Here is a 448,102-nt window from a genome sequence, read left to right as displayed (position 1 = left end):
AACCATGTCTTGAAATGCCTAGCAGCTACCTTGGAGTCCAGACGGTTAAAGATCAATTCCCTGCCTCCTTCATCATTTCATCCCTCATACACAAGAGAGTTCACCCGAGAAGGTACAAAAACAGCCAAAGTCCAAACAATATCGGACGTTGGCCAGCTTGGTAGGGCTCGAGACTGGAAGTTGGTGGTAGATCTGAACCAAAGACTTAATTTTCCTTCTGAGATCGCCACAACAAACCTTAGACCAGACCTTGTGCTCTGGTCCTCCTCTCTCCACACTGTGTATATAATAGAGCTTACCGTTCCCTGGGAGGATGCTGTGGAGGAGGCATTTGAGCGCAAAAGCCTTAAGTACACAGAGCTGGCAGCTGATGCTGAGCAACGCGGATGGAAATCCAAGGTCTGCCCAGTGGAAGTCGGCTGCAGAGGCTTCGTGGGCAAGTCAACTATCAGGCTGCTTAAGGAATTGGGAGTGCAAGGTCAAACCTTACGCCGAACCATCAAAGCCCTATCAGGTGCAGCAGAAGAAGCAAGTCGATGGCTCTGGGTGAAAAGGGGAGACTCCAACTGGGCCCCTAATATTACCTGAGTCATTGAGGGGTTGAAAGCAGAGGGGGGCACACCTGGGACGCCAGGTGATGCCGATGAGCCCTCTGGAGGTGTCGTGGGCCTATCATCGAAACGCCAGAGAAGGAGGGTGCCCACCTGATGACCCCGATGAAGCAAAAACCCTCATTCTTATTCTACTCAATCACCATCATAGTAAGGAAATTTCATCGATGGATGCATTGTCGCCACTCATACCTCAGGTCCTAAAAATGGGATTGTTTCACCTAGTCCTAAAACATAACCAAATGTCTAATGACTTTTTCATGCCTTTTAACAAACAGGTCAGTAGAGAATGACAGGAAAACATGGTGTGGAGAGTTGGGAATGGGACTGGCAAGGGACCACAAGTTGGGACTCAAACTTTTGTCACCAGAAGTGCAGTTGCACTATTTGAGCTATCAGCACCAGCAGAAATAACGTTTATGCTTGTATATAATTCACATCGATTGTCCATTATAATTTCCCAGCATGGACAACAGCTGTCATGGATGTTTTGCAGCACAAAATCTTACTGAACGAATAAAGACCAGAAAACAACAGTAATTTTGTGCATACAAAGCAAAAATCTTCTGATTTCAGCATGAGTACTTTGTCATTTATATATGCTGAGGATCTCATCCGTCTGATATTTATCATCTGATGATTTGCTACTGTAATCAGGGGTGTCGCTAGTGGGAAGAAAAGGGTGACAGAGCAAAGACAGAGTCCTATAGGGCCTAGAGGTTGACATGGGCCCAGAACAATGTTCTCTGGAATATGCTACCATCATGGTGGCACAGTGGCTTCACTTTTATGACGTCATGAGCAATCCAGTTCTCCATTATAGATCAGTGGTTGTCAGAGCTGGGTAGTAACGGATAACATGCAATCTGGATTACATAATCAGATTCCAAAAATTAAGTACTTGTAATTAGTATACATTTTTAAAATGTTAAAATACTCGTAATCAGACTACAGTTACGATCGATTCTCCTTAGTTCCTCTTTTCATCGTTTACATTTTTCTTTCTAAAATAGCCTAAACACTCCAGTTTTGTGGACATTCACACAAAGACCAGTCACTAGTCAGGTGCGAAACAGTATTTGACCACTGGATTTACAAAACTCATTTTGGGTTTAAGATGTGTTTCAACACTGCATCAACTACTGATATATACATTACCTTTTATTTGAATTATCACACTGTAGCTTATTTAACCATGTCTTTGGAAGGCTTTTGTCTTTCAAACACATTAAAATGAACAAACCATTTTGACATCTGATCTTCGTTTGCCTAATATATTTACTTGAAGTACCCCTGATATTTTAAAATAAATATTTTAATAATTATCACATTTGCATGTTCATGGATTTCGAAGGTTATGGTCACGTGACATGCAGGCAAACAAATAAAATATTTTATTTTGTTTTATTTTTCATTTAAAATGATTTATTTTAATTGATAACTTTAATGATTTAATTCATTATTTGCTTTTCATTAAACTCACAAACCCCCTGCAGTTCTTTCACAAACCCCAGTTGGGAAACCTTGACGTACTGTAATATAATGTTTAATGCTCTTTATGTTGTTAATAACAACAAATAGAATGTATTTTTTTTTACTCTTTGCATTTTTCTATCAATATGGTACAAGCTTATCCTGTTAAAATCAATGTGATAAACATGTTAGGTCGAAAGTAATCTAAAAGTAATCTAAAAGTAGTCTGTCATGTGATTTGTAATCCGTAACAGGTTACAATTTGTAAGTAATCTATCCAACACTGGTGGTTATTATCTAGCACTTCTCTCATGCACGTCCACCGCGTCTATCAGTCTCAAACACAGACCAAAAGATCAAAATAAAAGTCCCCCACAAAAATGTTTTGCATATGTTTCTGTAAGGGGTATAGGCTAAAGGTGGGGTTGGCTTAGGGGATAGAAAATAATCATTAACCTGGTAGAAAATTAGTGGAAGTCTATGCAATGTCCCCACTAATAATCACTAATAATTATGCAATGTCCTCACTAATAGTTAATGTGTGTTTTTGAACTGTTACTTTTTATTATTAGGCTATTTTTTTGTTTTTATTTTTGCAGTTTTACATGTTACCTTTTTTTTCCCTCAAAAATCATTACAAACTTACCATTCTTTATATGTTAATGACACTAGGACAGAAGAGTTATTTTACACATTCATAACAACAGAAGTTGCGCTGTGGTGACTATGTTGCATGCCCCATTTTACACGTTTGCAACAAAGTTGTGGCGCACAGGAACTTGTTTCTCAGGAACTTGGTGACACGTGATAAATTATGGTAGAGTGAAAGACTGTTGTTTTGTTAAAAGAGAGAGCAGTTCGGGTGAGTAGCAGCAACAGATCCTCTAATTTTATTCTACGCAACAAACTTCTTCATTTATTCATTTATTTGTGTGTGTGTGAGAGAGAGAGAGATGGCTGTTTTGTGGCATACTTTTGTAGAAAATTTGAATGTTATTTTAACAGTTATATCTGAACAAGCATATGGTAGAGTGGGGGGAAACGCCCCCCTACCATTTTCCCCAAAATATCCACAAGATGAAGTCAAGATACATTTTTATTGTAACTATGGACTACGTTGACAAGAGTGATGTAGAAGTATTCACTATGAAGCTTACACTGTGACTGTTAGGCAAGTAACAGGGAGGATCCAAATGCAGTTCACAGTTTATATAAACAAAACAAGTGAACAAGATAATCCATGAACAGGAAGAACAAGAATCAAACCAAAATACACACAATACATTTATTAAGGACTACGCCAGACAAAGAACACATATTCACAGATGATATATAACTAAGAAGACACAGCTAGGGACAATCAAACCAACTGACAGGGGAAACAGGAGCCATGCAAAACTACAAACTACAAGTCCACACAAAAGTCAAGTAACATCAGACAGGAAATCATACTATAAGAAGAATGATTGACTCCGGTCTGTTGAATTATTAAAAAAATAATGTCCATAACACCTCATGTGTGCATTATTTTCTAATAATGCACGGCCTGTCGTCAATTATTCCTTTTGTTAATGAATGTGTGTTTTTTTTTTAATCACACTAATGTGTAAATAAAGAGATTATTTTGTGCTTGAATGGCAAATTATAAAGTTTTTAGTGTTTTACCCAGACTATTTAAATAAAACAGCTATTAGGCCTAATTGTTACATGTTTATAATAATCCTGATCTAAACCAAGATATATATACGACTACTATCAATTTCAGATCAAAAGCTAAAATGGATGACACAACTAATAGTGAACTTCAGCGTCCAATCACAGACGTGAACTTCACTGAAGAACAACGTCCCACATTTTCTGGTAATAGTAACTAGAGAGCTTCAGTGCTCTTTTAAAGACTCTTTTTCTAATAAGGTTGGGAAAAACAATAGATTCAAATGGATGACTTTCAAGATGAGATGACTATGACTTCTTTCTTTCTCTTGAAGGAAATAAATATTTCATCCTCAATACCACACCTGGTATGACAGCCAAGCCTAAAGAGGACATCAGTAGAAAGGTCCTTAAACGAGTATCAGGTCAGCAGGTGTTCAACGTGGAGGAGTGTGATGCCATTTTGGTTTTCTGCTTTATTGTTTCAAGGGCAGGAACTGACACTGACGCTGCACTGCATGAACTTAACACTCTTTCAGGTATTGTGCTGGTAGTGCATGTATTATATATTATCATTATTTCATTATCTCAAGTTATTGTACTCAGTGACTACATATAACTATTTGATCACTCTGTTTTAACAGAGTCTAAACCAGCTGTGTTCATGGTATTTCATCACACATTTGACCTAGAGAAGGTTCTGCCAGACAACAGCAGATATGTGACCAGGTTGAATACACTCACAGTGGACTGTCTTTTCAACGAGGATGAAGGTCTCCTGAAGTGTGTGAAGAATTATGAAGCTCTGACTAGAATCCATCAATGGCTGCAGCCACAGGTATCCAGCTCTTCAAGATAAAAGATGCATAATAATCAGCAAATGTAATGATAAATACTGCATGTTCTTAAAAAAGGGTTGGGATAAATAGTCACAAAAATCTAGGGATTTTAGATTTTTTTTTAAATCAAAAAATGCAGAAAGTTTTATGTGAGGGGTAGATTTATAGGATAGTAGGATCGTTATACAGTAGTTAATACTGCACCAACATTATTTCTGTGAAACTGAACCAGTGTTACATGTTGAGCAGAAACAAAGCAACCTCAGTGTCTGTTTTCAGGCCTTCCCACTCTCTAATGTCTCTCCAACACTGGAAAATGTTTCCAGTATTAACGTGGGTCCTTACTCTTCCCTGATCGTAACCCTTCTTTTTCTGGTAATATATTCCTGTGACATTTTGTTCCCTAGTAAAGTCTTAGCCACTTCTCTTTCTACATTTTTTTTTACAAATCTCCTACTTGTTCACTCTCCTCCCCATCATGAGTGTAAAAACAGCCTATTGCTGACTGTGCTACAAGAGCGTTGTGGTGCTCGCTCTGATTGGTCCGATCCACTTTTTTTTCAGACACACACATGCTAATATTAACAAAATTAGTTGTTTGGTTGTTGATGTCAATCTTCAACAGGGTTTTTTAGAAATCCCTTTAAGATCACCTTTAAAACCTTCTACACACTGCACAATTTTAGCAATCCTATGAGATCATTTCTGATTACACTGTGCGACATGGATCTAATAAACTTGGGTACGACATGCACGTAAACTGTACCATGGTGAAACCTATTGACTCGTAACCTACGATGCACGTTATTATAGAAGAATAAAACATCATCAGCATGTACTAGTGGTAAACAAAAAGAGCATAAAGAATCACACTTGGCAGTTGTAGTTTTTATGTGTGCTGAAAAAAAGTGGAAACGGCCAAAGAGGAAGGAATAAGAGCTGGAGTTAAGCAGTTTTATGTTTTAGCGTCATGTCGCGTTGATTTCACATTGCATTTTTATTGGCTGCTCAGTAAATGTGGGTCGTGGCAGCAAACACACCATGTGATGATCAGGCTTTGGTCGCAAGACCGTGATAATGGCCGTCTTCGAACCTCTCTCACTGTGAGACACAGGACCACAGATTAGGAGCCACAATCACAAAAAATCGCCGCAAATGTTTCACGATGCCAAGCTTTTGTCTGGGACAGCTGAAAATCATGCAGTGTGTTTCGGGCTTAAGCCCTTAAATCCTGGCCTTAGTGACCATGAGAATATTAAATTAATATCTGAATATCTAAATGGACAAAAAAAAGAAAGAAATTATTCTTAAAGTGATCATTGAACAGTTGTAAAACACAAAATTCCATAAAGTTAGTTGCGAGCATATAAATAAAGCTAAACTATACTTGAAAGTACTTGAAATTGTAAATTGATAGTAACTGAAGTAAATTATTTGACACTAATGTGGATAAACAAGACTAACCAGGTTCATATTGTGGTATTTTCTAGGTTAAGGTGGAGCAGACCCAGGTGTCGTGGTTGAAGTTGTTGTTAAGCTGTTTTCCATGCTCTCACTGGGTAATGTAAACTGCAACTCTGTTAAATTAATTCAGAATTTGTGGTCTGTTAACAAATATGTTACGTTATGTCACATTTTTCTTACACAATAGTGTACACAAAGAGACACAGAGACGACTAAAGTATCTTCCTGTGAGTATGATTCTTTTTAATACATGTACGCTTTTGTAAATTAGTTGAATATAGCATACTTGATTTTCAATTGTTAGGAAACAGAGAATGAAGGAACCAAAATTCTCCATTTATTTACTAAAAGTTTTCAGTATAGTTTGACAAATTTTGATATTTTCATTTCATAATGTCTTTGGCTTGAACCCCTAATGATTCGTTCTTTTTACTGATGAAACAGATCTCGAAGTTGAATCAGAACTGGTCCTTGTCCTGCTGGGCGTGTCTGGGCCAGAGAAGACTACAGTTGAACGCATGATACTTGGTCGAGAGGAGAGTCAGGCTGATAGCTCTCCAGCCACCCAGATGAAGATCACAGTCGATACTGGAGAGGTGGACGGGGAGCAGGTGACTGTGATCAACACTCCTGACTGGTTCAGCTCTGAGCTTTCTACAGAGGAAATACAACGAAAAATACAAATGTGTATCCGTCTGTCTTCCCATGGACCTCACGCTTTCTTCCTAGTCATACCAGCAAAGCAGTTTTCTGAAGAAGAGAAACAGATAGTGAAGAAAATGGAGATGATTTTTGAGGAAAGGTGCCAAGAGAGGGTCATGATCCTTTATACTGTTACGGATGAACAACAAAGGCAGAACATCCAAGACCATGACCTCCAGGCATTTGTGAAAAAATGTGGAAATCAGTTTCACGTTCTCAATATTAGTGAGACTGGAAATAAATCTCAGGTTTCAGAGCTGCTGAAGACAGTAGAGCAGATAGTAGCAGGAAAAGGAGAGAGTAGTGACGACCGTGAGCTGAACCAAACTCAGATAGAGACAGCTATTGCAAAATCTAAACAGGTGCACAGAGGTAAACATAAGAGATACTTCAAAATACAACTGCAAAATCCTTGCCGCAAAATTTGGATTTGGAGGGAAAATTATGAAGCATTAAATTAAACCTTTAGATAGGATGTTAGATTAAAAGAATCCTAACGTGGTATAGTAAAGCACTGATAAGCCATGTCAGGTTTATTTGCATAGCTCAACCATACAAGCATTCAGGCAGTTAAGATTTGTTAGTAGGGTACAACGGGGCTAAAGGCACTTAAACATCCACATGCAAAATTGTCTGATCCTTGACGCGATCGCGGGCAGCACAAGGTCCATTCTGTGCTTACTTGATCTAATATTTGATGTTTTTTAAAATGTTGTAGATTTAAGTAGCAAATGAGAAACCCTAACATTATTCAATATATCTTGAGACAAAGGTCTTAATGATTTTCAGTTTTGTTTAAGATAATTAAAGCAGCAGTTTTTAAATAATGAAAGAATATGTAAAAGTATGGTATCTGGGGTAAAAAGCGCCCCTGCTGTTGGGGCTAAAAGGCACAATAATTTACATGATAATTAATAGAAGGCTGACTTTTTCATTTGTTGGCTTGACATTGTTAGATGGTAAATATCATATATTATGTTGGGTGTCCATCTTATAGATAATCACCATGTTTAGAATGAAACCATAATATTTAAAAACATTCTCATATCATATCATATCATATCATATCATATCATATCATATCATATCATATATAATAAAATATTATTTGTTGTTACAACTGTAAATCTATATTAAATTATTATGGGATTTCCTTCAATGCTTTCAGAATCTTTACATTTTAAAATGATTTTTTTTCTGTAGTTTAAAATATTTGTTTTATATAAACATATTTTATGACAGTATATTTATTGAATAAAAATAAATATTTTATTTATCAAAATAAGCAGAAAATTGTACAAACTTTGGTAAAGTGATTGTTTTGAACAAGTATTTAAAATATATTATTTAAAAAAATAACATTTATCAAATGATGGCAAATGATGAAGACATGAACAAGGTGAATAATCCTCAGTATAATGTAAGATCTCCCTACTGAAAGCATTGTCTCTACATTGGCTAACTTCAGTGTACTGTTTTTGTCCTGTTTTTGCTTTCTGAAATTAGCTCTATATGAAGTTGCCTCACCTAAGAATGTGGATAAAATTGAAGTGTACCCCTAGTGAAAAATAAATATACTAAAATGTGTTTAAAATACATTTATTTCATGCTAAGTATATTACAAATACATTCACATATTATGTACTTAATAAAAATACCCTGCAATAGTACTTTTAGTATACTACACTGGACACTGGTATACTTAAAGTCTAAGTTGGAACAACTAATTTTGGGCTTAATGCACTTAAATTGTGTGGAAATAGTACAACTAAAGACGTACGTAAGTATATTTGACTGTGCTAAAGTGGAACTACTGCAAGTATACTTTAGGTACACTTTAAATATTTTGCATTTAAAGACCGATATTATTTAAAGATCATAAAATCCTCATCAGTAATGGCATTAAAATATATTTTAGGCTTAATATTAAGAAAGTTTAATAACTTTTTTAAAATAATTTTTATGTCAGTAAGTCTCAAGCGATATGTCAGTAAATATGTTAATAGACTTGAACTATATTTAGTATAAAATAAATGCATTTTAAATATTTTACTTTTTTTACTAGAGACCAGAATTAATCAGTGGATTGTGCAAATTATTAGGGATTATTGCTACTTGAACATTAATGTCTCAGAAAAGGCCACTGAAAAGGTCTATTCTGAAAAAAAAAAAAAGAAAAAAAAAAAAAAAAAAAGAAAGTTTTCTCTAATGTATTTAAAAAGAATTGTGACCCTGGATCACAAAACCAGTCGTAAGGGTCATTTTTCCAAAACTGAGATTTATGCATAAATTATAAATAAGCTTTTCATTGATGTATAGTTTGTTAGGATAGGACAATATTTGGCCGAGATACAACTATTTAAAAATCAGGAATCTGAGGGTGCAAAAAAATCAAAATACTGAGAAAATCACCTTTAAAGTTCTTCAAATAATGTTCTTAACAATGTATATTACTAATCAAAAATTAAGTTTTCATACATTTACAGTAGGAATTATACAAAATATCTTAATGGAACATGATCTTCCATTAATCATTTCCTAATGATTTTTGCCATAAAAGAAAAATCAATCATTTTGACCCATACAATGTATTTTTGGCTATTGCTACAAATAAAACCCCACGACTTAAAACTGGTTTTGTGGTCCAGGGTCACAACTGTCTTGTGACAGAGCTTCTCTTTACATATAAATGCTTAAATTTCTCGGTACAGATGAAGGAAGCTTGACTGAAACAAAAAGCGACCATCGCATCAGTGGCCAGGTTTTGGCACTATAAAAATAGTTTCTAGAGTTGCTGGAATGCCATTACTCATAATAACATCCGCCCAAACCTTTGAGAGAAACAAAATGAATACATCAACAGCTTTTATTGTTCTCGTCTGCCTCCTTGTGCTGGAGGTGAAAAGTGAGTTCACTCTCATAGAAATAATGTTTTATGTTTGTTTTTTACATTAAAATGAACTTAGTGTGATACTTTGAATTGCGAATTTAAAAACTGATCTGAAATGAACACTGGGTCGTTTCAGGTCAATCACTGCCTGTGAAAGGCAGATGCATTTCTGTTGATAAAGGACTGAATAAAGTCTCTCCAAAGGCAATCAAGATGGTTGAAATCTTCCCTCCAAGTCATTCTTGTAAAAGACTGGAGATTGTGTAAGCACTTTATTTTTGTTTATACATAAGTGCTTTGTCTTAGATATCAAATAACTATTAATTCTGTCTTCTTTAGCAGAAACTTACAGTAGCCCGCCATAGGAATCAAGCATAGAGCCAATGTCCTGATCCATGGATCAATATCAATAATCTTGAAATCAATAACCGAATCTCTAAAAATCATTTGCTTTCATACATAATGCCTTAAAAGCTGGAGACTAAATTGATACTTTTATTTGACTGACCTCTAAATGCACTAAATGATATATTCAGTGCTGTTCATGATTTGTTTTCTTTGTGTGAAATGTTCCAATAACTATTTTAGTTTAAATTTTTTTCTTTCAAGAAATTATTGCGATCACGTCGATCCCATTTCATGTACTTTCCCAGCTGAAAATCAAATATGAAATACAATATCAGTTTCGCTTTGCTGTCAGCATTGCAAACATTAAGTAATTAAATGTATTAAAGCACACACATTAAATATTAAGGTCAAAATATTTTTAAGGCACACTACTTTGATGAGAGGCACTTCTGCTTTGAAGAGTGTGTAATAGCTGTAATTAAATATTTTCTCCTCTCTCTGTGCGTATCTCTTTCTCTTTCAGTATACTGCCTGTTTTGTATAAAGGACAGCATTTCTTAGAAGTGTTTTGTTCTACAGGAAGTCTCACACGGCTGATATGTGGTCAAAATGTTGCAGCAAACAAGAGAGCTTGCATTCAACATCCTGTCCTACTGATTACTGCTCAGAATATATTAGTTACAACGCTGATGTTAAAAATGTTAATAGTAAGGTATGTACATATGTAAAAAAAAAAAAAAAAAAAAAAAAGGACAAAAAAACAGAAAGACTGGATTTTAATCTGTGCAATAACTTGCAACTAGCAGATGTTGCAGTGCAGCGAAAAACCCCTAAATTGCCATCAGTTGCGTATAGCATAGGTTACATTCTCGAGTGAAAAAAGGAAACATATGGGGAAACCCATAAGCCCATGTAGACAAGGCCACACACTTGTAGCTGGAATGTCGCCAAATTAGACAAAAGCAGGATGGAGACTTTGCTGAGTACTGCTGACTTTCTTACCGTGTCACCGCTGTATTACAGATTTCTACCATGATTAGTATAAGGATGGTGAATATAAGGAAGTGAATTCTTCTTCAGTTATAATAGTACCTTCATTTCTATTATTATTATTATTATTATTATTCAAATTAGACCATTTGGAGGTCAGATATTTCTTAGTAGGCTATTATACACTGTTTCCAACTGCTTTCAATGGAAAGTAGCTAAAGCCTGCTTGAAAAGTCGCTAAATGTTGCTAGATGATGTCATATACAAAAATACACAGAAAAGGTTAGAAGAAAGGGAATACCTATTTTTTTTTTTTTCTCTAACGCAGCACACAGACTTAACTGAATCCGCTGTTTCTCTGTCTCATCAGAGGGCAATTGAGGTCAAAAGTTTACATCCCCCTTTTAGAATCTGCAAAATATTAATTATTTTACCAAAATAAGAGGGGTCATACAAAACGCATTTTATTTTTTATTTAGTACTGACCTGAATAAGATATTTAATTCATTTACATTTACCTTACAACTGAAAAAAAGTTGTGTGAACAAATGATAATGCAGCCTTAAAGGGATAGTTCACCCAAAAATGAAAATTCTGTCATTAATTACCAATGTTGTTCCAAACCCATAAGACCTTTGCATTAAATATTTTGCATTTAAAGACCGATATTATTTAAAGATCATAAAATCCTCATCAGTAGTGACATTAAAATATATTTTAGGCTTAATTTAAGTAGTCCAAGTTTAATAACTGTTTTTAAAATAATTTTTATATCAATAAGTCTCAAGCAATATGTCAGTAAATATGTTAATTATATTTAACTATATTTAGTATAAAATAAATGCATTTTAAATATTTTACTTTTTTACTAGGGACCAGAATTAATCAGTGGATTGTGCTAATTATTAGGGATTATTGCTGCTTGAACATTAATGTCTCAAAAAAGGTCACTGAAATGGTCTATTCTGAAACTAGAAATTAAAAAAAAGAAAGTTTCCTCTAATGCATTTAAAAACAATTGTCTTGTGACAGAGCTTCTCTTTACATATAAATGCTTAAGTTTCTTGGTACAGATGAAGGAAGCTCGATTGAAACAAAAAGTGACCATCACCTCAGTGGCCAGGTTTTGGCAGTGTAAAAACAGAGTTGCTGGAATGCCATTATTCATAATATCATCCGCCCAGACATTTGAGAGAAACAAAATGAAAACGGCTACAGCTTATTGTTCTCGTCTGCCTCCTTGTGCTGGAGGTGAGACCTTTGTTCATCCTCAGAACAAAGATATTTTTCATGAAATCCGAGAGCTTTCTTTCAACGGCCCATAAAGGTAGTAAGGACATCATTAAAACAGTCGATTTTACATTAGTGGTTTGACTGTAATGTTATGAAGCTACGAGAATAGTTTTGTGGGCAAAGAAAATAAAAATAACAAATTTATTTAACAAATTTTTCCCTTTCACGTTAGTGTTCACAAGAGTACTACGACGTATGCGTGTAGTGCTGCTGACGCAGAAAAAGGCATTCTGACGTAGAGCATCCATCTCTCTTTCATCGTCTGTATATTCTGGTACGAATAAGTAAGGCTGGGCAAAAAATTACAAGTCATCCTGTCTGTCGAAATCTTCAGACATGTTTACAAGGACTGTTTTATGTACAGCGTGTATCTTCCTCTACAGCACAAAGACACATGTATGCGTTGTAGTACTTTTTTGAATGGCGGCGGAGACTGACACGGAAGAGAAGAAATTGTTGAAGTAAATCATTATTTTTGTTTTCCTTGCGTGCAAAATTTCATCAAAAATATCTTAATTTGTTTTCCAAAGATCAACAAAGGTCTTTGGAATGACAAGAGGGAGTAATTTATGACAGAATTTTCATTTTGGGTGACTATTCCTTTAAATCTAACAGGTTTGGTGTCTTGTGTGGCAAATCCAAAGATGCGGGTAGTGATGAGTCTCTCTGACCAATCAATGTTCTGTAGTGTTTACACATCACATTTTAGTACGGCTGGGTCACTTGGAACCTCAACTGAGGTGGTACCAAAAAAGTACCTGGTACTATATACTGTACACAGTGAAAGATTTCCAATAGTAAGCCTTACTGAGCGGTACCATGCAGTGGAAAAGTGCCTTTACTGTCTCTCGTATCACACCAAGTATGTACTCCTTGATGCAGATTCACTGTCTGTCACTGGTGCCATCTTCCGTTGCATTTATCAAGCGTAGTGAAAATGACATGAGAGCATTTTGTATTACTATTACTGTAATATGGTTGTACTTTGTCTTGTTGCTGAGCAGACTGTTTTGAAATAATTTTAGCAAAAGCTTTATGGTAATATACAGAAAAAATGACACAATAACAGGTTCAGATGAAAAATCTAAAAGTGTCCTTTTAAAAAGAAAAAAAGAAAACACACACATACATTTTAGTTAGTTCTTCAATTTAGCATTGGTATGACTTGGCAACATTATGCTAGCTAAGGATGATGTCATATTTTACCATGGGAATCAAAGGGATTTCCCAAAATAGCATATAAAAAAGGTTCAGTGCAGGTTCAGTTTCACTCAGTGTGTTTTCACATTGGTCAGACATGAGGCGGTCCATCTATCTCCTGTCCTTGATCTTTCTGATCTGCTTGACTTTCGCTGAGGGTAAGATCTTTTTCATGTCTTATCTTGCTTTTAATGACATTAGGCCTACACTTGTACATTTATATTTATTTATTTGGCAGACACATTTTATACAAAGTGACTTACAAGTTAGGAATAACATTAAAGGGCAATATCAGAAGTTCTGGCAATAGTAAGTTTCAAACATTGCCCATTGTCAGATGCACATAAGTAATCAGTCCAACATGACAACCAGGACTAGGCTATTCAGAAAGTGGGCCGCACACCGGACAAGCAGTGCTGCGCGTCATCAGAAAATCATGACGCTGTTCAAAATCCTGCCCCGTCTCAGAGCGCCACTCACATAGTTTTCCATTAAATTACATTCTGTTTTTCCCAAATTGTTGTTAATGTACATTATGACTTCACCCAATTCTGAAAGATTGTGTATTACGCTTCTTTGTCTTTTTGTCACATTTGTCACAGAATCTGTGATTCTGTTCATACAGTCAGCTTTAATAACAGCCTATATCATGATATATCTCTTTTTTTTTTTTTTTACGCTGACCTAAATTTAGGCCTCTACATGCCTAATGAAGAATGAAGAAACTTCTGAAAATGGTTTAATGTCATAGTTTTGTATGCATTTGTAACAATTATTCTGTTAGGAACACATTATTTGTTTTTTTTTGTTTTGTTTTGTTTTGTTTTTTTGCATAAGAGTGAGCAGACAAACATGACCAGCAGGTCCAGCAGGTTACTCACTCAAAGAATAAGTTAAATATTTTTTTGCTCTTAAGTAACAACATTCAGGTAGTATCTAGTTTTATTCACTCTTCTCTGCTTTTCTGCTTTATATCTGCTTGTAGGTCATCGCATGTTCGGAAATAAGCGATGCTTGTGCTCCAGAACACATGACAGTCTGCGGCCTGGAAACATCAAGGAGTGGAAAGTGCACAAACCAAGTGCATCCTGTGACACCACTGAGATCATGTAAATATAATTTTTTTTATTTGGAATGTTTGTGTGTGTGTGTGTGTGTGTGTGTGTGTGTGTGTGTGTGTGTAAATAATGTGTGATCAGCAGATATTTGATTAGTGTAATTTAAATGCTTTATATTTTGCCCACAGTGTGACTTTGAAGAAACCTCACATAAAAGTCTGCCTGAATCCTAATTCAAAGCAAGGACGCGGACTACAAGAAAATGAAGACAGCTGAGTGCCAAGTACATTCTAGATCCATCAGATGACTATGTCCAAGGTTCGTTTTGTGATTGTGGATTTGCAGAGAAATGGAAATGGTGTCTCACAATAAAAGTGATTTAACTAAAAAAAAAAATTACAGTAGGGCATTAGCCAATGGCAACAGAACCAATTAAATGTCTTTAAGATCCTACATAATACTTTTACCTACTTTTACACACTCAAATAGATGCATGCTGTCTGATTTTTTTTAATTTTTTTAAAAATAGATGAGGATTGATCACACTTTCTGAAAAAGGTCTAGGCTATGACACGCACAAAAGAGCAATTAAAAAGTAATTAATTTTAAAATTAAACTTTCATTGGATTAATGAAAGTTAATTACTACAATTAAGCATTGTAAAAAAGGAGAGGCATGAAAGGAAAAGCACATTTTGCTATTTTACTGCTATTTTAACAGCAAATTAATGGAAAAAATGTCGAATTACAGTGCCATTATTTTTTCTTCATGTTCTGAAGATTTTAGACAGCCGTCTACTCCTACTCCTACTCTAAATGTATTTTTTTTTTTTAATTAGTAGGACTGGAATTATGTGTCCAAATTTGTATGACGTTCTTTGGATTTGAGTAATTGTTCCTTTTTTAATGAAATATCCGTTCTTGTCAAATGTAAAAGTTTATTAAATATCCTCTTACTGAGTGTCTGTCACACTGCCTTGCCTTTTTAGTGTTTTCAGTAAAGAAACCTAGAAAAAGGAAAAACGGTATGTTTATAAAAACATGTTGGTGTAATGTTTAGTCTGTTTAATATGGAGTGTTTACATTGTACAAGAACAGTAACAATACTGATTTATTTAATAACACAAACACTCAGGTTGGGATTATCCAATGAGCGATCTGAGCTTCAAAAGAAGACTATCATCTGTACAGTCACATGATAAATACATTAATAAATAACTTTAACTTATTTAAATGTAAAGATAAATAAACTAAAGTTGCTTGGCAAACTAAAATAGTGAAGAATTTGAAATATTTGTTATTCATTTATATCATTTTTGTTGCTGTTGTTGTATAAACCACTCAGGTGATCTTTATCTTGTTGGATTATGCCCCCTTCTGGACAAAACTGATTTGTGAATGCAAAGCTTTTAAATTTTTTATATCATTGAACAGCCCTATCAGCAGTCAGTGGAAGATTTATTTGTTTTTGTATTCTGTATTCTGTTTTTTCAAGTTTATGTAAACATGCACTGAAGTCTTTTGATGCTGTATCTTCCTGGATATGAATCATGTTTGATGTGTTTAAATCAACAACGACACAATAATCATTCCGTTTCAGCAGTTTATTGCATTTCGTTGTATATAATTTAATGTATTTTGAGATCTTTGGTCATTTATTTTCCTCATTCCTTTGAATATGTAATTGATTTCTATCTACTCATAAATATGGTTTATAGCAGGTGTAACAGTGATTAACAACCATAACTAATGAAGGACGGGGTCGGGTGGGGTTGCTATAAACCATTAAAGCTCATTTGGTTGGAGAGAATAACCATCTCGGCCTCCTGTTGTCAATCACCGTGTCACACCCCCCACCACACACAACACATTACACCACACCGGTCATTTACGACTCAACCGGGCCCCCCGTGCACACCTACAGACCACCACAGGCCGGCAGGGGGGGCAACTATACCGACTTCACGTGCCTTTACATACCACAGGGGGTCTAGAACGAACCCCTCAGCAGGTAAAGTACCACGGAGTTACAACAGAGAAACGTGTTAGTAATCTCGCGAGGAGAACAGAACAGTTACATCAGCCGCTGAACTTCAACTATGAACTTAGCAAGAATCTTTTAGAACGCTTCTGTCCAGATCGCTTTAAAGGCTCTTTGACGTCATGATATGTCGTCTCGGAAGGCCGATTTATTTTTTAATAAATACTTAATGTCTCCCATTTAAAGAGCTCATATTAGGCCATATACCAAGAACACTTGCACACACAGGGGGATCATATTTAGCTTATTAGAATAGGATATATCTGTAGTAAATTTCCTTTTCTGCTGAAGTCACGTAAAATTGTTTTTAATGTTTTACGATAAACATTTTTATGTTTATCCACGCTAATACGGTTTATGCCGTTTTTTATTCTTCTACTCTTTACTCTTCAAACTTTCAATTAACGTTAACTATTATGTAAAATTATAAAAATCATCCAAGTATAAAATAAACAGTTAAGTTTTGTTTTCCTCCAAATTATTGTGTGGCTGGCGTGCTACAAATAATGAACAGATTTGAAAACTTTAAATATTATTTCCAAGCGTTCATATCGTCAATAAAACAGCTAGTGAATAGTCACGTGATTGACATCAGAAAAGACAACAATAATGAGCTTTGAAGCTCACATTAACCTTTAACGTTTTGTTTTGTTTGCAGTTGTGAATCACTGCGGAAAACCAACAGAGTATCTTGAGTTTTTAATTTCAGGTAGGCTATAAAAGACACACTAGGAGCTATGAGGCATTATTATGACTAATAATATGACCAGGGCTCTCAAGTCTCACGCATTTCAACCAGTTCACACGCTCTCACGCCACACCTTGTATTTCTCACGCTAAAAAGTAAGGGATAACTTGTCCCGCTATATACTGTTAATGGACGAGGCGCGGGCTTGCAGGGGGAGTTCATAACTGTCTTGACAGTTAAATGCCACCTACCAGCAAATATCAGAAATTTGAATTTTTTAGAACACTCGGCAACATGGACGCGCACACACGGGACGAGGCAAGCGGTGGAATCGTCGATTGCGTGGCCGCCGCTTTCTCTAGCAGTGGAGTTTTGTGCAGTTGAGGCGGTGGTCGCGTTGCGGTATTTACTAAAACTAACAAAATAAATATAGTAGGTACAATTCTTCTGTTTTTCCTCCTTCATTTTACGATTCCTGGACGACATCACTTGCCTGTGATCGAAGATGGTGAGAGCTGATGTTGGGGAATATAGCCAAATTCACGCAAAATTATTAGCTCTCCAACAGCTTTAAAGGGGTCATCGGATGCCCATTTTCCACAAGTTGATATGATTCTTTAGAGTCTTAATGAAAAGTCTATAATATACTTTGGTTAAAAATTTTCAATAGTTGTGTAAAACAACACCCTTTTTACCTTGTCAAAATCAGCTCTGCAAAAATCATCTTATTCTGGTCGAGGCTGCTTTAAATACAAATGAGCTCTATTTAAATCTAAATCTTATAAAATAAAGCATATACATAAACCCACATATGGAAATAAATCAGTTATTGAATAAGCATGTGTCCTATTTTGTGTCCTAAACTTCTGAAACATTTTGTCTCATATTTTAGAGCAGTCAATGGAATTTGGGAAAGAAATTAATCAAATTTTTGTGAAAATATTCAGATGTAACCCCTTTTTTATGAGTAACTAATTTAACTATGCATTGTTTTTCAGCATCTGTAACCGATTAGTTAAAATTATTTTGTAATTAAATTATGTAATTCCATTACATGTAACTAGTTACTAGTTAAGTTTGAGCCCCTACCACTGTCATCAAGGCATCAATATGTGTAACAAACACTTGTGATACAAAATGCCATTCATAAGCTGAAATATGTATTTTCTCTCTCTGACACACAGCTTGACACATGCTCAGGGCAAGTTCTGCAATAATGTATGTGTAGGCCTACAGTATGTACTTTGAGCTCCGCTGTTTATTGGGTCATTTGGGGCCAAATTTCTTCTGATTTTTGATACATTTGTATATTTGAAATATACAAGACATTTTATTTTATTTTTTATGAATTTGACTTTAATCAAACTTACCAGTTGTTATAGTTTCTACTTGTGCTGGTCAATTATGAACAATATATAAAATTTAACTTATAGTTAAATAAACTTATTAAACTTATTAAGTTTAACTTATAGCAAAAACTGGAGAGAATTGCGTGGGGCCGAGGGACTCCCCTCCTAACAGATATAATCTCACTCCAAACTTTTTCTAAAACTTGAGAGCCCTGATATGACTGAAAATCAATCTATATCAAAGCCAAAAAGGTGTTGCACACCACAGTGAAGCTTTAAAGGGAATGCTCTGCCACTTTGTCCCTGTGGAGATGTGTAGTTGGACCACAAAACCAGTCATAAGGATCAATTTTCTTCTGAAATTGAGATCATCTGAATAAATAAGCATTCTGTTGGATGTATGGTTTGTTAGGATAGGACAATATTTGGCCGAGATACAATTATTTAAAAACCTAGATTCTGAGGGTGCAAAAAATCAAAATATTGAGTTAATCGCATTTAAAGTTGTCCAAATGAAGTTCTTAGCAATGCATAGCCTATTACTAATCGAATACTGATATATTTATGGTAGGAATATAATGGATACTTAACCATGAAGTACTTAATATCCCAATGATTTTGACATAAAAGAAAAAATTGATCATTTTGACCCTTGCAATGTATTTTTGGCTATTGCTACAAGTATACCTGTACTTATGACTGTTTTTTTTTTTAATCCAGGCGCAGATTTGAAAAAGGAAGGCTTTTTAGATAAATCCTTTTGTAGTTGACACCTTTGTCAAAATAAAACCTAATGCATCTTCTGTCATAGGGTACTTTTTTCTCCTGTGAACAGTCATTAAATGAAAATCTAGGCTGTTTAACGCTCAAAGGATAAATGCTATTTGTTAGACGTAGGCTGCCACTAGACGGCAGTGTTTTGTAAGGCGTCAAGGTACTGAAGAAACAGTTGAGTGATTTATGATTATCTTAAAATGAGGAGAGAGACAAAAGAAGTTCACAAATTGTATCAGGTAGGCCTACTTTATTTTGAGTTGCCAAAAGTTACAAACATGCATATCATTATGATATGACTGCACATCTATGGTGACAACAACATTGGGGGAGTGAGAATATAGAATATGTGATAAGTAATCTTATAAAGACTTTTCATTTATTGGCTTCCCTGATGAGTAATCTGTGAAGTATGAGTCATATGTTTACTGGAGAAATGAGTACAGCCTGGTGTGGTCAGAATCCACCAATTGCGCGCCCCCACAAGCTAAATATCAGCGCCAGTCCTTAAAGTATCGTATCTATTTTGTGATCGGAAAATGGAACAAAAGCCTCAATAGGCCTACTACCCACGTATTTCATCTATTAATGAACTTAATAAACCACTCGCTTGGTTCTGTGGATATTGCGGATAATGTTTTGAGAAAGTGGCTGAATGTCAGACTGCTGTTTATCATTCTAATTAGCTGGAAAACCCCGTTTGTGGTAAAAAAAAAGAAAATGACCCAGAGCATAGGCTTTTAAAAATCTCTAAAGTCTTTGAGTATATGTAAACAAAAAGTGTAAAACAACCCTGAACTATAATGTGTTTTAAACCCCTTAACTGTCACCCCCAATTTTTGAACACAGATGTGAAAGTACACAGGCCAAACCTAAATTGCTATAATTCAGGAACGTTACAGGCCTAAAGTTGGTCCCTTTTTAATGGAGACAATCAGCAGATTATTAAGTGAAATTATTTTTAAAAATGAAACTTAGAAGTTACAGAAATTTTACTTTACTATAAAAATGTACTGTACTATGTACTGTACTATATATATATATATATATAAAAATAAATATTTTACAAAATAGTTTTTAATCCAAAATTGCTATAATTTTGGGTCCCAGTCCCAGAACCCCCGTTTAAAACACCTGTTTTGATACAGATGCCAAAATGATTTAACCAAATACCCAAGGAAAAGATGGTTCTCCTTTTTCAACTGGTTAACCTTAAAAATGTTAATGGGTATCACCCTAATATGGTAAAACAACTGAAGAGGAACAGAAAAGTGAAGACAGAGCTTCAGCAACTTTAAATGTAAAGAATACTTCAAAAAAGTATAAAAAGTGAAGTAACCAGAATGAGCAAAGTCTCAGGAATAAAGGTTTAACCCTAGAAAGAATGAAAGAAATTAAACTTTGTGTTGAGCATTCGCTTTTTCCAGGATGTTGGTGTTGATTTTACAAAAACTATACATATAGGTTTGTTATTTGAAAGTCACATTAAAACTGTCAGATTTTTTAAATGTATATGTATGTGTGTATATTTCTATGGAAATACATCATAAAACATGGATATTTAACATTTCAGTTTTTATTTTGTGAAAATTAAAATTGTATTTGTCACACAGTTTTTCAAGTTACTGTACTTGTTTGCCAAGTAGACAAGACTGTCAATGACAAGCAATAAATCTACCGCTGTTCTGCATACATAGCTATAAAATAGCTTTGGGAAGTCCAGGGAGTTACTTTAAAAAAAAAAAAAAGTTCAGAAATGAATTGAAATGTGATTTCCACCACAGTATCCTGTTAAACTAAACTCAATATATAAATTGAGAAATGATGGAAATGTTCAGGACTTTCAGAAAAATGTAATGCAGTTGCAATAACAGTGGCCATACATTTTTTAAGTTATCATTTTGTAATAAATATGTATTAGCATACACAGTATTTACATTTCAAAATATACATGAGAAGGTGTTTCTTTTCCTGATTCATGTAGGCTTATAAACACGCAGACAAAAAGGTTACTGTAAAGGTCAAGGAAGAGGAAGAAAAGGAAAGGATGTGATGTGTGGCCAAGTACGGTGACCCATACTCAGAATTTGTGCTCTGCATTTAACCCATCCAAGTGCACACACACAGTAGTGAGTAGTGAACAAACACGCACACACACACCCGGAGCAGTGGGCAGCCATATTGCTATCGCTGCGGCGCCCAGGGAAGCAGTTGGGAGATCGGTGCCTTGCTTAAGGGACTCACCTCAGTCGTGGTATTGAGGGTGGAGATCTCTTTGGATCCAGAGACAAAGGTTTTGATAAGTGATGAAGTTTAGACAATAATAATAATAATAGAAAATCATCAGGATATATAAAACGTTATTTTTACAGACGTTTTATGATCCTCACTAGTCAAGGCTAAGTATGATGAAATGGCACAATTGTTATTTTTTTTTTTTTTTGCAAATAATGGTATATAGAATGGAAACGTCTTTTCATATTTATATATGTATTTCTTCGGTTTACAGTACACCACACACACTAAATTATTACATGTTGAAATCCTAAAATTGCCTGGGCAGTAGTTGCTGATGATTCATATAGGAATGATGATGGCAGTTTAGCCTAATTTTCTATTGCAAACTGTGCTGATTTTTAATTTTTTAATTTTTTTTTTTTTAGAATATGAAGACTGTCTACTTTCAGTTGCATTGAACTACTTTCAAATCCCTCCATTGTCTTTCAATGGGATTTATGTCTGGACAAATTACTTGTAATTTCAAAGCAGTTTTGGAAATGTTTAGGAACATTTTCTTGCTGTCCCATGAGTTTTGATGCAGGTAGCATTAAGTTCATGATACCACTTCATTTATGGTAAAAAAAAAAAGTGCCCGATTCGATTACGGTAAAGAAATACCCGAGCCAGCACTTGTTCAGGGCTGGCTGAAAATAGACTAAATATTCTGCTTGACAAAGGCAGCATTTTCTGTTCCTTATTCTGCAATTTCAGTCTCTCCAAAAAGGCACTTGTGTTTACCATCAAACTATTTTGGTAAACAAGTTTCAGCAAATGTTCATACACTGATTATTCATTCACTACACTGAAATTCCCATCTTAAAACGGGAATCCGTGTCTAAAATAGCTTAATTATTACTTTTTATATAAACGTCCCTGTATTTTAAAGGTAATTATATAAAAAATATATAAATACGCTTTACAGATTTTTATTGGAAAAAAGTCCATGAGGTTAATTTCTTTCTTTCTTTATTTCTTGCTTTCTTTCTTTCTTTTTATGTTTATATATATACCGATCAGGCATAACATTACGACCACTGAGAGGTGAAGTGAATAACACTGATTATCTTTTCAACACAGCACCTGTTAGTGGGTGGGACATATTAAAGGGGTCATCGGATGCCCATTTTCCACAAGTTGATATGATTCTTTAGGGTCTTAATGAAAAGTCTATAATATACTTTGGTTAAAAATTCTCAATAGTTGTGTAAAACAACACCCTTTTTACCTTGCCAAAATGAGCTCTGCAAAAATCATCTCATTCTGGTCGAGGCTGCTTTAAATGCAAATGAGCTCTGCTCGCTCCGCCCCTCTCTTCTCTCTGTGGAGAGACCAGCCTGTTTACTTTAGCCGCATTTAGCCGCGTTTCACCGCTAAACTTGCTGACTAGCACATTATTAGGAAAGGTGATCGCAAAGATTCACCCGATACCGATACCGATATTTTTGGTACTTGCCGATTCCGAGTACCGATACCGATATTTTTGGTACTTGCCGATTCCGAGTACCGATACCGATATTTTAACATTTACCGGTAGATTAGTAAAATATAGGGTACAGAAACTAAAAGAATATGTATAATGTTAGTTGGTCAACATTATTTATCAAATAGATACACTCATTATGAATCTCCTAACTCTGATTTTTTTAGAAATATAAGTCGCGTTTTTTCATCTGAAATATGCTGCTATTTGGGCTATAATCCAAAGCGACTCAAATAATGCAGAAACACTCGTGAAGCAAGCAAAACGTGCGCAAGTACAGTACTGCCTATCGCATTTCACACAGGCTGCTATAGTTTCACTTTCCCCGGACAGTCGTGTATGCTTAAGGTTGAAAAAAAAAACGATGTTTATAGCGAATGCCCCTATATATATATTTTTTATATCTACGAATTTGCATGTACTAAGTATGCGAACATCAGTGAAGATCACGCAACAGCGCGCGCTCTCTTTCTTTGTCTCGCGCTCTTTCTCTCGCTCCCTCTCTCTCTATACCGTTAAATAACTTGTGCATTGATTTACTTCAATTGTTTTTGACATATCTCACCGAACTACAAACTTTCCAGTGATGTCAAGGCGGGATATTAACTCGACAAGCCCGCACAGCTTTGCCTGTCAGCTGACGCGCACCAGTTATACAAGCTTAATACTGAATGTTTAACATTATTATAATATTAACAATATTACTGCATACATGTACTTCGTAGACATCCTTAATCTCCAATGACTCCATTCTGCTGTCTGTTGTTTCGTTGTCGGTGTTTCTTTGCCTGCATACGCACTTGTCACTTGATGTGGTATCGGCGTTTGGTATCGGGGCATTTTAACGAGTAGGAGTACAGGAGCTCAGTATCGGGCCCGATACCGATACCAGTATCGGTATCGGTGCATCCCTAATACTCACTTCTGCTGTAAGTGAAGCTGGATCATGAATGATTCGCTCAAACATAGACGGATATATGTAGATCGGGAGGCGCATTTCCTTCACAAACAAATGTAATCTACTGCATTTTCGGCGGCTCAGATGTCGGGAGTAAATGACGACCACTATGTTCATTATTACATCCAGCAACACAACACCTCAATCGCTCAATCTGAGATATTCTTGTCTAATTTACATCCCTGCTCTGGCATCGAAACAAAGAGGGCAGACTGTTACAGCTGATCTGAGGTAAAACGCTCATGTCAATCAACTATCGTGGGAGCGGCCTCTGTGGGAGTGACGCCACGAAGACAGGCATCTGAGAATGGTTCAATTTGAAAAAGGGGATATTATTTTTACAGATTAATTAAAAATCACTGCATGGATTTTTATCATTATAGGGTAGATTTGTACATACACTGCCAACACGCAATGTTCAAACAACATGTAAAAGTGAACTTTTCAAAGTTGATGTGTTAGAAGTTGGGCAAGTGTAAGAATTTAAGTGAGTTTGACAAGGGCCAAATTGTGATGGCTAGACAACTGGGTCAGAGCATCTGTGACAATGTTAATGTATTTAGTTTTAGCAGAATAGATCTACTAAGCTGCTGCTGCTGCGGCAGATCAAGTACAGAGACTTTCTACTGCCAAAACATTCACAACATGCTGCTGTGAGTATATAAGAAATACTGCTGCTGCACATGTAACATATAAGAATAACCCCTATAACATACATGAATCACCCTGTAGCAGATCTACACAGGTGGAGCTGGGGAAGGTGAAGGGTTTCTGAAATGTACTGCAAACTGCTACAGCAAACAAAAGCCAGGTATTTGAATGTTAAGCAGTGAGCTCATTGGCTACTGACACGGGAGAGAACCAATCAGCTGTGCCATGTGATAATGATGCCTTTAGGTCAGATCAGACTGCACCATCTAGAGTTTTATACCAGAACTCTGTATCTCTTGTGGGGGGTTCCCGGTCTGCATTGGTCAGTATCTATCAAAGGTGGTCCAAGGACCAGTGGTGAATCGGCGTCAGGGTCATGGGTGGCCAAGGCTCATTGATGCACATGGGGGGCGAAGGCTGGCTTGTGTGGTTTGATCCAACAAACGAGCTACTGTAGCTGAAATTGCTCAAGAAGTTACTGCTGGTTCTGATGGAAAGGTGTCAGAATACACAGTGCATTGCAGATTGTTGCATACGGGACTGCATAACTGCAGACCTGTCAGGGTGCCTATGCTGACCCTTGTCCACCGCCAAAAGCACCAACAGTGGGCACGTGAGCATCAGAACTGGACCATGGAGCAATGGAAATCTGATGAATCACGTTTTCTTTTACATCACATGGATGGTCATTTATCTAGGGAACACATGGCACCAGGACGCACTATATGAAGAAGGCAAACCGATGTAGGCAGTGTGATTTCGAAAGAGATTCAGATTATGCTGCTTGAACTTTGACATATTACATCACGGTATTTTTATGCATCAACCCTAAAAACAAAGCTTTGTTTTGTCTTTTTTATTTAAACCAGACCTCACAACACAAATGTCAGATGACAATATATTGAGGCACAGCATATGTGGGGGAGAAGATAATCAGGGCAACAAAATATAGTTCAAACCACTTTAGTGCTGTGAAGATAAGGGAACACTGACTTTTAGTCTCCCTCAAAGACTAAAACATGAAACTGAAAGTTACAGTTCACATCATTTCAAAGGAATGAAAACCAGGTTCCAAAGTGAAACAGTGAAAAAGTCATCGTTTACAGATAAAAGAATAATGCAAGACTGCACGATTGTGCAGAAACATGCATAAGAAATATGCAACATGAAAGTACCTTGTTTATAAAACGTATTTATGCATCTGTGAATGTATTTTTCCCTCTTTTGTAGCTCATTGATTGAATAATGTATAGATATCTTCCCTAATTGTTTCGTTTTTATTTTTCAGTTGTTTTTATCTTTTTGCCATAATTAAAAAAAAATTAAAGAAAAATAAGAGCCTTATTTTTCCCATAAGAGCGAGCACAGAAATTTGTAATTTTATGGGTGTGGCTTCCGGTCGCATCTGCGTCCATTTTTAGCTGTACAAAACAGCTTGTTTTGCTGCTTGATATTGCAAATTGGTGTGTCTTACTATATTATTTTAATGTATTATCTCAATTATGAACACAATGGTTTGTAGTGCAAACAGTTTTACCATTTACTGCTCGTTGTTATTCTTCTTATTCTCGTTATTTTCTTTTAGCGGCTAATGAACCTAAAAGTCTCGCCCACACACTGTCAAAAATGACTGTGAATTTAACAGTAAAAGATGGTAAAATTGCTACAGTAAAAAACGGTTAAAAATGGTTAGCAGTAAATTCCCCTACTATATATATGGTGAAAAACTGTATTGGACATTGCATGTAATTTTACGGCAGTATACTGTTATAGGAAGTGAAAAAGAATGTATAATTTACAGTGAACAACCATAAATTGACATTCCCAGGATTCTCTGCATTACATTTCAAATTTGATTTTTTTTTTCTTATCAGTTTTGTAAATTAGGATTGTATGTTACATCTAATGTTGTTAAATGAATGTTTATTGCATTATTTCAGTTTTGTGTGTTACCATGATAGTGTTTAGTGTTTGTGTGAATTACATTGTACACCTCCTATATGTGTTAATATTTAAAAGCTGCGTGTGATGGGCTTTGGTTCATCACGTGGCTTTCTCATCAGTGTATTACAAAAGTACAAAACAGATTTCAGCACTTCAGTAGCTTGGTATATTAACATTATATCAGTTAATGAAATTACGGTATTTAAATGTAAAATTTAATTAAAAACCAAAAATGTTGCTACTATATTTTTTATGGTAAAATTCTGGCAACCACAGCTGCCGTTTTTTTTTTTATTATTATTTAAGAATAAGGTGGATAGGCTATATGTGATAGAATGAAATGTATTCTAAATAGACTTTTATTATTGATGAAAAATTATATAATCCAATAAAAATACAAAAGACAAATGAAAAAAAGAAAAATAAAACAAATTCAAAAGTTCCTTTCTTTGTTAAAAAAAAAAATCCATTACTGAGGTTTAAAAGTACATTTCTTTAAAATATTCCATACTACAATGTGAATTTATAGATTATCTTTCCATATCCTTTAAGAGTAAAGCTACGTAATTATTTCCCCCCACTGTAAAATTCCAACTCATATGCAGATTTTTTTTTTTCACCCACTTGCTATTATTAATTACTTCCTCTTCTGAGCATCAATATAAACTGGGTAGAAGACGCCTGTCATCCTAGACTCGCTTCACTGCGCATCTGATCCCAGCCTCAACATGTCACTGCTCTCTTACTTACTGCTGGCAGCTACTGCAGTCTACTGCTTCACCACCGTCTTTGGTAAGCGTACAGAAATGTTATTTGATTTAATTTTTTAGTGAGCAGCATACTGTGTGGTCAATATTATATGTTGATTTTATACAAAGATGTCTGTATAAACCCGGTGCTTTCAAAGTTTAAAAGGTAGATCTGTTAAAGGATAAAATGTGTTATAATTTACTGCAGGTTAATAAAATAATAACAACATTGTTTCTTTAGAGAAATGCAATTTTAACTACCTACATGGCTTCTTTCAGCATTGCCAATGGATGGCTTTGATTCCAACAGCAGGTGTCGGTGTGTGACGACCACCTCATCCGTAATCTCACCTCGGCTGTTCCAGAGGATTGAGATCCTGCCTCCGGGAGCACACTGTCGCAAAACCGAAATCTTGTGAGTCATAATGTTTTGCTTCTACACGTTGGTGTGGGACACACACTTCAATCACATTCACGAGGGAAATGTGCAAGGGGGTGCATGTTTCCTCTGTTTTGACAAACCTCAGCGCTTTCGAAAATATGATACTTTATAGCCCACGCAGCTCTCAGACAAATGGCACTTAATTGCCATATATAATGGGCGGATTTGTGTAAGACAGGCAAATATTGTTGCACGTATTTATTAATACGTTTATAAATACGTAATTTATATTAATTTTTTTAATTTCTCAGGATTACCAAAAAGGACAACAAAACAGTTTGCATAGACCCTGAAGTACAATGGATCAACAAAGTCATCACAAGAGTAATGAGGAGGTAGGGTTGAAATCTTAACTCCTAAAATCAAGACCGTCTTATCTAGATTTGACCTTTTGCTTTTTCTTTGCATTGTCTGATGGTCTTCTTTGGTTTCTTTTTCCTACAGCAAAAGAAATACAAAGGGAACTTCTGCACCCGCTGTGGCATAAATCAAAGCGGACAAGAACGTGCGATACAGCGAGTTTCCATTTCCTACTTTTTAAGTATTCCTTTCGTTTAAACTCAAACATTCTAAATGTTACTAGACCATATTTACACAGTTACAAATGAAAGATTTCTTAACACAGGCTGTCTACAAATATCTGTAATTATTATTTTGAAATAAAAATCAAACAATTTCTTCCTTTAAAATGACATCTTTATTGCCTTTGAGGTGGGAGACTAGAACAAGACTTTGTTGAGAATTTCTTGTTTTACAAATGGGCCACATGTAGCACCATTTTCAATTTTCATTTTCAAAGATTTTGCTTCTATAACATCACCATATATTTTAATAGACTAAACAAGATTTACAAAATGTGTATTCCTCAGCTGAGGAGAAACTGCATGAAAAAAGTCTCAAAGTCATTGAGAAAATCTAGTGATAAAGCCATCGTCAAATTGGGAAATGCTTTTTTTTTAATGTTCTAATCTCCGTTTTAAGGTTCTTAGCAAACAATGCTTTACATCATCTTACAATCATGCAAGTCCTTCTTTAATTTGAATTTCTCATCAAAACTGACTTCAAACTCTACTGCCATAATCCACATTCAATGAACGACTACTGCTATTTTCCACATGCTTTTATTACTAAAAATACTGCATGTTCATCAAACTGGATTAAAATAGCTGTAAATATGTTCAGCTTGTTCAGTGGGAGAACATATACATGTGTCCATAAAAAAAAAAAACAATCAAAAAAAAACTACCGCTAACACTAAACCAGGGAAATAATGTTGATTGTAAATTGGCGTGTTTTAACAATAACAACAACATTATATACATCACGGCCCTTTAAGTAGTCATCATGTCTCTCTGGTGAAGAGAAGAGATGGACAGACGAATGGATGAGTGGATGCAGGGATGGATGCTGGTGCTGGCTCACTCTGTAAGCGTCTTGCTTTCACAGGCAGTACTGCTGTAGAAAAGATGGTTCAGACTAGGCACAGTTTGATCAAAGGGGAATGCTCTACTTCATTTTTGCAAGAGTGACAAAAAAGTGAAACCACTGATGCTCATAGAAGTGATGCAATGTCAAATATTGCATAGCATTTCCTGATTAAATACTTTGTTAAATAAATACTCTTTTTAAAATAATCAAAAATCTCAAATGTCAAATGTGTTGCCTGTATCCAAACCAAATGTAAAATTTCACAGGGATGGGAGTTAATCAGTGTGGTTATCTTTTATTTTCTAAAGTCTGATGGCAGTAAGTGATTAGTAACATGCAGCACACATAGTCTAACACCAAACAGTCCACCTCAGCAGCTTTGACCTTTCCCACTTATTACTCATTCCAGCTCAACACAGAGCAAGGCACAGTCTGCTAAAGCATGTTAGGAAAGCTATAGCTTTGTCCACATAGACATTGTGTAAGCCTGGATGTGTAAAATAGACTACCAACAATCTATGCTCCTTATAGGTTAAACATCATAAAATGCTCCAGGATTTGAACTCAAGACCTTGCTTTAAAAATTTTGATGACTGATAGTTTTGGGACTTTTGGTTTATACAAGTCTGAAATCACGCAGGGAAATGTCCCCACAGTAGTCACTGATGCCACTGACATCAAATAAACGCTTTAGAAAATGTATTAGCTTGCCCAATTCCTTCATTTGAAGACTGCAATATACTACACAACTTGAGTCACGGTTTGCAGTCGTGACTAGAGCTGCATCGATTAATCTTGATTCAAACACCCACATCTTATTTCTAAATAACAGCGATTTGTTTATTAAAACTTTGACAAAGTCATATTGAAAACATTGAAATCTGTGTTCATGCTGCCACTGACACAGAGAAAGAGCAGTTGTCATGTTTAGGTATGAAACAGCTTCACAAACAGTCTTTTCAACCACACAGTATTATTTCTAGCTTACAACCACTCATATTATCACAGGAGTACTGAGATCCCGTCTGAAACAATAATCCCATCTAAAACCAGCCTAAGCTGGTTGGCTGGTCTTAGCTGGTTTAAGCTGGAAATAGTTGGTTTTTAGAGGTTTGAAGCGTAAGTTGAGACAAATGGTCCCCCTTTATTAAATACTTTGAAAAATATATTTTAATATATATAAATATATTTATATTTATATATTTATATGGTTTAAAGTTGGTGTATATATTTATGTATGTATATTTGTCTAAAACTCTAGTTCTTTTATGATGTTATCTAGACTGGTATTCTGAAAGTGTGGACTTGTTTTTAATTTATTTATTTACTTATAATGAAGTTGTACCTCTTCTGCAACCTCTTTCAAACTCTGTTTTTTGACTCAAGATTACATGGCCTGATTATTTTTTTTTTTAATTCCATGTTCTTGGGGGTGGGGGGAATGATTGTAAATGTAAAAATTCAAAAAAAAAAAAAGATTGTTTGATCTGTTGTGTACAAACATCTGACAGATGTCTTTAAGATGTCAGTTGTACAAACATTCTAAATCATAAACATCTAATGACATCCAATGAACTTCTATTTGACATCTGATAGGTGACGTTCTATAGACGTATTGCAGATAAGCAAATGCTCAAAAAAAGCAGAATACAGACATTGAATGGATGTCTCTGTGATGTACGTGTGCTATCAGGGAGCCAGCTCAGGCTGGCTTTAGCTGTTTTTTTTTTTTAGCAGGGATAAAAGTTTATAGTTAGGATGTAAGCACTGATGTCTATGGTAGGGATCAAAATGGAGCAAACCATTTTTTGAATGTAATTTCCACTTCAAACTGGTGCATTGTTTCGCCACTAGTTGATGACAAGTGATACATTTGTCATCAAATCATTCATTCAAGAGATTCGCTCAAGAACAATGATTCATTCAGTCACGGAACAAGTGAATTATTTCTGACTTAATAGATAGAGTCACTGAGTCATTCATTCAAACAATTTTGTTAAAAAATAATTAATTAAACATTTTTGAATAGAATGTCACAGCCTTTAGTAAATTACATGTTATTTTGCTTAGTTCAGAATCATGGAAAAATTGTGATTTACAATTTATCCAGAATCATGCAGCTCTAGTCTTGACAAGTTGACACTAGCTGCCTAAAGCAAATGCAAATTTGGGTTGGCAGATTTCACAGAAAATTACATGGTGTATGATGGGCACAGATGTTTTTTATTTTATATATTTTTTCTTTTTCAGACTATAAATCTGTCCTGTCAAAAGATATCAAATTTTTGAGCAATTTTACAACACATACTGTTTCTGCGTGAATTTGTTGCGTTTTCGTAACAACACATAAGTTTGTTCCTTTAAAATCTGTTCAGATTTTAAAAGTTGTGTAGTGTATTACAGCTTTTAGAGAAATGTAATGAATGATGTCTTAGCTTGCCAGCCTTGAAAACCATAAATATGTAGATAAAACAGTGAGAACGGCTTTTAACTACAGAAATGCTCTTGAAGCATATAGTTGTGCCAAACTAATAAAATGAAAAAGTCACATTATTCTCTTTTCCAACAAATCACAAAATAACAATTATAAACATAAATTAAGGTTCACCTTGTACCGATGCAGCTGACAAGCTAGTGTTGAAACAAAAGCAAAACAACGGGACTAAGCTGAATTAGCCTGGGTTAAAGGGATAGTTCCCTCCAAAATGAAAACATACAGAAAATCAATAAAATCAAACAGGTTTGGAACAACAAATGCACTGTAAAATACAATTAGTTGAGTCAACTTAAAATAATTTGTAACCTGGCTGCCTTAAAATTTTAAGTTCAGTCAACTAAACAAAATCGAAATGTTAAATTATACTAAGTGACAACTTAGATACTTGAGTTGAATCAACTTCAAATTTTAAGGCAGCTGGGTTACTTACCCATCTGTTAAGTTTAGCAAACACAAATATCTAAGTTGTTACTTAGTACAACTTAACATTTCAAGTTGAATAAACTTATTTTAGTTGACTGAACTTAAAATTTTAAGGCAGCAGGGTAACAAATTATTTTAAGCTGACTCAACAAATGGTGTTTTTTCTTTTTTACAGTGTGGGTGAGCAAATGATAACAGTGTTTTTACTTTTGGGTGAACTATGTCTTAAACTCTTAGGGAGTTGTCCGTAGCAATTATAAACTGTCCCAATAACATCAAGCAACTGCCAATCAGAGATTTTTTTTAGAGATGTTTTCTGACATCATGACATCTCTGAGGCAGGGAGGACTTTGTATTGTGTAAATATACATCAGTGCAGTGATGTGATTTAGACGCCGATGCAAGCAGCAAGAGAAAACAGCACAGCTGGGTTATAATCAGTAGGGCTGGGATCCTCTTTAATAGTGTAAATTTCGGACTTGAAGACAAGTTTGCATAATACTTTACATTGCACAATTAAGAATTTTCAATTAAAAATAGACTGCTGAAAATTCCACCCTCACTGCACTTCATAACCTTAATGCAAATCCATCCTCCGGTAATGTCAAATAGGGGAACTTGAGTTTTTCATGCACAGGATGCACTAACTAATTATTGATGTTGCACAATAAAGAGACAAATGTGATTTTATTGTACTTTGAAAATTACTCATTAAAGAGTTCTTTGTCAATTTTATGAGATGATGAAGGGGAATTGAAAAGAGGACGCTGATTGAAACTTTACACTTTTTTGTAATACTCAACTGCTGACGTTGTTATGCTACATGATCCGTCTTTGCTTAAATGACACATTTCTACTATCCAAATACTGACACATGGCTTATACAATCTCACATTTAGATTCAGACAAACAGATCGATTTCCCTGAAAGCAGCGTTTGTTTGGTACCAAACAGAGAATCCCAACCCTAATTTGGTATTAAGCTTTTGTTTTCAAGTTGGAAAACATAATAAGATCATATAATCATGTGCAAAGGTTAAAAAAAGGAACAAAGTAGGTGAGTACTTCACTCCTTAATGTGTGTGCCTATATTTTTAGGGGCTCATCATAGGGGTTCGTCCTTGGTTTAAGGTTTTAGATGAGTAGGGGAAGGGGGGCTGCACTACCTGTGGACAGGCAGATGCAGCCCGTTGAGGGGGGGTAAAGGTTGGTGGTACTCCAGCTGAGCAAGGAGGGAAAAGTGATCGGAGGGGATGTGCGGGTGGGGGCAGCCGGTTATGTTGTTGTCCTTCAGCCACTGAGTCTCCAGTGGACCCAGAACGCCCAGAACACGCATGTGCGTCTTAGAGAAGAAGATGTAGTCAATCACACCCTACAAAAAAAGGAGAAAGCAAGTTTCAAAAAAGGGTAAAAAAAAAAAAAAAAAAAAAAAAAACTTCCAAAAAGCAGTTTAAATGCAGCTTCAAATGATCCCAAAGGCGGTTGTAAACAATCTCAGCCGAGGAAGAGGAGTCTTATCTAGCGAAACGATGGGTTATTTTCATTTTACAAAATACATTTTATATACTTTTTTATGTCAAATGCTCATCTTGTCTTGCTGTGCCTGAACTCTGTTTTTTTTTGGTTCATGACAGTTGAAAAACTTCCATCTCATGTTCTCCCTCAACTTCAAAATCATCCTATATCACTGTTTTACCTTTTTTGTTAAGGGTGTTTGAACTTCTTTGCATGTTCACTTTGCAAAGACTGGGTTTGTACTTCTGTAGCAATGTAGGATGATTTTAAAATTATTTTTGAAGTTGAGGGAAAAAATACGATGGGAGTTTTTCGACATACCCTAACTGTCTTGAACCAGAATACACAGAGTTCAGGCAGAGCAAGACAAGACAAGCGTTTGAGGATAAAAAGTGTTACAACCGCATTTGGGATCGTTTGATGCCGCATTTAAACTGCATTTTGGAAGTTCAAACTCGGGGCACCATAGGAGTCCATTTTAAGGAGAAATATCCTGAAATGTTTCCCTCAAAAAATATAATTTCTTTACGACTGAAGAAAGAAAGACATCTTAGATGACAAGGGGGTGAGTACATTATCTGTAAATTTTTCTTCTGGAAGTGAACTTCTCCTTTAAACCCATTTATACATACAGAAAAATCATGATAAAGCATAATGTTAATGTGAATTCACAAATGCTACGATTCAATTAAATAAATACACATGCTATGTAGGTTTGAATATTATTTAGATGTGTGTAGTTTATAGTGCTGTCAAATCAATTAATTGCGATTAATCGCATCCAAATTAGAAGCTCGTGTATACATAACGTGCGTGTGCTGTGTATATTTATATGGACATATGTAGACATATATTTATATGTATATTAGGGCTGTCAGTTTAACACGTTAATTAATTAGTTATGAAAACAATAACACAATTCAAATATTTTAATGCAGTTAATGAGCTGGCCACGCCCACAGACCTGTATTTCATCTTATATTTCATATAGAAGACTGCTGACAAATATGATGCAGGACAACAACTCCACAAATGCAGTTATGCCCTAAAATTCAAGATATTGGTGCAAAAAAATGCCCCGTATGCATTTTGTCACAAAATCACACGGGCAGCAAGAGCAATACGACAAGAGTACTGTTTTTTTTCCCGATCTCACAAGCTTAAATGTGATTTTACACAACAGTTAGGTGAATAAGAAGTTGATATTGTGTTATATTTTAAACAACATATTGTGCGTTTTTGCTCAATTTTTCAGAGAATATACTACCTTTGAAGCCATAGCAGAATTGTTGTGCATCTCTGAGCAACACAGTGGTGTTTACTTTCTAAATGAATCCGCGCTTTGAACGAATCGTGTTAACCAGTGATTCAAAAGCCCACTGATAAAGAGAGCCATTTACTTTATTCCTGAATGAATCGTCTGTTTGAACAAATCGAATGAATAAATGAATGACTCATAAAGAGTCATTTACTTAAAGACTCATAAACTATTAAAAAAAATAGTTCACCAAAAAAAAAAAAAAAATTCTGTCATTTACTCCCCCTCATGTCATTTGTGGAACATGAAAGAAGGTATTTTGAAAACTGTTTTGGTTACCAATGACTTTCATCGCATGAACAAAAAATACTGAGATGTTTCTCAAATTATCTTTGTTTATGTTCCAAAGTTTACGTTAGGCTGTTGCAGCCTAAATGTTTATGTGTAATAAATTCTATGTTGAATTAAATAAAATGTCTTTATAAAGCTACAATTTGTAATTTCTACTTTCTCATTTAACACAAAAATAGCTGTAAATAATCTTTTGTGGGTATTTTCACAGTCAAATGTATTTTGTGATTAATTAGATTAATTAATTGAAACATCATGTAATTAATTAGATTAAAAATTTTAATTGACTGACAGTGCTAATGTATATATACACACATACATGTTTATATTTAAGAAATAAATGTAATGTATTTATATTAGTGGTGTCAAAATTAGCGCATTAACGCAGGCAATACATTTTTTAATTTTAAGGCATTAAAAATATTTAATGCAATTAACGCAGGGGCAGGGCTAGGTTTGGCCACCCCACCCACAACCACTAAAAAATTGCATTTATTTTGGTGCAGAATGTAATAAATAGCACATCAAACGGGAGACTTTTCTTTAGACACGTGTCACCTCAGCGTGAGGCGCAAGTCAAACGAGCGCGGAAACAGTACTGGTGATAAGGAGCTTCAGTAGAACATCAGTGAACTGCGGTCAGATGAGATGTTGTCTGGTCATATATCAGTAAGCCAGCCGTTATACTGTGAGCGTAGCTCTTCAAGTGTACGCACAAATATGTCGGCGTGCACAGTATGAGGCTATAGCCTAATAAAGCACTGTATCATATTCAAACCCAAATGAAACTACGAGTATGTAGTTAGTCGTAGTTATGTCGTCAGTTAAGTCATGAAATTACAAAAAAGCTGCCTTAAAACTGTGCATGTAAGTGTTTATTATTTAAGAGTCACATTTTAAGCAGTGTCAATTCCCCTTCAAGTTGAAAAGCGGCAGCTTTTAAAAGTAACAGCAGCCAAAAATATCCTAATAACCAACCGCTGTGATGTCTGTTAATGAAAGAACAAAACTAAAAAAAGAGGAAACCAATAACTTTTGTAGCTTTAAGCTTTTTTTATGATAACTTTATTAAATTTGGCTATATTTTCTTGCTGAAGGGCACAATTATTATAATGGGCTTATGTGAAGATTGTTTAAAGTTAAATTACAAGTCTAATAAATGTTAAATTGAAAACTCTCAATTATACTGTAATGTTGAATGGCTATAGTCAATGGTTAAATATTAGGAAACAAAAAATCATAGAGACATCAGCTGGTATCAGTGATACATACCTGGTACCAGTCATAAAAATAAAAAAAAAGATGGCATTAAACAAATATCAAAATACTTCCTTCATATTGTTTCTACATTAATTTGAAGACTGAATGTGAAATTATTGCAAATTAAAAATTGAAATGTTAGGTGGGTTTATTCACGATTCATTTCAGAAAAAAATGTGATTAATTAGCTAATATTTTTAATCGACTGACACCACTAATTTATATTTATATATATTCTAAATCATATACAAATATAAATATATATTTGTAAATATTTATTAAATATATATATTTGCATTTGTGTATTTATACATATAAATATACATAGCACGCACACATATATTATGTAAAAGCTAATTTTTATTTTGGATTCGATTAAGCGTAATTAATCGATTTGATAGCAGTAGTAGGTTACGTGCATCTCAGAGGTGCTCCGTTCACAGTAAATGCTGCTCCACACAAACCGTTATCATTTAAATGTGTTGAGCATCTCAAACTCCATCCCTGCATATTGCTGTGAGTTTGGGTTTATTCAGTCATTTGGGAAGGCAACGAGCGCCACTTCATCAGATTTGTAAGGTAAATCATTTTTAAACCAATGCCAACACAGGAGAATACATCATTATCTTTCTAAATATGTTAACTGTTCATCACAATTTCAAAATAAAAGCTCAAACCCTCACCCTGAGTTTAGACATTTCGATGGCCACATATTAAAAAATTAGTGTCTGTAGCATTTACATTACCGCTTTTGTTACAATACATGATGTATTTTTGCAGTTTTGTTCAATAAAACCATGAATACTTGCTTTTGATACTTTTTTTTGACCCAAAGGTTATTGTTTACTTAGGTCTATTTTCATTAACTAAACAAAAAAATTAATTATAATTATCCGATTACTTGATTAATCGATTACCAAAAAAATCATTAGTGACAGCCCTAAAATAGATAAATAAAAATATGTGACAATAATATCAGGATCCAGCAGCAGCCTTATAAGCACATTGGTTTCAGTACAATACAATAACGAAGCAAGTCACGATTCACTGAAATTGTGAAACCTAAATATCCACTCACCTTGAAGTCATAAGTGTAGTTGGTGTAGGGCATGATATTCCCCTCGTAGGCACTCTTCAGCTGGAAACTGTGTGTGATGCTGCCATCGGGCTTGCCGTTTTTGCCGTTGCAACTGAAGTTGGTTAGACAATCGCTGTAACGCAGTTCCTTAAAGTCTTTGTGATTTTCTGCAACTCCACCATTACTCAGATACTCCACCACACCTGTGAAGAAAGGCCAGGAAACCTAGTAATGTTGAGACAAGAGCTTCGCACCGAATCTGAGGCAAAGGTTTGTCAATATTTCTCTTAGGAATGACATTAAAGGGTAATTCACTCAAAAAAAAAAAAAAAATCGTCATTTACTCACCTTCATGTCATTCCAAACCTGTAAGACTTTTTTTCTTCTGTGAAACATAGAAGAAGATATTTTGAGAAATGTCTCAGTGGGTTTTTATCCATACAAAGGAATTCAAAAGATCACCTGCATTCTTTAAAATATCTTCTTTTGTGTTTCACAGAAAGTCATACAGCTTTGAAACAACATGAGGATCAGTAAATGATGACAGAATTTTTATTTTTGGATGATCCATTACTTTACTATTGCGGCAGGTGGACATAGCTGCTTATCCTATCCAACTATTTTTTCTTGTAAGAACAGACGCAGCCATTTGTAAATTTTAAGGGTCTGGCTTCCGCTCTAATCCACACCCAGCTATTTTTAGCTGTACAAAAACTTGTTTCGCTTTTTGATATTAAAAACTGGTGTTTTATTAATTATGAACACACTGGTTTGCAGTGCAAACAGTTTTACCATTTACTGCACGTTGTTATTGCTTTCATTATTTCCCTAAAGCAACTAATGAACCGAAAGTCTCGCCCGTAGGCTTACTTCCACATTAAAGAATAGGGTGGATATAAGGAACCAAAAAAGCACTCAATGTGTGCAATATTATATCTTATTTCTGCGCGTAGATCTCTTGAACTCATCTTATTTGGAACTTACACAATAAGAATTGCCTAAGTGAGTTCCCCATTCCCTCTAACCATATACCTTCAACAAGCAGTTCCAAACATGACTTACCGGAGTCTGGGAGGGAGTTGAGGTCAGCACAGAGGACGATAGGGATGGCGCTGGTGTCTGACGTGGGCGATGCAGAGCTCATGGGTCCCGATGCCCTCTCAGCAATGCTCTTCAACTCAGACAGGAACATCATGGTCTGAATGAGCTTCACATCGGAGTACTCTGGATCCCAGTGCATGTGGGCATTAGCTACCAGCAGGAGCTGTTTCTCTGATGGCTGCTTTAAACCTGCATTATAACACCAGTAAAATGAATAGAATGAAAATATGTCACTAAGCAGGAAGCAAATAGAGCTGTATCATCTAAATAAGACAAAGTCAGTGCTTGTAGTTCAGAGGAAGTCAACAGCTGAATATAAACAGGAAATGCTGTTTTCAAAGTGTAATCAATATCGCAGTCTTACGAAAACTGAAACATTATAGATTAATTCCAAGGAAAATTAAAAAAAAGAATATGCTGAGAAAGAAAAAATAAAGCAGAACTCATCAAAAAGCATGTATGCTTAGGAAATTGTATTAAGCTGTATTGAGGCAGCATGAAGGAAATAAAAAAGTATGTTATCACTGAAATCCAACCTAGCGCTCAATTCAACCATAAAGTTTTATGTATCAGAGCGCCACATCACTACATTTTAATAGACGTTACTGTTTTATTTTCTTCAATTACAGATACATCTTCTAAAACATTCAGAGAATGCTACTGATGTTATTTTCAAAGTGGTTAACATCTTGATATCAATCAATTTTCTTAACTTGCCACACATAGCAAAAATGTAAAAATAAAGTCTAATAAATAAATACTAATATGCTCTATGTTTAATCATTTTTGGGCTCAAAATGAATTGTAGTCACATATAATTAATTGTGTTGTTCATGAACTTTAAATCATTTTTAGAGTCATCAGTTATTATTTTCCCCATGTGAAAAAAAAAAAAAAAAAAAAAAAACACTTTTTCACTTTTCTGTGTAAGTGCTCCATTTTCACATACTAATTTTGTACTTAATATACTAAAAATTATTTTTTAAGAACATCTAAGTGTACTCAACTGCTATTTTAAGACATCATGAATGTGAACTAAAATGTGCTTTTAACATACTATCTCCGTATTAAAAAATGATTTTCTTACCACTTGTAGTACACTTGAACCCATCTTTCATACACTTTTATATATACTCATCATACATGAAAACAGAGTTTAAGTGATTTCAAATCTAAGAATAATATTCAATAAATGTATACCAAATGTATTTAGAATGTATTGCCCACATATTTTTATACATTAAATAATTATCTTCAAACGTATTGTAATTATTTTAATATTCCCTTTATATGATAAACTTAACTACATGTTAACAGTCTCTTTAAATAGTACAATCAAGTACATTATTAGCAGGGCTTGACATTACCACCAACCCGCCAAATGCGGATGGATTTGTGACACGGTCACTCCCACACTGGCCACTTTGGAAGATTGAATTTTATAACAGAGCTCGACATTAATGCTTGGATTCTTTGAAGGGGCAAGTGAAAGAGAATTTTACTTAAAAAATTTGAGTTGTAAAATTTGAGTTTTTATATTTATAACATATAGCCTTTTTAAGCAACATGACATGACAGGGAGGGTGCAGTTTTCCCTGAAAACCACAATTGTCAATTTGACACTGATATTATACAAGAGTTCAAAAGAGTAGTTAATATATATGTTAGTACAATATTGGCAGTGTTCACTGTTTTTGCTCGATTTGGTTAACAAAAAGAGTTTAAAACAAAGATAACAGCAGAAGAGTCATGTATCTCTGAGCAACACACAGCTGTGTTTCGTTACTGAATAATTCTGTGTTTCTAAATGAATCATTTCTGTCAATGATTCAGTGGTCCATACATAAAGACACTTAGTTCATTCTTGAATGAATCATCCATCTGAACAGACTTGCCAGGTCCCAGAAAAAAAATTCCAGCCCAAAGCTTACTCAACCCCCCCCCAAAAGGGATGAAAACTAGCCCAATTTTTGCCCTGTCCAATCACAGCTGACAGCAGCTTTATTTCATTAATGCCCTTTAAAATAAACTTTTGATTTTATTTATTCTAGACTTGTTTATATGTAGTATGTGCATATTAAATTATTTAATCTGCATCTTATTTTTTCTTTGACTCTTTCATTTTAATTTTCAGCACTTTTTCATAACAAAACTTAAAATTAGGGATGGATGATATATCCATAAATTATTCTGACAAGACTTCTTTCCATATCATATTAATATTTATCAGAATATTCATTTACCATTATTCTGGAAGGAAATGCTTTGAGAATGCATGTAAACACACACACACACACACACACACACACACACATATCTATCTATATATTAAATATATTTTAAATATAAATTAATTTAATACAAAAAAATTGCATTTTTATTCTTGTCAAATAAGATGATGCACGACAAAACTGTATGTTTGCTATTAAAACATGGATGAAAAACAATTGGGTTAAATTATATTCTAAACAAATAATAGTATAATATTAGCTATATTTCTATTAAAATTTATTCGGATTCGGTTTTTCAAATGATATGGTGAAAAGCTCTCTCGGAGATGCTCTGGAGATAAAGTGTGATGCGGAAATCACTGAGAGTTTCATGCATGTTTGCGTGTGTGTAGGAGACACGCAGAACATGCAGACATAGAAGTGACAAGCTTTGACTGGCTAAATACATTTTAGGATGTAGTTATATAAATATAGTCATAAAAAACGTAATTTCCCAACAACAAAATTGTGGCCAGTGAAAATGCTGAGTGGCTAGTAAATTTTAGAAAACCACTAGCCACAGTAGCTGGTGAGCAAAAAAAGTTAGTGTCAAGCCCTGATTATTAGTTAGTAATTAGTAGCACTTTCCCACACACATTAAAAATTATAGCACTTTAAGTACTTTATGCTAAAAGTTTACTTATTGTTAAATTCTGAATTTTAGTACACATTTAACCTACATGTGTTGTACTTGTAATTAACACTACTGTATTTTTCATTAAAAAAAAAAAAAAAAAGTACCACAGTTGGGAAAATGTACTTATAGCGAGTATGCACAATGCATAGTTTTTTAATAAAATTCCTCTGTATATTTTTGCGGTAGTATACTTTATTTCAATGTACTAAAATGAGTTTTAGTATTACTAGAATTTATTACTTTTTCCAAGTGCACTAAAGTAGAAATGTACTTTTAACTAGTGTATTAATAGTGTTTAACTTTCAGAATTTTATTTAGCACAAAAAAACTAGGAATGTACTACAAATGTACTTGCTTGCATTTAAGTGATTTTAGTACATACTTTATTTTTACCTAGGATCCTCTCATGTAAACATTTTTAACTTTGTGATCTACTGCCATCTACAGGACAAAGCTAAACAGAAGGCATGTCAGTGAAAAAGAGGAAACCTAAATTGAGCTATTAAAGTGATATACAGTGATACCATTCAAGGTCCTTACCACTAGCAAACAAGTCTTTCTTCACCTCCAACAGGACAGCTACTCCGATGTTATCTTTGGTCATGACTCTGTTCAGCATAACCTCCGAGCCTTCTGAGTTTGCCATGGCAACCTGATTGAACTCCACTGTGTGTTTCTGCACCAGAGCAAATCTAGAAAGTAAAAAAGCACACAAGATGAGCTTAATATCATTTCACTTCAAAGCTTGTAAGAAGACAGAAGGAGGTACTCACTTCTCAGTCTTAAAGAATACAGCACAGCCATCCACATGTTTCCGCTCCTGTTCTGACACAAGTTTGGCACGAGACTTTGGACAGAAAAAGCCATCATATCCCCGCTCTTTCAGTGTTTCCAGAAAGAAAGCGTAGTACTGCTCTGTTTCCACCTCCTGCACATGAAGTTGAAGACATAAGAATTAGAGCAAAATACACAAGTCAAGGGAAATGCATTGTTTTAGCATATTTAGAACAATATATATTAATTCACCATATTAGAAATTACAGGCATTAGTGTTGCACGATATACTGGTATTTAAAAAGTATCGCGATAAACTGCTTTTAAAAGCGGTACAATTCAGCATTTTACTAGTACCTGTACTTTAAGAATGTATTTCAATAAGAGCCGTATTTCTGCGAGTCTGTGTTAGTGAATGGCGCAGATGCGAGTTTGTTTACTGACGGCTTTTTTTTTTGTTGTTTGCTCACTGTTGTCAGCCTCTGTCGCCTCAATATAGGAGTACATGAAATTTTAATAAAAAATATATTAATATATTACTTAATGTAAAGATAGTACTACTACTAATACTACTAAAATATATTATTAAAACAATGTTTAAAGGATTTTTACCAGAAAAAAATATTTACCAGAATTTATTTACCAGAAAATTGTAAATACACAGCACAGTATTTCTGAAAAAAAAAAGCCTAAAATATAAGCCTATAATTAATTCTTTATCAAATCTAATAATCTTTTACAAATTCATCAGACATACTTTTGATTATTAAAATGTAATGAAATGATTAAAATAGAATCCCGAAAATTAATGGAAAACAGAGATTCACAAACAAAACTGAATTTGAGAAAAATAATAAAACGTATTTCATATGGCCTTAAAAACTTAATTTTTTGTTTAACTTTTAATAAATCGCTGTTAAATTCTGCAAGTTTTTTTTTTTTTTTTTTTAATATGACCATTAAAATAGAGTCTAGAAAAATTAAAATGGAATTTAGGAAAAGATAAAATAGATTTCATAGCACCCTCTTTATTTCATTTTTGTCTTTGTTTATTTATTTTTTATTTTTTTGTAGTTGTCCTTTAGTTTGTTACTTGCATCTAGGTTCTTATTATTAATAACAAAATCTCCTTTTGGCTCGGTAGTTGTTCACCATAATCCTGTGTAGTGGCACTGGCATGTGATTATAATTTTATTATTTTATTTTTTTTAAAGGGGGGATGAAATGCTTTGTTTTAATAGATAAAATAACTATTATCTCCATTTGGATCATCTATTATTAAATTACTTTTCCCATTTTTCTGTTTTTATCATAGCATTCAGTAGTAGTATCGTGATGTTTTAGTTAGGTATCGTATCAAAGTCAAAATTTTGGTATTGTGACAACACTAACAGGCATGAGAGGTACACTAGCATTTAATTGTTTAGGTCAGTAAGATTGTATTTTGTTGAAAGAAATTAATAATTGTATTCATCTGAATTAAATTGATCAAAAGTGACATTACACAACATAACATTATAAATAAATATATTTATAATGTTACAAAAGACTTTGATTTGAATTTTCTGTTCATCAAAAAATTCCCCCAAAAATAGATTACAGTTTCCACAAAAATATTAAATCAACACAACTGTTTTATCAGCATTGATAATAACAAGAAATGTTTTTTGAGCCACAAATCAGCATGATTTCTAAAGAATCATGTGACACTGAAGACTGGTGTAATGACACTGAAAATTCAGCTTTGCCAACACAGGAATAATTATATTTTAAAATATATATTAAAAACATGTATTTTATAAAAGGTAAATTATAATAACATTTCACAATATTACTATTTTTCTGTGTTTTGATCAAATGAATGCAGCCTTGCCTTGGTGAGAATAAGACACTACTTTCAAAAAAATCTGACTGATCCCAAAGTTTTAAATAGTAGTGCACACATTGCAAATTGTAACTGAGATTTTGTTTTTAATTTTGGAAACAGGAGCTTCATACCTGCAGGCTGATGATGTCAGCATCACAGTTAGTGATCTCCTCCATGATGCCCTTCTTCCTGTACTCCCAGTTAAGGGCCCATGAGGGACAGTAGCCGTACAACTGTCTTGTTGCATACTTGTCACACAGTACGTTGTAGCACATTACTGTGAACACAGCTGGACGACACAAACATTTAATATTAGCTTTGTTCCTTGCTAAATCATGATTTTTAAAAGCCAGTCATGGATGCTAGTAGGTACCTGTGGGCATCATTTGGTCTCGCTCCCTCAAAGTGATCCAAGGTCTTTGGGGGAGTTGTTCTGGGTGGACTAATATTGGGAGAAGAAAAAGTAGAAATAAATTAAATGAATAACACATCTGTATTAATAAGCAGCTATGTACCTGTCCCCATTATTACCTGCAAGATTGTCAAGCATGTAATTCAACAACTTCCTTGTTCCATCAGGCTCCTGATACAGGTTGAGTATATCTTGGGACAATGGATTACCTGGGAAAGAAATTAAGAGTTTATTTGCAAAAACAAATAATGCCATTTTTACTTATTTTCAGAAATCATGCTTTTTTTTATTGTGCATTCCAAGTAATATCAATCAAACTGCAGTTGGGTTGTTGACTGAAAGAATGTTTTTTATAAATCAAACGTTTGTTTTATAGCAAAAGCAGATAGTTCCAACAGTTGTTTTTTTTTTTTGGCAAAAGCAGATAACTCAATATCTAATGTTTCAGAGATAAACAAAAACACTTGTTTAATCTTTGCAATCTCCTCAGATGACAATGTAGATGCCTAACAAACGTTGATGTGATCATAGACTGTATTAGAGGTTGACCGATATTGGATTTTACAGATACCGATAACTAGGTTGGACCACACTGGCTGATACCAATTAATCGATCAATACTTTTTAAAATGGACACTGATTGGAAAATAACTGAGCCATACTTTGTAAATGAATACAAATATTAATATTAATTATATATTGATCATTACAGTTAGTTCATTGTTCATTAATGTTAACAAAAGCAACTAAAAAATTTTAAATATATCAGTAAATGCTGAAATTAACACACTCTAACAAGGAACAATACTTCTATTCTACAGCTTTTATTAATCTTAATGTTACAAATGGACTCATTGTAAAGTGCTACCATTACAGCAACAATCAAGCTAAAGATGGCCATCTTTACATATCTACACGAAGGCCACAGTATTGAAATCGCATACATATGGATATTGTGTTCTTTCACAATTTAACTGCTTCTATTCTAGAACATTTGTGGTTATCTAATCAAAATACAAAACTGTTAGTCTCACAACGGGCAAAAGTGCAGCGCTGCGTCTAGAAGAGCTCGCAGCTTTCCGGTATCACACACACTGGACGCATCACGTTCAATTCAAGCGGCGGTCTACAAGACTTTATTTGATCACCAAACGGGCAAAAGTATACTGCTGTCTCCACTAATGCAGCATCTAGTCAACAAATTCATCGCTTAGCAATGACATGAAAACATGCATTATAGTTTCCTGTACACACAGTTTCATTGTCGATGTTTTAAATCCGCCTTTGAAGTGTCCCGCCAATCAACTATCGGTGCCGATTATTCGGCAAAATCGATACATCGATCGACTTCTAGACTGTATGTTCTTTTTTTGACTGTATGGTTGTGATTACACACAATACAGGGAGCAGCTTTTCCCTCACCATTGTAAGACGCTGCTTTTGCAAGTTTCTGTTAAAAAGTTTCAAGTTTTCTTTTCTTTTCACAGGTTCATCAAGTTTGTCAAAATAATCCAAGTTCTATCACTTTTAGTTAGATTTGACAAAACTCCTCTAATCTAGCGCGTCTTTTCAAAGTGACTGGCATCCTTGTTACCTGCCTGGAATACAGCGCACTGATTTGCTAAAATGGACATATCGGCTTCTGCTCACAAACAGCAAAGGTGCTTGTTGGCTTCTACACTAAAAGGTAAACTTGTAATGACTTGAAAGTGGACAATACCGGCTTTTTTGACAAAATGTGTTTAGGGTTCAGTTAGGTGTTGGGCGATACGCTCAATTTTCATATTGTCCTATCGTCAGCCTGTGACATCGCCGATACACAATATTATCGTGCTAATTTATTTGATTATTTACTTAATTAGTTTCATTGTCTGCAAATGAACCAACACCAGCATACAGCTAAAAGCAGCCTAATGTTTTCAATAGGACTTTTTTGTGTTTAACATGATAATTTAATAGAAACATTGTAAGTTACTAATGCTTAAATTTCCATAGTTATTCAAAAAGCAGCTAAAGAAAAAGAGCAAAGAACATTTACGTTATCAAAGAACATAATCGTTGACTAGCCTAGACTAGCATGAGTTTATGCACTTTAAAAAACACTCCTGGTACCATAAGTGGGTACAATAATTACATCACTGTATGATGAATACATTTCTTACCCCTTATTTACACTGCACATGTCTGTGGCGCATAGGGGGGACGTTCCCCCCAAAATTACTGTGCCCCCCTTTTCCTCTCCCTCCTTGCTGAACGGGATCGATTTTGAAAGTGAAAGTAAAACAAATACAGCGCGCACAAGAAAGCTATTGCACGCTTTGGCGAACGTCAGCAACTGCACGCAATTACAGATTGCGTGCTTCCCACCCGAAACAACCCCTCCCGTTCACCGTGATTTGTGCCTTTGTGTTTAAACCACCCACCCACTATCGGCACGACCCTAGTTCTGATCGTGCTATATGTGGAGAATAACACACAACACTCATTTTGGCAGTAAAGTGGCATTTTTCAGTTTTTGCAAATTAACTATTCAAATATTGTTTTCAGGGCTAATGAAAAAATATTGCATGCTTGTTCTGCATGTACTGTAATACAATAAAAAAATAAATTAAAAAAAAAAAGTCTAAAAATGTCTACCTTTGAGGCCAAGGGTTTGCAACTGGAACAGCCGGCCAAGTTCATAAGGCAAAACTCGTAAACAATTGTTGTTCAAAAGCAATTCCCTGGAAAAATACACAAAGTAAGAAACAAATGTGACCATATAACAAGGTGTCTGTTCAGTCTAACTTGATAAAATAGTTTAAAGCAAACAAAAAATCCTAAACTGTTGATTAGACACAGTTGATTAGAAAATATAATTCATTTTAGCTTTAAGGGTGACAATGAATGCAAAATTCACTTTTACATATTGTTTGAACTTAAATGTGTCTTGGCAGTGCGTGTACACAACCACCCTATAATGATAAAAATCCACCTAGTGCTTTTTTTTAATTCCCAAAAATCATAAGCACTTTCTCAGAGCAAGCCGTTCACAGATTCTAGACACAAGGGTCAGAACAAAGCAGTTTTTGCTAAAAAGGTGTTCCTGAAGGATGGATCAGTTTGTGATGTTTGTGATCCAGATTCACCTCCAAGAGAAGGGAGTATGAGTTTTTTAGGAATCTTTGCAAATTTCCATTCCTAATAATGTGCTAGTTAGCAAGTTCCACAACGAATGCAGCTAAAGTCAGCAGTCTCACACCTTGTCTACACCGGATAAGAGCGACAAGGCGTGACAAAACACTGTAGAACTCATTATGATCAGTGAAACTGTCTACACTGCGGCACGACACGACAAATCCCCGGCTGCTGCCTCATTGTATTTATGATGTACTGACACAAAGTTCAAATGATTTGCAATGGTCGCTTTGTCGCGTCCACTACACTACATAAAGGTTGCCTTTGTAGAGCATTTATAAAGGTGTTTGTTAATTACTTAAATAATTTTTGAGAAGTTATATCTGCATGAATAAGAATGGTGACTAACGCAAGAACAGAAGAGAGGAGCAGTAGCTCATTATCATTTAAAGGGACATGCACTGAAACGGGTCGCTGTGAACAGGGCCGTTTTAGATAAGGTAAAAATGGTGTTGAGAAATTGAGAAATTTTAACCAAAGTATATTATAGACTTTTCATAAAAAACCCCAAAGAATTATACCAACTTGTTCAAAATGAGCATCCGATGTCCCCTTTAAAGGAAGTCCACTTCCAGAACAACACTTTACAGATAATGTACTCACCCCCTTGTCCAAGATGTCCATGTCTTTCTTTTTTCAGGTGTAAAGAAATTATGTTTTTTGAGGAAAATATTTCAGGATTTTTCTCCATATAATGGACTGATATGGTGGCCTGATTTAGAACTCCAAAACGCAGTTTAAATGCGGCTTCAAACGATCCCAAATGCGGTCGTAAACAATCCCAGCCAAGGAAGAAGGGTTTATATACTTTTTAATGTCAAATTCTCGTCTTCCCGACCTCTGTTTTCTTCTGTTCATTACAGTTAGGGTATGTTGAAAAACTTTTTTCGAAATACCCTAACTGACTTGAACCAGAATACACAGAGTTCAGGCAGAGCAAGACAAGACAAGATTAAAGAGTATGAGATTTTTTAAACGAAAATAACCGATCGTTTCACTAGATAAGACCCTTCTTCCTCAGCTGGGATCATTTACAACTGCATTTGGGATCGATTGAAGCCGCATTTAAACTGCAATTTGGAAGTTTAAACTCGGGGAACCATATCCGTCCATTATTTGGAGAAAAATCCTGAAATGTTTTCCTCAAAAAACACAATTTCTTTACAACTGAAGAAAGAAAGACATGAACATCTTGGATGACAAGAGGGTGAGTACATTATCTGTAAATTGTTGTTCTGGAAGTGGACTTCTCCTTTAATGGAGTAGAAAGTCCAGTTGAGTCACATCCTTATTATTTTTTATATATATATTTTGTCTATTTGTAATGCGATCTAGGAAAACCCAACAAATGATGAAATTTTACCTTTTTTAGGTTTTGATACCATATGAAAGCTGGGTTCAAGCCCTTTACAAATCTTTTTATTTTGTACATAGCTTGAACGTAAAAAAAAAAAAAAAGTTATGGCTATCTTAAGTTGGCTGATAACTATGATTTTCAGGAATGGAATTTTGAGAAGAACAGGTTTAAAGTGAGACGGCTTTCACTTCTACTTGACGGGTTTAACAAGAGCTGTCTGTCAAAAGCACTATACTGTATCGTTACACAAACAGACTAACGTTACCCTGAAGAGGACAGTTTTTGGTTGTTTATCATGAGCATAGTCTATGGCAGAATGATGTCTTTCAGCTTCAATTTTACTGCGATTAAATCGCCTGCGATAATGAACGCGATACAGCGTAGCCTGTCAGTGGACAGCGGCTTTGTAGTAAATGCTGCTACATCTGAAAGCATGTGCTGGAGATTTACTACTGATTACACAACCGGTAAGATTGCTTAGTGATCGTTAAGTGAGCAGCTACTTCAGATTGCGCTCCACCATCTCACAATATTAAAAAATAAGTAAATAAAATAAAACTTTGCGTACAGTAGTTTACACAGGACTAGTGGAGAATGTGCATTGATACATCTTTATTAAATGTGCTACGTGGTTTATTTTGATAAGTTAACTGTTTTTGTGGTGTCCAGCGAAAGCATCTCCGCAGCATGTTCTTAACATAAAAAAAAGACATAGTCATTTCTGCTTGCTGCAATAAATCGCTATTTTTTGGCACTAAACAAGTGAATTTTGCCAATATATTTTCAGAGATGATACACAAGATGTTACAGAATAATAATTTAATGAAAACCTAATTTTGACAAAAAAAATTGACAGTCAACCTATTTTTCGAATTTCCTGAAAACGTCCCAGCGTGACATCCAAAGGGTTTTTCCAGATCGCGTCACATTTTAAACTGTTAGTTGTAAACAGAAAAAAAAAATAATGGCACTTGTCTTTAGGAACCTGTAATAATGTTGAAAGTTAAACTATTTTCATTCTGATGGGAATCTGTAAAGATTGACCGATTTGTTACGTACCTGAGAGTCACCATGTTGCCGAGTTCTGCTGGCAGGCTGCGTAGTTTGTTGGAGGACAGGTTTAGGTAGACAAGATGGGGTAGTTTTGCGATTTCAGGTGGAATCCGGCTCAGGTTGTTGTTGTTGATATGGAGAGCAGTCAGATGGGTCAGCGTCCATAGTGAACTGCTCAGACTTCTGACCCGCCCTGTACCATGGAAGCACAGACAGAGTAAATTTTTTTTTTTTTTCCAAATTTCCCACAGAACACACATACTGATATATGTATATATTCAGCAATGGAAGTCACTTTGGATAAAACCATTTGCCACTTTTTAAGTAGTTCAGTATAAGTAGGTATTCATGTTAACTGATTTTTTCAAGTAAAGGTCTCTGCAGGAAAATAATGGGAGCTACCAGCTTGGGGTGTTTTTTTAGATCAGGGGTGCCCAACCCTGTTCCTGGAGATCTACCTTCCTGCAGAGTTTAGTTCCAACCCTGAACAAACACACCTGTTTGTAATTATCAAGTGCTCCTTCAGATCCTAATTAGTTGGTTCAGGTGTTTGTTCAGGGTTGGAGATGAACTCTGCATGAAGGTAGATCTCCAGGAACAGGGTTGAGCACCCCTGTTTTAGACCATGTTACCTGATTGGATGATGTCATAGTGATGGTAGGTTTAGGGGTGGGGTCAGGTAATGGGGATCATTTTCATTGCATGATTTAGAAACACCCAACAGTTTGAAAACGCCCACTTCTGCCCTGCAGAGACCTCAATCTCGATTTACTCAGTAATTTCTCTAATGTCAATATACCTTCAGCAGCACATTCATAAAAATAAGTTGGTTTTATGAATTGAGGCATAAAGCTGAAGAATTGAGGAATAATAACTAACCAGAAATCTCCAACTCGGTCCAGTGTGACTTCTTCCCACTGGCCGCTTCCTCGGCTGACATGATGGTATATAATCTGCGTGGGTCTGGAGGATCATATTTTTCCTTTGGCATGCCTGTTAATCTGAAAATAATAATTAGTCACCATTTCTCATAGTTACAGTATGTCACTAATTTTTATAAAATATTTGTAAGAAATCATCATAAACTGAGAGAAAGTTGAAAGGCTGATCTATGAGCCACCTGGCAGTGTAATCGTAATAGTGGTCAGTTTAGGAATGCTGTGAGAGTGACTCCCTCTCAGACCAAACCAGATCCCCCTTAGACAAACGGACATTATGTAATCATGATGTAAATCAGACAACAAACCAACAACTGTGCTTGAACTTGTACAAAGGAAAAACTTCAGTTAAACATGAGTTAAGAATTGCTTAAGTTTAATTTAAAAAGCTATAAAACAATGTGTCTATATATATATATATATATATATAAAACAATATTGTAAAATATTATTATCATTTAATTAATATGATGATATTTAATTAATATAATTTTTTTAGCATTCTCTGATAAATAGAAAGTTTAAAAGAATAGCATTTATTTGAAATAAAAAGATTTATAATTATTATAAATAGCTTTACTGTCACTTTTTTAGCATTTAATGCATTCTTGCTGAATAAAAGTTAAAAGTTTTTTAAATCTTACTGACCCTGAACTTTTAAATCATAGTGTATGTAGAAACCAGGCCAACATGAGAGACCCTGAGTGTTTACGGACAGACAGACAGCTGATGTTTACACTGATACATCGAACTGTTTGAGTAGTTGATATCTCTCATGCCCAGCCAAAACATTACGGCAGTTGAGGGCACTGACAGAGTTTAACTTAGTTGAACCTTGGAGATGTCGCAGTAGTTTTTTAATTTGTTTTGTGTTAATCAATCCCTTGCAGCTGTAAAAAGATGAAAGCAAAACCACACTGTCACATAACGCCCTATTAATAGGTAAAACCACCAGCAAGAGCTTTTAAACAGACGAGTGCCCTTATTTGCCTTGTATAGAAAGAACATGCGGCACGTTGTAATCATTCAGTCGCAGCTGTTACATACACAAGAGCACACTGCCAAACTCTAAGAGCTGTTTGGGTACAACATATCCTGCTTCTGAATGTTTTCTTACATGCAGAACCTCAGGAACTTTATCAATTCTACTGGTCTCTGGACTAGATATCATATTTATATTAGTGTATCACTCAGACCATAATATAGCACTGCAGCTGTATGTCTCAATTCTGATAAACATTGTACATTTCTGCTGTCAACAGTTTTTATGTGTATTTATTTAGGTTTAAGTGTTGTATACATTTATTATTCCATATATTGTATATTAAGTATACAATATGAGTACAATGTGTTTAATGTGTGTACTGTGAATTCTGTCTGAGTTCATGTGTCAAGTGTTGTGTATATTGTCATGTGACAAAAAAAAAAGTTATTTGACTGAACACTGTCGTATAATATGCAAATGAACGCTGAATCACGATAATGACAGCAGAGGGGTTATGTAACCCGCTCTTTGAAGTTACTTCTGCGAATAAAACAAAAACACAAAGTTCCGAGCTGAAACTAACTTAGATTTGTTGTTAAAAACGCCTTCGAAAACATCGCGGTGTTTCGCGTTACAGGTAAAAGCGTGTCAACGACTTAGCACAGTTGTCAACTCCAGTAACGAGGTTTGTGTTATGTAAGACTATTATTATTATCTTGTTCTTGCTATGTCAGTGAATGCACAAAGTTGCTATTTACATGAAATAAGTTTGGTTGGTGAGCTGACAACCACAACATGAAAAGCAGGAGCAGATCTGGCCGTGCCGCCAGTTCAGGCGTTCCTCGTCACCACCAAATACGGTCATCTATTAATCAGGAGAAACTATGCGTTGTGTAATGGGTTGAAACACTGTTCTCTCGTGTTTATTAAGTTACAGCACACACCGTCTCCTTAGCTGATCTTCTGGAGGTAGAGCTGGAGACTGCAGGCGTGTTTGACACCCAAAAACATGAACAACGCAAAAACACCACGCCAGAATGCAGTACGTAGGCTCTTACCTGCATTCGGGAGGTGGGAGAGGAGCTGCTGGTGCGATATGATCAGAGACATACAGACAAACTGCGACCGATCCTCATCCTGAGAGTCGGGCAGAAGGAAGGACAACACTCTGAGCTTCCGCTCCAGTCCACGGTGCCCTTACAACCAACTATAGGAAGTCCGACTCATTTGCGCGAATCGGTTCTTTTGAACAGTTCGTTTTCGATTCCAACAACAGATTTGGCTATTTTACGCCGTTACGTAATTGCGTCACATGGCCCCTGACGTCACAGAGCGTTCTATAAAATCTTATTAAAAACATTAAGACATAAAGACATTTTTCAACCGAAATTTGCATTTACATTAAACAATACTAAGTTTGTTTACATCTTTTGGCTAACGATTTTTTAAAAAATGCTTTATTATTCCAACGCCATGAGGTATTAAATATTCATGTGAAATTACAATAGCTGCCAGAGGAAAGGAAGAAAAGAAAAGACAAGCTTTCAGAGCATGTTTTCAAATTTTGCAGAAACGCTCTTACATGTGTTGACGTCATAATCAAGTAGTGTACGCATATTTGCTACTAGTTTTCGACATTTCTGTTAATTAAAGTAACTTACTTTTCACCCCTTAATTAAAATCCTTGGTTTACAATGCTTTTACTATCAGATCGCTTATCTGTTCTAGGATCGCAAATTCGAATGCGAATTGGACCGGTCAGTTGGTTCTCGGTTCAATGATTCAGTAGGTGAATCGAGAACAACTACTGATTCAGTTCGATTCGTGAATGAACAATTCGGAACTGTCTTGAGAAGCGGTTCAATCTCTTCATTAAAAAGATCCGACTCAAAAGAACGATTCTTGAAATTTTGCTCACACGGTCTCTGAAATACAGCCGAAGTGGAGAACATTTGTGCTCTTGTAAAAATACGATATACAGCTCTAGTTTATTATATGCCTTTAAACGTATATACATATTCTTATGGGGAATTGTTTATATCTGCACAGTTTAACTTAGAATTTATTAACACTTTTTTTTTACCTTTAGCGTGCAGTTTTTGTATATTTTAGGCAGGATTTTTGAAATATTTGATATAAATGTGGCAAATAACAAGAATGTTGTTCCGGTTCCCCTGTCTAAAATAATAAGAAAAAATACAAATAATAGCTAAAACAAGGTGATAGTGGAAAAGTAGGTAAATTATATAACGATGATATGGATTGCTTATTATAGCATATAAAATATAGTGTTTTTAATAGCGTTATTCATTTTTAAGCATGCACAATATTTTTGTACTAAACCTTGATGCGCACGACGCATCATAGAGATATTATGAGTGGGAACGCTTAACGCCGGTTGATGATTTAGAAGGGAAATTTAAGTGTAACACCAAAGTCTGTCAACATGGCTGCCCCCTCGAGGAGCATTTTAAGAGGTCAGTTTTGAAACGTTACATATTATTTTTCTTATTTTTTCTACATTTCGATATATTTTCAGAGGTTATTAACATGCAGACTGTCATGGGTAGAATACTTGAGCTGGTGTGTTAAATATCGCGTTGTGCATCTACACAAGCTAACAGCTTTAATCACGATCTCTTATGCTTATATGAATTTATGCAGTGTGTCTGTAGGAAGGATACTTCAGAATTTCAGTATTTTTTAAATGACTAATTAGTTAAAAAAATTGTAATCATTAACATGTCATTTTAACCCAGTCACTGTAATTCTGTTTTGCTCATGTGTCCTGTTTCATGCACAGTATTATCGTTACCCAGATGTCAGAGTCTGTTCTTCACATGCAGAGCTCCATCTGTCTCCTGCTACTCTCTGGCTGCACACAGACAGCAGCCTGTCAGATCCTACGCTGCTGCCGCAGCCAAGTGAGTTCTCTTTACACTAGTCACCATGATAAAGATGTTGTCTAAATAAACTAAATTGCACAACCCCAATTCCAGAAAAATTGCTAAGTTTCATGAAATGCCATAAAATCAAAAATGTAATATATGTTCATTCTCTTTAACCTTTATTTAATTGCCTAATGTACAAAGAAAAAAAGTCCATTGTTTTCCCTGGCCAACTTTTAATTTTATTTTGTAAATATAAACAAAATTAGATTTTCATGCCTGCAACACACTCTAAAAAAGTTGGGACAGAGGCATGTTTAACACTGTGTCACATCAACTTTCCTTTTAATTACAATGTTTAATTGTTTGGGAATTGAGGATACTAATACTTACAAGTTTTGCAAGCAAAATTGTTGTCCAAACTGGCTTGATTTAAAAAAAAAAAACTTCATATGCTTAGCAGTCTGTGATTGTTGTTGTCTGATTCTCCTTTTCATGGCTGGTCATACATTTTCAAGAGAAAAAGACCTGGTATTGTCTTGATCTAATAACCATGGACTTCCCATGAAAGATGTCATCTTGATGGCAGTGTCTGTACAATCCCAAAACATGCCTCTATTTCAGTGGTACCTTTGTGCATATTCCAGTCACCAATGCCGTTTGCTCTGCTGAACTCCCATACCATGACAGTTGTTTGTGTTTGCATCTGTCGCTGATGAAAGTCTGGATGGTCCTTTTGGTCTTTGGTACTGAGAACTCAACATCCATTTTTACCAGAAACAAATTGAAACGTGTACTCGTCACACAGCACACATTTGCATCATCTTTTTGACTATCTGAGATGAGCCCTGGCCCAGAGAACCCCATGGCATCATTGTGTAGAATTGATGTATAGCTTTCTGCTAGAGTAACAGAAATTCAAATTGCATTTATTGATGCAGATGCAGAATGTGTTAAGTGATAGTGGTTTTTCTGAAGTACTCCTGACATCTGAGGGTTCAAAGGTCATGCACATTCACCTGAGGTGTCCTGCCTTGCTCTGCACAGACTGACTTTCTCTCCCTGAATCTTTTCACAATATAATGTGAGGTAGCTGGTGAAAGATATATATATATATATATATATATATATATATATATATATATATATATATATAAAATTATAATTATTATTATTATTTATTTATTTATTTTTTTTGACACTGTTGTCATGAAAGTGATGAGCCATGATCCAGCTTCACTTGCAAAGTCTGAAATGCTCCTTATTAGGAGCTTTCTGGTTACCCAAACATGATTTCCATGTCACCTGCTTGCTGTTTCAAAATGGTTTAATTTGGATATTCTATAACCTTTTCTGCCAGTTTTCACTTTTATTTTGCCTCTGTCCCAGTGTTTTTGGAGTGTGTTGCAGCCATTTAAATCAAAATTTGGTTATATTTACAAAATAAAATTAAAAGTTGGCCAGTGAAAACATTGTATTTTTTTTTCTTTGTACTTCAGTCAATTAAATGACGGTTAAACAGAACGAACAGATAACATATTCTTGATTTTACAGCATTTCACAAAACATCCCAACTTTTCTGGAATTGGGGTTGTAGATATTTTGTATTCAACAAGCTGACAAACTTAGAAACCATGCAAAAAAATGAATATAGTAAGAAGAATCAAGATTTTCATCAAAACACTCTTTTTGCAGGCAAAAAGAGAAGAAAGAGGATGCTGTTCAAGAAAAGGTGGTGAAAGAGAAAAAAAAGGTTGATGACACAAACAGACATAAACCCTATGGACTCACAGCCTGGGCTCCGGTAGATGATGTGTACATGGTGAGGCACTATCCCAAACCTATCCATGAGACATCCGTGGCCATTGAAATGCTGAAGAACTTTCAGAAGCTGGATTTCAGCCCTGAAAACCAGCCTGTGTACATTAACCTACGTCTCGATATGAAACTGGAGAAAAAGGTACATTTTGGGTGGTTATTTTTTAAAGCTTTTAATTTTTAAAGTTATTTTGAAAGTCTAATTTAAGTAAATTTTGTTTAAAATATTAAATTTCTTTTATTTCTAAATTTCTGAAAACATACACTACTGTTTAAAAGTTTAAAAGGTGCCGGTAAGAAGTCTTTTATGCATACAATGGGTGTATTTGTTTAAAAATACAGCAAAAAACATAATATTGTGAAATATTATTTTAATTTAAAATAACTTTTCTATTTTAATATATTGTATATTTTACTATTAATATGTAATTTATTCCTGTTGTGTTGAAGTTTTTCAGCTTCAATACTTCAGTTTCAGTGTCACATGATCGGTCAGAAGTCATAAAAACATTTTGTATGCGACTGATGCAAAAGTCTGTCTATTCTTGTGATGTTGCCCTTTGAACAGAACATTAAACCTTAATGACTTTCCATTGATTTGTTTCAGAAAAAAGTGGATCCGTTTGTTAGCACAATACATTTACCACATCCCTTCAAGTCGGACATCAACAAAATAGTGGTTTTCACTGAGGTGGGAGCATCAGTCTTTGGACAATTATGTTAAACATTACACATAATTTGATAGAATGTATTGTACAGCTCCATTTAAGGAGGCTGTACAGTTTATATGCATTAATTGCAGATTTATGGTTTTACAGAATCCAGATCAAGCCAGGATAGCGATGGAGAATGGAGCAGCATTTGCAGGTGGAGCAGAACTGGTTGAGAAGGTAAAGCTCATGTGAATCTACCATTGCTGGTAGATATGTAATTCCTACATATGGGGCTGGTTTCACAGACAGGGCTTAGACTAAGCCAGGGTTAGGCCATAGTTCAGTTAGGACATTAAAGTAATTTTTATAAACATGCCTTAGGAAAAAAACATCATTGGTGTGCATATTGAGACAAAACAAGGGCACTGAAGTTTCTTTCAGTTGAAACAGCTCAGACTTGCATTTTAGTTTGGGACTAGGTTTAAGCCTTGTCTGTGAAACCAAGGGATAGTGTTTAAAGAAGTCCACTTCCAGAATAAAAGTTTACAGATAATATACTCACCCCCTTGTCATCCAAGAACTTTCTTCAGCCATAAAGAAAATGTGTTTTTGGAGGAAAACGTTTAAGCATTTTTCTCTATATAGTGGACTTCCCAGCCGAGGAAGAAGGGTCTTCTCTAGCGAAACGATCGGTTATTTTTATAAAAAAATACTTTTTGATGTCAAACGCTCATCTTGTCTTACTCTGCCTGAACTCTGTTTTTATCCAGTTCATGACAGTTAGGGTATGTTTTACCTTTTTTGTTGAGGGTGTTTGATCTTCTTTGCATATTCACATTGTGAAGACTGGGCTGGTACTTCTGCAGCGATGTAGAATGATTTTGTAATGATTTATGAAGTTGAGGGAGAAAATATGATTGGAGTATTTCGACATACACTGCCCTCCAAAAGTTTGGAAACACCCCTGGCAAAGTGTGGTTTTGGACGATATCAGCATAAATCCTTATCATTTTTTGGTGTAAATACAGTAAAGTAACTTGACATTATCATTGAAGACCAGCAATAATAATTTTCATTTTGATTACATAATAATGGCAATATATACATGTCAAAGTCCGACATGGCCCTTTGCCCCAGCTATAATGCCTGGTTACTGGTTTAAACTTGGCCCAGGTTTTTAAAAGATTTTTGGGTCGGCACACCTTAATAGCTTCAACAATTGATTGCCAATTAAGTTACAATTAAGAATACAATTAATTTAGGCCCAGATTATGCAGAGCTGTAATAGCTGCTAATGGTGGATATTTTGATGAATCGAAAATTTCTTTTTTTTTCTATGTATAAACTCTTTATGTAATATGTTTTTGTAGTTTGTGGTGTCCTTTATCAGTATAAAATTATCACAAATTAAAAAGGATTCATGCCAATATTGTCCAAAACCCAATTTTCTAGGGCGTTTCCAAACTTTTGGAGGGCAGTGTACCCCAAACTGTCTTGAACCAGAATACATATTTTTTAAATGGAAAAAACAGATCGGTTTGCTAGATAAGACCCTTCTTCCTCGGCTGGGATCATTTACAAACACATTTGGGATCGTTTGAAGCCACTTTTAAAGTTCGAAATCGGGGCACCATATCAGTCCATTACATGGAAAAAAAATCCTGAAATGTTTTCCTCAAAAAACATAATTTCTTTACAACTGAAGAAAAAAAGACATGAACATCTTAGATGACGGGGGTTAGTACAATTTTTATTCTGGAAGTGGACTTCTCATTGCCTGTGTAAAAAAATGGCTATTTATTTTCATTGCGTTCAAAAAGTACCCACTTACCCCAAATTCAGTCTGTGTTTTGGCTATCACATAATCAATTTGTTTTTATTTTTGCAATTGCTTATTTACTTAGTGTGCCTTTTAATGTCAATTACAGATTTTAGCTGATGAGATCACAGCAGATTTTTACTTGGCTGAGCCAGACATTATACAAAAGCTGCTCCCTTTGAAGAACAAACTGAGGAAGAAGTTTCCCAAGAGCAAGAGAGGTCAGTGAGTTTCACATGTATCAGGCATGTTCTATTAATGTACAACTAAACAGAGGTTAAATGGCTTTTTTTTTTGGTTGTTTTTTTTTTTTTTGCACCAGGGTCTGTTGGAATGAATATTCCCAAAATGCTTGCATTATTCAAGAGTGGTCATGAATACATGGTGGAGAACATCTATGTTAACACACAAGTTGCAACAGTAAGTCACAGCCAACTGCTCTGAATGACAGATATTTCTATTTGTTATATAGTAAAAGAGAACAGGGTGATTTCTGCTTATTTTCACATCTGTAAGGCTTTTTCCCTCACTTAACATAATTTGTTTTTTTCTAAACAGCTGGACATGCCAAAGGAGTATATTCTGGAAAACATTCGTGCCATTGTAAAAGATGTGGCAAGCCATAAACCAGCAGAATTTGGTCAGTAATTTATGTATTGATTTAATTTTATTTTATTATCCTAACCACCTCACAAATTCAGATTTTAATCACATTCTTTTGTGCAAATGCCTAGGCTGAATACCTTTGATCATTTAAAAACTTCTAAAAGTAGATTTAAAATTGGCTGTTAGGTGGAAGTAACTTTTATAATTTTTGATTTTAATAAAATGTATTGTGTCTTTGCTTTTTTTTCTTCCAGGTCCTTTTATTGAGCGAGCAATTGTCTGCAGCAGGTCAAGTGAGGGTTTGCAAATTAAATTCGAAGAATTATTACCACAGGAAGAGAAAAAGGCATGATATTTTTGCTTTGTATATATGTGCATTGTACAAAACATTTAAACTGTAATAAAATGGTAAATGTGATATTGTCTAAGTGTGTGATTTTTATTCTGAAGCCAGTTTTTACAGTACCATGTTTTAAGTCCAATGTGGTCAATAAGGATGTCCTGTTGCAATGGATTTCAACCCACATTGAGCATCAGAATGAAGTTGGTATGGAATGCCAAAAACTATTTGCATATGGTGACAAATGTTGCCTTAACACTATTACCCCTCTATCTACACTACTTACAAAAACTCTTTATCCCTAAAGCATGTTTTTTTTAGATTGTGCTTAAGCCAAATACAGTTTTAGAGTTATTTTGTTTTTAAAAAGCTCAAATATTCGTAAGTACATCCCAACACTTGCTGAAATGCATAATGAATTGTGGTGTTAAATACCTTTAATATGTGACTATTGCAAAAGTCTGTCTATTCTTGTGATGGTACACTTTAAATTTAATATATTGCTGAATAAACTACAAAGAGCATTATTATGAGTTCACTGGATGGCTCCTGGCTCTTGTTATTAGTGAAAATAAATTGTAAAAATATGATATAATTTATCCATAAATTGTCCAAACCAACTTGTAAAAGAACAAAAGCAGTTCATTAAAAAGCATCAAAGAGCCAGCTTATTAGAAATTTAGATTTGGAAACAAGCTAGAGAAGTTGATTAATGAAGATAATAAAAAAAATTTTTTTGTGTTTGTGTTTGTGTGTGTGCATTGGGAAGATGTACGTCCCACAGAAGGCCTAGGCCCAATTCTATAGGGTAAAAGTTCAGTTTTTACATTCACATATTTTTAAACTTTGTTTAATCATTTATACAACATGGGCCTAGGAAAAGAAATGTTTTGGATTTTTTTTTTCCCCTGCTTTTTTCTGGCCCTGTCATCCCCTACTTCTAACAGCAGGTGGCAGTAGAAACTGCCGCTCACACATTTTTTCTAAACTAATCAAGCTCAGTTTTAATGCCAATGCAGTACTTTTTGTTTTCATTTCTGTCGTCATCAACATATCCTTGTTACGGGCTAAGATGAACAAAGGTAGTTTTTGCTACAATATCTATGTATGCAAATATTTATGTATAAATATTTAATTACAAGAAGCATTGGTCTCTTAGGAATAGAGCAATCATGATTTTACAGACAAGCTTACTGTATGTGAAGAGATTTGAAAACAGCATTTAAAAATATAGCACGGTTAAAAAGATTTGTTTACAAATGTTTAATATATTTCTGTTTTTGTCCCTGAATGATCACCAAGCATGGATCAGATTGCTCTGCTGCATGTGACTCAGGAATCTTTAACCGTAAACTGCACTGCTATTTTAAGTAATATGTGAACATTTTTCAATTGTAGAAATATAATTTGCATAATTCCACCAAGTTTGGAATGCAACAATTTTTTTTAAACACAAATTAATTTGCTTTAAAAACTTAAAAATGTTAGTTTAGTTCACAGCATTCACAGAAGACCACCACAAACCTAATACCCGTCAAAACTTTGATGGCCACAGGTTTTGTTCCCACAGTGGTAAAGGAGGAGGAGGGGGCTTCTCAACTCGTGAATGCAGCTGGTCGTGTCTCCAATAACTCACTTTAAAGAGCGGCTCGTACGCTCAGTGGTTGTTAGTGCGTGTTCCTCTGTAATTATTCGCCTTCAAGTTGTCTTTGCAATGGTCCCGTACTTTTAAAAGGCAGGAATTTCGTGTGGGAACCGCTCTCCGTGAGGAAGTTTCGCTGGAGAGCGCACTGGACTGTATCCACTCGGACTGGATGCTTCCCAGTTACGATACCGACCGTCCGCAAGACTTCAAGCTCAGGCGCTGGTGATTGATTTGAGTCCGCAGGAGAGCAACGATGATACGCACTAATTCACATTCAAGTTAAAGCGATTGTATTTTTGAGCATTTTGGATTAACGCAGTTTCTAAAGTGAATATGGGTCCTCTTTGGATCCTTCTAACCGTTTTAATTGGATACAGCACCAGCTTGCCCGGAGCACAAGGTTGGTGTTTCTGTTATCGTGATTTTTCTGAATTCATTGGTAAATGTTGCCTGATATAGATAAAACGCGCAGGTCAGCGCGCATTTCTTTTCTGAACTGGTAGTTGCAATAAAATCGATTTACAAATCTGGATAAATCTGTTTGTCCCGTAGGTACGCGGGGATATATGCAATAAAAAAGCAATGCGCAATACAGAGTCCCATAATATTAAATAACTCTATGACTATGGTGTCTCAGAATGATGCTGTTTATAAAACGGCACCCGCATCCTTTATCTGTTATCTTGATCTTTCCACATCAACTTGATACATTTGCATAAATTCACTATAACTCACTAGCTAGTGATTATTATTGAGAAGTAGTGTGACAGTTAACATTGTTGCCATTGTTTCTCAAGATAAACATGCATTTCCTGAGAGAAGCTAGTAAAACTTGGATTTTAGACATCATAACATCACAGTTAACTTCATCTTCACAGGAGTTTCTGGACCATGTTTTCACACTTGCAATCTAATGCAATTTTTGTAGTCTTAAATGCATTTATTTTCTAATTAAGACATCATAACATCACAGTTAACTTCATTTTTACAAGAGTTTCTGGACTATGTTTTCAGGCTTCAAATGCAATTTTTGTAGTCTTAAATGCATTTATTTTCTGATTAAGACATCATAACATCACGGTTAACTTCATCTTCACAAGAGATTCCGGACCATGTTTTCATGATTACCTGCTTGCAATCTAATGCAATTTTTGTAGTCTCATAAATGCATTTTCTGATTTAGACATCATAAAATCACAGTTAACTTCATCTTCACAAGAGATTCTGGACCATGTTTTCATGATTACCTGCTTGCAATCTAATGCAATTTTTGTAGCTTTATTTATTTTCTGATTTGTTTGAGTGATTTTACTGTTTAGCTTTAAATAATTTCGGTCTTTTACTCATTACTCCCATCTGTATTTGTGTTAACACTGTAAATTAATGTCAAACCTGTAAAACTGTGCAAGATTATAACATGCTGACATCCTTTCTCTTTACAGCCTTTGCGGGTCAACCGTTAAATTTCATTATTGAACCGTGTGACAATCTTTTGTGTTCTTTCGCGTTGGGTGACAACAAGGGCATTTATAAACGTCCAAGACATTGTCAGACACATGATTGCCATGACTGTGACATTGGTCCACAAGTAATCACGAACTTGTCAATTGTCCTGCAAGTGAAAGCTGATGTATCGATCCTTTTCCACTCCTGTTCACCTCATTTTCTTCATTCACAGGAGCGTGTGTCCATCAAGGCTCATTGTATGCGGTACGTATCCATTCCTCTTCTTATTTTCACTTCCTTTTAACTTTGATTAATGTACTTGTGTTGAGATCTGGGGCTTTAAGCAATATTCCTGGCCCATTTATGCAAGACATTGTGTTGTTAATTATTTAGAGGCCCATTATCACAGCACTAGCATTGAAAGGATTCGCCTGATAAAGTATCAGTCAGAATAGGTCTCACATTCACTACAGATGTATTTGAGGAGAAGTGCCTCATGAATAATGAACATGTGCTGACTTTGTGAATGGTAATGAGGAGGAGATGGTCTGGATTATGTAGCTTGATAAATGAAGAGAAACCTTATATCCAGGTGTCTCTTCTACAGCTCAGTGCAAATTGCAAGGCACCTTTCAGACTCCCATGGTTTTGCGGTTGTTGATGATGAGATTGGCCTTTTGTTTTTCCTTTTGCAGAGCTAATGGTTTGGATGTGAACACGTGTGTGTGTAATTTTGTACTTCATTGTAAGTGCACCAAAGCACTTTTTGTGTCATGACAGAGAAAATATCTGGTAGAAATGCTCAACACAACCTTTGTACATGGAACTGTGGTGCACAATGGTTTTTCTTAATGGTTTAATGGAGAGTAATGACACATCTCTGGCTCTGCTATTGTGTAATGACAGTAATTAAAAGTAGTGTAAACACAGCAGCGAGATTCCTTTCTGAGAACCGGGAATGGAAGTGAATGGTATGTGTGCTTTATTTGCTATAACATGGCTCCTCCTGGGATTCAGGAGGCTTTGTGGGGGAAAGGGGGAGAGGGTTGGGAAGACGGTCGTGGACAGGTGGAGACATGCTGGAGGGAGTCAGGAAGAGGCTCTTTGGAGTTCAAAAGAAAAGTCAGCCAAAACACCTGGACAAGGAGCCAAAGAGTCCTGATATGGAAAAAGACTGGATTTAAGTAGCAATTATGCCTCCAAACACTTTTCAGAAGTTGTTTGCTAAATCAAAGCACTAATTAGGATAGCAAGTGAATGGTAAACCCCAGTCAAAATTGGTTGTACAGTTGATCTTTATTTTATTTATTTGGTTTCTTGGTGTATTAGAAATATTAATAAGAGATTTGATTCTGTAGTACTTGTACAGCTTTCTTCGGATGGCTAATTATGTGTTTTGTGTTAACTTTTTAACACTTTGCTCGATGATAGTGAAGGAAAGTGAAGGTACATTACCGTTCAAAACTAGAAGAAAATACATTTATTCAGCAGGGTTGCTTGAAATGTTTTAAAAAGTTACTGTTGTGACATTTACGCTCCCAGTCAAAAGTTTTTTAACAGCAAGATTGTTAATGTTTTTTTTTTTTTTTTTAAGAAGTCTCTTCTGCTCACCAAGCTTGCATTTATTGGATCCAAAGTACAGAGAAAACAGTACAATTTTGAAATATTTTTACTATTTAAAATAACTTTTCTATCTGAATATATTTTAAAATATAATTTATTCCTGTGATTTCAAAGCTGAATTTTAGCATCATTATTTCAGTCACATGATCCTTCAGAAATCATTCTAGTATTCAGATTTGCTGCTCAAAAAAAAAAAAAAAAAAAAAAAAAAATATATATATATATATATATATATATATATATGACTTGAATGGTATAGTGTATAATGTTACACAAGCTTTTTATTTCAGATAAATGCTGATCTTTGGATCTTTCTATTCATCAAAGAATCCTGAAAAAAATCTACTTTCCTGTTTTAAATATTGATAATAATAATAATAAAATTTTAATTGGGTCATTTAAAAAAAAAGCAAATCAGCATATTAGATGCTGAAAATTTAGCTGTGATCACAGGAATAAATTATATATATATATTCAAACAGAAAACAGTTATTTTAAATAGTAAATATATTTCAGAATTTTACTGTTTTTGCTGTACGTTGGATCAAATAAATGCAGGCTTGGTGAGCAGAGGAGATTTCTTTAAAAAACATTAAAAATTGTACTGTTCAAAAACTTTTGACTGGTAGTGTATAAGGATTTCTATTACAAATCGGTGCTGTTTCTTTTAACTTTCTATTAGATGAGAGTCTTGAAAAAATTTTTAGCACAATGTTCCAATCAATTTTTCAAAGTTGATAATAATAAGAAATGTTTCCTGAGAACCAAGTCAGCATATTAGGATGATCTCTGAAGAATCACATAACACTAAACACTGGAGTAACGGCTGATGAAGATTCGACTTTGCCATCGGAGGAATAAATTATATTTTAAATATATTAAAACAGAAAACAGTTATTTTATTTGTAATAATATATCACAATATTACAATTTTAACAGTATTTTTGATCAAATAAATGCAGCCTTGGTGAGCATAAAAGACTTTTTTAAAATAACAAACTATTGAGTAGTAGAATATTTTCAATTTTCACATGTTTTATGGCGGTAGAAACTAAGCATCTGTTGTTATGTGTAACAGTGACATTGAGTTGAACGTGTGTATGTAATTATTGTTGTGTGACATTAGTTGAACATGCAAATGTAATTTGAAGAGCCTGTTGAGAGTTATTTGGCAGTTGCTCTAAAGTTTTTCTGTCATTATTTATGACTCTGCTACTTCAGCCTTCAGCGTTTTGAAAACAGAGAGCATTAAATACAACTGAACTAAAACTGTAGATGATATGACAGATGGGGGGACTTCTCAGGAGTGTTAATTTTGTCCTAGCAGGCGCTGGTAGAAAAAAAGCAGTTTTGTGCATTTCTGCTGTGAAGAGTCCTTGCAATGAATACAGTATAAAGATTAATGAGACCCAGTGCAATAGCGCTCACCCTTTCCATTCAGCAGCACGCTCTGAAATAAGGGTACAACACCACATCTAAACATATCACTCATGCCCTGGAGCACAAATTCCTTGCATTGCAAGTAGTCCGCCTCTAAGCAATCGAAATGTAGGGCAACTTAAGAATAGACCGACTAAACAGAGAAATGGCACAGATTTTGCTTGTTTGATTGGGTTTAAAAGAAAATATTTAGCTAATTTGAATGCATCCACAGTTTATCTGGAGAGCAAATAGGAACTAGTGGGAGTAAAATTAATTTTAACATTATGCAATTTTGTAATTAACTACTTACAGTCTTTAGAAGTTTCAAAGTAACTAAGGATATATGGTTTAAAGGGGTCTTCGGATACAAAATTCACTTTTACATGTTGTTTAAACATTAATGTGTGTTGGCAGTGTATGTACAAATCTACCTTATAATGATAAAAATCCATGCAGTGGTTTTTAAATTATTCTGTAAAAATAATATCCCCTTTTTCAAATCGAGCCATTCTCAGATGCCTGTCGGTGTGGCGCTCCCACAATAGTTGACTGACATGAGCGTCTTACCTCAGACCCGCCTTAAATCAGCTGTAACAGTCTGACCTCCATTGTTTCGATGCCAGAGCAGGGATGTAAATTAGACAAGAATATCTGTGATTGAGCGATTGCGGTGTTGTGTTGCTGGATGTAATAATGAACATAGTGGTCGTCATTTACTCCCGACATCTGAGCTGCTGAAGATGCAGTGGATTACATTTGTTTGTGAAGGGAATGCGCCTCCAGATCTTCATATATCCGTTTATGTTCGCGCAATTCATTTGTGATCCAGCTTCACTTACAGCAGAAGTGAGTATAAGGGTTTTATAAATCTTTGCAATCACCTTTCCTAATAATATGCTAGTTAGCATGTTTAACGGCTAAACGCGGCTAAAGTAAACAGGCTTGTCTCTCCGCAGAGAGAAGAGAGGGGTGGGGTAAGCAGAGCTCATTAAAATTTAAAGCAACCTCAACCAGAACAGGATAATTTTTGCAGAGCTCATTTTGGCAAGGTAAAAATGGTGTTGTTTTACACTACTTATTATTTAATTTAATACATTATTTAATCCAAAATACAGGAAAAGCAGTAATACTGTGATTTTTTTTTTTTTTTTTTTTTTTTTTTTTTACTATGTAAAATAACTTCTTTCTATTTTAATATATTTTAAAAGAAAGAAATTAATAATGTTTTTTGAGCAGAAAATCAGAATATTAGATGGTTTCTGAAGGATCATGTGACTGGAGTAATGATGCTAAAAATTCAGCTTTGAAATAACAGGAAAACAATTACATTTCAAAATAAATTCAAATAGAAAAGAGTTATTTTAAATAGAAATATATATATTTTTTTAAATACTGTTTTTGCTGTACTTTGGATTAAATAAATGCAGGCTTGGTGAGCAGAAGAGGCTTCTTTTAAAAACATTAAAAATCAAAAACTTTTGACTGGTAGTGTATCTCGTTTAAGGATTTTATTTTGTAATTTTAACCTCCCAATAAATTAAATTGTGTGCGGAAGGAATACAGTGTTACTCCATTTAAGATTTAGTAGGGTGGGCGTCACCAGTAATTGATGTTCATTCTGGAGCTTTCATGCCACCCATGATGCCTTTTAGGATGATAGCCATGATCTTCAGAGGATAAAGCCCAGGGCTTCATGACCTCAAGGCGCATGGAGGTTCTCGCCATCTTAAGCCTCCTTCGGGTGTTTTTCTACTGTTCACACACCATCTTTACTTTTATATCTAGACTGGTCATTTAATACTTGGCCTGTTTTTAAAATTCTCAACACACCTGAATGTGAAGTTGAACTCTAATCCTGCAGACTTTTACATTAAAAAAAACTTAATAGAACTTATATTCTCTGTTGCTAGTAATCACAAACCTTTTTATTTACTGTTGGATTTTATTTCTACAGTTATAATTTGTGGTGAGCAGAGCCTGTTTATTCATGCTCCATTAATGAAGGAGGTATTCCATACGCTTCCTGGTGTGGATTACTTCATGTGGCTTTAATGGGTAATCCTGCAGTCCTTTAGGTACCAAACTGGCTTTGACCTTTCTGGCCCACTGAACACATACAATTTTGCCCCACTGTTTGAGCTAAACAGCAATATGACAAACCAGTTGAGTAAAGAGCATGCAGGGATATTTGAAAAGTGGCTTAGCAGTCTTTAAATTCCTGGATCCAGGATTTCCTGGATGCTCAAACAGAGCACGGATTTTGAGTCGTTCTTTAAGCATGCACATAGATACTTGCTTAAAAGCAAACACCCTGCTTGACTAATAGACAAACACTCCAAACAGGCTAAACTATCTAAAACCCCCTTAAACAGCTAGTTCTGGCTTGACGGTGTCATTTCTGAGGTGTTTGTCTGGAGGTCATCGCCTTTTGTTCCTTAGTTCATTCCAAGTGATTGTCTTACAGCTCTGAGTTGAAGCGTGTTTGTATCTTGTCTAACGCTGTGGACAGATTGCTAGTTTTAAATGGTATGTATTCTTAAACAGGACCTCAGAGGATGTTTAGCTAGCTTTTGTCTAATGTTTATGTTATTAATGTGGTGATGATCTGTTTCTCCAAGCAACATAACTTGAAATAGTTAAAAAGAAGGCACATGTGACCTTATTTATGGCCGTGACTGTTAAACAGATGAGTTAAAGAGAAAACTGTGGCATCATTTGCTCACCTTGATGCTGTTCCAAAGCTGAATGTAAAAGATGATATTTTTAAGAATTTTGGGAACAAATCAGTTTTGGTGCCTGTTGCCATTCTTCTAAATATTCTCTTTTATGTTCCACAGAAGAAAGAAAGTCATACAGTTTTGGAACGACATGAGGTTGAGATGACAGAATGTCCAATTTCGTGTGATGGCTATTAACCGTGTTGGAGAGATGAAGGCCGAGTACCATTTAGAATTGAACTGAGAATGCATTTTACAATTATAGTTTAGTTTGGAATGTAAGGAGGAGGAAGAATTGAAGTGAATTGACAGAAATTAATATAACCAATTTTTAAGTAGAAAAGAAAAGTTGGTTTGACAGAGGCTTGGCTAAAAGTTTGAAAAAGTTTAGGTAAGTAATGATGTATGAATGGATGAATAGATATTTTGCTGTGTAACACAAGCAAATGTTTATGAGGCTTCCATTTGTTTTGACGTTTGTTTTTCTGAGATTAAAACTTTACTCTGGAGGTTCAGCGTTATATGAGATCTCGTGAGAAATGAACTCCAGAAGATAGCACCTGAGTTCGGCTACCTGTCGCTCTTCCATAAGTGCAGCTGCTGGCAGAAGTCAAATCACTGGCAGTCAGAATAATTCATGTTCAGACACGATTGGTTCTGACATTTAGGATTCAGCACTTCATGCACTACAATTTCATCCCCTGCTGATTAACCACAAACTGGAGCTTTCGGGAATGGAGGACTATGCTCTAAAAAAAAAAAAGATGCTAAAAAGCACTAAAAGTGTGTTTGTCAAGTGGTGCTATGTAAATGAAACCCATTCTCTTCCTTAGATTTTAGATATGTTACTGCACTCTCATATGTTTGCTGTGAATGGGAATTTACTACAATGGCAGAAGCTTTTTTTGATTCATTTTTATGCTTTTCTGAGGTAAAAAATCCTTGTGTTTCGGGAATATTTCCTAATGGGGGGCTTTGGAGAAAAAAATGTTTGAGAACCATGTTATCTTCAGGAAATACACTGTATTTTAATGTTGTTTTTAATCTGTTCCCCAACTAAACTAAGAGAGAATTAGGGGTCAACAGGTTCTTTGTATGGCAGTGGTGCTATATAGCACCTTAAGAACTGCTGAAGAACCGTTGAAGAACCATACTGGGCTTAACAGATTCTTTATATGGTAGCTACGGTACTATATGTAGGTGAGGTCAAAAGTTTAGAATCATTAAAATGGTAGTTATTTTACCAAAATAAGAGGGATCATGCAAAATGCTTGTTATTGTTTATTTAGTACTGACCTGAATAAGATATTTCAGATAAAATATGTTTACATATAGTCCACAAGAAAAAATAATAGCTGAATTTACAAAAATTACCAGGTTTATGTGAAAATGTGAATGATCCACATTTTTTTTGTTTAGTGATAGTTGTTCATGAGTCCCTTGTTTGTCCTGAACAGTTAAACTGCCCGCTGTTCAGAAAAATCCTTCAGGTCCCACAGATTCTATGGTTTTCCAGCATTTTTGTGTATTTGAAGTCTTTCCAACAATGACTGTATGATTTTGAGATCCGTCTTTTCACACTGAGGACAACTGAGGGACTCATATCCAAATATTAAAGAAGGTTCAAACACTCACTGATGCTCCAGAAGGAAAAAAACATGCATTAGGAGACGGGGGTGAAAACTTTTGAATAGAATGAAGATGTGTACATTTTTCTTATTTCGCCTAAATATCGTATTTTTTTATTTAGTACTGCCCTTCAGAGGCTACAGAAGATCGTTACATGTTTCCCAGAAGACAAAATAAGTTAAATTTACCCTGATCTTCTGATCCCCTGGCCTATAATGCATCACGTTTCCTTCTCAAGCTGGAACTTTTGACCTCAACTGTAGCACCTAAACCACCCCAAAGTGTGTACTCTTGTGCAGAATGAACTGACAGTGCTTTTTTTAAAGGTTAACCCAAAGTTAAATTGCTCATAAAGTGTTTAATTTTGAAATGAGAGTGTTTGCGGAGAGTGCCTTGTCAGAGATTCAGCATATCCTTGTGGTTAGCTTCACATCTGTGACTTCACCCCTGCTATTGTTTCTGCTGTGTTTTTGAGCATGGCTCCCTCTGTCAATTCCATGGAGACAAGCGGAGGTGATGCAACAGAGGTGCGGAAAGACGGTAGCCTGAGGAAAGACAGCCAGACGGGGCCTGTCTCTGGCTCCAGCCTTCTCCCCCCTCAAGTGCCTAATTTTGGTTCTTGTTCATGTTCTCCTGTTCGGTGGCAAAACAAAAGCTTCACGGTGTGGCCTGCCGCACAAGACGTCGGGACTGAGTTTGCACTTGTTTTGCTGGTAAAAAGAGATCTTCACACATTAAATCTACAGGTCTTGGCGAAAGTCCCAACTGATAACAAGGGATCTAACATCAAGCCTCAGCCAAGCAAACGTTCTTCCAATTCCACGTTCTTCAGCAGTGTTTGATAATGAACTTAACTAGAGGCAAGCCCCTGGCAGGTTCATGCAGCAAAATGAATAGCTTTTATAATCAGCATCAATTCAATCCAAACTGGCATTTATGAGAGTAATTTAGGCGTGATTTGTAATAAAATTAAGGTACGTGATCCTTATCTTGATTGTGTCTTGGAATTTTATTACAAAGCTCCTTTTCAGAGTGTTGAATGGAAACTCCTGAGATGTTTTGCCGGTTTAAAAAGGAATGCCTGAGTCTGTTGTGGAAATATTAATCCACCTCATGAATGGCCCCTTATCGCCGGTGCCATTTTAAATGGTGGGGAATTAGAAAGCAAACACATGGCAGACTTTCGCAACGCTCTATAGTCAAACTTAAACTCCTTTAATAGCAGGACTGTTCTCTAATTAAAGACATCCCAAATCACTGCTGACATATGCACTGCAATCAAGAGATAAAACACCTCAGAGCCAATCATTTACACAGTTAAAGGATTATTTCACTTCCAGAATAAAAATGATTTACTCACCTACATGTCATCCAAATTGTTCATGTCTTTCTTTCTTCAGTCGAAAAGAAATTAGGGTTTTTGAGGAAAACTTTCCTGGTTTTTTCTCCAGATAGTGGACTTCAATGGGAGCAAATGGGTTGAAGTTTCAATGCAGCTTCTACCGGCTCTACACAATCTCAGTTGAGGAATAAGGGGCTTATCTACCAAAACGATTGATCATTTTCTTAAAAAAAAAAAAAAATACACACTGGAAAGGTCACACGTGATGTAGAAGTATCAACCCAGTGTTTACAAAGTGAATGTGCAAAGAAAATCTTTTACAAAACAAGGGTAAAACAACGATGTCTGACAATTTTGAAGTTGGAGGAGAAAATGAGATGGAGTTTTTCACCCTAACCTACCCTTTTAAACCAAAGTACACAGACAATGAACTAACCGTGTGTGACGTTTCCAACGTGATTATATAATGCGTAAAGCCAAGCTAGTGCAAGATGAGCATTTGTGGTTAAATAGTATATAAATTTATATATTTCGAAAACGACCATTGGTTTAACTAGATAGACCGTTATTCCTCGGCTGGGATTGTGTAGATCCCTTTGAAGCTGCATTGAAACTGCACTCCCATTGAAGTCCACTATATGGAGAAAAATGGAATGTTTTTTTTCTCAAAAACCTTAATTTCTTTTCAAATGAAAAAAGAAGGACATGAGCATCTTATATGACATTGGCTTAAGTAAATTATGAGGCAATGTTTATTCTGGAAGTGAACTAATCCTTTAAGTGTCTTTCAAATGGACTAGCATGTTATGGGAAAAACATTGAGTGGATGTATAATTGTGTATATGTATTATGTGTTGCATTGTGTAAATACTGTATAATAATGTATTTCTTTGCTTATCTGGTAAGGAGGTTTAGTAGGGTTTAAGAAGCACAGCTGATACTTAGAGCAGATAAATGTGTTAATTCTTCAGAGCCTTTAGACTGGTTGCACCAATCTGTGACATTGTCTTGAGCATCTGAGGCGTTTTTAGTGGGTTCATTGTTTTTTTGTTTGTCTTTTGTGTTAGCTGTGTATGGCCTATATGTTCCTTTTGGTAAGAAGCTATTCATAATACACATTTTTGAAACTGAATGCAAGAAACCGAGTTTGTCTTTCAAAAGTTCTTTTATGCTCACCCAGGCATTTATTTAAATAACAATATAGTAAAACGGGGTATTGTAAAATATTGCAATTTAAGAATGTTCAAAAGAACAGCATTTATTTCAAAATAGAAATTGATGGTTTTTCTTTTTCTTCTTATCAATTTAATACATCTTTGCTGAACAAATGGATAAACTAACTTTTAAACAATAGTCAGTAGCACAAATGCATCTTATTTTTACATTTAAATTTTCCACATTTTATCTACTAGACCACCTCCCCCATCGAAAAGCCTCCAGGGTGTTTCTTTAAGAGTTGGATGAGAATTAAAGAGACGTGGGGGGTTCAGATCAGCACAATGGAGTAGGCGGGTTAAGTGAGGGCTCTAAAGGTTAGTGACCTTTACACCATGGATCTTCTCGTAAGCAACTCTACTGTGGAGGTCAAACTTTGACAGGAAGTGTGTAAAGGGTGACTGTCTATGTACTGTAGCAGGAGAACGAGTTGAACTCATTAGTGAAATAATCAGTCTCATTCTCTTTGTTGTGGTTTTGTAAACTGCCTTTGGCTCATTTACCACTTAATTGAATGGAAGTATTTAATAACTGTTATTTTATATGGTTTAAGATTCCTCCGGTTTTCTTTTGTCATTAAACTTTTCAAAGATTAGGAAATTATATGTTCAGCTACACAAGCTGTCTTTAAAAAAATGAAAGGAGATCAAAGCGTGTCCTCAGCTGAACTAGTTGTGCCTAGCTTGGGTTGATATTAGAGGGTCTTTTAGCAGCCAGCCGTCCTGTAAGCCCTGAAGCCCTTGCTTCTCAGTGGTGACTAGATGCTACAAACAAACCTGTGGGTGTATTAATAGAAAGCAATTACATCTGCTCGGGGTCGTGCTGCCCATGCCTTCCCTTTGGACACAGGCATTCTTTATCTTGTCTGCTGGAAATAGCAGACGGCCTCCACCTTCTTTCTTATGCGGGACCAAGTCAGCAAAGTGTGCTTACAATTGTGGCAGGCAGGCAAGGTAAACAAGCCCCTCTGATTGTTCACCGCCCTCCGCACACAGAGATCCAGAGACGTCGTTAATCTCATCAGTTCAAAGCTGCCATCACCCGCAAGCACAGTTCAACAGCCAAACCCACTGGGGCTGTGTTTTCCTCTCTTTTTCCCCCACAGTTTTCACACTTCCACTAGGATAGATGAAGTTAGACAGGTTGGAATTGTTTACACCTGGTATTAAGGTCTTAGGTGATCCGATCACCGGTGGCCAGACGAGACAGATTGCGCTAATGCCAGGCATAAACAGCAGAGCATTATTGGTTGTTAAATGTGGCTTTTTCATTGTCTGTTAAATGCGACATTATTTCTAGTTGGCAAAATTATTGTCAGACACATATTACAATTCTGTGAGGCACACAGGCATTTGATTTCATTATTCTCATATTTGTGATTCATCTTGTTTTTTGTTTTTTTTTGAGTTGGCCAAAAGGATGTTTTATTATAATATCAGCTAGCCAATATATTGCTTGAACATTGAATATTAATATAATTGGTTATCGGTATTGGCCAGAGTTTTCATATCTGTAAGTATGGGTCACCATACTTGACAATACGTCGTCACTTTCACTTTCTTTTCTTTCACTTTAAAATAATATGGTAAGACACATCAGTTTGCAACATCAAGCAGCAAAACGAGCTGTTTTGTACAGATAAAAATAGCTGGAAGGGAATGACATTAGAAGGCAGACCAATTAAATTTACAAATGGTCCTGCCCGCTCTTATGGGAAAAATAAGGTGGATATAACCTTTTCGGTTGCAAACAAAGGCAATGTCTACACAAATCTGGATACATTTGAAAATGCTTTTTTCCCTGTTTTGGCCTTCTGTCCACACCGAGACAGCATTTACGTTCTGAAAAAATTAAGCTTTTTAAAAATGTGAAGTAGATATATTTGAAAACACCGCTTTTGCATTGTAATGTGGACTGTGAAAATGGAGAGGAATTCAAAAAACGATGATGCATGTTTAGTCATGTCACACATATTGTACCAATAGATACCTGTTTATACCAGTACTGTGCCTGTTATGTGCTTTCTTCTCTTCCTTTCATACTCCTGCAAAGATGACAGAAAATTGCTCGCAATTGCTGTCCTACAGCAAAACATCAGGGCATTTGTGTTTTAGAGCAAACATAAAATGGTGATTGAGTGCGACCTGGATGGATCAGTGAATAGTGAGATATTTTGGTAAATAAAATGATGCTGCCAGAAAACTAGCTTGAGAACTTTATTATGTTTGTGTCATCTCAGTGAGCTTTTATAGAGTTTTACAAATACGCAGTAAGGTGAATTTAGCAATTTTGCTAAAGTTTCAGTGTGGATGAGAAACACTGGTGTGGACGGAGAGCTTTTTGAAACGTAAATGTATTCAGATTATTGTAGTTGTAGAAAGTTCTACATCACCATTATGTTAAGCTAACGCTTAGCTCAACTTAAAGTAATAGTTTGCCCAAAAATGAAAATTCTGTCGCTGATTTCTCACCCTCATGTCGTTCCAAACCTGTAAGACCTTCGCTCATCTTCGGGAACACAAATTAAGATATTTTTGATGGAATCCGAGAGCTTTACGACCCTCCGTAGTCCATGTGACGTCAATGGTTCATTTTTCATTTTTTTAAAAAATCAAGCTTATTGAACTTGGATCCACAAATAAGAACATTATTTTTGAGGTTATCTCTATGTTTTATGAAAGCACAGACCAACTTTAAGTTAATACAACAGTTTTTTCCAATAGTTGTAGACTCAAAACAGTCCTCAATCTGGTTGCCTCAAGTTTTCTCAGCTGCTGATTTTTTACAGTGTAGTATTTTCATGTGTCTCAAACATGTTTCCTTTGAAAAATGTGACTTTTTTGTCAAGGTTTCTAATGTAATCATTGTTAGGTCTGGTGAGTTTCAGGCAAATCACTCAGTAGTCATGCAAGAACCATATATTCTCTTTCTCTTTGGCGTAGTGCTTTCCTGATGTCTCTGTGTTGAAAGGAATGCTCTTGTTCTTTGTGTCGCCTGTCTTTACTCTCCGGTCAGGGTTGGCTAATGGCCAGTCTCTGTGCTACGGGATGATTTGCAGGTAGACAGCACTGTGAGACTTCTAGTGCTCAATTTCTTCACGTTCCCTGTGGTTATCCCACGGCTGTCTTTGTCTCACCACCTGTCTTTTCCTCTTCTCCTCTCCTGTCATCCATTTTAACATCAAACGAACGCTACACTTAGCCTCTCTCTGTTCAGGTGTCATGACAGTTATTGTTAGCAGTGCAAAACACCTGGATAGAGTCTGCCTCGCCTCTTAATGGGGAAAACTGTAATTTGCAGCGGAAAGATTATGAAAAAAAGAGAGCTACGGAAGAGGAGGGCAATCCTTCAAGGTATTTTCAGAGGCAAGCGCTGATCTGTCATTAGCTTCTGCTGTTTTGTCATTTCACAGGCGTATGGGTGAAAATTATCATTTGCGCTATCGGCGCGGTAAAGAGATCTGAGAATGTTTATGGGAAATGCAATTCATCTACAGAAGATTTGCTTTTCAGTTCCTTCACTTGCTTTAGGGCTTCGTAGAGTAGTTCAAATCGTATTTTAGGGTTTATAAGTGGGGACCTTGCTAGACTCAGATTTTCACTTTGCTCTATTTGGTTTCTCTGTGTTGAAGAGGTGTTTGAAGTAAAATGTTGCTGAAATGATCAATGCACTGAAAGCATTCAAGCTTTCTCTCTCTGCGATGAGTGCTGAAGAACAGTCTGCAGTGTGAGGGGTCTCTGACAGAGCCGTGAATAAATACTCTGAGCTCTTTTCTTGTGGGGAAGAGTTTGACAGCACATTTACTTTGATAAGCTGGATCCAGGTGTGATGCAGGTGTGTCATTCCTTTCAAATACTTTCATTTAGCAGCTCAATGAGTCATGTCATGCATATATAAGTCTGGGTTCAGTAAGTTTTGTTTTTTTTAAAGGAAATTAATATTGTATTCAGCAAGGACACATTAAATCGACCAACAGTGACAATAAAGACATGTATAATGTTGCAGAAGATTTTAATTTCTAAATAAATGCTGTTCTTTTAAACTGTCCGTTCATCAAAGAATCCTAAAAAAATATATATATCACTCAAAAGTATCACAATTTTCCACAAAAACTATTTGGAACAAAGAGATAATAATAAGAAATGTTTCTTGAGCATCAGATCAGCATATTAGAATGATTTCTGAAGGATCATGTGGCATTGATGGTTGGAGCAATGGCTGCTGAAAATTGAATGATAGTGTATACCTATACAAAACTTGCTTCTATTATGAACATTTTAATGATGTTTTACACTGCTGTTGCACTTTATTAAGCAGATATGGTGCAAAATGGTGCAGAAACACTTAATATGCTTGATTTAAGTTCAAATTTTGTTAACTTTACCTCAGAATGTCTTAGTGTCTGTTTTTGGGTGCCTACATACAAGACAAACTTCATCCTTCATAGTCAAGCAGTAGTTCAGAACCTAAATTGGGATTAAAGACCTGAGAGACGTTCCACTCCCTGCCCTCAAGTCATACCATAACAAAGCCAAATTAATGAGCACCGGAGGTACTCAAGATAAGCCAAATACAAAAGCCTCTTTTTTTGTCCCCCTAGAGGTAAGATTTAACTTTTGGTACCCAATGTTTCTTTACTGCCGTTCCATGGAAAGCGAGTGATAATGAGTGAGCAGAGCTTTCATCCACCCCCTACTTCATCTTCATTTGTGTGTGAGGATTACAGAAACCCTGTTTACGTTTTAAAATGCATTTTTGTTGCCTTTAAGAGACTGTTTTAACTGCTTTACATAACGGCCTAAACAGAGAATAGGAGATTGACCTCTGACAGGGACGTTTTGCTGTTTTTCCACTTATTCAGGAATGGGTCAGGAGGTGGACAGGTGTAAGTAGTCGAGGGGCACATTTTATTGAGCAGGAGTGTTTTATTGCATTGACTGACACTTGTTTAGAGAGAGAGTAATACTTTAACAGAGAGATAAGATATCCACTGCAGTGCTAAAGATGTAGACTCAACCTAAATCCCTGAGAGTAATGAGTACTTATTAGTACTGACTAATACTGAATAATGAAGCATTCACCTTTGAGCTGATATAACATAATTCTATCTAGGGCAGCCATTAGTTGATGAGAAAAGGCTTGGTCGACCAAAATTTTATTAGTTGCTTAGTCGCAGAAAAAAAAATTCCACAGGAAGTGGCTAAGTCCCAAAGTCGTGATGGACAGATTGTTAACGGCTGGTCTGTGTGATTTGGGCAGGACATCCAAACGCTCACCTATCATTCATCGACCACAAATGTGACCCTGGACCACAAAACCAGTCTTAAGTCGCTGGGGTATATTTGTAGAAATAGCCAAAAATACATTGTATAGGTCAAAATTATTGATTTTTGTTTTATGCCAAAAATCGTTAGGATATTAAGTAAAGATCATGTTCCATGAAGATATTTTGCAAAATTCCTACTGTAAATATATCAAAACTTAATTTTTGATCAGTAATATGCATTGTTAACAACTTTATTTGGACATCTTTAAAGGTGATTTTCTCAACATTTTGATGTTTTTGCACCCTTAGATTCCAGATATTCAAATATTCAAACCTCACATCAATGGAAAGCTTATTTATTCAGCTTTCAGATGATGTATAAATCTCAGTTTGGAAAAATTGACCCTTATGACTGGTTTTGTGGTCCAGGGTCACAAATATGGCTTTGCATCTGAAAGATGTATGTAGTAGCAACTTTACATGGCTGCTCAATCTAATGTTAACCTAGAAAAATGTGCGCTATTGAAGTGTCTGTTCAGAGTGTGGAAGCTGAACAGTAGCGCACTCACTGCATGACAGATGGAGGCGCCGATGCGGTCACTTGCTCTTTAAATGCTCCGTCATTTTTTGTCATACAGATAAGGGTAATACTTCTTTTGAATCTGTAAAAACTCTACATTTATTTGTGTGCGCTCACAAAATAACAAAACGTTGTGCTTTTGTAAAATAATTAAAGCAAACAGGATGCTCTCTCTGCCGTCTTGGTCTCTGTGAACTTGAAAATATATCTATAGAGAGTGAAATGTCTACTTTTAAATGAACCACTTCAAATAGAAAACAAATATTCTCACATTATGTAATCTGTATAAAATGTGCATACGGACACATCACTACTGATCAAGATGACAAGTCAGTGCAACTTCATCTCTAAAGCCGAAAACAAAGAAAGCACTAGTTTATCTATAAATTATTAAAACGTTTATGCATTCTCCTTGCTGTTTTTCCCAGACACATTCATAATTATTAAATCTGTTGGTGCGCTTGATCGCTTATTAGGCTATGTGGGCAATTAAAGGCTCATTATTATGATTTATATGGTTTATTTATAAACGTGCAACTAATAGTCGACTAATGCTCAAAATGAACGACTACTAATCAACCAGAAAAATCTTTAGTCAAGGGCAGCCCTAATTCTGTCAGCCATGAGTTCTCTTGCCCTGTTAGTGTTTTAGATTGATATAGTATAGAATTGTGAAGTCACACTGAAGAGTAGTCCTGTTCACTACTGAATTGAAATAGATAATACAGTGGTTAAGGATCTTGGGTGACTTATGAATCATCTTCTAACATCACTATTGTATCTTTGAGCAATGCATGTAACCCCAGGTTTTTCCAGAAGGACTGTCCCTGGAAAAACTTCACTTTAATTTTCTTTGGATTACAGAAATAATGAGCTACTGGAGGTTTTTTTAATACTTTTGGTAGTATTTCGACAAATAAGTGTTTCTAAATCCCCAGTACATTTTGGGACACTATAGGACCAAATAGATTACTGAAGGTTATGGAAACTGAAAATAAGTATTGTTTTTCTGTCCTTTGTAGGATCCAGTTATGGCTACAAAGACAACAAAGAAAGTTTGTGCATTAAAGAGACATAAGAAAATTACCCCATGATTTACTCACCATCAAGCCTAGGTGTGTATGACTTTCTTCTTTCGGATGAATACAATCGTAGTTATATTAAAAAATGTCTTGGCTCTTCCAAGCTTTATAATGGCAGTGAATGCCTGTTGATATTCTATAGTCCAATAAAAGTCCAATAAAGTGCATCCATCCATCATAACAGGGCTTTGGGGGTTAATAAAGGCCTCCTGAAGCACATCAGTGGATTTTTGTAAGGAAAACATCCATATTTAAAACTTTATAAACTGTAACCTGTATCTTCCGCTAACTGTCATATGTACATACACAAGAGAGTGGCGTTCCAGCAGATGAAGTAGGACGTAGGTGTAGCATAAGCTCCGGTGAGAAGTGATGAACGCGGAAGCACAGAGGAGAGACAAAAAGAAAAGACCAATCGCAAATTAGACGTCCAAAACAAGGATGTGTAAAGAAAATGTTGGAGGATTTTGCTATTTTGCCCGTGCCATCTGCTGGCATGCCAAATCTCTCCTATAACAGTTAGTGGAAGCTAAAGATAATGGTTTATGAAGTTTTAAATATGGATATTTTTCCAAAAATGCATCGATTAGCCTCTATTAACCCACCGGAGACATGTGGAGCACTTTTCGTGATGGATGGATGCACTTTATTGAACTTCAACAGCCATTCACTGCAACTATAAAGCTTGAAAGAGCCAGGGCATTTTTTAATATAACTCTGACTGTATTCGTCTGAAAGACGAAAGTCATATACACGTAGGATGACTTCAGGGTGAGTAAATCAAGGGGTGATTTTCATCTCTTTAAATTCATTGAAAGTTCATGAGATATTATATATTGTATCTCTATTTAATGTGTTTTTGAAAATCCAGTTTGACATCAGAAATACCACCATGGCTTGATGGGAGTCACGGTCAGTCAGAGGCTTAGTCATGGTTTAACAAGCAGACAGGCGTTCCACTCCCTGCCCTAGAGTCATGCCATGACAGAGCTATATTAATGAGCACCAGAGGCATTCAAGCTAAGCTATATACAAAAGCCTCCTCTTTATGACCCCCCTGACAAGACTTAATGCTTGGTAACCAGTGTCGTTTTCCAACTGAACAATGGGAAAGTTAGACACGTCAATACTTCCACCATCCCTGTACTTCAGCCTGTGTGATGGTTGTGTACAAGGATCACTAAAAAACACCCGTTGAGTGTCCCAAGTGGAGAAAGTGTAGCATATCACTACCTATTACTTTACAAGCCCATTCTTTTTGTTGAGATGTTTTGTGATGAACATGGGATGGCACTTTAGATGTGTGCAATACAACACTGGTGCCTCCAGGCAGAGGAGGTAAAGTTGTAAGACTGAAACACAACAAGTTTCTTTTCACATCCTCTGCTTTTTGGGGGTCAGGTCCAGGTCAGCACATTGTTTTATGTCAGTTTTGTTATTCTGATAAGGTGCGCTGTAACTTGAACAAGCACTTCACTGAAATTTATATTGTTCTTCTAAAAAAAAAAAAGAGAGAAATTGTGAACTCCCACATGGATCAGTGAGCAAAACAGTGAATCACAGCATGAAAAAAAAGCATAAATATCCAGTTCTGTCAAATATACGGTAGATACAGTGGTTTGCGAAAGTTTCGGTACCCCTTGCAGAATCTCTGAAAATGTGAATAATTTTAACAAAATAAGAGAGATCATACAAAATGCATGTTATTTTTATTCAGTACTGTCCTGAGTAAGATATTTTACATAAAGATGTTTACATATAGTCCACAAGACAAAAAAAAAAGCTGAAATTATTAAAATAACCCCCTTCAAAAGTTTGAAAACCCTTGGTTCCTAATACTGTTTGTGGTTACCTGGATGATCTATGACTGTTTTTTTTTTTTTTTTTTTTTTTTTTGTGATGGTTGCTTATTTTCAACAAAATAAGAAAAATTTGGACATCATCATCCTGTTCAAAAGTTTTCACCCCTGGCTCTTAATTCATCGTGTTTCCTTTCTGGAGCAACAGTAAATGTCTGAACATTTTTTAATATATACATAACATTCAAATTTATGTAGATTCATTATTTGTACCTATTAGAATCACAATATATGTGTGTAAAAAATACAGCTGTTAAATATTCATTTAGGGAAACGTTTTAAACAGCCAAAACTGTAACCTTGTGATTTGCATTGCCTTTTTAAATAAGACCTTGCATTTTGTAAGAGATGTCATGGCATATCCAATATTGCTACAAGTGCCATGTTCTTATCTTTTAAAGAGCCTCGACAACAAGAGTGCATCCTCCAAATTAGCCAAATGTGGTGGACCAGGACACTTTTTGTTGCCTCCATTCAGATTATTTAAATAGGGAAGTGGGTGCCAGAGATGTGGGGTCCCAGGGGGCAGAACAGGGGAAAGGCTTTTGTCACTGTAAACTCACTATGCGCCCATACAAAGAGATGGCAGGGCTGAGTTATGTGCGAAATCCTGCTACAGCGAGTCGACTGGTCACTGTGAATGCATCCATTGTTAGAAAGCCCTCACTGTGTTCTAAAGGAACTGACCTTGTTCCAAAACCTGCGCCTCTATCCTCACGATCCACCTCGCTTGTCTTCCAAGTATTTGTGCTTTCTTCCCTTTCACAGAGGTTCAAAGAGTTAGGGCATTCTCAGATGTGTTGGCCAGGCATCTATGCCAGAGACCCATTACTTGTGTCCTCAAAGCCTATGCATAAAACCCAAGATCTCCAGGATTTACTGTTAGGAAAAACTTAAAGGTTTTGGTCTGCCATCAGCTTTGTGCCTATTTTTGACTTGGCTTTGATTTCATTTGTTGCACTGAGAGGGCGCCATGCTTTCTCTGAATGGCTCCCTGATGAATAGTGTTTCCAAGCGCTATTTCACTCAATTGCATGATGCTTGTCCTATATATAGTCAAGCAGTTTTTCTTACTATGAAGATTGATTTTTTGCAATTGTGCATACTGCTCTTGCTCATTCTTCACAACAATATATATAAAAACTGTTGGCTATCATATAAAGGAGATGGATATTCAGAATCAAAAGCTTTGTTTTCAGTTCTCCTTTCTTCCTGTTGTGTTCACCACAAAAGACACATTCTCTTCCTTCAATGTGACACAGGCTTTTTACATTTTATACACTTTTATTCATATAGCTACCTGTATAAATGTTTATGTCTACCAACACCAACAGTGTAAAGTTTCATTTTAATTACATATATTTTTAAAGGGACTCTGATCATAGTCCTGGTTGTCTTTGTGAGATTCAGACTTGGATTCTGATGGGATTCAACCTAAAATACATATTTTTTTATTTGCTAGTGCTCTCTGCAATGAGAAAGCAGTTTTTCACTTTTTGTTCCTTGGGGAAATATGAAGTTTTTACCAAGTTGCTTTTAAATCTACTTGGCCCGAAGGGCACAAGTTTCAGTTTTTGGGCCCATTCCATTCCTTCCAGTAGAATGCAGTTATAGTCCACTGTATTTGGTCACAGTCCTAAAACTCCCCAAATCTTATGCAAAAACACTAGCAGGGTTTTTTCTAACTACAGTGCTGTGCTTTGATGTGTTGCCAGTGGATTGCTGTGCTCTTTTGTGTGCCTGGGCTGGGTAAGATGCCTGGAGTTCTCTGGAGGGCAGCCACTTATCCTGCTATGTGTGTCCAGGGACTTGCCCAACGTGCGACACATGCTAGGTAGCAACAGTGCTAGTGCTGACACTTGGCGCCTCGCTTCACTGCCTTTCTCTGGTATTTTTTCACTTGAACTCTGCAAAAGGGTCACAGGGTGTCTTAACATGAGATTGCCTCATAACAGGGCACCTTCAAAGTGTGGGTCAGTGTTGATACAGATTGTGATTTCCAACATCATTTTTTAATGCAAATTCAGAATATCGCAAAATGCTTGATGGTGGCACCAAGATATAAATGAAATTTTCAAAATCGAGGAGGATAGTTTTTTTATTTGTTAAGAATACACTTGAAAAGACACAGTAGCTTCCTCAATGGTTAAACCTCAATTTCCTTTTCTGTTTTAGTTTCTCTGGAATTGGTGATGGAAATGTTGTTTTATTTGCAAACTGTTTTGATGATTTCATGATATTTTTTTACAACCCGAGTTCATTATTAAAAACTTGCCTGTGGCAACGTTTCTGCAAAATTGTATTATGTTGCTTCTTGCTTGTTTCATGACACTTTCAAAGTGAAATATCTAGTGAGTGGCGTTAAAAGTGCTAAAGCAGTTTTATCCAAAACAGATAAACAAAAATCTGGCAGTGTTTGTTATTAGGACTTGACCGATATTCATTTTTTAGGGACGATACTGATTATTACAGATCAAGTAGACCGATATTTTGAACTGACATTAATGTCTTTAGGAATAACAAGGGCTCTGACAAAAACGTTCTTTAAATGCTTTAAAATGATTTTATCGGCAAAACGGTTTTTAAAACGACCGATACCGATAACCATAAAAATATTGGTAATGTGCCACCTACACTAAACCTAATCAATAATGTCAGCAAAAGCAACCACATTTACTGAAGCGACCATGGCATTTTAGCTTGCTTCTACAAGTCTTTTATTTCTTGTGACATTACGATTTGAGCGCTCCTCATTTCAAGTGCAGGTACCGGGTGAGGTACAAAGCAAGTTTACTATATCAGAAAAGCCATACATATGGAGCTGATTATGTAGGGCTTCCCCATTTTTCTGGTAGACTAGTAGTCGTTCATTTTAAGCATTAGTCGACTATTAGTCAGTGTTTATTAATAAACCTTATAAACCATAAAAATAAGGCTTTATTTGCCTACAAAGAGCTTGCCACAGCACACTGGCATATATAATAATTATGAATGTGTCATGGAAAAACAGCAAGGAGACTGCATTAACGTTTTAATAATTTATTGATGAACTATTGCTTTCTTTATTTTTGGCTTTGTTTCGGACACTGACTCGTCATTTTCGCAGTATTGATGCGCCTGTATGCATGTTTCATACAGATTACATAATCTGAGAATATTTGTTTTCTGTTAGAATTTGTTCATTTAAAAGTAGATATTTCACTCTCCATATTTTTCATAGCAAGTATACACAGAGTTTCGAAGTTTCACGCTCAAATTCATCAAGACCGAGATGGCAGAAAGCGATTGCCTTAACTATTTTACAAAAGCGCAAGGTTTTGTTGTTATTCTGAGTGCATAGAAATAAATGTGGAGTCTTTACAGATTCGAAAGATGTGTTACTTTACAGATTATTATCTGTATGAACAAAAATGTATGACCACCTGAATAGTGCACATTTTTCTAGGTTTTCTACACTGTAAAAAATAAAAAAAAACAATTTTTTGAGTCAGCTTAAAATAATTTGTTACCCTGCTGCCTTAAAATTTTAAGTTCAGTCAACTCAAATAAGTTTAGTCAACTTGAAATTTGAAATGTTAAGTTGTACTAAGTAACAGCTTAGATATTTGTGTTTGCTAAACTTAACAGATGGGTAAGTAACCCAGCTGCCTTAAAATTTTAAGTTGATTCAACTCAAATATCTAAGTTGTCACTTAATATAATTTAATAGTTCAAGTTGACTGAACTTAAGGCAGCCAGGTTACAAATTATTTTAAGTTGACTCAGCAAATAGTTTTTTACAGTGTAGGTCAGCTCTAGATTGAGCTGCCATGTAAAGAGGTCAGTGAATAATAGGTAAGCGTTTGGATGTCCTGCCTGATATACTACCACATAGACCAGCCATTAACGATCTGTCCACCATGGACTGCGTGATGCAGTGACAAATAACATTTTGAGCGACCAAGCTTCTTCTCTTTGACTAACGGCTATGTGATGCAAACGTGAAAATATATTAGTTTACAAATCATTCAGATCATAACATCATAATGTTCAAGGAAACCCACAAAAATAAGTCTTTATTTATCTATAATCTTAATATAACGTTTTTAGAGTTTTGCACAAATTTAGGTAGAGGCCTGTTTTTCCTATTGATTTTTAAGAACTTGAATAGAAATGTAGATTGTGAGAGACTGCTGAAGCATTATGAACAATCCTTGATTTCTGTTAATTCGTTCTGCTTTTAATCTACTGTACATACTGTAGCAACAGTGGTCACTTCCATTAACCTTTTCCTCTCTTTTGAAAAATGAGGTCTGTAACTGTTTTATTTTTATCTTTGTGCACAATTGCTGCTATAGTGCAACTATTCAGAGCTATTTGTGGAATACCAGGTCAGGGAGATATGTACTAGCATGTGTTAAATTCAGCATTGTATCTCTCACAGGAAGCTGATAGATCTGCTTTGTGTGAATGTTTGCTTGTCAAACTGAGTAAGCACAGAAGCAAAGACATTGCCTGGAACCTGTCTGATTTCTCTTTTCTTTTCCGGTGGTTCTTTACCACTGGGCTTTTCTGCTTATTTGTTTGGATCTTCTGCTTGTTTCTTCTTATTTGTTTCGACCATAGTTGTAAAAACCTTGCTTCCTGCTAGGGGGTCTCGGTTGGAAATAAGTGCATGGGAAGGTCAGATGTTTTCTAACTTGCAGCATGAATTTCTGCAAACACAAAGTAATTAAGGTGCACTTTGATGAATCATTCTCGAGGAGGTCAGATCAAAAGGGCTGCGTTTTGAAAGTGCAGCTTTATCTACTGGAAGAAGTTCACTTCTTGTTCCTGGGAACAAGTGCCTTTGAAAATGGCCTCGACTCCTTGATAGAGCTGTTAGGAACAAGAGCGCCCATCTTGTGTTTTAAGCTCAAACAAAACTTCAAAGCCTCCCCCTTGAGAAATGACTAGATTGAAAAATTTGTCATATTAAACCAAAGCCTCATTGTCAGCTTCTGTCCTTGATCGATGTTTGCTCACCCAGCTTCAGACCTTGACATGACCTGGGTGAATTTAAGATTATTTCCATAAAGACAGATAATAATTTGTTGTTTTTTTGTCACACCTGCAATTCTCATTAAATATGTTGATTGAAATTCAGGGTCTTAAATGTGAAGATTTTCAGCCTCAGCACTTTAATGAATGAATAAATCAGTTCTTAATTTATTCATGCATAACAAATATTATTAGAATATCTCACTTATTGCTAATCCTTGGAAATTATTATTTTTTTTTTTTTTACATTAGTGGTGTTTTCACATTGTTGTTGTTTATAATTGTCTTAGTCTCAGAGTGTTTCATGCAAATTGCATGCAAAATAATGAAAATAATAATCTTTGTGGTTTTATTTAAATGGCATGTTTCAACTGTTTTGTCTGAACAAATATGTTCAAAATATCTTCTTTTGTGTTTCACAGAATAAAGAAAGTCAAAAAGATTTGAAACAACATGAGTGTGAGGGCCTGGGGCCCTATGAAATCTGTTTTATTTTTTCCCAAATTCTGTTTTTTTCCCCCCCAAATTCTGTTTTTTTCCATTTAAATTTTTCTGGATGTATTCATCAAAAAGCATGTCTACTTAATTAAAATCATGAAACATGGACATGTTGTTCATGTATTTATGTCCTCATTTAACGAGACGGCAGACACTGAAATCAATGCGAGCGTCAAGCGCGGTTTACCCGCTATTTGGGCTACTTTAACATTGTTGCCGCGGGTTGTTTTTCATGTCCGCGGGTTAAAGCGACCCCAAAGCTATATTTTGCCCCTGGAATGCATACCAGGTGAACCCCCCTCAAAAAAACATGTATTTTACCCCCCAGAATGCAGAATTTTTACTAGGGGACCCCCTCGAAACAGTTGGGCTAGTATTGAGTAGCAATTGGGTGAGTTTTGTTGTGAAAACCTGGCAACCCTTCTCTGTGCCGTTCATTCGTTCAAACCGGGAGACACACGGAACATGAAGGATTCTGATTTAGTTTATATTTTTACGGCTTAATGTTTACAGATACTAGTCCATATCGCAATGTTGATGTAAGTGTAATGACCTACTTTTGATTACTTTGATACATTCCGTGACATTCCACATTGAACTGTAAATTCCGTTTTCATGAAGGGATTCTGCGATTCCGTCCACGTTTTCCGCATCGTTGAAATGACAGGGGCCTAGTGTGAGATGCATCTTTCACTTCAAGTTTATAGTAAAATGAAATTTCCTGTCCCAGTAGGTTAGAGAAAACAGAGGTCGGGGTGGTTTGTACTGTCTTTAATATGAGAATAGCCTAATTTAAAGAAGTCAACCTGAGTTTGTGTTGTTTGCGTGGGCTGTTGTTCCTTCAAGCTATGTATGTTTACTTATAGATATTCTATAATGTCTTTATGGATTTTCACCTTCACCCAGTGAGCTACACTGTGTGAGGGCATGTGGTGACATTTGCAAGAAAATTAGTATAATATTGCTTGAATAGGTTGTTTGAAATAGATGCTGGGAGTATGATAGTGAGTGTTGCTCAGACTAGATGTTAGCACACTGTAGCCTTTGGCTCAGCTCCACCAACACATTCCCATTATTTACATTTTTAGCATTGCTAATGCTCCTAGCTCCTATTCCCTCAAGTACCTGACTATCTCAGAGGTCTTTGCTCAGGGCAAAGTAGACAGGAACTTGTCTTTAAATGTTACACTAGGACGACTTCTCCTCCAGGTCTGTTTTTCTCCTTGCATTCTCCCACAGTAAGCTTTTTTCCTGCCTAAAAAAGTGATGTTAGCATTTTAAGATAAGTTTCTTATTTCTTATTTCTTATTTTTTAAATCTGTTGGTTTATTGACTAAAAACAACATACCTTAGAAGGGTTTTATATTTGATAAGTCCTAATGTACGCTGATATTTTCGTACATGCTCTTTTTATAGCTCTTCCATGTACGCAATCTCTTATTTAGAAATGCCGTTTGAAGCAAGCATGCTGTATTACTGTTGCGCTGGGTGTTGAATACAGCACAAGGCATCTGAGGCATATAAGTGTTGGCTGTTTTCTTTATGGAGTCACAAATAGCTGGCCGGCAGTATCATATTTGCCTTTCAAATATAGGCCATTCCATGGCGACCTCACTACAGTCATTAGTCTGCTGGCACTCGGCAATCAATGAGAGGAATGCTATACATGCACCGCTGTTATTCAAAGGGCATGAGTGTGTTAATGGAATGTGTGTATATATATACAGTATGCACATGTAACAATACAACATAGTCTAGCTGTACTAACTCTATTACTAATGTGTGTAGCTTAGGAATGGTGATGTAGGCAATGCTCCATATCAAGTCATTATTTTCACCCAATATACAGTTTCGACAAAGTTAAAATAGAAACATATTTCCTGCCGTGGCGCCAGGGTCAGCTGTTTTTCTGATGCGTTCAAAGCCAGTACGCTAAAATAATCTCCGGATAGTAACAGGAGTATCATAGGGTTTGCTAAATTCGGATGGGACTGAATTAAATATAACAGAACACCTGCTTTATCCATCCTAAGAGTGTAGGTAAAGCATCATTCCTGCAAAAGTGCATGAGCTCAGCATCTGCTTTAATGTACTAAAACAGTCAGTATTATACCAGACTGAATGGAAATTGGTAATGCGTTAATATATGACAGGTAGGTTGTTTTTTTTTGCTTGGATTGGGTGGTAGGTGGTATTGATTTTAGCCTGACCTTTTAAAGACTGGGAGGGGAGAGGAATGATTGAAATAGCTGTGTTCGGCACAGACGGCTGAGTCCCAGATCCATCTTTGAAAACATCTTAAATTGTTAAACCTACCCTTCAGACTTGTAAACTTTGAGACCAACTCGCCAGTAAGCTATAAACCATCCCGGAGATACCTGAGTCAGTCCATTCTTTCATTTCCAGACTGACAAATTGATTGAAACTAAACACTTCGGTGTCCGTTAGGCTCTGTTCCTGCAGGATAATGGACTGTAATGGGAAGGAAATGACTGTGCCTTTCGCTGCCAGTCAAGGCTTTTCTTGAGCTATGATTTTTCTGTATGGCCCTTTCTCTCATAGGGAAAATTTAGAGTGTGGGAAAACCTCCTATTTTCTTTAAGATATTATTAAAAAAAAATACAATAACTGTATTATATAATTATATATATATAACTAAATATAATAACATTATGTCAAGAATGATAACATTCCTGAGAACACAATATAATCATTGTTTTTTGTACATTTTTGATGCTTGAGCCTTATATTTAAAGGGACAGTTCACCTAAAAATCTGTCATTAATTAATTAATTACTCACCCTCATGTTGTTCCAAACCCGTGGGACCTTCGTACATCTTCAGAACACACATTAAGATATTTTTAATGAAATCCAAAAGCGTTTCATAGAATTGACTGTTATTCCTTGGGGTGTAGCAATACTGTAATTTCTTTTTTACTTTGCAATTTAACAGTTACTTTTCTTAAATGAGCCTTTGAAATGAGAGGCAGGAAATGAGCATGATGTTATTGTTTACACAATCATCAAGGATACGCAGAGCTTTTATTATTTTTTCAAGGTCTACAATGTATTTATTTATTTATTTTAAGTCTACCAGGGGTGGGATGGGATCGGGTGGGTTCTAAATCCTCAGCAAAATGTATGTGTTTTAAAATGAAAACACACTAGTGTAAATGTAGCCTGACATGGATGAGATGATATTGTTGAATGAAGTCGTTATTATTGTTTTCTTTGCGCACAAAAAGTATTCTCATAGCTTCATAAAGTTAAGGTTGAACCACAGATGCCACATGGACTATTTTAATGATGACCTTACTACCTTTCTGGGCCTTGAACATGGTAGTTGTGTTGCTGTCAGAAAACTCATCAAAAATATCTTAATCTGTGTTCCGAAGATGAGCAAAGCTTTTACGGGTTTGGAACGACATGAGGGTGAGTAATTAATGACAGAATTTAAATTTTTACGTGAACTATCCCTTTAAGAATGTACTGATTCATTTTGTTCACTCTCTTTTAAGTATGTTCTGTTTTTAAATGGAGTGCAGAAAGCAGTTTTACTGATGGAACTCTTTGAATAGATGTGCATGCAATATTACAGAAAACAAAATAAGAAGAAATGTATCTTTAGGCGTTCATTTAATGCATCATTCCTTAATCCATCTGCCTATGAATGTTGGGACAGATTTACGAGGGCTCACTCAAGCCTACGGAAATCTTTAATTGTAGTTGCATACCTGAATTCTTCAGGACCTGAGGGCACAGCTGTTGTGTCACATGTACATATACTCCTGTCACTACAAATGCATTTGCCCCATTAAGCTGCCATGTTTGTACAGTCATGTTGGTCTATGTTCAGCATCCACAAACACAGCGGTATGTTAAACGAAAAGGTTCCACAATCATTTTAAACCTCCAGGGAGAAGTGCAGTGAGAGGATTGCTATGGAATACTGTAGCAGAAAAATCACCAGCTCTCTGTAACTACCTACTCAGTTATTTATGAAATTTGTTACACGCTCGCATTTCAGGGCAAATGGCAGTAATTCCTAAGTGTACATAGAGCTTTAGAGGCACAGGTTCTGCGGCCTTTTGTGTAAATGTTTTATATGTACAAAACAGCATTCGGAAAGTATGTATGCTATTTTGTTCACGCTTATTTTAAAGTATACATAACAATCTTTTCTTGGAAATGTGCGTATCTTTACAAACATTTGACCATGAATACTTGTACTGTTCTCAGTATTTTCACTGATTGTGGACAGGAATTAAATAATCAAATGCTTCTGAAATGTCATGATCAAAAAGCAATCTGTAGCAACTGCAATTAAAAATGTGGTCAGCACAATTCACTGCAACAAAAACACTAAAGAATTAAAGTATTTACTTTTGTCAGTCGATATCACTTTAATTTCATCTGCATGTAGTTCATATGCAATGTGCAAACAGCTTTGACCAACAAGGTTCTGAGGCATGCTGGGCTATGATTCCTACAATTTATCATATGGTGGTGTTAGTAACTGACTTCAAACTCAAGCTGTGCGTATCATCTTTTATTCATTGAACTCACAGATTCCAGCTCCTCACATCCAGAGCAAGAGAGAAGAAATTGCTTTCCACATATGGTGATAAAACAGGCCAGTGGCATAATGAAACTCAATGACAGTGTTTGGACTCAGTACAGTACTGTATGGTCCAAAGGCTTGTCTTATTGTAATGCCATGTTCAGCGCAACAGTTAAATTTATTTTATTTTATTTTATTTATATTTTTGGGGGTTCAAGTGCGTAGCACTGAAACTTTATTGTAATTGTTAGAATGGTCATGGATCAGCAATCTCCAGGTAAAAATGATCATGCAAACCAAACCATAAGTCGTAGAGACTTGAAACTTGGAGGGATAGTAGTACTCACACAGCCTACAACGGATTCTCTGGAGAGTGAGTATCAATAATTATCAAAAAAAAGTTAAACTTTTGACTGACCATCGCAAAGGGCCGCCAAAAATCTTTGTAAAGGGGCAGGGCCACTTTTAGTAAAATGCCTCCTGAACAGAATGAGGTATCTTCGCCAAACTCAGAACACTTATGTAAGAGCTCAATCTGAGGTCACGGGGGAAAAATCGCAGAGCTTGGCCACTTGGTGGCGCTGTTAAAGGGAAAAAATATATAAATGGCTATAACTGCACAAGCATTTGTGCTTTCAACATGAAAATGTATTACTGTGTGCATGGTCTTGGTCCAAAGTGCCACAACTGTCTATATTTGTTTTTCTCAAAAAACATGACCACCATTGGCCGACGAAGTTTGAGCACCTGTTAAACAAGGTTAACAGAGGCCAATCACAATGAAACTCAGCGAGCCTGTTCGACTCACAGCCCCAAAGGTCTGAGAGAAATTTGAAAGAAATCGGCCACTGGGGGTGCTATCGCATTTTTCAAGGACGTAAACGATTGCATGTATCATACAATAAAACTCTGCATTCAGAACAACTTTGCCTCTAGAAGCACTGCTGTCAATCAAATCGTTTGTTAAATGGTTGAGAAGATGTCAAAATCCTACTTTTGCAAAATAGTCCTAGGTTTTTTGCTCAATCTGAAAAAAAATAGACTGCAGTACAATTCTCTGGACTCTCTGAGTCAATAATTATCAAAAAAAAAAATTCAAATTCACCCTTTGGGAGCCTATAACAGGGTCGTTTAGAGAAGGGGCCTGTCCGAATTTACCCAAAATCTTATAAAGCCTAAAGGAAAACTCAAAACTGCATGAAACCTGCTGAGAACATGAGACTCTAAACAAGCATGCAAAGTTTTAAGGAGATCGGACCACTGCTGGCACTACAACAGTCACTAATGTTATAAAAACATTGTATTTCTATACTAAATAACCTGGATTTGACAAAAATGCTTTTTTAAATCATTGATTTAGGTGGTTACAAGCTTGCTAAATAATGTAATTTTTCACATGCGCTTGAACCCTGATAATCGCTGCTTGCAGGTATTATTTTATTTTTGCTGGTTTTGTTTTGTTTTTGAACAAACTCCATAAATGTGTTGCAGACTCCATTTTATTACACAGATTCTGCTGTAGTATGCAAACTTTTATGCATGAGGGCTTAGCTTCTAGGAGCACTGCTGATTAACAACCTATTCTTGTCGGTGTTCTTTAGAACAAGTTGTATTTCAGCAGTGAAAAAGTGAATTGTACCATTGACCTGGAGTACCCTTTTTAATCCCAAACATATGCTTATAATCCTCTTAGTACAGGCCTTTTTTGTAAAATGTCTAGCTCCCCTTCCAGTCCTTCCATGGAATCTGGAGGGAGCAGAGATAGGCTCATGGCAGTCGTCCTCCAAGTTTGACATCCATCTGTCTCCAGCTTTCTATTCCTCAGTGGGGTTTGGCTCAGCCGCAGACCCCTTGAGTGTTGCTCAAAGAGTTTTTGTGACTGACTGCAGATTTTTCCTCACAGTCGGCCTGCTTATGGCCTGCTTGCTCTGATATGCTCCTGCTGGCCTCTAAAGCTGTCAAAGCTCTTGGCAATTTGTAATCCATACATCCTTGTTTCCACCCCATGGCCCAGTCCTGGCCTGGCATGCTCTTAAGTACAAAGTTCCAGTGATAAATATCAACATTATTATTTTTAACGCAAGTCTAGTTTTGGTGTCTCTAATGTTATTATAGTGTCATTTATATACAAACATCAAATACAGATGACCCTTGAGAGTTTTATATTTGCTTGCGGCTTTTTTCAAAGCAGAGTGACCATGACCTGTTCTAGAAAATATTGATTGCTGAGTGAAAATATGAGCATTTTTTGATTCACAAAAATACCAGTATACCAGAAGAAAGGTTGGTGAGCGCTAAATCAATAAATACACGGAGTGTTCCTGAACAGAGCACTGTTTATACACGCTGTAGTCTAAGAGTGCATTTTAGTCAATAGTCTGGGCCAGCAGAGGTCCCAATAAAGTGTTTGTTGAGCATTTTGTTTTCATTTGACAACTTTTTTTTAATACATAAATAAACACCCCTTGCACATCTGAGTGGAAAGGCGTCACAATCAATACAATATAAAAAGGGCTGCATGCTGTCATAGCTTGCAAAACTTTTAAAATATCATTTCAAGAGTTTTGACAGGCATATTATTTAAAAAATATATACTTTTTTCTTTAATTGAATCTGCAATCGACATTTCTGTTGCAGTTGTAAATCTTCTCTGCAGAACATGTCTTTTTTTATGTTCTATAGCTAGATTTAGTTTATTCAGACACAACCATTCAAAAGTTGGCGTCAAAGAATCCTTAAAATGGGTCATGATTTCCACAAAAATACAGTTGAGATCATAAGTTTACATATACCTTGCAGAATCTGCAAAGTTTTACCAAATTATTTTACCAAAATAACAGGGATCATACAAAATGCATAGCATTTTTTTTTTATTACTGAACTGAATAAGATATTTCACATAAAAGATGTTTACATATAGTCCACAAGAGAAAATAATAGCTGAATTTATAAAAATGACCTGTTCAAAAGTTTACATACACTTGATTCTTAATACTGTGTTACCTAAATGATGAACAGCTGTGATTTTTTTGTTTAGTGATAGTTGTTCATGAGTCTTTTGTTTGTCCTGAACAGTTAAACGGCCCGTTGTTCAGAAAAATCCTTCAGGTCACACAAATTCTTTGGCTTTTCAGCATTTTTGTGTATTTGAACCCTTTCCAACAATGACTGTATGATTTTGAGATCCATCTTTTCACACTGAGGACAACTGAGGGACTCATATGCAACTATTACAGAAGGTTCAAATGCTCACTGATGCTCCAGAAGGAAACACAATGCATTAAAAGCCAGGGAGTGAAAACTTTTTGAATTTGAATATTATTTTGTCTTCTGGGAAACCTGTAAGTATCTTCTGTAGCATCTGAAGGGCAGTACTACATGAAAAAAATATGATATTTAGGCAAAATTAGAAACATGTACACATTTATCAATCTGTTCAAAAGTTTTCACCCCCAACCCCCCCGCCGGCTCGTAATGCATAATTTTTTACTGCTGGAGCATCAGTGAGTGATTGAACCTTCTGTAATAGTTGCATACGAGTCCCTCAGTTGTCCTTAGTGTGAAAAGATGGATTTCAAAATCACACAGTCGTTGTTGGAAAGGGTTCAAATACATGAAAATTCTGAAAACCAAAGAATTTGTGGAATCTGAATCTGAATCATTCAGGTAACAACACAGTATTAAGAATCAAGTGTATGTAAACTTTTGAATGAGGTAATTTTTTATAAATTCAACTATATTATTTTCTCTTGTGCACTATATGTAAACATCTTTTATGTGAAATATATTATTCAGGTCATTACTAAATAGAAAACAACATGCATTTTGTATCAACCCTCTTATTTTTGTAAAAAAATTAACATTTTGTAGATTCTGCAAGGTGTATGTAAACTTATGACCTCAGCTGCATTAAGCAGCACACTTGTTTTTAACATTAATAATAATAAAAAATGCTTTTTTACAACACCAAATCAGCATAATAAAATGCTTGCTAAGGGACTGGAGTAATGACCCCTAACTTTTCAATAGTGGTTTATATAGACACAATTTACATTTTTAACTAAATTTCATATTTGAAGTAAAATAATTGAGAAAGATAAGAGAGTAAACAGAGTTCCCTGATGGAGTAAATCTGGTTGATCAACGATCCAGCACATAAATGTTAACCATTAACAGCATAATACTGCCTGCATTCTTCAGTGTCGGAAACAGCCTACTTAAAGTGATTCTTTGATTCTTATTGTTTGACAGAACCCGCCCTAAGAACAGGTTTTACCACAAAGCCATTTTTTTTGTAAATAATTTACCATCACTCTTTGCTGTGTCTAAAGGAATTTCACTACTTTCCAGAGAGCGTTTTTGTTTACTCAGGTAGAGTGCACAGGTGAACAGATTTACCTGGTTAGAGTGCAGTGGTGCTGTTGTTCCTTGTGTCTTTGGAGGTTTTTAGCATTAATAATTCAATAGTCATGTAGGGCAAAAGTGCCCGTTGAACTGATGTGAACTTTGATTTTAGAAAAATGTCATACTCTGCACACTGGATGGCTAAAGTGCCACATACTTTCTGTTGTTCGTATTAAATGTATACAGATTTGACAGTTTGGACAAAAATGTTACAATCATGAAGAAATATTCTCTTTGCTGACAGAATAAAGCCATACTGAGCCATTATATTTAATGTTTTCAGCATAAGTTAAAGCTTTTGCCTTTTTCTTCTCTTTTCATTAGAAATAATAAGTTGACAGAAAGTTATTGAAAAATCCATTTGACCACATCCAGAGGAGTTTATCTCAAAAAGCGTTTGATCATGTTTTCTTCTCCCTAATTTCATCTTCACTTTCATGACACCCTTTTCTTTTATCTTCTAACGCTCAGTATCTCCACTTATACCCTAATGCAAACTAACTATATCAGTGGCTCCAGTATTCAGCTTACCTCTCAAACTGAAAGCTGCTTTCTGCAATAATATCTTGTATTATTTAAATGAAATCAACTAAAATGTCAATGATACATCTGACTGATCTGTACGATTGAATACACAGTCTTTTAAAAGAGTTGAGTCAAATTCTAAATGGCTTTTGAAACATTCTTTTAGTTACTAGAGTTCACTGTAAAAAATTTGTTGAGTCAACTTAAAATAATTTGTTATCCTTCTGCCTTAAAATTTTAAGTTCAGTCAGCTCAAATAAGTTTAGTCAACTTGAAATGCTAAGTTGTACTAAGTGGCAACTTAGGTATTTGAGTTGATTCCACTTAAAATTTTAAGGCAGCTGGGTAACAAGCCCAGCTTTAAAGTTTAACAAACTTTTTCAACTCAAATATCTAAGTTGGGACTTACAGTAGTACAACTTAACATTTCAAGTTGACTAAACTTATTTGAGTTGACTGAACTTAAAATTTTTTTAAGGCAGAAGGGTAACAAATTATTTTACAAATTATTTTTTTATTATTTTATTTTTAACAGTGTTGACCCAAACATGAAAATTTGCCAAAAATGTACTCACCCTCAGGCCATAGATGAGTTTCTTCATCATAACAATTTTGGAGATACTTAGCATCAACAAAAACATCAAGTAATCCACATGACTCCAGTTCATCAATTAACATCTTATAAAGTGAAACGCTGCTTGTTTGTCAGAAACAAATCCATCATTGATGCGTTTTAACTTTAAACAGTTGCTTCTGGCCAAAATACGAATCCATAATTCATAATAATGTGTTCTCTAGTGAAAAAGTCCATCCCTTGTTGTCCTCTTCCTTCAAAATCCACTAACATATTTGTTTAGAAACGTTTTGGACTGTTTAAGATAGTAAACAGTGCTTGATTCAGACGAGACAACTTCTTCACTGGAGAAAGCAATATTATGGATAGAGGACTCATATTTTAGCTGGAAGCAGTTGTTTGCAGTTGAACTGCTTTAATGATGGATTTGTTTCTTACAAACATGCAGGTTATCAGTGGTAATTATTGTGCTCAAGAAGTTTCAAAAACATAATGCCCAAATCCAGTTTTAGATGTGAGTGGAATTAGAGTGGAACAACATAAGGATGAAGTAAAGCTATCATTTATTGGTTTCTTTTAACGTTGGAGCTATGTACATGTCCAATTTTCCGTATGAGGCACATCTCTGCTCATTCAGAGAGCAGTAATTATCACATTTGCTTTTGGAAGAACAACATATGTTGTATTTGTGCAGGCTATTAAAAATAACAATGAGGGAATAAAATCCACTCTGGGGAATTTAAATTAGTTTTATTGTAAAAAGGAAGCATAATTAGAACATAGCTGTATACTTTTTTCTTCTTAACATTTGTATGGTGTTTTTTTTCCTCCTTTAATTTCTCTAAACAAGATGTGACAGTTTGGGCATATCTGTGCAGTGACAAATAGATGTAGACGTCCTTTTTGGCAACCTTTTAGTCTCACCGCTTGCCTTGCAAGAAATTTGCATATAATCATGCTTGGCTGGCATAAGAAGGAAGTTGTGTAGAAGGCAATTGAAGTGCAGAAACTGAATACATTTGAATGTATTGAAACCCAGATTTATTCAAAGGACCAGCAAACATAGTGCTGTGTCTTCAGCACACCATCCTTTCCTGAAACACGCTGCCAGATGTCCTTCATGCATTTTACATCATGTTGTTAGCAAAGAGAGGGTCACCCAGGGTGTTTTTCACATATGCCCGCTCTGCCCAGGAATGTCAGAAATGATGCTCTGTAACTGAAACCACTAATGAACCTATGTTTATTTTTGCTGTACTTATGAAAAGATTTTGATCATGGGGATCCATCATATATATATATTTTTTTTAAATTCTGATTTATTTCACACAAGGAATGCACTTATTTTTAGCAATAGATCTTTATTTTTGCCCTAAAAAAAAAAAAAAAAAAAATCTGGAAAAAAAGCTGGAAGTTATACGCTATCAAAAATTTGGGTCAGTAAGTTTGTAAGAAACAAATACTTTTTTTCAGCAGGCTTTATTTAACATTAAATTGACCAAAAGTGATAGCAAAAACATTTTGAATGTCACAAAATATTGATAATATTTAACATGTTTCTTGAACATCAGTGTATCAGAATGATTTCTGAAGGATCGTGCGACACTGAAGACTGGAGTAATGACTGCTGAAAATTCAGCTTTGCCATCACAAGAATAAATATACTCAAAAACCAAACTGTTATTCTAAATTGTAAAAATATTTGACAATATTACTATTTTACTGTATTTTTAGTCAAATAAATGCACTTTGTTGAGCATAAGAAGCTTCTTTTAAAAACATTTTAAAAAAATCTTACCAACCCAACCAACTTTTGAATGGTAATATACATCCATAAACTAACTTTATAAATCCTTGATTACTTTTGGTCGATCAATGCAAAATATTGCACATTTTGACTCCTGCTTTCAAGTCACAAGTAATTTTTGTAAAAACTTAATCTACTTTATGTTATCCAGTTAGATTATCTTTGTGACAGATCAGCAAAATGTGCAAAAATAATGTAGAATACATCACAGAGTACAACAATTACAACATTTTACAATTTTCTCAGGCTACTTTTTCATCCCATACAACAAATATTCTCCATAAACTGTTGAGGTCAAAAGTTGACATACACCTTGCAGAATCTGCAAATTGTTAAGTATTTTACCAAAATAAGAGAGATCATACAAAATGCATGTTATTTTTTATTTAGTACTGACCTGAATAAGATATTTCACAAAAAAGACATTTACATACAAGAGAAAATAATAGTTGAATTTATAAAAATGACCCCATTCAAGTTAATATATGCTTGATTCTTAATACTGTGTTGTTACCTGAATGATCCACAGCTGTGTTTTTTTGTTTAGTGATAGTTGCTCATGAGTCACTTGTTTGTCCTGAACAGTTAAACTGCCTGCTGTTCTTCAGAAAAATCCTTCAGGTCCCACAAATTCTTTGGTTTTTCAGCATTTTTGTATATTTGAACCCTTTCCAACAATGACTGTATGATTTTGAGATCTTTTCACACTCTAAACATTCAAAAGTTTACATATGCTTGATTACTGTTGTTACCGTCTTTTCACACTGAGGAAAACTGAGGGACTCTTATGCAACTATTACAGAAGGTTAAAACACTCACTGATGCTCCAGAAGGAAAAACAATGCATTAAAAGCCAGGGGTGTAAACTTTTGAACAGAATGAAGATGTGTACATTTTTCTTATTTTGCCTAAATGTGTTATTTTTTTCATTTAGTACTGCGCTTCAGCAGCTACAGAAGATACTTACATGTTTCCCAGAAGGCAAATTAAGTAAAATTTATTCTGATCTTTAAATTCAAAAAGTTTGAGCTCTTAAAGCATCGTTTTTCCTTCTGGAGCATCAGTGAGTGTTTTAACCTTCTGTAACAGTTGCATAAGAGTCCCTCAGTTTTCCTCAGTGTGAAAAGACGGTAACAACAGTAATCAAGCATATTTAAACTTTTGAATGGGGTAATTTTTATAAATTCAACTATTATTTTCTCTTGTGGACTATATGTAAACACCTTTTATTTGAAATATATTATTCAGGTCAGTACTAAATTAAAAATAACATGCATTTTGTATGATCCTTCTTATTTTGGTAAAATAATTAACATTTTACAGATTCTGCAAGGTGTATGTAAACTTTTGGCCTCAACTGTAGTTGATTTAGAATGAACTTACTCGATACTTAAGTTCTTAAAATCCTTCATAATAAAGGTTAAGTTGCTCTGCTTGTATCTGTGGCCGTCAGCCACTGCTTTAGTGGACTCAATTGGCTGGGGATACGATTTAGCACATTTTCTAATTGAATTAGTCTGCGCAATGGTTTGTTTCTGGCTGATCTCTCACTGCCTGCATCAAGGCCAGCTCAATTTGGACTCAATTACCTTCTGCTTGCTTGGCTACTAGTCTTCAGCTTATAGAACTGAAATAGGAACATTTACAAGTGACCCTAAATGGTTTTCAGCTTTTAATGTAATGTTTTCACCCAGATAGCTTTTTACTTCATCTAAACAGCCACTGTTGTTTTTGCTTATCGAGTAGAAAGTCACATGATACTTTGAATGACACAGAAACAGAAGATAAATTGTTTTCCTCGCTATAGACAGTGCTTGAATCATTCAGTGCACACAAGAGAGCGTTTGTCTGTGGCTAATGGTGTGTATCTGAAGTGCACCTGAGTGGCCCACCACATATGTCACATTACTTCCTCAGCTGATTTATCAAATATGTTCTGTCACACAAACTCTCATTTGCTCTGGAGATTGTGCAGGTACACCTTACCCACAGTATGCTCCTGTTAACTTAAACATGTCAGCTGGACCAAATCCAGACTTATCTTTAGCTTCACCAACAAGTGTCCTTATTTGTCGATTCTTCTCATATGGTGTTTCAAGCGGGTCCAGTCGCTTATTCAAGCTTACTGTGTGTTTCAGACAACTCAATACATCAACCAAATAGCTTTTTGACACAGTTACCCGTTCTCTTTACTTGTTAGGGGGGTTGTGAATGTGTCTGCAAAACTACCTTTAGAAAAAAACATGCTGTTTATGTTCATCGTAACTATAAAACTACACCTCTGGCTACAATATGAACTTCGGACTTCACTAATAATAACCTTAAGAGTGGGTCTGGTCATTGCAAATGTAGCTCAGAAAAAAATCATATTTGACGAAAAAAAAGTACTTATGCATTTAGCATATGTCATCATTTGTGTGCTTATGAATTTATAGCTGTCATAGTTTTACACAGCTAAATACACTACCACTATACACTACACTATTTTTGAACAGTTAGATTTTTAATGTTTTTTAAGAATTCTCTTCTGCTCACCAAGCCTGCATTTATTTGATCCAAAGTACAACAAAAACAGTACGATTTTGAAATATTTTTACTATTTAAAACAACTGTTTTACAACAGCATTTATCTGTGATATAAATCTTTTGTAACATTATAAATGTCATTATCATCACTTTTGATCAATTTAAAGCATCTTTGCAAAATAGAAGTATTATTTCTATTTTTTTCACAAATGAACTTTCGATTCATCAAAGAAACCTGAAAAAATTCTACTTAGCTGTTTTCAACATAATAATATAAAAAAATTTTGAGCAGCAAATCAGAATATTAGAATGATTTCTGAAGGATCATGTGACTGGAGTAATGATGCTAAAAATTCAGCTTTGATCACAGGAATAAATGACATTTTAAAATATATTCAATTAGAAAACAGTTATTTTAAATAGTAAAAAATATTACAAAATGTTACTGTTTTTGCTGTACTTTGGGTCAAATAAATGCGGACTTGTTGACCAGAAGATACATCTTTAAAAACATTATGAATCTTACTGTTGAAAAACAATTACTGGTAGTGTAGTTTCCAGTTTTTATTGTGCATAATAATAAATATAATGTATGTTTGTAAAGAACATGTAAAGGGTTAATCAAAAATATACATAGATATTTTAATAACAAACAAAATGATCTTGCTGATATCGTTTTCTAGTAATTTTTATTGCATGAACTGTTTTATACTGTTATTTATATATATATATATATATATATATATAGTAATTTAGAATCTGGTAATAGTTTTACTAAGTTTTATGTGCTATTGCCATTTTTTAAAAATATTTTTATGCAACTTTATTTTATTTTATTTTGGTTTTAGTCATTTTAGTACTTCAACTTAAACTTATTTCTGCATTTTCAAGGCATCATTTCTAACTTTCATTGCTTTCATTGTTTAAGTTTTTCATTTAATCCTTATATTTTATTTTATTTCAGCTTTATTTCAATTGCTGAACATAATTAACAGTTTTGATTTTAGTTTTAATTAACTACAGCAACACTGGTAAGTGCATCATAACGTTTGAAGTGTAGTATACGCCTGATTAGAAATGTGAATGTGCTCCTCATGAAAATGTTTTGTGACAACCCATGTTTAATTTAAAGTGATCAAATATCACAGCTTTTTTCTCACAAACAGCTCAAATATATAATTTCATTAGACAGATGTCAGTCAGAGACTCTTGTTATTTAAATTTTTCATGACTGACAAACTTCTGTGGCCTATTTTGTTTATCAGCTGATGAAAATGTCATTATCTCAAATGTGTTGCTTGCTCAAAAAATGCTCCAAAAATCTGCTGGAGAAATCTGCTGTCTGTCGTTACTAAAACTAGCGATTAAAAATTCAGTACTTCAGGGCCTTGCTTACTCACTGTGCAATAGCAACATAATCTCAGTGGACAAGAAGCAGAAGTTCTGATGCCAGAAATGTCCTTAGTTCCACCTGAGGTGCAGACTTTGTTGATTCAAGCTAGCTTAAGCTAATTAAAATTAGTTTTGTTTTGATTGGCTTGATAAGATTATCATTTATGAAATGTCAAGAAATACCTGGAGTTTTGTCAGTAATGTCCCATAGAGGGTTTAATCAAGTTATGATTGAGCTAAGAAAGCTCAATTTTTAATTCTGCAGTTGTTCTTCTATATAGCTGAGCAAAAACAGGCTTCATCAACACACTTTCCATTACATTAACTTGATTTTAAGGCTCTTACTTAAAAGTTCTCCCAAAAAAATAAATATTCTGTCTTATATGCGCTTGTAGCAATTTTTTCCATGTTTTCAAGACTTCCTCTTACATGACAAAATAGGTCCTTACAGGTGTGGTATTATATTTTCACACTTTCAGCTGAATGTGCTCCATGCCACAGATCAGACAAAATGTGTTTTTAGAACACAAACAGACTGAGATTCGATCACCACTCTGGGCCTCTGGATACCACGGACAGTTTGCTGAGATATTGACTGTCCTCAGATCTCTGAGCTGGCCGTTCAAAGCAACACTGGGGCCGTTTCCCATTAAGACATCTGTGCCGAGTGTCACTTCAGAGGCTAGGTGCTGTGCTGAAATGTGCAACCCATCAACACTTGCTCAAAATGTCACTTTGACAAGATGGCTCCTCAGGATAGCTGTCACTGTGTGTGATTTATAATACAGCTGTACTGAATTTATGATCAGTAAGAGCAAATCAAGATTTTGCGTACATATATCTAAACCGTACTGCCTAACTGTTACCAGTGGTGTCTACCTTTTTAACAAATTGTTTTTATTACATGTACAACCATTTTAGTCAGCTAGCATCCTCAAATGACTGTAGGACTTAAATCGAAGCTTCAGTGGCAGCGCAGTTTCAGCAAAGACCCTGTTTTAGGACCAGTCCGAACTGTCTGTTTAGGTCTGCTTGGATTAGCTCAGTGAAAAGGCTACATTGACATAAAGAAGGCTCCTCCTCTGTTTTACCTATCTGTTCATCCGATACCCTTTTAAAGCAGTAGGTCCCTCAGGCAAGACTGTTAATACATCTTAAAATACCAAAGCAACCCCTTTGACTCTTATCTGTTAATGCTCTAACATTTATTGTACAGAATGGAGATGTCTCAGGTTAAATGCAAGATTACTTTACTATTTCTAAGGGCCTTGTTTGAAGTGTTTCAGTTAGGAAATTCTAACAAATATAACAAAATTCTGAAAACTGCTAACTGTGAATATTTTGTACAAAATCCCTCTGACTGGTTTTTATGTTGTCACGTCCAGATGTTCCACTGTCAAGGTTTTGCTTTTTAGTGCCGTGTCATTTCCAACGCATGCTCCATAAACTGAAAGATGATGGCATTTGGTGTGCATGGAGTTATGTCTTTGTACCTTTCTTCCTGTTTTAGAACAATACATCATGGAAACCAGACACCTGTCAAGACTGCGTCTGCTACAATGATGTTGTCATCTGCAAACCTGCTCGCTGCCGAAATCCTCAGTGTGATTTTCAGAGGGTAAGAATGAAGTATTTGATTTGCTTGAGTGCTTGATGAATGCATTGTTAGCATTGAAGGTGGCCAGTTAAACATTAATGCTTTTGGTCCAATTAAAAGCAACTAATTGTACAAACTCTGTTACAGATGGTTTGAACATTGAGGGTTCAGAACCATTTAAAAGAAAATTCAGAGTAACCTTGTTCTCAAAGAATTTCTGAGTGGGTTCATTAAAGATAACGTAACAGTTAATTCTGGTCCTTGACTTGAATCAAAATGTTTCAATAGTCTGTATGCAGTATATTTCACTTTCTGCTGGTAACATACAGACAATACGTCTTTATATGAGTGAGTCATTGAATCATTCACAACATATTTCTTAAAAACACTCATTCATTCAGTAAAGCCACTGCTGGAGTTATCTTGGAGCCATTAAACCTGGCAAGAAATGTGTGTAGCAGTAACGTTGTTGTAATTATTAAAGGATTAATTCACTCCTGGATTAAAATTTCAAGATAATTTACTCACCCCATGTCAACTAAGATGTTTGTGTCTTTTTTTCTTCAGTCTAAAAGAAATGAAGGTTTTTAAGGAAAACATTTCAGGATTTTTCTCCATATAGTGGACTTTAATGGGGATCTGTGGGTTGAAGGTCCAAATTGTGGTTTTAATGCAGCTTCAAAGGGCTCTACACGATCCCAGCTGAGGAATAAAGGTCTTATCTTGTGAAATGATCAGTCATTTTCTAAAAAAAAAATAAACATTTATATACTTTTTAACCACAAATGCTTCTCTTGCACTAGCTCTGTGATGTGCATTTACGACTTCACAAGTTACATAAACATGTTGGATAGGTCACGTGTTGCACATTTAGGTTTCTATCTGTGTCACGTGTATCTATCTGTATCCATCTCACAAGCAACATTTCCAGCGTGACTACGTAATATGTGAAGTCGAGCTAGTGCAAGACTAGCATTTGTGGTTAAAAGGTATAACAATTTTTATTTTTTTTAGAAAATGGCTAATTGTTTTGCTAGATAAGACCCTTATTCCTTGGCTGGGATTGTGTAGAGCTTAAACCCCCATTGAACTCTATATGGAGAAAAATCCTGGAATGTTTTCCTCAAAAAGCTTTGACTGAAGAAAGAAAGACATGAACATTTTGGATTACAAATTATCAGGAAATTGTTATTCTGGAGTGAACTAATCCTTTAACTAAAACTAAACTAAAACAAACAAAAAAAAAGAAAAAATTCGTTGAGATAAAGCTGAAATAAAATTAAGTATTAATATTAGATGAAAATTTCAAACTTGAAAAACAAAAATGTTGCCTTGGCAACCAATTGAAATAAATAAAGTTTTAAAACCACTAAAACTCAAATTGCAATAAAATTAAAGCTAAATGGGTAATTCCACAAAATCTGTGCCTTTGCTTCCTTAAAAAATAATCATCAATATTACATCAAAAACAGTCAATTAAATATTATTTTAAATCATTTAAATAGCATTAGCAAGGGTAAGGTTTTTGGTCTGTCCCTCACTATGATTTTTCTTTTTCAGCAGGACTTTTAATTTGCAAAATGATATAAAAATCACATTTGAAAATTGTTCTAAATATAGTCCCATTGTTAAGTGTTTATTTTTAATAAAAAATTTTATTTTATTTTTCAATTTTTCCAAGAGGAAAAGGCACTGATTTCATGGAATGACCCAAATATATTAGCTATAAAAATAGCAAAATTACTAAAAACCTAAACCAATTTTAAAAAGAAAACCATACATTTGAAATATAAATATAAAAGCTTATACAGTATATAAATTATGTAGCATATAAATAATACTAAACGCTGGTTGCAAATGGCAATATTTTTGATCTTGCGTTGTCTCATTGTTCTGGGATGCTAATGCATATATTCAAATGTTTCTCGGGTTGTTTTTCTAGGGTGAACGCCTGAGAATCCCACCCAAAAAGTGCTGTCCGGAATGTTTTGCACAGTTGCCCGGGATCTGTCACCATGAAGGAATGGTTTATGGGGTAAGTGACACTGCTTATGACACAACTCCAATGAAAGATACTGAAAGCCTCATCCTGTCCTTTGGCAAATCTTCCCACTTCTGGTCGAGTGATTGCTTCGTTTTGTGCACAAAAGCGGTTTTGTTTATGTTCCACTCTTCCCTGACAGAGCAAGCTTCTTTTCTGTTCCAATCATCCCTTCTTAAGAGCCACTTGGTGCTCTGTTTAAGATTCTAGCAGTGTAGCTTTCAAGTCAAGTGGCATTTACTTTAGGGAGCAGGCATGTTGGCATTGGAGCTCAGAATAATAAGTGATATTTGTGATATTCTGATTGCACAAATTTAAAGATAACAGTTTTTCAAGACTTTTATTGTTTTGCATCATCTGTCTTCATCCATATCCTGATTTACCACTCTCTCGCTCTCGCTCACTCACTCAGCATGACAGTCAGTGGAGTAATTCCAAATGTTCGGTGTGCACATGCTCTCATGGGAAGGTGACCTGTGGGCCACGTGCTTGTCCTCCTCTTAGTTGTGGGAAAGACCAGAGTCCTTTCATCCCAGATGGAGACTGCTGCCCTGTATGTGCTCATAATGGAGGTACAGTAAGCTGCAACTTTTTTCATGCACAACTTGTTTATGTAAATGCTTTTTTCTCTGCCACTGTTTCTTGTTTTTGTCAGTCATTGTATTCACTTAATGGAAAAAATGTGATAATGTGTTTTTATAGATGTGTCATATCTGGGGGCCTCAAATGGAATTGCAATCTGTTTAAGCAGATATAACAGCATTGTTATATCTCAACCAGTGGTGTAAATTTGGGGCATGAATTTGCTTAAACAATGGCAAACTGGGGTACATACTGAAAGTTGTTGTTTGTTTAAACTATTAAAGCTATTGTTTTTGCAGTTCTTTTTGGTGTCACTAGTGGCACAGATATTACAACACTTCAGCTTTTACTCGCGGGTTGTGAAGTTAGTAGCAATTCTCTGTTTGCTTCTTTTTTTGAATGTTTTGCTGATTGCTTTTAAAAGGTATGCTTTTCTTAGCTATGTGGGTCCCAAGAGGGTTTATCCTGCTTCATACTGTCAGAGACCAATGATGATGAAAAGTGATTTTTTTCTTGTAGAGTTTCTAGTACAACTTGGCAATTAAAATGCTATTTCTCACTCCTTAGCCTCTTGCTCCTGGGAAGGCCGTCAGTACAGAGATGGGGTGGAATGGACATCTAGCCCTTGTACAAAGTGTCGATGCAAAAACGGTCAGACCGAATGCCTGGTGGCAGAGTGTCAGCCAGTTACATGCAAAGCGGTCAGTAACAACCCTGAACTGTCTCTAATAATAATCAAGGCAAAGCACAGTTCTGCCTGTCTAGATGTGTACAATGACCACATCATCTTTAAACCTAGACTAATTAACACTTTTCAACTGTCATTATGAATTTAAAGAGATATTCTAGCTATTAAAACACCATGATGATGTGCTCATTTGATATACAGAATGAAAACCTGGTGGTCCAGCCAGGACAGTGCTGTCCGCAGTGTGAGCCGAATCCCTGCGTGGAGGCTGGGAATGAATACAAGGTAAGCTGGAAAAGAGATTAGAGAAAGGTGAAATATGCACTGAGATCCGAGGACAGAGATAGATCGAGAGTGACAGATGGGATAATGCATGTCTGTATTACGGAAGACCTTTTGAGGGAGGGGATGGTAAGTGTGGGTTAAAGTGTGTTCATCATTCATATTATGGCAGATGGGTTGTGCATAGAGCCGTGTCTGAGTTTGGTGTGTGTGTGTATGTGTGTGATTTGCTTGTCACTCCTGCTTCTGTCATTCCTCCATATTTCTTTCTTTGCCTCATATCATCTCTTGTTCCTCCCTCCATTGTTCACACACATAATATGCATCATCCCCTCAAGTGACTTTTTATCTGTTTGCTCACTCTCTCTCAATTTGCAGTTTTGGTCTGCTTCATTAGGATAAAAAAAACTGTACATTTGTACTGCCAAAGCATTTATAGCATAACTGCATCATAAAGTCTGCAATATAAATTAAAAAGTGTGAATAAGCATCAAATATCAAATAACAAAATGAAATTATTAGGAGTGTGAAAGTAAATAAAAATTAAGCAAAATAAGTAGTAGTAATTAATACTAAAATAAAACAAATAAGATACTAAAAGACTAAAATAAAACAACACTATATATATATATATATATATATATATATATATTTATTTATTTATTTTTTTTTTTTTTTCCATAACATGTAAATTTATATAGTTGAAAGTGGCGACATCAGCAAAAACTTCATTCGCTAATTTATTTTTAGTCGCAGTCTGGAGCCCTGCTGTATACCAGCACGGCTGTGATTTGGCCACATTTGAGACAACAGCGGAGCGTCTTTAAAAACCCTCTTTTGTGCAAACTGCTTCCTTTCACCACAGATTCAAATCTTAGTTTAGCAGTTGAACAGCTAAGCCCAAGCCTCCTTTACAAATTCAAAAACATTGCTTTAGAACTAGTAGCAAAGGAAAATTGAGTTGCTTCATTGAAAGCGAATTAAATTTCTGTAGAGTATTATGAGAGAGATATGGACTGAGCAAGTGTGATTACCTGCATCTGATACAACATTCATTCTTCAGCTCAATCTCATATTCACAATAAAACATTAGTTTGAATGTCCTCTGAGGAAAGCGATATCTTTGTCAAAGTATCCTTTCATCTCTTAAGGGTGATTTCTGATGACAGGGCTGCTCAGTGCTTTTGTTGGTATTTGTTGGCTGCGTCTTACAAGGTGTTGTTGAAATTAAAAAAATCTTGTTTACAACCATCTTTCAGTAAAAACAGTCTCGTCACAAACACAAACCTTTCTCAGTACTAAATACTATTATTAAATACAACTATTATTTATATAAATACTATTTACTGAATAATAAACAACAGTAGCCAGACAAAACATTGTGCTCTGAACCATATAATAGATTGATGAGACCAACGACTGCTATTAACAAACCGCATATTTAAAGTCTAAACAAGTATGTTCTCAACTAAAAACCTCTTAAAACTACTTTCCATGAAACAAAAACTGTATTATTTATACAATTTTATTATATTTGGGCGTCCACCATGACACTTGCTATGAGAAATACTGCAAGCAGAGTGATACAAACACTGAAACATAGTCAGTATACCTATAGAAATAGCATATTCAGATGATGGTTGAATCATGTAGGTTTTTTAATGGTTAATTCTTAAATTATTCCATTTGATCCCTTCAGTCTGGAATATGTGGTTACATCCTTGCAATACTGACACTTCTCTTTAGACACGCAAATGTCACAGGCGTCCCCAAAATCTCTCATCAGCATGTCATTTAGGGCTGTTTCTCTGTTCACCGTGTTCTCAGCGATCACGTCCCACTCAGCGGAATTCAGCTCTTTTGATCACAGTGGATTGTGTGAAAGCAAAGCAAGGATTTAGAGAGGATAACATTCACCATTCTTTTCATCTCCTTCTAGTACTTGTCTTGTTCACTACAGCACTGGCTGAAATTGTCATTTATTTTAAATTAATTATGTGCTGTAATGTGTTCTGCTGCTAAAGCTTTGAACATCTTTGAGATGCCATCTGAATGTTGAAATTGAACTGAGACATTGGTAGTGGAGCTCTGTAATTCTTAATTGGATTTTTAAATACATTTAAAAACATAGTATTGATGAGTACTATAGATGAACTAACTATCAGAACTCTTTTATTGTGTATGTGTGTGTGTTTTTAGCACGGTGAGCAGTGGCAGAAGGGCAGTTGTACCACCTGTGTGTGCGATCGCGGTCATTCCCGCTGTCAGACGGAGAAGTGCCCTCCTCTCCACTGTGATAAGGTCAGCAGAAATTCATTACACCCCAACACTTCATGTCAAAGACAAAGCTTTTTGACCAGCAAGCTTACTGGGAAGATCACTAAAGAGAAGCTATTGCCTAACCGACTGTTGTCATTTACAGTTTAATACAATCTCACTTTGATTCTTGCAGTTGGTGCTTCTTAGGCCTTGAAAGTGGCTTGCCTGAAAGTGGATTGCTTTCACCATGGCTCCTGGGTGTTTTCCATCTCAGTGTTTTGCTTTCATGAAAAATTCATTATCTTATGTAACTGTTCTTTAAAACAATACTCAGCAAGAACAGACATTTCGTTTTTATATGGTAACTTAATAAGTCTGAATTCTTAAAGAGCATGAAATCACGCCATTAAATGATAATGAGAGTTTTATGGCTTTTTTTTTTATGGCTTTTTCACTAGCCCATGGAACGTTGGCTAAACATCTGATGCATATAAGGCACACTTAGCTGGAAACACTTCAGCAGTTTCGAAGTCATCATCGGACTGGTTAGATTATACAGGATTTTTGGGAGATGTGTGTCGCGTTCTTTAATGTTCCTCCTGGAAACAAAAATGTCGTGGCGCCAAACCCCCTCACGAAAGAAGAAAGCCGTCGTGTTTACAACTAGAGCTGCAGCGATTCGTCGACATGACCCATTACGTCGATTATGAAAATACGTCGATTGACATGGAATGCGTCGACGCGTCGCACCTCTAGCCACGCCCATTATGCGAACCTGCATTTATCCCTACTTTTTCTGCTATGTTTAACACAAAACAAGACTCTAGAGCAGAAGGTAAAGGCTAGTATGGCAACATCACTTCACAGAGTTGCGTTCATAGAGCATTTTATTATTATACGACCGTCAGAACCGTATATATATAGCCGAACTCATGCTTTACATTGTCAGGATTCATGTTATTGTTCATTAATGTTTGCAGCATAGAATCTTTAAAATATGTCTGAGAGTTTTACACACCGGTCCGTTATTGTGGCGACATTTCCACATGACGCGGCACAAAACAAAACGTGATTGGTTGCTTTACCTTTCAGTCATATTGGCCTCTTGGGCAGGTTTTGACCATTCAAAGCGGCCAAAGTTCCCAAACAAATTCACTGGTTTTACAGATCTTTATTTTTTCTCTTCCAGCCTATTTGCTATTTTCTTAAAAAAAATTATAAATAAGGACAAACCCTTAAGTAGGTCACAGCCAAACTCATAAATCCTAATTTCCAAAACTTCCAAATATGTCAACACACTTGTAGAACTATTCTGTGAGGTCTTTAAAGAAATAACCTGAAGAAATAAATCCAATTAAAATGTCCTATTAAATTGATCTTTTACAAACTAAGGCACAAATAAAGATAGATTGATTTGCATTACAACAAGTGTGACATTTTATGTGTGCTATTGTGTTGTTCTCAGGGTCAGACGAAGGTCAAGCGAGCCGGCCAGTGTTGTGAAGACTGTGTCTCGTCTAAAGGCAGCTGCCTCTACGAGGGCATCGTCCGTTACCATGGCGATATGTGGAACGGCACGGGTTGCGAGTTCTGCATGTGTGAACGGGGTCAGGTGCTGTGCCAACGGGTCGAGTGCGCCAGATCGGAGTGCCCTCGGGTATGTGTCCAAATTTAATAGGAAACACATTTCTATGCAGAGCCATCAGCAGGGACAATGCTTATTCTGCTCATTAAAAGACACAATTAGCAAGCTTATCTTGGGGGGATGCCCTATATTCTGACATTAAAAATGTTGACAATTATTAGGGCAAAATATAGGAGGTGAGTTTGAAACCTGCGGGACATTATCTCTTTGGTCATTTGTCCCTGGTTATGAATTATAGCTTTATTCAATCAATATATTCTCCGCTTCTCCATTAATCATAAAGAGCTTTGAAAGGTTGAACGCTGGAGATTTATCACTTATTAATTGTACTTTTGGCCCAAATCCAGATTTGTCACTGTAAAGGTCATTCTTTAGAGAGGAAACTCTGACTTAAGTTTTTAAGTTCACAATGGAAATTTAATCAGAATCAGAATCAGAAAGAGCTTTATTGCCAAGTATGCTTACACACACAAGGAATTTGTGTTGGTGACAGAAGCTTCCAGTACACAGACAGGATGACAAGTGACTAGACACAGATAACAAAATAGACAGATGATTAAAAATAAATATTTGAAAAACAATACACAATACACAACATACTGCATGTACAAATGTCCTATATACAAATTATGCAAAGGGATTTGGATAGATGTGTGGCATGTTAAATTAATAACATATGTATAATAAATACAAGTATGGATAATTGCACATGTTTTATTGCACAGTAGAGAGAAAATTTAGCTGTTCATGGGGTAGATGGCCTGAGGGAAGAAGCCTTTCCTACAGTATGTCTGGCTATTTTGGTGCTCAGTGCTTTGTAGCGCCGACCAGATGGCAGCAGTTCAAACAGGAAGTGTGCTGGGTGTAAGGGATCCAGAATGATTTTGCCAGCCCTTTTGCTCACTCTGGATGAGTGCAGTTCTTGGAGAGAGGGGAGGGTTGTACCAGTGATTCGCTCAGCAGTCCAGACTATCCTTTGTAGTCCTCTGAGGTCAGTTTTGGTAGCTGAGCTGAACCAGGTAGTTATTAAAGTGCAGAGGATGGATTCAATGATGGCCGAGTAGAAATGTTTCAGCAGCTCCTGTGGCAGGTTGAAGTTCCTCAGCTGGGTTTTCTTGTCGATGGAGTCTTTTCCACTGCATGGTACAGCATGCTTCGGTACGGTTCACTTTTGGGGGGTTTTCCACTGTGTACAGTACCTGGTACCTGTACTTTTTTCAGTAAAACCTCGGCTGAGGTTCTAAGCGAGCCGTACCGTTACCAAAATGTGACGTGTAAACCCTGCTGATCACTGTTTGGAGAGTTGAACTTTGAACTGCCGACACAAGACACCAGACCGGCTAGATTTAAATCAGCACAGCCAGCGAATGATCAAACGAGCCAAGTCGTACCACGCAGTAGAAAAGTGCCATATGTGAGTGTCCCACTTCAGGTCCTGAGAGATGGTGGTGCCCAGGAATCTGAATGACTCCACTGTTATTTTTACTCCACTGTTGTTACAGTATGTCCATGATGGTGAGTGGGGTGAGGGCAGGGGGGTTTCTCCTGAAGTCCACGATCATCTCCACTGTTTTGAGCTTGTTGAGCTCCAAGTTGTTAAGACTGCACCGGACAGTCAGCTGCTCAACCTTGCTTCTATAAGCAGACTCGTCACCATCCTGAATGAGGCCGATGACTATAGTGTAGTCTGCAAACCTCAGGAAAACTTCAAACTTTAAAGGAAAAATACATAAAATTCTCAGATTTTAAATGTGACATACATTCTGGTGCACAAAACTATTATGCATGCTGTAAAAAGTGGTAACACTCAAGTATTTGGAGCTATTTCTACTCATTTTTTCTGCTAGTCCCATTTTTGGGATAGTTCTGTCATCATTCATTCACCCTCATGTCAGTCCAAACCAAGAAAACCTTTGTTCATCTTTGGAGCTCAAATAAAGATATTTTATTAAGATAGAATAGAGGCCTAAATTAAATATGTCCATCATTTAAAGTAATTATGTCTCTGCAGAAGACGTGGACTAAACCGCATAAGTATTTTAAGGTGTCTTTTTGCTTTTTTTAAATTTTTTGGTTGCATGGATAACCAATAGATAGACAAAAATGGTAAGAGAATATTAAAAATATCTTCATTTGTGTTGTAAAGATGAATGAGATGAGGGTGAGTTTAATTAATTATTTATTTTGTTGGTGTTAACGAATGTATTTATTTCAATTTGGTTATGTTAAATAACTTTTATACTTGCATTTTAATTCAAATAAGTGCTGATGTTCATTGAAGACATAGTAATAAAGCGTCTGATTAAATAGCACAGAACCACAACAGATGCTTCTGTATCTTTTTGAAAACATTGATCAAACCTGCTTTCCCATCTGTAGCATATTTCACTGACGTCTGCTGATTCGCCTGTAGAACCACCATGATTTTGGTGATCAAACTGTGTTACACAGAAGCATCTAAAGATTCTCTCATGAATGTAAATGACTATTGATAACGAACCTCAGAGGCAGAATTGGAAATGTGATGTAATTAGAGATTTGTGGCTCTGTGTCAGACAGCTAATCATTCCCCTGGGGCTGTTTTCATGGTGAAATTAAATAAGCTAAAATTTCACACCTTGTGCCAGGGAGAAAAACTGGTCCATTTGCCTGGGAAGTGCTGTCCAGAGTGTAAGACAACAACCAGCTCCTGTACATATTCACAGCCGGATCAAAAGGTACAAAGCTTGATCTGCATGCATGTTTAAATATGGGTTTTGGTAAAACGGACAGTGGTTTTATGTTTTATATCCATGTTGACGTGTACATATGCTACCGTTCAAAAGTTTAGGGTCGGTAAGATGTTTTTGAAAGAAGTTTCTTATTTTCATCAAGAGTGTTTTTATTTAATCAAAAAAAAAAAAAAAAAAAAAAAAAAGTAAAAACAGTAATAATGTGAAACTGTTTTCTATTTTAATATTTTAATATTTTTAAATATTTTAATTTTAAAATGTAATTTATTTCTGTGATGGCAAAGATGAATTTTTAGCATCATTACTCCTTCAGAAATATTACTCTAATATGCTGATTTGCTGCTCAAGAAACATTTGTTATTGTTAATGTTGAAAACAGATGTGCAGCTTACTATTTTATTAAAACTATGATACATTTTTGCAGGGTTCTTTAATGGAGTTTAAAAGAAAAGCACTTAAAACTTAAAATGGGGATTTTTGTAACATTATAAATGCATTATTGTCCTTACTGAATTAAAGTGTTAATTAAAAAAAAAAAAAAAAGAAAGAAAACCTGACCCCAATCTTTTGACTGCTATTGTACAAGTAGCTTTTGATAGCAATGAAGAGAAATGGATGAGCAAATCAATACCACCAACAATCTTTGTCCATTTTTGTCCATCTTTGTCCTTTGACTGTCTTTGTCCATTTAGGGGCAGAAAGCCAACATGAAGAGTTTTAGACGCCTCACTGTAAGTAAACATGAGAACTTGGTTTATGGTTTATGGTTTGTAAAATTAATAAATACTATGCTACCAGATTTTTGCCTAAGCAAAAATGTTTGTTTTCTCTTCCTGTGTCTCTGGTTGTAGAATCTAGAGAGCATTAAAGAGGGGCTGTGTCGTGAGTGTCAGTGTCAGGACGGTCATGTGACCTGTTACCAGCAGTCCTGTCCCACCTGTCCACTGGGCACCCTAACTATACCTCATCATGAACAGTGCTGTCCAGACTGCAATCCAGGTGAGACCCGTGTCTATGTTGGTGTTCCCGAACAGCAAGGATGTATTAAGCTACTGTAGTTAATTACCATGCTCTCTTGTGAATATGCTCCAAAGAAATCAGTGAAATTGGGGTTATACTTTGATTTATTTACTTCAAAAAGAACATTATTCTATTCCCAGTTTCAAAGCATTTCTTTATGTGATTAAACGCATTTTTGAATTGTTCTGAAAATCTTTCCTTATCAGCCCTCCAAGGAACAATTCCTCAACCATAAAGACAAAACATAGTTGATCTCAGTGGTAGAGAGATGAGAGCTATAGTATTAGATTATATTCTGGTTAGATAACATGGTTATTTAGCTCTACGGCACCCATGAGACTCAGGATTGCTCTATATAATAAATTTCCCTGGTGAATTCAAGAGATGCTGCAGGATGGATCATACATCTTTCTCTCTCTCTCTCTTTTTTTTTTGGAAAAGACCGTAGAGGGAAAGAAAGCAGAATGTGTTTGTGTTTACATTTTGCTTTTATATAGATATAAACTGTATGTTTATCTAAGGAAACAGGGTAAATTGTTTGGATGTTTAGGTGTGCGTAGGTTGACCTTTTGTCATCTCTGTGTTTATGTTTATAAGATTATGTTAATGTATCCTCTAACACAGCAGTCAAATAGTATTTTTTTTCTCTTAAAATTTGGACAGGAATATGCCTGTTAAAAAAAAACACTCCATTCCTCTATATTTATCATAAGCACTATTAATCACATATGGAGAGTAGCAGCTTGCATTGTGATAGTGCTTGTTAGCTGGTTAATGTCCAGATTTTATCAATACGGCAAAGGCGATGTGTATGCGTTCACAGCTACATAACCATTTGTTAACTTGACTGCCTGTTGTGAGGAACAGAAGGAGCCCAGCATCAGTGTTTTATCAGATAGATTGTCTGAGACATAATGAGTTGCAGTGTTACTGTGAGAAACGCTGTGATTCCGAGGGATTTACTAGCTAGTGACCATATTATAATACATTTGCACTCAAAACAAGTAGATTCTTCAAATCGATGGAAAGTCTCATAGGTCGTCCTGGTAAAAAATGCTTACTTCAACTGGAAAATGGAGAGTAGGATAGTTTTTCACCAAGAGTTATTGATTCGCACACCAAAGTATTTAATTAAAAGTGATTTATGGGGGTATGTCAGAAAATAATAAAGACTTAGAGCTTTAATTTTCTCCCTCTGGATATGAGTCTGGCCTTGTGCTTGCAGGCTGGTCCAAAAATTGGGAATGACCATCAAATAAGTACCAACGCACCTTTAATGTCCTACGTTGCCCTATTTCCATGTCTCTTGCACTGGCCTCATGAATGGAGCCAGAAACCTGCAACCCAAAGTCCTTAGCAAGGGATTTACCAGCTCATTAGAGACTGTGTAATTAATTCTTGTGCCAAGTAGTGGTGCCAAAGGGAACTATAGCCTCAGGTTTCATCTGAACCATGTGGGGAAGTTATGAGTGCCTTATTAGTACACTAAAGACAGGGCGGGAGATTTGGTGGTTCATTTGCATGACTGTAGATGAAATTACCATGACGTCACACAGCCAGCAATTGCACTTCCAGGCTCTTCAGGCTAGCAATTGTAATGGTCAGTTTAAACATTATATGATGTAATAATATTTGTTAATATTAAAATAATATACAGTGCCTTGCAAAAGTATTCATACCCCTTCAATTTTATGTTGCAGCCTAATGTTAAACAGCTTTAACTTACTTTTTTTTCCCACATCAATCTACACTCTATACACCGTAATGGCAAAACATAAAAAATAGTTTTTTAACATCTTTGCAAATGTATTACAAATAAAAAACATAAATGATTCCATTGCATAAGTATTCATACCCTTATCTGGGACAGTTGAAATTTAGCTTGGGAGCATTCATATTGCTTGTAGATGTTACTACACTTTGAGTAAAGCTAACTTGTGGCAAATTCAATTGAATGGGTATGACTTGGAAAGGCACACATGCAACAGCTGAACATATTAGAGCAAAAACCAAGCCCTAAGGTCAAAAGAACTGGCTGTAAAGCTCAGTATCTGGATTATGTCAAAATGCACATCCGAGGAAGCGTTCAGAAAAGGAAGCGTTCTGCTGCATTGAAGGTTCACAGAAGCATGTAGTCTCCATAAACCCTTAATGGAAGAAGTTTGAAACTGAATGCTGATGTGCAAAGGTTGCCGGATCATGCCCAAAAAGACTAGAGGCTGTAAAGGTGCTTCAGCTAAGTACTGAGTTAAGGGTATGAATACTTATGCAACATACTTATTTCAGTTTTTTATTTTTAATAAATGTACGAAATAGTGGCAGTTCAGTTTTTGCTTTGCCATTATGATGTATGGAGTGTAGATTGTGTGGAAAAACAGTAATTTAAAGCAGTTTAACATAAGGCAGCAACATAACAGAAAATACAATACAATATAAAACAATGTATTAAACAGAAAATAAACTAATTAATCAAAAGTGAGAGTAAACAGCTGTTACAAAAGGTTTCAGATTCAAATACATGCTGTTCTTTTGAGCACAACTGTTTTTAATGTTAATATTAGGTAAAAAAGGTTATTGAACACCAAATTAGCATGTTATAATGATTTCTAAAGGGTCCTGTGACACTGGATTATTGGCTGCTGAAAATTCAGCTTTGCCATCAGATGAATAAATTAAATTTTAAAATATATTAAAATAGAAGTTATTTTAAATTGTACAGTTGTTATAAATTGTAATAATATTATTATTTATACTGTATTTTTGATCAAATATCAAAATGCAGCCTGGGTGAACATAAAGGACCTCTTTTAAAACGGTAAAAAGGTGATGATAATGATGATCAAAGTTGGTGAATGATCATAATTTGAGAGTGTTTGTAAACAGCGGCTTTATCTGTCCTCTGAGGAGTTTGACTGTGTCTTTGTTTGTGTCTGTAGCAGTGCAGTGTCACAAGGACTGTTTGACATGCTCTGGCACACCAGATCACTGTGACAGCTGTCAGGACCCTTCCGCCCTGTTGATGAATGGACGCTGTTTGCAGTCATGTCCTGAAGGCTTTTTCACCCAGGGCAAAGTTTGTGCAGGTATAAACATACTTTTTCTGTGTTTTACCATTGTACTTCTACAGCCCACGCTGGTATTGTTGCAAAAATTTGCTGTTTTCCTCATCATCTCATTTCCTTTTTTACTTTATCGTCCTCTTCCTTCTGTTTTCCCACCAACATTCACACACGCCTGGCCAAAACGTATTTTTACACCATGTTATTTGAAATTCTCAAAACGCCCTCTGCTTTAGGTGACTTCTGTGAATTGCTAATCCTATAGCTTTTATGTGTGTGTGTGTGTGTGTGTGTGTGTGTTTTGTGTGTACTGTATGTGGATGTGCATGTACATGTACATGAGTCATGTTTGTCACAGTCATTTCAGCAAGGCAAAACACAGACCGGATCCTATACTGGAATTTCCCCCCACTTTGAAAGGCAATAGCATCATTTGACACATTTCTTACAGTGACTCTTTAAAAGCTGATCACACACACCATTTCAATTAATGTATCAGTGTTTTGCGCCCTGCTTTTACATTGCGTTTTGCTATTGCAGCCTGTGTATCCCCCAACCCCTATCACCCTTCTTGTTCTCTTTCTGCCAGCCTGCCGGCCGTCGTGTGCCACCTGTGAGAATGACTTTGAATGCACAGCATGTGGTGGGTCCTTTCTCCTCAGTGGCAGGCAATGTGTGACCTCCTGTGAGAGAGGTCTGTTCCAGGACCACACACGCTGTCTCAGTAAGTCAACTAGAGTTTACATTTCATTCACTTCTATTGTCTTGACTTTCTGTGATGCTGTTTATTTCTGCTGCACTTTATGATGTCTTTCCAACCTTAAGGGAAGCACATATGTTACACTTTTATTATTACATCAGCAAGTAGCTTAATAGGAGAAATGGTAGTAATACTGTAACAACACAGTATTAAAGGGGTCATCGGATGCTAAGTTCACTTTTACATGTTGTTTGAATATTAATGTGTGTTGGCAGTGTATGTACAAATCTACCCTATAACGATAACCAACAGAGGCCGCTCCCACGATAGTTGATTGACATGAGCGTTTTACCTCAAATCAGCTGCAATAGTCCGCCCTCTTTGTTTCGATGCCATAGCAGGGATGTAAGTTAGTCAAGAATATCTCCAATTGAGCGACTGAGGTGTTGTGTTGCTGGATGTAATAATGAACGTAGTGGTCGTCATTTATACCCGACATCTAGACCGCTGAAGATGCAGTTGATTACATTTGTTTGTGAAGGGAATGCGCCTACTGATCTACATATATCCGTCTATGTTCACACGAATCATTCGTGATCCAGCTTCACTTACAGCAGAAGTGAGTAAGGGTTTTTTTATAGAAACTTTGCGATCGCTTTTTCTTAATAATGTGCTAGTTAGCAAGTTTAGCGGCTAAACACGGCTAAATGCGGCTAAAGTAAACAGACTTGTCACATCACAGAGAGAAGAGAGGGGCGGGGCGAGCACAGCTCATTTGCATTTAAAGCAGCCTCGACCAGAATGAGATGATTTTTGCAGAGCTGATTTTGACAAGGTAAAAAGGGTGTTGTTTTACACAACCATTGAGAATTTTTAACCAAAGTATATTATAGACTTTTCATTAAGACCCTGAAGAATCATATCAACTTGTGGTAAATGGGCATCCGATGACCCCTTTAATGCAATTGTGGAGCATAGAAGTGCCACCCAAAATTCTGTTGTAAATTAATAAAATATATTATATTTAAAAATACGTTTATATTTAAATATGTGACCCTGGATCACAAAAACAGGCATAAGAGTACATTTTTGATTAATACATCATCTGAAAGTTGAATAAATACGCTTTCCATTGATGTATGGTTTGTTTGGATAGGACAATATTTGAACTACTTGAAACTACTTGAAAATCTGGTATCTGAGGGTGCAAAAAAATCAGAATATTGAGAAAATTAAGTTTAAAGTTAAAATAAAGTTGTCCAAATGAAGTTCTTAGCAATGCATATTACTAATCAAAAATTAAGGTTTGATATATTTATGGTAGATATCTTCATGGAACGTGATCTTTACTTAATATCCTAATGATAAGAGAAAAATCAATAATTTTGACCCATAAAATGTATTGTTGGATATTGTTACAAAAATACCTGTGCTACTTAAGACTGGTTTTGTGCTCCAGGGTCACATATATCTGTATAAATAAAATATTAAATAGATATTACATATAATGATGTATGTATGTTCAATATATACATCTATATTAAATATATACCATACTATTCAATTCAATTCAATTTATATAGTGTATGCAACTATATATATTGAATACCTTTCAAAAGTTTAGGATAAAAAAGATGTTTCTTGAGTGACAAATTAAGCATCTGACATTGAATGCTGGAGTAATGGCTGCTGAAAGTTCATCTTTGCTATTACAGGAATAACTAACATTTTAAACAAGTTAAAATAGAAAAATTAATTAAATTTTAAGAAATGTTTCATAATATTACTGTATTTACTGTATGATCAATTATATAGAGATATATGCACTGATACCAAACCTTTGAATGTCATATATATATATATATATATATATATAATTTATTAAATTGTGTTAATTTTTTAACATAGCGAAGGTGCAAATATTGCACATATCACGTGCCATTGATTTATCTATGATTTGTTTATTTCCACCTCATTCTGATTGTTATATGTGATCATGGACCACAAAACCAGTCTTAAGTATTGTATGGGTCACAATTGTCGATTTTTCTTTTATGCCAAAAATCGTTAGGATATTAAGTAAAGATTATGTTCCATGAAGATACTTTGTACATTTCCTACTGTAAATATATCAAAACTTAATTTTTGATTAGTAATTTACATTGCTAGGAACTTCATTTGGACAACTTACAGATGATGTATAAATCTCAATTTCAAAAGATTGACCCTTATGGCTGGTTTTGTGGTCCAGGGTCACATATTAATTTTTGGTTCAGTGCTATATGACAATTGCAAAATGAAGCTGTATTTACTTCCTCAAACAAAAGGGCCCACAGAGTATATTTAGATGTGAAATTCCTGTTGTACAACATTTTGCGTCACGTTAGCTCTAAAAGGTCAGTTTCTTCGTTGCTATTAAAGCCAGATGGAGCATTATGGCACCTGCAGTGCATTCACTCCTTGCATAAGAATCAACCTCAAGATGTGGCTACCTGGTCTTGTCAGGCTACCTGACTATAGCAATCCAATCTGGAAGGAATCATGCATTAGTGACCTGCTAACTGGTCTGTGACTGGGACCGCTAGACTGTACAGCAATTACCCCAGTCCCCACTCTCATTCAATTTCACACTTTAATAAGCCTCTCCCACAGATTGAACCACATTGTTCTACAAGGAACAAGATGGGGAAGAAAAATCCGTCTTACGTTGAGCCCATTATGGTGGATTTAGTGTTGAATGAGTCTTACTGAGCAATTGAATGTGAAAAGTTTTTATTGTGGGCATGCAATAACGATTCATTCTCTTGTTTTACTCTCTGATTGAGTGCAAATGCAAATGTTCAAGAAGTTAATTAGCTAAGTGAGAAAAAAAAATGAGGGAATTTTACAGGAAGCCCCTTAGATGTTCACTCTGTCTCTCCTTGTCTGTGCCTTTCTCTTTCTCCTTTTAAATGGTGTTATAATGGAGTTATTTTTTTTGTTTAATCCATCTCATGTAACACGTAGTTATTTTAAAACGAGCCACTATCAGACCTTACCGAACACTTCTTACATGCCACAACTTGGATTTCTTCAAATATATCTTTTCACATCTACAGCGTATCAAGAAGTCATGTAAAACCTTAAAGAGTTGTGCTGACAGACATGCCCAAGTGTGCTGTCATTAATTTTTCTAGCATGCCAGACTTCTCCAAATCCACTAAACATGGTTACCTACATCTCTTGTTCACACTTTGTTGTTGGCTGTCAAAATATTTGGTCCCATTCCAGCTTCTCAGGGTTCTGGGCCAGTTTGGTGCCAGTGTGTGTGAGTCTGTGGAGAGGTGCCATGTAGAACTGTGAATGTTTCGCACTGGGAGCCGTGCCCAGATTCGTAGTTTAATCCTGAGCACTAGACTCACACAAAGAATGAGAGACGGTGTCTTGTGACCTTATTGCTGCACAACATAATTAGGGACTGTTTCACAGATTCTACGGTGTTTGAAACTATTTATAATAATTGATTATTTATCAATAAAAAGTATTTTAACAGTATTTGTACATAAATCTCAGAAAAATTCTGACGTAAGGCATGTAAAATAAAATATTAGATATGAAATAAGTGCTTCTTACTAAGGAAAGTGAACTGCTGCTGCTGTGAAGCAAGTACAGGAACTTGGTGCTGCCAATACAGATACGGTGCTGTGAATATTTAAGATATTCTTCTGCTGCACAAGTAGCATATATAATAACTCGTAGCAGATCTATACAGGTGGAGCTGGGGAGGTGGAGGGTTTCAGAGGAAATCTGAAAGCCTGCTGCGAAATGCTCTAGTGAATGCTAACCAGCCATTTAAATTTTAAGCAGCAAGCTCATTGGCTGCATGTGCAACGTGAACCAGTCAGTTTTTGGATATCACCAGTGTGCATTAACAACCCATCAGCCTGTGCTATCTAGAGTTTCATGACAGAACTTGGCATTTCTATTCTGAGTATTACATTTTAATGTGTAACTCATCCCTTATTGTTTTTGTTGTAGACATAAATGATATCAACCGTGTGACTTAATGAGAAGTATGATGTTGTTTTCCTAGTAAAAGCTGAATTTTCAGCAGGCATTACTCCAGACTTTAGTGTCACATGATCCTTCTGAATTTATTCTAATAGGGTGATTTGGAGCTCAAGAAACATGTTAATAAAGTTTTTTGCACAAAAACAAACAAACAAATCTGACCCTCTGTCTAAAACAACTTGTTTTTAAGGGCTTCTCAGTAATCGACCACTGTTATGATTGGCTAACGTCGTTGCATAGGCGACCGTATTAACACCTCCTCGCTACTGCATGTAAGTGTTTTGACAACATGATCAAAAAGAAAAAAACGGTAATTTCCAGACAAAACATTATGAAATCATTTGCTACAGTTTGTGTTGTCAAATCTAGTACCGCTTTATCTTTTAACAATGTTTCTTTGTGAACTCTCCATAACACTGTGCCTCAATTACAAAACAACATTCTCCGCAGTCCAAACAATCATCAAAATAAACTATCCAATAAACTATTATCCTTACGCTTGGATTCTTCTGATATCTGTGCAAAGACACGAACGAGCTGTTTAAACCATGTCAAAGTGAACGTTCTTATACTTTATTTGTCCTATTGACGACAGACTCACGTGTGTGGACTGTGTCAGAAAGCGAACGTGCATCTGTATACCGTATCCAGTGTAGATAAGATAGCAGCAGTGATTGTAATTTCTATTTGCTTTTGATGCAACGTGACACTTGTGTTCATCGTATTCAAGTGTCAGCCGTCAAGTGACTGAACACCAGTGAGCGGGGGCTGTTATGAGAAGATGACTATTCGTCAATGTTTATGCAAATGTTTGTGCCCAAGTAACGTCACCTTGCACTTCAGATCCAAACAAGCCATTTTGGAGTGTGATTAAATTGATGCTTTGAAACTTGCAGGATGTTTTAATGGTACAAAGACCTCTTATATGCCAAAAGAACAAGGCAAATTTGATTTCTAATGTCATGACCCCTTTAAATCAGAGTGAATTGGTGAAGTTTGGACAGAAAGTAACTACCTATTACATCCTAGTAATTGTTAACCACATAACAACTCACTCACATTTTGTTCAGAAATGTTCAAAATCTGTAATAACAGGCATCTTCTATTGTTTGTTATATTTTGCCTCCTTATGAGGAGTGCTGTTGAAGGAGGTTTCACGTGTTAATTTGTCCCACATCTCTCTCTTTCTCTCTCTCTGTCTGAAGAAGAAATGGTATTTTTAAGCTTGTGTGATGTATTTATGTGCAGCAGTAAATTTGCTAAAGGGAAATTGAGTTAGTGCCCTGACTATTCAAATTTAGGTCACTTATTTTACAAAGCAAATATCTTGAGTTTATACCTAATGGGAAAAATCTATGAGAAAATTCCCCTTCCTTATTTACCCAAAGCCCAATCAAAGTTTTCCAAATATTGGAAATCCACAAGCAGCCAGTGACAAAAAAAAAAATTAAATTAGCAAGGATTATATTTGGTGTTTATGTTTTAGATATTAGTGAGCCCTTTGAATAGTTTGTTCTAGCGGTACACATGTCTTACCAAAGCATGAGTGTTATGTTATTAGTTTTAATGCACATATGCAACACTTATGTATGTGCTTCTGTATGTTTCCTTCAAATCGTGAGTCTTTCTTTATATATGCAAGTGTGTTCTTCTGTCTTTTTTTGTAACTTTTACAAGCTCCCTCAGAAAGGTCATCTTTTGTTCTTGTTTGACTGGCATGTTTACTTTCGCAGCCAAAATCAAGTCACTTTAATTCCTCACAGAAAAGCCACAACACAACACTGGAACATAAAGTAACCTTGTAAAGTCTGATTATGCTGTTTTTTGTCTTGTTTAGTTTAAGTTTGAACTTGGAATTGACTTTTTTCTCTTTTAGGTTGCCATGACTCCTGTTCATCATGCAAGGGGGTGGGGCCTCAGGATTGTTTGACATGCTCAGACCCCTCCCATTTACTGAAGAATGGATTCTGTGTTTTGGATTGTGGTGCAAGCTTTTATGCTAGTCAAGGCAGCTGTTATGGTATGATGGGCAGAATTTACATTTTATAATTTGTTTGTTGTTGGTCAGCAATAAAATCTTTAACCAACATTTTAATTAAAGGATTAGTTCACTTCCTGATACAAATTTCCTGCTAATTTACTCACGCCCATGTCATCCAAGATGTTCATGTCTTTCTTTCTTCAGTCAAAAAGAAATGAGGAAAACTTCCCAGGATTTTTCTCCATATAGTAAACTTCAATGGGGATCAGCGGGTTGAAGGTCCAAATTGCAGTTTTAATTTAGCTTCAAAGGGCTCTACATGATCCCAGCTAAGGAATAAGAGTCTTATCTAGCAAAACAAAGTACTTTTAACCACAAATGCTCATCTTGCGCTAGCTTAAACTTAATGCATTATGTAGTCGCGTTGGAAAGGTCACATGTACCACCCCAGCATTTACAAAGCGATTGTGCAAAGAAAGTCAAATGCCCTTTACAGAAAATGTAAAACAAAAATGTTGGATGATGTTGAAGGTTGAGGAGAGTTTTTCGCCCTAACCTACATTTTTGAATCTACAAGTACACCGATGAAGAACTAACCACTCGTGACTTTTCCGACATGATTACGCAGTCATCGTGCGCATTGCCGAGCTAGTGCAAGATGAGCATTTGTGGTTAAAATTTTTTTAATTTTTTTGAGAAAATGGCCGATCATTTCGTTAGATAAGACACTTACTCCTCAGCTGGGATCGTTTGAAGCTGCACTGAAACTGCAATTTGGACCTTCAGCCCATTGGCTCCCACTGAAGTCCACTATATTGAGAAAAATCCTGTAATGTTTTCCTCAAAAACATTTCTTTTCGACTGAAGAAAGAAAGACATAAACATCTTGGATGACATGGGGTTGAGTAAATTATCAGGAAATTTCTATTCTGGAAGTGAACTAATCCTTTAAACAAACGTTTGTTTGAAACATTTTAAAACAATGTTTGAGCAAAATGTTTGTCTAAAATGTTACAACCAAGCTTGAATACATTACATGAGTTTACACAGATTTCTTCCAGATTTGCAGTCTGAAGGAGTCATCACTAATTGCCGAAAGTCAGAGCCAGTCTGCAGACTTACAGAAAATAGATGGATCACGTAGTATATGATGGACACAAATGTAGTTTTTTAGCTTCATCTAATCATAGGATATCAAGCATAGAACACGTATTGTTTTAATTTGTCAAGCATCTTCTATCAACGCGGTGCATATTTTTGCATGTGTTTGGAACATTGTGAATGTTCTGTACTATATGTGACCCTCAGTCATTTAGTGATGCCCAGTTTTTAGTCATCAAGCTTATGAACCCTGTTGTTATCTATTCAGACTGTAAATGTTTTGTAATGTATTCCAGCCTTACAGTGCACTCAATCATTTTTATTTGTATTTTATTATTATTTTAAGTATTTTGATTTTGTATTGGATAGATTTAGTGTTTAATACTCAGATTGTCATGGCATTTTAATGGCCTTATTGTTTGTCTTACCACTGTTGATGATAATATCTTGCCAAGTAGAGACAAAAGCCTGCTTTACAAATGTCACCTCAAATACATTTAAGCTTCACTTTGATAGCAGTACAGCGAATGCAGAATGACACCCTAAATGTCTATTTTACAGTGAAGGAACTTAACCTCGACAGATTCAGTTTGACTATTTAACATATGAGAGAATTGTGTTGATGGGAGTTTTTGGGTTTCTGACTACGAGTAAAAATAGCTTGTGGTTTGAGCACTTTAAATCTTGCATTGGTATGCTGACTTTGAAAGTCCTGAGGCTTTTCTGCACTTTTTTTTGACTGCGATCGTTTCTCATTTTGATTGTGATATATTAGTCATGAGTTCGTGCTAGTTCTTCAAATCAAATGTTAGTTGTCATTCTTTATAAATCTATATATACTACGTTTTATAGCATTATTTTTTATATCCTTTTGTAGCTTGTGACCCTTCCTGTGCAACCTGTCATCCCGACAACCCCAGCTGCATGAGCTGCCCATCTGAACATGCACTGCATCAGGGGAAATGTGTATCACAATGCCCACCCCAGTATTACAAGGATGTCCGTGGCCATTGCCAAGGTGAAAAGTTTTCTTTTACTCTTTTAATATTTGTTCAACACCTCCATGTAGGTTTACTGGCAACCGCAAACTCATAAATCTCCTTTCTAGCGTATTGAAAAAACATTCTGAAACCAATTTTCTATGCCAGGGATGATTCTTTGGAAAGTTTCCCTGTCATTTGGAGTCGGTCCCTTGAAATGTCTTACCTACGTTTTCTTAGAAAAACCACATTGGTTAGAAAATTGTCATGTCTGGATGTCAGTTTGATGCATGAGTTTAAAATGATATATTAATACCATCAAGCCTAAGCCTGTGGTGTACAGTCAATTTGCATTTGTGTTTTTGGCAGGCTTTTCTACTTACCCAGCTCATAAGAAACTCCATATATTATGCTGGTTAATGATTGCAGTTGAGTGCTGAAAGGACAGCAAAACAACCACAGTACCATTACTTAAGATGCGTTAATAAAATACTCAAACAAGACAAGTTGTGTTTTTGCTAAGCAACTGATACTGAAATGATAGATTTGCAAGAGGTCCAGGTTGGATATTTTTGCTCTCATCTCATGGGATTTCTTCTAAATCCACCTCCTGAACTAAGCCTCTGTTGTTCTTCCAGCCTGCCACAGTTCGTGCGCGTCCTGCTCAGGACCAGCTGTGTCTCACTGCACCTCCTGCTCAAAGTCTCTCATCCTGAACCAAGGCCAGTGTGTGGAGTCCTGCGGAGAGGGCCTGTTCTCCAGAGGGGGACACTGTCACAGTACGACTGCATTTATGCAACTCTGATATTCCTCCCACTGTTACGTAATTATGTGGGGAAAACTGGGTCATGAGAAAAGAGGATAGATCATAGATGAGCTGTCCTAAAGAGTTCTAGGGTAATACTTAACAACGATTTGATTCGACCGCTCACTAAATGATGCAATGCATCATTAAAAATGGATTTTAAATTTAGTCAGAATATTAAAGAGATCCACAATTACAGTTTTTCTCAGTCGCTTTGGTGCATTTCTCACAACACTATTTACATTTGCACAACATTTACTTCAACCTCCACAACATTTAGTCATTTGTGCACATCATAGTAGCAGTTTCTCATTCCTTCCAACAAATTGCAAATGCTTTTGGACATGCATCAATTGCTTTCATACAACTCTCTGCTGTTTTATAACATTATCATTTGCTTATGTCATGTCAGTCAAAATTAACTAAACTTGTGAATGCTGAATAGTCATTCCATATAAAACTAATAGTCCTCATTTCATTGCTTGAGTCATTACATACAAAAATGTTGAACTAGTTGTCAAAATCTGTCAAGCAAATTTTATAAAAAAATTTAAATCTTTTTTTTCCTGAAAATGTCTTCTAAATTGAACAATTTCTGCAAATGTGCATGAATGATTTACATACCTATATGTTGTAGGTTCAGTTCCAATATGTACTGCAATATTGTTTACAATTGTGCACAGCTCTACCCAAAGGGAGTTTATGTTTGTTGTAAATAAGGGTGTATTTATTCGTTTGCACAATGCTTTGAATAAATTAGAATTGCAAAGAGCATATGAAGTAAAAATGTGAAACATACATATTCAGTGTCTTGTACTCAGATACCTCACTAAATACAGTAATGTCTAGCTTTACTGTAGTTTTCAAATGGCTGTGCAAATAGTATATAGTGCTGTCTTGAGCATTTTCAGGAAGTGTCACCAAAATCTGACTTTTTTGCATAGGAAAAAATTTACAGAGTAAACTGTCATAATGAAAACATGACAAAGCCATTTGACTATCTTGTTCATAAACAATGGTGTCAGGACTTTTCATCTTGATGACACTGACACTTTCATTGACATGAATACTTGCTTTTGAGGAATGAGCTATCCATTTTGAGCAAGTGACACGCTTTTGCAGGTTATCAACTAGGTTTTGCAGTTTGTACTAATTGTTTTGAGAAATGCATTAACTGTTGTGCAAATGTAAATAGTGTTGTGAGAAATGCACCAAAGCGACTGAGAAAAACTGTAAATGAAGGGACAAGTTTCTTGTAGTTGAAGATAGAGAGATTGATAAATAGATAGATAGATAGATAGATAGATAGATAGATAGATAGATAGATAGATAGATAATGTTGCATTGTAAGGTAGTGTGGAAAGTGACTAGTTTGGTTCAGTAGGGATTATCTTTTACCTGTAGCCGTTTAAGTGTAGTTGTCCCCTGCCCTCGTATGTCAATCAGTACTGCATTGCGGGTTAGTGTGTACGTGTGTGTGTCCTGAATACAGATGACTTCTCTGACTCTGTGTAGAGATTGAGTCTGTTTGTTCATAGAAGTGTGTGTGTGTGTGTGTGTGTGTGTGTGTGTGTTACAGACTGGATGTATGTACATATAAAATATATCTAGACTGTATTGAGGCTGTAGAGAATATGAAAAACATACACTACCCTTCAAAAGCTTGAAGAAACTGATATTTTTTTTACATGAAAATGCTTTAAATTGAGGAAAAAATTGTAGTCATGAATAATGGGTAACACTTTACAATAAGGAGTCATTTGTTAAAGGAGAAGTCCACTTCCAGAACAAAGATTTACAGATAATGTACTTACCTCCTTGCCATCCAAGATGTTCACGTCTTTCTTTCTTCAGTCGTAAAGAAATTATGTTTTTTGAGGAAAACATTTCAGGATTTTTCTCCGTATAATGGACTGATACGGTGCCCAGAGTTTGAACTTCCAAAATGCAATTTAAATGCAGCTTCAAACGATCCCAAATGCAGTTCTAAGCGATCCCAGCCAAGCGAAACGATTGGTTATTTTCATTAAAATAATACAATTTAAATACTTTTTAATCTCAAATGCTGTTTCGTCTTGCTCTGCCTGAACTCTGTGTTAAGTTATGTTTTATGTTAACATAACATAAAACATAACATAAACCTTCTTTCAAAAACAAATAACAACAACAACAAAAAATCTTACTGATACCAAACTTTTGAGTGGTAGTGTAATAGTGTACAGGTTATAGGGATAGAAATATCATTGAACTAACATTATTAGTTAGTTTAGTAAACAATAGTCAATGTAAAAACGTCCTACCATGATAGAAAAACATGCATGCATGAAATCTGAATGTCATAAACTGTGTGGATGTACATCATGGTCCCCTTATAAAAGCAGCTTTAAAGGTTCATTGTCTAATTCAGGGGTGCCCAAACTTGGTCCTGGAGGGGCGGTGTCCTGGAGAGTTTAGCTCCAACTTGCCTCAACACACCTGCTGGGAAGTTTCTAGTATGCCTAGAAAGATCTTGATTAGCTGGTTCAGGTGTGTCTAATTGGGGTTGGAGCTTAACTCTACAGGACACCGGCCCTCCAGGACCGAGTTTGGGTACTCCTGGTCTAATTATATTTATATTTATTAAAGTTTTGGTTTAGTCTCTAAACCTTATATAACATAAATTAAGGTCAACAAGATTCTCTTTTTGATACTATGCTGTTTGTGCGTTCATGTGTGTATGAACTTTATTTTTTCAACTCTTTTTAGCTTGATTCTTTCTCTTTTCAGGGTGTCATGCATCATGTAGGGTCTGTGTGGGTCCGGATTTCTCAGACTGCATGCAGTGTGTCAAACAGGAAGAGGTCCTGCAGCCTCAAAATGGACATGTCTCTCACGGGTCTTGTATGTCTGCCTGTAGGCCACAGCATTACCTTGACGCAGATCGGACCTGCAGAGGTGAGCAGACAAGAAGACATATTCATATTTTTCTCTGAAGTTGAAGACACATATGCTATGGTTTTTAATTCTCAGTAGCTCCCTGATTATGAAGTGATGGCAAGATAAACACTGGAAAAAAGAATGTGCATGCCGTCGTGTTGAGTGATGCACTGCAGGTTATTTGCACCAGTTATTCCCAATGCCTTAATCCTCGATGACTGAAGATCTGCAGTTCGCTCCTGATACACCAGGGCTGTTGTACAGGTTGTTAAACACCCTGTGGAGAACGCTGTTAATTTAAAATTGAAATCCTGCCAAAATGGATTAAGAATGACATTTTTTGAAAATTAAAAGAATAATCTGTCATAAAAAGTGCGGTGTGAGCCGTCATGCAGGAGCGCAGAAATTAATTACGCTAAAACTGTATGACAACATCTTCTTGTAGTTTATTCATCAAGGACTGCAGGCTTTCTGTAGTACCACCAACACTTCACTCCCACAGCACTGAATACAATTTACAGTTGCTTTTACAGTCACGTTGAATGGTGTCTGAATTTTGCACAGTGAATCATTTCTGTATTTATGATGTTCCCACATGCTGAGAGCCTCACAGGGATGGAATTCTGGCTCCAGTCCGTGTCAAATGTGGTGTATAAAACTGTCCGTGAAATGCTATGCATTTTTTTTTCTCAGAATACGATCAATTTCATTTCGCATTTGCTTCCAAAATTGCTCATAATTAAATATTTAATTAAATAAAATTAATTGGTTACACTTTACATTTTGATGAGGTTTAGTTGGTTAAAGGAATAATTCACCCCAAAATGAAAATTCGTTACTCACCCTCATGTCGTTTCAAACCCGTAAGACCTTCGTTCATCTTCAGAACACAAATTAAGATATTTTTGATGAAATCCAAGAGCTTTTGACCCTGCGTAGACAGCAACACAGCTGACATGTTCAAGGCCCAGAAAGGTAGTAAGAACGTCATTAAAATAATCCATGTGACATCAGTGGTTCAACCTTAATTTTATGAAGCTAATTAGGGCCCAAGCATGGTGGTGTTGAGGACCCTATTGTAATGTCTCAGAAGTGGGCTACTGGCAGGCTTTTTTTATAAAAAAAGCCTGCCAGTAAGAAGTCTGAAACCCAACAGGAAGTCTGTTATTTTGAATTTTCAAGTTTCACAAGTTTTGTGCCATTTTTGCCATTTTCAGGCATTGTATTCAAACAAACTTCTTCTAGAGATTTAAACAGATCAACAACAGGAAATGACTTGTTTTACACTAACTTAATCATGCGATGTCCAATCTGCTCCAAACTTCAGGTTTGGTAAGAGTCCTGGCCTGAAGACACCTAAAGGCCAATATTAAGTTATAATCATAGCGCCACCTGTTAGCAACAGGATATGTTGTGTTTTGCACTTAAACATACCATGTCTCAGTCTGCACCAAACTTCATATGTTTGATAAAAGTGTTGGCCTGGAGACATCTACATGCCAATATCCAGGTATAGTCATAGCGCCACCACCTGGCAGCAGGAAGTTTGGCATAATCCTTCTATATTTACCACTTTTAAATGCATATTTCCTACCGTTCACCGTTTTCCTAAAGCCACCAGGTAATGGTGAGCCTGGGTGCGAGGGCCCTGTCAACGCTGCTTGCAGCTTTAATCAGAAATGGTTCTTGAACACAAAATTGACGTATATTAATTTCTAAAGTATCTTGTGATGAAGACTGCAGCAATGGCTGATGAAACTTCAGCTGTGTTATCACAGGAATAAATGCCATTTTCAAATTGTAAGATCCTTTAAATTTAAATAATTCTTCATAATATTAATGCTTCACTGTTTTGTAATCAAATAAAAGCAGCCTTGTTGAGCATAAGAAACTTTTTTTTTCAAAAAATCTAAAGTTTTCAGTTAAAATGACAGAATTAATGTCATGAATGTTCATTTTTGGGTGAACTATCCCTTTATGTTATCATGATGCATATATAAACATTTAAATGTCTAGGTCAGTATTACTTTATAAATGTAATTGTATATTTTTAAGTATTTTTTTTGTCATAAATTGTTAAAATATGTTAATATATGTACACATTTACATTAATCTTAATTAATAAATGTTTTAAAAGTATTGTTCATCCATAGTTCATCATACTGAATGCATTAACAAATTGAAGATTGTAAAGTTAAAAGCACATCTCTGAAAGTTTTGAGAAAGTGGCCAGTGGGCTGTTCCTTCAATGGGTCCACTGAAAGCTCACTGCTATAATAATGACAAGTGCCTCTTTCTTCAATGAAGACCTTTGTGTTGAGCCAGCATGCTCAGACAAAATGTTGAGCTTCCTCAGGGCTACTTGTCTGGAGTGTGTGTGAATGAGTGTGTGTGTGGATGTGCTGATGGATCAGATATCATGCTGAGGAAATTCCAATCTGTAAATCCCTCTTAAGCCAGTCTCTCCACAGACCTCTATATGTTTGTGTGTTAGTCACACTTAATAGCGTGTCAAAAGCTATAAATAATTAGATTGGAACGTGACTGTTTTAGCAAGAGCCAATTGAAATCATTTCAAATGATTTTTTTAATACCTTTACTAATAGCAATCATTGTTGCATTATAAAATGCGTTACAGATAAATGCTTTACAGATTAAATTCTTTACAGTTTATAAGAACTGAAATAGGTAGAAATATCATGGAACTAGTAAGGTTTTCTAAGCACAAATTCTACAGTATCCTTTCTCTGACTCAATTATGGTATGAGTTTAAAAATCGATTAAAAGTGCATTAAAGAATTGAGCCCATCCCTGTGAACCTCCAAAACTGATGTACCATTCCTAATATCCTGGCTTCATTTCAAAACGCACCCCATGGGCTTAAAATGTCATTTAAAAGAAAAATGATCAATATGTGAGGCCTTTAGGCATATTTATTGTGTGTCTCTGAATTGCACTAAAAGAAAGCTTAGCCCTGTCTCCCATTCACTCAATAGAATACAGATTGCCTGGGTTAGTATTTAGCACACCCACTATTCTTCTTTGGGGAATGTACTGAATTACGGGGTTAGACGAGCCCTTTTGTTCTGACTGACAATGAAACCTGGCTGAACAGACAAATAATTTAAAGACAATCAGATGATTTGGATTGCAGCGGAGGATGGCTCTTGACACCTGTGTCCTGAGGGCTTTACTCCAAATTGAGAAGATTGTCAAGAGCCTCTGCATGTTTGTATTTTTCAGTGATTATGTATGATCGTATGTGTGTGTGTGTTTTCTGCATGTGTCTGCCAAACGTCTCTCACATTTAATCTGGTAGAATAGTGGAGACGAGTCCAGACTTCACACCCGTGACAAGCTTTCCACTGCTTTCATTCAGCTGTGTGCACATGGCTCAGCTCTCTGATGGACAGCCTTTTTTTAGAGCAAATGCGTTTTGTCTACATATACAGCTTAAAGGCAGATTGAGCATCATTCTTTAAAAAAAGTTGTCCTGAGTTCTGAGTTGAGGTCAGCTCTTAAATAGTAACTAGTATGTGGGGAAGCGCTCACCTATGGATGTATTTCAATATTTTACATTTATATTAACTTTTATTAAAACAATTTTAAATATCTTTCTATTTTAATATGATTTTAAAATGTAATTTATTCCTGTGATGACAAAACTGAATTTTCAGCAGCCATTACTCCGGTCTTCGTCACACGATCTTTCAGAAATTGTAAATTTTGTGCTCAAAAAACATTTTTGATTATTATTCTACCAATTACTGTTAAAGAAAGTTTTTTTTTGTTTGTTTTTTTTTTTTTTTATATATATATATTTTTTTTTAGTTATATATTTTTTCAGGGTTCTTTGATTCTGAAAGTTCAAAAGAAATGCATTTGAAAAATAAATCTTCTGTATCAATGTAAAAGTCTTTACTGACACTTCTGATTAATTTAATGTATCCTCGCTGTATAAAAATAATAATTTCTTTAAACAAAATCTTATTAATGTCAAACTTCTGAACTATATTTTATTATATTATATTATATTATATTATATTATATTATATTATATTATATTATATTATATGTGACCCTGGACCACAAAACCAGTCATTAGTAGCACGGGAATATTTGTAGCAGTAGCCAACAATACATTGTATGGGTCAAAATGATCAATTATTCTTTTATGACAAAAATCATTACCATATTAAGTAAAGATCATGTTTCTTGAAGATATTTTGTAAATTGATACATAAAATAAATGTATCAAAATTTTTGATTAGTAATATGCATTGCTAAGAACTTCATTGGGACAACTTTAAAGGCGATTTTTTTTTTTTTTTTTTTTTTTTTTTTGCACCCTCATTATATTATATTATATTATATTGTATTGTATTATATTGTATTGTATTGTATTGTATTGTATTGTATTATATTATATTATATTATATTATATTATGACTAATATCACTTTCTCCCTCTTTTTCTCTCTCAGAATGTCACATCTCATGTTCAGGCTGCACTGGTGGAAGTTCCCAGGATTGTACGTCTTGTATACGACCCAGTGTCCTTCATCAAGGGCAGTGTTTTGAAAAATGTCCCCATGGTTTCCATGTTCAGGATCATACTTGCCAAGGTGTTTTTGAATGTTATTCTGTTCTGTTCTGAAGCCTGTTTCCTTGTGGATTGGTACAATTCAATAGATTCTTTTATGAATGTAATTTTGTACTCATTATTTTGTCTCCCTTCAGCCTGTCATCCATCATGTAAGGAGTGTACGGGCCCGTCTCAGGCTGACTGTTCTGCTTGTCCGGCACACGCTAGTCTCCATAACGGCTACTGTCGAACCAGCTGCCCTGAGGGCCAGTACCTGAATGCTGTGGGCTACTGCATTGGTGAGTGAAAATCGATCTTCCCAGACCATCACCAAAACATGCTTCCAAGTGACACCTTTGATCTCAAGTCAGTGCACCAGCTTGGGTTTAAGGTGTCAAATGGGCACATTTTGCCTTCAGGGGAGGATTCGGTGTTCAAAGGGCATGTCGGCTATTGTTAAGACAGTCAATGGCAAGAGTATGATAATGGGGAAATACATTCATCCTTTTGTCGAATGTGCTCTGTTCTGGTTTAATTTCTAAAACTAGCCAATATCCTGTTATTTGGGTCTTAATAAAATTGGCTGAAGTAGCAGTATGTGTCTCATAAAGAGAGGAGGTTTTGTACAGTAAACACAAGGAAACAAACAGGAAGCAGTAAGTGATGAAAGTCTACACTTATCTACACTAGAAGATAAACATGACTGTCAGTCAAAGCAGGCACAAACAGCGTTTTAAAATGAAGAACAGATTGCGATAATGTTATTGGTTATTGTTAACATGATTCTTAGAAATCATTCTGGTATGCTGATTTAGTGTGCAAGAAACATTATGGTGCTGAATATTTTTGTGGAAACTCAAGGAAATTTAAGAATTCTTTAATTAATAGAAAAAAAAACTGTATTTATTTGGAATAAACACTGATTGTAACATTTAAAAAAATCTCTACTGCCACATTTAATTTAATGCATGAATTAATTTCTTAATAAATTAATTGATGCAGTAGAGATATTGACGGCTATTCCACTAAAACATTTTTCTTCATGAAATCAATTTTTGCTTATGCTACCACTCTTAGAAAATGTGTTCTATTTAAAATCATTCAGCATGCCATCTGATGTGTATTTTTTCTAAAAACTGGTGTAAATGTGTGCTGTGGTGTTTTGTTATAAGGTGACCTGTATGATTTATGTAACAGTAAAAGTCTTCTAAATGGAAGCTTGAGGTCTGATATTGAAAACGCTCTGGTTGGATGAGTTTATGTTCTGTAAATATGTCTTTGCTGTTGTAAAAGTGCTAGTGAAATCATTCAGAAAACCTTTGACATTGAAATCTCAAAATATATGTGGTTTATCTGAAACACATGAAATAATAACCCTTAGAAGGTTTGTTGTTATCAACATGCTGAAATATACAATATGTTTACCATGTAAGAACATTTATAATACCCTAATTCTCTTTTTTACAATTTGCCAAGAGCTTCTATCTTTTATGTACTGAAGGTTACAGCAGCACTTTTTATTGTTTGAATAACTACTTTTCCTCAGAAACTATTCACAGACCTCCTTTTTTGTTTAGATCTTGTTATACGAGTCAATAAAGCATGAACTACATGTATAATTCAACAAATCTGTACTGATGCCTCATGCCTGCTTGTTATCAGTCAGCCTGAGAAATGAAGCCAACGAGGATTTTCATTGGTTGATATGCATCTCTTTATTATCAGCGCCCTCAGCGTGTCCATGGCAATGAAGCCAGTCTGCTCCCACAGCTGATAAGGAGTGAGAGAGGGTATACAGATAACACAGTGTTTACTTTTACACCTTTAGAACATTTTTAAGATAAGAATCCGATAAGATCTTCTTTCCTCCGTTTCCTCTCTTCAGTTCAGGAAGTTCTTATGGATATGCATAATAATAATATATGCCCTCTGTTTGTTTCTCTATCAGAGTGTGAGGAGGGATGCCAGCGGTGTGTGGCAGACCTGCAGTCTGGCTTTGGCACTGTGTGTTTGTGGTGTAAGGTTCCCAGGATGCTGCTGCTGGGTGATCACTGTGTAGCACAGTGCCCACCCAAATACTACCGGTGGCACGGAGCTTGCAAAAGTAAGTTCGAATAAATTCAGAGCAAAAAATTAAGCACTTTTCTACAATCAGAAGCATAGGCTAGTGTTAATTTCGATAGCGAACACTATAATGAAAATGGTTAATTGACGAGCTTTCCCCATGACTAAAAAGAAATGATGACGAGATGACAGTAAGGTCAATAAATGATAACTGTGACTTTATCAATATGCAGTATTGTTAATGATAAAAGATGAGACCAAGGGCCAGTTTTACTAAACAGGGCAAATTAGCGTGAGAGCGCAATTCCAAAACAGCGCCGTTGGGAGGGGAAATTTCGCCTAGCATAGTCACAAATAAAGAATAAGGCAATAAAGAAGTCACGGTATGTTAAAAAGAACTGGAGATTTTATTTCCTGAACCAAATTAAAAATAGCATGGCTTGGCAAATGATATGTTCAGATAATGTGTTCTTCTGCCATTCCAAATAAATTAATACATGTGGAAAAATCCTCTCCCTTCTACCACACGCTCTCTGGGTGCTTTTCAATATCCCTCCTCGTCTCCTCGCTCCTCCGTCCTCCGTCCTCCATCCTCCATCCTCCATCCTCCATCCTCCATCCTATGACCCGGAAACCAATCGAGCTCAGTCATCTTGTAGGACATCTCAATTCTCTAATTGCACCGCGAGGAGGTGAGGATTGAGGAGTGAGGATGCTTCCTGAGCGAGGTCATGAGCGAGGATACACAGGTGTGTCCTTTGTGGAAGTCTTTTATCGACTAAACGTGATGCACGCATAAATTCTCCTCCTCCTTCACATCTGTTGTAATAATTGCACTGATTAACATGTCAAAATTAATACAAGTGTTGCTTTATTTTTCAGGGTACTAAGGTTTTAATAACCTGTCTAAATCAATCGTGTGCATCTTTTCCACATATGAAATACAACAGCAGTTCACAGTGTAAATACAATACACTAATAGTTCACCCAAAAATGAAAATTCTGTCATTAATTACTCACCCTCATGATGTTTCAAACTCGTAAGACCTTCGTTCATTTTCAGAACACAAATTAATATATTTTTTATTAAATCTATTACCGTTAAACCACTGATGTCACATGGGCTATTTTAATGATGTCCTTACTACCATTCTGGGCCTTGAATATGTCAGTTCTATTGCTGTCTATGCAGGGTCAGAAAGCAGAAATATGCAATATTGTTAACGATAAAAGATGAGTCTAATGGCCAGTTTTATTAAACAGGGCAAATTAGCGCGAGAGCGCAATTCCAAAACAGCGCCGATGGGAGGGGAAATTTCGCCGGGTGATTTACTAACAATGCACAAATTAAAGAACAAAGAAGTCTAATTTTTGAAGTGACGCTTGAGTAGTCAAAAATATTCCAATATTCCAATGTAAGGACACGAGGATGCACAAATAAGAAATGAGTTAATAACTAAAAAGTACATTTGACACGGGACTAAAACTAAGACTAATTTAAAGAACTAAGACTAAATTAAAAAGTGGCTGACAAAACGAACACTAAAACAGACAAAATTTTGATCTCATCCTTGTAAGGCTACATATGATTCACTGCATTATTATGCAGAACAATCCTAGATCAAGCAATAAAACAATCATATCTGTTACTATGAAATATTACTATTTTAGAGTTGCATATTAATTTGCAATGAATTTGTGAGATAATGCAATGGCAATATGTGATGCTAAAAACAAACTGTAAGATTAATTAATGAAATCAGATTTAATAGAACGTCTTTATGAATAAATAACAGGAATGATGGAGCTTCGCTGTCCTTTTTTAACGTAACCCCCTGCACATATATTCCTCAGATTGCTTATTTATATGTAGTCATAAATTAATCTGAAAAGCAGCAGTGTACTGAGCAAACATTAAACTGTACAGTTGCAAATAATGACTATTTTGATTCATTTTGGATTGAATGATTATAGAGAGAACGATTTTTATGGACAAAACCATGTGATATCACAACACTGGCGATAAGCTTTTTAAAGTATGTTCATCATGCAGTGATAATTCATCACATATTTCAGCATTATCTAACTGTCTTCCTGTGAGAAAACTGTGTGCTGCTTTATTTCCAGCATTAAGTTTCATTATGTAGATTGAGCGCCATCAGTCACACACAGCATCTAATCTTAGTGCCAGCATCCTCTTTATGCACTGGTTTGTCATTCTACATGATCTCTCAATGTAATATAGCCGAAGCCTCTGTTTTCATAACCCTGATGCAATTACCTGTGATGCTTTGAAAGTGGCTCCTCTGCTGACAGTATAGATGAGACGGTGCATTTGTTTTTATTAGGGAGTGTGATGTAGTGCTCGGCTTTAATGCAAAATCTTTTAAGATGTGCTGATGTGATCTATAAACTATTATGACCTTCTTTAATTGCCTGGTTCTCGCGTGATATCAAGGGAGCGTGTGTGTGTGCAAAGCGTTTATATGCGGGTGTGCATACATAACGCTTTATGTGCGCTAAAGGCAAAAGACCATTAATGGAATTTACTTGCACTTAGCATTGTCAAGTGTCTTTGCCCTGTTTGAAGGTGATATGTCAAGTTGCCAGCAGACTTAAAGTCATATGTGAATTGAAATTTCTGAGTACAAGTGTAGGATGTCAACAGTATTTCTTTTAAGCCTTCTGTCTTTATAATAATGTTGTGAAATGTGAATGTCCTTGGCAACAGCACAGATTAACATGTCTAAATTAATACAAGTGTTGCTTTATTTTTCAGGGTACTAAGGTTATAATAACCTGTCTAAATCAAACATGTGCATCTTTTCCACATATGAAATACAACAGCAGTTCACAGTGTAAATACAGTACACCTTAAAGGGACAGTTCACCCAAAAATTAAAATTCTGTCTTACCCTCATGATGTTCCAAACGCGTAAGACATTCATTTATTTTCAGAAAACAAATTAAGATATTTTTGATGAAATCTATTACGGTTAAACCACTGATATCACATGGGCTATTTTAATGATGTCCTTACTACCTTGCTGGGCCTTGAACGTGTCAGTTGTGTTGCTGTCTACGCAGGGTCAGAAAGCTCTCAGATTTTATCAAAAATATCTTAGTATATTATTTTATTGTATTAAGGTATGAATGTAGCTTTACTTACTTATATCTAAAGTAGATAAGATAATTTTGCATTGTCTTTATTCTTATGCCCTGTTTACACTGGTGTGTTTTCATTTTAAAATTGCATTTTAAAATGAAAACGATCCTTGTCTACATTGGCGTTTTAACTGTGTTTCAAAAATGATCTCCGTCTACACTTACTGTCTTGTCCTTGTGTTCTCCAGGATGTCACTCTTCCTGTGAGGAGTGCAGTGGGGATGGTCCTCACTCCTGTACTTCCTGTTTGGCCCCTGAGGTTCTGGCTCCATCAGGTCTCTGCAGCCCTCGCTGTCCAACTGGATATTATGCTGATGAAAACAGGGTGTGCCAAAGTAAGTACACCATTACTTAAATTGCATTGTCTGTCTGATAAGTATTGACTAAATGATTATTGTGTGTTTTAGTGTGTGACACTCAGTGTCAAAGCTGCGAGATGGCAGGTGTGTGTACGTCATGTAGAGATCCAGCTAAAGTGCTTCTGTTTGGGGAGTGTCAGTATGAGAGCTGTGCTCATCAGTACTACCTGAACACCACCACGCGCACATGCAGAGGTGAGTCTCAGCCAAGTTACGCCGATAAACATGGAATAATCTTCATTTAGGCTAGAAACTATCTAGTCATCCATTATTTAAAGTCCCCATGAAATCAAAATGAAAGTTTTTTGGCTTTTAGTATAAATATGTTAGCCTTTTGGTTGTCTGTAAGGTAGTGTGCACTTCAGCTTCTCATCAACCTTTCTGTCCAATCAAATGCGCTCTAGAATCCGAAACATCCCGCGCCCCCTACACTATAAATAGACGTTGAAGCTGCGGCTGGGATCGGTCACGTGTTCACAGTGTTAGTATTTTCTGTACTGTGAATGGCATGTAGTGCTCAGTGTAGGCAATAGGGAATGATTCAGATAGTGTAAATATGCTTTCGATTGGGGCAAATGAGGTCTGGTTTCGTGTTGTGTCAGGCGAACGGCAGCAGCGTGCACAGTCTACTCCGGACTTTGGCTCAGATCCAGAGACGCGATCACAGGGAGTGGATGATATGCGCGAGTCGGCATATGTTAAACACTCAAAACTACACAGCCACAGCATGATTCTGATCACTGTTTTGTTTTAGTAGGAGTTTGATATTGAATCTAGCAGCTTTACCGAGTGGCCAAGCAGATATAAATTAAACACTATTGGCTATTTTAAAAAGGGGGGTGGGGCTTATTATAAGTCTTGATTTTGTTTTGGGGGTGTACTAGGACATGCTCTCATGCTTGGTGGTTCGAAAAATGCATTATTTTTCACATAATTTACATTATTACAATACCTTTCTCCTAGCCTGGCACTAAAGGCTCGATTAGTTCCGGATTTAATGAGGGCCAGCCTTCCAAAAAAAGGAAATGTTTTATGATTGGTTAGCTTTCCCAGTGCATTGCAATTGGCGAACAGCTTAGATGGTGTTTCAGTTAGGGCTGTTCGATTCCGAAAATTTAGGAATCGAGTCCAATTCCGATTCCTAGTTCTGGAATCGATTTCTCGTTGTTGTTTTCAGTTCTTTTTCGATTCTTGTTTTTTTTTTAGATCGGAGGAACCTAATTTTGCCATCGCTGTAGAATATAAAAATCTTAGAAAGTAACCTTTTCATAATATGAAGCTTTGTTTTTATAAATTGATACATTTCTGTATTTAAATATATATATATATATTTTTTTTTATCTGCATTGCTCATGAATTTAGTCATAGCCCACAGCAGTGTCCATGCGTTTATTGCATGAATGAAACAAGAGGTGTACAGTTTAGCTGAATGATGTTTACTTCAACTGTATGCATTGCACAGCATTAACAGACTGTACACTGAAACAAAATAACCAGAAATACAACATTGATATAAGAGCTTGTGGTTTATCTGTCAGTCAGACATGCTCTCGGCCACTTATCTGTGCTCTCTGTGCTTTCTGACAGAGTGATCACAGGCTGATAGAAAGGTTAAAAATAGCATTTTATTTAAGATGGAAACAGGATCAAGACCCTCGATCACGTCATGATCTATACTGCTGTGCAGCGCTCATGTGGACAATATAAGCCAGTTCCACCGTAAAGTAAATTCTGAATCATTTTTGAACTGGTTTATTAAAACGATCTATCCGAAATAACCTTTTCATGGAAACGAATCAGACTTCTAATCACTATTAGCGAGCAAGAGGCAAATTAATAAGTGCTTAACAGAAGGCTGCACCCTCAAACTTAGATATGCTCAGTACCTACTTTTTTCATTCAGTTTATTTTTGTGAATTGATGTTCGGTGACGTTTGATGACAGCAGCCGAGATATAAAGCCTTCGATGCAACCGTTCATTTGAGAGGCGCCCATATATAAGCCTTGTTCGAACTGAAAATGGATCAGAATGGGGAGTCGATTCCCTCTGACAGAATCAATTCCAACCTTTGGAATCGACTCTCGATTCCCAACGCCTCTGAGTCGAGGAATTCCCAGCCCTAGTTTCAGTACTGCCACGCTCTTTGTCAAAGCAGTTAGCGCAAGCTAGATTAATAGTGAATCTTACATTTTAAATATGGATATTTTTCTTATAAAAACGCATCCGTTCGCTACAGGAGACCCTTGGGAGTCATGTGAGGCACTTTTTATTATGGATGGATGCACTTTATTAGACTTTATTAGACTCCGATTGCATTCGTCTGAAAGAAGCTAGCCATATACACCTAGGATGCTTGGAGGGTGAGTAAATAATAAGCTAATGTTGAGTCCTATCCTCAGCCTGTGAGATTGCTGATACATGATATTATCATGCTAATTTATTTAATTATTTGACATACTTAGTTTCTTTGCCCAAAACCAGCTCCAGCATAAGGCTAAAAGCAGCCTAACATTATCAAAAAACATCATCACTGATTAGCCTAGCCTATTCTAGTGCAAGTTTATGCATTTTAAAAAACACTTATGTTATAAGTGAAGCTATCTACACTCTATGATGAATAAATCTCTTACCACACACTGCACACGTCTGCGGCACGTTACTGCTCTGAAACGGCTACTCCAATCAATGCTTGTGTTTATACCCGCCGCGCTGTGGCTCGCTGAAGCAGCTCTCTGCGCTGCATCGGTAAAGTTAGGCTATTCCCCCACCTCGTCCCTACCCACCCCCAACAGTTTGAATTTCCGTAGGCGGGATTTATTTTAATGATATTCTAATGGACCGCGTTGTGACATCATTGCATGTGGAAAACAAACGCTGTAGTCCAAAGGAGCTGTTCGTTGTAGTTCTTGAAAAGAGATTTTTTAAAAACGAAATATCTCCCTTTGGAGTGGACTTTGAGATTTGTAACTTTGTAGATATTTTTTATGCCCGAAGATACAAACCACACACTGACTAAAATTCAAAAAGTGAAAAGCATAATAGCACCCCTTTAAATCATTGATCCTGTATTGTTAAACTACACATAGTTTTACTTGTCCGTAAACATTTTTTTAGTTGTATGTTTGTTATATTTATTGCCTTAGAAGCTCTTTTTTGTTTCTTCATAGACATCAAACATTCATCATAAAGGCTGGAATACACAACACAGGATCTCTCAGAAAGATATTGTGTATGATGGACCCATACTCTGATTTTTTAGCTTCAGACTGTGAAATCATTCAGTCCGAGGATCAAACATGTTTGATATTTTGAGGCGATTTTAGAACACATATTGTTTTCATTTGTCATGTGTCTCCTAGCAACAAGTCACATGTTTTTGTGTGAGTTTGTTTTGTTCTGAATGACTTGAAAGGCTGGCAGTTTTTTTCTATAACCACTTAGAAAATTAGCAAGAGTGTGAAACATGGTGTTTTAAACCCTGTCCATTATATCTGTCATATAAAATAACTCACACAGAACAACTGTGAAATGGAGGATGTATCCTATTCTAATAATTAAGGTCAAATATATTTCATAGAAGATCATTATGAAGATGCCAGCAAGCGTAATTGCATAGGAGATTGTGATTTGTTAATATTTGTTAGTGTGTTCAGATCTTAATACGATGTGGTTTGGGATTTGGATGTGGAACACAGACCCCATACCGTGAAACCTTTCTTTCATTTTGATGGGATTTGCAGAGGAGATCAAAAAGAGACAGAGATTAGTTTTTGTCCCGTGAGTATTTGGCTGTGTGTGTGTGTGATCTCGAAGCAGAAAGAGAGACATAAATCAGAGGCATATGAATGCTTAACAGATACTGTATGTAATACTGTTTACCCCTGCGGTACAGTGAATGAAGGTTACCTTGACAATATTTAGAAGGAGCACTTTAATAATGCAAGACACCATTATTGTTTGGGTCTTTATGAATGGGTAATGTGAAAGAAGGACAGGGACTAAATTTCATAGGGACAAATGAGCTGCTTTTGGGTTGGAGTAGTAAATATAGACATCACAGATATTTGATTTGGATGTAGTGTTAATGAAGTTAGCCACTGTTCTTTTCGATTGAATGTTTGAAATATTTTGTGAGGATGGTTTTGGCGAATGAGGGGAGAGATGAGGAGGTTATATAGATAAAGGGATGACAGAAAGAGCGTGATGGGGCTTTTTAATGAGCTGAGCTGATTTAGAGAGCGGAGGTCTGCTGGAGAGTTATCAAATGGTCGGCTAGCGCTCTCTTTAATAGATGATTTGAGAACTGAAACACCGGCTCTCTTTCTCATTGTTAGTCAAGCGGCGTATTGAAATCTCTCATATTTCTTTTTTGTACAGACACTATTCAAGCTTGGTTTGGCAGGTCATTTCAGCCTTAGGTGCACTGTCTATATTTGATTTTTATAAGTGTCATAGTTTAACATACTGAAATTTAAGCAAAGTGTTCCTTATAAAAAGTGTTGTTGTGTTAATGGTTTTTAATTGATCAGTAGAGTTTTCCAACCATGCTAAAATGTGACCCTGGACCTTCTTAAGTAGCACATGTATATTTGTAGCAATAGCCAAACATACATTGTATGGGTCAAAATTATAGATTTTTCTTCTATGCCAAAGTAAATATCATGTTCCATGAAGATATTTTGTAAATTTCCTACCATAAATATGTCAAAACTTCATTTTGATTAGTAATATGCATTGCTAAGAACTTCATGTGGACAACTTTAAAGGCGATTTTCTCAATATTTGGATTTTTTGCACCCTCAGATTCCAGATTTTCAAATAGCTGTATCTTGGCCAAATATTATCCTATCCTAACAAACCATACATTAATGGAAAGCTTATTTATGGCTGGGTTTGTTCAGTATCAGTAGTATAATGACAGTGTTAAAATTATTAAGATTAATTAAAATTAGTTTTATAAAAAGAAAGGTCAATTAAAAAGATCCATTCTGATTGGATGAGCTGTGTTAAAGCATTTTTGGCACTTTCTATCTTAACTAAATAATAAGTTTATAACTACCTTGCCAACTATAAACATCTTTTAGTTTGACTAATGAACTATATTACTTGGTGGACACATTGTTTATTCGATATACATAATAAATGTAACTATTTATTGTTCATTGGTCTCTTTTGTCTAATGTTAATGGAAATTCATCCTCTCTGTTTTCTAAATGCATCTTATTGATGTTATTTTGATTAACGTATATATGTGTTATGTTTTTAAACCAATTTTGACCTGTTAACTTTTACTCAAAATGTAATTTCAGTGAAACGCCATACATCTGACATATCCTGGACTTCTCCAATCCATTTAAAGGGGTAGTTCACCCAAAAATGAAAATTCTGTCACTGATTACTCACCCTCATGTCGGTCCAATCCCGTAAGACCTTTGTCCATCTTCGTAACACAAATGAAGATATTTTTTATAAAAATTTGAGGTGTGTCGAAGACTGACACGGAAGAGAAGAAATAGTTAAATGAAGTCGTTATTTTTGTTTTCTTTGCACACAAAAAGTATTTTTGAACCACTTTGAATTACTGCCACATGACTATTTTAACAATGTCCTTACTACGTTTATTGGGCCTTGAACATGTCAGTTGCGTTTCTCTATGCAGAGTCAGAAAGCTCTCGGATTTCATCAAAAATATCTTAATTTTTATTCTAAAGATGAACAAAGATCTTACAGGTTTGGAACGACAAGAGGGTGAGTAATTAATGACAGAATTATCATTTTTGGGTCCCATTAAACCTGTCCCTTCCTTACAACTGACTGCTAACTCATATTTAGATCTGCCTTCATCTAATCAACAACTGATAGATAAAACCAAGTCCCCACTCTTTTTGTACATATGTCACAATATGGAAGATTTCACTTCTTCTGATACAATAACAAATTTGTGGGATATTTAAGCACTTCATTTTGTGTTGAACAGTCTTTTCTCACAATATAATCACTATAACACACAGCCTCTCGTGGCGTATTGCTTTAATAATTTCTAGAAAGTTCTTAATTCCTGCATGCAATAATGCTGTCGGAATGTACATAATGAACTGAAAGTGATTGGTCTTTATCATGCATTGCCTTGAAATTGCTGGTATTTTCTTCAACAAATGCAAATCTAGTTTCTTTCATGCTCTCTCATCACAGTCTTGTAGCCTTTTTTTCTTTCTCATTTGCTCTTACTTTACTCTCTTCCTCAGTCACACTCCAATTTATCATATTTTCTTTTTATATTCCTCCCACTCATCCTCTCTTTCGCTCTGTTTCTCTCAGAGTGCGACTGGAGCTGTAACGCGTGCCGTGGACCCCTGCGTAGTGACTGTCTGCAGTGCATGGAGGGATACGTCCTGCAGGATGGCATTTGTGTGCCGGGTTGCTCACTGGGATTCTACCAGGATGCTGAGAGATGTCTGAGTCAGTCACCAACAAAAATAACAACCTTCATTATGAGCCCAACCAATCAATTTTCCAGCTCGATAAACTTTGACATTTCAATCTCTCAGTCAGTTGTCACAGTCGGGGAGGGAGGCAGGGCCACTAATGTCTGCTGCGTGGTGCCAGCATCAGTCGCTGCGCTATAGCCAAGGTTTAATGGCACTTTAATGGATTGATTTCTAATGAGACTGAAAGACAAATCTATCAGCAGTGTTGTAGTTATTTTATGTAGTTGCGTTACTTAAAATTCACTTTTTTTCAGTCTTAGATATTAATCCGAAGATTGAAGAAAGTGAATTTTAAGTGAATTTTAATTAGCCAGCATTATCCAGTTATTGTAGCTTGTAGAATTCAAGTCACCACTACTAAACCAGTTTAGTAGAATCCAACAGAGGAACAGAAATTTATTTAAAATGTATCATATTTTAATCAGTTTTAAATTATTATTTCTTTTATAATTAAATATTAATAATATTATTATATTTTTCATTCTAAATGCAAAAGTCTGGGGCTAGCAAGATTTTTTTTAAGTGAATAAAAACTTAAATTCAGTACGGTGATGCATTGCTGCCACACATATTATTTTTTTCACTCAATTATGTCGTAATAACGAGATGTTATGTCATTAAAACGGCATCTTTTTCTCATTAAAACATATTTTCTCGTAATAACGAGATATGTTTTAACGACATTTTCTCATTATGAGAAAAGGTGTTGTTAAAACAACATAATTACGACATGTTATTCCGACATAATTAAGTGGAAAAAATATGTGTGTGGCAAAAATGCATCGTCGTAATTCAGGAAGGACTTATTAAATTGATCAAAAGTGACAGTAAAGACAGATTTCTATTCCAAATAAATGCTTTTCTTATGAACTTTCTAATGAAGGAATGCTGAAAAAATATTACTGTTTTCACAAAAATATTAAGCAGCACAACTGTTTTCAACATTATTAATAGTAAGAAATGTTTCTAGAGCAGCAAATCAGCATATCAGAATGATTTCTGAAGAATGATGTTAGACTGAAGACTGGAGTAATGGCTACTGATCAGTGTGCTGGCCATTACAAGAATAAATTATGTTTTTATAAATATAAATTAAAATAGAAAAAAGTATATTTTTCTAAATTTTAGTATGTAAAGTGATAGACAAAAACTTAAATCTCATAAAATATCAAATTTCTTGTCTTCAACCTTCTTCTCTCCCTTATTCTCTCTATGGACAGGCTGTGATGAGCATTGCGAGCATTGCCAGGTCCATGGCAGATGCCAACGCTGCCAGCTGCCATATGCCGTGTTGAACGGGCAGTGTGTGCTGGAATGCGGCAAGCGCTACTTTCTAGATGACTCGACCCGTCAGTGCACCGGTGAGTGCTGTGAATCTGGTCTGAGAGTGTGATCGTGACTGCTTAGATTGCTCATTTTGGCGTGTTTACCAGTCTGCTAATTTTAGAGGCGCTCAGTATGGTGTGATGCACCTACCTGAATGTGCTGACAGATTGTTTGCTATTATTTCCCAGCGTGCTCAGCTGGTTGCTTGGAGTGTGTGAGTGCAGGTGAGTGCCGCGTCTGTTCTGAGAGCTCCTTCCTGAAGGGTGGCCAGTGCATCCTGGATTGTGGTCACGGATACTACGCTGACCAAAAAACAAGAGCCTGCCATGGTAACCTGGACTTTCTACTTCACATATTTGATAGAAATTAGGGCTGTCAAACAATTAAACTTACACAGTACACACACATATAGTATGTAAACATAAACTTTTATTTTTTGATGCGATTAATTGCGATTAATCGTTTGACAGCCCTAAAAGAATATATTATTTAATATTATTTTATGTCCAAAAGTGAGGAAAATTCTGTTATTTCCTATGCTGTTGAGACTGTAAGAGTATTTAAACATTACATCCCCTTTTGTTTCTACAGCAAATAGCCGTGCTCCATCTCTTTACATTAATGGCTCTCTTCTGGTTCCTATTGGTGGAATTAAGCTTCTGGATCTGGCACTCCTGTCAATTAAGGATGCAGATAGCCAATCAGAAAGCATGTTGCTTCAGCTCCTTCAGCCGCCTAGTAACGGGCATCTCGTGGTCCTGGAGAACGACAGAGAGAGAACACTGAGCAGAGATGACACTTTTACATTTACCCAGCTCAAACGTAGAGCTGTGCGCTTCATTCACGACAAAGAGCAGCCCAAGTGAGTGACGGAATTATATACATAATTGTTTGCTCACTGTTCATAGTTGATCACTTTAGGTGACGACGCCGTTCCTCATTCCTGCGGGATATGGGCCATTTCTGCTTAGACAGATTTTGGATATTTAGATGCCGTGCAGGAATAAAACAACATTATATTAAAGGGCACCTATTATGCCCCTTTTTACAAAATGTAATATAAGTCTCAGGTGTCCTCATTTTCCCATTTTCCAGAATAGAGCTATACCTTTATAGCTCGTAACTCAGATACTCTGCCAAAAAACATCTGTTTGGTTTTGATTATCATGTCTGTCACACTGAAATCACGCGTTTTGGTACCATATTAGTTTAAATTTCTGATAAATGGTTTTTTTCAGAGCACACATCCGAAGCACGCACACAGAAAGCGGCTGTCACACGACATTAGTACTAAACTAGGTTCTCCTTCACACACATGTGTATGTTAAAAACACCTGTAAGTTACGAAAACACAGTCGGTTATGTCTATAAGGTTAAACAGCTGGGAAAGAAATTGCATGTTTATATTGGATCTGTGTACAACAAAAAAGCTATTTGTTGAGTCAACTTAAAATAATTTGTTACGCTGCTGCCTTAAAGTTTTAAGTTCAGTCAACTCAAATAAGTTTAGTCTTGATAGTGACAACTTAATATATTTGAGTTGACTAAACAAAAAAATGTTTTTTAAACTTCAAAAGCTGGGATTGTTAACCAGCTGCCTTAAAATTTTAAGTTGAATGAACTCAAATATCTAAGATGTCACTTAGTACAACTTAACATTTCATGTTGACTAAACTTTTTTGAATTGACTGAACTTCAGGGTAACAAGTTATTTTAAGGTTGACTCAACAAATTGTTTTTTGCAGTGTATCCAGCAGTGTAATATGCATTACCTATACCGCTATCTATGTAATAATATAATTATTTATAATGAATAACAGGGGATCTCCCATTAAAATTGGAATTAAGAGGAATAAAATACACGTTTTTTGTCTGGGTTCCCCTGGTAAATTCGCATTTCAGGGGTAAATATCATGTTATTGGAGTCGATTCAACCCGCAGACATCATAAACAGTGTTAAAGTAGCCTGATTTCCAGAAAACCCGCGGACTTGGCAACACTGTCTGCGATCGGCTTGCTCTGAGACACTGCTTATGATTTATAAGGATTTAAAACAAGGAGCGGGTGGATTTTTACCATTGTAGGGTGGTTGTGTACACACACTGCCAACACACATTCATGTTCAAACAACATGTAAAAGTGAATTTTGCCTAATAGGTGTCCTTTAAAACGAGAGGGTGTTGAGTATGTGTGTTTTGGGGGTTGGACTGAATTTGAGTAGCGTGCGCTAGTCATTAGCTTTAATTAACTCTGTGAAGTTAGTGAGGCATTTGACAGGACACACACACACACAGTGATGATCACGTGTGGCAGTCACTAAAATCAAGCTGACTGCTGACCTTCAGTTTTCTCTCAACTTTCTCACAGCTTGCCTCTTTAATGGCTGCTCTCGCTCCCTTCAGCTCTGGTTTAATTAACAAGTGATCTGTGTGCCCTCACACTCTCATTCCTATTTTATTCCTCATCCCTCTTTTTCCCAAATGTATCACTTTATCATTTCTCTTTAAAAGCCACTCTGTCTTTTTCTAATTTTGGTCTCTGCCTTGTGCTTCTCTGAATCTTTTATTCATTGTGTCGTTTTCTATTGTTTTCGTCTACTTCACACACAGACACACGTTTGTTTTTGTCACAGCGTGAATGAAAACTATTACTTCCTATTGACTTATTGTTTAGGGACTGAGCTAATAATTTTCATTAAGACATTATTTGCTGTGGTTATTTCAACAGTATGACATTATTTAGTATGTTTACCAAGCTGTTTTCCTTAAGCTGATCCCCCAAGGAATATACAGTATGATTTAAGGTTTTGTAGCAAAATGTAGGCAAACCCTGACTCATTATTAATTTCCTTGAATCTATTCACAGCAGTGTAATGTTGGCTTGTTTTGCAGAAGTGGGCAGTTCATGTTAAGGGCAGCAGATCCTCAGCTTTTCTCTCAGCCTCAGAGTGTTACTGTGCAGGCGCTCTCCCAGCAGGTAAACACACACACACACACACACATCCTGTTTAAGGATGCTGAGTAATGGAGCTTCATTCTGCATTCAGAAGACAAGTAAACAAAAAGGACACGGTAGTCTGTGAGGACTGTGGGTCTCATTTTCTAATAACTGCATTAATTATTTTGTATTTGTACGCAAAGGAGTAACCTTGTTCTAATCTTAATGAAGTTTCAATATTTTGAATGAGGAACCGTGTACTGAGGTTAGTTATTTGCATAAAACATGACCAGACTATCTCAATATTACAACCTGCACACAACCTTTTATTTACAGCCTTTTAACACTTACAGCAAACTATCCTCATGTCATTCCAAACCTATAAGACCTTTGTTCAAAGCCATCGCTTTCTCAGATCGGTATATGTTGGATCAAAACTCCATGTTCCATTAAGTTTGGAAAATTCTGTACACAGTAATCATCAGAATATGTCTTCTCCTGTCTCTGAAAATTTTTATTAGCCGTTTAAGTCAGCTAGATGATTACAGCACACTGAAAATGTACATAACCGAAAATAACTGAGCCGTAACATTTCGAAACGGAAGTGCGTCATGAGGCTCGGTGCAAGTAGTCCGTTATTGGCCTAGGGAGTCCAGAGAATTCTACTTTTGTGTTTTTTCCAGTGAAAAATCTAGGACTAGTTCGCAAAAGTAGGTTTTTTACATCTTCTCAATCATTTAACAAACGATTTGATTGTCAGCGGTGAGTCTGAGGTAAAGTTGTCCGGAATGAGGAGCTTTTTCGTATGATATTTTGTATGAGATTTTACTAAAAGTGGCCCTTGCCCCTTACAAACATTTTGGCATTTTCACAGTGAGTCGAAAGTTCAACTTTTTGGAGAATTATTGATAGTCACTCTCCAGAGAATCTTTCTGCATTGGTTTGGTTCCACTGGTTGGGCAAAAAAGTGTACTACTTTCCTTCCAAGTTTCAAGTCTATGACTTACAGTTTGGTCTCCACAATCAGTTTTACGTGGAGATTGCTGATCCATGACCATTGAACCCCTAATAAATAAAGTCAAGGCTGTCCAAACTGTTATTGATGCCTAGAGGTGCCTTTAGAGGACATAGTCTAATAAGGGCAGATCAGTTTACTCAATGGACATTTTAATAACATCAATCCATTCCTATAGTCGCCATATTGATTCCTTTATCAAAAATCTTTGATTTATAAAAAGTTAGGATTTCGCCTATGTAAAATTGGACCCTTTCTGCTGTGGCTTACACCCATAGTCCATATCCTTAACGTAGATTGACGTCCATTATCTTTACTCTGAGGAGTGTATTACAGCTCATACTGAGCCAGCATCTTCCCATTCTCTCTCTCACTCTCTCTTTATTGCTCATTCCTCTGCAGAATTTAGTTACACTTCATAGATACAGTCTCCAGAGAACTGCCTATGTCTCACTGTCTGACCTCCACCAGCCAAACGAACACACACACAGAAACCTGAGCTTCCCAACAGAAATCTAATGGATGTCATTGCAACAAATAACACCCAAAATACATTCCTACCCCTTATGGACTGATAACAGCAGCTCAAGAAGTCAGAAGACTTCCTGCTGTTGAGTGAGCAGTTATAGCTGAAATATAGAAGCTGTATCTTAAAGCGAAGAGAGAGAGGACAGCGAATCTATTCCTACATGAGAAAGAGTCACGAAAAAAAATGCAATAATCTCTCCCTGAGGGAAAAGATTGTCTTTTGAAAATAAACCATTTACTCTTGTCATCCCTGTGCAGTGGTAAACAAAAGTGGCCTGATTTTCTTCACAGCTCTGTGCAACAGCATCCTAATGAATGTTCATTAGTGTGAATTGCTTTAAATAAAAAGCATATTGTGCTTGGAATCCTTTGTTACTTATGTGGACCACACAAGTTTGAATCTGCCACCAGCATTTCTCATATCTGTTCTTAAAATTAGGCCAAAAATAAAAGTCATGATAGATAAAGTAAGGTTGGAAACTGGCAGGAGCATTGAATACAAATATCCACTTTAAACACTCTGTCCTGGAGCAAAATACAGTATTTTTATCCATATGTGTCTGTGTTAGTTTCATTTGGACCTCAAATGTGTCAAAATCAGCCTTCCATTTCCCTCATTTTCACACGTCTTGTCTTTCATTTAAGATATAGTAGCCAAGCACTGATGGGATTCTCACCTCTGCATGCCTTAATTTACAAAATAAAAATGGAAAAATACTGTATGTAGATCCAAAAGAATGCAGAATATGGATACTGGGGCTCATAATATTTTTATTATATTTTCTCTTTTCTCTGTTTCATTAAAATGGGTTTGAATTCTGTCTTAACAGTGGTGTTTTTTTCTTTCACAGCCACCCACTGTGATAACCAACCAGATTCTGTACATTAACTCTGGTGAGACGGCCGTCATGAGCAGATCTATTCTTCACATCAGTGACCTTGATAATCCACAGGACGTTTTCATCACCGTTCTGGATCAACCTCAACATGGCCACCTGACACACGTGCATAGTGATGTGCAGGTAACCCATTTTAAACTGGAAGACCTGGATCGTGAGCAGCTGCAGTACGTGCATGATGGTTCAGAGGGAGAGCGGGACAGACTTCTGCTGCAGGTCAACGATGGGCACAGCTACCAGAACATCCTGTTTCACATCAGCATTGCGCAAAAGGTATGAACATGAAAGGTTTTGCACTGAAAAAGATTTGCTAAGTGTCAGTTCACCTGATCAAAAAGGATTCTTTCAAGATGAAGTAATTCTTCATGAAACTTACCAGACTTTTGTGAAGTGCTAGTCTGCTTATCGTAGAGTTTCTGATATTGCGTGTCTCCTATTTGATGATTCCAGTCGTCTTTTATTTCCTGAAGCAAATTAAAAAACAGTGTTGGGCAAGTTACTTCCAAAATGTAATAAATTATATATTACTAGTTACTGTCTTTTAAAAGTAATTAGTTACATTACAATATTACTGTCTCTGAATTGTAATGCATTACACTACTTTTAAGTTACTTTTGCATTACTTTCACCAAAATATCCACAGAAGTATGACTAGGCATTATAAAATACCAAAATTACAAAATACAAAAAGTTTATTGCTGCTCATTATACATCCAGTGGAGGGTAATGAGGTAGGTCAATATAGCATAAAATTATAAAATCATATTTAGATAGGCTATCGGTATGTTTACATTAACGTTACTTGTAGTTTAGGTTAAACACGGATAAGCAGAAAATTATTAAATAACGCCAGTAAATAAAGCGAAATGTTATAATGTGCAAACAATAAACACAATACTTAGCCTACAGACTATTTTGAATGATTTTTGGAACAAAACAACGAATGAATTTGTTAGCCAAAACAAACTAGGCTAATTTAAAGCGAAACTGAAAGCAAACGCAGCCTACCTCTCTCATTCGGCATGAATCCAATTAAATGTGTCCATATTTGTGATGTATTTGAATGCTAAACTATTATTTATTAGTAAACCAGGCTTTGTACATAATGCACGTAAAAACATGCTCACATGAGCAAATATGTGTTTGACCCGACCTCAGGCTGAATGGCACGGATTGTACTACGCAGTACACACTGTTTTAATTAATCAGTGTATATGTTTGGTTGACTGTATTTTATTCTGATAATGAACAGGCTGCAGTGTTTGCAATGCTGTATGTGTGTGCGTGAGGTGCCGGCGCGGTCGAACAGTGGAAACAAACAACAAAAAAAATACTCAGTCATTTTTGGTCATACAAATCGTTCAAAACTGTAGTGTGTTTACTTTTATTTCTGTCATCTTGTTTTTCTTTCCGTGAACTTTCATAGAGCGCAGTGCCACACAAACCCTCAGCAACACTGTCTTTTCCTTTCGTTTTGTTCATCTGTTAATTAGGCTATTTAAGGCACACTGTTAGTAAAATTGGCCAATGTTTTTTTTTTTTTTATGTTCAGCTAAACGTGTTTAATTTCTCATTTTTTCTTGGAAATAAATTCATTTAATCATCAACTAGGTACTTATGATTATTTATAGGCCTATCAACGTGTCATGTACTTTCATGTTAGTGTAAGAAATATTAGGTGCAAAATATAAAAGCAGGTCATCAGCTCTTTTGCATTTTGGACTTGCATCAAGGATTTTGGTTAATTATGGATTCCTGCACTCCACATGATGCTGAAACACCTTGATGATTGAGCCTTAGGCTACTGCTGCGTTATTTCTTGATTTATGTGTGATTTATGCCCACTGTCATGATGAAATCGCTCAAAAAGAGTACAGCGAAAAAATGTAACATCACTTATTAGACCTAAACACATTTTTTCCACTAATTTTTAAACTGAAATCTGGAGAATTCCAAGGTATTGGTGTTTGTGGCCATTTTAAGGGAATTCCTTGCAAGTGGAATTAATATTTTGGGTTTGAAACCCCCTCATTAAAGAATTTTAAGCTAAAAACAGCTTGAATTTGGTTACACATTACCAGTTTTACAGTGTACTGTAGGGGTCTGTTTGTGATCAGAGAACATACAACTACTGCGTCTGTTTCCTCACAGGATCATATTTACACTTAAAGGGATAGTTCACCCAAAATTTTTTACTCAACCTCAAGCCATCCTAGAAGAATATGACTTAAGTCTTTTAGACGAATACAGTCTGAGTTATATTAAAAACTGTCTTGGCTCTTCCAAACTTTATAATGCCAGTCCAATAAAGTGGATCCATCAATCATAAAAAGTACTCCACACGGCTCTGGGGGTTAATAAAGACCTCCTGAAGTGAATCGATGCGTTTGTGTAAGAAAAATATCCATATTTAAAACTTTATAAGCCTCTTTATAAAGGTCTTGTTTCTATGAAGTGTCGTACAGGCTTTAACGAAAGAGTGCCGTTCCAGTGGATGACGTAGGACACAGGCGTAAACTCCAGTGAGAATATGCTAGTCTTGTGCCATCTCAGCAGCCATTCACTGGCATTATAAAGCTTAGAAAAGGCAGGACATTTTTTAAATATAATTTCGATTGTATTCGTCTGAAAGAAAAAAGTCATATACAGCTAGGATGGCTTGAGGGTGAGTAATTTTTATTTTTGGGTGAAATATCCCTTTAAGGAACTAATATATAACCTGTAGATATGGTAGAAATATGATATGTACCCCTAAGGGTAAAAATTTGCACATTTGTTTTGACGATGCAGGTGCATTGAGCCACAGTGGATGCAGTGCATAGTGTGTTTTTCATAACAGGGTGAACACCACCACCATCTCATACCTCTCTCTATCCATACACACTTATACAATCATCAGCACCCCTTTTACGCTTGAAATCACCCCTTCCTGACTATTGGACATGCCCTCAGCCTGCTGATGTCTAGACAGATTGCAGCACTGTGTTTGCTCTTTTCAAGCTCTGTCCCCCCTTCCTTCCGCCCTTATCCACACATCTCTCTGTAGTGTCATCCGATTACACCTGCCTTGTTCCCTGCTGCAGCCTGTTATCTACCATCCTAAGCGGATTTTGACTAATGGAAGCCCTGATTCAGAATAAACACTGTTTTCAGATCAATAACACATTGTTTTTTTTATTAGTAGAATCACAGTTAGTTTTATTGGGCAGAATCGCATAAAGGCCGCATCAAGGTCTGTTGCACTCACACAACCGCTAGTGAGTGGAAAGGTCAAGTTATGTCCGCAACACAAGGCGCTGAGAGCAGAAAGAGGCGAAGGCTGAGTAGGCAACATCACGGCTGTGGCTTAATGACCTGTTGATTGATTGTGGCTTTGGCTTTGAGAGCAAAGTCCCTGATCTCAGAGGATCTTTTATATGTGGATTTCTGCAACGAAGACAAAGAGGAATAAAAGAGCATGCTGACTTTCAATTAGCCTGTTCGATAGAAGTTATTTGGTGTTTGTAGTCCCTGATCCATGTAATTGGTCAGCACTGGTGAATGATCCTTGATTTAATGTGGCCTGGAGACCTCAAATACTCACATTCTCCACTACTTTGAGCACTAATTGAGAGAGAAAGAAAGAAAGAAACTTTGCTGTGTATCAGCTTCACTTTACAAGATGTTCTTCTCCCAGGTAACCTAAAAAAACATCAAATTCCGTCTGAAGTCGGATGTGTTATGTAAAATTAATGAATCGACGTGAGTACAGTAGGTTACACTAGCGAAAGTAATTATTAAGGGTCCTATCGGGTAGAAATGCACTACATGAAATGTAGCAAAACTGAATTTAGTTGTAAGACTCTTTAGAAACACACCATAGTTTTGACCTATGAGTGAACTCTTCCGTGAACACCTTGCTTTATAAATCCATCGCTCTCAGAGAGGTGATCAGGATCAGCAGGAAGGTGATGGAAGGGTGCCAAGGTGTTTCCTCTGTGAATCAGAGCTTTCATCTCCCCACGTCCTTGAAGGTCTTTGATTATCTGTGCAGCAGATGATCTTTTTCACAACAATGAGCTCCTCAGTTAGCGTTTGGATGTTCAGAGCCCTGTTAGGATCTAAAGATTCCTGGCATAGAGATAGCTGAGTGTGTATGATTAGCATGTGTTTTTTTGATTTTCTTGTAGCTTTGATGTGTCCCAATGTAAAATGCAAGAAAGACATCTTCTTGTGGTTTTATAATAATTAAACCGCTGCACAAACTGCAAAAACTGCAAAAACGTCAACCTAACGGTAAACTTTGAAAAAAAGTTTGAAGCTAGTACATTTTTTAAAGGAGACATTGGATGCAAAATGTGTAAATGTGTAAATATGTAAATGTGTCTTAGAATCTATTCATTACTTTTTTTAATGCCCTAAAAACCTAAGCAGTCTCCATTATCAAGCCGTTGTGATTTTCTGAGCAGTATGATGTCATACTGCTCAGGCCCCGCCCACGACCACTGACGGACTGTCCCGTATTAGCGTATTTCCGCCCTCAGCTGTCCGCCATTTTCTCCACGCTTGAACAGTGACAACATCTCATAAGCAATGCAGGTGTTTTGTAGTTGGATGTAAAAGTGAGTGTAATAGTCTTCAATTTCTCCCGACATCAGAGCTATTGAGGACGCAGTGGATTCATTTTGTTTTTGATGGTAATGTGCCACCGAATACATAAAAAACAAAGAGAGGGGTGGAGTGAGCAGTAGCTCATCATAATTTAAAGAGATATGCACCAAAACAGGTCGCTGTGAACAGAGCTGTTTTTGACAAGGTAAAAAGGGTGTTGTTTTACACAACATTGAGCAATTTTAACCAAAGTATGTAAGAAATATTGCATGAAGACCCTAAAAAATCATAACAACTTGTGAAAAATGGGAATCCAATTTCCCCTTTAAAGTATACTGAAAAAAAAAGTTTCTACAAAAATATTAATAAGCTGCTTCCAATTTGATAATAAGAAATGTTTCTTTATAGCAGCAAAAAATGATTATAAAGACTGTGCGATTAAAGACTTTTTAAAATATATTAAAATGTAAAACAAGAATTGTGCTAATAATTCACAATGTTACCTTTTTTTGCCCATTTTTGCCTTTATTTTGATAGAGTAGTAGAGTAATGATGGGAAGTGAAGTGGGAGAAAGAGAGAGAGAGAGACGGGCTCGGGAAAGGTCCTCGAGTCACTACTCAAGGCTGTCGTAGCCGACCATTTTTATTATTTTTTTATCAAATAAATGTAGCCTTGGTGAGAGGAAGGGACGTCTTTCATAAACATTTAAAAAATCTTACCAACCCCAAACCTTTCAGTTGTAGCATACTGTATACACTTGACTTTATAAAACGGACAGTACATGTTCTTATAAGTTTAAATAAAAATACCATTAATCTTAATGTTGCTTTATGGTTTCCCTGTAGGTTGGATTTACATCTCACCTGCGTTCAGTGCCGAAGACCTGGGTGAGGGAGGGAGGAATGGTGCAGCTGTCTAAAAAGTGCCTCAATGCTCAGTTCCAAGGAGCCAGTGACTCTGAAATCCTGTACACCATTCATTCTGAGACCGGACAGCCTAAATACGGTATCATCACCATCATCATCAGTCCTTACTCAGTGTCTGTCTTTCTTTCTAAACTCAATGCAATTCCACAAAGCCGTATGCACCACGGTCTTCCATCACTTAATATTTTATTTTGGTGCGTCAATCTATTAAATTACTTAGTATATGAGACCAATGTGCACTGAAAAGGCCTTGAGCTGAAACATTTGTGATTTGACCTATTGGTGATTACTGTGTGTTTTTGTGAGTGCTGATCATGGTCTCATAAACTCAATTCAATGGCATGAACTAAGGTGAAATGTTACTTTCTAAAGGTATGTTTATGTGTCTAGGAGAGATTGTGCTGGTGTCTATGCCTGCTGATGGTCCTGTGGAGGCATGGGAGTCCTTCCCAGATGGTCAGGACCCCACACCAACCAGCTCATTTACACAGCAAGATGTTAACGAGGGAACTGTCTGGTACAGACACTATGGATCCGGTACACAGAGAGACACTTTTCAATTTCAGGTGAGACACACACAGTGAGCATTACATTTAACCTAAGGCAGATACTGTCGCTTTGGCAGGAGCCCTGCGGCTCAATATATACAGCCGTAGGTGCCACTTAACTTCTGGCTGGTTAGAAATAATTCTGTGATTTGCAATTTAATGGCAGCAACTCGTGTTTTATTCTGTTTTTGTTGGTTGGCCCACCATCAACATGAACTTTCATCACATACTGTACACATTCAGCAGTCACTGTTAAACTCTGTTAAGCTTAAAGCACCAGACCAAAGTTTGAGGTTAATAAGTTTTGTAATAATAATTCATAGTATTACAGTTTAGCTGTATTTTTGATCAAATCAATGCACAAAAGTTCCAACCCCAAACTTTTGAATTGAACCTTTATTTGTCGCTCACACCACCAACATCAGACGTTTAGATCAGCGTATCTCCTGTTACAAGTGATGCACGGAGCAAACACAAACCACTTAGAGAGATAAACACACTGTTCCTCTCTCGCACTATTGGACAATTTTCTTTGTTTTACTTCAGCTCTGTTTCACACTCTTAGGCCAATTTGTCCATCTGTCCTACTTCTCCTTCCACAGCCTCACTGCATTTCTTGGGGATAAAAAAAGCTAATTTGTCTTCAAATCCAGTTTCAGATCAGTGTAAGCAGCATTAAAGGACATTCAATCACATTTAATGCATCAGCTTAAACCCCTAATGATTTTCGACACAACAGTTTTTTTGTCGTTCTCGAGAAAATTGCTTTCTCTTCTTGTTTGTTCTTTTCTTTTCTCGTCTTGCCTGGGGCTGCACCCTGCGTTGCAGACTTCATTAAATAAGATTTGAGTTTTAATGGTTCGACACAGTTTAGTTAATGTCCTCAGGGGCGTTTTTGTGACCGTGAAGTGCTTTAACCTATTTGTCAGGTGTCTGCTCAGGACTTGACTGTTGAAATGAATTTGAATTGGAAATGATGACAGACTGAATTAAATACATCAAAAATAATACGTACATTGATGTTGAGAGTGATTTTAGTTATGTAGTATGTTAATGATTGCCAATTAATGTTAAAATTAGTTTTCAAGACAGGTTATATACATACTAGTTGAAACGTGTACGTGCGCACTGTGGTATTTGTTGATGTCAGTTCATGCATGGGTGTGTGTGCTTTTGTTGGCAGGTTTCAAGTGAGGTCTATCCAGAAACTCTGAGTGATACACAGATGTTTACTATAGGAGTGATGCCTTTGACCCCTGGCTTGCCTCAGCTCTCACCTGGAGCCGATCTGCAGATCACTGTAAGATTCAATTTGAATATTTCTGTCACATTAGATTTAATTTAGCATTCAGTGTATTTGTTCCAGACATTGAAGCTGCTTTCAAATTTAATCCTCAAAAACCTTCAAATATAAGTGTGTTGTTATTTTTCCTCTGTTAATATACTTTCTCATTCATCAGGGAATCCTGAAAAAATGTATCATGGTTTTCACAAAAATATTAAAGGGTTAAATCACTTCCTGATAATTACTCACCCCCATGTTTTTATTTCTTCAGTCGAAAAGCAAAACATTCCCGATTTAATGCAACTTCAAAGGGCTCTTCACGATCCCTGCCAAGAAATATGGGTCTTATCTAGTGAAACAATCAGTCATTTTCTTAAAAAAAAAAATATATATATATATATTTTATTTATTTTTTATTTATTTTTTATTTATTTATTTTTTTCCAAAAGCGTGACTTTTCCAACGTGACTACATAATGCATGAAGTCGAGCTAGTGCAAGACAAGCATTTGTGGTTAAAAAGGATATAAATTTTAATTTCTTAATTTAATTTCTTAATTTCGCTAAATAAGAGCCTTCCCCGGCTGGGATCATGTAGAGCCCTTTGACGCTGCAATTTTGGACCTTCAACCCATTGGCTCCCATTGAATTCCACTATATGGAGAAAAATCCTGGAATGTTTTCCTCAAAGACCTTTTTTTTTTTTTAACTGAAGAAAGAAAGACATATATAGAATATCTTAAATGACATAGGGGTGAGTAATTTATCAGGAAATTTTTATTCCGGAAGTAAACTAATCCTTTAACACATTAGGATGGAATAAAATACATTTTAAAATATTTAAAACTAGAAAACAGTTGTTTTAAAGGATTAGTTCACTTCCAGAACAAAAAAATACTGATAATTTGCTCACCCCCATGTCATCCAACATGTTCATGTCTTTCTTTCTTCAGTCATAAAGAAATTATGGAATTGTCTCCATAGACTTCTATGGTGCCCCCAAGTTTAAACTTCCAAAATGCAGTTTCAAATGGCTCTAAACAATCCCAGCTGAGGAAGAAGGGTCTTATCTAGCGAAACGACCGGTTATTTTCTAAAAAAAATATATATAATTTCTATACTTTTTAACGTCAAATGCTCGTCTTGTCTAGCTCTGCGATGCGCATGCGTAATCTGTGCACTCCGGTTCAATACAGTTATGGTGTGGTTGAACCACTGATGTCACATGGACTATTTTAACGAATTCCTTACTACCTTTATAGGCCTCAAACATGAAAGTTGCGTTGCTGTCTATGAAGGGTCAGAAAGCTTTTGGGTTTCATCAAAAATATCTTAATTTGTGTTCCAAAGATGAATGAAAGGGTTTGGAACTATTGCTTTAAGCCCAAAAAAATACTTTGGTTTTGAGACATACACATGATGTAAGACAATTAGGGTAGGCCAAAAAACTCCCAGCTCGTTTTTTTCCTTCAACTTCAAAATCATCCTACATCGCTGCAGAAGTACCGACCCAGTGTTTACTAAGTGAAGATGCCAGAAGGTCAAACGCCCATTACAAAAAAGGTAAAACATGTTGGATGATTTTAAAATTAAAAATGAGATGGGACTTTTTCAGCATACGCTAACTGTCTTGAACCGGAGTGCATAAAGTACGCTTGCGCATCACAGAGCCAGACAAGACAAGCATTTGAGGTTTAAAAGTATATAAATTTTTTTTTTTTTTTTTAAGAAAATGACTGATTGTTTCGCTAAAAAAGACCCTTATTCTTCACCTGGGATTGTTTAGAGCCCTTTAAAGCTGCATTTTGGAAGTTCAAGCTCGCGGGCACCATAGAAGTCAACTATTTGGAGATAATACCTGAAATGTTTTCCTCAAAAAATATTTTTTTTTTTATGACTAAAGAAAGAAAGACATGAACATCTTGGATGACAAGGGAGTGAGTAAATTATCTGTACATTTTTGTTCTGGAAGTCAACTAATCCTTTAAATTGTAATATAATTTCACTATATAGTTATCATTGCTGTATTTTCATCAAATAAATGCAGCCTTGGGGGGCTTAAGAAACTTCTTTCAAAGACATTATACAGCACTTGACTGTCAGTTGAGATTCGTACGATCTCCAAACTTTTTTGTATGCATCAGTGTAAATGTTTTTGGCTCTCTGTGTGTGTGTGTGTGTGTGTGTGTGCAGGCACTGGAAGATCGCGTGACTGTGCTATCTCCGTCTGCTCTCTCCTTCACTGCCTCTGAGACGCCCAGTGACAAGCTTGTCTACAACATCACCAAGGCGCTTACCTCAGGCCACGGTAACTAAACCTGCATTATTGTCATAGGGGTGAGGAGTAGGACACTTACAGGCATAATGGAAGCCTGATAGTTTTGTTTGTTCTCCTTTTTGTAGCATGAAATAAAGAGTAGAGGATTTCAAAGGTAAAACTTGCTGAGACTTTAATGGAAGGGTTGACATTTCACGTCTAAGATCATTATGAGAAACTTTATATGCGGTTACTCAGTGTCACAGATGTTTATATCCTTATGTGGATTAGACATTAAATTTGTGTTAGATAACATAGAATAGTCATGAACCTTCTATAGAAAAAAGATGCTGGTTGTGACATAGCTCATGAATATTTATTAGTTTATGCACAGGAAATCTCACATATCTTCAGCTGTTTTTAAAAAACATCGCCACTGAGATGTGTGAATGTGTAAATTATGCATAAGGAAGCATAAACTTAATTCATCCCACAATCTCTATTTAATTTCTAAGCTACTGAACTGATTGTTATATTAATATTAAAACGATGATGTCATTCTCCTCTTTCAGGTACACTGGAGCACAGGGACAGACCGTACCATCATGTGCGTTTCTTCACCCAGGCTGATATAGACAGTGGCAAAATTATCTACAGACCCCCACAAGCCCCATCCCACCTTCAGGAGCTTTATCAGTACTCATTTACAGGTTGGTCTTTAGTTTATTGCATAAAAATGTTTCCTGAGGAAAAATTAGCATATTAGAATGATTTCTGAAGATGTCGTGTGACACTGAAGACTGGAATAATGATGCATCACAGCAAAAATTTACATGTTAAAATAATAAAATAAAAAACATTTTTACAGTGCTCTGCAAAGGATGTAACAATAGTAGCACACAGTAGGATAATGAAACGTTCATTATTTTGAAATGCGTAAGGTTTGTGTGGGAAGTTAATTAGCCAGTATGCCAGCACACTGTTGATTTAGTACTAATCTTTTGCTAATTGGTGCTTCTGAGCTGTCAAACCCAACATCTGAGGTATTGTTAGCGATGCGTAAGTCTGTGAAACTCACCTCTCCAGCTTAACTGCTTAAATATGAAAATAGCTGCTGATTGTGAAAGTAACCACTAACACTGTTTCATTCCTGCAGGTCTGCCAGAGTCAGTGAGCCTCCATTTCACAGGTATATAATCACTTTTGGCCTCTGTAACCCCCCGCGACTCTGTCTTATTTTTCCTTACCTTACACGCTTCCAGCAAACCCCAAATTCATTTCTTTCTCTGAAACACCATAGTCTGATCCCTCTGTGCCTCTGATCCCACATTCCCTGGTGTGCTGCTGTTATTTATTTATGGGACCTTCTCTTCCCTAAGAGGGAATATAATTCCCTCTCTCTTTCTGATGTCCATCCATATGCTTTATTTCGCCTGACAGCAGAATACGACTGTGCATCCATCTTCTTCTTGCTGTGCCCATGAATCAGAGCTGTGACTGCTCGTATGCCCTTCTGTGTCTGGATGGAAACAGGGCACTGTAGGGCAGACAAACTCCTTTTAGTGCTTTCAGTAATTGAGTGAAATGGATGGAGAGTAACAATGGAAAAGAACAGCAGCATCAGAAGTCGATGCTAAAAGAGCTTTTTATTCCTGACTTATACATATACTGAAAGAACTGAAGGAAAGTTTTGGCCCAGCAGCTATTTTTTAACATGCACATTTTAAATTCAAATATTCTGTTTTCATTTTATTCTTTTTTCATTGTTCTGACAGGATCAAGGTCTTTGCTTTGTCTCATTTGCATTGAAAGCATGTAAATTGTAACTTTGATTTTGAAAACGACTTCATCGCTTATACCCTTACATAAAATGTTTCCATCAGCATAGTTACTACTAGTTTTTTTGGTACTGTAAAATCGTAATATATTAATGAGTTGTCCTTTTTTAATACCAAATCACCACTGTTCTGTTCTATTCCATTTCCTCTTCTGGGAAATATAAAAGCACTCTGCAGTATGCATGCTAGAATCACAAAAATAAGTAGACAAGGAGGCTGTAAATGATTACTGTATGAAAAAAAATAGAAAAACAAGGCCACTCGCTATTCATTATGCAAATTTGACTATTTTATCATCCCTGACAGTTGTGTTTTTAATGCAGTGTTAGTCAGTAGAGGATTGTCAAACTCATTTCTTGTATTTCTAGCTTAAACTAGAATGTTTATAAAAATTCAAAAACAGCTAAATGTGCAGTCACTTTACCATATTTCTGCACACTTTGTGCGGGGAATTACAATAATTTCAGTAGAAATACATGCAATCAGGACTTTCATGTGAAAGTGAAATGTTTTACCCATGCATATTTTGCAGTGGGTTCAAGCGTATTCAAAGTGGAGGCAGATGAATGCGAACTTGCAAGGGCAGGTTTAAGCCAACTAAATTGTTGAAGAAGTCCTCCAGTTTTCACCAAAGAGAAGCTGTCCTGTTAAGCAGTACATTAAAGGTGACATATCATGAAAATCAGATTTTTTCTGTGTTTAAGTGCTATAATTGGGTCCCCGGTGCATCTACCAACCCAGAAAATGCAAAAAAGATTTTTTTTGCTAAGCCTTTCTCTGCAAGCTTCACAAGTGAAAAAACAAGCCGATTAGATTTCGCTCCCCCGTGACATAGAAAGGGGATCTTATTATAAAATTACAGCACCTTAATCTGCACTTTTCCACCCACTGTGCCACGACAACAGTGTGCCAGTTCTAATGCCATGGTGAAAGTTTGAGCAAGCATGCTAACTGTTCTGTCATTGGCTGCACAGACGAGTAAAAAACACTATTTAGAGTCCCAGCCTCTAGTGGATTTATTGACGTATTTACTGTTTATTAAGCTTCTGCCACACAGATCTAATATAAACGTGTTTTTTTTCCCAGCTGTTTACGTTCACAGAAATAACTCGTATGTATTTGACAGTTTAAGTGCAATAAGACATGAAAGAGAATTTAGTTTAACACTTACATGCCGTGTGACAGCCACTTTCTGTGAGTTTGTTTCAGATGTACGCGCTCAGAAAACCAGATATCAGAAGTTTAATATGGTTTAAAATACTTGCTTTTGGCGCGACAGACATATATCAAAACCAAACAGATGTTTCTTAGCAGAGTATCTGAGGTACGAGCTGTGAAGGCACAACTCTATTCTTGAAAAGGGGGCAGGGAGCGACAGCTAATTTGCATTTAGAGAGACATGAAACATGAAAACAGAGTTTCTGCTTCCACTCAAAATAGGTTTTTTCAAAATGATTTGTGGGGTATGTTGAGCTGAAACTTCACAGACATGTTCTGGTGACACCTGAGACTTATATTACATATTGTAAAATAGGGCATAATAGGTCTCTGTTAAGACTACATTAATAGCAGAAGACCTCTTACCAGAATATCAATGCAGTGCTACCTTGCAGACAGTAAGTGTTATGCTGGAGAACACTAGGATACCATGGTTACACATTTTCACAAGCACAAATCTATACACATCACACAACTGCTTGAGCTCTGAAGGTTACAGCGGCTAAAAGACTGATTTCGTCACTTATCAAATGGAGCCTTTGTTGCTGACATTATTATTAGGACTGTTGAATGGTTGTATGTGCCAAGTTGTCCCTGTAGTTCATATTTATTGTTCTGAATATTTACAGTGTCTGAAGGATGAGATGATATAAGATGTCTGTTTTCTTTAACTTTCACTATTTGTCTGATTCATTCTTCCTGTGTCTAAGTTGCATTCATCTGTGCTGAACTGAGCTGAAGTGCAGAAACCAGAACTGAAGGTCAACCGTGTTCTTGCGCATATGTGACTTATTCCTACTCCCTCTCTTATGTCAGTTTCTGATGGAGAGCACACCACTCCAGAGATGGACTTTGCTATTCTGCTGTTGACCAATCATCAGCAGCCGCCAGTCTTTCAGATTCTTGATCCGGTGCTGGAGGTCAGTCTCGGCGGCAGGGCTCCAGTGGGTAAGGACATGTGTATTGGCTTAAGTTCTACAAAGTAATTAAAGTGAATGAATTAGTATTTTAATGACCCAGTCGGCATCATTAAAAAGTTGTAGACCTCATTAAAAAGTTTTACGCATAAAGAGCTAATCAGTTAAAAAGTGAAAAATGTTTATAATCATGTTCAAAAGTGATTAAGATGGCAGTCATTACATTTAAACGCATGTTTTTTTTGCCATTGAAAATACAGCTCATTTTTCGATAAACTTTGCTACATCCACACCACTAGGTGTCAGTAAAATTTTGTTAGCACAGCATAAACATAAAATTTGTCCCGTTTAATCTTACATGGATTTGTTTTTGTGTCATGTAGGTGGGCGACAGTTAGCAGTGACGGATGCTGATACAGCCCCTGAAGAGCTAGAGTTTGAGTTGGTGGAGGGGCCGCTACATGGAACCCTCCTGAGAGTGGATCTTGGCTCCCAGGTCCAGATGGTCAATGGTAGGTACAGCATTTTTGGTTCTCCCAAGTGTGTTCTTCTTTATTATACTTTCAGTTGCTTTAGTTTATTTATCAAAACTCTCCTTCGCCTCAGGGGACACTTTTACCTCTAGTGACGTCACCAGGAATGTTCTGCAGTATGAACACGCCGGTCTCACCACTGAAGAGGACTCCATGACTTTCTCTGTGACGGATGGGATCTCCATGACTTCCATCACGGTGCAAGTCTTGGTGTCGGAGGTCAAAGGTGATGCACCCAAACGAGACCCTAAGGCCTTGCTGTCCATGGAGGTGGCGGAAAAGAGCAGCACCATGATTAGTCGTTCACAGTTAGCTTATATGGTAAGGAATGACATGTTTTGACAACAACTGAAAACAAAAATTACAATTGGTTGATTCTGATATGCTTAAGAGGATTTGTCAACATCTTGTAGGATGACGAATCTCCCGATGAGAACATTTTTGTACAGTTAGTTTCTGTACCAATGTATGGGATCCTCACCAAAACCAAGTCTGAAAAAGACCATGAGGAACTGAGTGAATATTCCTCCTTTACAATGGAGGACATCAACAAGCAGAAAATCAGGTAAACACCCTGCATCCAGTGTTATTTTAGTAATATTGAGGTACTATTATAGTTTTTATTAATTTGTTGAATTATATTTTATTATTTCTGTTTTCATTTTAATATTTGTTAACGTTTTTGTGATTTTGATGTTTTTGTTTTTTTCAAAAAGACAAAACAAAGGCACTGATATATTTTAAGATCAGACAGTGCAAGTTTCTTTCATTTGAAACAGCTCAGACTTACATTTTAGTCTAGGACTAGGCTTAAGACTTGTCTGTGAAACTGGGGATTCATGTCTATATAATATTTTTAAATTTTGTATTTCATTTTTATTATTTAATTATTTTAGTACATCAGATTTAACTAAATGAAAATAAGAAGTTTTACCTTGGCAACTAGCTGAAATTTTATTTCAGGTATCAAAAGTTTTTTTATGGTTTAGTTTTCTAAAATTCCTGCCTGCATTAGATGTAACTTATATTCTTAACAGCTCTGTCACTTTCATATTTTACAATAATTGAATTTAAATAGTATTGTTTTTATTATTACCATAACTTTTCTGCATATTCATATTATTTTGAATATGCGGTCTGGTCCTTGTCAATGTGTTTTTTTACATCATTACCAGTATTAATGTGTCATTTCTTGTTCAACTTATGTTAATATTAGATTATATAAATGAGGCATGTAAAATGTTTGGCGAGCTGAAGTGCTTGGGGAGACTCAACATGCCTTACAACATAAGCTTCTTTAATTGCTTTAAATTGTTGGGCCCTGCTGAGAAATGATGAAATATAAAACAGTTCTCTCAGGCAATTACATCTTTGCCCATGTTTGACTGTTATCCTCTGGTGGTTTGCTTATTAAGTAGATGGAATATGTACCTTATGTGTTTGAAGAAATAGTGTGAAATATCTTGTTTTTTAAATAAGGTATAATACATCCTTTGAAACGGGTAACCAGCCTGTCACTGACATTTTCCACTTCATCGTCTATGATGGTGAAAACAATCGTTTGGAAAACCAGATGTTCACTATCACCATCACGTCTACCCAGAGACAGCCACCTGTTGTCACCATCCGCAGCGGCATTAAGGTGAGAACGATTCCCAATTCACCACTCATCCAGATCTGTTTTTTTCAACCTTTCTAAATTCGTCATGGTGTTTCCCGTGGACAGGTTCAAGAAGGAGGGAGAGTCCAGCTCTCAGCCAATCACATTATTGCATCTGACCCAGACACACCCAGAAAGGACCTCCTGGTGTGGCTGATCAGCCCACCAAAGTATGGGTTTATTGAGAACACAAAACAAGGTGAATCTCTTCGCTGTCTCCAGGTGTAATACATCTCTTTAGGGCAGATGTTGTTGTTGTTGTTTTTACAGCAGTTGCTGATGGTGTAAGTTTATTCATGAGCAGAGTGCTCATTTACTATGATAGAGATTTGTAGATCTGTGAAATTCAGATTGAAGCAGTCATCTTTATTCAGGTTTCCTGTTTGAGTGGGGAAGATGAAAGGAGATGCAGATCATGGTGGAACATAAACACTCAACAACAGTTGTACAAAATGTAGTTTTTCATCCAAAAGACAAAACTCTGATGTCTGCTTTGATGTAGCTGCTTTAAGAAAATGCTTGTTTTATCTTCATGGTTTTGGGTTTGTTTTTGTTCCTCACAGCCATTTATTCATAAATATTAGTGGTTTCTTGTCTTGCAGCTGACAGGCACTCTTCTCTTGTGTTTTGTCTAGAAAGTTGCTTATTTGTCGTTTTTGTTAAGATGACTTGTTTGGATATTAGGCTCAGAATCAAACGTTTTGTGTTTGTTCAACATGCATGCTTTGTGTCCAGCAGCAATTGGTGGATCTCGCGTGATCACCCCCGACATCCCCTTCACTATTGAAGACCTCACCTCAGACCATATCTTCTACGTTCAAAACAACCGCCAAGCCAACATCCGCCAGGACGTCTTCAGCTTTTACATCAGTGATGGATCAAGTCAAACTGAGGCTTTTGATATCACCATAGACATCCAGGTATAACTGAAACACTAAAGCCCAAAATATACTTCGGTTTTGACGTATATGCTTAGTGTAGATGTTGTCTCCAGTAGTTTTTGCCAGGGCTAGTTTGTGGTGCCACTTTGTGGGCAAACGAAATTAGTGCAATAAAAATTAAAGGATTACTCCACTTCCAGAATAAAAATTTCCTAATAATTTACTCACCCCTATGTCATCCAAGATATTCATGTCTTTCTTTCTTCAGTCGCAAAGAAATTACGTTTTTAGAGGAAAACATTCCAGGATTTTTCTCCATATAATGGACTTCAGTGGTGCTCAATGGATTCAAGGTTAAAAATGCAGTTTCAGTCCAGCTTCAAGGGGCTCAACACGATCCCAGCCAAGGAATATTTTAGGGCGAAACACTCCCACCTCATTTTCTCCTCCAACTTTAAAATTGGCCGACATCGATGTTTTATCTTTTTTGTAAAGGGCGTTTGACCTTCTTTGCACGTTCACTTTATAAACATTGGGTCAGTACTTCTGCAGCGATGTAGGACGACTTTGAAGTTGGAGGAGAAAATGAGATGGGAGTTTTTCGCCCTACTCTAATTGTCTTACATAATGTGTATGTCTCAAAACCAAAGTGTTCTTTGGGCTTAAAGGAATAGTTCCAAACCCATCTTTCATTCATCTTTGGAACACAAATTAAGATATTTTTGATAATCCAAAAGCTCTCTGACCCTTTATAGACAGCAACGCAACTTCCACGTTCAAGGCCTATAAAGGTAGTAAGGACATTGTTAAAATAGTCCATGTGACATCAGCGGTTCAACCATAATGTTATGAAGCTACTAGAATAATTTTTGTGCCCAAAGAAAACAAAAATAATGACTTTATTCAACAATTTCTTCTCTTTCCTGTCAGTCTTCGAAGTATGTTCACTTTGAAGCATGATAACATTTCAGTTGAACCACTGATGTCACATGGACTATTTTAATGATGTCCTTACTACCTTTCTGGGCCTTTAATGTTTCAGTTCCATTGCTGTCTATGCAGGGTCAGAAAGCTCTTAGATTTCATCAAAAATATCTTAATTTGTGTTCTGAAGATGAACGAAGCTCTTAAGGGTTTGGAACAACATGAAGGTGGGTAATTTTCATTTTTAGGTGAACTGTCCCTTTAAGACTGCATGGTGTTTATTTGATAAATGTTTTCCAGAATACATTTTCAAAATCCATTTTGCTGTTACTTTAGATGACGTACAGGTGCTTTGGTTTTTCTTCATTTATCAGTCACTTGAAATTAGTTGATGTTTGGAGCCTCTGGCTCCCCGGGATGCAGATTCAAAGCTAGTCTGCATCATATCCCGATTCCCATCTCTTTCCTGTCTCTGTTTCCTCACTTGTCAGGTTTATATATGAGATGTTATTTGATGTTGTTTATAGCACACCAAGGAGGACAGAGTCCCAATTATCTCGGTAAACAGCATCCAAGTGGAGGAGAACTCTGGTGTGGTCATTACTAACTCCTCCCTGAATGTGCTAGACCAGGACACACCTGAAAATGAGCTTCTTCTCACCCTCATCAAGAAGCCTTCATACGGTCAGTGCCTGTCTTCCTCTCTCAATTTTTCATCATATTCCCGCTTCAGTCCACAGCTCATTCATGGCCAGCCTTCAAAAAACATCCATTATTTGCCACATTACCGCTTCGGCCGGCTCCTGTGTGGCTGATTGATGTTCTTGTCATTGTGCCTCTGCCATTGACTAGAGAGTCGGTGGAAAGGTCACGACCCACAGGGCTTCATTGGTTAAACTTTTATGGATGCATGTCAAGGTGTTCACAGCGGGTTTATTAGGAGTCGAAAGTGAAGAATGGAGCAGACATATCTGAAATACAGTCACCACATCAGAGTGTTAGTGCAGTTATACAAAAAATGACATCAAGTGACCATTAGAGGTCAAGTTCACATTTATCTGAAAACGGGAAGCAGAGAGATGTTTGTTTATGGTGTGTTTGATGGAAAAAAATAAGAATGAATGTAGCATTAATGTTTCTGTGTGTTTCAATAGGGAAGCTACGCAGAAGGCAGTTCTACTCTCAACCTTTTGAGAACGGCAGGATTCTTCAGCAAGGATCCACTTTCACTTACCAGGATGTTCTTGATGAGCTCCTGGTCTACACACCAGACAGACGTGGCTCTGGGACCGACGAGATCCAGTTTTCAGTAACAGATGGCATATACACGGAGACCGGTCGTCTGGAGTTCAGTATGGATATTAGGAAGAGAGAAGGCCCTAGAGTCACAATCAACAGAGGACTACAGATTGCAGCAGGTCAAGATACAGATAGATACATTGCCCTTGCACACATTTCAAGTATCCCTGATTGCATCGCCGATCCTAGACCTTCCTAGACATTACATAATTTGACTGATTTATACATAAAAGAAAGGAACATTCATGTTTCCATAACCGCTGGCCAAAATCAAAAATAAAACTAAAATTAAATCATCTTTGAGAGCAGAGCCCCCTTGCTGTCAAAGATGATTTAATTTTAATTTTGTTTTTGGTGTTTCAGGGGCCCTACGCAACATGCGTATTTTGCGTATAGGGAGGATCGGCTCTGCCCGATTGGTTAGGTTGCTTATTTTTAGTAGTCATCATTATATTAGACACAGTTCAGTACAGAATAACTTTTTGGTTTCTTAACTGCTTATAAAATGAGTGCAAAAGCAAATTTGCCAACAAAGACAGAAAGTGCTGACACCATTTCACTCTAGCATACAATAAAATAAAAAACAATTTTTGTAATGTTCCCATTTAAAATGAAACAAAACTACTTCACTGCCCCAACCCCTCACCTGCAGTGCTGTATGTGACCCTGGACCACAAAACCAATCTTAAGTAGCACAGGTATATTTGTAGCAATAGCCAAAAATACATTGTATGGGTCAAAATTATCAATTTTTCTTTTATGCCAAAAATCATTAGCATATTAAGTGAAGACCATGTTCCATGAAGATTTTTTGTACATTTCCTACAGTAAATATATGAAAAATTAATTTTTGATTAGGCATATGCATTGCTAAGAACTATTTTGCTAAGAACTAAGAAATATTTTCTCAATATTTTCTTTTTTTTTTTTTTTTTTTTGACACTCAGATCTCTAAGTGTATCTCGGCCAAATACTAACAAACCATACATCAATGGAAAGCTTATTTATTCAACTTTCAGATGATGTAAAAATCTTAATTTCAAAAAAAATTACCCTTATGACTAGTTTTATGGTCCAGGGTCACATATACAAAGGGCAGTACTTAATTGTAAATAATAGAGAAAATATCATAAAAAAAACATAAAAAATTATGTTTATTCATTGCTTACATGTGTCCAAATATTTAAAAAAATAAGTAAAAACACAAGCAATTCAACATAAAGGAGCCAGTGATATTAGCAAGTTATGTTTTATTTTGTTAGTTTTATTGAATGACAAAAGCTTTTTTTTGAAAAATTAAAAACACTCTCTTTATTAAAATAAATATTTTTTGTCAGCAGGCATTGTTCTGTGATTTTCTTTATGATTTTCTTATAAAAACCTTTGAATTATTGATAATGGCTCTAAAATATATGGCTCCAAAAAAAAATAGATAAAAAAAAGCTTAATAACACTTTCCAAAAGCCATTTTAGAAGAATAGCTCATGCAAAAAGTACAATTCATCATTCACTCAGCCTCGTATCATTTCAAACCTGTATTTTTTCATCTGTGGAATACAAAAGGAAAGGGATGAGAAGCATATAAAATTCACATAAAAGAACCACATAAAAGTCTTCTAAAGCCATTCAGCAGTTTTGTGTGAGGACCAGACTGAAATTATGGCATTATGCACTTATAATCTCTCTCTGCCAGACTTCTTAGTGAACTAGAAAAGCGCCTCGCTCTCTGAGAAGCTCTGCAGTAATCCAGTCCAAACAGATCTCATTTCTGATGTACCAATTGAAACACTTCATGTAAATAATTGAGGTTCATATCTAGTTAGACTGAGTTGATGTTGATGAATAACTCAAATGCCTGTATCATTTCTGTTACCGTTGCTCATTTTTCCCAGCAGGCTCCTCATCTAAGATCACAGAGCAGCATCTGAAAGGGACGGACATAGATTCAGATAACCTTAAGCTGCGGTTCACCCTTACTAAAGACCTGAGTGTGGGCTCCCTGCTGCTGAATACAGGCAAAAACAAGGCTCAGATATCTGTCAAAGGACCTGTCACCAGCTTTACCCAGGAAGACATCAACAAAGGTTTTTCCTCCATTGCTGTCTTTCTCTCCCTCTCTCATACATAATCATCCATAGGCAATTTCTAAGCAGAGATGCATTGTCTCTTGTGGTTTTGCACCTCGTCTGTCAGGACATGTGGAATACATTCATGAAAAGGGAGAAAGTGGAGGCAGCTTCTCTTTCAAGTTCAACCTAGAAGATCCAGAGGGAAACAGAGTCATTGACCAGTCTTTCTTCATTAGCGTTCTGGGTGAGCCAAGAAGTTATGTTGAGATATTGAAAGATTCATGTTCAGGAATGTTAGAAGTTATTTTGGGATATCCTCATCTTTATTTTTTTCTCTCTCTCAGAGGACAGACTTCCTCCCACTGTGGTGGTTAATAAGGGTTTGGTTGTGGATGAGAATACCTTGAAGAAGATCACAACACTGCAGCTCTCCTCTACAGATCAGGACAGTGAACCAGATGAACTCATTTACAGAATCACCAAACAGCCTCAACTTGGCCATCTAGAACATTCCAGCAAACCAGGTAGACAGGCAAACATCCTCTATAGTTGTTGGGAGTGACTAACCAAAAGTAGAGCTAAATTATTTAGTAACAAAACAGTAACTCAGCTTTCAAAATACTGTGGAAGCTACTTTTTTCAACTAGCAGCAGCATATAAAAACAAAAATTCCATGTCACTCTTAAATATCAAATTGTAGCTCCATTACCACTGAACAGGTTGTATAGATGTAGTATAGCGATTCATTCTAGTGAATCCGTTCATTCGGACAGTTTACGATGCTGATTTTGTTCCAAGTCACCGTGCAGAATGTTATTTATTCATTTAATTAAACTTTTTTGACCATTGTTAGTTTAATGCTGTCACTGTAATTGAGGTTAATTAACTGAAAAAAAATCTCAGTGTTTTTGTAAAATGTTACGACTGATTTGCTAAAGAGTGTTTGGTTGCCAAATTTGGTATCACTAGTTCTGATTCTGAACAGCTGACATAATTGCTGACGCATGCACGACGGAAAATGGTTCTTAGGTCAGTATAAAATAATCTCCACTGTCAGACAAGGAGTTTTTTTTTATTAATGATCTTTTACTGGGGCACAGTGGTATTTCAGTGGGGCTCGTGTCCCAGTAAAAATGGTTCAGCAACTGTCCTGGTTCTACATATAAAGAGATGTTGCCCCCTTAAGTAGCTTCAGGTACTTTTTATGTGGAGCTTGTTGTGTCAAAATAGTAGTTTAACTAAATTATGGATAGCTTGTAGCTTGGCAAGCTACAGTTTGAAAGTGGCTTCCCCCACACTACATCTTATTTAGCCTATAAAGAGACGTTTTAGTTTATCCATGGAGTTTTGTTAATGGTGGTGGAGGAGTTTACATTGTTGTTTTAAAGCAAGTGCATTTTATGACGTGGTGGGCTGCTGATCACTGTGTAAGTGTCACTCCATATTACATATAGTTGAGGTCAAAAGTTTACATCCCCCTTTCAGAATCATTAAAAATGTTAATTATTTGACCAAAGTAAGAGGGATCATACAAAATGCATGTTATTGTTTATTTAGTACTGTCCTGAATAAGATATTTTACATAAAAGATTTTACATATAGTTTACATATAGTCCGCAAGAGAAAATAATAGTTGAATTTATAAAAATGACATGGTTCAAAAGTTTACATACCCTTGTGTTGTAAAGTTTTTTTGTTTAGTGGTAGTTGTTCATGATTCCATTGTTTGTCCTGAACAGTTAAACTGCCTTCTGTTCTTCAGAATTTTTGTGTATTTGAACCCTTTCCAACAATGACTGTGTGATTTTGAGATCATACAGAGATCTTTTCAGATCAGATTTGAAATATTTTCACACTGAGGACAACTGAGGGACTCATATGCAACTATTACAGAAGGTTCAAACACTCACTGATGCTCCAGAAGGAAACACAATGCATTAAGAGCTGGGTGAAAACTTTGAATTTGAAGATCAGGGTACATTTGACTTTTTTTGGTCTTTTGGCAAACATGTAACTATCTTCTGTAGCCTCTGAAGGGCAATAGTAAATGAACAAATATAATATTTAGGCAAAATAAGAAAAATGTACCATCTCCATTCTGTTCAAAAGTTTTCACCCCCTGGCTCTTACTGCATTGTGTTTCCTTCTGGAGCATCAGTGAGTGTTTGAACCTTCTGTAATAGTTGCATATGAGTCCCTCAGTGGGAATACATGGATCTCAAAATCATACATCATTCACAGTCATTGTTGGAAAGAGTTCAAATACACAAAAATGCTGAAAAACCGAAGAATTTGTGGGGCATGAAGGATTTTTCTGAAGAACAGCGAGCAGTTTACCTGTTCAGGACAAACAAGGGACTCATGAAGAACTATCACTAAACAAAAAAAAAAAAAACACAGCTGTGGTCCATTCAGGTAACAACACAGCATTAGGAATCAAGCTTATGTGAGCTTTTGAACAGTGTCATTTTTATAAATTCAGTATTATTTTCTCTTGTGGACTATATATCTTTCATGTGAAATATTTTGCAGATTCTGCAAGGTGTATGTAAACTTTTGACCTCAACTGTACGTATCACTGTACTACAACATCACTGTAATTTGTGTCTCTATGGAAAATGTAATATGAAGAGCCTGAGAGATCATACTATATATTTATAGTCTGCAGTCCTGTTTTTGTATGGGCTGTTCATCAAAGCAGTACATTTATAAAAGCTGGCCACAACTGCCAGCTTCCAGGCCTTGCGTAGAACTCAATAGATGTGATCTAGCCTATAGATCTCTATCAGGGCATACTATAAGGTGGTTTCATGGGTGAAGATCAGTTTTTATTTTCCTTTTTGTCCCTCCTGGTGATGCCCGGAGTGCACTCAATGGGATTTCTGCAGTAGTGCATATTTTATTTATCCATTTCAGTTGACCCGTGGGATATTTTTAATGGTGGCAAGTGAGTTTACATTATTTTTTAATAGCAAAGGCAGTATATGAAGTGGTGGGCCTCTGGTCACTGGAGAGATTTTCTCTGTTTGATGTTGTTGCAGGAACACGGATCAGCACGTTTACCCAGGCTGACCTGGCCTCCCGCAACATTCAGTACGTTCATACCAGCGAAGAGGAGATACACTCTGATGACTTCACCTTCACTGTGTCTGACGGAGGCAATGAGGTGCATACACACACACACACATTCAGTGAGGTCCAAATGTCTGTAACCATATTGGAGAACCTGCATATCAGTGGTTTTTTTTTTGTTTTTTTTTTATTGTAGACTGAAAATTAAAAACTTCAACTAAAAAAAAATAATAATAAAATAAAAATACAAATAATACACAGTAAATATTTAATGGAAAACGAAAACTTAAAGTTTAAACTTTAAAAAGTTACTAAAAATACACTACCAGTCAAAAGTTTTTTAAAATTTTTAAAATTTAAAATTTTAAAATGTTTTTTAAATAAGTCTCTTCTGCTTATCAAGCCTGCATTTATTTGATCCAAAATACAGCAAAAGCAGTAATACTGTGAAATATTTTTATTTGGATCAAATAAATGAAGGCTTGGTGAGCAGAAGAGACATCTTTAAAAAACATGAAAAACCTTGCTGTTCAAAAACTTTTGACTGGTAGTGTATAAAAAGAAAGCTAATTCAAAATATGAATAAATTCTATAATAGCATATAATTAATTTTAAAATAAAGGAGCTGCTGTTAAAGAGGGATAAAATAAACAATAAAACATTTTAAAATTTATCCATTTCATTTTTCAACTAAAATTTCACTCAAATTTTTCTGCTGATATAATTTGTCATAAAAATTATTAGACACACTCATCCTTCACAGTAACTGTTATTGATATAAACACGAACATGTCCACCCTTCGCTTTCTATTTCTCATTCCACACATACTGAGCACACACACTTCCTCCCACAGAAATCTCAACCCTCCCTCTCGCCTTTTCATACTCTCTTCCTTTCACCTCTTTTCTTGCCATTATAAGCACATACACGCCCACACAAACACTAATTAGGGCTGCCTAGTGAGTGTCTGAAAGAGATGAACACACAGTTATCCTACAATGGGCTCTTCTCTCAGCGGGAAACACTCTTCTGCCATTTTGAATGGAAAATGATGTGCAAATACACTTTGAGTTTGTACTGTGCTGCTCAATTAAAGGTGCATTTTTTATTAACGCTGCACTAGTCCGTATGGCACTGGCCTTAGACTTATACTGACACCTGGTGGCATGGATGCAGAAGCAATACTTTCTGACACCAGTGCCATTGTGAAAATGCTTTAAACACAGTCAGCCGTGATTTATTTATCTCCTAAGCAAATGAGTCCAGTAATAAAGTGATTATTATTCACTAGACCCACTCCAGTGTCAAATAAAACCGCTTTTATCAGGCCACTGATATCTCATGCTTTTTTTAAAAGTGTTTTTAATTTCTTTAGGATTAAAACGTTTTTAATGAGGAAAAATGGTTTAGCACACCATTAATATACTTTTTGTTTGTGCACTTTTAATAATCATGGGTTTTTGCATTATTTGTCTAACTCACTTTAGCTATCAGTGATTTTCAAACCGCTTTTCTTTATGGTCTCTCTATTTCTCTACATTTAACTATGATAGGAAAATTACATTAACCTATTTAATTGGAAATTAGATTGTGTGCTGCAGAACAATTGAGCTCATATCTAGATTCAATTACTGAGCACTGTGTGCTTTTAATTATTTCATTACTGTTATGCTGTTGTCCTTCAGATTTCACAGACGTTTTACATCACCATCCGGCCGGTGGACGACTCTCTGCCCGTCCTCCAGGTGCCAGGGATGAGGGTGCAGGAGGGTGTAAGGAAGACCATCACTGAGTTTGAGCTGAAGGCTACTGATGCTGACACAGAGGTATCACTTACAGGTTTACCCCAACAATGCTTTCAGTTACAGTTGAGGTCATAAGTTCACATACACCTTGCAGAATCTGCAAAATGTTAATTATTTTACCAAAATAACAAGGATCATACAAAATGCATGTTATTTTTTATTTAGTACTGACCTGGATAAGATATTTCATGTAAAATACATTTACATATAGTCCACAAGAGAAAATAATAGTTGAATTTAGAATTATTCTTGCTGGTAATTTACCATTCACATGTTTGGGGTCAGTAAGATTTTTTTTGAAGCAATTTTTTTTTTTTGCTTAAAGGAGAAGTCTGCTTCCAGAACAGCAATTTACAGATCATGTACTCACCCTCTTGTCATCCAAGATGTTCATGTCTTTCTTTCTTCCTTCAGCCATAAAGAAATTATGTTTTTTGAGGAAAACATTTAAGCATTTTTCTCTATATAGTGGACGTTAATGGTGCCCTGAGTTTAAACTTCCAAAATGCAGTTTAAATACAGCTTCAAACAATCCCAAATGTGGTCGTAAACGCTCCCAGCCAAGGACGAAGGGTCTTATCTAGCAAAATGATTGGTTATTTTCATAAAAATAATACAATTTCTATACTTTTTAATGTCAAACGTTCGTCTTGTCTTGACTCTGCCTGAACTCTGTTTTTTTCCGGTTCATGACAGTTAGGGTATGTCTCCCATCTCATGTTCTCCCTCAACTTCAAAATCGCCCTATATCACTGTTTTACCTTTTTTGTTAAGGGTGTTTGATCTTCTTTGCATGTTCACTTTGCAAAGACTGGGTCAGTACTTCTGCAGTGATGTTGGGTGATTTTGACATGATTTTTGAAGTTGAGGGAGAAAATACAGTTGGAGTTTTTTGACATACCCTAACTGTCTTGAGCCAGAATACACAGAGTTCAGGGAGAGTAAGACAAGATGAGTGTTTGAGATTAAAAAGTATTTAAATTGTATTTTTTTAATGAAAATAACTGATCGGTTCGCTAGATTCTTCCTCGGCTGGGATCGTTTACAACCGCACTTGAGATCGTTTGAAGCCGCATTTAAACTGCATTTTGGAAGTTCAAATTTGGGGCACCATTGAAGTCCATTATATGAAGAAAAATCCTGAAATGTTTTCCTCAAAAAACATAATTTCTTTACAACTGAAGAAAGAAAGACATGAACATCTTAGATGACAGGGGGGTCATAAACACTAGTGTAACTCTCTCCTCTCAGATGTGAGTGAGGAGGTGGAAATGGAAAACCCTGAGTGATTACAGAACACTTTGAGCGAGAGAGAAATTACTGTCACCCTGCTCGACTCGCATGTTCTGGTGCACACAGTTGACGTCCGTTGCATTAAACATCACATGTACTTCATTTCACACCTGTTTGACAATCTCTCTCCCTTAAATTCTCTGTTAGGAGGACTCTGTTACATTCACTATCGTTCAGGCTCCTCGTCACGGGACCATTGAGCGCACAAGTAACGGTCAGCATTACCGGCAGACCAACACCTTCACTATGGACGACATCTATCAGAACCGCATCAGTTACAACCATGACGGCAGCAACTCCCTCAAAGATCGGTTTACCTTCACTGTCGGTGATGGTACCAACATGTTCTTCATCATCGAAGAGGGTGGAAAAGAGGTCAGTAAACTTCCATGTGTCCAGTTGTCATCAGTATTATAGTAATAGCTGTATGTCGAGGGCTGTATTTCTGAAAATGTCATAGAGACTCATAGAGATGATTTAGATAGAAAATGGCCATCTTTTGGCCAGGTTTATACCCCTGCTCTTTCCAAAAATCACCCTTCCTTGGAATTTTTAATGACCACAAAGAGTCATGACCTTAGTTTAACATGCTATCTGAAGGACAGTGCCCTTTTAAAGTATAGTGGCCCTGTCATTATATTGTGGCATTATGACCCACACAGACCACAGGGTGAGCGCCGCCTGCTGGCCTCACTACTAGCTTTTTTAACGTCAACTTTTTCTTTTCCTGCTTGATTTCATTGGTAAAACTAGCTATCACTGATCTTTTGGAAATGATTCTTTCATGTAAAAAATGTATGTAATTAATATATCCTTCATATTTTGTAATTTTTTTATGAGAAATGTCAATGGAAAGGACTCCACTACAGTTCAAAAATCAGAGATCAGCAAGATTTTATTTTTTTTAAGAAATACTTTTATCAAAGATGCATCGAATTGATCAGAAGTGGCAGTAAAGACATTTATAATGTTACAAAAGAGTTCAAATTATTTCAAATAATGAAATTTTGAAATTTTAATGAATCAAAAATGCATCACAGTTTCCACAAAAAGTATTAAGCTATTTTTAGCAGCTAAAATAATGAACAATATTTCTTGAGCACCAAAGTAGCATTTTAGAATGATTTTTTTAAGATCAAGTGACACTGAATACTGCAGTAATGGCTTTAACGGCTTTAATTCCATTTTTAAAATGGAAAACAGTAATTTTAAATTGTAATATTTTACAATAGTTTTTGCTGTAGTTTTAATCAAATAAATGCAGCCTCTGTGAGCATAGTAAACTTCTTTCAAAAACATTAATAAACTGTAACCCAAACTTCTGAACAGTAGCGTATGCACACAACATACGTTTTTGCATTTAAATATCCAAATTTTCCTAAATAACTGTTGAGTGGCACCATTAAGGATTCTAACTTCCATTAGGGTGCTTTCATGTTCCCGTCTTCATTGAAATCCATGTTAAAACGGACTGTATTGAAACTCTTTCAATATAACTAAATATAAAAATGTGTGCTGGTTTAACATTATATTATCGGCTCAGAAAATATGTTCATTTGACTAGAAACACCAGAGATCGGAAATGTAAAGCAACACTCCAGTCGAGTGAGACTTCCACATTCAGGAAAAAGGTGGATTGCTCATTTGTTTATCTATATAAAGACATGAACATAAATTACCTTATGAATCAGCTGAAGGTATCCTGTCCATTTTTTTAACGTAGTCATTTAGGCAACATGTCAACTCTTACTCTCTCTCCCTCCGTCGTAATAACTCCATCCATCAGCAGTCGCTTTTTTCCTCTTCTAGCTGCGTCAGCTGGCTGTCAGCTGTTCTGGGAGGTAAATGGTCTCTCAGTGGACATTGAGAAAGGGGCACCTCGTCTTGTCATAAGATGACAAAATAGCAGCCCAATGACAGTGTTTAATCAGAAAGGTCTAGAACATCATTACTCAGCACTTTAGAAAGCTCAACTTCACATTAGAATTTAAATAGGTTTGATCTGGGATTGAATGGATGTTAAAAAGAGCATTGTTGGTAAATAAGAAGCAATTACTTTTATGGAAATACATGGGTTTGTATCAGCCGGGAGGGTTTAGATTGTGTGTAAATGTCAAATCTTTGTTTCAGGTTGTCACCGCTGCTCCACAAAAGTTTAAAATTGATATATTACCTGTTGACGACGGGACCCCTCGTATTGTCACCAACCTTGGCCTGCAGTGGCTGGAGTACATGGAAAATAAGGTCAATTTAAGAACAATAATACATTCACATCTCAAATAACAGTACATTTCTGCCTCCTACTGGCTGCATGTTGCATTAGTGCAAAGGTGATGGAATTTATTCACTTTAACCAAAGCGTAAAATGACATTTTGATTTTGAAATGGGATTCTAGGCCACCAATCTCATCACCAAGAAAGAGCTTCTCACTATTGATCCAGACACAGATGATGGACAGCTGACTTATGAAGTGACTACAGAAGCTAAACATGGCTACCTGGAGAGTAAACTCAATCCTGGCAAACCTATCACCTCTTTCACGCAAGGTATTACTGACACCTCTCAAAGCCAAGAACACACTATAAGGCTGAAGCTGTTCTGTAACAAAAACCCCCAAAGCATCGCCAACAACAAATTAGATATGCTCTGCCTAAGGTCCACTTAGCGCCAAAAAACCATTGAAATGCTGCCCACATCGCCCACTGTCTTTTTGTTTGTTTTTCCTATTCTGTGCAAACACAACCACCTTCCTTTATATTGTTCGTTGACCTGTTTTCAAGAATCAACTCTGGCATTGATTTAGTATGAGAACCAGTTTTGGGATAATAACCACTGTCAGGGAGGAAAATGATCTTGTAATTGACACATGTTGTCTGTGAGTCGTTTTGTACAAAAACAAAAAACGTGGGTCTAAATGTGTGCAAGCCTAGGTAGTAGTGTTACCTACTAAATACGCCTGCAAAGCTGTAAAATGTAATCTTAATTCCCTCTGTTTTACAGCTGATATAAACCTGGGCCTTATCCGATATGTTCTGAGTGAGGACAATGTTCAGGAGACCATGGACAACTTTAGGTTCCTTGTGAAGGACAGCAAACCCAACATCGTCAGTGACAATGTGTTTCACATCCAGTGGTCTCTTATCAGCTTTGAGCACAAGAGGTGCGGATGCCTCCAATTTTGTTCTACATGGTCTTCATCCAACCAACCAATTTATTCTGCAAATGAAATTCATTGTTGTTCTGTCTGCAGCTTCAATGTGAGTGAAAAAGATGGAACGGTGGCGGTCACAGTGAAGAGGACCGGTAATCTGAACCAGTACGCTATTGTTCTGTGTCGTACCGAGCAAGGCACTGCCACCTCCACCTCCAGCATGGGCTCTCGGGCCGGACAGCAGGACTATGTTGAGTATGCTGGACAAGTATGTTTTAGTCTGTTCTATATTTTTCAAAGTGTTATTCTATAATATTCAAATTAACTTTGATTTGATGGATTGATGATGTTAACAAGATTCAAATGCTGTTTAATGTGGTTCCCCAGGTTCAGTTTGATGAGAGAGAGGACACCAAGGTGTGCACTATTGTGATCAACGATGACCAGGTCTTTGAGAACATTGAGAGCTTTAATGTGGAGCTGAGTATGCCGGTGTACGCCCTGCTGGGGTCAGTGACCCGCGCAAAAGTCAATATCAATGACACGGAGGATGAACCCACCCTGCAGTTTGATAAGAAGACTTACCACGTCAATGAGAGCACAGGCTTTATTTTTGCTCCGGTTGAGAGAAAGGGTCAGTGAAACCAATTTCTACAAGAAAAAGTTACTTTATTTTTGTTTAGTATTTAACCAGGAACATTCCTTTAAAGGGATCATTGTAGTTTTCATGCCAAAAAAATGTAAATTCAGTCATTATTTACTCACCCTCATCTCGTTCTAAACTTGTAAGACCTTTGTTCATCTTCAAAACAGAAATTAAGATATTTATGATGAAATCCGAAAGCTTTCTGTCCCTCCATAGACACAATCATAGTAAAGACGGACACTCAAGAAAAAGAAATTGTTGAATAAAGTTGTTAATTTTGTTTTCTTTGCACACAAAAAGTATTCTCATAGCTTAATAAAATTAAGTTTTGACAATGTCCTCACTACCTTACTTTCTGGGCTTTGAATGTGTCAGTTGCGTTGCTGTCTATGCAGGGTCAGAAAGCTCTCGGATTTCATCAAAAATATCTTAATATCTTAAGGTCTTATGGGTTTGGAACATCATGAGGGTGAGTAATCAATGACAGAATTTTCATTTTTGGATGAACTATCTCTTTAACATTGCTCTTTACATACGTAAACACTTATGATGAGAACATGAGAAGTTAATATGTACACACTATTGTAAAAAAATTAGCATCCTTTTTAAATGATTGTCTTCATCGTCATGGGTTCTATGCTAAAGGTCATCTCCTGTCATTTAATTAGGTGACACCAGCAGCACCGTCTCAGCCCTCTGCTACACTGTGTCTAAGTCAGCCCGGGGCAGCAGCCTGCATGCTCTCGAGTCCGGCTCTGACTATAAGACACGTGGCATGAGCAGCGACAACAGAGTCATCTTTGGCCCCGGTGTGAGCATGTCTACCTGTGACGTAAAGCTGATTGATGACAGTGAGTATGAACTCTCTGAGGAGTTTGAGCTGGTGCTGTCGGATGCCTCGGACAATGCACGGATGGGTGATGTCACCGTGGCTAAAGTCATCATAGACGGGCCAAATGATGCCTCCACTGTCTTCCTGGGGAATGCGTCCTTTACCTTCAGTGAAGATGCAGGTTGGTGGAGATTGGCTGTTGTGGGTAGTTTTGTTTTAAAATGTTGTGGTTGCTTTATTGGTTTGGAAATTAGAAATATTAATCTGATTGTTTGATGAATAGAAAGGTTAAGAGAACAGCATTTATTTGGAGTAGAACCCTTTACTGTCAAATGTAATAAGCATGTGAATAACAAAACATTTGCAATTGGAACAATTTTCTGAGAGAAGTGTTGCATTTTCTGACAGAATTGCAAGGGTGCCGGTATTTTTGGCCATGACTATATTAATTTCTGTAAAAAAATATACACATATTAACTGCAGCTTTTTGAATAGTAGTGTTTATTGTAATCTGTCCAATACTTACAGAATATTGATAATCTGAAAAATCTTCCCACAGGCACTATTGAAATCCCTGTTCTGCGGCAGGGCAGTGACCTTTCCTCAGTTGCCTCTGTGTGGTGTGCCACACGTCCTGCGGAACAAGATTCAGCTACACCCGGCGTTGACTACATCCCAAGTTCCAAAAAGGTGGAGTTTAGACCAGGCAAGACTGAAGAGGTAATAAAACTGGACTGTTCTCACATGTCTTCAGTCATACTGTAAGGCGATTGGTGTTTACAGGCCTCATTTCAATTAATCAAGTAAGAATTTTTCCACTAAAAGCACTTCTATCATTTGTTTACTCTTTCTTAGACATGTAGTTTGACCATAATGGATGACATTCAGAACCCTACGATCGAAGGGAAAGAGTCCTTCATCGTGTTTCTTAGTTCTCCCAATGGAGCGGTACTGACTGAACCATACGAAGCCTCTGTCTACATCACAGACACCACCCAAGACAGTGCGTTTACTTGTTCATTACAGTCGTAATCACTGTGAATTTACATCATATGAACATGCTATAAAGTTAGTGCTTTCTTCTTACAGTACCTAGCATGCAGTTTGACAAGCTGGCGTATACAGTGAAGGAAAAAGATGGTGTCCTGCACATCCCCATTTTTAGGACAGGAGATCTGTCCTATAAGTCTTCCGTCCGTTGCTTCACACGCACAATGTCTGCCATGGTGATGGATGACTTTGAGGAAAGAAGAAATGCAGATGATTCCAGGATCACCTTCAAAAAAGGGGAAAAGGTACAGTTTCTTTTTACCACTGATACATTTGTAATCACTTCACCAACATTTTGAAAATTTAGTTAGTCAGCACAAATGAAAGTGGAGTCATTGTATGGTATGGTATTAATTACCGTTTACTGACAATGCTTGAAGAAGAATTTGAATGCATCTTGCTTCTGATTGGCAGGTGAAGAATTGTACCATATTGATCCAAGATGACTCTGTGTTTGAGCCTGAGGAGGAGTTCCAAGTCCACCTTGGAAGCCCACAGGGTGACCACTGGATTGGAGCCATGATTGGAGTCAACGACATTGTGACTGTGACCATCACAAATGATGAAGATGGTGAGAAGTTAGCTTGTTGCTTAACACCCAGAAGCTCTAGAAGAGCAAGGCTCTTGCGACATGAAACCATTGGTTCTATTCACAGGGTGTGCATTTACTTATGAAATACTGTAAGAAGTGTCTGCCAAATTCATAAAAGTGCACGTCATGCTTTTTAGCACCTACGATCGAGTTTGAACAAGCCTCATATCAAGTTCGTGAACCCCCTGGTCCTGATGGGATTGAGGTTTTAAATATCAAGGTAATCCGTAAAGGAGACCTTGATCGTACCTCCAAGATCCGATGCAGTACAAGAGATGGATCAGCCCAGTCAGGTGTAGACTATAACCCCAAGAGTCGAGTCCTTAAGTTCAGCCCTGGTAAGTATATTTATTTATTGTTTAGCACCTTTTGTTGACTATACCTTTATTCTAATCTTTGATAATTCTGTTGTAATGATTTCCTCAGGCGTGGACCACATCCTGTTTAAGGTAGACATCCTGTCCAATGAAGACAGAGAGTGGCATGAATCTTTCTCGTTGGTCCTTGGTCCAGATGACCCTGTTGAAGCTGTGCTTGGAGAGATCACAATGGCAACAGTCACCATCCTAGATCAGGAAGCTGCAGGAAGTCTCATCCTTCCAGCCCCACCTATTGTAAGAGACATACTGTAGATCCTTATGGGACCGACATTTAAGGTCATTGGACACTGAGTCCGAAATTTTCACAAGTTAAAAAATAAATGCAACTTCACGTTATGTCAATCATGTTTACACACTGCCTCCGAAACTTGCATCCGTCATAAATAAATTCAGATCGGGTTCAATTTTTGGCGTTTTTCACATCCGTAGCAAGCATTTTGAGAGGTGTTTTGACAGATCAGAGCCACCGTACAAGCGAACGCCAAAATCCAGAATTGCGTTTGACACGTTCATCCACTTTGTCTCACAGCACAAAGCACTGTCCTTGTACACTGAGTTCACAGAAATTAGTGGTCTTCTTTATGATATGTGGCTCAAGTTTACTGACGTCCTAAAGTAAACTGAATCGCCCGGGATAATCCCGCATCTACTTAAGGAGGTGCGCACAAAAAGTATTCCTCTCAATATCTTATAATTGGATGGACCCAATATGTCATTTATTTTTCTCTTTTTTAAGAAGTGATTTTTTTTCGCTACGATTGAATTAATACGCATCGGACTCAGTGTGACATTACAAGACATTACAAAAGTCACTTTTGAAGTCAGTGCGTTGTTTTAATATCATTGAACATTATTTTTGTCATGTTAACGAAGTTTTCAGAAACTCTCTTTTGATTTTGAATCATGCTGCCAAAGATCAATTTCATGTGGACTTCTTTTTCTCTTCGCAGGTGGTGTCTCTGTCAGACTATGACTATGTCCAGGAGGTCACTAAGGAGGGCAGTAAGAAATCTCCATCTCCTGGATATCCTCTGGTCTGTGTGACTCCCTGTGACCCCCATTACCCCAAATACTCTGTCATGAGAGAGCGCTGTGAGGAGGCAGGCATCAACCAGACCTCTGTCCACTTCAGCTGGGAGGTTGCAACTCCTACAGACACCAACGGAGCACGATCACCCTTTGAGACAGTGACGGATAACACACCTTACACCACGGTCAATCACATGGTTAGTCTGATGTTATTGTCTGTCATAAATTGAATATTACCAACCAATCTAGTTGTTAACTAAATGTGGTTTGCCATTTGTAATATGTTCATGATCTGGAAGCATTTTCACTTTTTATTTAGGGTTCCTGTGGTCATATAAATATTTTTCTCTCCACAGGTCCTGGACAGTATCTACTTCAGCAGACGTTTCCATGTGCGTTGCGTTGCTCAGGCCAGAGATAAAGCCGGGCACCTGGGAACTCCACTGAGGAGCAACATTGTCACTATTGGCACTGAGGGATCAATATGCCACACCCCCGTCACCACAGGAACCGCTCGAGGCTTTCAGGCTCAGTCCTTTATTGCCACTCTAAAGTACCTGGATGTCAAACACAAAGAGCATCCAAACAGGTCAGGAGAGACTTTTTCTAGGCAAATGATTGAATACAGACGTAGAAGTCTTTTAAGTCAGACGGGTCCCAGTAGAGTTCTGAGAAACAGGATTTAAAAACATTTTCGATTGAAATTGCAGCTGTAGGGTTTGTAGAGCGCTAGATCATTTTTTGCCTTTGGGCAAAGCAAGATCAAAATGAATTTATACATTTGAAGGAACAGCAAAATAAAAAAAACAACCTGTTACACAACTGCAGATTCAAAACAACACATTTCCCAACCTGTGTTCAGTACTTCAAAGAAGAAAGTAACATTTTATAAAGTGAGTAATATTTTTTTTTCTGAACAGGATCCATATCTCAGTGCAGATCCCTCATCAGGATGGAATGCTTCCATTGGTGTCCACCATGCCTCTGCATAACCTACACTTCCTGCTCTCCGAGTCTATTTATCGTCAACAGCACGTCTGCTCCAACCTGGTCACACTTAAAGACCTGCATGGTATCTCTGGTAAGTGGGGCCCCATATTAGATCAGATCAAAGCAGGGACAACAGATACAAACCTGTCTTATCCATCTGTTTTTTAAGAGTCCATCATTAACTTGAACGTGCAAGATTATTTTAGTTGTAGAAAAGCTGCTTGTTATGCTGCTTGATATCACAAACTAGTATTTGTTGTGACATTATTTTAATGTAGTATTGTAACCATAAATTATGGAAGCCCGTTTCCGCCACTGAATAAAAAATGTCATTGGTCATTGCAACTTTTTCTCACAAGTCTGACTTTTATCTCAGAATTGAGGGATACAAACTCGCAATTGTAAGTTATAAAGTCAGAATTGTAAGGAATAACCTCGCAATTCTGAAATATAAACTTGCAGTTTGGAGAAATTAGGTCAAAATTACAAGATATACACAATTCTGAGAGAAAAAGTCAGAATTGCGAGATACAAACTCACATTTGCGAGAAAAAAGACAGAACAGCAAGATATAAACTCGCAATTGTAAGTTGTACGTCAGAATTGCAAGACATAACCTCACAATTCTGAGAAATGAAGTCAAAATTGTGAGATATAAACTCACAATTCCGAGAAAAGTTAGAATTCGAGATACAAACTCACATTTGCAAGAAAAATGTCTGATTTATGAGGTATAATCTTACAATTATAAGAAATGAAGTCAGAATTGCGAGATACAAACTTGGAATTCTTACACATAAACTCACAATTATGAGAAATTAAGACAAAATTGTGATATATAAACTCAATTCTGAGAAAAAAGTCAGTTTTGTGAGATACAGAATCACATTTGCAAGAAGTAATGTCTGAATTACGAGGTATAAACTCACAATTACAAGAAATTAAGTCAAAATTGCAAGATATAAACTCGCAGTTCTGGGAAAAAAATCTGTATTGTGAGATATAAACTCCAAAGTCATTTCTTAGAATTGTGAGTTTATGTCTAAGAATTCAGAGTTTATAAAAACTCGAATTTGTGAGAAAAAAAGTTGCAATACCCTTTTTTTCCAGTGGTGGAAACGGGCTTCCATAATAAATACACTGGTTTTTAATGTAGTTTTACTGTTTGCTACACTTTGCTATTATTATATAATTATTATTATTATATATATATAAGATATATATAATTAATTATATACTAATAGCGGCTAATGAATCCAAACTCTGAATCATTCAACTCAGAAAAAGCATTGCAACTTCTTCCTCAGAAACCGGCTTCTTGGACGATGTGTCGTATGACAGCATATCCCTGGGTCCCGGATATGACCGTCCATACCAGTTCAACCCTACTGTTCGAGAACCCAGAACCATCCAGCTATACAAGCATCTTAATCTAAAGAGCTGCATATGGACATTTGATGCATATTATGACATGACAGAACTTATTGATGTATGTGGAGGATCAGTAACTGCTGACTTTCAGGTTTGTGTGAACACATGACTTGTATCCCACCACAAATGATATATAAATATTCTTGTCTATACAAAATCTGATGTGGCAGATTTAGTCCATACAGCAATTCAAATGAGCATGTGGCTGCATTTTTTGCAGGTCAGAGACTCGGCTCAGTCATTCCTGACGGTGCAGGTGCCGCTCTACGTGTCCTACATCTATGTGACGGCTCCTCGTGGATGGGCCTCCCTGGAGCACCACACAGAGATGGAGTTCTCCTTCTTCTATGACACAGTCTTGTGGAGAACAGGTACATGTTGTTTCATTGCCAGACCCAAAGGCGGTGGACATACTCAGGCACAATCATGTAACTGTGTTATTATATTGATATTGACTGGTTGCATATAAATGTTTTTTTACTCTAGGCATCCAGACAGACAGCGTGCTGTCAGCTAGATTACAGATAATTCGGATCTTCATTAGGGATGACGGACGACTGGTAATTGAGTTCAAAACCCACGCCAAGTTTAGAGGTCTGTAACCTCTGTGTTCAGCTATTTGTTCTTATTTAATTTTGTTTGCAAACATAACCAGAAGATGTTTAAAGTTGTATTTGGACACTGTTGAATGTCATTGCATTAGAACAGGGTTTCCCAAATGAGGATTGTATTAGAACTGAAGGGGGTTTGTGAGTTGATGAGAAGCTAATAATTAAATCAAATGTAAAATTGAAATAAATGGGGCTGTACAAATATTTAAGAAGTCTATTGCACTGTGAGAGACAGAAAATTTACATTTTGAAAGCTTGAGGGTTTAGACATTTAAAAGTAAAAAATAATTACAGTTGTAGTCAAAAGTTTGCATACACCTTGCAGATCCTGTAAAATACAAAATGCATGTTATATTTTATTTAGTACTGACCTGAATAGGACATTTCACATAAAACTCATACACAACTATTACAAAAGGTTCAAACAGTCACTTATGCTCTAAAAGGAAAAAAAATGCATTGCCTGGAGGTGAAAATGTTTTGAATTTGAAGATCAGGGTAAAATGAACTTATTGTGTCTTCTGGGAAACATGTAAGTATCTTCTGTAGTTTCTGAAGGGCAGTAATAATTGAAAAAAATATAATATTTAGGCAAAATAAGAAAAATGTACAGATCTTTATTGTGTTCAGAAGTTTTCACCCCTGCTCTTAATGCATCGTTGTTTCTTCTGGAGTATCAGGGAGCGTTTGAACTTTTTGTAATAGTTGCATATGAGTCCCTCAGTTGTCCTCAGTGTAAAAAGATGGATCTCAATATCATACAGTCATTGTTTAAAACGGTGTATATATGCAAAAATGCTGGGAAACCAAAGAATTTATGGGACCTGAAGGATATTGTGAAGAACACTGGTCAGTTTAACTGTTCAGGACAAACAAGGGACTTACGAACAACTGTCACCAAATACAAAATCATTCAGATAACAACACAGTATTAAGAATCAGGCATATGTAAACTTGAACAGGGTCATTTTTATAAATTCAACTATTGTTTTCTCTTGTGGACTATATGTAAACATCTTTTATGTGAAATACCTTATTCAGGTCGGTACTAAATAAAAAATAACATGCATTTTGCATCATCCCTCTTATTTTAGTAATGTAATTGACATTTTGCAGATTCTTCAAGGTGTACAGTATGTGAACTTTTGACTTCAACTGTACAGTAAATACATAAATACATATTAGTATTGTAACTTATTTTTAACATTGTTTTAATTTATAAAACTATTAATAATATCATAACAATCATAGAACAGTGAACATGCAAATATGTCATTAAATGATTAAAATATTAACTGAAAGACTCAGGGATGTTTTAAGTAAATATGTTACATCAAGTGGTTTGGCTGGCAAAAAAGTCAGGGAATTCTTACATTTCAAAACATGACATTTTGAAGTGTGGCGTAAGTGTCCGAATACATTTTGGGCTACTTTACATAAACTCGATTCCTGCTTGTATTATGAGTGACTGATGAAACGCTCCTCTTCCTCCAGGTCAATTTGTCCCTGAACATCACACCCTCCCTGGACAGAAATCTCATCTGATGGCTCCAGATCACTTGGGAGGCATTGAATTTGACCTGCAGCTGATGTGGAGCGCACAGTCCTTTGATTCACCCTACCAGCTCTGGAGAGCCACAAGCTCCTACAGCAGGTAAGTAGCGTGAAGTCCAATGCTGTCACGTTAAGGAAGAGTATCTTAATGCAATTGACCGTGTGCTTTCTGTTGTGCTCTAGGAAGGACTACTCTGGGGAGTACACGGTCTTCCTCATCCCCTGCACGGTACAGCCAACCCAGGCATGGGTCGACTCTGGGGACAAGCCTCTTTCCTGCACGGCCCATGCTCCAGAGAAGTATGTTACCATGGTGCTTTTCCATTGATAACTCCTGGAGGACTCTTTTGCATTGGAAACGTTTTTGAGCAGAGCCAACAGGGTTAAATCATTTCAGTTTTAGTAGACTTGTTTTACAGGTTTCATCAGATGCTGGTGCAGACTGTTTGTGTGAGTCAACAAAAGTATTCATCAACATGCAAAGGCTTGTAACACTCTATTTCAATCTACAGATTCCTGCTGCCCATCGCCTTCCAGCAGACGAACCGCCCTGTTCCTGTAGTCTACTCTCTAAATACTGAGTTCCAGCTTTGTAATAACGAGAAGGTCTTTTTAATGGATCCTGCTCTCGCAGAAATGTCTGTTGCTGAGATGGACTACAAAGGAGCATTTTCAATGGGTAAAATTAGCGAAGTAATTAAAACAATGAGCTCCGTCAACAATGAACTTTCACTCATTCATTGTTTGATGTTATGCAGGTCAAACGTTGTATGGCAGAGTGCTGTGGAATCCTGACCAGAACTTGAATTCAGCCTACAAGCTACAGCTGGAGAAAGTGTATTTGTGTACAGGACGGGATGGCTATGTGCCCTTCTTTGACCCCACAGGCACCCTGTATAACGAAGGCCCTCAGTATGGCTGCATTCAACCGAACAAACACCTCAAACACAGGTTCCTGCTTCTGGTATGTGTCTAGTGTAACAAGTCCAGACCAGTTTAACCAGTCTAATAAGATTTAGTTGGTGTGGTTAAGTTTTAGCTGATACACTTTTGTGGATGTAATGTTTCAAGGGGTATTTTGGAGCTCAAACTGTTTTTGCGTATCTTGGAACTAATATTGAGACTGACAACTATAATGACTTAACAGCAGAGAATTTTAAAGATGCAATGAAAGTGAATCATGAAAAAGCTGGAAAACTGATGGCAACAGTTAATAATTAAGTAAGAGATAATGTGCATGCATCCATTTTCAATAAAACAATTTCAAATATACACTACTGTTCAAAGGTTTGAGGTTTAAATCTTGATTCTCTAAAAACAGTAATTTGTTTCTAAAACTGTATTAACCCAACTTTTGAACGATGTCTATTATCTTAAAGCTTCTTTTAAAAGATTAGTTCACTTCTAGAATAAAAATATCCAGATAATTTACTCACCCCCATGTCATCCAAGATGTTCATGTCTTTTTCTTCATTCGATAAGAAATTAAGGTTTTTGAGGAAAACATTCCAGGATGTTTCTCCAAATAGGACTTCAATGGAGATCATCAGATAAAAGGTCCAAATTGCAGTTTCAATGCAGCTTCAAAGGGCTCTGTATGATTCCAGCCAAAGAATAAGGATCTTATCTAGCGAGACAATGTCATCTTCTAAAAAAAAAAGTATTTACTTTTTAACCATAAATGCTCATCTTGCACTAGCTCTGCAGTGTGCATTTGCAACTATGCACATTACGTAATCACGTTGGAAAGGTCACACTTGGTTAGTTCTTTATCTGTGTGCTTCAGTTCAAAAAGGTAGGGTCATTTTCTCCTCCAACTTCAAAATTGTCCAACGTTGTTTTACCCTTTTTGTAAAGGGTGTTTGACTTTCTTTGCACGTTTGCTTTGTGTAAACACTGTATCGGTACTTAAGTGGACGTCACACATTACCTTTCCAACGTGACTATGTAATGAGTGAAACTGAGCTACTGCAAGATGAGCATTTGTGGTTAAAAAGTATAGAAATGTTCATTTTCCAATCGTTTTGTTAGATAAGACCCTTATTTCTTGGCTGGGATCGTGTAGAGCCCATTGAAATTGCAATTTGGACCCAAAGTCCACTATATGGGAAAAAATCATGGAATGTTTTCCTCAAAATCCTTAATTTCTTTTTGACTGGAGAAAGAAAGACATGAACATCTTGAATGGCATCAGGAAATTTTATTCTAGAAGTGAACCAATCCTTTAAGATGATTGACCAAGACAAACACGTCATCGGTATTACAATAATGGTAACACTGGAGTCCTGTGAGGTAATTTGCAGTACAAATATGGCACAAATTCATTACAAATAATAGAAAACAGGATGCTGTGATTGACCAATCAGAATTAAGTATTTCAGAGAGCTGTGTAATGATTGTAAATAATGTATCACATAGGACCGAAAGCAGCCTGATGTCTGCGACCGCTACTTTCACGATGTTCCCTTTGAAGCCAGCTTTGCATCTGACATTCCAGATCTTCAGTCCTTGTCTGCGATGCCAGGTGTAGACGGCTTCACAATGAAGGTGGATGCCCTTTATAAGGTCAGTGGCTGCAAGATTGACCAAAAAAGTCAAGCTGTTAAACGGACCTTCTCTTTGACACATACTAGGAATCCTGGTAAATGTCAGAGCCAAAGCTATTCAGTTATACCCTTGAGGGAAGTGCCTTAATCTGTTTGTTTAAGAAAAGATGCCAGGCTGACAGTGTGCCATGACTATAGGGAACTGGGCTAAAGGACAAGATTACAAAGGGGTTATTATATAAAGGGGTTATTTTTAAATTTTATTTGCATTTAATCTTCTTTAGGTTGAAGCAGGGCACCAGTGGTACCTCCAGGTCATCTACGTTATTGGACCCGAGTCCATATCTTCTCCCAGAGTCCAGCGCTCAGTGACGTATGAGCTCAAGCGAAGTCGCCGAGACCTGGTGGACCGTTCAGGTCGTCTAATGCTGGATGAGTCCTTGATCTACGACAATGAAGGTGACCAGGTAAAGAACGGCACCAACATGAAGACCTTGAAGCTTGAGATGGAACCATCGGGCACCTTCAATCCCCAGATGGGAGGATCCATCGGGGGTGGCATGGCGGCCGTCGTCCTACTTTTCCTGATTCTCCTAGCCTTCTGCATCATGGTCAGAAAGTGCCGCAGGGTTGTAAAAAAGAGGCCTGCGAAGGCAGTGGAGGATTATCCTCTGAACACAAAGGTGGAAGTGTGTATAGAACGTCTGGAGAAAAACCTCAACAGCAAGCACTGCTCTGTAAGAAACATCAACGTCCTCAACAAGAACCCGGAGACCTACAAGGTCAATGGGGTCAAGGTCAAACAGGTCAATCTGGAGGTCAAACTACACAACAATCTGAACGACGGCACTGAAGTTTGACCTTCTAGAGTATTTAATGAGAAAAAGAAACGTTTTCTATAAATATTTGTAATGACATGATGTTAATGTATTTTTGTATGACCATGAGGATAAAAGGGAAAGTATGCTTGCCAGCTATGCAGTGTAAATCATTTCACAACTGAGCTACCTCAAACATTAATGAACAACACATAATAGTGTCATCAAATCTCAGTTTTAAATCATCGCTCTGTATGAGAATCATACAACGGTTCAGTGGTAGCTCAGACACTTTGTTTAAATGAATGGAGAGTTTATATCGCTGCACCTGCTATTTTGTCACGTTAGTAACACATGAAAGTATTAAGGGAAGGATGAGTGCCAACACTTTGGACCGGGTGAGTGATGTAAATACGTTTATCAAGTGCAATTATCGGATGACATGGTCGTCCCTGTATTTTGATTTGGCTTTTGATGCTCTGCCTCATTGTTGTAATTTACTTTTGGCCTGATCACCGGTGTGCCATGCTGATATTTGTCAAGTGCGATTTATTTAATTCCAAATCCAAATAGACTGCCCAAAGTGATACATTTGTTAGTTCGTGTAAACCTTTGGTACATGTCAATGAGAAACCAAGTGTTTTGATGAATTGTATGAGATAGATCATAGATTTGATAACCACTATTGATTTGTTGTCAATCTGCTGACTCCATTGAAATGCTGTAGCCTGTATTATTTTACAACACTGGATAACAAAACGTATTTTTGTTTTATATGACTGCTGTCTGTGCTGATATAACCAAACACTACCAAAAATCTTCACATGGATTTTTTTAAAGATTATCCACCTCATGTTATCCTGCATTATTTAGTCTTGTATTAATGTCACATCATGTATTAAGTAAGGCACATCTATAGTTTGTATAGTTTATCACTCAAATGTTCTGTGTTGATGTATTAAGTCGTCACTTGTCACATGGTGCTGATTTGATCAAGAATATCCACAATCTTTAAAGCACTGGGTGTAGTGTGGGAAATGCTATAATTAATGCTTCATAATAATCTCTCTCTCTCTCTCTCTCTCATTTCTCTGTATTTGGAGTTTTATTCCATTTTGTCCATTACTAAGTGTCTAAGTGAGTGCCTATCAAACAGAAAATTTTTGGAGATATCAGTTTTTGGTGCTATCATTTATGGTAAAATAACATGATGCCTGTACTTGTGCCTTTTTAGCAATAAAAAGAATAAACCTATTCCTAATGTGTGGCAAATTTAATGTATGTTTATGTAATATATCACCAACTTCAATTTCAGGAGACTTTGAGTTTAGGTATACAGAGTTTATGCGCGGTAAACAAAGGTTTATCCTGTGAAACAACTTCACCTCACAATCACATGATTGTTATGTTTTACAGTAATAGTAGCCTAGTTGCAATGGCAATAAATAGTTTTGGATCAACAAAATAAAAGGATACTTTACGTTTGAATTAAGTAGAAAGTAAATAGCAGCTCGTTATTCCAGAAGGGAGAGGCTCAGTAAGAATGCATTCCTTTTGAGATCATGTCTCTCACACCCTTAAAAAGCAGGTGAGGAGAAGTTAAACCGGACAGAAGTTAAACCACGTCGTCTATTACTTTGTATCACGAAGGTAAGAGCCAAGACTTTTAAAAAACATACCAAAACCGTAGGTAGTACTATTTATAAATGTTCGTTTAATTAACATAACTTGTGCACTGGGTATACAATTGATAGCCAGCGTATTTCAAAGACAGAAAAGTGCTTTAATACGGTTTGGTACAGTCAGGAATCAGTAGTAATAATGATAATCGATTTTCCTGCATTTTTTATCGATTTACCTAATTTTATAATATGTAATTTATAAATAATGTTTGTTTATAGAATCCCTCCCAACCAAAAATGTCAGACTTCTGGGTAAGTAAAATTTTGCAAACGTATGCCCTCCCTAAAACTGATATTAAGGAATATTGCTGAAACCAAATTTGCTGAGATTTGATGTTTTGTATTGCAGAATGACTTGCAGAATTTTGCTCGTGCCCCCACAGCAGCGGTAAATAATTTGTTTTAGTTTTGGCTTTATGTAATTTAATGTTTAAAAAATTTGCGTTTGACCACCTCTAGTTGTCAGATTTTGGGCTTGAATATGTTATATTTTAAAGGTAATTTATTTACAAACCAAGAAGACTTAGATACATGTTGTCCTAAATTACCATTAAACAGCCTATTATAGGCTTTTAGACATCTGTAAAAAAAAAAAGTAAACACAAAGTTTAATCAGACGTCTGTAAGATGTCAGTTTTACATACATTATAAATCATAAACATCTTAAAGACATCTAATAGACGTCTATTTGACATCTGATAGGAAACGTCCTACAGACGTATTGCAGATGAACAAACGCTCTAAAAAAAAATACATCTTCCAGATGTAGATGCAGACGTCAAATAGATGTCTCTGTGATGTATGTGTGCTATTGGGGAACATTTAAATTGCTATAATAAATAAAAATACACTTGACTTGTAAAAGGGCTTCAGACTCAAAACGCCCTTGTAATAAAATTCCTAGTGTAACAACAAGCTTTCAATACTTTTTTTTTCTTTACTACTTATTCCTCTTCAGTCAGGGGAGAGAGGTACTATTAAAGCCAAAGCTAACTTCAACGTGAGTGAAGATGTCGCAGCTCTCCGTAAAGCACTTGAAGGCATAGGTACATCATTTACATATCTGTATTGTACTGTATCCCGTATTCTTCTTGTTGCATTCACTTTATATATTGTATGTTCCATCAAATTACAATAATTTCACTTACCAGGTACAACTGAGAAGATGCTGATTGACATACTGACTCACAGGAGCAGCAGTCAGAAGCAGGCTATTGCAAAGGCATATCAAGAAGCTACAAACAGGGTAAATCTGTGTCCTCTTTCTCAGTTGAATGCGTGTGTTTTTGTGTTCACATGAAAATCAGCCTAATTTGTTTTTCTAGATTTTAGTTAATGACCTGAAAGGTGACACCCGGGGCAGCTTAGAGAATCTGCTTGTTGCGCTTGCAAGAACTCCTGCAGTCAATGATGCTAAATGGATAAATAAAGCGATCAAAGTAAGTTATATTTTCCCTTGTGGTAAAATGTTACTCCCTGTACAGTGTTGAACATTTTGAATGTTCTGCACCAATGTGAGGCAGATATTTCTTTCTCTTTTTTTGAATGAATCATAACATTCATGGGTTGATTTCCAGGGGGCTGGAACGGACAAAGCCATCCTGATAGAAATACTTGCCTCACGGACAAATAAACAGATCAAGGAGCTGTCTGCCGCATATGCTGAGGGTGAGATGAGTAAAATATTGTAACAAAATATGAAAGTTACAAAAATGTATAATTGCATCCCTTCCCATTGCGTAATAGAAACAAAGAAAACACTGGTACAGAACCTAAAGTCAGAAGTTTCAGGGGATTTTGGCAAAGCCATTCTTCTGCTTGCTGAGGTGATTAAATACACATGTATAGCAGTTTATTCTAATAAAGGGAGCTCTGGAAATTAATGATATTTGTCTCTCATTGTAAGTGTGCGAGGGATGAAAGCACCAGTGTGAATGCAGACAAGGCTAAAGAGGATGCAAAGGTAAAGAAAACTAATTTCATAATTTGATGTCCTCTTTTATATAATAACATCCTTATTTAATCTTGCTAGTCACAATACAATGTATATAAACACCTCCTTAACTTAGTCTTTTAGTGCATATTTTCTTTTTTATTTCTATAATTAAGTCTTACACTTTATTAATTTCTCTTGATGCCATCCATTGTGGGAAGCAAGCCAAAACCGGTTTACTTGTATTTAATATGATGCTATTTATATGAGTAGATGTGAGCATGTACATGTTCTCTGTTTCCTCCACAGGTCCTCTATCATGCAGGCGAGAAGAAAGTAGGAACTGATGAGTCCAAATTCATTGAGATCCTCTGTAAAAGGAGCTTCCCTCACCTGAGACAAAGTACAAAAATAATTCTCCAGACAGATCATTAGTGTTTCACATAGAAACTGAAATGACAGATGTTTTGAATATAACTTGACATGTCCTGTTACAGCAATATTGGAATATAAAAACATCAGTGGCAAGACTTTGCAGAAGAGCATTGAGAAGGAAATGTCTGGAGATCTGGAGGAACTGCTGGTTACCATTGGTACTGTCATATACAATCAAAATGCAAAAATCTGTTGGAATTTCAATGCTAAAATATTTACTTCTACATTTTTTATTTTTTTTGCTTCTAGTAAAGTGTGCGTTGAGTACTCCTGCATACTTTGCCGAAAAACTCTACAAAAGCATGAAGGTACAGATAGAAACACATTATTCTTCCTCTGTCATTGTGTTTATGCAACACTGATGTTTATTTGTGAACCTGCAGGGAGTAGGTACAGATGAAACCACTCTGACCAGAGTAATGGTCAGCCGTGGAGAGTTTGACATGCTGGACATCAGAGCTGAATACATGAAGATCTATCGGAAATCACTCTACAAGGAAATAAGTGTAAGTATTCTCCACTAATATAAACACTTTTGCACATCTGCCACTGTTCTTTACACTATGATTGAGGCCAACAGTACATCACTTCCTGATCCTTGGGTTTATTGGTTTATTCATGCCCTTGAGATATCGTAACATTCACAAATTATGGTTTGACATAGTCAGTTCTCACAATGACCGAAAGACTGTCATTGTTTTCCTATATTGTCCCATATAATACTATATTCCATGTGAATGAAACTCATTTACTGGTGATGACTGATAGTTTTACTCTTCGTACTTGTATCTGATGTTGTGATCTCGTCTGTACTGATTGTCTCTGTGATTATGACTGTGGGTGACTTTGCTGTTCTTCATTTTAGTCAGATGTATCTGGCTGCTACGGCGACTGCTTGAAGATGATTTGTGGAGGAGAAGACTAGAAGAGGAAGAACCCTCATGGGATACTTTATAAAATGGTTTCATTAATAGCGTTTTTGCAGCTGTCTTGAGAAATATATCACTTATATTTACAGTTTACTCCAGATAGAGGTACACAGTGAGATTGATATTGATTCATGGTATTTAAAACATATTCTTTGTTTTTGTCTACACCACAACTTTTTGGTAGTGAATGGCGCCTCGCAACAGCAGGCATGACTTTAATGGTTATATGAAAACATGAAACATTAAAAATGTGTTGATGAATCATAAATGTTAAAATTGGTATGTAAAATATGCAGATTTTATGGAATTACATTCTTTTGTTCTACATATTTTATTTTATTTTATTTTTTATTTTTTGAGGAAAAAATACCAAATTTCTGTCCTTTATGCATTATGTGCATCAGCAGAGTATTTTAATACACTGCCAAAGGATCTGTTATTTTAACACTGATCAACAAAACGTATTTTTTGTTTCATATGGGTTTCATTTTTTTCCATTACCGAGTCTTAAATCCTTTTCACAAAAAGTTTCAAAGGTTTAAATTTCAGTTTTTGGTGCTATCATTTATGATAAAATAATCAAAAGGATGCCTGTATGTGTACATTTTAACAACAACAAAAAAAAAAATTAATAAACCTATTCCTAATATATGGAAAACATACTATGCTCATATCTAATGTATGATTAATTAATCTATCATCAGCTTAATTGTACCCAGTTTTTAAAATTGGGAAGGAGACTCGAGTTTGTGTGCAATATCTCATTTCATTACCAGAAAACCTGAAACCACGTGAATGTTATGCAAAATGTTATACAGTACTATCGGTCATTTTAGTGTGTATTGGATATACCATATATTAAAAGCTGATACGGTTTTGATAGGGGTTAAATGATAAAACAAAACAATAGGGAACCCCAGGTATTAAGACTTGTATAGCTTAATAACGTAAACGATATCTCTCTTACTTAATAAATATGTAGCAGAAAACCCATGAAAAAGAATGTATACATAGTTTGGACTACTGGGCTGCTAGAGCTACCTGTTGCTATTTTTATCACAACACAACTCGGAAAATAAAATACTGCTACGATGACCACAACTTCTGAAAGAGCTTATAGGTGGTGATGGATACAAGCGTAGGTTTAAATAAAATTCCGTACAATCAGTTTTTCCCACAAGGAGTCTTGACCTGGATACCAAGTAGAATCCACACTGAGAAACTCCTTCACCCGCTGTGGCATCATGACAAGCGCCAGCATGTTTGTATCCTGCCAGGATGGCATCTAGCATTTCTTGTCTTAGTCGTTTGTAAGCTCTTTTATTAGCTGTGATCGATTAAAAGCTAAAGTGGAGAGAACAAAGACGCAGGTCTTTAGGAATTTTTATTTGTCCACAGGCATCTTCCCATTCTTTTTCTCCTTCTTATCACTAGGAAAAGCAGTAAAGACTTACATTGCTTCTCTTGTTGCCCTTCGACTGAAAATTACTACCAAAATTTGCACAATATGGCATTGTATCTGTATTTTATTTTCTGGGTTATGTATTCGGAGTTGTGTTCGGAGCAAAAGGTAGGGCCAGTGGCTCACCAAATGCAACCATTTCACGTCATTGAAATAATGGCACTCCATAATCTAAAACGTATAAAACGATGTGAACTTTTTAAATAACATCTTTAAAGTCTTTAACGGGTTTTCTACTACATATTTTAATAAGAGACATCATTTACATTATATTAAGCCATACAAGTCTTAATACCTGGGGATCCCTAATATCTTGAAACCTGAAACCATATGAATGTTATGCATTACAGTGCTATCAGTTATTGTAGTGTTTTGGATGTACTATAATTAAAAGCTGATATGGCCTTGATAGGGGCTAATTGATCACTACAAAATATTACAGTTTTTCACATTTGTTAAAACACTAAACCCCATTTTCTAAACCAAATTTTCAATAGCCTAAACCACTTTGTCAAATAAATCACTCTTTCTGCAAAACCTTAAACAAGTTTAGGCAGTTTAGACACTGTTTGCAGATCTCAAGCACTCTTTTTGCAAAACTCCAAACGCATTCTTACTCACTAAGACACAATTTGCTCTGTGTTGAACTTGTGATGCAAAACCCTAAACCAGGGGTGGTGAACTCCGGTCCTGGAGAGCCACAGCCCTGTGGAGTTCAGCTCCAACCCTAATTAAAACTCACCTGCCTGTTGCTTTCTAGTAACCCATCAGACGTTGATTAGCTTGTTCAGGTCCGTTTGATTAGGGTTGAAGCAAAAATATGCAGGGCTGCGGCTCTCCAACGTTCGCCACCCCCGCCCTAAACACAAGAAAGCAAAAGTTAAGCACAACTGCAACACGGCTGTCATCGTTTACACACAATAATTCAAAATTCTTCACACTTGTTTCTAAATATTTAAATATACAAAATATAAGCCAGTTGAAAGTGCACAGAAGACACGGGTGGATCTGTCAATCTGAGAGGTACAGAAGAATATGAATATGTGTAAAACATACATATACATACATACAGGTGCATCTCGATAAATTAGAATGTCGTGGAAAAGTTCATTTATTTTAGTAATTCAACTCAAATTGTGAAACTCGTGTGTCAAATAAATTCAAAGTGCACAGACTGAAGTAGTTTAAGTCTTTGGTTCTTTTAATTGTGATGATTTTGGCTCACATTTAACAAAAACCCACCAATCTCAACAAATTAGAATATGGTGACATGCCTATTAGCTAATCAACTCAAAACACCTGCAAAGGTTTCCTGAGCCTTCAAAATTGTCTCTCAGTTTGGTTCACTAGGCTACACAATCATGGGGAAGACTGCTGATCTGACAGTTGTCCAGAAGACAGCCACAAACATTCATTGCCAAAGAAGCTGGCTGTTCACAGAGTGCTGTATCCAAGCATGTTAACAGAAAGTTGAGTGGAAGGAAAAAGTGTGGAAGAAAAAGATGCACAACCAATGAGATGCCAACCAAGAGAACCGCAGCCTTGAGCAAAATGGCTTCAAGAATTTGGGTGAACTTCACAAGGAATGGACTGAGGCTGGGGTCAAGGCATCAAGAGCCACCACACACAGACGTGTCAAGGAATTTGACTACAGTTGTCATATTCCTCTTGTTAAGCCACTTCTGAACCACAGACAAAGTCAGAGGCATCTTACCTGGGCTAAGGAGAAGAAGAAATGGACTGTTGCCCAGTGGTCCAAAGTCCTCTTTTCAGATGAGAGCAAGTTTTGTATTTCATTTGGAAACCAAGATCCTAAAGTCTGGAGGAAGGGTGGAGAAGCTCATAGCCCAAGTTACTTGAAGTCCAGTGTTAAGTTTCCACAGTCTGTGATGATTTGGGGTGTAATGTCATCAGCTGCTGTTGGTCCACTGTGTTTATACATATGTGTGTGTATGTATGTATGTATGCACATATATGTGTGTGTGTATATATATTTTATGTATATATATATATATATAAATAAATTTTTTTATATATATTTTTTTTTATATATATATAGATTTTTATATATATATATATATATATATTTTTTTTTTTTTGGTATATTCACCAAACTTTGGTGTGATTTCTTTTGATTGTGTGTATGTTTTTTGAGTGTGTGTGTATGTATCTTTTATATTGCTAAATAATTACTATATACACTAAACAGTCTTCTTTGTAACTACATGCACAGGGAACTGTGTTCTACATTTTTTGATGTAGTGTCTAATGATCTCTAGTGCATATATTGACTAATGTGTGTATGATTTAAAAGCTTTGTTTGATTTTGGGTACAGGTGAAATGGTTTTGAAGCGATTCTTTGATTTTGCCAGAAGAGTCAGGGGTTCTGTGAATTTAGTTTAAATATTTGGATTTGTGATTAAGGTTTTGATAAAATTAGTGATGGTTTCAAAAATTGTGTTTTAGCAATTAAGAAAAACAAATTAAGTGCAGTCTTCCTACTGAATTAAATTGTAAATAACTACAGCGCACTGGATATTCATGAAGGGAGAGGCTCGGTAAGAATGCATGCCGTTTGTGAAAATGACACATCGTGTCACACACACGCCCTGACAAAGCAGGTGAGAAGTTAAACCGGACTGGGGGACACGTTCATTGTTGATTTATATCGCAAAGGTAAGTGCAACTAAAATGTTGTTGTTGTGTGTGTATATATATATATATATATATATATATATATAAAACATAGGTAGCACTTTCAAAGCCAAGTCTTAGTTTGATTTATCTGCTTTTGATATACAACTGAAGCAGATATTAGAGATTCAGAAGGCGGTAATGTAATTGCTGCAGCCAAAGTCACGATAATTATAGGATTTTTTTTTCCTCGAAAGTTTTCCTCGAAAGTTTTTTCTTCAAAGTTTATTTTTCTTTTATCGCCGAGTGTTTAAATCTGTTTACCTTTTTGTGTACATAACAAGAATGTGAAAAATGAAAAGCCTTATTGACTAAATTATTTTGTAAATTATTTTGTACATTTGAATTGTTTAGCACACTCTCCATCAAAAATGGCAGACTTGTGGGTAAGTAAACACTTAATGCTACATTCAGTCATCTTGGTCGTTTAAGTGAAGAGTATGAATTATGTATGTTTTCTGTATTATTTATTTAATTTCTTGCGTTGCAGGAAGAGTTACAAAGTGTTGCGAATGCTGCTCCTGCTTCGTTCACAGCAGCGGTAAAAAAACAACAACAACAACCCTTGTTTGTTGTGTACACAACTAAATATGTTTATAATTTTAATACACTTTAGAGAGGCTGTACTGGGATGAATTGTCTCACATTTCTACCACATTTTTGTAATATTGATTAATTTATTGGTTGATTTTACTGCTCATTCTTCAGCCAGGGGAAAGAGGTACCATTAAAGCCAGTTCTAACTTCAATGTCAGTGAAGACGTTGCAGCTCTCCGTAAAGCAATTGAAGGCATAGGTATATAATCTATCTGTAGTGTATTATGTATGTATTACGTCATATGTGTATTCTTTGTGTATACATGAGTATGTACTGTACCAGGTACAACTGAGAAGACACTGATAGAGATACTGACTCACAGGAGCAGCAGTCAGAAACAGGCCATTTCAAGGGCTTATGAAGAAACTACAAAGAGGGTATATCTCTGTCCTCTTGATCATACACATTTGAATGTGTGTGCACTATTATATGATTTGCCTAATTTGTTTTTCTTGACCATAGATATTTGTAAATGACTTGAAAGGCGACACCCGGGGCGACTTTGAAAAGGTGCTTGTTGCGCTTGCAAGACCACCTGCGGTCAATGATGCTAAATGGCTAATCAAAGCAATGAAAGTAAGCTGAATTTCTTCACTTTTAATTTTAAATCTTGAAAAAACTGAGACATTTAGCAATAATCTCAGACAAATTTCAGTTATATCTATGTGAACAAATTTTGCTTGTTGTTTACCAGTGTTTGTGCATATTTTTCAACATTTTCATAATACTTTAATGGGTTGTTTTTCAGGGGGCTGGAACGGACAAAGACATCCTGATAGAAATACTTGCCTCACGGACAAATAAGCAAATCAAAGAGCTGTCTGCTGCATTTGCCGAGAGTAAGATGAGGAATCTATTGTTGTAACCATATATGTCAGTTACAAAAATGTGTTATAATTTGCTTTCCTTCCCTTTGCCCAATAGAAACAAAGAAAACACTGGTACAGAACCTAAAGTCAGAAGTTTCAGGGCATTTTGGCAAAGCCATCCTTCTGCTTGCTGAGGTGATTAAATACTCCTGTATAGCAGTTTATTGTAATAAAGGAAGCTCTAGAAATGAATGATATTTGTCTCTCATTGTAAGGGTGCAAGGGATGAAAGCACCAATGTGAATACAGACAAGGCCAAAGAGGATGCAAAGGTATGGAACATAATCACTCTTAACAGAACTTGTGTTTTCAGGTTTCTTTTTGAGTAGGATTAAATAAAAATTATTGTGTGGCATGGAAATACAGTAAAAGTTGTGTTTCTCCTTATCTCATCTCTTATATTTTGCCATTTTGTCTTTTTTATTTCTATAATTAAGCATTTCGTCACCTGTTTTATTTGATGAGAATTTGAGCTATATGTTTTCTGTCTCCTCCATAGGCCCTCTATCATGCAGGCGAGAAGAGACTGGGAACTGATGAGTCCAAATTCATTGAGATCCTCTGTAAAAGGAGCTTCCCTCACCTGAGACAAAGTACCAACTTAATCATTTGAAAAACATAAGTGCTGAAATGGCAAGTGTTCTTTAAATACAATTTCTCATGTCCTCTTACAGCAATATTGGAATATAAAAACATCAGTGGCAAGACTTTGCAGAAGAGCATTGAGAAAGAAATGTCTGGAAGCTTGGAGGATCTGCTGGTTGCCATTGGTAAATTTGTGATTATGAATTCAAACACACAATATGCATTTGGTATTTCATGGATATATAGATTTTTTTTATTTACATATTTTTAATCTAATACACATTTTTTTCTTCTAGTAAAGTGTGCGATGAGTACTCCTGCATACTTTGCTGAAAAACTCTACAAAAGCATGAAGGTACAGATAGAAACGCATTATTGTCGGTCTCTGAGTTTGTACAACACTAATGTTTATTTGTGAATCTGCAGGGAATAGGTACAGATGAAACCACTCTGACCAGAGTAATGGTCAGCCGTGGAGAGATTGACATGTTGGACATCAGAGCTGAATTCAAGAAGCTCTATAAGCATTCACTCCACAAGGAAATAAGTGTAAGTATTCTCCACTGATATAAACACTTCAGCACAGGTTCAGGCCATCTGCCACTCTTCTCTGAATTATGAATGAGGCCAGTAGTACATCACTATTAGTACTAGTACTAATCATGCCCTTGAGATATCATAACATTCACAAATCATGATTTGACAGTCTATTCTTCATATCTGACAATAACCAACAGACTCTTTTCTCATCTATGTCATTATTTCCATGCTAATGAAACAATTTTTTTGGGTAATGACTGAGTTTTGTATTTGGTGATGAGTGACTTTGCTCATTTTTATTTCAGTCTGATGTGTCTGGAAACTACAGTGATTGCTTGAAGATGATTTGTGGAGGAGAAGACTAACCCAGAAAGGCTACTGAAGATGACCTGCTTAGTTATTTTCAATGTGTGCTAAATGAATAAATGTAACTGTAATAGGATTGTTAAAGCCTTTTTTTAGTTTATGTAGATTAAGGCAGGTATAAAACATGGGGAGTGACCTTTTTTGTCTAAACTACTCGTAAGGATAAATTACTAAATGGCAAGTAAATAAGCTAATAGATAACATGATTTAGAACATTGTAATGTTGTATTTCTGATCACTCATTAATATTAAAAACAATTATGAAATTACTATGAATATTCCTGCATTTCAATTACTTAGTTCTAACAAAAAAAAGTGATTTCAGCATATTACCTTTTTGTCATTTTGTCCTTCAGAAATTATGTGAATCCAATGTGTTTTTACATGTTGTCTGGGCAAAATAGTATAGAAAAAATTATTTATACCACTAACTGATTTCTTAATAATTGGCACAAATGTCACTCTGTTTTGTTTAATGTCTGTTTCTGCCTCTATCGTTTTATTAAATTTAACTGCTGCATTTTAATTATCTCAGTAATGATGGCAGTTTTCCAGACATAAATGTCATTACAATAAAAATGTACTTGGTGTCTGTGAAACTCCAGTAGCCTTTTTGCTTTAATATTTACTTTCTAAAAAGGCCTTGGGTTGTCCATGTGGTTTCTGCTTGAGCTGTTTATTCTGACCTTTACCCTTTTCATTGCACATTTTAGATTAAATTGTAGCCAGATTTTTCTGCAGATAGTGTAGATCTATAGCTACCTTACTTCTGGTAAAGATTTTTTTTTTAAATTGGATCTGGGTTAATTTAATAAATATGACAATAGATTCTACTTTTAATTAAAAATATGATCATAATAATGCAAAATCGCAGCTCCCAAAAGTGTATATATGCAGTGTTTAGGGAAAAAAAAATACAAATCATAACTTCACACATCACACATTATGATAAAGACAACCAAGATATCTGAGCGTTCTTGCAATGTGCACAGCGTTGAGTCATCTGCTCAGGGAGCTGCTGCTGATGAAACTTTGCACAGTCAGGGGAGTTGATCTGTATTGAGGTGGAGAAGCGCCTGAGGGAACAGAAGATCCTCATTAATCCCATGTAATAATCCCAGACTCCAGTTTGGTCCTCTGTCTCTCCATCGACCTACATCTGTAGCTATTATCAGACAGCTCTCACATTTGTACAGGCATTATGTACATTTGGTTATACAGCCAATGATGATGATGTTTTTCTTTTCTGGATATCACAATTTAAAGAGGTTATGATTTTTTTGCGGATGTTCTGCAATTAGTTGAGCATAAATTAATCAATATTTATATGTTGAATTACATATATTAAAATACAGCCAATATCTACACTTGTTTTCTGGGATGACAAGGCACCTGCTCATTTTGCAGTGTTTGGCCATTAGAGGGCAGGACATTTTCATGAATTGATAACAGACATACCTGAGCACCCTCAGAGTGTCTTGTGTTGTCCACCCAGACTGGTTATTATCACGTGACTGTCTCAGTCTGACACTATCTCTGTCAACATTATATGAGCTGAATCAGTGTCCTGATTGCACAGAAATTAAATTTAATTATGAGTGTCATGTTTGAAATTTATTGGGATATACATGTAAGGTATTGCACAAAAAAGAAAATTTGAAGTTTTATCTCATACTTATTTGAAAAATAAGATGAAAGCAATAAAAATATCAAGTAGATGGCAAATATACACTACCAGTCAAAAGTTTTTAACAGTAAGATTTGTAATGTTTTTTAAAGAAGTCTCTTCTCCTCACCAAGCCTGTATTTATTTGATCTAAAGTATTAGCAAAAACAGTAAAAAAAAAAAAAAAAAAAGTGAAACATTGATAACAGATTGAAAATATTTAATCTTAAATATTTATACTATTTAAAATAAATGTTTTCCATTTGAATATATTGTAAAATGTAATTTATTCCTGTGATTTCAAAAATTAATTTTCAGCATCATTACTCCAGTCACACAATCCTTTCGGAAATCATTCTAATATTCTGATTTGCTGCTCAAAAAAAAAAAAAAAAAAAAAAAAAAAAAAAATGTTGAAAACAGCTGAGTAGAATTTTTCAGGTTTCTTTGATGAATAGAAAGTTGAGAAGAACGGCATTTATTTGAAATACACTCTTAAAAATAAAGGTTCTTTATTGGCATTGGTGGTTCCTTGAACATCCATGGAACCTTTTAAATACAGAAAAGCTTTTTGGACTTTATAGTCCAAAAAGGTTCTTTAGATTTTTAAAATGTTCTTCAAAATTGTTCTTTTAGGAACTGTTCACTGAAAGATTCTTTGGGGAACCAAAAAATGGTTCTTCTATGGCATCACCGCAAAAACAGTGTGCAGTTATCTTTTGTAACATTATTAACATCTTTACCATCACTTTTGAACAATTTAAAGCATCCATGTTACATAAAAGTATTAATTTATATAATTCCACCATTACAAAAGCTTTTATTTTAGATAAATGCTGATCTTTGGATTTTTCTATTCATCAAAGAATCCTGAAAAAAGTACTTAACTGTTTTAAAATTACATTAAAAATCTTACTGTTCAAAAACTTTGGTAGTGTATATATTTTTGTCATTATAAGTAATTCAATGTTTTGTACTTAAGAGAGAATATAATATCAACTGTAGGCAACTTACCCTGCAAAAAATCTTGAATAGGGTAAAAATAGAGCCTGAAACTTTGACTAATTTAAATGAGGCGATTAAATGTTGAGGTCCCTGGTTTGCGTTATTTTGTTATTTTCCACCAATAAACATTAAATAACCATACAAATCAAACAGACATGTATTAAATAAATACAAATTGTAACAAGGTTGACAATTTAGAGTAAATAACATAAACCTAGCAAATGAGAGCTTGTAGTTAAAATCTCATATTTTACATAAATTAAAGAAAAATGTTTGTTAAACTTAATGTAGTCAACACTATAACTTGTTTAATAATTAAGAAAATGTAATGAGATTATTTATGTCACCCTGCCATGCTGCATTGTACAGCACATGCATACACACATAAATAGAATGTTACATTATTGTAATAAATATTGCTAATTAATATTAGTTTATTAATCTATTTAATCCCCATTTTAAGGGCATGTTACTTTTTCAAGGTAATTTTCTGTTTTTATGTTTATTAATTGGTTTAATTTGTGCTTCCGGTGTTTAAAAAAAGTGTTTTAAGTGTAAGTGTACCGTATTCGCAGAATGTGCCAGTTGCACTTCTTAAGCACCTCACACTCCCAAACAATCCATTCACATCTTTCAACGGACTAACACATTGGTTAAGATCTTAATCAAGAAAACTGCTAAACAAAACGCAGAGAGACAGTCATTCGTTTCATCCCATCAGAGAAGAGCATCCACAGGACGCGTCTCGCTCACACCAATCATGACAATGGGAAGGAATCGGACAAAACAAAGTTAGGTTGTCAGACAGGCGGATTGGGCAATAACAAACCTCCCACCAATTCTACAGCGAGTCACGAGAGTTCGAACTTTATCAGTGTGACGGGGGACTTCCAGAGCACGAGGAAGCGCTCTGGCGTTTAAAAAAAAAGAAAATAACCGACGCTGCTCCCACAACCCGAAACGTCTGTCCGCTCGGAGGATTTCTGGGTTATTTTTGTACTGATACATTTTACTATGATACACGGTGACCTGTTCAAGCAGATAGAGGAAGCCAGTCAGCTAGCGAGCTGGCTAACTAAACTATCCGAAGGGGAAGTGGCAGTAGTCATCGTTTAAGAGTTTCGCTAGCGTAGCTTCCGCCTAACACACCCACTTTCTGCCTGTTTGTTGTTCGCATTGGTTTCAAATAACCTGGACTTCAACCAACTTCGGCTTTCCGCCGAACACAAAAGCATGCTTTGGCTAAACAGAGCGTTTCGCCGTTGTTAGCCAGCTAGCGAGGCGAATGGTCTCTCCAGCTCCCGTACAGGCGCGCTAGCCAGCCCTAACAGGAGTCGGCCTGAAAACACAGCAGCGTGGACGCTATCACTCGTGCTGTTGTCACTCATTAACGACAAAACGCTGCCCTGACGGTTTACTTCTATGCAGTTGCTTCATCGGACTTTGGGGGGAAATAAGGAAGCATTCAGCTACGCCTTTCTGCGTCCCTCGAGCACTGAAGTGCCTGGCGCATCTCGGGAGAGCACCTCTCTCAGCATGCTGGACAAAAGAGCGGAGATGAGCAGATTGGATTTTTAAGCGTCTTTAGTGTGTTTGGAACTGTCCGTTTGGGGAAGGCGGGAACACAACAGGCAAGAATGAAGAAGTTTTCTCGTATGCCGAAGTCAGAGAGCGGAAGTCTCGGGGGTGGGTCTGGATCTGGTACTGGAAGCAGCAACTACATCGGGAAGGTGTTTGCTGTCGGTCGATACCAAGTGACGGTGGAAGAGCTGATCGCTGAAGGTAATAGACCCATTGTTTGGGCCAACAGTAATAACGAGGTGGCAAAACTTACTGGTGAAGTTTATAAGAGCCCCCCCAAACCCCTTAGACGTGTGTTTCATAGTGCCATAAGCAGTGCAGGAAGGATATATTAAGGTAAACTGATTGTTTACTACAGGTTGCACCTCGCCATATCAGTGCTTTAGGTTCTGCTTCTTGCCATGAAAAGAGGAACTAGCTTGGTGTTTGTTCTTCCCATAAATTGACAGAGAGATGCTGCTTCCATATAATCTGATGTCATTTTTGCCTTTGCCACTGTTAATGATCACATGGTTTTGGATCAGGAGGTGTGGACTGACCCTAATCATGACTTCATGTTTGTCACTGCAAGCCAAACTGAGAAAAACTGGTCTGTGTCTATCACCTAGTCCTTTTTGAACTTTTAGCACAAGAGTTTTAGTGAAAGCTTGGGCCCTTTTCAAACATCCTACAGTTTTACTGCTCTACAATTAGTGCAGTTAACTTTGCACAGAAATATAATGAGATAATAAAACAAAGTTTATCACATCTTCCTTCAGCAGGCGACAGTATTTATTTAAGTTACGATTTAAAAGATTTAAGTAGCTTGATATCTCTCCTGAAGAGTTACATAGCATTTTCAACTGATCACTTCAGTATGTCATAGTGTTGACTGTGTTTTAGTTTTGCTCAGCGTCATCTAAAATGCTTGATCATTCTCACAGTTCTGTCATCTAATGTGGCTGTAATACAAGGACTCGGGTGTTTGTTTCCCATGTAAATGTTGTCAGTTCTGCGAGTTTGACTGAACAGCAACTTGGCAGCTCCGAAGTGCTGACTGGACACAATTATATAATTTGCCGTTGGTGCAAAAGTTCACTCTCACAAACAACTGTTGAGTTTGAAATGTGCTTTTATTCAGTGGATTGTTTTATTTAATTTTTACTTTCTCTTATTTACTCATCCTCACGTGGTTACAGTGAATTTCATTTCTCTTTTTTTCTGTGGAACACAAACAGAAGGTTTGTTGGTAGGTATTGAAGCGTGTTTGTAACCAAATAGATTTGGTGACCATTGCCTTCCAGTATGTAAACTAAAAACACTTTTCATTTCTCAAAATATATTGTTTTATGTTTCGCAGAATAAAGTAAAGCATACATGGTTGAAAACCGCATAAAGGTGAATAAATGACACGTTTAAGTGAACTATCCTATTAAACTTGTCTATCTGTACAAAATAACTCTAAAGTCCAAAAAGTGTCTTCTCAGTTATCAATGTTCTCCGGATATATATTTTTTGAGTATATTTTGTGTCAGGCATGGGCATATTTTTAGCGCAGTAAACGCACATTTTTAGCTGTAGTCAAGTCAACAAACCTGACACAAAACAGTTGAAAATGTTCTGTTTTGAATGTGCGCTGTTAATTTGACTGTCTTTAATGGATAGTTCTTCCATAAATAAATGTTCTGTCATCATTTACTCACCCTCATGTCATTTTAAATCTGCATGACTTTCTTCTATGGAACACAACAGAATACACTCTTAAAAATCAAGGTTCTTTATTGGCATCAGTGGTTCTGTGAAGAACCTTGAACATCCATGGAACCTTTCAAATGCAGAAAAGGTTCTTTAGATTTTTAAAATGGTTCTTTTAGGAGCTGTTCGTTGAAAGGACACCCTTTTGGAATCTTTATTTCTAAGAGTGTATGTTGGCCAGAATGAATTTTAATGTATGGAAAAAGACATTGACATTCTGCATTATTCCACAGAAGAAAGAAGGTAAATGATGACAGAATTGTAATTTTTGTTGAAAAATCGTATCCACGTTATCTGCATGCTGTTGGAATGATGGATAGGTGGTTTGTGGCCCTTTTGTTGTTGTGTTTGAGCAACTGTTAAAAGGGTGTTGAAACGATGCAGCACACCATCCTGTAATGGAAGTTGCTTCTTTTGTGTTTGCTCATTGAGCCTGACTCTTGCAGGACCACAATGCTCTCTTATTATTATTCCAATAAATTATTTCAAGGAACTCATTAGAGACAGCTGGAGAGTTGGCAGAGGATGGGTTGGCATTTGGGCGAGGGACTGCGATTCTAAACGGGAGGGCATCATATGCCCCCTTTACAGTAGCTCTCAAAGAGCTTGTCTTTGTGATTGTTATATAATGAGATGATATATGAGGATCTAGCTTGGATGAAGCTGGTTTTACTTTTGATATTGCGCAGAAGTAAAATCAGTGATGCAGTAAAACAGCTGATTTTCATCTGCCGGGTCAGAATAAAGATCTTTTGTGTCTGGAAATTGCCAGAGTAATTTAGTGAGCATTTATTGGTTTCATGTGTGTTATATGCAGAATGCATCAACAAGCTTTGTGAGGTCACTTATCAGCTGACCACCTGCTCACCTTTCTGTCAACAAACCCTGTAAGGTCTGCTTTCTTTTGTCAACAAACCTGGCCATGACTTGGGTATTTTGTCCTCTCTCACTTCTCAAGTATGTGACTGGCAGAATCCGCTTTGGTCTTTGATCTCTTACTAAAACAATATCTGTTAGAGTCATTTGACACCAAACCGGTTCAGAGCGGTTCTTAATGTAAGGACATTCTACTGCACTTTCGATTGGAGCATTACTGGACTGACCTTGAATAAGTCGTGCGCGGAGGTGTTGCCCCACTCACTGAGCATGTGCTGGGTGAATGACTGTGCTAAGAGCCACTCTGATTTCCTTATCTCCCTTACTACTCTGCTACAGGGCCTCTATGTCCTACTGACAGTTGAGGGCGTTGGTGAAGGAGAATTAAGTCATCTGTCAGCCCAGACATTTCGGCTTAGGTGTCTTAACACATGTTGATGTTATGGCCTCTGTTGTGTTTAGTTATTGGAAACTGTCCTGTTTTGGTTTCTCAGCATCGAGTGCACGTGTGTTTTGTCACACGGTTGGCATCTTTCAGTATCAATACAGGCCTAAACAGTCCTGTCAGTTTTATTTTTCTTGCCTAGTTTCACTGGTCACATGCACTGATAGATTATTGCCGTGGTCATGCAATGCATTTTAAAAAATTATTTTAGAACATGTCAATCATTTTCAACACCTTGATTGGGGAAAAATTGACATCGTGATTTTCCCAAATTTAAATCTGGGCATTTCAGATGGGTAGAAAAGAATAATTCATTGTTTAAACTGGGGATTTAGTTTTGAGCTTTCAAACTTGAAATTAAGTTTTTATTGTAGAAGAACCTCTCTTGCACTGAAGACATCACCGCTAAAGATTGAGATAAAATTCAATAAAAATAAATGCCTTTACATGTCAGTTAGTCTTATAGCTTTTGTGGCAGTGAAAAGATAATATAATAGATTATGTAAACAGTAGGAAAAACTGTTTTGTCAAGTCAACTTTGGTGACGCAGGAAAACAGCGCGTGTCGATAATGTAAAAGGACAATAGTAAACACTAAATGTTTCAGGTAAAGTCAGTTCATCATTGATCGTCCAGCTCAATTCAGTTCAAATACAGTAGTCAACATTTGAAGTGGATCAAAACGTTTTTGCCAAAGTTGTCCTAAAACCAAAACAATACCTGTTCTTGTCTTAGGACATCTTTGAACTTTTTTGATCCACTTCAAATGTTTACTACTGTAGTATCTGTGCAAACAAGTCGACAGTCTTGCCAGAAATTAAGTGTCCCCAACTAAGCAAGCCAGATGTGACAGTGGCAAGGAACCAAAACTTTTCTGGCGACCAAAATGAAAAGAAAAAAAACCTTGGGAGAAACCAGGCTTAGTCGGGGGGCCAGTTCTTCCTGGCCAGATGAAACCAGCCTAACATGGTTTAATTACAGGCTGCAAAATAAGTCTGATTGTGCAAAGGACTCGTCTGGTTCCTGTGGTCTGGTGCCGATGCGATTTTGTGACATGTAGGATAATATTTACGCATTTTACCCAACTTCCACCATGTGTATTTGCTTTGCTTTAACACGTTAAAGTTATGATGAAACTGAAGTAGCTAGGGTTTGACAGATTATCTACACCAATATTAAGCATTTTTATGGTTATTGGTATCATTTTTCAAAACTGATAAAATAATTTAAAAGCATTTAAAGAAAGATTTATTTATTTATTTATGCCAGAACCCTTGTTATTAATTTTGACATTAATTTTCATTTTTACACCAGACATGACACACTACCAAGTTTCTGAACAGTAAGATTTTTAATATTTTTTTTTAAAGAAGTCTCTTCTGCTCACCAAGCCTGCATTTATTTGATCCAGAATACAGCAAAAGCAGTAAATATTGTGAAATATTCTGTTTGAAAATATTTTAAAATGTAATTTATTCCTGTAATTTAACCTTTACTCCAGTCTTCAGTGTCACATGATACTTCAAAAATATGCTAATTTGCTGTTAAAGAAACGATTATTATTATTATTATTATTATTATTATAAATATTTAAAACTGTTGAGTGTTTTTTTTGAATAGAAAGATTCAAATATCAGCATTTAGCTGAAATAAAAAGCGCTTGTAACATTATACACTATACCATTCAAGAGCTTGGAGTCAGTATTTTACTAAAAATAGTATTATTTTTTTATTTGTATAGAAATTAATACTTTTTTTTTTTTTTTTTTTTAAGCAAGGATGCTTTAAATTGATCAGAAGTGATAAGTGATAAAGACGTTTTATAATGTTACAAAAGATTTCTGTTTCAGATGCTGTTTTTCAGAACTTTCTGTTCATCAAAGAAACCTAAAAAAAATTCTACTCAGCTGTTTTCAGCATAATAATACATTTATTTATTTATTTATTTTTTTTTGAGCAGCAAATCAGAATATTAGAATGATTTCTGAGGGATCATGTGACTGGAGTAATGATGCTAAAAATTCAGCTTTGAAATCACAGGAATAAATTGTATTTCAAAATATATTCAAATAGAAAACAGTTATTTTAAACGGTAAAATATTTCAAAATGTTACAATTTTTGCTGTACTTTAGATGAAGTAAATGCAGGTTTGGTGAACAGAAGAGACAAAAAAACCCCATTAAAAATCTTACTGTTCAAAAGCTTTTGACTGTGTACCAGTTCAAAATATTGGTTATCGGTCTACTTGATCTGTAATCGGCGTCTGCCCTGAAGAACACACATTGGTGAACCTCCTAGAAGTAGCGACAGTTCTTTTACTCTGTATTGTTTAGTACTTGATTGTAAAATCAACTCTTTCCAGGCCTCGTCCCTGTGCTGTATGTCTTTATCAGTTGCTTGCTTTGTCTCTTTTAGCAGATGAATGTTATGTTATGGTGTGTCACCTCCCCTTTGTTATATCTGTGTCATCTTTAGATAACAATTAGCACAGTCCTCTAGTGGCAGTTTGCCAGTGACTGAAAACATTATTTCAAAGGAACTTGGCAAGATTTGAAACCAGGAACTCTATGTGCAGGCAAAGCACACAGTGCTCTCCTTCTCTATTAAATCACCCTTTGCTAAATTCTGCAGATTGAATAGAAATGATCAAAACTTGTATAAAACTTCTTTGAGGCCTGGCTGCATTGGCGCAAGCTGACATTCAGCCAGTGGCACTTTTGAGAGATGACAAAGACATGCTTGTCAGGTTTTCCACACTGTTCTGTGAGGACCCATTTCTGCCTTTAACATTTCAGCAGTACCACACACACGCAGTTCTTACACCGCTTTGAGAAAATAGGTCACTCAGGCTTTGTGAGTCGGAGTGAGGTTGGCATCTCACGCCGTGTGTTGGCTCAAAAGAGTTCCTTAAGCAATTCTCTGTCAAAACACTAGTACTCCTAAGATTATCTAACTGTGATTTAGCTCTAATCCCTTTGTCTAAATCAGTATGTTGCTGGTTGCATGTGGTGAATGGTCTTTGGCAACTGTTTTGTGTTTTGTCTGGCATCTGACCAGATCCACTTGTCATCCTGAACATTGCAGATTGTTTAGATGGCAGAGTGAGATTGCAAACTTACTATATTAGATGTCTTTTAGATTAAATTTGTTAATGGTAAGAGAATGGGGAATTGTAACAGACAAGCGTCCTACCAGAAAGTGAATAAGCGGTTAATGGCATGCTCTTTAAATTTTTATTAAACGCTAAACGGTTATTCTGTCTTTCTGTTATGCCTAATGGCAAATTTTTCCACCAGATGGACAATTAGTTTTTAAAAATAGAGGTTGCATGCTTGTTATGCATTGCATGGGGTGTGTGTGTACTTGTTGATGTCATGATTTGAAGCTCATCTCTGGAATGCGGGAGCAAGTGATCACACATTCCTAAATGAAGAAAGAGCGACAGAGAGTGCGTGAGAGACTCCCTTGTATCTAAACAGTAAGGCGATATTGAGAGAAACACTTGTCCCTGTGGACTTACTGACCTGTCCTTTGAGTCTCTATTTTAATTCGGTCCACGTTTATTTTTATTAATGATTAAATAGAAATATGATTGTTGCATATAGCTGGGAAGAAATTGCTCGGTGTCGTAACTATGAAGATTTTAAGTAATAATCTGTTGTCAACTTTGTTGATTAGATCAGGCTGAATAGTTTTCCTTCAGCCACAGAACATGTTGCATCTGTTCTTAAGCAGTTTGAAACATGTAAACATACTAGGTGGAACAGTCCGTTCCTGATGACCGACAACATCTTGCTGTCTTTTCAGCATTGTGATTCACGAGTGCTGCGTTTTTAAGACACTGTGACAAGATGTTATTTTTTAATTTTTTTCATTACTCGACTTGCAACCTGAGGCTGCATTCTGGACCATTCTGCAGCAGTATATGTGCTGTTTTTGAGTGCAGATACATTTTAAAAGCCTCTTAATTCTTTGCCCAAGGATGTGGCCTTACTTGATTTTCCCAAAATCCTTTTATAGATTTTTTTTTTTGTGTGTGTTTGTTTTTTTTAATTAACAATAAATAAATATTTATTACAGGGTCAGGTTTTTTTTTTTTACTTGTGTAAAACAAAGTTAATTATTTATTTCCTACCTGCTGTTGTTAAAAAGGAAATAGTTGTGCAAGCACAGAGCTCAGGCTAGAGGCCAAGGCTAGGATCAGGTCTACATATTTGAGTAAACTATTTGATGACTTGTAAATGTTTTGTTTTTAACTCCAGTACATCAACACATATTTGCAACGAACATAATTAAAAAAAACAAAAAACAAAACAAAAAAAAAAACACTGCAAGACAATTAGTCAAACGCATCCATGTTTACATAGAAAAAGCAATGGAAAAGCAGTGCAATCTAATAAAAAAACTGTAAAGAACTGCTACTGTATGTCTGATATTTCATGTTTGCATCATGCATTTTCCTTGTATTATTTCTGAACATATAATATGTATAAGTTGAGTTTAAATAAGATGTAGCTGTATTTCATGCATCTTTTCTGCAAAGATATTTAGCAAGTGATTTGTTTAATATTGACATCATGTTGACAACTTCATGTATGGTGCACTTGCAATAGAATTTATTTTATTTAATTAGAGGTTTAAAGAAGAAGTCCACTTCCAGAACAACAATTTACAGATAATGTACTCACTCAGTCATTCAAGATGTTCATGTCTTTCTTTCTTTAGTCATAAAGAAATTATGTTTTTTGAGGAAAACATTTCAGGATTTTTCTCCATAAAATGGACTGATATGGTGCCCTGAGTTTGAACTTCCAAAATGCAGTTTAAATGCGGCTTCAAACGATCCCAAATGCGGTTGACAAGGGGGTGAGTACATTATCTGTAAATTGTTGTTCTGGAAGTGGACTTCTCCTTTAACAAGGAAGTTACTTAAGTCATGTTGTAGTTACATTTTCAAGTTGACTAGTTAAATATCGTAAAAACACGTTCTGATAAAATCGAGAATTTAATTTTCTGCCATATCGCCCAGCCCTAGCTCTGACAAAAAAAAAAAATTCTTTAAATGCTTTTAAATTATTTTATCGGCAAACCATTTTTCAAAATGACCTGTACCGATAACCGTAAAAAGTGCTTAATATCTGCGCAGATAATTGGTCAACACCTAAAAACCCCTAAAAAATCTAGAATCGGTCAAACATTCTGATAAAATCGAGATTTTGATTTTCTGCCATATAGCCCAGCCCTAGCTCTGACAAAAAAAAATTCTTTAAATGCTTTTAAATTATTTTATCGGCAAACCATTTTTCAAAATGACCTATACTGATAACCATAAAAAATGCTTAATATCTGCGCCGATAATTTGTCAACCCCTAAAAAGGAGGTTTATATTACTTACTGTATGTTCTTGCTTTTACTGACAGTGGAAAATAAATCTCTTGTAATTTGCTTTTCTGATTTAGTTTTGTTTCTCTATATTGAGCACAAAAATATTTTTAGTAGTAGGTCAGCTTATAAATTGTGAGTCTCATAAATTTGCTAAGGGAATATTGGTTTACTCGTTGTAATAGATAAATTTAGCTGAATGGCATTTCTCTGGAGGATACGCTTTTGCTAAAAATATGCAGCAATTTTAAGTGAGTGTTTTGTTGTGATCATCAAGTCTGTGAGAAAGAAAGTGAAGACCATCTGTAAAGTTCCAAAAAAAGCCTGAGATGTCATCCTCATGTTGCCATCAAGGAGGTTGTTGCAAAGTGCAGAATCTCTAAGCTTCTCACCAAAAGCAGACGTGCCTCTATTTTTAGAAGGTCAGCCTGTACCAGAGATAAATTTGTGAGCATCATTGTGGTGTAACTTGGAGGACTCGAGGGAAACTGATTAGGCAGTGTTCTTTAACAGATATTTGTGAGCTGCATGTGGGTCGTTGGTGTTTATGAAAGATTCCTCTGTTAAAATAAGATACGGCTTCAAGACCTGGGGGATGTCAAGCAGCTGTGAAAAGAGGACAAAAAGACAGCAGAAGAACGACTATTTCAGTGGCATAAATGAATATTTTAAATACATTTAATACAGTTATAGTCTGTTTTGTTTCAGTGACTGTTTGATTGTTCATGGCTCTTCTGATTGGACAAAAATCATTTCATATCAGTACATAAATATCAAGATGTGTATTACATTGAATGCATATGAAAATATAGATTTTTTTTTTAAAGCTATATCACCCAGATCCAAATGTGGAGTACTTTCAGAGCTGTAGTATGGAATGACCCAGAACAAGCAGGCAGATGTCCTCTGTTTGCCCTCTTATGCACAGCAGAATCAACATTTGTGATCGTCAGCACATCAGGCTGCCTGTGGGGGGGATTCCATTTCTGGCTCTATTACTGGAGAGGAGAAGGTCTAAACTTGGGCGAGATCTGCAGGAACATCCCTGTGGACAAAGCCATTTGCTAGGGTACTTATTGTTTTTCTGGATTTGTGTATCCACTAAATTCTTCTGATAGGATGGCATATAGAAAGGTAATAAATAGTAAATGTAAGTTTTTATATATATTAAGTTTTTATATATATTTTATATTTTTTATATTTTTATATATTGTTTTTTTTTGTAATATTTTTATATATATTTTTATATATATTAAATATTTAATGATGTTCTAGAAAAGTATGGAAATCTACACAGTATAATATTGTCAACACTTCAAAAGTCTTAAAGTTGATACACTTACTGAGCCATGGGAAGTTTAGCTTTTTATTTGCATCCTGTTGGGTTTCATCCTGTTCAACATCCTGTTCATTTCTTCATTTCCATTCTGTTGAGTTCCATCCTGTTCATGTTCTTTCCAGCCATATAATTAAAATAGCCGAGCTTTACCAGAGCATATTTCTCAAAGGCTGGTATACCTTTGTATAATGCTTCAATATGCCTTTGTTGTAATTTTTTTTAAGTTACAGAGCTCAAAAGACACTAAATTACAAATTTAGACATTGTTACTTAAAGTGATATCTCAGACAAAAATAAAAATGGTCACCATTTAATTATTCTTATGATGCTCCAAACCTGTATGATTTTTTTTTTTTTCTTCTTCTGTCTAACATAAAAGAAGATATTTTTTTGTCAGTGGTAACCAAAACTGTTTGAATTTTTTAAATCTTCCTTTTTGGGTAGAAAAAGCTTTGCGTTTGTGCAAAGTCTAACACATCAAGCCCAGACTCTAAAAGAGAGGTAGCTAAACCACTGGCCTTATTTATACCACTGGCTGCACCATCAGCAGGCATCAACACCACTCACACTGCCAATGCTTTAGATATGCTTAAGCCGCCTGCCTCTCCATGAGCCTTTGTGTGAGGAACCAGAGGCTGCATTTGGACAGGCAGGTGATGGCTGTTTTGTGTTTTCTGATGTCCCCCAAATTAACAAAATGCTTGCTGCTGTTCTAGATAACAGGAATAAATAACTGACAAGTATGTCAGCATAGCACCTGACCTATGTCAGTAATAATCCAGTGTAATTTAGGCCAGTCATCAGTATGTGAGTATGATTTTATGGCATGACTACACTTCCTGTTTCTCATTAAAACAGCCTGCTGACACAACATGTCTTGTCATGTTGTTCAAGACACTTTCTGTTAGAGTCTGTGTATTTTATTGTCCTGCTTATAAGATTGCTGTGTGTTGGTCTGTAGTTCACCCAAAAATGACACTTCTGTGATCATTTACTCACCCTCGTGTCATTCCAAACCTGAATGGCTATCTTCTGTATAACACGAAAAGTTATTTTGGGTAATGCAATGAAAATCGTCCAAAACGACACTCTTTCTTTCTTCTATTTTTGACAGACCAATTTTTAAAATACAAAAAATAATAATTTCTGTTGTAATTATTCAAACATTAAGAATGTTGTGTACAAATAAATTCATAATAAAATTTAAAACAAAGTAATTTTAGTGCCCCCCCCCCCCCCATCCTACGAATTGGCCATAGCCTTAAAAATGTCATGTGGTGCGACCATGATTTATAATAAAGTTAATTTATTTCCTTAACATGCTTTACATTTTTTTTTTTTTTTTTTAGATGTTCTTAGTAATAAAAAATGTAAAAAACAAGTTCTGTGCATTTATTTTGAGTTTTTGTAAATAATATCATATTTTTGTTTTATAATGTCAGTTGCCGCCTTAAATGTAGTTAGCAGACTTATTTTTTCTGTAAAGTGCATAAATCCGATAAAAATGTTTTATTAATACCATTCACTTAAGCATACTGTAGCAGTGCTTTATATTTCAACCACAGAAGTTTCTCCTATTATTGGTCGCACCACAAGATGAGTGGTTGCTCCAAATGATGCAAAGCCCTTATGTAATTAAATTTATTTAAAAAGTGCAGCACGCATTTCTTTAGTCCCACTTATTTCTGAACTTCGCCCAATCTTGGCTATAACTAGTAAAGATAAAGAGATAATTGGTTCATGTGCCGCTTGAACTGAGGTGCTATAGCAGTCTGTCAGGACACATTAAAGAGCCATAAAACAGTATTTGTTGTTTGAATTTCATTTAAAAAAAAAACAAACAAAAAAAAAAAGATGTAAATACAAGTACTTTGTAATTTTATAAAGGATTGCGAAACACTTTGGAAATTATGCCAAATTATAGTGCAGAAAATTAATCTGTATAAATTTAGGGTAATTTTAAAGATGTTTTCAAAATAACAGTTATGGGCAGACGGTTGCACCACATGATATTTTGACACTTTGAATAACAGAAAAATAAAAAAAAATAAGTAATCTTTATTTTATTTTATTTATATATATTTTTTTTTAAGTAAAAGTGGGCCCGTACATGGGAGCATTATGCATTTAAACCGATTTTTAACTGAAAAAAAAAATGCAATTGGACAGAAAATGTAGGCGTATATACCAAAGATATTTTTTCACACAAAAAAAGTTTCACATAAAAAGTCAGTCATACAGGTTTTGAATGACACGAGGTGAGCAATTGATCACAAAAATGTCATTTTTTTGGGTGAAAACTCAGATGATTAACGTTTGTGTGCATTTCTGCACCTCTGGATCCACTTGGTTTTAGTGGTGTGTGGACTGGAGCATGTTAGTGTGAGCCTGAAATGTTCCTTGTCTGCATTAGTCATAAGCAGCATGCATCTGCTTCCCTTGCTCAATGACAGTGTGAACCCTGACACACTTTCAGAGCTGTGTCTGAGATCTCTGTTCTGTGCGCTTTGTTTGTTCTTTGTGTTTAATTAGTGGTACTGTTTTAGGGTGTCAAGCTATATATGCAGCTCATCAATCATGGGCAGTCACTAGTTTGAGCTCTTCCTTCACATTTATGTAGCCTGAAATGATCTCATGTCTCTTTTAAATTGAAGATTTGGAAGGTTTTGCTCAAAGCTCTGTAGTGGAAGTACAGACGGGCACACAGTATGAACATAAGAGACTTCATTAAAAAAAATCTTACTGATCCCAAATTTAATTTGAAGTCTTTAAGCATATTCCAAGTTTTTGTATTTGGATTTCACTGTTTTTCTCCACCTCTTCAAGGTCCCGATTAGTGGTTCTCCATATGAATACATTTTCGATTCAGGGCGGCTAAACAAGCATGAGTTTGTTAGGCAACAAGTGCAGCATTGTGGGTCCTCCTTTGTGTCAAGGCACTCTCTTTCTGTGGACCGCTCCGTGACTCAGCATGCTGTTAATGAGAAAAGGCTTGCCAGTCATACGTTGCCAGGATTCATTCACCCTGGAACTGATGGGAGAAGTGTTGCGGAGGCATGGCGCCCTTCTTCGCTGCACGTTGGTTCAGAGCTCCTCGCCACTGTGTAGGCGGTCAATACTCACATTCATTGAGTTTCGCTGAAGCACAGAGCCTTGAGCCAGGTGGCTAGATATTAAAATGTTGGGTTTTTTAACTTTTTGCACTTATTACTTTTAATGAGGAGCATTTTTTACATTTTAAGTTCACTCTGAGACTGCTGTTGTTGTCCCATCTGGAATCAGTTTATTATCCTTCATTGTTTTTCACAGTTTACTGCATCTTCCAAGTTCCTTTATTGCTTTTGTAGTATCTTGGTGACCTTTACTTGAACTTGACTGTCTTTTCCTTAAAGATAGTGTATGACTTCAGAGAAGTTAGAATTTAGCATGTTGTGTGAACTACTTTTATGGACGTTTTAAGATGCTTTTTTCCCTTCATTTTTGGAGCTTGACAGCCCTATTATGAAAAAACAAAACAAAAAGACTGTCATCTTTTGTGTTCTGCAGAAGAAAGCCAGTCATCCGAGTAGGGAACAGTATTGAGTAAATATGTCAGAATTTCATTTTCAGGTGAACCTACCTTATAAGGTTGTCTTTCTCCTAAGGCTTACTTTGTACACAGATGACTGCCAACAGTGAGCCAATCCCTAACTTGGCTTATGACTGCCTCTTTTCCATCATATTTTCCTCTTGAAAATGTGATTTATGTATTAAGCAACGGAGCAATATCAAGACGACCAATGCTGGAAGGACATTTTGAGCTCTCTGTCTTATACCTGTGTTAAACATGTACGAGTCACACAAGGTCACACAGATGGTCCCTGAACTCATCTCAGGTTAATACAAAGATCAGCCTCTTCTGTCCTTTAAATTCTCTCTGCTCATTCAGCAAGGAGCATTTCTAGTTTTAAATGAGAGAGAAATAAAAAAAAATAAAGCAGAATGAAAGAACTCCATTACAAAAGGTGTCTTCCATGTTCTTCAAAAATGAGACGTGGGCAGTAGTAATGACTTTTAAATTGTTCATTTCCACTCTCATTTATGGTGCACAGTGCTACCCACAACTCTCTCTGTTTAAATGGCAGTGCAGCCATTTTGCTTTTCATTACCATCTCTCGAAATCCTCACACTTTTCAGTAAACTCAAACACGAAATATGTTCATATTTTATTGTTTTATTTTACTTTATCCACCTTTTTCCTCAACGCGGAAGTAAGCCTATGAATGAGACTTTCAGGTTCATTATCGCTATAGGAAAATAATAATAAGAATAACAGCATGCAGTAAACAGTAAAACTGTTTGTACTACAAACCAGTGTGCTGATAATTAAGATAATACATTAAAATAATATGGTAGATTTGCAATATCAAGCAGCAAAACAAGCTGTTTTGTGCAGCTAAAAATAGCTGGACGCGGATGAGACTGGAAGCCACACCCATAAAATGTACAAATGAAGGCACCCACTTTTACCGGAAGAAAAAGGTAGAATAAAAAAAAAAGGAAATGTATAAAAATGCGTAACATTTTTTTTATGCAGTACCTTATGCCTGCTGAGAGTACTAAAACAATGTTACAGCCTTTATGATAAATAATTATCATCATCACATTAGCATGAAGTTTCATTTCTGTTGTTTACATTATTTTTTTTTTTTAGTATATATTTTTATTGAATGTCAGAACCTTCCTGAAATTCCTCTTTGAATTATTTAAGAAACTCAAATGTGTGTATTTATTTGTGAGCAATGTTAATTTTTACAGCAAATTTTGATTTAGTCTTAGTCACAGTTTTTTTGACTAAAATGCCATTTAGCTTAGTCATATTTTAGTCATCTGAATGGTTTTCAGTTTTACTCTAGTTTTAGTCAACTACATATAAGATTTTAGTAGATTTAGTCGGCTAACATCTAATGGGTTTATTTAAAGTGTAATGCATTTGTTAAGCATTTCTTTAAAATGACCAAACTCAATGTATAGGTTTGATATTAACTCTTTCCCCGCCAGCGTTTTTTAAAAAATGTTACCAGCCACCGCCAGCATTTTTGCTTATTTTCACCTGAATTTGAGGGCTCTCAGAATATTTTCTGCTATGAATATATGAACATTTTATATATCAAAACAAAGATCTGAGCCTCTGCTTTTAAACACAAAAAAAACTATTTTATTCTGTCTTCATGTTTTAATGTTTTATCATCACTTGAATGCAGATAGGTTTCATCAGAAATACAACATTTTGGACGACAAACTGAGAAAAATGCATTTTTATCAAAGCAGTGCATTTTCAAGCAAAATACATTCAGATGTCAAATTCTTTAACCTCTAAATAATTATATGAATAATTGAAATTGCATTCAACAGACAGACAGACAGACACACACACACACACACACACACATTGTGTCTGTGTCTGTGTCTGCACTCAGAAAACCAGACCGAATTAAGTTCTCTTTTGGGTCATCAAATTTATCCATGTGTCTGCTGTTTTCTTACTCCCAGATATTGTCATTTTTAAACGTTTTATGAGAAGTGGAGCAAATGTATGGTAGCTTATGTCCCGTCGGATAGATCAATAGGCCATGTTACAGTTCAAATGTACGCATTTGACCTCCTAACCACGCAGCAGATTCGTTCTGAATGAATCTCTTCCCATATCGTGCCTCCCTAACGAAATTAACACTGTTTGTGAGTCTTGCAAAGTGGATTTAAAGTTCTTGGTTTCAAATGTTTATGACAGATCAGATGTGTGGAGATCTCTGTGCTGATATACATTAGAACTAACCTTCTGTATATGTATGTTTGTGTATCCAGGAGGTTTCTCCATGGTGTTTCTGGCCCGCACACATAGCGGAGTAAGATGTGCCCTGAAAAGGATGTACGTGAACAATGTCCACGATCTGAACATCTTCAAGCGGGAGATTACAATCATGGTGAGTCAAGCTGGGGTATGTTTTTTTGGGTGAGTATATCAGTACATCACATTTACAAAATCTTTTTTATGTTCCCCTAGAAAGAGTTATCGGGACACAAGAACATTGTGCGGTATCTGGACTCAACCACGAATGCGGTTGGAGACAGTGTATGGGAGGTTCTGATTCTGATGGAATATTGCAAGGGTAATACAGCTTTGAACTTAACTATGTTCTAAACATTACACACACTAAACATTTATCTGTGTGATTTTAAAATTCCTGAAATACAAGTTCATACTTGCATCACAGTACGTTTCTCTGACTGTATAAACATTTGTTGTTTGACGTTAATTATCTTAAAGAGTGCAACTGTAAATGATCAAAGAAACTTGTTTACTCTGATTTTCACATACTTTTTAGACGCTGCTGTTTTAACAGAGCTGAACATCCTGAATTACCAGTATTTCTGATTAAGAGCCAGTACTTAGTTTGCAGTTTTACTAGCCAACTGAATTGCAGCCAATTGACCAAGCTGTTGCTACTGTCCAAAAAAACTAAAAATATTATATTTACGTTTAATCATTTAGCAGATGCTTTTACCCAAAGCGACATCAAAATATGAGCTCATACAAAGTGTTAATCAATACGATGCTAGTATATAAATAATACTAAAATAACATTGAACAAATCTGGATTTAATGGATTACCTCAAGCCCTTGGGATTTTTCCCTTCCAATCTCATGATATCCCTAATCTAATCCTGCTTGTTTGTTGACTGAATTAATGTGTTTTTGCCATCTAGCTGGTCAGGTGGTGAAGCAGATGAACCAACGGCTGCATGTAGGATTCACAGAAGCAGAGGTTCTTAACATATTCTGTGATGCCTGTGAAGCTGTTGCCAGACTCCACCAGTGTAAAACGCCAATCATTCACAGAGACCTAAAGGTACAGTAGAGAAAATGCTGTACTAAGACAACTACAGGATATTTCTAAGCATTGGTAGTATAAATGAGTTGCATGCAGCTTATTCCCAACCATTTAAATGGTTCACTAAAGATGTGAATCTGTAGACGCAAGTACAGACGTGTTTGGCGTTTTCATCTGTGTGATTTCATATTTTTTGGAGAGCATGTATAAGGCACTCTGGCTGATCAGTCATTCTCTTTTGTTTGACTGTATTTGCCTAGCTGAAAGGGTAAATTGAGGACACTCCTTCAGTTTAGTTTAGGGAACCATGCGCTGATCGCTTCAGTTCAACACAGTGATGCTAGACATGATCTCTCAAACCAATTACTCTGCTCACAAACATTATTAATGGCAAGCATTAGCGAAACACAGGCAGAGACAGGCATGCTATGCTGTGTCAGTGAAAAACAGAAGTGCTTAAAAGAAGCAAGGCCGCCCTTTTGGCAGAAAAGTGTGGGAACAGGCCAGTGCTGCTATTCAAATGAACACTTTTCCCACCGGTCAAAACCAATCACAGTCTAAAATAATTGGGAAATTATTGAACACTGAAGTGGAAGAACTTTTTGTTTACTCATTTGTCATAGAGGGATTTCCCCATGGAGGCTGTTGTTTTTTCATATACCGTAAGGTGATGAGGAACACAAGAACAAAAAAAACATGTTAGTGTACTGTGTTAGTCAGTTCAAGTCTTGTAAGACATGAGATTTGTTGTGGAAAATTTTGTTGGATATTTTTGTTCATATAATATTCATTTGCTGTATAACCATGTTGACATGCAAATATAATGTGCAGGATCTCATTGTTCTCTAGATACTTACTCAAGATGTTGCAAATTGACTAGTTGTAACCGGTTTACTTCCTCTTTTTATGTATTTTAAGCATTAACCCATTTAATCCCATGATGTTTGTGACATTTAGCTTGAAGGTTCTGAAAGGTATTGATGTATTTTAAACCTTAGAGTGCAGACTGTATTTAATGTAAACATTTGGGTTTTTAATTTAGGGGCAATATTTGCCCCCTGGAATGGATTTTTTTTAATCACCTTATTATTATAATAACCATATGTTGTCTTTACTGTCAAATACTTAAATTTACCCAATTACTTTAATCAATATTTTAAACTGTTGTCAATAACAGTAGACAGTTTAATATAGAAAACTGTATTAAATGTTTTGTTTCATTTCGGGCACGTCACATTCCGGCTCTTGTTATGATCACTGAATCTATGAAATTATTGTTTTATTTCCGTCATATTTGCACTGTGTTGTTCAGCGCTGACTAATCTAAGCGTCTCTGATTGGTGCGTTTTCAGTGCTGATTAATCTAAGCACCTCTGATTGGCCAGTGCATTCAAAACAGTGCGTAAAAGCAGTCTGACGCAGTGTGAGCAAATAAATATGTAATTTAGTGAATTGACACATTTCATTCATTTTCATTTCATTTCATTTTATTCATGACAGCCGTAATACGTTGTTTAATTATGCAGGGGCATTTTGTCGCCACTTTGTCTTGAATTTATGGAGCATTTTTGTTAATTTTGTTGGCATTTTTGCCACAAGTCCTCATAAATGTTCTGACCCTGGTTTGGGTGGAGTAAGAATGAAGTTTGTGCCTTTTAAAAATGGCTTTGTATAATATATGAAGTGTATAATATGTATATATGAAGTACTTAATTACATTTCCTTCTTTCTTTCCTGCCTCTGTCACTTGACTGTTTGAGTTTTTAGTGGTTGGACCTATTAACAAAGATCACCACGTGTGTGTTGACAGGTAGAAAACATCCTTCTAAATGACCAGGGAAACTACGTTTTGTGTGACTTTGGAAGTGCCACACACAAAGTTCTGCTTCCACATAAAGATGGAATAACTGCGGTGGAGGATGAGATCAAGAAGTAAGAAATTCTGCAGAACAGAGTGGAGTTTTGAAACAGCGGAATTTACAAATGACTTTTTTGTAGAATTTTTGTGTTGTGAGTGTGTGTGTATGTTTACCTACGCTGATTGTATAGTTTGGAAAAAACATCAAGCACCATTACTGCTTACTATTACATGGCTCTCTGGACTCAAAGGCAAATTTATTCCTGAGATGGCAAAGTTTCATTTTCAGCAACCATTTCTCCAGTCTTCAGTGTCACATGATTTTTGAGAAATCTTTCTAATATGCCAATTTAGTGCTGAAGAAACATTTCTTATTATCAGTGTTGAAATGGTACTGCTTAATAATTTAATGGAAACCATGATTCATTATTTGAGGTTTTGTTTAATAAATAGAAAGTTTAAAGGAACAGCTAAAAGGAATTCAATTCTTGGTAACACTTTAGTATAGGGTCCAGTTCACACTGTTAACTAGGTACTTATTAGCATGCATATTACTAGCATTTTGGCTGTTTATTAGTACTCATAAAGCGCATATTCTGCATGACCATGTTCTACATCCCTAATCCTACCCAATACCTAAACTTAAAGGGGTCATCGGATGCAAAGTTCACTTTTACATGTTGTTTGAACATGAATGTGTTGGCGCTGTGTGTACACATCTACCCTATAATGACAAACATCCACCCAGTGGTTTTTAATTAATCTGTAAAAGTAATTTCCCCTTTTTCAAATCAAGCCATTCTCAGCTTCTTGTCTGTGTGGCGACACATGACAGAGGCTGCTCCCACGATAGTTTGATTGACACTGGCGTCTTACCTCAGACCCGCCCAGGGTGAGCTGTAACAGTTCGATCACCTTTCCTAATAACGTACTACTTAGCAAATTTAGCGGCTAAAGTAAACAGCACGGTTCGGCACTCCACAGAGGAGTGGGGCGGGGTGAGCAGAGCTCATTTGCATTTAAAGGACCATGCAACAGAATCGGCTGATTTCTGCAGAGCTGATTTTGTTTGTTTTTTTACACTACCATCGAGAAATTTTAACCAAAGTATGTTATAGACTTTTCATTAAGACCCTAAAGAATCATATCAACTTGTGAAAAATGGGCATCCGATGACCCCTTTAACAACTACCTTACTATTAACAAGTAGCAAATTAGGAGTTTATTGAGGCAAAAGTCATAGTGTGTTAATAGCGAGAACTGGACCTTAAAATAAAGTGTGACCAAATTCTTTAAAAAAAAAAAAAAAAACATTACTTACTGATCCGGACTTATAGTGTGTTTGATAGAATGCTATGCATTGTAGTTCTAGAGAGTGTCACACTTACGTATATTGTTGTAGACAAAATAACAGCATGTGTGTTGTCTCAGAGTAGCGGTGGATTTGCTCTGTTGCGAAGCTCACTGGTGCATCAAATTCACATTTTTGTCCATGTAATCTTGAGGAATTTACAGAATGTTTTAAGCTCATCTCGATGATGCAATATCTTGTTACTAGTTCATTATTTTCATTCTTCTCTGCTTAGGTACACGACTCTGTCATACCGTGCCCCAGAGATGATTAACTTGTACCAAGGGAAAGCCATCACCACAAAGGCTGATATCTGGGTAGGTAGTGAACACAAACATACAAACACGCACGCGCACACACATTCTCCCCAGTCTCTCTCTCCCTCATCTCCACCCACTCGTTCTCTTTTATTTCACTCTTCCACTCTGTCTCATGTCATTCTCCAGCACATTACACAAGCTGGCGAGCTGGTTTGGTCAGCCTGACACAGCAGACACAGATGCCAAACCGGTTTCCTCTATAAATGAGGGCTCTTAGGGGTGTGCTTTACAGCCATCCTTGAAATCCTGGCTTTGTTTCAAAGCTGATTCTTTTGTTGATATTTCACTTTGTGTCATGAATAGTGGCATGTATCAGGGTGTGGTGGTGTAGAAATTAGTAGTTTTTTTAAGTTCATCAGTCACATTTCAGACATGTTTACTAGAGCTAAAGAGCTGTGTTATATGCATGTGGGCCTGATGGAAAGCAGTAAAGAAAAGAGCTTCCTGATTTCTGGCAGTGTTGTAAAGACAGAAATGAGGCCTCATGAAGGCAGACTTCCTCTTTAACTTTAACATGCTGTGAAAGGTAGCTTAGTCTCATTTCACAGCCCTTTCTTCCAAACAAATGCTGGACAGAACAGAAAAGAAACTGTCTACCCACAGTTCCATGATAGTTCTTCAATAGAAAGGTCTCAATGTGATAAATTTCACCAGTGCAAATGGTTGCCCTTCATGGTCATCGTGTCAGAACTTGCTCGGGTAGGAAGAGGAAATGTATGACTATACTTCCTGCCCATTTGCTCTATCTGAAAATAGAAAGAATTCTCAGAATTCATCTTGTACAACACGGAGCAGCTGTCAGCCGTTATAAGTGTTGTCATGGGTGCAGTGTTTACTTATTAGAGCAATGAAACCTGATGTATTGAATGTTTTTGTGTGGAATTACAGTTTCTTGTTTTCTCTCTCTTTTCCCAGGCACTTGGATGCTTGTTGTACAAGCTGTGTTTCTTCACACTTCCATTTGGGGAGAGTCAAGTTGCCATATGTGACGGAACCTTTGCTGTTCCGGACGGTTCAAAATTCTCCTCTAAGTTGCACTGTTTAATCAGTAAGCAGCTTTCAGATATTCCCAAGAGATTTGAAATTATTTTGTGAAAGATTGTGTAATTTGAGTGTGTACACAACGTCTGTGGTGGAGTTTTGATATTAAGTTGGACAATAGCTCCACCCTCTGGTTGTGTAGAGGTATTGCACACGTGCATACCAGCTCCTGAAGGACAGTTCACCCAAAAATGACAATTCTGTCATAATTTTTTTGATCCTCATGTCGTTTCAGACCCATATAACTGACTTATTTAAGAGTTTCATGTGGTTCATGAAAGAGAAGTTAGATGACAGAAATTACATTTTTGTGTGATCTATCCCTTTAAAAAAAGAGTTGATTTAAAAAAGAGATAATATTTCATGCATTAAAGTAGTATTATAAGTCATTTTTGTAATGTTTTCTATTTTATATAAATAACTGAATGTTTTTTTTTTGGGGGGGGGGGATCTTCTCCTCAAACTTAGATTGATTCATTTTATAACTGCCTTTTTTGTCACAGGATACATGTTGGAACCTGATCAAGAAAAGAGACCTGACATCTATCAAGTTTCTTACTTTGCCTTTCGGTTAGCTGGAAAGGAGTGTCCAGTGCCAAATCTTTTTGTAAGTAACCTAACACAAATCTTAAACTTTTGTATGATTCAGAGTTATGAATAATTAATGTTAATTAATTAATGTGTTAATAATTAATGAGTGTTTGTTTTGATTTTTGCTACACAGAACTCTCCCCTTCCCACCTCATTGCCAGAGCCCTTTACTGCTAGTGATATTGCTGCTAAAAAGAGCCTGACAAAAGCCAGGTAACATTTTAGAGCCTTGTGTGTGACTTTCAGGTTGCTTGAATCCAGCTAATCTTTTAAGTAGCCTGTTTTCACCTTATGTCTTTTTTTCATTAGGATAACAGATTCAGTTGGACCAACAGAAACATCAATTGCACCCAGGCAAAGACCCAAAGCTGCAAATAGTAATGTTTTGCCTTTGTCTAGCTCTGTAACTCCTGTGAAAATGACTGTATCCTCAGGTACGGTTAGCAACGGCCAGAAAGGTAAGCATTATAATCCACTTTTTCTTAAATATGTGACCCAAGACCACAAAACCTTAAGGATCAATTTTTTGAAACTGAGATTTATAAATCATCTGAAATCTGAATAAATAAGCTTTCCATTGATGTATGCTTTGTTAGGATAGGACAGTTTCTTGGCCGAGATACAACTATTTGAAAATCTGGAATCTGAGGGTGCAAAAAATCTAAATATTGAGAAAATTGCCTTTAAAGTTGTCCAAATGAAGTTCTTAGCAATGTATATTACTAATCAAAAATTAAGTTTTGATATATTTACAGTAGGTAATGTACAAAGTATCTTCATGGAACATGATCTTTAGTTAATATTCTAATGGTTTTTGGCATTAAAGGGAAATCGATCATTTTGACCCATACAATGAATTTTTTTTCTATTGCTACAAATATACCCGTGCTACTTAAGACTGGTTTTGTGGTCCAGGGTCACATATGGCCTGTCTTCTGTCTTTTTCCCCCCCTTTGGAAACAAGTTTTGACTATATGTTTGTGCTTGTCTCAGCTTCTGCAAACAGTCAGCAGTCGGCTGCGCAGATGCCGAGCAGCAGTCAACAGAACAGAGTGTTACAGCAGCTGCAGCCTGGAGACCTTCGACTTCAACAGCTACATCATCAACAACAACAGCAGCAGCAGCACAATATACACCATCAACAGCAAGTCACTGCAGAGCAGCTTCAGTACATGCAACAGGTAATAAGTGGCTCAGGAGGTCAAGACCAATGTGAAGCAACTGTTTATATTCAGCATGTTTAGATGTCTGTACAAATCAACGTGTGATAAAGATTATATTATCATATATAATATATTGCTATTATTATATTGTGTTTTTGTTGTTTTGTTTTTAAGGAATGACTTACTAATTTGAGAACGTTAATTTGATACATATTACTTTAAGTAATTAAAGGGTAGTTCACCCAAAAATGAAAATTCTGTCATTGATTACTCACCCTCATGTGATTCGAAACCAGCAAGACCTTTGTTCATCTTCAAAAAAGCACAAAAAAGTATTCTCATAGCTTCATAACATTACAGTTGAACCATATGGACTATTTTAACAAGTTTCTTACTACCTTTCTGGGCCTTGAATGTGTCAGCTGCATTGCTTTTCATGCAGGGTCAGAAAGCACTTGGATTTCTTCAAAAATATCTTAATTTGTGTTCCGAAGATGAAAAAAGGTCTTACGGGTTTAGAACGATGTGAGGGTGAGTAGCTAATGACAGAATTTTCATTTTGGGGTGAAATATCCCTTTAGGAGATGGGAACTCTAATGTCATTTGTAAATCAACAATAATTCATTTGCCAGTTTTGCCTCTTGGCATTGCAGCTCTACACACACAGGTGGCGCTGTGTGCTTTGAATTTGACTGTTAATGCTGCTTCTCTGGTTAATCACAGCGAGCTCTTCTTTAGTGACATACAATTGAGTGAAACTGTTCATCTTAAAAAAAAATATAGGGTGGGGATTTGTTTGCTATCCATTGGCAGATCTTAATGTGAGTTTGCAGTTGATGGTAAGAAAGCAATAGAGTTTATGCTGATTAAGTTATTGGAAAAGTCTAGCATATGTCACCATGGAGAAGAGTTTATAAAAATGTAAAAAAAATGAGTATAGATGAATTGTTTACGTGAAGATCATTAACATAATGTCATTAGAAAATTTAGAATTGCAGACAATATTAAAGGATTTTCTACTGCATAGACAGCCATTTTAAATCATAGACAGCATGTTAAATTACTCTGTCAGGCCAATGCTAGCAAAAACTGCAGTGTTATTACTCTGTGCAAACATGTTTAATGTCTTTTAAATATTGAGAAGCATTAATTGAACTTCCACGCTCATTACGACTGTCCACTGACATTTTTTTTTCCCACAGTATCATCAGGCCATGCAACAGAGCCTTCAGATGCAGCAGCAGCATATGCTTCAGCAGCAGATGATGATGCAGCAGCCCATATATCAATCCCAGCAGCAACAGCAGGCTCACTACACTGCCTTGGTGAGACACCTCATGCACCTGGAAAAATAGTGGCAGGGTCATTTTTTTCTACTCTTTAAAGAGGAATTTTGTCAGATTTTAAATATATGCAGTTTTAACATAGGAGAGATATATAAATGAATGCGAAGGAATGAAAATGTGTTGAGAAGGATAGTGCTGCTTTAAATGTAAATTTAGCCACTATGTGTATGTCAGTAGGTTATGTTGTATGTTGTATTTAATTAATCATTTTTCCTGGAAGTCTGAAATTAGACCGTCCTTGCCTTAAATACTCATTTGGCCCCACTAACTGAAGCAGTCTTCTGTGCCAAATCGTTTCTCCATCCAAGTGACTGTCGCCCAATCATAACCGTCAATAATTCCTTTGAATTGTATTTACGCTAAAACAGGAAATGTTGTCAACTGACTTTCGCTAAATACATAATGTTAAGGCGGAGCAATTTTTAGCTCATTTTCCACCGAATGGTTACCATCTGTTTAATTTCAGATGCAATCTGCTCCATGCAAAACCATCAGGGGATTGAATGGGGTGGTGAAATCGACCGATTCTCTGTGTTAAATCGTAACATATGAGGCAATTACACTGTAGGGAAATTCGAAGGCCTCTGTGGCGCTCTTTCTGTCTGTGTGTCTCTTTCTATCTCCCTGTGTCCTCATGGCCATTTTGTATAGAAAAAGCACACTTTTTTTCTGTTAAGCAAAAGATAAGTAACGGATGATGCACAGCGTTTTATGTAGTTTTTAGAACAAAATACCCAGGTTGACCAGGTCTTGTTACTTTTTTTTTTAAAGGGTTTTATAATATATAATATGCAATACTGCATATTATATACTGTTTATTACACATATACTCGCAAATTAATAAATAATAATGGACACGGAAGTTAAATATCGTTTTAAGTTAAAGGTATAGTTCACCCAAAAATTAAATTTTTTATTAATTACTCACCCTCATGTCGTTCCAAACTTGTAAGGCTGTCGTTCATCTTCAGAACACAAATTAAGATATTTCTAATAAAATCAGAGCATTTTCTGACCCTGCGTAGACAGTAACGCAACTACCACGTTTAAGGCCCAGAAGGGTAGTAAAGACATCATTAACATAGTGGTTCAACCATAATTCTATGAAGCTACGAGAATACCTTTTGTGTGCAAAGAAAACAAAAATAACGACTTCATTCAACAATTTCTTCTCTTCAGTGTGAGTCTTCGATGCGCTGTTACTATGACGTATGCGTGTAGTAACGCTGACGCATTGCATCATATAACATCAGACATTGAGACTAGCAACACAGTGGATGATGCTGTGTGATACAAGAGACATGAAAGTAGAACCATTATGTTGTCAAAAGTAAAGATCTGAAGATTGATGAGTGTTAGCACACCCCAGCAAGCATGTAGGAAATAAGGCTGCAGTTTAGTAAAATAAGTTTATTTGCTCGTGTCTTTACAGATGCATCAGTACCAGCAGGCCTTTGTTCAGCAACAGCAACAGCAATGTGCTCCAGTCCAACAGGTGGCCTATATCTCCCCTCTGGAATTCCAGACCCAACTGGGCTCCTATAACCCTGCTGGACCTTCTCCAGTAGAGACCCCCTTCGCTAACATCAGGCAAGCACCATGGACATTGTTACCCATGTACTTCAACATAGTCAGTCTGCCACACTGCAGCCTCTTGCACACAGAGATTCTGGGAAATACACGGATAACGTTTCCCATGATTTGTCCCAGGATCGTTTGATTTAGGTTCATTTTCCGGAATATGTGCGTGCATTCACACATCCTGTAAAGATCCAGTAAAGACGTGCCACCTTAAGATGTGATGCCCAATGTGGCACGTACCGTGTTTGCATTCACACAAAAGGCACTCTGGCAAACTTTTTTTTTAGATCAGCGCTCAATGTAAAAGGGGCTTCAGTGAAATTACAATACTGTTTGGTATTTTAATGTACTTTAAAATGTAATTTATCCCTGTGTGTGCAAAGTTAATTTTCAACAGCTATTACTCGAGTCTTCAGTGTCACATGATTATTCACAAATCATTCTAATATGCAGATATGGTGCTCAAGAAACATTTCTTCTTCTTCTTCTTCTTCTTCTTCTTCTTCTTCTTCTTCTTCTTCTTCTTCTTCTTCTTCTTCTTCTTCTTCTTCTTATTATTATTATTATTGTTATTATTATTATTATTATCAATGTTAAAAACCGGCTCTAAAAAATGTCTCTTTTCCTTTTTTGGTTGTTGTAGAAATCCAGTGTCCACTGTGGATGTCATGAGCCCTCCTCCCCAGACTGTCAATAACCCTCCTGATATGTCTGGTTGGAACCCATTTGGAGAAGACAATTTCTCCAAACTCACAGAAGAGGAGCTTCTTGATCGAGAGTTTGACCTTCTAAGAGCAAGCAAGTGTCTCTTTCTTTTGGTCTCAGTGTTTCTTTGAGTCTGTTTTAGGCTACGTTTACACTAGTGTGTTTTCGTTTTAAAACTTTTATAACTTTTTAATCGTTTACACTACTCCGGCATTTTCGACCCTCGAAAATACTGCAGACCCAGTTTTAGTTTGAAAACTCCAGGGATGCGTTTCAGTGTAAACGGACCAAAAAGAAGACCTTTGAAAATGATGGCTTCCCTTAATGACTGTGTAAACAATAACATCATGCTTATTGTTGTACCCACAGATATGTATAGGTAGATTCCCCATTCAACCGCTTCAAGCATGGCGTGTCTGCTATCTAAATAATAGGGCATCTACCTATACATATCTATGGTTGTACCTGCATGAATGGTCATGTGACATGCGTTTTCACTTGTGTAGTGTCGACGGAGATTGTTTTCTGAAACGCAGTGAAAACACCAGTGTAGACGAGAATCGTTTTCATTTTAAAACAAAAACGCACTAGTGTAAACAGGGCCTTAGAACTGCATCTACAAATCCATCCTCTTTTAGCATTCTATTCTACACCCTCTCCAGCAGAGGGCATACACAGCCTGCTTCATTCCTTCACTGACAACATCTACGTGTCTGCCACCTTTCTTCCCCACAGAAAAGCCGGTAGAGCGATCTGTCAGCATGGAGGCCAGCAACATAGACAGACAGCAGCCGGTACTGCAGCCCTCACTCCCTGAGGATCCATTTGGCTCTGTGCCCTTCCTGGCCAACGCAGGCAAGTTCTAGCAGCCGGCTCTCAAAGGACCCTCACCAAAGTTCCCTGTTTACCGTCCTCCTCTCTCCTCATATCTGTGCTCCCCTATTCCTGCTCTTCCCGAACCCTTTCTGTCTCTCTGCTCGCTGGATGTGGCCCCTCTACACCACATATCACTGTCACATCTGGACTCGGGTGACAAACAAAATCAATGTTACCATTTATTCCTTTAATCACTTAAATGCATACATTTAGACAGTTACAATATTGTCGTTATTTAAACGAACCCTGTATGTCTTAGGAAACCTTTGTTGTTTTTATTTCTCACTGTTCATAAGGTGTAGACAAGATAAAAATTTAATAAAACACTATATATCTGGTGCATACATAGATTTAGATATTATATATTTAGATAGCCCCCTCCCCAACAGGCCGAAAAATAGTAAATAGATAAAATGCAAGCATAGAAATAGAGAGAATTTTCAGATTATAAAATAATGCATATGTATCATTTGGAACTATAAGCGATAAGAAGAAATATAGACTCGCATATGTTTTAAGTGTTTTAAATTCTAGGGATTTATACTTTATAAAACCATAGCTTTATAGCACCTCCATGCTTGTTGCTGGTGCCTTGAATTTTTTTTTTTTTTTTCCTACTCTTATTATATGTATTTTGAGCTTTAACTTTTGTTTGTCTTTGCACTTGCAATTTATAGTAGTACTTTTGTGCTATGCTCTTTTCACATCTACATTTTTAAACATTTTAATAGGTTTAGTTTTAATCAAATAGTTTGAGATAACTCTTATATACAGTGCAGTTTCACTGCAGTATGTGTAAGTGAATTGTACTCTGGACTTTTGTCAGTTTTTTTTTTGTCAATTTTTATTTTTTTTCTCAGGACTGACTTTTTTTTAACATATTAAGCAGAGCAGAATAATGTACAAGTTTAAGGGAATTTTCTTTCTTTTTTTCTATAATTTTGGCATTTACATTTTTTGTCAAAGGCATCAGGTTGGCATGATAGAATAGATTTTCGAATTCTTGAACAACCTAATTTTCCACTTACTAGATTTTTTCTTTAAAGCAGTTAGCTACATTTTGTGCTTGATAGCAAGTTGTTGATAAAAACAGTGAGTGCCAGAAGTTCTCAGGTACAATTTCTATGGACCTCAAACCATAGAAAATTTGCAGCGATCCTCATATTCACTTTGTTTACTTGTAAGCATGCCAATTTTTCATGGAGTTGAACACAAGTCTCTCTCCTCCAGTGTTAGAGTTGGCTTTAAATTCCTCATTGAGACTTGTTTTTTTCCTTTCTGTAATTTACTGTGAAGATACTTTAAGTTGCCAATTTAGGGAACATTGGCAGGTTAACTTGGAGTGAGGTTAGCCGAATAATCAGAAACTGTTGCGTCTACAAAAGCAGAGTTGGCAGCCCTGTTTTTTTTTCTTTTGCATAATTTGCTTTATTATTATGTAGCCTATGCTAGAACTCTTTTCTGGTCACACATGATGTTTTCCATAGAAAACGCTATGTCTAAGAATGTATGAGCCTTTTACATGTTAACACTGGTCATCACACCACAAACACGTATCACGTCATTTGTTGCTGTCTCATTCATAACAGCAGCATTGAGCCTTAATTAATGGCAGATGTTACATGGATTCATTGTCGGCACGTGCATTTAGAGGTACTTGCTCAGTGCATTTAGTAATAGTTTACATAAGGGCTTACCATAATGTTTACGGAAGTTTATTTTCCCAACGGTAAGTTGACCATAATATTTAGCGAATCCGTGTTTTGGATTCCTAATTTTATGTACTCATTCATCTCATCACCCACTCAAGTTACTTTGCTTTATCAGAACGTGTCTGGTAACATTTTCTGTGTTTAGTTTAATGTGTTTGTTACCATTCTGTATTAGATAAAGACAGCCATTTTCAGAGACATCTTGATTGAGTGGGATATTGGTGGACAGTTAAAACTGACTGACCTGTGAACACATACATGTATTAAAAGTCTTTTGAGCCATAATGTGAACTGTTGTGCAAGCAGAACATTCATTGAGGATGACTAAACCCACTTGCATATAAATTGGAGTTATAGGTTACTTTTGTTCTTAATTATTCTTTTTAGTTTTGTTGACGCTAATACTAAAAGTGCACAAGTGACAGTTTCTCTTTCATTTCCAACCCCAGAGATCATGGTACAGGAGTCTTAGCTATGTAACACACTGTTTATGTTGCATATGTTCCTATAGATGCCAGAAGTTCATAGCTCCTCCATTCCTCAGTGACTTCTCATCTGTACATACATGCATACATACAGCATCAGTTGCATAAGCTGTTAATGTTCAGTCTCCAATTGACAAACTGATGTAAATACTCATGTATCATAATGTATAACTGAATGTTTCTTTATACAATGCTAATTATTAATAAAGCTTATTTAAAAGCAATGTTATATTTGTTGATTTTTATTATAGAAGCTCAAATCGGGAGCATTTGACTAATGCTTTGAGTATAAGAAGTTCTGATGTCTTCCACCTTTATGCCACAAGAACAAGACGATCCTCCTGTTATATAATAGCATGGCTGTCTTTGTCTAACAGTTTATTCTAAACATAAATAACATTGATCTATTTCATTTTGTATTCTGGAAAAGCATAATGTTAACACCATGTTCATACAAAAATGTTATCCACCTTATTCTTCAACGCGGATCTTATTCTTCAAGACGTCCGGATCACTAGCCGCTATAGGGAAAGAAGAATAACAACAACATGCAGTAAATGGTAAAAGTGTTTGTACTACAAACCAGTGTGTTCATAATTAAGATAATAAATTAAAATAATATGGTAAGAGACACCAATTTGCAATGTCAAGCAGCAAAACAAGCTGTTTTGTACAGCTAAAAATAGCTGGATACGGATGAGACTGGAAACCAGACCCATAAAATTTAGAAATGGCTGCGCCCAAGCTTACAGCAAAAATAAGGTGGATATATGTGACCTTGGACCGCAAAACTAGTCATAAGTCACATGTGCTTAGATACTACAATAGCCAACAATACACTGTATGGGTCAAAATTGTCAATTTTTCTTTTATGCCAAAAATCATTAGGATATTAACTAAAGATCACGTGCCATGATTTTTTTTTTTTAAATAAATTTCCTACCGCAAATGTATCAATACTTAATTTTTGATTAGTAATATACATTGCTAAGAACTTTATTTAGACAACTTTAAAGGTGATTTTCTCAATATTTCGATTTTTTTTTTTTGCACACCCTCAAATTCCAGATATAAAGTATATGTATCTTGGCCAAATATTGTCCTCTCCTAACCTAACAAACCATACATCGATGGAAAGCTTATTTTATTTAGCTTTCAGATGATATATAAATCTCAATTTTAAAAAATTGACCCTTATGACTGGTTTTGTGGTCCACAAATCACATCTGTTCAGAATATGCAAAATGTTCTCTTAAAGAATGGCATAAGGTTTTTACTTCACATAATCAATCTTTTGCATGCACATTTGAGATCTGACAGTGGTTGAATGGAAGGATCTCTTGATTTAAATGTGACTGTGAAAACAACGTCAAATCTAGTACATGCTAAATGGATGATTATGTATGAGGACCATAAATTATGTTGGTTAGTATGCTTAATCGTTTTGTTAAACCCTGATTAACCATAATGGCTCTTAAAGGGTTACTCAGAAATCCTCATGTCTTTCCAAATCCGTAAGACCTTTGTTCATCTTCGGAACACAAATTAAGATATTTTTTGATGAAATCCAAGAGCTTTCTTATCCTGCATAGACAGCAATGTAACTGAAATGTTCACAGGCCCAGAAACGTAGTAACGTAGTGATGTCGATATGACATCAGTGGTGCAACCATATTGCATTGCATTGCAAAGCTAGGAGAATAATTTTTGTCATGTTACTGTTGATAATGGTGGCAACAGAAATGTTGACTAGTCGTTATTTTTCTTTTATTTGTGCACAAATTCTCGTAGCTTTGGAGAATTACGGTTGAACCACTGATGTCACATGGACTATTTGTCCATACTACCTTTCTGGGCCTGGGAACATTTCAGTTGCTGTCTATGCAGGGTCAGAAAGCTCTCAGATTTCATCAAAAATATCTTAATTTGTGTTCTGAAGATGAACAAATGTCTAACAGGTTTGGAACGACATGAGGGTGAGTAATTAATGACAGAATTTTCATTTTTGGGTAAACTATACAATAAGCATAATCTCTCTCTATTAACTCCGTTCAAATATTCTGTTTGCCTGGTGAAGTTGGATGTAAAACAGAGGCACTTGGACATAATGAGGTAAGAGACAATGAGCTATTGAAGCATATCACGGCTGTGTCCATAAATCATTTGCATATATTGTGAAGACAAAAAGACAATCAGCTTAACATCTGCTGAGCTGGGGTAGGGAGGTCTGGGTAATCCACTGGATGGATATGTAGCTTTCAGAGGAATATGACATTTCCATTATGTTTCCTATTCAAGCAAAGCAGGAAGAGGTCTGGACATCCACATGCTGTGGCTGTTTGTACTATAAAGCAGTGATCAGCGTGTAATCGGATGGGCCTGGAAAAGAACACTCAATAAATGTCTTCTTCTGGTTGCGATCTTCTTATATGATTAAGGATGTTCCATTATGCTGCGCTGTGGATTGTTGTATTCCAGGAGGTAGGCGTGATTAGATGTGTTGTAATCCGGGCAGTCTAAACAGTCTGCGCATATATAGATTTTTTTTCCACTAAGCTTCATGTTTCTTCGAAACAGCACCGCAGTTTCTTTTCTTCCCGTGCTGTTCTTGCTCTGCTATGACCCTCTTCCCCCAATCGCTGTTCTTGCCTGTCTCTTTTCTGTAATCATTAGTAGTAGAAGTAGTTGTTGTTATTTAATTAGTTATTTAACTTTGTTTTATTTATATATTTTTGGACTTCATCATATTCATAGAATCGGGTTTGGCTAATCCTGCGTCTCGCTCTGCCAGTTTGGATGGATCTGTTGATAACAGATCCGCAGCTCTGCCTGCTCAGCAGGGGGAGGATGGCAATGCCTAGCCATGTTGAGAATTTCAGTCTTTTGAAATTAGACAGATATCTCAATAATTATGCATGTTGACAAATATTGTGATAAGCTGTAGCAAGATATACTAGTTTAAACTAATAGTAGGAGAAACAAATAAGAAATAGCTTATCTTTTTTTTTTTTTTTTTTTTAAACCAAATAAGACTTGAAAGTGTCTTTTGCACGATTTCCAAAATCTTGCCAGACTTTTTGAGATTTTGCTGGAAAAAATAGTTTTGATCGAACATAATATAGCTTTTCATCTCTGCTACGTCTGTTTCAATACTCAAAGTAGTAGAAATTTCCTTTGTCCTTAAAATTTGTAATTTTTAAATTACTTCATTTTCAAATGTTAAGAAACGTTATTACACAAAACCAAAAAAAAACTATAATTATAGATTTAACTGTATTAAATAATGATGATGCTTAGTTTTTTTGGATGAGGTTATCATAGTTCAGAATTTTGATTGTTTTATTGTTGACTTCTATTCTATCATTGTCATTGTCGTTTTTATGTTTTTAATATATTAGAAAATTGTAAAGATTGTTGTAGTTGTAAAGGTTTCAAGTTTTCTAATATACCATGTATATTAGAAAACAAATTACAGTAATTTAAAGGGCTGCGCGCTAATAGTCAACTAACCGTTAGTTGACCAGAAGAGGCTTGGTCGACCAAAATTGTATTAGTTGCTTAGTCGCAGAAAAAAAAATAAAAATAAAATAAAAATCCTCAGGAAGTGGCAAAGTAACGCAGTTCGTGACTGACAGATCATTAACGGCTGGTCTATGTGATTTGGGCAGGACATCCAAACGCTCTATCATTCATCGACCTCAAACATAGTCATCTGAAATATGCAAGTAGTACCAACTTAACTTGTCTGCTCAATCTAATGTTAATGTAGAAAAATGTGTGCTATTCAAGTGTCTTGTGCTAAGTGTGGAAACTGAATAGTAGCACGCTTACTGCATGACAGATGGAGGCGCCGGTGCGGTCACTTGCTCTTAAAATACTCCGTCATTCTTGGTCATACAGATAAGACTAATACATCTTTCAAATCTGTAAAGACTCTATGTTTAGTTTTGTGCACTCACAATAAAAACGAAACATTGCGCTTTTGTAAAATAATGAAAGTAAACAGAATGTGATTTCTGCCGTCTCAGTTTCTGTGAACTTGAGCGCGTCAAGAAAAAGAATAAACCAAAGTCAGTGTATACTTGCCTAGACATTAAAAATAAATCTATAGAGAGCAAAATGTCTACTTTCAAATGAACCAATTCAAATGTAAAACAAATATTCTCTGATTATGTAATCCGTATAAAACATGCAAACAAGTACATCAGTACTTCAGCTATGTAGGCAGTTAAAGACTCATTATTATGATTTAGATGGTTTAATAATAAACATGCAGTTAGTCGACTAATGCTTAAAATGAACGACTGCTAGTCAACTTGAAAAATCATTAGTTGAGGGCAGCCCTAATCTGTGGATTTTTTGGTTAGTTCTGGAGTCTATTTTGGACCATTTCATTCACTGTTATCTTCAAACCTTCTGTAGTAGGGTTGTATGTCTATTCATAGCTTTCTTTTTAAAGCTCTCAGGTGCTATAAGGATGTAACAATTTTAGAAATGTATAGTTTCTGTTGCAAAGGTAGGGCCATATGAAATCAGTTTTATTTTGTCATAAATTCCATTTTATTGTTACCAAATTCCGTTTTTTTTCCGTTTCCATTAATTTTTTAGGATTCCATTTTAATGGTTTTGATCAATTTTATTAATCAAAAGCATCTCTAATAATTGATTTTATAAAAAAATAATAATAATAATAAAATATTAATTTATTAATATTATTATTGTTTATTTATTTATTTAAGAAATACTGTGTTGTATATTTACATTTTTTCTGGTAAATAAATTCTGGTTAATTTTTAGGTAAATATTTAGGTAAATATTTTACATCAATATATTATTTTTAATAATTTTTTTATATGTTTTAATAATATTACTTTTTATGACGTTTCTGTTTATTCTGTTTCTGTTTGTATATGGTATGACGATAGTTTTTCTCAAAAGAAACTAAAATTCTCATTAAGTGAGAGTTCTAGAGATTGTTTACTGATCTTGTACTCACATATTGAGGCAGCAGAGGCTAAAACACACCAAGCATCACTCGCACTTCAGTATGTGCATGGAGAACATGCAGGATTCATATTTAAATAGTATTTATAAAACGGATAGTTCTGGTCCTTGATTCTGATTGGTTGAGCCACGTTCGAAGCTGTTGTAAATTACTCTGCAAATATACACATTTGTTTACGTCTTTGTGTTGCTCTGCAACCACTTTGTTGCAACCACAAACGTTTCTGAGGAACTACATTGCTTGGTGGAAGAATAATGTTTTTTAAATATCATTACACTTCATTTGCTCCGTTTTATTTTGCGAAACCTTACTACGTATATGGAATAACGGTTTTATATAAGCAATAAGCCTCATGAAGCCATGGTTTACAGTGAATTTATAACAGGGTGTTTTAGGCACTCTGTTTCGCGTCATGCCTAACAATCCCCCTTAGCTGTTATAAATTCACTGTAAACCATGGCTTCTTAGGGTTTATTGCTTTATTTTGCAGCTTAATATTCACAGACACTAGTCTATATCGCATTTTGATTTAAGTGTACTGACTTACTTTGGATTTATTCATCCAAAATTGAGCAAATTCCCTGACATTCTGCATTATACTGTAAATTCTGTTTATGTTTGGATTCTGCGAATCCGTCCGTATTTTCTGCATTGCAGAAATCATAGGGACCTACAAAAGTACTAGTCCCACTGAGAGCGTGTTAAAGTCACATGCTGTGAATATCAGTCATTAATCATCAACTTTGTGTTTGTTTAGCAGGAGCCGGTGTGCTGACAGCGGAGCATCCAGTTGAGAAGCCAAGTGTTGCTGTGACTGTCCCATCCATGCAAGACACAACCCTGCCTTCAGTCAAAGAAAACAAACCTGCGAAGAAAAGTAGCTCCACTAGTTCACTGCCTCACGGCGAGGAATCAGACAGTGATTTCGAGTCCGACCCACCCTCTCCCAAAAGCAGCGAAGACGAGGAGGCAGAAGAGGAGGAAGGTCTCAACAGCGAACACGAAGACACAGAACCTGAGAACCTGGGTCAGAGGCCATTACTCATGGACTCTGAAGAAGAGATAGAGGAAGAGGAGGACAAACACAGCTCGGACTCAGATTGTGACTCTAGGAAAGCAAAACCTGGGCTGTCGAAAGACAAAGCTGCGGTTTTTCCTCCGGGAACTGTGCAAGCTGAATCTGGAGCCAGTGTAATCACTCCTCCCAGTTCGCCAAGCGTCGCCATGCCTGTCGCCAGCATCGTGGATGTGTTTGGTGCTGTTCCTTTTGTTGGCAGTGGTCAGCCCAGAGTGTCACCAGAGAGCTCAGATATTTTTGCCAAAGCCCCTTTTAGGCAGGCTAGCCAGGAGAACGCTGCAGAAGAGACTGACGTATTCACCAAAGCTCCTTTCAACAGAAACCTCTCCAGGTCCAGCAGGAGTGCCGATGGACCCAGCGGCCAGACGCCACCCGTTTCTCCTGATAGCGTGGATGTATTTGGATTCTCGCCTTTCCAACCTGGCTACGTAATTCCCACTTCTGGGAATCTGGATGACGTTTTTGACCAAGCACCTTTTGACGAAACATCCAGTCCCCAGCAACAGAGGCAGAAGCAGCGCAGCCTTCAGAAATTGTCCTCGCGGCAAAGGCGCACCAAGCAAGAGGCCAGCGGCGGCAATGGGAAGCGACACCACAGCACGCCCACCAGCGGCAGGAAGAGCAACAAACCCACTTTTCGTACCCCCGAACGGGTGCGGAGGCACAAGAAAGTGGGCAGGCGGGACTCGCAGAGCAGCAACGAGTTCCTCAGCACGTCCGACTCCAAAGAGAACATCAGTATTTCCCTGGGCGAGGTCATAGAAAAAGGAGCTGCACTACCTTCAGAGGAGGTCTTGTTAGATCCATTTGGAGCCAAGCCTTTTCATCCACAAGATGGCAGTCGGCACACTCAGAGCTTGGGAGACAACAAAAGTGAAATCAATTCGACCAACGGCAGACCGAGAACCAGTTCCCTACACAGCGTGTTTGACGGAAATAAGATAGATGACTTTGGAGCTGTACCTTTCACAGAAATGGTGGTCCAAAGCGGAGCTCCACAAGCCCCACAAATGGATCTCGACCCTTTCGGAGCCGCACCTTTCCCCTCAAAGCAGTGAATGTCTTGTCTTCCGGCGCGCACGCACGCACATACACTGCTACATTATGCAAAGTCCAAGCAGCCTTTTGAAATGTCTTTAACGGACGGCAGCTTTGCGCTGTGATCTCTGTGTATGTGCAGCCCATTGGAACATAGGCCTTTAAAAACTAGATAACATTCAACTTTTGTAGTTTTTCAAGTATTTTAATACCTAACTGGACAGCTAAAACACCTCTTTTCCTTTTGGTGACTTAAGCCTGTGGTTGACGGATGCTTTCAAATAGGCTTTTGAAGCGTATTCTTTAGCCTTTACACGCTAGAAAGCCTTCTATGCTGCATTACAATAAGCGCTCTGCTCAGTAAACAAAAAAAAGACAAAAAAACAGCGGAGATGTGTGTATGATCCTTCATTTTAATAGGATTAAGAGGAAGATACCAATGTAGTACAGCATTTTGATTAAGTTTGTACTCCATTGTTGACCACTTGAGTTGGTACAACTCTTATCTACCAACATGAAACACCATAAAGCCTTATCTGGGTATTCCCCACCCTGCTTAACAGTACCTCGAATACACAATGGCTGTAGTAGCCCGTTTGTGTCAATGGAATCATCTGAGTGTAGGCCTTCTCCATTTTAATGTCATTCGCATAGACAATTTTATGCATATTTTTACATTTTTAAATGCATTCGATGTTGTAAAACCTTATGTTACAATGTCTGGATACATGAAAAGGGACTTGATTTAATGTTCCCTTCAATAAATTGACCACAGAAGAGAAGTTGCCGTTTATCAGAGACAATATTGTTATGACTTGCGTAGAAATACTTTCCCAACCAGAACTAAACGATGATTAGGTGATCCATTACGTCTGTTTTTACCAGTTACCTAAATCATGAACAGTTAGCTCTTGTGGAAAGGGAAAAGAATGAAAGAATGTGCTCAATGCAGTTTTGCCTATTTATATACCAGCCACTTGTCTGAAGCAATTTTTAAAACTCTATTTTAGTCATGAATTGACGAAAGGGCCATTTAGAAGATACATTTACACTAACTGAATATCTGCAGTTGGAAGATTCAAGACCAAAAAAAAAGCTTCTTTTTGTCAAACATTGCAAGATTTGCTCTTTTTTTCTTATGTAGTACTACACTCTAACAATGCAATAAAAGATTTTTTTGGAGGTCATGAGTCCCTTTTCTTTTTTTAGTTTTTAGTCAATAAAGGAGTAGTTCACTTCCAGAACAAAAGTTTACATATACTGTACTCACCCCCTGTCATCTAAGTTGTTCATGTCTGTCTTTCTTCAGTTGTAAAGAAATTTTTTTAAGGAAAACATTTCAGGATTTCTCTCCATTTAGTGGAATTCTATGGAACTTACGCACAGAAAACGCACGCACTTCTCTCTCAGATGTGAAATCTGTGAATCGCAAATGACCCTGAACTTACGCGCACCTGAACGGTTTCAGCTCTCTGCCTTGTAAACAACTCCTAATTAATAGTGATGGGTCGTTCTTGAACGATTCGTTCATTTTGAACGAATCTTTAATGTGACTCGGGACGAACGAGTCGCCTCGGGGAGTGATTCGTTCAGTCGCGCATGCGCAACATCCTATTAGGTTCTGTACTGGAATTAGTTCACCTGTTTTAGAGTCGTTCGTTCACCTTATGGGGCTGTCACGTGATGAACGAACGATTCAAACCCGAAGACTCAAAAGATGAACTAATCAATTCTCCTTCCGGCTCAGGCTGCATAGGTTAACATTACAGGGCTGTCACGTGATGAACGAACGACTCAAACCCGAAGACTCATAAGATGAACTAATCAATTCTCTTTCCGGCTCAGGCTGCATAGGTTAACATTACAGGGCTGTCACGTGATGAACGAACGACTCAAACCCGAAGACTCATAAGATGAACTAATCAATTCTCCTTCCGGCTCAGGCTGCATAGGTTAACATTACAGGGCTGTCACGTGATGAACGAACGACTCAAACCCGAAGACTCATAAGATGAACTAATCAATTCTCTTTCCGGCTCAGGCTGCATAGGTTAACATTACAGGGCTGTCACGTGATGAACGAACGACTCAAACCCGAGGACTCGAGAGATGAACTAATCAATTCTCTTTCCGGCTCAGACTGCGTTGGTTAGCTAATTGGGCTGTCACGTGATGAACGAACAACTCAAACCCGAAAACTTGTCAGATAAGAGGCGAGGTGAGCGAATCATAGACTAAAGACCCAGGTAAACAATGAATGAATCTTTTCTGTTTCTTATAGCATTATAGTTTTGTTTTGTTTGTAGTGTGATCAACGTTTGTGTAAGCAGTAGATGTGTTAGGGAGGTAAAACGTAACATTTTAATTATATTTTGCTAAAATGAACGAAATGAACGAAATGACTCGAAAAAAGATTCGTTCATTTTGCTGAACGAGACTCAAAGGACCGAGTCGGTAAAATGATCCGAACTTCCCATCACTACTAATTAATGCCACAGTAGTATGTTCCTGCAAAACCGAAGGCTGCAGTTCTAGGACTCTATTTTTTATGTAAACGCCATCTAGAGGAGACCTGATTCAAGCATAAAACAAAACTATTCATTTTTTATAATAATAATAATAATAATAATAATAATAATAATAATGTTTAATTTGTATAGCGCCTTTCCCAAGCTCAAGGACGCTTAACAATAACAGGCAATATAATCAATACATACATAGATGGACAGTAGGCATTTGCCAAGTCTAAAACATGTGATTGCAGTTGGTGATAATGTTGGTTAAACAGATAGGTTTTGAGTTTAGAGTTAAACTCGTGCAGTGTGGTTACTGATCGAAGACACAGGGGCAATGAGGTCCAAAGTTTAGGAGCCATAACAGAGAACGATCACCCTCCCATAGATGCAAGGCGAGATCTAGGAACAAAAAGTAGTGCCTCTCCCGACGATCGAAGTAGACGAGAAGGAATATATGAAGAAAGTAAGAAAGTTTATCTTTCCAGCTTATTTTTAATTTAAAAGCTGGTGTGAACTTGTGTTCGAGGCGGTGTCAGCAATCTTCATTTAGCCTATTTAGTTGTGCAAAAGAGTTCATTGTTCTGCTGAATGTTATATAGCATTTGAATTTAAATTATCTTACATTTATTAATGTGCTAATAAACACTAATTTGTAGCGCAATTGTTTTACCGTTTACCGCACTTTATATATATATATATATATATATATATATATATATTATAAATTAGGAAATAAATTAGGTTAAATATTTCAAAAGGGTTACCAATGGGTATGTTAAGGGTTAGGAGTTGGTTAGGACAATAATTAAGTGTATACAATTAAACAGCTACATATTTCTTTAAAAAATAATAATATGCAGAATTGAATAGCAAGCACTATTAAATAGTGTGGGACGCTAATACATAGATATTTACAATAAATAAATAAAATAATACAAAAAAACTATAAGGTTCTAGAAATGCGGTCCTGAAACTGCAGCCTCCGGTTGTGCAGGAACATCCTTCTCAATTAATGTCATTAAATAAAAGACCAGTCATCGTCCAAACAACTTACATTTCCAAAATCCTGCAGTTCTCCGACAAGAAAAGGTGTGTACATCTGCTCTGACCCTGACGCGATGCTAAGCACTTTTCCAAGTCAAGGGCATTTTTTACAAATACGAGCGCTGGCGTCGTTTCAAGTGTACGCACAATCTAAGATCAAATCTGTGCGTGCGCACACTTTAAATGAAGCCCCATATATTCCGGTTCAAGACAGTTACGGTGTCAAAAAACTCCCATCTCATTTTCTCCTCCAACTTCAAAATCGTCCTACATCACTGCAGGAGTACAAAAGCAAAGTGAGTGTGCAAAGAAGATCAAACGCCCTTAAAAAAAAAAAGAGGTAAAACAGCGATGTAGGACGATTACGAGGTTAAAAAGATTTAATTTTTTTTTTTTTTAGAAATTAACCGATCATTTCGCTAGATAAGAGCTGCATTTTGAAAGTTCAAACTGGCAGGCACCATTTAAGTCCACTAAGAGAGAAATCCTGAATTGTTTTACATTAAAAAACAATAATAAAAAAAAACAAAACTTAATTTACGACTGAAGAAAGACATGAACATCTTGGATGGCAAGGGGGTGAGTAAATTATCTGTATATTTTTATTCTGAAAGTCAACTTCTAAAGAACTCTCTTTAAAACTGAAGTTGAAAAGACAGTTTATTCAGGTGTACTGACGAACACATATCCCAATATATTACTAATGTAGTGAAAATAAATTAAAACAGTGTTACATAATGCAGCATCATGATTCAATAACAGCTCACAAAACAACACATCACCCTACCATTAAGCACTAAAAATACAAATTGTGCTATGTTAAAAAAAAATGCATTTTTACAGCTGTACAGTTTACTATTGTAAGGCAAAAACTGAACAGAAAACTATTTCACAAACTTTGTGACTTGATATTTCAGACTACAAACTGATGAAATGCAATATACAGTAGTGTTAAATGCATTAATTGTATGGAAGGATTTTTAAATTGCCATTGTTAGTAACAAAGTAAACGCAAATGGTAAACAAGAGCAGTACAAACAATACTGATGTGTGTATTTACATGGCAATGCTGTGCAGCGACCCACAAAATAGATTTTCCACTTATGCAAGACAGTTGCTCATTTCAAATCTCTTTGGTTTATTCAATGTTGTCAATAAAACTGTATAACTTAAGTCTCATTTAAACTATTAAATAATGTGTTTATTTAAAATTCATATTCACACTAATCCAACATAAATTAAATGTGTTACTAATAAGCTTGTGAATTGTTGAATTTTAGGTGCAAATACAAAAAGTAAACACAAAATAGTAGTGAACAAACAATACAATACTGAATGTTTAACTCTTAGTATGTAACAGACCTTATGCCCACATTATACATGTTACCCAAGAAGTACATTTGTACAGATGTAGAAACCCACATATGCAGATGCTGTGAAATGGTGCTTTGCCTTGATTTTTTTTTTTTAAAAGTGCTTTTAAAAGCCTAACACTGCTTACCTCATCAAGTGCCTTTAATTTGTATTTAAACTGAAACATCTAGGCACTTTTACAAAATGTATAAAAAGTGTCAAAATAGATAATTAAAAAACACAAAAATCCATACACCTCGCAAAATTTTATAAACACTGAATGTGTTCAAGCTTAAAGATCATTTAAAATGCTATTCAACAGTCCTCAGTGGTGTCCCTCCGTCCCGTGACTTTAGGAATGAAGAGGGTAGTCTGGGCAAGGGTGAGAGTGACGATAGCTGGTTATGAAAAGTGCAGACTGATGCCACCAGTAAAACATGAGCACCACCAATATGTGCCAGACCTGATGGCTGGAGCCCAAGTAGTTTAGCTGACCTAAAGATTACAAAAAAAAACACATCAAAGCGTTAATTAACTTGTCTGAGATTGGTCCTCTCATGCAGCAGTGTGAGTCCATTTTATCAAGGCCGGTGTGGCCTTTGGTTAGTCCATCACATTAAAAAAAAAAAAAAAACCCTCTCTTTGGACATAGTATCAAATTCAACAAAAGTGACATTAAATCCTGCTTTCATGTCAGGATGCCACACTGAGCTATAAAGATTAGAAAGAGTAAGATATATTCAGTTTTACGGTACCTGGGAAATAACGCTCTGGAACTTTGGACATGTAGAAGATGATAGCAGCTACAGCAAGTACATACATTATCAGCACTCTGGGAACAAATTCCTACAAAAAAAAAAAAAAAAAAAAAATTAATCAATACCAACACAAACAGTCAAGTTGAGATATATATTTATATATGTACAGTTGAGGTCAAAAGTTTACATACACCTTGCAGAATCTTCAAAATGTTATTTATTTTACCAAAATAAGAGGGATCATACATGCATGTTATTTTTTTATTTAGTACCAAACTGAATAAGATATTTCACGTAAAAGATGTTTACATATAGTCCACAAGACAAAATAATAGTTGGATTTATAAAAATGACCCTGTGCAAAAGTTTGCATAGGTTTGATTCTTAAAACTGTGCTGTTACCTTTTGTTTAGTGATAGTTGTTCATGAGTCCCTTGTTTGTCCTGAACAGCTAAACTGCCCGCTGTTTTTCAGAAAAAATCCTTCAGGTCCCACTAATTATTTGGTTTTTCATCATTTTTGTGTATTTGAAACTTTTCCAACAATGACTGAATGTTTTTGAGATCCATCTTTTCACACTGAGGACAACTGAAGGACTCATATGCAACTATTACAGAAGGTTCAAACGCTCACTGATGCTCCAGAAGGAAACATGATGCAAGAGCCTGGGGATGAAAACTTTTGAACAGAATGAAGATTTTTCTTATTTTGCCTAAATTTCTTTTTTTTTTTCATTTAATACTGCCCTTCAGAAGCTACTTACATGTTTCCCAGGAGACAAAATAAGTTACATTTACCCTGATGTTCAAATTCAAAAAGTTTTCACCCTCGGCTCTTAATGCATTGTGTTTCCTTCTGAAGCATCAGTGAGGAACGAACTCACGAACAACTACCACTAAACAAAACAAACAAACAAAAAAACATTCAGGTATCATTCAGGTAAAAACAGGTTAAAAAAGTACTAAGAATCAAGCATATGTAAACTTTGAATGGGGTCATTTTTATAAATTCAACTATTATTTTCTCTTTTGGACTATATGTGAACATCTTTTATGTGAAATATCTTATTCAGGTCAGCACTAAATAAAAAATAACATGCATTTTGTATGATCCCTCTTATTTTGGTAAAATAATTAACATTTTCTGCAAGGTGTGTAAACTTTTGACCTAAACTCTATGTATGTATGTGTGCACGTGCATGTGTGTATATTATATACACATTAATGTTGAGTTGAGTGTGATATCCTAGTGATAGTGGAACACCAACAGTGTCATCGTTTGCAGTATTTTTTTTTTTTTACAGCCGGTGTCATGGCGGACACCCAAATGCACTATAATTTCATAAATAACACTATTGTTGTGTCACAGAATGTAGTTTTAAAATTTTGTAGGCAACAACGTACTTGTTTAGACTTCAAATATGTAGTTTGTTAATAAAGATAACATCTATTTGAAAATTTGCTTCAATGTTTTGGGAGATGTGAGCTCCAGGGTGTCAGCGGCCATTCGACACTCATTAACCCACCGAGAGAAACCTTACCTCAGACCAATTTTCGGCTGGCTCTGATGTCTCTCTCTCATTATACTCTACATAATACAGTGAGCTTTTAATACAGTAATATAAAAAGCTTTTAATGAAGCAACTCAACGTTCCTTCGTTACTAGATCAAAAGTTATGTTTTTGCATTAGTAACGGAGGCTTGGGCTCAGCTGTTAAACTGTCAACTTGAAATTTGAATCCATGGCGGAGGGAAGTAGTTCACACAAAAAAAAGTTATTTTTTTTAAGACACTCCATTAATGTCTCGTTTTTTTATGTTATTTATATAAATAAAATGGAAAAAAGTCTGGGAATTCATTATTAATAATACTATGGTTCATGTTATTTTTGTGGACTCTTACCTGGACTATGTCTGAGCTGAAACCCCCACTAAGCCAGATCCAATGGAAGGTGGGAATGAGGCCATATCCCGCCACAGCACAGAATATAACAGAGCGAAGCTTCTGCCACTTCTTGGTCAAGTAATGAGGGTGTATCTGGGCGAAGAACACTGCCAGCATCATGGCCAGAACGGTTACCAGGTACACCTGCCGCCAGTACTGCAGACAGTAACCAAACCAGACAAAACTACATGAACCACAAACACATGGAAGTCATCTGAATGTGCACAACACAGACACAAAAAAAACAAAAAAAAAACAAATCACTTGTTCAGTAGGAAAAAATGGTGCAAGAAAAAGCAACAGAGAAAGCGGTCTCTCTTTCTCTTGGGGCACTTGGCTGATTGAGTAGTCATCCAAAAAGCAAAGCTAAACACTTGGCAGGGGGAGAGTGGAGATGGCTCACCCACGTGTGAATGTCATATGGTGGGGAACAGGAGTGACGGAGTGGGTCCACGAACACGGCCATCTGCTTTGGGCTGGAGCAGATTTCTGCCGCATTCTGGGGCACAATAAGCCAGCACTTCCAATATGTGGGGAGAACCATGTGGAGCAGCGTGGCCAAAAGCGCTGGTGCTCGGCAAACAGCAAGTGGGAGTAGAGGGGACGAGAGCAAGCAGCTTGCTCAGGATATCCAAGATCCAAGCTTTCAGAGAACTGCACCAGAATCTTGAAACAAAGAAGATTCCACGCCAAGCGGCACCTCGGCGTTTTCAAACAGGCAGTACAAAGCCGCTCCACAGGGGGTCCATTGTGCAAACTAACAGGAAGGAGGAATAAACTATCGTACAACATAAAGATACTCTAGCACAGTGTTACAGTAATCTCACGGGAAATGTCAAGATGCGACAGCTCTCAGTGTGTGCACTTCTAACTTTCCTGTTAAACGTTCATACTATTCCTCACTTTTAAAGAGATAGTTCACTAATAAATAAATAAATAAATAAAAAAAAAAAAATCACATTTTCAAGTTTGTAGTTTCAAACTTGAAAGTCCAATACTGAAGGTCCAATACTGTTTGGATCCCATTTTTTTTTAAATACCATCTTTTGCATGTTTTCAATGATGTTAGGGCAAGTTAACAATGACAGAAGTGTGCTTTTTGAGTAAATGAATAAATTGTTAATGTGTACTACAACAGAAACTGAAAATCTCTATAGTGAAATAGTGATTTTTCTTCATATAATCAGTCTCTCGGTGTAGTATTCACAGCACACACACACACACCAGACTGTTTTCCCCAGGAATAGGTGAACTCTTGCTCTGTATCTGTTGCACAGGTAACATATGCCCACAACAAAAGCAGGCCAACCATCTGCTGCTAGAGACCACTGTGGGACGATACACCTCAAGCCACCTAATTAATCTACCCCTGTCCACATTGGCCATAACCACCTATCGCACACAGTGTAGAGGCTCTCGGTGTCATTCTTATGGAACCCTATGTGTCCCACTTGGATCAAACTCTACCCATAAACATTTATTACTTCGCTTATGAAGTTATGGGGAATTTACTTCCAGTACTGCCCAGATCTCTGCCTTCGCTGAGCCGGAATGGTTTAGTTCGAAACACTTTGGTAGTTTAGTACATTTCCTAAATGGAAATTTGTCTTGACTCATAGTGCAACTGTAACATACACCACAATAAATACACACTGACTTTTCTCATCAGTGCATAGACATCAGGGCTCGACATTAAGCCTTGACAAGTGCTTGTAAGTAAATTAGTCATTCACTTGTCCGAATAAAAAAAGTTAATTGTCCAGGCAAAAAAAAAAAAAATTGACATAAATGTAATACATTCTGAAGCAATAGTCTTATCACTGCTCTATGATGTCTTACTTTAATCAGCATATTTGTGATATTTGCCTGGGACACTTTTTAATTTTATGCAGGGCAATATTTCCCTAACCTTATGAAATGTACTTGTCATCATTTACATCAAATTCTTACATTTTATCAATACATTCAGTTAGAATAATTTGACTCTGTATGGCTGTTACCATTCAAATTAAATCGGTATCAACAAACTCCATCGAAAGTGCCATTTAGATGCATTTACTCAAACTGTTGTAAGATTGTTTTACTTTTTTTTAAACGTATAAATCTAAAAATGTTGGAAAAATGCAATACTATTAAATATTAAACCAAACCATTAGCGCCTATTAGTTTTGATTTTTCCGGGAGTCAGATAGGCTGCATGAGCCTCAACTGACGCAACCTTGATACTGTCCGTCCGTTATCGTTTACCGTTTACACTGAAAGTAATAAAATCAGAATCATTCTCACCAAAGTTTCAGTGCTGCCCTAGTTATTGTTTGTTATTGCTGTTTTAATCAGGTTACTTGTTCGGTCGGGCAAGCAAAATTCTCTTTCACTTCCCCCTTCACAAAAACCACTTGTCCCGGACAAGCGGACAAGCATTTATGTCGAGCCCTGGACATTAGTAATCAGCTTGAAAATCACACAAAAGTATGAAAGCTTATATTCACCACAGAATAAACATTAAAATGGTAATTGAGACTTTTTAATTTCACAATTCTGAGATTGCGACATAAAAAGTTAAAACTACCTTTCTATTTCATGATGGAAATAATTTCAACGTAAATTAAGTGATGTAAACTCACAATTACAAGTTTATAAAATGAGAAATAAAATGCAATTCTGAGAAAGAAAGTATGAATTGTAAAAAAAAACAAAACAAAAAAAAAAACAACTCAATTCCTAGATTCAATTGCAGTACTCGAATAGAAAAATCCTGTATTGTATTTGTTCTATCATAAAGAAATGGCCAAATATTAAAGATTAAGTGGAGTTAAATATTGTTTCGTCAATATTAAACAAGGATTAGATTGTGCTGCAAAGTGTAAAAACAACCATCAGGCCATTGGCACCCTCTGCAGGCCTTATGTACACCGATTACTCGATTACAAAAATAATTGTTAGTGACAGCCCTACTCAATTGTGGGAAAAAAAAAGTCAGAATTGCAAGATTAAAAGTCGCACTTACCTTTTTTATTTTTTATTTTGTGGTGGAAACAAGCTTCCATACAGAAGATTAAAAAAATAGTATAAATAAGAAATTTGATGCACGTACGTTATTGCAGTAGAATGCATAGAACACTCCTGGAACATAACAGCCTATGATTCCGATGGAGATCCCGGCATAATCCAGTGCCATCCAGCGGCGGCTGGTTTTTTCGGAACGGTGGCAGCAGAACAGGTGATAGCCCACAGAACACAGCATGCACACCTGCAAAGATGACGTAAAGCGTTGAAATACATACGGATGTGTAGGCCATATACAGTATGCAGATTCACATATGCAAAGTTTTCACAATACATTAAAAAAAAAGCTCAAACTCATATGGTGAACCTATGCAGCCAAACAAAGATGCTATAATTATGTATTTATGAGAGAATATGCAAGGGTGGTGGTAGAGGCACTTTGCCTAATCCTGATGCTTGAGAGAATGGCTGCCAAGGAGAGAAGCTGCCATTTCTGTCTATAACCAATGGCACGAGAGCAACCGATAACAGATCTAGAATTAGACGGGCCTGAGTCTAGGTGATAAAATCATAAGTTTCAACTCTAATCCCTGGCAACAGTGAATGTGGAAAGCCTGATATCAAAGGCCTTCAACTTCAAATACTTTTTGCTATGCAAAGATCAGTTTTTTTATTGAAAAGGATGGAGCTGATCCAAAAAAGCAAGCATGGTTAGAGATTATTTGCTTGTCATGCCAAAAAAGCAAAACAAACATCTTAAATCTATTACTAACTACTGTGTTAACTATTCAAGCTTAAAACAGGCTATTAAATGCACTTATGAACCGCTTACTTTTTTCCTCGTTTCTAATTTTCTACCTAAAATTTAAAGCTAACTTATGTGAGGGCATGATGCGAGCAGCACAGACACACCTGAAAGCAGAAGAGGCTTATGGAGTAGATGACATAGTCCTCTCTGGACGCTCCTAACCTAGTCAGCACCGCCAACAAGTCATAAACTCCCAGTGTGAAGAACAGGAAGAACCCCAACAGATGACTCCAGATGTTCACCGTCTCATTGGAAAGAATGAAAAGGCTACAGAACAGGTGAGATTATATCAGCTAATATCTTGTTATTTTCTCAGTTGCTTGAGCAATGCATCTATATTAATTTAAAATTCAACTAAAATATTTGTAAACTCTACATTGAAATTGGTTACAATAAGACCAGCACTTACCTTTTAATGCACAGTCTAGAGGTCAGATAGGCTCTGTAGCCATCAGTGATGTAAGGATTTTCCCGTAGAAATCCTGGCACCTGCTCGTAAGTGTACAGGCGTATTCCTCTGGGCACCAGAACGGGCCAATACTGGTAACTGCCCAATTCAATGTACTGGGCGTTCTTCAGCACCTTTGCTGATGGCATGATGATAATGTCACCGAATCTCACACTCAGTGTCCTATAGACACACAAAGAATAACGGAATAATGTTTTTAGAAATGTTACCCTGGACCACAAAACCAGTCATAAGTAGCATGGGTATATTTGTAGCAATAGTTAAAAATACATTGTATGGGTCAAAATTAAGGTGTTTTTTTTTTCTTTTATGCCAAAAATCATTACGATATTAAGTAAATATCATGTTCCATGAAGATATTTTGTAAATTTTCTACTGTAAATATATTAGAACTTAAAAAACGATTTTCTCAATATTTTGATTTTTTTGCCTCCTCAGATCCAGATTTTCTAATATTTGTATCTCAGCTAAATATTGTACCATCCTAATAAACCATACATCAGTAGAAATTCACTCTTACGACTGGTTTTGTGGTACAGGGTCAGACAAATATCTGACAAAAAGTGAAATGTGAAATGTTATAAAAAAAAAAATCATAATTTTATCTGACCTCCTCATGTCAGGACATAAAAGTAATATTTGACTGTGAAGTACTGAGATATAATCTATGGGCAGGTCTATTTTTTTAATAAGTTGTTATAGTTAACTAAAAGTATAAAAAAACAGCTTTTCTATTTAAAATAAAGCTGAACTATTAGATGAAAAACTGAACTGAAAAACACATAAATATATAAAAAATAATACAAATGACAAGTATATGACAAAATTAAAATGAAAAATTAGAACCTTAATTAAGGAATTAATAATTACTATTATAATTACAATCATAATACGCAATAATAATAAAACACACTGAATATGAAAAAAATAATAATAATAAAGTAAAAAGTAAATGGAACATTTATGTAAAGAACGTTCTGGTTATATATTTCTGACTCATTTAAAAATGGTAATATCAAACACTATTGGGAAGTATATGTGGGATGTTTTGTCCCGTCTCAAGAATCAATGAGTAACGTTATTTCTTGCGTTCATTGCTGCACTGTTAAACTATCATGTAAAACAAAGCACTAGGGCTGTACATAATATACATGCAAATTTCTTATTTACAACGAAACCTGTTAAAAACATGGAACAAAGCTTTATGGTTGGCTAAAGAAACGTCCCAGACGTTTCAGTCACTGTCCAACAAGTTGTCAACGCTTATGGCAAAACATCGTATAAACCTACTGAAATATCACATTATTTACTTCAATAAATACAATACCATAACTAGGAAAATATTTACCTTTATCGCTAAATTCGCTATCACTGTACTGTATCTAAAACGGATAAGCAGCTAAATGCTAATCACATCTATCTAGTGGGCTTATTTCAAAAACGGATTAAATTGTTCGTTTAATCCTGAATTTAAACTTACCATTGATCAGATAAATATCTGCATCGAAGATTCTGCTTTTGTGTCTGTAAGGCTCATATAAGTAAAATTAGTATCCCATGTTCAGACTCATATTAGCCCGGTGAGGGCAGCAGGAAGTTGTGCTGTGTTGTACTAGCGGCTAACAGGCTAATAGAGAGATTATTTCAAGTCACATGTAACCTGAGGCATTAATCCCTTTGTCTTCTATCCGTTGATTACTTTATCAATCATCTTAAATTCTACATACATATGTAACATTTTATAACAATTTAAAAATGTACCAAACCGTTTTAATTTTTCATGTTTGACCTTAAAATACACCCTAAAGGGATTGTCACTCGTTTACACTCGTTTTATCTTTTTTTTCCTCCGAAATGATTTCTCCTTTCTGAATGTTTAATCACACGACGTGTTTATCCGCTGGAAATGCGTTACCAGCCACAATAGCACCCATTTTTCATAGCATTCATTTCATCGACTGAATTGAGACCTGTAGGTGGCAGACTGCTGTCAACACGTTTTGAAGAAGACTTTCTCTTTTCATAAACATCTCAGGTGTAATCTTGTGTGATACTCCTCTGGGGATAGAATCACACTTAATCTTCCCTCAGCTATTACACCCAGGATAATTACCTTCTCAAGTGGGAGTGTGTTCTTCATTAGCACTCCTAATTCACCTTTCAGCACTTCACTCTTCAACAGGCTGTCAACAGCATTGCCAAGGCAGTTTGCCTGACTGCAGCAAATCCACCAAGACAGCGAAAGAGTGCCATCACGTTTCTGGTTCAGGTGTCTTTGGCGTAAAACTAAATGTTAATGTCTGTGATAACCAGTTTTGCGTTTGTTCCTCAGTCCATCTGATGTTGTCTTTTTAACCTGTCATTGGGAAAACAGCAAAACTCCACACACAGCTGGACCTTCTCTGACCTCTTTGCACTCGTTCGTTTTTCCATTTCAGTTCGCCCTCTCAACCTCACGTTTCTTGTAGCAAGCCAACCGCCACACACGGTTCTCCATTGGTGCCCATGATATGGCCCCCAACCAAGAGCAGGCATCAAGTCCAATAACAAGGACACAGTCATTGTTAGAAGAGGTTGGCCAAGTGTCTTGCTGAGAAACTATCCAGCGAGTAAAAGACATTGCCACCCTGACAGCGGCCTCGCTAAGGCCCGTCAGTGCTCCCCTGCTCTGGTCGCTTTTATTTATAATCTCCGCCACGAGACATCTGCTGCCGCCGTGCCTCTGTCCTTGCCGTCCACACAGAGGGTGCACATCAACGTTTCCTCCGCAACCTGCACCGAAGTCCAGCTCGCAGGCGGGAGACACCACACTTTGCTCCAATAGGATGTGTGTCGTGTCCGATCCCGCTCCCTGGAGACTGATTAGCACGATACGGGGGACGGAGGGAGGCTTCACGAGCACTCAGACTGATACTTACACGATCAGAGTGCCTTTGTTTGTTTGGTGTCTGTAGTCTGGTCACAAGACTATTTTGGGGAACTGACACTTTGAGAGAGCTCTGGAGCCATCTGATGAGGCCTAGTTTGCCGCCAGTTCCTGAACAGTGGGAAGTCAAGCAGGCCGCTGCACCGGCCTTGACGCAAAACGGCACAGGCAGTTTTGTGTTTTTTAAGCAAAAAGAAGACCACATGCAGCTTCAAATGCCATTGCTTTTCCTTAAAAGAAAAAGTAGACTAAATAATACATATTTTTACCTCGGAACATCCTCAGATTACAAATATTCACTTTGTATGTGTGTGTGCGTGTATGGTGAGAGACGGTAATTGTCATAATTTCATGAAATAAAATCAAAAAGATTTTTTATATTTGCTTCACCTCAAAATGTTACTTTAATCTGTATAACCCTGTGTACAAAGTCACAATAAATATTTTTTACTTTATTAAAACCAGTTATTTTAGATGGTCCCATCTGAAATTCATTTCTTTTCTATGTGTTCACCATGTGTTCTGCTTCAAAGAAGTTCAGATGAGGCAATGATTGGAGATTTCAGCTTAGTGAAAGTTCCATCTGCATAACAATATTGGGAGGAATTGAGCTTTAATATAAAGGCATCCTTTTTTTTCACTTACAATTATCTCTTCAATAAGATGTACATCTGGCCCCAAGACTATAATTCCCCAGAGGGCCGAAAGAAAGGGAAAACAATTTCCACAATAAGCAAGAGATTAGGTCAGACAATGCAATTGTTCTTCTGCATTTAGCATTTGCTGGAACGAGATTAATATCTTGTGATATTAATGACTGTTTGCTGTGTGTCACTTCTGCTGTCAGCATGAAATACTCTAAATCCTCATTTATGGGGAAAATCATAAGCCCGGCTAAGGGACTCAAGCAGACATGCTAAGCTTTTTTGGCACTGGGTACTTATTATTTTTTAACCCCTCTACAGCAGCAAATACGCACTTTGATTATGTAAAATTAATAGAATATCCAGGGACTCAAAGAGCTGTTGGGAGGGAATTTGTTCACTATAAAGTTCTGTTGTGTGTGTTTTGCATTATTAAAGTATTAGAAATGTATTTTGATAGTCACATGGACTGTTTGCTGAAAGAAAAAGGAAAATAATAAAATAAAAAAACACACTATTCAACAATGATTACCAATAATCTTTTATTTTGCTTGACATATGCTTAATTTCTTCATACAGTGTATAATGTACGTTTTTGTCAATAAAAATTGGTATTGTACTGAAAATACTACAACTAAAAGAGAATACTAAGTGAAATAATTTTTCCTCCTGTAGATGTCACCCTGTATCTATTTTCCATCACAAAATACTTTTTACCAGTAATTCGTCCTTTTGTGTTGTATTTCATAGTAAAGTTCATAGAGAACATAAACCCGAGATAGTAGGCCGATTCATTAAAAGCTAATAGAGCAAATTGATTTTTGACATTGATAACTTAACAACTTTAAATTGAATAATTAAAAAAAAAAAATTAAATAGTTCACTATAATTATTTTAGACTATTCCACAATTCCGTGAAAAAAAAGAAACGTATATAAAATCGCAAATTTAAAAACAAGTGTTCCGACGGAAGTGATCAATCTCTGATGTGTCCTAAAGTGTAGTGGCGATTGTGTCAGTAGATCTAAAAATATCCACTAGATGGTACTGTGGTCACTCATTTTGTTTCCATACACCGTCACTGCTCATCTCGACTATTTAAAACGGCCTAAAATACTTCTTTTAGTTTTTAATAGAATATTTCATAGAGTCAAAATCCTGTGGAAACATTATCAACCAGCACGGGGAATCGGAAACCAAATGTATTAATTAGTTTGTAAATGAGATAAATGTGAATAAAAACCAGCTCAGACGAGCTCAGCGCAATGAATGAGTCAATTGTCAAACACATTTGCTGGCATTTAATACTTATGAATAGAAATGAATTTCTTATTTGAGAGGTTTGACCCTTATCACAGCAATGCATTTTGTCGTTCTGGCCTCCAACACCACGACTGAGTTATTGTTTTTATTTTAGGGGTCAGTTCGTTGCGCAGATAATAGCAGTAATGGATTTCTCACACCACGGGGCATAAACGATGATTCTTTTTTTCAATTGTGGACGATAACTCCATCTAGCACAGATGCCAATGAAAATTAGAGCCTTGTCTTGAGCGAACGAATTGCGCTGATGTTTTTGATGCATCCTTGCGCGTCGCCGGCCGCTGGTGCCGTGATGGAGGTAGATTGTCTAGGACCTGCTGCTTTTCCCTGATACGAAGGGGAGAGCAAGAGACAGGACGGCGGAGGGGAGGGAGGGCCGTCTGCCCTCCACGGCCCTGAATCTCCTCCCGCCACAGGACTACCCCACGCCCAGGCTTGTTTGTAGGATTGGCACTAATTCAGCAGCGCCAGCGTCTGACCTCAGCGGCAGCGGCGCTCTGAGCTCCGAGAGGACCCAAGGCGATGCGAGGGATTCACCTCAGCCGGGGAGGGAAGGGGAGGGATGGCTGGGTAGGTGGGGGTGTCTCAAGGTCAGTTGGGGGGGTCTGGGAATTGGGGTGGAAGGAGAGACTAATGAGATTTTCATTCTCTCTTTCTCCCCGGCGCTGGTGGCATCACCTTGCAACCCCCCTGTCAATCTACCACCTTTCATCAGCTGAGAAGGACAGAGGGGTGTAGGCGGAAAAAAGCGGAGGAAAAATACTGTTTATTTTTTAACAGGACTGTTAATCTATTTGGACTGGGGTAATAGAACATTTGCCTGGCACCTGCAGAGAGCCGTCTGCGGGAACGCGGGGTTGTGACATTCCCCCTAAATATGCTGAGCTTTCCTCTCACCTCTCATCAAACAGTGTGATCTTTATGGACTGTATCATATTGTGCCGTAATGTGCTTTATTGTCCACAGAATAAGCTTTTCTTAAAGGTAATTGGAAACCTGGAAATGGCTGCTATCGGCTGATTTTTAAATACATTATTTCTGAAATGTGGCCTGGGTAATGACCCTGTCGGTGTAAAACGTAAGATTTATCTTGGCAGACAAAATTGATCCATTTCACCTTTGTCTAATGGAAATTTTTATCAGGGATTATCTGTTTATGTAAATGAGCGTTGCCCTGGAACAGGGAAATAAAAGGAGCTTGAGAGGGCAGTTAATCTAACACTTGACACGTCAATGTGGACATAACGCATACAGAGCACTCTCTCTCTCTCTCTCTCTTTTTCTCTGCTAGAGTTGAAATGATGGGAGGGAGTCTGTCCCAGACCTCAACAGACATTTGAATTGGGACCTTCATTTCCATATTAAGAAAGAACACAGTGGCTCTGCAGATTATATCCGGGAGCAGTAGATCAGTAATAAAAATAAAATGCAAGTGAAATCTAATTATGATTTTTTATCATAATATTAGACCTCGAAATTTGTTAATATATAATATATAGATGTATATATATAGGTACATACTGATGTGAGATCAAATCTGTATCTTTATGTAAATATATCTACATTTAGATCAATAAATCAAACGCTCTAAATGCATGTTATATATAGAACGTGCATATGCTATAATATACTGTACATAGGCTATATATAAGGTCGTTTGGTGCTTAATTAACAGATTAATAGATTAGTTACAAATAAAGTCACATAAGCCACAAAATTTCTAAATTTCAAAATTTCTCACATTACCAGTTTATTTGCTATAGTTTAGAAAATGGTAAATTTATATATATATATATATATATATATATATATATATATGACAAGAACTCAAGAGTTAAACTGTGTCGGATTCATTTTGATAATTTCAGATAACTTAGAAAGCTATGTAACAAAACATAGTCAGGTCGAAGTATCAAATCAAATTTTTGGTCCCAAATTTTTATCAATTTAACTGGTAGCCCACTATATGAAGAATTTTTGGGTATAATATGTCACAGTTTACTTTATTTTGCTATCCTCACTTACATAAATAAACTGTGGTGTCCTGTACCCACTAGTAAAAAAAAATATCAAAAATTATATCTGATGTCTGAATAATTTTTGGTTTGGTCACCTTGAAATCAGTGTTTATTTTAAGTGATTTATCCATGCACATAATAAAAAAAATTAAACATCTCCTCTCTGATGACATATGAATCAGCGCAAAAGCAGGACAATAATCACTTCCCTTGAGAAAAAAAGACGATCAAAATTTTATGTCGACTTTAAACCATTGGATAACCAAATATGCCTTCGTCCTGCATAGTTTTACTTGTGTATGCTCAGACACATTTTAAATGTTTAGTAATGGCTTTTAGTCACAAGGACGACTTCAAATCACCCATGATGTAAGATTGCATTTACAGCTCTATTACCCACTTGCATCATGGTCCACGTTGTGTTTTCAACAGGGCAACCTATCATTTCCCCTGAAATGTGTTTATGTGGTGGCTGTCCGGTCTCTGACAGAGTAGTCACTTAAAAGAAGGCCGTTCGGATTGACAAGGCCTTTTCGGCCGCATCTGCGGCGCTCCTTCGGATATAATGTTTTATGAGGGGCCTCGTGTTGTTGGTAGCATCTCAGCGTGACAGCGATGCTATGTTTTGAAATACAGCCCAGGATCTCCACTGAGAGAGACAAATGGAAATTTAGCATGTGCACGGCTAGTCCCAGGGCGGCCACATTGTCAGCTTTACTGAGGCAAGCACAGCCCTGATGGAGTGTCAGACATGCCAGTGTACTGTACGCTATGGGGAACTCCATCACTGTTCCAAACACTGACTGGTGTCAAGGGGCCCTGAGACAGACCTTTGTCCCTAAGCCTCTCTAAACCCATCCACGAAGGGCCAGCAATTATTGAACAGGCAGCAGATGCATAGCAGTACTTGAGGAGCCACCATGAGCAGAACTTGATCTAAAGTGCATCCTGTGCTATGATATGTTTAGATTGACTGATTGAGTGATTATTTTTTTAGATTGGCCTGATATTTATGCTACTGTATTTGCTTTTGCATGCATGTCCACGTTGGATGTCATGATGGAGACTTTAGCAATGAATGTTTTGCAGTTTATCATTTTTCATGAAAGTAGTATTCAAATTTTTACAAACAATAGCATTAAAAATAGGAAAGGGCGATATATGCAATGTTTTAATGAGGGATAAGTGTTGTTGAGTGATGAAAAACCATGTTAAATATGGTCTCATTTCATCTCACTAGCAGATGACGTAGGACGTAGGCGAACACGGAAATGACGACCGCTGAACTGCAGAGAAGAGAGCAAAACAAAACGAATTAGAAGTACAAAATGCTGGAGGATTTTGATATAAGAGGAGACTGGTTTTCCTTTGCTGCTTGTAACAAAACTTCTGTCCCGCAAGACTAGCATATTCTCACTTGAGCTTACGCTATGCTTCAGTCCTACATCATCTGCTGAAATGTCACTCTCTCGTGAACGTAAGTATGACAGTTAGCAGAAAACTAGAGATTAAGGTTTATAAAGTTTTAAATATAAATATTTTTCTTACTCAAACGCATCAGTTCACTTCAGGAAGCCTTTATTAACCCCCTGGAGCCATGTGGAGCACTTTTTATGATGGATGGATGAACTTTATTGGACTTCAAAATTTCAACACCCATTATGAAGCTTAGAAGAGCCAGGAAATTTTTGAATATACAGTAACTCCAACTGTATTTGTGTGAATAAAGAGAGTCATATACACCTAGTATGGCTTGAGGGTGAATAAATCGTGTTAATTTTCATTTTTGGTTGAACTATCCCTTTAAGGATAAATAAGTTGGTTGGTGGGTACGCAAGAACACTGCAACAGTGTCTTCATGGGTTTCAAATAGGACAGAAAATCGCCATCAAGGTACTTCCATCACTTCTGCTCAAATTCTAAAAGTAAGATGAAAAGCCAATTGCACTTCTCCACTCTAGGTGCAATGGGAGCTTAGTGCAATTAAAAGAGTTTCAGATCACCAGAGGTATTAAAAATGAATCCCAGCCACTAAATGGACTATCCCCACTCATCAGAGATCATACGGCTCCTAAAGGAAAACTGTGACAGCTGTTAAGAAAAGACCTCACTAATACACTCGAGCATACATACACACGTAAGCATATGAATGCGGAAGCAACTTTTTTTGTATTTCAACAAAGATCTGAACGTGGTGGATGGATAATGATTTATTGAAATTGTCCCCCGACTCTCCTGATGAACCTTCAAACAGCGTGAGGCAGAACACTGATGATTTTTGATCTTTTTTTGACAGCCTCCATTTCAGTAATCCACAACACGTACCAAATACGCTCTAACAACAGAACTCTTTCTGTAAACAAACAGCATTATCATGACGCATTCGACACCTACCGCTGCAGCTCAGACGCGGCCTATTACTTTAGACTGTTTAGCTCTCGTCTGCTTCGTTCTCCCCTGGATGTCAGAGCGCCGTCCTGATGGTAATTTGTTGCTAATCAGCTGTCAGCTCACAAGTGATGATGAGGCGATCATTTTGCAGTGGCGGAAGGTAATGGCCTTAAAAGTCACAGAGTCAATGTCAATGGGATCTCTCAGATTCAATCAGGAAGCAGCCATGACGGATGGCCCCTGCTGACATAACCACTCATTTTGAGCCCAAGCATCTGGGCCCTAGTAAATAACCATCAGAGGGTGGGTCCAAGGGACAGGTCATTAGCCCTGAGAAAAATAAATATCTCTTCTCTATGAAGGCTGCAAGTCATTTAGCACAGACTAGGAAATTTTACTCAAGATTAAGTATGATGAGCTAATATGAGTCAGAGGAGGCTGTACCGCACAGCGTTATGATGAGACAGAGAGGAAATTTATAAGCAGGACTTGGCTGGTGAATAGGATTTTAAAGAGCTGATGTGTTGGCTGAGGGGTCGGACAAAAATATTCTCCTCCCCTGCCCCCTACGCACTGCACGGACCCTTAAAATATAAGCTTTTATAAGGGGACGGATGCTCCTGCCCTCCAGAATGTTCCTTGTTCAGCATCTACATGTGGGATTACTCGCAGTTAATAAGGTCGGCGGACATCTGTGTAACACTAACCACTCTATCTCTTTTGCTCATTTCGTTTAATGAAGAAGAGCTTTAATTAGCTAATTAAGCTTTTCTGGGACAGAAACTCCCACCCAGCAGGTTAAACGTTCAGTAACTTTGAACTATCACTGCAAGAACTGAGCAAAGCCATTTATCAAATACATGCAGAGAGGATCTAAATTTAGCATTATATACAGTAGGAATGCAGCACTGTTCTCAAAATAAACCAGACTTTTTCTCCTTTTTACAGATCTCTCTGGAATTCTCATTTCTGATTGGTTGGTGCTACTAACCAGTGCTGCTTTCATTTATCTCGTATCACACTGCCAACTCGAATCAACTGTAATGGAAATTGTGGGGAATAGTTAAAGAAACGAAAATTCTGTCATTAATTACTCAAACTGTCGTTTCAAAACCGTAAGACCTTCGTTCATCTTCAGAACACAAATTCAGATGTTTTTGATGAAATCCAAGAGCTTTCTGACCCTGCATAGACAGCAATGCAACTAAAATGTTCAAGGCTCAGAAAGGTAGTACACTGTAAAAAACAATTTGTTGAGTCAACTTAAAATAATTTGTCACCCAGCTGCCTTAACATTTTAAGTTCAGTTAACTCAAAACAGTTTATTCAACTTGAAATGTTAAGTTATACTAGGTGACAACTTACTTACCCAGCTTTTAAGTTTAACAAACACAAATATCTAAGTTGGTACTTAGTACAACTTAACATTTCAAGTTAACTAAACTTATTTGAGTTGACTGAACTTAAAAATTTAAGGCAGCAGGGTAACAAATTATTTTAAGATGACTCAACAAATTGTGTTTTTAGTTTTTTCTGGTGTAAGGACATCGTTAAAATAGTCCATGTGACATCAGTGGTTCAACCTTAATGTTATGAAGTTACGTGAATAGTTTTTTGTGCGGAAAGAAGACAAAAAATAGTGACTTTATTTGATAATTAGTTCTGTGTCAGTCTTCGCGCATGTTCACGAGAGTAAAACAACACATGCATGTGGTTTTGTTTTCTAAGTGCACAAAAAGTATTTTCATAGCTGCATAGCATTACTGATGTCACATGGACTATTTTAATAATGTCCTTACTACCTTTCTGGGCCTTGAGCGTGTCAGTTGTATTGCTGTCTATGCAGGGTTAAGAAGCTTTTGGATTTCATCAAAAATATCTTCATTTGTGTTCTGAAGATGAACAAAGCTCTTATGAGTTTGGAACAGCATGAAGATGAGTTATTAATGACAGAATTTTTATTTTTGGGTGAACTATCCCTTTAAGGAAGTCCAGAGAGAAAAAAAAAATAGATTTTGACTAAGGTTTATGGAGGAACTTGCACAGGTTAATTGATCATCACAAGACTAATAATGCATCCTAAAAAATGGGGTCAGCTTTTAAGTTTTCTTTCCTTTTGTTGATGGAAGCTTTCAAATATTATGAAGGATAAAATCATTTAAATATTTCAAGCTTAAAAAATGGTCTACATTTTTGGTATGGTGGATGGCTAGCATGTTACATAATACTTAAATATAGTGCAGTAGACTACATTGCAACATACAAAGACAATGTATGAATGACCCTCATGTCTCTGTTCTGTCATTAATTCAATTAATAGTAATGACTTGTATCCATCACGCCACACTCAATATAAACATTATCATATTAACCTCCAAAAATCTATTCTCATTCTATCAACATAATTAATTTAGCCTGCAAGTGGGGGTTATCTGAATAATTGACACCAACTCTAAGATATGAAATATTCATATTCTCCCCGCGTGCCTGTAATACGATTGTGAATAGCAGGTGTCTCCTTCCAAATGACTTTTGGACCGGGCAGGAGGGTGGCATGTCTGCAGTATACTGCTGGACCTCCGGGGTTGAGCACTGACCTTCATGCGGTGGTCCATCTTCACAGTTGAGTTCATGCATCGTCTCTGCAACACAGACACGATGGTCATATATCTCTGTTTCACGCCAGGTCTCACACTCAGCAACTCTGAGGGAAGCACCATTAGGTATAATGCTCTCTTTCTCTCTCCCTCCCTCCATTTTGGCAGCCAATATCCAATGGATATTTAGAGAGGAGCACGACGGTGGAATAGTGGTGGTGGCAGGAGGAGAATAAATTGGTTTCCTGTTGTTCAGCAGGAGTATAACAAAGGTTAGTGGATATCTGAGTAATATCTGAGAGAAAAGGTGAGAAAATATACATTGCGTAAGTTATGACAAATCTGTGTTTTCTTTGTCATTATGAGGTAGGTTGCAACATAAAATGTGCAAGGCTTGAAGAAAACACATGCAGGACTACAATGACATCACTTCGTCAAACGAAGTCTTCTTCCAACTCATTAAATTAGACCCTGAAAAACATCTCCAAACAACAACAGCCGAAACAAAACTAACTCTCTCATTTTTTTTTTGTTGGATGTCGTTAGCGCATAATTAATTTGCATTTTGTGCTGATGTTCCCCCATACTTTGCCAAAGTCCAAAGCATCTCACGTCCAAAAGCCAGACACACTGGTGGAAATAATGGTGGATATTTATCTGTGTTTCAGCCGTAGCCAAATCCCTGTTACAACCTGTCAATGGCTTAAAAACGCCTCAGGTGGTGAAATGTTTCTCTCTGCCACACTGCTTATATGAGCTAATTACATGACTAAAACTTAAAAATAACTTCAATAGTAGTACAAGAAATAATTGCAATGAAATACTTTTTGAGTTGATTAAAATGCATTTGTGATATTTCAAATGCACTACAACACATTTCAGGGACTCCCACTCTTCTTTCCACAGTCCATCAGTATGATGCAGTGTTGTTGTAGCTCCATCTGCTAGCGTTAATGCTGTCCATATAACAAGCGCTTGTCAATTTAAGCTGTTTTATTGACTCATCTGTTGAGTTCGGCTTCAAACACAATAATCGTTCTCTTTTTTTCCCATCTTCTGCTCTTTTTTTTTTTAATAAATGCATTTTCATGAATATATCTCACCCATGTGGTGGGGTGTTGTTTCTCACAGTTAATCACTGGGCAGATAAATCATGCACATATTTGGTGTCCATCTGCTGGGAAGGTACTGCAGCCTTTCCTCCTTTCCATTCGGCCTGATGGACAATAACACCAATGGAAGGCAATGAGATTCAGTGCCAGTAGGCTACACCTCTGCGCTGGAACATGTTTTCACTGGGCCAGGATGTAGTGATGCGGGTGCTGTGGGGGCTGATTGGTGTGATTGAGCAAAATGTTCTTTTATTTGCCTATTTCTACCCCATCACTTCTTTTTTTCATCCGTTCATTTGTTATTCTTCTCATTCAATCCTATTTTTTGTACTAATTGCCAGGGTTGGGGGTAATGCATTACAGGTAACTCAAGTTATGTAATCAGATTACCTCTGTTAAGTAACTAAACACATTACTTTTACAACAAAATACCTGATTTAGTCTTTCAAATAAGTAACAAAGTTACTTTGTTTTCCACTTGTTAATTGAGACCTCTCATTTCCATGTTAAGTAATGCAAAAGTAATGCAAAAATAATGTAACGTATTACTTTCCATTAAAAATAAATGAAGTAACGCAATTAGTTACTTTTTTAAAGGAATAACGCAATATTGTAATGCAAAAGTAACTTTACCCAACACTGCTAATTGCCAATTTTGGTTCATATATCAAATTATTCCTCAACAACTCTTTTTCTTTCAAGGATTCGTTCACTTCCAGAATAAAAATGTACTAATTTACTCACTTTCTTTAGTCGAAAGAAACAGACATTATGGTTTTTGAGGAAAACATTCCAGGATTTTTCTACATATTATGGACTTCAGTGGGGATCAACGGGTTGAAGGTCCAAATTGCAGTTTCAATGCAGCTTCAAGAGCTCTACACAATCCCAGCCAAGGAATATGTGTCTTGTCTTGCAAAACAATCAGTAATTTTCTAAAAAACAACAACAAAAAAATTATGTACTTTTCAACCACAAATGCTTGTCTTGCACCAAGTCGACCTCACGCATTACGCAGTCACATTGGGAAGGTCACAAGTGACATAAGCAGAAGTACCGACACAGTGTTTACAAAGCGAATGTGCACAGAAAGTCAAGCACCCTTTACAAAAAAAAGGTAAAACAACCATGTCGGAAGATTTTGAAGTTGAGTTTTTCGCCCTATCATTACATAATGCATAAAAAATTGCTAGTGCAAGACAAACATTTGTGGTTAAAAAGTATATAAATTATATATATTTTTTGAATGACAGATCATTTCGCTAGGTAAGACCCTTAAACTGCAATTTGGACCTTCAACCAGTTGGCCACCGTTGAAGTCCACTATATGGAGAAAAATCCTGGAATGTTTTCCTCAAAAACCTTCCTTTCTTTTCAACTGAAGAAAAAAAAACATCTTGGATGACATTGGGGGTGAATAAATTCTCAGGATTTTTTAATTCTGGAAGTGAGCTAATCCTTTAATAATTTGAACAACATCCAGAACTTTTTTGTATTCAGCTTTTGTAATATTAGTAAATGTACGTCATCTAACCTGATACCAAAAAGTGTCTCAGTCTATTTAAATCAGTCATCTACTAATTGAGCTTTAGATATTCATAATTATCGTTATTATTCTCCTCTTGTGTCACGGAGCCTCTCGTTGAAACAAGCCCATTATCATGTGCGGGCGCTCACAGCGTCATTCCTTTTTTAGGCTAAATTTGAGGGAATGCATCAGAGGCTGATTACCGAGGGATCTCTGTTATTCTGTCACAGCCTTTATGACTCACTAAAGAGTGAATCACGCGTCACATTAGAACTGCTCCTTCAGTGGATGCTTAACGGCTCCTCGCCTTAAAACTCCCAAGCACCCCATCAATTATTTCCTAAGCAGCCATACTGAAGACATCACTTAGAACAGTGTGAGGGGCCGCAACTGTCACCATCATGACAGATGCACTGGAAGCAGAAGGGTCCCTGCAGAATGCACTTTGGACCATTTGAGACATGTCACTTACGTGGGACGAGAGAAGAGAAAAGAATGAGGCTGTAACCCATCCTGAAGTGATGTTCCTTCAAGCTCTTTCAAGCTTTGTGTCAACACTAAGAGAAAAGGAGGTCAGAGTGGACATTTTGCACATCTGTATTTTTGATTCCTGCAGCTGCACATAGATTGGGAATTAGTACACCAGGTTTGTTTCGTCCCAGTGTCTCTGGGGACGTATGGGGGACAAGTGCCAAGTTCAAGGGTGCAATGTCAGTGGACAGAACTAGATTAATTTTGTCACATGCATCCATCCCCAAGGATCAAAACACCTGATGACTGATGGCCCATTTCTTTTACTGTGAATTTACATTTAGCGATTACAGAATGATTGCAAACTAACTGTGCTTTTTTAAAAATTGTTTAACTGGTGTCAATAATTTATTTTCTTCTTAGTTTAGATTAATGACTTTTGTGCTTCCTTTTCCTTGTGTGTAAAATATAATTGAATTTTTAATGCTATTTTATGTCCAACATTTCGAACGACTGAAAAAATCCTTGTGTCACTAATTATACAACCGGTACTTTGATGTCCACTAGTCATTAAAGACTCATTTGGGTCTGGAGAAAATTAATAGTGCATTAATCAATATGAACTAATTAGCTGATAACGTGTTAATTAAATCTCTTATTTAAAGTTCTGAGGCATGAAATGCTTATTCTAGCGTGCAAACCTCAGTTTTCAGGCAGCGTAAAAAAAGGCATGTCTAAGAGAGGAGGAGATTGTTTGAAGCGTTCTCTTCCTCTCATTTATTTGCGTAATGTTGTACACGCCGCTCGTTCCTCTGAAGTGCGTCGCCTGATTTCCTCAGCTCTGATCAATCATAGTGTGTTAGCAAAACAAAGTGGTAATAAATGAAGATTTGATCAGTCCTGCAGATGGGCATTTAAACCACCATATGTTTCCTGCTCCTTTTTGACACAGAGATCTAAACACATAGTGTTGAGCAGGATCAGGAATGGCAGAAAGCCAATACAAACTCATGTCTGGAGTCCCAGATCAGTGAGTTATTTTACTGTGGGCCATTATTGTTCCTTTATGTGAAATCAATAGGCCCCTGTGGAATAAAACGCTTGACCTGAAGATATGCTTTCTTTCTCGCTTCACTCTTTTAGGTGGTGGAGCATCGTAAGGCACGGGCGTTTACAGATCACTAAATCCTTTTTGTAAAATAAATACATTTAAAAAAATAGAAATTATACAAATCTTATTATCATACTATATTTACAGTATCATTTCACCTGTTTTCAGCGCTTGACAATTCCTACGAGGCATCATCAAGGTCCGGAGCCACAGATCAATACTTTTGATGGAAAGTTATAATCAGCCCTATTAAGTGACAAAGGTTCACTCTGTAACAGCTGGGCTGGCGAGAGACTGGAGCTTGTCTGACTAATGAATCGTGAAACAATCAGGCAGTAGCCATTTGTGTTTAGATCTGTAAATATGGCACGGAACAAGTGCCAGACCATTGCCGGAGCTCCAGCTGGGGCCACAGATGGTCTGGATTCAGAGCAGCGCAGGAGCCGTTAGCTCCTCCGTCCCACACTGCACCTCTGCTGTCGCTGAGTGACAACTTCACTTTCGCACTAACTTACCCGTTTGCCCTGCGTCGGGCGCCAAGCATTCTTAAAGTGGCTGACAGGTTCTCTGAGTGGGGGCTCCCCGAGCTGTGGCATTGGCCAGGGGAAGCAAGAAGAATGGAGGAGAGAGAAAGCGAAGGGTGAGAGAGGGAGAAAAGAGCTCTGAGGAAGAGCAATGTGATCTTGCTATTTAAAGACATGATCACCTAATTAACCTTGTAGGGCAATGACTAATTCTGACACCTCACCCACTACAACCGTGGCAAGGTCTGCAATAAATCTCATTAAGTGGCTCTTTTTCAAATTCGTATGCCGAGGCCAGACGCAGACTCGCTTGTGCTTTTATGTTATTTTTGCTATAGGTTTTTAAAATATGCGCTCTGATTATCAGCGCATCCGCGAAAACGGGCTCGTCGCTTGACTCCGTGCCTGACAGCTGAATAAATATACTGCAACATTAAAACAGACAAATAATGGCTCTTCTCAAAGGCTTCTTGACATTCATTTGTGCAAATGATAGAAAAGGAGACAGAATGCATTTAATCTGAGGGGCGAGGGAGACGTCCTTGAGGATAGAGCCATGAAAAGAGATGAAAGGTTTATTTAATCTATTTCCAAGGTAAATGATCCCGCGTCACAGCCCCTCTCTCCTGCGAGCCACTGATTTTGACTGAAAGCTGTGCCGTGCCATTACATCTTCTCAAACGATAACAGTAATGTTAAGCTGACTATCTGAGCAGCATGTAATAGGTGTAATTCTTCTTTGATTTGTTTCAATTTATGCTTTTCTTTTAAACTGTTTCCAAAACTTTGTTGTTAGCATTGCTGTATTTCAAACAATTTTGGAAATGTCTACGATGAGTTGATCTAATTACAAACAGGTTATATTCCACAGTACAACAGTGGGAAAAGCAGCATGTTTTCCTGATGTTACAACCCTTTCTTTTATCCTAGCTTAATATGCAGATACAACTATAATTTAGCCAAATAAGATCTTATTAACATAATACATTCCTTCACGCAACTACATCAGTCTAACACAGCAACACAGACACAACCAATGGCGTGATATAGGGGCTACAACCAATGACGTGATTGACGTGATCTCTTTGTCAGGCCAGTGTATGATAGAGGGCCTGTCCAGGAAACCTGTTGGAAAACAATCATTATTTTGGCAACACTGTAATAGTAATGCCACGTCACATGCCAGTTATGCACTTTAGCTTTAATGTAAACACATAGCAGAATGGTAGTAGTTTAAAGAACTAATTAACTTCCAGAACAACAATTTACAGATAATTTACTCACCCCCTTGTCATCCAAAATGTTCATGTCTTTCTTTCCTCAGTCGTAAATGATGTTTCTTGAGGAAAACATTTCAGGATTTCTCTCCATATAGGGGGACTTCTATGGTGCAAAAATGCAAAATGCAGTTTAAATGCAGCCTCAAAGGGCTCTAAAGGATCCCAGCTGAAGAAGAAGGGTCTTATCTAGCAAAACGATTGTTTTTTTTTTTTTTTTTAAATCGCAATTTATATACTTTTTAACCTTATATGCTCGTCCTGTCTAGCTCTGTGACACGCATGCGTACTCTGTGCTTCCAGGTTCAAGACAGGGTATGTCGAAAAAGTCCCATCTCATTTTCTCCTTAAACTTCAAAATCGTCCTACATTGCTGCAAAATACAGACCCATTGTTTACATGTGAACATGCAAAGAAGATCAAACGCCCTTTACAAAAAAATGGTGATGTGTGATTTTGAAGTTGAAGGAGAAAACTAGATGAGAGTTTTTCAGCCTTACTGAACTGAACCGGAATGAACAGAGCACGCATGCGCGTCGCAAAGCTATACAAGACAAGCGTTTGAGTATAGACAAGACAAGTATATACTGTAAATTTTTTTAGAAAATAACCAGTTGTTTCACTAGATAAGACCCTTTTTCCTTGGCTGGGATTGTTTAGAGCTGTTTGAAGCTGCATTTAAACTGCATTTTGGAAGTTCAAACTCACTGGCACCATTGAAGTCCACTATATGGAGAAAAAACCTTAAATGTTTTCCTCAAGAAACATAATTTCTTTAAGGCTGAAGAAAGAAAGGAGGTGAGTAAATTATCTGTAAATTTTTGTTTTGGAAGGGAACGAATCCTTTAAGATGCTTGTGAGTGTTTTTCATGTTATAAAACCTTGAACGAACAGGGAAGCGGCAACATCCTGTTCACACACATACACACAGCTGCAGACGAGAGCAAGCATCAGGTGAAAATGAAAGGCTATATTTATTGGCATCTAAATGAATATGACCAGGTCAGGCGGCGCCTTCAGCCCATATCAGTAATAATAGAGAGTCGGGCCGTCGTCCTTGCCTTTTCCACTCTCTCTCCAAAGCTCAATGAATACCAAACCTGGTCAGTGGAACTTTTCGCAACGTTAACTGTCATGACCCTGCACGGCCAGGCAAAACGGCTTAACTAAGCTGTCAGCTCTAATCAAGCCAATAAAAGGATCAGATAAATGTTTATTACATTGTGGGAAAAGATCATTTCTATACTGAAATTGAGGATGACCTTTCCAGATAATTCCTAGTTGGCTTTTTTAAATGGTGGATAAATCACCGTCCCTTTGTTTGAGGCTGATGTGGTGGAACCTCGCTGACGGAGGGTATAAAACATTGTAGCCGGTACTTGCTCTAATCCGAGGCCCAATTTAGTCATACAATCAAAACTGTTATCTCAGCAAAGTTAATGGTGAGTCAGGGACACATTACATATACAGTAGGTCACTCTGTGCAGTGTAGCTTGCACTGTAGCTGAGCTGCTACTTCAGGAGATTGGACTGGATCCCCAGGCAATAGCAACATCTGATTAACTGACATGTACCTTGTGAACAAAAATGTTAAAGGGAGAGTTCACCCAAAAATGAAAATTCTGTCATTCATTACTCACCCTCATGTCGTTCCAAACCCGTAAGACCTTCGTTCGTCTTCAGAAGACAAATATTTTAGATGAAATCCGAGAGCTTTCTGACCCTGCATAGACAGCAATGCAACTGACACATTCAAGGCCCAGAAAGGTAGTAAGGAAATCATTAAAATAGTCCATGTGACATCAGTAGTTCATCCATAATGTTATGAAGTTACGAGAATAATTTTTAAGCAGAAAGAGAACAAAAATAATGACTTTATTCAAAAATGTCTTTTCTTCCATGTGTTCACGAGAGTACCGTGATGCATGAAGACACGGAAGAGAAGAAACTGACCCTTCGCAAACAGCTTGATTGACAGGCGATCTGATCAATCATAACGCAGAATCCATCATTCTGTCCGACAAACAAATCAGGAAAGTAGATTAACTGAATTGGACTTAAACTTGAAACGCTGTGTGTATTGACGTCTTTCCGTGGTTTAAATAATATATGTTTTGATGTTCATTCCTATTTTTTTTGTGCTTTACGGAAAGAAGACGATTGGTTCACATGTCTAATAAGGCAATACAGTGATCTGTCACGACACACTGAAGAGCCACAAAATGGTATTTATTGTTGGAATTTCTTAAAAAAAGTACAAAATTTTAAAGCTGAGACCTTGTTTCATACCAGAAGTAATCTGCTGTCTTGTCTGTCGGTATGTTGTCAGTTTCCTCTTTGCTCTGCGATGTATTTTTCACTGTGTGAGAACAAGATGTGTAGTGTGAGAGTGGGATTATTTGTTGGACATAGCAACAGCAACTAAGGAGGGCGGGGTTTTGCAAAGGGGCCATTTGTCAAATAAATTTTTTTTTTTTTTTTTTTTCTTTGTGCACCAAAAGTATTCTTGCAGATTCATTAACATTAAGGTTGAACCACTAATGTCACATGGACTATTTTAACAATGTCCTTACTACCTTCCCGGTCCTTGAATGTGTCAGTTGCACTGCTGTCTATGCGGGGGTCAGAAAGCTCTCAGATTTCATCAAAAATGTTGTTTGGAACAACATGAGGGTGAGTAATTAATGACAAAATTTTCTTTTTGGGGTGAACTTTCCCTTTAACTAATATGGCTTTTATACTGTACTTTCATATTTGGCACTTTCCACTAATAGAGGACAGAACAGAAATAATTAATTAATTAATTAATTAAATAAATAAGTAAATAAATAAATAAATAAATACATAAGAACTTTCTACAAATGTACAGTAAACAGAAAAGCTTCATCTTCAAGAAATTTTGACTGTCAACCTTAGGAGACTACATATGTACTGTTTTTTAATAATTATTTTATATTTAAAACCCTGATTTGTGTGATTTTATTTTTGTAGCAATTCACATTAAATAAATATTAGCATTACATTTTTAGAACTATTAGAATTAAAATATAAAGAAGTTTGACAGCCAGTAGAACAATAACAATAACTTGGATAACAGAGTTAAATAGTTCATCATTACAACTTGTTATTGAAATTAATGAAATATACTATAAAAATTTACTAGTTAAAAAAAATGCATCTAGTAGTTCTCACACTAAAAATGTTGTTTCACAAAGTAAAAAAAAAACAGTAAAATGTAAAAAAAAAAAAAAAAATATATATATATATATATATATATATATATGCAATGAGACACAAAAGTGTACTCAAATCATGAAATGTGACATTTATTTTATAGCGATTTTAAACTGGGACATATAGATATTGTCTAAAATCAGTGACAAAGGAAAACTAAAAACTAAATCCAGAATGTGAGGAAGAGGGACTTGATTGTGTCACACAGACCATTAGATGTGTTCAGTGGCCTGTGAGATGTTGTATCACTTTAATTAGTAGGAGACTGAAGGGCATGCTGATGTGGGATGATGCAGAGAGCTTGATTGTGTTTAGTCGCACCTCACAGCAGGAATTCTCCTCCAAGTGGCTTTTGTCAAGCTTGACTTGCTCTCTGGCCACAAGGTGAAGTGATCTGAAATGAGATCTAGTGAGTCTGTGTTTGTCAAGATGTCAGTTTCCCTGTATATACAAAATAATCCTGTCACAGAGACACATTATCAATGCTGGGGAATTTTTTTTTTTTAAAAAAACATAAAACATGATACATTTTTTCCTCATTTTTTGATAAATTCCAAATAACAGCATTTATTTGAAATAGAAATCTTTTGTAACATGATTTATTTATTGTCACTTTTGATCAATGTGTCCTTGCTGAATTTCTTTCTTTCTGCCAAACTTTTGAAAGAACTGTATCACAGTTTTCACAAAACTATTAAGCAGCAAAAACTATTTTCAACATTGATAAAAGTAAGAAATATTTCTAGAGCAGCCAATCAGCACATTAGAATGATTTCTGTGACACTGTAGACTGAAATACATTTTTTTAATATAGAAAGCAGTTCTTTTAAATTGTAATATTTCTTAATTATTTAAGTGTATAATGTAGTAGTAAAAGGTCAAAAAAACCCTTTCCATCAAATTCACTGATTTATGAAGGTAATTCATGTAATTCTAACTAGCAATATGCAATGACTAAATATTTGTTGGTTTGGGTGTCTTATTTATTAGATTATATAATATTCAAACACTTGCACTGAAGACCTTGACTGTATAATGGTCGATATCATGTTTAATGTGTTTCTAGTAAAGTGCCACCAACCTCCATGCAGAGACAAGCGTGCTCCCAATACATATATATTTATATTACAGCTCACATATGCGATAGATACCGCATGCTGAAATGGAAACACATTATCTCAGAACCCGCTCTATAGCAAGCCGTCTGTAATAGGGAAGGGAAAATAAAGACTTATGGAAAATCAAATGAGGTATGAACTGCCATAAGCACAAAGAAAATGATTCCCTTTGGAAAATCGTATATTTGCAGAAGATAATTTCTTCTGTGTCTCAATGCACTTGACCCTCTGTGATTATCTCCTCTATGCTTGAACTCTCCTTGAACTTAGAATAACCATCACACAAGTGGGATATTGCCATCTCCTTTGCATCTGGTTATTCTAGCTCCAATTTGCTGCCTAATACAGCAATTACCTTGATCTATGGCTGAAGTCACCCTTTCATGTATTAGTATTGGAATCAGCACATTTACTGAAAGAAGCACCTGACTGTGACCCTGCTTTTGCTTTTTAATGTCCTGATTAATTTGAATAGTAATTAATTGACTTTCCAGGTCGGACATTTCAAGTGGACAACCCCTGACGCTTAATCTTCTCATGTGGAAAAAGGAGTTTTGTGAGAGATGACAAGCCCATAATGTTCTCAGGTTCATCACAAATCTAGTATATGCTGATTTAATAGTACACGAGAACGTGAGAGGCCATGTAAGAGAACATAAAATGACTAAAAAGTTATTAAAATAATTGGACTTTAAAGGATTAGTTCACTCCAGAATTCAATTTTTTTTTTGAAAATTTACTCACACCCCTGTCATCCAAGATGTTCATGTCTTTCTTTCTTCAGCTGAAAAGAAATTACATTTCAGGATTTTTCTCCATATAGACTTCAATGAAGATCAGTTTCAGTGCTGCTTTAAAGGGCTTTACTTGATCCCAGCTGAAGAATAAGGGTCTTATGTAGAGAAACAATTGGCAGGGTTGCCAGGTTTTCACAACAAAACCCACCCAATTGCTACTCAAAACTAGCCCAAATGTAGCCCAATCGTGTTTTGACGGGGGTACCCCATTAAAAATCGCATTACGGGGGGTAAAATACATGTTTTTTTAGCAGTGTTCCCCTGGTAAAATTAGCATTCCAGGGGATAAATATTACGTTACTGGGGTCGCTTCAACCCGTGGATATGAAAAACAACTCACGGCAACAGTGTTAAAGTAGCCTAATTCCGTGGGAAAACCGCAGACTTGGCAACACTGACGTTCGGTCACACAAAAAAATTTTTTTATTATGTTTTTATTAAGTTTTTATTGTGTTTTATTGTGTTAGTTGGCTGTATTTTTTTTTTTGTTATTTTTACTTAATCAAAATAACCCAAATGCAGTTTGAATGAGATTAATTGGAATGCACAATGAAAAAACATGATTTTTGAAAATGGTTAAAAATGTTATCTGTTTTTGCAAATGAACTCTTCAATTATATACGTATCAATTTTATAACCACAAATGCTCATCTTGCACTAGCTTGACTTCATGCATTACAGTCACATTGGAAGGGTCATGCGTGATGTAGGTGGAAAAACCAACCCAGAGTTTACAAAGTGAACATGCAAAAAATAAATAAATAAATGCCCTTTACAAAAAAGGTAAAACAACGATTTTGAAGTTTTTGGCCCTACCCAACATTTTTGAACCAAAGTACACAGACCTTTTCAATGTCCTTGAGAGCTAGTGCAAGACAAGCATTTGTGGTTAAAAAGAATATAAATTTATATTGTTTGTAGAAACTGATGATCGTTTTGCTAGATAAGACCCTTATTCCTTGGCTGGGATTGTGTAGAGTCCTATGAAGCTGCATTGAAACTGCAATTTTGGACCTTCAGCCCATTGATCTCCTTTGAAGTCCACTATATGGAGAAAAATCCCTCAACGTTTTCCTTAAAAACCGTAATTTCTTTGCATCTGAAAAAGAAAGACATGAACATCTTGGATGACATGGGGGTGAGTTAAATATCAGTAAATTTTAAATCAGGAGTGAACTAATTCTTTAATGTTTTCAAGTAAGTAAATAAACAAATAAAAAGAGAAAGATTTTAGGAGACCCAATATTTTCGCAAGAGAAACTAGACTAGCATTTAAACAGTTAAAAAAAAAAATTAATGTATACATTCATGTATCTCTAAACTGTCCAGCAATAAAAGAGCGAAGAGCAAAATACAGAAAATAAGAAAGAAAACGAGAAGCTGTGTACTAATAATGTCCTCATACTTGAAAGACAGCGAGAAATTAAAAAGAGAGAGAGACAAACACTGAGAGAGCATACAGATTCAGTTTCACCAGGAGATGAAAAAACAGATGGCCACCCTCAGCAAGACATGAACAGAGGAGATTTGAAAACATCTTGGGCCCCAGCAGCTAGTAGGTTCTCAGTCTGCAGAGCTTCCACAAGGGCAAGTAGAACAATCACAAATAGCAGAGTTTTGCAGCATAAATAGCCTTTAGACAAAGAACCTAAAGTCCAAAATGCATAAACCATGGTTACTCAGTGAGCTGTTCCACAACAAGACGGAAAATGTTCAGTTATTTACATAGTTTAGGTGGTGTTGTAAACATGGTGGCTTTTGTAAACATATTTATATGTAAACAAAAGATGTCAAATCAGACAGGAGTTGAATTTAACAGAAAATGACTGCAAGTTAGTGTCTGTAAGAAATATCTTCTGTTTTGACAGGAAAAGTAACTTTGGGTTAACTGAGGTCGTAAACACTCTTTAGAGTAATAAAATGAAACTCTATAGAAGTGAAATGCAGATAAGAGAATTTTAACATAAGACATATTATAAATGTGAAGAAATAGCCATTTCATGAAGCTGAACAGAATGAGTCTTTCTTCAGTGTCTATCCCACATATTGCTGGGATGTTTAGACCATGTTTTACCAATCATAGCCTGCACCTCCAGGGGGAAGGATGAAATTCAGTGTCAGCAATAACACAAAGGACCTTGGTTTAACATTTCGCCCAAGCCATGTCCCCACTTACAGCCTAAAGCTTGCACTTGCTATTCTGGCAAGCTGCTTTAGTCCACAGACTGACAATCTCTCCTCCGGCAGTGCTTGACCATCTGAGACTCAAGCTCACTAGCGCGCACACACACACACACACACACACACACACATACTCTCCCTCTCACAATGGCTTATTTTCATTCATGCTTTAATTAATAGTTGTTGTCAACATAATTTTTCAGTTTAAATTTTAATATGGACAAAACAAGAAATTACATTGGCATCAGATCACATTTGCAGCATTATAAGATGCTGCACAGAACATACTCATTTCAAAATGAATTCAGCTATATTCAACGTAAGCGCTGTCAAACACACACATGCAAACATTTGCTTTGTCTCTTTTTGCAGCTCGCCGGTCCAGCAGATCTGCGCATATAAACACCCACACATTTCTCCCGCTTTTTCCACAGCTCTTCACAAGCAAACTGTTCGAGCCTCTTGCCTGCCAGCCAGTCAAGATGGCCCCCCAACCCTGCAGCCAATCCCACGGTCTGGCACGCAGAAGAAAACCGCAGGCCAGCTGATCCTCTCCCCGGCTACCTTCATCTGCTCCTTTGGAAACTTTTGGACATGCATGAATTTTCGAGAGCTTCATGGTCTACTGGGCCGCAGCGTTTCAGGAAAGAAGGAATGGGGAGAAAGCCCTTGAGTCATATACAGGCTTCAGAAATCTGTTACTTGATAACCCTGCTACAACAGATCAGCGCTTGTACAAAAGGCAGAAGCTATGGCTTGAAATGAGGGAAGAGGCCACGGTTAAGCAGCATTTGGCAGCTAGCACTTGTTTTATTGTCCGTCGCAGGCCGTGGTTGGAGATTTCACGCGATTTAGCCCCAGTCGGCAGGGCAAACGTGGTCCCGGCAAGATGTTATCGCGAGTGTAAACAACAAGCTCTTATTAGCGAATAATTTATTTCTTACATTTATTTAAAGGAGGAGTTCACTTCCAGAACAAAATTCACAGATAATTTACTCACCCCCTTGTCATCCAAGATGTCTGTGTCTTTCTTTCTTCAGTCGTAAAGAAATTATGTTTCTTGAGGAAAACATTTCAGGAATTATCTCCATATAATGGACTTCTATGGTGCCCCCAAGTTTAAACTTCCAAAATGCAGTTTAAATGCAGTTTCAAATGGCTCTAAACGCTTATTTCCTAAACAAATTGATGATTTATATACTTTTTAACCACAAGTGCTCTTCTCGTCTATTCTCTGCGATGCGCATGCATAGTCTGTGTAATCTGTGTCAATACAGTTAGGGCATGTCGAAAAACTCCCATCTCATTTTCTCCTCCAACTTCGAAATCATCCTACATCACTGTTTTACCTTTTTTTTAATGGGCGTTTGATCTTCTTTGAATGTTTACTTTGTAAACACTGGGTTGGTGCTTCTGCAGTGATGTAGGACGATTTTGAAGTTGGAGGAGAAAATTAGAAAGGGAGTTTTTCGACATATCCTAACTGTATTGACCTGGATTAAAAAGTGTTTGAGGTTAAAAAGTATATAAATTTTCAATTTGTTTTGAAAATGGCTGATTGTTTTACTAGATAAAACCCTTCTTCCTCGGCTGGGATCGTTTAGAGCCATTTGAAGCTGCATTTAAACTGAATTTTGGATGTTCAAACTTGGGGGCACCACTGAAGTCCACTATATGGAGAACATTCCTGAAATGTTTTCCTCAAAAAAACAATTTCTTATAGACTGAAGAAAGACATGAACATCTTGGATGGCAAGGGGGTGAGTAAATATGTAAATTTTTGTTCTGGAAATGGACTTCTCCTTTAAGATTCTCTTTGTAGAGAGTCACACATTAACTATCCCAGGAAGTGTTACGCTTATCTTTCTACCTCATTTGCAGCCTTGCTACCTCACGGCTAGCACGCTAATGACTGAAACCTCCAACCTCCCCTTCCTAGAAAGAGGAATAACTGGCTGTGTGCAAATAGATTATGATGAACTGCTTGAACTGCAATTAAGGCAGAAGGAAGGGAAGGAGACGACAGCAGTTTAGACAACAATTTGGGCGACTGCAGCTGCAGCTGCTCTGCGGTTTAATGCAGTAATTGATAGACTCTGCCTGTCACTAGAGGGATCAGAATGAAAACTTAAATTACCATCATTAGGGCTCTCCTAATTGCTGCATCCCATGCAAAGCCTGTTTTTGTTTGTTATTATGAAATGACTCTTCTGTTATCTAATTTGTTCGGGCAGATCTTCCCTTCCTTTGATACGGAAACAAATTAGAATTTGGATTTGGCGCTCGACAGTACATCCAGACAGGGACCGCTTTCCGAATCGTGGTCGTAATATGAACATAATCACCGCTAAGCATTATTTCATTAAACAGGTGCACTGATTATGCATCTTAAAGTGTTTGTTTGCAAATTTGCATCAATCAAATGGATCCATTGAGAGCATCTTGATCTATTTACTGATTATACGATTGCAAACTCAATAGAGGCACAATCATCAATTTATTCTCATGTGCAGTGCAACATCTCATTATTCTAGCATTGTTACGATACATTGAATGTCGTGGGTGTGATTGGATTTCTAGCACTGTATATAAATCCATTCATTCAAGGACATGTCAGTGTGATTTCTTTGTATGTGTGTGTGTGGGGCCAGTGTTTCTCATTGCCCCCAGATCTGTCTCATTAAGAGGTCAAATATAAAGTACAAAGGTAAAAAAAAAAAAAAAAATGCTGAGACTACACATTGGTGTAACGCACTCACTAAGACTGACAAGGTCTCTGGGTGCTGGGAAGATCTTTGCCCTTGTACTGAATCACCATTCCCCACAAACCAACACACGAAAAACTGTAGAGCAACACAAAGGATAAATTGTATTGTGCCTCTAACCGAAACTGTACATGTACACCCACCAGCGACATTCAGAGATCAGTGCCAATAATCAAGTATTAATGATTATTAAATGTGCATATGCTGGAGTTGGGTAATTGGAAGGTTAATCGACGGGCGACGTCAGTAGAGTCACATTTATCAGTTTCTATTTATCTCTTCTGGGGAGGTGGCAGGTTTACAGTAAATACCTTCTGTCCCCCCTAATTTCCTAATGATGGGGATAATGATGGAGAATGGAGCAGCCATTAGCAGGGACAGGCTCTGTGCATCACTCTGTCAGCTCTGTCTCTCCGAGGCCCACGATGAGAAGTGATGGGACCCAGCTTCTCAAAAAACCACCCAATGGATAATCATCCACATAAAACTGCATAGCTCTGAAACACAAAGACTAGTCGCTTGATGAAGGCTGGGTGATAAACTTCACTCTCCTGATAATTACATCTACTGTAATTATACAAAAGTCCAACAGCACTGGAACTTTTCATGTGTATCATTCCAGACAGAGTCCAGACAGTGTCAGTCTGTGCATTAGTAGTGAGGATTTTTCAATGACTGTTTCTGCAGGTTACACTGACATGTTACTAGGTGGGGAGGCATTAATTAGCTCACTCACCATCCAAAATTGCATACCACTATATGGTAGGCGCAAGAAATAGTAGCATGTCCAAATTCACAGAGTTTACAGGGGTCATGAACTGCCTGTGGTTTGTTATTTTGTACTGTTCTCTGAGGTCCAATTATAATGTTCTCAAGATTTTTACATCAAAAAACATAATTTATAAGTAATAGGCTATTTTCTGTCCTGTTTTTAAACCCCCTCAGCAGTCAGTTTGATTAGGCGTGGCGGATTGTAGACTCAAAAGTAAACGCCCACTGCTATGATTGGCTAATAATTCCTCATAAATGGTCGCTGCTGTGATTTAGGTTTATAACCCATAAATAACTCAATACATATCAAACAATCTGTAAGAAGATAGCAATAATGATCATGTAATGAAAACAGTTACACTTTCGTTGCAACTTTGTCGGATCCAATATAGTCTGCACAGCATCGTCGTTTAGTTTCAATCTTTTTGAAAACCAAATTGTGTTGCTCCGGTCACTGATTTAACCTTGGCTAATAAGGGAATGAGCGTTGCATTGCTGACGCTATGGGTAATTGTAAACAAATCTGCTATAAAATAAAGTAAACAAAGGACCAAGTTCTTGCTGATGTGATCTGGAACTTCATTAAAAATAAAGTTCATCCACTCTTTCCTAATACTGGGATCAGAAGGAAGGCAATGCACAGAATGTTTTTTTTTCCACAAATTGGCACAGCAGAGCATCTTGTTGTCTTCAGAGCCATCTTTATCGTTTGGTTTCTGCTTAGACCTGCACATTTGCCTCTCTGGTAAACACTATGCATGAATTGGTGGGTGGGGACGATCTTCTTCTGCGGAGGTGGTGCTTATCCACACTATTACATCGTAGAGTAGAACATTCCAAAAGCTGTTGTTTTGGCAGACTGCCTTTAAAATAAGATGTTTTTAGACTAATGACAACGTTTTGAGTTCTCAATCTTACAGGGTGTTTTTTATTGTAGAACAATGACCTCTTATATGTCAAAAAATAAAGGCAATTTTGTTTTTTTCAGCTCACGACCCCTTTAATAAACAGTAGGCAAAAAGAGAATATGCAGTTGACTGGTTGACTGGTTCAAAGATACAGATTCTTTCAGGAATGCCACTACGTTGTGCCCAGACACAACCAAACTTTTTTTTTTACAATATAATCAAAGCATTATTTCATTAAGCAGGTGTGGTAATTAAGCAAGTGTTTATTTGCATCAGTCAAAATGGAACTAAGCTGTCAGAGAAAAATTAATGCAATTAATTTCTATATTGTAAGTTACTCAACATCAAAAATATTAACTTTAATGTAAAGTATCACACTCAGTCATGCTGTTGGCAAGAGCATTATACAGCTGGTTATAGTCTATTATTTCCCTTTCACACTTTTTCCCCCTGGACTCTGGATCTGCTGACATCTCTATAACTTTTCTCTTTTTGCATCTACAGCACTGATCACTTTCTTGCTGCCTTCTCTATTTCTGTGCGTTTGTCTGGCGCTGTCTTTAATTAGTAGTCAGCACCACATGTACTGCTTTCAGTCTTGCAGAACATGTTACAATTAGAGTTAATAGGAATTCTGGCCTCTTTTCCAAAAGATTGATTTGAAGACAGTCATATCAGAAGACCTTCCTTTTATTATCATTTACATTTATGTATTTGGAAGACACTTTTATCCAAAGCGACTTTCATATCAGCTTGTGCTTTCTCTAGGAATCAAACCCATTCATGTTGTAAGCACCATGCTCTAGGTATGAAAGCATAAACAAAAAACTAAGCATATGTATTTCTTCAGTGTTTCCTCACTGACTGACTAGGCTACAGTTTCAGATAAAACCGTTGTTTGCACACTGGCAAAGGAACTAGTTTGCAGAAGGTTTTGCTAGGATGGACACTGTACAGGACCTTTTTTCCTTCAGTGAAATACTGCTTTAATATATGAGTGCATGAGGTGCTATCCCCCATGTCAATGCTGTTTATTTGCAGCTGGAAGGCCGCAGAAGTACTATTAATTGTGCTAACATAAAAAAGTGTGAGGATACATTTCTCTATGAGCTTGATATCCATGTTTTCAGCCCTAGTCCTGCACTACACTACCCGCCACAGTAAACCATGTCTAAACGCCACACAAGAATGTGTTCTATGAATGTTGCTTTTGGCCAAATGTGACTGCTGACACTGTGAAGCTGTCATGATGATTTTCTTCTCTTCCATCGGCCTCGCGTAGGTCTCACACCTGACCGTTTTGACCAGCTGTGATTGACATTTCAGCCTCCTGGAAACACCTAGGGATCATGGCATCTCGTGCCATGAAGATGAAGATAGCTAGTGAGAAACTGTAGCTTTAATCCTCAGGCTTTGGCTCAACCTACAAGATCTGTCTCAGACTGGGCTCTGTCTTGTCAGTGCAGTAACGAGATCCTGAGTGACTTAAGTCCTCTGGTGATGTCAGACCTCAAGCTAAAGAACTGTGTCTTACTGATTGTCTCAGTGATCTCTGGCCACTGTAGCAGAACTTCAGCATTCTGCTGAGAGACAAACAGAAGACTAGAGCTGATGTATTCAACTGTATTCAGTCTCCTGCTTTCTTTCGCTTATAATTTATACTGTTATATGTGGAAGCTCATATTTTCTTTGTTATGAGTCATATTTAGGGTTGTCATATACAGTAATTTGTAGGCCTGGGTTTTGGCACAAATTTCACGATTTGATTATATAATGACACACAAGCTTACAGTTTGATCCAATTTCCGATTCAATGTTGATTATTTTGGATATATATCAGGTACATTACATGCCAAATTTTCTCAAGGGAAAAAAATCTCTCAAGTAATGCTGTAAAATATACATGAGAGTCAGTTGTACTACATTATTATAATGTTGAAGGTAAAATAAACTTATTTGTAGACAAATGCTAAAATTGCACTCAATGACATTTTTACAACAAAAGTTACAATTAGATAATTATATTTCTACTGCAATTCATTTTTTTTTACTTTAAACATTTAAAAGTTGGCTGTCATAAAAACTTGTTGGATTCATTCAAACAAATTAAAGAAAAAAAAAATAGAGTAAATTATAATGAATATGTTATATGCTGCATATATTATGCAAAATGCTTCTCCCTAGAGTTCATTTTTCTGGCTGACTAATGATTTTCATGGTCACTGAACATGTTTTTTTCTGAGGTAAATGTGACGTTATGTGACATTGTTTACAAGCTGTTGTACTGACGTCTTTGTGTGGTTGAAACACTGATTAATTTATTACATCAGACAGAATACAGATTTCAGTAAGTTGTACTCTTTCTTTTAACCCTCAGATGTTTATTCATGTTTATTTTGTGCTAAAAACTGGTATTAAAGCGGAGATTATCAGTTTGCTTCTCTTGAACTGAGGCACTACAGCAATCTCTCACATTAAACAGCGCCAAAACGGCATTTATTTTTTAAATACTGTAATAAAATGGACATAATTTGAAATCTGAGACTTTGTTTCATATCAAAAGTAACAAAGCACAAATCTTATTGTGATTTATTGAATGGAATATGCGCTACAGTGTTTCAATCATTAACTAAAAACAGGCTAGACTAATCAATTCTTGAGATTTAACAATCAATATAATTTCGTATAAATGAGAATCAATTAAAAATTGAGATTATTTGTACACAGCCCTAGTAATTTGTTTACATTATCCACACTGAAATGAGTGCTTTAAATTTACGTAATTTAATCATGTACATCAGTTCCACATGAATCAATTATTTCTCTCTGTTTGGTTTTATAATTATTTGTGAGAAGCATTTTACTAACATTTATCAACATCATGTAATATCATTAATATAAAATTAATTATCAGTAATCTCCAGCAGTGATGATACACACACACACATACATATATATACTCTAGACAGACAGATAGATAGATAGATAGATAGATGTGGAAATACTATAAAAAGAACTGAAACTGTTCTACATCCCGACATCTCCCGCTTTTCCCCATAAAGTCCCGTGCAAAGCATGCTGGGAACTACAAATCCCCCACCTAGTTTCAGTGAACTGCATGTAGTTAAATTAAATTCAACAAATTGCAACAAACTCAGCAAAGATCTAGAATGATTACATTAGCTCATTTTAATTAATTAAATAGAACAACCAGCAGAAATCTTTTCTCAGCACATGTGTGATTCAGTGGATATGAGCCAAAGTCTGTAAACGTAAAGCAATTATAAGTTTAAAGGCATATTTTGAAAAGCTCAAAGCTTGCTGATATGAATGAGGGAATTTAATGATCTGTTTACTCTTGTCTTACAGATGTTCACAGCGCCGCACTGACTTTTGATTTAGTGAGCACTCTCCCACTCACAGAGGCACATGCATCTTACTTTAATCAAGAACGTCCTTTCCATTCTCCCACCCCATCCTCCTCATCTCAGCAACGCTCACTCTGTTTTTCCCTACAACTCAAATTAACTGCAGAAATATAATCAGTTTTCTGACAGATTATATACTTTATGGGTGACGGGTTAGGTAGATATTTGAAAAATTGAGCATTCAAAGCAAAGCTCAATAGACCATGTAAAAGCCCTTAGTGAGAGGGATTCAATATATGTTAAAATAGTCAGATACTCTCTTGAGGGGAAACCAAGGAGTCGTTTAACGCGAGATTTCTGCTCTTTGAACCCAAACCTTGTATGTCTTTATTGGGAGTGCTGCTTGAGCGCTAAATCGAGTGATATGAATTTATTCTGCAGCAAAAGGCTCCAGCTCAGTGAATTTTTGGTAGCATCATATGGTTGGCTACATTATGTTTTGTGTACAAATGAGCACAGCTTACAGATCGAATAAAGAAGATGTGTTTTCTAACCAACCCAAATAAAGCTTGCAGATTCAGGGAACAGGATTTTAAAGGATTAGTTCACTTCCAGAATAAAAATTTCCTGATAATTTACTCACCCCCATGTTATCCAAGATGTTCATGTCTTTCTTCAGTCGAAAAGAAATTAAAGTTTTTGAGGAAAACATTCCAGGATTTTTCTCCATATAGTGGACTTCAATGGGGATCAGTAGGTTGAAGGTCCAAATTGCATTTTCAATGCAGCTTTAAAGGGCTCTACATGATCCCAGCCGAGGAATAAGGGTCTTAGGTAGCGAAACAATCAGTGATTTTCTAAAAAAATAAGCATTTATAAACTTTTTAACCACAAATGCTCATCTTGCACTAGCTATGCAATACGCGTCCATGACTTCACACATTACGTAGTCTTGTTGGAAAGGTCACACGCGGTTAGTTTTTCATCTGTGTACTTTGTTTCAGAATGTAGGGTAGGGCAGAAAACTCCTTTTCTTCTAGTACTTAAAAATTGTCTGATGTTGTTTTATCTTTTGTAATGGCCGTTTGACTTTATTTGCATGTTCACTTTGTAAACACTGGGTTGGTACTTCCGTGTACATCAAAATTTGTATTTTTTTTTTTTTACTAAAGAAGACCCTTATTCCTTGACTAAGCCTTCTGAAGTAATTTGGAACTTCAATCCATTGATCCCCGTTAGAATTCTGTAATTTTTTCCTAAAAAAAACTTAATTTCCTTGCATTTCTGCTGCAAACTGATTTATTTAGCATATATTTATAATTACAAATTGCATTTAAAAGCTGGATATAAAAATTTGGAGGCATAGCAAAATAACAAGTCAGTTTGCTGTCTAAAACTAAAACATATTAATCTAAAACCCAACTTTTGGTTTCAAACTGCAATTTTATGTGGTTGTATGTAGCTAGGGTGAGTCCGTGATTCTGCTCAACCATCACCAGAGGGCTTGAAGACACAGGTTCCACAGATTAAGTCGAGGGAGTTCTCTTGACCTTTCCATCAAATGCCACGCAGTTTGAGGTGTACGAGCATAATTAAACGCCACAGTTTTGCCGCCGTCTCATCTTAGCGTGCCAATCGCGCACCCCATCACTGCTGTTCATTAGCCAAGTTTAAGATGTTGGGGCCATAGGTTAATGACAGCAACCACCGAGGCCTGAATAATATTGTTTATCTTCTCTTTTGCTTTTTTTCATGCTGCATGTTCACAACTGTTGCTGTTGCTTCCAACAACATCGGTAATGAGGAGATGTTGACGTTGGGTCTTGTTAGTTGTGTACATTGTCAGGAAAATTAAGCTCTCTCCAGGCTAACGTAGCTCGCGATTTGCAGTGACATTTAGCCATTAGCTCCATGCTGAATTGGACAAACGAACAAAAGCAGAAGCACAAAACGCAAATCATATCCAATTAAGCGAGGCATGAAACGGTGAAACCCTAGCAGGAGATTTTACAGGCAGTGCACGAGGAAAGGTCAAGCTCTGACAGAACAGGGCACAGTTAGACGACTGATTACGACTAACGAGCCCTTTGCTTTAGTCAGAATTAGCTGCATTACACAAAGACACCCCCACCCCCCAACCCCCCCACCCCCAAAGTCAATACAGCACCCACACATTTTTTTCAATAATATATCTAGTCTAATTTAACTGTAAATCTTTTCATAACAAAAGCAAAATGTTTACTTAGTGAAAAATTGTTCATAAAAATATATATATGATTTTTGGCCTTAATAGGGATTATTTACTCACCTTCATGTCATTTCAATCTGTATCTTTAATATTTATGGAACACAATAAAGATATTTTGAACAATGTTGATAACCAAACAGTTTTGGTTACCACTGACTTCCATTGTATTTTTTGTCTATACAATGGTAATCAGTGGGATCTGAACTGTCTGGTCACCAAACTGCGATAGCAAAAACTGTCTGGTTCTTTTATGTTCTGCAAAAGAAAGAAAACAGGTATGAAACAACATACCTATGTATGGACAAAAAATACAATGGAAGTCAGTGGTAACCAAAACTTTTTGGTTATCAACATTGTTCAAAATATCTTTATTATGTCCCATAAATAGTAAAGACACAGATAGAAATGACATGAAGGTGAGTAAATAATAAAATAAATAAATAAAACAAGTAGTTTAGCATAATATTTATATAGGTTTTTTTTTCCTATATACAATTTTTCACTATTTTCATGTAAACGGAAAACATTTTTTTATAAATTGAAAAAAATAACATTTTTTTTAATCAAATGCTCATCGTAGAAGAAATCAATTTAAGTCACTTTTAGTGTTTTTTGGAATACATTAATAGATAAAATAGACCTAAAATGAGTGACAATCAATTACTTTTCTATTAACTGTAATACAGAGAGTGTTGCTACCAATAATTGCTTTCAAGTCATTGATAGCAACCAAAAGCCAGCATTTAAGTGGCCATGAAATGTGAACCTGGACCACAAAACCAGTCATAAGGGTCAGTTTCTTTAAATTAATATTTATACATTATCTGAAAGCTGAATAAATAAGCCTTTTATTGATGTATGGTTTGTTAGGATAGGACAATATTTACAGAGACACAATTATTTGAAAATCTGGAAATCTGGAATTAGTTAACATCTAAATATTGAGAAAATCACCTTTAAAGTTGTCCAAATGAAGTTCTTAGCAAAGCATATTACTAATCAGAAATTTGTTTTGACATATTTACGATAGGAAATTTACAAAATATCTTCATGGAACATGATCTTTACTTAATATCCTTATGATAAAAATCGATCATTTTAACCCATACAATGTATTTTTGGCTATTGCTACAAATATACCCGTGCTACTTAAGACTGGTTTTGTGGTTCAGGGTCACAAAAGATCTCCCCCCATATACTAAAGTATCAGTAAATAAAATGTTCCAATTTCAAATAAACAGCATACTGACAATCCATATACTGACAATCTCAGCTGTGAAAAAAAGTGTGTGGTGCTCCTTTAACTGGTCCCCTGAGCTTGTGCACATTTCAGGGGGTAAAGCAGCTGGGACCTCTCCCCCCAGATGCTCCGACGTGACTCTATCCGTGTGTGTTTATAGAGTAGAAGAGCCGAGATTGCCTGTGACAGTGGCGAAATGAGGCTAACAAACAGTCTAATGAGGATGTGCCAGCAACACGCCTCCATTTGTGCATGTGTATGCTGAGAGGGTATATATGCCCTCCCTTCTGCAATAATCCATTTAATGGGACTGTGTGCGTAGAAATGCTCAGAAATGGTTTCATCATGGAAGGGAGTGAGGGTGTGAAAAATTCAACAAGCCTTAAGGTGACCCAAAAATGAAAACTCTCCAGCATCCCTACAAGCCAGCACAGGAACAAGAGGTTTGACTTACATTCTTGTGTGGAACACAAATAAAGATATTGCGAAGTATTTTTTCATGTTTTTTGTGTCCATACAGTAGCCCCTTTCACACAAACAGTCTTTACTGGTAAATTACAGGTAAATTTCTGTTAAGAGATCATGTGTGAACAGGACCTTTTCAAAAATACCAATAAATTTGTTCTGGCAATTTACCCTTATGAGAAGTTGTAATATTACAAGTAAATTACCAGTAACGTGCTCTGCATGAGTGTAGAATGAGATTACCGGTATGAGCATGTACAAGTTCAGAAGACGTCTACTCTGCGTCAATCATAACATTCTGACGCAGATGATGCATGATGATCTACTCCGCTCTGTGTAGATCGATTTGAAATCATCTAATATGATATCTCTGGGCCAAAAGCAGCTGCATGAATGAAAACTTTTGGCACAAAAATTAAAACATCAACAAAAACACTGACCACGTGTACACCTCCATGTTTACAAACAACACCGGGAGGTGCAGCCGTTATTTCAAGTTAATTATGTCACAGAATTTACCGGTATTTTGAAACTGATGTGTGATGGTGTTTTACCGGTAAAAAGAAGAAATGTCATTGCTTGTGTGAACAGTGCATTTTTGTATTTTACAGTAGTGTTATTACTGTGTCAAAAGGGCTAATGAAAGTCAGTGGGGTCCAAAACAACATTATAAGAATTTTCAGTGGAAATTTTTCAAAACTCCTTTTTGATTTCATAGAAGAAAGAAAATTGGAACGATGAGTAAATGATGTTTAGTGAAAGTCAAAGGCATTTTTGAGATCAACAGGAAGCTGAACAGAAAGCTGAAGAGGTAACACTGGGCATGACAAGCTTAAGAAGAGCTTATGAATAATAAACTAGGCTTTATAATGATTTGCCAAAGAATATGTTTAAGCAAACACTTTAATGTGAGAATTTACTACCAATCAAAATTTTTTGTACAGTAAGATTTTTTGTGTCTTTTTAAAGAAGTAAAATAAAAAAACAGTAACATTTTGAAATATTTTTACCATTTAAAATTTAATTTATTCCTGTGATCAAAGCTAAATGTTCAGCATTATTACTGCAGTCTTCAGTGTCACATGATCCTTCAGAAATCATTCTAATATGCTGAGCTGCTGTTCAAGAAACAATTTTTATTATTATTATTGTTATAATTTTTTTTCAGGATTCTTTGATGAATACACAAATATCAGCATTTATCTGAAATATACACTACTTCATTGAAAAGCTTGGAGCCAATATATAATATATATATATATATATATATATATATATATATATTGTTTTTGAGAAATAAATTAATACTTTTATTTGGCAAGGATGCTTTAGATTGATCATAAGTGATGATAAAGACATTTCTAATGTTACAGAAGATTTCTATCTCAGATAAATGCTGTACTTCTGAACTTTCTATTCATCAAAGAAACCTGAAAAACTGTTTTCAATGTTATAATAATAATAAATGTTTTTTGAGCAGCAAATCAGAATATTAGAATGATTTCTGAAGGATCATGTGACTGGAGTAATGATGCTAAAAAATCAGCTTTGAAATCACAGGAATAAATTGCATTTTAAAATATTAAATTGTACAAATATTTAATTTTTTTTTTGTTTTTTTTTTTTGGATCAAATAAATGCAGTCTTGGTGAGCAGAAGAGCCTTCTTTAAAAACATTAAAAAGCTTACTGTTCAAAAACTTTTGACTGGTAGTGTACATTCATAAAATAAACTTTAGCCAAAAAAAAAAGCAATCCTTTTCAAGCAATCCTGATCAAGACAGTCTCGGCAGTGACTTATGTTTCCAAGCTCTAAAGATGACATCACACAGCTGTGACAACTATGAGCACTCTTCCCAATCACAATGCAACAACGACAAAATGTACTCCGCCAGGATGGCCTGGTTTGAAGAGACACCCTCTTATTTTGGAAGGACCCTTTATCTGTCTTACTCGTCCTCCTTCACTCTTTCTCTCCTCTCTCTCTCGTTCTCTTGCCCTCCCTTTCTCCCATTCTCCTGGCAGGCTGGCCAGCCATAAGGTGGGGTGGTGCCTGAGGATAATGGCAGCAGAAGGCAGAGGAAGCGGACATCTGGCAAATGCTGCCCCAATATGTTTCTATGAAAGAGGCGAGGAATTTTCAGAAGACACGACGCTTACCCGAACGACACGCTCGGCGGCAAAAAGAGGAAGATTAAAAATAAAATTAGTTAACATCTTGCCCGTTTCACCCTGCGATGCACATTTCAGTGTGCAAGAACTGATTGCAGCTGCCATTTACATTACAAAAACGTAGCGGGAGAATGTGTATCGTTAATTAGGAGAAATCATGTGTTGCCTCCTAAAGCTAATTCAGTAAGCACAGATGTGGTCCAGAATTATTTAACCCACTCTCTAGATTTCTGTCTTCCCCCGTCACTGTGCTAAACTCACTTGCTGCGTTTCTCTCTTTTCATTTCATTCTTTTTTCCGTAGGAAACATATTGTTAATTTGAAATGCAAATGTGCCCCCCCCACCTCCTCGTCCAATCATGTTAGTTCTAATGAGGTGTAAAATATGTACATTAATGACAGAGAGTTATTTAGTTCTAGGGGCGAAGAAATTGCTCCTAATCATTGCCTACATTGTTGAGACAACAAACCACTTGATTCTGCTGGCTCATTAGGTTTAGAGGGAATCACGTTAAGAAAAAAGGCAACATTCAAAGGTATAGAATTGTCTGTACGTCACCGTCTTGATGCACTACAACAATAAGAAATAATAGAATTGGGTGACGGTGCAGCTGAATTAACAGTACCATCATGTGATTTTATATGGTGCAGGTATTGTTTAGGGGTTTTGCTTGACTGTAAAAAAGATAATGAACTATTATATAATAATAAAACTAATAACTTTGTTCTTTAAATGCAGAGTTTTAATCAGAGAAGAATTAACAGTGACTATAGGTCTGTCATATAAACCATATATTAAAAAAATGACATTTATTAAACACAATTTATTGTGAAACAACCATAATTAGGATTGTAAGTGTTATTACAGAGTATTATTTTTCTAACAATGGTAATATTTTTAGAACATTTATAAAACCAGTCATAAGGGTTAATATTTGGAAACTGAGATTTATACATCATCTATTTACTGAATAAATACACCTTCCATTAGAACTATTTGAAAATCTCTGATCTGAGGGGGCAAAAAATGAAAATATTGAGAAAATTGCCTTAGAAGTAGTCCAAATTAATTTGTTAGCAATGCATATTACTAATCAAAAATTACGTTTTGATATATTTACAGTAGGAAATGTACAAAATACCTCCATGGAACATGATCTTTACTTAATATCATAATGATTTCTGGCATAAAAGAAAAATTGATAATTTTGACCCATACAATGCATTTTTGGCTATTGCAACAAATATACCCGTGCTACTTATGACTGGTTCTGTGGTCCAGGGTCACATATTAATTATGGCGTCATTTTTTACTGTTTAAGTAAATAATAGTATTTTAAAAAATTAAAATGTCAAAATCTGTCAAGATTTAAGATCAAGCATATTTTTAATATTATTTTTTTACCTTTTATTTTTAATATAATGGTATGGCAATATAAACTTATTTTATATATATATATATAAAATTTCCTTTATATTTTAGAAAGGGGGGATTCATCATATTTAGGGCACTACTTGGCATCAACAAGTTTTAAAAAACACACTAAATACATTGAGACATTTTGTGCAACATACCCAGGAAGTGACATAACCGCAGCTCGTATCATTAATCATGTACTAAATATGTACTGTTTTTTTTTTTTTTTTTTTCTCAAAAAAACTGTCTCGTGAGAAAACTCACATGTTATGTTCTGGCCTTACATTTTTCATCATAATTAGTTGGGCAATGTCAACATGCTCAACACATGGGACTGTCAAAGAGTCTCTCGTTATCATTACGCATGTCATAAATGTTCTTCAACCAACAGGCTTCCGGTTCATAAGTCACAGCTCGTGTGCTCGTTATAAGCTTGAGTAGAGGCAATACGGATGTGTGGACATGGTCACACATCAGCAGATGGAGATGAGTTCAGTGGAGAATGAGTGGGCTTTGTGTGACTGGCGGCTCTGCCAATGCGCTCTGTCTTTGTTTGAGATAGATGGTCTAAGAAAACTGAGGAAGCTAGAACATGGAGAAGATCGATGGCGTGAAGTAAAGTGGTGTTTGTTCCCTCTTTGTTGAATATATTAGTATTCAGAATAATCATAAATTTACAACATAATATAAATGTTAATGCAAATATTTGTACATTGCATGTTTGATAGTTTCAGATGTGGACAAGACAACGGTAATAATCTAAACAGACATCTCACCTCTTTAAAGCAGGTGTTGGAAAACTTTTGCTGATTTTCATGCACATGGCTTGAAGGCACCATTGTTGCTTATTTAAAGTAAGATTTTTGCTTACTGTAGTAATGAAGCATAGCAACAACAGAACTTTGTCAGTAGCTACACAAAAGCCTTTTATGAGCAATTTAGTTGGAAGGATCCCTTAAATAAACAGAGTGTCTATTTACACTAAGTATAAATAGCCCGCCTTTTTGGCAGAGGCTATTTACATTGACTTCACTCACCAATGTGTGATAGAGAGAATTATTAAAAATGTTACTTCAGAATTATTAAAAATGTTACTTATTTTACCAAAATAAGTGGGATCATACAAAATGCATGTCATTGTTTATTTAGTACTGACCTGAATAAGATATTTCACATAAAAGATGTTTACATTTAGTCCACAAGAGACAATAATAGTTGAATTTATAAAAAAATGATCCGGTTCAAAAGTTTACATCCCCTTGATTATTAATACTGTGTTATTACCTGAATGATCCAAAGCTGTGTTTTTTTTATTTAGTAATAGTTGTTCATGAGTCCCTTTGTTTGTCCAGCCTGCTGTTCTTCAGAAAATTCCTTTGGGTCCCACAAATTCTTTGGTTTTCCAGCATTTTTGTGTATTTGAACCCTTTCCAAAAATGACTGTATGATTTTGAGATCCATCTTTTCACACTGAGGACAACTGAGGGACTCATATGCAACTATTACAGAGGGTTCAAACGCTCACTGATGCTCCAGAAGGAAACATGATACATTAAGAGCTTTTTGAATTGAAGATAATTTTAACTTATTTTGTCTTCTAGGAAACATGTAAGTAGCTTCTGTAGCCGCTGAAGGGCAGTACTAAATGAAAAAAATATAATATTTGTGCAAAATTAAAAAACAAAAAAAGTACACATTTCCATGCTGTTCAAAAGTTTTCACCCCTGGCTCTTAATACATTGTTTTTCCTTCTGGAGCATCAGTGAGCGTGTGATCCTTCTGTAATAGCTGCATTTGAGTCCCTCAGTGAAAAGATGGATCGCAAAATCATACAGTCATTGTTGGAAAGGGTTCAACAACAACAAAGAAAAAAAAAATTGCTGGAAAACCAAATAATTAGTGGGACCTGAAGGATTTTTCTAAAGAACAGTATGCAGTTTAACTGTTCAGGACAAACAAGGGACTCATGAACAACTATCACTAAACAAAAAAACACAGCTGTGGATCATTTAGGTAACAACACAGTATTATGAACCAAGGGGATGTGAACTTTGGAACCCGGTCATTTTTATAAATTCAACTAGTATTTTCTCTTGTGGACTAAATGTAAACATCATTTTATTCTTATTCAGGTCAGTACTAAATAAACAATAAAATGTATTTTGTATGATCCCTCTTATTTTGGTAAAATAATTAACATTTTTAACGATTCTGAAAGCGGGATATAAACTTTGGACCTCAACTATCTATCTATCTATCTATCTATCTATCTATCTATCTATCTATCTATCTATCTATCTATCTATCTACATCACACACACACACACACACACACACACACATTTGAAATCTGAGACTTTGTTTCATATCAAACATAACAAAGCAGAAAACTTAGCCTATTGCGATTTATTGGACAAGGCACACTATTGTCTGTTCATTCATCAACTGAAAACCATAGACCAAAAGATTTGATTTGCATTTAACAGTCAATATTGGTTCATAAAAATGAAAATCTTTTAAAATTTAGAAATCAATTTATTTTTTTTTTAACCAACATGTTTTGTTTTAGTGGTTTCCGCCGTTACTGCGGGTGGTGTTGAACGAGAAAATTGACAGACAGGCTGTTCATCTGTTCTCTTCAAAATAATTTAGAAATAAAATTAGCCTATATCATATGGTAGGTTCTGATTAAAAATGAAAATATAAAACAAAAATAAATTATGTTATTATACTTAAAATATGAAAATTAAAATAGCTTATGACGGAATTTTTACGACCCTGTCCGTCAGACAATGTGAAAGTCTAACTCAACCTCTGATATATATATATATATATATATATCAGAGGTTGCGTTAATACAGTATTTTCATACCAAATAAGACAAACCACAGTTAGTACAGTAATTTCATACAGTATTTTACAGCACAGTATTTTCATACCAAATGTGACAAACCACAGGTACACTGTGCTCCTCTCCTATTGTTGCTTTTGTTCTTGTGTATTTTAATGCTAAAAGGGAATCACTCATACCGTATATATATATATTTTCTCTGTGTAATCCTGCACCCAGCATATATTTTCTGACAAATGCTATGAGCTAGCCAGTGACCGGCACACTCTGGAGCTCTACATCTGTTTAGTCTCATTACTATGCGTAGTGCCCAGAGCTACACATTCCCCAGTCACCCAAAGACTCAGATTGAGGCTAGGCTAGCCAGCACTGACAGCTTACATTCCCTCTTACTGTTTAGTCTGAGCCATCAGGCTAATCCCTCTAGCAACAGCTGTCCTTTAGCATCATAGATGCTAACTTCCCTTTTGACAAAAACAAAACAGGATCATCAGTGTCAACAACGATTTACCAACAGCCATGGCTAACATCTTCTAACTTTTCATATTCCCGACCACTTCAGGCCGATACTTTAAATCAACAAAAGCCACAGTGTGCTCATATGTATGCTAATAGAGCTTTTTTTCCTCTGCGTCAATATTCCTCTTGATCAGCGCACGAGAGGACGAGAGAATGGGGTGAGATGCAGATGTGGCATGAGAGGAGAAAAGAAAATAAATCTGTTAATTAATACATCCTGGCTAAAAAGGGTTGAGAGGATTATCTGAAAGGGGCTGAAGAGTCATTGACGGGAACCAGAACACCTTCTGAGAGTGGAAAGTGCTGTGTATGGCCAACCCACAGTCTTCTTCATCCACTTAATGCATCTATCACAAAGCGCTTGAGAGCCGCCCGGGCTATGAAGGGCTGGGACTCATAGAGTGACCTCTGTGGCCTACATCTACCCCAACACAGAAGTGCTCAGTTAAGTTCAACAGCCACTCTGAAAAGCTGGCCGGCTAAAAGAAGGCACTAATTAGGGTGGGGAACATGGATGACAGAGTCCCTCAAGAGCTGGCACACAGTATGAGTGTATACTGAACCTTGTCATGTAGGTCAGTTTGAAGCTTTTAGCGAAGCCATGCATATTAATGGGCCTTTTCCCTCTCTCACACACGATCACAGGAGGCAGAATCCCCTGAATTATGGCCCCAGAGGCTTTGGATGAATTAACTGTGGACTGTTTCTAAAAACATATGCATTGTAAATTGAGATTACTGCTAGGTACCTGTAGCAGTCCTAGGCTAGTCTATTAGTCCATATGGTTGAATTGTGAAGAAATAACCATGAATCAATGAATTAAGCCACTGGTTTCTTTGCTGATTTTTAGTGGATGTTGACCCATTTTACGCAGGTGTTTATGGTCCAATCATCCTAATGTTTGACCACTGCAATGTTATTAATATCTAAATGCTAATTCACCCTTTGCAAAGACCTGCCTCCCCACTTCGTTACTGTTCCTATGTCTGACAAGCCATGGCGCTCCCACGCCACACATCACGTTCTCATGCAGGTATCAAACAAAGTGTACCATTTTGTGTCTCTTTAATTTCTTGTGACAGATTGCTGTAGCGTCTCAGTTCAGACAGCACATCAACCGATTATCTCTTCCTCTTTACTACTTCTATCAAGAAATAAACATGAATGAACATCAAAAAGTATCTTGTTTCATCCGCGGAAAGACACCAATACACACCAGTTTTCAAGTCCACCAAGTTAATCAAGTTAATCAACTCTCCTGTCTGGTTTGTTTGTTGGACAAAATGGCAGATTAGGCATTGTGATTGGCCAGGTCGCCTGTCAGTCAAACTCCTGGCAAAGGGTCAATTGTCTATGTTTGGGGTCAGGACGTTATTCTCTTAAAGAAATTAATACTATTACTAATTTACTGTTTAAAAGTGACAGTAAATACATTTATAATGTTACAAAAGATTTCTATTTCAAACAAATGCTGTTCTTTTAAACTCTTTATTTATTAAGGAATTGCTAATGCTGGAAAAAAAATCACAGTTTCCACAAAAATATCAAGCAGCACAACAGTTTCCAACATTGATAATAATTAAAAAATATTACTTAAAAGTCAAATCAGCATATTAGGATGATTTCTGAAGAAATGTGTGATACTGAAGACTGGAGCAATGGCTGCTGAAAATTCAGCTTTTTAGCATCCCAGTATTAAATTGCGTTTTAAAGTATATTAACATGAAAAATTGTTTTATATTATGGAATATTTCACAATGTTGTTTTAATGTACTTAATGTTTATATATATATAAATAAATAATCACTGGTGTGCAGTGATGTTCTGAAATGAGAAGGCCAAGTCCTCACTTTTTTTAAAATTTTTTATTAAATGTACATTCATGTTCCAGTCACATTTTCTTGGTTAAATAAACATTATTTACATTACCAGAATAAATATCTATGTTGTACTTTTACACTGACAATGTAATTCATAGGCTATTCTATTTATTAAAAACAAGCATAAATCTTATCAGTTTAGTGTTTTTAATGATTTTACATTCATTCCAAAATAATAACTCAACACAGTAAATAATATCTTTTAGTCAAGTCAAGTCACCTTTATTTATATACCGCCTTTAACAATACAGAATTGTGACAAGGCGGCTGTACAGTATTAAATAGGAAACAGTACATCAACAATGCCAAAGGCAACATTAAACACTCACATTATAGGTAAAGGTAGTTAATCAAAAACAATAAAATAAAATGCAAAATTATTTAAACAATTATTTTATTAACTAATGTTCAGCTGCTCTTTTTCATAATAAACTTAATTTCGGATCATCAGTCATCACAGCTTCTTTAAACACTGGTCACAGATGCAATGTACCTTTAATTTCAACAGATCATGTTTTCAGCCATAAAAAGTGGTAATATATAAGTGTGTGAGTTGTTTACTTTTACTTTTTTCAGCTAGGATATCGTATGAACCAATCACAGCTGAACATAACCAGTCTTATCCAATCATATCAAGATGGAGGCACTGCCTCCTCTCATGTGACTTTTCCCCATTTATTCTCAATTACCCCCCACCAAATTCACTGCATGCTTTAAGGGGTCTGTTAAAACTCAATGGTCTCAGTGGAGGTGAGAGAGACGCAGACTCCCGCTGTAACTTTAACCACTGGTGTCACAAGTGATTCACACACTGTCATATAATGTTTGCGTTGTTGTATTTTTGTACTCTGAACTGTTTTCTCATCCAATAGTTTGAGGAGACACTGAGGAGACGCAATGTTTTTGTGTAATTACATTTAGAGAAAAAGAGAGAGCCAAGTCTTGAATTTGGGGCACAGTTTGCTTGTAGTTTAGAAGTAGTAACACAGAGAGCGTTACCTGAATGTTCATTGTCCAAGATGGTTTGCTCACTGTATGTTAACGTCCTCTCTGATTTCCTCGCATGGACAGTGGGATGCGGTTGGCACAGATCTTCAGCTAGGCCTCACGCATCGTATGGTCCGCTGTCACTCACCAACAGTCTTGTTTACTCCAAAACGCAGATCTTCCCTTCTCTCCGACCTTCCTGCGCTCTCCCCTCTTTCTGATCCCACTGATACGTGTCTCTTTGAAAGTTGCACTCCGGGACGTGTGATGTACATCGGTGGTAATCGGATAAGTTGGGCAGCATCCTCCTGCTATCTTTCCAAAACAACATCTCCACTCAACTGAGCGCCAGAGTGCAACTGTCACATTACAAGCCAAGGAAATGTGTTCCACAGCTCTGAGCTGTAAACACAAATTGGAGGAAATAAAAGGAAGAAAATATCTAGCAAGCCGAAAGATGTTTTGCATGACAGAAAATCGCTAACGCTTTCAGGCGAGGCCAGGACCGAGAGGTGGTGGAGGGGGGTGGGGGGGACAAATCGGCATTCTGTTGTCTGTTTGAACTCTTTAACCAATTAAAATGGCAGAGCAGAGTGCATATTTTAATATGCATGACAGAATGGCAGATTAGGAGGGGGAAAAATACTACGGCTAATTATGTGGTCAACAGTCTGCCATGATGCCATTGTACCTTCCGTTTAATTTGCACATAAAACCTCGCCTTCATGATGGCAACATGCGTTTTTGATCTTGCAGTCAAAACCTAAGGCTTTCAAGTGCATTGTTTTAATGAGGCACAGAACATTTGGAGTTGTTCTCTGGGTTAGAAGAGCATCGGGGAATTTACACAGCACCATTTTTTGTCAGCATTATTTGTCATTCTTTCATAATGAGCAAATATCTCTATACTGCCTTTATTTCTCTATTTCTATTAATTGAGTAGGTCATTACAGTTTAGCAATCACCCCATAGCTATGTAATCCTATGTGCAATTCTTATTTTAATTTTATTATATTATGATATGGCTTCCGGCATGCTCACGAATTTCTACCAATTATTTCGAATTAATGAACATTGGAGAACATTTAAATGTAGTTTATTTGGTGAAGTGTGAAATGCCAAAAAGTCAATATTATTATTTACTTTCTTAATAAAAAAAAAAAAGAGAAAAAAATCCACTGTATTAAACGCAATCTAATAACTTCTGAAACAACTTTCCTGTTCTGCTGACATCATACAGGCCAAGCGTGCTATTGGATAATGCTTACCAATACATCAACCTGCACTAGAACTTGGCATTTTTACAAGCCTATTCTATTCTCTTGCCCTCCTTATATATATACATACATATATATATATATATATATATAAATATACATATACATATATATATATATATACACATACATATATATACATATATATATATATATATATATATATATATATATATACACATATATATATATATATATATATATATATATATATATATATATGAAGTCTCTTAAAGAAGTCTCCTATGCTCATCAAGGCTGCATTTATTTGATTAAAAATATAGAAAAAAAAAACAGTAATATTGCAAAATGTTTTTACAATATAAAATAATGTTTTTTATTTTAACATACTTTAAAATATAATTTATTCCTGTGATGAAAAGCTGAATTTTTATCAGCTGTTACTCAAGTCTTAAGTGTCACATGATCCTTCAGAAATCATTCTAAAATGCGGATTTATTATTAGAATGATCAATGTTGGATAATAGTTGTGCTGCCAAATATTTTTTTGGAACCTGTGATTTTTTTTTTCAGGATTCTAATAGGATCTAATAACTTCTGAAACAACTTTCCTGTTCTGCTGACATCATACAGGCCAAGCGTGCTATTGGATAATGCTTACCAATACATCAACCTGCACTAGAACTTGGCATTTTTACAAGCCTATTCTATTCTCTTGCCCTCCTTATATATATACATATATATATATATATATATATATATATATATATATATATATACATATATATACATATACATATATATATATATATATATATATACATACATATATATACATATATATATATATATATATGTGTGTATATATATATATATATATATATATATATATATATGTATATATATATATATATATACATATATACATATACATATATATACACATATATACATATACATATATAGGAATATATATATATATATATAGGAAGTCTCTTAAAGAAGTCTCCTATGCTCATCAAGGCTGCATTTATTTGATTAAAAATATAGAAAAAAAAACAGTAATATTGCAAAATGTTTTTACAATATAAAATAATGTTTTTTATTTTAACATACTTTAAAATAGAATTTATTCCTGTGATGAAAAGCTGAATTTTTATCAGCTGTTACTCAAGTCTTAAGTGTCACATGATCCTTCAGAAATCATTCTAAAATGCGGATTTATTATTAGAATGATCAATGTTGGATAATAGTTGTGCTGCCAAATATTTTTTTGGAACCTGTGATTTTTTTTTCAGGATTCTTTCATGAATAACAAGTTTAAAAAGTACAGTGTTTATTCAAAATATAAATATTTTATAACAATGTAAATTATTTATTATTAACTTTTAAGAAACTTTTAATTATTAACTTAATACGACCTTGGAGAATAAAAGTATTAATTTCTTAAAAAAAAAAAAAAAAAAAAAAAAAAAAAACAATAAAAATGTACTGACCCCAAACTTTTGAACGGTAGTGTATATATATATATATATATATATGTATATATATATATATATATATATATATTAACTTGTTGATTATTCTGTTGCAAAAGGAACTATATTTAATAGTGAAAAAAAGGTTGCATATAATGTATCTTGATTTTTCTTGACTTCACATGCTTTTACTTGACTTCACGTGAAACATCAAGATGGCCAGCAATGTGCTTCTTCCATTTTTGAAGAAAAAGAACAAAAATACACTTACAGAGATTATAAAAACAGCTGAATAAACTATTTTTACTGTGGACAAACACTTTTCCCATATAAAAAGAATCATGAATGTTGGAACCACAACTGAGAGACAAAAAACATTTAAGCTGTTTGTCATCATCACCGGCCCGAACCATTTTAGGCCTTCATCACTTCTCTACCCACATCAGGTCCAGCAAGTGGTTTATCTCTGATCCAGCCAAAAGAGAAAGAGACAAAAAATCCCTCTCTCCATCTTTTTTTATTCATAAATATCGCTGCCGATTCTGCAGAGCTTGCCAGAAGCGCAGCTCATCCAAAGTCATTTGCAGCAAAGTCCATTATCATCATCACTTCTGGTGATGAATTCCCCGTGATGGTGGCACAGTTCGCTGCAGCCTGCACACATAATGACATTCTGCTCTCTCTGGCAGGGCTCCCGTGCAGATAGCTCACTCTAAACCATCTGAGTGACAGACAATGCACCACTGCAATACAGTGAAGAGCTGATCTGCCTGTAAAAGAGTAGGTTATTAACATTTTTCTAGTGCTGCTACTAGTGTGTTACATTTATTTGAGGGAAAAGAATAATATTCTAGTTAAAGCTGTGGCAACAGTGATTTGTACACATTGAACAGTGGTACTCATACAGGCAATGGTAGTTTGAACCTGGCTTGCAACACTTCCCCGTTCCCATCTGGTTAATTTATCTCTAAGTAATTTCTTAAATAGAATAAAATAATTGCATACTTTTAATATTAATCAAAACAGTACTATTATTATCAAATACTAAAATAGTATTCAAGAATATTTAAAATATATTAGTAGTAGTAGTAATAATAATAATAATAATATTTCAATTGTTATTATCATCACCCTACTGAAAAAAATACTAAAATGTATTTAATTAAATACATTTATTTTGTGCTAAGTATACCACAAATACATTTACATATCTATGTGCTTAATAAAAATACCATGCAATTGTACTTGCATACTAAACTGGTATACTTAAAGTCTGCTAAATTTTGTACTTAAAAGGGTCATCGGATGCCCATTTTCCACAAGTTGATATTATTCCTTAGGGTCTCAATGAAAAGTCTATAATATACTTTGGCTAAAAATTCTCAATGGTAGTGTAAAACAACACCATTTTTACCTTGCCAAAATGAGCTCTGCAAAAATAAACCCATTCTGATGGATTGCTCCTTTAAATGCAAATGAGCTCTTCTCATCCCGCCCCTCTCTTCTCTCTGTGGAGTGACAAGCCTGTTTACTTTAGCTGCATTTAGGGCATTTAGCTGCAAAACTTGCTAACTAGCATGGTATTAGGAAAGGTGATTGCAGAGATTCATAAAAAAAACCTTACACTCACTTCTGCTGTAGGCGAAGCTGGATCATAAATGATTTGTGCGAACATAGACAAATTTATGTAGATCGGGAGGTACATTCCCTTCACAAACAAACACCTCATAAAAAACACCTCAGTCGCTCAATCGAAGATATTTTTGTCTAACATACATCCCTGCTCCGGCATCAAAACAATGGAGGTCGGACTGTTACAGCTGATGTAAGGTGGGTCTGAGGTAAGATGCTCGTGTCAATCAACTATCATGAGAGTGGCCTCTGTTGGTGTGATGCCCGATTTGATAAAGTGGATATTATTTTTACAGATTAATTAAAAACCACTGCATGGATTTTTGTCATTATAGGGTAGATGTGTACATACACTGCCAACACACATTAATGTTCAAACAACATGTAAACGTGAACTTTCCATCCAATGACCCCTTTAATGCACTTTAATTGTGTGGAAGCAGTGTTGAAGTCCATCTAAAGATATACTTATACATTAAAGGAGTAGTTCACTTCCAGAACAAAAATTTACAGATAATGTACTAATGTTCATGTCTTTCTTTCTTCAGTCATAATGAAATTATGTTTTTTGAGGAAAACATTTCATATAGTGGACTTCTATGGTGCCCGCAAGTTTGAACTTCCAAAATGCAGTTTAAATGCAGCTTCAAAGGGCTTTAAACAATCCCAGCCAAGGAAGAAGGGTCTTATCTAGCGAAAATATCAGTCATTTTCTAAAAAAAACTAAAAATTTATATACTTTTTAACCTCAAATGCTCGTTTTGTCAAGCTCTGCAATGCACATGCGTTGTGCACTCCAGTTCAATACAGTTAGGGTATGTCAAAAAAACTCACATCACATTTTCTCCTCCAACTTCAAAATTGTCCTACATCACTACAGAAGTACCGACCCAGTGTTTACAAAGTGAATGTGCGAAGAAGATCAAATGCCCTTTATAAAAAAAAAAAAAAAAGATAAAACAGCGATATAGAACGATTTTGAAGTTGAAAAAGAAAAGGAGATCAGAGTTTTTTGACATACCCTAACTGTCTTGAACCGGAATACACACAGTTCATGCAGACTTAGACAAGGCAAGCATTTGAGGCTAAAAAGTATATAAATTGTAATTAAAAAAAAAAAAAAAATTCATTAGATAAGACCCATCTTCCTCGTCTAGGATCTTTAGAGCCCTTTGAAGCTGCATTTAAACTGCATTTTGGAAGTTCAAATTCACGGCCACCATAGAAGTCCACTATATGGAGATAATTCCCGAAATGATTTCCTCAAAAAACATAAAAACATGAACATCTTGGATGACAACAGGATGAGTACATTATCTGTACATTTTTGTTCTGGAAGTGAATTTCTCCTTTAAATCACATTTTACGAACAATATTAAGAAATGTGCATTGTGCAATCAAAAATACTCTTAAAGGGGTCATTGAATGCAAAGTTCACTTTTACATGTTGTTTGAACATTAATGTGTGTTGGCAGTGTATGTACAAATCTACCCTATAATGATAAAAATCCATGCAGTGGTTTTTAATTAATCTGTAAAAACAATATCCCCTTTTTCAAATTGAGCCATTTTCAGATGCCTATCGGGGATGTAAGTTAGCGATTGAGGTGTTGTGTTGCTGGATGTAATAATGAAAATAGTGGTCGTCATTTACTCCCGACATCTGAGCAGCTGAAGATGCAGTGGATTACATTTGTTTGTGAATGGAATGTGCCTCCTGATCTACATATATCCGTCTATGTTCTCGCAAATCATTCGTGATCCAGCTTCACCTACAGCAGAAGTGTGTATAAGTTTTTTTAATGAATCTCTGCAATCACCTTTCCTAATAACCTGCTAGTTAGCAAGTTTAGCGGCTAAACGTGGCTAAATGTGGCTAAATGTGGCTAAAGTAAACAGGCTCGTCACTCCACAGAGAGAAAAGAGGGGCGGGGCGAGCAGAACTCATTAACATTTAAAGCAACCTCGACCAGAACAGGATGATTTTTGCAGAGCTGATTTTGACAAGGTAAAAAGGGTGTTGTTTTACGCAACAATTGAGAATTTTTAACCAAAGTATATTGGAATCATATTAACTTGTGGAAAATGGGTATCTGATGACCCCTTTAAATAAATAAAGTTTTATTATAATTTTATATCAGTAGGTCTTAAGTGATATGTCAATAAATATTGCATACCTTTTTTTTTACTAGGGTATTAGTAGTAGTAGTAGTATTAGTAGTAATATTAATATTATTGTAGCTATTTCTAGGGTTAAGCAGGTAAGAAATCGAGGTCAGCACATTCCTTAGCTTGAAGTGAGATACTTTTTCAATATTTTTTACCATGCCCAGTTGCCCACAATGCATTGTTAGTGCTACGCAGCACAGATGTGTTCCCACCCACTGTGGTTCAGTCTGTAGCTTTGCAGCATGCTCAGCTTTAGGCCTAAGGCCTTTGCTGCACAGTTACAGTAATAGAAGAGGACATCTCACTGCAGTATTGTGAACATGAAGTAGGAGAACTTGACTTCATCTCTGTGAAAGAAAAAACCGATAGTGAGGAAAAACAGCTTCATAAGCATCAGGCTGTCAGCGATGGAAGAAATTAAGGTTGATGCCCCATGAAAAGAAATGTATGAGGAAGAGCGAAGCCAATAACTTCCAAAAGGCTATAGGACGGAGTCATTCGCTGTGAAATAAAACAGTCTGAAGACACTGTAAGTCTGTCCTGTCCACTCCTGCCTAGCTCAGCAGAACATGCTCCTTACTTGCAAGGAACTTGACCAGCTGCCTGCTATCAGGACTTTATCCTCTGAAGGTGGTTTCAGAGCCCTCATGCCTACAGTATGTTAACAATATCTGATTTATAGTCATTGGTCTTAATCAAGAAATGACAAGTGATATTTAATTTTTTTTAAAAAAAACATGACATACACATGAACAAACCAATGAGAGACAGAGAGGATTTCAAGATTTATAGTGAGACAAAGGTTGGGCTGTTTCTCATTTTGGAATATGGTGCATCAAACATACTCTATTGATTTGTTTACTTTTTGTAGCGTAAAATCTTGAGTTTTGATTCATTATAGTTGAATGGAAAAGATTACTTCATTCACTGAAGTCATACTGGCTTACAACTATGCAAGGATGAGTAATGACAGAATCTTCATTTTTGGGTGAACTATCCCTTTAAGAGCTGCTTGTAACCGCCAAACATATTTCAGAACAAGTGGAATAAAATGGCTGAAGGTGACACTACCAATAGCTCATCAAGAGCACTTTCTACCAAAGGCATGGCAAAGTGTCCTTCTCCTAAAGCTGACAACTGGTGATGGTCACCAGGTGGGATATGTTATCCTAACAGTCTGGAACTCCGCTGAATTATTTGCTGATAGATATAAACAGCTGTTATTCTTGGTAATGGAAAGCAATTAGAAACATCTGCACACTTGGCGGTGAGCGATGCTTTCCTAAGCCGCCCTGTTCCCAGGTGCCACTGGGAAATAATTACATCATCAGAACAGCACCGGGCCTCCAGGACTGGTACTGATCTGTGAAGAACATGAACGCAGCCCCTCCCATGCTAAAAGAGTACAGGAGAAAGGCAGAGATGAGGACAGCCACGTATTCAGTTTCCTTTCCTACACGGATACAAGCAGTAACATATTTGTGGACTTCGATTAAACATTTATTTAACATAAATTGGTTTATAGTTTACAATATTTTACAGTAATTCTATTTAAAGAGATTTTAAAACTGTTTGATTACCAACATTCTCCAGAATATGTCCTTCTGTGTTATGCAAAAGACAGAATGTCACGTAAATTTGGACGGACATAGTCTTGTGTAGCCAGACCTTCAAACTGACAGCAGAAGCTCTGGGAACCTTGCTTTGAATAGTCAAGGACCGCCCACGTGGTCATATAACTGACAGGTGAACCAACAAATCATGTTTCGTTTTTGTTCCGCGTCATATTTAGGGGCGTGGAAATGTCCCCACAATAACAGACCGGTGTGGAAAACTCTTGGACGTGTTTTAAAGAGTCTATGCCGCAAACTTTACACTTTATTTGACATACGTTTAAAAAATCCAGGGTTTAGTTGATCCTGATAAGCACTCATTGTCACAGTTATAAACTTGGCGGCTTTCTTCTTCCATGACGCGGTTGGCATCATGGCATCTTGCGCTAAAGAACGTGACACAGATGTCTCCCAAAAATACAGTATAATTCAACCAATCCGATGACGACTTTGAAACTCCTGAAGTGTTTCCAGGTTTGTGTGCCATATGCATCAGATGTGCAACCTACGATCAGTGGGGGTGATATCTGAGGTTGAGACTAGGACCAACATGATGGTGAGCAAATGATGACAGAATTTGGATGCACTATCCCTTTAATACTCATTTTCTTGTATTTAAAGGGATAGTTCACCCAAAAATGAAAAATCTGCCATTATTCACTCACCTCATGTCATCTCAAACATGCATAACTTTCTTCTATAGAGCAAAAAAATGAGATCTTGTAGTTAGTAATTTGTTTCGTTTGAATTAAAATGACAGGGGGGACTAAAGTTTGTATGGATTAAAAACCATAAAATCATCATAAAAGTAGTCCAAACAACTACATATTTCAAGTCTTCTGAAGCCATACAACACCTTTTTGTGATGAACGGACTAAAATTAAAGTCATCATCACTGAAAATCTTGCTCTAGCTTCTAGCGTATTCATGTGAAATTTAAGAAGAGTCTTATTTGAGTCAGATCTGATCTGTTTGCAGCAGTTGACAGCTTATTAGAGAAGAACAGAGTGCAGAAAGTCAAATGATGACAGCATTTTAATTTCCAGGTAAACTTTCCCTTTAAGAAACAATTTTTTTTTGGTCTCAGCCTCCACTTTAATAAATAGCTTTTCCATTCTTGAAGCTCAGGTAAGTGAGGGCTATGCCAATGACCTTTACACACAGCCCCCTCACCTCAGTGATAGGAGGACCCCACTGAGTGAAGTCTGTTGAATTACTCTTACTGATGCATGCCTGTGGCTTCCCCTGGATCTATCAGCAGCCCCCCGGTGAGAGCTCTCCTCAGCTGTAAATACCATCAGTCTCTGCCACCCTGGAGAGAGCCAGAAGACGGCGTTCTGGAGGGTCACAGTTCAGCAGACACAGACACGGCTGTTTTGGTAGCAGGGAAACGTCTGCTTTCCTTTCACGATCTGGGAAGCAGCATTATTGGCCTGTTCATACATGTTTGAACGCTTGAAATGAATTTTAGCTAATTTGTGCAGGCTGCCACATTGACTTATACATACACTACCATTCAAAAGTGATTTATTTACTTGTATATGTGTTTCTTTTTAACGTTTCTTAAGCACCAAATTGGCATAGAATGATTTCTAAAAGGTCATGTGACACTGAAGACTGAAATTCAGCTTTACCATAATTTACTGGTGGTGGCAGAGGAGAGACCCCAGATATGATTGTAAAGCACTTTGGGTGTACAGTAGCACATAGTAAAGCATTATATAAATGCCTCATTCATTCATTCATTACATGAAGAAATTACATAAACATAAAATAAAGGGATAAAAAAGGGATTAAAGGGATAATTCACCCAAAAATTAAAAAAATCTTTCATTAATTATTCACCCTCATGTCGTTCCAAACCCGTAAGACCTTTGTTCATCTATGGAACACAAATTAAGATATTTTTGATGAAATATGAGAGCTTTCTGACCCTGCATAGACAGCAATGCAACTGAAATGTTTTATGGCCCAGAAATGTAATAAGGGCATTGTCAAAATAGTCCATGTGACATCAGTGGTCAACCTTGATGTTATGAAGCTACGAGAATAGACGGTTTCATCGGACGCACGCACATGGTCTGAATTTAACTTCCGGTCTGTGCTTGATTATTGGTCTGACTAGTTACCAGGGAAGCTGCTCCAAAAGCGCCTCCTGCTGTCAGAGAATGAATCTGCATTTTCAGTCAGCCTGTCTGATTTACACTCTTAAAAATAAAGGTGCTTTAAAAGGTTCTTCACAGTGATGCCATAGAAGAACCATTTTTGGTTCCACAAAGAACCATTCAGGCAAAAGATTTTTAAGGAAAAACCTTTTTCTTATCTTTTTATAATCTGACGAACCTTCTTCCACCACATATTTTCTAGAGACACGAGGGAGACGGCGAGCATGTATCAAGAGGCTTGAAAAGAGGCGAAGAGAGGCTTGGCAGCCATATCTTTAACTTGCTATAGCTAATGTAACTTACTTGTTATATATTTTGCTTGTTATCAGAAATAATCTACTCTAGAGGGACTCTGTTGTATTAATTCTAAGTCTACCGGAAGTTAAGTTTGGGCCACAAAAGCGTGCATGCACAGTAACGTTTGTTTATGTTGTAGCCAGCATTCTGTCGTAAAATGTCCATCTCTCTTAGACCATCGTCTGTATATTCTGGTTAGTAATATAAGTAAGGCTGGGCAAAAAACTGCATGTCATCCTCTCTGTCAGTCGTCAGACATGTTTACAAAGATCTCTTACGTCAGTAGCACCACACACATGCATCATGGTACTCTCATGAATGCATATCCAAAACATTAAAGAAAAGTAATTGTTGAATGAAGTCGTTATTTTGTTTTCTTTGCACACCAAAAGTATACTCGTAGCTTCATAACATTTAATTCAGAAGGCTTTATGGGCATCGCCACTATCAAGTCCACTGCTTCTGTAGAAGTAGAAACATCATTACATATTCCACCTCTCTTTGCCTTTGGACAGGAGATACAAACTGCTGTAGCACTAAACATTATGCTTGTTCCTTTGTTCTATCCACACTGTAATCCCTCAGGCAACAAGCAGAAAATGTCCGTCAGGACAGATGAGTCCAGAGGAGGCCTGATGAGACACCCGGCAGGATGTGTTGATTTTGGCTGGCATACCTGTCATGGAAAGCTGCAACTGCAGTTCAAAAATGAGGAGGCTAGTGCCACATGAGGCCATATGGTGACATGGTGATGAGTGCACACACACACACAGGCAGGAGAATAGTTTCGAGTGGCTGACTGTCCAGGTCAGCTTTTCAAGCATTTTGTTTGAGGCACAGTAGATGTAAATGAGTCAAGTAGGAACATTAGGTCATGTAGATTAAAGTGTATCTATCTATAGATTCAGAATATACTGTACTGTCTTTAACTCCAGCCAGAGATGGCAGAAAAAGGTAGAAAGTGAGTGTGCAGCTCATTTAATTCCTTACACAAAAATAATATTACTTTAATTCCAATGGCCTGATGTAATTACTTGAGGCTACAGTTTATCTTTTCATACACATGTTCAGAGTGTATCAGACATAATTCATTGGTCCACTTCACAATTCCCCCGTAGCAGAACATCTGACTTGATGAAAAGCAGAATTGCGAATTGTTGGGATGTAATGCATTACAACCAAAAAAAGTATTCCTGCACAGATGGTACATTCAGCCTTTTAATAATAAAATCTGCTTCTGTGTTATTTAAAAAATTACAATAACCTTTCCACTAATCCTCTGACTTTGGGTCCGGTACACCTGAACGACTGCATCACAATCCCTACCCCTTGATAACATATTAGGATTACAGCTCAGATTTTAGATCTCAGTTCTGGCCTCCGTCTTTCTCATAAATACGTTAGATAAGCATATCTGTTTAATTTCATTCTCTTTGATCGCAGGATTACACAGAAACAGTTGATTGTGAAGGCAGACATACAGCCAAACAGCTGCATAAGAATTTATACATCTGCATCAGATGTAATATTGTGTTTGGACATCATACATTTATTTTTGTGACCACAGACTGTTTAGACCATACAGTATGCGAGTAGTGTAGATCTAAGAATCCAAGAATACATGCTGTATCCAAAATATCCATTATGCCTTTACATAAATGTACTTTTTGCAAACTGACAAGTATTTTAGATAGATAGTCTATTAGCTTTAGCCAACTACTGTAGCAAAGCTCCTTTTACCTTGCGTGCTGTGCAAAATATTGCAGCACCTGCATGTTGTAGTGATTTCCCTCAAACTTGGCAGATGGTCCTCCCTGTCTCCCCCTCCCCCTCACCCACTGGCCTCCCATTACCCAGTATCTGGCACCTGAGTCTATAGGGAATACTGCCATGCAATGCCCGGCTAGTGCCTGTCTCAATGCAAAAAAAAACAAAAAAAAAAACAAGCATCCCTGGGCTTTACCTCTCAAGGCAAATCACATGCATCTGAATCACAGAAGCCAGATTTCTTGTGAAGAGCAAGAGATGTTTCTCTCCTCAAGACTAATGTGAAAATATGCCCTGCAACTCATTTGCTATGTGTAATTTAGTGGCATGACTGCTAGCAAAACACATAACACAAAGGTCCTTATGGCGACTGTAGCCTCGCTTAGTGCTGATTTAAAAAAGGTCTTGTCTTTTGAACACTACGGGACATGAATGGATAAACTAATAGCTTATGTACAACATGTCTATATCAGTGACATCTTGCACGTCCCTGAAAAGATTTAGCTGTGAGGAAAATGATCACTGCACATTCCTACCCTGTCAAAGTGAGCAGTCTAAATAACGTCCAGTTCATCTTAATACGGTTTAATGTGATGTACTCTGCTTGACAAAATGAAATATATGCCAAAGTGCAATCTGTACTACAATGAAACAATGGCTAAGCAAGCAGTCTGGTCTCAAGAGCTCGGGTTTGCTGTGCACATTTATAAAAAAACAGAGGTGACGAACAGATGAGTACTTTTCCATAAACAGAGATAAAGAGCAGAATACCAACTACATTTATAAAATGTGAGTGGTGGTTGCTTGCACAAAAGTATCCGTCACAATGCTAGTGTATTGTGGGTGGTTGCCAGGGTGTTAAGGTGTTTTGACTGGTTTTTAGCACAGTGCTACATGGTTTTAGAAGTGAATTGAGAATGCCTTTCAAATTCCAACTGAATCTGAATTTAAATAAAAATATAATTTAAAATGGTGATTAAAATTAAAAAGTAATAAGGAACTGGAATTCAAATTACAGTTTTTCTCAGTCGCTTTGGTGCATTTCTCACAACACTATTTACATTTGCACAACATTTACTTCAACCTCCACAACATTTAGTCATTTGTGCACATCATAGTAGCAGTTTCTCATTCCTTCCAACAAATTGCAAATGCTTTTGGACATGCATCAATTGCTTTCATACAACTCTCTGCTGTTTTATAACATTATCATATGCTTATGTCATGTCAGTCAAAATTAACTAAACTTGTGAATGCTGAATAGTCATTCCATATAAAACTAATAGTCCTCATTTCATTGCTTGAGTCATTACATACAAAAATGTTGAACTAGTTGTCAAAATCTGTCAAGCAAATTTTATAAAAAATTTTAAATCTTTTTTTTCCTGAAAATGTCTTCTAAATTGAACAATTTCTGCAAATGTGCATGAATGATTTACAGACCTATGTATGTTGTAGGTTCAGTTCCAATATGTACTGCAATATTGTTTACAATTGTGCACAGCTCTACCCAAAGGTAGTTTATGTTTGTTGTAAATAAGGGTGTATTTATTCGTTTGCACAATGCTTTGAATAAATTAGAATTGCAAAGAGCATATGCAGTAAAAATGTGAAACATACATATTCAGTGTCTTGTACTCAGATACCTCACTAAATACAGTAATGTCTAGCTTTACTGTAGTTTTCAAATGGCTGTGCAAATAGTATATAGTGCTGTCTTGAGCATTTTCAGGAAGTTTCACCAAAATCTGACTTTTTTGCATAGGAAAAAATTTACAGAGTAAACTGTCATAATGAAAACATGACAAAGCCATTTGACTATCTTGTTCATAAACAATGGTGTCAGGACTTTTCATCTTGATGACACTGACACTTTCATTGACATGAATACTTGCTTTTGAGGAATGAGCTATCCATTTTGAGCAAGTGACACGCTTTTGCAGGTTATCAACTAGGTTTTGCAGTTTGTACTAATTGTTTTGAGAAATGCATTAACTGTTGTGCAAATGTAAATAGTGTTGTGAGAAATGCACCAAAGCGACTGAGAAAAACTGTAACTGAAATAAAATATAGAATTCTAGAAAGTTTGAAGGTTTATAGCTTTTACAGAAATACAGATGGACAGACAGACAGATAGAAACTTTTGAAAGATAGACAGATGCACAGACAGATGGGTAAATAGAGGTTTAGACGAATGTACACATAGAAAGAGAGAGAGACATAGAGACAGACAGACAGATAGACAGACAGACAGAAGAAAGATAGATATGGACAGACAGACAGACAGAGACAGATAGATAGATAGTTTCAAGACTTAAGATGAACTAACAGACGAACAGAGGGACAAACAGACAGACAGACAGACAGACAGACAGATAGATAGATAGATAGATAGATAGATAGATAGATAGATAGATAGATAGATAGATAGATAGATAGATAGATAGATAGACCAACGAAGGGACAGAGGGATATACTGAGAGACAGACAGACAGACAGACAGACAGACAGATAGATAGATAGATAGATAGATAGATAGATAGATAGATAGATAGATAGATAGATAGATAGATAGATAGATAGATAGATAGATAGATAGATAGATAGATAGATAGATAGATTGATAGATTGATTGATTGATTGATTGACAGACAGCTATATAGATAGATGGATGGATGGACTGATGGTCAAATGGATGGATGGATGGATTTATGGATGGATGGATGATGGATGAACGGATAGAGGGACAGAAAGACGGATGGGCAGATACAGATGGACAAGTGGATATATTTGGTCCAAGAAACCAAATATATAAATATATACATACTAAGCAGGTAAATGAAAACCTGCAGAACAGCAAAACAGACAGACAGATAGATAGATAGATAGATAGATAGATAGATAGATAGATAGATAGATAGATAGATAGACAGACAGACAGACAGATAGATAGATACATAGTTTCAAGACTTCAGATGAACGAACAGACAGACAGAGGGACGGACAGACGGACAGACAGACAGACAGACAGACAGACAGATAGATAGATAGATAGATAGATAGATAGATAGATAGATAGATAGATAGATAGATAGATAGACCCATGGAGGGACAGAGGGATATACTGAGAGACAGACACACAGATAGACAGACAGATAGATAGATAGATAGATAGATAGATAGATAGATAGATAGATAGATAGATAGACAGACAGACAGACAGACAGACAGACAGACAGACAGATAGTTAGTTTCAAGACTTAAGATGAACTAACAGACAAACAGAGGGACAAACAGACAGACAGACAGACAGACAGACAGATAGACAGATAGATAGATAGATAGATAGATAGATAGATAGATAGATAGATAGACAGACAGACAGACAGACAGACAGATAGTTAGTTTCAAGACTTAAGATGAACTAACAGACAAACAGAGGGACAAACAGACAGACAGACAGACAGACAGACAGATAGACAGATAGATAGATAGATAGATAGATAGATAGATAGATAGATAGATAGATAGATAGATAGATAGATAGATAGATAGATAGATAGATAGATAGATAGATAGATAGATAGATAGATAGATAGATAGATAGATTGATTGATTGACAGACAGCTATATAGATAGATGGATGGATGGACTGATGGTCAAATGGATGGATGGATGGATGATGGATGAACGGATAGAGGGACAGAAAGATGGACGGGCAGATAGAGATGGACAAGTGGATATATTTGGTCCAAGAAACCAAATATATAAATATATACATACTAAGCAGGTAAATGAAAACCTTGTGTAGCTTAGGGCAAAGTCAAGGAAGCAGAGCATTAAATCATCCTTAGAAAAGATAACATGGCCTTCTATTTCATTTCAATAGCTTTACACACAGTCATTCTCTCACTCTTTGATGGAAAGATGGATCACACAGCACTCTGAGCTTTAGACCTTCACTGTCTGCTGATATAAATCTTACAGATATTTTAATTACCCAACTGGATTCTTATTATACAGAATGTATTAAAATTGCTCCAAGCCTTTGGAACGCCACTCAACAAAGTGTTACTTGAAGAGGAGACGTTAAGTGAACACATTGTGTGAGATGCTTTTTATGTCGCCTATTCAGTTTAATATTAAATAAATTGGTGTATAGTAACAATAGCAACGAGTTTGTGTAGAATAGAACATTTCTTGCTGTACCTGATTTCCCTTTATAGACTAAAGTTGGGAGGCCTGAAACAGTAGCATGTGCTCTGGCTTTGGTCCATCCTGATCTGTGGACCAATGGCAAAAAGCTGAGTCTGAAAATAGCCTGGCAGAAACCGCAGTCCCAAATGGAGAAATAGCCTGCTAAGTTATCGCTATTAGCAAAGTGAAAAGGACAGTGCTGACTGCAAAACTAAAACGAGCCTCTTTTGGATTCAAACATGTCCCAAATGTCCAATTGTTATGAAACTGTATATGGGTCTTCTTTAGCACAACATATATCTTGTTGATGGTTTTCAAGATACTCTACGCCTCTCATAAACTTATATGACGTTCCATATCCTTTTAGCTGGAATTAAATCCACATACTATATTTCCAGGACACAGACTTTAAGCCTATGGAATTGACCTTACAAAATCCATCTTCTAAATGTATTTACAGTTCTGAGGAGTCAGAGAGTCAGCATAATAATCCCTATCATGTATTTTAGAAATATGTTCATGTTGGTGTTTAAGTAAGCACGTCATTATTCCCCCCAGATTTTTTCAATCTTCTTTCAGTCCAATTCTGTTTCAATCTAGTCCTGATCTGAAGTGGCATTTAGATTGGATTAAATCATGTTTCATGCTTCAATCATGTCAATCTACAGGACTTCTGCTGATTTCATATCTGGTTGGTTGTTTTGTTCAACAACATGTTTTTGTTTTGGTTCTGGTGCAAAGAGTTCAAGTGCTCATAATAGGCCAAAGATATTTTCGTGTGTAGATATTTTACAGTACAATTATTTAGCATGGATAAGACCATTCATTACCCAATATCTTCTGTACTATGAGGCGTGCAAAAGTTCATACAAACATTATTAATTGCATCTTTTAAATTTAGCATCATTTAATCATTCAGTTCCTGAACTGATCACAAATGTGGCTAACATTTTGTTCAAACATCCGTTTCTTGATCTGACCAGAGTGAAGAATCACAACAGCTCTTACACTCTTCCAATGTCTCGTGCCTGTTCACTCTCACATCAGGAACATTATGAGGAGGTCAGTGAAGACCAACTATGATTAGGAGAGGACGTCCTCACAGGCTTTGACTCTCCGCTGTTCTGACATTAAGCTCATAAGAGTGCGACATATTGAAAAGGGGCTCAAGAAAACAGGAACATTTTCATTGGACAGATTATACACAGAGCAGACAGATGTTTACAGGGCTTCGTAATATTTAAAAAATATATAAATAAACAGGCCAACACATGGTGTGTAGTAATGGGGGATTTTCCTGAAGGGCCCTGAGGCTGTTGCTGAAAAGGAGATTAGATCGCAGGAGAGGCCTCATCAGCAGGTTTACGTGTATGATAATCAAGTGAAAATATATGAGACTCTCATAGACTTTCTGAATTATGAATAATCAGATAAGGTGTATCTTGGGGCTGCATTATTTCTGCAGCATATGGTGCAGTGTGCTTTAGTATATTCCCTGTGGAAGCTTGGTATTAAGAACAATGTGCAGCGCTTCATTTAAACAGTCCTGCTTAAGCTCTCATCTGTGTAGACTTGCACTTCCCTCTTCCTTACGTAAAAATGTTTATTTAGGTTAACTTTCCTTTATTCACAGAATGGGCTTTTAAATACATGGGTGTTGAACAGTCTGTTCTGGCAGATGTCAGCAAATCCAAACAAGGATTGAGAATGTATATCTATTTTAAAACCTGCTGTAATATGGCGTTGCAATGCCCTTTCTTTTTGCAGCATGATATATAGTTCCAATCACAACTCAAAGATTTGCATTAAAGAGATAGTTCACCCAAAAATTAAAATTGTGTCATTGATTACTCATCCTCATGCCGTTCCAAACCTGTAAGACCTTTGTTTATCTTCAGAACACAAGATATTTTTGATGAAATCAAAAAAATCAAGTAATACCTGTGTCTGCAATGTACACAAAGTGTTAACATGATTTTAGTATATTTTGTGTAAAGCTACACACTTTTTAAAAAACAATTTTTACACAACTTTTTTTGCCATGAAAATGTAACCTAAACCAACTGTACAAATTATTATTTAAACTGAATTACAGCAAGTTTTAATGCAAGAATTCATGTAAATGCTTCTATAAAATTACAAGCTTTACATTTCTGCTTTTAAATCCTCCAAAAATTGGCCATGTTTACTTCCATTGTAACACCTCATTCACACAGGGCGTCAGCGCTAACGCTTCACGGAGGGTGTGTCTGAAGCTTCGCGCTGATTGGCCAGCATCTGCACCGAACAGAATTGGCTAGCGCCTGCACTAGTATATTTGCATAAGGCGATCTGATTGGCTGTCCCCTGCTTTGGCGCTTGAAAAGTTGAACATTTTTTAACTTCTGTCGCAAGCAACGCCAGTGACACGACGCAACGGACCAATAATTCAGTTCGGCAATGCTTGACGTCACTCCATTCAAAGTAAATGAGAAGCGTTAACGCTGACGCCCTGTGTGAATGGGGCGGAAGTGTTTCATTGTAACCTTCATTTTTGAAAAAAGGGTCGGGGTCAAAATCATTTTTTGTGGTGACATTATGTCACCAATGCTGTCAACTGAGCTTCATGATAAATCAAATTTATGCTCTAAAAGTAGGGTAATCATAGCAAGTTTCATCCATAGTCTGTGCTTTTGTAATGTCTGAGTTTAGCTTCAAATGGCTTCTTTGACAACAGTATTCTATAAAAAAAAATGATTTGCATTCCAATTCTGACATCCAAAGGCACAACAATACATTTTTTCTCTGATTCCATGGATTTTACCGGTTTCCTTCCACTTGTTACCAGTGTTTTTCTGCCACCATAATGTGCGCAGCTGCAAGTGACTTAACTGTGACGTCTACTCCAACTTGGTCTATAGAGCAGGGTTGCCAGGTTGTCACAACAAAACCCGCCCAATTGCTACTCAAAACTAGTCCAATCGTGTTTCTAACTAGTCCAATCGTGTTTTGCATTCTGGGGGATAAAATATAAGTTTTTTTGTTGGGGTTCCCCTGGTAAATTCACATTTCAAGGGCTAAATATGACATTATTGGAGTCGATTCAACCCGTGGACATCAAAAACAACACGTTGCCACAGTGTTAAAATAGCCCAATTCTGCGGGAAAACCATAGACTTGGCAACATTACTATAGAGTTCACAATTCTCCTACAATTCTGAACTAAGCAAAATAACAAAATAAATAATAATAATAATAAAATAAAATGTAATTTACTACAGGCTGGGAAAAAATGTTGAAAAATGTTTTTAATTTGAATGAATTATTGTTAAAACATTGTTCGAATGAATGGTTCAATGTCATGAATACTTCAATTGTTCCATTACTGAATGAATCAGCGTTTTTGAACGAATCTCTTGAATGAATGATACAATGACAAATATTTTCACTTGTCAACATCTAGTGGCCAAACAATGTAATCAACAAATGTTATTTGAAGCGAAAATTACTTTCATAAGATAACTTGCTCCATTTTTATTGCTACCACAGACATCGAGTGTTTATATCCAAACCATAAACTTTTATCCCTTCTGTTATAATATGAATGATTGTAAGACCTAATAATACTGTGTTGTTGAAAAGACTGTTTGTGAAGCTGTTTCATACTGGCAGCACAAACACAGATTTGAATATTTTCAATTTGACTTTGTCAAAGGTTTAATAGACACAAACAAATCGTTGTCATGTAGAAATAAGATTGCACGGGTGTCTGGATCGAGATTGCGATCTATTAACGATTAATCACGCAGCTCTAATGTGAACAACAAAAGTCTGCATGTTGCTGTAGTACTGTCAGTCACATCATACCAAGTCTCAACAGTTGTGATAAACACCCATCTTCAAGAGTGAATATGAATATTGACTAACAATCTGTCGGCTCACTGGGGATTAGTGTTACTAAAATAAGCCCATTTTTTTCTGAAAATCCTAAAATGGTAAACTATAAACAAAGAGCAAAGCAAACAGTAAGTTTATCAGCAGCTTTAATGATAGATGAAGCTCATTTCTGCTTTATGTGGGGGCCAGCAAGTCAGGCACATTTCATTTGTAACCATAATGACATAAACATCAATCTGTCTCAACTGCTGCTTAAACGACTGTGTAACCTTTACAGCCCTGTTAAAGAAAGATATATAACTTCTATAAAAGAAAGACCTTCTATAATAACATAAATCGCATAACTTTTCTTTAGCTGCCTTGCCATCACTTTTATGTTGGGTCAAAGGTATAAGCGCACATCCTCAGAAAAAAAGAAGCTGCCGGCATTCTGAAGAGAGGCATTAAAGTAATCGGGGAAATTTTAACAGATTCCAAAATTGCTGTGAACAACAACAGATTGAGTCCCATAAAAGCAGTATAAAGCCTTTACTACCTACTGACATTCTGGCATAATGGAAATATTTTACAATGCTTCCCCTTTATGGACCTCCATCCACTATAAATTATATTATGCAAAAAACATCATCATCAGGGATGGCATTAACAGTCTTCGCTTAACAGGTTCTGTGAAAAACGGGTTAGTTTGCTGCATGTACCCTGGAACAAAATTCAATTTGCCACCATATTTAATGCTACGTTTTTTATTATCTCGCGAGCATATGCTGAAATAGCTACAGATGATGGAGCTAGCTGCTGGGCACGGTGATCGTCATGACTTTCCATCTATATATGAATAACAGAATTGGACAAATAGTTTGTGACCTTAGTCAAGGGCTTTGCTGGCAGTGAGGAAAAAACTAGCAGCACACTGCAAGCAGCGTTCGCCCGCCAGCATCGAGCTGTGAATATGCAAAGCTCTCTTGTTCTTTGTGCAGGCTTTCAAAACAAAAACAGGAAATTGTTTAGAAACCTTTTGCCTCATAGGGGCATCGCTGGGCAGTGTCGCAGACTGCTTAGGTTTGCAAAAATGTTTGATGCCTCTGTTTTAGTGGAGCATATGCCAAAATCTGCAAAATATGCAGAACGGTATTGTTTTTAGTGTCCTTTTATGGTGATGTCATTGAGGACACACAAAAAACAAACAGCAGTGCAAAACAGAATCATCTGTGACTCATAGTCCAGATGCCTTTGATATAGCCTGATACTAAAAGATAATACACCAATGCCAAGTGGATGGAGACATCAAAATTAAAAAGAAAAGGAAAAAATACATCTTCACTTTCTTTCTTTTTTTCCCTAACATTTTTATTGCCAGAATTGTATTATGTAATTCTTGTAACTACTATTATGGAAAATGTACTGTAACTATTGCAAGACATAACAGTATTGTCTTTGCCTCAAAACTAAATTTTTTTTTAAAATGGAACAGTAAAATTTAAAATGGAACAGTGCACCTAAAAATGTACATTTGCTGAAAAGCAAACTGAGTTTGATCATTTATTTATCTATAATATTTGAGGGGGACAACAGAGGATGTACTTTTTCTATTTTGACCAGAAGTGCTGATTTGAGGTTGTTTGTTTCTGAACAAAAATTTACAGATAATGTACTCACCCCCTTGTCATCCAAGATGTTCATGTCTTTTTTTCTTCAGTCGTGAAGAAATTATGAGTTTCAGGATTTTTCGAATCCTGAATTAATTAGCATTCGAATTAAAAAGTATATAAATTGTATTATTTTTTATAAAAAATAACCAATCGATTTGCAAGATAAGACCCTTCTTCCTTGGCTGGGATCGTTTACAACTGTATTTGGGATCGCTTGAAGCCACATTTAAACTGCATTTTGGAAGTTCAAAATCGGGGCACCACACCAGTCCATTATATGGAGAAAAATCCTGAAATGTTTTCCTCAAAAAACATAATTTCTTTATGGCTGAAGAAAGAAGGGCATGAACATCTTGGATGACAAGGGATGAGTACATTATGTCAGTGACTTCTCCTTTAAAAGCCTTAATTATGGATTTGTTTCTTACTTCAAAAAATTTGTTGAAATTGTTGAACTGCAGTTGAGTCAATTACGGCACCTATTCATTGCACTGAAATTCTGCAGTGAATGAGACAAGATGTAATGCTCTGTGTTGCATTTTTTAAAAAAAAATCAAAAATTGAAATCCTGAATTTCATATTGCTGAAATGTTAAGGCTTTGTGAGTTCCCAGCATGCATTGCACCATTATGCAGTTCCTGTTATAGGATTATTATTTACTGTTTGCTTCAGCCACTTATATCTGTTTGCTGGATATCTTAGTCTTGTAAGATGTTTTACAAACAAAGACAATGTTGTCTACATATTAGACTAAGTTATCCAATGAGGTTTCTATAACAATTCACTGTTTGTCATTTGTAAATAAACAAAAAATTAATACATAAAAACATAAATTACCTCAACCAGGGTTCCCACACCTTGGTTAACTTCAAATTCAAGGACGTTTTAAGGACTTTCCACGTTTAATACCCTCAGATTCAAAGACTTAATGTGGGGACACATTTCCAGTGAGAGCAAGGTTACATCATGTTACTTTGCAAGATACACTGTTACATTTTTCAGGTGTCAAACATAACAATGCAAAAAAGCATTTTACTAGAACTTCACAGCCTATTTTTGCAATTTCCCGGTGTGTCCGTGAAACGCTGAGATACCATCATAGTAGTTTCTTGCGCACGTGAACATCTTGGCAATGTACAACACACAACGTAACACGTAAATGTGCGTAACTAAAGTAAATCAAGCAAGCTAGTATACAGAGGCCACGAAGTGTTGGCAAAAGAACACATTAGTGGACCAGAGGGAATAATAAGGGAATAAAAACATAAAATAAATCATAAAATAAATTCAAGCACTTTCAAGGACCTGCATCTATGTATGCCTATTTTCAAAAATTTTCAGGGCCTTGAATTTTTTTTTTTTTTCAGATTCACAAACTTTCAAGGATTTCAAGGACCTGTGGGAACCCTGCTCAACGACAGTAATTGTTGTTTCAGTTGCTGTGACGAGACTTTTTCTATTAGCAAAACTAGACAATCAGCATTGCATGAACAAACAAATTTATATTGGCTGGTTATTTTTACTGAGAAAAACTAAAAAACTACTGTTGAAAGAACTCAAAAGTCTTACTGCATTAAGTTGCCTTACTTTTTTAACTATTTATGTGAATCTGCAGGTCAAAGTTCACTAACCTTGAACTTTAGAATGCACTGAAATGCGAAACTTCTACACATTAGCTTGCATTTTCAGTCATACATATTTAAATTTGTATGAATTGAAATCAATGGTGTGCAAAAGTGTACAGTGTGACCGCCCTTTAAGTAAAAGGACGTGCCAAAAAAAAAGACAGGTGGAAATTGAGGCGGGACTTACAAGGGCTCATTTGGACACTGAGGCGGTATTGACGGATTTATTCCACGCACTGTCACGGCAGGATGATTGGACATAATTACAGAAGGATCAGCATGATCGGCTGTCACTGATTTTGCTGACATCTGTCTGTGGCCTGCAAACACATGATGACCAAGCTTGAATCACAAAACAGATTTATTTTGCAACAAGGAGAGCATAGCATGTTTTATTTTAGAAAGGGCTTGGAATGAGGCTCACATTTTGTGGAAAATATAAACATGTATAGAAATGACACTGTGAGCAGTATCCATCCATTTTTTATTAGTTTCTGTGAAAGTTGAAACAGTCCACATGACCAATTAAGCTTGATAATGTGATGGACCAGTCATAATGATTAATGTAATAGAGCTAATCTGATGCAGTAGTCAATAAGACCCTTTTCTAGCATGAGCTGTCATAAGCTGTTTGTTTGGACATGGTATACTTTACTAAAACCAGTATCAATAAGGTTTCACAAAATGGATTATTTACTTCAGGATATAACTGCATAGCTCATAACAGCCAGTTTGGGATTACGAAAATTAATTTCATCTTGCAGCAGTGGACAGCTTGTATACAATTACCGATAAAGCAGACTAGGAGGTAGGGGGAAAAAAACTCAATACGGAACACTGGAATACTTTGATTCAACCTTCATCTGAGAGGCTCAGATATTATCTCTTAGCTAAATCCTTTCTTCATTTCATCTTGGAGATCTGAACAAAATGCTTAAACATATGGCCCTAAATTACTGGCAATAACATGGTAACATAAGTCATTCAGATTAACACACCAGCTTGCATCATTTTTCTTTTTTCTTCCTTTTCTTTTCAAGCTGTCTTCATACGTGATTAAATGTCAGATTTTCACCATCATGTGTTCAAGGAGAGTCTCGAGCCCCTTGGGAATTTCTTTTAAGGAAGCTCAAACTTATGAAATTAACACAAATCTGCCCCTTTGATACTACATGTATTCCTTTAAGTAAGATAGAAGATTACCATATGACAACCTCTTAATAATCCGGGTTCTTTATATTGTTGAAATTTGCATATTCCATCATACTGCAGAATAGGAGGGCATGACATAAATATGAAAACAAAAAACTCTATTCAGAACATTCCGCAGAACATTTGACATTTAAAGTTTACATTTTTAATTAAACTACTTAACGCCGACTGGCCAAAACACATATTATGCAAGTATGCAAACGCAAACTCAAGTTCGTGCCCTACTCACACACCGTAAACGCGTGGTCCATTGGAAAATACGTTCAGGACCAGAACTGTAGGTAGGGTGCTATTACCAGATGTGGTGTTATTTGGGTAAGTTGCCTTAACTAACCAGCTTCACAAGACTTTCTTTAAACTGTTACTCCGCCATGACAATAGCTGACCTGGAAGAGATACGTTTCCGTAAACATAACTTTACTGCCACTTGACGCAATGCTAAAAATGCATTTGAGTACATTTTAGATTTTAGCCACATGTAGTAGTAAAGGCCTATTTACTAATAACTAAAAATGAGAAATTAGCAGTCATATGGTTGTTTTGGAGTTCTTCATCCCAGTGTGAATGATCTCCACTTTCAATTTACAATCAGAAGTGTTTATGACAGATCAGATGTGAGCTTGCAACTGCATTTCAGTCGAGTTATTTTTGTTTTAATGTATCTGTGAGTCAATTAATTGTGTCGTAAAAGGCCACCGTAAACTGTGTGCTGAAGTTAATGAGTCTGACATTATCACATCATTACACCAGCTGGCATAATGGAGCATGTGTTGTTTGTCATAATATGCCATGCCATGCTTAGCAGTTATTGGCTGTTTACATTAGCAACTTTCTGAAGAACTTCAGATCCGTGAATTTGAATTTCTCAGCAAATTCTTCATGAGACAGATTTTGTGCCACATTCATGTAACCATGATTTTGATACTTAACAGAAATGTCACACTGTGAAAGTTGAAAGTGTACACTGTTATCAGTTCATTAAATTAGTCATTTAATCTATATTAAAGGTAGATGCATCGTAGTCTAATAACAACTACAGCTCACATGGCCAAGTTCAGATGTGGAAATACTACAGTAATTATTAAATATGCAAATCCATTAATACAGCTTGTGCACCCATTTTTTTCTCGTAAGACAAAGTGTAGCACTCTATACTCAGTCAACTCTGCTCACCATCAGTCTTGGAGCAGAGCACAGCTACACCCAGCACGCAGCACCACCCCACACCATCTCAAGGTCACTTCCTCCTTCAGCTTTGAAGGATGATGGGCAAGCCCAGAGTCTGCCTCAGTCTGGCCTCTTTCCCTTGAAAGATGGTAGGAGAGGGCGAGGCGAACCCCTGCCGCTCAATAACTGGTACCAAATGTTGCCTTCTAACAAAGGTGTTGACCCTTGAGCAGGCAAAGTCCCAGGGCACCTCACTGCAGAGCTGGAGGACAGGCAGACAGCTGTCTTCTGTCAGCCAGCTCCAGCTGAAGATCCCCCACCACCCCGGCCAACAGTGAGGAAACTTTCCGAAAAAAGCGGGGGTTTGACTTCGTTCAAGACCCAGACAAACTTTTATGAACATGTTGAAGGATTCCTTTTTTGTTTAATATATTATTGTGTTTCTTTAGATGTTTTGTTTATCTTTTGGAAGGTTAGGCTCGTTAAATTTGCACAAGTGTATGGTTTGTATAAAATTAAGAAATTCTTTCTATAGCTAGACATGAGAGCAAAGCAAGCACATAAATTATGTTGCAAAGCTTTAAAGTTTTGACTAAATAAGAATGATTATATAATTAATATTTCATACCAGTATGAAAAAGAATCTGAATCTTTATCAGACTGTCTCATGCTAAACTCCTCATGCGTTTTTCTTTAATCCATTATTGACTGTGTATCTTTAGTGGGTTTTGTTGATCTTGTGGGAGGTTTAAGTTATTTGTACAGGTGTCTGGTTTGGATAAAATTAAGAAACTATTCTCTAATAGTTAGACATCAGAAGCAAAGTGATGATGTTTCAAAACTGCGAAGTTTTGTTTGACTAAACTTTCCCTTCCCAAAGCGGGGTTTAGCGGGTATAGGTCCAAATTTTTGTTTTATGCTAAAAATCATTAGGATATTAAGCAAAGATCATGTTCATGAAGATATTTTGTAAATTTCCTACTTTAAATATATCAAAACATATTTTTTGATTAGTAATATGCATTGCTAAGAACTTCATTTGGACAACTTTAAAGGTGATTTTTTCAATATTTAGATTTTTTTGCACCCTCAGATTCCAGATTTTCAAATAGTTGTATCTCGGCCAAATGTTGTCCTATCCTAACAAACCATACATCAGTGGAAAGCTTATTTATTCAGTTTTCAGATTCAATTTTAAAAAATGGACTGACTAATTTTGCTGTCCAGGGTCACATTTTGTCTGTAAGCATGGCTATTTGTAAATTTTATGGGTCTGGTTTCTGGTCTCATCCATGTCCAGCTATTTTTAGCTGTACAAAACAGCTCATTTTGCTGCTTAATATTGCATATTGTTGTGTCTTACCATATTATTTTAATGTATTATCTTAATTATGAACATACTCGCTTGTAGTGCAGTTTTACCGTTTGCTGCACATTGTTATTCTTCTCGTCAAAGTCGTTCTCTTAGGCTTACTTCCGTGTTGAAGAATAAGGTGGATAAAGAACCTTTTGTGGAATGGAAAGATTCCATGGACATTAAAGGTTCTTCATGGAACCAAAGATGCCAATAAAGAACCTTTATTTATGAGTGTTAATGAGAATGACTGAATAATATCACATTATTCTCTGCGTATAAACTGGAATCCAAAATCTTTATCCGACTGTCTTGTGCCATTATTGCCCCACAAGCCAAAACTCACAGACTGAGCGCTATCATTCTTGATGGGAAGAAGCTGCATAATTAATTTGTATATTCCACAGTGACAGATGTTTGATTTTGGCCGTAAAAGTAATTAATAAGGGGAGTCAAGAGAGGCAGATTGTTTGAAGATTATTTATGAAGACCTCCCTCTCCCCCTGGTGGCTGGGGGAGTGTCACCTCTCCTTCACGGCCTCCTGTCTTCACCTGCTCCCTGAGACACAGATGTTTGTCTGAGGCAGATGACCCCAAACACACGTTTAGTATCTGTCCCTTAAGGGAATGGCCATGCGGCAGCACGAAGAGAGAGAGAGAGAGTGAGAACTGTGCAAGGATTGCACTTCTGTCTAACCACAGGCATTACATAGGGCTTAAGGGGTTTAATTCATATTACAATGGCACTACCTCTGCTTTTATTTGATCTGGAGGACCACCTGATTACTGGGAACAGAGTGGCTTAAGGTTTCAGAGAAATGTGGGACAGCTGTTGAAGAGAGCCTTGTTGTGTATGTTTCTGTGTGTGTGCAGGGGCTGCAGCTCAAAAGGATGAATGAACAGAGGTGTGAAACATGGAGTGTGAAAGGTACTGAAGACAGCTGAAAGAAGTAGTAGTCTCAACTTCAAAATCATGTAGTATGTACAGCACTTCTTGATCTGGCAAGTTCGAACCTGATTGACTGAACTTAACTAGTTATTATCATTAACAAAATTATTAAAAACATTCTTGTTAAATGAATTAAAGCTAAAATAAAACAAAATATAAATATTACGATAAAAAAGTTATGCGAAACTGCAAGTTGCAGCACTGAAATTAAACTAGAAAAAAATAAAACTGCAATAAAATGTATTAAATCTAAATACTAATATAATATAAATAATATTAAAAATGATAAAAGCATCTAACAAAATTATTAACATTAAAAATGAATATATATATTTTAAAAAAAAAAGTGAATTTAAAATGTAACAAGCACTGGATTTGCATATATTCTTATATAACTGCTGATTATTTTTTTTCTATATGCACGTTTATAAATGTATAACATTTTCATGCATCTTTTTTGACTAAACTATTGTTTTAACAACCCAACTGATAATCATCAAGTGGATCATGATTAAATATGAGATAGCGCACGCACACGCTTGGAGTAAAAGCAAGCCTAATCAAATTCAGATCACTGTTTTGCAACAGCATGGTGGCCGTAATTTATGCCTCAATCTCGGCTGGAACTTCTGCTTTTCTTTGCCTTTATTTTTGTGTGGCTGGCTGCGTGTGTGCGTGTGTGGCAGGGATAATAATAAACTATAATGGATTCCAAACAGAGAGGACAGCGAGTGAATGTAATTTCCTCAATGTGGGGATAAATCAGTAGGCTGAGGGTTTTACTGGAAAGTTCTTGTGGCTATTCAAATCTGCTGCCGTGATTGAAGCAATCAGAGTGGATCGCTGGGCCGTAATTCGACAGAAGGTTAGCGCAGGTGACCCGCCACAATATGATCTTGTTTATAGGCGGAAATTGCGGCAAGATTACTCTCTGGGGTCTTATTAGACGGGGTGTGATTAAAGATGAAGCTTTGGTGTCTGACGTGGTGGGAAGCAGTGTCTGGAATTTCGATCATTGTTTTATATGTAATGTGCTGGCATAAATTTTCTCCGACAACAACCCAGGTGGGTTTTGTTAGCTGGTTAGGCCCGCAGTAAGAGTTAGGGGCTTACATTAATTCGGAGGAGGGCCTCCATGCAGGATTATGAGCATTAGACAGTATCTAAATAATAATAGTGATAGCAGAGACCATGCGTAGACAGATTAAGAGTCTACTGATCCCTCTCAATAATGACTCTTTTGGACTAGAGGGAACCCCCCAGCTCGACGGGCAGCGGTCCACGGCATATCAAGGTGTCATGGAGCCTAAGAGAGGCGGTGGCCTACATTCACTGGCCATCTGACACAGATAGACTGGAATCTATTTCTGAATCACTGATTTTAAGGTTAAAGAAGTTATTAATTTATTTGTATGCAATTATATAAATAATACATTGTGAGAGGGGCACATTACATGAGCAGTACATAAAAAGTATTGTTCATCAAACAATGAAATACTGTTATTAATTACTCACCCTCATGTCATTCCAAACCTGTCTCTTCGTTCATCTTTGGAACACAAATTAAGATATTTTTGATGAAATCCGAGAGCTTTCAGAGCCTGCATAGACAGCAACACAACTTTCAAGGCCCAGAAAGGTAGTAAGGACATTGTAATAATAGTCTGTGTGGTTCAGCCTTAATTTTATGAAGCTTTTATGAAAACAAAAATAACAACTTTTTTCAACAATTTCTTTTCTTCCGTGTCAGCTCTCGGATTTCATCAAAAATATCTTCATTTGTGTTCTAAGGATGAACGAAGTTCTTACGATTTGGAACGACATGAGGGTGAGATATTAATGAGAGAATTTACATTTTTGGGTGGACTAACCCTTTAAAACACATAGTTGTGATTATGTGGCACTTGATTAAAAAGTACAGTTCTATACAACTACAGAACTGTACAATTAACCAGCAACGCATATGAAATTAATTGACCAGCGATAAATTACATCATACTTGTACATGGATTCAATCTATCAGATAAATAGAGAGATTAAATATAATGAAGAAGGTGATCATAAAAGGATACATTTGCATACTAATTAACACAGTGTAATACACTTGCCAATATTCTTTAAACATGTCTGAAAAAAGGCATTGGGGTAATTTATTGAAGAATGGTCTAATAATTAAGTCAGGACTGTGAGGTTTGATTGCGTTAACATGCACACATTTTTGCATGTTTTCAGCAAAGTACTTTTTGACTTTTAAAGTTGTGCTGAATTGTGCTTCATAACTCACTTTAATGTGAAGCTCAGGCACTTCGTTCTCCTCTAATTTCATGGAACGATGCATTAACTTTTAATCAGAACTTCAGTAAGATGTTGTGCATTTTTCATTTCGTTCTTGACTTAATGACAATGAAGAAAATATTGCAATGACACACCACTAAATAAAATACAAAACCTGCCTCCCCCCCAAGCAAACTGTCACCGCCAAGATTTAGAGGATCATCATCATCTCCTCAGATGGTCAATGTAGCCTATGTTATCTGGAGTATTTATCTAATAAGGCCGTCAAGATTATGTGGGAACAACCGAGAAAAAAAAGAAAGACAAAAATGTCCTTTGATTGTAGCAGATGCACCGTCTTAAGCGAACCAGCAATCTTCTTGTTTAATATGAGGAATACATCTGTTCATGGTTCAAGCCTCCTGCTCCTTCCTGCAACAGAATATCTGCAACTGCATGTTTCTCAGTAGCACAGCGTTAAACCTCTCTACAGCAATATGTAATTAAACTCAGGCAGCATATTTCTAATCCTAAAGGCTATTATAGATTTACTTAGGCTGGGACATTGTCTGACCCTACAATAGCGTTTTTTATTCTCTCCGTGCTCACGACAAACCACTGTGTGCAGTTAAATGGGTGGATAAAGAGTTTTAAATAGATGAGTGCTTGGGTGCCGGCCTTCGGTTTTGTATTCGGTCCTGTGAGGATAGAGCTTATCGCTCCATGCCGAAGAGTGTAATTATTCACGATACTTAGCGTCTATAGCGAATGACATATCTGTGAACCTGTCTCCAGTCACATTATAGAAAGTCAAAATGCAGAATATGTGTACATGAGGCTTTAATTACTGGATAGTCGCTTTGCACCCCTGGAGGATTAAAGTACTGAGGATATGTAATTATTAAGTGCTCTACATTCGAGCAGGGCTGTATCTGTGATTAAAACTGACCTATCCCTCAGACAAATTGCTTTGAAATTCGGTGAATACTTAAGTTAATTGGTACTTGTGTTTTCTGGCCCTCGTTGCTCGGCTGCGTCCGTACGTATGCAGAGAATCGGAGAGGGATGATGAAACATTTAGCCTGCTTTTGACAGAAGGACCCTTTTCAGCTGGATTCATGTCTGGTATCGCATGTCGCGCTGAGCAGTTGGACTCGCCGCCCTTCTCTGTCATGCCGCCGCAACCGAGAGAATCATCCGGTTCTGGTCTCAATGTTAATGTATTCTCCCTTATTTGACTTTTTAATAGGCTTTTACCTAATTATCATCACATGGTCCAGAGCAGGACTAGAGAGAGGAGACACAAAAGGAGGTCATCTTTGGCAGTGTTGGCAAGCAGCCTACACCCGAGCACCGTTACAGCGGCCATCGCTCGGGCCGATGATAAATTTTCCCCTTGAACATGATGTCAATATGTTGATGTGCCTGCCTTTATTAAGACACCATCCAACTGATAACAAGTCCTGCTGCGTGTTACCAACATAAATAATTAGTGCAGAGACCAAGGAACGGCAGGTGGCTTTTGGCACAAAGAAATAATCATACTTGATGTGGAAAATAAAGTAAAAGGAGCCATCTGTTCCCAGCAGGGGTACAGGGAGAAAAAAACACGTTAACATATTGTCACTAACGTTATGAAATACACAGTTAATAATTCAGTCATGCTTCTGACTCTGGCCACTTGTTTAAAGAATATGAAATGAGTGAAGGTGCCCATCTTGATGCCTGAATTAACCTCGGTGTTCAGTGTTATTGGCTCTTCCGGCTATTTTATTACTTATTTACTTGCTAAACGGATGTAGGGAGGTCATGTCTGGTAAATATTATGACGCAAACAGCAGATCTGATATCATGTGAAATGAAGTGGGGCTCAACTCCAGCTAAGTTAGTACTAGTTCAGGCAATGGATGGAGAGTGACTTAAGTCGTGTCACATGATGCAACCTGGGGGCAATTTTTATCACCTATGGAAATAGTTGCATCTGGATTGCTCTCCGTGTACTTATTGATTTGTTTTCAAGTAAAAACTTTCTTATTTAAAATGACAATTGACCCTCCGCAGTTTGACTGACAGGCAATCTGACCAATCACAATGCTGAATCTGCCATTTTTGTCCGACTAACAAACCAGACATGAGAGCAGATTTAGGCCTGGGACACTAGATGATTTTAAAACCGTGGGAGACCACAGACATGAAGACAGTTTCATCTGATTTTTCGCCTTATAATCCTCTATACGCACACACTAGATGATTCGACCAGACCGTGAGACTACACACTTGTTGATTGTATAGAAATGATTTAACAATGACATGAGATCTCACAGAGACACGCAAGATCAAACGTGACTAAAGAAGAAGAATACATGGAGGACAATCGACGTGGTCAGCTGGCTCTCCTGGTGGGTGTTCTGTTGTGCAGTGAAAAACAAAATATAAAATATGGGTGATGTTTTTTCTCAGTACTTTTCTTTCGTGGCATGTTTGTGGATGTCAGGTTTCTACTATAGAAGCACACAACATCTGGTAGGTGACTCCTGCTCACTCTCATTGGCTATTGAGGGTATCACATCAGAGGCAGCCTGATCAAGATGATTTGAGTTCGAGGGCGCTACATTTAGATCGGGAGTTGTTAAATAATTGTAATGACACCACACAATAGAGGACTGTGAAAATCTGTGAACTTGAATACTGGTGTGTATTGCCGTCTTTACACGAAGATACTTTCTGATGTTCAATCATGTTTATTTCATGATATAACTAGTAAAGAGAAAGAGATGATCGGTTCATGTGCTGCTTGAACTGAGGCGCTACAGCAATCTGTCACAACACATTAAAGAGCCACTAAACAGTATTTGTTATTTGGTTTTCTTCAAAAAATGACAAAATTTGAAAGCTGACAGTTTGTTTCATATCAAAAGTAACCTGCTCTTTCTTGTCTGTCAGCACGCTGTCAGTTTCCTCTTTGCTCTGCGATGTATTTTTCACTGTGTGAGAATGTGTGTCAATTGTGTTTTAATTGAGGCATTACTGGTTAGTGCATTAGTTGGACCAACCTGAAGAGTACAGTTTTTAAGGGTGAAAAAGTACAATTTATGTGACTGTAGACAGATCCTATTGGTGGTTTGACATGTTATTAAAACATAAGCTTTTTAAACCATTTTAGAGATCATATGCTTTCATGTTCATGTAAATAGGGATGCTACCTGGATGGTCAGAGCATTAACCAACTTTGGTTCAGCTATAGAAGCATGTAACATCCAGTAGGTGACACTTGCTCACTCTCATTGGCTGCTCAATCAAGAGTTGTAAATATTGTAAATATTGAGTTCGGGGATGCTCCGATCAGGAGCAGTTAAATAATCGTATTGACACCACACAGTAGAGGATTGTTTTGAACAAAAAAAAACGCTTCAACAAACCTCAAATTGGGCCATGCTCCCTGATGGTTCGTGGGTGCAAACTGGGCTTAAAATTGGCCTTAAAATCTTCAAGCATTAAACAACTTGGGTTAATGCTACGTTGGTCCTACGTTGGGCCAACGTTGGTCATCATACAATATATTGCAAAATAGTTAAAGTTTTTAGAACTTTGTGCATAAAATGAAGTGCTGACTTCACACTTTCACTGATCAAATTAGACAAAATTAGATTCTGAATTTCTGCAAAAATGCATTAAAGTGAATTTCTGCATTTCGTGTTAACCCATAGTTCACCCTTAAAATTAAAATTCTGTTAATTACTCACTCTCATGTCATTCCACAGATATTTTAGATAACATCCAAAGATATTTTTGATGAAATCCGAGAGGTAGTAAGGACATTGTTAAAATAGTCTATGTGACATCAGTGATTCAAGCTTAATTTTCTGAAGCTACAAGAATACTTTTTGTGTGCAAAGAAAACAAAAATAACTACTTTACTCAGCAATTTCCTATCTACTCTCGTGAAGCATGCTTCGAAGACTGACACAGAAGAGAAGAAATTGTTGAAAGTTTTTCATGCAGGGTCAGAAAGCTCTCGATTTCATCAAAAATATCTTTATTTGTGTTCAGAAGATGAACAAAGGTCTTACGGGTTTGGAACAACACAAGGGTGAGTAATTAATAACAGAATTTTCATTTTTGAGTGAACTATCTCTTTAAGAAATTCATCCAGTCCACAAAATCAGCCCCCATACTTTTTCCACTTGAAATCCTCCATTCACTCAACCCATGACAACCCAGTACCGTGTTTTACAGTATTTCAAGAGAGCGTGGTTGAGTTCAGTGCAGAAAACTGCAGGGACATCCTTTCTAACAATGCTGTGACATACCGCAGGTCCTCTGAGGCATCGTGGAAACCAAAAGGAAACACTCCTTTGCCCAGGAGCAAAGAAGCCATTACAGCCTGTAGTGGGAAGATTTAATAGGTGTCATAATTTATCATGTAAACCGAAAACTGTTTCTTAATTAAGTACGTGCGTTAATGAATTTTTTAATTTGCTCCCTGTAAGTACTTTGCTATGCTAATTGCAATATTATTCACATTAGTTATCGGCTATTGCCCTTGGCTATTTGCTGTAGTAGGAGAGGGACCTTTTTCGTCCTCCTATCTAAAGTTCATTAACTCATCAAACCTGAACAATTTTAATTTCAGGACAACGATCTCTTCTGGAATTCTGTTCCTGAAGATTCAATTTCTCACTGTAGGATAAAGATCAGTACAGCTAATGTTTAATTAAAAGTTAGAATTATTTAATTTATTTATTTTTGTAGTTCATTAGAGCAAAACAAAGGCTGGAATCGCAATATGGGCGTTAGTGTGAAAAACCATCATAATCCTCCAAGTAACCCATATTCAAGTCTTTAATGTAGTGACCAACTCAATAATACCACAACTGTGCTTCTGTGTCAAATCCTTCTAAAGTAATGCATTAAATAAGGCTTTGTCCCCAACATAGTGTGTTGCATCCACAGACACAGCTTGCACTGGAAAGCCCTATATGTTTTCTGTCATGGCTCTGCACACAAGTGCATCACTCAGCGAGAAAACCTGCCCCACTAATGCTGATACCAAGATGCTCGAACCACATGGCAGTATTAGGAATGGAAAAAAAATCTGTGAACATTACCCGATAATGTTGTAGAACCATCTGCAGAGAAATGTATTTAATATTCAGTGGGGATCCTACTCACTGACATTAGGAGACCCATAATCCCTTGTAGATTAAATTAAATGTAAGCTCTGAGTATTTATCTCAAGCTATTGTTTTCATCAGCACTAAAGATATTGTTCCCCGCCTCATAATACCAAACGAGGCTGTTGTCATCCACAGCCTCTCGCTGAAATGCAATTTTATTCTGGCATTAATCTCTCAACAACATGCTAGTATTATGATTTTTAACTACACTTTACTTAATGGTGGAAAAATATGCATTTTTGGTATTAAAATAAATCTTCTGTTACAGTCATCTAAAAGCAGAAGGAGCATTACACGACACACTCATAACACATAAGAGCAATTTATCAGCTCTCACAGTGGAAATTATGATAATGGAATAACTTTCATTTATTACTTTGACTAAGACTCTTCTTTTAAATTGCAATTGTTTTATTTGAATCTAATGCCAAGAGAGATGTTTGCAAAATGCTGCAGATGTCATAAATGCATTTTGTAAAATTAAAACTATTTTAAAATAGGAAGACAGCAGTTGCTGTTAGACTTTTAATATGAATTTTAATATCTCCAACTACCAAGATATCATGTTTTATTGATTAAATGTATTAATTCAGAATGTGACATTACTTGCTTCATATGCTTCAATGTTACCTATAAAGTTTTGAAACTATAGCTCTAAAGGAACAGATCGGATTAGCATCGAAAATTAAAACATGGAATTATACAAGTTAACACAAGGGTTGAATGGCAAAACTTTACATTATGAAAATCACCCACAGTGCTTCAAGCATATTTTGACGTGTTTCACCACTGATGCATTATTGCCTTATATTTTCCTCTCAAATCTCATCTCAGTGAAGCCCAGTGTGGCTGATCAAGCCGTTCTAACAACTGGAAGACATCACAAGTTAAACACTCATTATTTTAATTTGATGCTAATCATGCGTTAATGAGACTAATCCTTGCAATGATTCAGGTAATTTGCTTAATGGCTGCCCAGAGTACAGATTACGGTAATCAGTCACGTTTGATAAGACGTCTGTTGCAGAGAGGGGAAATTCTCAGGTATGAAAGTAATTCAACTGTGATAAGATAAATTTTGCACTCCCTTTATATCCAACCCAATTCAAACAGATAAATGTCATAAAACTAATTGATCTTTTTGATTACAAGTCATTTAAAGCTTGACCATCAACATTGTCTCTTTCATGCAAATGCAATAGTTTATACAAGGAATTTTAATCCGACATCATGTAAGACTTTAAGTGGCATATTTCCTTACCATTTATCAGTTCAACACTGGTTCACTTCCAGAATAAAAATTTCCTGATATTTTACTCACCCCCATGTCATCCAACATGTTCATGTCTTTCTTTCTTCAGTCAGAAAGAAGATTTGGGTTTTTCTCCATATAGTGGACTTTAATGGGAGCCAATGGGTTGAAGGTCCAAAGTGCAGTTTGAATGCAGCTTCAAAGGCCTCTACACAATCCCAGCTGAGCAATAAGCGTCTTGTCTAGTGACACGATCAGTCATTTTCTAAAAGAAAAAAAAAAGTACTTTTTAACCACAAATGCTCATCTTGCACTAGCCTGACTTGCATTACGTAGTCACATTGGAGAAGAGCCATGCTTTTCCCACGGAACTGGGCTACTTTAACACTGTTGCCGCCAGTTGTTTTTCAAGTCCGCAAGTTGAAGCGACTCAAAAAACACAATATTTACTGCGAATTTTGCCAAGGGAACCTTGCCAAAAAACCAGGGATTTTACCACCCGGAATGCAATTTTTACCAAGGAATCCCTCCAAAACATTTTGGGGTAGTTTTGAGTAACAATTGGGCGGGTTTTTTGTGTGAAAACCTGGCAACCCTGGTCACGCATGACATAGCCAGAAGTACCGACCCAATGTTTAAAAAGCAAATGTGCAAAAAAGGTCAAATGCCCTGCACAAAAAAAGGTTTAAAAAAACGATGTCAGACAATTTTGAAGTGTGAGGAGAAAATGAGATGGAGTTTTTTGCCCTACCCTACTTTTCTGAACCGAAGTAGACAGATACACAACAACTAACCACGTATGACCTTTCCAACGTTACTACATAAAGCGTGAAGTCGCAGACGGGACTCGCAGAGCTAGTGCAAGATGAGCATTTGTGGTTAAAAAGCATAGAAATTAGTTCTTTTTCTACTCGTTTTGCTAGATAAGACCCTGGGGCCATGAATTTAATAATCAAACTTTTAATTTCCTGGCCTTTGGGAGCATTTTTTGGAGATTTTTTTTTGAGACTTTGTTGAATTATGAAGCATGGCAATTCATAAGGAGGCTAAAGACAAGAGCTTAAGCAGAATGGATGGTTGTTCAGAATGCTATGGTGAGCACTGCCTCTCTGGAGATCCAGAGGAGTAAACACCCCTGCGCTGACAAATGACAGCAGCATAATGACCCATAAGCACTAACAAATATAAATAGGTGCTGCTTACATTTAACTGTCATCAAAACAAATGCTTGTTAGGCGTTTATGAGTTCCCATTTGAATGATGAATATCTTAATTATCTCATCACCGTTGCAAATCTGAATATTTTCCAGACTTCAGTTTTATTTATTTGCAGGATTTCGTTTTCTTCATTTCGATGACAAAACTTGTAGAGAACAAGAACAATTTGTGCAAAAATTATTAAACGCATGTAAACGTGTTTAACAATATTCTAACCCATAACAGTTATATAATATATAAAAAATAGAGGGTGCACATGACAGTTTTAATTGATATTTAGCTCGTATTACAATACATATGTGAGAACAATGGGAATATGCAAATTCGTCCCCAAACAAAAGGCTTTGCATTGTATTTTAACCAGCTTCCTGTAAAACACACTCATAAGACTTATAAGAGGTGACAATGAAGAGCATTTGTCACATAAATTGAGGGATAACCTATATTTCCCTGTTTAATCTGGCCTGAAATGTGTAAATACCCATATAGGGTTTTAAGGATCCTTTTCAACGCGATATCTCACTGTAATGCTTGTCTATTGTACCGGGCTGAGGCTTACACTTCTTAGCATGCTGAGTGACAATGGACTTATGTGGCGTTCAGATCTGGCAAAGAGGCTTTGGTGTCACAGATTGCCACACAGCTCTGATATCTCACTGTGGCCGATACGCTTTGAAGCCTTACATGCTTTCAGCGGCGCTCTAGCATGAACCGTGTCCAAGCTTCCCACTCTGATAATGGAAACAGCCCCCAATATCCTCTCATTGACTAACAGAGCAACCGCTAACACTAGCTATTATGGAGATTACAAAAGTGAACCCTAAGCCTGTAGTTTTAATTCACATTATTGTTAGACAGCTAGATCTCTACTGAGAAGTGCATGTAGATTATAAAAGGGCTATATCCATTAAGTGGATCAGTACAATTTGTAATATTACATTTTCGCTAAATTAGGAGAGTCTTTCCACTTGTACCATTATTTGTACATTTCTTGGGGTTTTATGGACATTTAAATGTGTGAAATGACAAAGAGTGCACAAAATATAAACTACATTCTGTAGACCATATTATCGCACAGCATTCTATATAAAGTTGGATATGCGTATTGTTGTTCATATATATATATATATATATTATTTTTGCCCAGCTCTTATGCTAAATGTGACTGTAAGATATGTAGATATAAAGATGATCATTTCATAATTTTATGCAAAGCTTTATTGTAAAAGAGCACCATAAAAATAAAGTTGCCTTGCCAAAATGAAAATAATATCAGCAAAATGGCAATATAATCAAATACAGATACCAAAAGAGAGAGAGCTCATAGTGTTACATCTTCCAGTATTCATAAGATTATATTTATATGCAAATCTTGTGTCTATCTTTGCTAAAACACATTTATATGTAAAATATGGATGTGGATGAAAGTTTAATGTAGTTATAAAAAGGTAAGGATTATGTGCTTGAAATTAAACATCTCTTGGGTGCATGTTGTGAAGACAAACTTGAGTTTACTGTACATTGTTTTGGCTGAAACACGTAGGAAATTAACTCCAAGCATGTAAACATTTAAACAAGCCGGAAACATGAGAACTGAATAACAATAACAATGTGGTATGCTAGTTAGCTAGCTTGTTTTTACATGACCACCGTTATTTTAACAAGGCTAATCTGTGAGAGGAGCTTCATGTTTTCTTCTGAAGATGCGAACGAGTGATGGATGAGGGTTAAATTCAGATTTACCTAAACAGTTTGTGTATTGTGTTACATTTATTGTGTTTTCAGTCTCGTACAAACATAACTTTTGTCAGTGTTTTGGCTAGGCTGCTTTAGCTTAGTTTTGTTGTCTTTTTATTTAGCGCAACAGCTAAGCATCCAGCAAACGATGTAAAATATTACTCTCTTGAATGACTTTAATCAATATAGATTGACGTGAGATTATTTCTTCAAGGAAAATATTCAGTATGACAGAGTTTAGACTGACAAAAAGGCACTACATTCATCATATTTAACTGTGCTAACTGTGTGAATGCATCCACCGCAGCCTTTCCACAGACTGACTCCCAGTTGTTTGTTCCTCCCTCAGACTGCAGTAGTTTATGAAGCCATCTACTGATTGGAGTTGGTATTGCACCAACATTTTTCAAAATCATTTGACGGTTGTTCTCTGCTCTGTGTAGTTCCAACTTGTATTAACAAGAGCTCTTGGAATAACATGCATCATAATCTGCAACATATTCCCTTCATAATCTAAAAAAAAAAAACACCTAAAGAGGATGAATATGAACCTCTTCTTTAAGCTGCTTTCATACAGGCAGATGAATGAAAATGGAGCAATTACAATATTGAGGTCATGATGGTAAGAACTGGATCATATTCCTTTGAGAGGCCCATAGAGGGACACAGGAAAATTATGGACTTAATGTTTTGAATGATTAGTAGACAAAGACTCTGAAAACCTTTACTGTCTTAAAATATTGTTTAGAAGATGTAAGGCTAAAATTCAAGAGCAACTACTATGAAGTATTTAAAAATAGTTTTCTTACATTTTAAGACGGCATAAAATTGCAGTTTGGATGACTGTATTATTCACATAGGAGTAAAATAGTTAAATTATTCTGTACTTTATTTTAATCTAGTAATTATTTATTTATTATATCAATTTATTTACATCTTTTCACAGCGTTTGTATTCCATGTTTAGCAATGCTGATGAAATCATCCTCCCCTGAATCCTTACATAAATATAAGGCTAATTATTTAACGAAATATCAATACGTTAACAGCATGGAAATGAAGATAACATACTTTTTTTTTTTTTTTTTTCATCAAATAAAACATGGCGATCACAAGCTGATTCTCTTCTAAACTGTGTTACAATTCAAATGTATCTAATACAAAATCAACATATGGTTTTTATAAACGTGGTATATTTAGTTGTAAATGTAGGACTCTTTAAAAGTAATTAAATATTAAAAAGTCTGCAAACATGGTACATCATCTTATGCAAACTTTATATTTTCAGTGCAAAAACAGTGCTCAGTCTAAGGCATTAAAACAGCAGAATTTTACAGTTATCATTACACATGGACATTTAATTTTAGAAACATTTCTGAATTTTATGTTTTATGAATTGAAAATATGGGAACTTTGTTGGACAGGATGCATTTATAATTTATGCAATGAATCATGGCTGTATAGCACAAACAATGACTTTATTCCCTTCACAGCAACTTGTGAATCTTATCCATCATCCTCGTACCCATAAAGATTATTCCAGCTCACGTAACTTCTACTTTCTTCTGTATTGTGCAACCAGAGTTGAAACTCTGTGGATTGCATGCGCTTAACAGGACCTCAGTAGTCCTCTGAGTCTGCTCAAGAAATATTGCTGTGCATCAGACTAGTGAAGGCTGGAAGAGAAAAGCCTTGAGGGGAAACGGGAGTCTGTTTGTCAGAGAAAGTACCACAGCCTCAACCTACGTCACTTTGGATTCTTCCACACGCTACATGATCCTCCACGTTCCCCGCTAGCCTGGAGACAAAAATCCGGGCGGAGAGGCCCGCAACAACACATAGACGTGACAAATGATTGATTCCTTCCTAATTCTCTCAAATAAGATGTGTGGAGATGAGAAGAACGATAAAGGGCAGGGAGAAGCGGAGAACGGGGCTGAAGTGGAAAGTGATTAGTAATGCCACCCTGTGTCAGGTAAACTCCCTGCTTGTAGCTAACTGGACATGTCAGGCAAGCTAAATGTTATGCTGTCAGCCTATGACAATGGGGTTAAAGATGTGGCCTAGAAATGCTGGGCTTGGATGGGATGAGGGGGAACAAGTCATTGTTCTGTGAAACATCATGCTAATTGTCGGAAGGGAAGATCCTAGTCGTGAACACGAGGGAGGAGAGGTTAGAACTTTGAAACAAAGTAAGAAAGAAGAGCACTGGTACATTTCCTTAAGTCCATGTTTTCCCACAATCTGAACAACAGTGGAGAAGTGAAGTAGCTGAACTGGCAGCAAGTCTTTTTGAGTTAGCAGCAAGTCAGTTCTGCTAGATTTTACTGTGACACTGGTATGGAAAGTAATTAGAAAAGCCATTTAAGGCACCATTGTATGTAAAGACGTCAAGGAAGTAGATTTAGCTAAATATATTAGTCTGCAATGCATGTTTTCCCCCTAAATGATTCAACCTAGATGATTTTAACCAAGTTATCTAACATTATCATTCTTTCAAGCCTTACAGAGAATTGCATCAGGCTGTCAGCAGGCTGCCCAGTCAACAATGAATCTTAGGCCAGGTTGCCTTATTCTGGTACGAAGTGCAAAATCGCTGATAACAGCCATCCCACACAACACTTGACCAGTCCAAACATGACTGCTAAGATGCTTATTTCAGTGATTTTTATAGAGTCTGACAAAGAAGTATACATGTTTTGAGACATCTGGTGATTCGATTCAACTTTATTTTAGCTTTTTACTATATGTTTTTACTATATGTTTTTAACAGTACAAATCATTACAAAGGAGCCGTTGCTAGTGCCTTAAAGTGACATCGGTTGCCCATTTTCCACAAGTTGGTATGATTCTTTAGGGTCAACACACTGCAACACACTTCACTTAAAATTCCTCAATGGTCATGTAAAATAACACCCTTTTTACATTGTCAAAAACAGCTCTGTTCTCAGTGAGCTGTTTTGGTGAATGTCTCTTTAAATGTTAATGATCTACTGTTAACCCCACCCCTCTTTTGTTTTTTTTGTGTATGTGGTGGTGCATGACCATCAAAAACAAGAATCTTCACTTTTACATCTAACTACAAAATACCTGCATTGCTTACAAGACATTGTTGTCACTACAGCTGCTCGAACGTGGAGAACATGGTCAGCGTACAACTGGCTGAGTGCGTAAATATGCTAATACGGGACAGTCTGTCAGTGGTTGTGGGTGTGGCCTGAGCAGTATGACATCATACTGCTGAGAAAATCAAAACGGCTTGATAATCGAGACTGTTTAGGTTTTTTTTTGAGAATTGAAAAATAAGCAGTGAATGGATTTTTATAGGATGGTTGCGTCCACACACATTTATATGCAAACATTATGTTAAAGTGAATTTTCATAACATCTATTTGTAATGTCATTGTAATTGTATGATTCAGTTGATTATGTGCATGCAACTTAAATGTTTAAATGTGAAAATTCTGTTGAAGTTTGCATCACTGGCCATAATTTCAGTACTGTTTTCGGTAACACTGAATACTGTTCCGTCAAATGACTAATGCACTCTTAACAATATAGTAACTACTATGAACTAACAAGAAACTCTGATTAACAAACCAGTAAGTAATAGCGGTCAGTTGAAAATGGTAGTTCACTATTATCTAATCAGTAACTATTTTCATATCTCCCGGAGAACCACTAAGAACTACTATAGGTGCATAATTGATGTAAATTATTATAAATGTATAATTAATTCTAAAGTGAAGGTACTGGTAACCCACTAGTAATGATTCAGGTATTACTAAATCCGTCAGAAGGAATTACTAACTATTTGGATCCATATTCTAAAGTGAAGATCATAATAAATTGTCTAGTAATGACTAAAGTCACTGTAAACTTTTGAGGTTTTTGTAAGGTTCTGAATAGTAATACTTCTGATGGATTTGGTAACGCTTGAGTCGTTACTAGTGGGCTATCATGATCTTCACTTTAGAATACGGATACAAATAATTAGTAGTACCTGAATTACTATTTTTTCTTGCATCATTCACATTATTATGTGCCTGTACTAAGTAGTTCTTAGTAGTTAGTAGTACTAATAGTGAACTACCACTTTCAACTGAGCGCTATTACTTACTGATTTGTTAATCAGAGTTTCTTGTTAGTCAATAGTAGTTACTATATTGTTATGAGTGCATTAGTCATTTGTTCCTGTGTAGTTAATGATGGAACAGTATTCTAAAGTGTTACCCTGTTTTCTCTTAGGTTCTTTTGGCACTGAATGAAGCTCAAAAAGAGCTATATAGAAAGTTTGTATTCACTTTAACTCTCACGCAAGCCACTCGGGTTCCAGTGTCTTCTTGGCCGATATTTTTAATAGTGGTGTTTAGGAAGTCAGGTGTTTGAAAAACACAACAAAGCATTACTTATTAATGGAATGCTGATAAATCAAATAATCATAAATTCACACATTCCTCTGCAAATGTAACTTCAATCTATATCAAAATTGCAAAGGCAGCACGAGACCTAAAGCATTTTAACCTTCAACTAACAAGTGTCTCCACTGGTAAACCACAGTCAGTGTATACAAATTAACACAATTTAGGTAATGCCAGGTTCAATTCTTTGTTTGCGGCAATATTTCTGAATCGTTTAAATATCCAGTCATTCGAGCGAGCTGGGGAGAAGGAGCGAACTAATAGTTCATTTCTGGAGTCCTTTAGCAGTGGCCATTGGCTGGGCAAACAGCAGATGTGATGGACTGATTTCAAATTGCAGATGATAGATGCAAATTGCTGCCTTTGACCACTTTCCAGTGTCCAATCTGACTGCGAGAGAGGTCTTGATTTCCTCTCTTAGCATCGGAAGGGCTCATAAACCCAGGATACAGCAACACTGAAACTTTTCAAGAGATCTATTAAGTTTCTTGATTGACCCTTCTGCTGATGAAGTTGTTATTTGTGGGATATTTATGCAACATTTAGTGAATAGATTAGAATTGCAAGATAACCGTTCTTATCAAGCGTGTCTAGATTGAGGTTGATTTGTTTTAAATGCAATACATTATCACAGTTGACGCTTAATTATTTGAGAGTCCTTATAAATTGAATGTACTGAACGGCAACAAAACTTCTGGAGCAAAAGAAGCTAAATGAGCTAGTAGGCCAAAGACTGATTGAGGTAATTGTCAATCATATGCTATTTAATATGCAAAAGCTTTAATATGTTCTAAAGGCTTTGATAAATCCACAAAAATAAAGCTACTGTATGTCCTGTAACAGTCATTTGCCGGCGATTCCCTTCATTGAATCCCGTTCTGATGAACCCCTTTATACCCATTTTAAGCCTGACTCCTCTGATTAAACTCCTTTACATGATGAGTGTGTGGGGGTGTGCAGGGGAGGTGATTTTATAAAACGGTGATAAGTGTAATTACTCCTGTTGCTAATTGTTCTTGTAAAATTGATGCACTTGCCGTCATTAGCAAGTCGCTGCGCAACCGCTAACGCTAGCCCCCACCCGATCAATTATTCAGGCCCATTTGCCTTTGAATCTGTCACTGACACTTTACATTGCAAGCACTAGCTTGTAGCAGCACTTGGATACATGCTAGACAGGGGCAGCCCCCCTGAGAGGGCTACTTTCAAGAAGCCTGTTTCCTGTAGAGCGCTGGGTGTACTTTTGACATGTCACTTAAAATCTGGAGGAACCTCTTCAGCGACTCCATGTTCCCTTGTCTTAAATAAATCAACACATGTCTGTTGAAACTATATTACACCCCTAGGTCTTTTAAAACACAGGTTTGTCTGACTGCAGAAGACATGTGAAATACAAAAGCAGTTTAGACACTCATTAGTAACACAATATAACTGCGACTATGTTTTTAAGCATTACATTGGGCAGGTTATAATATATCTTCACACCACTTTTGTCTGTGGAACAAATATATATATATATATTTTGAGATAGCAACAAAATACAGCTTTCATTATGAAGTTAATAACATTTATTTTATATTGAATTAACATTAAAAGTGTCATGAGGTTTGAGAAAATTCTTGGCAAATACTTTCTGGACGACCTTTTCATATCAGCCCTAAATATAGATCATTTTGCAGCTCTTTCGAGGGTGGTGTGGCATCTGCTGGTTAAAGCTTAGAACTGGTGATCACGGTGTTGAATGGTTGCTTGTTTGATCCCAGTAAGAAGTGAGCCATCATCACTGCGCCTTTGAGCAAGACACTCAACCCCAGGGCTAATAGAGTAGAATTCTTTTTAACCGCCCTTCTCAAATCAAATTTAATCATTTAAAACACAAGCATAAATGATGATTTATTCCAGAGTTTTTAAACTGTGGGCACCAGGGGAGTCGGCAGGAGGGAAAATGTAAAAACTTAAATGAACAAAAGAATTAGATCAATCCCTATTGTAAAAACCAGCATATTCTGGTAGGTAGGTTTTGATGCTGGGATGCTGGTTAGGTAGGTTTTGATGCTGGTTTAAGCTGGTTTACGCTGGTCCTTAGCTGGTCATGTTGCTGGTCAAGGACCAGCATAAACCAGAAAAGGACCTGTGTTTGGGGAGGGTTAATGTATTGACATTAAACTCATTTTTAACGTGATAGTTTTATTTCTACATGTACTATAATAATATGTACTAATAGCCCCGAGATAACTAATGTCAGTGAATAAATACATACATAGATAAGAATCAGTTATTTGTAGTCCCAGATAGTCTAGTGGTAGAATTTTCCTTAGGCCAGTTAAAGGTTTTGGGCTCTATTTGAGTGTTGTCCCCCCTTAAATTATCATTACAAGCGACTCTGTGTATTGTAAATAATATAATGGACATATACTTAAAATAACTGTGTAAGCAGTAAAACAATATAAACGTGAAAAAAACGTTCAAGAAAGTTTTTAAAAGTTTTGGGAGAGCACAAAGTTCTTCAGTACTGTGAGTAACTTAGACTTTCAAGGCTATTTTATTCACTTTAAGCATTTGGTGAAGTGATTATTTCTCTTTAATACAGATGATGCTGGATCATTATTAAATTAGTCATGACAAAAAAATGATATCCGATGTATTTTTCTATAAGCGATATTAAATGGTTACTAAGCTTAGTTTACCATAGCTTGTCACCCAGTAACTAACACGTCGATACGCCTGTGTGTGAACTGATATTAGGCTAATACTGTAGACCTACCGAGGTGTTTGGTGTTGCTCAATATGACGTTAAATGGCAGATCAGTGGGCTTGCTGCGGCTGAATATCTAAATAAGAGACGTCCTCATATTATACTTATAAAATGACCGCGTGATGAACCTATGAACCGAACTCATTTAAACAGCATGCTATGTACACATGCTGTCTACACATATCTATCCTTACAAGTACAATTTTGTACCCCTTCAAAAATTGTTCTTGAGAAATTTTATGTTTATTGTCCCCCTCTACTGTTAGATGAAATGTACACCCTTGTTTTCAAATAGTAAAATAACACAATACTTTTTAATTTACAAGAAAATATCTGAGTTACTTTTTTCAAATTAGTAAGGCCTGTTACTTTTTTTCACCATTTGATTAAAAGCTGAGAAAAAAGATGTGAAATTTGAACATTCATAATAAATCTTACAAAAACAGTGAAATACAACTCAGAATATGACACAAACCTGCAATAATTAAATGTTAAATAGTACAAATATCCTTTTTTGTATTTAATCCCATTTTATTAACCAGTGTCTGACCTTCGATGATCCAATTCAACTGTACTACTAAGCAAAAATTACTCAAGATAAACTAACTGAAGAGTGTTGAACTTTCTTCTTCTGCATTCTACTGTACAGAATTTCAGCCCCAGGCTTTTGGTGTTAAAGGGCTTTAATTTTGACAAAAAATATTAATATTTTATATTAAAAACAAACAAGCAAGCCCTGCCCAGATTTAAATAGTAACGTAATGCATTACTTTCCATAAAAAGTAACTAAGAAACGTAATTAGTTACTTTTTTAAGGAGTAACACAATATTGTAATGCATTACTTTTAAAAGTAACTTTCCCCAACACTCAATGGATCAACGGGTTGAAGGTCCAAATTGCAGTTTCAATGCAGCTTCAAAGGGTGCGATCCCTGATAAGGAATAAGAGTCTTATCTAGCAAAATCAGTCCTTTTTTTTTTTACAAAGTGAAACATGCAAAGAAATTCAAACGCCCCTTCACAAAAAAAGATAAAACAATGATGTCGGCCGATTTTAAGAAAATGAGATTTGCCTTGAGTTTTTTTGCCCTATCCTACCTTTTATACTAACCGGGTGTGACCTTTCCAATGTGATTATGTAATGCAGGAGGTTGCGGGCGCACATTGCAGAGCTTGAGCAAGATGAGCGTTTGTGGTTAAAAAGTATATACATTTTTATTTATTTATTTTTATTTTTTTTAGAAGATGACTTTATTTCTTGGCTGGGGATCGTGTAGAGCCCTTTAAAGCTGCATTGAAACTGCAATTTGGACCTTCAGCCCGCTGGCTCCCATTAAAGTCCACTATATGGAGAAAAATCCTGGAATGTTTTCCTCAAAAACCTTGATTTTTTTTTTTTTTTTTTTTTTTGACTGAAGAAAGAAAGACATGAACATCTTTGACATGAGGGTGAGTAATTTATTCATTTTTATTCTAAAATCTAATAATCAAAAAAAAATCTAATTTTGCTAAAACCACATTGTCTTAAAAATTTTTCTTCCACAGTATAAACGTGTCTGTATAAAATAAAATATATACATTAGCTGCATTAATATGTGACCCTGGACCACAAAACCAGTCTTAAGTAACACAGGTATATTTGTAGCAATAGCCAAAAATACACTGTATGGGTCAAAATGATTGATTTTTCTTTTATGCCAAAAGTCATTAGGATATTAAGTAAAGATCATGTTCCATGAAGATTTTTTGTAAATTTCCTACCGTACATTGATCGAAACTTAATTTTGGATTGGTAATATGCATTGCTAAGAACCTTATTTGGACAACTTTAAAGGTGATTTTCTCAAATTTGATTTTCTGTGATTTTCTTGAACTGTGATTTTCTTGCACCTTCAGATTCCAGATTTTCAAATAGTTGTATCTCGGCCAAATATTGTTCTATCCTAACAAACCATACATCACTTTCGATTTTAAAAAATGTACCCTTATGACTGGGTTTGTGGTCCAGGGTCACATATATCAGTAAGAAACCAATTTGGTCATGGTCAATAAAACTAAATAAACTAAAACTCAATAAAAACAGTACAGATGTACCTTGTTGCACACAACAAAATGAAAATGAAAACAGTAAATATATAAAGCAAAATATAATTAAAAATAAAAACAAAAACTATAACTATAACAGTGCAGTATATGAGCAGTATATTATATTAAAATAACACTGATGCCATAAACCATATCTTCACTGAATGCATTTTAATTGTATGCCACCTCTCAGATTTAAAAGCCATGCCGTCTCAGACCTTTCTGCAGAGTCGGTGGGCATTACCGAAACCTTCTAGACCTTTCAGTATGCTAGACTGTGACACTGGACCAAGTTCACTTAGAAAGCTGCATTGGAAAAGGTCAGTGCTGTGTGTGTGTGTGTCTGTTTGGGTATGCGTGTGTGTTTTTGCTCCGCACTAACAGACAGTGCAAGCTGGCAGGACGGCAGTGGATCCATGGCAGCTGTTTTGTTCAATGTTTCATGCTCTCAGCCACAGCTGCTCCAAATGAGAGTTAATATTGCAGGGGGGCCCTTCCACTCCGGACTGGCCTTGTCACATACACTGAGTGTCAGCCCCTCTCCCTATGACACTGGCTGAGAGGACACTTCTCTCCCTCTCTCTTCCTCTCTCCATCTCTGGGAGACAGTCAAGGAGTCCGTCTGTCCTCTCCGATCTGGTCTGGGAGACAGAGTGAGTGTGAATGTTGTCCTCCAGAGGAAGAATAAGAATAAGAATAGGCCCTGAAAATATGCAGACTGCTGACATAGGCTTCTTTGCATCTACTGGTCAGCTTCAGTGTTTGTGTGAAGTGAAATATGCCTTCTGGCTGATGGGCTGCACAACAAACAGCTGTGCCGCAATGGTGCTTTGTAAAACTATGCAGTAGACACTATTACAGGCAGTACTATATGAATATGAGATCCTTTCAATATGTTTGTAAGCAGTGAATCTTGCTGGTTTACCGGACAACAATCAAACTGGTTCTGACGGCACATGCACGTCCATATTACAATTAAACATGCAGTTTAAATATTTAACAAATTTTGTCAAAGATATAGTCAAAATTAGGCAGTCTGCACACACACACACATACACACACACATGTTTACTTATCTAAATGGGGATATAGCACAAACTTACATTGATTTTATTTACAGATATTACTAAATACTGTAGGCTGATCCACATATAATTAAAAAAATATTAATATATATATACACTACCATTTAAAATTTAGCAAGGTAAGGTGTTTGTAATGTCTTTGCAAGAAGTCATGCTCACCAAAGCTGCCTTTATTTAATCAAAAATAGAGTAAAAACAGTAATATCGTGAAATATTAATACAATTTAAAACAACTTTTTCTTTGAATTTTCAGCAGCCAATAATCCAGTTGTCAGTGCAGGGTTTTTACAGTTGACTAAAAATAAAACCATTATAAACATACACACACATTTTTGTTTCTTGAAATAAAAGAAATGTTAGCGGAAATAAAATTAAATGTAAATAAAGAAATAAATTATTTTAATTTAGGTAGTCTAGCTAGCCAATATATAAACAATCTAATTTGTATTCAGTTTAATCTGATGTTCTAAAATAACTGAAACTGAAATAAAAATTAAATATAGCTGCAAGCAGCGATCACGGGCCCAAGCCCTGGTGGAATCAAGAAAACTGTGGAAAAAATACATGCAGTACAAAAACAAACAAACAAACAAACAAAAAAACAATGCAAATGAGAAAAAAAACACAATAAAATGACTAAAACTAACTAAAATGAAAATGTGAAATATTGTGAAAAATGCTAAATTAGCTAATTTAAAATATTCTATAACTATAATAGTATCACAATGATACTAAATATAATAATACTTTTTCAGTGTCATGTGATCCTTCGGAAATCATTGTAATATGCTAATTTGGTGCACAATAAACATTTCTTGTTATTATTATCACATTTTTTCTTGATTGATGAATAGAAAGTATTTATTGAAATTCAAAATAGAAATCCATTGGAAATGACTACCTGTGTCCTTGCTGAATAAAACTATTTAATATACTTATTTATATTTCTTATTTTTATATTTGGTGTATTATATATTTGGTGTAATATAGTGTTCCCTAAATAGAGACTTTTCTGACACTGTGGGACAAATTTGTCCTCAAAGAATAGTTAAGCATGTGTACCCACACACACACATGCAGTGAGTGGGTGCGTAGATCTGGAAGTGTTCCATGCACATTGGTGCAGCTGCATAAGAAAAACAGATGCTGAACTATCCCAAACACCCCGTGTGTCTCATGCTATCTATCAGGAGGAAAGAGAGTAGCCATCTCAGCCTGTAGAGTCACCACAGCGACGCTTTGACAAAGACATCTGTAAGATGGCACGGACACACAACCCCGTCACACACACACTGTGCTTTGGCCGTTGCCAGGCGTCAGGAGCTGTTGTGTTTAACATTCAGATGTTGTGATGGGAAACACAGGATGTTTGTTTTCAGAATGAACATTGCTTTGTTTCTCTACAGATGTGTCATGATAAAAAACAGATTAAATTGACTGAAAAAGAGACCTTTTTATGGGAAATCTTCATGATATTATTACAACATAATTATTGCTGCATTATATTACCACCCAAAACACGGCCAAACTCACAATTCGTTTTATATCATACTGTATCAGTCTTTAAAAGTCCAAACTAAAAATCATAGAATATTAGTGTCAACAATGTATTTCCTCACAATGAATTTCTATTAAATATGACTTCAAGCAGCTCATACAATGGGCTGTGTGGTTTCACCATGCATACATTATAGTTCTTCTCTCATTTTTTGCAAAGCCAGACGGTCGTTGTGTTTCAGAGAACAATTTGTCTGGTGTGGGAATGTCTTCCCGCTGCATGCCCCATATGGCCATTCTCAAGGAGAAACATTTCTGTCACTGCTAGTTTCCTGTCCGGCAACGTCAAGCACTCATTTATTCTCTATACTCACTATCAGCTGCATATTAACGGTCTCAAAAGAATTATTATAATAGAATGAATGCAGTTTTAAAACCAAAAATTAATGCCTGCAGATCCTATATGTCTAATAATACAAGGAGAAGCAGTGTGAATGCCAGCATAATTTCAAATTCAAAATTCAAACTGTATTAAAAAAAAAAAAAACCTATGGTCATTTAGCAGTTTTTTTGTTGTTTTTGTTTATTTGGATATTAATGCATTCAATTTTGAGCTAGAAAACAGTTTTTTTAGATTCAGTTCAACAATGTAATCTTTAGTAGCATTTGTGAAGTATATGAAAATGATTCATGAAAATGTCCTACAATATTTCTTCATTGCCTATATATTTTTTTTGGCTAAATAAAAAAAGTGAAAAAGACTTTGTGCAGATATAAGGGCATTAGAGCAAACCATATAGAGCAAAATATTAGATATCAGAGAGAAATCGGTGTAATAATAAAATTATTTATATAGTGCCTTTTAATGGCTTGATGTGTACATTTTTTTGAATACTAAAAATACAGCTGTAAAAATACGTGTTAGACTGCTAACTAATTCTTTATGTACTAGTGTCACAGTTTGTAGTAAACTTGAAAACGAACATGAGTGTTAATCTGACTAACTAGTGTGCTTATACAATTCTATCTTATATTTTTACATTAACAACGCAATCAGTATTCTGTTCATTAAAGTCAAGTATGAATGTCATCAAGTTAGTGTTTTTTATAAGCATTTTACATTTATTCCAAAATAATTCCTAAATAATAAAAGGCAGCAACAATTTAAACAATATATTTTATTTGTGAACTTATGTTCAGCTGTTCTTTTTAATAGTTAACTTCTAGCTATATTTTCAGACATGTACACTCTTAAAAATAAAGGTGCTTTAAAAGGTTCTTCACAGTGATGCCACAGAGGAACCATTTTTGGTACCACAAAGAACCATTCAGTCAAAGGTTCTTTAAAGAACCATCTCTTTCTTACCTTTTTATAATCTGAAGAACCTTCTTTTCTTCTGAAGGACCTTTTGTGAAACAGAAAGGTTCTTCAGTTGTTAAAGGTTCTTTATGGAACCATTTAGACAAAAAAGGTTCTTCTATGGCCTCGTGAAGCACCTTTATTTTTAAGAGTGAAGCTACTTTAAATTATATTTACATTTAGTCATTTAGCAGACGCTTTTATCCAAAGGGTAAAACACAATGGAAGCAATTATACCAAGCTGATTGATAAAATCTCTCACAGATCATGTTTTCATGACATTTTAAGTCTTATTTTGAAGTAGCAAAATGGTGTGTGAGTTGTTCACTTACTTTTTAAAATTAGTCTTCCTATTAACGCCATTGTATTGTTTATTCAAGACTGATTCACAAACGTGGAAAGTGCACAGACAAAAGAGGCGGGATTTGTCGCATGAACCAATCACAGTCGAACATAACCAGTCATATCCAATCATATCACAATGGAGGCATTGCCTCCTCTCATATGACTTTCCTAACTCACGCCACGATTTTAGGCAGTAGCCCCTCACTGCAGAACACAAGATCCAGGGGGGCGGGGTTGGAACCACATCTAGGGGTGGAGATGCGTGGGTTTAGGATTCAGGGGGTGGAGACAGGTAGGTTTAGGTATATTTAAGGTGGGAGGAGTTGGATCTGGATCCAACCTTGCCCCTGGGTCTTGCGTTCTGCAGTGAGGACCATATCATTTTAGGGGGTCTGTTAAAACTCAATGGGCTCAGGGGAGACGAGAGAGGTGCAGACTCCCGCTGTAACTTTACCTGCTGCTGTCGCTGTTGGACAGCGTTTAAACATTTCTACACTTTTTAGTTTTATATTCTGTATTGTTTTATTTTTTTTTCTCATCCAGTATACATTGCCTCCCATCTGCATTTTTATGATTCATTTTACAAATATAAATATGTCTTTTAAAGTCTTCTTTTGCTGTATATGTAGGGCCTACATTTGTTTAATTGCTAATTCTGAGCATCTGTTTGAAGAGATCCACTCTGGGCCTGCAGTGAGTCGTGACCCAATGCAGATCTGGTGGATGCGTTTTATGGCCTGAGAGACACAGGGATAAAATATACATGCTGAGGCAGAAAAGAGCATATTCAAAATTACGACTCTAAATTATGCATCACATAGTGGTTGCCAATAAAACAATCGCTGGCAGTAAACACTGTATTGGGCAGCCTATGTTACGAGAGAAAATTTTGCCATTCTGAAACCTGTAAAAGTGACTGATATTTACTGCTACAGCGTATCAACATACGGAAATCATATGCAGTATATATACACCTGGTAAAGCACAGATGTAAATGAGCTCAGTGTTCGGTGCCCTGCGTGCCGACATATGACTTCACAGGTGGCAGTAGTGAACAGTGGGCTGTCGGGCTCAACATAGTGCTTTGGTCACAATCAATAACAGCACTCTTCTTCTAAATGTGGTATGTAGACAGTTAATTATAAGCCAGCCTTTGGTTTTAGAGTTAATTAATTTTCAAAGTGCATCAATTATAAGCTAATTGGGTTACATGCCTAGACCCCGAGGAGCAGCCATTGAAGAATAAAGATACCACTGTCCTCTGCTTCGGTTTCTTTGTGTTTATGATGTACAGACGGTGCATGTTACCATCATTTCTTGTTTACAGCGAATGTTTAAACAGCTGTCATTTTAATCAAGAAAAAAAGAATAGCCATATAAACAATATAACAGACAATGAACTGGCTAAATAATAATAATAAAAAAAGTTCTATGTTCTGTTTACATTCCATTCCTTTACATAAACACTATTTCTGGCCTTAGACTCATTGATTAAAAATATACAGTAAATTATCAAGAATAATGTCATCATATAATTGTTTTTCGGTTTCCTGACTGCTGTTTACTCGTCTTGACCATCAAATAGGGTCCAGCAGATTGGTTGGGACAGACTTTAACATGTCACTGGGTTTTCGTGGTATGAAAAAGGATGACCTTCAAATAATGAGATGTGCCTGCAGGGCCCTCTCGCCTGCCTGTAAAGAACTCCACAGCTGTGTGTCTCTCTTTCTCTCTTTTCACCCTCTCTTTCTCTCCATCTCTCACCTGGTGTGCCCTGGGGTAGGTGGTGAGGGCGAGCGTCAGTGATCTCTACCCCCAACCTCCAGTCACCGTCCATCTTCACCACCAAACAACAGAGTAAAAAAAACACAACGTCCTGGACTCTACCCTGTAAAAATAAACAGCACTTTGAAACTACAGGTATCAGGGGATTTTCTCTGCTTCAGATAATGTCTGTATGATATTATCACTGATATAATCTGATTTTACATATCTGAGGATTTAAAAAAATACATGTTTTTCTCATATTGGTTTATAAGTGCAATCTCAGGAAAACCACACGCCTAAATATTATTTTACAGTCTTGCTGTATTTGTTTGTTTATTTGTTTGTTTTCATAATCAGGTTCAAGGGAAGTACAATTGTGGTTTAATTATGATTAGTATTGACTGTTTTTCATTTCAGTCTTGCTTTATGATACGAGTGTAATCTCAGGAAAATCAGAAGTTTAATTAATATTTTACAGTTTGTTTATTTATTTATTTTTAATGATTAGGTTCAAGGGAAGTAAATTTGCGGTTTAATTATTTCTAAGTGTTTACTGCTTACGAAAATCAGAAGCTTTATCATTCAATATTATTTTACAGTTTATTTATTTATTTTCATAATTAGTTTTTAGGGAAATAAAATTGTGGTTAAATTATTATTTCTAAGCCTTTATAGCTTATATAAATGCAACCTTAGAAAAATCTGACTTTTAATCATTAAGAATTATATAATATTATTTTACTGTTTGTTTGTAAATTAATTAATTAATTAATTTATTTATTTATTAATTCATTAGGTTTAAGAGAAATAAAATTATGGTTTAATTATTATTTCTAAATCCTTATAGATTATGATATGAATGCAATCTCAGAAAAATCTGAAGTTGTATCATTTAATATTATATAATATTATTTTACAGTTCATTAATTCATTAATTCATTCATAATTTTTCAAATTATTATTTCTAAGCCTTTATAGATTATGATATGAATGCAATCTCAGGAAAATCAGAAGTTTTATCATTCAATATTATTTTATAGTTTATTTATTTATTTTCATAATTATGAAGGAACATAAAATTGTGGTTAAATTATTATTTCTAAGCCCTCACTTATAGCTTATGATATGAATGCAATCTCAGGAAAATCAGAAATTGTGTTATTTAAAATTATATAATAATATTTTACAGTGTGTATTTCTTTCTTTCTTTCTTTCTTTCTTTCTTTCTTTCTTTCTTTCTTTATTATATTTAGGTTTAAGGGAAATAAAATTTTAGTTAAATTATCATTTCTAAGCTCATATATATTATAGCTTATGATATGAACGCAATCTCAGAAAAATCTGAAGTTTTATCATTTAATATTATATAATATTATTTTACAGTTTATTTTTTATTTATTTATTTTTTCATAATTGGGTTCAAGCGAAATAAAATTGTATAAATAAAATGTTTAAATGATTATTTCTAGGCCTTTATAGCTTATGGTATGAATGCAATCTCAGGTAAATCAGAAATTTTAAAATGTTATCATTCCATATTATTTTACGGTTTATTTATTTTCCTAATTAGGATTAAGGGACATAAAATTATTATTAAATTAAATTATTATTATATAAATATAAAAATGATTATTTGTTTAGCCTTTATAGCTAATAGTATAAATAGAATATCAAGAAAAAAGTTTTATCATTTAATATTATACAATATAATTTACAGATGTATTTATTTATTTATTTATTTAAGGGAAATAAAATTATGGTTAAATTATTTTTTTTCTAAGCCTTTATATCTTATGATATTAATGCAATGTTAGGAAAATCAGTTTTATTATTCAATATTATGCAGTATTATTTTAAAGTGTATTTATTTTTTTTATTTTCATAATCTGGTTTAGGGGAAGTACAATTGTGATGTAATTATGATTTCAAGGTGTTTACAGCTTTTGATTGATATTGAATTATTCAAGATTATATGCACAGGATTAGACTAGATTTAAAAATTTAACAGGTTATTTTGACTGGACGTTTGGGATCTAAATGCAAATCACAAAAGGATTTATTTAACGTATTATTACATGAAATGAAGGTGACATTGAAAATGACAAGTGTTCTTTCTTTCTGAAAAGCTGACACCTTACAAACATGTTTATTAAAAATAAACGTAGTGGTTTAAAATGATAGAGTGACAAATAGAGATGCTAAAAGCTGCCTGTCCAGTTTTTAATTTAATTTTCCTGATGCAGCCATAGATCAGTGCATAGCTGGCTTTACTAATGAACTTTTAGAAGAGATGTGGTTCATAAAACTGAAATTCATGGCTTGATCGCTTCTTTTCAGGGCTCGGAGTCTGTGAACCTACAGTATGTAATATTGATTGATGAAGAAATCTATCACATTGATCGTGAACATTTTCCACAATGAAAATGATTGAATTACAGCAGTTCGGCCTTTAATGGATCCTCGGCTCGTAAAAGGTAAGACATAAAGTGTGCTTCAGACCTGCTCAATTAAAAATGGGAGGGTGGTGGTCAGCCTTCCGCCTCTCAGGACATAAGTTATAGACGCCAGTGCAGCTTTTCAGTGCGAAGGAGTTCGGGAAACCAGATTGGTGAAGTTAACAAGTTCTTTGAGCTCAAACACAAACATGTTATGTTATTACCTGCAGTACCTCAATGCAAGATCATTTATATAACAGCTTCAAACTGACCGTCAACAGTAGATACCGAAAAAAAAACATCCCAAAGAAGGAGCTCTGTGTCACTGTGGCTGTATATACTGTATACGTAATGTACAAGCTTATGTTGCCTAGTTTGGAGAAACACTGACCACCTGGGGCATGACTAATCCACACACACAAACAAACAGTTTGCTGGTGCGCTGCTTCAAAGGCTGTTTTTGCGAACATCATAATCACATAACACATTGCAGCTGTTGGCTGTTAAGGATTATGGCGAAGGTGACGTTAGCCGGGGGATTAGCGTATTTTCATTTCACCAGCAATTTATGTCATGATGAGTGAAACAATTTTGTAGAGTAAATAAATCATTGTTGGGTTTTAACAAAGATTTCTGTATTTACACTTGAGACTAAGTAACAGATCCTAGTTGAGGCACTTTAAAATAAATATGAGCCTGGACCACAAAACCAGTCTTAAGTAGCACGGTTATATTTGTAGCAATGGTAAAAAATACCTTGTATGGGTCAAAATGTACAATTTTTGTTTTATGCCAAATATCATTAGGATATTAAGTAAAGATCATGTTCCGTGAAGATATTTTGTAAATGTCCTACCATAAATGCATCAAACTTAATTTTTGATTAGTAATATGCATTGCATTGCTAAGAACTTCATTTGGACAATTTTAGGTCGATTTTTTTTTGCACCCTCAGATTCCAGATTTTCAAATAATTGTTTCACGGCCAAATATTGTCCTATCCTAACAAACCATACATTTCAGCTGATGCATAAATCTCAATTTCAAAAAAATTGACCCTATGACTTGGTTTTGTGGTCCAGGGTCACAAATAAATGAATAATAAAAAAAAAAAGTAAGGTGTGAAATGAAAGGTATTTTTTTTCCACACTGCTCTTTTGCATATATGTGAGGTTTATATGCAATAAGAGGCTGTTAAGTTAAATAAATAAATAAAATTCATTTAATAAAAATATATAATGGTAACACTTTACAATAAGGTTCCATTGGTCAATGTTAGTTAAAATACTAACTAATGTGAACGAACAATGAACAATACATTTATCAGTGTATTTACTGTATTCATCTTTGTTAATGTTAATGAAAATACAGCTGTTCACTGTTATTTTATGTTAATTCACAGTGCATTAATTAATGTTGACAAGCACAACTTTTGATTTTAATAATGCATTAGTAAATCGTCGCCTTAGAATTATAAGTTCTATCTACATTCTGAGCACTTTTGAGATATTGAGCTTCAAAGTTTTGCGTTCCATAGACTTCTGTAGGTAGAACCATTTTTTCAGACAGAACCTTATAATTCTAAGGCGACAAAATGTTGAAATTAACATTAAGATTAGTAAATGCTGTAAAAGTATTGTTCATTTGTAGTTCATATTAACTAAAGGAGTTGATACTAATGAACCATACTTTAAAGTGTTACCAATAAAACTGGCATAAAATTAGCAAAAGTTTGGGATCAAGATTTTTAAGAAGTCTCTTATACTCCCCAAGGCTGCATTTTTTAAAATAAAACACACACACACACACACACACACACACACAAATATTGTTAATATTTTTAAAAAATCAAATTTTAAACAGCCATTATGTCCTCAGTGTCACACGATCCATTCCAAAAAAATTTTTTTTAATTTTAGATCTTTTTCAAGTTCAAAAGTTCAAAAGAACAGCATTTATTTAAAACTAAAATTGGTAACACTTTAGAATAAAGTATCATTTATTAACATTAACTAGTTAACATGAACAATATTTATATACTATTTATTAATCTTAGTTATTATTAAGTTTAGAACTTACTAATACAGTAATAAAATTTAAAGTTGTATTTGTTAACATTTGTTAATGTATTGTGAACTAACACGAACATGAATATTTTAACTAACATTAACAAAGATTGATAATGGCTATAAAATATGTTGTTCATTGTTAGTTTAAAAAAAATCTTTTGTCAGTTTCTATTTCTGTCTTTTCAGCTTTGACAATTTAAAACTTCCTTGATAAAAAAAAAAGATTAATACCAAATACATAATAATATATATTAATGTTCAATGAAGATATTTTGTACATTTCCAACCAAAACCAAATCAAAACTTAATTTCTGATTAGTGATATACATTGCTAAGAACTTCGTTTGGACAACTTTAAAGGCGATTTTTTCAGTATTTTGATTTTTTTGCACCCTCAGATTCTAGATTTTTAAAAAGTTTTATCTCGGCCAAATATTGTCCTATCCTAACAAAAAACCATGCATCAATGGAAAGCTTATTTATTCAGCTTTCAGATCTCAAATAAATTTTAATTTTAAAAATTGTCACTTATGAATGGTGTCACATATATATATAATTTAATAAAATATAAAGCACAAAAAAAGTGGAAAGTGGACGTTACTGAAATATTTTTAATTGTTGTTGGCAATACTGCACCTAATTACAAACATAATATTCCTGCAGAAATTATCTAACATATTTCAGATTATCCTTTTGTTTTCATTGTCATAAAACGTTGACATTGCTGAAAGTGATAAACATGTTGTCACTGAACTGTTTGTTTGCATTCATTTTTTTTTTCAACAATGCCATTGTCCAAAACATTTCTGCTGTTTCGAGGATTAACCATAGTAAAGGTAGCAGGTTGACACTGGTGGATCTCTGCATTTTTCCGCTGTTCGCTGACCCAATTCATTAGATAAGACGGCTTGCGTTCACCCCACCTTGTGCCTCTACCATTCACTGAGGATCAGGCATTTATAATCCCTGGATTTTATATCCACCAAAACAGCTTGGTCCCATCAGCAAATTGCGATGGCATATGGTATAGGTTTATGATTCATCTGGCACTTGCATAGCAATGAGGCCCCATCATCCGTCAAAAAACACAGGGAAAATATCGTAATGTTAAATGATGCCAGCGACTGGGAGAGGTGCTGCTTTGCGCGTGGGCGGCCTGTGTTTGTGCTTAGAGAACTTGGAGCATCTGAGGTAGTAAAGCGCCTCCTCTCAGTGCATCTCTGTGGTGGGCAGACTGGATTATGGGCAGCGTCGCCTGAGCTGGACCCAACTGGAATAGTCTGCGTTCCTCCAGTGGCCCTCGTAAATGACAATTGCAGCATTGTCCGACATGTGTCGCTGACCGCTTTACAGCTGACTTGACAGCGAATCGCCTTTTGATCGCTCGCATTCTGCTAATATTTAGTGATATTCTGCAAATGAGGAAATAAAAGGAACATTTCCTACTGTAGCATTTTTCTGTTACAACCTGAAATGTTAGTACAAATTGCTCAAACATCTGCTGTAAAATTCTAAAAGCTGTTCTGGGCATCAGATGACACAAACGCTCTGAAACCAGCGGAAAAATCACCGCCGGTCATTGTTTTTTTCCATGTCCATTAACTGAACTTTTCTGACCAGTGGCAAGGTGACTCCTGTTAGCTGCGGAAAGACCCGCCCTCATCCGAGGCAGCTTCACGGGATTGGCTGAAATTTTTTGTAGCGGAGCAATATTTTCGCTCTCACGCTGGAGTCAAAAGCGAACTGACACTCGTATGGTGGTTTTAGCATTAACAGACGGAGCGATTCGCCCACCCTCTAACCCTCCCAGCACTGAGGTGAGTGTGCTGGTGTCAGTGTCAGCGAATGCCTCATGCTTTTTTGAACTACGTTGCACAACATCATTTATAAGGGTGAAAAAAAACACTAAAACAGCATGTAATAGTTCTAAGTGCTAAAAAAACATTGAGTAAAATACCGTAACACTGTAATCCCCCACCTGCACTTTCCACATGTTGCACATTGGAATTAAAGTCTTTACAGTATGAACAGGATTAGGTTTTATTCACTTTGAAATGCTTTGCATAAAATCAAGTGTCAAGTCTAACAAGACGGTCTTAAAAGAAACTCTTGATTCCAGCGGCCTCTCTTTGAAAGGTTAGCGTTTAATCACCGTAACCACCATTCTTAGACAACTGTGAAAACTGGGATAACCTGTAAACCCAACCCAGCTTACATAGAGAACAGCTGCATTAATCTGCCTTTACCGTGAAAACAGTCGAGGAAGTGAGGATTCTGTTTTATAGCCAGCACAAGGTGAGGAAATCCGGCTTGATTTTGTACAGAAAGCACCTCCTGCTCTTTTAGAAGAATATGAACTTTATATTTCTGTATTGCAATGCAAACCACAACTTTTTTCAGCAAATACAATGCAATAATAATAATTTGAAAAATTCCTAAAGGTGGACATATTATTAAATTCTGCCTTTTTCCGTTTAAGCTATAATGCAACCCAGAATACGTAAAAAAAAACAAAAAAAACAAGCCTGTAAGCCTTTTTCTGCGAGCTTTTTTCTGATTTTGCTCATCCCATGACATAGAAAGGGGATCTTATTATAATATTATCGCCCATGCACATTTGCACTTAATTTTCGCAAACGACAACGGTGTACCAGTTCTAACGCTATGGAGAAAGTTCGAGCAAAGCATGCTAACTGTTCTGTCTTTAGCTGCACAGATAAGCACAAACACTGTTTAGAGTCCCAGCCTCAGAGGAGACAAGACAGCAGTGTATTTATTGATTCTGGGGACACCTGAGACCATTACATCTTGTAAAAAGGGGCATAATTGGTCACGTTTAAAGGAGAACTCCACTTCCAAAAGAAAAATGTACAGATAATGTATTCACCCCCTTGTCATCCAAAATGTTCATGTCTTTCTTTCCTCTGTCGTAAAGAAATTATGTTTTTTGACGAAAACATTTCAGGATTTTTTTCTATATAATGGACTGATATGGTGCCCCGAGTTTGAACTTCCAAAATGCAGTTTAAATGCGGTTGTAAACGATCCCAGCTGAGGAAAAAGGGTCTTATCTAGCAATACGATTGGTTATATTCATAAAAATAATACAATTTAAATGCTTCTTAATGCTCATCTTGTCTTGCTCTGTTTGAACTTTGTGTATTCTGGCTCAAGACAGTTAGGGTATGTTGAAAAACTTCAATCGTGTTTTCTCCCTCAACTTCAAAAATCATTTCAAAATTATCCTACATCGCTGCAGAATTTCTGACAGTCTATGCAAAGTGAACATGCAAAGAAGATCAAACACCCTTAACAAAAAAGGAAAAACAGTGATAGGGCGACAGGACGATTTTGAAGTTGAGGGAGAACATGAGATGGGAGTTTTCGACATACCCTAACTGTCAGTTCAGGGAGAGTAAGACAACACAAGCGTTTAAGATTAAAAAGTATATAAATTGTATTATTTTTATGAAAATAATTGATCGTTTCGCTAGATAAGACCCTTCTTCTTCAGTTGGGATTATTTACAACTGTATTTGGGATCGTTTGAAACCACATTTAAACTACATTTTGGAAGTTCGAACTCGGGGCACCATAGAAGTTCCATATATGGAGAAAAATGGTGAAATGTTTTCCTCAAAAAATAATTTCTTTACGACTGAAGAAAGAAAGACATGAACATCTTGGATGACAAGGGGGTGAGTAAATTATTTGTAAATCTTTGTTCTGGAAGTGGACTTCCCCTTTAAGGGCAAAAAATAACCAAAAATTATGACACCAAAAAAAAAAAAAAAAAAAATGTATGTGTTGAACTCTGGTGGGGGGGAGGAAGAATGTAACAATAATAACATCAACCCATTTCATTCAAATAAGTTTTTGATAGAAGTTTGATGTTCCACTTCATCAAACTTGGAAGATGAATTAAAAAATATAATTCAGCAGTTACACCCCATAACTCTTCTATCAAACAGTGTGAACCTGTGATAATGAGCCATGCCACTCAACTCACAGCGTTTTCATAGCTTAAGTGGAAAATCTCCTTTTGAGACCTAATGTTGTGTTAAAGGCACAAGTTTTGACTTTAAAAAGTGGTTTTATGGTCATAACCAGGTGTGTGAAATGTCTCTTACGCCTCATTTCAAGGGGAAATTATGAGCAGCACTGAACTCTGTGAAGCTTTCGGTCACGCATTGCTGGGGTACGAGGCACAGCTGGAGAGCAGGGTTCCTGTAGGTTTAATGATGGTTGAATATGTGCTTAACAAGCCCCTTGTGCAGCTGGATGGATGGAGATAAATGAGTTATGTGCGTAACAGCCTGTAGTAAGCACTCAAATTTATTTACATTATTATCTGTTACATTAAAAACTCATTAATGACGATGGTATGCATCTCCAAATGAAGAGTTTATTTGCAAAAACAAATAACTCATTTTTTTTTTTAATTTTTAAAAATCAAGTTTTTTATTACATTATCATGCTTTATTGTGATAGTTAGCTGTATTTTTTTTAAAGTTATTTTTACTTAGTCAAAATAACCCAACTGCAGTTTGATTGAGATTAATTGGAATGCACAATGAAAGTGAGTACCCAAAAATAGAAATGAACCATTTTCAGTGTTGCATTAAAAAGGGGCCTTCTAAACATGCATTCAAATACTGTTAGCTAAAGAACAGATGTGTATTTAAAGCAGTTCAAAATGTCAAGTCCAGTTCTGCTAATAGTCAGATAAAACAGATAAGCAGATGTTTTGGTTTAAAGCAGTTTATCATATGAAAATATGGCTTTTAATAACTTTTATTACTGAGTGTAAGCTGTGCAGAATTATGTACAGTGAGTAATCTGCTTAAGTGTGATGTCTGATGAATCATTAAAGTTCAGTGATACTGACAGGTGTTTAAAAAGGACACAGCTTTATTAAAAAAAACGTTTATACAAATAGATGCAAAAATGTCTGAAATTCAATAATGAGGAAAATGTCATGAGATTAAATGAAATTTGTGATGTGAGATTATACAGAGACAAACTGCAGGCTTTGATGTATGGTGTTCAGCAAAAGACAACAACTGCAAAACCAAAACTGTCTAACAGTAAACACAGACTAACTATTTATGGTGAATTTAAGTGTCTCCAGCTTTCTTTAACAGATCAAACTATTTCATAGTATCATGTAGGTGAGAAACAAATCAACAAGTCAAATGTCAATTCTGTAAAATGAGTGTAAAATGCAGTGTCACTGGCCAGTGCCAATGTGCAGAGAGCACTGCCTACTATGAAAGCAAACTGACTGTGCGTTCCTTTTCATAATTAATTATTATTTTTTTTCAATTCATGTGCTTTTAGAAAAAAAAGTGCACTACTACTGTTCTAATAGTAGTTTTTAACCAGTACTTAAGTTTATATCTGCAGACCCATTGTTTTCAGAGAAAAAAAATTAAATCATGAAATTATATTACACTGTTTAAAAAAAGATTAAAAAACATAATTGTATAATGAATATTTGGGAAAAAAAATAAGTTACTGAATTGAAATTACATTCATTGGCCGGACCGCAGCGGGACAGACAGGAGGCACTATAATCATAACAAGGGCTGCAAGTACCAATATTTTTAAAAAATGTGTCTAAACCTAAATTAATATACATTATTTCTTTGTCTGTTCATGTACAACAAATAGTGCACAGTTGTCATCACTAAGTTGCATAAAAACTAAATAAATCCTTGTTTTTCTATTCAGTTTAACATTAAAAAAGGTGCAACATTCTAACAGTTCAACATTAAAAAAGGTGCAATCAGCTTTTTTTTTTAACATTATTCTTTTTTTTTTTAACAAAAATTGTTAATATTATTTTTGTAGCTGGTACGCTTAATTCAACATTGCAAAAAATAAACCCAATTTGCTACACAAATACGAAAGGTTTACAATCAGTTTCTTTCCACAACCATTAAAGGGCCTTATAAAATATATAAAAATACACAACCACAAATGAAGTGAAAATATAAATACAACAATGTAAAATGCATAAAAACATAAAAATAAAAGGTAAATAAAACAAGCAAAAACAATAATAAAGAGAAAGCAAAGCAGCTGTGTTCTGGTGATGTTCAGGTGTAAGGAGCTAGTAAAGATATTGTTGCAACTAACATGTCAAAACCTAATTAAACTTGTACTAACACTTAAATGACTTAAAACTCCTGTGATTTGTGACATAAGAAATATACATAAAAAAATAAGGCAAACAAGAAGTGCATTAGCTTAACTTATAGGAATGATTTGAAATGTTTTAACTTTATATATGCGTTCTGTGCTTTTTTTTGGGCGGAGGGGGCGGAGGGGGCGGAGGGGAGCAATAATTAACATCCCTTTAATTACGACGATAGAAACAAAGAAATAATTAAACAAGGGCCTGCCAACAGTCCTGCCATCTTGCACACTTGCATGCCCACCGAATGTGAGGCGCTGCGCCCCATTCTGTTCCCCCCCTCAAACTTGATGGTTGTTGAACTTATTTTTAGTGTCATTTGATAAGCTTCCCTGCTTGCACCGAGACATCCCACTGACCCAGCCACTGGTCATTGTCTATACCACTTCCCGTCAAAGCCGGCACGCTTTGTCAGATTTCGACTCGAATATCCATTTTGCATCTGAAGTAGCGTATCGAAAGTGACTGGATCGTTCGAGCCTTTTTCTTCAGCTGCCGCCCCCTTCCTCCCCCACAGTGTTTCCACTGACACTGACATCATTCGCGATCGTCGTCGTGACAGCGCGTTAAAGAAATCTAAAATAAATATATATTGCTCGCTTTTCTGTGCGCGAGCGGAGGGGGGGAGCGCGACGTGGATAATTTCTGGAAATGAACAATACTCATCCGTCCGTCGCCCCTTTCGGTTTGATCTTCCGAGTATATCGGATGAGGGCGTCACATTAGCACAGCTGAGGAACTCAGAAAATGTCTCTAAACCTCTCTAAAGATACATCTGTAAAGTTGCCCCGAGATCAATCAAAGTTTGATACTCCTGTGCAGAGACAACATTTTTGGACATCCAGTGGGCGGACAGCAGCTGTATTGACGTGTTAAATCCTTTAACCGAGGGGCACGTTTCCGAATCGTGAAGGTCTATGCGTTAGTGAGCACAGAACAGACTGGCAAATAAATGGGGAGCGTGCAGCAACCACCAGAGGTAAATCTGTCCCTCAAAACCTTGCCGGAGAGCTTTGGTCACAGGGTGTCTTGCGGTGCAATAACGCTCTATTAATTTCTCTGCGCTGTCCTCGCATTGATAGAAAGGTGTCTTCACAAACTAAAGGGCAAAGTCTTACTGCGCCCAATACCTTAGGGCGTTCTGTCTACAATTTGTCATGCGTGTGCACTTCTCAGTGTTAAAATGACAAGATCTCCAGTCAAAGAAGCCCCGCTAGGCATCCGACGATAGCGGGATCGGAGAGATTTTTGTGAAGAGACATTGCCAAGAGGCAAAGTACTTCTGCACTCCATGAGCCTACTGGGATTAGTTCTACTTCTCAGCCAACGGCAAAGAGCCTCATCTCATTCTGCTTTTTTTTTTTTTTTTTTGAAATAGCCTCCGTCTGTGTCCATAAGATTAGTTTTTTTTTTCCTCCACAGAAGGCACAATATGGTCAGAACATGAAAAAGCCTTTGCTGTGCATTAAAGCTAACCAGATCAGCTGAAAAATCAGACACTTTTTTTTTTTTTTTGTGTAAATCTATTTAGTCATCCGCTTGCTTTTCAGTAGCTTGAGAGATAACAGAATTATAAGTTTTGGAAAGCCAATACTTGTAAGCGCTGAAACAAGATACTCTAAAGTGGCCAATGATAAGCTATGTCATGTTGAGGAAATTACACTTTTTTCTGTCGTTCCATCTGATATCCTTGGAAGTCAAAGTATTTCAGAGACGGGATGCTGTCGTCTGTTGATGCTGCACCCGACTGAAATTCATACAGCGTCCCTAGAAGAAAAAGAAAAGGACAGAGAAAGGTTTGATTACTTAACTGCATGATTCATTCATGCATTTTTAGTAAATCATGTTTTAGTATTATCATTATTATTACATTCATTAAAGTATTAAAAACAACAACAACAATTATTACTATTATTAACAACACATACATTTTGTGCCTTTTAAAACACACATGGGTGGTAAAGATGTCCCTAAGATGTCCCTAATTAAGAAAAAAATTAATAAAATATATTTTTAAATATAAATATATATTATTATTTTTTTTTTTTTACAAAATATATTTTTCATAAAATTACAAAATGTCTGAATGAAGGACTGAAATCCACGGGCCAGCTGCATAAAATGAGCCTCTGTTAAGACAGCGTCTTAAGACCTAGTTTGACAAACTAGCATTTAACCAAGGGGTAATCAGTCTTATATTTTGGATTCAACTTAGACTAATCTAAGTTTTAATGTAATTGAATTAAAAAAAAAAATTAGATGACTAACTTTTAAGACTAGTCTAAACCTTTATGCAACCGGCCCCATGAATTAAGAAAGGTGGAACTTGCAAAGTATGTCCTTCTCAGGACCATCCTATACCGTGCATTGAAGAGCACCTTTATTACCCCCAAAGATGTGTAATACAATATACAGACATCAATCAACATAGCTTTTTGTCAAAATGGCCCTTATGTTAATTGTCCACAAATTATTGTGGACAACAGTTCCCTTAAAAAAATGTAAATATTATAATCCATAACAATAATAAAATTAAAATGTATGTGTATAAAATATTAATGTATACAAATAATAACACATCATAAAATGGTGGTAAATGTCCTTGGAAATAAAAATATAAAAATATATTTTCTTAATAAAATTACTTATCAAATTTGCCTCACAAATAATAACTGTATAATTATTATTTTTTAACTTTAATTATTTCTTTCAAAAACATACGTTTTAAGTATTTCTGTGCAATGATTCAAAATAATTTTAAAACACTCCTGAAAAATGTGTCAGTTGCTTGTGCTTTAATTATAGCACAGAGAGTTGTTATGTGTTGTTAATGTTTCTCCCACTGCTCTATAGTGTGTGTCTCATCAGCTGGAGAAACTGGGTACACTGGCACCAAGAGGGAGCTCTCGCCTAGCGTATAACCACCATACACACTCCCGCACACGTGTGCACACACACACACACAGACATATTGGTATAGGTGGTTTGCGGGGACTCTCCACAGGCGCAATGTTTTTATAATGTACAAACTGTATTTGTGACCCTGGACCACAAAACCAGTCATATGGGTCAATTTTTTTTTAATTGAGATTTATACATATTATGAAAGCTGAATAAATAAGCTTTCTGTTGTTGTACGGTTTGTTAAGACAGGACAATATTTGGCCGAGATCCAACTAAAATCTGGAATCTAATGGTTGCAAAAAAAAACTAAATATTGAGAAAATCGCCTTTCAACTTGTCCAAATTAAGTTCTTAGAAATGCATATTACTAATCAAAAATTACGTTTTGATATATTTATGGTAGAAAAAGGAACAAAATATCTTCACAGAACATGATCTTTACATAATATCCTAATGATTTTTGGCATAAAAGTCAAATCTATAATTTTGACCCATACAACGTATTGTTGGCTATTGCTAGAAATATACCCGTGCAATTTAAGACTGGTTTTGTGGTCCAGGGTCACATTTTCTATCACCCTACACCAACCCTACCCCACACAGGAAACTTTGTACATTTTCAAAAAAACACCATTTGGTATGTTTTATAAGCATTTTGAATTATAGGGACATAGACAGAGTCTTCATAAACTTACACAACTTACACATTGTAATTCTTCCATAACCAGGAAAAAAAAAAAAAAGTAAAAGCAGTGCACACACACACTTATGTGCAGGATTTATCAATGTTTTACTGAACTGAAGCACTTTTGTCATTGAGAGCTAATATATTTTTCCCAACATGTATGGTTGATAACTAGTGTGTAACAACCAACAATGAAAAACTAACAGAGTCGCCTGCCCTAGTTTCAAGTCACAATTGGCATTAGATGTTGGAAGAATCCCAGCGTCTTCATAGACTATCCGCGAATATGGGGCTTTACGTTGTCCCTGCATTGTAAGCCAAGCGAGGCGCACCCTCTGCGATAGATCTCACTCCGTCAACAAATAAGGCACATCAGATGCTGTTTTGGCCAACGTCGATTGTGTGGCTAAGTTTACTGGATTTTGCAGGCTTTGAAGCAGGAACTCTGAAAAGCTGTCCGCCTTCGCTACAAAGGCTGCGAGAGGCTCTGTTGTAGGAGTCGACCAGGTGCAGAGCAATACGGTCAGACCCAAACCCACGGTCAGACCCATTTTAACTCTATCGCTCCCAGGCAAGAGCACTTGGCTATGGACACTATATCTATGCAATGTCACACGGAGACAGACAGAGCCCACCTGTGCAACGAGAATAGAAGGACCATGGGCTAGATATCAAGGTGATGACATTGAAAAGAGAAAATACACTGAAGAGCTATTTTTATGTTTTTCCTACTTGAGACTTGCAAAATGCAGCTGTCAAGAGGAGATGGAATTGTATTGCATAACTAAGTTGTATTTCAAACAAATCACTGTGATTTTTGGTTCTTGTTTATGAAATGAGCCTGACTGCATGTTTTAGGGCGTATTCTTTGTATTAAAGATTTTTCATTTTTGGGTGATCTATCCCTTCATAACAGTTCAATTAAGATCCCACGAAATGCCATTAGTTGAAATTTGCTGAATACACAAAAGCAGGACTAATTACACCACACAGAGTTTATTACAATGAAAAGACACTTGATTGGACTGATCAGAGATTTCTCATGGTTGCATGCCATCTTTAAGAGATCACACAAGGCTCAGTTCATCAAGAGCTTCACCTTCGTGACCCCATACATATGCTTCACCTATACAGATCAGTCAAACAGAGACAGCCTGTTGGGGGGCCATCATTACCCCTCCATCTCTGCTCTTTGGAGCGCTCTCCGAGCCGCACCATTCTGACGGCCACCAGACTTCACAGAAAGATGTCTGCTGCTCTGATTAGCCGTGTGCTTGGGCACCTGTCCAAAGGAGGAGTCTGCATGTGTTTTTGCATCTCATCTTCTGCTAGCCACTCTCTGGAACAGCTTGATTCCCCCAACCCTAGAACTCCCAGAGGAGCCGTCTTGCACTTTCTGTTCTTTAAAGGAGTGAGATCCAGGAATTGAGAAAGGTGGAACTTGGAAATAAGCCCATGTCCTTCTCAAGACCATCTCATTCCATGTAGTGAAGAGCATTTTATTCCCCCCAAAACATATATAATACTATGTGTAGTATTATATGGTCTTTACATTATTTGTCAAAATTACAATATTATAATGCATAAAAATTGTTCAAAATTGTATGTATATAACATAATTGTAAATGAGAAATTTGATGTTAAATATATTTTTTTTTAACACAATTTTTAAAAAGACAGTTATATATATTATTATTATTTTTTTTTTTTTTTTAAAAATGAATACTTTTAAGAAATGAGTACTTTTAGTAAAGGATGCATTATATTGATCAGCTTTGACAGAAAACATTAAGAATGTTGCAAATGTTCTTTTGAACTTTCTATTAAAGTATCCTGAAAAAAACGTATCGCCATTTCCACAAAAATACTAAGCAGCACTGTTTTCAAGATGGATAAAAATGTTTCTTGATCAGCAAATCAGCATATTAGAATGATTTCTGAAGGATCATGTGACAGAAGACTGAAATAATGATGCAGAAAATCAGCTTTGACATCACAGGAATTAATTACATTTTCAATATATTAAAAAGCATAACAATATTTCACAGTATTAGTATTTTACTGTATTTTGATCAAATAAATGCAGCCTTGGTGAGCAGAAAAGACTTCTTTAAGAAATTTAAAAAAATACATTCTGAAATTTGTGTGGTAGTGTATATGTGTGTGTGCAAATTTTAAATAAATGTTATATTAATATTAAAAATCAACTGTTTATACAGTTTAAAGTCCAAGATTATAATATATAAACAATTAATGTATACATTATAAGAGCATGTACACTACCTCCCAAAAGTTTTTGTACAGTAAGATTTTTTTTTAAAGTCTCCTCTGATCACCAAGCCTGCATTTATTTGATCCAATATATAGCAAAAACAGTACAATTTTGAAATACTTTTTTACTATATAAAATAACTGTCTTCTATATGAATATATTTTAAAATGTAATTTATTCCTGTGATTTCAAAGCTGAATTTTTAGTATCATTACTCCAGTCACATGATCCTTCAGAAATCATTCTAATATTCTGATTTGCTGCTCAAAACAAAACAAACAAACAAACAAAAAAACAATTATTATTGTTAAACAATTATTGTTGTTGTTGTTATTGTTGTTGTTGAAAACAGCTGAGTAGAATTTTTCAGGTTTCTTTAATAAATAGAAAGTTCAGAAGAACAGCATTTATCTGAAATAGAAATCTTTTGTAACATTATAAATGTCTTTATCATTACTTTTTTCATCAATTTAAAGCATCCTCGCTAAATAAAAGTATTAATTTCTATAATATATGTTAATAATACTTGTTAATAATAAATGTTTCTTCAGCAGCACATCAGCATATTAGATTGATTTCTGAAAGGTCATGTGATACTAAAGACTGGAGTAATGATGCTAAAAAAAATGTAGCTTTGATCACAGGAATAAATTTCATTTTAAAACATATCCAAATAGAAAACCTTTATTTTAAATAGTAACAATTTGTCAAAATGTTACAGTTTTTGCTGTACTTTGGATCAAATAAATGCAGGTTTGGTGAGCAGAGACTTTTTTAAAAAACATTAAAAATCCTAAACTTTTGACTGGTACTGTTATTTGCAAAGATGCAAAATATCTATAAATTTTAAGCACACTATATATGAAAGTATTTTTCTTTAACTGTAACCTTTCTGTCTTATTTATAAAAACTACTGTGACATTACAGAGAATAAGGTCTGTTTTCAAAAGCCTTTCCACATATTGAACATTTTAGAAGATCAAAATGGGACAGGAAGTGCAGCTGCAAACAGGCCTAGAGAAAATGCCAGAATGTGAGCAATCCTGCACTCTAGAGCTGGCCCCCACTATCTCCACACCCATGGTCCACATACGGCCCACATAGCACCGCCATCTGGTCTGGTGGAGATTCAGAACCAAGCCAAGAGAGCCTAAAATCTAACGCCTGCTGACAACTTGGATAAATTTTCCAGTCATTAAAAAGTGATATAGGCACTGGAACACTGAATACATTAAAAGCCTCAAGAAAAGGACAGTTTGAGCCACTAGAAAGAGTGAAGAAGCTCTCGATTTTACAGTTGAGAAACTGTAGCTGTCACGGATGAATCAAAACGGATCCTCTGACAAGCATTAAATTTGGGAAAAAGCATGTCAGCATGAGTCTCACAGGCTCTGGAGGACCTAATAATGCTTTACCCGCAGCTTGCTTTGAAAGTGAGAGTTGACAGCGTGGTGGTGATCCCTGTAATTTAAGTCCACCGTCACAATGAGCCACAATGTCTTTTGGAGGCGCACAGGCACTGTAAATTACAAGGGTATAAAATACCCCCCCTCCTCCGGCTGACATAATATTTACAACAAGTCCTGCTGGCTCAAATCTTGTCTTCTGGGTAAATAAAGTGGCATATGATCGGCAATCAAGAGCTGATGACTACCGGATTGACCCACGAGACAGGAGAATGATCGTTTTTAATCTCGAGACACCGGTAAAAAAATCCAGCACTGGCATTAGGTGTCATGATGTTTACAAATTGGTCATTACTGGCTCACATTTTTAGCTTAGTATATAGTAAACAAATATAGTCTCTGCAAGCCATTAGCTTCTACTTGTTTATATCTGCCTCGGACCAGTTGTTATAAGTTAATTCCAGCAAACGCAGTAACATGACTGAATCCAGTTTTGTAGATCTACTGCACAAGAGCACGCATGCCTACTGACGTGGTTAACAGCTGTTAATGCACAATTGCCATTTTAAATTGTCTAATTGTAATACTTTATAAGATTTCTATTCGAACTGAAATTATAATGCTGCATTCACGCCATGCTGTATTTACGAGATGAAAACACGTGACATTCTACTCTATCTGAATTATGTTTCTATGGCAACACTATCAATGCCAAAGTCCTCACATGTTCCTGAACTTGTAATTACAACTTGTAAACTCAGAATGTTTTTAGAATTACGACTTTAACCAGTTACAGATGTACCACGTGACCGCTGTCAGGTTCGTTTTGGCGCTAATTAGGTGCTACCTCAGAGTCCGACAACATGGAAAGCTATGAGTAAAATGTCACGTGTTGTCATCTCGGAATTACGGTAATTACGACATGGCGTAAAGGCACCATAATTCTAGGCTATTCACTGCTGTTTTCAAAGCACAATGCAAAAATGTGACATTTCATTTGCTGACGCTCTTCTCTGAACACTCTTCAACCAGAAGCATACTTGCCGGCAACCCGCCAAAATAAAAGCTGTAAATTATAAGTAAATTATAAGTAAATATAATCTTTTTATTTTTAAATTTACTATAAAATAATTGTATTTTTATTTAATACTCCTTTTTTATTTTGAAATATAATAGTAGTACCACACTTTATTATTTTGTTTATTATTTTCTTTTTTTGTAATATTTTGATTTATTTCATTTAAAAAACTAAAATAAATTAGAATGATATTATCATCATCACTACTATTAATTAATTACTTTTTTTGGTATATTTAATAGGTCACACTATTGCAGTGTGAGGACCAAACCAAATCTCCAGGTACACCCCTGATTATAGTTAATGTAAAACAAATAATATTCATGAAGTTCAAAGTTAAATATGAATCCTGCGTGTCTCTTTACGAATGAACGGCACAGATGCACGGTTTACTACACACATACTGAAGCACGCAGTGATTTCAGCGTCTGTCGTCTCACTAAATGGAGACATAAATACATGAACAACATCTCCAGAACCGCTCTAAAATCACTTCATGAGCATTTTACAGTTTAATTTGAGTAAAACTAGCGTCATATCATATATACACAAAAGTTTAAAGGAATTCACTGCAGTCCGTCAAAATAAAAGTCTGGTTAAACTTGAAGACACTGGAAAAATTTTTTTCAAAAAGTTGTTTCAACTTAATATAATTTGTAACGCCGCTGCCTTAAAATTTTTAGCTTCGTAAACTTGAAATTTTAAGTTACTTCATGTTAATTAAAGTGACAGCTGGAATATTTTAACTGACTAAACTAAAATATTTAAGTCAGCGGGGTAACAAATTATTTTAAGATGAAACAACTAATTTTTTTGTTACAGTGTACTTAAATAAACATTATTTTTAAGGAATAATCACACAACATTTTTTCCATGTTTTAATTTCAATAGTAAATCCCCTTTGTTTGCCAAAAAAAAGTTAAAACATAAATTAAATTAATTTTATAAGGCTATTTTAAGAATACATTTTAATAGTTGAAAAGTTGTTTGTATGCAATTAGACAATTAGACATATTTTTGGAAAAATAAAATAAAAATATAAATAAAAATTTCATAGGGCCCTACATTTCTGTTACTACAAAACTATTTTTCTGTCACTAACCAGTTCTCGACTTCCGACTTATTGCAAAGGTTCTTGATCATCTGATATCTGGAGATGACTTGCTCTGGGGAACCAATGTGTTGGAAGAGATCAAGTTTACAAAGCTCGGCTTAGCAGCATGGTCACCAGAAAAGTCTTTTCCTGTGAAAGTAGCTTAAGCAAAGCTGCACTACATGTGCAGATGTTTTCTGCTCCCCATCCTGTCTTTCTTTCTCCGGGTTTGTCAGAAAAAGTGCACATCATTGCCAGCTAACAGCTCTGGGCACCATCCCCTGGTTGTTTGAGAGAAAATGCCAGTCATTTTGGCGGAGCGCAGGCGCTCACAGACGGCACAGGCGGGCACAGATGGCACTAATGGACAAGCAGAATCCAACAGAGGGAGCAGGAACGAGCCACCGAGGAGAGCTATTCCAAATAGCAGCAGTGAAAGCCAGGCCCCGCTCAGCTTTAGCAAGGTTACCACTGCAGCGTTTCATCATAAAGAATTTAAAGTGATAAAATAATCATAAGGGGGGGAGAAATCTGTTTGGCCAGATGCCAGCGGATCAGACGGGAGAAGATTGTTTTTAGTTAAATACATGTTCAAGTGTAGCAAAACTTGGGACGGCAGGTATCCGCTTCAGCTTGCCAGTTGAAGAGCAGGGATTGTTGTTTGTGAATGTTGTAAATCAATTTCCGAGGTTGCATGAACTAAAATAAGGATGCTCATTTTAGTGATTGATATACTGGTCATAATAGTTTTCATGAGCTTGTGACTTAAAAAAAATGACAAGTGCAAAACATGATATTGTTTATAGAATGTAAAGAGCCCATTAATGCTGTTTTTTTTTTTCTCAGTAAAAGTACAACTACTGGAATAAAGATGCTTACTGCTTGTCATTAGAACTGATTTGCTTGGGTATTTCATTAAAATAAAATAAGATAAAATGTAAATAAAAATTGTGATATTGTAGAAAAAAAATGATGTTTGATTTGTTGATTGTTGATTGTGTTTTTATATTTAAAAAAGGGCTGTCAAACCATTAATTGCGATTAATCACAATTATTCGAATATGCGATTAATCGTGATTAATCGTTTAACAGCCCTAATTAGAAAATAAAATACTTTCCTCTTTATGAAACTTCTCTTTTCTCTCATGTTTGAAATGTACGCATTTTTTTTTACTGTATTTTACATGAGAAAGGTGCAAATTATGAGAGCTGTAATGTGCTTGTAGTTCCTGCGTTTAATCACCGAAACCCCCCAAGCAGCAGAAAACTCCACTTCCTCACTCCTCTGCTTGTATGTGACTATTTCCCTTCTTCCCCTCCTCAGAGAAATCTCACGACACTGCAAATGAGCATCCAAACAAAGCTGTTGGGCTCATCTGTACTTTTTCATTTCTGGCCTGTCTCTGCAGCTTCAACTGGCCTGCAGTCAGGCCCCTAGACACGATAAACATTCAGCTGCACAAAAACCATAAGCTAGCATACAGGCTCGCAGTCCAAGAGAAAACACACTAACTACAATCTAAAAACTAGGCCTGTCAAAACGAGCGTGTTAACACTTGCGATTAAAAATGTTATTAATTTTTACAAATCTGTTCATGCAAATACTCAATCTGACAGTACAATTGGTGCATTTTGTTAACCACAAACCCTCTCTCAAAAACAGCCTCTGATTTATAAATAAAAAATATATTTATAATATCAAGCTTTATATATTTTTCCAAAATAAAATAATACTACATACTTCATATTTTTAATGTCAATATGTAGAGCTGTTTTTTTATTTTTTGTTTTGTCAAATAAATAGCATCAGTTAATTTAAAAAATACAAATGTAAAAATAATTGCATTATTTCCTTATAAACATATTTAATTAATATCTTTAGAATACATATTTTTGGCAACCTTTGAAAATAGTTTTTGTGAAATCTAATCAATTCATTAACTTAAAAAAATATATACTATTAAATATTGTAATGCATTAACAGCCCTACCAGAAGCTGCTGAGAAGCGAAATGTGCAAAAGGCAGAAAAAGTATCAGCGTGCATGTTTATGTGAGCCTCCCTTTCCCCTTGGACTCGTCCGTCTCCCCTTTCGCTTCCACCAGCGTGGCGGCGGGCGGGGTCACATGCGATCTGGGCCAGAGAGAGATGGGAGGCATGCGACAGGAGTGGCGGTAATTGGAGGGAGCTGTCAGGATGGAGCAGCGTTGCGTCCGTGTGAGATTCCTGCCATTTGGATACGACCACACGCACGTGCCAGGGCGCCTACCATCCCGTGGGGTGGCACGCATTAAAGCTAGTGATGAGGCTAATGTGTGTGGAATCGCTTCTGGCACCCAGCCCACAAGAGGTCAATGGGTGACCTGTTAGAGAAACCGTAATGTAAAGGAAAGTATACAGCTATGTAAAATACTACTCAAGGTGGCACGGACTATGACAATCGTCTAACTCTAAATGCAGCTCATTTTATTTTTGGTATAACTATGAGGAGAAAACATCAAATTTACATTTACATTATCTTCAGGAATTTTCTACATCCAAGTTAAGATATGAAATTAAACAAATTATAATAGACTAAAACTTCCATATCCAAAAAAAGGATATTTGTATATACTTAATCATTTACTCAAAAAAGTTTGCAAACAGTTGAGTCTGCACATATTCTTTTATTTTGATTTATGACCTCGTGATGCTTTTACGAGCAAGTTCCCCTCATTATTTAATGCAAAAAATTCAGCTTTAAATTACAGTAGAGAAAAGGTTTATTTATGTGGTGCTATAAAGCACAGGAGTGTAAATACGCACTGGCTGCACACCCTGCTATATTCAGTAGTAACCCTGGTGATAAACCATCTTGTTATGTCTACTGGGGAAAATATGCTTATCAAGCCGCATGGTAATGTAAGCAGTAAATAACTTGATCATTGCACAGCAACAGTGGAAATCTAACAGCATGAAGCAGCTTCAGGCCACACTACATTACTAAGGAGAGCTGTATGTGTGTGTGCATGTGTGATGTGTGTGTGTGTTTTTTTTTTCTTTTCCTAGACCACAACTGTGAGAACTGGGTTAATGTGACCTGAGTTGGTCAGACAACAGACTGGTCAGGAGGAGAACACACACACACACACACACACATGCACAAACACACTAAAGCATAAAACTATTACTTTAACAGAACATCATTCTTTAGATATAAACACCTAAATGTTGGCATCCTTTTCAAAAGATTCCATGGTGCAAGCACGTATTCAAAGGCAAGACAATTGCGTACAGGTGTAACAATGCCTCAAACCAATAATCACTACAAATAGCTAGAAATAATCCCATTGAGTCAGCCAGAGCCTTTTGAACACCATTGTTCGGGACTCCATACGAGACAACCCGTGACCTTTCCTCTAACGTCTGCCGCAACCTCCCATGGAGACCAGACACCAGTCACCATGTCACACCTTACACATCTACTTCTCTGCAGACCTTTTGTTCATCTCCTCATCAGCTTCCATTAACTCACAACTATTGCATTTCTATCTTCACAGAATATTCAATTTCACTACACTTTACTGATGATTTGTATTGGCAATAAACATATATTTTCAAAATATGTGCCTGGACTAAACTGGTAGGATCTCTGATTACTAAGGCTGGGTTTTGACACATATTTCACAATTTGAATCGATTCTGATTCACAAGCTTGCGATTTGATTTCATTTCCGATTCAAATCGAATCAATATTGACTATTTTTGGATATATATCCGGTACAGTTCATGCCAAAGATATACATGGAGTCAGTTGTACTACATTTAGAGCTGGGCGATTTTTCTGATTTTATCGATTAATTCGAATTCAATGTTTTCAATTCAATGAATTCCATGATTTTTTTTTTTTTTTTTTTTTAGAAATCGTGGAATCTTAGTTTTGAATAGAAATATTACCAAGCGTTAGACTTAGTTTGACAATATGCTGATAACAACAGTAGAGATAAAACGATCCAACCGCATGTTGGCACACGTGATTAACCCCATGATTACTGGTGTTACACCTCAAGTAGTATAGTCTTAGTATTATTTCTGAACATATAATATGTAAGACAAGTTTGTGCAAGTTGTAGTTGTAGTTCATGCATCTTTTCTGCAAAGATATTTAACAAGTGATTTGTTTAACATTTACATCATGTTGACAAACGTGTGGTGCACTTAGAATAGGATTTTCTTTACCTAGTTACTAGAATCATGTTGTAGTTACCTTTTCAAGTTGACTAATTAAAAATTGTAAAAAATAAAAAAAAAAAAAAAATCAGTCAAACATTCTGAAAAAAAAAAATTGAGATTAAAATTTTTTTGCCATATTAACCAGCCCTAACTCCATTACTATAATATTGAAGGTTAAAATTAACTGATTTGTATACAAATGATTAAATTACACTCAATGAAGTTTTTATAATAAAGTTACAATTACATAATTATATTTCTACTCCAATTAGTTTTTTGAAATATAAACATTTAAATGGTGGCTGTCATAAAAACTTAATAGATTTATTTACACATAAATTAAATATTAAAGAACAGTAAAAATTACAATGAATATATATCATAATGACTCATTTCTAGAGTCATTTTTTTTTCTAGCTGACTAACAGCTGAGGTAAATGTGACGTTAGGTGACATTATTACATAGCTATTATTACATATACAAGGTATTATACTGACGTCCTTCTGCAGTTGAAACACTGACTGAATGATTTCATGATACATATTTTGGTAAGCTGTGCTCTTTCTTTTAACATACCTTCGGATGTTTATTCATGTTTATTTTGTGCTATAACTGGTAATAAAGTGGAGGAGATGATGAGTTCATGTGTGCTTTGTGCTGCGACTTCTCTTAAACTGAGGTGCTACAGCGATCTGTCACTCTACATTAAACAGCATAAAAAAAGCATCTGTTGTTGGAATACTGTAATAAAATGGACAGAATTTGAAAAATGAGACTTTGTTTCATATCAAAAGTAACAAAGCACAAAGATTATTGCAATTTATTGGATGGGGGGTGTGCTACAACGTTTTGTTGGTTAACTGAAAACAGGATAGACTAATCGATTCTTGAGATTTAATTAGATTAAAATCGAGAAATCAATATTTTTTACCCAGCCCTACCGATTACACTCACTGAACTAAGAAATAACAGCCCAAGAGAAAAAAAAACCTTAGATATAGTTATTTAAAATTGCAACAACTTCACAATATTAGTTTTCCCTGTATTTTTGATCAAATAAATGCAGAGCATAATAGACTTCATTTAAAAAACATTAAAAAAAATTAGATTATAAAAATGCGAATAACGAATAATCTTAATGCGAATAACCTTAATTATCTGCCCAAACCAATATAATAAATAATGTATAATTTCATAAACAACTGCAAGATCGTTGTTTATACAGCAGAATGGATCAGGCATCATAACAAATCATAATATCTTATCAAATCAAAACCAACAAGTGAGATGCAGAGAAAAAAAGGAGCTGTGCACTGAGAGACGGAGACTGTAGCATGGCTCTGTCCCCACTGTATCAGGAGAAGGAGTGTCTGTATTCAGCTATGCAGATGTCATGATAATGAGCTGCCTGCACAGGCTGGACGGTATTGTGACTGCATGTCTCTATCTGTGTGTGTGAGAGCGTGTTTTTCTCCCATTAAAACCAAACACCATCTTGGACAGTGGCATCAGCCTGTTCCAGACCCAGTCCCAGTCATTCTCTTAAAATGAGGTTTGCAAATACTATTGAATCGGCTAAGAGCAAACGACAAGGGGGTGGGGTGAGCAAATGCGCTCTTAGCTTTGATGGTCCAACCAGTGACAGCGTTTGAGGCCGTGTATGTGTGTTAGCAAAGGACAGGCCCTGTGGATGAGTGTGGGTATATTTGGAGGGGGGTGGGCCTGGCTATTAAATGGAGGATGACAGGGAGTAATTATTCTAATGCGCTACTTTGCAGTGTGGCTGGGTTAAGGTGTCAGCTGCGAGTCATTAGGCCTGACATGCGCTGGATAGCGACGAGACAGCTGTCTCCCTCCCAGGTGGGCTGACCCACACCGCTGCCACCACGCTAACCGGCCACCGTCAGGGTGCCTCTAAAACCGGTTAGCCCAGCCCTGGTAGTAGCTATGTTGTACCCTGACTAATGAACACAACCTTTTCAATTTTACTGCCCAAACACTCGATAACTTCCTGTCTCTGCAGAGGAGGAAAACCAATGTAAATACATATAAGCAAATACATAGATAAAAAATATATAGAATTAACTAAATGTTGTTGTTTTGCCATAAAGTCATTCCATATGCCAGAGCAGAAGAAGCAGAACAAATTAGTTTGACTTTACACTGAAAACATACTAAATGTAAGTCAAAGAAAACAAAGAAGGGAAATCACTAAGAATAATAACGGTGTTCATTTGCACATGCTGTTTTTGCGGCTGTTTCAGTGAATTATGCAAATCAGTAAGCGGTGCAAATATACCCAAAAAAGCAATTTGAAGAACGCAATTCCCTAGTTTGTAGACCAGCGCTAGGGTAAGGAGCTTGACTCCACTACATGTCTGGATATATGGAAATATGTCTGGTTATAAAGCTCATCTTTGTCATTTGATAAATTACTGACATCATGATCACTACAAAATATACAAAAGCATTTAGTTTTCTTTTTTTCCAGCTACTTTCAGCAGTGAATAATATTGAAATGTGACCCTGAACCAGAAAATCAGTCATAAGAGTCAATTTTTTGAAACTGAGATTTATACATCGTCTGAAAAAAATAAATAAGCTTTCCATTGATGTATGGTTTGTTAGGATAGGACAATATTTGGCTGAGCTACAGCTATTTAAATATCTAAAAAAATCTAAATATTGAGAAAATCGCCTTTAAAGTTGTCCAAATGAAGTTCTTAGCAATGCATATTACTAATAAAAAATATTTTTTTATATATTTACAGTAGGAAATTTACAAAATTTCTTCATGGAACATGATCTTTACTTAACATCTTAATGATTTTTGGCATAAAAGAAAAATGTATAATTTTTATTACAAGTATACCCATGTTACTTGGTTTGTGGTTCAAGGTCACAAATGCTAACTGCCTCAAGCTAAGAGTTTAATAAATAAGGCACACTCTATATTAGCCTAACTGATATAGATTATGGTTATTATAACTTAATATAAATACTCACAATGCAGTGCTATTTCAGTACATTTAGCACCAGCTAAATATAACATAACATTATAATATATAATATAATATAATATAACTAAAATACATACATATAATATAATGAAAATACATAAATATAATATAATGAAAATACATACATATAATATAATGTCCTGTGCTGAAAACAAAATATATAATTTAACTACCACACAGGACATCAACTTTCCAAAAGTAGTTCATGTCAACTACCTACATATCTTACAGTGACAAAAATCTACATAAATATGATTTATTTGCATATGTTCTGATTCTGGAGAATCAGTGCCCTCGAGCCAAGCCTCAGACAACAAGGACAGAATTAGTGCTAATATATGCAACCATAACAAAAAGCAGAACTTTCCATATCCTTATGTTACAGAGGATCATATCAACCCTTACCCGATGGCCGTACTTATGAAAAGTCATAAGTCTGTGCATATGTACCTAAAAGCAAAGTTCACAGAAAAGACCTACAAAGACAAAACAATGCTAACCTAACCAAAATGAGACTGCCCCATCCCACAGACAGACATGAAAGAGTTTCACAGAAAAATGTTAATGCTTCAGCTCTCCCCCATACTCTGTTATTTTAAAGTTATCACTGTTTTTTAAAGAAGCTTAGCTTTTTTTTTTTTTTTTTCATGATTTTTAACAATTTTAAATTGTCCAGAATGTCAGGAAATCCACAATTCTGGAATTCCCATTTGGGTTTCAATTTTCAGATTCTGTAATGAAGTGTTTCTCAACTCGTGGGTTGGGACTCAAAAAAAAAAAGGTCACATTGTGGACAGCAGAAAAAAAAATGCTAAATGAAAATATAATGAAATGCATATAATCATACACATACCACTGTGCAAAATTAGAAAAAAAAAAAGACTTATCAGGGGGAAGAAAACATCCTCTACGTTTTGTTGTTGTTTTGTGTCCAAATGATCATTAAGACATCATGTGTAAACAGGACTTTTTCATAAAAAAACGGTAAATACGTTCAGGCAATTTACTGGTATGAAAATTTGTAAAATTACCAGTAAACTACCTGTAATGTTCTCTGTGTAAATGCAGAACGAGATTACCAGTATCCACATGTTTGAGTTCAAAAGAACTGCAAGACATCTACTCTGGACCAATCATAACATTCTGACACAGATGATGCATTTACTCCGTGCTGTTTAGTTCAGTTTGAAGTCGCCTAATACAATATCCCTGAGCCAAAAGCTGCATGAATATAAATGTTTGACACAGAAATGAAAAGATCAACAAAACACTGACCGTGTTTATCCCTCCATGTTTACAAATGATGACACAGAATTTACTGGTATTTTGAAACTGATGTGTGAATGCGCTTTACCGGTAAAAAGACGTAATGTGGTTGCCTGTGTGAACAGCGGATTTTTGCATTTACCAGTAAGGTCGTTACTGTTTTACTGTTTTACAGCAATTTACTGTTATTACTGTGTGAAAAAGGCTAATGTGAACTCTAATCTGAATTCTGCAAAGAAAAGAAAAAAATATTTCACCAACAAACAATAAATTGAAACCAGACAGAATAAAAAAATTCAGATTTCTTGTATATGAGTCAGGAGCGTTACACAATGTATTAATAATCATGGGAAATTCCCTCAGCCCTTAAATGGCCTAGGTGTCAATATGATGTGATGAAGTTATTACTCACATGCAGGCTAAAGTGAGCACATCTATGATACCAAACAAACTGTGCCCCATGATGCCACTGGGCCCAAAACCAGAAACGCACAAGGCCTTCTGCTTCTAATCAAGACAACCAGTAGAGGCCAAACACACACACACACACACACACAGTCCCTCCTGAGCCCTTGCCTTTTGTTAGATCTTCACATTGTCACGTCATCAGTGGCTCGATATTTTTTCACTTCCCTAATGATCCTGGTGGCCAAAGTTTATGTTTTAATTAGTGCTACTGTCTCTCTTTTATTTTTGTGTATAGTCTCTTTTGTATATTTTTTGAAATGTAATCAGATAAAATGCATGGAAACGAATTGAGCAGCATACTGAGATCTACTGTGTAAAGGATTTGTGTTGGACAGATAGACAGAACGGATGGGTAAAACACTCGAAACTTCTCGGGGTAGGAAATTTATGCGGCTGCCACTTCGGAAGGGTTTGGGCCATCTGATGGGTTAAAACTATTAAGACCACAAGAGCAGTTCTGCATCTGTGCACACAAAAATCGGGATTCAGAACTACTTAAATGCATTTGTTTTGAGACCCACAGATACATATCCAGATGATTGTGATCAAAACAAAGGAAAGCAAACAATGCCATTTCCCACAGATCTGATCTCTTTATGTCGACATCTTTCGGCTGATGACAACCCAGAGTCCTTTGTTTCCACTTGATTTGATGATATATGATATGATGTATGGGACAGAGTGACCTATAACTCATTAAGGTTGACATCGTCATTAAACTTACTATGTTCGATTATAAACTGTTACGATGATCTATTATGATGATGAATGTCATATGGATTGTGATTCACATCTCTTTAATTTTGATAAAGCGTGAGACCGGCGAGCAGAAGTTTCGGAGTGACATTCGGGAACAGAAGCAGGACTTTTTGATTTAGTTTTTTGAGGGCACTAGCTTTCCTCCTCTGAGAGAACGTTTGACTGACAGGACGGAACAAATACATAAATGAATAAACCAATTTTTTCAACAGCTGCACGATAATTGTCACATCTGTGTCCTTTCTTCCAATCAATTATGAACCACAAGTTGTAATTTATTTATGGCCAATTCAGGCTCTAGTGATGAAATGTTAAAGACACTCCAAACGCAAAGTGATATAGGGATGCCAAACTTGCCATTTTAAAAAATACATCTGCTCAAAATTACATGCTGCATTGCATCAGACCTGTAAGAAAGTGACTTTCTGCCCAAATCAAGGGACCATGACTCTCATCTAGAATATGATGTGATATAAGATCTAGGGGGAGATCCCGAGGTGCCGTTTCAAAGCGTCAAGCCAAACGCTGAGCTTCAGCAGTGGCAAAAATCAAGCCACATTCTTAAAGTCCTGCTTTTTAACACTATTAAAGTCATGCATTTTATGAGCAATTAAATTAATTTGTGTCTTATAAAGATTAGAACTTTATTTAATATTGCCTGGGCCATCGGTTTAAAATAAAGAGGCCTCCCAAATTTGCATATTCAAACTAATTAGCATAATCAAGCCGCTGAAATCCCGAGCTTAAAAAAAAAAAAGCACAGCTACAAACTGAAAAAAATCATTCATTGCGTATTAAAAGCTATAGTAGTTTCTGCTATTCAGCTTAGTTTTCTAACCGTGCAAAAATTGGGATCACTACTATTAGTATACCTTTAAAATCAAAACATTTATGTTAATTTAATGTCTATATTTTATTTATTGAATAAAATTTATTTTAAATTTAATTATGTTACAAGTGTCTCACTTTCATTGTAATGACTCGATTTATTTAATTATAAAAAAAACATATTACATGTAAATGCTACCATTCTTTTTTTACTCCATTTTAATATGACCATTGTTGCAAAAATGTGCATATTTAAATATCCTAAAAACAAATCACTAAAGCAAATCTACGCAAATTGCCTTTTAAACAGTCGTGCACTGTGTTCATCACTTTAAATATTCAAATTGATCAGACGAGGGCAGGAGTGAATTACAATACATTACAGATTCCCTGTATGATTTCCATAGGTCTGTCACACTTAAGGAGAAAAATCAATGCGACAAAGCAGCCCAGGGAATGTCTGACACTAACAGTAATGCTGTTTAATTAAAGCCAAGATTCCAGCTCTCATTGTAACGGGGCTTTGATTTTAATAGACGATGAAGAAATGGTCCACACGTTGACGCGAGCACATTCGTAGCCAGTCTGGCCAAGGGAAAGAGAACGCACACACACACACACACAAACGCGGCAGGACATCAACTCGGATTGAATCAGGGGGTTAAGGGGAAGTACACAGAAGCTTGCGCCTGTGTTAAACAGTCTGCTAAAGGGGGCAGGTACCAGCCCACCCGGCTAATCAGCAGAATTTGCTCCGATACAGGAGGAAATGGATTTCTGAGCACATGCCTCTGTCACATACATCAGTATGATAAAAACCTCTGCAGGCTAAAACACTTGACCTCAATATGGAAAAGAAAAATTATGATGCAAACAAGAGGAGAGAAAAAAAATGATTGTTAATGGATTGGTTTTTTTTTAACACTCGGAGCAAGCTTTCAATCCAGAAAGTTTTAAGTCAAATAAAGCCATGCTGAAAGCTTATAAAAGAATTAAAAAGCATAAATCATAAAATGATTTAAATGTTTGTTTCCCCCAGTTGTAATCACACTCAATTTAAAAAAAAAATATATATATATGTTTTTAAATATATATTTAATCCAAACAAAAACTTTTTTTTATTTGCATTGCTGAGGATTATACAATGACACTAATGGCAGTTTAATAGTGCTTAATGTACTGGAGACAATGGCTAAAGCCCCATCAAATAAGAGAAATGCTATCTATCTACATTTGTGGACATGTTAGCTCCTCTCCAAACTCATCTAATGTGTACACTACTCCAACCCAAGACCTCCTCTTTGGCACTTCCACCTCCCTCCCCCAATTTCTAGTTCCCAGTGCCACCCTCCAAACCAGCTCACTGGGGTCCCCAACCTAATCCTGTTACCAGGAGGTCTGGCTGTTTGAGGAGGCTCGTAGATTAACACGGCAGACATTGTCGAATTTACAACCAGCCACATGGACATCTGCCCTACTTTCTGCATTTCACATATCCCCCCCAAAAAAAGACAGAGAGAGACCTGGTTCAAAGAGCAAGGGGCCATTTCGTGAAATCGGCAAGCCAGTCATTGTTAAAGCTGTCATTTCTCCTCTGGGGCCGGTGCGCTTTAACTGAACTGTCAGCTTTCTACTTAATGCTTGTTAAGGGTAACAGGCCAGTCTGCTGATAGCACTAATGAGGACCAGAAAAAAAACACAAGCGCGTTTAAAGGATGCACACCGATTGTCATAACAAACACAATGGTGCCGTAATGGCTAGAAAAATCAGCTACTCAAGGAAAATTATGAAGATGTGAAGATTTACAGCAGATGGTGAAGGACTCGTACTTCTATAAATATGTTAATGTTTTGTTACGCGGTCAGCTCCCCGCTTTCATAAACAAGTGCTTTCCTCTGCTTTATTATTTGTGACGCTCTGATTTAATTCCAATTACCCCATTAATTAGAAATCTTGTGCCCTCTGATCTAGGGTATGTTTCAACTTAATAACATTTGCCAGGTTTTATTTGTACACGGAGACCAGCGCTTGTATTTGTCCACAGAACAGAAAGTGTTTTTTTTTTTTCTCGAGGCAAAAAATCGGTATTTGCGCTGTATTTGTCACATAACATCCTGCGATAACACAATCAGAGAGAGATTAAATCATTAAATACTATTAAGCACTCTTATCTCCTGTCATTTTCCTTGAGACGCGAGTCCACAATTTGTGTTCTTGTTTAATCAGCACATTGATTATTCGAAATCTGCATATCAATGGGATACATCACAAAAGAAAATTTTGGGAGAAAAATTAAGCCATTTAAATGTAACCAAAAAACAATTTTGCCTTAAAGCTGAAGTGTTTGATTTTTGCACACAGCATCACTAAATGGAGGTAGATTTATACCTAAACAAAATAAAAATATCATTTTAAAAATTAGACAAAAATAAACTTAATTCAACATACACTATCTGAAAACAAGTCTTAATATGAGATATTAATATCAAAGTTTTATTTGATTGATTATTTAAAAAACTCTTATTTGAAGAATATTTATATATTTGTGACCCTGGACCACAAAACCAGTTACAAGGGTCAATTTTTGAGATGAAATGAGACTTACACATTCTGACAGCTGGATAAATAAGCTTTCTGTTGCTGTATGCAGCTATTTGAATATCTAAAAAAATCTAAATATTGAGAAAATCGCCTTTAAAGTTGTCCAAATGAAGTTCTTAGCAATGCATATTACTAATAAAAAAATATTTTTTGATATATTTACAGTAGGAAATTTTCAAAATTTCTTCATGGAACATGATCTTTACCTAATATCCTAATGATTTTTGACATAAAAGAAAAATGTATAATTTTTTTTATTATAATTTTACAACTATTTGAAAATCTGGAATCAGAGAGTGCGAAAAAAAATCTAAATATTGAGAAAATCATCTTTAAAGTTGGCCAAATTAAGTTCTTACCAATGCATATTACTAATCAAAAATTATGTTTTGATATATTTACGGTAGGAAATTTACAAAATATCTTCATGGAAAAAGAAAAGAAAAAAATGATCATTTTGACCCATACAATGTGTTTTTGGCTATTGCTACAAATACACCCGTGCTACCTAAGACCAGGGTCACATATTTGATTTTCCATTTAAAAAAAGAATCTTATTTGAATAATATTTAGATATGTTGCATCAAAAAAGACAAAAAAAAGAGAAAGCCTGATAACAAAATCATTTTTTGTAGCAGTGTTTTCTTTAAAGAATTACAGTATTTACATATTTTAGAGGAAATCAGACTACAAATGGTTTGATACCAATCTCTGGAATAACAAAAAGTATTTGAACATTGCACAAAAATCACACACAGGAGCTCGAAAGTCCACGCAGATATTGCATATCTAAATGATGCCGCTTCTACCTAGTGCCAAGCAAACCACATTTCTGACGGTCGTTGTATTGCTGATCTGTTCAGAGCAGTTCAGTTCTGCTCATTAGGCAGTTGTCCCTCACTACAGCAGCCAGACCCACTTCATACTGGCCTTGCTAGTTCATTAGGACACTGTTCGCTCTTTTGGCTCCCGGGGTAAAACACAAACAGTTCGCGGTCTGCCGCTCGGCGCCCTAATCCAGTCATGAGACTGGGCTCTTAAACACTATTGCGGCTAAGCCTGGCCATGTGTGCCTCCGACCTGAGGGACCCGGCCCGCCAGCCTAGAGCCTTAATCTTCCCCTCGCTCTCTCCCTCGTTGTCACTCTCTCCTTCGTCCTCTACCCCGCTGCTATTTCTCCATGCCAGCGTTGCCTCCCTCTCTTCCTCTCTCCTGCCTCCTCTAATGGCATTCTTCAAGAGCTGGCCCCGCCGTGCTGCCCGCTCACAGTCTCTTAATTAAAATGCTCCCACCGCTCTGTTTATGTGACCGATGACTGTTAAATTAAGATGCTGTCACACTGGGCCGCAACAGTACATTTTTATTTATTTCTTTATTTATTTTTTGCCGGGGCGAGTTCCGCCACGAGCGCTAGGCCTCGGGACTGCGAGCTGACATGTTTTCTTTGTCTGAGGTCGGAATTTACACCATTTAAAAATACACTCCACCTCATTACAGCACTGCCCTAAGGAGGCAAGCAGTCGGCGTTGGCTAATAAGGTATGTGTTATACAGAGACTGATTTTAATAGGGTTTAATGTATGCAGAGGCTACGCTAAAGTGACATTATACGTCTTGAACAATGCTTTCTGGGGGTGTGGGGGGACATCGGTGCTAAATCTGCAAATATTGCATTTGCACCATGCTTGTATTACACACTGAGCCGTCCTTGGCTTCGGAAACATCTGACAGCATCGACTCAGCCTGAGTAAGTGGGAGTGGGAGTTGAAACCAGAGAGAAAACGAGGAAGAAATATCCTGCTGAACGACATCTTGAAAATGAATATTGAAAAACCACCCTATCTATAATCAGCATCAGTTAACATCATCACTCCCATACCGCCCCCAGAAGTCTCCACTGAGAAAACAAAAGCATTAAAAAGAAATTCTGTCATCATTTACTTACCCTCATTCTAAACTTGTTTGACTTTCTTTCTATTGTGAAACACAACAGATAATATTTTAACTGTTTTTGTTCATATAATGAAAGTCAATGAGTTCCAAAACACTGACTTTTTTTTTTTAAAAAAAACATCCTCTTTTGTGTTCCATAGAAGAATGTGAGTCATACAGATTTGGAATGATGGCAGAATTTAAATTTTTGACAAACTAATTTTAAATTTAACTCTTTTATATACACTACTTTTCAAAAGTGTGGGGTCAATAAGATTTGTTTACACTTTCATTCAGCATGGATGCATTAAACTGATCAAAAGTGACATTTCTAATGATACAAAATATTTATATTACAAAAATAAATGCTAACAGATCCGAAGGATCATGTGACACTAAAGACTGAATTTATGGCTGCTGAAAATTCAGCTTTATAAAGTATTTCTAAATAAAAAAAGCTATTTTATATTGTAATAATACTGTATTTTTGATTAAATACATGTAGCCTTGGTGACCATAAGCGATAATGTTTCAATGGTAGAATAAATGATGACAGAATTGTCATTTTTGGATAAACTGTCCCTTTAAGACCCACAGCAGCAGGAGAAACAAAAGCCTTTTCTGCGGGTCCCGTCTCGAGTTTGCCTTTGTGTGGAGTCTCTCTGGGGTTAATGTATGTTAATGTATCATTTATAAAGGTGCTTATTAGTGTGTTTTGCAGACTGCTGCTTTGTAAAACAATACCGAGCCCTGCCGAGATCGTTAGTTTGAGGCGGGAGTGAGAGAGAGAGAGAAACACAGAGGCGGGCGGGCAGGCAGGCGGGCGTGCGTTCAAAAGAGCCCCCGCCAGTAATAGGCCAGCCCTTGACGCGCTGCCACCTTCTCTACCTGCTGTCCCCCGCCGCTCTTTCCGGAAACTTGACGGCAGATGTTGCAGTGCTAAGCTGGCTCTGAAGTGCCTCTCTGGCTCCCCGGTCTCCCTAACAACACAGTCAAACCACATTAGATCTCTTTATTTGTGCCCCAGGCAAGTTCGGCAGTGCAGCTGTGTCCACCCTCCGCTCTACCTTTGGTGTTGGAGCCCCTCAGGCGGTAAATGGGAGAGCAGAAAGTGTTCAGGCTGTCTTGAAAAAACTACATCTGCTGACAATCCAGCAGTCTGTCTGTGGGCGGAGTGGGGGGGAGGGACCGGGAGGGGTCTCCGAGCTGAACAGATGTCTGCGACAACCTGCTTCCTTACACCTGTACGAGTCCTCGTAACCCCACGGATCCAGCGCTGAAAAATTCATGACCCCGGAGGGTTCCTGTCGGGCATCAAAGCCCCCCCTCTCTCTCTAGCCGAGCGTACGCGGCCCACCTTGGCTCTGGCGAGGGACTCCTCGGGCTTTGATAGCTCATGCCTGCACCCAGCGCACTTGATCAAGGGCTTGAAAGTCTGCACGATCGAGCTGTGGTCTGACTGAAGTGTGCCAGGGTCCCGCTTGGAGGCTCCAGACCCTCCTCTCAGATGTATTGAGAGTTACAAAGGTTTCTAACAGTTCGTTTGAAGAAAGTAAAACAGAACAAGTGGCTCAAGCGTGACTGGGATATTTCAGCTAATGGGAGCACTAGAGCCGCACATGCGGTGAGGGCTTCTTCAAGATGAAACAAACCCAAACAAATGCTTCAAACTGTGCCCTACTTTAGAAAAAAAAAAGTTAAATTGTAACGTGCGCATAGTCAGCACGACTTGTGAAGCCCATTTACTTCAGGGATATTTTCGTCTCATAAGAAGATGATCCACTTGACTGAAGTTCACTTCATATTTAATTACATTTTTCTAGACTCTGTTTTAATGGTTAAATTAAAAATATGAATCAAAAAGCATGTCTAATTAATTGAAAATGATCATTTGGTACAATGCACTTATTGTGTACATACTTGTCTTGACGTTGTACTTATATTTTAAAAAATACCTGTATGTAATTACATTTGTAATTAATTTCTGTAATTACATTTATAGTTACACTGTTGACCCGTCCCTTACACCTTAACCTACCTTTTAACCTACCCATACCACCAAACATGTCCCTAACTGTAAATAGTCCTTAAAAATAATGTTTTAATAATAAAATAATAAGTATCATTAGGCCTACATTAAGTAATATAATTCAGTCACAGTTTCTTCTAGTTAAAACAAGCTTTAATTTTGATGGGTTGCTGTGAAGACCTTTAAGTTTCTGTTTGTATATGATATGGCAATAAGTTTTCTCAAAAGAAATGGTGAAATGCTCATGAAGTGACAGTTCTAGAGATGATGCTCATGTGTTCATGTACTCATATATTGAGGCGGCAGAGGTTGAAAACACTGCAAGCATCACATGTGCTTCAGTATGCGTTTAGTAAACGAAATTGTGCGTCACAGAGACAAGCAGAACATGCAGGATTCATATCTTAAATAGCTTTTCTGCAGCTTATTATTTACAGACACTAGTCCATATCACATTTTGATTTAAATGTACTGACCAACTTTTGATTCATTCATCCGAAAGTTGATAAATTCCGTGACATTCCACGTTATACAGTAAATTCCATTTTTATGACTGGATTCCGCAATTCCTCCCACGTTTTCCGTATCACAGAAATCACAGGACCTTATATATATTATTGTTCAAAATTTGGGGGATAATTAATGTTTTTATTCAGCAAAGGCGCATTAAGCTTTGCGGTGACAGTAAAACATTTTATAATGCTGCAAAAGATTTCTATTTCAAAAAAATTCTGTACTATATTCATCTAATAATCCTGAAAAAAATATTTTAATGTTTGCAATATTAAAAATGTTTTTGGAATATATTAGAACCAAAAAAAACTGTAATAATATTTCACAACATTTACTGCATGTTTGAACAAATAATTGTAGATCTGATTAAACTTCTTACAAAAAGATTTTAAAAATCTTACAGATTCAGATCCAATCATTTCAATGGTAGTGGAATCAATAAAATGATTTAGAAAAAAAATTCATATTTTGTTGCTAAATTTAAGGCCCTTAAATGTTTTTTCTACATTCCCAGGACTTGTTTGTACACATATTGGTGCATTACGAAACTTGCAGAAAAGGAAGTGTCTGCAATACAAAGTCATGACAGTCACATCCTGATGTAAGTCTTTGCAGCTAGGGTTTGTGAAACTTGCACGCATATTCACTGTAGCACGCACACAAACACACACTCACACAACAAAGGAAATAACCCCTGAACTGTTACAACATGCACTGATACCCCTTTATGCTCCTTTTGCAGCAATGGAATACTCTGGTTAGGTAGTATGTAATGGAGATGAATCATGTTCCAAAGTGCATTGGGGTAAACCGTCTGTGGCTTACCTTATCTGCGGTAGTTGGGCGCATGAGTGAAACTCGATCATATTGTCGCCGCAGAAGTGCCCACAGTGCCTCAAGTCGACCCTATAGTAAAACAAATATCAGTATGTGGCTTCAGCTTGGTTTGCTCTCGACTTATCTCAGGAAATTGCATTAAACGGTATTAAATGGCAGTTACTTGTAGACTCAAATAGAGGAAATAGCCTCAACAGAAACAGGAAGTGACTCACCCTGATTGGAGTATACCATTTGGATTCAGATCGATGGCATGTGGGTGGGGGTGCAGATGGCTTTTTGATCATGGGTTCTTCTGTCTCCTCTTGTATTGACACCACTGCATTCTTGGCCTTCTCCAGCCGTGCACCCTCCTCTGTGGACCCTTTCTCTCCCCAACGGACCTATGCAGAAATTTTAACATTCAATAAAATGTCATGTTATATACTATATTATATTTTAAAAGACAAAAGTATAAATAATTAATGTAACTGCAAATTCATCCCTCATTGAAAAGCCTTAATTAAAACTGCACTCCACAAGCTGTAGGTTAAAAAACACATCAATATAGAACAGCTTTTCCACAGCATCTCTAGACGTCCCAATCTGCAACAACTCTCAATTAATAAAACATTCTTTGCATCCCATGTTTCCCTAAAGACATGTCAGGACGTGTTTTAAGTAAAGAGGAAGTATGCAGGTTGATCTTAGGTAAACCTCCTCCCCGGGTTCTGAGACAGCTTCAGAAATGGAGATAGGTTGTCTGGATGAATGAAAGCTTTCGAAACATTAAAGAAAGTTGTGCTTTTGTGAGCCCTGAGCTTTACACACTCGTGGGAAAAGTTAACGGTTTTCCAAGATTTCAGAAAGAACTTCTGTGTGATGTCTCCTTTCCTTTAGCGCTTGGAGGACGGATGGTTGAGCGTGTAACAAATATCCCTTTTAAACCAGCTTTGAGATGGATAGAGTGCTAAGTAGCACATTTCAGCTGAACAAAGTTGAATGACAGAATGGAAGTCAGCAAGATGAATTCATCTCGTCACAGTGGTTCTCAATCCTTCAGCGTCAACATGACTTAAGACAGCGGGACATCATGGAAGCTGAACTGGCAAGGCCCCGTCACGTCAAAACCATCAGTCAGTGGCTGCGCTACATTTAAAGGGATTTCTATCAGAAACGTTGAGTTGTGTTGAGCTTGACATCACAGACACAAAGGCTTTTAGATGGCAAGAAGAGCTCTTGTGTAGATCAAAAAAGAACAATATGTTTTCTTTTCCAAGCTCACTAATCCTCCACCTCATTATTTATAGTCCAAGTCAAAAGTTTACATTCACCTTGCAAAATCTGCAAAATGTTAATTATTTGACCAAAATAAGAGGGATCATACAAAATGCATGTTATTTTTTATTTAGTACTGACCTGAGTAAGATGTTTTACATAAAAGACGTTTGCATAGTCCACAAGAGAAAATAATAGTTGAATTTATAAAAATTCTTAATACTGTGTTGTTACTTAAAATGATCCACAGCTTTTTTTTTTTGTTGGTGCTCATGAGTCACTTGTTCGTCCTGAACAGTTAAACTGCCTGCTGTTCTTCAGAAAAATCCTTCAGGTCCCACAAATTCTTTGGTTTTTCAGCATTTTTGTGTATTTGAACTCTTTCCAACAATGACTGTATGATTTTGAGATCCATATTTTCACACTGAGGACAACTGAGGGACTCATATGCAACTATTACAGAAGGTTCAAACACTCACTGATGCTTTAGAATGAAACACAATGCATTAAGAGCCAGGGGTGTAAACTTTTGAACAGAATGAAGATGTGTACATTTTTCTTATTTTGGCTAAATATATAAAGGGTTCAAGGGTGGAAAGGGTTCAAATACACAAAAAAATACTGAAAATACTGACCCTTAAGTATATTAACATTTAAATGTTGTCTAAAGCAACTTTAAAGGGGAGATTAATCCAAAAGAGAAACCTCTAATGTCAGCCGATATCCAATATATTGTGCATCCCTACATGTGACCCTAACTAAAGCACTCCACTCCATGTGCACTCCAGATTTTCCATTTTCTGTTAAACTCTCACTCCACTGTCACTGGTGAGAGAAAGCTTTCCAAAAGAAAAAAAAAAAAAAACTTTCCAAAAACATACTTGCTTTAGCCTCCAGGCAAAATTACACAACCCTTCTTGAACTCTGCACCTCTCACTAACCGTTCAAAACACACTGTTCTATAAAATACAATTGTACAATGTCCTAGAATTATGAAAGCTGTCTGAAAAGGAAGCATGTTGATGTACCAATACGTGACTTTAAGATCCAAAGCATTAATAATGTCAGGCAGGTCATCAACACTCTGGAGAGAGAGAGTGGAGGTGGCAGACAACTGCTAAATGCTCAAAGACAGCTGTGATGACATCAAAACCTTTCCTGTCATCAGGGGGCTGCAAATCATTATAAGCATCATTAAAAGTGTAATGTCTCGATGTTTACCTCCATGCGTTTGATTCCTCCAGCTCCTCGTCCCCCATAATAAGATGCATCCACAGTTGGCCACTTCTTCTTGGGTAAAGGGTCAGGCTCTGGCACCTGAATAAAAATACATTTGGACAGAAAATTGATCAAACTGAAACTTTCAGCCTTAAAGAAAGCATTGAAAATACAACAGTAGACGTGCGACTGTTATATTTATGCACACTAGCATTCAAAAGTTTGGGGTCGTTAAAATTTTAATATTTTAGGAATTACATTTTTGGAAAATGTAATTCCTGTGCTGGCAAAGCTGGGTTTTCTTATCTCAGTCTTTATAGTCACACGATCCTTCAGAAATCACTGTAATATCCTGCTTAAGAAAAATATACTATTATAAGTCATTAAGTCACTTTTGATCTATTTAGTGCATCCTTGCTGAATAAAATAAGCATTTTAAAAAAAAAAAAAAAAAGAAATCTTACCCCACACTTTTGACATTTCTGACTATATTTTAGCATTTTTAAAAACGCACCTTGAAATGAACACTAAGAAAACCTTTTAGTATGTTATACAAACATTCTAAGTATTTTTTAAATAAAAATATACATTCAAAAGCATTGATTAAAATGTAGATATTTTATCCAAAAAAGATAATCTTACAGGTGGAGGTGGAGGAGGCCTTTGAGGGGGTGGGTCTTTAATAACCTGAGAAGAGAGAGAGAGAATAATTTTGAATTAAATTAAGCAAAGTTAGTTATTCCTGTCTAGTAAGGACCTGATTCACAGTTGAACAACTGGAGCCTGGCACCACCACAATTGATTACTGGGATCTGCTTGTAAACTAACGCTGTAGGCCCCTGGTGCAAAATAAAGAAGCCCAAAAATCAACTTGTTGACAGGGGAGTCTTTGGGGTGAGCACGGTGGTCCGTTTATCTCTTAATTAATTGGACGAGGTTCAACGCTCCCCTGCAATCCCCCAATCATAAAGTCCTGAGGAATTAATTAGCTGCCATGAAATGCAGAAGGGAAACTTGGGCTTCACTCCAGGCCGATCCCCAGTGCAAAGGAGAGGAGAGTTAACAGGATGAGATGTCTTCCTGTAGCACTTCTGTGACTGCTTATCCGTCACGAGAAACAATACGCCGGATTCAGCAGGTGACTTCCCTCACAGACAAGACGTCTTCCTCACTGGAAATGTCTTTGGCATCCCTTGATTCTGGTGTCGTCATATTAGTGATCGCTCAGCAAACTGCTTATCAACTGACCTGACACATCTAAGCACTCTTCAACATGATGGATAAACGTGTTACTAGACAAAAGTGAGTTTGAGTCAGAGCAGCGGGTGACACAAAACGTCATTTACTTGGTTAAAAGGGCAAACTACTGCAATATAACGGCTATAATTCAAAACGCTAAGCATACTTGAGGCTTGTAACTCACAAAATAGGCTCCAACAATCTAGATAAAACGTCTTGGATGTGACCATGTTTCACCTGTCAACCATGTAACCCCGTCCACTGCAGATGCTTTCCAAAATGGAAGCAAGCCTTATCTCATTAAACATGAAAGATGGATACACTGTCATTGCAGGTTACGCATTTACTAAATTAGTTTTCAGGAAAAAAAATGCCTTTTAATCATCACATATCATGGGTAGAACAGCTGTTTCATTCACATTAAAGCACACTGATACCATTTTGCCATTGTTACCATTATAATGATGGAAAATGATCAATTAGAGTTAATTAATTGCTCTTTGACTGTTGGAAAATCCAGTCCTATCCATCCGTGGGGCCCCAGCGTGATCAGCGATGATTAACATAACTTTGGACAGAACCTTGTGCTAAAGGATTAGCTTTTTTATTGAGTAATTAAAGAGCAGATTTATATTTGCCAGACATATTGTGGGATAAATAAGGCATTACACAAATGACATGCTGGGCTGTTAGGTTCTCAAACTACCTGACGGACAGATGTGGAGCCAGGACAACCATTTAAATGTGGTTCGGACGATGAAGAGCTGATAATTAAATCCGAAATGTCAGTGTACTTAGCCATCTGACACTCGCGCGAGGGGCTAAAAACTAGTGGCACAGCTGTGGAATCGACCAATCGCAGTCCAGCAGCGCAACGTCCCCATATGGCTTTCGGGATAATTGTCCAATTGGAGTTTATAATCTGTCCATTTCACCCCTCTGAACACACTGTTGTGTCAAGCTGTTTCCCAGGCTTAACATGATCATGGACAAGTAGCAGGTAGCATATTTGCAAATTAAAATGGTGCATTTCCATTAACATAAAATTAACCTGTTTGCAGTAAAACAACAAATTAATGACCTAAGAGAGTGTCATCACAACATAAATAAACAGATGCCTTTATGCAAATAAAATGGTGTTTTATATTTAATTTACAAAATGTAATTTAAAAATAAATTTTTACATCATCCGAAATCTAAGCTTTCCATTGATGTATGGTTTGTTAGGACAAGACAATATTTTGGAGATACAACTATTTGAAAATCTGGAATCTGAGAGTGCAAAAAATATATAATTATAAAACGGATAGTTCCGGTCCTTAATTCTGATTCTGACACACATGTGCGTTGCTCGGAAATCACCATGTTGTAACCACAACTGTTTCTGAGGAACTACATTGTTTGGTGGAAGAATGATGTTTTTATTAGTATCATTACACTTTATTCGCTCTGTTTTATTTTGTGCAACCTTGCTACATATATGGAATAACCGTTTTATAAAAGCAATAAGCCCTGTGAAGCCGTGGTTTACAGTGAATTTATAACAGCTACAGTGAATTTAAAATGCTTTGCGCCGTGCCCAATAACGCCCTTTAGCCGTTATAAATTCACTGTAAACCATGGCTTCTTGGAGCTTATTGCTTTAATATTGAGAAAATCGCTGTTAATTACGTTTTGATATATCTACGCAAGGAAATTTACAAAATATCTTCATGGAACATTATCTTAATATCTGGCATAAAAGAAAAATTGATAATTTTGACCCATACAATGTATTTTTAGCTATTGCTACAAATATGCCTGTGCTACTTAAGACTTTTGATCTATTGGTTTTGTGGTCCAGTGTCACATTTGGTAAACTTATCTGGTAAAATTTTGGCATTTCTGCAAAAACCGTGTTGCCGTGGCTGTGGATACTAATTTGTGTGTTTCGGGGGGGATGAGGTGCTTCTGTATTTCTCTGATTGCTGAAAACTGGCAAGGCTGAGTTTAAATATTAACAAAGCACACATGGCCCTTCTCTTGTGCCGGGGTCCCTGATGGAGAGGAACAGCAGCTCCTCCACCAAGACAAACAGGGCCGAGTCCAGACATGCTGCGGGGGGTTTACATTTTAATGCCTTTGTTGGTTTTCCAAAATATGCTTCCATCTCATCCTGGAATGGCTCCCGCCAGGTTCTCAAAGAGAGGTGGTGCATATCATTTGGTGCTGCTGTGACGCTGATTGCCATAGCGATACTCGCCAGCTTCACGAATTTGAGATATTTTGTAAGTGCTCCATCTGTATAGACAAGCACATCAGAGCCAGAGAAGCATAGCTGCTGTTTTATTTAAAATATTGTTTTAAGTATAAGAGAGTGCACTTTGTCTGGTTTTATTTTACAGCCAAAAAAAAAAAAAAAAAAATCACAAGCATTTTTTTTTTTTTTTCGCACCTATGAAATGCTTCTGCATCTTTGAGAGCTGTTCTGGTTGCACGTATCAGATGAACAGCAGGATGTGGTCTGTACATTGTGCTTCCTTTAAGCTACAAATGTGATGTTCTATTTAAAAAAATCTCTTAAAGCTGGGTAAATGTAAACCAGAGCAGTATATCACAGCAAATTAGCTCCTACTGCTGATTTCTTATCTTACTGTAAGTGAATGATGTAAACCACAAGAGATTTAGAGATAAAATACCATATAGGCAAATATAAACAATGAGAAATAAACATGTTAATGTTAATCTCAACACCAGTACAATCTCAAAACAGATTTTGTAGGTGAAAAGGACAAAATTCACACTGGGATGCTGGAAGACATGTGACACTTACGATAGTGCAGCAGAGAGGCCAGAACCACCACATCAGAGCCAAAGCCAACAGGACAAGGAGCACCAAGAACACAATGGCCACCACTGTGCCGTCTGACTAAAGAGAGAGGGAACATTTACAGTTAGCTTAAAAACAGGATAATAGCAAAATGTTATGAAAACGTAAAGTAATAAAGGAAATACTGCATGTAATATAAGTTCTAAATTTTGTTGTAAGTATATAAACTGAAGAGACATTTGTGACCCTGGACCACAAAACCAGTCATAAGTTGCATGGGTATATTTGTAGCAATAGCCAAAAAGCAAGCAATAAGTCAAAATTATTGTTTTTTCTTTTATGCCAAACATTATTAAGATATTAAGTAAAGCTCATGTTCCGCTAAAATATTTTGTAACTTTCCTACTGTAAATATATCAAAACTTAATGTTTGATTAGTAATATGCATTGCTAAGAACATTTGTACAACTTTAAAGGCAATTTTTCTAATATTTAGAATTTTTGCTCCCTCACATTACAGATTTTCAGGCCAAATATTGTCTTATCCTAACAAACATTAATACATCAATTGAAAGCTTATTTATTCAGCTTTCAGATGATATATAAATCTGAATTTCAAAAAACTGACCCTTATGTAGTTCAGGGTCACATTTTTCCTTTTGATATCATGTTTGACTTACACATGTGGAAGCAGTGATGGTGAAAGCACTGGTGATATACGATGTGCCACCGTTCAAACTGATCAGAACCTCCATTTGTCTGTAGAAAGAGAACACATAAGCACATTGAAATGTATGTTGTACGTGGTAGTTTTTACACTGACTTGACTAAAGTTTGAAAATAAAAATGGAATATAGTTAGTCTTCAAGCAAAACTGTATATTCTGCTTTAAATGCAGAGAATTTTCTGTGAGACTTTCATGGCAGAATATAGGGAAGGAATTATTTATAGTATTACGTCATTTCTAATAAATTATGTGTCATAGTAGGCAGTGTTTTACAGATAAAAGGCAGGAAAAAGGGAATGACTATAAAAGGGAAGAAAACTACATCTTATAACAAAAAAAACAGAAGTGAAATTAAAAATGTATGCTAAATTAAAACCACCAGAAGCTGAACTGAAAACAAAATAAACAACATATGTAAAATTCAAAATGATACTAGTGATGCTCACTGGTGTCATGAAAATTATTTGAAGTTTAATTCCTACAGAATTTGAGTTGAAATTCTTATTTACTGAGGAGGGAGTTGAAGGTGGCTCGCAATTAAGGCACTAATGATGAACGGCATTGTAATTTCCATATGTCTATTATGCAGGAGACAATTACCATGGGGCTAATGAGAATCCTCAAGCAGGAAATCGACTGACTGAACGCCTGAGATCCTTCCCAAAATGAGAGAATATGTAAAAAAGACAGACCACTGTCTGCAGAGCCAATGATAATGCAGTGGAGACATAGGAGAATAAGAGCCATCTACAGCAAACAATGAAGACTTCACTAATGTTTGGGTCTTCCGTAAAGTATTACCAATAAGACTGGCAAAGTTCCTTCACAAACAACAACAATCGAATAACTTTTCCCATAACAACCTAACCCACACCTTAAAATCTTTCACAGTGCTGCACTATAATGTAATATTTTGGTCTCTTGAGGGCTTTTACACGATATTAGCTTGAATTGTCATAGCCTTTTTAAAATTTGGTCCTGAGGCTACAGGAAGCTTGTAAAGGGTTTTTTGCATGTTAACTAGGTCCGTGTGCTGAATGGATGAGAGGAGAGGCTAATTCAGCTGACATACTCAATACATGCAAATGGGAGGCAGGTTGTTAATCAAGCTGGATATATGTATGTTTGGTGAAGAGAAGAGAAGCGATTCACCAAATGATTTTATTTCCTTGACGTTCCTTAGATGACCTTTGTTGGACACAAAGTAGTTCTGGAGAAATATTTATGTGATGCTCTGTGAGAACTGATTATATTTAATCAGTATTCCTGGACACTGCGATTGGCAACAAACACCACAATCAATGATAGCTCATTTATTTCTCTTCAGAGCTACTCTGAAACCACAATTCATCCCAGAATGTCCCATATCAAAGGAGTAAACATTGCGGTGAACTCCAAAAGCCATTCCCAAAAGGTTCCCATTATATTGAAATTAGGTGAATCCCATGCTAAACATACAAGGCTGTCTCATCTAATGGTTTTCTTTTGTCTAGAAATGCAGAGTAGGAGAAAATGGGACAGAAGTTCAGCAGAATGAGTCAAGCACACAGACACAAAAGTGCTCTTGCCGTCACAGAAGGCCCCTCATAGCACCACAGGACACTCAGAGTGGTGTGTGAGTTTGATTTCTTGTCACAAAGCACATGGTGACGGAAACTGAAAGTGACGTAGCTGAATGGGATGATACGGGTGTCATTATTGCATTATTGAAGGCCTAACATATGCATCAGGCCTCACAGACCGACGGAAGTTTCAGCAAAGTTAAATCTCTTAGATTTACTGCCAAGTAATGACATCATCGTTTTGAGAAAAGTATGCGGTGTGAAATGCTACCGTACTAATATTTCTACAGTTTATTTTTGAATTGTTTTTGTGCCAGATTAAAACTGATCTGAGGTAATCATTAATAAATAACGTATACTATCTGATTTCAGTTACATTAATTTTAAAAATATTGCCACCTTAAATAGTAATTTGGTTAGTACCCACTTCTTGTTAGTAGTAGCATTTTTTAAAAGAATGAATACTTTATAATACAGCAAGGATGTATTAAATTTATCAAAAGTGACTGTAAAGATATTAATAATGTTACAAAAGATTTCTATTTTAAATAAATGCTGTTCTTTAGAACTTTAGAACATTGAGGAATTATGAAAAAAGTATCAATCTCCACAAAAATATTGATACTTATATCAATATTAGTATGATTTCTAAAGGATCATGTAACACTGAAGACTGGAGTATTGGCTCTAGCTTAAAATATATTAAAATAGAAAACAGCTATTTTAAATAATGTAATGTAATATGTAACAATTGTATTGTGTTTTTAAATCAAATGAACACAGCCACAGTTGGCGGCAATAGCACTATGGGCATCCCAAGTTCGAACCCCAGTTTGAGGACCTTTTCTGATCCCGCCCCCCTCTCTCTCTCCCACTTCACTTCCTGTCTGCTCTCCACTGTCTTCTCATAAAAAACAAGCAAAAACGTCAAAATACACTATCAGTCAAAAGTTTTGGTACACTAAGATTTTTAATATTTTTAAATTATCTTCTGCTCACTAAGCCTGCATTTATTTGTTCCAAAATAGCAGATCAAACAGTAAAATTGTGAAATATTTTTACTATTTAAAATAACTGCTTTCTTTTTGAATATATTTTCAAAATGTAATTTGTTCCTGTGATCAAAGCTTAATTTACAGCATCATTACTCCAGTCACATGATGCTTCAGAAATCATTCTAATATGCTGATTTGCTGTCCAAGAAACATTTATTATTATTATTATTAGAAATATTTAAAACATTGGGGTTGGGGTTTTCTGATTTCTGAAGGACCGTGTGACTGGAGTAATGATGCTAAAAATTCAGCTTTGAAATCACATGAATAAATAACAATTTAAAATATTCATATAGAATACATAATATATTCAAATAGAAAACAGTTATTTTAAATAGTAAAAAATATTTTGTAATTCGACTTTTTTTTTGCTGTATTTCGGATCAAATAAATGCAGGCTTGGTGAGCAGAAGAGACTTCTTTAAAAAAATAAAAAAAAAAAACCATTAAAAATCTCACAGTTCAAAAACTTTTGACTGGTAGTGTAAATCTTAAAAAAAAAAAAAACAGCCTCAGCGAGCAGAGGCTTCTTTCAACAAGATTTATAAAATCCTACCAAACCCAATAGTTTGAACAGTAGTGTAACTAACTTTTCCACATAAATACACTGACTGTATAGTGTATAGTGTATTCAAGTTCAAATTATGATTATATCATAGCCTGGCAAGCATTGGTGAAAACACCCAATATTGTATAACCACATATGAAAAACATCAAACTTTCATTCAAAAATAAATAAACCGTTAAGCACGTCATTGCCTTTCATTTGAGAAAGAATGACCATCTTTTTATCTTCTAGCAGAGTGAGAGGAGGAGCTCTGGTGAAGACAGTGCTGCCATGTTATCTGGGCGCATCTCCCACCCCCTGTGCAGATGGAACTAAAATGGCGGCCTGACAGATCAGATTGATTATTGATGAGGCACGTTCCACCACTCGCGCTGCAGGCAGGTGTCAGGTCTGTCCCTCAGTTATTTTTCTCACTACGCTGTTGTTGTGAAAACGCAGGTGAGGACATGCTGCTGCCAGACAAAAGTTCCTCACCCCCTCCAGCCAAAGACTCAAAGGGACGGGGCCGGCCAGCGCTAATGGGCAGGCTGACAGATGCCCTAGATCCTGGTCTGACGAACCAACAGCTGTCGTTGCAGATGAGACCCTGATATCTGCCGCTACGTCACTGAACCACGAAGACCCTTTAAGTCCCAAAAAGACACTATTTGATAGTACCTAGTGGTCTGTTCCAGCAAGGACTGCTCATATGTTTGCATATGATATAAATGGAACTAGGAGGCAGTCCTTGATACGCTTCCAGTCAAAAACAGGCAGTTTTCTGAATGCAAACCGGACAGATTAGTATAAACGGAAGTGAAGTGGAAGGAAAAAGACAGAGAGAGAAATCCGTAGCACCTAAACATGTTGCAGGTGTTATGTGGTAGCCTATTGTCAGTATGCGGTGAATTATTTAAATGGGAGCGTGGAAAAGGGAATCGGTGCATCTGTCGCACATCCTTTTAAAGCCCTCCACCAGATGTGTTTACTAGCCGCTCATAGCAGCAAACTACTTAATGGGTCACAGTTGCCAGCCAAGAGTTAATTAAGCAAGCCTTTTGAATGGCGACCACGTATAGGGGATCAAACGTCCCGGTTAAGTCAGACCATAATTTCACACAAGCTGCTCACAGCTAATCCCATATCTAAACATGGTACTGCATCTCTCAGCTATTTCAATAACATAATGCTGTAACATGACATTTTAGGCCGGTGTATCATACAGTAATTTAATGGGTCACAATATTGCATTTTTTTATTTAAATCAAACAAGATACATCTTAGAGATCTCAGTGACACTTGCTGCTTTATGAAACATGAATACTCACTGTCCCACTGAATACAGCACTGGAGCAGGACACAGGACATAGTCATTCCTCACCTTGCTTGGCTTCACTTCTGCAAAACAAATAGAAAGTTGATCGTGTTATGATCCGCTGCCAAACTAGCTCCAAAAAGTCCCTTCAAGATGAGCACCGCCAGGCCATTTGTTATGGTGTAGAGGCTCACTAGAACTGCTGACGTGTGCAGTCGGGTTTAGGGAAGAGTGCCATTTTCTTCATCTCATATGAAAATGCTTCCTTTGTCACATCACTGCTGAAGGCACCCAGATTTTAACGTTCATGTATTTCCTGTCTGGTTACAAAAAGCAGTGAGCAAACATGTGGATGCCACATGTGGATCTGTCGTCTAATCATACTGCACTCATAAAGGAAACACTATTTAAGGACTGTTAGACACAGAACTAAGAAGCTGACTGTAGTGGCTATATAGCATGTGGCTGCTTATGGAAAACCATATGTGTATGATTTTAATACACAGTTAAATAAATAGTTCAGACAGTTTTCAATAACTTACTGACCCTCACATCATGCCAAACTTATTTGACTTTATTTGCAAAATAAATTTGACAGTTTAACAAACTGAAAAATATCCTTACAATAAAAGTCAGTGGTGTCAACAGTAGTTTAGGACGCCTTTGAATTTAACTGTATGAACCACAGAGTCATTTTTCAAAATAATTTTATTTGTGTTCCACATAATGAAGTCAATCATACAGGTTTGGAACAACATGAGGGTGGGTAAATGAAAGTAAACTTTCATTTCTGGATGAAATTTCCCTTAAAAAATGTATTATAAACATATGGTTGCTTTAGACTAATGTCTCTTGATCGTTTAGATACAAAATCAGGGGTGCAGATACATTTTTGAGAGCACCTGAACATTTGGTTTGGTGCTTACACTGCACATAGTGTGACCTATTATATATAACTATAAAAAAAATAAAAGAATTAATAACAGTACTAATAGTGTTATTGTGCTTATTTAGTTCATTTTTTAAAATAAAATGTGACCCTGGACCACAAAACCAGTCATAAAGGTCATTTTTTAAAATTGAGATTTATACATCATCTGAAAGCTTAATAAATAAGCTTTCCATTTATGTTTATTAGGCTGAAATACAACTACTTGAAAATTTGGAATCTGAATATTGAGAAAACACACCTTTAAAGTTGTATAAATTAAGTTCTTAGCAATGCATGCTAAAAATTTAGTTTTGATATATTTAGGAAATTTACAAAATATCTTCATGGAACATGATTTTTACTTAATATCCTAATCATTACATCATTATTAAATAATAGAAAAATCAATCATTTTGATCCAAATAGTGTATTTTTGGGTATTGCTACAAATATAGCCGTGCTACTTGACTTTTGTGGACCAGGGTCACAAATAATAAAGAAAATAAAGAATAAAATGTGATAATACTATTATATTTTAAAATAATAATGAGTATTAAATAAATAATACAATTATTTTATAGTACACTTAAAAATACAATTCTAATATTTATATTTTCATTTTTCCCCCTTTTTCCCCCCTTTTTTTATATGAATGTTCAAAATTTTCTAACCTAATATCATCAAGCTTTTATACCAAGCTGCCAGTTTTAGCACTACCCAGTGAAGCGTGTCAGTGAATGTTTTGCGTTTCGCACTGAAACCGGCAAAGCGTAGCCTATATTTTTGCTTTCATTTCAAAATGAAATCTTATATAATATTACAGTTCGCCCATCTAAAAGGGTGAATTGTGCATTAACAGTTATCAACCATGTCTGTATGCAAGTAAGCGGTCTGAACTTATTTATACAGCATATTTTTTTATTTTTGTCGTGCACGTGCACCACTTATAGTTAATATTAAACCATAATATATTAACAGAAACAATGTTGCGTTGACGAATAGTTATTTTTAAGGATATATAGTTAGATTACATGTTTAATTATATCGCAATAATAATAATTCTATTAATTAAATTAAATAACTTTAAGTCATCCTCTGGCCCTCTTGGAAGTTCCTCACTGGGCCCCGCCACCTGGTTAAGAACCATTGCTTTAAATCTTGATAGTTGGTAGTTTAGCATCTTATTCTGTTTTTAGTAACCTAATGTGACTGTTGAGCCACAAACCATCTTAAGTGCACTGCATCCTAGGTGTGGCCTGTTTGTCACTTCCTGTACGACACAACTGCCTTTCAGACACAAAACCTCTCTTAAATCATTTGGTTTTTTCAATGAAGTATCATATCAAGTAAGGCTAAGATCAATGTATGCAGTATTAACCATACTTACTGTGAGTAACTCCATCCACTATGAAACTGCAGAGTACTCCTTCTGTTTGCCTCCCCAGCGTGAACCCGTTACCTCTCAAAACAATGTCAAAGGTCTCTGTGGTATGTAAACCAGATGAGGACATAATGAGAAGCACTCCTGGGCGTTCACCCAAATCAACGACCACGTACACGCACACACACCAAATCGCAATTTCATCCACCCTGACAGCTGTAAAAGCCCTTGAAACGCTTACCGTTCACACAGACGCTGGACGGCTCCACTGTTAGAATCTCCGTGCATGATTGCTTGAGGATCTGTATGATAAAAAATGTATTCAAATCAGTACTTGTCACTGCTGAATCACTGTATCAGCTATCACAGCGTCCGGGTCTTTAGCATTCACGCCGGGGATGTTTGCTATGCCAAATCAAGCTCAATGAGACGAGCATCACATACAGTGCAGTGTGGGATAGACCCGTGTCAGCCGTTATGGGGAAATTATGCGGTGCCATTTTCCCTCTTCAGCTCTATTAGGGACCGCAGGCTGACATTATCATATAAACAGGCCTGTGAGAGGCCAACATCGCTTCTCCCATCATCCACATAAATCAACAGAGGACAAACTATGCAAATCTCTGTATACAACGGGCAAAAAGACAACATTAACAGAAAGATATGGTCCTCCGAATCGTCTGCCGTGGAGATGAGGCTTCAGACTGAAGTGGAGGACAAGTATAAAACAGGCTGATTGAATATGACACCTGATAAACTCTGCTATCATTAAAGGGGAGAAGGAACACTGACTGAACGTCAGGGCTGGAAGATACTCAGGATGCTCTTTATGGCTCTTTAATGAGTTATGAGATGGCACGATACAAGGGAGGTTCGTCGCAAGACATTTCAACTTATTTTCTCTGACAGGTATCTCCACACACATAGGAATAGACTTAAAGTCCCCCTGTAGTCAAACATTTTATCCCTTAAAACTCATCTTTGATCATCAAAATTACATATTTAAATGTTTTTTGTCTTATGAAAATAATTTTCTAATGTAATTTACTATATGCACATTTATGAATATAGAGGGTATGCATGTGTTGTCACCGTCAGCTGGAGTGGCTGCGGCTCCGCCCACTAAGTAGCAAAAAGACTGAGTGGCAGCATTGGTTTCAATGTGAATGCTGCAACAGAACACACAAAACACCTCTGAAAGCAGAACGAGCTTTGCGATTGAGTACACAAATAGATTTCACAACAAACCTGAGGTATATTTTTACAGACTGCTGAAAGCTACTGATAAGAGAAGCAAATTAATCGCCGCAATTCAAGGAAACAAATGGTCTCCAGGCAGTGAAACACCGATTTGCAGTTGTCATGTTAATATCTTGAATTATGCAGTAAAATCACATCCTATATATTGTATTATAGTATATTGTATTGACAACTGTAAGAAATTATAGTCTGCCTCGACCCAGATTACACTCCACAATATATGTTTCATCATGCGCATTTCCTGAAATGGCTTCATTATTATAGAGAAGACGAAAGTCAACAGTTATGTTGTTTCTAGAGCACTTCCCTTACGGAAAAGAATTTTTTTCAAGTGTGCTATTAGTATACTTCTTTTAAACTAAAAATAGGAAAGTATACTTTCAGTCTACTTTTTATTTACTTCTTAGAAATATACTTAATATGACATTTAAGTATACTTGACTTACACTTAGAAAAAGTCTAAATATATTTGAGCTATACTTGTGCTCTGAGAATCTGTGTTTATATTGTTATACCATGAGAGATGCTATTACACATCTTCTGTGCAGAATTTCCAAAACACAAGTGAAGAAGAAACCAAAACAGATGCTTCCACACTGTAAAAAATGCAAATACATATTTTCCATTTTACGAAACATTTTGAATCTCAAATACTAAAAAATGCTATTTTCTTGAAACTGTATAAAAACCCTTGTCAGACCAACAAAATTCCCCCAAATGTTGTCCCAACTAGTCACAATTGTCTGAACAAAGAATTTCATATTGTTGAAATTTTAAGGCTTTGTAAGTTACCAGCATGCATTGCAGCATGAATAAATTATCCTGTTACAGGATTATTGTTTTGCTGTTTGCTGACTTAATTTAAACTTTTTTGTTGTTGTTTTGTCATTATTGTTATTTATTTGTTGTACTGACATAAAGATCTCATATTTTACAAACAAAGATGATGTTGTCTACATATAAGACTAAGTTATTTATAATGTTATGTATGTGTGTTATGTAGAAAGTGGGCCAATTTAGTCCCAAGGAGTATTAAAATAGTACACTTATATTTACTACATAAAGTATACTTAAAAATATACTTAAACTTTACTTAAGTATACTTAATAAAATAACTTGAAGTATACTTCTTTTTGGTAAGGGTTGGGATGATCACATCTTGAGCAAATGTTGACCCATTGTAGCATGGAAGCGGGTGTGGGAGACTGAGAACTATCTTAGACAAAGAGGTGTATGAACATGATTAACATACAGACCACAGCTGCTACGAAAGGATCAACTTCATTTACATTAAGTTTAGTAAACTTTAACTGTATAAAAGGTTAGAGCTAAGGATGTTCTGGGTTCATTCCGACTCTGTTGAACCCAAGGTACAACATGTACTTTGCCACTGCTATGCTGCAATAAAGATCTTCATCAAGATCTTCTATGTCCTCTTCACTTTTTCTTACACTGGCGAGCCAGCCAGGAGGATTTTCCAAAAACAAAAGCGGGGAAAGGTAAGAAAAGCATTTTCTTTTATCTATGCCATTTTTGTCAGGGAAACCCCCTCGTTTAAAAAAATCCAGAAAAGAAAATTTTAAGGATAGAAGAGAATTTGGTTTAGTCAGTATTAGCAGAAGTTCTTAAGCCTATTCTGTACAAATTCTGTTTAAGATTCTAACGAAACTGAATCAGCCCGATGCATTGTGGTTGCAGAGTTGTATTGGAATTGTTGTTTCTAACGTAACTGAAGCAAAGTGCTTAAGTCAAAGTTTCTAAAGTAATGAAACTACATTTTCACTACAGCATTAGAGTATCCCGCTATCTATAATTGTAACACAGATCTCTAGTATACTGGATTCTCATTGGTTAATCATGCCATTCTTGCAGTGCAACAAATTCTCAAATTGCAAGAGACACACACATTCACAGTTAAATTGAGATCATGGATTTGACCTTTTAAGCTTTTTTCCGTCTTGGCCTTTTGTTTACATCACCATCTTGCTGAAGAGTTTTCAGTCAGTTTTTAGCTTCAGTCAGATTTAAATAGCATTTCTTGTGGTATTCTCTGGTAGTTTGCTTTGATGTTCTTCTGACTAATAAAAGCTCCAAAGCATGATATTGACATGACTTCACTGTATGATGTACACAAGGTGTCAGTGCTGTGAAAATTAGCATTACAAATACGGCTTTCAAATTTGGCTAAAAATATTCTTGACCTCATCTAACCACAAAATCTTTCCCTTTCCGCATCACAACTACGTCAATATTTAGGTTTTCACTCAGAAAGCCATGTGTACCGTACCATACCATGTTTTTGGGACCTTTCCGTTGGGGTACCTAGCACAGTAGTTCAGTACCTAAAGGGTGGAGCTAGACTCACTACAGAATGCCGACTGGTTGACAGAAAATCGTCACTTGTGCATACTACGAGGAGAATGGCAAACTGCTCATGCGTGTTGGGCTTGTTTACATCAGCATGCACAAACACAAAAAATATAACTGTGCATTGTATCATTTTATATTTTTATTTTATATGATTATAACCACGAATCACAAATCGTACCAAACTGCACTGTACTGATCCATACTGCTCCGTGGAAAGGAGCCATTAGAGCTGTCTGACCATTTAGGCAACATCCATTTCCTGCAGTATTTGCTCTTAAAATACTCCGTCATTCTTGGTCATACAGATAAGAATAGTACATCTTTTGAATCTGTAAAGACTCTACGTTTATTTGTGTGCACTCATAATAACAACAAAACACTGCACTTTTGTAAAATAAAGAAAGCAAACAGGATGCACTTTCTGCCATCTCGGTTTCTGTGAACTTGAGTGCGTCAAGAAAAAGAATTAACCGAAAGTCAGTGTACACTTGCTTAGACATTAAGAATATATCTATAGACAGCAAAATGTCTACCAGAAAAATCTGTAGTCAAGGGCAACCCTAATTTTTAAAGACTCATGCGCACCACGACAATACAATTTCTATTTTCTTATATTTAAACATTTATTCATACATTTAATTTTCTGCTATTTAAATTATTTGTAATACTGTAATAAATAGAATATGCAGAAGAACAGTATTTATTAGCATATATTTATCTTTTGAATCATTATAAATGTATTTACAGTCACTTTTGATTGTTTATAGGTTTCAGTTTAATGCATTCCTGTTGAATAAAACATAAATTGCTTAAAAAAAATAATAATTTACTGACCCCAAACATTTGAAAGGTAGTCAACCATGTAAAGCAAATATTTAAATGACGCCACAAAAAAAAAAAAAAAAACTTTCTCTGCCATCAATCAAAACATTCTTGGAATATTAAAATAGGCCTGGCTAAATCTATTCTTTAGGCTTTTGCTTTTTGCAAAATCTCTGTTAAGTCTACTTTAGGCCCGGACTGCAAAGCTGCACAGATGATCTCAAATCCTGGAAATCTGAGCAGAGAGCAACATGAGGCCAACTAGCCCAGCCTCCAAGATTACTAATCACTGGAGAATGCCTGTGTTTTGCTGGGCCTGAAACTCCATTTGGCCAAACAAGCCTACTCAGTAACAAGACGATGGGTCTTTTTTTCATATCTGTATTCTGGACAAAACAATAAATAACAAGGAGGTCCTGTCTTGCATGACTAAACCTGAAAAATATCCCAGAAACTGATTCCTGTGGTCACAAAACAACACGCCCGTGTACAAGAACACTGATCTCAGCTGGTGATGGTTTACTGATGGCAGAAAACGTTCAGTCTTCATACCATGTTTACAATGCTGAACCATATCTTCAGTAAGTGCCATGCACATAAAGTGGCAAAGATGCACCGAAACATACTTGCTGAGAAACATCATGAAGCAAATGGAAAGCATCACAAATGAATTGTCAACAGACTTGTGTAGGATGAAACAGCTTTGGCAAGTTCATACAAACATAATGTTTCACAAAGTTCTACAATTAAAATCTACAATTTACAACCAAGTGATGCTAGCTATATTTTATAAAGCTGCTTTACAAAACAGCATTTCTGAAAACTTTGCTGTAGTTAAATAACAAATCTGGATTGTTTTAGCATCAAGCATCTGCCTGAAGCCAGTCTGTTAATTGCAAAAATACATCCATTTTCCAAAAATATTCCCAAAAACGATCTGTATGAGCTAGTTCAGTTGGGGTGATGTGCTTGTTCTTGTTCCTCTCAGCATTTTTCCCTTGAGTAAGGCATTTAACCCCTTTTTGCTTCAGGGGGCTGTTTGCATAAGAAGCCTACTGTAAGTCGCTTTGAAGAAATTGTCAGCTAAATGACTACTTAATAGTTCAAAGAATGGATCTGTCTTGGTTGACTAGAGGCCTCGATCACACCTTTTGGGACGGGAGCCCCTGGCACGGAGAACTTACCGAGTTAACAATGCCTTTGAGAGCTTGAAAGCCTCCTTTGACTGGGAACACTTGCTCCCTGGTATCAGCCACATCGGCGAGCTGTTGGCAGGCAAACAGAGAGATAATAATAACAGGGCTGATGGCCAAACAAGAAAAAAAATGTGCTGACATTTCCTCTCCTGCAACTCAGTTTGTCATCGCAATAGAAACAGGAAGAGAGCAGCAATCGTGTAATTAAAGGCAACTCTGCAAAACCCCTGCACTTGTTGAAGCTTTAGAGAGCTTTTTAAGTGTTAATCGCACATGTTTTCTGTAGTATTTACAATTTTTTAAAAATCTACTGTAATGCCAGAATTACCTGTTCTTCATCAAAGTCCTTTACACCAACACAGTACACACGAGCCCCATACGTCCTTGCTACATCAGCCTACATACACAACAAACAGTCATAAGAATGCAATTGTTTGTTGCCAGAATCTGAAAAAAATCTGCATGTTAGATACCAGCTCACCTCCTCCTTAGTGAGCTGATGGATATATGGTTCAAGCTTTCCATCAGTCAAAGCCACAATGATACTAGAGGACTTTTTAACCTGTTCTTTCATTTGTGCAGTAGCCTGGAAAGAGGAAGAGAGTGATAGCTGTGTGAGTAGAAACTTCTCAACATCTATTTTATCACAAACTGCAGGGATAAAAATGTATATATAAAGATATATACAAATGTTTAAATGATCTATCATTGTATCAAAGACACAGAACTCATCTTAAGGCCAGATTCAGGACACTGAATGTGGTGTGTTTATTTAGAAGGATGTAATTATACCTTATCTTGGTCATGAGGGGAACCAAATAGTTCACCAAGTTTTATTTTGTTTATTTCAGTCCAGGAAATACAGTCAGTCACCCTGCTGTGTCTGCCCAACGTTACTATTATTATTTTTAAATAAATTAATTTTTTTAAACACACACACAAATTCTATTCTAATGTTTATCATAAAAAAATATGTCATTTACCTGTTTAATTCCTTCATGCATGTAGGTTTCTCCTGCTGGGTTGATTTTACTTAAATGTCTCAGTCCCTCATTTATTTCTCCTCTGATAATGAAAAGCAAGGAATATTGTAATCAGTGTACATGGATACTACTAAATGTCTCACAATAAAATATAATGATCATTTTCGAGTCATGCAAAACTAAAGGAAAGTTTTACACCATTAGACTGTACTGTACAACAAACACGTGGTGTATTACCAGCTTTCTTACACTAGGGACTGCAAACACTTCATGCAAGCCTGATTCCATACCTGTCTCCAGTGAGCTTTAACACAATCTCTGCTTTCGATGAAAACACTATGAAGGAGACTCGCATATTTGGACTGGAATGAAAACATGGGGAAAAAAAAAATGGAAAAACAACGTAAATGAATGACAAATGGAAAATCAGGCACAGCTGCAAATTTTAGTTGGATACATCTTTTTTTAACCACAGCAAAAAGCTCTTCTTGATTTTAGACTCTGACTTTATTAAATAAGCTAAATACAAGCATTGCTCAAGAGAAATCCTGTGATGTAGAAAGTCTAGCTGTCCTCATGTTCCTTTCGCAACCATAAGAGTTGTTTTTTGAATAAGTTAACCAATGTGACCAGCTAATAAAAGCTTGTGACTGGGAAATCCCTTCTGTCTGGACCAAGGAAGTGATTAATTGATATGCAGACAGGAAACAGGTTGTCATGCGTGATTCATGCAGACATCCTGTTGGTGATTATATTTATACCTGTCACTTCCTATATATATTCCTCCTAGCTTTCACAATATAAGCAGGACAAACAAGCAGCGACAACTTTTCTGCAAAACGGTGATGCAATGCAGATGTGCAACTGGATCTATGTCAAGTTCAAAAAGTAGAACAATGACATTAATACTGGTGTATTTCACTGTTTAAGCTACCCAGTGTTATTAGTAGCATTTGGAAAAGGCTTTATTTTTAGATTTGTCAGTTTTTATTTAAACTTTAGTTTAAATCTTTTTGTAATTTTGTAATTTTTATTTTTTCAGTTTTTGCTTTAGTAATCTTAGTACTTAGTATGTTTTTTTTTTTGTTTTTTGTTTTTTGTTGTTATTTTCATGTACAGCACTTGTGGTTTTTGAAAGTGCTTCAGAAATAAAGTTGCGTTGAGTTTACTATTATTCAGTGTTATTCTAATTAACTGAAACAATTTTTAACTGTTTTAGTTAACTATAACAACACTAGTGCGGTCGTGCATTTACAGACTGCTGGTTTACAAAACCAGGAATTTCATGTCCTACTGATATTGGAACAGCATTCTTTTCTCAGAAAGAACTGACACATAATCTGACAACAAATATATAGCTGATTATGACAAGTACATTTCAATGAAGCAGTTGGTCTTTTTCACAACCTTCTGTCACGAAAGCTGATACAGCATAGGAACATGTTGGGTTCCTCTACACATTTGAAGTCAGGTCTCAGGACTGAGCATAAGGAGAGGTGCTGCTTTTTCTCACTCAGAATGACATCCAATCCACAACCATCCCCCACATGAGAATCTCAGGGAGAATATCCAAATGTATCCAAGCAGCCAAATTTTGGTAACAAAAATCAGATGAAGAAGAGGCAAGAGAACTGAACATTTCGCAAGCTGATTAAGTGATAAATACAACAATGACTCGCCAAATGGTATTACGATGCCCTGCGAGAAGGAAAAACTGTCCCGGAAAGGAAATGACCTTGAATGTTCCTGAATATACAAAGAACACAGATGTACTGTAACCTACTTGTATCATCTTTCAGCTTGGTCCCTTATTACACCATAAAACAACTCAGCTCTTCAAGGTAATTCCTAAATGATATATTCATACAGCAGGTCCATTCAGTGCTTTAAAAAGCAGTCTAAAGCGAGCCAGCGCAGACCACATGGCACAACAGAAGACCATCAAAGTCTATGGCAGACTGCACTGGTCTTCCTGCACTCATGACTTAAAGTACATTGGCTGCGTCTTCTCCTTTCATGTGTGAGGGATAAGTGTGCTGTTGGATGGTTGCAGTGCAAATGGCCATTCTCACAGCCCAGAAGACTGAGCCTCCTTGCCACCCACTCCCACCTGCTCCCTTTGCTATTTTCTCAAGCAGACTGCTTTCTTCTGGCTAGGTCGCTACCGTCTGTACTGGCACATACATTGAGTCAACGTTACATAAGTTCACATTCATCTGGCGATTTTTTTTTATACGTTTTGTTTTTTTTTCCCCACTGTTGGGCCATCTTAGAACCGGATGTGTAGCTGCCATACAGCCGAGTTAGCATTCAGCTTTGATTCAAGTTGTGATGGATGAAGTACATTCAGAATTAGGATATTTACCTCACAAATTTCTCTGTAAGATTCTTGACGAAATCATAGATCTGACTCCAGTCGGTCGAAACGCTCCCAGATCTGTAAGGAAGCACATGAAAAAAGTCAGTGCTAATGGAAAAAGCAGCTTGAGGCAATTATATTTAAAGCCTTAAGTGAAATGTCCCCATCTGGTTATTGTAAGAGTTGTGCTGTTGATTACATTGTGGTAAAGATGCTGCTGAGTCAGTTACACTTCAGTGTTAACACTATCTCAGAGAAATGATGTCTGTCTATAAAGGGCTCAGCACAAACCTTGTGCTATGATAACAACATATGAGTCAAGGCACTTGATTGTAACTGCTGACCACTTCAATTCCCAGCATCACTCATTCCTGAAAACATTGCATCATTTCTACACCAAACATCAAACTACTTGGGTCAGAGGCGGATGACCAGCGTATACACAAAAGCAAATGAATAAACAAACTCATAAATGCGCCAAAAACATGATATATAAATTACGATTCAAAAGTCTCCTATGCTCACCTAAGCTACATTTGATTAAAAATAAAAATGTACAGTAACAAATGGTAATGTTGTGAAATTTTTATTTATTCCTGTAATGGAAAATCTGAATTTCAGCAACTAATATTCTAGTCTCCAGTGTCACAGAAATCCTTCAGTAATCATTCCAATGTGTTGATTTGGTGCTGTTTAATATTTTTGTGGAACTCTCAGATGAATAGAAGAGCACAAAATAACTAAAATTACAGACATCCTGTATGTTCAGTTCACTTGATCAGTTTGATGCTTCATTTATGAATAAATGCTTTCAATTCTTTTGCATAAAAATCTTGGCAACTTATTTTACAGACCTGTTCATCATGTACTTACTACAGTAATTACAATAACTGGTAATAACTAGATACTAACCCTGAACCTACCCTTGTATTACCAGAACTTTCTTAGGTAGGTACACTGTAAGTACATGTTAGTACACATACAATTTTAAAAATAGGTTCTTTATTGGCATCAATGGTTCTATCAAGAACCTTCGACATCCATGGAACCTTTCAAATGCAAAAAAAGTTCTTTAAAGTGAAAAAAGGTTCTTCAGATTTTTAAAATGTTCTTCAAAATGGTTTTTTATGGCGTCTGCAAAAACACTCTTCTGGAACCTTTATTTTTAACAGTGTACTGTGAAATAAAGAGCAACCAAAATCTTACTGACCCAAATTTGAATTTGAAAACAGAAAATGTTTATTGTCCATTACTGGACAATGAAACTTTAACATATTAACTAGTCAAGTGAACGTGCTTATTAAGCAATGCTGATAGTCTCAAAATTGTCAAATATCAGGCTCTTAATTGGCCTGGCTGAATACAAAAAACAACTTTTACATTTTAAGACACTTAGCAGATAAACAAGATGAAAATATCCAACAAAGCATTGTCATTTTCTTGAACGGAAAGAGAACTATAAGCATGTATAACTATTCTGTGTGTTTATATTAGCTATTATGTAAATTTATTGTTCTTAACAGACACTCTTATTACAAGGAGGCTTACGCTTCTGTTTGGTATGGTGTACAAATCATGTTAAATTGGCAAGGAATGGGACAGGTAATAGGGAACACACAACTTTTGCCAAGTTAGGATTCCAAAGCCAAAAAAGGAGTCCATAGCAAATACAAAGAACACCACACAAATCAACACCAAATGAAGCTGTGGTATAATGAATGCACAGCCAGAATGCAACCGTATACATGCATACTGAGATGAGTTCAGAATCATTTTGATTATCTTTCCATTATTGCAAAATCTGTACATATTGCAACATATAATCCATAAATCAATTCAAGTGGAAGTGGACTTCTGCGACATTAACCGCAATGCAATGCAGTGTCTTTAATGAGAAAAGTGTATAAAATGTGCCCTTGATGTAATAGCTACAAGGTAATTGAACTAATAATTATAGTCCACTGCATGTGCTGAGAACATAAAACACAAGCGATAGGTAATTAGAAAATCATTTTTTATGCATTGTCTTCTTCCTTGTCTCAAGCCAAGGTCAGAGAATCTAGAGAAGCTTTAGTGGGACCATCAGAGAACATCAAACCACATATAATAAGAGAAATGCTCTGGGCTTGCGAAGGGAAGTCTGAATTCCGGTCAAAGACACTTGAGCCCGGATCTGCTGGTTTTGGACCAGACCAGTCAGTTCTGTGCAGCTCTAAGTTCAAAAAGAGGAAAGAGCATATCTGTGCCATCATCCTGTAATATTCCCAAACAGGATAGAGCACTGTACGGAGGCCAACAGCGATTCTCAAAGGAGTGTAAGTTAATATGAAACACTGCACATGCAGATGAAAGTCAGAGACGGTTGAATAGATGGACAGACAGATAGGAAGACAGAAAATGGGGTAGGGATAGTTTTCTTCGACTTGTGTGCATCAGTTAGATATACGGAAAGAGATAGATTGCATTCTCTCTGTAGCAACTAAAACTACCTGTGAATAATTTCTCAAAAAGGCTTTATTTCAACCAAGTGCCTTGCTGTGTGGCCTCTGAACGACGCTGGTCGCCAGCAATGCCTGGCACAGATGTAAAATCAGGTCAAACCTGTGGAATAGCTGACACGGACAGTTGTTGGACGCTATTCACACCTTAACATACAAACACGAGCTTGGTGTGATGTAAACTATATACAACATTATAAACAGCAAATATGTGCGTTATAAATAGATATATACTTGTCTTGAGGACTTTGAATTTAGAACAACATTAAAGTTTGCGAGTACTTACCGGTCCAAAACAAAGTAAAGGTCGTAGGCTCCGTGACAAGAAGCGGTTTCTGCTTTAAAAGTTGAAAAGCATAAACAGAAAAAAAGCATCGCCGTGGTTGCCACGGTCCAGAGAGTTTCCTTTGTCATGACGACGAGTTTTGCATCCGCAGTATAAAATAAAAGTGTGCCTAAAACCGACGTGAATGGCGTTTTCTTATGTGAAGTGACATCAAAGCAATGTCAAGTTCAAAACAACAGCGCTGTGTCCCCCGGTCTGGCGCAACATGATCCAATTTATAGCGTTGCAGAAAAGTTCAACTTCTTCCTGTGAAACATAGGATATGCAACGTCACTGCATCTGATTTCTTCACTTATCCGTTTTACGCCACCCCTAAAACAAACTGGCCGGTGTCGGTTTTTTTGCGAGAGAGGACTCGCAAAGCGCAGATAAACTGTTTGGAAAAGTTCTTTGCGAGTTCGAGTACTTCACCTAGTTTTTAGTGCGCAGGCGCGTCCGCCCAGATGTGCAACAGGGTTTTGAGGTCGAAATGCCGTTTGGCTCGCACGCTCACACCCAGCAGATGTGATTCTTCAACAGGATGTCTATTTCAATAGGACTATAAAAGAAACAGTGCATAGATTTCATATTAGTGTGCACGTGTATTTCATATATATATTTTTCATATATACATCCAACAGTATACATATATATGCAAGTAATTTCTAGGTGTATATGCACGTGTTTTATGTATGTATTGATAAGCGAAGTTTGATTTAAATCCTCATAGCCTCTTCTTTTTTTGTTGTTTTTTTTTTTTGTTGTTTTGTTTTGTTTTTTTGTGGGATACTGATTGTGTTTGTTAGGGGCACTCCTTGTAACACTGATTGAATTTTGATCACAGACTGCAAACAGACAAGCCCTGTGTTAACTCCTTTATGTGGCAACTTATGGCCTTGAGTCATGTTTTGTGTGATCTGCGTGGGGAAGTTTTTATCTGCGTTAAATAAGCCCTTAAGGTAATACATTAACACCACACTGTATTGCGCAATACTAGAACACACGCGATTTTTCATTTTGTGGTTTGAAAAAAAACAAGCAAAAAAACTGATTAAATTTAGGTCTACTGAAACAGAAACCCTAGCCTAAAATCTCTTCTTGTTTTATGGCATTATTACACTTTACAGTTTACTGTTGTTGTTGTTATTTCTTTGCACTAAGTCTATTTGTGTATTTAATTCAGAATAACTGCTAAATAAACACATGTACACTACCAGTCAGTTTTTGGACAGTAAGATTTTTTTAAAGAAATGTATTTATTTCAAAATACAACAAAAGCAGTAATATTGTGAAATATTTATACTATTTAAAAAAATACTTTCTATTAGAATATATTTTAAAATTTAATTTATTTGTGTGATCAAAGCTAAATTTTCAGCATCATTACACCAGTCAGGTGATCCGTCAGAAATCATTTTAATATGCTGATTTGTTGTTCAAGAAACATTATTTATTATTATTATCATTAATAATTTTATTATTATTATTATCAATATCTAAAACAGCTGAGTACATTTTTTTTAGGATTTTTTGATGAATAGAAAGATCCAAAGATCAGCATTTGTCTGAATAAAAGGCTTTTGTGACATACACTATACTATTCAAAAGCTTGGACTCAGTATTTTTTATTATTTATTTATTTACTTATTTTCTGGGGAAATTACAGAAATTAATACTATTATTAAGCAAGGATGCTTTAAATTGATCAAAAGTGATGATAAAGACATTTATAATGTTACTAAAGATTTCTGTTTCAGATAAATGCTGTTCCTCTGAACTTTCTATTCATCAAAGAAATCTAAAAAAAAAAATGTACAACAAAAACTGTCAACATAATAAAAATAATAAATGTTTTTAAAGCAGCAAATCAGCATATTAGAATGATTTCTGAAGGATCATGTGACTGGAGTAAAGGTGCTAAAAATTCAGCTTTGAAACCACAGGAATAAATTACATTTTAAAATATATTCAAATAGAAAAAAAGTTAAAATAGGAAAAATATTTCAACATTTTACTGTTTTTGCAGTACTTTGGATTAGATAAATGTAGGCTTACATATAAAATATCTTCCTGTCCAAAAACTGTTGACTGTGTCAATATAATATTAATGACAAGTTTCTGAGAGCTTTTATTTGGGGGTTTGTTATCGGGACGGAGAACTGTTTCATTAGTCTGTTTTTCCACTGTACCATGACAGGATACATTTAATTAAGTTTCATTCACATGTTTAATTGCTATTATTACCAACATCAATGGAAATATATTTTTTGCATTTCCTTTGATTACAACTTTTGAAAACTAATGTAATTTAATGACGGAGTTACGCTAAATGCAATATATATAATATCATGCCTTGAGTAGCAGAAACCATCATAAGCCACCATGAATTTTTAATAAGGCCGTGAATCAAACACAGTCAAATGTTCATAATTAGCTTGGATAATATTGATAATTGTTATATATCCAGATGATGGATCTGAAGTGGTATGGTAGTGTAAACACTGTTTGTGTTTTACATGCTTGATTATGGTGATGTACTGAAAATTTTATCCGAATGTTGGAAGTTCTATTCCGCTGGTTTGTCATGGACATTTTAGTGGTAAGAATAATTGGAAATGACAGGGAAAACAATTCAACTAATTGTGAAATGCATTGAGGTGTTGAAACTCATTATCAGAGGAGTCCATAACAAAAAAACAAAGGTATCCATAATTTCAGGCAACATTTTCTTCCCTCTTGAAACAGTAAACAACAGCCAAAAACAATAGGTATAAAGATTCACACTGGCAAAGAAACATCTTTTTGGTTTCAAACTCCTTGATTCTTTGCTATGTGCAAAAATCAAATTGTGTACAGTAATGTTTAAAATTTTAAGAGTTTACAAGCAAAATAAAATACAATATGACCATATAGGCCCAAATAATACATAATTGGGCATTTTAAATAAGTATCTGGGATGAATTTATTTTGTAATTTTAATTGAGTTGATTAACCTGCACTGTACAGGTCTATACGTATGAGGCCTTGTATAATTCTTTATTTTTTTTGGACAGCAGCCCATAAGTTGACCAGCCCAGCAGGAAGTCCTAGTGCTCCCTATGGCCCGTCCAACCCTCGTATGGGATATCCTGTTGGAAATCCTGCGGACAGACCTTCATCAGCGTCATTTGTATCGTCAGTACCTCAGATTATCCTTCAAAGAGCGAGAGTAACACCCAGCTAAATCTGACCTGCACGTCTCCTCTCATCTCTTCTCTGCACCCTGAAAAGAGGGATGAATTGTGGCTGAATGGAGTTAATTGTTGCCATAGTTGGGCCTGTCATCTTAATGAGAGGATTCTGCAGAGTGCCTGCTCGTCCTTCCTCTTCTGCGTGGAGCAGGCGCCCGTGAACGTGCCCGAGTAGGACTGAACAGGGGAAAATCAAAGCAGACAGGGCTGGGTTCATGAGGATTGACCTGTAAAAAAGACTCAATCAGAGCAGGTAAAAGATGTCGGAAGAGGAGAACGCTCAGACGTGCATGACACGAGCGAGATACCACAACACATCCTGATCTGGCTTATGGCATTTTATTGCTTGATAAACTACAATGTAAAAAAAAAAATATATATATATATATATATATATATATATATATATATATATATATATATAGGCAAGACCGACCGGGCAAGTTGACACAAACTTGAGATTATTGAGTTGTCATGTAAGAGTTTTCGATTTGTTTACAAAAAGTATTATGCTCACTAAGGCTTAACGTTTTTATTATAAATACAGTTATTTAAATAACTGTTTTATATATTGTGACCCAGGACCAAAAAAACAGTCATAAGGGTCATTTTTTTAAATTGAGATTTATACATAATTCGAAAGCTGAATAAATAAACTTTCCATTGAGGCATGGTTAGGATAGAACAATATTTGGTCAAGATACAACTATTTGGCATAAAAGAAAAATCGATAATTTTGACCCATACAATGTATTTTTGGCTATTGCTACAACGACTTATGACTGGTTTTGTGGTCCAGGGTAACATTTTATATATTTATATTTTATATATTTTAATTTATTCCAGTCGTGCTGGCACAGCTGAATTTTTAGCAACCATTACTCCAGTCCATTTCTTATTATTACCAATGTTGAAAACATAAACCATGATACTTTTTTTTCTCCAAGATTCTTTGACAAATAGAATGTTCAAAAGAACAGCATTTATTTGGAATATAAATCATATATACATTCTCAGAAAAAAAGGTACAAAAGCTATCACTGGGGAAGTATCTTTTTAAAAGTGACATTGTTGTACCTTATTTACCCCTAAAGGTTGCATATTAGTACCTTAAAGGTGCATAAAGTGTACATATTAGTACCTAAATTATACAGATTTGTACCATTCAAGAAAGCACACACCCCAGTGACAGCTTTTGTGCTTTTTTTTCCTAATATTTAAAATTATAAATGACTTTACTGTCAATTTAATGCATTCTTTCTGAAAAAGCAAAAAAAATCTGAAATTTCAGATTGGGGCAAGTTATATTAATACTATTAACTATGATATTTATTGTTCAAAAATTCTTACTTTTTAACATTACTATTTTATTTATATATATATATGTCAATTTCATACTTGTTTTAATAAATGTAACTAATAAAAACTCTGCGAATATTCACTGGAGTACAATGTGTAATAACTAGACTCGGCCTCCTCTTCATAAATATTTATAAAAAATACAGATTTATATAATATATATTCATATGAGTTACACAAATCCATTTCAGCTCTTTTAAAATAATTTGGTGAACCACCCGAGCACCAGATCTGTCACCTCTCTGGCCGGTGAACAGCAGTTGAAAGGAGTCAGAGAACAAGCAAATTAAAATCTGTCTCTCAGCACAATTTGAATATGTCATTTCCTCTCTCTCTGTCTCTCTCTTTGTTTACTCTCTTGACAAGCAGCCTGTGCTGGCAGCTTTGTCCATCAAATGACACCTGCTTCTCCTGATTGTTTGTTCAACTTTCTGTCCAGAGCTCTGTAGATAAATGTCAGTGTTGTACCCCAGCTATCTTTACTTCTTTCATCTCCATCACATCACAAAATGTCTTATAGGCACTAGTAGATAAACAACAGCATTAAACATGAATATTGCAACAACAGCGTTTCCTTTTTTTCCTTAATAAAAATTTCCTTTTATTATTTCTTAGCCAAAATCTTATAGCTGTACATTTCTTTGTAAAACTGAAATATGTCAAATAACAAAACTAAATCAAATAAATAAATAATACAAGTAAAATAAATAATAAAATCATATAAACAAATTAAGGGTTTGCCTATGCTCTTTACATTGAAAATTACAGTAAACCACTGCAATTTAATCACAATACAAAAAAAAAAAAACATTTTAAAAAATACATTTGAAGCAAAAACATAATGGTCTGACTTTATCTTAGTGAAACTATACTACATAAAAATAAACGAACTAAACTAAAACAACAGACGGTCGGCATGAGAATGCAAATTCACTCTCTGACAGCAGGTGGCGCTTATGGAATAGTGGCAATATAGCGCTTTCTTGGTTACCACTGTAAACAAAGCAGCACTGTGCTTATATGCTACTTTAAATGCATTATATGGCGGCAAAATGAAAAGAAAACACCATCTAAACTTTTCTGAAGACAGTCAGTTCCCCTCAGAGATACATCCGACTTTAAATATTGAGACATTTTTATTGATTTTTGATTTTCAAGGCACTTAATTTAATATAATTAATTTGTATGCTTGAAAATATGTAGCATGCATGATTAGCAGATGCAGCACATCCTGATTTTGCTGAGTTAGATGTGTTCTTGGGTCAACATACTTGACCCTGGAACAACATTTTAATTCAAAAAATTAATCTTGACCACATCCCTAGACCTAAACCTAACCTTACCCATGAGTAATCCCTAAAATCAGAGGAAATGATAGATGAATGACACTGATATACAAGCACCAAACACTGATTGTAAGCCTAAACTTCACAAAAACTATAAACTTTAATCTGATTGGTTAATCATAATGTTGTTCCAGTGTCAACAAAGATGTTGATCCAGGAACATGTCATACTTGGTAAAATCAGGTTCTGCAGCGGAAGCACATGACCAATCAATAAACAATAAAAAAAAATCCAATGAATAATACAGCTTCAGTCACGCCAGCAATTCGAAGGATGTTATGAAACATGACTGTGAGAACTCTCTTATTCACAACTAAACGGTTGCAATATATAGAAAAATCCCTTTGGGGAAACACACTTGCAAAGAAACTAGTTCATGCTGACTAGCTGACGTAATACAAAACAAACAGGCATTTAACTGTTCTCGTACATGCTCCAGTTACATTTGCCCTGGGCACTTTTCCACATTCTGAAATGTATAGTGCTGTCATGTTTTTGCAATCAGTCGTGTTAAAAGTTATTTTATTGAAGTCTCATTTGTGTACATATACAGCAATGTGCTGTACTTTGCTATCAGTTCAAATAATAATTATTATGTGAGATACTCTTATCATCAATTCATTTGTGAGTTCTTTAAGGGATCTAAACTTTTATAGTACATACATACTTAAATGCATAATATATAAATGTGATTTAAAAAAAAAATTGCAACATGATCCAGTACCACAAACTGGAAAAGAAACTCGTCCTTTAAATGCAATTACTAAGGTGGTCACACATGAGTTCACATGTTGGCGAAATATCTCTTTAATAAATATGACAAGCTTGCCACCACGCATCTCCTCTGAACTCCTTGAGGTTTCTACTGCAATGTGACAAAGTCTTCAGACAGCAAGGGCCTGCGCAAGTTCCTCTCGCTGTCAGCTTGCCTTGACAGCTGCCATTTTCAGTGGCCCAGCGTTTCTCCCACCGCCTGCACAATCACGCTCTGCGTTTGTTATTTTTTTTACCTCATCCATCTCAGAAATGCAGAACAGAGATTACAACAGCCAGAAAAACAGCAGCGTCACTTCCGATTAGTGAAAACTCGAAGGAGACTTTCTGAAAGCCGCATCTAACTTTATGACACGGTTGAGAAGGTACATTTTGTGTAGTGCATGTTGGGACCTGCCGGTCGGATTGCAGGGAATTTATCTTTATCTTCATTTAAATCTCTCTGTCTCTCAGAAGATTTGCTGTTCCTTTTGCTTCACGCTTATTGATATTAGGAAATTAAAAGACAAACAAAATGCTCTGCCTTCACTTAGCACAATGAGACAACCTGAGTGTGATTCTGAACCAGCATGAGCAACACATCACCTGCCATTATGGCTCGATGTGAGACTCTCTCATTCATTGGAGAGAGCTGTCTGCCATGTCAGTGCACATCGCAGATGATTATATCAGTCATTTCAGCCAAGCAGAATACAAATGGCCAAAACAAGTGAGAGGCAGTTGCAGCTGCAATGGTCACTGTTCTAGCACATCCTTCTATGTGAAGTCTGGACTGACACCCAGCGCAGCACATTTTCAGACAGATGGACATGCACACCTTTTTGTTTTCCCTTTTTTGAGATGCCAATGAGATACTGGATGCATTTGTGTGCACAAACAACTCAGTATGCTCCATCAATGCACCAGGCATCAGTGACACAAACAATTGTTGCCTTGCCAGATGTGCACATCATGATAAGGGAGGAATGCACTACGAAAAAACTGCTTTCTTTAAAGGGTTAGCTCACCCAAAAAATGAAAATTCTGTTATTCATTACTCACCCTCATGTCATTCCAAACCCGTAAGACCTTCGTTCATCTTCGGAACACAAATTAAGATATTTTTGATGAAATTTGAGAGCTTTCTGACCCTTCATAGACAGCAACACAACTCGCACGTTCAAGGCCCAAAAAGGTAGTACGGACATCGTTAAAATACTCCATATGACTTAATTTTATGAAGCGACAGAAAAACTTTTTGTGCACAAAGCAAAACAAAATAATGACTTTAATAACAAAAAAAAACAAAACAAATAACGCTCTTCCGTGTCAGTCTTCGATGCACGCTCATGAGAGTACACTTATGCGTGTGGTGAACATGCATGCAAGACTGACATGAAAGAGAAGAAATTGTTGAATAAAGTTGTTATTTTTGTTTCCTTTGCACACAAAAAGTGTTCACATAGATTAATAAAATTGAGGTTAAACTACTGATGTCACCTGGACTGTTTTAACTTCTTACTACCTTTCTGGGCCTTAAACATGTCAGTTGCGCTGCTGTCTATGAAGGGTCAGAAAGCTCTCGAATTTCATCAAAAATATCTTAATTTGTGTTGCAAAGATGAACAAAGGTTTTACAGGTTTGGAACAACATGGCGGTCAGTGAGTAATTAATGACATAATTCTCATTTTTAAATGAACTATCCCTATCAAACTAAATGTATGCATTTTACTATGAAATACTTTAAAAATACATAAATATTTCAGTATCTGTAACTGTAATTTTCAGCAGTCATTGCTCCAGTTTTCAGAGTGACATGGTCCTTCAGAAATCATTATAATATTTGGTGCTCAAGAAAATGTATTTATTTATTTATTTTTAACTTCTGAACACAGTTGCGGAATGTTTAAAACTACAGAATTTATTTGAAATATATCTTCTTATATTATATGTTTAAATTAGGGCTGTCAGTTTAAAGGAAAAGTCCACTTCCAAAACAAAAATTTACAGGTAATGTACTTACCCCCTTGTCATCCAAGATGTTCATGTCTTTCTTTCTTTAGCAGTAAAGAAATTATGTTTTTTGAAGAAAACATTTCAGCATTTTTCTCCATATAGTGGACTGATGTGGTGCCCCGAGTTTAAACTTCCAAAATATAGTTTAAATGCGGCTTCAAACAATCCCGTTCATGACAGTTAGATACCCTTGACAAATTCCCATCTCATGTTCTCCCTCAGTTAAAAAACATCACTGTTGTACCTTTTTTCTTAAGGATGTTTAATCTTCTTTGCATGTTCACTTTGCAAACACTGGGTTGGTACTTCTGCAGCAAAGTAGGATGATTTTGAAATGAGTTTTGAAGTTGAGGGAGAAAATATGATTGGAGTTTTTCGACATACCCTAACTGTCTTGAACCAGAATACACAGAGTTCAGGGAGAGCAAGACAAGACAAACATTTGAGATTAAAAAGTATTTAAAAAAAACATAATTTCTTTACGGCTGAAGAAAGAACGACATGAACATCTTGGATGACAAGGGGGTGAGGATTTTTCCTTTAACGCATTAACTTAATTAATTAGTTATGAAAAAATAACTCAATTAAAATATTTTAACGCAGATAATGCACTGGTCCCGCCCCCAGATCTGTACATCATCTTATATTTCATACAGTTGACTGCTCACAAATATGATGCTGAACAACAATGCAATAAATACAGTTATGCCCTAAAATTAAAGATACTGGTGCAACAAAAAATGCTGCTGTATGTGTTTTGTCTCATATTTATATATATAACATATCACACGATATCACATGGCCTAAGACACGAGTGCTGATTTTATCCCGATCTATCACAAGCTTAAATGTGATTTTACACAACAGTTCATTAAATAAGAAGTTGACATTGTGTTATATTTTACACACAATTTTGTGTGTTTGCTCAATTTTGAAGAGAACATAATACCTTTAAAGCCATAGCAGAATTGTTGCACGTCTCCGAGCAACACAGCAGTGTTTAGTTTCTATATGAAGCTGCGTTTTGAATGAATCCTGTAAATCAATGATTCAAAGGTCCATTCATAAAGAGAGCCATTTACTTCATTCCTGAATGAATCTACCGCCATAAAGACTCTACCGCCACCTGCTGGCAGATTTAGTTTCTTTTTTAGAGTATCATTTCATAAAAAAATAAAATAAAAATAATACTAAAAATATTAAAGGGATAGTTCACCTGTTTAAATTGTGTCATAATTTACTATTTATTTACATTTACATTTCTTTCTTTTGTGGAACATAAAAGAAAGTATTTTGAAAGCTGTTTTAGTTACCATGACTTTCATTATATGAACAAAAATACTGAGATGTGTCTCAAATTATCTTCTTTTATGTTTCATAGTTTATGTTAGGCCGTTGCAGCCTAAATGTTTATGTGTAATAAATTTTATGTTGAATCAAATAAAATATTTCTTTCTAAAGCTACAATTTATAATGTCTACTTGATACTTTCTCATTTAACACAAAAAGAGCTTTAAACAATCTTTTGTGGGTATTTTTACAGTCAAATTGATTTAGCTATTAATTAGATTATTTTAATAATGAAATGAGAAAGTTTGGGCTGACAGCCTTAGTTTAAATATATGAACAACAACATGCCAGAATGTAATTGCTTTATAGTGATTTTACAAACTAAAAGCGAAAAACAAACCCAGAACAATTAAACATTCACATTCCAGAGCAAGCAGAGATAAACTACACAGATACTGAGCAACGTCTGATTGTCTTCCAGCTTTTTAACAACCCACTTAGAGCACGTGTCTCCTTTCTGTGAGGTCACTAACCATCCATTAAAAGACGCTAACACTAACAGGCAACATGGATGTGTATTCCAGAACACCTAAACAAGATTAAATGTGAACACTTATGATACCAGTAAGCACAGGCCAATCTCTGCAATATTTAGCTGGACATTGAGCTGCACATCCTCAACCCAAATTAACCTAATATAAAGCGCCACACTCTCTTCCGCTCTCGCATTGACGGTGGATTGGACGCCACGCTTCAGCAGAGCTTTGATAAAGCACAGGACCAATCACTGACAAACACTGCAGTTGGTTACAGCTCGAGGAGTGTGGCAGAACTGTTTCATTCTTAAATCAATTTTTTTCCTTCAGGGGAAAATCATGGAAAGAATTATTAGAGGTTTGGAGGATGGGTCTGCCATTGATTCTAGCTAGTACATGCTCTATTCTCCGGCCTATTTATAAAATAGTTTTTTACCAATGTGCAAAATATTCAGTGATTCCGATGGAGGTGTGGGCGCAGCTGTGATATCTGCAGACCCCTCACATATACTCTGCTCATTGTTATTTTGCCAGTTTAAACTTTGATGAACTTTTTTTTTTTCCTGAGTGCCACTATCTACTCCCAAAGCTGAGAATCAGAAATACAGAACACTGCCTCTGTGCCGTAAAACTCCCTCAAAAACAGTGGTGATCTGGGGGCCAGCCCTCAGAGTCCCACCGTTCCGTGGGTTTGCTGGCTGTCTTTGATTCACTCTGCCACGGTCGGCTCAGGCCACCAGGGTTTCAGAGGTAACCGGCTGTGCTGACAGCTTCTCCTCAAGGCATTTGCCATCAACTTACCATCTCACCCCTCTTCAGCAACATCAAACACACCTTGCTAAAACACACAAGCACACACTCACAACTGAAACAACAACATCAAATGTCAATACCCCTGAGTGTGCGGCTGTTATCATGGCAGAGTTTAATTTATGGACAACAACAGCTGCATTCAGCCTTTAGTACGCTCATAGGAAAACAGGCAAACAGTTCAAAATCACATGACAATTAAACAATATAACATGAGCTGGAACGCTGTTGTTTTGAATATGTGATGTTGTTATACAAAGATTCAGTAACAAGAGTGAGAGTGGTCTGTCATGAGTAAATGGGAGACAAGACCTGCTTAAAAATATATCTTACATGGGAACGTAATGCTGATAAAGTTAACTTCTGTGCATAATCCGGGTTGCATATATTGCATAAACATAATTATTGCACATAAACAAATACAGTAACAGCAATTCTGTGAAATATTATTACAGTTTAAATGATTTTTTAAAATGTATTTAATGTTTATTTCTGTGGAGGCAAAGTTGAATTTTCAGTAGCAATTGTCCTCCAGAAATCATTCGAATCCAGAATTGGAGGTCACATTATTATTATTAGTGGTTAATTAACAATAATGGTTATTATTATCGTTGTTGAAGACTTTCTGCAGCTTAATATTTCTGTATGAATCATGAGCAGTTTCTCCTTTTTTTAAGGATTGAATAGTATGGATGAATAGAAAGTTTAAAAATAATAAAAATAATAATGGTTCTGTAGGATCATGTGACACTAAAACAGATAACAGATATTAAACAGATATTTTAGATTGCATTATTTCACAATATTACTGTTCTTACTTAATTTTTCATTAAGCAAATGCACTCTATTTTTCCTTAAGCAAAATGCACTTCTTTCAGTAATTTTTTTACATGTTTTTCTTCATAATTTGCATGCCTTTCTTTCTTTTTTACTTTTACTTTTTTCTTTTCTTACAGCGTAAACGCTCCTCTACTACTAAACTGTCCACTGAGAATGGATATTCAGATTAACCTCTTTTGCTTCTGTTCAAAATGAGGTCGAAAAGGCACAAGGGAAGGTAGCTATAATTTAAAGTTGCAGTCTATAACTTTTTTGTGTGTTCAAAAATGACAAAATTTATATAATAAGTGAGTACATCGTGAATCCATTTTTCAAACCATGTTTTTGGCTTATCATGGACATAAACAGAGATAAGTAGCTCTGGGTACAATGTTCTTCCGCAGGACGCATGGAGTTCTGTTTATTAACCGCTAGATCGCTAAAAGTTACAGACTGCAGCAACAGAATTGAAACAACAGAATCATACATTAATTTGCCATAATGAATGAGTGTATGATAGGATGGAGTTCATCTTCACATAGGTGAGTAAATGTCACATTCTTTTTTTATAATGGTCATTGTATAGGTCGCTGAGGGATTAGGTTACTACTGTATAATGATGACAAGTGTTTTGTTGGTGATTTGAGAGATTATTACGTGCCATTAATGATTACTTATTAATTATAAGACTATTTTAATACTTATCTGCCTCCTTTAAAATGCAGTCTAAGTTACCTCATGGGCCGTCACTAATAAACAGTTGGTCAGTACTGAGTAACATTTTTAGCCGTTACTATTTTTGCTCAGCAAAAAGTTCCACACAAAACCACAGCAGTTTCCTTCCTGAGTGAATCAAAATAATTCAATGAAAAACTTATAAGTCACTTTTTGCCGCCTACTGGCTTATGGATGTAACCTGTAGAAAGAGTTATTGACAAATCCCAAAGATTTACATCAAGAATGACTGTCTGTAACAGTGAAAAATTCTAGTGGCGTTGGACTGTATGAGCACTTTGGAATTCAGACCTCAGCCAGTCAAATGTGAAAACCAGAAATAATCTAATATGCTAATCAGATTTTGAGGGCAGATATGTGAAATAACAAATAACACTCAGTACTTTAGTACATGGTGTACTATATAACATATCACTCCATGATCCTGTCCATGGATGGAGTGGCATGTGAAAGGCCTGTGCAAGAGAGAGTCTGAAGGACTGCTGGGGCCAGGCCCAGTCCTTCACTGCCAGACGTGAGCTTTCCTCTTAGCGAAGGGAGGGTGAGCATATGCCCTGGGGCCGCCCAAAACCTGGAACATTAAAACTTGCCATGGTGGCTCAGCTCAGCCGTGAACCCTGAGCTAGTCTGGCAGCTTGGCTGCGAGGGAGGATCTGAAGCCTGGACGACTGGGCCTGCAGTCAGAGCCAGGGCTGGACTCACTGTCTTGCACTAGAAACAGGTATCATCGATTACAAACAGAATGCCCAAATCTCCAGAATTCTGGAGTGGAGAGAGGCTTGAACAGGGGCCACAGCGTAGGCACCAACACACTAGAGACTAGAGAGACTATAGAAAATGAACTTTTTGATCTTTAACTTCTATTTTTATAATTAGGAAAAATGTATGTTCAAATGTTCATGCTCATTTCCATTTTATATTTACATTTCTTTATATTTACTTTCCTTTATCATCATTGTTTAACAGTCACTTATGTCACTTAATCTGTAAAAACTTCCCCCCCCGTCCCCCTCTCTCTCGCACTTAATTTCCTGTCTCACTACTGTCCTATCAATAAAAGGCAAAAACGGCAAAAATAAATCTTAAAAATAAATAAATAATTAAAATTTAAAGTTGTTAACATTAGTTAATGCACTGTGAATTAACAATATCATTAACATTTTTATTAACTAACATTAACAAATATTAATAAATGCTAGACAAATATATTGTTCATTGTTAGTTCATGAGAGTTAATGCATTAAGTATTGTTAACAAATAAAACCTTATTGTAAAGTGTACCAAAAAATGCTAATAATTTTACAGTTAAATGTAAATCTTTAGAAGATCTCGAAATAAATGACCATTTCTGATACTGTGCAATATAAATGTTGTTATACATAAATGCCCCTGTAGCATTTTAGTGTTTTTTTTTCTATTTCAAAAAATAGTAAAACTTTTAATATCTGCCATTTATCGATAGTCAGCTATAAAAATAAATATTGGCTTATGATTTTCAGATATTGTTTAAATATCAGTGAATCCCAACTTTTAAATTAAACAATTCCAGAACTTTCTGTAGGGTCATTTTGATTAAGGGAAAATAACTAAAAAAATACACAATAAAACACAATAAAAACATGATAACATAAAAAAACATGACTTTTTGAAATGTAAAAAAAAAAAAAAAATTGTTTTTGCAAATAAAACTTGTTTCTTAAAATAAGCCATATATAAAATATGAAATGGTGAAATGGCCTGAAAAGTCAAACCTGTTTGTACAAGTCAACATAATTTTGCCATCTCATACAAATGAGTTTTGATGAGAGTGTGAGACTACATACTGTATTAAAAGTCATGCTTTGGATACCAAAGCAATGCTTTCCCTCTTGAAGATGCATCAGTTTCTCCTCCACTTTCCAGCAAAGCTGAATGAACACAAAGGCTGAAAGGTCTAAACATTGAACAAGTGCAGGGAAAGTGAGGGTGAGTGAAAAATGAGTCCCTAACACCAGTTTCTCCTCTTGCCCAAATCTTCTCTCCTCCAGCACTCGCTAACTCGCTCTTGATTGTGCTGTGGGAGTTGCAGAAGGACATCAGTGCACTTGTCTGAGGCAATGAAGCTTTTTCCCCCCCCTCTTCCTCTCGCTCTCTCTGCACAGCCCTCGCTGTGTTTTTGGCAGTCACAACTGACCATCATGAGCCGTGGTGCCAATTTTAGTGAAAACTGGCACATATGGCAGCTGAAGTGCCATATGCCATAACAGAATATTTTTGGCGGTTTCCTCCATTTGTATAATCACTGGATCCGATATAAAAGTGGCTCATTATTAATTATTCCTTTTACCATTTTGTACCCCTTTAAAAGAACCATTTTATGCAAGTGCAGCTATGAGAGTTCACATGAATTGCCGTATTTGGTCATTTACAAAGAGATTAAAGAGGATGTGGAGGTTTGGGATTCTACCTGTGACTCTTTTGTAAGCACCTGCATGTACACGATTACGAAAAAGATTCTCTCTTTCTGCCTGTTTCCCTCTGCTTTAAACACTCGTATACCAAGACCGCTGTGTTGTCTTCCTCTTTACAGGGTTTAGACTCCTTCCCTTTCCTCTTCTGCCCTCCATTGGAAAGACCATGTTAAGTCTTCAGAATGCTCAGTGCACTGTCCTATCAACTACTTTCTGTCTGTCTATCTATCTATCTATCTATACCATATATCTACATGAATTTGTGCATCGTTTTTGATAACCTAAATGCAAAAAATGTATTTTGACTGGCACTGCTGTAGAAATGAACAGTCAGGAGTGAGCTTTGTAGTTCATATTGTAAAACAGTTTAAATCTGTGTTTTCTTGCCAATATGACAACGCCACAGCAGATGTAAACATTCATCAAAACACTGATAAATATGAGTCTTGTTCCTCCATCAGATGATCCCTATTGTTATCATGACATGCCGTATATGTTGTCATCCTTAATCTCCTGCAAGAAAAGCAGCACAACAGCTGAATCGCTAAATAAAAAAACAGACCCTTGTTAATTTTAATTATACTCTGACTTGCATCTGTTTGGAATACGTTCATGTTTCTCTTTCTATCTGCTGGTAATAAAATCACATCATTCTAGATTGGCGCACAACGTTTCCGAACGTCCAGAACAGAGTTGTTCTTAATCCTTTAGAAGCTTACAGTTCAAGATCACAATCTCTCCTTTCTCCTTCTTAAACACCGGATTATATTCTTACAATCAGATAGGTTTTTAATACAAAAGAATATCTTAATCTCTTAAATCCCTGTTAATAATCAATAAAAAGTCTTTGTGACAAAAACCTTATTTAACATCAGGGTCATGTCGAGCTGACAACTGACATCAAAGTACGACAATTAGCCTCCGTACGAGGATGCCACAGAGAAACCCGCTCTGTGTTGTACTTTACACTGAGGAGGCAGTTTGCCCCAGTAAAGCGCTGCTATTAACAGGGGCTATATGTTTTAGGATAATAAAGGAGGAGGAGGGGAGATTAATTCTGTCCGCCGAACAGCCTCTGCCAGCCACCATGAACCTGCAGTTCATGAGCTAAGCAGATGGCTACTGATTGAGCAAGCTTTCAGAACACTGTATGGGAAAAAGAGTCCTTATCATGCTTGGCTGGACAAGTGTTGGGAGCAAGAGGAGATTTACGGTTAAGACTGTGTAAATCTTTATATGTCAAAGGCCTAAGCATTAAAAAAAAAACTATTATGTGCAGGAAAGGGTGGGAAAAGTCCCACTATTTGAAATGCATAATGCATTAAATTGCTTTTAATATCTTATCTTTAATGCAAAACATATAAAAAAAAAAATGATTATTGGTGGAAAAAAAACTTTGTGCACAGCAAAAAGAATTTACCATATCAATCTGATTTAGTTAAACCTAATGCACTTGATATTTGAGTAACTATTTTGTCATTTTCTATGAAGATCTAAATTGGGAAAGAATGGTGTAGCCAACACATTTTATTTCAACTTGCATAATGCATAAAATGACTGTGAAATAAATATTATTACACATTATCATGATGGAAGATAATGCTTGTAATAGAAGATAATACTTGTTGATAATTTGCTAAATATCTTGCTAGTTGATGGCCCTGCAAACCAGAGAGACCTCTTCAGTTAGAGAAACAGTGTTTAGTGCTAATACTGATTCATTAGAACATTGAGGTGATTTAAAGCACATCATACAGATTATTGTCTTTAATGCCTTGCCATCACATACAAAAAAGATGATTGTTGATATTGTACTCAACAAGAAGACTATATGCATCATTGCTGAAGCAGAAACATTTATTTCAGTTTCTTTGCACTAAAGTAACCACAATCGCCCACTTGTGCTCAAGGAGCCATAGCTTAAATATTACAGTAGACTATAACAAATATATATGTATATATTTATATATATATATATATATAGTATATTCTCGATTCTGCAGTGCACCTGACCAGCTTACCTTCCCCTAACCTATTTAAAAAATAAAAGATTTTATTATTTATTAATCTCAATATTAATAATTACACTTTACTATCTTGACCATTTTTATTTATACTGCAAAGAACACCAAAACGGTCGTTATATGGCAGCAACACAACATTTATCTTCTGATAAGAGCCACAAGAAAGATGAACAAGTCAGCAGAAGGTAGTCTAAACCTCTCTTATCTATTATGACAGTTTATTAATTCTCTCGATCAAGGTTATGAGTTGGCTGACATCCAAAAGAACTAAGTATACGACCGTCTCCCTGTGAGCCTACCCTCAACAGACCCCATAGAGAAATCTATTGATTTGTGGAGCTTATCAAATCTTCTGACTGATTAATGTTTAAAACATTTCACCATATCGTTAAAACACAGCGGGTCTCTAGCGTATACCGGCGCAATATGTTGAAGGAAACTCTGGTGTGTGCACTTGGCTGGCTGAATACTCACTGCTGTCTCCCACAGATGTTAATACAGACATCACAATCCGGTCGTGCTGAGGTCAGGTTGAGCACGCGGGGCTCTCGTGCTTTTCTCCTCTAGAGATGGAGCGCCACAGCAGGTGTGCACACCACAAGCCTCCGCGCTCTTGAGCCGTATTTCAGGCAGCAGCAAAGCGAAAGAGCGCCCCAAATGCCAATAAGTAGCCTATCAATAGAGCCGTTCGCTAATTGTCAGTTGGCGAACCAGCACTGAGAAAAAAGTAAAGATGATTATAATACAACGGCATAATTTAGACGTAGCATGTTGCAAGTGGCGATCAGTTCGTTCAAAAGTCCAAACGAAGACAGGAATCGTCCGTGGTTTTAAGGAAGCTGAGGAACAAAGATACTGAATGAACAGTAATTCAGTGTCACATGGAGAAACTTTTTGTTGCCTATTCAGTTATTGGCACGTTTAAAAAAACTACAGGTCTCAAAGGAAGTCATGAGCAAACTAAA

At 36.2% G+C, this 448,102-nt stretch overlaps 11 protein-coding genes across 19 annotated transcripts; 8 read left to right on the top strand and 3 right to left on the bottom strand.

The window, feature by feature from the left end:
- Positions 1-2,939: 2,939 nt before the first annotated feature.
- Positions 2,940-7,356, top strand: si:dkey-58f10.6 (uncharacterized protein LOC564033 homolog). Its single transcript, XM_051111229.1, has 7 exons — positions 2,940-2,946; positions 3,850-3,944; positions 4,073-4,276; positions 4,382-4,575; positions 6,067-6,135; positions 6,228-6,267; positions 6,485-7,356. The coding sequence occupies exons 2-7, from the start codon at positions 3,863-3,865 to the stop codon at positions 7,201-7,203; spliced, it is 1,308 nt and encodes a 435-aa protein (XP_050967186.1). The 5' UTR covers positions 2,940-2,946; positions 3,850-3,862; the 3' UTR covers positions 7,204-7,356.
- A 6,192-nt stretch (positions 7,357-13,548) lies between these two features.
- On the top strand, positions 13,549-15,347 carry LOC127165753 (C-X-C motif chemokine 11). Its single transcript, XM_051110645.1, has 3 exons — positions 13,549-13,621; positions 14,449-14,572; positions 14,710-15,347. The coding sequence occupies exons 1-3, from the start codon at positions 13,561-13,563 to the stop codon at positions 14,795-14,797; spliced, it is 273 nt and encodes a 90-aa protein (XP_050966602.1). The 5' UTR covers positions 13,549-13,560; the 3' UTR covers positions 14,798-15,347.
- A 12,017-nt stretch (positions 15,348-27,364) lies between these two features.
- Positions 27,365-28,565, top strand: LOC127165005 (interleukin-8). The gene is made up of 4 exons (XM_051109238.1): positions 27,365-27,477; positions 27,714-27,849; positions 28,128-28,211; positions 28,321-28,565. Exons 1-4 carry the CDS (start codon positions 27,414-27,416, stop codon positions 28,361-28,363), a joined length of 327 nt encoding a protein of 108 aa, XP_050965195.1. The 5' UTR covers positions 27,365-27,413; the 3' UTR covers positions 28,364-28,565.
- Positions 28,566-28,858: 293 nt separating this feature from the next.
- On the bottom strand, positions 28,859-53,483 carry cnot6l (CCR4-NOT transcription complex, subunit 6-like). Of its 4 annotated transcripts, none has more exons than XM_051109233.1 (13): positions 53,315-53,483; positions 51,213-51,334; positions 50,340-50,526; positions 47,384-47,469; positions 44,866-44,955; positions 44,708-44,776; positions 44,466-44,623; positions 42,467-42,621; positions 42,234-42,385; positions 38,748-38,975; positions 37,686-37,888; positions 33,390-33,595; positions 28,859-29,331 (listed from the first exon to the last, which is right to left on the bottom strand). In XM_051109233.1, the coding sequence occupies exons 2-13, from the start codon at positions 51,322-51,324 to the stop codon at positions 29,295-29,297; spliced, it is 1,683 nt and encodes a 560-aa protein (XP_050965190.1). In that variant the 5' UTR covers positions 51,325-51,334; positions 53,315-53,483; the 3' UTR covers positions 28,859-29,294. The 4 variants fall into 4 exon arrangements, with proteins under 4 accessions (XP_050965190.1, XP_050965191.1, XP_050965192.1 ...); XM_051109234.1 differs by having other exon boundaries at positions 28,859-29,328; XM_051109235.1 differs by lacking the exon at positions 33,390-33,595 and having other exon boundaries at positions 53,315-53,482.
- Positions 53,484-54,620: 1,137 nt separating this feature from the next.
- On the top strand, positions 54,621-60,456 carry mrpl1 (mitochondrial ribosomal protein L1). The gene is made up of 9 exons (XM_051109237.1): positions 54,621-54,733; positions 55,060-55,180; positions 56,840-57,104; positions 57,570-57,653; positions 57,781-57,852; positions 59,544-59,655; positions 59,757-59,854; positions 59,993-60,074; positions 60,295-60,456. The coding sequence occupies exons 1-9, from the start codon at positions 54,703-54,705 to the stop codon at positions 60,390-60,392; spliced, it is 963 nt and encodes a 320-aa protein (XP_050965194.1). The 5' UTR covers positions 54,621-54,702; the 3' UTR covers positions 60,393-60,456.
- Positions 60,457-61,399: 943 nt separating this feature from the next.
- On the top strand, positions 61,400-199,174 carry fras1 (Fraser extracellular matrix complex subunit 1). Of its 5 annotated transcripts, none has more exons than XM_051110000.1 (74): positions 61,400-61,462; positions 63,704-63,735; positions 105,025-105,132; positions 107,054-107,146; positions 107,565-107,724; positions 108,302-108,435; positions 108,624-108,707; positions 110,904-111,005; positions 112,429-112,620; positions 115,236-115,325; positions 116,033-116,071; positions 116,192-116,339; positions 119,297-119,443; positions 120,009-120,143; positions 126,046-126,189; positions 128,129-128,269; positions 128,870-129,010; positions 131,803-131,970; positions 136,436-136,576; positions 136,692-136,835; positions 138,485-138,640; positions 141,954-142,100; positions 142,173-142,319; positions 148,444-148,584; positions 149,834-149,974; positions 150,128-150,268; positions 150,531-150,801; positions 152,831-152,915; positions 155,271-155,591; positions 160,755-160,914; positions 161,226-161,401; positions 162,567-162,683; positions 164,861-164,975; positions 165,497-165,634; positions 166,081-166,113; positions 168,797-168,928; positions 169,281-169,409; positions 169,504-169,751; positions 169,844-169,995; positions 170,910-171,072; positions 171,157-171,289; positions 171,826-172,010; positions 173,423-173,579; positions 174,050-174,313; positions 176,087-176,278; positions 176,388-176,507; positions 176,608-176,787; positions 179,305-179,429; positions 181,022-181,162; positions 182,582-182,809; positions 184,565-184,678; positions 184,831-184,981; positions 185,436-185,595; positions 185,686-185,854; positions 185,974-186,220; positions 186,901-187,245; positions 187,624-187,784; positions 187,920-188,067; positions 188,154-188,359; positions 188,529-188,685; positions 188,844-189,044; positions 189,133-189,320; positions 190,037-190,312; positions 190,472-190,704; positions 191,036-191,196; positions 192,413-192,627; positions 192,757-192,907; positions 193,023-193,130; positions 194,642-194,801; positions 194,885-195,001; positions 195,214-195,380; positions 195,460-195,665; positions 197,120-197,266; positions 197,532-199,174. In XM_051110000.1, the coding sequence occupies exons 1-74, from the start codon at positions 61,453-61,455 to the stop codon at positions 198,105-198,107; spliced, it is 11,955 nt and encodes a 3,984-aa protein (XP_050965957.1). In that variant the 5' UTR covers positions 61,400-61,452; the 3' UTR covers positions 198,108-199,174. The 5 variants fall into 5 exon arrangements, with proteins under 5 accessions (XP_050965957.1, XP_050965955.1, XP_050965954.1 ...); XM_051109998.1 differs by lacking the exon at positions 61,400-61,462 and adding an exon at positions 61,998-62,425 and having other exon boundaries at positions 171,829-172,010; XM_051109997.1 differs by lacking the exon at positions 61,400-61,462 and adding an exon at positions 61,998-62,425 and having other exon boundaries at positions 176,090-176,278.
- A 415-nt stretch (positions 199,175-199,589) lies between these two features.
- LOC127165402 (annexin A3-like) lies at positions 199,590-203,704 on the top strand. The gene is made up of 14 exons (XM_051110002.1): positions 199,590-199,715; positions 199,967-199,999; positions 200,097-200,135; positions 200,706-200,793; positions 200,899-200,993; positions 201,073-201,186; positions 201,325-201,415; positions 201,494-201,573; positions 201,654-201,710; positions 201,990-202,083; positions 202,178-202,273; positions 202,365-202,423; positions 202,499-202,621; positions 202,981-203,704. The coding sequence occupies exons 2-14, from the start codon at positions 199,985-199,987 to the stop codon at positions 203,038-203,040; spliced, it is 1,011 nt and encodes a 336-aa protein (XP_050965959.1). The 5' UTR covers positions 199,590-199,715; positions 199,967-199,984; the 3' UTR covers positions 203,041-203,704.
- Positions 203,705-207,077: 3,373 nt separating this feature from the next.
- anxa3a (annexin A3a) lies at positions 207,078-210,728 on the top strand. The gene is made up of 14 exons (XM_051110001.1): positions 207,078-207,183; positions 207,556-207,587; positions 207,692-207,742; positions 207,910-207,997; positions 208,082-208,176; positions 208,262-208,375; positions 208,548-208,638; positions 208,724-208,803; positions 208,884-208,940; positions 209,168-209,261; positions 209,343-209,438; positions 209,550-209,608; positions 209,680-209,802; positions 210,099-210,728. Exons 2-14 carry the CDS (start codon positions 207,573-207,575, stop codon positions 210,156-210,158), a joined length of 1,023 nt encoding a protein of 340 aa, XP_050965958.1. The 5' UTR covers positions 207,078-207,183; positions 207,556-207,572; the 3' UTR covers positions 210,159-210,728.
- Positions 210,729-213,651: 2,923 nt separating this feature from the next.
- bmp2k (BMP2 inducible kinase) lies at positions 213,652-252,392 on the top strand. 2 transcript variants are annotated; one of them, XM_051109394.1, is made up of 16 exons: positions 213,652-214,612; positions 230,032-230,150; positions 230,231-230,336; positions 230,935-231,077; positions 232,870-232,991; positions 234,504-234,585; positions 235,504-235,636; positions 236,133-236,236; positions 236,354-236,433; positions 236,530-236,678; positions 237,214-237,401; positions 238,586-238,708; positions 240,162-240,319; positions 240,954-241,108; positions 241,751-241,870; positions 249,854-252,392. In XM_051109394.1, the coding sequence occupies exons 1-16, from the start codon at positions 214,468-214,470 to the stop codon at positions 251,227-251,229; spliced, it is 3,303 nt and encodes a 1,100-aa protein (XP_050965351.1). In that variant the 5' UTR covers positions 213,652-214,467; the 3' UTR covers positions 251,230-252,392. The 2 variants fall into 2 exon arrangements, with proteins under 2 accessions (XP_050965351.1, XP_050965350.1); XM_051109393.1 differs by having other exon boundaries at positions 249,851-252,392.
- A 3,019-nt stretch (positions 252,393-255,411) lies between these two features.
- Positions 255,412-265,075, bottom strand: paqr3a (progestin and adipoQ receptor family member IIIa). The gene is made up of 7 exons (XM_051111175.1): positions 264,587-265,075; positions 263,047-263,268; positions 262,742-262,904; positions 261,918-262,073; positions 258,782-258,979; positions 256,878-256,968; positions 255,412-256,617 (listed from the first exon to the last, which is right to left on the bottom strand). The coding sequence occupies exons 2-7, from the start codon at positions 263,232-263,234 to the stop codon at positions 256,475-256,477; spliced, it is 939 nt and encodes a 312-aa protein (XP_050967132.1). The 5' UTR covers positions 263,235-263,268; positions 264,587-265,075; the 3' UTR covers positions 255,412-256,474.
- Positions 265,076-375,599: 110,524 nt separating this feature from the next.
- Positions 375,600-430,220, bottom strand: antxr2a (ANTXR cell adhesion molecule 2a). The gene is made up of 17 exons (XM_051109851.1): positions 429,730-430,220; positions 426,952-427,023; positions 424,877-424,948; positions 424,587-424,668; positions 424,085-424,189; positions 423,932-424,000; positions 423,592-423,672; positions 418,197-418,257; positions 417,962-418,057; positions 415,657-415,726; positions 411,118-411,196; positions 410,441-410,536; positions 407,032-407,076; positions 406,393-406,488; positions 404,130-404,297; positions 403,903-403,983; positions 375,600-377,778 (listed from the first exon to the last, which is right to left on the bottom strand). The coding sequence occupies exons 1-17, from the start codon at positions 429,855-429,857 to the stop codon at positions 377,719-377,721; spliced, it is 1,461 nt and encodes a 486-aa protein (XP_050965808.1). The 5' UTR covers positions 429,858-430,220; the 3' UTR covers positions 375,600-377,718.
- Between the last annotated feature and the right edge of the window lie 17,882 nt (positions 430,221-448,102).

Source organism: Labeo rohita, chromosome 5 (assembly GCF_022985175.1).
Source record: "Labeo rohita strain BAU-BD-2019 chromosome 5, IGBB_LRoh.1.0, whole genome shotgun sequence".
NCBI classification, from domain to species: Eukaryota; Metazoa; Chordata; class Actinopteri; order Cypriniformes; family Cyprinidae; genus Labeo; species Labeo rohita.
The sequence above is the reverse complement of the archived record's forward strand: the minus strand, read 5'-3'. Positions and strand labels throughout refer to the sequence as shown.

Bases quoted from the DNA above. Each gene is read 5' to 3' on its own strand.
- LOC127165402 (XM_051110002.1), top strand. The intron at 201,416-201,493 runs GTGAGATGAGTA...ATTGCGTAATAG, and splicing joins GTCTGCCGCATATGCTGAGG to AAACAAAGAAAACACTGGTA. The intron at 202,424-202,498 runs GTACAGATAGAA...GTGAACCTGCAG, and splicing joins AACTCTACAAAAGCATGAAG to GGAGTAGGTACAGATGAAAC.
- LOC127165005 (XM_051109238.1), top strand. From the start codon at position 27,414: ATGTCACTGCTCTCTTACTTACTGCTGGCAGCTACTGCAGTCTACTGC. The intron at 27,478-27,713 runs GTAAGCGTACAG...GGCTTCTTTCAG, and splicing joins CTGCTTCACCACCGTCTTTG to CATTGCCAATGGATGGCTTT. The intron at 28,212-28,320 runs GTAGGGTTGAAA...TTTTTCCTACAG, and splicing joins ATCACAAGAGTAATGAGGAG to CAAAAGAAATACAAAGGGAA.
- LOC127165753 (XM_051110645.1), top strand. From the start codon at position 13,561: ATGAGGCGGTCCATCTATCTCCTGTCCTTGATCTTTCTGATCTGCTTG. The intron at 13,622-14,448 runs GTAAGATCTTTT...ATCTGCTTGTAG, and splicing joins CTGCTTGACTTTCGCTGAGG to GTCATCGCATGTTCGGAAAT. The intron at 14,573-14,709 runs GTAAATATAATT...TTTTGCCCACAG, and splicing joins TGTGACACCACTGAGATCAT to TGTGACTTTGAAGAAACCTC.
- bmp2k (XM_051109393.1), top strand. From the start codon at position 214,468: ATGAAGAAGTTTTCTCGTATGCCGAAGTCAGAGAGCGGAAGTCTCGGG. The intron at 231,078-232,869 runs GTACAGTAGAGA...GTGTGTTGACAG, and splicing joins TCATTCACAGAGACCTAAAG to GTAGAAAACATCCTTCTAAA. The intron at 240,320-240,953 runs GCAAGCACCATG...TGGTTGTTGTAG, and splicing joins ACCCCCTTCGCTAACATCAG to AAATCCAGTGTCCACTGTGG.
- paqr3a (XM_051111175.1), bottom strand. From the start codon at position 263,234: ATGCCATCAGCAAAGGTGCTGAAGAACGCCCAGTACATTGAATTGGGC. The intron at 262,905-263,046 runs GTAAGTGCTGGT...CCTGTTCTGTAG, and splicing joins TCTAGACTGTGCATTAAAAG to CCTTTTCATTCTTTCCAATG. The intron at 256,969-258,781 runs GTAAGAGTCCAC...TTTTTTTTGTAG, and splicing joins TCAGCTCAGACATAGTCCAG to GAATTTGTTCCCAGAGTGCT.
- fras1 (XM_051109995.1), top strand. From the start codon at position 62,359: ATGGGTCCTCTTTGGATCCTTCTAACCGTTTTAATTGGATACAGCACC. The intron at 120,144-126,045 runs GTAAGTCAACTA...TTTCTCTTTTAG, and splicing joins GGACCACACACGCTGTCTCA to GTTGCCATGACTCCTGTTCA. The intron at 155,592-160,754 runs GTATGAACATGA...GTTTCCCTGTAG, and splicing joins ACATCAGCATTGCGCAAAAG to GTTGGATTTACATCTCACCT.
- anxa3a (XM_051110001.1), top strand. The intron at 208,376-208,547 runs GTAAGCTGAATT...GTTGTTTTTCAG, and splicing joins GGCTAATCAAAGCAATGAAA to GGGGCTGGAACGGACAAAGA. The intron at 208,804-208,883 runs GTGATTAAATAC...TCTCATTGTAAG, and splicing joins CCATCCTTCTGCTTGCTGAG to GGTGCAAGGGATGAAAGCAC.
- mrpl1 (XM_051109237.1), top strand. From the start codon at position 54,703: ATGGCTGCCCCCTCGAGGAGCATTTTAAGAG. The intron at 57,853-59,543 runs GTAAAGCTCATG...TGTCAATTACAG, and splicing joins GAGCAGAACTGGTTGAGAAG to ATTTTAGCTGATGAGATCAC. The intron at 60,075-60,294 runs GTCAGTAATTTA...TTTTTCTTCCAG, and splicing joins CCATAAACCAGCAGAATTTG to GTCCTTTTATTGAGCGAGCA.
- antxr2a (XM_051109851.1), bottom strand. From the start codon at position 429,857: ATGACAAAGGAAACTCTCTGGACCGTGGCAACCACGGCGATGCTTTTT. The intron at 418,058-418,196 runs GTAAGCGTTTCA...TACATACCACAG, and splicing joins GTCCAGCGTCTGTGTGAACG to AGACCTTTGACATTGTTTTG. The intron at 411,197-415,656 runs GTGAGTATTCAT...CTCTTTCTACAG, and splicing joins GTGCTGTATTCAGTGGGACA to ACAAATGGAGGTTCTGATCA.
- cnot6l (XM_051109233.1), bottom strand. From the start codon at position 51,324: ATGCCAAAGGAAAAATATGATCCTCCAGACCCACGCAGATTATATACC. The intron at 44,624-44,707 runs GTACCTACTAGC...TGTGTCGTCCAG, and splicing joins AGACCAAATGATGCCCACAG to CTGTGTTCACAGTAATGTGC. The intron at 29,332-33,389 runs GTAGTGCAGCCC...TCTTTTCTACAG, and splicing joins CTGCATCTGCCTGTCCACAG to CAGTACTGCCTGTGAAAGCA.
- si:dkey-58f10.6 (XM_051111229.1), top strand. From the start codon at position 3,863: ATGGATGACACAACTAATAGTGAACTTCAGCGTCCAATCACAGACGTG. The intron at 3,945-4,072 runs GTAATAGTAACT...TTTCTCTTGAAG, and splicing joins ACAACGTCCCACATTTTCTG to GAAATAAATATTTCATCCTC. The intron at 4,277-4,381 runs GTATTGTGCTGG...CTGTTTTAACAG, and splicing joins TGAACTTAACACTCTTTCAG to AGTCTAAACCAGCTGTGTTC.